The 424,855-nt window shown below is 44.6% G+C and overlaps 2 protein-coding genes and 1 long non-coding RNA gene across 4 annotated transcripts; 1 reads left to right on the forward strand and 2 right to left on the reverse strand.

Moving 5' to 3' along the window:
* The first annotated feature begins 30,832 nt into the window (after positions 1 to 30,832).
* On the forward strand, positions 30,833 to 33,518 carry LOC142600130 (uncharacterized). The gene is made up of 2 exons (XR_012833586.1): positions 30,833 to 31,061; positions 32,466 to 33,518. It is a non-coding gene; the product is annotated as an uncharacterized LOC142600130 (long non-coding RNA).
* Positions 33,519 to 50,897: 17,379 nt separating this feature from the next.
* BEND2 (BEN domain containing 2) lies at positions 50,898 to 81,900 on the reverse strand. The gene is made up of 12 exons (XM_075775597.1): positions 81,748 to 81,900; positions 73,703 to 73,849; positions 70,532 to 70,692; positions 69,247 to 69,318; positions 68,976 to 69,050; positions 66,209 to 66,313; positions 63,645 to 64,158; positions 62,245 to 62,445; positions 61,215 to 61,336; positions 60,380 to 60,593; positions 58,989 to 59,192; positions 50,898 to 55,390 (listed from the first exon to the last, which is right to left on the reverse strand). Exons 1-12 carry the CDS (start codon positions 81,758 to 81,760, stop codon positions 55,155 to 55,157), a joined length of 2,064 nt encoding a protein of 687 aa, XP_075631712.1. The 5' UTR covers positions 81,761 to 81,900; the 3' UTR covers positions 50,898 to 55,154.
* Positions 81,901 to 92,815: 10,915 nt separating this feature from the next.
* On the reverse strand, positions 92,816 to 360,037 carry NHS (NHS actin remodeling regulator). 2 transcript variants are annotated; one of them, XM_075775826.1, is made up of 9 exons: positions 359,232 to 360,037; positions 119,842 to 119,994; positions 117,324 to 117,457; positions 108,497 to 108,559; positions 106,050 to 106,242; positions 102,606 to 102,737; positions 98,389 to 101,346; positions 97,755 to 97,881; positions 92,816 to 97,002 (listed from the first exon to the last, which is right to left on the reverse strand). In XM_075775826.1, the coding sequence occupies exons 1-9, from the start codon at positions 359,629 to 359,631 to the stop codon at positions 96,378 to 96,380; spliced, it is 4,785 nt and encodes a 1,594-aa protein (XP_075631941.1). In that variant the 5' UTR covers positions 359,632 to 360,037; the 3' UTR covers positions 92,816 to 96,377. The 2 variants fall into 2 exon arrangements, with proteins under 2 accessions (XP_075631941.1, XP_075631950.1); XM_075775835.1 differs by lacking the exon at positions 359,232 to 360,037 and adding an exon at positions 145,026 to 145,062.
* Positions 360,038 to 424,855: the final 64,818 nt, after the last annotated feature.

Here is a 424,855-nt window from a genome sequence, read left to right on the forward strand (position 1 = left end):
ACGACCTGTTTTGGGGGGTGGGGGGTGTAGAAGGGCAGTAGATTTTGCTCTTTTCTTGTTCGAAACAGAAAAAACCCGCCTGCATCTTGGAGGGTGAGCTCTTTTTTTTTTTTTTTGGTGGGGAAATTTTCTTTGTGTTTGCTCGGTTCTTTCCCAATGGTAGCTGTATTTTAAGACGCCAAGATAACGGCAATGACCTAAGGCTCCGTAACGAGAAGCTTTAGAGGGAGCTATCGGGGGAGAGACAGCCACCGCTGAAAACACATGTAACCCTGCAAAACAGAGGGAAGGTAACTAGCAGGCGCTAGTAACAGGAGAAGGAACGCAAATATCTCGGTGCCAGACCTATCTTCAGCCTGCCTCTATTTGGTTTTTTTTGGGGGGGGCCTCCGGCAAGGCTTCCTAGGCATTGATGCAGCATTGATTTCACCTGCCTGCCGTGCTGGCAGGTGGGGAGAGCTGGCAGGCAGGAGGCAGGGGCACCCGGCAGCAGCGCCGGCTCCCCGGCGGGGGTTTTCCCCCCATCCCTGCGCGTTCCCACTGGAGGGCCGGGATTTGGACAATGCCAGTGCTGTGGCGCAGGAAAACAAAAGTAGCTTTTCATTCGGGGTTCTTGCGCAAAGCGGTGGCACTTTAAAACTTTCCAAGTGTTGCATGGGAGTTTAGCATGTGACTCCCATTAAAGTCAATATGAGTCATGTGGCAAACAACCCCCCGAACACTTTGAAGATATACTGCAATTTATGTTTTTCTGATCTCCGCTTAAAAAAAAAAAGAAATAATAAAAGGCAAACTATTGTAGACCGGGACTTCAAGGACAGCTTTTCAAGAGCAGTTCTCTTTCCTTGTTTGCTCCTAGACATAAATCACGGTGGGAGGGAGCGCAATCAGTTAGGCTGTTAGTCAGTGATGGCACAGCAATGACTGGGCAAGGGGGGAGAAAAAGTGTTGGTGAAAACTATATATTGATTACTTAAGGCTTGTACAAAAGTACCGACCACAAAGAAACCCGGGTTGATTTCAGTATGATGTAAAAGCTTTCCGTGGAAAAGCTGAAGTGTTTAACAGAAGCTGGGGGGCGGAAGCCGTGCCGTCAGGTCTGTGTCAGTGCCAAACCTCCCCGGGGAGCCAGGTGGTCAGGGGAGCCGGAGGCATGTGGGTCTCGCTGCCCCCTTCCCTGGGTGGGCTGATCTAGCAGGGCCACTTACCTTCGGTGCCATGTTTGGGACTGGTGGTACCTGCCGCGCGTGCATCCCCCCAGTGAGGATGAAACCCAGCCTGGCCGGTATGGCTAACCGAGAGCTCCTCTCTCCAGAAGTACAGGCTTGAGGTTCGACTTGAAATCAGCAGGAATTTCCCTCCCCCCTGCCCCCCAACTCCCCCTTTGCAAGGAACAGCCCAAATGTCATTTTCCTCCCCCAGACTTGTGTCCAAAACCCACCAGTGATGACAGCAACTAAAAGACAAAGCCTTGTGAAGCTGTGGTTTAGGTCTCCAGCTGTTTTTCCCAGGGATCCAGACTTTTAAGTGACCAGCTGTAATGCTTACCAAAACAGAGCTTTCTCTATTACAGGAAACGTCAGTGTTCCAGCACAGACCATATTTCTGAAAATTTTCTGCAACCGAAAGAACCTAACAAAAAATTCCCCTTCCTTTCAGCAACAGGGGCATCCAGCTGCTTACAGGTCCCCAGTCCAGTGCCAGGCGGACTGGGACAGCAGAAGCTCTGTGATGCTTGGCCCAGCATCCTCAGCCCCTTATCTGAAAATGAGGTCCAGGATCTTTCACAGCCCTGCTGTTGGGTTGTACAGGGTTCCTGAAACCTTTCTCAAATAAAATGGTCCAGATCCAGTCATTTCCTTGAAAGCTGAAGTAAAAATAAAACAGTATCTTCCAGCAGGAATAAAACATGATCAGAAGTTGCTCTGGTTTTTAGATATGGTCATTGAAACTGTCCCACAAGCTCTCACTCTGACAGTGAAAAACCTTTCAAGGATGAGCTCTTCACCACAAAGTTTCCCTGCCTGCCTCCGGTTTCCCAGCGTTTCAATGCTCCTGACAGCCACTGAAAGCCACGTTTTCCAAGGGAGACCTTTCAGTGCCATGCTGTACAACCTGTTGCCATAGCAAACAGGATACCGGACCGGAGCATCCTGAAAATCAAACCTGGTCATATCCACGCATCAAATTTGTAGAGCCTCAAACTGGGATCACCCGTACCCCTGCTTTGTGGCTGTGACTCACGGTCCCCTTGGGCTGTTCCTCCCGGCTCCCTGCTGTCACCAGTGGCCCCAGGGACGATACCTCAGCTGGGAGAGTGCCTGGGACATCACCTCCACATGTCCCACTCTGCAAAGTCCTCCCCAGTGCCATAAATCCTGTCCCTCAGCCCACCGTTACAGCGTGCCAGGAGAGGCAGGCAGCCGATGCTGCCGGTCCCCCCCAGTGACGCTGTGCCAAGGTCACTGCTACTGACTAGCGCTCCCAGGTGAACATCACCTAAGTGACCTCACCTTCCACATCTTGGCACCCCTCAATAAGTTCACCTCTTAGTGCTCCTAAAAAAAAAAAAAAATATATATATATATAGTTTTTGCATCTCTCTCGCCCCTAAGGAGCCGCCATAAAAGGGGATGAAAGATTTATCACTGCAGCGGTAGAACGGCAGCTCAGTGAGTATTAAATAACTACAATAGAAGTAGACAGGATTTGTTTTGATGAATAATAAGTAGAACAAATGAAAAATTCATTTTCCAGTGAGAACTATGCACTGACTGGAGTTAGATTAAATGGATAAATGGAGAAAAATGGAGAAGTGAAGTTTTTGATATTTCCTTGATATTTTGTTTTGACAGTTTCAGAATAAATTGTTTCAACGCATTATTTTGAGACAATGTTTTTAGTCTAAAATTCACCTGAATTGAGAAATACTGAAACAACACATCATGTATTATCCTGAACCAAAGTGTGGTTTGTTGTATTTGGTTTTGTTGTGTCTTTTTTTAATTTCGTTACTGATCTATTGAAAAAATAATCCATCCAGGTAAGGCTGAGCAAAATCAAGGTTGATAAGAGGCCTGATAATGTGATTGCCATCCACTCATGTCCCTGCCTGGCATGTAAAATCTTTTCAGGAAATTAAAACCTCCATAATAGCGTAAGTGGAATATGCTTCTCTGCACTCACCTCCTCTAACATTTATTCTTCATTTTATCTTGAGTCCTTGTCTCACTTTTCATCTTGTGTGGGATTTTTTATAAAATATATTTTATTCCCAGGACAGAAAGCACAGGACTTTAATGATCAGCAGGTGAGAGATGACATCCAAGAGAAAATGCAGTGCTGCACTACAGCGGATTCACGGGGATGCCTGGGATTAGGTTGGATGTGGTTTTCTTGGCTAGTCAAATGCATCTATCTGGAAAGTAAATGCATCTCCCTTGGGTTTTGGTGTAGCCTCTACCCTTATTTCCAGATTAGAAAATTCCAAGAGACAAAATCAAGAGGAGCCCACTTGTATTTTCCCATCCCAGTTACGTACCTTTGCACATCGAACTTCCCAACTATTTCCATGACAACAGATTATAGACTGACACTTTTTTCCTCCATTGGCAGTGAATTTATAAACCAGGGATTTATGAAGTATCATTGTTAAGAGATGCATCAGGATCAGACAGACATGCCACGTGTTTCTGAAATAACTCACGCCTGGCTGTCAGGAGGGTTGGGGTGCTTTGTGAAACACTGTGCTTAGCATTCACACCGCCGCCGTGTCACTAAATATCACCCGCTCGCGCTGGAGCCCCAATAAGTGGCAAGCAGATACGGTGCATCGTAAATCACTCGCTGTATCCTCGCTTTTATGCTTCTGTAGTTTTATTGCTTTACTTTAGCTGCTAGCTGTTGTAACCGAATCAATTAAAAGTTTACTTACCGCGTATCACCCTCGGGTAGGGAACGTGTCGGTGCTCCCTGCATCCCTGGTGCTGCAAGATGGGGCCAGCTGTAGGACCATCTCCTGGCCCCATCCCAGCAGTGGGGCTGACGGCATCCTCATCCACAGCTCTCCCACCAAGGTGCTAGGCTGGCATGTGGGGTCCTCGGGGCTACCCCGTGCCCCAAATACAGCCCGGAGCCCCTTTCTAGCTCCTGCCACCAAAAGCAAGCAGGAGGCAAAGCACAGCAAGCGAAAAAGGAGCAGTACCCAGAAATCAGCCCCAAAGAGCTCTGGCAAGTGGGGTGTCCTGGTTTTAGCTGAGAGGGTTAATTTTCTTCTTAGTAGCTAGTATGGGGCTATGTTTTGGATTTGTGCTGGAAGCCGTGTTGATAATACAGCGATGTTTTTGTTCTATGGACCTGTTGTTGAGCAGCGCCTACACAGAGCCAAGGCCTTTGCTGCTTCTCACACAGCCCTGCCAGCGGGATGGCTGGGGGTGCACAAGGAATTGGGAGGGGACACAGCTGGGACAGCTGACCCCAACTGACCAAAGGGATATTCCATACCATATGGCATCATGCTGAGTTTATAAGGAGCTTGGGGAAAGAGGAAGAGGGGGTGGTGGTGGCATTCAGAGTGATGGCGTTTGTCTTCCCAAGTCCCCGTTAGGCGTGATGGAGCCCTGCTTTCCTGGGGATGGCTGAACACCTGCCTGCCCATGGGAAGTGGTGAATGAATTCCTTGTTCTGTTTTGCTTGTGTGCACGGCTTTTGCTTTACCTATTAAACTTTTATCTCAACCCATGAGTTTTCTCACTTTAACTTTTCCAATTCTCTCTCCCATCCCAATGGGGGGCAGTGAGCGAGTGGCTGCGTGGGGCTGAGCTGCTGGCTGGGGTTAAACCACGACACAGGGTCACAGCCCTGATAGCAAAGCCCCATCGTGGTGGGGGTGACCCCCAGGACATGGGGGGAGCCCAGGGACGGAAGGACTAAGGCGCCCGTAGCCTGGCACTTCACAAGTCACCTTGGTCCCAGCTCGGCTACGCACAGAAACACTTAAAAGCAGGAAGGGAGGATACAACAGGCGTCGGGAAGAGAAGGGCCTCCTTTAAAAGCCCCTGTTTGATTTGTAGTTCAGCAAGTTCACAAGAATGATTGCTCGGAGCAGAAGGAAAGGTTAACGTGCGAACGCTTCACCCTTGAAAACCCAGGTACCGCTCCTGATTATGTCACAAGTAAAAAATAAGATTTTTTCCAATACGCAGAAAAAATTAATAAGACCTTTAATGAGTCCATAAAAACATTAGGAGAGCTTTAGTCACTTTCTTTTTAGTAACTATTAGGCTTGTACATTTTCTTAATGGAAGTGCAGAGCAAGAAAAGTGCTTCCTCATGAAGAAAAACGAGGAAATGGCTGCTAAAAGTGCAATAGTCAAGGATGTGGAAATGTTGCTGGCTCCTCCATCCATGTGAAGAAATGGGAGGGAGAGTCAGGGGAGAGTGAACTGCCAGGCAAAGGAGACTTCAACAGCGAGGACATAGTTGAGACACGTACAGGACACTCTGGGGGGATTACGGGATGTTTCTGTATTACAATTTTTCCTTTGAAAACCAGCAAGACCTAACTAGCGTAAGGAAAAACCATTTTTGTAGGGTTTTCTCTTACTTGCCACCAAATCGTTACTAGCTTTGCTAGATTTATTTCTGTCTGGTTGCATTAATGTTAGTAAGGTAGATTCTCTTCAGAATGAATTGAGAGATGGAGGTAACAACCTTAGTGCTAAAATCAAAGGGTATTTTTAATACCGTAACAGCCTCCCTTGGACAGAGTGCCTGAAGTCCAGAAATATCACACTAAAGGAGATCCTTTAAACTGCTTCCTGAATCCTTTTTTTTTCCTCCTCCCTTTTATATTCATTTTAAAGTACTTTTCAACAACGCTAATAAGTTAGATGCAATTCCTAGCGTTGGCACTGCACTCATCTGTACTGCTGTTGAGTCTTATTTGCTTGCCACCCTCTGCCTCCTGCTTTCCTTATTATCTGCTAACTTGTTCAGCAGCAAGTCTCCGCCAAGTCTTTCCAGCCCCGTTGTGGGCAGCTCAGCCCCCCCCCCCGCCCCGAGTCTTATCCGCCCTGCAGTGGAGCAGCCCTTGCAACCCAGGCCCTGTGCGACAAGGGGCACTGGCAAGCCAGGGCTGGCAACCAGCAAAGCAAAGCATCACTCCTGGGACATTTCGGGTGGCAGCAGGGGGTACCCAGGCTGTCCGGCTACCCTTGATGTCCGGCTGGGAGGCTGACAGAAAGACCGACGTGAACTAGGGGCAAACCACCAGCTTCACTAGCAGTTCAGCAACATGGGAGGAGGAAACATCACTGGATCTCTTCCTTCCTCGTGCCTTAGGAAAGGTGCTGACAGCGTTTCACAATGCTCTGGAGAGATGGTGACATTTTCAGGTCTGCTGTTCAATTGTCACCTGAGCCTCCCAGGTGCCCTCTGGAGCGTTTCCACAGTGTCCCTTTTCCACGGGGTCCCAGGAGCTTTTGCTGGGCATTGCTGTCAGGTCTGAACTACACATCCATAGTGGAGGCGCCTGCCACTTCCCAGAGCATTTTGCCAGCCCGAAGCCTCCCAGTGGTGGCCCAGCCAGGCAAGGGGAGCTGCACAGTGCCTGGGGAGCACAGCAGCTCCCCTGAGAGCCACGCCGGGGCTACGCTCTCCATGGTCAGGGCTGGAGGGCTGTCCACGGGAGATGAGGAGAGATCAGGAACTCTTAGGAGAGCAAGAAAAAAAGGAGAGGCAGAAGTAGTCAGGGCCACCCAGGCAAGATGGACGCAGCTGTAGGCCTGAATGGTCCCTGCTACCCCTAGCCCAACCACCCCTGCTCTCTGGGCACCCCCAATTCAGCCGCCCCCAGTCCAGTCATGGGTCCCAGCATGCTCTGGTTCAGCCCACCAGAGGGGCAGGAGCGGGGCCAGCCAGGGCCCCGGGCACATGTGGTGTGAGAGAAGCAACTGTGCCCAGGGCAAAAGAAGGGGGTCACTTTTGGGGCACTGTTGAGGGACATTAGTTGTTTAACATAAATGAGTTTTAATTAGAATAAATTACTTAGGATTATAATATGCTGTGATTTGTGCTGTTTGCTTAGCTTTACTTAGCATGGGTAGCTAGATCTGCTGAAGCCTTTAGGCTGTGATAGAGTTATTTTTCTTAGTAATTATCTTAGCGGCTGGTACAGTGCTGTGTTTAGTCTTTTAGCATGGGAAAGTGTTTTGATACCACCCTGATGTTTTGGTAGTGTTTTTCCCAAGTCTGGGACTCTTCAGTTCTCCATGTTCTGCCAGCGAGGGCAGGTGCCCAAGGAGTGTAAACCAGAAGATAAGGAGGCTCCAACCCTCGGCTGAAACTGCAAATCCACAAGAGGCCTGCCTGCCTGGACACAGAAGAAGAATCCAATTAGATGTTAGAAGACCCCAGACCAAAAATCACCATTGGACTAAAGGATGTGTTGCCAGCGCGTGAAGGGCACGTGAGGGGGGGCTGTATGGGACCCAAGGGTGTCATTGCCCCGGGATTTCTTTGTTCTGGGTCCCTCTCTTTGGAGTCACCCAGCGCGGGCTGATCCTGCTGCTGCACCTCTCAAATTCATTATTTTATAAAATCCAACACCTGAGACTCTGCTGTGGGAAACCTAGGGTTGAGCCTGAAGAAGGAGGAAGGGCACCCAAGAATAAGAGGGGTGTGTGTGTGTGTGTGCGCGCGCGCGCGTGTGCACGCAACACCATGAATGGTGTGTGAATGCTCGGGCAGCAGCTCCTTCTTTAGCAGGGACGAGATGAAACGTCTCCCCTGAGCGCATGGGCACTTTCTGGGGTCAGCCACACCAGGCACGCGTGCGTGTGCCGGTGTGCCCTGCGGTGTTGGGCACTAATGGTGCCAGCCGGCTCCCCAGTCCCGGGTGCAGGACCCAGCAGCAGAGTCGCAGCAAGGGCACCTCATGTGCCTGCAGAGCTCTCAGCCCATGTGCCCATCGCCTAGAGAAGGCTCCAGCTTCACTGGCAAGGCTGCCCAGCCTCTACCTCCAAATTATTCACCGTTTCCATCCATTACAGGAGTTACTTAAACAGCAGGATCCATAGAGCAGACATTCAACCCCGCACAATGCCCCAGCAGAGCCTGCAGGGCTACATGTGGCCCAGGATACCGTGGGAGCTGAGTTCCTGCATTAAACCTCATTTTCTCCACATATTCAGGAATAAGGGATATGACATTCCTGTGTGCATTTACAGGGGACCCCCTTCCTCACACCCAGTCCCTGGGAATTATCAACCTGGGCTGTCTAAAGATCAGGGTACAACAGTTCACTGTCGCTTTATCCCATAGCTTACACCTCCAGAGCTTGCTGACCACGTCCCGTGCAGTCCGACAGAAGTGGGTGGTGGAAGGGTGACCAGGAAGCTGCACCAGCAAACACCCAGCTCCAGCAGCACTTTGCTGGGGTCCCGCCTTTACAGAGATGGCAAAGCCTGGTACTGCCAGCAGCGCTCGATTCGGATGTGCCACTGAACCCACCCGTGCTTCTTCACACGTGCCTTGCAGAGGTCACGTTGGCCCATAAGGCCCTACCGCATCCAAGATCCCAGACATCAGAGCCTGCCTCCCCATGCAGCATCCTTTATTCCCTCAAGCCAAGCAGCCCACCGCCACCGCCCCGTGCCGAGGACGCCGGGCAGCAAGACGCTCGGGCCTTGCACAGCACAGCACTTGCAAATCTTTCAAACTTTGGCCCCGGGTCCTTGCAGTCCCGCAGAGAGGTGGGATAAGCTCAGCACGCCGCAAACAATTACAGGGAGGTGGAGGAGAGACAAGCACCGCTCGGCTCTGTGGCAGTCAGCAAGCAGATGGCTCTCTCAGCTTGCTTCGAAACTGAGCTCCAAGGCGTGGAGGAAGGCCAAAACCCATACGCTTTCCTGGGGGCTGGGCTTTTAAAACCTGCGCTTTATGCACTACTGTAGTATAAATCTTAGACTTGCTCACTTTCCCGCTTCCAGGCCAAGACCCCCGAGCCGAGCCGAGCCGAGCCGAGCTGATGCGAGGCAGCCCCCTGCAACCCCTGGTACGCAGATCCCAGCTAACACATCCCATCTGCCGCAGTGAATCAGCAAAATCCATCAGTATTTCCCGGCAGGATTTTGGCACCTGCTACAGAGCGAGTCGACAGCCGAACCTGTTATTCCCCGCTGCAAGAATAATAAGCTTGCATTTTCACAATGCTTTTCAGTGGAAAGTTTCCCAAAGCATTTCACAAACAGCACGAAGCATAGAAAAAGGGGCTGTTCCTGCCAAAACCTGAAGCACAGCCGTTATGTTCTGGAAAACAGCAACTGCTAAATAATGAAGAGAAACAACACAGAGCTTTTTAGGAAGCAAAAACAAATGGCTGGAGGAGTGTGGAAAGACATCCTGGAAACTTCGCTAGAATTAATTTGAAAAAAAAAAAAAAAAGAAAAAAGCTGTGGATATGTAACTGTCTTGGCTTTAATTTTCATTTCAAAAGGCTTCCTTTTGTTATTTGTGTGCCAGGCTCCTGCTTCTTTGGAAGACAATCAGGGAGGCAATTTCTGCCTTTAATGAAAAAAACAATGCTGAAGAGCATTTAGATCATTTAGATGTCCTCCAGTCACCAGAGCAGCAGGGTCTGATGAGTGCTGCTTGAGGTACAGAAGGGAGTTGCTAGGGTAATCTCAGAAGCGATAGTAATTATCTTTGAGTGCTCATACAGGAAAAGGGAAATTTTGGAGGCACAGCTGGGATTCAGGTCCAGGTTAAGGTCTCTGACAGTAGGTCTCCATGTCAGAACTGGGTGCCTGAGTTTCCATTTTCAGCAGTGGACACCCAGTCAATGGAGGGTGAGGAGCAATATGCCTCATCCCAGAGCAGACACCAATGGGCAGCTCAGCTGAATTCCTTTCCAGATTATACACTAGCATCTAAACTTGGGTACCTTGGGCCATTTGGGAATCCTTGGGGTGTCCCGCGTGTTCATATGGGGCTGACGTATGAGATGTAGCCAAGGGTGCCTTTCTGGAGTGGCAGCTGGAAGCCAAGGGTGGACCTCAGGCACCTCAGGGGGCACAGGAGAGCTGTGTTTGCCAAACTCCCTCCCAGCCTGGATCCCCCACGTCTGCAGTGGGAGTGCAGAAACCTCATCGCCCAAGCAGACACCAAGGTGTGCACACCTACAGCTCACTGCCTTCGGTCTGTCCCTCAGCACTGTTAAAGCTAGAGACAGAAGGACTCCAGAGGACTTTAAATGAAAGGCCCTGCTGGCAGGAAAGGGCAAGGAATATCTGAACTTCAAATGCTCATGTGTGCTTGCTGGCTTGAGCTGCAGACAGGTAGTCGCAATGGTCTGACACTTACACACTTGGTGCCTAGGGAATAGAGGCACCGATGAGACATGATGGAAGAGTGATTACTGAAAATATTGCTGGGTTTGCAAGCGGTGCCTTCAATTCCAGTAGAAAGTATTCAATCATTCTGTCATTATATATTTTCCAGCGAATTTGGTGTCAATGATCTCTCATTGCACCTTGTAGGAGTTTTAGATTTTTTTTTATTTTTTTTTTTTTTTTAGGAAGACTGCTGCTCCTGGATCTGTAACACTCTGGGAACTGTCATGTGAGAACACATATTGAATGCATTTTTGCATTTCCTAGAGATTACCAGATTATGGTTGTGAAATAGCAGGTTATGATTTAATTACTTTTCATTATCTGAGCTGTGGAGTTCTTGAACCTGAGAAACACGCTCCTTCAAAAACTAAACAAAAATCAATTGTTAAAAAATAGTATCTTCTGTAACCATTTCTATAAACCCTTCTGGAAAAATCCTCTGCACATCCCCAAGGCTACAAAAGAAGTGAGTTTTACTGTTGAAGAAAAAACAACATATCTTTCTGAAATAAAATTCTGAGTTCCATTCTGAGGCAGGAGCTTTATCCTGAAATGCAGTGGCTTTCCATACTCTTGTGTAAATTTTTCTTATTTCAACAAGACCTCGCCTTTAATACTGCAGTAGTTAAAGTACCTGGGAAAAGCTGTTTAATAACTGACAAAATGTCAAAGTACGTTTCTGCAAAACAAAGAGATTTATAACGAAATGTGTGTTCTAGCTTTTATTTCAAATTCTTTATTAACATGTTCAAATATTTAAATTAATCCCAGGGAAGAAGGGAAACAGAGATTAGATGCCAAATTAATTGATTGGCTTAAAACAAAGACTACCCTGAAAAAAAATCCCCATCACATGCCGCTTTGTATGTCTGCTTAACTTGTGTAAATAATTGCAGATGCAACTAATTAGTCTAAAATATTACCAACCAATAGCAACAGTGGAACAGCAAGCATCCTCAGAGATGCTGGTTTGAGATGACATCTCTTTTGGAAACTGCCTGGTTTTGATTTTGTAGAATCATACAAACATAGGCTTAGCTTAAACCTCAGGAGGTCGGCTGATTTTAATCCATCCTCCTGTCCTCAGGCAGGAGTGAACATCCATTACTGAGAGATGTGTGGCTTGTTTAGCCCTAAAACACTCTGCAGTCTCAGTAGCCCATGCCAATTCTTAACAATCATTACATTTAACCTAAATCTCTCATGTTGCAATTTAAGCTGATAATTTCTTGTCTTGCCTTTGGTCATGAAGAAGAAATGAGCAAAATGCTACTTGTAGCAAGTTTATACACATTTTAAGACACTCTTGAGATCCCTGTCTTCTCTTCAGTATTCCCTTTCAGGAAACAAATAACTCAATCCCTCCCTCATTCCCTCCCTCTCTCATTCCCTCCCTCCTTTCCATCCATCCACCCACCCACCCAGCCACCCACCTGTATTTCCCAGATGTCTCACAACTTCCTTTTTTTTTCTCCTTTGTGTTCTCTATAATGTATCTTTATTTTTCTCTACCTGAAGCTCCCATCCCTGGAGACAGATTTAAAGTTTGCTAGCCAGATGTGTATCCCCTTTTCAAGGGCACCATTTAGCCCACGTCTCCCTAGTATTCTTACAAGTGTAGATGCTCCCACACTTAGGGCTCTTGGCTATCTGGATGGGAGACTCTCTGCTGTTTTCCTTCAGAGGCAGGTGGTCTGATGCAGCGTGTGCACCTAACCCCATGCCAACAGGAAGGTCAGGGCTGAGCAAGGCACAGTGTAGTCACCCATCTCCCCTGTCTGAGATGACACGTGTGCAGGCTGGAGGAAACAATTTTTTCTTTGTGTTCAGTGCACAAATGGCTGCCTGCTCCATAGCTCCGAAGTGTTTCTTTTTAGGATCTTTTACTCACCATTCCCCTTGCAGAAAGAGTCCAGTAACTGGTTTGTGGCTGAAGGATGCCATCAGGTGCCCACCAGTTAGTATCTAGATGCAAGACTCTGCAAAGCACAAACACTTTCTTGACAGTCTTGTATGACCCACTTCAAATGCTTGGAGAAATTAGTGCTGGAAATAGCATGAAAAACTTAACCAGGAGGCATGGGAATACAATGACTCCTTCCTTGGCCAAGATTCACACAAGCACATCCGGGGAAAGACAAAGTCCTGGGCAAGATCAATAGCAGTGTATTGTGTTATTGCGTACCTATCATCATTTCTAATTGTTTACAGTGTTTTGACTCAGGTAGATTTTTCTTAAAGAGATGAGTTTAAAAAATGATTCCTGAGGAGAACCTGCTAGGCCAGTTTCTGCAGAGTTAGGAAACCTTGGACCTTATGAGAATATAAAAAACTGTGTGTATGTGATCCGAGATGGGAGCTACAGTGAACATCGGGAAGTGGGTTTACATCTTTTGGGAAGTGCAGAAGTGACAACTTGAGTCTTTAGTGCAAGTGTCTAAGGAAAAGTGTAATTCCTTTATCGCCTTCTTAAGGTCAGCATCATCCGCAGAGTGTTCGGCTTGACCCATTTAATTTCAGATTAATCTTTCTTTGTTTTGGATTTTAAAATCCACTGGTTTTGGAAGAAGACATTCACCGAGTACTCAAAACCAGAGGCAAGCTCTGAAGTACAGTTTTGTGTCGCAGTCTTGTAGGACTCAAATCTGTCTCCTATTAAAGTCAAGTGAGCGGTAAGTTTAACGAGAATTGAATCCTGATCATCCAAAATACGGCCTATGAAGTGAGGGCTGTTCAGTGTTGCCGAGCAGTTTGGCTTTAGCAGGCTCAAGGGCAGCCTTCGCTTGCACTGCGGTGGTGAGGCATTAGATGGAAAAGCTGCAGGTTGCTGCTATAGCAGGGCAGGGAATTAGCTTACCCAGCCCATTAGATATGATACGTCTGTTTCAAATGAACTTTCCCATCACCTGCCTTCTTCCCCTCCCCTGAAACAGATCGCCATTTAAGCATAAAAAATAATGTAAGGGAGAGAGAAACATTATGATTTAACCGCTGGAGGCACTTATCTTCCCGTATGGTATAAAGTGCCTTGACAGTCACTTACACTAGACACCCACTAAAATCGGGCGACATGAATCCTATCCTTTGTGCTTTCTTTCGCATTTCCAATTAAAAACCTGATAGAATTCCAGAGCCTGATAAATTTTAATGGATCCTTTCCACTGACTCCAGAGGCTCGAGACAGGTCAACCCATCCCACCGAGATGGCACACAACACTTTGGGCTGGAGCCACCGGAGAGCTGTTCACCGCAGAAGTGGCCGGCAGGGTTTAGGATCATACCCCTGAGTGCTAGAGGTGACTTCCCTCTCCAGAGAGCCTGCAGAAGCAACGATGTGAGAGCATGGGTAGTGCTGGGGACAAGGGAGCCCAAAGTTCAGGGCCTCGCTTCACTTGATTCAAACAAGAGGCTTGAAACAAAGGACACATCTATGCTGCACTGTGAAAAGCGGGGCGGAGAGCCCCAGCCCAACAGGATCTACCTCCCTGCCAGAATGGGCGGATTTTACAGCTGTGTCAATAGAAAGCTGCACCCAAACTGCTGGCCCCGCTGGGCGGCGGGGCTTGCCAAGAGAGGCACATCAAACGGGCTTGTGTTTGAGAGGAAGGTGTGCCCACGGTGGCGTTTCAGACTGAGGTGGTCTAACTTTGACCGTCCTCATCAAAGTGTCCAAAACTCAGCAAAAGGCTCCACTCTTATCTAAATATGATTGTTTATTATCAGCTGAGATGCCATAGGGACAGCAGGACCCCAGCTGGTGGTCCAGAAGGGCACAGGGTACCCACAGATGTGTTGCCACATCTGCCAGTCTCACATGGATGTCTCAGACAACCTATGATATCGCAAATGGCTTCAGACACCCCATGGTTAAGCAACTGTACCAAGCCCTGGATCACCATTGATTGCAAATGGGAGCTTAAACATCCATCTCACATAGGTCTATGTGACATTTCAAACCAAATCACACCTGCTGTCTCTACAGGTACTCTGGATTAGCCGGTTTAAGTTGGCTTTGGTACAGTCTGTAGCTCACTCATTCGCACCAGCTAGAAATTACCTTAATCTCACAGGCCACTGACCCTCCGTGGTTTGGGCAGAAATTCCATCCCAGAAGTGGCAGATTTCACCTCCAGATCTTTTGTTTCTGCAAAACAACATTTTCTAACAAAAATTTCTATGTTGGAAAACTCTATCTGGATTTCCTTGGAGATGCTCAAGAAGGGCACTGATCTTTTAATGCAAACACTATTTTAGCTGCTGCCTTTTTAATTTTGGGGATAGAGGCTTGGGTTTTTTAATAGCTTTCAGAGGTTACTGCCCATGTTGAGATTGCCATGAGTGTTCCGTCCCTCAATTGCTCCCTTCACCACGTTGTTTCAGAGGGACACAGGCGCTGGCCACAGACCTGGGTCTAATCTTTTCAGCAGCCCCTCAGCATCCTCCGTGGGGGTAGGGGTGGGGGAGAAGAGGCAGAAGCACTGGTTGCTTCAGTGAGCAGGGGCCTCCTGGAGGACTTGGCGTGGGAGGGCTTGGGCAGAGGACGCAGCCAAGGGGCTTGTTTGAACAAGAGCTGCTCAGAAGAAATGACTCTTACACTTACTGAAACACCCAAGGAGTTTGCTTTATCCTTTCAGCTGTAACCTGAGTGTTAAGGTTGTTGTCTGCTAATGAACTGTGTCTCTTTTTATCTTGCAGATGCCCAGAGATGTAAAGTTGCTCCTTAAACGGCTCCCGGATGAATAGATTGGTAAGTGGTTACTTCCTTAGCACTTTACATTCCTCGGAAACCAATTATTTTTATTTCAGAAGCTGTGAATCCTAGAAAGCCTGTTCCTAGCTCAGAAATGTAGCTGAAAGCATCAGTACTCTAAATTAGGAGCATGATCTAATTGATTAGTTTTACAAAAATATGAATTCCAAATTGAAGCAAGGTGGAAGCTTTCATTGCCTTGGCTGCTTTAAAGCATGAATGTTTCCTTTTTAACATTGCTTCTAAATAAATATTCTTTTTAATGAATTCCGGTGATGTCTTGTACATTGCTAGAATTTTATCAGACTATGCTAAGACATTTTTGTTTTTCACCTTGAGACGCTTACATGGGTATTCAAGGTACTCGATCTCCAGGAAGGGTGATTTGGGAGGCTATCTGATCTAATGGGCTGGGCACTAGACTGGGACTGTAAAGACCCGGGTGCTAATCTCCATTCTGTGACCTTGGGCAAATCATTTCATCTTCTTGCATTTCTCTCCTACCTTTTATCTTTCTTTAACACTCTTAATTAAGCTGGAGTGCTACAGATAATACAGATAATAACCAATTCTTCCCTTTCATGAATTAGACATGCTCCTCTTAAAATGCCACAGAGGTTGGACTGTGGTGAATGTGTGCAATTACTTTTAGTAAAGACAGTGGTTGTTGCACACAACCTCCCTGGATTCGTATGAGCATCTGGATTAATTATATCCTGTCTTCGGTAATCCTCTGGAGAATGAAAATAATGAAGGGTAAATACCTTTTATTAATACAATTATGGAGTGTAATATGAAAAAAGCTGAATGCACCATACATTTCAGTAACTACTTAATGGAACGGGAGGACACAACTAGAATAAACGCCCTGTCCTCAGACACGCTCCCCGCTGGGTTTCCACCGGTGGGCCTTCTTACAAGGAGGCAGAGCTGCCAAGCTTCCCAGGCCACCAGCAGCATATCACCAAACCCCAGTTATGTAGAACATTATTATCTGGGAAAGAACCGAAAATCAGAGGCAGTGCCTATATAAGAAGACCCTGGAGCAGAGAGACAGTTCTGCCCCCTGTCTTCATTGCAGCGCTGCTCTGCTCTTTCATTCACTGAATATGATTTGCTGCGTACAGTTCACTAGGAATAGGTAAGGTTTACAGTATTTTAAGGAATGGCTAGGATTTCACTCTCAGAGGAATCTTTAGGACATAATAAGTTTTTCAGATTACAAAATGGTCTCTGTCTACTTCTCATCCTTCTGGTACAGAGAGAAAAATTAATGTATTTTGCAAATTGAAGGGGGGTGTCTTTCTTTTCTCCCTCTCAGCTTGTGTGTGTATTGCTAGAGCTTACAGTCCTGTAAGGTGAGAAATACACACCTTGTATCAAAAAAGCCATTTGAACAAGAGGGTTGGGCTACACAATCTCCAGAGGTGCTGTCTAACCTCAACTATTCTATGATCTTGTGAGGAAGTGCACAGTCTTGCTGCCAAATGAGTCCTACGGCTTTGCTGTCCAAATGCCACTACTCCCATGTCAGCGAAGCACGTCAGACCCCTAGTCCTGTCATCTCTGGGGGAAAATATGGTGCATCTCTACCACAGAACCTATTGTGCTGTTCTTTGCTTATTTTTTTGCTTCCTATTATCTGAGCAGCGATTAAGGGAAAAGGAATTATCTTCAAGCCAGAATTGGCTTAAATACTTTATAAGGGAATCAAACAGACCTTCAAAGTCACACTGACTTGTCTAGCTCCAGCCATTGCAATGCGTGCCAATATTTTACACCCTGAGTACTGGATGTAGCAATGGGACTGCTGGCTTTTATTTGTTAAGAAGCACATGTTCCCCCCCAGCCCCCCATCTCTGCACTGATATAAAACCTCCGTGTCCATGTAATTTTTTTTTCCACTCAATTAAGTAAAACGTAGTCCCCAGTGAAATATTCAGGGTGTTTGGACTGATAACTCCTTACAGAGGCAGTAACAGCCTTCTGAAGACAGGGGAGGAGGGGTATCCCCATGCGTCCTTCACCCCCCTCTGCAGCAGACAGGTCTGCCTAGTGCTAGTCCTCAGCTGCCTGCTTCCCAGCCCACGTCCAGACATCCAGCCCCTTCCAGGTAATCCCTCCTGGTCTCTGTAGCCCTCCAATGTGAAATTTCCAGGTACCTCACTCTCTAAATGCCTAACGCTGACATGACCCTCAAGGGCAAGGCATTTCCCTGCCGGGAGGGTAATGCATGTTCACACACTATCATTTTCTTCCTTAGCCTGGGCTGCTATCCTCGTCAAACATACACACGTGCGCGCGCACGCAGACACACACGAAGCTTTTAAAAGCAAAGTCAAGAATGAACCCTGCATTCACATCAAAGAACATAAGGTTTAAAAAGCTATCATCAAAATTAGCATTAAACTGAATTGAATATGTGTCAAGGAACAGCTAAGGTACCCAAATAATCCTAATTCTTATCCTGCTGAGAAGCCAGCCATCTGCCATCTCTGATTTTGTGGGCACACTGCTGAAAATGCACACCACAAAACACTAGGTCTGCTTTTGTTTACATATACGCATATATATACGCATATATATATATGTCTAGTCTACAGTACTAAATGTAGTGCTTTGTCGTCATGCCAACCTTTGTACTTTTCATGTAAGTACTATAATTTGGGGCCCATGAGATCAGTGTATAGGAGACCAGAACTGACGATGCATCTAATGGCTCTGGGTAATTCCCAGGAACAGACCAGGTGCTTGGCAGCCTGGAAAAGCAGAGGAGGAAGAGGAGGAGAAAGTAGTACCTGTCTCCTGAGGATGGGTAAGGCTTTAAGCCACTGGCTGGCCTCATGGAGAATAAATGCCATGGGTCCATGCTCCCTTGTAATGTTTCTGAATTCTTCAATAACCTCTACCTTTCCAATCAGACCAACCTGAGCACTGCAAGCTGCACATACAGTTTCAATGAAGCTGTCTGAAATGTTTTTCAGAGTCGAGGCAACAGCGGCAGAGAGAAAAGATCCAGAATGACAGACATGAGGTAAATGAAAGGAATCTGAAGGGCAAAGATGAGGCAACGGCGTATCAGAGACTCAGGTTCAAACCCTTGTCCTCCATATGGGTGAGGTGACATATCTGCCTGAGACCTGTGCCCGAGGCCAAGAGCACCTCCCATCTTCATTGCTAACCTCCGTGAAGACTTTTTGGCCTTGGCCTCAGCCTCTGGTGAGGAAGCCCTGCTGCACAGGTGCTGCAGTGTATAAGAGGCCATGTCCTTGGACCCCCATGTTGTAAAGGCCTTCTACCGGTACACAGCAAGTGTGACACCAGGTGCACCTCACTGCCTGTGTGACCTCACATAGCTGATGTGAGAGCACACAGAGAAACTTTATACTGACGGCACATGAAGAGCGGACTCGCTGCATGTCCCAGGGAAGGCTGCTCTGTGCATTGCAGCAGCGCACAGGGGCCTCCGCCACTTGTCAGAAAGCCACGAGCAGGCACACATCGATGACGGCACGGGCAGGCTTTGGGCTCTGCGGCAACTGTTTCTTACCCAGGTTTGCTTTGCTGAAGAAAGACAGGAACAAAGAAATACACGGTGTTGAGCCTCTTGTTTGTCCCCCAGATTTCAGTCCGCTCTGCATCATATTGCTTTTGCTGAGCAGACTCTGGACCACCTGAGGCCAGTATGGGCAGCCCCCATGGAGGAAAAGAGCCAGAAAAAGGCACCTAAATATGTGGCCAAATGCAGATGCTGACATCTACGGTCAGTGAATCATTTCCATCCAGACCCCGGAGGCCTGAAGACACCCAATACAGCAAATGTGGAAGCCGCTCTCTCGCTCAGTGAAATTCATGTCCACTGGAAAAGGAGGCCTCAGCAGGCAGCATAAATCGCAGCAGCCCGTGCGGCCTGCGTCAGCTCACACCAGGGAATAGGACCGAAACATCTCGGCGTAAATCTTCCCTGAGATACGCTCCATTGCTTTTTGCTTTCCAACAAGGACAAGGGCATAGCCGTTTTGTTACCTGTCATTATCTGTTTTCGTGTTCTCACAAACAAATGGGTAATATTCCCCCAGCAGGTAGCACTCTCCAAGGCAGGCCCCTGGGAACAGATGAATGCATTCATTGCAGGGACCTTTGCATTGAAACTGAACCCGGCTGCTCTCTGCGGCGCTGGGCTGCAAAGGCAGGCTAATGAACACAAAAGGGGTCACTGAAGTTACGCCAAACATACGCTGTGTAATTGATTTCCAGATTTGGTTCACTATCTGTATTACCAAAGAACAAAGGGGGAGAAAGACTTAAAATATGATGCAAGACATAAATATTTCTCAGTGGGATGTTTTTAAAAGTTTTCTGTAAGGCATATTTTGCTCTTTAAGCCTTGACTATTATTCCATTTTCAGAATTTATAGCACAAATAATAACCACATTTTCTTTCTTTTAGAAGTGCCCATGCAGGTTCGCAAATAGTTGGCTATCAATCTGAGGAATGAACATCTTAGAGATGGCTCTCCCAGCCAAGACCTCAAGAGATAAGAGGATAATAACAGTACGCATTAGCCCTAAGCATTCCTGAAAGCCACGGTTCCCCCGCAGACCCAGTTACTTCCCAGCACAGAGTTAGTTCTTTGGTAGCTGGCAAAGTTCGCTCCCACAACTGGCACAGCATTTCCTGCCGTCCCTTTCCCACTTTCTCAAGAAAACCGGGATGGAACAAAATACCTTTTGAGGCCAGAGTCGATTGCCATCCCCAGATGCTTTGCATCCAACATGCCATCTGTGTTTTGTTTTCTTGTTAAGAGGGTTTTGTAACAGTTTTTATTATCTACTGTAACTAGAAACAACAGCAGGAAATCGCATAGTGCAAAGCAAGTATAGCGAGTGATTTGGCTTCACAATCACCAGCCATCAATCCTCCACTTGAAATCTCTCCATTTCGAGCCTTTCCCATCCTTGCTTGCATGTGTATTTGTGAAAGAGAGAGCGCGCAAGTGTGGGGCAAAAGCACACAAGTGGGAGAAAGGCAGTAGATGGGTAAGAAGATCCCCAAAAAAACTAAAGCACTGCAGGGTTTAATGCTGTTGCAAACAGACATCATTTGCACATAGCATGCAAACTAGTTAACTCATTGCTCATTTTTCTGAGGAGGACACAAACTTTTCTGCATCTTTGGTCAGCCCAAGAGATTATCTGACTTTCCAATTTACTCGGTCCTGTGCTCTCAGCAATTTGATTAACAGCTTCACTGATTAATAGTGATTAGTTTAACCAACGGAGTTAACCTCAGAATTAATGTGTGGTCAGTAATTTAAGTGACTTGTAAAAAAAAATCATCATGATGATTGCTGTCTTGCAGCCCATTTCCCATTAAATCTTTCTTTTAATTTGTAACAGCCTACTTTCTGTACAAACCCACCGTCTCACACAAACTCCAGTTTTGGTGTTTGTGCTCCTCTGTATAAACTAAGTGGAGGAAAAAGGATGAAGCAACATGGATTATGATATCCTAGTATAGAGTTATTGTAAAATTGCACTCGCTGCATACCAGGGAATAGGAAATTTCATTTTCAAGGGCTCCCTGGGGGGCTGAGATAAACTACTAAAGTCACAACTTGTCATAATTAAACACTCATGCCCATTATACACAAAGGAAATTATGCACATTTATCTAGGTCATTGAAACATTCATATGGCAATACTATATATGAACGGCCATTAATATCCTGTAAGAATTTAGTGAAAGTGTTCTCCCAGAAGCGATGCAAGGCTGTCTCGGCTGAAGGTGCTGTAATAGCGTGGAGGAGAGAGAGGGGGAGGGACGGGAATGGTTAATGTATTTCCAGCAGGAATGCAAAAGTGCTTAGATGGGTATACCCACCATTCCCTCTCTGCCAAGTAAAGCATAAATATGTTAATTGGATAAGCTTTTCATATCATTATTCTATATGGTTATCCAGCAACAGTAATGGGAGCGGTTTAAAAACTGATAAACAGCAAGTGTTGTGCCATTTGAAAGTCAGCTTGATTTGTCTAATGAAATTTGCTTTATTGGAAGTCAGTAGCTCTGGAAATATCTCCCACCTCTTCTCTCAGATTTGTATTTTGAGTATCTACTTGCTGTGGGAATGCATGTGGGCGCTGACAAATAAGAAAGTATTTTCCTATAGACACCACTGTAGTCATCCATATTCCCTTTATTCTTGTCATCTCCTAGATGTTAAACTGCACTAATCTCGCCTGCCCTCTGGTACTTTCCAAAAGTCAAAAAACACATTTCCCCCCATTGAAAAAGCAGCAAGGATTGTTAGAAACAGCCATGATGAGTTTGGCACTAGCATCTCCTGCGGAATTCATGGCCAGGTGTCGCTAATGGCTCTCAGCTTTGCGTCAACACTCCAAGTCACTCCTAATCCCCAGGACAGGCTCTGCTCCTTATTGCTTAATTAGAACCCAAACAGCTCTACAAAAATAACACTGATGGTCTGACTCAAACCCACAAAAGAAGATAAAATGTAGGCGTTAAGGGTTAAAAAAAATAAAATAAAATCCCAGAAGGACTAGCACACAGCCATCTGTGTAAGTAGGTTTTGTTTTACAGCAAACACTGTTAATAGGAATGACTGAAAATATATTTTTTCAGAATCTAATCTGTAGATGTTTTGCAGCTAAAAGACCTGCATTCAGTTGCTTTTACTCCTAGATTATGTTTTATGCTATTTGGACCACTGCCAAGTATGTGACAACCCTTGTGTGGGAAAGTGGCATGAATTTTAAGAATGAATGAGTAGTCCTCCAAGTGTTTGTGCCAAAAGCACCTCATTCACTAGCGGTGTTTGTTTTTTTCTTATATAAGATGTTTTATCCATCCAATGAAAAAAGAAAACAACTTACCATATGACCTTTGTGCAACACAAACAGTCATCAGGTAGAAGAACCCACAATTTTGATATTCCATCAAAATATTGGGTAAAACTCTTAGCCAATAAACATGATCACAGGAAGTCAGTAGTAAGTCACGAACCATTTTTTAATCCAAAAGGAAGGGAGTTTGTGATAGCATTTGAAGTGAGTCCACTTTCTTTTGCTTTCAAAATGCTCTTCAAGCTCCGACATGTACAATAGTTCAGTGTTTGAAGAAGCGTCCCATCCCCAGCTCTAAAGGTAGAAAGGTCTGCCTAAAGAAGGGGTCTCAGAGAAAGCCTGGGTCAAATTAGCCATGAGAGTTTATTCTTCTAGATTCAAACTTTATTGTCAGAATGATCCAAGGGTCATGTTTGTTAATATCTGTAATTTTTTCTATACGGACAAAGCAATCCAAATTAAGCCCAGTGCTCTGTTTAAAATACAGGGCTTGCAATGTACGTCTGAATGTAGGAGAAATTTCCAGACCTGTACTAGTAAGAGCCATGTCTGGATGTAGATTCAAACACATGATTTTGCTTAAGACACTTTGTTCCAGCTGCCAAAGAAAGAATTTTTATTCTTTAGCTATTTGTGAACCTGGATATACACCAGATATAGTCCTATAGTAAGTAGGAACACGACCTTTAGACTTTTATAGAAAACCAGTGCTAAAACACAATTCAAATGACTGTTTTACAATGCATTAAAGCAACCTTTCTCTCCCAAATTAGCAGATAACTCTACACTAAGTCACATTACCTTCAAGAAGATGTTAGTGAAAATGAAGTATTATTTTTTAGGTTTTCATTGGTGTTTGTCACTTGAAAAAAAAAAAAAAAAGAAAGAAAAAGAGATGCAGCCATCAGTATTTTGAATGCATTTGGAAGGTGTGCCATACCTATTAGCAGTACTATTATCCCTGTCGGCACTGCTGCTGTGCTTCTGCTAAGCTGTCTCAGAAGGCTCACGTACATACAATGCATCCTGTCTCCTCTAAAAAAAAAATCACTTAAGCTGACTTGTGCTAATCCCCCTGGCCACACAGAGTGGGCTCAGTCAGGCCGGGGAGCAGAGCCAACTTATAATGTGAGCTATAGTACCTCTTGCAAGATAGAAATTCAGCTTTGTATTTGGAAAGCGAGAGAGGGGGAGAGAAAGTCGGAAGGTTTTCACAGCTATCCTGATAACAAAGTCTATGTGAGCTCCACACTGGCAAAGACAGTAATAACACAGAGCATCTACTGAGCAGCGTTAGTTACTCTGCTTTTTGTGTCTGTGTGTAGCAAACTGGAAACACAAGTTTTATCAATTCATATGTATTAAAGACTAATGACTTTGTATATGCAGGTTCAGAACTTTTAAGAGATGTATTGCTTCTTTTCTTCCAGACAGTTTTTGCTTTATCCTTTTTTTAGCCTGAGATATGCATTTTATGTACTGTAAAGTACACCACAGGCTTGCACTATCAGTTTTTTCCCTAGGGTTTCCCTAATGTAGAAGGGTTGCTTTTAACGAGAGACCATCCAAATGCCATGTGCATTTATCAGTCAAGTGTTTAATTAATTGGAAATTCTTAATAGCCACATCAGACCTGAAGCTTTTGTCCATTTTAGCCTGCTTGGCTACATTTCATATATTGGCAAATAATTACTCTTTTGCACAAGTGGTACTGCTGTTCTAATAGTCAAGTGAGGGGAAAAAAATCAGTGCCCTCATTTCACGCACTGTATTGTCACCTTTTGCTAAGCATGATGTGTTAGGTGTTGATCTTGCAGTATGTCTCCACGGCAAAATGAAGTTATGAATGTATGTAGCATGGCTGGGCATATCTATGCCTCATTGAATCTGCTTAGCCTGGGTAACAAGAGGAGTGAGAGGATGGTGTATGGGAATCAGAACGGCTCAGCAGCCCAATTGCCCTCCCGAGACTTGTCAGCGAGGTCTGAAGCCCTTTCCACTGCATCTTTGCTGCTTTTGCACATCTTTATAAGCACGCCTTCATCTTGTTATGGAGACAAACCCCTGGAAAGGGAGACAAGGCATGATTTGTTTCTCTTCTAAGAGATTAGAAGAGAAACACCACCTCCTTCTTCTTCGCCTTTCTTTGAAATTGATACATATATGGATTGGATACCCTGGAGGCAACGTGACAGAAGGAAGTCTTCAGGAAGGCAGGCATCAAAATAGGTAAGTAGCAAGAGCATGGTAGCTTTCCTCGGGAAAGCTCCACCACACCTTAAGGGTCATGGACAATGGTGCAGGGGTGACATCCAGGCAGCTGAGTTGGGACGTGATGGTGGGGTGGAGGCCGCAGGTGGGCAGCATAACTCAGAAATATAGCATGTGCGAAAGGGCTGTGCAGTGCTTCAAAGGCGAGCATAAGGCAACTCCAGCTGAGAGGAGTCAAGAGACGATGGTGAGGGCTGAGATAACAATAACGAAGGACAAGCTTTGCCGCAGCACGTTTCCCAGGCTGGAAGGGGCAGTGCGAGCAGCAGGGCAGTCAGCGGTGGGACTGCGTCGGCCCAGGGATGAGTCTGCAGGTCTCAAGCATGGATCTGCAGGTTGCCAAAGAAGTGATTCCCATCCCACTGGGTGTCTGTTTTCCAATAGTGTTCCCTGAAAGTTAATGTGTAGTTGTAACACATACACTCACACACTTTTATATAGCATCAGTTGTTTAAGTTACATCTGCATAAAATGAGTGTTCAAAATACTAAGCGGCTGTGTAACCAAGAGCTGAGCATACCTAAACACTTCATGAAATGCCAACAAAATAGCTGTAAATCTCAAGCTTAAAATGCCCTGCTCCAAAACGAGCACAATATTTAATCCTACTTTTTCTTCAGGACACACATCATTAACTGCTAATCAACTCAAGCTTCAGAAATCCCTGAGCAGTCTTCTCAGTTTTCAAAAACGCAGTCAAGAAACAAAGTACTTTTTATCCCACCCTCGGCAACGGTAACGGGTCCCAGAGGTGTCCAGGTGCAGACGACATCACTGCGCTGCGCACCGAACCACTCTGCGCTGGATATACTTTGCCTGTGTTTTATAGGACTTGCACAAAGCCCTCCAGGTTGACAAACATAACTGCTCCGCGGCACATGGCGTTACATGCACCTTGGCTGTCAGTAGGGCAGGGCCTGGGAAGCTGAGCCAAGAAGGAGCTCGCCTGCTCCCATGAAGTCTGGGCAGGCAGATGAGGGCTCGGGATGCAGGCTCGGTGGGGGCAGCACGCCGTGCAGCTGCTCTGGCTGGATGGGAGGCGGAGGAGGGCTTGCTTTGCCAAGCGAGCTGAGCTGTGGCATCAGGCGCAGAGCAGATCCCTATTGCTGGAAGTTTTTATTTCCCTGTTGGAATCCAACCTGGGAACGGTTGCCCTTTGTGTGCAGGGGCTGAACTCATGCACACCCACTGCAGCGCCCTGATTTGTAAGGGAGGGGTTGCTATTTAATTAGCCCGGCGGGATGTGCTGTGCGTTTCCACAGAGTGAAAGAATGCTGCTTTGTTAAAAGGTATGCTCGCAGGTGCCAACAGGAGTAATTGGTGGATTCCCCCCAGCATAACGTTTCTGCAGGGGAATTTCTGCCCCGGATCCTGGAGCCTCTCACATCCCTGACTAAGTGCACTGTACGTGCCCCCGCAGCCTTGATTCTGCAGGCTCTTGCTCCCATCTCTCTGATTTGTTGAGCATGAACACAGTCCAGAAAGCAGGCTGCCTTCCTTAGAGTTGTGTGCCAGAGACCTTGGCCACTTCCTTCCTCCTCATCTTCCTCTTCCTGCCTTTTCTCTCCCTCCTTTTCATTCCACGACTGTTATTGCAAGAGGCTGCTGATAAAGGTGGAGGCTTGGGAGTCAAAATATGGCAGTCTACTCCACCAGGTGCAAGGAGCCCCAATCTGTCTGTGTGGGAGATACACACAGGATTAGATATGAAGGAGGGGCACATACAGGGGTGCTCATGCTGGACTGCCCGAGCTCCATAGTCAAGCTTGGAGGAATTGCCTTCCCACCGCGCCCATGTTAATAAATCCTGCCTAGTGGGCTCAGCTGCCTAGGTGGCACGTGGGACTGAGCTGGCAAACCTGTGCTTCGCCGTGTGGATGGACTAGCTCAGGTCTCCATCTCCATGACCTCAGACATCTCTGTACCAGGCTAACACACGGAGTAGATGTGCCTCCCTGCCCGCTGCCCGTCATTCTGCTCTTGGAGGGGTCTCTAATGCCTGGGGTCCCACCTGGTATATCCTCTCTCCAAATCCATATTGAGGGTGACGCTGCACTGCTAAGGGCACCTGCCCTGCCAGTGGCCCCTGGCCTCCAGGCTAAGCATGATACAGCATCTTCTACCCACACTGCTCCAGGTTGGCTCTGTCTGCCGCAAAATGGCTGAATCCACACTATGCGACACACCGGCCTGTTCATCATCATTATCATTGGCACTGCTGGGGAGGTGAGGGAATGTGGGAAGGTGTAAGGTGCCAGGCCTGCTGGCATAGCACCAGAGGGCTGTGCAGCAGGTACAGACCTGTTACGGTCTGGTCCACACAGCCTGTATGACCCTTATCCTGGCTTGTTACCCAAGTGTTGTCCCAGAAAGTTTGGGGCTGGCTCACTCCAAATGAGTGTAGCAGGAACCCCACAATGTCCTGGGCACCTGGCTGTGGGTTCAGAGGAAGGAGCCAGGCTATTGAGCCAGCCATCTCTGCACTGCATGCTTCCCTAGCAGTGGCAGCTGGGTTGCTCAGTGCAGGGGGGGGGGAGCAGGTTTTGAGGTAAATCGGACCCAAAAAATTAATGACCTGGATGATTAGTACCAGGTACTTGAACTGAACTCTTATCTGAAGAAGGAGCTAGTGGAGGGCTCTGGAGGGCTGTGCTAGTTCTGCTGAAGAGAGCTGTCTGGTGTGTAGCTTATTTCTGTGTTGGTCCATGCCTCCCAGCTGCAGGCTAGAGGGCATTACCGTAGCTGGCTTTTATTTTTCCGCTCTAGAGGGACCTTTTAATGAGGAGGCTTTGCCTCACAGACGTCCCCTCATCTGTTCCTGAGTTGGTCTGGTGTAAGAGAAATAAGGATATGGCCCACAGGGACTAATCATATAAATAAGATTTTAGGATCTGACTCTAAAGTAATAAATGAAAGACTAGCAATTTTGTATTATGAAACCCCAGCTGCACGAACTCTCAACTTCAGCCTAGTGCCTCTGCCAGCTTCCAGCTGGCTATCAGAAATCATTTCCACTTCAGTGAGACCAATGTTAAAACGTCCCCTTAATCCTTTTCCAAACCATGCCCACACAATTCTAGCTGTATTTATTTTTACTACAATTCGAGCAGAAAAGGTGGCCTGACGTCACTCTAGGAAAAGCACAGCGTTCCTTTGAACACTGCAGCCTGACATCCACCCTCCTCGCCACCCTGTAAGGCTCTGCCCGGCCCTGCCACAGCCCTGTCCTCGCAGCCCTGACCCACTCCGGCATGCTTGCCAAAAGCAAGAACAAAAATAAAAACAGAATGGAAAAAAAAAAAAAAAACAAAAAAACAACCCACCAACCACCCTATTTCACAGGTTTTACCACCCGTTTTGCTGAGGTTTGCGAGACATGGATATGGCTGGGCCTTCTCACCTTTTGAGTGTGTTGCAGCTCATTCATCAGGGGACGATGGCAGGTGGCCAGGGGTGTGCTGGCTCATGTTCAGTAGCTGGCCTGCGCTTTCCAGAGAGGGGGAACAAAATTCTCCACCACCCCCATCCTGTGATCCCTGATCAGCGACATTTTGGGTCTCCAGCTGAGCGGGACTTGCTGGCGAAGAAGGTGGTGCAGGCTGGCTGTGTGGGCACCCTGCTGCAGCTCCGTACCCTGGGCAAGTGCCACTGGAAACAGCTTTCTGTAGAAATTTCTGGGTGACAGCAGCTGCAGGACAGCTGCTCCAGAGGCGGCTGTATTTCAATATGCAGGGCAACCATATCTATGTAGAGGTGTGGGGAGAGAAGCCTTGGAGAAATCCTTTGGAGTAGCTGTCAGGGCAGCTCCTATGGCCACCACGGGTGGCTGCCACTGCACCAGGGTCCAGACTGAGGTGGGCTTGGTGGGCACTGGGGCAGGAAGGACACTGCCATCCCGCAGGTGCTGCAGAGGCCCATCGACCCAGACTGTTGGTGGTCAGAGGCTGCCCAGAGAGGAGCGTGGCTGCCCGTGGGGCACCCATGGCTCCTCGGGGCACTCTGGGCATGCAGCTCTCTGCAAGCCTGGCTCATTTCAGTCGCTGGGAACCGAGGCACCCGAAATCATTAGTCACTTTGGAGAAGTTTGGCCATCATCCATGGTCACAAATGAGTGTCAGCATATCCTCAAGTGCCAGTCCTCTGCTTCCCTAAAATCTAGATCACAAACAGTTGGGTTTTTCAGCTTTAGTTGGTCCACATTTTCCTTCTTTTTCTTTCTTTTGTTCTTTTTCTTTTGCATGTTTTTTCTTTCCTTCCTTCCTTCCTTCCTTCCTTCCTTCCTTCCTTCCTTCCTTCCTTCCTTCCTTCCTTCCTTCCTTCCTTCCTTCCTTCCTTCCTTCCTTTCCTTCCTCTTTCTTTCTGATTTTCCTCCTTTCTTACCTTCTTTCCTTCTTTCTTTTCCTCCCTTCCTGTATTTCTCTTTCTCTCTCTCTCTATTTCATTTCCTTTTTCTTTGTCAAAATAAACAGGCTTCCCTTCAGGGGCTGTGCAGAACTGTGCAGGGGCTATTTGCAAGCCAGAAGTGTGATACACTGCCAAAGTCGCCTGTGGAAAATAATAAACCATGGACACTCTTATCACTGCTGATCTTTCAATGGCTATAAAAAATCCTTCGGATAGATACAGCTTTCTAATAAACCAACAACCCTCTCCCAAAACAACCTGAAAATAATCGAGCCTCTTACTTCTGACAAGCTATCACTGCTGTGCACAGAAAACCAAACATTTGCTGCTTGCAAAGGTGCGGGGATGGTGGCCGAGCGGCAATGGCTGCACAGCCATGCCACCTGCGGGGGTTTCTGTGTTGCATCTCAGGTTGGCCTAACTTTGTGGCAGAGCTGCCAGCAAGCTCTCCCGCCAGCTGCAGCGCAGCCCGGTCCCAAAGCTGTGCGGCAGCTCGCCTTTGAGCACCGCGACAGCTTCCCCCAAAGTCTATCAAAGGGTTGACGGCATTTTAGGAATATTGTTTCTGCTGAGGGGAGGGGTCGGCTATTTCCCAGCACTCAGAACAGGTTCTCCTTCACCACCCTCATTATCCATAACACCATTAGCTACAAAGCAGAGTCTCACTAATAACCGGCTTTTGCTTATTACTATGAAATTATTCTTCTGTGCCATATGCCATCTATATTCTTCTTCCAAAAACATGCTAGGGACTCCATTAGTGGCGTTCGCTGTTTATTGGGATCACAGCAAGCCGATAGCGCTTGAAATGTTCCTATTCACATGGGCATATCATGTTTGAATTCAGAATAAACTTCAAAACAGACAAAGAAACAACAACAGAGGGGAAAGAATGCTCCCTTTGTGCTTTAATATTCATTTATTTATGGACAAATGCAAATTCATCCACGGTGAGCTGCCCCGAGGAGGCACAGCCACCGGACCAAGGGCACTAACACCAAACAGGAATTTACCCTACGCTTATTTGGCTGTGACTAAGCCCTGTTAAAATGTTTAAAAAGCCACAACCAAAAGCAAAGCCGTAACCATTGTGGTGCTGTAAGAGTCAATATCTACTGGGCAATAATGAGCACAAAGACATTAAAGTGATTCGATGCTGGGAAGTTTAAAGGGTCACTACTTGATAATTGTGACTTGAAGAAAAAGCTTCTGCTCTGATGCTCAACAACCAGCAAGGGAATAGTGAAACCCGGGAATGTTCTTCCTCCTGCAGAGGAGATTGGGAACCAGACTGATTTACACCACAGCCCCCTCTTAAAAACAAAGAAACAGATTAATTCCACTGCAACACGGTACGGACAGAGCTGTTGTCCGCCCTATTTTTTGCTGGCAGATCTCCAGGAGGAAATTGTTGTGGGGATCTTTGATGCTATCTGGCATCTATACACACTCATGCATATGGAGAAAGCAAAAGGAGTGCAACCATTAAAGTGGGAACAAAAGCAGGATGAGTCCTGAATAAACCAGGTGGGAGACTGGGAGGAGGATTTGGGTGGCAGACTTCAGTAGCGTACGCACTCATTTTTAAGACATGTGCTCACAAGCAGGCAGTCATAAACACACATTTATGAAAAAGGCACACTGAAAGAACTTTAGCTATAAGCTAATGAAGGTTAGGAGGATATGCCACTCACACACCCCCTCCCCGACGTGAGAGTTCCTGTACTCTAGGCCCTGATGGGGTGGATGCACACTTCCTGAGCGTGTCTCATGCTCCCCACGCTTGGCACACACGTGTAGACACTATGCTTCTTTGCAAACTTCTGCCCTGCCAGAGGCAAGTATGGCCTTTTGATCGACAAACGAAGGAGACAGCTAGTCTTTGGGCTTCTCCCAACTCTTTCTGCAAGCTCACGCAGTTCATAGGCAAGAGCTGCCTTAAGTCCTGGTAGAGCTCCACTGCCCAGCCTGCGGCTGGCTGGCCACTGAGTAAGCTTTGGCTAAAGCAGAGCAACTTGACAGATGCTTAGCTGCTAACAGAGCCAGAGCAGCCATTTCGGTAGCTAAGTAGGCATAGAGAAGTTTGGATTATGTCTCATTTCTTCCAAGTGACTCGTCTACCGCCTCCCTATTCCCTTATTCCCAGACTACAGGGCTGATGATGAATGGCCAAAACCCTTCCAAGGAGTCCACCATCCCAGAAGAAAATCATGTTGCTGAGGAGCATGAACATAGTCAGAATGGGAATCAGAAGAGGGGCTCTGTTTTTTAACTAACTCATTATCAAGAGTATGGTTCTGTGAGAGTCTTCAGTACACACCAGAATGGCAGATTACTTCTTGTGAATGAGTTCTGGGGCTCATCAGGGTCTAAAGGTAAGATACCATGTTGTTTATTCACACTTTCTATCTTTGTGCACACACACATAGGAGTACCAGTATCTAGCTTAATCTAAAAACTAGGTGTTTAATCTAACCTAAGAGTCTTGGTTCCCTGCCTAGACAGTGAACAGAAACAGGCGTCTCCAGAAGGTGACTCAGATCCCCTCAAATAGGTATTCACCAAGGAACTGCTTTCTCTCCTTCCAGTAAAAATAGAGGCTATTAAATATAAATAATCAGCCTGAGTGACCAGCTTTCAGATGGCTGAAGTGGTCAGGCAAGGTGAATTAGACTCACAATATATAATATTTGCATTCATTTTCTTGCTTTGTATGAAAATGTGTATCGATTATAGCGGGGGCGTGTGAAAGCACACACCAGGGAGGAGAGGAATGGACTTGTTGTGCAAAGCTAAGGCATCTCAAACCTCCTTCCTCCACATTAGTGCTGGCCAAGGCACCCATCAGACATCGAGGGGCTGTGACCACCCTGCACTGTGGTGCAGACTTGGCCATGGAGGCTGGGATGTTTTCCTGGTCTGCCTGAAATTGGCTCAGGGCCTGCCACAGAAACTGTAGCGTTCTTATTTTTAAATATTTTCTTTCTTCTTATGTCTTGGTTTTGCGATAAATCAAATTATTTGGCTGTTATCTCAATCCTTCAGCATTAAACAATTCATTTTAGCGTTTGGCTTTTATGATCAATGGAAAGCTCTTAATCAGGGCTGCCAGCAGTGCTGCTTTTATTTAAGGCTCACGATGATTAATGAAAATATATATGATCTCAGTTGTGCTAATTTTTGCTAGCCATGCCAAGTACTCCCAACAGTCAGGGAGGGTGATGGGCTTTAGTCCACTTTATGGATCACCGTGGACATGCTGACTGAGCCCCACAGGCAGGGCTGTATTCCCAGCTCCACACCCACTCATCGCATGAGTGCAAACACCCGCTGAGGACCACGAGCTATAGGGCTCTAAGTGAACCCAGGACCTGGCCCTGAGGGAACCCACATTATTGAGGGCAACTCAATAAACAAAAAAAAGAAGCCCAGCTGGCAACCAAAGCCCATGGTGAGTTTGCATATCTGTTGAATAGAGTGGGAGTAAAAAGGAATATATATATTTTTTTAAAATTGGATTTATTCATATATTCCCATGGAAGCCAGTGAGAGACTAGAAATGTGGCATGCCATGTGAGACAAAGCTCATAGTGTGAGCCCATTTCTGCCAGCTTGTGTGGCAGGCAACACTACTAGTATTAACAATAGAGGGTTCACTCACTGTAACCCGAAATAGCAATGCCTAAGTAGCTCAGAATAACTTAATACCTCTTCACTGGATTCTTTCAAGCGAAAATTACAATTTAAATTTCATCTGTTTCTTACTGTCTTTGGGACAGGCAGGATAAGTCAGTGACACTTGGTTGGACACAACCAAGGACAGAGCAAAGATGACCTTACCACTGAGAGAAGACAATGGTGAGCAGGGCTGGCCCTCTGAAGGAGCAACCCAAGATGGGTCAGACCACAAGTTCACATACATATCCTGCAGCTGAACTCAACTCCTGATGGTGTTTGATGAACTTTGACTTCTGTCAAAGTCTGCTCTGGAAAGATGAAAAAATAATCCTGTGTCCTAAGCCACTGAACTTTTTGGGAAAAAAGCACATTTGCAGCTACTGTGTTGGTGGGTACCCTCAGGTCTCTTGAGGCATTATCAGGTTATCAGGTTAAATCTGAGCACTTTGGCATGCCAGCACATGGGCTTCTGTACTGCTGCTGCTGCATTTCCAAGGAGGCAGACACTGCCATCCTTCGGCAAGGTCTATCGCCTCTGTGGAATTCCAGCCTCCTTAAAGAAAATTAATTTAAAAGACAAAGACACAACACTCATGAATGGAATGACATTCTGGTTTCCACTTAGAAATAATAATAATAATAATCATCATCATCATCATCATCATCATCATCATCTAAAAATCATACAAGAAATTGGGCAAAATCAGAAGCAAAAAGTTTTAGAACTAAATGGCTGGGTAGTTAGAAGGCATGACCAGATGTCACACAATCATTCAATGAAACTACCATGTAGGTTGATCTGAAAAATTGGTGGATCTTGGAGGAAAAAAGCTTCTGAAGAGAGTAACACCAGGTCTGCAAAGTGAGAGGGAAGATGGGGGTGTATAACAGACAACAGTGACAGCGAAATTTTGGTATTTTTGTTTGTGCCAAAGAAAATTCATTTATTTAGCTTATTCTGTCCACTGACTTCATAGAACAAGGAGAAAAAATTCACTAGTACTTCCTAGGGAAGATTTTTTCCATCAGGAAAGGTGATGATCAAGCATGCAAGTGGAAGCGTAAGTGGTGTCCATGAAGACCCACCCCTTCTGAAAAAGAGAAATAGTTTAGTGTGTATGAAGGATGCCTTGCAATAAAGTTGTAAAAGCAAAGCAACAGGAATTTTTTTCTCTTTTTTAAAAACAGCTGGGCCACTGACTCATTGTGTGGCTGTGGGCAAGTCCTGGGACTTCTTTGCATCTCAATCACTCCAGCAATTCAACTGGATGAAAGCAGGAATGGATGGCAGTATGCTCCAATATTCAATATGCTGCAGATGCTGCTGCTGAAAGAAGCATTCCTGGCTGAGTAAGCTCACAATGCAAACCCAAAAGAAGCCAGGGATAGCTGGGGGCACCAGTGTGAACAGCAGCATTCGTGTCGTCTCTTGAAGCCTTTGTGCTGCCATAGATCTTAATGGTCATGCACGCTTATAGCTCCAAGTGCAATGGATTTGATTAGATGAGATTTAAAATTGCTTCTATCCTGTTTTTCTGGTATTCTTCATAATAAATCGTATGTATCTATCTATCTATCTATCCATCCATCCATCCATCCATCCATCCATCTATATCTATGTAAAACACCATGAAACTCTGATTAGTTTACTGTACATCTAGCCCCAGAATGTTTTGATGTATACATAGCCAAATCTGCAAACATGCTGCTGCCTAAATGGTCTTGAAGTGGTTAATCAAGAGATGAACTTTAATTTCTTCATATGTATACAAAAAACCTTATTAATTATTCCTATCACAAAATAATTCTGCAAGCTGGAATCATTAAAATAGCACATGTGACATATTTTAGAGTAAATACCTCTTCATGGAAAAATATCTGTTAAAGTAATAAATATTCTCTACACTAAATTGAGATGCACAGTAGACAGAAATATAGGTTAAAATCTTGTACAGCAATGTTGGCTTTGGGACCCAGTTCAGCACGGTGTTTAATTGTATGCAGGTACTTAGATCCTAATGCAGCAGAGCACTAATGCACATATTTAATTGCTGCAATGAATAAAGACCTAAATAGGAATGGGATTACACATTTTTAGCATTCTTAGCAGTTCTTCATGTTAAGCAGATGTTTAATGCTTAATGTTTTACTGAGCTGGTTCTAGGCTAAATTTATTAACAGAAATACTTTAAATTTCTTCAGAAATTTCAAGCACCTTCCTGAGAAAGGTCAGAGTTTTTTAGCTTTTGAAAACACTGTGTAAATCCTTGCCATCCTCTGGGCTATGGTTGGAGAGCAAACTGTTCCACTGACTTTTGATGATGCTTTTGAGGCCAGCCTGCATTGTAGCATGCGGAATGACTGCTATCTGATCACCTCCTCAGTGACTTATCAGAACAAATTAAGTGTCCAGGGAGTGCGTATCAACATCACAAACTTGCAACTTCTTCTTCCAGGACCAAAGTCCATGAACAGCCTCGGTGAATGAACGGGCACTGGAGGACAGACTACCTATTTATCTCAGAAGATTACCTTTCAGCAGCCTGAGAAACACACAATGCTAAGGCAGGATGGAATAATTAGTATTGCTATTGTGTTGCACATGTTCACAAGGAAAAAAGTAAGCAATGTTGGTGCAGAAATCAATGGAGCACACACATCATGGTTACTGTATGCAGTTCTGGTCAGTCTTTTCCAAAAGAGATATAGAGGAATTAGAGAAGATAGAGAGAAGGATGAAGTGGGTGATCAGAAGCACGGGACCTCTTACACACGAAGAAGGACTAAAAAGAGATGAAGACCCTTCTGTTCCCCTACAGAGGTAACAGAGGTGATGGAGGCGATTTATGCCCCAGGGATATATAACCACAGATGGCATGGGGAAGGTGGGCAGGGAGCAAGTTTTGTTCTCTTACCACAAGAGTTAGGAGGCACCCCATGATACAAACAGACAGCAGATTTGAAAACCAACATGGAGAAGCTGGTTTCATACTGTGCCTAATTACAGCTGTGCAACTCATTGCCATAAATGGCTCAAAGCAACTGAAAAAGGGATTAGGAAAGTTCCCGGGGGGGAGAATCTATTGGTAGTCTATGAAACTGAATCGCAAACAACCTCTGGCTTGGGAAGTCTTGCAATAGCTGGCTGGTGGAGACTGAAAAGGTATGCCTGGACAAGTGACACCGCATTAGCCTTTTCTTGCATGCTTTTCCTAAGTGTCTGCTTCTGGCCACCGTGGAAGATTAGGTCTTGAACTAGATAAACCTTTGGTCTGATACAGTATTTCAGGGAGGAGGTGTTATGTTCTTATGCACCTCTTAGGTGAAAAGGGATCCCACCTCCACCCTTCCATTGTGGGACCCTGGGTATGTTGCCCCAAGAAATGGCAAAAGGTGGGGTTAATCCTCACCAGAGGATTGTCAGAGACGATCTCCTCTTCTTTAATAAAGCTACTCCTAAACAAAGCACTGGATCCTCAGGACAATGTCTCCCCACAGGAAAAAAAACACCACTGTTGTATGCTCTGTGGCTTCATTGTCTTCTCTTAAGATGGAGGAAAAAGGCAAGTCATGCCAACTTATTGCCAGTTTGATGGAAAAACTGAGTTTACACAGACCAAGAACAACTGAATTAGCATGTTGTAGTTACTAACTATCATGACTTGGAGGAGGAAGCTGGTGTCACTGACAGAGGGTCCAAGTGTCACCCCACAGGGGACACAACAGGTCTTCTGCACACCTTTCCGCACACAGTCAGTTCTCAGAAGGACATTATCATTGTAGATGCTTTCTACTCGCCACATTTTTCTCAGCAAAGCCATGATCTGTCAGTGGTTTTTTTCCTAGCCTCCAAAACATGGGATTTTTGTGTGTATTAAGGAGCATTTTATTAAAGTTGCAGCAGCAATAGCAACCCAACTATTTGGGCTGGTGCAACCGAGAAACACAAATTTGAAATAGGAAAGCATATTGTGAAATCAGGAGCTAAACTTGCCCAGGTAACAACATGCTCATTTCAGAGGGTAGACCTGTGGCTTCACTTTAAAGTCAAGGGAGATTTTTGAGGGGGAGGAGCAGGGGTAGGTGATGGAATGACTTACTAGCACATTGATTTATTTGCAAAGTGCACTAACATCTGATCTGAAGTTCCCATTCCAGCTTCGTTTCCTGCTCCTGCAACTGCTTCATTACCCCCTTCCCTCATCGAAGAGATGGGTATTTTGTGCTCTGCTGAACTGCTAAAGGACAGGACATGAGTCATCACGACTGAGCAAATTTTGCCTCTTCTTCCCATTGCTCAGCTTTGCTCCGAAGGAGTGTTACGCCAAGAGCTGTTGACATTAAATCTGAACACATTTTGCTGACCGTTGCAGAGTGCATGGGTGGCTGAAGGAGGCTCATAACTGCAGATTTCAAGAACAAGCTTAAGGGAAACCCTCCTTTGAACAAGAAAGGTGACTGCGTACTCTGCATCCGATTCGAGCACATTGCAGCACCGAGGGGCCACATTTTCAAGTGCGTGGCATGGATGAGACGGTCTGGATGAGACTTTACTCAAGGAGCTCAGCTCCAGCAATGCTCATGCTTTCAGCAGCGCAGGCTTTCACAGGAACTGAGCAGGAGGGGAGCTGGCTCCCCTGGCGTTTTGCCCCCCAAAAGCCCAAACCAGGGGCAGAGGAAATTCTCCCGTTTGTTCAAAGGTCTGGGAGCAGGTCTGATGGATATGCCTAAAAGGGACCAGGCGTCTTGAATCTCTGGCTACGTCTGTGCGCGCTGTGCCGGTCAGAAACTTCTGTCCTTGTCTAAGCCGTATTTGCTGGCAGCAGAGAGTGAAAGAGGTGTCTCCAGCACACCCATTGCTGGCCCTGTTACTGTCATGCTTCCTACCCCCACTGCTGGTGTCACCATCTCTTCCCCAAGACCAATGCATGTGTAGTCCTCCCTGTGCTGCTGTGAGAATAAGCCATTTAAATCCCCTGAAGACTGAATGAATAGCACAGGAGCTCACTGAAAAGCTAGCTGTTGTTCTTTGGCAATTACATTAGCAGGGCTCGGTAACAGAAAAAGAAAGATGATGAAGCATATTCTGATGAATTGCTCCGTCCCTATCAACAAAACCTTCCCATGCTGCGGGGTTTGTGCTCCTCGTGCCGTGACATTCCCAGGCGATGCCACTTGCAATAGGGAAGAAGAGGCTGAACTTTCCTGGTGGGCCTGGCTGGAAAGCCATGTTTCAGGAAGCGTTATGGCAGGCATCCCGGCTTGAGGAATGCACGGTAAGGCTCTCAAGCTCACGACACTGGATTTAACAGCCCGCATTGTTTCCCAGCTTCGCCTTTCATTTTAATAGGAGGTATCTTCTGTCCAAATGACATTGCTGAAGAGAGACATAACAGAGGAGAGAATGCTGTAGTGGTCTTGTCCTCTTGGGCTAAAATAAAGTGCAAAAGGCTTACAAACAAACAAACAAATGGGGAAGAGGAACCTCCGTCCTCTGTTTCAAATAGGAGAACATCAGGTGTGCCATGAAAAAACAGCAATTTGAGGGTCAGAAAGAAAGAGGAAACCCTTCCTACCCATAGGTCTGAGGGTGATGCAGAAATAGGTCAGAGCTTATTGGTATCCCTCCACGGACACACAGCATGCATGCTATTGAGCAGCAAGGCACTGTGGGGCTGGGGTGTGTGTGTGGAATCACCACGGGGCTGTGGGAGAGCTTGCCGTGAGCCAGCAAGTGGGAATTGGGAGGGAGCTCCTGGCTCTAAATCTGTTTTCAGGGGATGGAGAATCTGTCTTCCTGAATCAGGCACAAGCAGTGCAGCTCCCAGGAGGAGCAAACAGAGAGCAAAGCTTGCTGGAGGCAGGATTCTGAAGCAGCCAGGCTGTGATTTTAACAGTGCTTTCTGCTCAACTAGGCAAACCCACCTCTGTCACAGCCCTGGATGGCAGCGTTTATAAGCACAGCATGCGAAGGGGAAGGTCACTGAAATGGCTGCTGCGCTGCACAGTCGTGTTGGTACCGGAGGTGTCAGGACTGCAGTGGGACCTCATGTCCCTCACACCCTTCCACTGCTGACTTGCCATCTGGCCATGAGTAAGCCCCACAGCCTCCCTGGGCCCCCCAAGAGCTTTCCAGCTGAGCTGAGCATGGCCCCTGCCACCAGCAGATGTTGTGATTTAGTGGGTTATCACGTTAAAGGTCTTCAGGCAGAAAGCCCTATCTGCTGCCATTGGGCTTTGGGTTCCAAAGGCAAAGGATTGAAATCCTGGATGAGAAGGCAGCTGTCTTCTGCTGGACTGCTTTTACAGAAGTGCAGAAGGGGACATTCCCTATGTGACCACACCACCATGGGGAGCTTTTGCTTGTTTGGGTTTCATAATGTCCAAGAAAAGCATAAAAAGCAAAGCCATGTGTAAATATGCCCAGATACACCCTGCCTTTTTTGCCCCCAAAGACTGTGGAGGAGGGAGGCAGGTAGTGGTTCCTCCAAACATCTTTCCTCCCTTGTTTCTAGGCACTTTGATGCTAACAGCTCTTCAGTGGCTGACACAACACCTGATCTGACTCCATATAGTTTCCCTTCACCATCTGTATAATTCCATCTCAGATCATGGCCAGAAGGGCTGGACTTCCCTTTGCCAGCGAATGGACTCCTGGGCAAAGCAGACTCTCAGCTGGAAGGATCATTTTAACTAGCTGTTCCTCTGTCCTTCAGACTGGGCACAGTGGCGTCCCTGCCAGTCCCTTACTGGTGCATCCTTCCCAGCTCGGCTGCATGCATCCAGGTCCTTGCCCTTACACTGCTCCAAACCCACTTTCCTCGAGGATGATAAGTAAATGCTCCTCTCCTCTTGTGACAATGTCGAAAACGGGTGCTCCACATCCAAGACATCTTTTCAGAAGTGCCAAATGGCCTGCTAAAATCCGACCAGCCCTGCTCAGTAGTGTCTTGTCCTGATAATGTGAGAAGCTTTTATTTTGGCTGATGTTACCTGGCACCTGTGGCCCCATCTTTCATCCCAGCACTGCCCTGTTACTTGGTAGTGACCAGGGTGGCTGCTCTGATCATCTGCCTGATGTTTTTGTACCTGCATGTCACCAGACAGTGCTGTTCAGAGGAGCCTGGGCTGAGAGTAAGGGGGCTGCAGCAATGCAGGTGGCAGGCAGGGATGCCGGGGCAAGACACTGCTCCGCTCCTTTGTGTCCCATCCAGGCTTCAGGCATCTTGTTTTTATGAGGTCCACATTCCAGTCTAGCTGGGCTGTTGTTGACCGCACACTTTGCTTTGTTTTATTTTTTTTCCCCTGGCCAGCACACACAGCTTAGGCAAAACACTTGAACATTTTGTCTTTAAGTATTTACTTCCTCAGAAGCAGCCAGCCTGGCACCCAGTCAGGTTCCCAAAATAATCCAGTAAGGACTTAAGTAAACTGCCTGCAGGTGTTGCCCAGCTGCTTCATTGTGAAGAAGCCTTGAACTCTTCACTGGTCCCTTAAAGCCAGGGAGGGATGGTGCAAGACTTGATTTTTTGCCCACCCTTACAGCCTGATGCTCTGCTCCTGCTCGGCGGCTGGGACAGTCTCCTCCTTTGACTGCCTGCTGCCGCTGCCTTTTTTCCACTTGCGCTCTGAGATCAACTCGAGCATTGCTGTCTCTAAGATATTTTGCCATCTCCCCCCACCACAGACAATGGAAGAGGAAAATGAAGCCATTCACAGCGGCCGCTCTAATGATTCCCTCCAGAAGCCGCCCTAAGCGGAGGAAGGGGGCAGAGGCACAGGGGCTCGCAACAGAAACCTGGGAAATGCTCTCCCCATCCGAACCAAGGGGCCCGAAAAGAACGTGGGTTTCATTCCCCGAGCAAAAGCCAGACGACCAGACTTGACGTAGGGGCTAGACTCTAGCCCCGCGTCTGTGCTGGCTGCAACGTGCTCGGGGACGCAGCTGCGCCGTGCTCTGGACCTGTACTTTGCTTAACCTACCTGGTCCTCAGGCGGGCGGCGGGCGGGCATCGGCGCAGGCTCCGTGTGGCTGTAACCTCTTCCTGGGCTTCAGCTCACGTATCCCAGCACCATCCCGTACCACCAGGACTGGCAGTGCAAATTAAATCCAGGTTAAAAGGAGAGCTGTAAGCCGCTGCAAACCTGCGTTCAGCTACAGCTGAGCTGTAAACCTGCTCCTGCTGATGCTCGTGGTAGGGAGTCAGGCCAAGGGAATAGTTTTGAGAGGTCGATCTCTGAAAAAGAACTTTTCAACATGAAATTTTACAAGTGCCTGTTTGTGTGTGCCTGCAAGCTGTTGAAATAATGCTAACCAGTTGTATTTCTGCATGCAAATAATTGATATACATGTTTTCTATGCCTGTGCACACACGTACGTGCACACAGACGCAGACTGGGGAAAGGGTATTAGATTAATCTGACTGCAGTAAATGTCAGAAGCAGATTTGATAATGACCCCAAATATGGACCCAAATGTTCCTTCTTCTGCTACTAATTGATCTAATGGATTTCATATTTGTAACCAGGCAGTGGTTTGTATTGTAAGTTTCTTTTTGTTTGCTGCTTTAGAAAAAATAAGAATTACTAGAACATAACATATACCATATTTGCAGATGTAATTGCCATGGAGCACCCCCCCCCCCCGCCCCAAACAATTGCCAATAGTGGATTACTAATAATTTGGAGCAGTTGCACTTTAATTTATGATAGCAAACTCTGGGGCAGAAATCCTCAGTCACTATGCACACAAATACATATTAATCTATTTTAGAAGCAACACGATATTCTAGAACCTCAATGAAATGCACAGTGCTGTCAGAAAGCAAAGAATGATTTGCTTTTCTTCAGGTGGGGGTGGGGAGGAATTGGGGGGAAAACTGAGAGAACAGATTCGTGTCTGAAGTGGGAGTAGATCTGTCACCTCACTGCATGCATCCAGCTGCTGTGTGGTCCTGTCCTTCAGAAGAGCATCCTTGCCTTCCTCAGTAACGCTTCACTTCATCTCTGTCCATCCGTACTCCCCCCCTCTCCCTTCCCCCTGCACGCTGCTGTCCCTTTTTCTCCTCATTTCCTTCTCCCTTTGACCCCACCAAGTTTCAGTCACTCTGCCACCCTTCCCATCTGAGGGAGAAATTTGAGTGAATCCCTCTACTCTTTTGGTTTGGGGTTTTTTGGTTGGGTTTTTTTTTTGAGATTGCCAGGCACAGTGGGGAAGCTAGTAACGCAGCTGTCTGTGCCACAGTTGTTCTGGCCACTTCAAAAAAAAAAAAATAAAAAAAAAAAAAATAGGTGGTCTCCAGCTCTCAAACAGGCACCTTTCAGGAGTGCTAAATGGTCTTAATAAGTAAATAAAATGCAGGCTATTTATCAGAGAAATCAGAATGGCACCTTTGCAGCTGTTCCTGTCTCTTGAGGAAAAAGATATAATTAGGTAGACTATTTTTTTTAATTAAAAAACCACTTAATTTGGAACCACTCCAGTCTGCTGAGTAAGCATGCATCTAGGTGAACTTTAAAATACATTTTCTGAACCAGATAGATAGAAGAAAATCCTCAGGAGGAGCCTCCCTGGTTTACTGGATGGGTGTGTATCGGGACAGGTTTAAAAACATTTTAGTGTAGCTGATGGACCATGACCTTTTAGTATCAGTTAAATCCAGATTTATTTTTTTTAAGAGGTATGCTATTGAAAGGCACTGGCAGCCAAGTTAGGGAAGTCTGCCATAGTATTTTCACAGGATCATTCCAAGGTATTCTGTTGCTCATGCCAAGCAATAAAACCTTTCTTTTTGTGTGCATTTCTGGACACCGCTGTGCTCTCAGCACAGGCAAATTATCTCCAAAAGGTACTATTTCACAGAGAAAACTATGTTTTAAACAAGAAAGTTTCACTTTTCTGTATTAAGGTAATGAAACAAAAAAAGAGGACGGATTTACATGTGTTGTACATATAAAAAGAGAGAGCAGACGTGTACTCAAATATTGTTTTAATTATTTTTTACTTGTAGCCTCCATATGTTTGCACTGCAGTCAGTGAACAATAGAAGAGCTCTCCTGTGGTTAATTTTACACCTGTAAAGTCCCCTGGATACACACCAAGATTGCGTGGCCAAGCGGATAAAGTATCTGGCTTATCTTGCCAATGAATTCACATGCTCCGGGGGGTTAGAGAAGACGGGGAGAATATGAGGAATTCTATTATTTTCAGTCTTTAGCAGATTTTCATTACTTTTACCCTTTCTATCTCCAACACCTGAGGAAAGAAACGCCCACAGGTTCAGGTCTTCAACGCAAACACTGGGAAAAAATCCCCGCGGCGTCTCTGCTCCCCGCAGGCAACGGGGAAGGAATCCGGGGCTCCCTCCCCGGCTTCCCCCGCGCTCCCTGCGCAGGAGCGAGCGGGTGTGCACGGGCAGTGCACACACCTGCCAATTATCGTGGTTACAAAAAGCAGTCAAGGCACTGGAGCACTCTCTCCCTACCAGCGCGCTGGCTGAAGGCTCCCGGGTTTCCCGGCCAAGCCTCGCAACGGGCTGCCGTGACCTTCGGCTCCCGCTCCGCTGCCGGGACCGCGGTGCTGCTTCTTACCCTGCCTGGGCAGGACTGGCTCTTCCCTGCATCCCCCACCTTCTACAGCAGGCTCAGACCTCCGCTGTAGTCGCTATGCATTACTGTAATCGAAATTAATAGAAATAATTAGTGCTTCACAATCATGCAGATTTAATATGCCCGGGAGTGTGACACTAATATATCAATAGCATAGTTTACAGTACATCATTGGTATTCTTTGGGAGCCGTGACCTATATTCTGATATAAAGGATCTTCAAGGTTCCTTTGCAAATAAAAGTAAATGTTAATTAAAGCACTTTTCTTCAAAAGGCTTTCTTTAAAATGACCTACAATTCCAATATTTGTTTTATGGCACGCACAGATAGGAGGATTCACAGTCTCACAGGAAATGTCATATGAACGTAGGAAGGAAAAAGAAAAAAAAAACCCTGTAAGGAGATTAATTCCCTTCTACAGCACGTCAGAATACAGACTTTGGCGACAGTCTACAAGAAGGCTGGAGTGAGGAGGGTACCTATTACAGATGGGTGAAACACTATGTTTTTAACTGCAGAAAAGGAACTGTTTGGATCAATTTTTCTTTTTAGTGGAAGGGATGGCTAGGATATACAAAAATGAAATGTAATCTAACATTAGCACTGCTTTCAAGAGAGAGGATTGGAGGTGTTTGGTTCTCCCTTTCATAAAATCTTTTTTCTTAAAGAAAATTTTTTTACCTAGCTTACATCTTCCTACACAGTCCTTCGCAGTATATTTTCAGTTAGGTTCACAAGGCACTTCAGAACATGAGATCACGGACAAAATGCAACGCAGACATAACAAACGTTCCTCTTTTTGCTCAGAACAATTCCTTTTTGTGCAGCTCTTCCAGTCAGAAGGCCTACTAAAGCTCAGCTAAAATATATGATCTCAGTGTAATATCCTAAGACATTCCGATCACCAACAAATGTTCTTGGTTTTATTAAAAACAAAACAAAAACCAAACCCACAGAATCCCCAGGGAGTCAGACTCTGCTATTGTTCTTCCATTTCTGATGCAAGTCAGGAGATACCAGACAATACAAATTACTGAGTCACCACTCGCTAAGCTGTATTTGCTTAAACAACAGCTCTCCCAGCTGACCCTTCCCAGTTAGCAGAAAGCACATAAAGATCAAAAAAAAAAAAAAAAAAAAGTGCTCAGTGTTCAAAAACTGAAGGGCTTTTATGCAGCCAGGTGTGTGGTGGAGCTGGGAAAGCGGGAAATCAGATGGATGTTCCCATGGGGAACCGCTCGAGTTGGAGCTGGTTTGGAGGGGTTAGTTCTGCAAGAAAGCGGGGACAGAGAAGGGTGGCACGCGGCTACAGGGGGAGGCACGAAGCGGGGGGGGGGGGGGGGGGGCAGACAGAGGAGGCACAAGGTAAATAAAGGAAATATTTACATTTAGCACATAGAACGCTTAACTCAATCCTAAAACAAGGATAAGCAGGGCGTCACTAGTAAACAGGCACATAGGACTGGGAAATTGATTCAGGACAAGGCGTACAGCAGCAGTCTGCTTCTTTCAGCATTTTTTCTTTAAATATCCTAGAATTCACCAAATAGAAGATAGATTACACTTTCTAATATAAGCCTCCTGAGGGGATGCTGCTAAAAGGGCTGTCAGCAGAAAGAAAAAAAAGTGTTCAAAGTGTGCATGTAGGGTTGGGGACTCCACATTTCAACTCATCTGCAGCTGGAGATGAGACGCATTTGCATTTGTTCCCCTGGCTGAAGACCTAATATTCATTACAAAAGCTATTTCAAAATACTTCTGGCTTAAAAATTTATTCTCATATAACCCATATAAAATAAAACAATTTTACGCAGCTACACTTCAACCAACCTTGCCTACCTCCAGTAAGATCTGCAGAGAGATTACTTTCAGTTTCATTTGGGTTTGAGTCAGGCCTTCAAATAAAGGCCAGAATTTGCTTAATGACTACTGCTCAGAACCCCTTTTGCACATAGCATTGTATATATAAACACAAATTACATTTGGCCCAGAAAGCTTACTTGTCATGGTTTCAGCATCCCTCTACTCTGTGAACGAGTGGCTTTTGTTAACGATCACTGTCATTTTCCTGACATTCAACTGAATGGACTTTCTTTGGAGAAATTATGACAGGCGTGGGAAACATCTCCATAATCCAAAGCACCGAAGATGACATTTCTGCATTTTACAAAGCTGTGGGGATTCGCAGGTTGCTATCGCATCCATATTCTTAAATCCCTGTGGCAGAGGGGGAAGCTGGGGCTCTGGCTCCCGTTCCCTCAGCAGGGATTTGTGGTAGCCTAAGGCATTGCCACTCCTCTTAGTCTTTCCTTCTGCCTTCGCAGGAGCGAGCAGAAGAGCATCGCAGCTGCTGCTGCTCAGAGTCCAGGGTACTTGTGCAAGCTCCCCTGCCAAATTAGGAGCTGGAGTGGGCAACTTCCACAAGCGCCACGAGGTCAGTAACCCCCGGGAGGAGGCTGCAATAGCTAAATTTGCAAAGCTTGTCTGAGTGCCCCCATCACCCTTTTCCTACGTTTGCTCCCAATGATCACTTGATGAGTTGTTATACTTAGTTTCTTTCTTTTTTATTTGAGTGAAGCTCTTATTTGCTAACCTAGATCCTGATCCTTCAACCATGTTTCCATACGTTAATCTTTCCTACCTCGAGGAGTCATAAATAGGATGGAAGTGACACACTCGGATGCTGTTTGCAGACTTGGGCTGTAGGCTCAAGTATCAGTGTAATAAATTCAAAGCCAAGCAAAAGCTTGACTAGATTTGCTTCCAGACTAAGCAAGACTAGGTTTTGCCCATAGTTTCTGAGAAAAGGCTTTCTTAGGACAAGTGCATATTTCAAATGAAATTGAGAAAGGCCACAAAAATACAAAAGGCTTCAATGCTTGGGGTCTGGGGGTTTTTCCTTTTATAAAGGATATGCTGTCTTTGTTGTCTTGTCACAGGAAAGGAATCTTTCATTGTTGCTACAATTATAAGAGGGAAAGAGAAAATACATTCCAGAATAAGATCTCTATGTAAAAACATCTCACTGGCTGCATGGATGAAAGTACAGATACTTGCTTTTGTTTATCTCTGCTTCCAGTGAACACTGAAAGTGTAGCTCTATAGAACTACATCCTTAAAAAAAGGGGGACAAAATGTGCTCAACTAGCACCTCCATGAGATCGCACAGCATAAAAAAAATCCTCACTTATAATCCAAATACACAGAAGGATGGAAAGAATGTTTTGTGGAAAACTATCTTACTGGAATTTAAGAAGAAGAGTTCTGCAACGTGCAGGAAACAAGTATGTTTTAATGGGTGGCTGCTTTAAATGACTGACTTTATTTCCAACAAGGTCATGACCAGAAAGTAGAAAATCAGCTCTTCTTCAGAGCAGCGGCAAAAGGGGAACAGAAAATATCGACACTAAAAAGTTATCTTTGATCTCTTAAAGGAAGTGGCAGAATGTTGTTGGGGGAGTTTTTTTGTTGTTGTTTAGTGGTTTCTGGTTTTTTGCTTTTCTTGTTTTTTTTTTTTAAAGGTTTCTTAAGAAGAAATACAGAAACCCTGTGTATTTTTTTCACTGTTCTCTGTAAAAAAACATTTAAATAAAACCAATCAAGTCAGTAAGGCATTACTATTAATTTCTCAGTGTTTTCACCTTTCTCTGACAACTGAGGGAAAAAATGTGCCTATGTATGTACTTCATTTTCATGTCCCAAGCACCTGACTGCTCTGTTCATCACTCCTTTCCTATAGCCATTAAAACAAGTGCAGTAGTATGCAACACTCAAGAACTTAAAATACGATTATTCCCCCCCTCCAGTGTCAACTTAAATAGCTTTCCCTTTCCTTTTGAAATTTCCTGCCTGCGTAACTGGTAAGGGAAAGGAATTATCTTGTGGATCAGAAAACTAAGCCAATCTCTTTCAGCATACTTGCCGCCAAATTTGAGTGAAGACGGATGCTCTGGGCTGTAAGAACCAAGGCAGGATGCGATAAAAATCTGTTCCCAAAATCCAGCTTAATAGACCCACTGCTGAAGGAGAAACGCACCTCTTTGCCTTTATTGTTACCACTTCTCAAACAGCAACATGATGCAGATTCTTCACAGGTCTGAGAGACTGGTCTAAGCAAATGTTTTCCCACTTTTTTCAACTAAACATTCTCCGGTGGTAACCTCAGAAAGCAAACTGATGCTTAATGAAACAGGCCTGCCTGCCTGCCTTTCTCATCAGCTTTCATGGTTCACACAAGTGAGGCAAAACACAGACTGGGTAAAAGAAGCAAACAAGGTAAATAATGTCACGTTGCATAGAAGCGGGCGTTTCACACAGCCAAGCAGATAGGAAGCTCGGTTGGCTACAAGGGGCCACGGGTTGTTATTCTGAGTCCTTTCACCAAACCCTCAAACAGCTTTCAGAGTCAGAACCTTCACAACTTGCACGAGATAATGCTCCGGATTCCTACAGACGCTCAGGCTTTGCCTGTATGTGGTTTAAAAGGTGTGACATTAGCAGGCATAAACTGGCAAGAGAAGAGCGTACATCAAACAAGCCATCTTTGCGGCAAACTGAGCTTTAACTCCTGCGGCTTGAACTAACTGGAAGCAAGGACTACCTTCTGCATACTGAAAGGCACCAGTCAGCAAATATTGGACGTCTTATTCTGTATTAGTCCACACAATACCTAAACTAAGCAACTTCGGGCATTCCATAGAAAAGATGTGCACGACCATCCTAGTAGCGGTATAGTTTTTAATCTTTGATTAGCAATCTCTGCTCCCAAACAGAAGATCTTGCAGAATTTGACATCTGGTTAGGTCCCTTCCTTTTCTCATCTTTCTGGCACTTACTCAGTATGCTTTCACTGCCACGTCATCCTGAAGTCTTCCCGAAGCTCAGTAAGTTTCACCTATCAAAATACTTCGGGGTGTAGCCACTTCCCACATCTGAAAATGCCCTCAATTTGGGCTCGCTTGTTACTCATGTAACTGCAACCTTTCCTATCTCAAACTAGGCACCCAGTGGTATTTATAAATGTCTTCTGGACTACAGGCAGAAAGATGTCCTTCTGGACAACCCGTGGTCCCTTTGCACAGGTTGGGAATTTCCCAAGCCTCATGCACTTGCCTTCCTGCTGATGCCACTGGAGTTCTCTTCCTGAATGGGGCTTACAAAGCAGATGCCACCCTTGGAAAGTTCACGCTAGTAGATTAACTGCCAAAGAATCTGCCAAGGCTGTGAGAAAAGGAGGATGCTGATCCTAGTGTTCCATCACAACTGTATTTTATTGCTCATACAAAACTATATGTGAATAGTTGCCCCATGCATTACTTTTAACAGCATCTGTAAATCTTTAACTACAAGCAAAAATAGTGCCTCACTGAACAAAGAAATCCAAACTCAAATTAGATGATTTTTAAATGGGAAGATGTAGCTTAAAAGGATAAAGTTCAGCCAAAAGTGAAACTTCAGTTGTTCAGGGAGAGCACCAAAATCAAATTCTCAGAACTGCATCATTCTGTCAGAATATTTAATATTTCTGTCAGTCAGGGAGGTTTTCCATTACTCAGAAAAAAATTCATCCCTCGGCAGGTGGTGCTATAGCCCTTCAATCTACCCAAAAGTAAAAGCCTGTCTTCCAGTGCAGAAGTGAATTTCGTGGAGTAGTATCATTAATGTCACCTCACCACTGTGCGTGTGTGGATCTACACTGAGCTCGTAAGTTAAATACTCACATAAGCTCATAGGTCAGACGGCATTTAAAGTCAGCAATTCCCATCTCACTTTGTGCACAGATGTCATTGTATCATGCACTGAACAAAAGGAATCAGTGATCGCACAAGAAAACTACGAAGTTATCACATCGCCTCATGTGTAAGAAAAAAATTGAACAACTGCACAAATATTTAGCCCATTCTACATTATATTCTAAAATCCCATGAGCACAATCCAAACAAACACTTGAAAATAGAAGATGACGGTATTGCTGCTGTTCTATGGGATGAGTTCTGGCTGTTAAAGCCGAACACGTCTGTGAGATGGGTTACTTACGTACCTGCTGTGAAACCTGCAAAATTTTCGATCAGAGCCCTGAGGGGCACCTGGCAGCCTCCGCTGCCCTGAGCAGCCCCCAGCCCCTCGGCGCCCTGCGCCTGGGCCCAGGGCGTCCCCGCAAGCACCGCCCTGACCTGCTCCCCGCAGGGCTACAGGGCGGGTTGCCTGTCCCAGCCCCATCCCCTGCAGCCTCCCTGGCCAGGCAGGGGGAACCGGGGCATCTTGGCCATTGCCGTGTCCCCAGTCCTGCCTGAACTTCAAAGCCGTGCTTCAAAGCCTCTGCTGCTGCTGACTGTACTCCGGACCTGACTTGTTATCCTGTCTCCTCTGGGATCCCCGGTCACCACCCCAATCCTGATCACAGCACCCTGTTGGAAAGGGCACGGTGCTGTGGGGGTCCCGGCCCTGGCTCGTTCTGAAGCTGCTCCCTGACATTAAGTGCAATGAACAACTACATTTGTTAGACAACAGTATGCAGCGATCCATCTCTCAAATGCACAAAAGTCATCCACACTACACCAGACAGGTACAGAAGAACAAAGTATTCGTGGAGACTCGTCTCTCAACTCCTACAGAAAACCCTTAAGGGAACTGCCAGGCTGGGGAGACTGATGAACGGTTGGTCTCCATTTCACTCGCTCACATACCCACCACCTTCTCCAGCAATGTGGGAGCAAGTGCTAAGAAAGCCGCTGGAAATCTAATTTGAAGCAACGCTGCCCAAGAGGAGAGGAGGATCTGATACAGAGAGCTTATCAGTCACCCAACAGCTACTTCGAGGATCTAAACTTTAAAAAAAAAAAACCCATCAAAAACCCCAACCTAACCCTCACACGCTTCCTATTGTAGAAGGGAGGGAAAGTCACACCCATGCCATTTTTTCCAACTACTATGGAAGTGCGATGTTGGGAACAGAATCATTAAGGTGTTGCTCTTGCAGGAAGGTTTATGTATAGGACGAGGTTCTGACCACTAAACACAGCAAGAATCAGTCCTGCAGTCTGACATACGCAAAACCTCTGCTGAAATCCACCACAGTTCTGACTCACAACTGGAAACGGGGGTGGAATTTTGCCATGGTGCCAGTGTCTAGGGTCAATCCCAAGATGAAAATTAATACTGAAGTATTTTAATACTTCAATGTATATTACTTAAAAAAGGTATTTTCTTTTTGCGTATCAGTTATGATATAATTACAACTCTATGAAAATACTGCATGCATAACCATCCACAAGGCTACAACTGATGCATCAAGAAAGCACAACGTTTTGTGTAACCAGGAAGCGTGCACCAGGTCCTGGACAGGAATGGTACCAGATTAGGGGGCTGTCAAGGCTGATGCCAGAAGTAGCAGATGAACTACGAAACGTCTCAAACCTAGAGATGTCAATCATGCATGAATGAAGCAGCCCGGCTCTACTGCAGAGAGGAAGGACCCGTATTGCATTAGGGATGGGTATGAGGACCACAACGGTGGAGGACAGGTGCTGAATTCTCCGTGTTTCAAATGAATATATTGCATTCCAGCTCTGTTTTATTCCTTGAATAAGGACTAATACAGAAACTGATTCCACTGTGTGAGTAAGGCCTAAAAATACACCAGTTTAGGAAACTCCTTTAAAAATGTTACTCAACTCCTACCCTTTCGCTGAAATCTTCATTTCAGATGCTCACACAATAGCTGTAACTGACAAGTGAAGTCCAGAAGAGGTTGCTTTGGTTTACAGAATGAGTGAAGGCAGTCTAAATTTGCAAATCATCTCACCGCAATCAGAAGACTCCTCAAAGCCCTGGTTCTTGAAAGGAGATCAAAAGAATCTTTTCAGATGGAACTGTACCTGAACTGTAGATCCACGGTGCAAGAAACATTTAAGGCACACGTATGCAGTCAAGGAGCTATATACTAGTTTTATTTGTAAAATACTTTATTCCTAACAGCAAAATATTGTAATTTTATTTTATAAAAGTTAGCAAAAATTGATACATTTGAAACAGAAACAAGAAAACTATTTCTACTTTTATTCAATTATACAATTCTCTTTTCAATATGGAAGCTATAGGTATGCACCACACTAACAGATTTCAGTGCCAGACAGGTCATTCAATAAATATATCATTCTACCATTAAAATCTGTGAAGGACAGTGAAAAAGTTTCATAAAACTACTGAAAAAATATAAGCATTTTTGGCTTTTTCTGAGGTCTGGAACTAGTAATATCTACATACAAAAAAGTTTTCAGCATTTACAAGAATCATTGTATAGAACAGTAACAGCAGAATTTGTTAGTAGTAAACCAGAAGAACCAAGTTTGCAGTACAACATTTGTAGTAGAATATTTCAGAAATTCAGCCTATTTCTTAAATCCTACAGAAGAGTTCTGCAAGAGGCGGAAGGGGAAACTTAAATTACTAATTTCATATCTGATAAGGCCATTGCATATCCTAATTTGCAATAAAAAAGCTGATCCTATACTGGTATAATAAACACTGTTTGTTAGGAATAGATGTTAAAGTGAGAACAAGGAATTGCACTATTTTATCCTATTGCCAACAAAAAAAAAAAAAAACAAGCCATGAAACCTTTGCCTTGGAGACAACAGATTTAGTTAAATCTTGTTCTGCTACATATACAGGCATGGGTTTGGAAGCCACAGCTGCATCAGCTTTCAGAGGTGAAACTTGTTCCATGTGCCAGCTTTCTGAGAAGCTTCTTTCTGCACTCAAACAAAATGCAAGTAGCAAGGCAAGTGCATGCACCAGTTAGCCAATAGTGAAACAGTGAGAGGACTGTGTGATTGATGCTGGAAAAACAAGTAACAGAAAGGCATATACTGAATACTTCCTCTTTTGAAAACAAACAAAACAAGAATACCCCAAATGAAAACAAAAAACCCCAATAAAAACCTCAAGCAAAACAGCCCAACAACAACAAAAAAAGCCATTAACTTCTGTACAGTTACTGCCATTGAATTTCAACTTACAAATGAAACTGAGGGGGATGTGAAATTGAATACATATAGTCATTAATTTTAATTTATTTTCATGAGTTCAACATCCAAGTAGTTTTCAAAATTAGTTGTTTACAGTATTTGGGAGTTGTTTGGTTTTTTGTTTTTTAATATATAATTCAGTGCACCAATAAATGTTAGCGTTGTGTGGACAGAAAAGGCAGGCAAAGGCATGAACATCTCATTGACAATAAGTTCTTCCTCCAAGTGGTAAAGGAGCCAATGAGGAGAGGTGCTTTGCTGGACCTCATACACACCTACAACAAGGGAATTGTTGGGAACGTGAAGGTCAAAAGCAGCCTTAGCTGCAATGACCATGAGACAGTGGAGTTCAAGATCCTGAGAGGAGGAAGGAAGGTAAAAAGCAGGCTCACAATACAGGACTTCGAGAGCAGACTGTGGTCTCCACAAAGATCTGCTAAGAAGAATCCTATGGGATTAGGGCCCTGGAGAGAAGATGAGCCCAAGAAAGTTGGTTAAAATTCAAGGATCACCTCCAAGCTCCAGAGAGATGCACCTCAACAAACAAGGCGGCAAAAATGCCAGGAAGCCTGGGTGGATGAACAAGGAGCTTCTGGACAAACTCAAACACAAAAAAGAAGCACGCAGATGGTGGAAGAAAGCACAAGTAACCTGGGAGGAATACAGTGACATTGTCTGAGCATCCAGGGATGAAGTTAGGAAACCTAAAGCCCAACTGGAATGTGTCCAGGGATGTCAGAGACAAGAAGAAGGGCTTGTGTAAGTACATAGGTGACAAAAGGCAGGCTAGGGAAAATGTGGGCCCACTGCTGAATGAAGACAGGGGACCTGGTGACACAGGACACAGAAAAGGGTGAGGCATTCAATGCCACCTTCGCCTCAGCCTTTACTAGCAAGAGCAGCCTTCAGGAATCCCAGAGACCAGGGGGAAAGGCTGGAGCAAGGAAGACAGACACCGGATGGCAGAGAATCTGGCCAAGGAACACTCAAGCAAACTGGACATACAGTAAGTCCAAGGTGCACCCGTAAGTGCTGAGGGAGCTGGCTGACGTCATTGCGAGGCCACTCTTGATAACCTTTGATCGATCAAGGCGAACGGGAGAAGCGCCCGAAGACTGGACAAAAGCAGACATCACTCCTATCCTGAAGGAGGGCAAGGAGGAGGACCCAGGAAACTACAGGCCAGTCAGCCTCACGTCCATCCCTGGGGAGGTGATGGAACAGCCAAGGCTGGAAACCATTTCCAAGCAGATGAAGGACAAGAAAATCATCAAGTAGTCGTCACAGCATGGCTTCACCAAGGGGGAATCATGCTTCTCCAACTCCATGAACTTCTACGATAAAGTCACTGGCCTGGTAGATGAGGAGAGCAGTAGATAATTGTCTGCCTGGACTTGAGGAAGGCCTTCAACACTGTCTTCCAGAAGATCCTCGGAGACAAGCTGTTGATGTATGGGCTGGGTGAGCGGACAGCGACGTGGATTGGAAACTGGCTGAATGGCTGGGCCCAGAGGGGGGTGATCAGCAGCACAAAGTCTAGTTGGAGGCTGGTGACTAGTGAAGTACCTCAGGGGTCGCTACTGGGTCTGATCCTGTTTAACATCTTCATTAATGATCTGGATGATGGGGCAGAGTGTACCCTGGATTGTGCGGGTGGACACCAAGTTGACTGTGAGCCAGCAACGTGCCTTTGCCAGAAAAGTGGCTAATGGTGCCCTGGGCCGCATTCGGCAAAGTGTTGCCAGCAGGTGGAGGGAGGTGATCCTTCCCCTCTCCTCAGCACTGGTGAGGCCACACCTGGAGTGCTGGGTCCAGCTCTAGGCTCCCCAGTACAACAGAGACGCAGACATGCTGGAGAGAGTCCAGCACAGGGCCACAAAGATGATGAAGGGATTGGAGCATCTCTCCTGTGAGGAAAGGCTGAGAGAGCTGCAACTGTTCAGCCCAGAAAAGAAAAGGCTCAAGGGTGATCTCATTGCTGTATATGAGTTTGCCCTGGGCGCAGTTTGCCCAGGAAGGTTGTGGAGTCTTCATCCTCGGAGATATTAAAAAGCTGTCTGGACATGGTTGTGGACTACTGGCTCCAGGTGGCCCTGACTGAGCAGGAGGAGAGGACCAGATGACATCCAGAGGTCCCTTCCAACCTCGACCAGTCTGTGACTCTGCGAATAAATCACTGCACATAAACATTCCTAGCCTTGTAGACCTGAGTATTAAAAGCTATTACTATGAGCTTGGGAAGGCATACCACCAATGCTGGTCATCTCTGATTGCATACCAACAGCACGGCATGCATCCTCAGTTTTAACTGAGGGACCAATGACTTGAAGCTGATAGAAATTATCATTTCTAAAATCTGAATCAGGATCCAAATCCTCTAGATGCAAGTTGCAGCAGAGTTGCATCTTGTGGACATCCACACCAGTGGATGAGACGCATGCCACTGAACAGCAGACCAAGCCCCTGAAGAAATTATTTTCTTTAATTTTCACTAAGAAAAACCAGAACCAATCATTGGACTGTTTGTTCTGCATGTTTTTGTGCTTTTGTAGAGCTAAATCAGAGCAAAGAAAGTATTACCAATTGTACTTACATTGTTTTCTCCCTCTTTTCTTATCCTACAACAAAGACTGCTATAGAAGGCAAAAAAGTGAGAGATAACAGATTAATTAGATACAATTAAAAAAAAAAATTTTCCTTTCTGCATCAGATATTTTTGCTTAAAATACCCAATTGTCAAATCAGATTTAATTCGTCACACATAACGAGACAATTTAGCTGGCTGCAAGCCTTCCTCCAAGGAGGACCATTCTTTCCTCTCCATGTTTCTATCTGTTTCTGCTGACTTGATGTGCAGTGCATCTTTTCTAATCGGATTAATCTTTCAGAGACAATGAATGATGAGAAGGTGCTTTTGGGAGAAAGGGCATCACAAATGCTACAGGAACACTGAAAGTAATTTCTGGGAAGTAGAAATTCTACTTAGACAAGGAATTAGGGTTCCCAAGTCTTCTGCTAAGTTTGGTCTCACAAAATAATACTATTTAGTGCTGCAGACAACTCAATATAATAGGAAAACTCAATGTAATACGCTTCTAGTTGGGATTTATAAAAACCTGCTAAATTAAGATTTGAGACAGATGTTAGAGAGCTTCAGTCCATGAGATTGATAGTGTCACTTTCAAATGGTTTTACTGAAGTGGGACTCTGTGGAGGACTCTTTGCACTCAATGGTGGCACTGCCAAGACTTTCCGGCGGATTCCAACTGTAGCCTTTTTATGGTCATGTCTGAGACTGCGGATTGTGCTGTTTATGGCAGCCACGCATGCCTTCCAATCATATCCAGTTTCCTTTAGATCAAAGGATGGATAATTCTCTTGAAGAAAGTCTAAAAATAAACACGTATATAATAGTGAGTTATCATTTATGCAAGCTATATACTCTTTGTGGATGTAATTAAGCCAAAACAAGTGCATGCTACCAAAACAGGACAGCTAGGCATATTACAAGGCTTGAAGAGCAAAGCTAGAGAGCAGATATTTTTCCTCCTCTTTCTGTTTAATTTGAAAGTGAGTAACAAAAGGTCTAAGCATAAAAACAAAGTATGCAAAGGAAGCACGTAACCATGTACGCAGGCTTGACCCCTTAAAGTGCTGAATAACTTCAGCTTCTTAAGTGTGGTCAACCAGAGCAAAGAAAAAACTCAGGCTCCATTTCAAAATGAACAGTATTTGGCAGGATCAATCCCTCCTTCAGAGCATCTCTGACAACTATATTCACTAAAATGAAACACAGCAATTCAATGTTACACAGCTGTGGAGGAACAACAGTGACAGAAAAACTGCAAAAGCTTGTTCCTTACCATACTGCAACAAGATCAGTAAACAAATACTTGAGCTCAGTAGCAATACGATAAATAAGGTAGGACTAACTTTCTCCCCTTCAAGAAGTAAAATGAGTAGTTTTAAAAACATATTTCAATTTTTATTTTTTTTAATTACTGAAGAGTGATTGTCCTTCTGAGCTTAGCTGAACTATAAGTTTACTCTAAGAAAGCCTGAAAGATTTAAGTAAGCACCAAAAAGAAATTCTCAGCTGTAATTTCAAATCAAAGGCAATACAATTTCTACTCTGATTAGCATATTTATCTTAGTAGAATGAAAGTTATAGCTAGTTGATATTATGTTAGTTTTGTTCTTCCATTACTCTCACATATACTAGCAATAAAAAATCTAATATTTTCTAAATCATTGTTTACAGTTGGTATTTTAACTTGTAGTTCCAAACCTGGAACTATTTTGCCAGAAAAGCATGGGTCTAAAGAAGAAAATAACAAAGAGGAAAAAACTTCTGCTCTTACAGTTTACTCTGCTCCAGGAGGGGTGGGGTGGGGAGTGAACAAGAGCGCCTTAGGTTCTTTCATTCCCAGCTTGCTCCTGTAATAAACTATGCTGACAAAGGATACACAAACTGTTGGCTGAAGAAGGGAGGCTCTCTTCCCCTCCATTCCTGACAGCAAATTCAAGACAATGCTTGGCCTCAGAGCTACAGCACTGAGCAGGAATTCCTACTACCATGCCTACAGAGCCTTTATAAAAGGCCCATGAAACAGCTTTTAAGTTACACCTTTTCTTTCACAGAAATCAACCAATTGTTGGGACTACAGTAAGGCTATGCAGGGCCCCTTCTTGCTCTGCAGGGTTACATTGGAGGAGCTGATGCTGCCATCCAATCAGGCTATGTTATAATGTTAAAGAAAATAGTGCCAGGGACTGCCCTCTCATCCCAGAATCAACTGACATGGCCTGGCTGCAACCACAACACAGAGCACTTTGTCTTAGGGCTGCAGAAACACCACGTGGGCTCCAGAACAAGCGAGGCACACACTTAATACATCTTTTGAATGCTTCTTAAGCTCAAAATGTCATGAAACAAAATATGTGTACTATGGGAGTATGTGGAGACATGTAAAGTGGCAAGACGTCCCAGGCCAGTGGTGAAGCAATATGTCCAGTTTAGGAAAGCTCACTCTTACACATAGTCTTGCTATATTGGGAATGGCTTCTGGCATGCTCTGTCCCTCAAGTCACACCAGGCATCACCTCAGAGAGCACAAGTCCCAGCCCCATTTTATTTAGCACTATTGCTGTATCCTCAGAGGCAATCTTGCCACACCTGTGGAGCTCTTAGGCTACACTGTCCAGATCTTAACCACCCTTTCAACCTCCCTATACTCCAGACAGGGAGGAGAAGCAGTTTCAAGATTTGTTAGAGGAGATGCACATTGAAAAAATAAAACTTGTGATGAATCATAGCATATCTCAAGCTGGAAGGATCCCATAACGATCACTAGAGTTCAACTCCCTACTCTTTGCAGAACTACCTAAATCACATGACTAAGAGCATTGTCCAGATGAGGGCAACTAGTCAAATACACAACCTCACTAACCCAGTGAGCACTATCGCAGTGATATCGTAAGCACACAGGAGGAGGTAAAACCCTACATCAAGCCAGTGGTGTTGGGTAATGCTGAAGCCATTCAACTATTACATTGCCTGCAGCTTGGGATCCAGACCAGTAAGTAACATCCCACAAGCAAAACTTAAGAATTCCTGGTAAAGTATTTTCTCTTCAGATTTCTCATAGAAAAAGCCAATGAAAATACAACAAGAGCACAGAAAATTAAAGGTGGAAAGATTTCTATATTGCATGACTAAACCTTTTCAAATCTATTAAAATATCTTAAAGACAGAGTTCAACAGCCATGGAGCAACTGGCCACCAAAAACCTGATGATCCCCAACACCATTGTTTGTGCTGGCCACGCTTAATTCTTACCAGATAATGCCAGCTTCTGTGTGATAACCCATAAGCCTTTTCCTCCTATAACCTGCTTCACATTCCTCCTCACTTGCTACACAACTGTTACGCTAATTCTACTGTCACAATTCTGCTTACTTTATCCAACCTTGCAGGAGAGACCCAATGAGACTAACAGAAGACTCCCTCTCAGGAAGGAACATGGATCAGTGTTCCAGAAGTTTTAACGCTGAAGCAAGAACAATGCAGAAGGCAAAACATCTGCTACAACTCCAACCATATCGTACCCTCCCTCTGCTTCTGGAATAGCATTTACAAATAGAATAAATAATACATGACTCCAGGATGTCTTCAGGAAATTGGTAAGCTGAAGAAACTGCAAAGCCATCCATATTCATACAGTAGAAAATTTCCGCTTCATAAGCTGTTTTTGCTTCCAATCTCTATATACTGTTTTTTTGCACTGGAGCTCAGTTATGAATTCCCTACTTAGCCAAATTTGTCTCCCCATAACTCTACCAGTTCTTCTAAGCGTCGGGATGGATTCTCTCATGCTTGCAGAATGCTGTCCATCCATAAAGACCTGCTAACTTTCCTGAGCTTATCTCCTCTTCAGAGCTGTCTCTCACAAGCTCCCACCTATGAGTTGCCTGAATAAGCCAAGGTCTGCTCTCTTAAGCTACAGGGTCTGTACTGTCAGACTTTTTAAACTCTACTCAGGATCTTGAAGTCCATTATTTCATAATCTCTACAGGCAATACTGCCACCGAGTACCACACCCCAACCTTTTCTGTGAAGAGTGCTATAACCTGCTGTGCACTACCTCTGCTTGGCCTACCTAGCCCCTATATCAAGAAATTATCCCCATACCCTCCAGAATCCTCTGGGACTGCTTCCATCTCCCACTGTATGGCCCTTTCAAGCAGATGCCATGGAGACTGAGTTTCCTCATATAAGCCAGGTTTGTGATCTGGAGACTTTCTCGAGTTGTTTAAATACAACTTCATCTCCTTTCTCACAACTTGTTCCACTGCTTACACTAATACCTGTCAGAACAGTTTCACAGACTTATTTCTGAAGCTCCATGGTTTGTTCATAGGCTACAAAGTTAATCACTCTTGTTAATTTCCCCACTTTATCATCTGAACAGATACTTTCTTACCTACCTCTGAGAGCATTAATTCTGTTGCAGTCCAGTGGGCTCATGCCACGTTCAAGATTACCATATACGTTGCTTTTTACCAGCACATCTTCAGTGAACATATGACGAATTAGGTACCGAGCTGACAACTCTGGCCGAGACTTCCCCTTAGCTACATAAATGACTGAGAAAGGCAACTGAACATTGCGCCATGGACTCCCAAGAAGTTCTAGAAAGGATGTCACAGAGAGAGAGAGAAATTTTACTTATTCAATATTGACCATGCTTCAAAGCAGCTGTATTACACTAGAACTAGGACACAAAAAGTTCTCCCCGAAATTACTGTACTTGCTTGGAAAGACCAGATCAAAATCGTAACACTACAGCTAACACTAAAATACAACAGATTGTAGACAGATGTCCAAGTAGCCAAAAAAACCCTGCCTGTTTTACAACAATGTAACAGCACTTCTGATATGCTTTTAGCAATGCTAGCAGTGTAACCTGCATTATTAATGACTGCTTTCTAAACAGTTTTCACTCACAAGAAAAGATGCTGCTGTTCCAATTACATTAGTAAATAAAAGTTTTGCTATTTCAATGGTGCTTAGATCCTGTAAATGGAAACTGAAAACAGTGAATATATTTAACTACTTCAATCTGGCTCCACTGCAAACATTAAAAAAAAAAAAGACGACCATCAGGAGGTCTGTGGGATCAGAATAGTACTAACAAGTCTTGGGTACAGGACCAGATCTGATAAAGCTCCAAAGTAATTCTAATCAAATATAAATTATTTCCAAGGGCAACTAATCTCAGCTCATTTTCCTTGAAGCTCTCTAGAGAGATCACATGCTGTACATGGAATTTTTTCCAATACATTTGTATATTGTGCACTTTTACTTAAAAAAACAAAACAAACCCCAAACATGAAGGCTGCTTTAATATTTTTATTGTCCTAAGTTGTCAGTGTTACAGAAAGGTGTGTTTTTCTTCTGAAACTGCAATACTATTCTGAGCTAGCTTACTCCATATTAAGTGGAATATCTACCAAATAAAAAAAAAAGCAGGGCAACTACAAAATAATTCTTGAAAAATAATTATTCAGAGAAACTGAACAAAATATCTTACAGCTGAACTTTCCAATCTTACAGTGGATAAGCATTATGGGACACTGGTAGATGCAAACACATGTTCTGCTGGCCAGATAATGTTCTTGCTCGTTGCCATGAAGACTTACTATATATATATACACACACCCCCCCCCAAGTGACTGCCTTAAGAGGAAAAAGAAGAGTCACATAGTTCAACAAATCCCTTTACTACACAATTTCACCTACAGTAGCATCTTCTGCCTCTCACTGACCATTTAAAATGAAACACACACATCCAGAATATGAAAATTTCTTAGTATACCCATAGGTTCCAAAGACTGTGGTTTCTTGACTGAAGGTGTGTGGAAAGCTTCTGGAAACTTATCCAATCCTGAATTCTGTGATATGTCAGTTGTACAGATGGTCACTTTCTGAGAGTTTTGAGAATTGCCTTCACTATCTTCACTATAATTTAAATCTATGCAGTGAGATGTATCTGGAGCCTCAGCCACTTTTTCTTTCCCTTCAGGTGTCTCCTGAAACATTAAATGAGGTTAGCACATGCACTGGGAGTTCTCTAGTTAGTGTTCCAGTCCATTTCCCCTTTAGTATAAATTAGATTCCAGATATTTACAATATAGTTACTCCTGAATTTCAATAATGAAAACCACAAGCGAAATAGATACTAAATACTCAGATTTGTACAAAGCTTTTGAGAAGTACAAGGTAAATGGAGTTACAGGTGTTCTGGGAGTGATGTTTCAGTCAATGTAAGGTTGAAATGCATGGCTGAATATATCTGAAGGAAAGCCTGTGAAAACAGTGCTAGCAGCAACATGTTTAAGCTCGCAATCAAATTTGACACTACTTCTGGACAACATTCACAGTGCTTTCTTTTTAGGATCCTATGCTTAAACATCTTTTAACTGCATGCTGGACACATGAGCAGGAAGAGGTAGAGCAAGAGAGAGGGATGCGTTTCCAGTATTCCCCATAAGGAACTAGTGCTGCAGTCAGCAGGCCTATGCTGAGCAATGCAGAGACAGAACCCAAGGAATTTCTGATTAGAGCACTGTATGATAAGGAGTTCAAATAACTAATTTGAGAAAGAACCACAAACTTAGTACTTAATAAATTATCACCTTGAGACAACTTACTGGGTTTATTTTTGTTTCACAGCGCAAACAGTGGATCATAGCATTGACATTTGTGATACAGGTTTTCCAGTCTTTTCCATGCTCGCTCAAATCATAGTTTGGAAAGGTAGTTGCAAGAAACTCTGCATATAAAACGTAGAAAATTTTTTAAGCTTCATGACAAAAAGCAGTATTTAAAAGTATTCTAATTTAAAAAGAAAGAGAGAAAGCTCATATTTACTGTTCTCTCTTTAGAAGCTTTAGATTTCCAGTTTTAATTAAAGAGATAATAAACTCACATTTTGAAGATAAGCAGCACTATGAATTTAAGATGTGCACTGATACTTTTTTGAGGTGGTGTGAAAAATGCTTTTATTAAGCATTTCCTGGTAGAATCAGGAGAAAGGTGTGATTTATCATACTAACGTTATTAAAAACAAAACAAACAAAAAACCCCCACAAAAAATGCCCACAAACCAACCGCCCCACAAAAAAGACACAGTTAATGTTGATGCTGCCAGTACTGCACATGGCTTAAATAATCTCCCATCCTTTAAGAAGGAAAAAGGAGATGTATAAGTTCACACATATGTGCCACGGGATATGTGTAAATGGCTTGACATTTAAAAAAAAAAAACAAACAACAAACAAAAAAACCCCTCCCACAAACAAAAAATGCTCTCCCCATCTTTATCATTTCTCAAACAGGAGAAGTCAACTTAAAAGAAAGAGAAGACTATTTAAGAATCACCAGTTAACATTTGCCCCAAGTATATATCATGGCTATAAAAAAATCCACAGTATGACTGATGAACACAAAGCTAGGAAAAATCAGAATTGCTTTACCACACTGAAGACAAACATTGACAATTACAAAGCAGGAATTTCAAAACCAAGAGACACAGAGTGGAGCACATCCACTATCGTATTTACCAGTTCACCAGTTGCTAGACAATGATTAGCGGAAGCATACAGAAAAGGACTCCTTGTAAGTTAAAAACTTTGTTAAGTAGTAAAGAAGTAAATCTGTGTATTTTGAAAGGTAACATACCTCTTATTGCAGCAATTTTGTTTGGATCCAGTGTTCTGCGCCCTCGTGCACTCACTCCCATAATGCTGCACAATAATGTTTCCTTGGGGAACAAGACACGAACTAAATAGCGTGCTGCATACTTTGGTTTAGTCTTTTGCCGAGCTTTCATCAAATAGTTTCCAAGAACTTTTACATTTCTCACTGGGTCACCAACAAACTCTTTTGTAAAACAAAAAGATTTAAAGAAAAAAAATAATTAAAAACTCAAGCAAGTTCTTAAAAAAATAACAATACTTTTTCAAACTCTTTCTCTTAACCTCTATGGTACTTTTGGTATACGTTCTCTGCTGCAGCTAATTCTTCTATGTATTACTTAACTTTGCTCTTACAAGAGCAGCTTTAAATTGGAATGGTAACAGAAATACCTTTAATTCACATTAACCACCAACACAACTAACTGAAATAACACACAAGAAAATACATTAAACACATAAGAGTCCAAAGCGTTCAGACTATTTTGCACTATTTGCACACATGCAGATACCATGTATGTTTTGAAGACAATGACCCATGAAGAATAGCATATCCATACATAGTACTGCTAAATCATATGCTGTTTACAAACTCAGATAGGTATCCGAGTATTTCGCCTACTATTCATGCAGCTTTTCAGCTATATGAACTTACTTTTTAGACCAAAAGCAACCAAAAACTCATAGCCCAGCCTTCCACATAACTCAGGGCATTTACACTTTCAGAAAGAAACACATTAGTTTTTTAAAACATGGTGCTATTTTACATGTGCATGTTTATTAGAATGCAATGATCTATTGATTTCTTCATTTTCTGTGGAATTAAATATTTTGAAAGAAACCAAACACTGGAGGACTTGAGGACAGAAAGGATTTTTCACTGATAAAGTCCTCCACAAGAAAAAACCCAGATATTTCCTTCACACAAATCAGGTAAGCTGCTTTCTTAAATGCAAAACAAGTACACAGGCATATGCCTCACTTAGCTTTACTGCCCTTTTAAACATATGCATAGCATGCACACATTACTTATGACATATACACAGGTTAAAAATCATTTACATCAAGAGTACCAAGAGAGAAAGAGAGAGCATAGTCTTAAAAGAATCCAAAGCACTTACTGTAAATCAAAGGCTGGTGGTAGTCTATATAACTGTATATACACTGCAGAGGTTTTCAAGTGCTCCCTGGCATATTACACATTCCTATGACCTTTGTTTCAAGGGTTTTAAATAGTATGCCATTATAGAAATGCTTGTAAGGCAGCTACTTCTGCTCCTTTACTTTTGCTAAATAATGCTAAAGAGATTTCTTTAGGCATATTTATTTTATGCTAGCAGCAGTTTTTTAGCCTACGTTTCCGAGTATTTATACAAAGGAATTTACCAAAGCTAGGATTGATGGAGACTGAAGAAGATGGTAGCTCTTCACTTATGTTCACACTCCCAGATGCATTTCTGTAGCTCACCACCACAGCATTATTTCCCAAATTGGTCTCAGATGGTGCTGGCATCGATGATGATGCCACTGGTGAAGATGCAATGTTGGCAGTACTTTCTCCACGATCAAATTTCGTAGCCAGTGTTGTGGAAAGGTCAGGCATCCTGTTAGCTGCTGGGTATGATGAATGCAATGAATGTGTAGAAACTATAGTGGGGAGTGGTGGGCTCTGCCTACAAACAGGCTGCTGTGATTCAAGCTGAAGACTCTGCTGAACGTGTTTTATGGTGGAGTTGACCTGAACATGGCCATTTTGTAAAGCAACCCTTATGACTGGGCTATGCCTTCCCTGGCCTGGTGAAGAGAGATGAAGACTTGATTCCCTTTCCATGGATTTTTGTACTCTTATTTTTCCTTGGGGCAAATGACTGGAACTTCTATATGTAAATCCAACTGGTTTCTGCAAATGTGATTCAGAAAACAATTAAAAGGTTAAATTAGACATATCTGGTCATTTTTTTCTTTTGCAAGCCAGGAAGATTAGATTTTAGTGGTTATGCTATTGGCAACAGACTCTTCATTGAAGTATGAAACCAGTGCTACTACTTTTTAAGCCTTCTCTCTACTTTCTTTTATTCTCACTTGTAGTTCCAACACTAAGAGTTTATCTGGTCAGCTTCACTGTTTCTCAAGATTTTTCCACCTGGGGTGCTGGCACAATTGCTTTCTAAAGAGACAGAGAAATATATAGTGAGAAAGGCAGCTTTGTAAAGGCTCTTAAAAAAAGCTCTTTAAAAAATGACAGGTAAAATAAGAGTTAAAATTTATCAGCCATTGTCCCAGTATGCTGAATTTTCAAGGGATGTCTCCACTGCCATGTTAGCTTCCTTATAAACAAGAAAAAAACACCCTACAATTCACTTTCTTTCCTGGATACCTCTTAATTCTTTACTTGCTAGCTGAAAACATTCAGATCTTGTCTACAACGGAAAATTCCAAAGAGACTAACACAGACAAACTGAGAGATGGGCTATGCTTTCCACCACTTGGAGTACTTTTGTTAAGAAACATATGCACCCTAAAGCATGCATTCTAGTTCAAAATACAAGTCACTGAGCAGCAGCTACCAAGTGTAGCTGACATGTGGGTTTGAGGTTGGTTTTTTGTTTTGTTTTGGTTTTCTTGTTGTTTACAGAAATATAATTCCACCCTTGTAACCTTTAAAAATCTATGACCTGAAGAAAGGCTTATGTGTCTGACAGTTTGTCCATTTCTTCAGCTATTGGAGGTGATGTAACAAAAAAAAAAAAATAGTACCTTTACCACCAACCTTTCTTTATTTATATCCTTAGCTCATCACAGATACAACAATGGTACAGCTATTAAAAAAAAAAATCTATCTTTAGAACCATCAAGAATGCCATAAAGTGCTAGCAGAATGTAAGAAAATGGTTGACAGGTTGCATTTGCTAGGTTCCCCCTTACAACTTATAGTGATAAAAACCTTCTTCAAAAAAAAGCAGTGCAGGTCACTTTTAATCTGACCATTAAAGCAGTTGCGATCCCACATGATCAGAGAGGAAGGTAAGACAGTAGAGGTCACAGGGTCCAAGACCAGTTTGTTCTCTGAATCTCATATTTTTGGATGTGTGGACAGTACAAGTTTGGACCTGTCAATAAGGACATATTCCCAAATAAAATCTAGTATCCTACGGATAATTGACACGCACGAGAAAGTCATCAGTTTTACCCACCCTTAAAGCAAATGGCCTTACCGATGTCTTGACACGTCCTGACAGCAGGATCACCTCTGCCACATTAAAAGCTTTGCAGTATTGTTGACAAAGGTCATGATGGATTTTATGACCTTCTTAAAAAATCATCTGTTATGTTGTACTTTTAAAGAGCATTGTTACAAGTACTAATATTAATCTCCTTAGTCAACAGTGGATTGACCATATGAACAAAATTGATAGTATGTACTCAATATCAAACCTTCTTAAAAATTTTTGAAAAAAGGTATTTTACTAGAAAAAACCCCACAATTCTATACTGTAATGGATACAACAACACACTGTTGAGATCCAAAAATCAGTCAATTGAACCAGCCTGTGTGACTGATGCATAAACTCCCTTCTAACTGGAGAAGCCAACGAGACAGTACACCACATCCAGTAAAGCAGCAACACCAATACACCTAAGTTTAAGACAAACTACACAATTTATTTCTGTTTCTTCCAATACAAACAGAGTTTTACAGCATCTATCACAGTATCCAGAATTTGATAGGGGTAACCAGTCATTCTGTGACCACTGGTCAATAGCACCACAGGAGATTGAAGCTAGTATATAATAAGAAATGTAGAATAATTAAATTGAAATGGATTTTAAGTCTACTACTTTCCTACTAACTTTAATCTTAGTGAAAGGAGAGGATTTTTTTTAAATAAGTATCAGACGAAGTGAGAGAATTTAAGGAAAAATAATTGTCTTAGGTCTTTAATACTCACAGGTTTGAGTAACAGTGGCTTTACACGGGTATGCTGCATTTCTGAGACCTTCCGATGAAGCAGGTCAAATTTTTTATCCAATTTCTGAATGGCATCATACATGGCCTGACAACAAATGTAAGGGTGAAAACAGTATTGTTTCACAAGAACCCAATTTATATCTGAAGAAATCAAGAAAGTTCCATTAAGGGCAAAATTCCCCTTCCAAAACTGGGTAATATCTGTAGATAATATATACATTCTGTAAGCACATTAAAGATCAGCTTAGATACAAAATGCAAATAACAATAGTAAATATCACCGTAAAAAGAATTCTCAGAGAAGATTACTCCTGCAACTTTAACATGGCTGGCACTTAAATGTTGTTCTTCCTGCTTCCAGCAGATGCTTTATTTTTACCTATTGAGTACATTTTGTTTTACAATGAAAAGCTGCTAACAAGTTCTAAAGTAAGTTAGGTATTATGATAAGCTATTTTAACTTATTATAAGTTTCTAATTACAGAGGTAAAAGATCTACAGGCAGCCACCAAAATACTGATTTCTAGATCACCAATGGTAAATATATTTAGAAAAATACTATCTGTAGAATAAAAGTCCCAACTGGAACTGAATGCATCCAGGGATGTCAGAGACAAGAAGAAGGGCTTGTGTTAAGTACATAGGTGACAAAAGGCAGGCTAGGGAAAATGTGGGCCCACTGCTGAATGAAGACAGGGGACCTGGTGACACAGGACACAGAAAAGGGTGAGGCATTCAATGCCACCTTTGCCTCAGCCTTTACTAGCAAGAGCGGCCTTCAGGAATCCCAGAGACCAGGGGGAAAGGCTGGAGCAAGGAAGACAGACACCGGATGGCAGAGACTCTGGCCAAGGAACACTCAAGCAAACTGGACATACAGTAAGTCCAAGGTGCACCCGTAAGTGCTGAGGGAGCTGGCTGATGTCATTGCGAGGCCACTCTTGATAACCTTTGATCGATCAAGGCGAACGGGAGAAGCGCCCGAAGACTGGACAAAAGCAGACATCACTCCTATCCTGAAGGAGGGCAAGGAGGAGGACCCAGGAAACTACAGGCCAGTCAGCCTCACGTCCATCCCTGGGGAGGTGATGGAACAGCCAAGGCTGGAAACCATTTCCAAGCAGATGAAGGACAAGAAAATCATCAAGTAGTCGTCACAGCATGGCTTCACCAAGGGGGAATCATGCTTCTCCAACTCCATGAACTTCTACGATAAAGTCACTGGCCTGGTAGATGAGGAGAGCAGTAGATAATTGTCTGCCTGGACTTGAGGAAGGCCTTCAACACTGTCTTCCATAAGATCCTCGGAGACAAGCTGTTGATGTATGGGCTGGGTGAGCGGACAGTGACGTGGATTGGAAACTGGCTGAATGGCTGGGCCCAGAGGGGGGTGATCAGCAGCACAAAGTCTAGTTGGAGGCTGGTGACTAGTGGAGTACCCCAGGGGTCGCTACTGGGTCTGATCCTGTTTAACATCTTCATTAATGACCTGGATGATGGGGCAGAGTGTACCCTGGATTGTGCGGGTGGACACCAAGTTGACTGTGAGCCAGCAACGTGCCTTTGCCAGAAAAGTGGCTAATGGTGCCCTGGGCCGCATTCGGCAAAGTGTTGCCAGCAGGTGGAGGGAGGTGATCCTTCCCCTCTCCTCAGCACTGGTGAGGCCACACCTGGAGTGCTGGGTCCAGCTCTAGGCTCCCCAGTACAACAGAGACGCAGACATGCTGGAGAGAGTCCAGCAAAGGGCCACAAAGATGATGAAGGGATGGGAGCATCTCTCCTGTGAGGAAAGGCTGAGAGAGCTGGGACTTAGCTTAGGTTTCAATATGATAGCTATCTTTTAAAAAAATTAAATATCCTTAGACAAAACAACATATAAATCTTCCCAAAATTTAGGAACATCTCAAGAGAGCACTAAGAGACCTTCAATCATTGTAGCCAGTACAGGCATTATTGAAAGGCTTCATGTAGCCCTAGGACAGATTTATTGGGAGGAAGTGATAACAGTGTGGGAAAGGAGATAGAAAGGGTCTAGTACGCATCAAAAGAGGCTATAGCTTCTCAGTACTGCTACTTGCTACAGCACGCATTCCCAGACTAGCAGCAAGATTGTTACTCACACAATTTTTTTTCACAGCATCGCCAAATATATGCTGAAAGAGTCTTACAAGACATTAATACTTGGCTACAAGCCACTCACAAATTATGCTCCCTAAAGCACAGCCTGAATGTCTTTCACTCTATAGAGAGTACTGTGACTCCAGAGTCACGTTAAGTGCTCTCCTGAATTAATATGGGATGCTTTTAAATTTTCAGTGCAGTGATTTTCAATCTTGCCAGCTACTGCTTCAGAACTCAAAAGCAAAGAATGAACCAAAACAACAGGACCAGGATTTTGGCATGCTTTTGGCAAACCTCGCTTACTTTCAAAAACTGAGTGTGTATGACAGTCAGATCTTTCCCATTACTGTGAAGCCCGCTCCCAATAAATCACTAGTCTTTATATTTTGTATTAAAGCTTAATATTTGAAAAGTATTCTTGCCAACTATGGTGTGAAAAGTTCAGAGAATATGTAGTAGAAGATTATTTTTTCATTGAAAATATTGCAGTTAAGTGGGCAACTAACAAATGAACAACTGGAAAGACTGAAGTCATAGGTAATCCAATAGAGACTGTAAATCTTCCCAAAATTTAACTAAAATTGTCTCTGAAATGGCATTTAAACAAAGGAAAAAAAAAATATTACCTGGCAATAACTGAGGACTTCCATAAGAGTTTTCTGGTGATCTCCAGCATAGGAAGCTTCAGATACAATACTCCCCTTTTTCATGAAAATAATTTTAAAAAAAATAAAAAAAAGAAAGAGTGTAAAGTAGCAGTATATACACAGTCTTAGGATATCACATTAAGCCAGTAAATCCCAACCTCAAACCTCACACGTTATTTTGATCTACCCCTAAACATGCATCCCCAAAGCAGCTTTTCAAAATCAGTCAAACAAAAGAAAATGAACTTACACATTCATAGTCTGGCTCATACTCATAAACGACACTGTCACTATCTTCATATTCTCCTTCCCCAGTTCTCATCTGGGAAATAACATAAAGAACTTTCAATGTTTTGAATAATTAAATAATTTGAAATATAAACTACAGAGAGAACCTGTTAGGAATCCAACTTGGACACTTTCAGTTACAGCTATATTTCTTCCCTTGGCTACAAAAGGGCCCAAGGGAGTGAGACTTAACACAGTCATCTCATTTGTGTGCCTGTGGTTAGGTCATATGAATACTCACCTCAATTTTGGTTTAAGAGTACCTTATTCTGGTTTAACATAAGCCTCTTGCAAATTTATATAATATTACGTATTTTAATTTGGTTATTCTAAAGCCAGAACTCTCTCATCTGGCTATATATGTACTATATAACCAGGCTTACGTAATTACGAGACTCCATGTAGATTTTTACACTAACATAAATAAATCAATTTGAAGAAAAATGTGTATTTATTTCAATGAGTATAACTGCACGCAGAAGCTGTAAAAATGTCTATTCACAAGCTAAAAGATGTAATTTTCTTACTGCTTGAAAACTGCTTTTGGACAGGAATCAACAGTGCCACCACCTGGACGGTTCTGACATTTTTCTTCCACTGGATGGGAGCAGTTCCTGTCCACCATGCATCACAGATTTCATGAGTCTCTTGTTGGTTTGTGTTTTGTTGTTTGGGTTTTTTTTGTTTTTTAAAGTCATATTTAAATCAAGTCTTATTTTAAAAAAGGTTGGTTGGGAGGTGGGGGGCGCTGGTTTTGTTTTACAACAGGCAGAATTAAACAGAGTGGAACTGCTTTTATAGCATTAAAGACGCTTCAACTGTTGGAATTTAATTAACCCTTGTATGGTGACATGAACTAAGCTTCAGATTGCCTCAAGTTAAAAATACAGGTAGTCTGTCTTTGGACAGAATTGTTCATGGAGGCAAGTCCTCATTCAACATTACGTTTCAACTCTTATCCTAAATTGCACAAAGAGATTTTTACTGAAAAAATTAAGAGCATCTACAAGGGAAATTAGTGTAAGTTACTCTCCATTGTACACTAGCTGTTGTTATACATATGTACAGTATCCAACACAGCAAAATTTTAAGCTTGCTAGACGCTTCCATGCACTACGTGGATATCCTACCCATACTTCTTCACTGGGATATCATCAAATGAACACAGGAAAGTGAAGGAAAAATGACATTCCCAATAACATTTAAACTGGTTTCAAAATAAAGGGCTACTGTTTGGCAAAACATACCACATTCTGTCCCACTAGAGTAGGGGCAAGTCGTTTTCTTTTATTATGCAAAAACACAAAATCCATTTTTTCAGGGCTGTGACCATTTCCTCTCTGCATACTTGCAGAATGGCTCATTTGTGATGCCACTTGTTCAGCTAGCACTGATAAGCCTTCGCTTCCTGGAAAAGGGGAGAGAAAGCAAAGCACATCAGCTCGCTACAAAAAACATGCACAGTTGCCCATTATTTTACTGTCAAACTGCTTGGTTATTTGAAATTTGTTTACTAGCTTATTATTAAACACTTATAAATCCACTTTATTTGGATCTAAAATTGGTAAATTCAATTTAATATTCTTTCTTCCAAACTCTCTCCAGCCTCCATTTCATTTGCTTTGCTTTTCACTGTTGACTCTCTGTTCTCATGTCCATGTCCAAAGTGACAGAATTCAAAACCCCAGCAAAACCAATTAACTGAAATTCAGGCGATACACAGTTCCCGTTTGTTTAGTCCTCAGCTGTCCCTTCCCTACACTTAGAGGGTCTCCTCCAGTTTTGTCACTGAAGCATATCTTTTTTGTTGCACAGTGCCTCTGATATGTCCGTGGTTGAGCAAAGACTACCAAACAAACTATCCACAAGTGGTACACAAAATGTCTTCACCTCTTCACGTGAGCCTGGCACACGGTTAAAAAGCCATTACCACAGTTTATCACTGCTCCATCCTAATTCTTTTGAAGCCCACAAGATTGCCAGACCTACCTTTTGAAGAATGTTAAAGAATTTTCACAGTTAAGAGAAAAGGTGTATCTCTACTGCCAAATATGCCTGTCCATCCTTTACAAGTTTCCACCTCAGACTGTCAGGAAAGGGCTATGGCAGCTCTTTTTAAAAGAAATCAAAACATTCTTAAGAGAGGAAGAAGAAAAAAAAAAAAAACTATTTTCCCTTGAGTTCTGTATATTTTACCTATAAATGGGCCAAGCACTATATAGATAATGTCTTATCTGTATATCTTAAAAGACAAGTAAAGCTTAAGAAACTAACCAAGACATTGGAAGGTTTCCAAGAAATAAGGAGAAAATCTTAGCTGGCATAAAAAGGTAACACCAAGTCTCCACCATACTATCTGCTCTGAAGGAGCTTTTTGGAGCTTAGGCCAAGCTGAAAAAATATGGTGGGGAAGTTTTGTGGATACCTACAGTAAGTTCCTCCCAAGTAAAAGGGGCTACATGAGAAAAGTTACAAGAGTACTTCTTAGTGGTTTTGCAAAATAATGGAACTAATTTCATGGCCTAGCTAGAAAGAAGAACAAATATCTCAGAAGTGAAGGAGAAGAAAACAAATACAATAAAATCAAGCTAAGAGAAATACTGAAAAGCAAAAGACAACCAACCACTTTTGTTTTACACACTACAAGAGGAAGGGCCAGAGGCAGAACAGAGAAGCAGTAATATATTCAGTATCATAAGCTAGAAAAAAAACTTCTTTGAATTAGGAGCCCAGACAAATGTAGCAGAGCTAACAGATGCTACCTAGGCAAGATCTATGGTAGATTTAGATTAGTGTAGTTAACACAATTTTGAAATCACAATCAATAACTGAATAATACTTTTAAAACAATGTAATGGCTTAATACTTGTACTCTTAGGTGAAGATTAAAACATACCTACCCTCCCACCCAGCTCCAGAATTTGCTTCCTTTCCCAGGATGCCTCATCCCTCTGTCCCTGCAACACAGATCAAGCTAGCACTCATCTTCTAGCACTAAGCACCCCCGGAACTGAGAGCCTGGGAGATGGCAGCACTCTGTGGGATCAACACCAATACAGGCAAGAGGACACGTTGAAAGTAGAAGAGGTGCAGGGCAGCAGGATTAACACACTGGCACAATGTAGTCCCTCAAACTTCAGACACTTTCTGCAGCCAAACCAGAATGCCACTTCACCTGGAGAAACACTAGGTCCCTGGTTTAATTACATTTTAAACATATTATGTTAAACTAATTGTCTTTCTGATTAGCTTCCCAAATTTAGATTTAGGCACAAATACAATGACCTAAAAAAAAAGTGCCAGCAAAAGTGATACCAAGTTTGTGGGCATAAATGGATAAGTAAAAAGCGTAATAGAAGTGTTCTGCAGCAGGCGGGGAGAGAGACCTAGATCTGTATCTCATTGATGTTGAGCTTGCTCTGCCAGCTAAGTATCCGTAGGCAAGAAGATATGAGACAAAAGTAAAATAAACTAGTTTGGACAGTGTGTCTATGACAGTTTCTCGAGCAGAAGTTTTTATTTTATTTATTTTAAACAGAGACAAAACCATCCTCCTCCCCCCAAAAAATATGTTTTTAGATATAAATGTACAAAAAATTACAGTATACTGTCAAGTAGAAGATAAAAAAATTAAAGGATCTCAGAAGTACCTAACAACACTGGGAAACAGAGATACAACTTGACTCTGCTGAAAAGAGATGCTGATAAGAATCTCTATAAATTCAACTGGCCAAATAAATAAACAAACAAAAAACACACACACATCCCCAAACCAACCAACCAAACCACCTAGTAAATGCCAAGACTTAGTTACAGTCATTTTACTTGCTAACTTGGTAATACTGCTCCTGGATTTAGTAAATGCACATAACAGCTATGATTAATTTTTATCTGGGCCAATGGAGAATTAGGTAAATTTCTGAGAGATTTTGAACTTGCATGTTAAAATAAATACAATGAATTAAAGACAATTACCAAAGGCTACTTGTAGCTAATAATTTATCACCTTAATCATCTTACTCTCAGCACACATCAGTATCCCCAGTGCTCCACTAAATTACACTGGACAGGTTATCTAAAATGTTTACTTTTTGGGTTAGGTTCTTCTATGACATTTATTTTCCAAATTGCTTTCTAATTCATTCCTAGGTATACTTACTTTATAAGTACATAAAAAACTGTCTTTTAAAAACATAATATTAATAGTGGGCCCACTATTAATAAAGACCTCTAACGTAATAACTAAAAAGGTTTCTCTTTTTAAATGCATTGCCAAGCAATTTCTATAAAGTAGCTTTCTAATAAAATGTTTTGAAGATATGGGTAATACAGAAAGCATTCAAGACAGCAGCACTGAACATACAGCATTAAAACTAGCCATCAACTATTAGATCACAATAAAAATAAGCAGCAATTACCATAAGCAAGTTGAGCCACACTGTGAACAGCACTGTTTACTTCAGAGTTTTGTTCCATTGACATGCAGCTTTGTGTGGATAGTCCATTTTCTCCATGGTCAATAATCACTGCTTCAACATCATCCTCAACATTCACAGATACATAATCTATTAACATACGCAGAAAGAGAAACAGGTAAGACTAGACACTATTCTAGTGTTGTGACAACTGTACTGCTTGCATCATGTCTAGCATTATCTGCACTGTACCACAGGCTAATTTAAAAGCAGTTTCACTTTAGCATCTAAACGCAATCGCTTTTAAACATGGGCATTGAGATTTTAACACGCACTAGAAGGGAAGCGGCTTACTATCGCTTCGTTGGCAGGATTCTCAAAACTATTCAGTACCCAACTCTTCCTACAGCGTGCAGTTTGAACAGGAACAGTTATAAGCCAGTAACAAGCACTTCTGAGAACTCCACTACTTACATTCAACATATGACAAGACATTAATTTGGTTCTGAGATTTTACTTTCATAAATAAGAAATGCTTAATACACTTGGAACAAACCACTCTACAAATCCTAACTGCATATTTGTTATTCAGATCAAACCAAACATTGTCTCCCAGTGAGATGCAGAAACATTGAATAGCAAATCTCCTGTACCAATTTTTTTCCAATTAAACATGCTACATCAAGAAAAAACATCCTGGTTTCAGAATCATCAATGGTTTGGGTTGAAAGGGACCTTCAAGATCATCTAGTTCCAACCCCCCTGCCATATGCAGGGACATCCTCCACTAGACCACGTTGCCCAAAGCCCCATCCAACCTGGCCTTGAACACTTCCAGGGATGGGGCATCCACAACCTCTCTGGGCAACCTGTTCCAGTGCCTCACCACCCTCACAGTAAAGAATTTCTTTCTAACATCTCATCTAAATCGACCCTCCTTCAGCTTGAAACCATTACCCCTTGTCCTGTCACTACACTCCCTGATAAACAGTCCCTCTCCAGCTTTCCTGTAGGCCCCTTCAGGTACTGGCAGGCCGCAATTAGGTCTCCCTGGAGCCTTCTCTTCTCCAGGCTGAACAACCCCAACTCTCTCAGCCTGTCCTCATAGGAGAGGTGCTCCAGCCCTCTGATCAGCCTCCTGGCCCTCCTCTGGACTTGCTCCAACAGCTCCATGTCTCTCCTGTACTGGGGCCCCCAGAGCTGGACACAGTACTCCAGGTGGGGTCTCATGAGAGTGGAGCAGAGGGGCAGGATCACCTCCCTCGACCTGCTGATCACACCTCTCTTGATGCAGCCCAGGACACGGTTGGCTTTCTGGGCTGCAAGCGCACACTGCCGGCTCATGTTGAGCTTTTCATCAATCAATACCCCCAAGTCCTTCTCCTCGGGGCTGCTTTCAATCTGTTCCAGCCTGTAGTCGTGCTTGGGATTGCGCCAACCCACGTGCAGGACCTTGCACTTGGCCTTGTTGAACTTCATGCGGTTTGCACGGGCCCACCTCTCCAGCCTGTCAAGGTCCCTCTGGATGGCATCCCTTCCCTCCAGCGTGTCGACCACACCACACAGCTTGGCATCACCGGCAAACTTGCTGAGGGTGCACTCGATCTCACTGTCCATATCACCGACAAAGATGTTGGACAGCACTGGTCCCAGTACCGACCCCTAAGGAGCACCACTCGTCACCGTTCTCCACTTGGACATCAAGTCATTGACCACAACCCTCTGAGTGCGACCATCCAGCCAATGGATAGCTGATCTAGCTATAGCTAGATCTGGTGGTTTTGGGAGAGGAGGGAGTGGAATTTATTCTTGATGAAACAAATTAATGGAAGGAATCATACCATGAACCACTAAAGTTAGAAAATAAAAAATTCAGCCAGCACACATGCACAGTGACACAGTAACAACATGAACACGTGCCATATTTTCCACAGGATCTCTACCCTGTTCAGTGCACAGGAGTGACTGAGCTCCAGGAACCAGTCAGGGCTGTGTAAGTGTAACAGTGGTCTGGTTCTTTACTCTTATATAAGCAATTCACTGCAAATCCTGCTTTCTTCCCTCTGTTCCAATTTCTTGAGATACCAAAAGGTGGGAAAGAAGCTGAATTCCACAGGTCAAAGTTTTCCCTCTGCCCAATACTCCCATCTAAACCAGAAGAAACAATACAGCAGTTTGGATTTGGCTGTCATCAAATTAGGAAAGACTTCACCAAATTGAGGGTCTGTTCAGAAACACCCTGCAGTCAATAGCTATGTTTACAGTAGTAAATGAAGCCAAAAAGCTAGTTGGGGCATAGTTCCCCTGCAAAAAGGGGTTTAACTGAGTGGACATGAGCTGGGATATGCCGCTTAGGCTCAGAGAACAGTTCTTGGCCAGTTTTAATTAGCTGTGTATAAGTAAACAACAGGACTACTCATGAACTTAATTTAGGCACAACTTTCAGCAAAGCACGTCAGTGATGTTCACTGACTGAAGTTCATTGTAGGCTAACATGAGTTACTTGCCTGTGTTGAATTATTTAACTGCCTCACAGGCACAAATGTTTTTGTTGACAATAATTTCGTATTGGGAGAGAGTTAAGCAAGAGTCAGGAAAAGTACATCTGCCACGAAGCAAGTGGGAACAGAATCCTCTCTGCCCATTCACCCAACCAGTACACCAAGTTACTGTATGGCCTGACAGACACCCTACTAATAGCTGGGCCTCTGCTGCCCTGCAAACATTTTTCTTTCCCCAAGCAGAGGAAGTGAACACAAGTTGTACATTACCTGTGCAACCCTACAATACACAGAATTTACCCTTATATTCATAATCTTTGCCACAAATCTCATGCCTCACTTTGGCCCGTGGGAAATAAGGCAAGCAAATCAAGCCTACCTGACCAGCAACTGTGTCACTCAAATCTACAGCATACAGACCAACGGGTATAGAAAAGGGAAAATTCTGTGGAAGCAGCATGTAGCAAAGACAAAGCAACTCCATTGGGACTAGAAGGCGGCCACTACAATCAGAAGTCAGGAGAGTTTCTACAATGGTTTGATAGTTTCTACAATGGGTTGATACTGAAAGCAAAGCTCAGTCTTCCATACTCTCCACCATCCTTTCTTAAACAGTTTCAAAATCAGAATTTCAACAGTGCAGTGGATTCCAGGCACAAAGTGTTTCCAAAGTCTGTAGCTACAGCAACTCACAGCTGGAGGATAAACATAAACCAAACAGGAAAATACAGAAATGGAAGACACCTCACTTCCAAAAAATATCTAATTAATTACAAAATATTTCTACAATGACGTAGAAGCAATGCGGCAACAAGGACTAGCATCTCAAAACTTTTAACCCCTAAGGTGGTTGTCAGGATCCTCCTCACCCCCTTTGGGGATGGCTCTGAACTTCCATCACCCATTGCTGAACGTGGCTGCTCTCATACAGGGAAAGGAAACTAGTCCCTCTTCAGAATGGCACTCTTACATGGGCAGTCAGGAAGTTCTGAGATTAGAATACACGACCAGTCACTGGAACAATAAAGGAAAGCTGCTCTAAGAAATGCAGACCCACCTGCTTTATACCAACCACATCTTCCTTATTCTAGTTGCCTTGCCTCTAAAGTCAGTGGACAAATTTAAATGGCTTTACTCATCACCAAGAGAACGTCTGTGCTCAAAAATACTTTGTTTAGAAGACTTGTCAAGAAATATTAGCTAATTTAAAACAAAAAGCGGGGAGGAGGTAGTTCTCATCTTATAGTCCTATATATACTTTATTCAGTCAAGGGAAAACAACTCTTAGTGTCACTACTATAGTCATTCTTACATGTGAGGACAACTTCGTTCATTCAACTACAATCTTCATACTGTCAAAAACTTGTGACAAAAGAATTCCAGCTATTTACTCATAATCTTAAAGAAACTGCAACTTGGTCCTGTAAGCAATTCTAAATATTTCTGATGCTTCTTAAAAGAGCTAGCAGTATGGAATAATACCACATATATAGCACCAAACAATATGAAATACATATCTCTCTCAAGCAGAAACCACAAACTGCCAAATTCTGTGATTAATTTGTGCTCCTGAAAAAAAATAAATAAAAATGAAGCCATCAAGATATTTTTTACTTGTGACCTGAATGAAGATGCAACTGCATTTCTTGCGTCAAGTTACTAATTTCATTGCATTAATTAGCTCCACTGACACAAAATATCATGGAATAGATATATAGACGTTTCCAGTAAGTCTTGAAAGGAAATTATCAATTTTAAAAAGTATGATTAAGGAAATATTTTAGGTTTATGTATTTCAAACAAGGCTTTTACTGTGAAATGAATTACACATTACAGTAAGACTTACTAAACAGGCTGGTTTATCCGATCATTGGAACAAATTACCAGTTTAAGAGAACTCTGAATTTCTGCTTGAAAACTGAAGAAACGATCATCTAAAATTAGAAAACATCACCAAACTAAATTTCCTTCTCAGACTCAGTGCATGCTCAGGGTTATATGGTATAGACTATGACTTACTATTTTCAGTAAGGCAGTAGGATATGCTATAATATAAGGTAAAGGCTCATAAAAAACACATTGTACTTAAAGATAGTTGTAGACAGAGAAATGCTGTGAAATGATCCAATTAGGAAGCCAAGATTGGAGGTGCTCTTTTTAACTTAAAAGCTGTTTATGTTCACTGTTCAGAATTCTTTCACGAGGAGCTCTTTGCTTCTGCACAAAATCATCAGGTAGCAGGTATTTGTAGGAAGTTAAATGGACTTAAACTTGAGCCCAGCTTTTATAGTGATTTGCATGTAAAAATGTCCAACTGTGTCTAACTCTGCATCAGAAGTTACATCATTGCTATATTAAGTTACAGCTTTTTATGCAGCAAAGTGAAAACCAAGCATCACGAAGAATTTCTTTCCAGTAACCAATAGAGAATTATATTTAAAAGTCATTATGACTTGAAAATTTTCTCTCTTTGGAAACTGTCATTTGATCAACATACTCCAGCAACCAAATGACTGATTATCTTTTTACTACTGCTCAGTCACCTATCGCCAGTAGCATAGGCTTTGGTGAAAAGAGCTGAAAACAGAAGAAAAATGTGAAATGTAAGAATGGAAGACAAATAGAACCGAACTGCAACATAAAGAAAACTGCAGGGGGCAGGGGGAGGTGGAGCAGACAACACACAGCACAGGGCAGACGGACACAGGGACAGATGGCATGACACATGACATTAGCACCAAAATAATTTAGAGATGGAAATACGTTGATATTAAACATCAAGAAATACTAAAAGCAAGCAAACAAAAAACCCCCACAAAACCAGAAAATGAAACCCAAACATGAACTCTTTCAAAGCCAGAGTTAAAAAAAAAAAAAAAAAAAAGACAAACAAAACCCCCAAAAACTCTGTAGCAACTACAAATTACATACTGAAGCAAATCAACCCTACTCAAACAAATAAAAGATACATCAAGGAACTTCCCTGGGTTTAAACTAAGTCACAAAAGGAGAGCCAGCTAGCATTAACTTGGACTACAACTAGATCCTGCTCTATTTATGGTCCGACACTTACGCTAACATACACAAAAAAAAAGGATCCACAGCGTCATGATGCCTTTCAAGGGTAGTATCATCTCATCCCATCCCAGCTTCAAGTCATCACTTGCATATTAAAGCAATCTCATTGCGGCCATAACAGAGTTTAAAGCACCTTTGTGCTTACTGCTTTACAAGCACAGAAATACAACCAGATCTGATGCATCAGCTGAAGCCTGAAGACAAGCTAGCAGACTACTTCTCTTTCCCAGAGTACATTACTAATTAAATACACCACATAAGCCTGTGGGATAACGAAGGACTTGTGCTGAGTCAGACATTACCTGATGAATACTCTCGCTTATTGATGAAAGAGAAATGTAGGTAACCACGAGGTATGGAATGGTAAAGGGAGGCAGATGAGAGCTGAAAGCACTGAGTAGTACTAAATACTATCCCAATCTCTGCTACAGAGTTCCTGAGGGCTGCTAGCAAAATCACTAAAACTAAATCAAACCTTTCACAGAAATCCAGCGTTTTTTCTTCATTTTCTAGGAGCTCAGGTAGACACATCTCTGTATGTCTGGAAACATGTTTGCAATACTCCCAGGTGCAACAGACGTCCATGGAAGCTATGTGTAAGATGAACTAGATTCTATAGAGATACTTAAATACTGCACTCAGAAAAACTAGGTACCATCTACCTCAAGTTGCATCCTTGAATTTAGCATACTTCTGATAATTTAGTCCTTAATCTAGATAGGCTGTCACAGATCAGAGACACCAGAATACTCTACCAGAGATAAAATGCTTATCAATTGTCTCTGAACACTGAAACAGTAATTTAGAATAGTATAGTCAGAATTTGCATGACTGAAATTTGCAACAGATTAAGACAATGGGATCATATATGGAGTAAATGCCAACCAACTACTATGGTGAGAAGCAGAATAATGAAACTAGATTTCCTGTGGCTTTAGGTCTCATATTTGGATTACCAAGATGCTAGTAAGATCAGAACTAAAGGTAAAACAAGTCTCACAAACAGGACTTTGATGTTTAAAAGATTTGAGCTCATACAGTGCCTTTTGACTGAGGAATACTATTAATGGCACCTTTTTTCTATTGTCAAGGAATTTAGAACAGTCTTAGTATTTGTTAAGATTACTGAGTTATAGACAAAGCCAGTCAGGAGACCAAAAATTTGAGGACAAACTTTGAGAAGGAACAGACACCCAACGTATTACCTTAGAAGTTTGCCTAATCAAGAGTAGATCAGGATTGCTGTGCTCCCACCCTCCTACATCTCAATCCTACTTCTTTACTTCATGCTGACACTTGTATAATTGCAGAGTGATCTGGCCAAAGCCTAACCACACCAAAAATAAGATTATTTTTTAGCCAGAAAATCTCCCTGAACCATGAAGACACACAAGTAAACCGGGCATCTGGGTAAGAGACAATTGGAACCTGTTCCTCTTAAGCGGGTGGAGAGGTCTGTGACAGCAATGACAAGCTAAACCAGCTTCAGGTGATGTGAGACTGTATAAACATTACTCCTCGGAAGGGCAAGGTGAAGCACGTAACCAATAGAAATATACTTGCTTTGATCTTAAGTAAATGAAGCCCATATACCTCCAAGATATAGAAGTTGCAGTGTGCATGAATGGAAAGATCATTAGGTCAGGCACCTCACTTTAGGAGCATTACTCATGTCTGCTGTGCTCTAGTTTTGTATCGGAGTAACTGCAGCACTCGGGGACCTGCCAGGGCCGAGACACCACCGTTCCACAGCAAAGTCTCCCCAACATTTTGCCACTATGCTCACCCACCGTTTGAAGACTTCAGAACGTAAAAGCTTTCCCCATCGCAAATCACGCTAACTGCCGCTGTCACCCTCCAGTCCTACACCGTGAGGTAATCAAGCTGTGGCAAGGCCACATTACTTCTTCTGAGCATTAACTTCACTGAGACCCCCGCTTCCAGCTCTACAACCGCACAGCCGCGCACGGCTCGGTTTAGCTGCGGAAGGAGTAACGCTTCAGGGGCGCCTCGGCAATACGCGGCCCCAGGGAAAACCCGAGGGCCGCGGACAACCCGGGAGGCCGCTGGGGCACGTACGCCCGGCCCCGGGGGCCCACGGCAGCCCCTCCTACCCACCCGCGGGGACCCCCACCCCCTCAGTCCCGTCCGCCGGCTCCGCACCGCCCGCGGAAACCGTTAACGCTGCCGGCCCCGCCGCCCCCACCCTCCGCAACACCGCCAACCGCCCGCCCGCGCGCCCTCCGCGCCTCGAGCCCCCACCACCACTGACGCGGCGGCGACGGGCAGTAACGAAAGCCAATGGCAGCGGCTCGCCGCGCCGGAACCGGCGAATAGCGGCGGGAGCGGTAGGCGTGGCTCGGCCGGCTCGGCGGAGCGCGTTGGGGCTGCTGCGAACGATGAGGGAGCGTTCTCCGCGTCCCGTCTCCCCTCCCTCGGGGAGGCGGCGGGGGCGATCAGGAGCCTTACCCTCGGCGGACATGGCTTGCTGGGGCGGCAGAGCGCGGGGTCCTCCTCGGGCGGGTAGGGTAGGGTAGCGGAGCGAGCCGGGGCTCCGGCACAGGCAGGTGTGGCCGGAATGCGGCGTTGGAAACGGAAGCGGCTTCTCCGACGTGAGCAACAAACTGTTTTGAAGCAGTGCGGCTGCGCGCTGGGCACGGGGGGCGCGCCTGGCGAACGAGAGCCGGGGGGGCGGGAGCGGTGCCGCCCTCCCCTTCAGCCGCCCGCCCGCGCCCCGGCGGCGGAGGTGCGATGCCCGGTGCCGGCTCTGGCGTTAGGCAGGGTGACCCGGCTTTCTCTGCGCTCCTCTTGGGTCCGTGGCGCTGCCACGCTCCCTGCTGGCTGAGGCCTGGCCGAGGCCTGGCCGAGGGCAGCGGGTTCGGTTTCATGCAGGCTTCTGCGTCCCTGGGAGGGTGGAGGGCTGCCGAGCTGCTCTCCGAGTCTCCGCTGGAGGGCAAAGCTATGGGTAACTTCAGGTCAGGCCTCTGCGGTTCTCGAACTGCAGAGCCGCTTGTGCGTGTCGTCCGCTGCCCCAGCTCTCAGCATACAATAACGTCTCGTTACCTTACCACACCATCAGGTTTGGTTTTGGGTTTTTGCAAACCACTTGTTGTAATGAGAGAAAGCCAGTTACAGAAGGGTGTTAACAGCTGCCAGGTGTCCTCACAGAACTGTACGAAGTCAGGTATCGGGGCTGCAGTTCATACAGGAACACTATGGGCCTTTGGGAGGGACAGAGTGTAGAAATTCGAGCCTCACCTACCTATATTAACAATTTTGTGGTTTTTGCCCGACTGCTGCCTCCTTCATCTCTATACGCCAACCCCCTTTTTTTTTTTTCATTCAGGATTGGGGATGGAGGGTTGGTAGGGCCAGGACACCCTGGCCAGACATGCCCCTGGGTGTGCTCAGACTCCCCTCTGGAGGCACAGGGACATGTCTGGGGGACTGTGTTTAGGGAGGGATTGGAAGAAGATCTAGAATGGTGATGGGACCTGATCTGCTTGTGGCCTGGGGCAACAAAGTGCCTGTGACAGCCTGCAGGACCAAAGCACAGCTCAGCAGCATCACGGAGATACCAAAGCAAGCCAACAGAAGAGCAATCCCTGCAGGTCCAGCCAAGAGTCCTGCTAGGAGGTGAAAGATGTCTGGGAACTGCTGTGCAAGGAGGGAGGATAGTGTGATCCTCTCTGGTTGTATCTTGTATCGCATAACCTAATATTCCCCCAATAAAAGCTGGTCCGCACACCCACAAAGGAGCAGGAGAGACAATGGCAGGGGGAGCCCAAATCACACCCTGTTCCGGCTACTCCCAGGCCCATCCCAGGGGCCATCAGCCCATCAGAGGCCCATCCCCATGTGCCCAGAGGAACATGGCAGGCGGGAACCTAAATTACAAACATAAATACAAACCTAAATTACAAACAAACATAAATGCCCTGTCGGGGCCCTTCCGAGGGCTGTCCCAGCAGAGTCTCATGCCTAGCATCCAGGCATGAAACCCATCAAACCAGTCAACTCAGAGTGAGGGGAGTTGCTGCCTAGGGGTATGGGGTACGTTATAGGGGAAGAACATTTCAGGAATGCATAGGACTAACTATGAGATGTTTAGGGGAGGAACCAAAAGCAGGGAAAGGAATGTCTGGAAGTGAATTGGGGAGGAACAAGTGTAGCATCGTACTAAATTTCTTTCTAGCTCTTTCCTGGGATGAGAGTTCTCTGTTATATGTACATGTGTGTGTATGGGGGGTCTGAGAGCAGGACGGGGAGTCAGACCACGTGTCAGAGTGGCCCATGTGTGCATGGTGCTGTTACAGTAAAATCAAATGTAAAATGTGATATGAATCATGTTGTCATGCTGCTGCAAAAGTCCATTGTGTAGCCCTACCCCTGCTGGACTATGGCCAGACAAATATCTAAGTAATATGCCTTTTTCTGATAAGCAGGTTGTGATTGTTAAAAGCTGAAGTTTAACTGATACATTACTAGTTCTGTCAGTAAACCATGAAGAACCATTTAGACTTGCCAAAAGAAATGGGAAACTAGGGAAAAGATAATTCTGGCAGGGGCAATTGTGACCAGCAACCATGGACCGCCTACCCCAATTATACCACCTACGCAAAAGATAAAGGCAGAGAAAAGAACTGAGCATCCATTCTAGTTTGCACACTGGACGAAGAAATCTAAATCAATCATTTAATAGAATAACAATGCATATGTATTAGAAAGATGAATATGTTAATGTTGTATGTATAAATAACCACTGATTTGGAGCTTTGGGGTGTGGTATCTTGGGACAGACACCCATATCTGTGCAAATACGCAATAAAATACCTCTGCTCTGTGTGTATATTGGGGTATTGCACACCAGGTAAATGAACCCCAAGTTTTGGAACACCAGTTTTGGCAACCCAGATGGGACAGCGCTGACAGCCTTGCCCGGATCATCTTGCTGTAACTGATGGGGAGAAGTGGCCAGACTGGACTCCAGTGTGCACCGACCTGTTGATCAGGAACTCCATCGGTTCCTCCCCTGCAGTTGGGTGGTAAGTGACACAATGGTGCAACACTATTGGAAAAAGAGATATGTTCTAATAGATAAAGTAAGGGAAAAGGGAAATGTCTCTAGGGGAAGTAGCACACATCTGGGGACATGTCCCATCTGAGCTGTGTGTAAGAAAGATGCATAATGATACTCAAATCTGAATTGGGGTGACATTCAAGCTCTTTTGGAATATTTGTCTAGTACAGAGGATAAGAGCACAGTTGTAGGAAAAGCTAAAGAAGGAGTAACCCAGGAATACGGGGGAGTGCCTAACATAGATTCCAATCTATCTCCCAAGGGGGAAACCTGAGTGGGATCCAAATACCAGTGGCGGTTACAGAAAAATAAGAGTATCCTGTATGGTATCCAGCATGGAATCCAGAAACCAGAATTGGGCAAAATTGTATGAAATGCAAAGGGAGATAAAGAACCTCCATCTGTCTTTTATGAAATATTATGTGAAGCAGCTTGGGAGCAGACTAACCTGGATCCCAAGGATGGAAATAATTCTAAACTATTTAATGTGTTGTTTATTGGTCAAGCAGCACCCGACATTAGAAAAAAATTAGAGAAAGTAGACGGTGCTGATGGCATGACAGTATCTCAGTTGTTATTGATTGCTTATAAAGTCTATATTAATCAGGATGAAGTGGAAGACAAGGAAAACCAAAAGAAATTAATATTACAAGCTTCCTTGTTGGTTGCCATGTCAGAAGGACAAGAGGCAGAGGGAGAGGTAGAGGAAATTTTAGAGGGGGATTTAGAGGTAGAGGAGGAGGTCGTGGAAATATTGGAGAAAGCCATTGTGATGTTCCTGTAGGAGTATATCAGTGTACCTATTGTAGACAAGAAGGGCACTGGAAAAAGCATTGTACACAGAAAAATGGAAGCAGCTACCAGGGTATTGGCAGAAATAGGGTTAGGTTGAAGGGAACTGGAGGAGTCTGTTAAAGTCTTCCCAGCCAATCCTCTGGTTCCAGTAAAGCTGGGGAATGAAACAGTAGATTTGTTAATAGATAGTGGAGCAACTCAGTACTTACTGATTGCAAGCAACCTTTAAGTAAAATTAAAACTAGTGTAATTGGTGCTACCGGGAAAAGAACTCAAAGATCATTTTTACAACCAATGGAAGGTACTATTGGTAACACTATAGTAACTCATTCATTTCTCTATATACCAGAGTGCCCCTGCCACTGTTGGGATGAGATTTGTTATGTAAGTTAAATGCACAAATAACCTTTACTGAAAATTTGGTACAGTTACACATTCCCTCAGAAAACGCCTGGAAAGCACAGATGTGCCTGCTGATTCAAGGTGAAGAAGAAGAAGAATGTATTGGATGCTGTAATACCACTGGTATGGGCATCAGGGAAACTGGGATGAGCAAAAAACATTGCTCCAATCAGAATTGCACTGAAATCTGGAGCCAGTAGGAAGGAAACAATACCCTATCAAATTAGAGGCGTGGAAGGGATTAGAACCACTCATTAATTCTTTTTTTAGAATATGGACTATTACAGGAGTGCCAATTGGAATTTAATACCTCCGTTTTGCTGGTAGGAAAGCCTAATTCTCAAGAATATAGATTGGTACAAGACTTGTGGGAAATTAATACTCGGACAGTTTATGTCCCCCCTGTTGTGCCAAACCCATATATGTTACTTCCATTTCTGAAAGTAACATGTATTTTACAGTTTTAGATTTAAAAGATGCTTGGTTTTGCATTCTCTTAGATGAACAGAGTCAGCTCATCTTTGCTTTTGAATGGGAAAGCCCAACTACTGGATGAGAGAATCAACTATGTTGGACTGTATTACCACAAGGATTCAAAAATAGCCCAACATTATTTGGTATTGGCAAAAGAATTAGAACAATGGCAAAATAATAATGGGCACATAACTTTGTTCCAGTTTGTTGATGATTTATTAATCAGCTCGAGCAATTACAGTGAATGTCTAGAAGGTACAATTAGTTTACCGATTTTTTGGGGACTTGCAGGATATCATGTTTCTAAGAAAAAAGCACAAATAGCAAAAGATAGAGTCTGATATCTGGGATTTGAAATTATGCAGGGACAGAGGAGACTGAGTGTGGAGTGAAAGGAGGCAATTTGCAGAACTGCTGTACCAACATCTAAGAAACAACTGAGAGGATTCTTGGGTATGGCTGGATGGTGTTGGTTGTGGATGCCTAATTTTGGATTGATTGTTAAACCACTATATGCTGCCACAAAGGGTCCAGAAGGGCTATTGGAATGGACTGCTGAATGCCAAAAAGGGTTTGATGAAATCAAGAAAAGATTTGTGGAAGCTTCTGCATTAGGACTTCCAAAGTTCAAAAAACCCTTTCAGTTGTATGTGCATGAGAGGCAACAAGTGGCCTTAGGAGTCCTAACTGAATTGTTGGGAACTTGGAAGAGACCTGTGGGGTATTTCTCTAAACAGTTAGATGGTGTCAGTAAAGGATGGCCTGCTTGCTTGAGAGCCTTTGCAGCAGTGATTTTAATTGAGGAAGCCAGGAAACTGACCTTGGGACAGCCTATGACTCTGTACCCCATGCTGTGATCTCCTAGAAAACAAGGGATGCCATTGGATTTCTAGCTAAATACCAAGCTGTGCAGTACATCTAGTTTCTTGCACAAGTTTCTTCACCAAAAAACATCAGAATTTTCTGATGTTTTCCAGTTAAAGTACTGGGCTGAAAGAGCATTGAGTAAGCTAAGAGTTTCACTTTCCTATAAAGCTTGAGGTGATGGCAGAATGCCTGAGTAATAGGGAGCCCAGCCAACAGTGCTGTATTCAAAATCAGCTTTTATCTCCCCTTTATTTTTTTCTGCAGAACTTTTTTATGATGGGGCAACTTTTTGGATGGATGTAAGGAAGCAGTCCCTGGAAGGAATGATGTGGGAACATGTAGGTCTTGGGAGACCCCAGAGGCTGAATGGGGTACTGAGACACAGACTGAGAAGTGAAGTACCAGAGTGAGGGGTAGGGGATACTGCTGACAGTGGAAAGAAAGTACTCAGGATGAGGATGAAGAAATGTTGGGTTTGAAAGGAAACAGACTGAAAAAGTTTGTTGGATAACTGATTTCCATAGTCTTATGGGGCAATGGTGTTTGGAGGAGCTAAGAGAAGATGTTTAAGGTAGGGCTACGAGGAGTAGAGTCTTTAGGAAGTGAAGCTAAATTGAAAGGAATGATCTGATACACTAGAGGCCATATCATCTCTCTTCTGAATTACAGCATGCTGTTTTAGAAAGTTTTGTCTTGAAGATATAAAGTGGTAGGCATTCCTCTATATTTCTACAATATTGTTCAGTGGCTTACTAATCATGTAGAAGGCAGGATGGATTTGAAAAGAAAACTGAAGGAAGCGGAGGCAGGCAGGAGGTTGTTATAGGGAAAGGAGTCAGCTAGTAGTTAATACATTTGAATGCAGAATCATAGTTTCAAAAGGAGTGTCCTGGTTTTCGTCTGGGATAGAGTTCATTTTCACAAGAAGCTGAGAGTGGACACAGCCAGGACAGCTGGCCCGAACTAGCCAAAGGGGTATTCCATACCATATGTCACCATATGACATCAGGCTGAGTATATAAAGGGAGCTGGTTGGGGAGGAGGGGGTCACTGCTCAGGGATAGGCTGGGCATTGGGCTCCGGGGGTGAGCAAATTGCATTGTGTATCACCCACTTTGTATATTCTGTTATAAGTACTGTTGTTATTTCCCTTTCCCTTTGCTGTCCTAGTAAACTGTCCCTATCCCAACCCACGAGTTTTACCTTTTTCTTCTGATTCTCCTCTCCATCCAACTGGAGGGGAGTGAGCGAGCAGTCGCGTGGTGCTGAGCTGCTGGCTGGGGCTAAACCACAACAAGGAGTGAAAAAACCTGATCTACAAAGAATTTCTTTTTCTTGGACCAGTTTTCACTAGAAATTTCCTGAAACTAATTTGTTGGCCATCTTTCCTGATACTTATGGTTATTTCATCCAAGAAAATAAAAATAAAACTACATGCTTTATCTGTTTCTGTAATATTTTCTTTTCAGGTTTGAATCTTGGTATTTTGTAGTGTTGGACATTTCAAATGACAAGTGAAGTTGTGGACTTACTCCAGTTACACACTGGTCTTCATTGATCCCCAAACTTGGTTTGTGCATTGAGTGAGGAAAGTAACAGAAATTACAGCCTAAATATACATTATCAGGATTTGCTTGATGGTTCAGCTGGCACGGCAAAGTGAAATGTGGAGAAACAGATCATAGTTTTATGATAACATGGTTTGGCATCAGTACTTAGACAGTATGGTCTATATTTCATTCACTTTGCTTTGGGTCAGCTCTTAATTTATCTACCTGTCCTGGTTTCAGCAGGGATAGAGTTAATGTTCTTCCTAGCAGTGGGTGTAGTGCTGTGGTTTGGATTTAGGATGAGAATAATGTTGATAACACACTGATGTTTTGGTTGTTGCCAAGCAGTCAAGGACTTTTCAGCTTCTCATACTGCCCCACCAATGAGAAGGTGGGAGGCACCCAAGGAGCTGGGAGGGGACACAGCCAGGACAGCTGACCCACACTGGCCAAAGGGATATTCCATACCATATGATGTCATGTTCCATATGTAGTTGAGGGGTGGGCTGGAAGGCAGGTCAGCTTGGGGTCTTGCGGAGCATTGACTTTGGGTGGTGAGAAATTGTGCTGTTCATCACTTGTTTTGTATATTATTATTATTATTATTAATTTTATTTTTTTCTCCTATTAAATTGTCTTTACCTCAACCCACGAGGGTTTTGTTTGGTTGGTTGGTTTGGGTTTTTTTTCCTTTTCCATTTTCAGTTCTCTACTCCATCCCACTGTGGGGGGAGTGAGTGAACGGCTGTGCGGTTGTTTTAGCTGCCTGCTGGGTTAAACCACGACACTACCAAACCCAAGAAAACAGTGAAAATGGGAAGCTCGATCTAGAGGATTCATTTTTGAGGCTTTACCATTCTTAAATGGTCATAAAGCCATTTGTTTTCATTACCCATAATGAAGAAACTATGTAAGGGGTGTCCGACTGCTGCTGAGTAAGCCTTTAATGAATACCAAAAGGAGGTACTATTTAAAAGGAGAACATTAAAGGATGAACACTAAATGCTAGTACTAGTATAATAGTCCTGTGCCAGCCTTTTAAATATATAAATCAACTTGATCACTTAGGAACTGAATGCCATGTTCCTACACATTTTGAATGTTCTTTACTCATAAAACTCATAAAAATGTTTTTATCCAATGATTTATTTTTTCAGCTTTGGAGGCTTGTAATAGAACTAAGCCACCTGACCTAGATTCAATGATGTGAGTCATTAACAGACTGGCCAAGCCACAGGTTCACGCATCTTACTTAATTTTCTCAGTCTCAGTGAAAACCACAGTGTGAATTTCCACAGAAAATTCATTGGATGATTGCTTATTTTGTAGATGCATGTTTTTTGATTGATATATAAAAAAAGCAGCCTAATGTTAAACCAAAACTCTTGGAAACCCGTTATTAGAGGGCAAGGCTTCTCTTATTTGTTCAGGTGTCATTAGCAAAAAGGCTTATTTTTCTGCCCCGTTACTACCTCACTGCTAGGCATGGAGAATGTTGCTGTAGTATGGATGAACTGTCTGACTTAACCTTTGAGTTGATCAAGAAATGGCATTTCCTTGGCCTTTATTATTCTTTTGGGCCTGAGGGAGCAATTCCTGCCTCTCCTCTCACCCCAGCTGAAGATGCCAGTGAACTGAAAAAGCAGATGTAGGGGCAGTTGTTTCCTGACAGGAATAGGTTATGGTTTGCAGCCTTTTTGTGAAGTAGCAATAGTAAGAAATATTTGTGTCAGAGCTCGATAATGTTCCATTAAATAAAAGAAAATTGACAGCAACCTGTTTAAAGTGCATGAGAGCTACTGCTCCTATCCATGATGCTGTTTTGCACAGCTTTTTAATTTATTTTTTAAGAAAACACTAAACTTCACTGAGAATGCTGACATCTGTTATAGGATAAATTTCTTTTAACATTCAGAGTGTTTTTCTGATTTTCCAGCTCTGGGGAAGTTTAAATGGCAATGCAAGTGAATCTAGTGGGAAAGACTCTCTTTAGCTGCTTACTTGTTCTGTTGTCCTGACCTTGAGCCTATGTTGGAGGATATGGATTCTTTATGAATATATTTCCTCGGTTTTTTCTTTGGGGACTACAGATGATACGATGTGAAATCTCTTCCATTCATATTGAAGTAATTACACATCTTCGGTCAGCAGAGCTGGATCACTTGCATTCAAGAAGTTAGGAGAACCCGTTCAAGGATTCTTGCAACCAGTAGTACCAGGGACTAGAAAAGTTTCAGGAGAATTCTAACGTGCCAGTAGTTAAAAATATGAATGGGACAAGCTGGGTAATTAAAAACCTGTCAGCCTGACTTTAATCCCAGGAAGCTACCAGAACAGTTAATACACACTTTTGTCACCAAGTAGAGAATTAAAGGAGGGAGATATAATTAATGCAACCAAAAATAGGTTTATGGAAAACAAAGTCTGTCAACTAAGTGCCCATACAAACATGTAGAAATCAGTACTGGGATCGCAGCCTAGAAGTAGTACCGATTGTGGCCAGACCTCAGCTACCCTCTTCCCAGGAAAGATGCTTGTCCCAGGGCCTGAGGCACTGAAGGGATGTTAAAAGACCCCCTCTTGTCCCCATCCAAACAAAGGCACTGAACACCTTTCCTTCTCCTGCCCGATGGCTGCCCAGCCCTGGAGGTGCTGTCGCCTTCTGGGCCATCCCCACCTTTGCCATTAACATTCCCCGAATGCCCCTATGCATTGTCCATGAATTCCCATGCTAGTTCCCTCTCCGAGGCAGGATTTCCGTTATGGATCAATCCCTCTCTTCTTAAGTTTAATAGAAGCTCCAGCAAGAGATGGAAATGAAGACATGCTTCAGGCTTGCTGGCTCAAGAAGGACCACACCGGGTTGGATGTTCTCTGAGAACACTATAGGAAGAGCATATAGGAAGATTTGTTGGGTGGGGACTGAATTCCACTCCAGGGAGAAAGCGCCAAAATTCTCAATGTGGCATCTAAGTTTTAACACCCATGTGCTTTACTATCCTCCAAAAAAAAAACCCCCAAACCATTTACTCTTCCCATGCCTGGTTATATATGTTCCTTATATATATCTACACAGCATGGTGGGATGCTTTGCTGCAAAGCAGGAAAAAAACCTGAAAAAAGCTTGTCTATGCGGTGATACTACTTATAGTATTGAGTTTATATTGTCACTGGATGGACCTGACAGTTGTATGCCATGTACACATACCCAAAGGTACACACTGAAGCCTGGATTTTACAAAGACTTAGAAAAGTCACTGACTTCACATATGTTGTAAATAGTTAGAATGATTTCACCTTGTATATATAAAAAAGCACTGGGTCTATTTTATGTAGTCTAATGTTTAATCTTCCACTGAGCATGAAAAAAATATACAGGCATACAGCGGGCAGATGAAAAGCAGCTTGTGCCTGCCTCTACGGGCTAAGCTTATCCTACAGATCTTGCTTATGTGTGTATCTGGATTGGGAAAGGCACGCAATACAGCAGGAAATGATCTACATCATCATCAACTGCTTGACCACCTGGTTAAAAAAAGTTAGGCAAATTGATTCCCATTTGGAGACTAAGACCACATCCATCGGGGCAATCCTCATATCCTTGCAAAGCATGATTGCAGATAGCCCAGCAGCGTTCCCCAAAGCTGATTTTTTTCACCAGACCGGCACATTTCAGCTTTTTTTTTCCATACCCATTTTTTAAATACCAAGTACAGTGTTGCAAAGCTACTGACAAAATGACAGCCGAAACCAAAGTTTCGTGATGTGCATCTTCCGCTCCCCTTTTCCTGCAGGTATGCAATTTTCGAAGAGACATGCAGGGGCTATCATTTAAACACTTACACTTACCTTCCATGGCCTGACTTCTCAACCTCCTGATAACCAAACTGTTTTAAAATAAAGTAGCGTTTGCAGTTCTAAGTTTTTTGTAATTTATGGCCTGCCTTTTGCCCACGGGCTTGCTTTATCTGATGAGGTTCAGTCATTGTTCCCTATGCCTTGGGTGTGAAGTGTCACAATTTGTTTTGTTTTCCAGCTGACGATACAGTAGCTGTCTTTCCATTTTTCATCCCAGCTTCCTTTCTCTTACCTTTTTCTTTCCTGTAAAAGATGTGGGGAAAATCCAGCACTCTTTACATTCTGGCAAAACTGTACTTGTGGGCTAAATTCCACTTAAAGTCAATGACAGTTTGGATACAGATTTCCCCTTACTCAGCTTATGTAAAAAAAAAAAAATTAAGTTGAAGACAAAACACGATTACGTGGTTTGAAATGTATAATGTGCTGAGACTTACTTACCTTTGGAAGTAGCATACTTGTAGTCTGTAGATTAGACTTCACATCTTATTACAAGAAAGTAAAGAGAAGGTGTGATTTAATTGCAGTCACGTTTATTTGCAGTTTCTATACACACTTTCTAGGTAATCAAACTTTTCCGACACATTTTTTGAGAGGGGTTCACAATGAAACTGTCACCGTTTTTACTAAAAATAAATACAAGACTTAAAGTGTTGCACAGCTCTAAAATATACAAAGGCTTGGATTTAATGTAAACTTTGAAAACATTTTACAAAAGAAACCATTTTTGCAACAATTTAAAAAGTTCGTATTTACAAATATTACAAAAATACAAAATGGATGCAAGTCCATAAACCATTGTCTTTTCTGCCAGCATGAACTGGTGCTAGTACCAAAATAGTTACACTGTAACCTTCTTAATTTTTTTTTTAATTCTTTAAGTCATAACCTACAGTATTTCTCTATCTGCCACCATTGCAGCAAATGCACTCAATCACTGACCTTTGGCAAAAGCAAACATATGCTTTATTTGCTACAACTATTCCATGTCCTCTACGCTGCCACGACAACAACACAACAAAAAAAAAAAAAAAAAAGGGGGGGGAAAATGTTATTTTTCAGAACACCCAGCTGTATAACTTCAGAAATCATTTCCATAACATCAGTGCAAACAACGGAACAGCAGGTTGAAATGACGGTTCAGCGGTTACCTGATGCACATGCGGTACCCCGTCTCAAGAGGTGAGTGATGTTCCCTTCGCTCTACAGCTTGTCCTCCCGTGCCTTAACGGCACGCCTGCAACACTACAGGGGTCCCTGCCACTCGTCTTCCTCTGACTCCCACGTTTGTTACGAACTCTTTTCTTCATAGTGGATTTAGAATCTCTCTTTATTTGGGTTTCAATCTGCTAAATATAAACTAGGAAATGAAACAAAAGAAGTAAGACTGTATTTTAACGGGATTGTTCTGTGGCCGTTTTGTACGTGAAGCATTGCCTCACCATTCCAGTCAAAAAATTTTTTTTAGTGTAGATATCTTCATTTATGGTCTCTGTGAAATTATTGATGGGTAATAAAAAGTGATTAAAGTAAATTCAGCTGTATTCTCTTTACAGTTTTGAATGACTAACTCAAGACTATAAAACATCTTGTAAAAGTGCTCCTGGTAATTTTTTTAAGGAAAATGACTGAAGATGACAAACTAAGGATTTTCTGCCCAATATCTAAACTTCCTTTACTCTCGTTCTCCCGAAAGTGGTTTGTTATATGCTAAACGTTTCCTCTTAAAACACTCTCATTCATTCACTTCGCTGGTGTTCAGACTTACTTTCTTAACTAAACTGCTAATGTGATTAGCCTTTTGTTTCCAAACCCTTGCTCCCATCGCCTTTTTGAAAACGCTTTTAGACTTTTAGATTATTTAGACTTCCCGAATTTGCAGCCCTTCAGCTGACGGACCACCCCTCTACCCAACGCACGTACCAGATGCACAGCGACTCCGCCTCGCACACCGAACGCAACCAGGCTGCACAGGAGGACGGTAGGAAACCCTGAATAATATATTGCTTGTCCTAAGCGCTGGACGAAACCGGACGTGAACCTCGTGGGGAATAACTTTCGAGATTTGTTAAACCATTCTGACTTGCTCAGACTCTTCAAAATCATAACAGTTTTAGGTAGAACCTTCCTCTTTAAAACATGCTCTGCCCGCTTTTAAAAACTCTCAGCTTTATGCATTACACGATTAAAAGCAAAAAACCTAGTAAAAACCCATTTCACACATCCTGCTTCCCTATCCTTTACTTACGCTTAAAGCCAGCTTTTAGTTGATTTCTGTAGCACCAAAGTACGCTTTTTCTGCCATCCTACTCGACTTGTCCTACTGCACACCGCATTCCTCCTCGCGCTATTTTCTCTGCACTAACCTTTCCTCTACTCCAAACCATTTCCTACGGCAACCAACACCAACTGCATCAATTTTGGACAAAGAGGGCCGCCTTCTTCATGTAGCACGGACAGGGCTACATCGATGGAAACCGTGGTGGCCCAAAGGAGAATCAGGCCTGTTGGTTTTATTCCGTTTAAAAATTAAAAGTATAAAGCGACTCACGGGTTAAGTTTTAAAAGTACACGTTCTTGCAGTTTTAAGACGAGAGAATTCAAGTAACTTCAAGTAATTCAGCTTTTATTTCCCTGCCTTCATTTGTGTCAAAGCAGCTGCTTTGATTTGTCTCCTTTCCCACCCCACCCCTGTCCCCCACCCTGTTCCGCACTTCTGGTAAACCCAGACGAGATCCCAACTGTACGTGGCTGGCACAACGAACCAGAGCTTTCCCCTTCCCAGCTCAGCAATGAATATAAATAATGCATACACATACCTATTTCCCAGCTACGTTTTCACAGTGTCATTTTTGTAAATATTTAGGTAGCATGAATCTCATCAGCACAAAGAGAAAGCTTCACTGAAAACTCATCGCGGATATTTACTGATAAATCGAAAGCGCTTCTTGCATGCTTATAATTTGTTTCCTTTACGAACCAGAAACTAATCGTGTTTAAAGATTATAGTTACCAGGTTATGACCGTGTTATGTATCCCAATAGCCTAATAGGAATATGTAAGTTAAGTACTCTTTCTTCTCACATCTATCCTCTCTGAAGCGATCCCTGCAAGAGTAAAGGCCCAGGGGAGGCTGTGGGATGGGACCCTTTGGGGCTTTGCATCACACACGACTCGGTTCTGTCGGAAGCACGCTCGCCTTCCCCACCGATCCTCACGGTAACCCTCCCAGCTGCGCTTTCCAGTTAGCTTCTTCGGAGCTGCCTTAGAAAGACAAATGGTTGCTTTAATTCCCATCGCAGTCAGCCTTTGCATTTCCTCAGCTAAAGCGGAGAATTCCTCCTTTCCACTGCTCAATGTTGTCCTTCAGGCTTGTCGCACTGAAAGTGGTTGTCGGTGGCCATGTGAATTTTTTATGTTTGATATGAAAATGGTATTCACAGAATACAGTTATTACATTTGACTTCTTTTGTCTTCTATAAACAAAGTTTTTATGCAGTAAATCGTTTGCCACATGTCCACTTTTCTGATAATTCTATTTACAAATTTTTATCAAAAATATGGTATTTACATATGCTTTGTTAATTTCTTCTAAATTTTGTTTCAGCTCATTTTAGTGTAGAAAAATACCAATCCTCAAGAGCATTTTTTTTTCTTTTTTTTTTTCTCCCTAGGGAAGCACTACAATGAAAGATTTGTTTCTAGATGGGCAACTTCTCGGAAAAAAAAACCCCAAAGTCACTTTTAACTCTATGGAAAGTGTATAGCCTTGAAATCTACAGTGACAATGGAAATGAGAGTGGGATAAATCAAATGAAGCCAAAAGAAAACAGAACAGACATAGCGTATCTTCCCCCTTTTAGAAAATGTAATGTAATAAATAGCTACAGCTGTAGTCCTCTCTTTCCCCAGCATCTTACAAACACAAACACATTTAAGCATTGATATTGCCCTGCAATTTTTTCTTTTTTTTTTTTTTTTTTTTTTTTGACTGCTACAGCGTTGGCCTCTTATATTCACATCCTTACAGAGCCCGAGCAGTATTGGCAGCCTGGCCCTGATGCCCACACAGCCTACGTTGAGCTCTGAGAAGACCGATCGTCGTGGGGGCTGCCATCCGAGTTCTCCGTCTCTCCTTCGGAGATGGCCTGCATCGGCGTGTTGTACAGCCTGCAGCGCACACTGTACCGGCTGCTGCTGGCTGCCGGAGGCGCCCGGGAGCGCCCCACTCTCGAAGACGCCGACATGGGAAAGCTCTTGGAGGAGAATCCTTCTGCGTTGACCCTGGGGGAGCAAGGGGAGAGAGGGGACGACGCATCGGGGCTCGTCGCGGGGGGAGACTCCTCTAGGCTTTGGGGGGCATCCACCGTCAGCTCTCCAGGAGACTTGGGCAAAATAGGACTTTTCAGAATTTCCGTGGCGGACATCCTGTAGCTAGAATCAGATCGGCTGCCCTTTTTAAGGAGCAGTAGTTTAAACTCCTCATTGGAGGTGTTGGACTTTTTGGCATTCCTGTATATGAGCCCAGGGGACCTCTGACTGCTTATGGGAGTGCCCACGCTGCTGGCTGGTGGCACGTTGCTGGCGGGCAGCGTGCTGCTGGTGGGGGGCTGGCTGCTAGTCCCAGACGAAGCTCTCAATCTGTTTCTTACAGAAAGGTCTCCAGAATCCTTTCTCCCGAGAACTTTCCTTTTTGATCTGTAAAAACAGAAAGGAGCACTCCTTCATACATTATCTTTGTAGGATAGCACTTAATGCTGGTCTGGATTTTCACAGATTGACTGTGCTTTCATATTAGCTACAGCTCTCATAATCCCTCTATCAAATATCGGAGGTTAGCAGTGACTGATGGCACTTTAAGCCATGACAGCTCTTGTGCAATGACTGAGGCAGTGAGCCACAGGGTCCCTCTCAACCTCACCCAGCTCTTCCAAATCAATGTGTGCACAACCACCTCTTTACAAAGACAACAACGCATACGGAGTTTTAGGTAATAACAGTATTCAGCATAACCTATTCAGTATCAGAAATCTGTAGTTTCAGTTGTGATTGCAAATTTCAGCTGAATACAAAATACTCTAAAATTGAAGAGATCCCTTCTCGTCATTTTTGCTACAAGGACTCGCTCACCAGAACAGAGCTGGTTGGGCAGAAGGCAGGAACCACTGCGGGCAGTTTTCTTTGGAGACACGTATGTTTGTTAGAGAGAAGAGCCTGATGTTGTTATCTGTAAAGCATCCTACACGTGCCATGAAGATACTCAGAGTGCACACCAGGCCATAATAAAGCATCTTTTAAAAGCTGTCTTTTAGAAAACTAAACTCAATAAACTGAAGAAGGTAGTTTCAGGACAAGACTTAACCATCGAATAACCATCCTGCAGCTATCGTTAGTGGGTGACTGTGCAGGGCCACACATTACCATTCCCTGTTGCCGCAAGGTTAGGTCACCTGTGAATGACTGCAAACAGATCCTCGGTAGTGCGGGGTTTGTTTGGAGACACAAAGACATCCTCAGCATCAGCCTGCAACTCCTCACTCAGCGGAGACACGATGGACTCGTCGCTTGGAGAAGACTCTTAAACAAGGAAAGAGGCCACACTATGAGTCAGACCTCACCACGCTTTGCAACAGCACCGCCAACGCGAGGCACCAGCTCGGTTCACAGCCGAGCGGCCGATACCGCCATAGAGATGTTATCCTCTAAGCTAAAGATCATGCACATTGCACGTTGGAGCCCATAAAGGGGGCACCGCCGGGACCTGAAACCGGGATCTCCATTTTACTGTACAGCTGTGATAATATGGCTCCTCTGTACCCACGGTTAGTGCTCCTCCCTTTTCTCTTTTCAGCTGAAATGCAGCACAAGGGAGGAAAATATCAGAGAAATATGCCCTGAATACACTGAAAAAGCAAAAAAATATATTTGGGCTGGCTGGCCAGCTAGCAGGTTGGGGGGGGGGGCTCTGTACTTAAACCTACGGAGGCACACTGATTCGCACCTCCAGCCTGCTTTTTGACTCCACCACCAGTCACGTCCAAAGCCGCATGGTGAGGTGTAACACAGAAAGAGTTCACAACTGACCTTTCAGCGAAGGCTCGTCCGTGCTGCCCGCTGTCTCGTCCACCCTGCTGTCATCAGAGGCACTTTTGGTTGGAATACCTGATGCGATATCATTTTCCTGCTTGCAACTCGCTTCACCGAGTGAGTTCACTGCTGCCGTCTCTGTTTCGTAGCCGATATTCCCAGGCACATGGTGGCTGACATCGGGTTGGTGCTTAAGCTGATCGCCGATGGCCGCTCCCTCCGCCTGACCTGGGCTTTCACCTGCAGGCCCTGCTTCCAGCCTCCCCTCGCTGCCTGCAGACAGCTCTTGCTGAGCCTGCACTTGCTGAAGGTCATGCTCCATTTCTGCTCCATGGCTGGGTTTCTTTGCTTCGTCATCACCCGTGAGGACAGCCGAGCCCTTCTGAAACCCGTCCGCAGAGATGGCACACGTCTGATTCAGAGCACTTTCTGGCAAGTGCTCAGCGGCCAGGTGTGTTTGGTCCTTCATGGGTTTGATGTCAACCAGACCCACGCTTGCTGAAGTTACGGCTTCTCGCTCGCAGCTATTCTGCCCACTGAAAGAGGAGCTTTTCTCTAAAGGTGGCTTTCCGGGAGCCCCTTCTGCTGGGGAAGTGTCAATGTATGACATTATGGCCTCCTCCGTGGAGTACTGGCGCGATACCGGTTTCTTAGCTAAGAGCGGCCTCATTTTGCCCGGAGAAATGTCGGTCGCCATCAAGGTGGTTTCCTGTATGCAGAGCAGGTCTGGGGCACTGCCTTTCTGTTTCCCTCCTTCTGGCTTGTTGACTGCCCGGAGGTGGACAGACTTGAGAACGGAGGGCGTGATGGCGAGGGCGGAGGGAGGGCTGGGATGCAGGGCTTCCCCGACCGCGCTCTGCTTGCTGTGGCTGAAGGCATGCAGCTGGTGCCTGTGAGCGAAGGGCTTGCTCAAGACATTGTGAAGAGCACTTAGGTCGAGGTGAGTAGGAGGTATAATTGGAAGTTCGAGGTCTTTGCTTACCGAGGCGGTGCCATCTTTCGAGAGTGGCTGCTGCAGTGATGACTTCCTCTCTGGTACTTTCGGCTTCCTCTTGCTCCCCCCTGGAGACAAGGGTCCCGAAAAGAAAGCGGTTGGAAAAGAAGAGGTGGGCGTCTCCGACTGGCTGGAGTACCCGCTGGAGGGTGAGGCTAACCCCGCCAGCTTCTCGGGGGAGGCCAGCTTAAACTCGTTATCCACGGAGGGGAGGGATGGGGTGGTGGCTCGTGACCCAGACTGGGACGTCTGCGATTCGGAGCTCTCCGGTGACTTGATGCACTCTATGACTGTAGTACCCGTAGCGGTGCTCGAATTGGACAAGGACCTGTAAGGATCACTGGACTTCAAGTCATTCAGAAGCCAGAGGTCTGCATAGTGAGGTTGTTCAGCACCTTCGTCTTTAAAGGAGGGGATATCGGCGGTTTCGAACGGAGTGTCCTTCAACCCGCCGTCACCCTGGTTCACCCAGGGGAGCTCCTGCTTGGCTGGCAGGTTGGGGCCTTCCACTCGGGAAGGTATGTTTGAAAACTCAAGGGGCAGCTTCATCTCCCTGGTGGTGTGAGAGACGTGCTGCCCGCCGCCGATCTTTGGTTCTTTCTTGTCAGGAAGGTCGGTGCTACCCTCTGATTTCCTCAAAGATGAGCTGCGTTTTGGTGGGGCTGGCTTTGCCTTTGGTTTCTTCAGCGAGATGCTCTGCCGTCCCTGCCTCCTGTGGCTCACGCACTCCTGCCAGGCGCAGTCAGGCAGGCTGGAGGTCACGCTCCCGGTCTGGCCGCTCTCAGAGCCCGCGGCTGCATAGTTGCAAATATAGCTTTTATTACCCTTGAGTCCGCAGTCAAAGTGCATGGAGGTATAGTATCCTTCGGTATCCACGGAAAAGTGTGAGCTAGTGTCTGCCTTGTCAGAGGGGGTCTTTTCCAGGAAGCTGTCATAGGTGGCCATGCTGGTGAAGCTGGGGCATCCCAGGCTGTCCGCCTTCGGGCGCTCAGGGCTGAAGTCTTGGCGACAGGAGGCGTCGTGGTGATGGTGCAGGTAGTTCCACTCGCTGTCGCTCGTGTTGCTGTTGTTGGGGTCATCCAGTAAATCCGCCACGGTGGAGGTAAAAGAGCTCGCCCTGTGGCCCCTGACCTTGTCCACGTGGTCACCAAACTGCTCTGTGATGAAGATGCTGGAGTCCTCGTTGGCGTTGGGAGCGGTGTTGAGCGACAGCTCGGAGTCACAGTGTGAAGAGCCAGTCAGTGGAGGAGAGGCGGCAGGAGGAATGGTTTCGGATGTCTGGGAGGGACATGTGGAGCTGCTTCCGCTCCAGTTGCCACTGGAGGACTGGTGGTCATCTTTCTGGTCCATGTGGCTGCTGAGCAGGACTCCTGCTGTGGAGATAGAGTGAATGGGGCTCCCGAAGGTGTCCGAGTTGGACGAAATCTCGCAGCTGCCTGAATCGGCCATCCTTGACAGCCGTGACCTCCCCCTCTCGCTCATGCTGTGTTCAGGGCTGTGCAGGTGCTGAGGACAAGTTAAACCGATGGGCTGGCGCTCTTGTGAACCCTGCTTGCTCAAAACCTCCTTCCCCTGTTTTGGGATCCTCTCCTGACTGGCTAAGAAGCATTCTGCTTCGTACCCTGCACTCTTGGTGGCGGCATCCTGATGGCCCTCGCTGGCCCGGGCGCCCTCACGGGGAAGGCTGCGTGAGCGGATGCGGTTGCTGACAGCGGCAGCGAAGACAGCATCCCCGTTGTCCGCCAGCACCAAGATGTTGCCGGCAGAGTGGGAGAGGGAGGCGACGACGCTCTGTCCCCTCTGGGCGCGGATCCGCCGCCGGGAGGGAGCGGCTATCAGGATTTCTTCCGTCTGGCACTCCGAGTCCCGGGTCCCCGACCTCCTGCTGCCGGAGCCGGAGAAGTCCGGGTTTGCATGCACAGTCACGTTGCGCTCTCTCGCCACCGGCGACTCATCTGAATCTAGGACACACGGAAAGCCGGGTGAGTGGGAGACAGCTCCACGTTTCCTGGCGCGAGACAACCCGCAGAGCAACCCAAGAAGCATTATCTGCTGTATTCTTTCTTTCTTAAGCTTGCTGAGCATTGGACCAAATTTAACTTTGCTATAAAGAGTATAAGGCAGACCTCATCCCGGTGAGGTGGGGAAATTCTCCTAGTCCTGCAATGTGATCTCAGTTCTCCTATTTCTGCAATGTGATCTCACGCGGAGCTGATCTTGCTGTGGTAAATATTAAGATAAATATTTTCAGTTTTTGTCGCTCTATTTCAGCTAGTTAAAGGCAGTTTTCAGGAGTGGCTGCTGGATAAAACACTCCATGAGCTTCTAAAAATAATTCTATTTTGACTACCTGTCTGTTCAGAATTTCCGTTATCTGCTTCTTTACTACCAAGAATATTTGCAAGGCAACAGGATCTTTCTTTTATAGGTTCTCTGGTTGCTTATTCCCTATGATAAACACATTCCTTCTGATTCCCATCAAGTTTCTTGGCAACGGACCGAGATACCAGAGCCATCTTCAGGTGCAAATGAACATTAAGAAATAACTATCCTGTTTGTTTCGTTTTGGGTTAATACCAGTTTTACACTGGATTTGCCCTCAACAGAGTTGCTCCTAATTTACCAGGGACAAAAAGTGAGGTAAGCCACTCAATTTTGGGCAAATATCCTTGGTAATAAAGAATGAAAGGAAGGAATCGAGGACGAGCATGATAAATAAAAGGAATGTTTAACAAAGTTTCCCGGAGGGTACCAGCAGCTGTCTCTAAAAGGCGGATATCCAACTGCTCATCTGAGTGAGTTACCCGGCTGTTGTGACAGCTCATCGTCACTTTGCTGAGCAACACCTGTCAGTTCTTTACCTTAAGCTCCCCTCACGCAAGAAAAAACTTTCACTTAATCTAGTTACTTTTTATGCACGTAACTATGGGTTCATAACAGAAATAAAATGGAAAAATAAAAAGAACTGATTAACATTTACACAATAAGAGCTGAACACGTACATCTATATTACTCAGTAAGGCCCCTGGTCCGTCAAGGCCATATGGAGTAATATAGCTTTGCTTACTGTAGTAAATAAAAAAAAAAACAAACCATGTCATTCCCAAACTCCACAAGCATTTACACTTTCATTTCTTTGGAAGGCTGGCTACCAGCTCATATCCCTGCAATTTAAGTTGGTTAGAAAGCTATCTACGGAAGATTTGTATTTATACTACACCTATTTCTTGTTGCACTCTTCTGGGGATGCCAGAGATGGTTTTCCTCCTCCTCAACTTTCGTCTCCGCTGTAGTACAGATTGTGAATGAACAAGAGAGCAGCGTATACTAGCCTCTCTGTCAAAACCAACTCCTGCAACCCATAAATAGGTCTCATTAGCCTTTAGAAATAGTAAACAAATTTTCATGGCTGGAACACAGTGGAGGTATGTGAGCTTGGATTAAGCCTGTGAATAAACATAAGGGAGCCCTTATGTAGCTCTTATGTAAATTATATCACAGTATATCACAGTTTTACTTCTAATTCCAGCTCCCCCTCAGCAGCCTGGTCTGCCAAAAATAACAGAAGGAGTAAAAAAAAAACGAAAAAAAGAAAAGAACAGAACATCAGGAAGGAAAATAGAGTTGAGAGCTCTTGGTAACAGGGCATCTTTCTTATAGCTATTTCTCCATCTGTCATAGGGACAATGACAGTAACTTGTCTGCAAAGAGTAATCTGTTCAGCTATAGCCTGACTTATTTTAAGCAACTAAGCATAAGAAAACAATTTAAAGTTATAACACCATATTGCAGTAGTTGGGCGCTTCTTAGGAGACCAATTTGCCAAGGGGGCTAACATTTCAAAAAGGAAGGAGACAGCTAAAACGGGGCCGAGTCCCCGTCCAAGTTTAGAGAGCATTCTTTGTGACGATCTACACGGCCAAGGGTACATAAACAGGCAGCTGCTATTTATTTGCATGCACCAGTAAGTGGCCTGATTTCCCCAAGTGCTCAGCACATGGTGGGATGCATGGGAGTCCACTCTGGGAATCGGGTCATGTAGTCCATCCAGATCCTCAGTTTGGATTTAGGAGCCCAAGTTCATGGGCACACTAATTTATGACCATGGTCACACAGAATAGGCAGGAATTCCTCATTTTCTTTATGTTTGCATGGCATTAACACAGGGAAGTGTCTTTCACTTTGTTTTTTACACTGTGTTGTCAAAATAAAGTTAAAAGGAGGCCCACCAGAAGACCAGCGTCCATCTGTGCTGGCTTTTTGGGCAACTGTACACCCTTGCTCTCTAAAGTTGACGAGGGACAGGTCAGAAAAAATGTGCCAGGTCCATAAAAACACTAACATAAGGATCACTGGTACGGTGGTTTGTAATCTTAAGAAAAACAAACAAACTAAACCAAACAAAAGGAAACAACAAAAAAAAAAATCCTGATAAGAAGCTCTATTTTAATAGCGTATAATTATAGGAAACATAATTATACACAGACATACACGTACATATTACACTACATAACAATGTAAAACATTAAAAAGTAACTTTCTTGTAAAAGTTCTTCTTGAAATCTACTACAGTGAAATAGAGGCTTCAGACAGATGTCCTGTAACCACCAATGCCCCTGGAATAAGCAGAGGAAGAACTTTCTTTAATATGGAAAGAAAGTGCCGTAAACTCCAACAACAGTCATTTTCAAAAAAGTGAACATTTCTCAGGGTTGGGAGAAGCTTAAAAAAACAAAAACAGAGAACTGAAAGCAAACTATTTGAAACAAAAAAATCAATCATCAGCATCATTGCTGGTTTTCCAGCAACTGTGAGTTAGCCGAACATGCTCTGTGCGCCAGATGCACGGGGTCATCTCTGAGAGGAAAGTGGAAGAGGGTATATCCTCCCCGTGACGCATACAAATTATTCCCATTAGTGCTAATGAGAATGATACACATAAACATCCAGAAGATTACATACCATTCTTGATCTGTAAAACTGATCAGTGGAAATTTGGTTCCAATGTATGGCAGGTGGAGTCTAGGCAAAAATGGCTATTACTGGAAAAGTTAACATTGCTGCCAGCCCTAACTCTCCTCTGATCTGCATTAGGTGACATTAGCCATGTTAGAAAGCTTACACCAGTCAGGGGCCTAGACCAAATCTAGAAAGAGCATCATTTTAACACCGGCTTCACCTCACGGAAACGTGCCACGCCGTCTGTGACTTTCCGTGGGGATTTCTATCGGCAGTGCCCAACCTGCCACCTCGACCCGCCGGCTCCCAGCCTCCAGCCCGGCAGGGTCTATGCAGGCAGCTCTGCCGGCGGGATGCCTTTCCTCCCGTGGGGACCCGGCTGGCCCGAAGCACCGTCCCAGTGGCGGGGACACCCGCTCCTGGCTGCCACCTCCCTGGGCGGGCAGAGCTGGTGGCACTGTGCAGTGTCACCTACGCTGCCGGGGTGGAGGGGAACCGGGACAGTGTTGCCGTCGCTGGAAGGATTCACGGAGGTGATGGAGGAGCAGATGGGGACTTGTCAGCGTGACGCTGTAGGACAGAGGTGCTGCAAGCCCAAAAGCCCAGAGCCCCTTGGTTGGGGGCTGAAGCTGTCCTGTGGGCATGCAGCCCTCCCCAGCACCGTGCTGAACCCCGCAGCCTGTCTTGCAGGAAGGCTGGGCACCGCTGATAGACACGGGAAAGAGCAAAGAGATGTCAGGGGCTGTGGCCTCCCTCCCCCCCCCCCCCCCGCCCCCAGTTATTGGGAAAATAGAATTAAATACAAATATTTTCTCTGGGGAATGAAGGCTAACTGAAAGCTCCCTGCTTTTTTTCCTGATTGTTTATATTCAAATCTATAACCGTGGAAGTGAGCCCAATTTATGCTCTTACATTAATCAATACTTGGTGCAAAATATTATTGAGGAAAACTCAGATCAACTTTATGTTTTAAACTCAGACCAACTTTTATGTTTACCGTAGCCCTCTGGAAGGAGAGAAAGAGAAAAAGAGAAAGAGAAAAACAGCCTGATTTTGGTTCTGGAAATAAGTAATCTATCACATTTAATAAGTGATATACCTGCTGCTTCTATAAACAAATTTTCCTTCAAATAAATCTAGTCAAATGTATCCAAATGCTATAGAAATAAAAAAATGCCATTACTGTACCTTCAGCATAGCTGTATGTAAAGAGATCTCAGAGCGATGGTTTGCATGCTACACAGTCATGCCTTGCATGTTTAAAGCACTGCAAATAGTAGCCTACATTCTCTAGTTTCTCTTCTCCTGCTACACATGATAATCATATGATTAATTTTGGTGGCTTTCTGCATTATTTCAGTCAGCAACATTCAAAGAGTTATTTGAGGTCTTTGTAAATACAGACTGTAGGCTATATACACAACAAAAGTACATTGTTTATACAGGGAACCGGTGTTATGTTACACTGTATAACATGACTCTGAAAATATGGGCCAAATTAATCCTAGATGCGGCTTCAGTGACTCCAGCGGTCAAGCATGAGGGATGAATTTAGCCCACTGTCTTCCAGAAACTAAATCCTCAAGCTAGGGTCTTTGCCCCCAGACTGCACAATCCCGTGACTTCAAATAAATTAAACAAAATAAGTACTTGACCTCCCTCGAACCATGCAATAAATACGAAAAGAAATAGAAGAGATTTGTACCAGTGACATTGATGGGGATAATGCAAGAAGAAATCACTTGGGCATCTTGTTTCATTTTCTCCTCTGGAGTTGGGAGAGGTAGTGCTTTACTCCAATTGGTTTGTTTATCCAGTGTAGAAGGGATATTATGTATTGGATTTTTCGGCCTCTGCCCTAACATGACATCTGTATCTTCGTCCTCTGGAGGATGGGACTGCAAATGAATACATTCAAAATCAGTGTCTCCCACTCAGGCACACGAGGCTAATTTTGAAACAAAGCAGACACACAGATCAGAAATCAATTACAGGGATGTGAGGAGGAACCGTACTAGCTAAGTCACACAGCACAACCTAATCTCCAATGGAAAAATAACATCCTCCTAATAGGAGAAAAATACCTCAACATACTGGAAACAAGTCAGCGTATTCACAGTGACATTTACAGGACACCTCCTCCATCAGAAGGGGCACGTCCTGCACTCATGGGCAGCCGTTGCAAGCGTGCCCTCAATTACCATCGGTGTTACACACGTGGGCCCTCATTTGCATCCGTAACCTTTTGAAGACCCGAGTCCGCTGATCACTAGCCAGGACTGGCCCCGTATAACCGTTCATTTGAGGACAAGCGTCAGAAGGCCCAAAGTTTTAAAGATGACCCCTCCGTACTGCAGAAAAACATTTGCATTTCATTTTTACAAACTCAGACCATGAGCAGACGGAAGTTACAGCCACCCAGCAGCTCTGCGGTGGTGAGCGGCAGGTTTTAACAGTGCCCCGGGGCGGGGAGGACAGTGGCCAAAAAGAAGAGTAGCCACCACCAGAAGAAATTCAAAGGGTTATTTAGAAACCACGCACATTTTTACAGCATGCTATGAGAAGTGCTAGAAATGGAAGATAAAGAAACAGAGAGAAAAGTAAACTGTGCGGAATAAACAGAGGTTTATTTTCTTTTGGAAGAAATAACAAATCCTCAACAACACCTGTCCTGCAAAGCTGCCACGATTTTATCTAGTAAAAGAGAAATAAATTAAGCGCGTTTTCATGTGGTGCTGGCTACCAACTCGTGTTTGGGGGTCTCTTTGTTTGCAACAAAAAAAAAAAGTTTCTGTTTTGTTTGGAAGGGACGGAGGGGAGAAACACTTACCTTTTTCTGCCTAATTTCCCTCCCTTTTTCCATTAATACATTCTTCTATAAGCTGTGACACCTCTTTGACCAGCCCAGGACGTCCGTCTGCCTCTCGGTTTTTAAAAATGAAGTGCAATCCCTTTCAGGCCGGCTTTCTCTTCACTCCCGAATTCCCAGCTGCTTAACTACTGGCCTTGCCCCTCATGTCTGCGGTTTACACTTCATTTGCCAGTTTTAGTTTCGGTAGCAAACGTGGTGAAGATAAAATATCGCTCTCCGGCTCCTTGGCAGGGCGCTGAGCGGGCGGGTGTTGAACACGGCAGGATCACGCCCGGGCTGCCATTGTACTTCTGCCATTCCTCCGCCCAGGCTCCTCACAAATCCCGGGGGAATTAACCGTCTCAAGCTTGCCAAACAGCATTTACGCCCCGGCCCCAAAAGCATTTAAGATCTTAACTCAGCAGCTACAATTTAAACTGTTGGAGGGCGCTTACTTACCTCGCCAGCATCACCTCCCGCAGCACCCCCAGACCCAAGACAGAGCACGCTTCCTCCTCCTCCCGCCCGCAGAAAAACCCCTTTTCCCACATAGGATCTCAGTCAAACATCGCAGTCTTCTTTCTGCCTGCAGCTTTTGTGCCGATCCCCGGCAGACGTGAATAGCTCATATAAACTTCAAGCACAAAAGACTTTGTTTCCTAGGTAACTCCCCCCTCCCAAAAGTTTGATGCATGCATGCAAAAAACCCCCGAAAACCAAAACAAAACACCCTTGCACACACGCACGCAGACGCACGGACACACAGACACACGGAGAAGCTGCGTTTGTTGCCGATTCCTCTCCTGGATGACAATGAAGCGCTGGACAAAGCGGGCAAAGTGACCCTGGCTGCCAGAGCTCCTCCTCTCCACACAGCGGCATCCCCAAATGGCCAGAGAATAAATACCCGCTGTCCTGCTGGCATTGCCCGAACAGTTTCTTACCATTTAGGCAAAAAAAGAAGAAAAGGGGCAGTTTGGCAAAAAAACATTGCAAGAGAATGAAAAGGAATCGCTAATGCTATTGAGGCTGTCCCGGTTCAGGCCTTTTGAAGGAGGTGATAAGAGGAGGTGGCCTCATCGCCACGAGCTCCTGAAACCCATACGAGGTGAAGAATGAAAGCTGGGGGGAGGGGGGGGGAAGTCATTATTGTGTCTTACTGACAAGAGAAAACCAGAAAAGGCTTCTTTTAGCGCAGTAAAGTTAGCAAGTGAAAAGCAAGCAAGAAGGAAGGGTTAGGATCTGAAGGGAGAAGAGTTGAGACAGGGCTGTTAGTTGAGGATTGCTTGTTTTTCCAGTACCTTTCTACTCCAGGGGGTCATGTGGCAACACTCAACTGGGGAGGGCGAACGGGTGCTGTTAAACTATAAATGTGAAATGTAAAAAAAAAAAAAAAAAAAAAAAAAAATTAAAAACATACACAAAACGTTTCTGGTAAAAGCACATCATTTTTGTCTGGATAAACTAGCATCAGAGGCAAAACAAGTTGAGATTTCCACCCTATTTCCTACTGATGGGTTTGTTCCCCAGAACGGACTATTTCTCTACAAAATGCAGCTCAAGCAACTGTGCCCACAGAGTGGTTTGGACCCCTGCGAAGTCTGTGCTCGTTTTGCTTACTCAGATTAGACAAAACTACAGGGGAATTGGTTCAACCTCCTTGTACGGACATGCTTAAATTTTCCCAAGAACGCCTTGTATTGATTTGGTAACTCAAACTGTGTACTGCCTGGAGCTGAAGCAGCGCAAGGTACTTATGCAATTACATTATAAATGATTTCATAATATAAGGGAATTCTTTTTGCATGATGTATTTAAGCAATGGATATAAATAATGCTAGTCCTGAGGGTGATTTATCAAATACATTGATTGCTAAGGTTTTCTGATGTTATCATTACATCTCTAAGGTTGCAATCATTGTATCAGAGTGACAACAGCCAATTGGCTTTTTGTCACTTTTTATAACACTTGAAAGGACAAACAGCGATGCCCGGAAGGTCTTGCTGAATCCCTGCACCTCTGAAATCTTCTTCTGGTGGAAACTCTGGTTTGTTTGTTGCAATGTCCTGTTTTCAAAACCAAGGAGTGAAGGATGACTTCTTTTGAAATAGGAAATAAAACAAAAAAGGAGATAAAGAAAACAGGTCTGTTGATCACACTGGAAAGCTCTAGCAAGTGTTTCGTGGTGGGGGGTTATTATCTCCCCCTGCATTAGTTAGCAGACCTGCCAAATAATCCTATGAATCTTTTTCCTCCAAATCATTATCAACACCGCCCTGACGGATGAACCACAAATCTCAGTTTGAAAGACTGCATTGTATGGTATCCTTTAAAAAAAAAAAAAAAAAAAGCTGTGGTGAGTCTCAAAAGGCCTGATTCTCTGTCCTGTCCCACTCTTTTCCTAGATACACAGCACCTCCTGCTTTGCCCTGGTCCCATGTGCAGGACTAAAGCCAAGGGAAGTCTCCAATTGAGGTGCCCATCAGCCTTACAGGAGAGCAGAGGGAGGAAATCAAAAGAGGGCTGTTCCCAGTTAACATTCCCAGCAGGTTAGTTTCTACCCAGATCAGTGCAAAACCAGTTCTCCCAAGCTGGGAAAAGTCCTGACTGCAGGACAAACACCTCTGTTTGTGCAATGAAGGACGCGGAGATACTGAATACATCGACCAGTTAAGTGTACTCTTCAGATACACAAGGAAGATTTCACCCTTGGTCCTCCAGCTGAGTTTCCAGTCATCTGCTCTTAGCAGACTGATTGCAGTTAACGGGATCAGGGTTTGACCTGAAATTTGGCTTCCCTGTGGAAGGTGTTGGAGGATCTCTGGGGAGGGTCAAGGCAGGGGGAGACACATGCTGCTGAGGTGACAAGAGTTCAGGATATGAAACTCTTTGCAAATGTCCTGCAAAGGCCTATGATCGTCTTGGTGCACAAGGAGAAGGGGACAGGAGGGATCTCCTGCCCAGAGCTCCAAGCACAGCTACGCGCACGAGCCGCTCGGGGGAAAATCTCCCCAGGAGAAACAGAAGGACCTTGACTTTGGCCTCAAGCAAGGTCTGGCTATGCATCTGTCTGTCCTGTCAGTGCAGGGCTTTCCTGCCTCCCCTGTGTGCTGCTCTGCATGACTCCTCTGAGACATCACCTATCCGGTTACATGTGCCCACATCCATCGTGGATGTCACGAACACTCTGATTAAGCATGGTGGGAAAAACTTCCTAGGTAGGCTCCTGCCATGAAGAGGTAGGACAAAAATGGAGGTGACTGGCAGAATTTCAGCTCCTGCCGTCACAGAAATGCCATCACTATCTCACTGAGGGGCCCTGAGGTCACCTACTGCCTGTTCCCATGTGATGCCTGCTGCCGGGTGGCCGAGGGACACTGGGCCATAGCAGTGGCCTCAGCATTTCAACACCTCCACCCTGGGGGGCAAGAGAGCTGCTGCTCTTCAAATGTTCTCATTAACTCAGAAGACCAGAATATCTCTAAATGTCCTGAGTAAACATGTAATTAAGCAAGAAATTATTATTATATACTCAAGGTTGTTCTGGTCTGATGGGCAAATCTGCAGTTAGGCAGTTTTGAAAGTGAATTTCTTTTGTATGGGTGTGCTTGGCAAACAGCAACAGTGATAATCAATCTCTTAAATACAAAGACAGAATACTTTAAATAGGCATTTTTCTTTAATGGGCTAAGATTGCTTTGGAACCAAACTGGTGTGTAATTGCTTGAATAGGGATTTATTCTGCAGTCACTGAGAAATGTGAGCATCTTTATTTTCTGAGCTATCCCATCAATTTCACTTGCAGAGGTGCCATTGTGTTCATGAAACTGCTTTGCAGTAAAAATCTTGGTTGCATATGCACGTGATCTGATTTCTCAGTGCTCCGCGTATTTTCAATGTGAAAGTCTTTGGTTTCTGTGCACTACAACAAAAAAGTCAGATGTCCATGTCTGAACTAGTCAGCAAGGCTTCCCCTGTAGAGGAAGAGAAAGCGGCACTGCCGCAGAGCAATTCTGCTCGTCTTCCTTCAGCACGTAACTCGGGGCAGGATGAAGCACCCCCGTACACTTTCCCCACTGATTTTAGGAAAAGCCTAGTGTTACTTGCAGGTAGCTAAGTCAGGACACAGGACTCACACCTTCAGCAAATGAAAATCTTAAACCCCATCAGTGCAGTGACAAAGAAGCAATTTAGCAGTCAGCAAACTTGCCAGCCGGGCAATTTATGGGCCTGCCCCAGTTATTGTCCCAGACCTGGGATCCAGAGGAGGAAATGAACAGGCCAATGACAGGACAAAAATGCCACTTCAGCCCTTCTACTCTGTTCCATCGCCCAAAGCTTTGAGATGCCACTGTTGTTTGGGATCTTTAAGATATAAGGGCAGACTAGTGCAAGAAGCATCATTTGCGTTAAATCATATACCTAGCCTCCCTCACCTATAGCGATAGTGTTACAGGAGATACTGGGATTTCAAAGTTAGTGCACAGTTAGTGTGTATTGAACACAGTGTGATGGAGAGGGGAAAAAACGATGGAGAGGGGGAAAAAACATAAACCCAAGAATAAAGAACAAATTTTTCTTCAGGTAATATTAAAGATGTCTTGAGAATGCTAAAGCCTCATCAAGAGCATTTATCCTCAACATGTTTGCCAAATTTAGGCATGCCTGAGTTGATTCCTCCCCTCTCAGCTGTGTTTGACTGTGGTAAGGCAAGGTGTTCCCTCGCAGGACGTGTCGGTGCCGGGCTGAGTCACAGCCCCCGGCAGCACAGGGCACCGCGGTGCTGGCAGTGCCGGCACAGCCTTGGCGAGGGCAGGAGGCGGCTAGCAGCACAGCGGTGTTCTCCAGAGGATTATTTTTGACTCCTGTTGCCTAAAGATTGCAGCTAATAAAAAGCATAAGCGATCAATGTTATTTCTGACTTCAAGCTTCTATAGCACTGAGTGGTGGAAATTTCCTTCCCAGGATGACCTTGTGAATAAAGTGGGTGACATTCACCCGAGCAGAGCATTAGCACGTAGCTTCAGCATCCGCAGGCTTCATATATGGTCTATTTCCAACAGCGAACAGAACATATATGGGATGCTTTCACCCTACGTGAGCACAGAAATAATACGTACTTATTGACAGTACTTCACATTTGAAAGCAAACATTCACATACTGGAAAGGTAACATGTAGAATAAGTGTGGACTAGTGTTTAATCCCACATTCATGTGAGTCGAGTACTGACTGTGGCCCTGGGTGAAACCTCCCTGTCTCCCTTTCTCTGCCTGTAAAACCAAGAGCCTGCTCCTTCATTAATTCACAGGAGTTCAAGAAAATGGTATTGATTTACATGTCGGAAAAAATAAAGGTCTGGTAAAAGGAGAAGAAATACTAATAAAAGGTTAGCAGCTTTTTTCCAGGGTTTTCAGAGCACAGCCGACTACTTAATTAGAAATTAACATTCGTACCTATACAGCAGCTTTCTTACACAGTCAACTGATGCTGCAGAGAAAACAAGGGGAATACTTCTGACTGTGCTATTTCTGCTGTGAAACACAGCCCTGCTCACCTGCCTGTTCCCAGTGTTTATATTTCCATATGTTTCATTCTCCTCAAGTTTTTGTTTTATCTGCTTGTGGGTTTCTTTTCTTTTCTTTTGGAGCATCACAAATGCAATCTGTTAAAGTACTGACAATACTTTAATGATTAATGTACTGATCCGATATTTGACAAGGTAAAGACAAAAACAAGACGTGTTTTCTGACAGAAGTCATACCACACATGGCATTCCAGCAGACAAAGGTACGAAATAATCATCCCACGATACAGGGTAGTAGGTATTAGGCTCGTTGCACAAATAGTCCTATACAAGTTCGTTTTGATGAATAATGTCAGGTGGGTTTTATTTCTAACAGCTAAAGGCAGGATTTCCACACAGAAAGTGCACAGCCCAACTCGTGCCTGGCCCTTAACTCAGTTGTTTTTTACTGAGGCTTCATATGGCTTCAGCACAAAACTGTGTGAACATTAGTACATTCAGTTGTGTTTCCCTTTGCTGTACAAAGCATGCTAAGGCAGACCATAGGGAATATTTTTGAAATGGCAGCAACGTGGAATAAAATTGCCTGATGCATTATTTTCTCTTCACATTTGCTCTAGCTGAGGTCTCAGGGAGAGGCAAAGCCTGGCTGGAAAACAACCTTCTTATCCCTTAGATTTCTGCTCAGAGTACAGTTATGAACAAACTGACACTGAACTTTGTGCAGTTGTGAGTGTGAATTTCCAAATATTACAGGTTCCTTGCTCCATCTCCCTTATTTTATTGTAACAGCTGTGCCATGAGGGGTTTGAGAAAGTGTGGTCCCACGACATTCTGAACTTGAGCACTGAGATTTTTTGAGCCTGCCTGGACAGACTTGGGGAAACCAGAGAAAGAAAAAAATGCAGAGAAAATGAAAGAGAAGGCTGAAATGCAGTTGGAATGACACAGCATCTTCACACTCAGTGACTGGCCTCGGCAGTGCTACAGGCAGGGTTGTCATGGGAACATGTGTAAGGAATATTTCCCTCATTTTCCAAGTCCATACCTTCCTCTCCTCAGATTATTTTTTTTTCCCATTGGCAAAAATGCCTGAATGAATGATACTTACAAATGTGTTTGGTTGTATACTACTTTTATGTAGAGAGAGACTTAACTATGCTAGAGTTTTTCAGCTTTAAAAATGAATGACTAGGATGGATAGGAAAGTGAAACCCCGTCTGCAAAACCAGGAGGGGCATGGAGAAAGGGAACAGCAACACAGCACTCGCTGTTTCACACAGTCTAAGAACTAGAAGGGAGGTGATGAAATTATGAAGCATCAGGTTTGAAATAAAATACAGATCGTTAAAGTCATTGTCACAGGATGCTGTTGAGACCAAGGTGTAAATTTGCTGATAAATGTGTTAAACAAGCCTCAAAAATCAACGCAGACAGGTTCCTTGGTGGCTATTATTCTGTATTTGATCTCTGGCTCAGGAGCTCTGTGACCAATTTCTGTATGAAACTGGAAGGATAAATCATAGAACAATAAATGACATAACCATTCCCTGTTCTTACACTCTTTCCTGAAGGATCTTCTTCTGCCTCTGGGCTACGGGGACCTTTCATCAGACAAATCAGGGCACTTGCAGTAACAAAAGTAGACTATAAAGCTAATTCCAAACTTGTCTTGCCTGGGACACAAAAGCTCCTATGTCATATCTAGTTCTCTGCTTCTTCTCCACCACAAAACGATCTTGTGATGGAACAGTCCAAAAGTCCCTGCAGACCAATTTACACTGGCATTAGTTGCTTTGGACTTGAATTAATTTGACCTTTCTTGGAATTTCTGGGACTTTGGCATCTTCCTCCCTGTAAAAATAGTCATTCACAAAGTGAATCTTCATCTGTTGTGGTTGATTTTCTCTAGCTTTACTATACAATATGCAAGATCTTTGGAAAAGCTCATACCCACCTAACTGGTATCAATAAAACAGCAGCCAAAATGTACAAATGGGGAAGCCTTGGCTGGTCTCAGACAGCAGTGACCTGTTTTTCAGTTGCTTTCAGTAGCGATAGTTCTCCCAGTCCTCACAGTGGTACTGTGAACATTTCTCAAATTCAAGCCACTTATTTCAGTGCATTAATGCATGCGTTTAACTTAGATGGTTAGTTTGGGAAAGCCAGATCCTGTAACTTCTAAAAATTTCCCAGGTTCTTGTTGATCACTTCCCGAATTTATAAGAAACACAGAAAGAGGTGTTTATTGTTGCTTAGCATTGCTTTCACCAGCACCTTTGCAATGCATCGGAAAAGTGGAATACAGAACAGACTGCTTTGGCACAAATAAAAATTCTTGTGGGATTTAACATCTTTAGTTCATTGACAAATAGATGATACAACTGACTGGAATCAGATATCAGACATTACCAACAGCCCCCGAAGCAGATACGCCTTTGCGGATGTCAAAAAGCTTATGCCAAAAAGGGCAAGCTAGCCAATAACAGCATTCTCAACTTTCTCTTGTAATGATATCATTAAGGCGTGAAGGCTGACACAATATCAATTAGTTATTCATTGTTGCAGTGTCTTGTAAAAATCTCTGATTAACCTTCTGCCAGACAGAGCATTGATGTGCAGCTTCATCTTGCCTTGTTCTCTCTTTTTACAGTTGCCCCACGAACAAGTTGTTCTCTAAGAAATGGGTCAAGGCACTTTGAAGTACTCTGGCCTTGGAGTATTTGCAATTACCAAAGCAGAACATTGCCAGATGCCTTGAAATCAATAGGATGACAACCTCCAAGCAGCTCTTGTTTGCTCCTCCTCAGGGGAACACTGAACCTGGTCAGCTCCCAAAAAAAGGCCCAATATGGGTGGACACAAAGCTTAATATTTTCCCTCTTGAAAAGAAAAAGGTAGACTTGCTGATAAAGCCAAGACATCTGCATTCAACGTGACTTAATTTTGCCAACTAACACAAGGCTCAGAGGGTTGCTTGCTATTTATTATTATTTTGTGTTCCACAGATGGAAGTAATGTCTAAAACACATTGGTTGTTTTCCAAACACAGCAAAGATTCAAGCCTTTCGCCACTGAGTATGCAGTTTCAAAAGACATGCCTCGTTCCCCATCTGATATTAATGAAGACAGCTTTATGTTCATATACTGTCCAAACTATTATCTGTAACTAGCTCTGATCTATAAAGTGGGGTCATCTGTCCTTTACCTTTCAATGACCCTACAACAGCTCTGGCTTCGATGATGACTTATAAAGAAGAAACAGGTAAGCCTGTTTCTCATTTACATCTTTCTACTCTTTTTTATGCTGTCCCTTAACGTCAAGATATCTTCTTCCAGTTGAATTGTAAGGCCTGCAAATTTAACCAGTCCAAAGGCTGCAGTGATGGTGATGCGTTCCTTGAAATTGTGCAGATAAGCAGTCAAAAAGCCAGAATAGTCAAATTAATCGAAACCTTATTTCATGCTCTCAAATGAGAAACAAAACTCTTCCTATGGACTGACTAGCTGACATTTTGGTCCCTGGACAGGTGCTTTACACTGCGACTCCTTTACCCTTATAGTATTTCCATATGGTTCATATAATGGATTAAGGTGACTGTTCTTGGATTTTTAAGCTAAGTAGGTGATGATTCAGTAGCTACACACTTATAACGTGCTCATGGGCGTAGCATCTCTGTAGATGCCAATGTGCCTGTACCTGCAGCTGCAGACAGATCTATCCCTACGCTGAAGCATACGCATCAATTACAAGTCAAATCCAGGTCTGACCTGTGGAGTTTGAAATGGTTTGAGGAATGCAAAGGTTCTTAGCACAGGGCAGAATTTAGCTACTATGGCACTTTCACGGGTCAAACACAGAGGTACCGAAGTCCTGCGAAACTGGTGGGAATTAGAGACACAGTCAGAGTTAAATTTCTGGATCTGGGTGCATTTCCTTTAATGATGATAAATACCATAGCGCCAACACTAATTTGATTTCAAATTAGTGCAGCAGGGGCAAGTCAGCACAGACATACAGGACCAGATCTTCAGCTGGAGTTCCTGCTTGGCTGGCTGCAAGGACATGGGTGAGAAATGAAGCATCTGAAAAAACTGTAGGTAGACACTACAGAACAGGACCGTTGCCCATACATATGTGGAAATCGTAGTTCCTCATAGTTGGAGAAGTGCTGCTGAGCCTATCTGCACCCTCGTGAGCCTCAAGCCAGCACTCAAAGCCCTTGAGTTCTTGGCTCCCGGCAGTGCTAATGCAAGGGCTGAAATTACAGCACTTACTGAAATTACAGGAGGGTCCTGGAAGTGCTGCCTAAAGCAGGAGCGGAGAATGCAAAGGACTGTGGAGGAGCGTGTGAATGAGTGTGTATGTGTGCTGGTCATGTGTGAAAATAAGAGGTTTCTCAATGGAAAGGTCCGCCCTGGGGCTGGCTGCTGGAAGCTGCGACCTGAGTTATGTTACTGATCGGTCTTTATGGTCAGCGGTGTTGTACCTGCACAGGCTCGGGGCAGCGGGGGGGGGGGCACTTGGGAAGCACTGTCACACTTAGGGCCCACAATGCTCATAACGTGTTCGTGTGTGATGGCTGTAGTGAAAGACTTACTGGTAGCAAGTGCCGGTCCTTTATCGCTTGTCTCTTTTGACTGCGGATTGTGGGGAAGGGAGGAAAGGGGGGAGCCACCACAGCGATGGGGCCTTGGGCTTTTTGCTCTCTGTTATCACCTCGGCTTCGATGTTCTGTTTTGGAGGAGAAAAAAGACATGAATCTTTCAGAGTGTTAAAAAGATATAAATATCTCTATCAACAGCACAACAGAGACATGAACAGGACGTGGACTCCAAAGATGAAGGTCCACCTCTTCCACACTGACCGGTACCTGTGATCTTGGTTGCAACTGAAGGGGAGAAGCACTTGGACATCCAAGCCCCTGGAAGAGCAACACTCATACAACACACCCCAGTGTGTGCACCGAAGCTGAATTGTCCCCAAATGGGATTTATAACCTTCATCCCAAGTGACAGAGGAGCTGCCTTCTGGGAGCTTGGGACTCTAGTCCTGATTCCCAATGGGAACCTGCAGCTCCTGTTGCCTTGAAATGTCAAGCTTCAGTAACGCCTGCACTCTACCCATATAAAATATACCCCTCTGAGGAGAAAGAAGGAAACACAGCCCCAGGTAGGATTTCCTTCCTCGGCTGCATGGCAGCGCCAGGGCCTGAGCATTGGCTTGACATCATGAAGGTTGTTGGAGTGGCAGCTCCATGCCCTGGCATGGAGGAGATCATCCTGGAAAAGTCAAGATCTCTCCATCCCAGGCCCAGAGGAGTCTTCCTGCACCATGGGCTCATAATATTCAGTCCTATGCCAGCATCAGTCCCAAGTCTCTGCAACCTTCCAAGTGAATGGGAAAATGCTCACAGACTTTCTATCTCTAATTTTAGGTGACATTCGGATAATTACTGTTTGCACGGAGTGCTGCTGGAAGGGGATGATGCATTCACCTGATGCACATAGCTATGCGGCCCAGCCAACAATGTTTGCTGCTAGCATAGCTGGGTTCTGATCTAATGTTTAGTTTTAATTACTCCTGGTTAAATAGATAAAGATAATGAAATTCTGATAGAAGAAATAGGTGAGACACAATAAACATGTTTCAGGTAAATTTCTGATTATAATTTCACTCCAATATATGCAGTTATTTGGAAAATAAAATAAAGCAGCACATGCCAAGCTGCCTGCTAAACCTGCACAGCTGCTGTTAAACGCGGAGGATGGGAAGTTGCCAAAACTGAGATTTGTAACTTTAAAATTATGAGGCATTTGCTGCTGTCAGATTTCTCCTGCCCACAAGATGGCAGGCAGAGATCAGCCTGGTCCTGGGACGATTGCAAAGCAGAGCCGCTGGGAACAGAAAAGCCAACTTCTACTCTACTCCAGCGCTACGGTGATTACAATTCGGCTGTATCGCTCTTTGCAGTGCTATGAAGACATACTGCAGCCACAGTGTGTTCCTGAGCTAAAATCTGCAGAGAGGTTCAAATGCAGTAATTAATTGGAATGTTTTATCCAACTAACAGATGCTCTGCAGATGCGAGTAATCAATTATTCTTATAACCTGATAACAATAATAAATGATCAAGGCAATGATAGCTGTTGGGGCAAAACACTTCCAACACAGGAGGCTGCTGCTGAACATTTTAAGGGTGACCTGCATGGATTTTCTCCTTCCTTATAGCGCAGAGGAAAGACAGGCTTGCTTGCCTACTTTTACATGCTTCCCCATAAGAATTTTCCCTTGGTTAGGTTCCCAGTGAAAACTGACCTTTCCTCATCTTTTGCCTTCCCTGTAGTGTGCTGTTGTAGGACCATCTAGACGTTTGCACCTACTAAGTTCTCTTTATGGCAGGGATCTTGTTATGAACTCGATTTCTCCGGCTTCCTCCCTGTGTCGCATGGTTTGGTTTTGAGGCTGGAGGTCTCCAGTTTTTTAGGTGATGTCAGGAGGTGTTCCCTGGCCTGGGGAGGGGACACCTGCCCAACCCTTCCAAGCTGTCTGGGTTATCACCTGGCTTTCAGCTGCCACCCTTGAAGGGCATAAATCTCCTCCAGTATCATGCTTGGAAACCCCACGCAGACACCTTGTTTTCTGTGGAGACTCTGTAATACCACTGGGCTCCAGTTTTAGCCCTTGGGAAGTTACATCTTATCTGTCCTGGAGCTGAGGCATAGTTTAACTTGTGTTTAGTGGAGGGAGACAAGATGGCTTTGTAGAAATGCTCAGTGTCTCCATCCTTTTGGGATCAGTGCACGGATTTGCTCACACAGTTCAGACATACCACTTTAACAGAAAAACATACAAACAAGGAATGTAAAAAATGAAAAGTAAAAGGTCCTTTTCGGTTTGACTCTAGTAATTATAAACAAGCCAAAGAGGGCACAAGCCTTTTCTACTGCTAGAATTACATCTTCAGCTTTATTTCTTAGCCTGAGTACCTAAGTCCCAGCGGAGACCAGTGCCCACAGCCCTGTGCCTGTGCCTGAGCACCCCACCCCTGCTTGGAGGGGACCGTGGCAAGGTGTCACGTGCATGGAGCCGGAGCCGGAGTGTGCACGAGCACCTACCTCTGCGCAAGGCTCGCAGGTGCTGCTTGGCGTGGTGGTGCAGCTCCTCCACACAAGGAGGTCTGGTGGAGGGGAGGAAGATGTTTCTTTGCTGATGCCAAGGTGCTCGGTAATAGACACTCAGTTTGCTCTCTGCATCCAGGTTGGAGACAGCTGTGGGATTAAAACAGAATGCAAGGTAAGGCTCCTAGCCTGTCTCGCATCAACCTAGCTGAAAAGCAAAGGCTCTCGCTTGGAACAGCAGTGCTAAGAACTAGTGCTAGGGACGTTACGGCACCTCTCCTCCCGCCAAATAACAGCGATGGTCATCTCCTCTGTGTTTCCATACCACATTATACCACTTAGCATTTAGACAATGCCCTTTTGCCAGATCGCAAATGGCTCTATGGAGGCAAGTATGTGCAATGATACTATATCAGTGTTAAATAGATGGACTAAAGGGATAATAATTTTATAGATAGCAAAATGAAGCTATGCAACCTTCCCACAGTGCCATTTTGAGCAAGGGCAGAGGGAGGAATGGGTCTCACATTTACCCATTCTCCCGCCAATATGCTCTTTCACTACATCATGTTACACACGACTAGTTTCTGACACAGGTTGCTAGCTCGTTGCCTTCCAGCGCGTAATGACTGAGATTAACTGCCTGCCCTGCTGAGTGACTTTAACTGTCATCTATCAAAAGAGGTTCCCTTAATAGACAGGGACTTCTGAGGGACAGAAACACTTCAATTCCTCTACAGAGAAATCCCAGAAGTCTGCCTCTGAAAGTTACATGAACCACGTCCACTGAAGGTTTGAGAGAATTTCTCAGGAGGGAGATGTGCCCAACCTCAGGATACGCAGTAGCCAGCTTTCCAAGGGCCAAAGCAGGAGAGGAGGGCCATGGGGGATGCCAGCACTCTGCCCTGGCCAGCCACGCAGAGCAGGCTTGTCCCACCAGTGCTCAGCAGCCCCCGTAAAGCAGCTATAGCACTGGACTTGCTCCTTCTACAGGCATCGATACAAACAGTTCCTCCAGCCATCTCCTCTTGTAATGCCAAAGAGCTGCTGCAGCTGTTTTGCTTACAGGACAATGCAACACGACACAGGCGGGCTCCCTCGGGCACAGGAGGAAGGGTGGTGGAGGTACCTCCTGGGGTTCCCTTCCCAGTGAGGAGCCAAACAGACAGTGTGCCTTGGGTTGGTCCCCCCACTGGCCACGAGGTCCTCTCCTTCACCCTCATCTCTCTTGACCAGAGAGAGCCCAGAGGAGCTGCCACGAGCAGAGCAGAGGCGGCTTCAATCTCAACGCAGTCCCACACAACACTGACGGCCAGAGCTCTCTTCCACAGAGATTACTGGCAGGGATTTGTAACTCTGTGTTAGAGACCCAACCTGTGTGCCAGCCCTCTTCTCCAGCCCCTGTCTTGCCCACTGAGATGATGGGTATTTTGCAGCTGGGCCCTTCTCTTATCACTCCAGGCAAGTGCAGCCCCCAGCCCTTGCCCGGCAGGGCCCTCACCACTTCCACGAGAGAAGGAGAAGGGACATGCCGCTGTTGTGGGACACCACTGAGGGGGAGGCCAAACCAGAGAAAGGGGTTGGTGGCAGGAAGTCTGCAGCAAGAAGTTGTCTCCAGGCAAGGAACTAGCATGTTTTGGGACTCCTACCTACTTTCTGTGCTTTTGTACTCTCCAGTCTGCAGGAGCAGTTGCCGTTTTTTGAGGGGGAGTCAGTGCAACATGTCAGAGAGCTACTCTCTGGTGGAGATGCTTTGCTCTTTTTGGTTTTGTTGCTTTCTTTAATGCAAAACAATTTTCACTTGGGCTGAAGGTATACCAGTGCTTTGTATGGAGAAAGGAACTGGGAAAGTAGAGTAGGAGAAGAATAATGAGGGAGCAGACAAGGGGAGAGACCCGGGAACCACGGGGCCCACATGCGGGATGCTGACAGACGCTATCAGTTTCTTTGATAAGAAAAAAGCCTCAGTTCACAAAACTTTGTGCGTGTCATGACAGAAGTGGTGGTATGATATGGTGACAGACCTGCTGAAGTTCAGGTTCTCAGAGCTTCAGCACTACCGAAGGGACCCCGAACTCTGTGTCCAGTGTGCAGCCTTGCTTTGCTTCACAGTGGATTTTTGCAGGTGGGGTTTCTCTCAGTTTATGGTATATTCGCAGTGCTGCTCCGTGCAACTGGCCATGGTGTCAGTGCGAGGAATGGCACCAGGGTGAGAAAAGAATGATTGATAGTGGAGGGGGTTGTAGGATGAATGACAGCTACTCTAGATGTTCATCATGAGGATTTACTAATTAAATTACCAACATTGTAATAACATAATGCTGCCAAATTGCAAGCAGAACTTTTGATGGCTTGTCTGTCTGTCTGTCACCACTGCACTAGTGAATATCTCACTATCGTGAGCTGATTTTTATATTTCCTTTACCCCTTGAGGGTAAGGAAGGACTATGTCTATTTTACAGACAAGGAACTGAGACACAAAGTAACTTGCCCCAATCCTATTCTGAGCCGCACTGCCTCCTTGGAAGCTCATCTCAGGACAAAAATTTGTAAGTGATAGTAATGATACCCCACCCATTCTTTATATCACTGAGGATATGTGATACTCATGATCACAAATTGTACCCTGGAGGCTAATGAAACAGCAGGCACAAGCAGTTCCTTCCTACTTCCAGAAAAAAAAACTGTCTAGACTGCAGCTCTAGTAGCTGTCTGTGACAGAGCTCAGTAAGTGAGTGGAAAGTTTTACCTACTTATGAAATGTTCATACATTTCATTAGACTAGAATAGATTTCACTGCAAAATTCAACTTGTAGAAAGCTCTTCTGGCTTTGGCAGCAGTGTTTTACAAATATGAAGAATAGGAGTTGGGTTAATATACTTTGCATGAGACTTAAAAATGAAACCAAGCTAATACAATTCTGCTACACACTTGCTGTTGAAGACACACATTGCAGTTCGCAGATAAAATGGCATGACCTCTTAGCCATGCAACAAGTCTCCCTTAGCCAGCAAACCTGGCCAAGCTGTTCATAGTGCTGTACCAGAAGAAAAATAAAGCACAAATACATTGTTTATCTTCAAATGATACGGCAATAAGAAGCTTACAGTACCGTCTGCCACGGCCCCAGCCAGCGCACATCCGTATCTCCTCACCTTTCCCTGCAGGAACTCTGATTCGCCATGTCAGGGAATATGGCCCACTGACACCTAAGAAAGCAGAAATATTGCACGATATGCACCGAACTGAACAGTCCTTTAAAATACTCAAAAGCTGGAGTGGATTTTCTAGGCAGGCCAGAATATAAACTAAAAGAGCTGGCAAAAAAGCCGTGAGGGGATGAATGTTCTCAGCCTGCGGTGGAGGAGAAGCTCAGAGGGAGGGAGAAGCACTGGGTAGGATAGAGGACAATGCTGGCCCAAGGACAAATAAGTATAAACCCACCACAAATGCAATTAGGCTGGATGTTTGAAGAACAGTGTCCCAACCGCAGAGCAATGAAGCTCTGGAAAAGCCTTCCGGAAAGGGGAAAGAGAAGGAAAAAGCTAACCGATGAGACAGCCTGCACCCTTTATGAAGGGTATTACCAGATGTGATGGCGTTCCAAAAGAGGGACCTGCTTCCACTTCATTCCTTGCACACTGTCCTTTGCACATGTCCTTCCATGTCCTTTGCACACTGCCTGTGCTCCTGCAACAACATCTCGCGTGGCCCCTGCTCTTTCGGCATGGGCACTTCTGCCGGGAGCTGAAGCCAAAGGACACAACCACAGTAGCAGAGCATGAGCTTTCAGGACCACCGAACGTCTGATTTTCTGCAGGGGGTTGAATCTCTTACCTCCACTAAAAGAAAAAAGCCAACACTGGGCTGAGATCTAGAAGACTTGTTCAAAGCTTTGCCACATGCTTGTGCTAAGACCCTGGGTTAAATATTAACACTCCCTATGCCTCGGTTCTGTAAAATGGGGATAAGGTATCAATTCCAGCCAGCACTTCCTTTCACTCGGTGTTTTACACCGCAGGCTGTTTTGACAATGCTGAGCCTGTGCGTGGCTGTAGCCCCTCAGCATCACCATAATACGCATAATAAATAAAGCAATACAGAAACTGTAAAGCCACGGTCTATAAATTATTAACAGCTGGACACTAGAATGAATAAGAAAAAAAGTCTGTACAGATATAGGAAATGCTGCATTTCGGCCATTAGGTATAGATTGTTAATATATTTTTAGAGTGCGCTTTGATCAATTTAGAATATACAAGTGAATCATATAAACTATCATGTTCATTTCATTCCTGAGTTAAAGTAATTGGTTTTTTTTGTCTTGTGGGATGACAAAACAACAAGAGACCATTTAAATGGATTCTCCATCACATTCTGTGGATCCATTAACGTTGGCTGGTTTCCTGACAACCAATGTCAAACAGACATACGCTAATGGCTGTTCTCATGAGAAGATTTTTGAAGGTTTCCAAATAGCTATTTTATCGAAGTTGATCATATTTATCATTTATAGACTCTTCTCGTCTTCACATCCTCTCATTCACTCTCCCTCACTCCTTTAGCAAAGCAGAAAAAGGATCCTGCCGTAGCAGAGCTGGATGTGGATGCTTGAAGGTTGTGCGGCTTTAGTGCACTCAGGCGTGGTTGTTCTAATAATAAAACCACAAAGGCCAAGCAAGAAAGATTTCTGCTCTATTTATTTGATAGATCCAGGGTTTCCCCCCCCCCCAACTCCGTCTGCTTCTCTAGACGCTTGCCTCCCCCCCTCCCCAGCTCCTTCTGTTTCTCAACTTTCTATTATTTATTTCTCTATTATAGTTGCCATTAGGTGTCAGGGGGAAAAAAACCCCTAATTTCTTATGTTTCCTGGTTCGAAGAGAAAACACGATTTGGTGTAAGGTGTGAAAAAATATGCAGCCTGGAGGGGATTTGAGCAGTGAGCAAGGAAGGTGCCTACATGGTCAGGGCCAGAGCCGTCACATTGTGAACTCCTGCACAAGCAAAGCCGAACTGGCAGTTGCTGAGTTCTTATTAAAGTATCTGGATTTCAAAAGACAAAAAACACAATTAAAAATGTTCAGACTAGTGAATAAGCCTATTCCAGCGCCCAATTACTCTTATGAGAAGCTCTAATGACCGAACCCCTTCGCAGGAGGCAGAGGAGCTGCAGGCTGTGTGCCCAGCAAAACTCCACCACTTCTCTCTGCCGCGTCACAGGGGTGCGGGATGCTCTCGAAGGCTGCCGTGGCCAGCAGCACCATGCCAGGCTCTGCTTGGGAAGCCCTTCTTCTCCAGCGTTAAGGTGGTTGACCTGTCATTTTAGCAAATGCCATTTTTTCTAGCCATTTCAGGTAAAAATGGTGAATTTTTCTTGTGTGATTCAATGGCATAAGAAAGTTGTGTGTTCACCCAGCTTTGAATAAATAGGCCTATGACAGCAGCGGCACAGTTCAACCTGAACAAACTCTTCCACACCTACTGCCCAGGTCAGCAGTGAGTTACTGCCTGCTAAGTTTGTGTGCCAAACATCACAAGAAAATTAATTCTGAGGAAGACTAGATTATCTGAAAGACTAGGCAGTCTGGCAACACATCCAACTTCATCATGCATTTTAGTGCATAAATGTTTCATTGAGGCAAGTGCTGAGTCTGATGTGAATTTTATTTATAGCCCTGAATGTCTCGAATGTATGCTTCCCCCAAGTACTCGTGTCTCCACTGTAACACCCAGGGGGTTTAAGCCTACAAGGCTGGTAAAAATCTACAGTCGCTTCTCCCCTGTACATGTCCCACATTTTGTGCAATGCATCAGCAAGTTCAGTACTTTCAAAGCAGCTCCCTCTGCGGCTGCTGCTTCACAGTGATGGCACGGAGTGTGCCGGGGCTTACCCAGCAGGGATGCAGGAGCCCAGAGCTCCTCGGAGGTGGAACAATCGCTCTGTTTTCTACAGTCATGCTTGCTTCTAACTGTGCATGCACTCAGACATTTCCCCCAGTCTTGACCTATTTGCCAATGGCAACCCCACCAACTGGAACCACAAATAGCTGTTTGGATCAGCCACCTCCCCGTCCCATCTTCATTAAGGACTGAAAAATGCCCCTACAAAGGGAGTGTGTTGGCGGGGCTGCTGTTCCTTGCAAATAAGGCTACAGGCTCTTCAGCATTTCAATCGCCCAGCTGAGCAATGGCAACCTCAGCATAACTTCAGTGACTACACCTACAAGCACGGGCATGCACACAACTTCCCTTGCCCCTCTAGATAAAAAATTTCAAGTGACTGGAGCCAGAAACTCAGACATACCCGTGCGCCTTCAGGAACCCTGTTCACCCTGGCAGGGGCTGGATGCCATGCTCTTTCCCCACCAAGGGGAATCAATAACTTCTGTCCATGTCAGAGCAACAACTGATAGTGATGGCTTTCTCTTCCAAAGCTCTTTTGCTGGGGAGGACATCAGGTGACAGGAATGGAACAGGTGCTCCAGCCCCTTGGCAGCGGGGGGCTGCTGAGGACCCTGCCCGCGCTTCCCCGTCCTCCTCTCCCCCGGCAGGCTGGTGTGTGGTCCACCTGCCCCAGGAGATGTGAGAGTCAAGGCAAGTCCTGCCTAGGCCTTGACAGGGCTTTCTAAGCACGCTTCTCACATAACGCAAGAGATACTCAACTCTCAGCGAAACAGAAATCTGCATGCCAAAACCCCTGTCTCCTTTTCCTCACCGCTTGTGTGCATCCTTGGGATTTTGTTCAGGGTCTGGATGGGATTCCCCCATCCTTGGTCACATCTTTTGTTCCTGCTTTCCTGGTGTACTCTCATGTTCATGAGGGCACTGTTCAGTGCAGACATGTCCCTTTCAGTACTCGCAGTGCCCACTGTCACAGGGCCGTGGGTGACTGACGCCCTATTTCGGGTGGTTCGCTCCTTGGTTACCTCTCTCTGGCAGCCCATGCTGGAAAACATGGTTTGTAATGGCATCATTATTTCTTATTATTGCTATTATCAGGGCAGAAGCCCAAATGATTTCTGAGGAGTTTTTGCCCTGTGCAAACCGAGTCCAGGATGGATGTGAGGAGCAAACTCCAGCGACACAGGCCCTGAGAGATGGCTTGGGTGGCCAGTCTGGACCTGAAGCCCAGGTCACCACATCTGGCCTGCCACGGGCACTCACGCGTGCAAACCAAAGCCAGGACGACTGCATCTGCACAGCCTGCAGCTGCCCTCTGGACAAGCAGGAGGGGAGACACAACAAAACAAGTTAGGTCTTTAGTTATGTGTGGGCAACAGCATGAGCACAATTATTATTCTGTTCTGCGCTCACGGACGGACAATTTAGCAAATTCTTCAAACTCAAGGGAAATGGCAGAAACCTCGCCGGCAGCAGAAACTGTTGAGAAAGACCATAATCTTTTATGCTCTTTGTATTGTTTTATTTCTTGCCAGTACAGTGACACTTCTCACGTTTCAACCAGGGTTTCTTAGCACATCCCTATGACATTTTTCTGCCTCCCGTTATGCCACGCATAGAAATAACAGCTATTCAGGAGAAAAATGGACAAAACTCCATCCATATTTGGCATTCAGTTATCTGGAAAGATTAAAATACCGGAAAGCATATGATTTGGATGTCATTTCCATGTGTAGATCCTTGAATTTTGCATTTACCTGGTATTCAGTTAACTGACACAACAACAGACATAATTCAAGAGGGCTGGGAAGTGTGTGGTTCTTATACACGTAAGAAGATTAGGCTGTTAAGCAATATGCACTTATGTGAAGAGTACCACATGCTAATCCCATTCTTGGCTTTGCCTCTTTCAGTCACTGCTGGTGATGTTTGAACATATTTTTAACTGCTTTTCCTAACTCTGTCAAATAAGTTATGGCGGCCAGAATGGGACTTGGTATTTCAAAATATTTCAAAGCTGTCACTGCAGGATAGAAAATAACCTCTCAGAAATACACAGTATTTTATATGTTCAAGTCTTCATTCCTGTGAAGTTTCTCTAGCCAGTGATTTCTTCCTCTCCTTTTATTCCTGCTCTCCAGCCTATGTTTTACACGGCCTCCAAGAGTGGCCGGGAAAGAAACAGCTTCGTGCTCTCAGCTATGAACTAAGAGGCAAACGCAGTCACAGACAGAAGGTTTCTGTTGGAGGGTTTCATTTATGAGTTGCCCTTCTCACCCATGAGAGGCGAATGGCATTTTTATTTTAGGTGCACATGTCTACTTATTATACATATCCATGAATATGTGTAATTGTGCGTACGCCCCCACCCCATCACACCCAGCTCTGCAGCAAAGAAATCTCCCCCCAGTGCACACCTCTGAATGCGTAGAGAAAGCACTGGGGGGAGTGCAACATACTTAGCTATTAATAAACATCTGAAATGTTCAATAATGTATGTGTAGCCATGGTGTTTCTATGGTCCTTGTTCAGTCAGAGACAGCAGGACGCCCATCAGGGAAAGCAGGTTAGTAAGCAAAAAAGAAAACCACCAATAAGGTCGGGCTTTACTCCCAGGGCAGCTATATGACTAGACCAAAGTTTTCCCAGTTGTGTATGTGTATGCATAAAATTAAACATTTAATCCAATTCTTTGTCTTCAGAGACCACAACCCAGCTGGGAAATGGCTCATGCCCCAGCTAAGTGAGTGGAAGTGACACCAAAGGCAGCATTGGTATTGCCAATGCAGTGGTAAAAAAGGCAGACAACATGTGAGTCCTGCCTGGCAAGCTTAAGGTTGCTGCTAGGTCAACTACTCTGCAGGATGAGTCCGTATTACTTCAGTTTGCTACCATGCTCCATGAGAAAACAAAAAGCTAATTAGCTAGTAAAATAGTGAAGGCATAAACAGTGTTAAAGAAAACCTCCAAACCCCAAACTGAACAAGTTAAAGGTTACTGGACCTAATGGTAAGGATGGGTTGTTATAGCAGGGATGATATGTTATGACATCACACACATGCACACACATATACGTGTTTGTGTACATATACCCCAGAGCATGTAATTGAAATCAATGTCTCAAGACAGCCCTTTCAATCCTACATGCTTAATTAGTTGAAAGCACTTCGTTCAATTTGACGCACTTTCAGCACTTGTCAACACAGATTTCTTCCCATGTTGACCCTTCACTTTACTCCCACTCTCGATACGCAGCAAAATGAAGTCTCTTATCTCTGGCAGTGCAGTGTGTGGTGTCTATAAAACACTTTGTAAGCACGCTTTTAGACATCCTTTACAATTCTCTCTCACTGCTCTGCTATTTTTCTCCTGTACTGACTCAGCCCAAATCACTACTAAGCTTGCCTGAGTTGCTCCAACAGGTCACCATAATGCTCTCCCTTTTATCATAGAGAAGTGTGTGGTTCACTGTGATGTTGCTCTCAGATCAGTCACCCTGATTTCACATGCCAGCACTCAAGAACAAAGCTTTACAGATTTCATTTACAATTCTACCTGCCTTGGTTAAGGCTTATCTTCAGGATTTTATGAAAAAAACCACCCTCACACTCCTCAGGCTATAGACATTTTTGTGATAGGTCAAACAATGTTTTGGCAGCAGTTTTAATGTATCTTGCCTATTTTCCTACTCAAAACATTCAATTCCCCCGCATATTTCTATCTGAACATTTACATGTGAAGTGGTCATTTTCCAGTAATAGCCTTTTGAATCTATGCTGAGGATCCTCTTTCCAAGAAGAGCAGAGGCTTGCACCTATTTCCACATCAGCATCCATGATACAAACAACCTCTCCATGTTTGCGAACATGCAGCCCAGCTGTAAAACACCAGGAGCCTTGAAAAAGCACCCTGGAAGATGACCCTCGACACAGAATATGCTGTGTTTGGCATGTTGGAAGATAAGACCCAGATGACTTATTCTGAGTACAGCAAATATATTTCTGTTTTCCTTGAAATCTTCATAAGCTACAACCTTCCATCAGAGCTCTAATAGTTAGTCTCCATCAATCTCTGTGCCTTCTCTGTTAGGCTCTCAGAAGTGGCATTTAGCATCAATTACGCCAGCGGTGCTGTCATACACGCACCTGTCTCTTGGATGGCAGATTGATGCTACCAACTTATTTTACACAGGGCATCAGAAGGCCATCAGTGGGTGACAGCATTTTGTTTACTGCTGACCTACCCTTCATTCAAGATGATAACCTGTAAGAAAAAAAGCCCTATATCCCCACTACTTTATCTTGTTAGTTCCTGATATGGCTCCACACAGGTAATGATGAAGTCACTGTGTTGGAAGGGCAACACATATGCTGTAGTGGAAAATCACTATGAAATATGAAGAGCAAACCCAAACCAAAGACACAGGCTACATTTTGTATCTAGTATAAAAGTACTGGGGGATGTTTTTCTGTGAATGACGTTCCTCACTGGCATGAGTTTGACCCTCTTGTCTTCACCAAACTGCATGGGGAAGCCAGTATCAGAGGTCAGAAGCTGCTCCCAAGCAAAAAACAGGACTGAAGAGTTTACACAGAAAATGAACAAGTAGGGCCCCCTTTCCCTTCCACTGGCACTGCACGTAGGCTGAGAAATCAAACCCCCAAAAGTCAGGAACAACAAGATTGTTAATAGTTAATAGTAGAGACGGTGGCTCATATTTCACACTTCTCCCTCCCCATTAGTCTTTTTCAGTCTGCTTGGCTAGATGCCCTGAACGCTGCTTAACTGCAAGTTGAGGTAAGTAGCAACAGTTTCTTCCAATTATATTTAGCAGATACTAAGCTACTATTGCTACATGTATTCCTTCGAATTACTCACAGGCATCCGGGGGAAGACAGAAAGTCAATCATCTCGGAGGGACCAAAAGCAATTCTTCTTGCTTCCCCTGGGGAAATATTCTTGCTGCTCCTGCAGCTCCATCAGTCCCTTCCTGCGGAGGGACCGCGAGACCTGGCTCTGTCTCAGGTCTCTAATTGCTCTTGAGGTCATGCCTGCCCCGGGAGGCTTCCTCCCCATAACGGTAAAGCAGATTGTTTCTTGGGCCAGGCAACAAAAATCAAGCGCATAACTCTACAAGGTTACTCCCGTGCCACCCTGATGATGGCCCAGGGCTGGCCAGGCACGGGGGTGCAGCTGAAGATACAACCAGCTCACTCTGTAGCTCTTCTGGGTCCTTCCAATAAAACTCTTCCCCCAAACTCAATGAATACCCACGTCCTCCATCACCAGTGGTTTACGTGAAGCCCAGTTTCAGAACACTGACTGGGAAATGGGCTTGTGGACCACCCTGCCCACCAAGGGGCTCTGGGACATGAGCAGGGTCCTATTCCAACACTGTCCAGCAATATCCTTCTCCAGTGCCACTTCTGGCAAGATGCTTTGCTAAAACATTAGCACAAACAGGGCTGTAAGGGCTCAGGGAGCCACAGTGAGAAGCCAGCTAGGAAGAAGTAACATGGCTAGTTGACTTGCTGAGCTTCGCTTGTTAAAACAATACCAAACATGGTCCTTTTTGTTTTGTAAGGAGGAGAGCTGCCTGAAAAATACAGATTTCTGCCCCGTCCCCTTCTATACTTTCTCAAAGGAATTGATTTTAATGAAGAAATCTGCTTAGGGATGGATTCTTGTTAGCCTCCACCCCTATTCCCCCCACCCCACCCTGCACTGCCCCAGTGGGGGCTGCTGCACCGCCATGGACATGTCCAGCACCACTCCCCGCCAAGGCTCCAGCTCCTACCCAGGCATTGTGGCCTCTCCTCTCCAGGTTTTTGGGCTCAAAATTAGCCCTTAATCCATAAAGCACAAACGTGTTATGAAATATGAATGGACTGTTTTACTTACAGTACTTTCTGTACACATGTATACAAAGCCATTGAGATACACTGGATTACTTTTTAGAAGGAACCCATCCAGATAGTGCTTGGAAACTGTCTGTCTTTGTCAGTGATATTGTATACCTACACTGCAGGATGAATAACTTATGTCAAGATAAGTTATTTTCCCACTGTTAGTATTATTTGAATAACATGTTCTCAGCTTGCTCACCTTAGGCACTAATACTCTTTTCTGCAGAGTTGCACTGTATTTTTCCTACTGTATTCCAGGTCCTTGCTTACCTAAAATGGTCCACAAGCCTTAAATGGTAAATGCAAGCTTGCGAATTCAACTGAGAGGCGAGCATTGCTAGCTGTATCCCTTTGCATGTCCCTGCAGAGGATGCAAACCTGTTACCATGCCAGCTAGGGAGCCCCTGCAGCTCATGCTAATCCGCTGACCCCCATTTTGAATTGAGACATCGTGGTCAAAGGCAACTGGCACATAAAATGCAGCGTGAAAACATTTAAGCTAAAATAAATTTTAAAACATTTGTTTCTTGTAAAGTGTCATAAGGTGTTAATAAAGATCATAACATAGTCTATCCTTTATTTTTATGGTTAATATGGCTTTATGAGCCAAAGCCATATCCTATTGTTTGTACTCACATTTATATTATTAAGCCACATATTTATGCAGAAAACCTAATTGAGTCCTGACGGGATTTCTGAAAAGCCACAACTGCTGAAGGGTTACAGGGTCTGTCAGATGCTGCAAGGGTGTGGACCGCTCTCTGGTGAGAGTTTTCATCCAGAACATAATATAGCGAACAGCAAATTCTTGCACATTTGTCACTCATCTGTCTTCGTGCGTACATTGGACTGACAAGGCAGTTTCAACACATTGGGTTTAGCACAGCAAATACACGGAGTGGCAAAAAATTGCTCGCTTAATGTACATATAAAATGACTACCTTTTCAGTGTGGGCAGACATTTTATTATAACTGTGTACCGAATACTGCACATGAAGAAGAAGGTGGGGTGCAATGGAAATGTTTTGCTGCATCCAGTCAAAACCAGAGCAGAAACGTCAGGTGTCAACACCTACTGGTAACTGTCAGAAATACCACTGTGGCATGACACTGGCTGCAACACTGGACAGGAAGCCTGCAAACTCTCTATCATAAGCAGTGATGAAAATGAAATAAAAATAAACTGCAGGAAATAAGCTGCAGGAAAAAAAAAATCCACAGAAAAAGAAACTAAACCAGGAGATACTTTCAGGAAAGGAAAAAAGGAAAGGAAAGGAGGAGAGGGGAAGAAAGGGCATTGTCATTAAAATTATCATGCAGAAAGTGTAAGTAAAAAATGGGGCTGTTGAGTAGCAAACATTTTTTGACCTTAATGTATCAAGTATTGAGCGGAATGGTGAATCGGGGGAGAGAGCACTCCTGGGACGCTTGGATTTGTTCACAAGGAGCAAAGTTGACAACATTTCCAAGCATAAAGAAGCAGACAACAGAAAGTAATCACAAAAGTAACTTTCCCCAGAGGCGATTTGTCTCCCTGGTGAATTTCTGTAGCTAACAGACAGGCTCCTCACTGATTTTGAGTAGGAATGAGCCTCAGAGAGCTCCGAATAGTCCTGTGAAGAGCCTGCCCCCTCTGTTCACTGTGGAAGGACCACGAGAAGATGGTCTGTGCTGAGCTGGCGTGCCCCAGCACCACCAGGCACCAAGAAGGGAGATGCTGCCTTTACAGGGGAGCAGGATCACCTACTCAGAAACAAACGTGTGTCTGTGAAGCTGTGGATGGGTTGCTGCATTTACTTGTTGAATATGTTTAATGACAAAATAAAAAAATAAATTTCAGTCACAGGCAAGCAGGCTAGCAAGGCATAAGGTGACTTTTAACTCAAAAGGTAAAGCATTGTCCGAGAAACTGAACAAATACATTGATTTTTATGAAGAGAGGTGTAAACACACTCAGAAATGTGACACAATAAGCTGCACCAGGTGTCAAATTTTGCTGTCCTTGCTCTGTCCTTTCTGAGCCATGGCTCTGCCTGACTTCTCTGGCCCCTTCGGCTACGCTGGGACATCGGGTCTGGCCCTAATTACCTCCCTCCCACTTTACTGCCTTCTCCTCCTCGCCTTTCTTCTTTCTATGTGGATTTTCCAAGTGGTGTTAAATAAAAAAAGAAGTGCTGGAAGAGGTGCCAGACTGCTCTAGAGGCTGAGATGCTCTCCACGTTGAATAGAGAAAGGCAGACGACACCCACGGATATACCCCAGCCCTGATCTGGCAGGATGCTGTCTGGGGGCAGGTGGCAATCAGTCTTCACGTCTTATCAACTCCCGCAGCATCTGCCAGCACAGGGGGAGGGGGAGCCACCCCAGCCAACTTTTTTTATAATATGGATATTGTTTGTTAAGTCGGAGACATTTTATATACAAATATAGATCAGTTCACAGCCATCTGCTTATTTTCTGTGTAGCGTCTAAAGTATTGTAAGGGTGTTACAGAGAATACAAAAACAAGCTCTTACCCCTACCACTGAGCTTAAAAGAAAAAAAAAAGGGGGGAAAAAAAAAAGAGAAAAGAAGAAGAAAATATAGGAGTTGGTATGCAGTGGAAAGTAAAGAACTGAGAGCATTTTCAAATGGTGGTTGCCTGGGCTGCTGTTGTGTGGAGATGGACTATGGCCTGGTAGGCTGGCACATCCCCGCTCTGGCCCAGGGCAAGTCACCTCCTGACCTTCAAAGCCTCTTGTCCTCCCAGGGAGCTCTGAGCCTTTTCTATCCTACTTTTGTGTCTTAAAGGCAGAAATCATCCTCTACACTAAGCATTTACACATAAAATAATAGGCCTCACATTTCATGTGCTGGTCCAATAATGTCTTATTGGTGGGTTTGTTTAGTATTATATTATTCCAGATAAAACTAGGCTTGCTTATTCCCTGCTAGGGCATGCTCCAAACCTTTGCAGATGAGCTCTGGTTTGCATTGCCCGGGCTGCGGTTTTGGACCCACAGGTCCCTATAGCACAACCAACCTCCACCATTTACAAGCAGCTCCAAAATGCTGGACTGGATAAGTAACAGGTGGTTCATTATTCCAAATTAACCTGCCATGGTCAGTAAAGAAAAAAGAATCAGGCTGGTGCCCTGGGTGATTCCCATCAGAGCCCAGACCCACACGGCATGGGGAGATGCACGAATGCACTGATCATCTGCCACATTCATAATCACTCGAGGATTTTTAACTACTGCATTTAAATCACAGCTAATTCTGATAAATCAAGATTATTTCCCTGACTTGCCCATTTGACAATTTCATCTTCGTGTTTGTCCACATTAGTAAGTATTGATTTCCTGTGGGATGCAGCACATCTTTGCGTAGTAGGCAAGGGTGAGGTCACTGCTTGGCAATGTTTCTGTCACGCAGAGTTATTTCTGAAGTTCAGTTATGGGCATACTTAACACACTTTGAATTTATCCCCAAAATGGGATTCTATGCAACAGCACAGAAGAAAAAATATCTAAAAAGTGCAACCACTACTTACCTATGAAAATGGCAGTTAGGCAAAGATTAATTTGGATGCTTTTCATCCGGGTTATCCTTTTTCCCTTCTATTAGCATCTTGATTCCTTTTGTCTTTGTAATATTTGCACAATAGTGACATTTTACAAATACTGCAATGCTGCTTCACTTTACAAGGGACAGAGCAGACACAGTTAGTATAACTCTCCATATTTTCTACAAACTTTTACATGTACTTCTAGGATGGAAAAGCTACAGCAAAACTTCAGCCTGTCACAAGAAAATATCTAAACTTTGAAGATTCTCATTTTGACTCAGAAAACAATTTATTTTGCAGATACTTTTACAGGACAGTGGAGTAATTTTCCAGCCTTTAAGAAATTCCAGTTCTATTACTACTGAAATTACAGCCACATCCATGATAAGTTAAGACTAAGGGAAACATTTGCTAAAGGAATGGCTAGAAGATACTCGTATTCCTTCCCCTTCAATGCCCTTTTATCTGCGGACACTCATTGAGTGTAGGATGCTGCTGCTCCAGAAGCAATAATAACCTAAGTGCTGCACATCACTCACAGAAATAAGCCTCAAAGTAGGGCTGTGGGCAGAAAACAGTTTCTCATCCCATTCATGAACCGCTGAGACAGACATGTGCCCAGAGCTGAGCTTATTCAAGTAATCCCCAAGGTAACTCTTTGTATTCAGAAATTCTTTTTTGGGGGGCAAACTGAAACGAATTTGTTGCCTACCACAGAAAGCACAGCTTTGCAACAGCACCGTCACTGCCTAGGCTGTGACGATTCATTCATCCCAGCAGGGAGAAAAATTTCACTTCCTCCAACCAGCTCCACATTTGGCCCAGATCCCCAAGAGGCGAAGCCCCACCGAACCACAGCTCTAAATTTTCCAGACCTGCCTTTCGGCTGCCGTCGTCCCCAGCCACATCAATGGAGGCACAGAGCATCAGGTAATTAATCCCCCTTTAACGTGATGAAACGAGGGAGACTTGGGGCTAGCTGTCCATTGGATACATATCTCAGCGCTACCTAACATTTCCAGCCAGGTGCCTATGTAATGTAACACTTTTTTTACCATTACGGCTGATGACAACCAGAGTTTAATTCTGAATTTTGTACTAGCAGTCTTCCATTGGGAGTAGATTATCATAGTAGGTCCCTTCCAACTGAAAATATTCTATTCTATTCTATTCTATTCTATTCTATTCTATTCTATTCTATTCTATTCTATTCTATTCTATCTACCAACATGACGCAGAATGGTCATGTTGCATGCTGCTTATATCTAAGCTTCAAATTCATAGTATCTCTCAACCTAACAACTCACTGCATGCAGGAACTCTATGTATAGGTGTTGGGAGGTCTTGAGCAGTACAAGGCAGCGTATTGCGCACATGAGCTAACCAACCTCTGGAAACAATTCAGGGTCTAGCTAACTCCAGCTGTGTTATCTGGGGTCATTTTCTGCTCTCAAACTATGAAGGTTCTTTGGGTTTTAATGCAACAAAGTGACTTTTGTCTTTCTACAATACATTATACTGGCAAAGCAGCTGCAGCCACACTGACAGAACTGCATTTTAGCAGTTAGCCTACTCCACACATCCCCACATTCATCAAAAAGACATGTTATGCTGATAAATGGTAGTAATGGCTTTGGCTGGCACTGTTTTACTGGTCAAAGATCACATGCTTTTCAAAGCTTTGTCCCATACCTTTGCACAGGCAGAAATGTAGTAAAGAGAATGAGCTTCAGTACATTCATTTGGACTTGTTATGGTGAACACAACCTTTTACGTTCAGACTACATGACAGGGATTGAAAAGTGTGGGACACTGCTGCACTGCAGTTTTTACTCCTAGCCTTGTTGGCTGCAATTTCCACCCCCCCACCCCCCCCCCCCGATCTTTCTCCACTTGAGTATTTACTGAGTAAATACTTCTGCCCAGGAAGTAGGAATTTCCACCCAGCAAAGCTGAAACCCTTTTCCTGAGGTCATAAGGTCTTCAGGGTTGTTTTTTGTGTACCAAATCCTATTCTGATAGCCCACAGACCACAATTCATAACATAATGTTTGTTGCATCTCTTGGAGGCATCACCAACTGCACAGTGCCTCTGTTCAAACAGTGGCTGCCAGAAGATGAAGGCAGGGCTCTGCCTGCCTCCAAAATAAATTTCAGATAATCCTGAGAAGACTTCACCGTGGTGCTGGCACCAGAAACAACCTGGGACCTGCAAGCTGACTAAGCCATGGAAATAACCATTTCCTTCCTCCATTTTTCAGCTAAGAGGATAAGACATGGCCACCCACTGCAGCAAACAAGACCACAAAGACCAAAATAGCTGCTGTGCTCCCTCCGGCAGCACAGCTACGGCGCTTCTGCACCTATCACCACTTCTGCTGAGGCTGCAATAAAACTCTGGGTTTCTTTGCTCTTGCTCCCGTTCCTTTCCCAACTTGCTTTCCTATGGAAAATGCTTCGAGGCGCTAGCAGGGAACACACTACCTGCTCCTAGGAGAGAAGCCACAGCTCACCCCTGGGCACTGGGGTGGTTGGAGAGCAGGAGGGAGCAGCCTGGACACCCACCGCCAGCATCACCTTCCTCCAGAGAGGATCAGAGCCTGCAGCGAGGCCAACCCGGTGGGCGTGACTGGTTTGGAAAATGAGAAAGGCTGACTGAAAGGATGAGGGCAGAGAAGGTGACTTCGTGAAAAGTTACCACTAGATGTAGGTGTTATGAAGAGGCACCGTAGAGCACGCAGAAGAAAAACTGAATGAAATGTAAAATTCGCACGTGTAGTAAGCAGAAACGAAATACAAACTCAGAGAATGGGGCTGGAGTAAAACAGACTGACACATCAGCCAGCCACTGAATAGGGCAATACATCCACACTGGCTGAACACTTTTTGGTACATTTATGCAGTGATGTATGACTTAGAGGTTTATTTATTTTTTAATTCTGCCTCATATGAATAGGCACCCGCCACTGCCAAGGCAGGAAAAGGACAGCAGTCAGTCATATATTAAGATAGAAACAACTCGAGATGAAAGATTTTATCGAACTTGGGGGAACCAGTTTTGTCTCAGGTATGAAGGAAAAAATTCTTTACTCTGAGGGTGACAGGGCACTGGAACAGGCTGCCCAGAGAGGCTGTGGAGTCTCCTTCTCTGGAGATATTCAAAACCCACCTGGACGTGATCCTGTGCAACCTGCTCTAGGTGATCCTGCTCTAGCAGGGGCGTTGGACTAGATGATCTCCAGAGGTGCCTTCCAACCCCTACCAATCTGTGATTCTGTGATTCCGTAATTTTCTGGACTCCTCTGAAGTGGAAAGAGTGAAAAATTACCAAAGGCAAGTTTAGGCTGTAAGACAGAGGACAGTCCTGGACTGCCCCAAAGAATGAGGACTGAGCCTTCAGTATATGCCAGAACTGGGGATCCCGAGGCACATTTCCAGTGCTTTTCTCAAGGACCTGCAAGAGCCAGGACGGAGACACTGAGCCAGTGACCAAGTGTCTTCTCTGGTCAGTCTCAAAGCTTAAAGCAAATTGCAAGATTTGGGCTGAGGCACATCCCTGCAGTTTAGAGTTGTCCAAGATTGGTGTCACATGTCCAGACGTATTACAGTAGGAGAAAGAAAGCAAATTACTGCTTTTGAAGGTTGCATTTGAGAAGACTAGGAGACTACCATTTAAGCAGTGCACACCTTATGTTGAAAAGACCTTTAAATGTTTTATGGAAGGGGATGGCTCTTTTGTCTCCTATTACAGCTGCAATGTCTCCAATGGACTCTGCCTTCCCCAAAATGCTCATTAACCTCAGCCTCCTGAATCACATCTGCTCCACCTGCCATTCAAACTGCACCGCCATAAGTCCCTTTCTTACAGATCATGAAAGAACAACTTGAGAATAAAATTTAGTCACCGAAGACCTGGGAGGTATTCAGACCAGAAGGGAAGTAAAACCATTCCTTTTGATGAAGCTGACATCTTACCAGAACCTTTTTTTTTAAACTGTTAGATGACACATTCACTATTTCACAGTTAATTGAAAAAAAACCCATGAAGTCACAGAATTGTTCTGATCTGTAGTAAAAATACAACCATGTGCTACAGTTAAGTCCCTAAACCACTGCTGAAAAGAGTATAATAATTATTGAGGGCTTGGCTCAACATTTGGGGTTAGACATTGAAATAAAAAGGCTTTGGTAGGGTGGAGGAAGTCTGGGACGGACTAAGTGCAAGGGAAAACAGATCTTTCCCTTGCCGGCCTCCCTTATGGTGCCCGTATTTGAAGCAGGCTGGAGCAGAGCTCTAGCAAGGTGATAACACAAACCACGTGCCGGCCTCGCTGCTGGCCAGTCGCACAGCAGAAACCCGGGGAGACAGGCGTGGGTTATTGGCTGGGCTGGGGCAGGGCTCAGGGATGCAGCGTGCCAGGAGCGCCGGAGACGAACCCCTCCGAGGTCGGCAAGTGCTACCACAGCACAGGCAGTAAATAATACCTTGTCAGCAGGCCACATTATTGAATAGCAATAACTTTCCGTAATAACTAATTAGTGTCACATACAGACCAGACACTTAAAAGAGAGAAAGTGCTATAGCTCTTCTTCCTTCATCGGATTGCAGCGCTGAGGTCAAGCTTTACTCATCTGCTGGACTGGCACAAGGAAGTACCCACACGTGAGCCAGGACCTTCCCTTTGGCAGCCGTGGGTTGAATCAAGTGGTTTGTCACCTCCCCCAGCCGTACGGTGCCGTCACTTCTGTGGCCATCCTGCCTGGACAGCAAGCTCTGACATATTTGGTTATCCCACGCTAATCCCTGCGACCGCTTCCAGCTCCTGCTCCCCCGTGGGGACCCGGCGCTGTGAAAGGAGGATCCCAGCAGCAGCCATCGCAGGTAGGGCTCACGCCACCCAGGAATGGGCTCACTCCTTGCACAGAGGCTCCTTGGCATCGCCAAGATCCAGGGAAAACTCAGGGAAGGTTTATTTTGGCAGGCTCAATAACGTGGGCACGGTCAGCACTCTATTCCCCCACTTTTCTTCTGTATCGAACAGGCGGACATGTCTGTGTCGCTCCATGTCGAGCATGTTGGCTTTTCATTCATAAAAGGCAGCCTGTATCTTTAATCACTTTGCCAGAATAATAGCAAAGAAACAAGCACTTGATTGCCTGTGTTATCAGACACTATTGGAAAAGTCTAGATAAGGATGCTGAACAACCTTGGCTTATTAGTATTCCACATGCAAACGCTTCCCCATAACCCAGAGTCATCTGTATCCCAGCAACCCTTAAAATTTCATTCTCACTGAATTGCCAGATCTTTATCAAAATATAATTACAGTCTTAATTTGGAAGATAAATTTTGATTGCCTGTGCTGTGCCAAAAAAAAAAAAAAAAATTATTAGGTACACAAGAGCTGAGGTACAACTGTGAAACGTGAATCTGCATATTCTGACATTGGTGCATCACCTTTCCTCTTATCAAAAGTTGAGTTCTGATAGCTAGCAGTGAGGTTATGTAGGGGTAAATAGGCAGGGACACGAAAAACCAGTCTTCTGATGCCATTAAATGAAATTTGTGCTAAAACTAGGGAGGAATTTGAAATCTGCAGCTGCATACGAAGATTATCACTATTATGAAGATTATATACTATTATCATTATGATGAGGTGAATGATGTGCAGCACTGCTGTGCAAACCTGGAAGAAAACACCAGTCCTTCCTGAAACAAGAGAAGACTGTGCAGAACTCGCCTTTTCTCCCACTGCTATTTTTCCCCCCTTCAAACACTGGCAGAAAACAGCACAGTGTCTTATAGTTCTATCCAGAGGGTTCTCAAAATGCAAGGGTCACAAAATGGCTTCGGATTTCAGCAAATTGTTCTAGTGTTCATCTTAAACCTAACTGACAGCTTTTAAAAGCGCTCTTAAGAACATCCTTTGTGGTTGATTCATTCCAGTTAGATCTTCTGGCATTAAGAGCTTGGCTGTTACTAGGCTGAATGAAAGGGGTGCCATTTTCCAGCAATGATAGAAGTATCCTACGTATACAGGCTGCCACCACCTAAAGACCTTGTGTCTGCACACTTCATAGCGCACAAAATAGCTGTTTCTTCACTTACGTGCCTATGTGAGCCAACATCTTTTATTCCTTGAAATGATTGAAGGTATTAGGATTCATGCATGTATCACAACAGACCTGAATCATCTCTCTTTACTATGTGCTGTTATAGTGATATATTATGTTTGATCCCACTCCCATCTGCAGCAGATGCAGAATCAACCTCTACGTACAATCATATGAGGATACAGTTAGAAATCCCATCACTTTGATCAAGCATTATTACCAAAGACATACTGCTGGGTAAGGACATACTCTGTTACCTTCCAAGAATTGATATGATTACAAAGATTTTTCCAAACTTAAACATGTAGCCTAAAAAAAAGTACCCCAGAGGAATATAACCACTGCCTGCTCTACCAACAGAACCCAAAACAGAGGAGACAGCCTGGCAGGCAAGCCATAGAGGTTACCTAGTTTCATCAGGCTACAGCAGTCCAAACCCACTTCGGTTTTACCCTGTTGAAATGCCCGGGGGAAAAGATAATTACTTGGATGACAATGGCATAAATGCAATTACATGCTTGACCTTAGTATTTCTTGGTCACATGCACAGAGCTGAACTCATTGCTAAATTTGGGACTGGGAAGTTCGTCGTGTGTTGTCCCCCCCCCCCCCCCGCCAATGAGTTATCCACACTTTCTCTGTAGCCCTGGTAAGGATCCTTTCCTAGGCCAGATGTGATCTCATCCCATCCCTTGAAAGTGATTTTCTCACCTCCTGTGGGGGCTTTGGGTACCCAGTCTCAGTCCTCTTTATTATCTGCTTCTGTAACTTTGATCTCCATCACAAGCACCATAAAATACCTCTTTGACACACCTCTAAGCTTGAATTCACTCCCATGGAGCTTATGTTGTTCTCCTCTGAGAAGACCATGCAAGGTGAGAACAACTGGAACAGTAAGTAAATTCTACTACATAAACATACAGAAGGATCACGCTGTAGATTGCAAGTCATACCGTGTCAGAGTTACAGTATGAAAAATGTGCTTCCTCATGGGCAGCAAACTACATCAGTCAAGTCAAGTCTGTTTCCTTCATGCTCCACTGCCCCAACCCTCTCCAAGAGTCCACTCCAAACCAACTGCAGTCTTGACCAGAGTCCAGTGACAGCAAACACAGTTGCCAACTAATGATAAGACCCAAAGCTCACTGAAGTCCAGAGATACTGCAACCTTTGCAGTCACTTCTGTGCACTGGTTCCCATTTCCTAAAAGGCATGTTCATCACTGACACACCAGTCATGCTTTTGCTGACCGTAGCAGTAGAAAGTTTCACAGCTGAATGGGCTCAGAGACTGAACCATTCTCATCCCCTTGGTGGTAGGACCTCAATGGGGCTAAGTCATACTGCAGTAGAAATGGAAGGCAGGAAGGAACCATGAGAGAACTGTCTGGTCTGTGACTTTTCCAACCCTGAAACACAGCGAAAATAAATAGCAAATAAGGCACCTACCCCCAGACATAGAAGCTGCTTCCTATAGTGAATTTTGACTGATGCATAACCAAAATTGTCCTACGAATGCTAAAACACAAAGCCAAATGTAATTCCAGTGCTCTAAAGTGGACCGAGAATTTCAAGTCCACCCCAACTTTATTCTTACTTGTTCCTAAAAAGCCTAAAAGAAGGACATCCCATAAGCTCCGTAGGATGCCTGTCCCAGTGCTTTATTTCTCTTTGCACTTGGAAAGGTCTTCGTAACCTTCCCTGCTGCAAAGTCAGCTGGTTCCTAAGGGGGAAGGCTGCAGAAGCGGGCACACTGGCTGCAGTCACATGCAGCTCCCCTCTTCTTTGGGTAGCGGACTCCATCTCTGCTGCTGTGAATTTGCAATTGCTCACCTCAGATGAACTGAGCTGAGACAAATAAGTCAGAACTAGTGCCCTGGAATACTCCAGGCACTGGGCAGGAGGAATATTTGAGCTCCCAAAGGAGGAGGATGAAGCAACGCTTACTCCAGGTGCAGAATTCTTTGCTCTCCTTTTTCAAATGCATTAATTTCCTGCTGTTGAAGGGTACCACACTAAAATCAGAGGAAACCAAAGTTGCCCATCCACAGCAGCAGATTCAGCCTCGCGCTAGAGAGATGGAAAGCTTCCATATGCCATGGTGACTAGTTCAGTACAGCCTGTTATCCATTCCCTCCACCTGCCAGGCACACTGCCCCCACATAAGCACTATCAGGGAAGGCAAGCACGCATCTGGATGAAAACCACACTGATACGAACATGTCACTTTGAAAGCCTGGCTTTTGGCTCTGAATTACATATTCCAACACTGAGGCTAATGTTGGGAGAACTGGCAGAAGAAAAAGCTTACCAGATTTACTCTCCCTCTGCACCATGGTGTGTTGCAGGCGGAGGAGCTGAAAATGGCCCCTGTGATGCCTGCCAGCATCTTCATGATAGATGGTAAAAGAGAGGCTTATTCCTCCCAGATACTCTTCATTAAGAGCTTTCTCACGGGCAGCAACAGATTCACCAAGCCTTTATCATCCGCAGGAACCTCCTGAAGGAACATTTCGTATTCAGAAGGTATCATAATGTTCTCATTGCTATTCTGCCTCTTTCATCCTCGACCCCAGATCTCCCAGCTTTGAGCTCACAGTTGCCATGATAGGCTACAGCAGAAGGTATTTGACTATCACATCCCCGTCCCAAGTTCCTAGTAAGTAAAACTGAGGTCTGGCTTCCTCAGCTCTCTCGGGTGTTCACCTGGGTGAGAAGACAAGCAAGTCTCACCATTGGCAAACAGGAGCCCAGAGAGGAACGTTCTGAGCCTTCCACAGCCAGCTGGACTCCGGGCGTTACAGCCTCTGCCTTCGGACCGAGCAGCACCACAACAGGCACACACCCAGACTGTGCCAGTGACACCAGCAGCTGAATACTCGGAAATATAAACTGGGGATGCTCTACCCCACCCGCCATTTTGGCCGAGCCTCTTTACCCTTGATGGACCTGTCTTGACAACCTTATTTATCTGAAAACGGCTTGACTGCTGCTGCTGCTGATTCCTGGAACCGGCAAGCAGCATAACCCTCTGTGCTGCCGACTGTCCTGTGGTGCAGCCTGGCAGCCCACTGATTGCTATGGAAGACGGCAACAGGGCAAGTGCAGCGGAGGAAGCAGCAGGCGAGTGGTTAGTGCATGCCATGAAGAAATACACATGCATGTACTGCCTCAAACAGCCAGAACCTCTCATGTTGACATTTTCCATTCAGTTCCACTAGAATTAAAACACTCATAATAAAAACCTGGCAATCAAAAGCAAAGAAATTGTCACCAAAGCAAGATTCATTTCTATCTGTATAGTTGACCAGAAGTCTTTCTGCCTCTTACAAGCAACATTAAATGCCATCCATTACAGCAACAAATGCCAGCCAAGTCCCTTTCTTTCCACCTGTGATTTTAAAAGTACATTTCCCATACAGAAAGCTGTGTGCTTGGCAACCTCTGCATCTCCCCTCCTGACGAGTAGCAGAAACACTGCATGCTAAACTCTCTCCTGTAATGACATGGATTCCCACACCAGAGATAAATTCTCAAACTACCCAGGCAAAACTTCAAATAACCTGCAAGGTATTTAACAAACCGGAGGCAAAAGCTGAAGTCAAACCCTCAAAGCATACAGAGAGAGAGAGAGAGAGAAAAGAAATGCCCTCTGCTTGACCCAAAATAAAGGTCTACCAGAACAGTTCTGCATAGGAAAGAAAATGAATTACCATTGTGGGGACCCTCAGCCATTTAGAGTCTCCAGTCAAGGCTGAGAGCCATTCTGAGACTGCAGGTTTTTCCTCTAACTTCACTCCCCGGCTCTGCAATGAACTAGTTAAAAATGACATCACTGCTCATACTACCCTCCTCCCCCTCCCCATTCACTTGCTAAAAAAGCTGAGGCTGCTCCTCTCCCCCTGCATTGGCTCCAGATTCGGTCCTCGCTCCTCGCCAAGTTCCCGGTCTGCAGTTGACCGTGCAGGTGGGTGTCAGTGCGGGATGGAGGATGCACCGTCTCTGTGTGCTCTTACAGCATCCCTGCTGGCACCCACTTGAGAAATAAAATAGCCTTTCCCTTAAGAAATCAGAAGAGGTCTAACCTCGCGATGTATAATGCATTACACAGCCAGCTCCGTTTACAGAAGGCAAACAGTCTTCCTCTTTGAAGCAGGAGGGAGAGAGAGACCCTCCTAGAGGTTCTGCCTTTTGCCTCGTCTTCCTTAAAGGAGAGGACCCTCTCTGTGGTTTGCTGCATCCTCCTTGCATTAGGACTGCAATCTATCTTTTTTTTTTTTTTTTATTTCCCTCCCCCTGAGTGTGACATCATCAGACACCAACTCTACTTCTGTAATAAAAAAGGATCCCGAACAGAGCTACCTGGGACGAGGTCATCTGGAGGACCCAGGCGATGCTGGCTCCTGAGCATTTATCGCTTCTTACAAAATCCTCTGCCCTTACACGGTGTCATCTGGATTTAATAACCCTGTGCTTGCTGCAGACCAGGACACCCAGCTGCCGGGCTGAGATCAGTCTCATTTCTAGCCCTGCTGGCTCCACCGGCAACCAACAGCGAGCAGGTACCTCCGGAGCACTCCCCTGGTACGATTCACCTCGCATCTCCATTTATTTCCCTCCCTTAACCGTTGGGAAGGATGCTGCAGCAAAATCCCTCGGCCAGTGCTCCAGGCTGTTACAAAGCAGCCAGGCTGCGAGCACCCAGCGCACACGCTCCCAGCAGTTCCTCCGCTCTCCCGAGGTCTCAGCCTAAAGCATCACTGAAGGGAGCCTTCTCAAAACACTCTCACCCCTGACTGACGGCTGCAGGACCCAGCAGCTCTTGGCCGAGCCCCAGCACAAGGCCTGTTTATTGCCAAGGGCATTCGCCGCCTTGTTTTCCCTACCTGCGTTTTCTCTCCCGGGGTAGCGCTGGGGCTTGTGCTGAGCGCTGCCCATCCCTGAGGCGGCCGGCAGGCACCAGGGTGGCCGGGGTGAGGGACGGAGAGCAGCTCCCGGGCTCCGCAGCCTCCCTCGCACGCTCCCATGCTCACGGCGGCAGCCGGCAGCGGCGGTGGCAGCCACAGCACTGGCAGGAGAGAGGAGTCTGTGCGTACGTGCATATGTATAACATATGCCTTCGTATACCTATTATATACACAGAGAGCTACATGCAGATATAAACACAGACATGCATTCTGGATCTCTTAGTGCTACTAGCAATGCCGTAGACATATCAAATATTGCACTAGTAAGGGGACCGATGGGATAAAGCTGCATTTGCAAATGTGCTCAGAGTCATTGGCACCCTACCTGTCCATACAGGCTGCACACAAATATAACACTTGCCACTACATTGGTAACAGGTAAGTATTTGACATTGAGGTGTAAAAGCTTCACAGAAGTCACTCAAGCTCCTCTAAAAGGTATAGTGGTGTGTAACACACGTCATGTAATGGTACTTTTTTGCATGCCAGAAATGTCTTACGTGTTGGGGACTGGAAAAGTCCTGCCGAACCCCCAGCAGCCCTCTGAATTAGGAACATGCCAGTGCATCAGGTCCCTTGGAAAATCCCTGCTAGAGACTGGGAGCCAGCGGGAGGTTGAAGGAAGTCAGCAAAAATCCTGCCTCAGGGTTTATTTGTAACTCCCTCCCCCTACTCTCCTTCTTCAGAGCTGTGTTTTCCATGTGGGCTGGTAACACATTTGTATCAAACACCAGAGACCTTCTGAACGAGCCAGGGTTGAAAACCTGACATCTCCTGTCAGCTGGGACAAAAGAACGTCACACACTCAGCAAAGAACTGGTGGTATTACCCGGGGATGGGATTTCCACTAAAGAGTCTCCCTCTCCACCTTTTAGCAAGTTCGTGGCCCTGTGGGTCCTCTTCTCCAAATCACAGCCCTGCCAGGCTGCACCCGTCTTCTCCTCACGTGCAGCAGGCACAGACCTCTGGCACGGGCAGGAAAGAGCCCAAGACTGAGAAGGGAAGACTGTGGTGGATAGGGATGTGGGACCATCTTTGAAGCTCCTCAGGTGTGAACCTTCAGATACACAGAGTGTGTCTTCTGCCACCACTCATTAATCAAACCTCAGATTTCTCACTCCTCTGATAGGGATATTACAGTCATTAGCAAAGCAGGATCCTACGTACACGTAGCAGCATTGATAACATCTCTGGAGTAACATCGATTATACATCATATACTAGATCAAAAGAGAAAGAAGCAGAAAGTGTGTCAATTCACCAGATAAACCTCCATATTTCCCTTCTAAATGAAGTGTTTAACCCAGCTTCTGAAGGAAAAAAGGCAAACCTGCTGCCTATCCCCTGCATTCCTTCCCCATAATTTTTGAGTTCCCTGACCAAATTTACCAGAATAATTGATTATGTTCTATGTAATTAAAGACATACAAATTTTAGGTGGGGGAACCCCCCCCCCCAAAAAAAAACCCCAACAAACCAAAACAAATCAGTGCCACTCCCATTAAGGACAGAGAGGTAAAATTCAACTATTGCACTTTGCCCTGGGAACCGACTGGCTGGCTGGCCCTGGGCTAGTGGTGGTCCCCCTGCCCTGGGAGAGGGAAGGGTGTCCTGTGGCTTTTCTGAGACGGCAAAGAGAATTTCAGAGAGTAAAGGACAAGTCCACAAATCCACATGAAGTCCATCCTTCTCGTTTTTCTTTGATTAATGGGACAATTTGTTTAGTGTTTCTGTTTTCTCTTCCTAAATCTGCTTCTCACAGGTCTATCAGCACTTCGCAGTTCAAATACCTAGGTATTTTATCCCCTGAAGAAACCTTTGAACATCCCCTTCTCATTTTACTTTGGTTCCCCTAACCGATGGCATTGTTTTAATCTGCAGCCAGGAGTATTTGCAGACTGCCGGCGCGTTATAACAGCTCCCTAACCCGACAAGCTCCATGCTCGTTCCCGGTTGTGAGATGTTTTTGTAGGAAAGCAAACAAACCCATTCCTGTAAGAAAGAACAGGCAAACAAAGTGTGGGATTGGAAGATGGAAAGAACCCAACATAAATAAATGAGGGCTGAAATTACATCCAGAACTTCCAAAACTTCCAATCAAAGAGGTAGAAATCCTTCCAGCCAGAAGAAAGAGGAGCTTGCCCACCTCTCCCATAATTTCCCCTCTTATTATATTGATATTAACTAACAGTTTCACTTGGCAAACGCAGATGATTTCAAGTATTTGGGTGACTGAGTTGAAGATCGGTGCTCAAATAAATGAGCATCAAGTAGCAGCACTGCCTTCGTGTATGCATTTCAGTGTACCTTGGGGTACCTCCACAGTAAATGGGGTAGAATATGCTCCATATTATATGAATTCTCCACTTGCCTTAGCAAATGCACCTTGTTCAGGATTTCCAATATCCTCTTTAATCTAGCACTATGCCTCCCACGAGCACAGTTTAACAAGTGTATTATATCTTATAAATGGGTGTTTCTCATTTTGAGAATGATTCAGAGGTGAGCTGAGAGTCCCGGACTACTTTTCTGCTTTGACCAGTCTTTAAATGCGATCAATCTGGTAACAGACATGAAGAAGTCAGCAGATGAATGTCACACATCTACATCCTCTGCTATTTTTAACATTACAGAGCGTACTGAAAGGAAGAATTGAAAGTCCTCTTCTTTAATGATGTCCCTGCAATTTAAAAAAAAAAAAAAAAAATCTAAATTTCAATACTCTTCCATTTCAACCCAAACTCTTACAAAGTAAATCAAGGTCATGGCTGTCTGTCACTTTCCCAAATTACTCTTGAGTAAAGACTGCCCTCAGCCAAATAATATCAGTCTAAATAGGAACTCAGCCTCTCCTGTTTCATTATCCCAGGGAGGTTTCAATTTCAAAGCTGACTTGGACTACATAAAAGTTAGCTTTTAAGCAGAAGCAGTGTGAATATTCCTCCCTCTCCTCTATTTTACTTTCTCAAGGAAAGAAAGAAGAAAGTAAGTCCCAGTACCAGTTCTCCTGACCTAACACAAGAGGAGGAGGCAGAACAGCGTGGCATTCCTCTGGGACAAAATCTCAATGCCATTTTTTCATTGCCTATTTTCCTTCCTGCTCCACTTGACTACGTGGTACACTAAAACCAGGCTGCTCCAGCCTGCTGCTCCCATTTCCGAGCACTGTCCTCGGCAAGGACTCCGAGCATCCCACCATTTGGTAAGCGATGACAACTCGATTGATCCTGGAGATCCTTACTGGGGTTATGCGTCTTATTCAGTCAGACCCTCATGAACAGGCACAGCCCAGCAAGGTGCATCTGGAAAGTGAGAAAAGGAGACACAAAGGAGGAAGGAAAGAGAAATTTGGAAGGGAAAGGCATGAGAAAGGAAGGAGGGGGCTATTGCCATTTTCCGCTTTCCAAGTACTTGCCATACAGCTTGAATGGCAGGCGTGCACCGGGCACACGATACAGCGCACGTGTTCACCACATCACCTTTGCTGCGCTTAATTCACCACTGCTGGCTTTCATGTCCCCAGCAGGCAGTGGTCTCAGTGACAGTCAAACACCAAATTCCAGCCTCCAAGTCTCCAGGCCAGGCTCCTTGCAAAGGCTGGTGTTGACTTTAAGATCTTTTAAGCTTTTAAAACTCTTAGGAGAATTGCCCTACCATAGTTATTCCCTCTTTCTTTGACTTGCATGCTGGAAAGGCCTGGTTGCATCGTTGGCCTGTCCCCATTTTGGCCAAGAGCACTGCAACCCCATGCTGGAATGTGGAAGCAGCACATGGGAGGGCCCGTCTCGCACCTCCCAGTTCTTCTTAACCCCAACCTTTCCTATCTGTTACTGCACATCTCCATCTACACTCTGTTGCATACTCTGGAGATACAAAGTGAATGTTGTAAATTCAGGTAGCTGTTGACATCCCCGACAGCAGATGCAAACTATGGAGAAAGAGCAGCAAAAAATAATTACACAGTAAAAAATAACTGTACTGTAATACAGAACATGTACTATATTTTGGATGTGCTGGGCTGAACATTTCTGAGGAGGCAGGAGGGGAAGTGTCAGAGTTGGAAGAGTGGGGAGGGACGATGGGAGGCAGCAAACACTCTTCAGGGTAATAATATCATCTCAAAAGCCTTTCCTCTTTTGCAGTAACTGTACTTTGGGCTAGTCGTCTAGCTGCCATCCATGTGAAGTGGGCGTTGCTTTGTCACAAGCAACATAAAACATATTGCAGATGCTTGGAGCAATGGAAAATACCAAAAGTAAAGTTCCAGAAAATGCAAATGGTAATAACTAATAGCACACTCATGCCTGGAAATGAGATTGTCAAAGCTGTTCTGAAGGATTCAGATATGCACCATCCATCAAGAGAACCACCTGGCTTTGAAAATCTCAACTCCCATCTTGGTACACAAGGATAGAGGGAGCTGTTTTGGCATTTGGGAGGAAGCAAATGTTTTTTCTAGGAGACAAAACAGCTCATGTATTACTAAAATAATTAAGAACTAGAAAACAAGACAATACAACAACGATGTATCTTGAGGCTCTTGGGGATAGCACTCAGAGGATATCACCACACAGTGGGATTGGGTTCCAGTGTCAGGTTTTTGACCATTCCCCATACCCATCCGCATATATAGGTACTTCACGTGGCCACAGACCCGCATTCTCACCCTCATAGAATATCATGTTAAAACCAGAAAGCATCAGACTGATCATCTGCTCATTGTGGTTCTGTTTCTTAAAAGGCTGCATCAAACAGCAGGCATTTTTCTCACACATGATAAAAAAATCAGTTTTCAAGGCTACGACGTCATTGACTCAGGGCCCTTTCACAACATCAACTCACAAAGCACAACTCTTCTGCTCACTACAGGCCAGGTCTTTCTTATATTCAATTATATGTCCTATATACCATCATTTCTTAAACTGGAATTAATGAGTATCTGGTAAAAGACAAGTGCTGATCTTCCACCAGTTTTGATGCATGCCTGTCATCGTGGATGACCATCGCCGCCCAGAGGTAACTTTTGGCTGAAGCACCTGCAAGGTGTGCCGCAAGCCTTGACAGCACCTTCACAGCTGTCCTCCTCGGTGTCTGCTCCTCTTCTCTCCCTACATCCTCCTTTCCAGAAAGAGGGCCTTGGCATGCAAATCGGACCACAAGGCTGGTTTGGGCAATCGTTCTAATTTTCCCATACTTGTAGTATTGGTTTTGCTGCAGCTGTAGCAACCACACATGTTGGAGCTAACAAGGGAAAAGCTTCCACAGCTGCATCAGAAGATTTTAAAACTTCTCTGCTGTTCCTTAGGCCAGTTTGTTTCATTTTTAATGCAGATAATTTTTAAAATTTGAAGTGTGATGGAAATATCAGAAAGACACAGGGTTATTCTTCTCCCTGCCCCCCCCCCCCCCCCCCCCCATTTCTGGTTTTAAGTTGTCTGATACATGTGTTTTGGGGACTCATGTGAACACTTAAAGGTGCAGCACCCTTCGAGCATCACACACACACACGTACATATATACACATCAAATTATACACACACATATACACCAAGTCAATACGTATATGCATGCATGTAAATGCACTATATTTAACTTGGTAGTTCATAGCTCCAATTCCAGGGGCAAAAGGACTCAACCTGAAAAGCAAAAAATGCTGCCCCAGCACCCCCTGCTTTGCTCCCACAGCTCCAGGGCACCGGGCTGGCAGGGGCTGCTCCAGCCCCACGTTACATGGTCACCTGCGGGAGGGAGAAAGCGGCCCCTTCCTCCTTACGTGGCCATGCAAGCATGGGGGAGCTTGGTGGCAGTAGCAACCTGTGAGCCAGTGCCTCACCTCTCTAAGGGACTCCTCGCTACCCAGGCTTTCCATGTAGGGCTTTAAGGAGCATCTTCTTCTTGCCGCAGAAAGGAGAAGCTGTCCTGGACACATTTCTCTGAACCTCCAGGCTACCTGGGTGGTGGACCAGGAGAGACCCTCCTTGGGGGCTCCTGCTCTGCCTCGGGCTGCCCAGCCGTGTTGGCACCAGGGGACAGGCACCAAGCAAAGGCCACTGCAGCTACGTCTGCTTGCACCTTTTTCATAATAGGCCAGGTCCTAAATATGCTGTATGTAGTGGCAGCTACAAATTATCAAGGTACTTGCTGGTGAAGATTATTACAGGTTTCCGCTCTTCTTCCTACCATGATTACAGGGTGCTTTTGGCCACACACATACACCATACAAGCAGCTTTTAGCCTCATTTCCTACAGAAACAAGTGGGATGGCATCACGCCGCCTGCTGCCTGCATAGCTGTGCCTTCCCTCCATCCCCAGCCACCACGGCCCCTCTGGCCAGCCCGGGCCAGATCCACACAGGGTAGGTGACACTGGGGTGCAAAATAACAATTCAGAAAATTTATGGCTGGGATTTTTCACATCACCCTCACCCAGTGAAAACTGTATTCCCCCAGGTCTCCAGCAGCACAGTGACTAGAACACTTTCTCTAGAGCCCAGGAGACATGGATGCAAACTCTTCTCTCCTTCGAGGGATGTGATGCTGTACTTCCTACCTACGAGACCAGCGTGTCATCCACTGTGCCACACTACTGTGGCACTGGTTTTCAACACTGATCCTGGTTTGCGTGAGAGTCTCAAAACCTAGTAAAACGAAGCAAAACTTCCTACTGACCAGGACATAAAGTTTCTTTCTCCTAGTTTAACCAATATGTCAGGCTATGAAATGGAACCTGGATTGCCATGGAACCAAAAAATAAAATCTTGAACTGAATCTTGGGTCTTTCCCTGCGTAACAGGGAAATTTTACCTGTTTATTATTCCCACTTGCATTTCCATGCTGCCCTGGGGTGACAGGGTGTGCAACCCATGCTTTGGGAGAGTTATGATGTGGTTTACAAGTCTTATAATGATAAAAGATGTTGTAGAATGATCAATATATTTGTCTGGTCTTTCATCACCAGAAGCAAACTGAAAGTGGTTTTTAAATAGGAATTGTACTAGTATAAATATTTTTTATTCATAATGTAACTTTCAATCACAACTCATTGATTAAGAGACTTGGATATGTGGCTCCACCCATTTCCATGTAATCCAGTAATGCCTCAACCGCCATGCTATTTGGGTACCAGCTGCAAAATAAGGATTGCAGAAAAGGATCCTCTCCTTGATCCTTCTTTTGCCTGACAGTGCATCATTCGCTTCATTTGTCTGAAGCCTTTGCTTAGCCACAGGTGATCGTGCCTGGGTTCTTAGAAGAACTGAGTCCTGAGTTATGTAAGTTTTATATTGTAATTATATCATGTTTATTGTCTCTCACTAGCATTTCCACCCTTCCCCATCCTTTTCCACAAGATTTTCTTCTTTATTTCAAAAGAACTACTGACTGTGTCATAAATATTGATGTTTGACTCAATATATTTTGCTTTTAGCTTGGCAACTCTATATTTCTGCTTGCCAGGGCTTTCCTTTTCAAACAACCAAAGACACAGTTGTTATAATACAGATTAATAACTCCTTGGAAAGACCGTAAGGTTTTTTTAACAGGAATAGAAATACAAGTCACATTGAAGTAACCTACTGCCTAAAATAGTAACTATGTCACTGTCCTAGCACAACTGAAAAGCCTGCATACCATTGAGCAAGAACTGCCCTATTCTGACCTGTTAAAACAAGGCAGAACTGCAATAATCGCATAGTATTTATCACGCGCTTTGCAGCAAGCTCTACCCACAAACCCAAATAACAACTCAGGGATCTATCACTCCATACTGCCTGTATTGGTCCAAATCACTACTATTGCTGTAATAATTAATATCAATCGATGGAAAAGGATTGAGGAGTCTGATTTTCAGCACTATACATTCAGTGTTGCCTTCTTGCTTTGATACCGAGTTAAACCCTGAAGATATATCTGCTGAATTTTACTGACAAATTACATTCATCAGCTATGTGCCTGTCTTGTCAGAGTCTGACATGTAATACATATTACAATACTACACAAGATTTTCCTGTTAGAGCACTTAGCACATACCACTCTTACATACTGTGCTTGATTTCCAAAATCCAAAACAACACGTTTAGTGACTCCCAGGGAGAAGCCAAGCTATGGGATTAGTGACCTCCATAAGCAGTGACCACAAAAACAAGAATCCAACGAGAATTATCCCCAAGTGACTTTGCCATCTGCTGCCCCAGGAGAACCACCCCAATTCCTTTCAGCACACACAGAACTTAAGATGATCGTGGGAATTCTATATTTATTCCTCCATATCCGTTTGCTTCATCCGTCATCTACGAAGGAGTCAATCATCATTTGCCCTGTGAGCTAGGAGTGCTATATTTGTGCTAAAACCAGAAAAACGCCAGCCTGCGGCGCTGGGGCTGAGCTGCTCATCTGGAGCTTGTGGCTCTGCTGCAGAGGGTGGCTGAAGAGGTGGCAGGAGGAGCGAGGAGGGACGGGGTCGTGGCAAAGGCGGGGGAGAAAAGAGCCTGGGAAGGATACATGCGACCTCGTATTTCTCAATCTTATCACAGTTGGCTATGTGTCTCTAAAAGCTACGTCTGCTACTGAAATTTCCCTTCCAGACTGAGGTTGGGAGGAAGAAAGCACCTGAGCACGTGTCTTTGACTGAGGGACAAGGTGTCTCTTCTGACAAGCTTTGACCGTCTGCTGCTTTTAGCTAAAAAATAGCTTAAAAGCCCAGTGTCTGTACTTGCCTTGGTGACAGCACGAGGGGAGAACAGTTGTATTTCATCCCTGTCCTCACCACTGCTTTGCAAAAATGAACAGAGGGACGTACATAATCAAATGGGAGACAGAGGTGAGTTGAAGTAATTCTGTGTGCTGCCCATAACAGCCACAAACAGCTGAGAGGAGGAAAAAAAGGGGGAAACCTTGAGCCTTCATGTCCTGGAAATGAATGGTTGCTTTTTTTAGAGACGAGCTGCCTTAAGCCAGACTCCTTCATAGGAAAGGGAGACAGTCCGTGACAAAGCTTTCCCCGGGAGAGGCCACAGTGGTCACCTCCAGCTGGAAATGGTGCCGTGGTGAAATCCTGTCCCAGCTGGAGCCAACAGCAAGATGCCCACTCGCAACCAGGCGAGGCCAAGGCTGTGGACTCCCCAAGTGCCTTCTATATACCAAATACTTGAATCGATGCTAAAAACGCTTGGAAGACAGCAGCCTGTTTGGGTGGGTTGGTGGCTGAGGTTGATGTGTGCAACAGCAGTGGCAGGGCTGCAATAAGCAGTGGTGGTAATCCTCTTTGTGGATCAATCTTTAAAAAGCCAAAAAACCCCTCCCTGTTTGCACAGAGCCATATGACACTATGACAACATGCAAGAGAATGTCATCATGCAACTATTTTCCCTGAGTTTCATTAGACAGCCCTGATTTTTGTGGAAGTATTGATAGGCCAAGGGAAAAGTCCATGTGCCATTTAATTTTGACAGATGGGAAAAATAATGCCTTGTACAAAGCGTGCTAGCTTGATGGTCTGCTTTGTCCCTTTTCATCAAGGACCAGCTCCCAGAGGCAGTAGCCAGGATAAAGCACATGTCAAATACAAGGAACCAGAAAGGCAGAGAGATTTTATGATTAAATATTTACAAGGGAGAGTGGAAGCGGGGGGAGGATGTACATAAAGTATATGAAGCAAATGGTGCAGAAGAGACAGACAGGGCGATACAGAACTGCCTGATGTGAAACTGAAACCCAGGCTGCTGAGGAGGCTTGACCTACCTCATTTATTCACCACAGTCTACAATTGGAAGTCATCCCAACAATTTATCTCAATTTCTTACTCAACTACATTGCTATTTGATAGGAAAATAGATTCTTACTGCTAGCATCTATGAGATCTGGCTAAACTCCTATTCATAGTAAATCTGGGACTAATTTTATTAAAGTTCTTCCTTGGTCATTTCAGCTTTCTTGAAAAATACTGTGCCAACAGCTACACAGATAGCATTAGTTCATACAGACCCATACAGTGCCTTTTGATTTGGTATTGGCAACAGTGACTGAAGTTGGTTAGACAAATGTGGTTAGGCGGCTTTGCTGTTTGTAAATGGGCAGTACTGCAGATTGCCTAGTTGCTTTTCTGTTTCTGCCCTTCGTCCATTTGCAAATGCCCCTGTTGGCTTAACATGGGTCAATACCTGCCCTGGGATGGAGACCCGCCAAGCCGAGCCAGTCTTTGGCATGGTGCTCCAGCTGCCTACTCTATCTACTGTGCAAGGTTATTGCACAGCATCCATGAGGTAAGAACACAAGATACCATGAATGGGAATTAAAAAAAGGTACAATAATTTCTCTTTGACAGCATTTACAATCTGCTTCCCTGGCCCTTTGAAATATGCTTCTCACCAAAGCCCCCTGTTCAAACAGAACCAGTGCACTGTGCAGTGGATTGGTCACAGGCACCTTTGTTCTGCACCCACACAAAATTAGAAGTGACACTTTACTTCCATTGCAGGCCAGACATCAAGCAGAGTCGTGTCCCCACTTATAGTTTATTTAAAGTTATAGCTGGCTTTTTAGGGATCAAAGAGAAGGAGGTATAGGAGGGGGGTTGCTGTCCAGAGGAAGACTGGGAACAAAACAGTAGTTTAGTCTTACGCGGCTTTGACTGCTTCATGTTTGCTCTTAAATTGCTGAAATGTAGCATGGCAATGAAATTCCGTAAAGCACGAGACACCGAGGGCTGGCCTATGAAGCTTTTTCAGTCTGTTAATACTTTAGCTCTCTGCAGCACCTGCCGCAAAGGTAAGGGATTAGGCTGGTGTCAATCAGCGCCATCCCACTACGGGCAGCCGCAGTGGGAAGCCAGGTGAAAGGCTCAAAGGGCGTCGCAAGCTGAGGGTATAAAGCATCGTCGGGATACACGGCACGCTGTCAGCATCTGAGCCCTGGGACAGGACGTTTGGAAAGGGCACCTAGTTTTTTCTTATCATGACTTGGACTCTCTTTCAAAGGAATCCCATTTAAACCAGAAACAGGGCTCTGTGCAGGACCAAGCAGCTCGCCTCTCCCTGTATTGCTACGTCTGCGTTACGACCAGCTGGATGCCCCAGCCCTCTCCCCTCCCTGTAACTGGGTTTCAAGTTTACAAGTATCACAAATGAGTTCATTTCCCCTCATTAACTCTCACAAGTAGTTGCCGCTCTTCTGAACTCCGTATTTCTCTGCCCCCAAATCCCATGGGAGCCGCTGGGGCTGAAAAAGCCCTTCTCGACAGGAGCGGTTTCGGACGGCTGCCCAAACGAGAAGAAAGAAGGGGGCCTCATTAGACCGGACACAGCACTCACAGAATGGATGGGAAGGGGGATTAAATCAGTGGAGAAACTTATAAAGCAGAAATCTGAGCAGCTTCATTTTTTCAGATAATTGTTTTCAGCAGGTTTCTTATTCAATACAAGGCTCAGCCAAAGTAGTATTACAAACTATTGATCTTATGCTTCCAAATTCAGTTTATTCCTCTCTCTTCATCCCAGGCCTCTAATCTTCTTGCTTCTCTTAGCAGCCCATTAAGTCCTCACACTGGCAGCTGAGATCCCAGATTCTCCCTGCTGTCTGCTATTGCTCCAAATACGCAGCACGACAATCTTTTCGACCCTGCAAAGCCCTGCACCAAGCGGCCGCTTTGAAAACCTTACTGCATCCACTGCGTGCCAGGTGAGCTTTTGGACTGTCTCATTGACACTTCCATCAGGTCTGCTGCCATGCATGAGGCTGCTTTCCTACACCCCACCTCCCCGCATATTTTCTTTCGGTTCGGGGTTTCTCTCCCTCACGCTTTGTCTCACGTGATTTTTGTACCATAGGCTCACATGGACGTTGTCTCGAATAGCAGAACAAATAACCCAAGATGGTCACATAGTTAGGGCAAGACTCAGCACAGGGATATTAAAACAGCATGTGTATTTCCCTCTAAAATCCAGCACAGAAGATGTAATAACACCGAAGGCTGAAACAAAAATACAGAAAGTATAATAAGGTTAAAGGACTTTCACCCCATCCCTGTACACGATGTACACTGTGGAGAAGCATTTGTCATCTACTGCAAAACTTTTTTTAATGACCCTTTCCTAGTCAAATTATTCCAAAATGAGAAAAGCAAAAATAAATCCAACTAAACCCACCATATGGATACATTCATTTCTGAGAGAGGGCACGTTCCAGTGATCAAAATGCTGGATAGCACATGAAGAGGTCTGGGCTTGGGTCCCAGCTCTCACAGAGGCTTTATATATGATCTTGAGCAAATCACTTAGGTTGGGATTCAGTTGCTTAAACAAAGGTGTCCGGTACCATTTAAGATGCTCTAGGGTATATGGCACATCTGTACAGGGCTGGTCGATACAAAATAGGACCCTGGGGCAGCAGCTGGAGGCCAGGAAGGATTTAGACACCTGTACTGCATCCTGTACTGCTTTCTAAGTGTCTGCTAGAGATACCTCATGCAGCTTTCCAAGCCTCACAGCTTCTAAACTAATGCACCCATTACACACCTCTCCTGTACCCTGCTGTCCCGTATCATCAATGACAAGCTATAATAATGACCCATATGTTGCATTAGAATATGGCTCTTTTGGCCAACTTTTTCCACTGAAAAAGCATTTTTTTTCATTCCCCCTTGCCCACAACAGTCTGTTTTTTGCTCAAAGTGAAGGGCTTAAAGCTGATTATGCTCTACCAGGATGGGCACAGGCAGTTTATGCCATCTAGTCCACTCACACTTGGCTTTGGGGCTCTATGCTACAGACCCCTTTATTGGCCACAAAAGCTGCTGTCACTTCAAGCAAGGAAACAGCCCACTTCTTGTATTTGTCACTGCAATCACCCATTAGGCTTTATTTGGAGTGCGAGGCATAAACTATAAAACCCTGTATGGGGACTGCATCATGATGTGTGACAGTCTGTAGCATTTGCCAATCAGCTGTGATGTCATAGGTTGACCAGTCACTACATGGAGATGCTGATCAAGCTTGGTGTGAGGTCCCATTTAATTACTGGTCTGTCTTGCTGCTTTAGGGGGCAGGGGGTGAGAGCTCACATAGCTGTTCCCTACAACCCTCGTGCCAGGTTCTGGTCATCCTGTGATGCTGGGAGAGCAACTGGGGACTAATGACCACAAACCCTTTAACGTGGTCCAGTTATCACAGTGCACTGAAAGCCGGCCGCTCAGAAGAGGATGGAGTAGGTTTATGCCCCCATTGCTGATTTTGAAAGAGCAGCAGCAGCCTTGGCCATATGAGATAATTTGAACTCATAGCTTAGGGATCCACTGTTGCTTCAGCTGCTTGTATATTTGCTGAGATGAGCCTTAGATGTGAAGACTGCTTTAAGCCTGCCCCACCACAGTCTTCATACCCTGACAGGACATCTTTAAAGTTGCTTTTCTTCCGGTGGTATGTTTTTGGAACAGTTGGTGCCATATTTAACATGCTAACGCCAACAACCATCACAACAGATGTTATTCCAGCGAGTGATTGCATCTTTGGTTACAGACTGCAGAGCAGTCAGAAGAACCCCATTCCTCATCCTGCTGTACTCATAACAGCAGATAACCTACTCCGTTACCTTCCCTTCTGGTTACCGGTGCTCTTCCTTGTCACCCCGACTGCCTCATTTGCTCTACGACCTTCATGCCCCAGGACCTGTGCTGTGTGAAGCACACTTTCATATTCCTCATTGCTGGAATTGTGTCACTTGGGAATAGCTGTGCCTGAAGCAAGCTCCAGCCAGGCTCCACACTCCCTGGCCCAGGGTACCAGTCCCACCAGGCAGCAGCTGGCACGGCTGGGAACACCTGACACCCCGCAGCCCAAAGCTGGGTGTTGCAGGCAGCAGGACTCCCTCTTCCCCAAGGGCAGTGCTGCCCACAGGGTTGGGCCATGGATCATGCTGGGACTGGAGTCACTGTGCTAGCAGATTTGCATCGGTCTCCCGGTCCCTCTTGTACAACACCTCTGGAGAGGCCCATGGGCCAGTTTACTTAGTCCACTGGGGTTAATCCCTCACGATGGAGAAAGCCTACAATCCCCCCAACACGCTCAGCAAAGTCGACATGTCCGTCCCTGGGTATCTTTACAGCATTGAGCACGCATCTCCCTCTCAAATATCAAGGCTTCATTCCTTTATCACTTTTCCAAGCCCAGCAAGGCACACATAGGTGCCATTACAGATCAGGCAGCTGTGCCCTTCCTTCTGTGGGCGGCCAGGGCCTGCTGTCATCTCCTCCAGCAGGATCCATCTCTTCGACTGTGTATGCTCCGAGCAGGCTTCACAGCAAAACTGCGTTTGAAAATTCATCACCCAAGCCCAAACTGCTGGTGAGTCTTTCAGAGACAGAAAACTTTGGCAGTTGCAGCTGCTGGTGGCCAGAGGCCATTCCCGGTGAGTATAACGCAGACGGGACGTTGGCTCTCACAGTGATTTACTGTGCGCTCCAAAGGTAAATCACAGCTTCCTCCCGACTACTTGTGGATGTAATCATGTAAGAAGGGGAACGAAGCATTTCCATGGAGTCCTCCTTTCTCCCAGTTTACAAAACCATGTGTTTCCTCCATCTTATCGATGTCTGACATTTGTGCTTCACTCGTGCTGTTGAGAAATTGCGTCTGGGTTTCAGAGACCAGCCCAAAGCCAGGGTGGCTCCTGCACACCCCTCTGTTTCTGTGCTTCTGCCTTACCATGAGGTGCACATGGGTAGCACATCCTTTTCTGATAGCTTCGCAGGGGGGAAAGAGCATAGGTGCAAGCACTCGGGGCGTCCATCCAGAGCCACCTCCGCCCAGGTCTGACACCACTACTGCCCATGCTTCACCCTCAGGCTTGTGGCAAGCCATGCATCCCCGCTTTAGGTCAGTGGAAGTTCTCCCAAACTATGGGCTGTAAAAGGCAGCCCAAGGCCAGACACGACGATTTCAACAGGGGAGAGGATGGCTCTGTTCCCCATTTACTGCTCGTTTATGAGAGTGAGCACAGATCTGCCGGGAGAAAAACTGCACTCACTGGCTGAGATGCCCCAAGCCACCAGCACCAGGACAGCTGTGCTGATGCTGGTGGCTTCCTATTCTGCATCCAGCATTAAAAAAGCTCCAGAAGCCACCTTGTAGGGGGTGAGGAAACTTCCCTAAAGCCCCAAGGAGTAAAAGGACTGCAGCTGGGGCTCCTGCTGCACAAGGATGGCTATGAAGTGGAGATCTTCCTCCACACTGCCCTTTTCCTTGGACATCAGCAGAACATAGTGGTCCTCCCTTCGTCTTGCCCATGTCCTGCCAGGGGTTGCACGGGCAGCACAACCGCTGCCCTGCTACCCCGACTGCATTAATACAAGATCCACTGTCACACCAGCTGCTACTAGCTCGTTGCTATCCAACAACAACCAGGATAGCTGGCAACAGCAGAGTAACATATCAGATCAACTGTGTTTTTGAGGGACTTCATAAGAGGCCAACAAAAGCAAGGACGTTCAAAGCTCTCAGCTAAGCATAGCAAGAGGTCTCAGTGGAGCGTCAGATGACGAAAAACAGATTTGCTGCATTACATAGTCATGTCAAAGGGTTGTGCTGGAGCTTTAGCTGACAGCAAGTCTGAATTTCTTTGCACTCACTGGCTTGAGCCAGACAGAGGACCCTGCAGCCTTGTGTTTCATATTTTGCCTATCTTTTTCTTATTTTCATTCATCAAATTCTAATAGCTCTCTTACGTATCTCATCTTACTCCAGACTGGCCTGACCGTCTTTGCCATGGGGATGATTTTTACCACAACTACTGGAGGAGTAAAGCATCTCTTGTTATGATTAAGGGATGGTCCACAGATCAAATCGCAGCAATTAACATAAAGATGCATTATTAAATGGCAGGTAGCCATGGTACAACCCCTTCATGTTAAACTGAGATGCAGCTCTTGCTTGGTTTGGAGCAAACTGATTTCAAAGGCCTTTTTTTTTTAATATGGGGAATTTGATGAGCACATGGTATTTCTCTCCGGCCATTTTGTGTAGTTTCCCATGAGGACTCTCTATTCCATAATAAAAGTAGATTTATCCAAGAAGCACTATGTTAATAATTTCTAAAATCCCTATTTGTTCTGGAAGACAGTCCACAAAGGCAGCTACTCCAGAGTAGCTATGATCAGAGCGTGGCTGCATTCGCAATACACCAGTTCCACTTCCCCAGGAGGACAGAACCTATCCCGTTCCTGCTGAACCCAAAATGAGTTGCCAAAGAAAAATAGCTCAGTCCGAGGGTCTGCATCCCTTTCATGTAATTATTTTATAATTACACCTTTATTTAGCTGAGAACATATGTTTGACATACATACACAAAGACTTAGAATTGAGATCAGTTGAACCAGAAGGTCCCTGTTACACCAAAGTGGCTTCGCAGACTGTTTGTAGTTAAGGGCACACCTACAACAAGCTTGCAATGACCTAACAAGTAATATCTGCAGAGATGCTCCAGTGTGTGCGTTTCCATACAGATACTCATCCACATGCTAAGCAGTGGTACCTATAACTCAGGGAAAGCCATTAAAAGAGGAAAGTTTGAAGCTGAAGTAAATGGAGACCACTGAATACAGAAATGGGGAAAGGTAGGTCTGCTGATTCCAGAACCTGGAAATTTACCATAAATAGACTGTATCTGAATCTTCCCAAATCCTGTTTTTTTCCCAGTTTAAGAGAGTGAGACATGTTTAAGCTGCATACTCCAGGTCTGTGGAGTCCCTGGACGTTGCTAGCAGGTGTTGCATGCCGTTACTACAACTGAGCAGAGAGATTGCTCTCACGATGCGAACCCATTGACAACAGCAGCAACATCTGGAAAAGGACATTGCTTTATTGAGCCACAGGACATCATTATGTTTGGGGAACTTATATCATAATACCAAATTGTTGAAGACATAATTAGAAAGTACTTATTTGCTTTTAATTATTAATTAATAGGGGCCCCAAATATTCAGGGGACAGAAGAATAGGACAATTTCTGTAAAGAAGGTACCCACAAAGCTAGATTACGTTTTATAACGCTTCATTTGCACAAATAAAGCACTTGGTTTCATAAACCTGCCAAGGACCAGTTCTGTATGGACTTCAGTGAAATGTTGCAGAGTGCCACTGGGAGGTGTCACTATATAGCAATAGCATCAGGCCAAAGAAAAAAAGCTGTGTCGAAAACAGCAGAAGACACATGCATTATTTCCAGGGGGGCTAGAAGAAGGGGGAGTAAGGGGGAGTGATTAAGTCATTAACACTTGGATGCCTGACACTTTTGTCATCGGGTGCCATGCATCCACTGACAGCATTTTAAGATGACCACCCTGGCCACAGAGTTAAGTGATATGTGTTGTTGACCCCCCCCCCCCTTTAATCCATCAGGATCAGCATTTGCTGGTAATACAGTCGCACGTGCTTGTGCACACACACGCGCGCACACACACACACAACCCCCAAAGGCTTACACATTAGCGTAATCTTTACCTGGCATCAATAGATTTGACACTAACGAGGTTTAACAACAAACCCAAACCCTATCCCACCGACCCTTCAAGTTATGGAGAAAACTGCTGAAAGAGCTAACTGCCTAGCTAAACGCATCATGCCTCATCCTGCTACTCCTTCTCTAGCCCTCTCTCCTACCATCTCCCTCCCTCCGAGTATTTAGCTGGATCTCCCTTATTAAACTGATCATGCATCTGATGCAAAAAATGTTTGACTGAATCTGCATTTTGCCCGGGGTCTTATTCATTTATTTATTTAATTTGGTGTTTTATTTGACAACAAAAAAAACCTGCTCAGTCTGCATTTTTTTTCTGCAAGGAGCAGACAAATAGAGCTATTTCTCCATGGTAGCAGAACCAAATAAATCAGTAAGGGCTTACAACCTTCTTCTACAGATTTTGTCACTGAACTAATTAGGTGATATCAATGCTATCATTTAAAAAAAATAACGGAGACCCCCAGCCCGCTCCCACTGACGCTTTGCAAAGAAAGGAGAAAAAATAAATAAAAGCGTATCAGCTGGCTTTGAAGACCTGCTGAATTTCAGATAAGGTTATTACACAAAGACCAGTCCCATCTTTCGCCACTGTCCCGTGAAGCTATCTTTACTTGGTTAGCACAAACTGACGGCAGCAATGTTTGACGAACGGCTAACATCCACCCATTTCCCACCAGCCCTGGGAAGGAGGCACAAATCCAGCCGAAAGCTAAGCGCTACCCAGCTCCGTGCTCCCGCCCCGCAGCCCACTGGCTGGCAGGGAAGGGCTCCGGATACTTCATGAATCCCCCGCTTGGATAAGTCTCTCGGCCATGTGCAAACAAAAAATAAAATCATAAAAATGAAATACTCAGGCAGGCTTGCCAACTCGCAGAAAGCAAGGACAAACACTGAAAAGTCTGAGCACTCTGTAAATCAGGTTTGATAAGAAGTACCCGTTACTGAAAGTTTTACTGCATTCTTTGGCTCTGGAAGTGGAAAAAAAAAACACAACAAAACAAACCAAGGAATGAGGCATCCTTAAAATGAGGTGCAGCTCTGTGCAGGAAAATGAGCTCTGTTCCGCAGGAGTTTGGGGAAAACATCCTCCCTCCGCCAGCGGCGCCCGCGAGGAAACCTGGCAGGAAGAAGGCTCTACCTGCGCTCTTCAGCCCGCAGCAGCTCAGGGCCCTGGCTGCAGGCTCTGCTGCGCTCTGCTCTTAGCCAAGGGGCCCGATGCCCAAGGGGCTCCTCTGTCCTCCGTGGCACCCACCGAGTCCCAGCCACACCGGGACGTGGCTGTGCTCACCCCGGGGGAGGAACCAACCCGCCGGCAGGACGGCAGAGCCAGCCCCTGCACAGCCTCCCCGCTCCCCGTCCAGGCTCACAGATGGTCCAGCCCTGGGACTTGGTCTTCCTAATCTCCCCAAGGACAGCAAATGGGAGTGGGGAGCAGTAATCCCCCCACTCCTGCTGGCCGTCGTGTGAGGGGGTTAACGCTTTCCTGCCCTGGAGAAGCTCGGATTTCTTACTTGGCTTCTGCTCTGGCTTAACAGCAAAGACATCGGGAAACATTCCTGCCATGGTTGGGAGAGGTGGGAGTGTTTAAGAATTAACCCGGCCAGCAAAGGAGGAAAATCACAACCGGTAAAATGTGCTAGGAAGAAAAAGGGAAAAAACCCCACAGATGTTATTAAACCCAGCTGTTTCTCACCAGCATGCACTCAGCATCTCCTTCTGCCTGAGCCCAGCCAGCTGCGACTCGCTGCGCGTCGGGCAGTTCCCAATTACAGCAGACACGTACTGCTCTCCTGGCCGGATCAAGGCCAGCAGAAGCTGACCCCACGTTGCGCTACTCACAAGGCTTGGCGTTGCAATGCCAGACACGGAAACTGCAGCAAAGAGGGACAAATGACCAGTGCCTCCTGCAATACTTCCTCAGGTATCCTGAGAACTGTCAGCTGCGTACTTCCAGCCTCTTAGTTTCTGATCCCCACGTCTGGAGGTGATGCTGTGCAGAACAGCAAGGAGGAAAAAGTCATTTTCAGCTAAGGAGCAGTCCCTATCCCAAACCCACTGGCTGTTCAGTAGGCTGCTCCATCACATAATGGCACCTCTGATGTTATTATCACTGTGCAGCACAGAGAAACATTCTCCGGCAGCATTCCTATTTTCATTTTCTGTGTGTCTCCATTTGTTCTCTTAAAAGTATTTTTAAATAAAAAAAACCCCAAACTACCTCTCCTGGTTCACTGCATATGATCATTGATAATAATAACTGGGTTATGACATATGGAAACCAAAAAAAAAGAGAAAAGGCGGGAAAAGAGATTTAGGGACAGATTTCAAAGATTTAAAAATAACAACGGCGATGGTAAAATGAGAAATTTTCTTTTCCGCCTGGGGAACCAGGAAGGCTGTGATTAATGCTCGAGCTCCCCTGGTCAGGTTACCCACCTCAGCGATTACAAGAAGAGCTGAGCGGTGCAGCTCGAGTTCAGAAGGGGAGCTGAAGCATAGCAGAGGCTCTTTGATGCATTAAGACAGCCCAAGTCAACAGCAGGTCTGCTGTAAAGGAGGCAGCAGCCTTGGAGAACGTGACCTACATAGGGGCTTCAGCCTCCCAAGCAGCAGTGAGGGGAATCAGCGGCTTATGCAGCCACGGACATGTCCTAAAATACTTATAATTATGGTATTCGTCGGCTGCTCCGTCCCCTCCCTTCACGTGCAAGCCCAGGCACTGAGAGGGAGCGGATGACAGAGAAAAACAGACCAAACATTTCTATAGGGTTTTATTTAGGTATGACTTACAAACGAGATTTTTCATTCAAAAAAAAAAAAAAAAAGAAAAAAGGTAAATTAATCCATACATTTATTCAAATCCCCTGCTCTGATCCCAACTCAGGCACAAAGCAATATTTCCTTCCCAAGCAAGCAATTTTTCTGTAAAAATAACCTCACAAATGGAAGGAAGAGGTGCTTTACATTTTATTTTCTCTAGGAAGTAATAATAATTTTTAAAGGGGCGATATACCTCCAGCCCTGTTTTTCCCTTAAAATGACCCCAAGCTGCACAGGAAAAATATTTGCTCTCAGTGCTTGAACAAACCTCAGTGAATTAAGTTTTTGTTGTTAATGGCAAGGCTGCTGTTTATCTGCAGAGAATCAAACCAGATGTGGAAAATAACTGCGGGTTTGGCGGCTCAGCAGCTCACCCTTCAACCTCAGTGAGGAAGCCCACTGCCTAAACCTGGTTGAGGTCGCAAACAGCCCTAAAGCCTTGGAGATGCCCAGGTTTGTCTGCCGTGGCCATCGGTGCCCACCCGGTTCCCAGCGGGGGTCAGGGGGTGAGAAGCAGAAGCCCCGCATGGGCTCCAGAGGGAGAGCTGGCCGTGCCCTCCTCGGGGAAACTTTCACAGGGCGCAGCCATCTTTGAGCTTCTGACATTATTGAGGGTTAATTAAAATTTGAAAAAAGCAGTCATTTCTCTGCCATCCCAGAGAAAATAATATGTTTGACTCAGTAAGATAGTTCGGGCAAAGCTTTTTTTCTCCTCTCAGAAAATTCCTCTGGACTGGAAAGATTCAGTACCTGGAGAGCACTACTGGTCAGGGTGGCCGCTGTGTGCCACCTCCCTCCCCAGGAGCTGGGCTCCTTGGCCAGGCTGCACCTCCCTCGCTGCCCTCCCCCCCGGGACCTCGGCCGTGGGGAGGGGGGATCTCGCTAACGAAGGGGGGGAACGCAAGTACCCTCAGCAAGTACCCGGCCAGAAGGTCTGCCCCGCAGATGCGCTGCAATACAGTTCCCATATGGCCCTGCAGCGGCATTTCTGAATTTTAGTTTGAGACGTGTGCCAGAAAATGTTTGCTTTGTGCCTTCTACATTTGTGTTGAAAACTTGCACAGGAAGACAAAAAAAACCCCAACCCAAACCCACTCGTCACATTTTCTGACCCATTCTATTAAAACCTTTTAATCTTATTTTTGACCACAGAAGCAAGAGAAAGATGCATCCTTGAAGCATTTTCCCTATTTTGCACATACGCTTTTCAGCGTGTCCCGACAAATACCCGCGCCACTCACCGCAGCTGCCCAACGGAGTGCTTGAAGGACAGCGAGCAAGCGGGGCGAGAGGCTGGAGAGGCAAACGCGGTTCACGACAGCCCGTTTTTCCACTCCGCCATGACCTGCCTCACCTCGTCTTGCCGGGGACTCGCTTCCCCCTAAAGCAAACCCGAGCCCTGTGGAGGAAACACCGAAGTGGTGGGGAAAGGTGGCTGCGTGGATTCATTAGCAGTTGGTTTCAGTAGCCCTGCTCCCCGCAGGAGATATAATTGGGCTAATGAACACTAGCCCTCTTCGGGCGTACTGAACCCAGTCCCGCAGGCGAGGTCTTCCCGCAAGCCCTGGGAGATGCTGGGGAGGCACGAGGCTCTCCAGTGACTCCGACGGCTTATTTCTATCCTTCTCTATAAACACTTCTGAACAGGATGACCAACTGCAAATTTAGCAAAGGGCTCGCCCATCTCTCCCTCTTTTCCTCTGAACAGATACCAGAGCTCTTCATTTTCTAACACGGGATTGCCAACAGGTACCGATGGTTTAACTCCACTGTTCCTTTATCCTTAAATACTCAGGCTTATGCTAAAAACATATAATTTCTTGATACAAATTATGTGTTTTGGACAAACATCCAACATGCAGAAAATGGAGGGCAGTATTTCCGTGCAGTATCTCTGTGGCTGCTAAGTAGCCTCCACTGGAGTCAGCCTTGCTAGGCTTTCACGTGGCTGAGATAAGAAGATGTACGCTCTCCAGTGAGGAACCGATCCTATCACATGCACCGGGCAGGCAAGGGCAGGAAAGTCACATTATGCTCCATCTGATAAAGCTTTACTGATGGTCTTGCAAAACAGAATAAATACCCTGTTGATCTAGCCATATTCATCACAATTTCCAAGTTAGCATTAAAAAATGCAGGTGGGTTAAATATTGCTGCAGCATTGCAAGAAAAGCGTATGCAGGTGTTACACGGATTTGCATGGGGCTGTGTCTGTGTGTATATGGAAGAACTGTTGACTTATAAAATCAGGTTGCCTTTGTAATGCCACGCACAGATCTCCTTCTCTCCCCTCCCTGGAGAAATCAGGATGTGAAGAAGCAAAGCTTTCTTCCTTCTTGATGTTTCCTAACTAGGCCAGATCACTTTGGAAGATGGCCAAAAGTTAATTTAATATTCACCGCTGACCTGTTTTATTCCTCTGAGGTTTCAGTAAAAAGTTGGGTGAAAGCCTTTTCCTCTGTTTGTCTGAAAGTGCGCCACCGTTAATGCCAATCCCTGAAGCACAGTCTGCAGTGCACACATAAATGATTTATTCAGAGATACTGCTACTTACTTGCTCCATCAACACACTCCTGCCGAAACTTGCTAGCTGTCGCTCAGGTAATAGTCACTGGCAATCTCAGCAGCATCAGGGGGAAAAAAAAAAAAAAAAAAAGAATAAACTGCTTCCTTTTTATTTTAACATCCTTCTTCATGTCTCTTCAGAGTCATGAAAGAGATTTGGAAAACAGGTAAGAAATACCAAACTCCTAGCTCTCCTCCAGCTGACCTAGCCAGGAGATAATGCAGCTGTGTAACCTGCAATGCAAAGCTGAAACCCTCCCACTAACCATCAGTACCCATCTGCAGCCCAAAGGTCCTGTTCTGGCTACTGGAAGTAAGAGAGGACAAGGGGAGGAAACTACAGAGGCAGAAGAGATTATTTTTTTTTTCTGTAATAGCCCATGAAAATCCAAGACAAAGTGCAATAAAGAGTGCGAATAAATTTGAAGCGAGTGAAAATGGTGATTTTTTTTACTTGCAGGCGGAGGACATTGTGCTCAGGTGTTGCTGGACATGCTGATCACAGCTGCCCCTACAGAAGTAATTTTTTAATGGAATTAGGAATTTACATATACTACAGTCACATGCACATGTGTTCACATGCAGGATCACTGGTTACCTGTGCAGCAGATTCTGCTAGAAAGACATACATACATATATAGATACACACACACATGACTGATGGCCATCAATCCACAACAGCCCTTTGGAAACTGCCCTAAATATCAAGCATATGTTATGTGTCATTAATCCTCTTAGCTTCCATTTTCTACAATAGGAGTTGTAAGTGTTCAGCTCCTTCTCAAACTTGGCTATGGAGGAGAATATATTTCTGTGCTTGCGGCTACGTGCTCAGATACCTAATTTAAGTTACTGGTTGTGACAGGGACATTGAATTTAAATTAATGATTCTGGATTCAGTCTTTCTTCAGTGGAGGGACGAACTGCTGTGCTGTAAATGTTGATGTCCCAACCAGTAGTGGTCATGTAAAAATCTTGATGATACATCTCACAAAATGACTACTGGTCTTTTTCTTCAAATCAAGCTGCCTTAGGAGAATATATCCTTCTCATTTTAACTGGAAAACCGGTGCTGAAGTTCCTGAACTAAACCACAGTGTTTCCAATGAGCCCCAGTACCTCTGTTAAACACCTGCACTGCTACTCCTGCCTTGATGGCCTGACAGACACAGCAGTTTTAGGAAGTGGATCACGCTGGATAAAAAGCTGCTGCAGAAGGCGATGTGTCATAAATAATTTGATGCTCACAAAACTATCAGAGGCAGATTTTCCAATGGACTGCAGGTGCATGCTGGAGAGTCCTGATGGATGCTTTATAGGATACAAATATACATGCATAACTATAGATGAAGTCCTCTCAAAGGAAGGACAGATTTTCAGCTAACCATGATTTCAGTGATGCTTAGGTGACATATTACAGCACTTTTGAAAATTCCCAAGAGGTAGATATACCTCCATGGGACTAAACCCTGTTGAAATCCTGCCCAATAGGGTGAAATTCAGCTCATCGAACACGAGTTGTCTGATAGTGAAGTGCCTACCCTAACCCAGTCGTCCAGATTCCTCCGAGTTAACGGAGAGAGACAGGCACCTTCGGAGGGCAACTCACATGGCCTTGCTTGGCCACCTCCATCACGGTGAAGTGAATACCCACCTGCAAGTGTCTGCTGCTCTATCTTGACTCTGCCTGGAGCACCCTAGACCAGATAATGCACTTTTAGGTAGCTGCTATTAGACAAGATGAATCCCAGCCTTGGAAATTGGCTATAGTCTTTTCCTCCTTGTCCTTGTTTCCTGGCAGAGATCCCTGTTGGGAAGGCTCTCAAATCCCCAAGTCCTCGATTTAGGCTCCAGGTAGGGAAGCGTCTGTCCCACACCACTAGCACCATTCCTCTTCCTCCTCCCAAATCCATTTTGCTCTCCGAAAGATGAATTCAAACAGATTGTGCTGGTTTTGGCTGAGATGATAGAGATAATTTTCTCCATAGTAGCTAATACAGGGCTGTGTTTTGGGTTTGTGCTGCAAACAGCGCTGCTAACACAGGGATGTTTTCGTTACTGCTGAGCAGTGCTCACACAGAGCCAAGGCCTTTGCTGCTTCTCACCCCACCCCACCAGCGAGTGGGCTGGGGGTGCATAAAGAGTTGGGAGGGGACACAGCTGGGACAGCTGACCCCAACTGACCAAAGGGATATCCCAGACCATATGATGTCATGCTCAGCATGCAAAGCTGGGGGGAAGAAGAAGGAAGCAGGGGGACGTTTGGAGTGATGGCATTTGTCTTCCCAAGTCCCCGTTAGGTGTGATGGAGCCCTGCTTTCCTGGGGATGGCTGAACACCTGCCTGCCCATGGGAAGTGGGGAATGAATTCCTTGTGTTGCTTTGCACGTGTGTGCGGCTTTTGCTTTACCTATTAAACTGTCTTTATCTCAACCCACGAGTTTTCTCACTTTTACTCTTCTGATTCTCTCCCCCATCCCGATGGGGGGCAGTGAGCGAGCGGCTGCGTGGGGCTGAGCTGCTGGCTGGGGTTAAACCACAACACAGATACATCCAATACCCAGAACAACTAGCCAGGAAGCACCTTTCTGTATGTACAGAAACTTTTAAGCTTTTTGGGTTTTTTTTTCCTCACAATAAATAAATAAACTTGCAAGGCAACTTTTGCAGAAAAATTGAAACTGAAAGCTGATAATTTGTCAGTTTTTTCCCCTCTTCTGAGACTAACCTTGACTCTGTGTGCCAAGCACTGCTTACCAAACAGCTCCCCTGCTACCTGCATGAGCTCTGGTCCTTGCGTGAGGGCTCCCAGCGAACACGGCCTCAGCAGTTAACTTGCTGCTGACACAGAGCCCAGCTCTCCCTTGATTTACAACCTCCTTATGCTGCTCCGATGCAAACATCCTGCCGCCCAGCGTTATTGAATAACTCATACAATCTGCCTCCTGTGATTTCCATCAAAAACACCTGGCCTAAAAGATTTTCATAGATCATAAATCCAAGGTTTTATCAGGATTTCTCAAGGGATGGTGAGCAAGATGTTTGCACCTATGGGAGCCTGTTGAAAACTTCCTTCAGCAAAAGATGTTTTTTGAAAGGAATAAAGATTTTCTTGTGATTTCCAAATCAATACCATCAGTTTGGAAGCACACTAAAGGGAAGGTGTTTTGTTTCCACAGAAAAAATTCCTTAATAACAAAGACATTTTGCTTTGTTCAAAAATTTCTGTGGATGAGAAACAAACTAAAAATCTCTTATATGATGATTACCTAATGTTTAACTAAGTAAACAATCCTGCTTTACCACAAAGGCAGCAATCTATATATTTTGGACCAAAAAAATGCAGACATTTCAACAAGTAGAAAGCCAATGCAAGCAGGCACACAATAGCAGCTAGTGTGTGTGTGTGGGTTTGCCAGTGATGGAAACATTTCCCTTCAAATATCAAACAGTGATTTCACTTCTTAAGGTGAATAGTTCAAGTGATAAAGGCACGTTGGATAAGAAAGCAGAGGACAGAGAATCACACGTGCACACATTAACTGCAAATCATCTCGTGTAGTGTGACTTATTTATACTGTACATCAATAAATTAACAACTTTCAACCCACTTAGTGACTTTTTGTGTAGGGACAGAAAGTGAGCACACCTAAGTAGGCAAGGAATATTCAGGTTAAATGTACAAATTATTTATACTTGGTAGTCTATTTTGGAGGAAGAAGGGTTGGGGGAGGAAAGGGAAAGAAGCAGAATGTACTTCAAACAGCATTATTTATCATTTCCTGACTAAATATAGCATGTGTCTCAGGAAGAGATTGACTTGGGCTTTCCAGTCAGCAGCGAAGGGTATTAACCCATGCTGGGTTTGGCATAAACTGGTAAATCCTTCAAATATGATCCGCCCCTTAAATTAAAGTCCAAGCTGAGCTGCTGGAACTGGATGTGAGGAGAAACGTTCCCCTTTCAATGACAGTTTGCTTTGAAGAAAAGATGATTTTCCCTTAAATCTTGCTAACCTTTGAGCATGGCGGGATCTCTGTGGCATGGGAGGATGACCCAGCCCCTTTTCAGCCATCAGCCAGCTGCAAGCAGGAGACCCGCATCCAGATGTGCCAAGGAAACCAGCCCTGGATGATCTAAGTCCGAACAAAAGTGAGCCTCCAAGTTCCAGGAGACCCAGACATGGAGCAGTGAGAGGGCCAGGAAAGAAACTAGCAATTTCTGAAGCTGTGAGGCCCTGCATTTGTGTAAATCTTGGATTTCCCCATTTTTTTTGGTGGTGTCTGACCTTTGCCTTGCCTGTCTCCACAATCTGAGTGAAAAAAGTTGGCAGTGCTGTTCATGGGAAGGATTAAGTAGGAGCACTATTTCAGTATTATGTTCCAGCACTTGCCTCAAAAGCCGTGCAAATGTGCAAAATAATATGTTCCATTAAGTGATGAAAACTCACATGAAAATTGAAATTATGACCCCTTTGGAAAAGCAACAAATACTTCACCAAGCAAAAGCACACTCGCCTTTGCACTTCCAGCACCAGACTTATTTTACAGCCCTCAGAATCGACTCCGTCATTTATATTTCATCAGCTATAGCACGCTAGGGTACTATAAACATAATCCAAAAGGAGTGCCAGCTCAGCTTCCAGAAAGCAAAAAAACCCAAACAAACCAAACAAACTCCACCAAACCCAAGCCCTGCTCCGAAGGGAGACACAGAGTAATCATGGGGTCTCCTCCTAACAGAGGGAAAGGTGGGGTCCTCCCTCCCGCTGGAGACAGCACCCCTTTCCAAGGATTTACAGATGGGTTGCTGCAAAGGTCGCAGGATGAGGACTGACGTCTCTGTGCTGTAAAGAGAAACAGGCAGACTTCTCAACTGCCTCAACTGAGGATAGTTATCTCATTTTAATCCCAAATTTATTCCTGGCCCCAGAAATCACTGCCGTTATCCCACATATGTTATTACGAGTTGTATACATCAAGCATACTGAAATGAAAGCCTAAGGCTCCAGACAATGTTATTTCCAGTGCAGAAGTTGCTCCCATGTTATCTGAAATAATTTGTGTGTCTGGTTTTCTGTCTTCCCTCTGTTACCTCTTTGCCCATCAGTGCTGTCCGTGTTTGCATTGTTATAACTTGACAGATACACAAATAAGTAGCAAAAAAGGTCTTGAGTATTTATAGTCTTCCTGTTGTTCTGGTGTTACATTTTCTGGTCTGCCTGCCTGGAGTAAAAGGAGGCAAGGCAGGCTGGATGCCTTGGCTAATCCTAACGTGCTATCAAGCTTTGCTTCTAAATTACCAGTTCAAATGCAAAGTCAGCAGTGACCAGCCATCCTTATGACTCGCTCCAGCTGCCTTCTAGAGCTCCTGAAATGCCATTAACTCTCACAAAACACATTCCTACTTCAGCAGAAACCCTGTTGCATTATGACTTGCAGCCATAGCCCAGAGGCTGGGCGCTGAACAGGCTTTCACTGCTGCATCGCTTCTAGATAAGGCAATGGTTATCACCCACGTAGGGCACGTGGGTCCTCAGAGAGCTTCTTCATGGGCCCTGTGTTAGCAAATGGCGCAGGGCAACGGGAGCCGGTCTGCACAGTGAAACATCGCTGAGGACCTCATGTCCACAGGACCTGCAGTTTGGTGGTTTTTTTGCACCCCCTCCCAGCTCTTGCCTGCCCTGTGGACTGAGCGCCTGCAAAAATGCACTGGGCATCCTCCTGGGACACATCTTCTGCTTTGGTTTCACCTGGGGGGGTGAACTGCTGTGCCCGGCATGGCTCCATGCCACAAAGTCAAACCCAAAAGGGGACCATGGGGACCGCTCTCCTGGACCGACCTCTGGCATCCAGGACACAGGGCAAGGAGGAGCGGGACACCTCGCCGCCCCCCTTGCAGCCCACCCCACCACCTCTTTCCCCCAAGCATGGGGGGCAGACAGGGAGACTGCCAGGGCAAGCGGCCTCGCTGCAGCCAAACACGCGCCGAAGGTGGGCCGTGCGCGTGGTGGGCAGGAGCAGGCAGGTCTCGCCGCTGCAACCACAGCTCTGCCTGTCTGCTGGAGCTGCTGGCTCCTACCCACTGCCCAAATTTCACATGGAAACATAGTCATGTGTACACGGGTGCCACTGCTATCCAAAATACAGCAAAAAATAGCATGCAGGCTACAGGCAGGTGTGACAGGCTGTTTTGCCATAAATAGCAGGGAAAATGGGTCAAGCTGTGACTCACGCATGTATGCTCACACAGGGTTTTGTCCATTGAGCCTGGAGCTGCTCTAGTATTATCAGTGGAGTAAACCAGAGATGGTACTGGCCTAAGAGGCTCTATGCACATTGATTTCCTTCTGTTTGATGTGAACTGCTCCAACAATCCTATCTTCACCGATCCTTTTGGAAATTATTGCACAGCACAGGAAAAACCAGGGCATTTTTCCCTTTGAAGAGTTGCTGGTTACTACTGTGAGAAATCCTTCTCCTGCCTTGGTCTTTACATGTTCTACAGGCACAGACTGTTGCATCTCCTGCTTGACTGTGGCACTGCCAAACGAGCCAGGTTTAATTCTTGCAAAGCTCAACCAACCATCTAACATCCTTCCAGCTCCGTCTTTGCTGCCCTTTGCTGAACTCTAGCCAAATTACCTCTGCAACTGAGGGATCAGAACCAACCCCAAAATTCCAGTTACAGATCGAGTCTCACAGAGACAGGAATTACCACCTCCTTCCCTGGGACCTGAAGTCTCTCCATAATGCCTTATGTTTTAAACCTTCTTTGAAGCCAGTCAGTGAAGCACTGCCTACCTTCCCACATGCTCCTTTAGTGCAACTGTGTTCCACTTGAAAACATCAAAACCATGTTTCATGTTTTTCCCTAGAGCTTAAACTTGTGTTTTAACAAGTCAAATCTCACTTTGTTATTTTCTGCTCACATTTTTCCAACCTGGCAAGGCCTGCCTGCCTCCCTGTTCAGTACTGCTCATGGTTCTCATCAGCTTTTCCAATTCTTCCCAAGACAGTGACAACTCCAAATTCTTCAATTGTGTTTGAGAAACGAGCCTTCCTGGTAATAAATAAGTATAGAATAGAATAGAATAGAATAGAACAGAACAGAACAGAACAGAATAGAATACAAAATACCAGATGCAACAAGCAAGCAAAGGAAGTTGCAGAGCCAGTCCAAAGTGGCAGACTTTGCTATCTGTGTGAGCACCAACCAGCTACAGAATAACGTGAACACAAAAATAGTATTTTTTTGCCTAGAGAAAAAAATTAGTTAAATGTCTCAAAACAAATGGCAATGTCTTTGCTCTTCCCAATAACAGGCATTATTCACTGATCTTTCAGGGAAATTAAGGCATGGAGATTTAAAGGGATTTGCCCAAGTCAGCACAGGAAAAAAAATTTCACACAGAGATGTCCTGATTTTTCTTCTCTAAAACCAAGCCCACGTTTAATTTATAGATATATATATAGAGAGAGTTAGATTCTAGACACTGGTATCAGTATTCTCAAGAGTGTACTGCAGTTTGATGAATTTCAGCTTAATGTTCAGGAAAAAAGAATATCTATATAACATCAGCAATAGAGAACCCACAACTCAGTTTGGTTGCAGAGACAAGATTTCACTTGCAATGTCTCATCTTATTTCAAGCGATTTCATTTCTCTTTCTAATTGCTCTCTAGTTACACAACCTCCCCTCATGGTACTGAGTTCTTAGCAAGTGCTTAATTAACAAAAACAAAAATTATGATCATTCTTCTTTCTCAGATTGCTAGTGAAATCACTTCATTGACATATTTCCTAAAAATTATCTATTTCTAGTTGGCTGTGTCTATGAGTAATGAAATGAGTAACTGGAAGGAATGTGAAGCAATGCTAAAGAAAAGGAATGAGTTTTGAATTTCATTTTAAAAAACCCAACATTTCTTTTCATGTGTGGAACTAAGAGCAAATCATTTAGTTCTGGTTACTGGGGTTTGACTTAAGCACGATCTCTCATAACAAGTATGTGTATTTCAAAATAATGTAGCCAGTTGAAAAAAAATAAAACAACTACAAAGATAGGTGGACTTCATTCTCTCTGAACAAAATAATCAAGAAGAGTGACAGTAAGAGATGATTAATATTCCAGATGGTAGCACGGTCTGTAATTAAAACACGATATGCCAAAAGATTACAGCCAAACAAGAAGCCTGCCCTCATCCGCTTCTTAGCATTACTAATTGTACAGTTATTAGGCCAAACAGTGGCTTTTCCTCATTATACTAATTCTTTTATTTGCTGTGGAGCTCCTGTCTTAAAGCCCCAGACACCTGAAAACCACTTTATGCCATGAATAACCTGGGAGAGGCAGAGAGGGGCACTTGTGAGGAACAGGGCTCCTTCATGGAGCTCCTCATCACTCTGCCCTTCGAATCTCTTTCTTAGACCCGCCAAGGCAATGCTTGGACAAAAATTCTTGTCTTGGTCTCTGTCATGCTCCAGGGGTTGCTTCTTCATGCAGATGGGGGTCATGGGCACCAGGTGTCTGGGGGCGGGGATCATCGCCCAGGGTCTCCTAGGGAAGTTCCTCCTGCAAGGAACATATGGACCCAAAGATGTCTGGGTGCACAGCTGGGGGGGTTGCAGTGCCAAAAGAGCTCCTGTCATGGGACAGCCTGCACCCCACCATGCTGGTTCTCTTCTCTAGTGCTTCACCATTGCACTGAACTGAGTCCCATCAGTGCTCACAGCCTGCAGTCCCAGAGCAAACTCTCCCACAAAAGTGCACCAAAGTCCCCCACCCACTGCACTGCAACATAAAGCTGAACGTTTCCACTCCACCAAGGCAAGCCTGACCCCACACAGATGAACCAGCTGGGACTTGCTCACTAAACGTCCTTCCTACAACTGTAGAGATGCACACTTAGGTTTTCATTAGGCATCGTACGCATGAGATGAAGGACGTAGGGTGGTTTGTCCACGTGGCTAACATGCGTACTATTTGAATACACATTAAAAGCATTTCCCCACTGGAACTTGCCATTTTTAAACTTCAAACACATGCTGTACTTAATCTAAACAAAGCTAAAAGAGAATGTGAAGAATTGGATGTCTTTCAAAGTCCCAACAGCCCGGCTTTTCAAATCTCAGACCACCCCTCATCTGATTATTTGTGGGCCTAATGCAGTAATTGCAGAGTGGCGGCCTGATTTCCTTGAATCAAATGTCAACAGTCACGAATCTCCAGGAGTTTCCGCAGCTTGGTAACACAGTGACTCTGCAGCATGGAGGCCCATACATGTTTTTCATATTAGGGAGCAGATGGAAGCTGTAATTCCCTCTAGAGCAGAGGGATGCCTTTCAGCAAACAGTAGCAGATGACATGCTCATTTCTGGAAATGTTTTCCACTTCTATCCAACAGATCAATGGGTTGTGGTGGAGAAGGAGCTGAAACAGTCAGGCATGGTTGGACAAAACACTGCAGAGGGGATGGGGAAGTGCAACGACCATCTCATAACCTGCGAGTCTCTGTTTATCTGGTGCTCGGCACAGGGACTTGCTGCTCTCTAATGCCAATAAATTTGGTTATGGTGCCCAGGCAAAGAGCTCTGCAAAGCTGCTTGGCTTTTAGAAATGGAGACTGCATTAGCGCTGACAGCATCGTGCTATTTCTCAAAAAATACACCATTTTTCTCCAGGTGCACTTTACAGGTGATCTAACCTTTCTGTAGAGAAGATGTCAGCGCAGCCACTGTAGTGGCAGGACGGCTGCGGTGTCTTTGCAAGTTTGCCTGTATTTAGAAGGCACAGGATATTTTTTCTTTAAGTGAGAGGTTTTCCAATCCTGTCTGCAGTAGGGTCAAGCAGCCTGTCAGCTGTCTGACTAAGGGAGGTAAGCTGCAAAATACAAAGCCTGGTTACCCCTTTAAAATGAAAATACTCAGGCTTGCTGTCTTTTAACCCTTTTTCAGGCACGACTGTTCTGCCAGCAAGGCAGCAGCTCAGGAAGGCAAGGAGCACGGGGGGGCTTAAAGCATCCTCTGAGCTTGACAAGGAGAGTCTCTCATGAGGAAATTGTTCAGGACTTTTTAATTCAGCCTTTGCAACCCACTACCTGCCAAGAGTATTTCCCCGTCCCTCTTTCCCTTAGTCCCAGCAAGGAGAGACCAAAGCCTGCCCTCAGAAAAATACACTGGTAAAATTTAGAAGAACATGAACTAGCAAAGGGAGAATAACTGGAAGACTATGAAAATACAGAACAGTGTGGCTTATGGTGGGATCTATGATGCTGTACATTTTTAAAAGGTATACAGATTTGTTTCTCTTTCATGATGCTGATTATATACATTCCCAAACACCAATGGGCTGTTTAAAATCCCATCGACTGCGTAACTTGGTTATTTCCAACACCTCGAGTTTCCTGGAGTATTAATTTTAGTGCTCGTGCGCACCGCCTTAGCCTATTTCTGAGCTATACAAGTTCCCTCTGGCAACTCTGCCACTGCCTCAGCTCTGACCTACATCTTCTTGTCTGCCTAATTCAAAGCTTCTCCTGCCCGAAGATTGCCCGTCAAAGCGTAGATGCCAATCTATATGCTAAGAGGCAGAGAAGCGCCCTGCGACAGATCCAGCTCCTGTTCCCAGAGGTGACGGGCCACCACCAGCTGTGGGAGCTGTCTGTCCTTCCTTCCTCTCTCCTGACTGACAACTGTCAGCCAGCAGCCCTCTAATTCACACTGCACTGCAGGAACTAAATAAACAACTGCATTAGGCAATTACTGCAATAAATGCCTTCTTTCTTCCCTCATTTCCACTACCAGTTTTTTGTCAGAGGCAAAAGACCACCTTGTTGGAGCGGCTTAATTTTTTTAAATTGCGAAATAACTACCTCACTGACAGGTGGGTTGTGGTAGCGCGTTTACAAATCCATTCAAATGAACATGAAGTCATACGGGCTGTAATGTAATGTAAATTTGAAAGTCTTTGCTTTTAACTCTGCTGAGCTTTTGCCAAGCTCAGGCATCCTCTATGGCAAACAAAAGATCCTCTCCCATGAAGCTGAAGTGTGTGGGGTTTTTTATCCCATTTTTGTCCTCAGACATTTAAACACTGAAATTGAGCTTACCCAGCACATTTAGGCCCCCAGGAGTTTGCTGCCGAGGCCAGTCCAGCCTGCCCAGCAGCAAATGCAGGGAAGGGAACCTGGGAAGGCAGATGTGCTATTTAACTATGCCCAGCTATGCTGTGCCTTTACAGAGATTTGCCTTGTACACATCGGTAGATCTTTTCCACGAATGGCATTATCTGTTGATAAGGCCCAGACCTGATTTGATTAGAATAATTTCACTTGAAACTGGAAAATTAAATTCTCCTGGCAGTCAAAGGCAAAATAACTCAGTAAGCTGACAACACATTCAAAATTAATTCTGATTTTTAGAAGAGATATCTTTTGGCAAGGTTGATTTTCCTACCAATCCAACTTTCTTTAAACATTCAGCTTGATATTTCTTGAGCAATATCAGAGGTTTGAAAAATCTACTGAATGCTTTTGAAACAATTGCAACATTCAGATATATGTGGAAAAGTGTGACATAGTACTGATCTCTTTAGCATGAAAACAGATTTTTACCAAAGTAGATGCCTACAGCTGAAAAGTTAAAAACATCTGCAAATTTATACTCATTTCTCTTCAGTCACCTTTGTGTGCATGATACACACATCTTAAAATGGGCTTGTGCATGTATTTTACTTATATTTAACATATGTATAATCTCTCATTATAAAACTGTTCAGCTGTTATCTCATGTGTATCGAGACACGTATGCAACCGAGGGGTGACAACCCCCTGCTCCACAACCCAAGCATTTCTATACACGCCACCTTGAGCTGCAGAGCATCCGCACGCTCTTTGCTTGGCATCCCGAGGGAAATGCAGCTCCGAAATGAGAAATGAGGCACCTGAGCCATGCAACGCAGCGTGCCCGAGAGGCACAGCCCTGATGCACTGGCATGGACTGCCCGCGGCAGTTTCAACACCTCCTGCTCCTCTCATGAGCTGCTGTTACCACAGCAAGGAGAGTCAACAAGAAGAACAAAGATGCAAACCAAACTGTTTGTACAGAAGGGAAGAGGACAGGACAGAGATGGGTGTTTAAAAACTCATGTCGTATGGCCATGGATATGTAGGATTGTCAGTCACATCTGTACAGTCTGCATGGCCTCTCTCCAAATATTGTCCGCCACAAGTGGATCGGTATTTGCATGAAGATGCAAGGCCTGTCTTTGCCTCCTGTTGCGATATTCTCTTGGTGTTTTCTACCAAGCTTGGTATATAATACGTGCACACGTGGGAACACGGGCAAATCCTTCAAAGGAAAAAGCATTCCTTGGAGCAGACAGAGGTTTGAAAGTCTCCAGTTTTGAAAGGCACCGCAGCAAAAGCAGGTGCTTCCACTCACAGAGACAGGAGCTAATTGTAGGATCAGTTCTGGCCTACAGGCTCTCTTTTTTATGGTTATGTTCGTAAAGTCTTTGACTGCTCTCTGTAGTTAGTGACCGCACACACAAAGAGGTCTTTCATTAGCAGCGCTCTATAGGAAGCCAGGGCACCGAGTAAATGATACCTTAACGTTCGCTTTCAAAGCCAGTGTGGTTTGACAATGACGCTTGTTAGCATGCTGCCATATGTTCCTCCTGCCCACTGTCCTCCAGCTTGCAATTAAGCTTACAAACATCTAATATTTAGCTAGCCTCCAAAACTTTGGTGGTAATTGTTTATGAGCTACTTTGGGAAGATGCAAGGGAAGAGCTATGTTTGAAGAGCATGGCTCCAATTCCATGTTACAGCAAGTGCTCATCAACCATGTCACCACCAAGAGAGGCTCATGCACCCAGTGCCCCCAAGGACCGAGCCCCAAGGCTCTGCGGTCAGCAGGCAAGAATTCAAGGGCCTAGTTTATTTTCAGGGCAAAGAATTACCCTTTTGCTTCTGGAAAGTCCAATGGGATTTTTAATGTTCAGCCTTAGGTGTGATGCTGGTTTAAACCTGAGGCACAAGTCAGCTCTGGCTACGGATCTCTGTTCCCACCTGCAATATCAACGTCCCTGACTTTGTGGCCCAACAGAGACCATATTATTCACTCCTGTTTAATTGACTACCGCAGCTTGCTACTTCTGTACCAGAGGTTTCTGGGTCCCTGCTCATTAAATGTGAAGCAAAGAGACAAACACAAACAGCAACAGTCACAAAGTCCTATTTTTTCTATTAACTGCATGCACCAAACTGAACTATCTTACTGACAGCTGATGGTGGAGAAGTTGCAGGCATTACAGCTGAAAATATCAGTATGTATGAAACTGAGCATTGCCAAAGCCTACAAAACTCCTTATGAATTCAAATTAGCATGTTAAGTGATAGCATATTAACTGGCAAAGGAAATGTCCCATTTCTGAAAGCAGGTGGTTTTCTTCCCCATACGATCTGCTTCCCTCCGGAAAGGAATCTCTGTTTACCCACAGAACAGAGTTGTGTTTCAGTAAGTCAGTTCTATTTTTATAAGGAAGTTCTATTTTTATAAGGCACTGTACTTTTCAGAGACTTCATATCAAAATCCATCTTCTTGGGCCAGTAGAAGCAATGGTCTGCATGAAAAACAGAAGGCAAGAATAACAAAGACTACACTTGCTGAGTCATGTGGAAGGCATGTTTACAACAGCAAACTAAATCTACCTCAATATTTTCATCATTATTCAATTTGAGGCTCTTCTGATATTTTACAAAATGCTCTTAGTTTTGACAACTTAGATTATTAAGGGGGATTTTATGTACCCAGCCTAGTTTGAATGATGTGACTATGCTTGAAAACAAAACACACACACAAAAAAGGAAAAAGCCCACAAGTGAATACTAAGAAAACATATTTAGAACCATTGAAAAAGAAGGTAATTCTTCATCACTTATTCCATGGATATTAAGTTGCATTCTATATAACTGAAATATAACATATATTTCTATATACATAAATATGATATAAATATTTTTATTTTTATTTTTGGGAAAAATAGTGGTTTGGGTTTTTTTTTAAGCTTGCAAAATTAGCATTCACAAAGCCAGACAGCCAGGTGTTTTGTCTGTAAGAGATAAGCATCTCCTCTCTCTCCCAGCTTTGTTTGACAGATGAGCACTATCCCATCACTTTCAAGGCGTATCAGCCAAATTGAGATCTTCCAGCTGCACCCTTTGGAGCAGATCAGTAAAATGGTGCTTGGGAAGTATACAATAGTAAGGTTGTTGTCTAAAGCATCATTGGAAATACCTATATTTGGGAAAAGCTAGCTACAAATATATGATACAGATCATCCCAAATAAGAGTTGGACTGTAATTACATGGCATATTTTCTGTACCAGCAAAGCCAGCTTAGGAAAGTCTTGCTTTGCCTTTTTCTTCCCCCATGTTCTCAGCAATGTATATTAGCCTTTTTGACATCTTAGAAAGGCAATAGTCACCCTCTGGAACTCCTGTCCTTTCCACTGACCGCGGAGGGAGCCCAGATGACTAACCTGCACTAGGAGTCAGTGAGACTGAGACAGTTAAAGCAAGGTGATTATAGGAGATAAACCCTCAGAGGAGGGAGCAAGTGCTAGGGCTGTGCTTTGTTACGCTATGAACAGGGCTAGGTGGGTCCTTCCAGGTAAGCTAGCGTTGTATCTGTCAGGTATTCAGCACTAAGCCCAGACTCTGACCTGAGCTTTAGTACGGCTGGCAGAAGCCAGCTGCCAGCACTCCTTAGTTACTCCCAAAAGCTTTAGCGTGCGCAGCTCTGCTCACGACCTGGTGAGTAGATGGGAAATCCGGGAAACCTACTGAGTTTCGATGGGCAACAACATGAATGCCTACAAAGTATTTGTGCTCCAAGACCCATCTACAAACCACAGGAGACAGTGCTGTCAGAGTCCAGATGTGGGTGAGTCCAACTGTGGGTGACCTAAGTCCACGAGAGATTGGCTTTTGATTGCACTAGGACTAGGTTTTAACTGGGCTTCTGTCATGACATAACCAAACCCTATTATATTCCTTATAACTTTCCAGCTGGCTGTGAAACACTTGTCCTGCTGAAGATACCCTGACACCTCAGCCAGGAGAAGACAGGATGCTCTAGTTCTGCACTCATTTGCACAGGCTGAACACTGCTCCCTAGTATGTCCCATTCCTCTGTCTCACCCTTCATCACTGTCAGGATGTTCCTCAAGCCCTTTTTTTCCCTCTTATCCTTTCCCTGCAAGCCTTGCCCGAGATTTGTATCATAACTTCTCTTGACACATCTGAACTGCCATATTGTCATCAGATGTTCTGGTCATCCAGAATCCAGCAGCTTGTGCCACACTCCTGTGAAGAGACACATCTTCCATATATTACTTTGACAACTTGGTACTGGGCAATTGAAGTCTATTTTTAAAAGTGCTAAAAATAATTGTTGTTTTTGTTGTGAAAATCAGGATTAAGCTGCTCTTCTATGCTAGGAATGTGTAGGGTTTCCTGGAGGGAGTTGGAGACTTGGTCCTGCAAGGCTATTTTTAGAACATCCAAGACAAGTTCCATAAACATGTACTAAACTTTTTTGCAAGTGGAAAGCAGTGCTTTTTACACATTTGGTCCCTTCTTTTTTTTCTGGGTTGTTGTCATTTGCTGTTGGAACTTTCTCCACAAAAGGGAAGAGATGGTAGTGGCAACAAGTTCTCCATCACCACTTCTTCTTTTTTCATATACCCTTAGATGACAAATACACTCCTCTTGCATTTTCAGAGGATATTCCAGGTCTGGATATTATGAACTCATGGCTACTTACTTCTGGAGTATTTCTGACAGTCTGCTCCCCCCTGGGCAGAGTAGATGTAGCAGAAGCAACCGTGTTGCTCTGATAATAACCTGGCGAGCAAGGGGAGCTGTGAAACACAGGGGACCAGGCAGATGCATTTGACAGGCTGGTGGGACTTTCTTCTCAAGTTATCTGTGACTGTGAGAATAATTCCATCTCCTCCTCTTTCCCAACATCTGAACTACACAGCCATACTGCATAAATGTCCCAGGAAAGAGCTGGAACTGGCCACAAACATCTCTGCCACTCATGGGCTGATGCTCCAAATCTCACTTTTCAGTGAGGTTGCATACAGAGCTCTTCTATTTGATCTTTCTTGGGGCGATATTTTGAAATTATCCTCCAGGCAGCAGCAAAAGCAGTAGCAGATTATGCTAGCCTCAAACTTAATGAATTCTGTAAAACAGCCAAGTGGTTTGTCTACAAAATATTTTGGAACTAGAAGCACGCAGCAGTACGTGCAGCTTAGAAAAGAACTATTTTCCTAACAAGCTTTCCCACAGTGGTGTTGTCAGTTCTCAGTGCCTTTGTATGACCATGGATTTCCTTCAGTAACTTTGGTTCCCTTATGCTGCCATTCTCCACCTGATGTTGCAGGCTCCAACAGGGCATCCCTGAATACCTCAGAACTTGGTGATACACAGGATAAAAAACCTTCATGCCGTTTGCTGGTAATTTCCTTCATTACACAAAGCTATTTTGCCTGGCCAGCTGGGGGTGCTTCCCTCCAACACCCACAGTGCAATTCTCCTGATGCTCACAGGGCACTGAATCACACTTTTTCATAAGGGCTTGCTTCTGCTCCTGCAACTGGCCCAAACTCTTAGGAAAGATGCTGGTTACATCTACAAAGACAAGCTGTGCAGTGTGGAAAACTCCCTTCCCATTAAACATTTTCCAGTGAGGACATTTCCCTTCTAAAATGACCTGTTAAGATTAGGAGTGAAAGGTGAACTGCTGCTCCTAAGCAGAGACCTTATGGGTATGTATGTGAAGAGGTTTTGAAAGTTGGTCATCTTCACATCTATAGTTCCAGTTTAGACAGGTGATGACTGAGGGAGTGGAAAACAGTGCTCAGTAAATATAAAAATAAAGAGAGACAGCAGGGTGACAAGGAGGAACAGAGCTTAGAAACGTTCACTAAAAATTTAGTGGCACTAGGAGTGGGGGGCACTTGTAGGATTCAGTTTTCACATCCCCACGGAAAACCACAGCCATGTGGAAAACCACAGCTTTGATTGTGAGCACTTGCCCAGCATTTCTGGAAGACTCTTGTTCAAGTTCTGGTACAAGCCAGAAACTTTTTCATATAGCTGCAAGGTATGTTAAGGAGTCTTGGGACCTCAGAGAGTGGGCTACTCTGCCTGGGCAGAAGAAGCTGTTCTACGGTTCCTGGAACAAGCCACCGAACTCTCAGTCTTCTCCTGTTTTCTGATGAGGAACTCAATGACAGAAAGCTGTACAGCAGTACTTTGGAGTATGCCAATAAAAAGATAGGCTGTTCTTAATACCTACATTGTTTGCTCTTGCAGGTTTTTTGTCCACCAGTTAAATACTTGAGTCACAAATAATGCAAGGCTGGGGGTTTTTTTGTTTGTTTCTTTTTACGTGCACACCTTATTTTCATATTCTTTTTCTTTTTCTATCCAGCTTTGTAAGTTTTTCCTTTTAACACTTCTGCCTCAACTTCTGGCAACACCTGGATCACATATTTAATTTGCTTTTTATCTCATCAGCTTGTTAGCTTTAAACAACTGACACACTCCATCAAAGGAAGAGAAAAACCTAAACAAGAACCCTATTAATCTCTGTTACCCATATAAACTAATTAACTCTAACCCCTCCCCAACTATGTCTGGAGAGGGGAACTGCTTTTATTAGCTTCCTGCTCTTCTTCCACCCCTCCTCTCCACGGCTGCCTGCCTTGCTCCTCAGGAGCGAGGTGCTGACGTGGCCCCATCCACAGCCACCCTCGCAGCCCCGAGGGCTCTCCAAGTGCCGGGCTGCCGCGAGGTGCTGAGCCCCGCATCCCTGCTCGGCCACGCTGCCCTCCGGTGTGCCCGGGGGGAAGGGGCAGAGGCTGCTTTTCACTACAACTCTTGGTCACACCTGGTTGTTCGGCCCACAGTCAAGGGTGGTGACCCTTAGCTTCTGACCTTGGATTACGTTTCAGGTTTTAAATGGGCTTCCCGTCTGCTGATTAAAGCTTGTTTGTTCAAAGCGAAAGGATTAAAAAGCATAATTATAATCCTGCTAATTTATGTGATTCTTCATGCTAAACCATGCCTGCATGCATAGACATCTGTGAGCACACGTGCCTGGGATGGTTTTTGTGTGCGTTTGTTTTAAACCTGTGCCAGCAGCGAGGGAGACAAAGATTATTAACTGGCTGCTGTTAGTCTTCTCTGTGCCATATATGTGTCAACACACACGATCGTTCTTCCTTTTTCATTAAGAACTAACTAAAAGCAGTGAGCTATTTCAGTACGCTAAGCCCTTGCTTCTGAATTGTTATTCAACAAGTAACCTGACGCAAAAGGTGAGAGCAACTGTGGCTCCATGTAGATTTTTGGCCATCTCTTCAATCAAATAGAGCCACAGTTACACACTTCCAATGCACTGTATACCAAAGACAGATATTGTGCATGTGGAAATGAATAAGGTGGACTAGTGTCTACTGATTGTACATAGGCGAAGGGGGTCTCGGCAAGAGTCCAATAAAACAGAAGGCAGAAAGTAGGGGAAACTCTGTTCGATGCTTGTAGAAGAGATTGTCAATAGCAGGTCTGTGTCTGTAACCATCTCAATCAGCATCATGCAAAACAAGTGGATCAATTCAGAGCTCAAAGCAAGAGGGAGGTACAGGGCTCCGGTCTCTTGGCAATACCATCTCAGTTATTTTGTGCCGAGGAAGGTGTCAGATGGACGGTCCTGGAAACTCAGTTCCTCTCTGCCGCTGGACAGGGCAGACAGCCTGATGCAGACCCAACTAAAACTCAAGGCATAATTCAGAGTTACCTAGGGGGTCTTTGGGTTAGGTTCTAACTTGATCCAAAAGTTGACTGAGGGACTTAACGTGCTTCATGATCTGGGCCAGGAGAGTTGCTTGGATTAGGATTTGGCAAAATCCCAGGTGAGCCAGCGGCACACCGGTGTCTGTGGTCCCATCTCCAGTAAATGCCCACAGTGTACCCAGCGCTGAAGGGCATGGATGGGGAGGGTCCAGGTGGCCATGGCCAAAGCACAGGATCCAGTCAACCAATGTCAATCATAAAAATATCCATTTCTCTAAAATATCCAGCTAGCACGCTTTGAGGGGCAACTGTTTTTTCTCCTGACAAATACTACGGACAGGAGTAGGTATCTGGGCAGACTCTACAGAGCCCACAAGGTTTTGCTTTTGGTTTTGTTGCCTTGCCATTACCAGCTGAGAAGCAGCACTGCAGAAACCTGCCTTGCCTTCCTCTCTATAGGGACAACTCAGGTTTATTCCATCCCAGGGTGTATGACACTCTAGTATTACCACTTTAGTAACTGAAAGAAAAAAAGGAGTGAATCTGATGTGCAGCCATTATAGAAGTGGCCCACGTTACAAGGAGCCTAACTTTGATGTGCCATTGTGGCTACAACAAGCCTCTACCCACTCCATCTGTGTAGGTGAATTTGAGTGCTTTTCTTCTAAGGATGCAACTTTGATCTAAATCCAGGCAGTCCCTCCACTCTCCAGCTCAGGTAAGAGCACCCCTTGGAAAAGTAACTGCCAACCCATCCTCCTCTTTGCTTTTTTTCCTCTCCTGTCCATGTTTTCCCTTTCCTGCCCCTGGGACCAGCCCCGTGTTGCTCAGGCCACTGCTGGGCAGAGGTGCTGCGGGAGGGAGCTGGGTGGCCACCGAGATGGTGTTACCACACAGGATGACCCCAGCTGCTCCCCATGGTGCCTGCCCACACAAGGCTTGGCATGCTGGTAGTGCTGGGGTCTGGCCAAAGCAGCCCCTCTCCCATCCCCACGATGGTCTCTCTCGCAATGTATGGGCTTTCCTAGCTTGTGCCCGCAAGATGGGTGTCCCCATCTTTTGCTCCTCGCTCTGACTCCATGTGAGAGTGCAGCAGCAGCGAAATTAAGGCAGCAGATTAGAAATGCTAAAAATTTTCAGCACTCCCTCCCCATCCTCCTCTTTGGGAAACTGCTTTCAATCACTTTATGTACTGAAAACAAACATGAAAGGAAAAACTCCCCTCTGCCTTCAGTTCTCAGAGCAAAAACTAGAATTCCCTGAGCTCTTTTCAGAAGTGCTAATATTCTCCCCTAGGCCTTCATTATATCGTGCACAGATCTGCAGTCCTCTGCACGCAGACAGGGAGGGAACAGCCTTAAAAAGTTGGGCCGCTTTATTTATTTATTAAAAATAAAACCAAAAATTTGCCAGCACCAGTGAACAGGAGATCAGAGAGTGGATTGAAAAGACAGGCTCTGGTTCCAGCAGTAATCGAATGGACAATGTTTGGTCGGTGTGATGGGGGTCCCCTGACCTGACTCAGAGGGAATACGGCCGATGCGGCTGGGTCCTTCTCCAGCCTGGCACTTGCATGGATCAAAGCAACTGAATTGTGTTTCTGTAGGTATACAGTTCTCCTTCCCTTGTTCCCAACAGGGATCTCGAACTTCTGCCTGCTGCGACTGAGCAAAACGGTGTACTCCCTGCTCCTTGTGGAGGATGCTCAATGCATACATTTCCTTGCTGTTCTTGCTGCAAACCATTTCAGTTTTGCCAACGGCACTTCTGCTTCCAGGCTTAGGAATACTGTCTGTTTGAAATTTTAAATTGAAATTTGTTGTATGGGAACAAATAGTCTCAAAAGTCAAAATTCCAATTGGAGGCCATGTGTGAGATTTTTATAGCCTGGGCAACCCCCAAATCTAAATTTCCCACCAAACAAAAAAGGAATTACTTTCATTTTGATCAAAATTCTGTTCTTATTTCAACAACAGTGGAAGTGCTTTGTTCAGGTTTCATTATCTTATATTGCATCACTTTAGAAAAAATTTTTTGCTGAAAGAAAAATTATGTTCAACAGGAAAATGAAACCATTCAGTAAGATGAAGTTTAGAAAGAAATTTTTTAAATTTACTGGAACACTTCAAATTTATTCTATCCAATAAAATTAAATTGCAATTAACAAATTTTGGGGAGACTTCAATTTTTAGGAAATCAGCACTTTCAACTGGAAAAAAATACCTTGGGAAATTTCTGAGAGTGCAGGGCCAGGTTCATCCCACAGTTATAGATTCCATTCTCTTGCTCATGCAGTTACAGATCCCATTCTCTTGTTCAGCTTCTTTTTCATCGATTTATAATCTGAACAAACCCAGTCTAGGCCTAGCTAAAGTATAACCTGAGATGGGAACGAGACACACATTCACAGAAATGCTCTTTTCTCCTCAATGAACAGTTTTTGACAGCCACGACAAAAGCATAATATACGTATGCAATGACTGTAGATAATGGGCTTGAAACACAAAGAAATTATCTTCTGTGTTTCTTAACCTTTTGCAACATCCATGGTTTCACTTGTACTGCACATCCCACCTAACACCACTGTCCATGCACTGATGTTGTGCAAGAAAGGAATTTGCTGTTGCACTGTATGAGTTTGCATTCATAACAAAGGGAGTTGTGAATCTCATCTGCTACCAAAGGACTTGAAAATCCAACCTCAGACTTGACAAAGCCCCATTTAACAAACAACTTGGGAGTAAATTTCCAGGCCTACACAAACTGGATGCTCTTGGCCAGGCCTTTACAAGTGTAGCTTGTGTGACCTCAGTGGGAAGATGCCAACTCCCAGATTAAGATCACACGACAACTACTCCTAGTGAAAGAAAAGGGACTTTTTACGAGGGCATGTAGTGACAGGATGAGGGGTAAGGGTTTTAAGCTGAAGGAAGGTAGATTTAGATTAGATGTTAGGAGGAAATTCTTCGCTGTGAGGATGGTGAGGCACTGGAACAGGTTGCCCAGAGAGGTTGTAGATGCCCCATCCCTGGAAGTGTTCAAGGCCAGGCTGGATGGGGCTTTGGGCAACCTGGTCTAGTGGAAGGTGTCCCTGTCCATGGCAGGGGGAGTTGGAACTAGATGATCTTTGAGGTCCCTTCCAACCCAAACCATTCTATGATTCTATGAAATCAAGGTTCAAAGCTAAGTGGAGCTCTATAGAGACAGTGAGAGCGCTGTGATGGCAAGTGGAGCCCTGGGAGGTGGGCAGAAGGACACCACTGGGAAGGTCCTGTGTCACCACCTGGGCCAGCACTCCCTTGCCCAGCGCCTCTAGAAGGGGTTTGAAAAGGGACCCTGGTTCAAGGAAAACTCTCCTTTTGTAGTAAGGTACCCAAAACACAGGGTAACTCAACCTAAATGCCAACCAAGGACCAGGCAATAGGATGAGCAGCCAGTGGATGAAATTCCTCACTAATTCTCATCTCCTGTCACCCACTTATGATTCCCTGGTGGGTTTTTTTTGTTTGATTGGAGGTTTTTTTGCATATTACAATTGTGGGTATTGACTAACGGCAGGATTGCACTAGCAGCACCCTCAATCCTGGAATAACTCCAGCACAGAAATGACATTTATGACAAGCTGCCAGCAGCCATTCACATCAGCCCCCTCAATTTTTAGATCACAGTTTACAGCGGATAGAGCTTTTTTGTCTCTCACTTTATTCACACTGCCTAAAGAAGAGAAAGAAATGGAAAAAGCTCTAAAACATTACTGTATTCAGCCCTTTTTAAAAAAACCCAAAACATGAAGCACCATTCTAGTTGAGTTTCTCAAGCACCCTGGGAAGACATTAACCTACTGTACTATTTGCAGGCATACAATGTGTTTGGAAAGAATGATTCGTTTGGATTGCACCTGCTAGCTCAGAACATCTTTTGGCTTTCTCCAAATTTATGTGAGTTAGATGAGTCTAAAATGTCAGTGACAACACTGCAGCACTGGGAACAGAGACAGGAGTATGTATGTGAATTGCTGGCCTGATTTGAGCCAAACTTTGCAAACAAGGCACGCCATAAGACATGCCTACACTCATGGCAAGGCACCTGCATCAGGGCAATAACAGAGTTTTCCAAGCACAGAGCATCTTTCAACTGCCTCTACGAGCCCTGTGGTTAAAAAATCAGATCAACTGTTTCAATGTGCTATATAATTGCTAGGATATCAAACTGGAAGCCTATGTTTAGGATGAACCTTTCACTCTTAAAAGGTGAAAGTATTTTTAGTGTTATGTCTCTTGAATCAGTTGGTTTTGCCAGTGCTGGAAAGCACTGATTAATTCTAACTCTCCCCAGATGCCATCCCAAAGGTCAGAGCCATTTGTCCACTGTCTGGGGTCCAGGATTTGAGTAGTTTAGCATGTACCGCCATCAGTTCTTCTATGGCTCAACACATATTAGAAAGTATTAGGATAAACAAACTACTTTGAAAGCTGGTAGTTTGTGTACTGCTTGCTGCTGAGCATCTAATAAGACAGCCAAGTTTGTTCACTTCCCTCACTGGAGTAATCCTGAGAAAATCACTAACGTAGTCAAGATACAGTCATGCTGTTCAAGTGAAAGCTGTAGTTCAGCTAGAAGTTGAACATGGCATCCCTTAGGCTGTTTTCCAAGGCCAAAGAATTTTAAACCATCATCACAACACTGAATGCATGCCATGCAACACATGTAATACGCCCCCTCACCCCTTCCCTTTTCTTTTTGCTAGAGACAAAAATCTCTCTGAAGCTGATCTTATAACGAAAGATATTGTTTTCTGATCTATATCATGCCCTGAATATTAACCCTTCATCCTCAGAATATATTCAAGACATGGGGCATCCATAAAAAAATCTACTCTTTCTAAAGGCTACTCTTTGGCATGACCACCCACCTAGAGAATTTGCCTCAAATGATCCTAAAGTACTGATCATAATTTTCTTGCTCTTCTGTGAGATCAATTCTGGCTGACAACTGCTCTCAGTTAGTCTCTTCAGTGTTGATTGCATTTGCTCTCGTAGCTGAGATACAACAGAGGTAAGGCTCACAAGGAGAATTAATTTATTTTCGTAGATGGAGGCTGGCTCTGGACCGAGGCGAAGTGGATGGTCTCCTAGGGCAACACATTGCTTGTAGAAGTGAAGTGTCCCCGGTCCTTCAACTGACCTTGCTCATGCCAGAGCCCTGTCAAAGCAGGGTGGCTGCTGCTTCAGAGGAAGCAATGGGAAAACAGGTAAGGTATTTCCAAAGTAAGGGAGTGGGAAGCATACTGCTCCCACTGGTGGACTTGCTGCTTCAAGCCCTCCAGGCTCTACAGGGGTAGCAGATCTGCAAATCTCCCTATCTCAACTCTTCACCCAGCTTTGGCCCCCTTTTTGCCACAAGCCTTTACTTTGAAGCAGCAAAAAATCATTTTTGCCTGTGCTGCTGAGCTTGAAACAGCAATGTTAATTAGTCCCACAGACCAGAGTTAGAAAAAGGGACAAGCTTTCAGGCACTCAAGTGCTTCTTATTTGATTAAGTTATTTTCTGCAAGTAGAAACACATTCGAATAACAGAATACCCTTTAAATGGGCAACAAAATCCAATTAACTGACAGGATCTGAAAGGATAGGGCGAGGAAGGGGAGATAAGGTAAAGTAATAAACTGTAAAACTGAAAAAAAAGCTTCACATAAAATGAGATGGATTTTGGGTGTTTCCCAGTGTGGAAGGAGTGACACAGCCAACAGGAATGATTGCTCTACATGCTATGACTTGCTGTGTAAAAGCATTACTTGGTATCTGTTTAAGAGGGGCCAATGGCAAAGTGTGGCTGTCCAGTGGATTCCCAACCAGTCGGTATTCAAATTTAGAGGGGTCTACATCATCAAGAGTGGAAGAAGCTGAAGTTGGATCTCAAAGTCAGTCTAGCCTTATAGCTCATACAAACCACCTAATTGCTATCGCATCCCTGGGCAGCATTGCTGAGGACTCACTAAAAGGAAGCTATATAAACAATCCTTCAAATGCTGTTTTTGCAAGGTCAGCATAGGGTAAGCTAGGGTATAGCATGCACAGGCACCCTTGCTGAAAGAAAAAAACAACTCACTTTTTTACTGCACATAATACACAGCTTGCTACCCAAAAGGAAAGGTCAAAAGTCGACATGATTGATACTCTTCAAGGATGCCACAAAGGAAAGAGGCCCCTGCTCTTAACCACGGCACCACAGGCCCAGCAAGAAGGTTTTATTTTCCTGAGGTTGAGGTAAGATAACTGTGATGCATCAGCTGGCAAGGCTGTCAGAGTATTTCCCCCAGGCAGAGTCTGAGCCTACAGACTCCACTGGGCAAGATAAACAGATGTACCAAGCACATATTGAGATCTCCATGAGTTACTAATCACGCTTTACCACCATGTCTAGGAACAATCCCACTAAGGTTATTGCATGGATGCGATGACCTAGATACTTGCAAACAACACAGTAGAAGGCAGCAGCATTATTCTGCTGGAGTTACCGGCAGGATGCCACAGCTCTATGAAATCACCGGGTGCCAGGTGTGATAAATGAGCCTGGCTCTTTACCGTTAGGTATAACCTTTGCAGGGCAAGTGAAGAAGCACAGTGAAAGGGGACAGCCTCAGGAGAAATGCTAAAGAAATCATTTCGGCATATCTTCTTGTCCTCCTTATGCCAAAATCTCCTTCACCCTTCAACATCTTTCTCCTCCCCACTGCCAGCCACCAGCAGGGATGAAATAATCAGGTTTAGCAGATGAGCATTATTGGCAAGAACATCTGTTTGGAAGTCTACCTTTTCAGCAAGGCTTATTGACCGTTTCTAGGATTGAGTGCTTTTTGAAAGGAAGAATGTGAATCTGATGCTAAAACTGAAATGAAAATAATTCACCTTTTATCATCTCTTAGCATGACAGCAGATAGGAAAACAACAGGGTCAGCAACTGTCTCCATACTGAAAATTCATGTTTCCTGATCTCTCCTTTGCTTTTGACTTTCCATACACCTGATAACTCTGCTCAGGGTCTGCTGAAGACACAAGATTATTCATCTGAAAGTCACAATCCCTTAATTAATGCTAATAGACACCCAAGAGGATCCCATCATAATTAGTGCGGCTCTGTTCAACTGCTGGAGAAAACAGACTGCTCTACATGTAGGCTGCTGCACCATCAGACTGACAAGCAAACTGCAAAACTACTTAAAAGCAGCATAGGGCTGAATCCTGCTCCACTTCCATTTGTGCCACTCTAGTGATGCTACCATGACATACAGTGGTGTAAGCCCCATAAATCAGTGATGAATCTCTTTTAGTCAAGATTCTGATTTAGCTGAGACTCCAGGCTCTGAGAAGGCAGTTCCAACTAAAATGCCCCAGCCATTCTGGTGGGTCTTGAAATAATGTACCAACTCTGGCAATACACTACTAGACCACAACAGCGACATAAAAACAACTTGAGTTGTTCAGAGGCACTTTTGGACTTTCATTTTTTATTGATCTGCCTTTTGCTCATTAAAAGTGATGGTGAAACACATCCTGGTTCTCATGGAACAAAATCAAGCCCAAGTATGACATGTGGCTAAAAAGCCACAACTAGTTGTAACTAATAGTGCTGCACAGTATCTACATGTGGGCAGAAATAGATTAAATTTTATTAGATTTTATTTTATTCTATGATATAAGTGCTATGTAGACTAATATATCCTCACAACTCAATGGTTCTGCTGCTCAGGGCAATAGCCAAATCAGCACACAGAAGAGGCTTGCCTGGACTTTAGACACCCATGGAGTGAGGGAGAGATGCTCATATTCACAGGGGATTCAGAGCACCAGGAAAAAGGCCGTTTGGCATCCCAAGAGATCCAGCACGTTCAGAATTCCGGAAGATTAAACCCAGCAATCATAGACAGCTCCAATGAGTATTTTAAAATGGCAGCTTGCCACGCGAACGCTGAAGTGCAGATTTTATTAACTAACTTTTAGTTAATTTACTGTCCGGTGGGATTCAACAATCAAGAGACTGCTCTTTTCATGTGAGTTAAAATACTGCAGTGGAAAACCTTAGGTAAGCATATTCCCACTGTGTCTTTTAACAGTGTCAAACAGCTTGGAGGGAAAAAAATAGAAAAAATAATAAAGCAGACTCTTGTCTGCGAAGTTGTGTCAACCTTTGACATTGTTCCTGAATCTCCCTAAATGCTGTGGCTGAAATCCTTGTCCCCAAAGAGGAAGGCTCTTCATGGATTTCTGAAGCCCAGACTCCACTAGCATTTGGCAATACTTCCACTTCGCTACCCCATCCTTCCTGCTTTTCATGCTTTCTCAGTTTGCCTCTGTCCTCCCCTTTTAGCTCACACGTTAGTGCAATCACTTCCAAATTAAAAATTAAAGACACTAAATCAATACAAACCTCAGAGCTAACAATCTGTGTCCAAGCCTCATTGTTCATTCTTCTGTCTTGCTTCTATCCCTCTGGGCTCTTGCTTTTGTGGTTTCTACTTCTCCCATGTGGGAGATCATTTATGCCAAAGGTGTCAGATTATTATTAGGAACAGTACACCGGCTCTGTTGGGAAGAGCTGAAGAACTAGATAAGCTGTAAGCAAGTGCCCAAATGAAGTGCAGGGCTGAGGAGGCAGCTGAGCTTTCCCTGGTCTTTGGGCAGTTCAGTCTCAAAGGAAGAAACGTTGCAGTTGTCTCATTCTCAGCCCTGCAGTAAAGATCAACTTCTAGATAAAACAGCATTGAAGGGATGTCTCTTGCTGGCCAAAGATGAACCTCCCATTTTTCCTACCAGAAGAACACAAGCATTGGTGCAGCATTTGGAGGACTTGAGATGTAGCTTCAGTTCTGTGTTTGGACAGATGCTTCCCTAATTCCTTATGGCAAGCGACAAGGAGCAATTGAAGACTGTTACTTGACTACATATCATATAACAGAAGACACAGAAGGACCAAAGCTAGACAGAGAAGAGAAGATTTCTAAGTGCTTTGTCAAGCCCAGACAGCAAAAAGAAGCTGAGGCAGTTTGGCATCTATTGGCCACTTTAGAATGAGTCGATCCTTTCTATAGTTATCTATCTATCTATAAGTATATATAGTATATATGTTATAGAAAAGATATATATATACATAGTACATATATATATGAAACTATTTACATATTTTTTAAAAAAATAAGACAGTCAGCAACTCTACAATAATAAGCAGATCCAAACCTCAAACTTCTAAGTTTTTATTACCAAGAGTGAGGAGAAATATTTTTAAGAAATGAAAGTCACAAAGGGTGTGCCTGTCTCATTTTTCTTCCGCTCCAGTTATATACAATGCACAGCATGTGGTGGTTTTCTGACAGTGAGATTCTTCAAGTCTTGTACACCACAATGGTGAGTTTGAAGGAGCATGCTACAAACAGCACGGCCTCAATTCATACTTGTTTTACTAATGCTTTGTGTCTATTTTTACAGCCTATTTGAGAATTCCTTGCCCTACAATGGTGACATAGTTTTAATTTACAGCAGTCAGACTCCTAGGAACATTGCTCCCAAGCAACCAGCATTTTGACCTCTGCACTTTCAGATGCTCGTAACCTCTTAGAAACTAAAAAAAAAAACCCAACCAAAACCCCAAAAGGATGATCATCTGCAGAAGGGAAGACTTAGGCAATGTCTGTGGCTACTCTCACTGCTCTTGTCTCCTAACACATCTAAAAGAGATGCTGTCATTCTGGGTGCATCTACATTATTGTTTTAGCTCATGTCAAGTGTATGGTTTGGAAGCAAATCTACCAACTTGCCAGATTTTGGGTCACATCACAGAGTGGGAGATTTTTGAAACGTTTTTTTTTAACCTTGAAATTATATTGGAAGATGCACCCCAAGAGTGTGCTCAATGTTCTCCAACAGTAAAGGTTCCTGGAACCAGACTAGAATTAGTCCACAGCAAAATCCCAAAATGTATATGGTGTGAATATCAGTCCTCAGCACCATCTAGTCCTCTCCTTTTGCAGTGTGCTACTTGATAATGTAGTCACGGCCTCTGAAACTAGTTTCTAACTTTCCCTACAGCTTCCTTGGGGAGGGTCTGCTGTGCCACTGCTTGGCAGCAACCCCAGTGCTCCATTCAGAGGTCCAGGGTGAAAAGCTGCCAGCATGAGGAAAGACTGGGTGGCCCCTTCCCTCACACTCCATTCCTGGTGAATCTGCATCTCAAATTATAGCCCTCAAATACGACCTAATGGAAAGAGGTTGTGAAGTCTCCATTCTTGGAGATATTCAAAAGCCATGTGGACACAGTCTTGGCAACTGGCTCTAGGTGGCCCTGTTTAAACAGGGAGGATTGGACAAGATGACCTCCAGAGGTTCCTTCTAACATCAACCATTCTGTGATCCTATGACAACCATTCTTTCCAACTATACCATAAAATCTGAAATGTATAGCTTACACAGAATCAGAGGAACATGTTATCATCAAGGTCCCCATGGAAAAGGTTTGAGGGTTCCCAGGGCTGGCAGAGTAACTCACTATAACTGTCATGAAAGGATGCTACTAATCCAAGGGGTAACACTAAGCTTGCTCTTCTATAGATGAAAACATTTGTCCTTTATTGGAACATCTCCCAAGTCATAGAAATGCCATTTCCATAGAGACACGGTGCCCAGGGATCTCTCTAGCAGAAAATCAAGTATTGCAGCCGCTGCAAGCAGGGTGACTCCCTGCCCAGAGCTGGGCAGAAGCCTCCGCCAGCTCATGCTTCAGCTACCGCACTGCCCTGGGGGGAAGCCGGGAGGGACGGTCGCACTGACCTTCCCTACCGCTAATGCTATCAAGATCGTGTCGGGAAACGGCACGGTAAAAGTATACACACAACGGGGTACTGAGGGGAAAATGCAGATTAATTAGATCACAGACAAAAAAGAATGGTGAGCCATTTATTCAGGGTCAGAATTTTTGAGGAAGGGAAAACAAAGCAGTTTCACTTACGGTTCAGAAGAACACCACGTAAAACTTATTTGAGGTTTGAGGCTAAATATCTTTTAAATTCACAATAGAATTTTTACAGAGGTCAAATAAATTTTTTAAAGACAGAAAGAAAACACAGGCTTAAACATTGCAGAAAACCCATCATTTTGACTAGTTACAGTAACAAGTGCTGGGCTGGCAATATCCTCCAGCCAGCTCTTTTTGTCAGAATTCATCATAAAAAGCGTTTCAGATGGCCCCTCTGCAGCTTTACAAAGCCTTTGACAGAAGTCTCCTTTTGTGAACTGTATAACCCACAGGACAGCACAGCTGCCCAAGGAGCCTTCCTTATCAGTCACACACTGATATGTGGACATCACAAGACAGAAAGCTCTGAATGGCTCAAAAGTAATACTGTGAAAATAAAGGTTATTTAAATATAGAGAGAAGCAGAATAAATGGTATCTAAACCATGTGTTATAAATAAAAAAAATACAGAAATAAAGCACAACTTACCCTGCACTTTCACATGATGACTTTTACCACCAACCATAAAGTTTTGGTTGAGTTTACTGCATGTAGTCAAGAACCTTCAGCTGGATTTGTAAGTGTGTCATGATATAGCCAAGGCCTGTAAAGTGTTTTATTTACTAATTAAATGGATGCTGGTAGGCTGAGTGCCAGTCTGTGCCATTACACAATTACATTAAAAGGTCTGGATGATGTAGAACTTTCATCATCCATTTGGGATTTTAACAGGCCATTTTGCTTTCACTAGTATCGCTTATTACAGTAGGTGCTGCCATTAACAGTCAGCCAGAGCTGAATTTGCAGCCAGTTCGACGTGAGCATGTGCTGTTGTATATTAATTAGGGAAGTGCTGAATGTACCATGTGACCCATTTTCCTCAGCTCTGCAATTAGCAGCTTTAGGAAAGTGTCTTTTGAGGACCCAAACACAAGTTAATCTTCTAGGGGAAAACAGTGAAAGAAACAATGAGCAAAACATTTCAAATGGTATTTAAAAGAATGCTGCCTAAAACTCACGTCTATGCGATTGGTTTTAGGATACTGGCAAAGCACCACGTCTTTGTTTCTGGAATAAAAATTCCAGCAGAATACATTGCCCTTCATGTTTACGTCTTTCTTTCTACATTTGGAAGCCGCAAAATCTGACCCAGCATGTCTGCATGCCTTATTATAGCATGACATCACCCTCGTGGCTATAATTTGAAAGACAAAACTTGTCATTCCCAGGTCAGATACCCACTGCACACACAAACATTTGCCTTGTCAATCGTTCAAAGACCTACCGAGACCCAACTCTCTGAAGTTTTCTCCAGAGAAACTTTTTTTCCACTGTGTTGTGCAATATTCAAAATGCCTTTGCTGCTCTGATTGGAGTTGGAGAGAAGTGGCCTTCAGACGACTTCCAGTGATTTGCCATCTCACTAAAGGGCAGACTCAGCAAGTTTGCAGTCCACTTTCCTCCTGCACTTGGCATCTCCTGTGGCTGGGACAGACCTAGCTGATAGGAGACTGAAGGCTCAGGGACTCCAGCTACACTTAGTCTAGCTGGAATTGAACCTACAAACAACTAGATTTCTCCTAACAAACTCTTCTATGAAAATGGCTTTAAAAAGTAATTTTCTACTAATGATGAGGGAAGATGGTGAGGATCAGCTCAGGTAAGCATTATGATTTGGAGTCTGTCCAAATGAGACCAAACATGTTGAAGTTCTCCTCTTGTTGAAGTCTCTATCAGCTCCTGGCATTTCTGGTAGTTGCTTAATGCCTTCTGGCACTCTCCCCTTCACCCACAAGCACACAATATCCTTGGGGGTTTCATGGGAATTGCTTCTTTCTAGGACACTCCCAGGACTATCTTAGACCCAAATGGAAAATACTTTGTGATGAACTTCTCCCTCAGTTCCAGCTGAAATCATTGAGCAATGACTGAACATAAAAACAATGCTTAAATCCAAAAGTTAAATAATCTAGCTCAAGATTTCTGTAACAGTTTGGTACAAATTAGATTGGCTCCCAGTTTTATAAAGGCTGGCTTGGTTCCTAGATTTCACAGACACCTGTTAGCAGCCATCAGCCACATCTTTGGATTTTACTTCCAATACAATGGCATTATTCCAAAAAAATTTCTCCAGCAGGTAACACAGATGGGCAATCAGCACCTACCAACCAGATCGGTGTGAATACTGTGTGCGATAACAGATAGAATGAGGATTCACTGTGTTTATCTGACATGATATTCTAGCTGACATATCAATTTAGTTAATCTGACACTCAGCTAACATTTCCTGCACGGGAGCTGTTTACAGCAGGGATACTCAAATGGCAGAAAACTCTATCCAGATCCAGGTGGTAAGTGAATGTCACAGAATCATAGAACAGTTTGGGTTGCAAGAGACCTTTAAAGATTACCTAGTCCAAGCCCCTGCCATGAGGGGGTCACCCAGACATTGTTGAGGTAACGCAATGTTCCCCAAACTCCTGGAGAAAACGTCTATTTCTCACTGCTCTCTTGGTCTCTGAGGAGTAGCTGCAGTTGGTGCCCACAACCCCAGCCATGAAAGTGGCATGAGCATGGTCAGAACTACCACCAGCATGCTGCTTCTCAGCCCCAGCAGAATTAGCCAGAGCACTTAAAGTCAACTGTTTTGGGATTACAGAGTATGGAGCAGCCTTGGTGAACAGGCATACAGTGAAACCTAGGTCCCCTATTCCTTGAGAAGGTCTTGTTGATGTCTAATGATATGCAGGAACAAGACTACACAAACTGGTACTCCACCTGTGTAAAACTCTTCTTCAATCTCAAATTGCTTTACAGATGTTCCTTAAGCATCACCCCCCTCCTCTGACACATCTGCCCAGATGGGGCATCGGTAACTGCTAGCTGGGGAGCAGTGAGCCACAGGAAGAATCCTGATTTCGAATCACTCCAGTCACTCTGATATTTCTTTTCCTAGAAAACCTTTAAACTTGAGCCATACAGAGGTCAGAAACTTAAATTATCAGACTCGTTATTACTCCTAGGCATACCACCCAAGAAAAGTGACAGGAAAAAAACCTGACATTCCTTTTCCCCCTTCCCCACCTGTCCTAGAAGACACCAGCAACATCCTACTGAACTTAATGGAGCCAATACTCTTTGCAGTATCAATTATGACTGTGAAAGCTGTGTTGTCATTAGTTACAGGTTTTTTTGTGTTGTCAGACATGTGCCTAAGAACAGAGATTTTTACAGATCAAACTGTTCAAGACCAAGACATTGATACTCTATGGTCTCTTACGTAGTTCAGGTGTTAATAAAAAACAGATAATGACCAAATAATAACTCAACTAGATCAGGAGTAGCAAAGCTGTGGCTGTGGAGCAGCTCCCATACCAACACTGGTAAAACCACGTGGCTGGTCATGAGGCTATGTTGGTTTTGGGGCTGCTGGGTAATCCAAGTCCCTTGCTGTGACCAGCCTGAAGCCAATGCCACCAGGTCTTCAGCAAAGGTGCAAGATGATGCCTGTTGTCTCGCATTTGCTTTGATTGTCTTTAGCAATAACATTCAATCCCCCCTCAGGCAAATGTTTGTAGATCCATTCAATATGTCTTCAGGGCAATTTGCTAGTAGCTTGCATTTCCATAAACTGCAGCAAACATCCTCATAAAGACATCAAATAAAAAAATAGAGACTTTGGATATTCAAGATGTCTCTTGAATGTAAGCAATGACTGTGGCCACACAAGGACTTCTTCAACATGTTTTAACCATACTTTCTCTTCTCTGGGTTCCCTTATTACCCCTCTCCCCTTAAAACATTTCCTTTTTGCTTTTGAAGAAATACTCTATTAGCTTCACTTTTAGCTTCACTTTTAGAGTCCTTGGGCATCCATAGTTGTGGCAGATGAGGAATTTTAGATGTTGAGCCCTAATCTGTAATGTAGCTTTATAAGAGTAAAGTTGAAGTTAGTCTACCCAGTCTTCTGTCCAGGTCACCACTACTACAGCAGTGTTCCTGCTAATAAATTAACTAATGATTCCCATAATCCATCGATGAACTGTTCCAAAGGCACTCAAAAAGGCATCTAAATGTAACATTTTAAATCTATACACAGATAGATTAGTATCACATAATATATATCCTGCAAATTGTGGAGTTTACCAACCAGTGACCAACCAGTCTAGACACTGCATTCCCTGTTTTGGGCAATAAGGGTTTTAAAAGGAGGCTTTTTCCCAGGATGAAAAACTCTGTGGTAGTTAGATTTAAATTTTCTGAAGAAATAAGACCATCAGTGCAGTAAAGCAAGGACATGTGCTGGCTGAAGGGCACATTTCCAAGGACATTAGCAGAACTGATATTCAAATGGAATGGTCCTTACTCCAATGGCAACCACAATTTTTCTCTTTTGAAGAAAGGAAGTTATCACCCTGAGTGTTCTCCCTAGAAAATACTTTTCTAACCTCATCCAACGGCCACCAAAGTTAACAGAAAGATTCTTCTATTGGTCAACTGGCTTTCTTATTTCTAGGGTTTTTCAAATATGCATTAATTTGTTTATGAAAGACAGTGCTCACAGCTTTGCGGGGATAATTTCCAGTCTGCATCCTATCAGAAACAACAAATTAAAAGGAAGTGTGTTGGTTCTGCGTGGCAAGGTTTTGGTAGCAGGGGGGGGGCTACAGGGGTGGCTTCTGTGAGAAGCTGCTAGAAGCTTCCCCTGGGTCTGACAGAGCCAATGCCAGCCGGCTCCAAGACAGACCCACCGCTGGCCAAGGCCAAGCCAATCAGCACCTCTGGGATAACATATTTAAGAAAGAGAAAAACAGTTAGAGCTTTTGCAGCCAGAGAGAGGAGCGAGAAGATGTAAGAAACTCTGCAGACACCAAGGTCAGTGCAGAAGGAGGGGCAGGAGGTGCTCCAGGCGCCGGAGCAAGATTCCCCTGCAGCCTGTGGTGAAGACCATGGTGAGGCAGGCTGTCCCCCTGCAGCCCGTGGAGGAAGGATGAGGGGGTGTAGAGATTCCACCTGCAGCCCGTGGAGGACCCCACGCCGGAGCAGGTGGAGGCACCTGAAGGAGGTTGTGACCCCGTGGGAAGCCCGCGCTGGAGCAAGCTCCTGGCAGGACCTGTGGACCCGTGGAGAGAGGAGCCCACGCCAGAGCAGGTTTGCTGACAGGACGTGTGACCCCGTGGGGGACCCCACGCTGGAGCAGTTTGCTCCTGAAGGTCTGCACCCCGTGGAGGAGACTCACGCTGGAGAAGGTCGTGAAGGACTGTCTCCCGTGAGAGGGACCCCACGCTGGAGCAGGGGAACGATGAGAGGAGTCCTCCCCCTGAGGATGAAGAAGCGGCAGACACACCGTGTGATGAACTGACCGTAACCCCCCACTCCCATCCCCTGTGCCGCTGAGGGGGGCGGAGGTTGAAGCCGGGAGTGAAGTTGAGCCTGGGAAGATGGGAGGGGTGGGGGGAGGTGTTTTTAAGATTTCGTTTTATTTCTCATTCCTCTACTCTGTTTTGCTTAGTAATAAATAAGATGAATTCCCTCTCTAAGTTCGGTCTGTTTTGCTCGTGATGATAATTAGAGAATGACCTCTCCCTGTCCTTATCTCGACCCGTAAGTTTTCTTTCACTGTACCTTTTCTCCCCTGTCTAATGAAGGAGGGGAGTGATAGAGCGGCTCTGGTGGGCACCTGGCCCTCAGCCAGGGTCAACCCACCACAGGAAGCATCTTCATCACCCACCATTCCCTTACTTTAAACAAAAACTTGCCTGTGCATGTGGTTAAACTACTATCCACCCAGAATGGGGGTATGCCCCATTTTGCAGAATAGCTTGTCTCGGTGACAACAGCTGTGACAAAAAATTAAATATTCCAGGATGAAGGCATTGCCATCAATGCTCTTCTGTTTAAAAAGGAAAAAAATATTTTGTCGCATTGCTCTTGTTCTTTCTCTCTCTTGCTTTCTCTCATCCGGCTGCTAATTTGGGCTTCCCAGCAGGCCTTCAACAGAGAAAGCCAAAACCAGGGGGCAGATCCTCAGCCACTGGCTGTTGTTAGAGCTCTGCTGAATTCACTGAAGCTGTGACAATTTACACCAGCTAAAGATCTGCCTACAGGGCTCAAAATGCAGTCAACTGTTGTTCCTCTTACCATACAAACAAAATCTTATATATCTTGTACGGTAATTCACTCCATACTATTGGGAAGAGGAGACAACAGAAAGGGAGTTCCCTAGATTAAGAGTTTGCTATCTGAGGCTTGGATTGGAACCCACAAAACTGTGAGCGATCAGAATGCACCACATGGAAATGATGATGGAAAACCCCAGTGAATAAACATGCCAGCAAAGCCTGTCTCTAAAGAACATATTATTGTAGATTTTCTTTTACAAAAAAAAGAATTTATGGTTATTGCATTTTTTTTTAATAAACAGTTTCTTAGTTTCCTGTATTCTGCTTTTTCTCTTCTGCCCATAAGTCTCCTCTGCAGTCCCATATGTTCAAAAGGGAGACGGGACATTAGCAATTGGGCCAAGTACAATTGAAGAAGTATGCAGGCACAGAGAGCAGGCTATGGGATGAATAGGAGGAGTGCCTTGGTTTTTTTCCTTGTGGATCATCTGGTTACATTGAAACGGAGCTGATGCGCTGTACCAAAATTCCCTCTCATGTAAGGGCAGGTTAGAAGTCACCAACCAGTGCAGCAAACTGTAGTGCACTCAGTCATCTGTGGGCAGAGCAGCTGGGCTGCCTGCGATGCTCCAGCGTGGCTCCCATGGGAATTAGGGTGCAGAGACAGGACTGTGCAAACACGGCTCCCTGCCTGCAGGGTCGGACCAGCCTCAAGCAGGACCCAAACCAGCCGCTGCCTTGTAAACAGTGGGAGTCAGGGTCATTCCCAACACCCTGGCAATGTCCTGACTGCGTGCTGGGGGGAGATAATGGAAATCTCCACCTGAGTCACCACCCACTTCTCCCTCTTCCAAGGGAAGGGAGGGAGGGAGGGAGGGAGGGAGGGAGGGAGGAAGGAAGGAAGGAAGGAAGGAAGGAAGGAAGGAAGGAAGGAAGGAAGGAAGGAAGGAAGGAAGGAAGGAAGGAAGGAAGGAAGGAAGGAAACCCAGGTGTACATGGGTGCCCCTCCACCACGGAGACACTCTGCAGTCTAATGTTGTTCCTAGTCCAAGTCATCAAAAGACCAGGACCTTTGGGTGCACCAACAAAGGAATCCTCCCCGTGTAGAAGCCACGGGGAGCCCTTGCCCCTGTACAGAGTTTAGGTACCATAAAACTGAGTGAGCAGAAATGACAGGATTTATTTCACCTGCCTAAAAGTTCGGCCTAGGTTCTTTCCATAGTCAAGGGAAACATGCATCTCCCCAGCAGAGTTCATCCCACCTATTTTAGGATGGGCTGGCTTACTCTTCAGAGGTACTGGTCTTTCTCCACTGTCTCTAGAAGACATCTTAGATACTTTTAGACAGCTAAGAAAAAGGAAATGATTTCCACTCAGGTATCGAAACTGCCTCCTTCCATTCTTGCAATTTGACTGATTTGATTAATCAGTGGAATGAATTGACTCAGGATGATATTGAAGAAAAGAGATTAATAGGAGTCAAGACAAGACAAAGGAATCCAAGTTGTCTGCTGATGTAAAAGAGTGAAATTTATGGTTACTATCTGTAGTGTCATTAGAAGAACATTATATTTCTATAAAGAAAGCTTTGTATTCCAGTTCATGAGGTACAGAAAATGTGTTGATTGTGCCCAAAATGCCAGCATAGTAATTTCCAGTCTGGTAGTTTTGACAGTCTTAACAAACGGGCTCTGCAAAAAACAAGGACTGGAATACAGAGATAGCTGTATTAGGTGGACTGATTGGCTCTTTGAGAAAGACTGCATAGGACCTGTCCTAAATATTCTTAGCCATTCTGTGCTAGTACTTCCGCACTTTCTTAAGCATGAAATTCACTTACATATTCTAAAAAAGAAAAAAAGTGGGGGGTGGGGGGTGAAGAAGAAACTGCCATTTTTAGTGTACAAGCATATTTACATAATCAGGGCAAAACCCTGCATTTTAAAAATGCCCTAAATACATATTTACATGAGAGAATGCAATGATTCCAAAGAGGCTGATAATATGCATTTTAAGTATAGCTAACTACATATTTACACAACCAAGACAATAATCCCCATTAAAGATTTTTTTTTTCACACTGCCACATTAGAAAACTGAACAGTTATTAATCCATACAGCTCCACATTAACTCCTAGATACCACATGTCCTCAGGGCATTGCACTACTAGCAAGCATACACTAAAACCTAGAAACTTCCTCATGAGGGAAAGAGAGGTTCCCTCTCCCTCTGGGTTTTGCTCAATTATCAGTCGTCTTCCAAGGGATCTCCTGGAACTGCAGTTTCTCTGCCGCAAGCAGTATCCTGCTTGAGTCACTGCTGAGCTGCACCAAGGATGGGAATAAACATTTTTTAAAAATCCCAATTCAGAACGCTATTTCTGAATGAATTGTGCCCATCTGCTCAGCATGGTCATTCCTGAGCACAAATGCATGCACAACAGGGAATCCTCTTTTCTGGCAGGGAAACCCAGTCTCCTCGGAAGCTCTGACAAACAGAGAGCACGTGGGAACATAGTGCTTTGGGGAGACATGGAGACGGAGAGAACAAGAAAGGGTCTGCCCTGTCACCACCACCAACCTCTCACAAACCATTTAATGTAGTGAATAGATGAATAATATGAAAGGGAAGCTTGCTTTCCCTCCTTCACACCTGTGAAATCTTCCCCATCAGAAAATCCCATCTCATTAACAAGCTGAATGATATTTTTGTATATATTTTTCCTTTCCCTTCTCCCAGCCTCAATTACAGTGACACAGGTATCATTTCAGGAAAGGAGAGACACTAGATTTTGTTTTCTGATGGTAAATCACCATATGTGATCAACACATCTACTTCAGTGTATCTGCAGGCACAACACTTTTTTTAAAAATAGACTAAAAATAATAAATTATGAAACATTTTAAAAATTAATACATGCTCCACTTTAAGCAGCTGTCAAACTCATCTGCTCCTCCTCCTCCTCACAGGAAAACATCTCTTCCTCAAAATATCAAAACTTTAAAGACAGTCAAATACAGAGCTTTGACTGATGTGGAAGGACAAACATCCATCATCAAATGTTCTGGCTGTCTTTCACATCTTTTCTGCATCACAGAATCACAGATTCACAGAGCGGTAGGGCTTGGAAGGGGCTCTGGAGATCATCTAGTCCAACCCCCCTGCTAAAGCAGGATCACCTAGAGCAGGTTGCACAGGATCACGTCCAGGCAGGTTTTGAGTATCTCCAGAGAAGAAGACTCCACAACCTCTCTGGGCAGCCTGTTCCAGTGCTCGGTCACCCTCACAGTGAAGAAGTTTTTCCTCATGTTCAGATGGAACTTCCTGTGTTCCAGTTTGTGCCCGTTGCCCCTTGTCCTGTCACTGGGCATCACCAAAAAGAGTCTGGCCCCTTCCTCTTGACATCCACCCTTGAGATATTTATAAGCATTGGTGAGATCCCCTCTCAGTCTTCTCGTCTCCAGGCTCAACAGCCCCAGCTCTCTCAGCCTTTCCTCATACGAGAGATGCTCCAGTCCCCTCATCATCCCTGTCATCCTCCGCTGGACTCTCTCCAGAAGTTCTTTGTCTTTCTTGAACTGGGGAGCCCAGAACTGGACACCCCACTTCTCTGCAACTCCCAGCCCTACCCCATCGGCAGAATACCTGAACTCCCTCCAACAGCGCACCCAGCAACATGCCTGCCATCGGGTACATGTGCTTCATCCTCCCCCTTATCTGCTCTCAAAGAGCAAAACCATGTAGGCAGATGAGCATTTTGGTAGGGTTTTGTTTTTTGCTTTGGGGGATTATTTACATTTTCATATTTTCAGTCTCTACATGAAGACAGGTCTCCTGGGGAAGCCCTTATGTTAGACTGCATGTGGGCAGAGCTTGGACAGGCAGGTGGAGGAGTCACCGGTATGCAGGAACCAGCCCTGTCAACTAGTTGTGACAATGTTCTCGGGAACAGTCAACAAACTTATATTAGTCACATCCGTGACGTTTTTACAGCACCTTTGTTTGCTGATTGAACTTTCTTAAGCATTTATTTTGCCTTAGATGACTTTTGCTGCTGTTGTTCTCGGGCTCCTCATAATACTTCTTGTTCTCACCTCACTGGTGAACTAGAAAAAAATTTCCTTCTCTGACACCTGTCCATCTTGTTCTTGCTCCTTTTATACTCCTTTTCACATTGTGCTATCATACCAGGGCCAGCTCAACAAGCCCCATCTCCACTTAATCAGCTGGGAATCCAGTAGCAAAAGAAGGACTAAACATGGGAGGAGTCATCATTTCAAGGGTATTGCCTCTTCAGCATCTCCGGCCACCACCAGGGTACAGGAGGATGCTGGGGACAAAAAACATATTCACATCCCCTACCTGAAGGCAGTATCACACTATAATAAATAGCATCACAGGCCACTGGACCATGAAGAAGAGAGCACTGCTGAAAGATTTTAAAGGGATTTACCTCCTTCTCAAAAGAAGTATGGAAAAAAAAGGAATCTGGCTCTCAGCGTAATCTGTGCTGTGACATTTTCATAAACAGTAGTGGTAATTTCTTACTCAAATTAAGCAAACAATAGTATTGAAACACAGAAACACGTGCATGCACACACACCACCTGAGGAAAGCTCCAAGCTGTGGCTATTCCTGACCATTGCTTGCAGACACAAAAGCTGTTGCACAGCCCTCTTACAAATATTTCTCTCTGCCACAGACCCGCTGGCCTGAGCACAACCAATACATGGACATCAGAATGGAGACAGCACAGAAACTAACAAACCTCAGCAGGGTCATCAAGGGAAGAGATCGGTCAAGAAGTTAGGCAGCCAATGCAAGTGGACTGAGAAAGCAATTGTGCTTTCAGTAGCATACGTTCCTCGGGCCATAAAGCTGACACTGCGACTGCACACTTGCGTTCCAACCCAATACCTTTATTGAAGAAGTAGAAAGCTAATGTTGGCCTATCAACAATTGCTGTCCTCTGTAAATCACTGCAGGACCTCCCTTGAAACATATTGCCTCCCGTTTATCTCACAGGCATCGAGGAATAATTTGCCCTCTTCAACTCATTGTTTGGCCATTAAATCAAAACATTGCATTTCAGGGACAGGACTGGTTCACAAAATCCAGAGTGGAAGACAGACCACTCCAATATGAGGTTCAAAACGTGGTTGGAGGATATACATGACTTGATCACAACTTGCCATGAGTCTGTTGCAAAGATTTGACTTAATTTTATTTCCCTTTCCACAAAAAATCAGTGCTCCTAAAGTTCGTCAGTGCTCTGGGAGAAAAAGTACTACAGAAACCAGCAGCTCTTCAGGATAGGATACATGCACAGATTTGCTACTGTTTGAAACGAATGGAGATTGACAGTTTAGCATCAGTTTCCTATGAGTTGCTTGGATACAATTTTTCCTGCAGAGTTAATATAGGAGTAGAATGGCAGAATTTAATGCTATAATTATAATTTTCATAAATCTGGATTATGCTGAAAAATTGCAAGAGGGCTATTTTTAAAAAAACTAAAAAGCATTCTTTATAATTCCTTTATTATTCAGGGGAAGATGAACTGATAAACAATTGTCACGGGAAATAGGAAGAACAGTGTGGAGATGAGATATTTCTATGTGCTTTCTCATCATCTGGACTCCAAGGATGTGGTCAGATACGTTCCCTGATAAACGCACTCTTTCTGTGGTCACTGTCCTCTTCTCCTATTGACAAAGAGCAAACGTGTCCCACTTAGTCGCGCGGTAGGAAAAAGCAACAAGCTAAAAAGCAGTGGTGAAGTTCCTGTGGGAGAACAGAGTGCTCACAACTTGTACCACAGTGGCAGTCCCATGGCAAGAGGGGCCGCTCTGTCAGACCGAGGTGTCCCAGGCTCGGCTCTCCTCAGTGCCAAACAGGTGGGAATCCCTGTTCTGCAAACACCATGGGCACACCATCACACCCTCACCCACCCGGGAGAGGATAAAGCCCTACAGCATCACCCTAGCTCATACGAGAACGAGAAGAAGGTGTGGTGTACATGTGAGGTCTGAGGACCCGGAGTCAGGCGTGTGCTTACGCATCTGTCTGCACCGAGGTGCTGGGGCTGGACTGAGGGAGGTGGAGCAGCCACCCGAGCGCAGCGTGTGCTGGTGCAGGGGGGTACCCGCAAGAGCGGTCTTGATTTACTCACAGGCTGCAAACATAAACCAGATACTTTAATGTTCTGTTATTAATGTTAACCACAAAACTGGAAAGGTTCTGCGCAGCCAGTAAAGATAGCAATGTGAAATCCAGGAGGGCCATGCTGCTACAGATATGTGAAGTTGTAGAAAAAAGTTAATAAATTTTGGAGGAATGTTTCAGGCTTACTGTTTCCAAGGGACCCGGAGATTCCCCGCATGCATAGCTCACAGGCCTGGCCAAAGGGGGCTTGGACAGACTTCAAGGGAAATCTGCAGCTATCTCTGTGACCGCTGCCAGGAGAAGTTTAATGGTGCCGCGCAACAAAGCGCTGCTGTCGACTGACAGAGGGATGGAAAAACAGATCAGATGCATGCCTGCCTCTGGGGAAACCTGCTGCAATCCAGGAGAGCCTCCCATCACTGTGATAAAGCAGTTATCCTTTCAAAAACGAAGGTGGACAGGCAACCATGTCATGCCATGATGCTACCATGTCATGAAAACAGAGTTCCCTGTAGAATCCAAGCCTTCTCACAGGACCAGTTTAAAAGTAAACAAGGAAGAAAGATGTTTCTACCCCTAGTTGCTACAGCTGTGTTCTGCTGTGTCAGCAATATTTGCCTCATCAGTAAGTCTGAATGTGATTGTTACCTGTGCCATCATTGATCATGTGTATTGGGTTTGCATGGCAAAGTTTTGGTAGCAGTGGGGCTACAGGGGTGGCTTCTGCGAGAAGTTGCAGAAGCTTCCCCTGTGTCTGACAGAGCCAATGGCGGCTGGCTCCAACACGGACCCGCCGCTGGCCAAGGCCAAGCCCAAGCCCATCAGCAACAGTGGTAGCACCTCTGGGGTAATATAGTTAAGAAGGAAAAAAACCCCAACAAACTAGTGGCAGTTCTTGCACCCAGAGAGAGGAGTGAGAATATGTGAGAGGAACAACTCTGCAGACACCAAGGTCAGTGCAGAAGAAGGGGGAGGAGGTGCTCCAGGCACCGGAGCAGAGATTCCCCTCCAGCCCCTGGAGAAGACCATGATGAGGCAGGCTTGGATGGAGCAGATATCCACCTGCAGCCCGTGGAGGACCCCACGCCAGGGCAGGTGGAGACTGTGACCCCGTGAAAAGCCCACACTGGAGCAGGTTTGCTGGCAGGACTTGTGACCCCGTGGGAGACCCCACGCTGGAGCAGTCTGCTCCTGAAGGGCTGAACCCCATGGAAGGGACCCACGCTGGAGCAGGGGCAGCGTGTGAGGAGTCCTCCCCCTGAGGATGAAGAAGCGGCAGAGACAACGTGTGATGAACTGACCATAACCCCCATTCCCCGTCCCCCTGTGCCACTGGGGGGAGGAGAGAGAGAAATTGGGAGTGAAGTTGAGTCCAGGAATAAGGGAGGGGTGGGGGGAGGTGTTTTAAGATTTGGTTTTATTTGTCGTTACTTTACTTTGATTTGTTTGGCAATTAATTAAATACATTTTCCCTCAATCGAGTCTGTTTTGCCTGTGATGGTAACTGGTGAGCGATCTCTCCCTGTCCTTGCCTCCACCCAGGAGCCTTTTGTTGTATTTTCTCTCCCCTGCCCAGCTGAGGAGGGCAGTGACAGAGCAGCTTTGGGGGGCACCTGGCCTCCTGCCTGGGTCAGCCCACCACAGTCCTTTTTGGCGCCCAACGAGGGACATGAGGAATTTGAGATAAGGATAGTCATTGGAAGAGGCCACAGGCAAAACATGGGCTGAACACAGCTAGAGACTGTGGAATGACTGTGGAAAATTTCTGTTGTTTTAATCGTGGTGAAGGGATGAGGGGTGGATTGTCTGTGTAAATTGTCCACTTTTGTTTGGTGTTGTGATCATGCTATTTTGATTTTGGTGCTGGGAATTCTTTTTTCTTTTTTTTTTGTTGTTGTTGTTGATGTGATTGAAGTTTGTGAAGATTGTGTGATGAATGTGGATTTTAATGATAATTCTTAAATATGTGATTCACAGAGGCCCTGCTTGCCTCATGCTTTTCCCAAGGGAGCAGTTTCCCACTTTCCTCACATCAAGACAGTATCGCGTTGTACTACCAAGGAGGTGCTGGTGGAAAGGGAAGAAGAAAGGAAGAGACCTGGTTACAGCTGGCCAGAGCCAGGGCAGACCCCTATTTTCCTGCTCACACTCCAGGTCCTGCTTACTCTTTCTATGGAAACTCTTTGATGCTGTGCACGCTTGGCCTTGTTTTTTAAGACTAATACTTCTATGTGCCATTGGATCTATTTGCCTGAAAAATTAATTACAAGTTTAGGAGCACATAGAAACAACACAGATCTTCAGAAACTACATTACCAAGAAAAGAAAAAAATAAATAAAAATCAAACACAATCTTAGCAAATCAAACCCAAAATGTGACCAGGAAAGGAGCCTGTGTTTCTGAGATACTAAAAAGGGGAAAAGGCAATGATTAACAAAAAAAAAAGTTATAAATAATTTTCCTATTAGTCATGCAGTACTGCTGGATAAAAAGTTGTTTAAAAAAGGTCTTTTAAATTAGTTACAATGTGCACAGCTAAAAGGTTTATTTTTACCTTTCTGGTTTTAGATAAAAGTTGTTTTGCTGATCAGAACAATTATGCTTATAATGGGGAATAAAAGGAATTTGTTACCTACAGATACACAAACCAGTGATGCTGGAGGTACAGTCACTATGCAGCATTCTGCTACTTAAATTGGTTTCATTTGTGAATTTTATTTCTCCACAAAATGCATATATACTTTTTATTAGAGGCTTTCCATTGTGTGATGCAGTTAATACTTATTTTTACAACTGTGGAACAAGCAGGAAAGCTTTCTGTTTTGGGAAAAAAAGAAAAAAAAAATAGGGAGTACAAAAAGCAAAACAGGAGCTACAATTTACAGCTAAAAACCCCAGAAAAAAAGTAATATCAAACTTGGGTTAAACACTGACTTTGCTGTTGCTACCAATGGGAAATGCTGTTGCCCACAATGACTTCCGCTATGTTCATCTCATGGTTTGTGCTATGTTCAAACCCCACCAGTATCAGCTGTCATGAGGAATGGGGAAGCAGATCACACGCACTACTCGCTTTCACAGTTCTTACATTCCTGGAAGATTTTAATCCATTGGTATCATTGGAAACTTCTTACACAGTGTCTGTCCAGAAGGACTGTATTTTAATTATCCCTCAGAAGGCTGGCTGGGTGTTGGGTGTCTCAGTAGTTTTGCTTGCGTTCTTAACGTTGCCTTATTGCTTAAGGCTGTACAGATCTCTTTGTAGTAACTGAAGCATCTAAACAATGGAAACATTATCTCTTGGAAAAGTAAAAACAAATCAAGATTTGGGTTCAGGATGGCTTAGCAGAGTGAATTCTTATTCATAGTCATCACATTCTTGCTGAGGCTTCAGTTTATTGAATTCCCTGACATTTTTCTCTTGCTCTTTGATTAGTAAAATCTACTCACTCTAGGTTGAAGCACGTGTTCTTGCAGTATCCATACTCAGCGGTGTTACAGCATATGGAGAAGAAACGATGAATAAGTACAGTAGAAGAAAGAGAGGGGCAGTACAGAGACACCAAGTCTTCCCTGGCATCTAAAGGGAAGTAACCTCTCACAATGAGATTGTCAAAGAACTGATCACACTGGTTTATTCTGATTTCTGTGTCAAACAAGAGTCTCAACTGCTCCTCAAATAGCAAGGATGTAGCAGAAGAAATGAGGAAGGAGTGAGGTAGGACCACCTGCACTGGAGCTGGCTTTTTCTTGGCTTTCATGGAGCATGAGCTGCAGAGGCACTTGTTCTTTTTATACCAAATAGGTTCCCAAAATGAAAATAAGATTTTTCTATTAGGTCTTAATAACTCATAGGCTTGAGCAATTCTGGCCTGGCAGGACTCTGAGGAGAAAAGCAAGCAGTGTGTGGTGAACGAGATCAGAGTTAGCCATGGTAATCACAGGGGTATGTCAAAGGCCTCAGTTTCTTCACCTGGTGAGAGCATAACCTCCATTTTGCAAAAAAATATATTCTTATTCCCCACAGTTGCAAAGGAAATATTTACAAATGAGCCGAAGAACAGATGTCTGCCTCCACTTGTAGGAAGCCTGCAAGAAATTGTTTCACAGGGTGTAAGCAGTCCCTGTTCACCTTAACCTCAACGACAGCTAACGTGTGGGGGTAGGGAAGGAGTGGGGCCGTAAGGGTGCCATTTCAGATATGTGCAGGGCTCCCGATGCCTTAATCCCTGACTCATGACAGCAATTTAAATGTGGCTTCTCCAGCTCAGCTTACAATGTTTAGGCATGAATAGGAGGGGAAAGTGCGTACTACCATAGCCAGTGCTGTAACACCAATAAACCAGACGGCTTAAGTTTCTGGGCTGTCAATTTTGTAATTTGTACTAACACTACATTCACTGCAAAATTAATTTGAAAACAAACAGTGCAGGTAATACTAACTTTGGTATGTTACAGCTTATTAGCAAAAACAGAGAAAACAAAACTGCACCGTGCACAGTTGGAGGTCCCACAGAATCCCAAAATGGGATCCCACGGTGCCTTTTAAAAGCAAATTGTTAAATCAGGGCTATACATGTCACTACGGAGCTGTCAGATGACACGGTTCCCAGGTTTCAACATTGTCTCTCTCTTTTACACACAAGTATGTACACAAATACTCCCACAGATTCAGCTGAGCTCCTGCATGCACCTCTGCCAATCCCTTGCCTGCATATGTATGACTTCCACTAAAACTGGCATGAGTTCAGTGAGAAAAATACTGTATTTTTCCCTGTGCCATAATGCATGCAGCAGTGCTTTCTACCACTGCCATTTGTTGTTTATGAAAACTTCAGTTGATGCAAAACAAGTAGGAATATTGAAAAATGAGAGAGGAGAGAACATCAGGAACAAATATGTTTGTTCATGACCCTTTGGAAAAGTAACATTTAGAATAAAGAACAACAACACTCTCCATTCTGAACATGAGTTCAAAAGAGTCCATCAGTCATCTAAAATAACAGGCTATAATTCATTAATAATATAATGAATTAAATTATTATAAGCTTACACTAGAAAATTACTTAAACACAACCACAAAATACAGAGAGTGGGAAAGGGCTGGGGTGCAGGCAAGCCAGGCTCCTCAGATGAAATCCCCTCCACACCCAGCAGCCTCCCACCGACTTCCAGGCCCTGATTTCTCTCCTGGACTCTCTACCAGGTTTCGCTCTCAACTCAATCGCGTGAGATCAGAAAAATTTCCAACACCTCCATTTCTGCCAAAGAGGGAAACCCATCACCAAATTCAGACTACTGTTTGATATGCTATGTCTTTGATTCAGCACAATACTGTGGCATTGTGGTTATTTTTTAATGCAAGAGTAAGAGTCATCCATGGTATTTTTAGCCTCCCAGAAGGATGTAAAATACCTTTTACTGCATTAGGTTGGAGGAAGGCTTGTCTTGCTGATGAGATGCTATGTGAAATACCTGTGACCTGAGGTCAGTCCCTTAGTCCCCCATCCTATGGGGATCACTCTTAACCAATAAGTTAAATATACCTTCTTTCTCCCAATCTTAAGAGATAATGTCATTTTAGACTTTGGGAAAAGAATTAAGTGATTATGGCATGCATGCACCAAAAGACTCTGCCACATGAGGCCCTGTCATGACGTAAAAACATAAAATAATTTTTAAAACTTTGGCATCTTCTCCTTAAAGGGCAAATGTCCATACGGGTAAAACAGTGCTCTAAATACTGTGGGGAGCAGCTCAACAAAAGAGAGGGAGATGAGGAAAATGATGCCTTTACCCTTACTGACTCTTGTCAAAACTTGATCTCTTCCCCCCACTCGTGGGGATGGGCTCCATCAAGGTGGGGGCAGCAGGGAGTGGGACAAAGCTGGGTAAAGGACCCATGCAAGGGGGCAGCCGCAACAGGCAGGAATTCAGACAATACACAGGGAAAACAAACGCAGCACACTCTAGACAATCACTGGTTTTTGTTCTTACAACAGTTTCCTGAGGAGGTGAGATAATCCAGTATTTATCATCTTTGAAGAATTCAGGCTGATGGGTGGTTAAGCAAACCTGTTAGAAATGGCACAGAGCCCAAACTAAGAGCGTGAGGAATGTCACTTGAAGAGGTCTGCTCTGGATTTGTGTAGCCTAGCTGTCACAGCGCAAGATAAGGAAAACCAAGAATGTGTCTTCTCTGACCACAGAGACCCTGTAGGATTCATTTCTCAATGGTGCTCCAGAAAGAATTTAGGTTCGAATCTTCATTTTTTCCCACATAATTTCCAGCTCCCCAGAGAACCTTGTCTTTTCAAATCCCTCACGTTTTCATGAGGATTACCTCTCCCTTGTTATGAAGACATTCCAATCCAGATGCATAGCACGGTGGTTTGAAAGGTTACTTTCCTGTTAGACTGTTCTTGACCCATTACCCTCCCAGTGCTGCCCAGTGCAATTGCAATAACATTTGTCAAAAGTGGGAAAAAAGATCACAAACCAAAACATAGATATATCTATCTGTAGATCTATATCTATTATATAGACTTACTACAATGCAAAATAACTACCAGTATAACGTGCTCTGAAGGATAAATCCAATACGGACATAAAATATACACCCACATATATCCCTCCTTTCTTCTGTGTGGCTGTGTTGTATAGACTGGAGCTGCACAAAAAAAGCAGCTTTTTTCCTTTTCCTTTGTGCAGTTTCCACAAAGGTCACCCAGGAGAGCAGCGGGGAGATCTGAGGAGCCGTGGTCAAAGCGATGGGGGTGAGCGGGGCAGGGGGTGTTCAGAGACTCGTTACCACACACCAAAAATACACTGGCCCACTGCAGAGGGGACCTTCAGCCTCTGATGGAAATGATAGCCACTGACAGCTACTGCCAGCCCGCACATCTGAAGAAACATTGAGCAACTGACTGAAGGCCCACTTTTGTGAACTTTATGTACAAATTCATCTGACCTAACATTAAACATCTACCTCAGGTGGAGGCGAAGCACTTTCAGAAAGGAGCACAGGTCTTAAGCCAAGGGTGACTGCTGCACTGCACATTTGGGACCTGGTGTCAGGTGGGATGAATCCAGGTCTTAGTGAACAAGTCCCTTTGTCTAGCAATACCTTTTGAAGCTCCGGGTCTGGGAAATCCTGGATGGGGAAATGACAACTCTGCACCAACCTAACATGAATGTCCAGGATGCAAAAAAACCCAGTAAATCTCTGACATTTTTGTTCCTTGGTTTATTCTTCTTGGCTATGGTCTACATCTCTCGGAAAATTCCTCCATCTCTCTGTTGGCAGATTGGTTCCACACTTGTCACACATGTGCTGCTTTAGCAGACGAATAACTTAATTTTTCCCACAAAGCAGTAGCATGCTATAGAATGAACATTTCTGACTTTTTTAAACAGTAAAAAGATCTCTTATTCAACCTGTTTAATAGGTTAAGTAGTCATTTTGTATTAAGAAAATAATCAAATATGCTTTCCTTCCCAATCTCTCTCTCCCTCTTTTTTAATCTGATGTTTTAACAGTTTCAGGATCAGGGAAGTGGTTATTTTTGGCATCATATTTAGAAAGACAATCTTGCAATAGTATTCTCTACCAAGTAAGTGCTCAAATGAACAGAGCTTATAAATGATTAATATAACAGCAGTGAGATAACCCTGACAAGTACATCTGGTGTTTGTTAACTGAAGATTATTTCTTTTAAAGTTTTAAGTGGGCCATGTTAATTGGATGCTTTTCTTCAGTAGACATATTTTGTATCACAAAATTAAGCCAGGTTTTGTGAAGCAAAACTGTAAACATGCAATTAATCACAGAAAAACACAGGCCCATCCTTACACTTGGAACACACGAACCCTGAAAGTCATTTGCATGGGGTTTCATTCCATAAAATCAAGTGGACTCATATGGCTGAGGTCTTGAATAATGGTCTGAAAACTGAGTGATGCCTCAGTAATTACCATCAGCCTGCACAGCACTAGCAAACCTGTCAAGAGTCCTTCTTGGAACAAATACCCTGCGTACTTCAGCAGGACTGTCTCCATGAGAAATGGTTGACAAGAACATGACTGTGACAGCCCTTGGTTTCCCTTACCTGTCGGAGCAGAGCATCGCCTTGCCTGCGTAGAGGAAGGCAGCAGCTCTGCTTCTGTGCCAAGGGGGTCTGAGCCATTTGGGGATGGCTCTGCCAGTGTTTATGAGGAGTCTCTTCTCATAGCACTGTGGCCAAAGCCAAGAAGGTGTTGACACACAGAGGGCAAGAGAAAATGCCACCTAGATTATTCAGAGTAAGATTAGAAACCATCTCTGGAAAAATGCTACCAGAAAGGCTACACAAGCCCTTTCTGCTCGGCAGCTGGGTCAGTTAATGGCATGGGGACTGCAGGAAGTGACTGAGTCAGTGCCAGTCCCATCCACCCTGGAAATGATGGAGAAATGGGAGAGCTTCCCATCTACTATAATACATCTTCATGGTTTTGAGTTTCAGCTTTTTAGCTTATCAGCCTTTCCTTCTTTTCTCCCTTTCCCTTCCCTTCCCTTCCTTTCCCTTCCCTTCCCTTCCTCCCTGTACTGCATAAAAGACGCATAGTAGGCCAATTACAGTAGAACCACTCCCTGATCCTTATATATGGATGCTTTCCAGAGCTCTCTACAAGTTCCTTTCACGCTGGGAGCACACAGTGTTGTGAAAGAAGATGTGAAACCACAAGAACAATACTATTTATGGGAACAACTCCTACCTTTCCTTTAGAATAAGAAGAGGTTTTAATCTATAGCTATGATGTAGAACTACATAAAATACGCATATGTTATACTGAGGTACACACACACACTCAGCACAGACCACAGCACTGTCATTTTCTGGTAGACTGAAATTATGACTGTACACAAGTGCCTAGTGCATTGTGTAGCTATGATAATGTTATTACGTGAGTGGTTACATAGCTATATGGAGAATAGCTATATAATGTCTATTCTCATTACATGGTAGCTGTAAAGCTCATTTGCACTGAATTAATTAAGTTGTTCCTGTTACAGATTCATGCCAGCAGGAGTTATGATTGATTAAAAGTAGTTCCAGCCATGATGTCCTCAAACATGTGTCAGAGGTCTGCAGCTGAGTGCCCATGTGAATTAGAGTACTACAATTTGCCTTTCATTAGCCATCAGGTTTTGGTTTGAAATGCCCCCGAGGAAACTATGACCTACTCTATGATCTGTAGAAAACGCACTTTACTCCCATAGGCCCAGTTCAGGGCAGCGTTCACCACAAGCCTGGTTTTAAGTTAGTGGATACACTGACTTGTCTCAGCAGAACTACTTATGAACTTAAAGCTATGCTCCTGCACGTACTTGCTGAACCCAGACCTAAAAGCAGGTCAGCCTGAGAAACCAAATACGTGCTCCATGATCACTTTTGGACTTCCAAAGGCTTTTTTTTTACATTTTAACATGGGCAAAAAGACAAATGACAGACACTTTCAAGGGACTAAAATCCAGAATTACTTCATTCCTGATACGTAACATGTCTTCCAGATTTCCAGCAACAGCCAAGCTAACTGCTTGAGTGCTAAGGACCTTGGGGAGTCACAGCTGTCTGGCAGTACCACAGTGGAAACCACACTGGGATCATGGACAGAGGACTCCCAGACTATGAATTAGGTGAGGGACCAAGCAGGAAGCCTCAGAGCCCTTGGAGATCTGGTTGAAGAGCTGGGTCTGACGGCAAGGCTCCCTCCACAATGATGAAGATGCCAGAGGAAGCAGCTGGCTTGGGAGTCTGGAAACCACAAAGTCCATTTCCTTGGGGCAAAGTATCCAGCGGGGATGTCCTGGAGCTGAGGACCCCAAAAGACCCTGCACTCCCTGCTTTGATGCCATCTTTCAGGCAGATTTGTAAGTCGCTGGGCAGGTGAGCTGGCAGTAGGCTTGCGAGGTTTCTGAGAAAACCTCCCTGGCAGGAAAGTTTCGAAACCTGCCTGACAGGCAAGGTCACGCCGCAGCTTGGGGGAAAGAGCGTGATTGACAGAAAATAAGCTGAAAGGAGCATGTTTCCATAGGATGTTTTACATCTGAAAAAATCAGCATATTCTAAGATAAAAACATTCTTTTGGAAAACTTCCATCACTTCTGCTTAAATGGCTATCATCTCCCACAGTCTCGCTTTCAGCCTTACAGAATTGGACCACCGTTTGTTTGCTGCAGGAAGTCCTAATTGGAGTAATTTCTACAGCAGATCGTTTCTCTGAGCGAGTTTCACTTGGCCACAGAAAATGATATATTATTTAGGTCCACCATGGTGCATGCTACGTCAGATCAGAAATATGACAAAAGGAAAATATTCCCATAACACAAAATATTCTCTTTTCAAAACAAAATCTATGGGATACGTGAGTTACACAATGTATCCTACAGCTATTACATGAGTTGCAGCAGCCCTGAGACTCCACTACGTAGACTTTTCTTTTTCTCCTTTAAGTTTTGTATGAAGAGCTCACCCTACCAGGTTGTAGTGGTTAAGAAATACCGTTGGTAAGAAATCTGCCGTCCAAATTTTAATAGGGTTTCAGCCACTTCAAAGCTGTTCATTTCTAACAGTTTTAATCCTTTTCAGCCACTACCTGTCTCCCTGCCAAAATCAAGTCAATTAGTTAAGAAGTCATTAGAAAAGCCCTCAGATATGAAAGCCATGCCTTGAAGTCCATCTCTTTCGCAGCCTCTCTCAAAAGACAGGGCTGCTATTTTGGTAGGGTTTCAGCCCCTTCGTTTTCCTGATACACAAATACAAAATCAGCCTGACTCATCTGCTTTGTCTGCTGGCATCCTCAGCCACTGGAAGAGGCTTTCTCCCAGAAAGCAGAGGAGCAAGTACCAGTAGAGCAGCAGCCACAGCTTTCATGCTGGCGACTGAATAACAAACCAGTCACTTCAGCAGACCTGTTGTGACAAAGTCGTGCCAAATTTTTAACATCCTCAGGGATGCTGCTGTGCACTAGCCTTGCACAAGCCTTGGTGATCAGTGGCAAGTTCAGTCCTAGTCAATTCTCCACGCCATGAGTCAGCCCTCACCCCAGGGCCAAACGATGGGTACTGGTTCACGACTGCTCTCAATGTGGGGTCCAGCGATTTCCACGCCAAGAGAAATATTTGGCTTCTTTCTGACTGGAGCCCTGAGGGCAAACACTTATCCCTACAGTGTGGGTGAAGAGCACAGCCGTGCCCCAGGGCAAAGCAGGGAGTGAACCAACCTGACAGCACAGAAACTCCCAGTGAAATTTATTTTCATTTTTGGCCCATCTTGTCCAGCGAGCTTATCTCGTGTTGCCATACAAGCTGTAACTCATGCCAAGACTCAAAATTTTTGCACTTCTAGGCTTGCTCTGAACAGTCAGGCATCCTGACGGCAGCAGCGCCTGTCCCGGGGGTGCCACCATGTGCACCGTGCTCTCCGGATATCCCACGGCCGCGACGTGCCAGCCCCAGATGCACCGAGGACAGCTGGCACCCACACTGCTGCCACACTCACGGCTGCCAGACAGAAGGGGACCCCTTCCTCTGCGGTGGTGATACGTGGCATTTGCTGCTCATGTGTCCCATCCTCTCATTGAGCTGCACCTCGATGAACAGCACAGTGGGGCTGCAAAGTAAATCCTGTCTGTAACATGCAGCCCTACGTGATGCAAAGACACTGCATCGGAAACTACCAGGTCCTTTAACTAAGCCCCACTTACTAAGGCAGGCTGTCATCACACTTGGCATTGCAAAATAGAAACTGGCAGGGACCAAAGGCAAGAAGCATGCGCCTGCTGCAAGTACTTCCTCACACAACCCCGCATTTTGCATTGCAGCACAACAGCAAAAAATTATATCCAGCAACCAAAAATTGCTCAAATTACACATATTTACCCCCTCAGTAAGTCAGAATGGGAGTTGATTCACTGATCACTTGAAACAAACTGGATGGAGTGACTAATGCGGAAATGATCATAATTTTCCCTGCCCTTAATTTTGAAACTGAATTTAAAAACATACAATCTGATGATGGCAAAAGATGGGTTGTACATATTTTGATATGGCAGCATGAAAAAGGAGCCTGCATGTTAAAAGACATCATAGCAAGAAGCAGGAAGGGATGCTCTTACTGTACTTGCAATTTTCACACGGGCTGTGCAGCGTCAGAAAGATATTGTCAAAATAGAAAAATCTGGTAAATAGCAAAATGAGCTGCGGCTAGAAGCAGGCTTAAGTGCAAAGACCAGGAGAGCTACCATTTCTGCTGCAGAAATAATGGTGAAAAGATAAATCTTCAAATTGCGAGTGCTGTAAAATGCGAGCAAAAAATAGGCTGCACCACAAGGAGCGGACACAAAAATTGCTGTCTGCAGCTTTACTTTGCAGTTTGGGCCAAGCAAGAGCCAATGGAGACAAGCAAACAAGTGTTTCTGAGGCAAAACACTCAGGAGAAACAGAGTCAGTGCAAATAACCTGCCACCTGCCACTGGCAATGGCGTGGGCAACAGTCCCCTGCCCGCAGCGGCGACAGGACGGCTCTGGCTCCCCAAATCTTCTGGGAGATGAAAAGCTGGGGAGACGCAGGGAGAGGGGGCAGGAGGGGGGCTGTTGTTTGCTTCTTGCCTGCTTCGTTAATAAAGATATCTGCTCCTCCAGCACGGCGGCTGTGACCATTCTGCCAGGAGCGATAAATCAGGGGGAGGAGAGCGTGCACCACTGGCTGCTCGCGCCGCCATCCCCCCGGCCAGCCCCTCCACACCTGCAGCAGTGCAGGCCCCTCCCAGGGCCCCACCAGCCATGTTTCGGCTCCACTTCCTTGCCTTATGCCTCAACAGCAGTGCAGAGGGGACAGCTTTGGAGGGAGGTGGGAGCCCCTGGGGCAGGGGTGGGCAGAAGGATGCAGGGGCAGCTGGTCGCTGGGGCTGCTACACAGCACTTTTGGGCAAGAAATACACTTTGCACAGAGGAGCAGCCTTGGGGAACAGAGAGGAGGCAGAAAGGACAGAGCTTGCTCCCAGTCTCTGGCAGCTCAGTCACAGACCACAACAAGGATCCATCTCCCAGGTTTTGAGGATCCACTACTAGGCTTTGGGAATAGAAAAAATACCCCCTCTCTCCCCCAAATATCCACCTGCTGGTTTTGGCAGATTTGGAAGAGGCAAGTGGAAAATGTCCTGCATGTGGAGGCACAGGGACCCACCATCACCTCAGCATCACTCTCTGTGTGTGCAGCGGATGTTTTCCATCATTACCCGATGCCCAGAAATGCCAGGGACAACTGCTCACTGTGACCATTTTGCCCTGAGACCCAGGACAGCATGCAGCAACCCGGGTGACAGACCAGGACACCGTGGTGCTAGCTGCTATAGGACCAATGAACCTACACCAATGGTGTAACACCATGGTGATGATGTGAAAGTCATCAGCCCTGTGCCCTGGCCCTGGGTTATTGTACTCCTGTGGGTGTACCTTGGGAGACAACATAACATTCCTCTCTTACAGATGACTCTGTTATTCCAAGCAACACTGAGGGCACGTGGCTGGAATGATGGGTTTGCAGAGTTCTTCAAAGGCTGTACAATGTCATCCTGACCTGTAGAGAGCATTAAGTTTCAATGCCAACTTCATTAAGTGTACCTCTGTTCCAGATAATCCCCCAAACAATCTTTTTTGTGTGTGTTTTAATTTAAGGGAAAAACATCTGGCTGCTAACGATGCTGTTGTCATTGGAAACATAATTAAGCTTTTTGTTTTAGTAAACTAAAAATAATGGTAAGTGGTATTCAACAGCTTGAAATCTTTATGCTGCATGTATAGGAGTCATGATTTTTCTAACGAGATGGCTGTTTGAAGTGTGTCTATAAAGAGAGCTAAATAGCACATATTGATGTTAATTGCAGAGCTGACAAGTTGTTCTACCCTGTTATTATGCTGCCCTCTTCTACATGATCCTAATTCATAAGCAATCTGAAAAGTTGTTTTGTTTAGTTTTAAACAGACCTCCCTTGGTGAGGAAAAGCTCACTGAGGTCTGCAACTCGCCCTGAGACAGAGCTCACCAAAGCGCGGCGCTTGCTCACAGCCTGCGTTTCGGCCTTGGAGTGACTCTTGCTTCTAGGAAGTGAAGCAGATGAGAGAGAAAATGCAACTCTTCAAACCTTCACTGTGCCCTGTGCAAAATCCCGTTCGGATTGCCACCCACTTCTGGGAAGGGTCAAACTCAGCTCTTTACCCAGTCCTCAGAGGAGGAGGATGTCTCCTGACATTGCAGCACCACCACGGCTGAAGAAGTCAGCTGACATCTACAGGTCTCAAAAAGACAGTGGATGGTGACAACCATGGGCAATGCGAGTAGGTTTCTGGACCCACGACAGACTAACATTGGGGAGGGACACTTTGCTCATGGCCAACTGCCTCTTATGGCTGCGAGTCAGATGAAGAGCTTCATCACACCCAAAAATCCACCCAAAGTCTACACTCATTAGAGTGACAGTCTGCAACAGGGAGAGGGCAAATGGACCAGCAGACAGGGAAGGCAGCACTGCTAACATCTTACCGAAGCTGCTGGGAAACCTGGGATTAGGAAGCACCGTAGGTTCTGCGTCTCATCTGCATACCACAGGATTTGCAACAGTATCGCAACTGGAAGTGCTGGGCTCATGAGGCTCTTAGTCCATGCAAGAAAAGGAATTTTTAGTTCATTAGTAGGTAGCTACAGGAAGAACTACTGAAGTGGGAGAATAATTGTCGGGGGAAATAAAAAGATGGCAAGAGGCCACAAGAGAAAGCGAAGGTTTTTATTGCTGAGGAAATGGGAAACTAACACTTCCTGCTTCTTGCTGCTTCTTGCTGGACCAGAAATATCACTTCTGTCTCTCTTAAAACATGGCAGAACTTGTGCATTTCATCTTGTTTCGGACATTGTGTTGATAAAAATAAGCACAGAAAAGGGGCAGAGGAATGAGCTACCCACACTTTTTTCATGATCAGAATGGTCTCATCTAGGGACACTGACATCTAGGTGCAACGTTCCGCCAGTGTTTTATTTACTCCAGCATGTTTATTCAGTAACACAGTTCCAGGAAGATTATCCTGCTAATACTGCAATGGTATTTTCCCTGGTTTGCCCATTCCTAGTACACAATAGTACATTGTCAATTCTAACCACGCTCTATATATAGCTCGCCCCATACAGTCAACGGATACAGACTGAGTGGGGTTTTCCTTTTCCTTCCCTTGGAGAGGACTTATTTCACAGGAATGTTTTCTCCTTATTTCTCTTGCCCGAGCACGAGGCTATGTGAATACAGATATCGGCTGCCCGGGGACACAGCTCCAACATGAACTCACATGCACCTCAGGGACAAGCATGCTTTCCCCCTGTTTCTTGGCAATCCCTGAGGAAATAGAGAAACCGCTTTACTTAACACATCAAGACAGAGGCTAACATCCATTATGTGTGCTATGAAGGAAGCCTGTCTGTTTCATCTCTCCTCTGACACAAACACAACAAAATACTGAAGGGGGTCAGGTTGAGCAAAAGAGACAGATCACCCTGTGCTGCTGGTACGGTGGAGAAAACACTTTCATTGCGTAACTATATATACGAAATCCAGTGTGCTAAAACCTACAAGAACAAATAAAACACAAACCACTGGAGAGGTAAAGTACTCCTACATGGTCTGAAGGAAATCATTCTACTGATGAGGGAGCATGGAGGAGCTGGGAGCTTCTTGAGCCATTCTGGTGACTCCCTTTTGAGCTACACAAGCTTTAGCATGCCAGCAAGGGCTACTCTTCCTTCCTTCAGTTTTCTTTTCCCCACTAGAAACACTTAGATGCTTTTTCGGCATTTGGGGAAAGAAAAACTGGCTTCCACATGTGAAAGGAGAAGACGTACTCCTACAAAGTGATGAGCATGTTCAATTCCTACTGACAGAACTGGCTTTTTAAATAATACACTATCTTTGCTGACTGATACATGTGCTGACAGGTTATATTATTTGAGAATAACATGAGAGGAAGTTTATTTAACCATAATCCAAATGGACAGAGTTAAGTTTAAATGCTATTGTTCAGCTTTTGAGAGATTAAGTTAGGAATTTACCATTCTCTTGATGATTTTTTTATTTATATAATGTGTCAAACTGTAAAGCGTATCAGTACGTGCAGTCAAACAAGATACTCAGTATACACAAGAGAGTGATGTTATAGCTTGTGGAGATGAGGACAGTTTTGTTTTTGTATTCAACAGACATCCACCCGGTAGCACTGGACAGATCTTCCATTCGTTCAATCAACTTAGTTTACAGAAATACAGATGAATGATACTTAGCTGTAACCAAACTCATGCTATCTTCAATGGCAGGAGCCATAGCAACCGCTTGTGTACTGCCAAGGGTTTGGTTTAAAACACACACCTACTCTGCAGCAGAGACCCACCAGTGGGAACAAACATAACAACACTCCCTCTCGCAGTCTAGGGAGAAACACATACAAGAACATGACAAGGGCAGCCAACAAGGTGGTTTGACTCTAAAACTAGTTGACCTGGGCCATGTCCCATTGAAAGGAAGGCTCTCCACAAGCTGTGAAAGTGATGCTCCTATGTAGACCCTCTCCTTCTGTACACATGCCCCCCTGGCAGAAACAGGGACGATGGGGAATCGTTCAGTCAGGGCAAGACAAAGGGCCCTTTGCCCTGTTTCTTCTAGGTCAGCGAGCGAGTGCTGCTGTTAAATTGAGGTTTAATGTACAAACTGCCACTCAATTGTTTCCAATTGTCCAGAATGTGTCTTTTTTTAAACACGGAAACCTCCATCTGGTACCCATTACTGGCCCACTTCTTCCTCTTGTGCATGGGTGACTAAACACAGAAGCTTGTAGAGAAGGTGAGCTCAGCTTCTGCGCGTGGCCCCGCAGCTCCCTCAAAGAGCCAGCCGGGCAGCCACAACGGTCCGCTCACACATTGAGGAATTGTCTCCATTGCTAAAAGGGGACAATGCATTAACGTTACAAAACGGGAGGCTCTCCTTTGCCCAGGAAGCCAGATGTCTGAGACAGGATTAGCAGAGTGTGTTTCAGACAGGCATGTTTTAGTAATAACGAGGAGTGATCAAGGGACGAATGACTGAAGTGGAGTGAGCCCAATCCAAAAAGGTTCAGATCTGCATTCAGAAGTCCCAGATCTGGGCTGCAACATGTGTTTCACAGAAACCCACCTTTTCTTCTCTCACACACGCATCTACAGGTGTCCACAGCTTGCATCCTCATTGCAATAGTAATCCAAACAGTGTATTTGGGGTTCACACTCAGACATTTGCCTGAACTGGCTAAAAACTCCAGCCTCCAGTTCTGCCAGGTCGAGCAACCTTCCCTTGTCCTTTCATGCACCTGCACCAATTACTTCTGAGTTGACATAAATCACTGTCATAGCTATCTTACTTTGAGAAGCGTTTGTGGAACAAAATCCACCCCAAGCCTATGCTCACAAATAGATTTCTTTTCCAACCAGCATAGACTACAAAAACATCAACCCGTCCCGATTATGGCTCCCAAAAATGTCTGTCCATTGCAAAAGTGGCAAGACAAGACAGGTCATCTCCATGTTCAAACTGATGCACATACACATATTTCTTTGAAAAACTTCATTTTATATATTTGTAAACAATTGTACAAACACTTACTTTTGTAACCTCCTAAATCTTGAGCTGAAACTCTTGGTGTCTCTCACGGGAGGTGACTCCCATTTGTTCCCTGGCCACCAGTGCATGACAAGAGCTTAGAAGAGCTGGCTGCTCTGGGAGGCTGCACTGGTGCCCCAGGCTTTCTGGTCCTGTTGGCCCATGAAACAGCTGCTCCTCTGAAAATCACACCCCTCTTTTGGCTGTACCCCCACCACCATTCCCCCATGTCAGGGGCTGACAGAGACGCACACAAAGGCTTTTGCAGTCCAAGTCCACGGGCTATTTTCAGAACTTCACAGTGTGTTTCTAGAGAGTGGCAACCACATTCGTACTGGAATGAAAAGGAGAACAGGGAAGAATGAAACTCTTTAGAATAATGTGATTTTAAAGATAAATGACAAAGAGCAAGCCCTACATTTCTGAAGTTTGCTGGCTGCTCTTCTTCCTAGATAAAGGATGACTACCATATTATAAATCATGTTGGGTCTACTTTTTCTTTCTCTTAGGATAAATTCAGTCACTGAAACTCATCAATTTCTAAAGTCAAGTGAGTTTCACTAATCTTCCCAATGGATGGGGAGCTCTGTTTATAACTTCTAAAATGACGGTTTGTATTTCAAAAATCAGACCCTAAACATTCATAAGATTGGCCTGAATAATTCATAACACATCAAGGTATTTATTTTATTATTTAGCTTGTATTTTTTTTAGACAGTGGGGGATATATTTTCCAATAATTCTCTGCAACTCCAGGTGTCTAAAAAGTTAGAAGAAATCTTTAATAGCCACCACATTAGAAGAAACAGGGGGCTAAATAAGATTCATTCAAAATAAGAACACTCAGCAGTGTTGGACTCAATTGTGGCAAAATGCGCAAGGTCAGGACCAGGACTCTGCCCACGTGTAACCTAGAGATTTCATTGATTAGCTGTCACACATCATTTTGTATCAAACAGCTCATTTGGCTATATTTATGGTGACAAATGGACACCTGTGCACCAGACACTCCAGGCCTTGGCTATTACATGCTGCGAGTGTGGACACATGCCTACTCATACTCTGATGATTTTCTTTAAGCACCAGTTCCTGGAGTCAGGTGACTGAGAGTCAGTGGTATACGTGAAGGAAAATAAAATGGTTTTGGCTTTCTTGGTTGCAGGGAAAAGCTTACCCCAAGTCAAGCTAAGAAATCTGAAAGCAAATTGTTTTGTAAAAAGTATATAATAACCATGGTAAATTTCTGGTCCTTGAATGACAGATTTTGGCAAAACTGATGCAGCCAATTTGCTGGCAAGAATTCTGACTCCTGTGATGAGCTTCATGAAATATCCATGGCCATCAAAGGCTGAAACGATAAATAAATTTGCCTGTTAAGACCTACCGTGCACTTTCTATAAGGTTCTGCTTTCCAATTCTCCATTGGCCAAGAAAATCCACCTGCTGTGTTTAAAACACTGCAGTAAGAGTAGGCACAGTGCTGAAAATAATGCAGAAAAATCTCGCAGCATGTCTGGAACCTGTCTACCTGGAGTTGCAGATGTGGGAGGAGAGGACATGCAGTTGGTGCACCTGGTGTGCCTAACAAGGGGACACAAGAACCCATGCAGGAGCAGTCCCAAGGACCCTTCCCCACAGCACCGCAGGGTGTCCATGAGGGGGGCAGACAGTGACACACATGGCAGCCATGCCCTCAGCCCCAAGCCCAAGCAGGCAGGCCAAAGGCACAGCTGCGCTCTGCAGCTCCAATGCTCAGCGCTCTCCCAGGTTTGTACCAAGTCGTGGCCGTGTTTGATGTCACATCGACCAGACCTTCAAACACTTGTGCCCCCGGCTCAGCAAGGAGCATGCAGGACCAGGACTTTGCATTTCTCTACACACCATTTACTTTGGGGCTGCCACTTGGATTCCCAGGAATTGAGGAGGTAGTGATGACGGACAGATACACACACACACACACATTTTAGTTAGCCAAGAGTCAAGCTCTGCAGAAAGGACCTGGTCTGTTTTTAAGGTATGCAGTAGTGAAAGCCCTTCTCCAGAAACCAGTCAACAATACCAGTGGTTTTCAAGGTCTTTCTTGCCTTTCTGTGTGAAACTGAAGCTGTTGCATGTTGTTCCCTCAGAGCAGAGTTTGCAGGAAAGCTTTTATGGACTGGCTGGTCGTCCAAATGGTAGGGGAAGAAGAGGGAGGAGCCATGAAAAATACTCATTTCTAATAAATCCGAGATGTTTCACATCCCTGAGGCAGACTCAAGTTGTTTTTGGCGAGCATGACATAAAAAATAACACTGAGTCTGCGACTCGTGAGCAGTTTCCTGTACGGGCTGTGGATTTGCTTTGTTTTCCATTGTTATTACTATTGTTATTAGATGGAGGTTGTGGAAAAGAGCAAAGGTGCGTGCAGGGGGGTGAAGTAGGAAAAAGTTAATCTGTCGTGTCATCACTCTTTTAATTCAAAGTGTAGAAACTCAGGGGTTTTTATAGTGTGAGGTCTGATAATGATAATCCGGCATCACCTGAACAAACAAGTCTGTGGGGCAGACCATACCGCAGCGAGCGGGAAGCGAGTGGTCCTCTGCCGGCTCTCTCCCACTGCTCTGAGAAAGCTGGACATGTGAAAGGGGATCAGGGCACATTCCCCAGCGCCTGTCCCGTCAGCTGGGCCAGGGCTCACAGGCACCGGGTGAGCCCAGCGTATAATCAAAAGGCTTCCTGGCCAAGACAAGTCTGTTCGAAGGCTTGCCCCAGACCTTCCCCTCTGCCAGCTGTGGGTCCCGGGGCAGCCTCCCCTTTTGGAGCCTGTTAGGAGGGTGTAATGCCTTCCTCACATCAGCATTTACCAAAAAAAAAAAAAAAAAAAGGTCAGCAGCAATAATGTTTCTATAACAACTAGTACTGACAAAGGGGAATGACCTCAGCTTGGGCCATGGAAATACCAGGTTAGAAAGTACTTAAATGAGAAGACGCTCTTAAATCACGTGAGTCTGAGGAAATTCATCCAAAAGTACTTTGAAAAGTAACAGAAGCAATGATTAACAGGCTCATTAGTGGTCATCCCTGAGAACTTGTAGATGGGTGAAGGCCCAGAGGCTGGACAAGGGTAGGCATGCGTCCTTGCTTTAAAAGGGGGAGGGAAGGAGGAGCAAGGGAACTCCCAGTAACACCATGCTGGAAGAGGCTGCCCATGCCCTGGAGGACAGGATTACAATTCAAGTTGGAAAAACATTCTGAGAATAACATACTATAATTCAGTTTGGATAAGTGAAAGCTTCTACACGAAAGCTGGAATGATAAGCTGCACTAATACACAATGGGGAACCACTGGGCCAGCAGCAGTTGTACAGGAGGGCAGCTTGTGGGTTATATAAAGTAGAGCACAGGGACTCTTGTGTTGACTGACTTAACCCCACTCTGATAGCTGACACAGGAAATGAAACTTCAAATGGGGCAGAGATGCTCTTCCATTCACACAGGAAAGTGACTATGGGAGAACATCAATGAGGGAAGGTGGCTAAACTCACCTAGCCTCTGAGCCCAAATGTCACCCAAAGATGAACAAAAAGCCTGGGGAAGAAATGAGACAATAACCTGAGGATGACCACCCTCTGTCCAGTGTTGTGACGTAACTCCCTTCCCTTTCTCTGCCTTCACTTCTGCCTCTCCTGCTCTCGCTCTCCACTCTGGATGCTCTTCCGTAGCACTCTTACTTGAGATGAACTCTCCAGCCTGGTGTGTCACAACATGTCCTTCCTCTGCTCAGTTCTGTCATGACCATGTATCCCAAAGGACTTTCCAGTTTCATGTCTCTCTCCAGGATGGATGAACAGAACAGAGGGGAAATTCAATAAGCCAAGTGCAAAGTAAAGAAAATGTGTATTAACTTCATCACTCCATCACTGGGCTGTTCAATGTTTCTTTAAGTGCTCCATCCTTTAGCTGTGTCAACCTACACAGCATACCCCTCAGGGCAAGTCTTTGAATTGGCCAGAAAAGCATGCTTTATGCATTTATATATCTGTATTATATCAGTGACATCACTACTGACATCATTGTCCAGACACGTCATCAAATCAATGCATTCCGGGCTTTGGGGTTTATTTGTTTGGGAAGTGAGGGAGAATAAGAACAGCAGACTACAAATTAAGAAAATGTGGTGCCTTAATGGCTTCCACAGAAGGGTTTTGTCTGAGGTGAAGGACTGAAGAATTAGCAGTTAGAGGATCCTCAGAGGAGCAGCTGTGCCATGTCATGGCAGCGTAGTTGCTGCAGACATCTCTGCAGCGCCGGCTGAGGAACAGGCAGCCTGCGCTTCAGGACTCTACAGAAGGGGCTCCGCACCATTTTATCTTTCATGATGATGTGTCTGATGTGTTAACATGAACACGAGCAGCCACTTCATAAACGGAAACTACTGTATCCCAAAGACTCTCCCCAGTGAATCACTCGCACCGTAAATTACCCCACTATAAAAAGCTGGAGTTTTATAGGAGCCACCAAACTGATCCCATTCCCTCTCTACTATACCTGTTGTTGCTCATCTTTTACTTAAGAGGCGAAGAGAAGCAATACTGAGCCAATGTGGCTGAAAAGAAGTGATCTTTAGTTAAAGAAAAAAACAAACCATCACTCCTTCTTTGACTCAGACATTACACAAGCGAAAAGCCAGAGCTTCTTTCACAGAGAGCTAAAGGCTGAAATATGTAATTCATTCACTCTCTAGGTCACCCCACTGGTAGATCATCATACCTTGAAACAAAACCATTAGTAGAAAAGGGCCTGGATTTATAGAAAAGCTCTATATGAACTCTACAGAGCCCCATGGGCTAAAGAGCTGGGCAAGCAGCATCAGAAAAGTTGAGAAACCAGATAGAAAAAACCCACAATTTTGGTACAAAACCCAAAAGTAATGGAAGGGATGGAAGTTCCTGAAAGGCTTAAAAGGACACAGAGAGCACATAAAGACTCTAAACTGTGAAAGATTTCTAGATTAATCATAAAATTAGGTAACAGAGAAAAATGAGATACTACCTACAGACAGATGGGGCTAAAGGCATACTCAGCCCACAGGCTGAAACTCCCCTTGGCACAAACTCAGCTCAGGTGGTTTCACTGACCCAGCAGAGATCCTTAGGTTATCATGTCTCATCTCCTGTGCATCACAGGGCAAGGAAAGCCATACGAGTGTCCTCAGGCTGGGATTGCCAAATTACACCTTAAAATAAAACCAAACCAAACCCCTAACTGTGTCTTTTTCCCTCCTCCATATGAAACACAAGACCTCTTACTAATGTTGAAAATGCAGGAATACTTTGCTCCCTGACTTTTTTCCCCCTCACTGATCTATGACACGACATGAAATCTGATATTTGTGGCACCAAACAAAAAGTTGTAAAATTGTTATCTTTTTCTATGATTGGCATTGCATCTGGATAAGCACCTCCCTACCACAGAGTTTCTCTGACAGATATGACCACACCGGCAGGCATGTTACTGCCCTCAAGTTATTCTTCTTTATCTTGTATTTTGCATATGGGTACAGATTTCCCTTAAACATGTAAGATTTTATTTATTTGTTGAGAAAGAAGATTTTCCTATCTAGTCTCCAAAAACGGAGGAAATTCCTTTATTTTTTGTCCTGGTTTCAGCTGTGATAGAGTTAATTTTTTTTCTAGCAGCTGGTACAGTGCTGTGTTTTGGATTTAGGATGAGAATAATGTTGATAACACACTGTTATTTTAGTTATTGCCAAGAAGTCAAGGACTTTTCAGCTTCTCATAGTGCCCTGCCAAGGAGAAGGTGGGGGGCATCCAAGAAGCTGGGAGGGGACACTGCCAGGACAGCTGACCCAAACTGCCCAAAGGGATATTCTGTAACTTATGGCGTCATGTTCCGTCTATAACTGGGGGTTGGCTGGGAGGCAGTTCAGCTCAAGAACCAGCTGAGCATCTGGCTTCAGGTGGTGAGCATTTGTGCTGTGCATCACTTGCTTGGTATATTATTAGTACTAGTACTAGTATTGTCTTCCTTTTCTGTCCTACTAAACTGTCTTTATCTCAACCCACAAGTTTTACCTTTTTTTTTCCTTTTTGATTCTCTCCCCCATCCCACTGGGGAGGAGTAGTGAGTAAACAGCTGTGTGGTTGGTTTAGCTGCCTGCCAGATTAAACCACAACATTTTTTTCCCCAGTGTATTTTCTGTGCTAAAAGATGAAAGCAATAGCCCTGATTCAACAAGGTATTTAAGAACATGCCTAACTTTAAATACACCAGTAGTTTGGCTGATTTCATTGGAATTAATTTTGTGTTCATCGTTGATCACATACACCTTTATGAACCTGGGCTAAGAGGTTCATTTTGATGGGTACCAAGTACTTGTCTGCATGTATGAACTCTCTACAACCAGAGATATGAAACAATAGCCAATTTCACCATCCTCCATCTGTTTGTCAACTCACTCTTGAAGAAGATTTTTCTTTCCCTCTTATATAGGAAAAATCTGCAAGACTTTGCAAACTGATCATGGTGGTAAAGAATTGAAACATGTTCCCATGCCACATTTTTTCCTCTCATCCCAGCCTTACTTAAAACAAACACGGGTCAGTCAACAAGCAATGATGCAATCCTTCTGAATGTCACCTGCGGACTCCAGATTTTTTCTGTTTCTTGATGACTATGGAAGCTTATCTGTGCACAGTCCTGCTTCTTCCACAGAAATTGTCAGCTGTGTCCTGCAGCCTGTTTCAGTTACGATAACAGCTGCTTCTCTCCTCCCTGCTTCCCCAGCCTTTTCTAAATTGCAGGAACGTTCCCATGGTCTACTGGTTCTCCCAGCACTCAGAAATTGCTTTCAGTGTCACTGAGTATCATGTCTAAAATCTATCCATAAACAAGGAGAACATGGGGAATGGAAGAAAACAAAGAAGAAACAAAAAATGCGGTTAGCGATGCTGCTTAATTTGATCCTCTCAGGAAGTGTCCTGTCCTAGAAAACAAACCAAACCAAAACAACCCAACCCAGCGAAAGAAAACATTCATCATTCCCCAGATAAGATCACAAAATGTTCCTCAGGGCACAACTTGCAGTCAGCTGGGAGGAGTGGGGCAGAAGACAGCAATACAGGTGCAAGCTTCCCAGGAGGCCGGGGGTACAGCGGGGCTGAGCCCGCTGCTGTTTGCCTTTGCACCGAAAGCAGCACGGGGGACAGCTGTGGGTCCCGGGCGCCCCGTGGCCTCCACACGCTGCGCTCCCCCCGGGCTCCCTCCTGCACCCCTCTGTGGCATGCTCATCCCCAGCTGCTGTCGACAGCATCTGCCCCAGGGTCTCCCCCATCTCCAAAACCACCGACTTTTTGTTTTGTAGGTCTGCTTCAGGCTTGAGGGCAAATCTAGGGAAAAGGCCTATTTTCCCCATTTTTTCCCCATTTTCTTGTCTTTCTCTTCTGGCTTCTGGAAACTTGGAGGAAGAGCACCTCTCCTTTTGAGGGAAAGCCAGCAGAGAAAAGGATTTGATCCCAACTGACAGGATTTGAAAGACTCGGTCTTGGCTAAGAGATGGCAGGAGAGGGGAGAAGAAAATGCCTGTGCCTCTGGTTTTATAGCTTGTTCTAATCTATAGATATTTGTGTGGGGCTGAGCAGTGAATTATGAACACCTTTCCCACTGCATGCTTTCCAAGTCTTCCTACAGGAATAACGTGTGAGGTAAGGAGGTGAGGAAACTGCTACCAGAAACCTAACTAAAACTGCACTAGCCAAGTATCAAAATTAGGCCTTCCTTTCCACTGCTCACCTACATGCTGGTTCCAAAAGGACCTGGAAACATTTTAGTCTTAGAATTTTAAAGGAAATTGTTCTGTTGTGGCCCAGAACACCCTGGGAGCAAGTTCAGTGGCTGGGTGTCACATCTGCTGTTAGCTGAGTGCCAGAAGTTTATCCTCTTACTGAAAGTACACTTCTCAGAGTTTTAAACGCCAAGCTCACAACCACTTCCCCTCCTTTCCTAAAACACCTAATGATTTGAAAAATGCTGTGGTGTGTTGGGAAGTGACCCCCCGCATCCCACCCCAGAGATGGGCTACGTTTTACGGGTGAATTATCCTTGAACATGCGACTGGCATCCTCTGTGAAATGAAAGAGACTGCCCTGAAAAATAACATTAAACATTTAAACGTGCTCAGTACCGCTGTTCTCTCTCTGTTTATTCCTTTCCCTGCTCTTTCTCTTACTTGTGCATGTCCATGCATGGAGTCGGCAAACACCAGGACAAAGTCTGTTGTAATAACAGAATTAGCGCTCACCTTCCTCCTAACTACAGAGGAGACGGTACCTCTTTTGCTATTTCTTACCCTAAAGCTACCAGAACAAACACACCCACTCATTGTCTCCAAACAGGGCCAAAAAAGCAGTATGTAATCATATACGCTGGAACTAAGTGCTCCAGGGGCAAATAAACAGACAATTCGGTGCATGGCAACCTGGAAAGCAGCTGAAATGAAAAAGGACACTAGACGCTAACTTCTGGGGTTTTTCCCCCTTATCGGGGTTGGCTTGTACTTCTGCTGCACCCTGAGAGAAGTAGCTGCGCACCATGAAGATAAGCCTTCGTGACAGACCGACCCACGGCGCGTCTTCCCAGATCCTCGCAACGCCACGTGAGCGCTGAGGAGCAGCACAACATCTCTCTGCCTTTCCTCCAGCTTTTTCCGATCAGTGGAGGAAAAACAACTTAGGGACGGAGTTATTGACTTGGTTTCACTCACTACGCACATTTTTACTACTTCCTACGGAGTACCAGTGAGGGTTTTGGTTTTCTTCTGTTTTCCTTCAAGCCATCAGCCCTGAGCGTCCCACACTCAACATGTTATTAAGTTGCCGAAACATATACATAGTAAAGACCCCTCTCCCATGCACCTTCGTGGCTACAATGTCCCCTGACTAATATGGCTGCCTCCTCCTCGATTTCTACCAGTAAATGGAATCATCCCTTGTGGCTTCATCTCCCCAGGCTTTCAGAGCCCTTATAGCCACCATTCTGGTTCTCCTGTGATGCAAGAACGGCCACTCTCAAAATCCTTCAAAAATCTCAAAAAAAAAAAAAAATTGCTTGGACCCACACAAACACACTCACATATGAAAAATCACAGAGACGATATGCTCCAAGTATTCAATTTCTTAAAATGCAGTCTCACTTATAGCCAAGCTAAAACAGGCCAGCGCATCTCCTCCTTCCAACTCACCAGCAGCTGTGCATACATCAAGAACATACATAGGTAAGGACAGAAATCAAAGCAGTGCATCATTTCAGAGAGTCAAGAGCCTGACGCATGAAAACCCCATAACTTTGTGTATGCTGCATGGATCTAAACTCTGTAAGCTCTGAAGTGAGTAGGAACTGACACAAAACAGAGGCAGCACCAGCACATTTTTTGACAGCAGTGGCATTTATTGTGTACCTCATTGGATGTGGAAGGAAGAGGGGTGAAAAAAAGGGAAGATAGGAAGGTAGAAACAAAGCAAACTGCCTGTTATTTCTCTCAGGACCATCCACAGACCCGTTCAGCACTGCTACCTTTGCTCAGTTGCTGTGTTGCAACACACACGACCTGCATTATAGTGCCAGGTAAGTGTCAGCGTTTTCTCCCCCATGGCAGGACGGAACATGCCACCCTTAGGGATGCAGGCCCTCCACTTCTGGATAAGCTGGGTGATCCAAGAGACAAGCAGTGGACGTGCAAAACGCACATGGGAATTTCTCTGACATTTTGTTGGCATTTTTAGGGAAATTTCCTCTTCTGCGTATTTCTGAACGTACTATGTGTGACCAAGAGGGGTTGCAGCACTGTGTGAATTCACCCATTTCACTACAAGGGAAGAATGTAACTGTCAGCAATTCCTCTCCACCTCCACCTCCCACGTTCGCTTCCCTGGGTCCCATCGCAGGCAAAGGCAATGGCACCAGGTCGCTGCAGGCAGGGGCCCTTGCAGCAAGACGGGTTCACGGCACGGCTCCTTTGGTAATTGAGTTCTCACATCCCATTTTTGGGCAGCTGGCAGGATAGGGAAAGTAAAAAATGACCAAAAGCAACACCTAAACTGGAGGAAAGTTTCTGCACACAGAAACCCCTCTGGCAGGTAATAACCAACCTACCTGCAGCTGGACACAGGATGTGGATTTGTTTACAGGTGAAGTTTTTAGCCAGGAAAATCTTAATAGCAACATCTACAAAAAGGATGGAAGGAAATTAATCCTATTTTGTTCCAGGCATCCACTTGGAATAAAAGCTTTATTATATTTAAAATTCAAGTGGAACTAAACTTAAGGTTGCGAGGTCTGTGGCTGAGCTGTGGCTGCCAGTGTAGCTCATTCTTTGAGAAAAAAACCCAACATCCAGTAGCATCTGCGAAAACCGTAGTATTAGAATACTCACAACTAAATGCAGTGACATTCCTGGAAACCCCTGCTGCACAAGAGCAGAGAAGCCACAATTATCTATATAAGCATGTGGTCAAAATCTGTGCCACAAAACTAGGCAGAATTTCCTATATCATATCCTCTGATTTTTTTATTCAGAAATGAAGATAGAAAATGACTGATAAAATTTACTTAAAGAAAGTGTCTTCTTGCCTGCAAAACTCACAGCTGCATTTTACAGAACTCAATAAATGCCACATGTAATTGTCAAGTGGTATGAATAGAAAACACATTCAATAACCAACCTAAACACTTGCATGAACCTGTCATTCATCCAATTTTCTTTCTCTTCATCTTCCCCCAGAGGAAAAAAAAATACTTCAGATATCACAAAAAGATGTAGACTCTATTGCATTAGACTAAAACCAAATCCTTGCTTCTGTTTTGGTATACTTAGCACAGTTTAAAGCCACCTTCTATGATTTTTCGAAATTCAGATCATATATTTAAATGAACGTACTGTTTCAGAATTAAAGGTTGAAAAGTTTCATTTAGCAAATCTGAAAATGACATATTTTCATGTTCAGAAAAATGCTGCAATGAAATGTTTTGACTTTGTTAAAGCTTCACTTCCTCCTCATTTCTGTCAAAAATACTAATCAAATTTAACCCATTTTCTAGAACAATTTCAGTACCGCTGAAATGACATTAGGCAGAATGAACCATGCATTTATAAAACCACCCCTTGCTGTATTATCACCTTTCTTAAGACAGCTCTGTGAATGATATGACTGCAATGCACTTTGTCCATTTTTGCTGTTCTTTTGTTTTGTTTTGTTTTAAATTATTTTCATCTTCTCTAACTTTCATGAGGTACACCTGCATTTTTGCGTCCTGTTCACAAGTGTGCTTTGGAAGTGGATCTCCCTCTTGTCCCCACGCACCATGCCTTGGCTCACAGCACAGAGTGCTTTGGGATTATGCAAACTGGATTTCTTTCAGACAAAACCAAACTGCAAGATGTGCTTGAGGAACACATCTAGCATGTTCCAGCTGCTAAAGGGTATTCAGTCCATGGGGCTAGATCCGGTGAGTCCCTTGAGTTGGTCAAGAAAGGGAAACAGACCTTCATAAAGTAATGGATATCTTGTCCACCTTAAACATCTTTAAGGTCCCTTCCAACTCAAACCATTCCATGATTCTATGACCAGGTTGGATGAGGCTTTGGGCAACCTGGTCTGGTGGAGGGTGTCCCTGCCTGCAGCAGGGGGGTTGGAACTAGATGATCTTTAAGGTCCCTTCCAACCCAAACCATTCTATGATTCTATCATCTAGCACACAGGAGAGGTGGCTCTTCCATAAACAGCCACTGACCATAACAGAAGCTGAGATAGCCAGGTGAGATTTAGGTGTCTAACTTCTAAACTTAGACCAGAAGCCAGAAGGTCCCTCAGAAGAAAGGCTTTCCAGTACAGTGTTGATCAGCCACAGTGGACAGAAACTCTCTGGATCAGATTCACCCACCAGCCGAGGCTGGAGAGCACATCTGGAAAGGGTCTAGATCAACCCCTGCTCAGATTTGGAGCAGCGGCAGCAGGTTGCTCAGAGCCACGTCCAGTTGGGTTTTGAGTATCTCCATGCATGGAGACTACACAAACTCTCTGAGCAACCTGCTCCAGTGTTTGATCACCCTCATCATAGAAAAGTTTTTTCTTATTTTCAGAGGGAATTTCCTGTGATTTCAGTTTGTCCTGTCACTGGATACCAACGTGAAGAGTCTGGATCCATCTTCTTCCTATAGTCAGTATACCAGTGGTCAGATTAAACTGAGAAATCTCTCTTTAAATGTGGGAATATACTGGTTTGTTCTAGTGATCAATAATTCCTTCGTTAATACATCCCATCAGATTTTTCTGACTAGCCCATTAAATTCCATGAAAAAGTCAAATAGCCATTTTCTCAAGTCTGAATATCAACCTCCAACTGCTTGTGTTTAGAAACTTCACAACTGCAATGTTTATTCATTTTTCATAACCTCAAATTCAGTGTTGAAAGAAAATGAAGCACCAATAAACTTCTATTTATGCAGTTAAAAGTTTATTGCATAACCCATTCCAATTTTCATGAGATTTTTGCTCATAAATTTCCTCAATCCATTTCATCATTGATGTGTGTGCACAGAGGGAGACAGAAATATGACAGATAGACAGTAATTTTTATGCTTAATCCTATGTAAATGAAACCTAAAATTCAAACTGACTTTGTAGACGGAAGCTGTGAGTTTCACATTATGGTTGAAAATGTGTATGCGGAGATACAAGAGATGGTGCAGGTGTGAAACTGTGGTGCACCACTGGGCATACATCTTAAATTGTTATTTTCTTTCATTTTTCTTGAGAGTGTAATCAAAGTTTATGTCCATATCCATACTTTCTTTGACAAATTATGATTCCATCAAATTAAATCGTGTGTGTGTATCTTCATCTCCGTTCTTCTCACACATTACAATCTAAAAGCCTGTTCCTGAAGAGAAAGAAATCCAAAGAGTGCCTGAAAACAGCCCTCAACCAACAGGAATTTAAAATGCATATGAAGTCAAACTCTCATGGCTGTAAATACGATGGAAGTTGGGTGCTTGCCCCCTAGTAGTAATGGTTTAAGAAAAGCAGGGGGATGGAGGCAAAATAATTTCTAATGGTTATAAAAAGATTTCCTTTGTAACATGGCAGCCACCTGCCACAGTGCGCTCAATGGCACAAACTCCCTTCTCATCCACCTTCACAAAATCCACTCGATTTCAACCCGGACCAGATAGGCAAGTCTCATTTGCCAACTGTAAACTGCAAGTTGGACCAATACAACACATGGACAAAATGAAATATCCTCTAATATGAGCATCTTTTTAATGGATTAAAAGTTGTGACATATCTCCTGGCTACAGTTTCTGTGAAGGAACTGAACCTGCCAAGAGAAAACCTCTTCCAGTAACAGGGCGGGCCTCATCCAGCCTCAGTACCTGAGATTAGGACTCTTGCCAGCACCATAACTATATGTCAAACAAATAGATGGATTACTGACCATACAACGATGACACAAAGCAGGCTTCCCTAAGTGTTTTCCCTAAGGCTTGATGCCGAGTTCAGGCCAGACCCCTGTTTAAATGATGGAATGCTAGGAAATGAGTTTGCACCTGCAGCAAAGAGGTTGCACATCTGAGATGCTCCCCACTGCCTGTTTTCACTCCATGTCTAGGCCAGACACAAAATATTCTCTGTCCTGTTCTCTCCCTGCTCCTAATACTCACAGGCTTTCATGGAAACCAATGGAGCTTAACCTGTTATATGCAATTATTTATGAAAATAAAAATCAAAGTAAAAATTAAAGGCTAGAGTGAGTCCACACAGGACCTGAATTAACCCCAGGGATTCTATGAAGTCATGTCTCATGGGTAAAAAGACCTCAGGACCAGAAATTAATCCACCCTAATTTGCACAGTAAATACTGGCCCTAGCTCTGAGCAAAAACAAGAGGAAAGGCTCTTCCACTTCTTCCTAATTCCCTCTTTTCTCCCTTTGTCTAAGGAAGCCCAGCCAGCTGTCAACAGTATTTCTTTGGCAATTTTGTAGTGAGCTCATAACCAAAAAGATAGCTAAAAGCAGTCATAAACAGCTTAATGCTGGTCCTAATTTGCCAAGTCTTGGAGTGAGTGATAAGGCTGTGCTCAGCCTCTTCCTGTGCTGAGGCTGCCAGGATGCTCAGCAACAGAAACTGAAGTAGCATTTTTTTTATCATTTCTATTTGCCTTTTTTCCCTCTTTATCTTTCAAGCAAGAATACACTGTTCTCCAAAAAAAGCAGCAGCAACTACTCCAACTTATCTTGGGTGACTTTGCCTTCCAACAAGATGGTCTTTAATGCTATATTTAATGCCAATTCTAAGTTCTCAAACTGGATTTTCCTTGTAAACCTCCGTAGCTGAAGGAAAACAGAATGCACTTCAGAAGCAAAATGAGATGTGCCCATACAACACCTTTCAGATGACTTCAGTTGCTCCCCTGCCTTCTCATCTGTATCTTTAACACCGTTGTATTGTAAAGAGAGTATTATGTGATAATGTGAAGTCTTCATAAACGTCAGTCTTTAATGGAAGTTGTTGGCAATATGCCCAAGCAGGCAGAAGTTTCTGTGCTCAGACTCTGAAACCTCATTTGACCATTAAACACCCCACCATGTCAAGGTCACATTAACACCTTCAACTCTGGAGACCCACCATATTCTGTTGAAACGAGCACAGCGTATCCATCAGTTAGGATGCCCTCCTTCTTCCAGGTCTAATAGCTATTAAAGTCTTGGCAACATGAGAGGCTTGAAAGCTTACTGGAGAGCTCTTGGGATCATATCACAGGAAAGTAGGAAGGGCTCTAAAGAGACCTCCTTGTTTGGTATGATCATCAGGGGAATGATATGGGCACATTACAAGCCTTCACTTCTGTTTTATAGAAGCAGATAGACCTTCCCCATGATACACAACTTTAGAAAGTAGCCCTTGCCTTACTGCTGAGATTAATTATCTCAAAACAACTATTATTCTGTTTATAAGAAGCTTTGGGACTAGAGTCACTGATAAGAGTCTGGCAGTGCAAAGCCATCATAAGCGTATTTGAGGAAATAGCACACAGCCCAAGCATCCTGCCACTTGTCCAAGTCCCCTCTCCTTGACCTGACTACCATTTGAATTCGTGGGTAGCCAGCAAATGGCAGAGCAGATCTGAGGCAAGAGACAAACTATATCTTGGTCAGCTCTATGCTTAAGTACAACATGGGAGCTCAAAGGCCACTTTTGGCCCATGAATTTTTCTACTGACACTTGCACAGCCACAGTAGAGGATCTCATCTTCTAGTACTGTTGTTTTTATAAGACTCTAATACCCTGTTTTACCTCTTCAAAGACAAGATGGTTTAACTCTGGCATCCAGATGCAGGTTTTGAGATCCTCTATAAGCTGTCTCTGCCCTCAGGAGTGACTGTCAGCGTCTGCTCCGTGGGAGCAACACCAGCCCAGCTCCTGAACGCAAGCAGACAGCAGCATCTGGTTCTTCTGGCACAGGCATTTCCAGTATCTCTCTGGGACACTAAAGTGTGCCACAGGTTGGGTTCAGCATACTTGCCACCAGTTAAACCATTCCATTGTGAAAACAGAGATAGAAAATGCAGCATTTTTACACACTAAATAACATTAGGTCACCCTGGAGATTAACTTTGGAAGAAAATGGCCTTTAGAGCTCAGTGAGATGATATTCAGCTTCCAAATAGAGGCACTATTAAGGAGAAGCATGCCTGATGCCCACAGAAACCAAAGCAAAACGATCCGCCACCGGGCTGTGTGACAGTAGCTCTGATCACTTAGGATGTGCACACCTCGCAGGACGAGGTTGGAAAGGAGGGGTGTATTCGGTGGCTGCTTCCCTTTGCTCGTGAACATATTTCTTTTCTATCATCTGCTCTCGTATTTCAATATTGCTTAAAAAACCTCCTATTCCCAAAAGCCCCATCTTTCAAGATGGCAATACTCTTTGCAATCAAAATTACGAAGACTAGATGGCAAAATAGTTTGTTTTCCAGCCTGCCAGCACCACCTGCTCTAAAAGAGTAACCTTTTTAATTCCTCTGAAACCTTGTATCTCTAAAATACCAACTTCCCTGGAAACATTTTCTTTCACTTGCTTCTCTGATGGGGTAAAATTACTTCAACAAGTATTTCTCTATAAGAGATGAAAAACAGAGATCAGTAGGATTTCCAAGGCTGTATTTGGTGCCTTTTCTATATTGAACTGTGATACATAATTTTGATTTGAGCATCTCCAAAATTACAAAGTTATTTGTGTTCTTTGATACAGTAAGGAGTAAAAAAATAAATCAAGTTGTTCAAGAGAATATAGGTAAGGACTTATCTGTACAAGAATATGAATCTGAAATATGCGTGTGTGCCCGCACTCTACATGTTCATATATACACGTACAAACACACACCACTTTCCCAGTTAGTCTAGTAGAAGTGACAAACCTAGAGGGATGTAGCAGCATAAAATCCCACAGTCCTTTTGGGGTAAGATTTCTAGGAATGCTTTTAAGCTAAGCTCTGGAACAGAAAAGCTACTAGGAACTGAGGATTTGTATCTATCTATGGGGATTTGTATCTATCTTACAAGAAGAGGTTAGAAGACTTCAGCTTTAGTCTTGCAAAATGAAGGCTGAGGGATTATATTGGTGCCTTCTCTAAATTCATTGTTGAGATAAAAACCAAAAGCAAAGGCAGGCTATTGAGGTTGGCTCAAGGATAAACGGTTATAAACTGGTCAAAATTAATTTAGGCCAGAAATTAGAAGCCCCCTAAGTTTTAGAGTAGTGAGGTCCTGGAAAGTCTTCAAAGCAACTAAGACAACTTCCTATATTGTTGCTATTTCCCTTAAAGTCATCTCCTGGCTAGGTATGACCAATCCTTCCACTGACAGAGTTAAAACCCTACTGATACGCATGACTTCATCATGAGGGCAGAAAAAGATATCTTGGTGTCTTCAAAAAGAAGGATTTTGTTCCAAGAGGAAAAAGCATGAATGACTGGGCTGGCCAGAGAATATGGCACCCTTCAGTTGTGTTTGGTACCTTGCTGCTCCAAGCAGGCAGCCATGTCGAGGCCTTGCCATGGCACCTTGCTCGCACACCTCTGTCCTAAACTTGTGTGATTTGCCTGCAAGAGGCACAGGTTTGCTCCTCGCATGCACCCCATTGCTTGGCTTGCAATGGCCATGGCCACAGCCACTCACTCGGAGCAATGAGAAGCCAACCACTCAACCTGCAAAGATGCCTTCTCCAACCAACCCTAGTCATCCACAAATATGATTTTACCCTTGGAATAAAATCCCAAATTCCTCACTAGCCAAAGCATGCCAACAGAGGTTCAGGATTTGCTTCAGGCAAATGGTGAAGGAGAGAGCCTAGCAATTTGCCTGGGACCCTGTTATTCTGTGAAAACCTGCCCAGCTCATCACTAAAGCCACAGAAGTGGCCGGGCAGGTATGAGGGCAATGCCAGCCCCCACTGGGATTTGACTCTTTTGATGCCAAGAGACAGTAGGCGAGAGCCCTTTCATTCTCCCCATGTAAAATGAGGGCTGCGTCCTTTCTCTCAGGGGACCAAGGTCACCGCTAAGCCCTGCTGGCTCCGCAGCGCCCGCAGGCAGCTCCCGCACTGGCCTGGGCGCGTTGTCCTGCCCCTCTTCTTTCAGCAACGTGCTGGCAGCAGCTTTACTTTTGTTTGGCCAGCTGATCCCTCCATCTAGGCGGCAGCTGGGCCCATTCAGCGGCCCTGTGCCTGTCTCCCACTGCTCCCAGCACCAGCATGGCCATTGTCTCTGGAAAAGCGGTCAGTCTCCCCAAACAAAAGTCCCCAGAGCTGGGTAAATCCTTCTGACATCAGCCCCGCAGCAAAGGCAGCTGAACTTGGACTTTCACCCCAGCCATGCTCTTTGGGACTTGTTCAGCGCTGCTGATCTCACATCAAAAAGCACTGAGAGAGCATCCTCACCCAAGGTATGCTTAAACGTCCCTCCCGATCCACGCTGGGACCCATCAAGAGGCTGGCAGAGCTCAAAAGCTACCGAGCCCTTCTGGACTGTCTCAGCTTGAAAATCAACAAATAACAGTGCAGGAAAGGCCCTAATATCACCTAGGGGTTACATTCCCCATGCACCAGATTATTTCTACGTAGGATAATTTCCGCAGTGATTCCACAGTATCTTTACAACTACCTGCACCAGACGGGAGGCGCTACACCCTGCACATCCTTAAGCCACAACAGTCAATAACTCATCTGCAACATTTCTGTTCAACAGCATCCCTGCATGCTCTGCAAGGGTGGATCAGAGCACAGCCACACAGCCTCAGTATGCTCATCCTTCATTTCTTCTAATCAATATGGAAACATGGGATGGAAGATAAGGGTCTCATTTGCAGACTGCAGTTCTTTTTTTAAGGATAAAAAAAAAAAGAAAAAATGTAGAGAAAGGAAATATTAAATTTTTTGACTTTCCAAAGGGATGTGGCTTTCACTTGAGCATAGAAAAAAATTGAAAGAAGACGTAGGAAAGACTTATGCTGCATTACAGATGCCTACTTACACTTTTTCTTTTCTTGACTGGGAATTTTTGTTAACTTCCACTGTGATGTGATGTAGGATACCCACTTATACAGGACCTACTGTGCCAGTCAGGTACAAATATATAATGATCACCTTGCTGCTGATACAGGATTAAAAATTGAGGAAAAGCATGGATTTTACAGGGAGAATCAAGAATTTCCAGCCAACATGAGATATGCATTAGTTCACAGTGGGGATGGTAACAGCACTTGTCCTTACACAAAAATGTATAGTAGACATCTACATGTATGACACAGTTTTGATGGAGAGAGACATTAGACCAAATCTCCCCCATTAAAAGTTTCTCACATGGCTCAGGATAAGTCATTTATCTCTGCTGCATACATATCTCTCCCCATCTCCCAGGACCTCTGAGAGATGAAGGACCTTAAGAGCAGCAACATATTCAAAGGCTACGGCATTGAGGGCCATGGGAAGCACCTGGATCATGTACAGAGCAGGCCAGGGCCCCAGCACAGGACAAGCCTCTCCTCACGCTGTGCTGGTGAAACCTGTCCAGAAGGCTGAGGAGCTGAGCTGTCTTCCTCTTAGCTACATCACCCTGTGCCATTGAAGCTCACTGGAGACATGGATCACTCATGGGTCTCAGAAAGAAGACAAGTCTTGAAGATCACCCACAGCTAGAGATGTTTAACTAGCACTTAACCAAACTATCAGATCTACTAAAGCCACTTACTTCCAACCAGATCCTCAGGACTCTGAAATACTCTCCAACTGCATTTCTACAACAGGTCCATGAGATCTCCTATGACCACTGACGCAGTCACCCAGGAGCAACTCTGTGATGCCTCTGCCATTGAAGGCCACCAGCCCTGCTGCTGCTGAAGGAAGGAACTGTGGAAGACCCGAGCTCCCCTTTCTCCTGCAGACACAGCCTCACTTCTCATTTCAAACTGCCTACTGTACCTCCTATATAAAGGAGCTTCTCTATATATTTTTCCGCTATGTGCACTTCATGATTGATGGCAAAGGCAGGACATAAATGAGGTTCTGAAGACCCCAGGGATCCACTTTTCCATGTGATACATCAAAAACATAAGAAAACTTGAGCCTCTTTAGGTGAAAAAGTAGTCACTAGCCTGGGTTTTCAAGAAGAAAGAAAGAAAGAGGAGATTCCTTAAATCAGACACATTCGAAACTAGCAAGGGTCAAGACTGTCAAGTTCATAAATACACAGTTTGGTTTGGTTTACCTATCATGTCCCACCACAGCCACTGAGTTCATGATGATACTATTCAGTCACATTTATGAAGCTGTGATTGAGAGCTAGGTAATATTCTCCAAATTAGGAGAAAAAAAAAAATTAAAGAAGCCCTCATGGCCTCACTAACCCTTCTCAGCCAAGTACACCAGTCACAAAAGCCTCTCCAAGCTGGTGACAGTAATAACTTGAGAATTCCAAGTACCTCATATTTACAAAGTGACAGCTTTCAAAAAAGAAACTTGGAGCCCTCCAGGGGTAGAGAATAGTCTGAAATATTTCCTCAGTTAGTAAATTTAGCTTTTCTTTGACTTCCTCCTGATGTGGCCAATGTAAACTTTCCCATTTTCTGTTATTTTTTTTTCTCTTGGAGAGCATCACACCTTACAACAGAAACATGAAGTCCCATGATTCCAGTTGTTGTTGTGTTTGGCATCATTTTTGCCCCGGGGTATTTTTGCCATCGTAATATGAAGCTTCGTACAAAATGGTGGCTTTGGGTCATTAGTATGCCAAGCATTTTTTAATTTATTTTTATAGACAGTTCACCTTCAGGTTTCTTGGGATTTTAATGCTGCTTAAAGGCTTCAAAGAATATTAGCACTTTCAGCATACTTACTTGTGTGATTTGTTTTCATCCTCCATAAAGATGAGAGAGGACTTTGAGCGTTTTCTCTCTGTGTCTGACAAATGTTAACAATGGGTATTTGCATAAGAAAGGCTCATGATTTATATTTTGATTTTCAATCTATAGTCAAGATAAGCCTAACCAGAGATCATTTTGGGATGATAAACATTCATCCCATTTTTCTTTTGACAAGCTGAAAAACGCAAAAGTTCAGAATATATTAAAAGGGAGGATATAGCCTTCCCACACTAAATTTATAGACTATGTTATCAGAGCTGGCCTTCACATTTCCTCCCCTCCTCCCCTGTTTTGTGCAGAAAATCTGTAGAGTAAGGACCTTGGGCTCATGATTTTTTTTTTTTTTTAAAAGCTCTCAGCACTTGGTGGTGGTGTTTGAAGAATTAATCATACTACATTTGTATACGGTTATGCATGCAGAACTATTTGTACCAGAAAATAACAATATGGACACACACAGAAACCGTGCACACACTTTTGAGAGATTGCCCGGCTAATGGTGGCAGAAACACAGCTTATGTGTTCAGTACTGCCTTCTTATAAGGAATAAATATCTTAGCACTCAAACCCTTTTATGTGACAGTGGTATTATATTACTAGTGCCATAAACTCTAAGAAAAGTTCAAGAAAAAAGACCACATTATGGGCAGGATGATAGATTTTTTTTTCTCCAACCTTTCCCCTGAAAAAAATAATTTCGCAAGTCTTTTCCACCTATTTCATTTAAGAGATGCTCTCAGCAGATAAGGTTAGCACAGTACATATGTCCTTCTCCAAATCCTCACTCATCTTCCTAACTAATCATACCTAAGATTCAGCTGGCTGGTCATGCCCAGCATTCATTCTGCATGGCTTACCGAGTCTTTGTGGAAACCCAGCTTCAAAGTCATTGTTCCTTACGGTATTTTTTAGCTGCCACAGCATTTTTCCTGTGCCCACATCCTTTACCTGCAGGGCTTTTCCTAGCAATTGTGATTTACGCTGCTCTGTTGTACAGCGTTTTTATCTAACTATGGGATTTTGCCCTACCTCATTCCAAACGCTCAGTTCCTACCTTCATCAGTTATAAGCAGCGTGCTGGCATCTCACCCAGCTCTTCTTCTGACAGCCAAACTACTTACTCACTCGAGCTGGCACACATTGCTCCCAGATCCTGCACTGTCTTCAGGATATAAACAGCCATTCATGGGAGCATCCCTTATTTCTCCTCTCACCTTTATCCCTGCACCCCAGCGTGAAGCTCATACTTGAGCACTATTCTTTTGGGTACAGTGTTACAAATCCACTCTCTGTCGCTTTCCCCATGTGCCATAGTGGTTGTATCAGGGCTGCCTAGCAGGGCACGCACCAGCAAGTCTCAGGGGACACGCATGAGATCTGCTGGAGCAATCTGTGGCTCCCATCCAGCCACATCCAGCTCCTTGGCACAGCAGAAAGGACGATGCGTGCCCTGGTCGTGCCCCAACGTGGAGTTTGGACACAGCTGTGGCACGCACCCAGGCACAGATGCTGGGAAACTCTGCTGGGTTCAGCAGCGCAGGCATTGCATTGGACAGAGGCTGTCATGGCATTTCATAGCTTACTCTGCTTGAAAACGCGAGGCGCTGGAGATTATTAAACGCCTCTGAAATACATGCCACCAAGCGTTCCTTACTGGCTGCCAGGACAAACAAAACCAAGTCATTACATTAACATCTACACCCTCCAAGAGTGCTAGACATTGGCAAAGGGTGATGCTGGGGAAGGGGAGGAGAGGCTGGAGATGCAGACAGGAGGGAGGAGAGAAGTCTTTCCTTACATACAGAAATAAAAGTAAAGTCTCAACCAGAGCTTGTGATGTTGTCCTTTCCGTGACCTTCTCCAGCCTGTGTTTACCAAGAACATTGCGGAAATCACTCCAATTACTACACACTCAAGTAGAAGGTTTTCACTGGCACATAAGCATGCGTGTGCTAGAGATGCCAGAGTCACAGCTTTCCAGACTAGTGTAGTTCTCAAATGTGCACATCACTGCTGATAAGAGGATAAGCAGTGGGGGAGGAAAAACACAGGCTCTCGCAACGCAAGCTTTTTGACTTTTACAGTCTGAAAAAATGCAGTCTGTCTGTGGGTACACTCCAGTAGCTCGAGTGTCTGGGTAGCTCTTCCTGCCCGCAGTTTCCATTCCACTCTCTCGCCGTGACTTTGAATGCTCTTGCTGGCTCTGCCTTTGAATGAGTCTCTTCTCCCTTCCCCAGCCAGCGGAGCACAACCCACCAGTACCCTGTTGTTTTATAGCGCCCACCAGGCTTTGGCTGTATCATGCGTTGGAAGAACAGCTGTTGCCTCCTCTCACCCCCTTGCCAAGAAATGCCTTTTGCTTTTCCTTTTGTTGAGCATTTGCAAGTTGGAGGACTCCCCTGCAAGCTACCCAAGTGTTAAGTGCTGTGGGCCCCCGTGACCCTGCAGAGCAGAACACATCCTGCTCTGTACCTGCTCTGACTACCGTGGAGGCGGGTGGATTCCTCCAGGACTCTCTAAAAGGTTGACAACTAACCTGGGAAGAGATAAGGGATCAAATTAACTTCTTAAGTGGACTGTTAAATTAATTGGGTTACAACACAAGAGAAAAGAAAGCCAAAGGCAAACAAAACAATAACCTTAACTCTACTCAGGCATGATGGTCCAGAATGTACAAAGAGATTTGGAAAATCTGCAAAGGTACAAATACGTGAGAGGGACTGAGGTCTCATATCGGCCTTTTAGATCCCCCTTAATGTGTCCTTATACTCATTGTTTGGCTACATAGAAAAAAACAAAAAGAGAGAGAGAGCGGGGAAAAAAAAGTCTGCTTAGTGGGATTTCATCTTTTTATTTCTATAAAATAGTTGTTATTAATGCTGGGGAACTTCTTCATATGAGGACTTTATTGTCAAGCAGAGGCACCTTTGAAAGAAAAACCTCTCATCTATGAAGGTAGGATGAGATTCAGTAAAAAACTATCAATATCAGACACAGATAATCCTTCCAGAAAGTATAGGTGGCTATTACCCTACTGTTTAGGAGAAATGCAGAGTTAGACAACTAAAAATTGATGATTTTTTAATATATGTGGCTGTGAGCAAGTAACATCTTGCAAGCCTTAGAAAATTCTTTCTCCATCTGTACAAGTAAATTTGTAAAAGAGCAGCTGCATACCCTTAGTTTTTGGAAACTCAGAAATGAGGGTCAGATTCAACCCATTCAACTTTAACAACCTACTGGAAGTATTTCATAGGAGCCCACCAGAAACCTGAATCTCTGCCTTTGTCCCAGTGGTGGTGTGAGGGGGGAGTCCAATGATGGCACCCAGGGCAACCTCCTTCTTCACCCAGGCTCTGCAGGGAAGCGTTACAAGTCAGCTCAGATCAATACCGGGTCCGAGTCTGCAAAGACCTATCTGAGCAATCAGTCTTGGCAAAGGTAGCGAATGCAACAGCTCCACCGAAAGCAACCAGCTGCCCTCCAGGTGAATATCCCACAGAACCTCAGCAAGCATGGCAGGATTCAGCCAAACACAAGCATCACGATTAAATCTTATTTACACAGATATTACATATTACTTGCGTAAAACTTTGTAACAACAGGCCTCTGTTTATTATAATCTCTCCCTGCGCAGTCTACTCCCTGCAATAAACTTAGAAAAAAATCATTTTAATACAGTACAATATGAACAGCCTAGTCCTTCCTCCAGGAGGTACTTCACATGTCAGAGCACTTCATATACTTGTTACCAACAAGCACAGGCCCTTTTAGTACAGGAAAAATACTTTGGCAATGAAAAAAGCAACAGGCAGCAACTACAGACACTATTATTTAAATAATACTGACTTTAGAGTAACCTTTTGAAAGGTAAAAGAAATAAATCCTTACACCAAAGCCAACATAGCAAAGCATTCGGGACTTTCCTATCTTTAACACCAGAGCAAGACTTCAGCAGTATTGGGGCTCTGGAAAAGGAAGTTGCTGATTGATACAAAAGGCCACCAGACAAAAAATGAAAGTAGTTAGTGCATGAACTAGCAACAGAGGGAAAATGTGGGGATTTATTTGACAAGCCTTTCTACAACGCCCCAGTAATCTGATAAGTGGTTGGGACTTTCCTCTGGAAAAAAGGAGGAGTCAAATGTGACTAATTTTTTAAGGGTAACGTGGAACTAAATCTCTTTTCCTCAATACTGCCAAAAGTCCCATTACGAAAAAAAAAAAAAGAGGAAAAGCAGCAGCTATCTGCACAGTGCTGCAAAGGCCTCGCTTGCTTACTCGCTTACTCAGTGAACTTAAAATCTCTAAACTTGTTTTCGTAAGGATCCTGCAGGGATTAGTCCATATGTTGTAGGAAAGGTGGTCACACTTTTTCTTGGAAACCAAGTGGTCAGCTACCCTTTTATAGCCACAGCTACAGGGAGAGGAACAACACACCATGGCCAAATATGGAGCCAGGCTGAAGCTGCTGAAGCCATTTCTTTCATTGGACCCAAGCCACTGATTCTGCTTTTTTATTGCATGTTGCGTTCAGCTAGCCCAGATGTAATAAAGGCATCGAGATGCAGGAACACCCGTGCCATCCCTTCAAAATATTTCCTCTGGAAGTACTGCACAGCCTAATTAAATAATGACATTTGCAACGGGAATGATAACGCAAAAATTAGAGCAGCATTTCAGCTTACATCGCACCCCTCCTTGACAAGCAGCCCAAAGTAGTTGACAGTATGCAGAACATCACGCTGTGCCAGAAGACATGATGTGCTCAGAAAAATAAACCCCATCCTCGGTTTGTGCTGCAGTGGAGGAAACGGGCAAGGAGTTCTCCCGGGAGTCCCCGGACAAAGCACTCCATCACCCGAACCTGCGCAGTGGCGTGCCGAGCCGCCTGCCTTCCAAAGGTGAGAGCGCCTGGCAGTGTGTATATATAAAGGCAACAGCGCTGCTGAGAAATAAATGCAAAGCAGGGCCACTCAGGGACTCGCAGATCACCACCGAGATGTTATTCGGCTCCTGTGCGGCTCAGTGCTAGTCCCCGGCCGGAGGCTGAGCGCTGGGGTTCAGCTGGGGCGGCGAGGGGGCACGTGGCACTGACGGGTGGCAGGTACATAAGAGGAGTACTGGAAATGCACTCAGCGAAACACTCAAGGCACATGGGGGAAACTGTTCAATACGGAATTATGTGAAGTCCTGGAAGCAAAATGCAGCGACTAAAAGCAGCCTGGCTCATCCAGAGATTACTTGGCCTATAGGTGTAATACCTACCACAATTCCTCCGATTCTATAATCAGCCTGAGGAAGGAAATTAAAAGCAAACAAGGAGACACAATAGCAATATCTCTTCATCAAACAAGGAGAAAAAAGGGAGAGCAAAAGGCCACAAATTCACGCTTGTTTTCCCTGGCCCTACTTCTCAAAGATGCCGCTTTGTCCCTCTCCATCCTCGCCTTTGCTCTGCCTTGTGCTGGGACAAGCATATGCACAGCTCTGTGGAAACTAATCCAGCCTGAAACTAATCTAGCAAAAATGAATTACAGCACACGGTCAGGAATGCATGGCCACGGCAGTGGGAAGGGCAAAATCGGCTCCCTCAGCAGCCGTACCCACGGGGGTCATCTTGAACGGCTGCAAACGCCGGTGTTAAGAGTCTGTACCTGTGAGTGCAGTTGCTATTGTAGCAGGAAAAACAGTTCATGTAGCCACAGGCACGTGGGGACTTTAAGCTCAGCAGCTCAGATGCTTGCTAGCAGTAGAGACGAGAAAGCGCAGAGCTCAGCACGTGCAGCAGAGCCTGTCTGACAAAGTGGGTAAATATTCATAGAACAGTTTGGGTTGGAAGGGACCTTAAAGATCATCTAGTTCCAACTCCCCTGCCATGGGCAGGGACACCCTCCACTAGACCAGCTTGCCCAAAGCCTCATCCAACCTGGCCTTGAACACTGCCAGGGAGGGGTCATCCACAGCCTCTCTGGGCAACCTGTTCCAGTGCCTCATCACCCTCACAGTAAAGAGTTCCTTCCTAATATCTAATCTAAATCTACCCACCTTCAGCTTTATGCCATTACCCCTTGTCCTGTCACTACACTCCCTGATAAACAGTCCCTCTCCATCTTTCCTGTAGGCCTCCTTTAGGTACTGGAAGGCTGCTATAAGGTCTCCCTGGAGCCTTCTCTTCTCTAAGCTGAACAACCCCAACTCGCTCAGCCTGTCCTCATAGGAGAGGTGCTCCAGCCCTCTGATCAGCTTCGTGGCCCTCCTCTGGACTCGCTCCAACAGCTCCATGTCCTTCTTGTACTGGGACCCCCAGAGCTGTATGCAGTACTCCAAGTGGGACCTCACGAGCATGGAGTAGAGGGGCAGAATCACCTCCCTCAACCTTCTGGTCACACTTCTTTTGATGCAGCCCAGGACACGGTTGGCTTTCTGGGCTGCAAGTGCACATCTTCTCCTCAGACCTGCTCTCAATCCATTCCCCACCCAGCCTGTAGTCGTGCTTGGGATTGGCCCAACCCATGTGCAGGACCTTGCACTTGGCCTTGTTGAACTTCATGCAGTTTGCACGGGCCCACCTCTCCAGCCTGCCAAGGTCCCTCTGGATGGCATCTCTTCCCTCCAGCGTGTCGACCACACCACACAGCTTGGTGTCATTGGCACACTCACTGAGGGTGCACTCGATCCCACTGTCCATGTCACCAACAAAGACGTTGAACAGTGCCAGTCCCAATACTGACCCCTGAGGGACGCCACTCGTCACTGATCTCCACTTGGACATTGAGCCGTTGACTGCAACTCTTTGAGTGCGACCATCCAGCCAACTCCTTATCCACCCAGTGGTCCATCCATCGAATCCATGCCTCTCCAATTTAGAGACAAGGATGTTGTGTGGGACAGTGTGAAATACTTTGCACAGGTCCAGGTAGATGATGTCTGTCACTCTTCCCTTATCCACCAACACTGTAAACCCATTGTAGAAGGCCACCAAGTTTGTCAGGCATGATTTGCCCTTAGTGAAGCCGTGTTGGCTGTCACCGATCACCCCCTTATCTTCCATGTGCCTGAGCATAGTCTCCAGGAGGGTCTGCTCCATAATCTTGCCAGACACAGAGGTGAGGCTGGTCAGTCTATAGTTCCCTGGGTCTTCCTTTTTTTTCCTTATTAAAAATGGGGGTTATGTTTCCCCTTTCCAGTCAGTGGGAACTTCACCAGACTGCCATGAATTCTCAAAAGGGGTGGATAGTGGCCTGGCCACTTCATCCGCCAGTTCCCTCAAGACCCGCGGATGCAACTCATCAGGTCCCATGGACTTGTGCACCTTCAGGTTCCTTAGATGGTCTCGAACCTGATCTTCTCCTACCGTGGGCGGTTCTGCATTCTCCCAGTCCCTGCCTTTGTCTTCTGTGGCTTGGGTGGTGTGGCTTGAGCACTTGCCAGTGAAGACTGAAGCAAAAAAGTCATTGAGTACCTCAGCCTTCTCCATATCCTGGGTAACCAGGTCTCCTGTTTCCTTCTGGAGAGGGTGCACATTTTCCCTAGTCTTCCATTTATCATAGACATACGTATAGAAGCTTTTCTTGTTGCCTTTGCTGTCCCTGGCCAGATGTAATTCTATCAGGGCTTTAGCTTTCCTAACCTGATCCCTGGCTACTCAATCTCTCTGTATTCCTCCCAGGCTAGCTGACCTTGCTTCCACCCTCTGTAGGCTTCCTTTTTGTGTTTGAGTTTACCCAGGAGCTCCTTGTGCATCCATGCAGACCTCCTGGTGGTTTTGCTTGACTTCCTCTTTGTTGGGATGCATCGCTCGTGAGCTTGGAGGAGGTGACCGTTGAATACTAATCAGTTGTCTTGGGCCCCTCTTCCCTCCAGGCCCTTATCCCATGGTACTCTACCAAGCAGATCCCTGAAGAGGCCAAAGCCTGCTCCCCTGAAGTCCAGGGTGGTGAGCTTGCTGTGCGCCCTCCTTGCTGCCCTGAGGATCTTGAACTCCATCATTTCATGGTCACTTGCAGCCAAGGCTGCCCTTGAGCTTTACATTCCCCACCAGCCCCTCCTTGTAGATGAGAACAAGGTCCAGCACAGCACCTCTCCTTATTGGCTCCTCTGTCACTTAGAGAAGGAAGTTATCATCAGCGCATTCCAGGAACCTCCTGGATTGCTTATGTCCTGCTGTGTTGTCCCTCCAACAGATATCGCTGTCTATAGAGGGCTTCATCAGCTCGGTCCCCCTAGTCGGGTGGCCTGTAGCAGACCCCTGCTATGATGTCCCCTGCCGCAGCCCTCCCTTTAATCCTGACCCATAGGCTCTTGGTCGGCTCCTCATCCATCCCCAGATGGAGCTCCATGCACTTCAGCTGCTCATTGACATAGAGGGCAACATCCCCTCCTCATCTCCCTTGCCTGTCCTTCCTAAAAAGCCTGTATCCTTCCATCCCAACACTCCAGTCATAGAAGCCATCCCACCACATGTCTCACTGACATTACAGAGATGTGGTGGGATGGCTCCTATGACTGGAGTGTTGGAATGGAAGGATACAGGCTCAGACTGTTCAAGCAGTTAGCTCTGTGCTGATGCAGCTACACAGTTAGCTGTGATTTAATGCTAACTCTGTTGCATTTGCATCCATCATAGTTGCCGGAGAGAATTAAGCACTGCAAGTATTGGTCAAGAACTAGAGCTGGCCCTGTTTGTTCACATTCAAATTGATGTTCCAAATGCAAAAAGCAGCAGGAATTTTAACACTGTCTTTTTCCATTTCTGCCATTTGCACATAGCCTTCAAGAACATCGAAAAGAGCACTACCTCCCCAAAATCAGTCACAAGAAATTATTTCCTTGTATTAGCCTTTGATCTCCCTCTCCAGGCACCTCTGATTTAAAACAGCATTCATTTGTGGTATAACCGTGTTGGCTACCAAAGAGTTAGAGCAGACATGAGTTAGACCCACCTGTAATTAAACATTGCAGTGTCTCCTGCACTCCGCAGCCTCTCTGCTTGTGCCTGGCTCAGCCCTAAGCCACTGCATTGCTTTCACTGAACTCAGGGCTGAACTCGTTGCTGGCAGAAACCGGAGCAAACTGGGGGCTGCTAATGAGTGCTGACTCGCAGTGGTTTCTCGGGACCCATTACGTTGTCAAAGCAGATCCAAGCACAGCGCTCTTCAGCCGCTGGAATGCACTATCCCTCGCCTTGACATGCTTCCTGCACCCGGGAGGGCCAAGGGGAACTGGCACCAAGCTGGACTGGCTCCCTACCAGCCGAAATACCCTGGAGCTGATATTCAGTTGCCCTGATAGGGTGCATTTAAGACTCCTATGTGTTTCTCTAGCGGTTCAGGGTGACCTCTGCAAGGAAGGTCACCACAGTAAACTTCATCCTTGATAAAGGACTGGAGGGGGGGGGGAGCGGGAAGAAGAAAGAGAATTAGAAAAATGAATTTTCTGGTAATTAGTTTGCAACATAGTGAAAGTAAATGATAGTTAATCCTAAATTAAATGCCACAGAGTAGACAGGAATAAAAAGAGAGTGAGAAAGATAGACAAACACACACACGCATGCAAAGGTTTGCAGTTAACTCACAAGTGTACCAGGCTCTCTCTGCAGAGTTGCTATGGAAGTAAAAAATGCTTATGCCATGCCAGGGGTGGGTACCATGTTCCTGATATCTCAGAGGAGGGTTCGATTCTGCTATCAGTTACACCACCAGAAACTTGGAGTAATTCCTTTTACACCCGTGAAAATGAGATCAAAACCAGGCCCACAGTCCCTGCTCCACAAAGCTTGCTGTGTACTGTTGACAGTTAAAATGATGAGCAAAGACATCAAACCTCAGGGAAAGAGGGAAAAATAAAGGTGACCAAACGGCAGGAAAAGGGAGTCGGGGAGAAAAGACACTCTTAGGAAAGCAATTATAGCTTCTCTTTCATGTTGCTTGCTTTATGCTTAGTGGAGACCAAGGGCATTTTGCTTTTAAAAGCCAGGTGTGGCAGCAGGAATGGAGACAATCTGAGCAGAGATTAATGGGAGTTTCAGAGACAAAAGGAATTAACTGACTTTCCTCTAAAAGCTTTTAATGATATTCAGTCCAGACCAGTTTCCTGACTTCCCAGGGCTGATACCAGTCTATGGCTGGCAGAAAAGCCTGCGGGTGCTGTCCTACCCCATCACACAGATGAGGCTCCTCTTTCAGTAAAGGAGCACATAAAAGATACTATGCAAAGGGAACTAGCATCTCCATAGTTTATTTTTCAGAAAATCTGCTAAGCCTGAAAAATAAACCTATGGGTTGATCCCTACTTCCATTTCGAATTGGGCAGTCTCCTTTGGCAGGTACGAACTTTCCTGACCCCAATCTGCAGAGCTTTGCTCTGCCTATCAATAAAAATCAAAGAGCCCATGTGCACCAATGAGTTGGGTACATGATGGAAAACTGGCACAAAATTCACTTTGCATGTGCACGCATACATACATCTGCATGTATGCGTGCGCATGTGTTCAAATTTAATTTGAATGGTAAAATAGCCAAAATCAGAAACTGCCCATCACTGGCACTAACTAAGAAATACAAAATACGCCTAACATTGTAACTCCTGGGTTACGGTGCTGGGACTTCACTGGCTATCATCAGAAGTCATGCAGGAACAGGCCAGAAATCCTCTGAAACGTGTAGGGAGTGGAGCCAGTGGGGAAGGCAGTCATTCACTTTTGCTGGTAGCAGGGACACTCTCCTTCCAGTCTGTTTTCAAGCAACCGGAAACTTGCTCCCGAGGGCTCTTTGTGAAGTGGCACAGCATAAGTGCAAACACACTTTACCTTTCTGCACTCCATAAATCCGCAGGAAGATGAAAAGCCCAGGTCACCACCTGCCTCTGCTGCTCAGCTCCCCGTCCAGGGGGACCGGGGCAGGCAGGGCTCAGCCAGCCCCGGCAGCTCCCACACCCCATGCTGGAAGGAGCCCCCTCCGCATCATCCTCCCCAGGCAGAGACCCCCCGTTCGCAGCGGTGCTCCTCAAGGGCACTGGGAACTGGCGAAACATTTCTACTGTGTGGTGCTTTTGGAGGTGCAATTGAAGAAAAATGAAGGCTCTTGGTGAATTCGTAATCAACTGAGACTGCTGCATAAGGGGGGCTGCAGAATTCAGCGTCACTTTACCAATATGCTGACTAATAGCCTTGATTAAAATCCTAGGGCGCTTTTTGTAGCACACAGGAGCATTAATTCCAGCTCAGTTAATTACCTGTGCCTAAAGAAATGCCTCTTGCAGCTTCAGCCAGGCCTGAAATTCTTTACCTCCCCTCTTAAAACTGGTGCTGTATACAAACACACAGCTGCCCCATCTCCCTGGGATCCACGATCCTCTCTGACCCTTTCCATTTCTAAGTCCCTGCTCATTGCAGGGGGGTTGGACTGGATGACCTTTAAAGGTCCCTTCCAACCCAAACTATTCTATGATTCTATGATTTCACTCGGGAGGTAGGATGATACCTGCATCGTGACTGTAGATCCACAGATGAAAGATGTGATACAAGGGCAAAAGATACACGCTGCCTCCATGACCTGATTTTGTCCTTTTCCATTTATCAGATGTTGGGTTTTGTAGCTTATGGCTGTTAGGGCTTCTTTTGTAAGCACCGCATTTTTAAATGGGAGCTCTCGACTGTGCTGCAGTGGCAGCTGCCATTTTGCATTCATGTGCAGAGAGTGAACCAGTGAAGGAGCTCTGAAGAAGAATTCACATCATTACTTCTTTTTCTCCTTGTTTTGCTGTTGCATTTAAATATAAAATAAAGGTCATCCTGACTGAAGGGACAGAATTGCTCTATGGAAACATAATGAATGCACTGGATGTAAAAAGGGCAAACGTCCTTTAAGCAAAAATACAATTCAAAATATATTTAAAAAAAAGAAAAAAGAAAAGCTTTTCCGTCCTCAGACAGTTTCTTTTTGTGACTAGTGTGGGTCAAGGCTCGAGGAATTACAAACTCACGTGAGCTGCCGCAATTGCGGCAGAGGAAGTACTTCAACTGCACAGGAGCTGCTTTCCTCTCCGAACTTCCCTAGGCACTAAGTGGGGAATTTTAGGAAACGATAGAGCTGTCAAAAGCTCAAAAAGAGGGGAAAAAAAGCCTTCTGCATGTTTTTGACTCGTTTCTTGTGCTGCTCAAACCTAAAGTAATTAAGCATCTCCAGTATCTCTGCAAGGCTTACTCCTGTGAGGCTTATCCCTATTTGAAGGCTATGACACTTACGGAAAGGAAATTAAACACAGCAAAAGGGAAGCCAGTGACAGAAAGAGTTTCCCAGCACTCCTGAATTCCAGACTAGTGCCTGTTGCCCCACTGGTACTGACAACATAAAAGCTGCCCTACAGAAATCATTTGGCCATTTTGCATGTTCTGCCCGGTGAGCTCTGCGGGAGGAGGGTGCAGCCCGATCGCAGGAGGGGGCAAGTGACACCCTGCAGCCCTCTTCCAGCAGCTCTTCTTTGAATCACCACACGCAGAAAATGAAGACCTTATCCGATAAGGTATGGTCCAAACCTGTATCGTAAAACCAGCAAAGCTCTGCTGGCAAACGCCCAGGCTTGCAACGCCTAAGCTGTTTGCAGTATGGTTTCCTTTCTAGTCTTCCCAACCTCATCACCTCCAAAGACATTCCCAACTAAGCAGCAACTGCTAGTTATGAATCAGAAAACGCTGGTGTGACACAAATTGTGGAAATTGTAGCTCCATTGGGTGCAAACATGGCAACACGTCATAGGAGACCAGGGGCCACTTATAGGTTGCAAAATATATTTCAAAACTTGCTGTATACGTGCACTGAGTAGAAAAGCAAATGCAAAACCTGATCAGCCCAGCCAAGAATTACCCTGGAGTTTGGAGGAACTCATTACAAAACTTGTGAGAACAATCACATCTAGGCATTATTATGCAAAACTGAGTTTTCACTCAACGGATTATGACAACTCTTTCAAAAAGGAGATGCATAAAGACAGGAAAAGGAAGGAAATTAAAACAAATGGGAGTTTCAGATCATAATAAGAGGCATGGAGGAGAAAGATAAATCCCAACTGGAAAGAGGTTTGAAGTATGATAATAGTAACAGTACAAGTCCCATCTTTACTACCACTTTGGGGGCGAATCATTTAAATCTGTCTTATCAGTTGCATATAATGAACCACTTTTTTCTCTATTGGCATATTCTGAGGATTAGTGTTTGTTAGATTCGTTTTCCATACATATAGCGCAGTATCTATACACTCAGAATATAATCCAATTAATACAATCATGCATACACATAGCAAATGACTGGAAATTTCAAAACACGTAGACTATGCAGCATTGTCTGCCCCAGGCAATCCAAAAACTATGACTTACACTTCAAGCAGGAATGAGAGTCATTTTAAAATCTCAATTTAATAATAATAATTTTTTAAAAGTTTGGAAAATTGTCTTGAGGAGATCTTAATTTATATTCTGCCTTTTGAAACTTTAGGATTCCTATTTTCCAGATTTTTGTACAGCTAGGAGGATTAACAGATGCAGCCAGAATCTGAGACTGAGAACTATGTCAGGAATTTGAAAGAAATCATTAATCTCCGACAACTTTGGAAAAGGTTGAACTCAAGTGACATCCTCATTTATCTCATTTTAAATACATGTCACTCCCAGACCCCCAACTGGATTCGTGCAGACCCAATAATGCCCCATAGGTGATTTCCCTAGGGAAAATGCAACATGCAGTGGAAGCCAGGCGCAAGTTGTGATGCCCAAACCGTTGTCAGTGGCAGTGAACCGCTGGCAAGCACCGAGGTCGGGGTGACCAACCACCCCCGCACCACCTCTTGCCCCGTCACTGCCTCACCGCAATCCTCATTTAGGCAAAAAGATTAAAAAAAAAAGCAACCACGCGAATTTCCTAAAACTAATTTTCAGAGGGGAAACAGGAAAAGGTCCCCACAGATGCTGCCACAAGCTGGGATGCTCTCCTGCTGGGGCTCTGCCTCCCGACGGGATTTATAATCCAAACAGGGTTTTTTAGTGCACGGCAGCTTCAAGTTTGCAGGCGCTGGCTGCGGGGCGGACGCTCAGCAGGTTGCTCCGCAGCGGCAGCCCTCTCCTCACATGCCAGCAATGGCAGTTTGGGCAGGGCATCTCACTGCGCACGGGGGGGAACATGAAATTTGGAGCAGCCTGGAGAAAAGGTTGCTTGTGGAAGTTTTCAGCTTTTGAAGTTTTCAGTTTTTTGCCCCGAGAAGCAGGAGCGTGCCATCGGCCAGGCCGTGTGCGGGCAGCGGGGACCCCATCAGACAGGGCCCTGCCATCATGCTGTGGTGCCCAAAAACCTCATGCCAGCCCCCCGGCTAGGTGCCAACGATCAGCTGAGGTCAGTGGGGCTATGAAAACATACAGCTGCAGAAAATCCACACCTCTGTGTTTCTTGTAACCCTCTTGCAGCCCCATTACATTTATCATCCTCTGCTTTGAGACTGATCTCTTAATTACACAGTTCTCACAAGCTCTGCTCCCATCTTCCACTGAGTCAAAGTCGACACGTACAATAAACAAACAACCAAAAACTAGGTAGGACCAGATCTCGACTGTACCTGCCACAGGCTGGGGAAGCAGTCTTCTCAGTGTAAGTGATCTGGAAGCAGCACTGAGGAGGTATTTCTGGGGGTGTGGAGTGTCTGCACTTGGAGTTGCTCACACCAACACAATGTATGGCATTACTACTTTGAGAACAGCTTGGGAGATGGTGCTCCTTCACCTCCACCCCTGCAAATGCTACTACCAGGAACACGTTACTCAGTGCTTCCTTCAGATTCACTCAATGTAAGCAGTGCAAAACACACCTACTGACACACTGACAGGAATTTTAAATTCTTCAGCATCCTCTCAAGCCCTTAATTCTGCATCTGTCTGAAAGCATGGAAATTTGCTCCCCCACCTTTTTTAAAATTGCTCTTTTTTTCTGTCTACATATTTCCCTAAACATCTCTATGTATCAAAAGCCTTTTTCCTCATGAGGGGAGCTTTAGAAAACTATTATTGCTGCTACAGAACAAGCTCCTCCTGCAGCTCCATGTTTCTTTTCCCAGGAAGAGCAACATTTGCCGAACTGCATACTGGTGTACATCGACCCTCGCCATTTTAGCTATGATATCTGCTGCTCTGCTGAAAGTCTCAGGTCTTGGTATCACCTGATTGGAAGAACCCCTGTTTTGATTTTAGAAAAACTAAAAAATTTTCTAGCTAATCTCACTGTAGATTGCTAAAAATGACTTGAAACACTTCAAAATGTTTCAAGATTTAAAAAACAAATTATTAAAAAATCCTTGTTAACCAAATCTCAGGTGACTGGGGCACGACTTCTGAATATCTGGGGCCAACAGCAGCACAGAAGAGCTGTCTGCACATTGTCTCCGTATCACGGCAAGCGTTCCTGCAGGCCCCATGAGCCAGGGAGCTCAGCATCACAACAATTACAACGACTACAACTTCCTTGAGAAATCAAGAACTGAACAGAGGTATAAAGAGATTTAAATAACATCTGATGAATCATGTGAGAAAGGTAGAGCCAAGCTGAGAAACATCTTTTCTCTTCCTGGCTCTCTGCCTAGGGGCTCAATCTTACCATAACAGTCCTTCACAGATTATCTAGCAGCAGAGTATATAAATCTCCTTTTATTTCAAAGCAGTAGGTAATCAATACCCTAAATAAGACAAAAACACTAGTCTCTTTACAAAATTGCTTTCTTGATAGAAGACAGGGAATAAATATTCCTAATAGGTACCTACTTGCTTTTAAATAATAATGGCATCAGCTCTGTAATGTGAGATGCCTCAATTAAAGCCCCATTGTGCTATGAGATGTACAAACAGGTCAAACTGGTTCAAGCTATTCTTGTGATAATTTCCAAAAATAAAGAAGAGAACATGGGAAACCATCAAAATGCTGAATGTGAAACCTCCTGTAGCTCTGTCAGACATCTTGAGTTGAGAAATCCCCAGGAAATAATGAAGAAAACTGCTGCGACAGGCAGCCCTTAATAAAAAAAAAATTTAAAAATATTAAAAGCACGGAAACCTGATTTTGCATTAATTCTTGTTTCATAGGTTGCAAGGATGAAAAGCAGTGAAGGAGTGTGATTGGTGAGGTAACTCCTTCTTTTGATAATGCACGCACACACATACACACACACACTTGCCCTCTTCCTACATACGCTAAAGAAAATCACTTGGCTTTGATTTTCTTAAGTAATCAAATGAGTCACATCTAGCCATAAATTAACATGATTAATACTGAAGAGCAATCCACTATAAATTTGCCCACCGGCAGTTGCACACACAGATATTTTCAGTGTTTTTTTAATATAATTTTGCAAAAATGAAACCATCTCTTATCCTTCAGTGTCTAAGACAGGAATGAGAGACGGTTTGTGCCAGCAGCCTCCAACATTGTGAGGTGGTGTTTCCCAGGTCACTTTAAAAATAGGTTTGAAATGTGACAATGGAATGAATTTCCAAAACTCCTTTGATTTTGTTGCTAATTACAAAGTTACTCTGATCCTCTTTATTTTCTTCAAAGATAGCTTTGCATCCCCACTATATAGAGTAGAAGATGTAAAGCCTTTGACACTGTACAGCTATGTACAGCCTTCAACACGGCTCCAAAGATCCTGGAGGTTTATAATACCGCAGCAGTTCAGGGTTCAGCTATTGTTATTATGAGAACTGATAGAAATTGTTCCTCTGGAAAACAACTATGCAGAAAACTGGGTTTCTGCTTAAGGAATACTTTCTACTAAACTTCTGTTTTCTATTGAAAAATGTCAGTGCAACTAAATCCCGTAGAGTACAGGTGTTAAATGCTGCTGCAGTGAGCCTGGGGAACTATTTCCATGTGTTGCTCATGCTCTCGCCTCGGGGTCATGTCCTGCATCCCTCATGACCCCCCATTAGGTGCCTGTCCAGGGATGGGCTGTGTCCCTTTACCACAGGGGAGCAATTGGTTTGTCCAGGCTAAAGAGAAGAGTGGAAGCCTGAAGCATCTATTCACTATAAAGCTCACAAAGTGCCCTGGCAGTGTTTCAGAAACAATATATTTAGGTGTTAGGGAAAATACTTCATCAAAACCTCACAAACTTTATATGGGGAAACAAATCCCTCCATTTTCAGGTCCAATTACCATCATGAGAAGCTCATGTGATAACAGTACCAGTGCCAGGTAAAAAGCAGATAGGAGGACTTGCTCTCTGCCTGGGGGAGTTTGTGATCTAAGTATTTCACCACTTTCTGCCAAAGTAATATGCAAAGGTGTGGTAAGAAAGATGTAAGCAAATGCTTCCAATTTGTATATCTGAAATATTATTACGAAGTGCTGACTCCTCTCATCCACTGCCTCTCAGCTGCGTAATTCGATGTAGAAAACAGGGTTAAGGAGTGTCTTCAGGGCCAGGAAAAGACTTTACTTACAGATCAACTGCAGATTTCACATCTAAAGTACGCTTGGTAAAAAAATTGAAAAATCTGCAGGCAAGGTTAGCAGTGCTGGTGGAGCCAATGAGTGAGAGGACAGTGTGGAGGAGAACCATGCACGCAGGAATAAACCAGTAAGGGCGTAAGGGGGCTTGGGCATGAAGGGGTGAAACAGCGGGAGCCATTCAAAGTGGATGGCAACGTGGCTATAGAGAGGAAGATGAAAGAAGCACTGCTGTGGAAGATGAGGGGTATGTTTTAGGGAGATGGTAAGTTCTGGGTGGAAGATGGGAGCCTGGCCAAAGTTTCTACTGCAGATGGCTTGCGACACAAGAGCAGGAGGAGCCAAAGGGCTTTGGCATGAGGGTCAGACTGGTGGAAAAGAAGGATGGTGAAATACAGCCCCATGTTTCCAAAACAGGTTATTTTGTGCAGGCCTCACTGCAAAACTACCTCCAGCTTTCCACTCCAAGCTCAAGTAACCTTGGCCTCTTTTCAGCCACCATCTGAGCTTCAGTTTACAACGTTGACATTTGGGCAGTTGTATTTGGATTGTAAGGTGATAGGAGATTATCACTGTATGCTCTCTATTGCTGTAATCCTTGCAATGCTAGCAAAAACACCAGAGCTTTAGCTTTTCCCCAGGGAATGCCTGACATTATCTTCCACGACTTGCAATGGCTCTGCAGTCAGAAGGTCCCCTGGGTTATGGGGGTCAGACCTACAAATCCTCCTCCTCCTGCCCTCCTGGCAGCGACCTGCCATGAAAAGCCAGATTCTGACAGGTCTTCCACCCAAAGACTTATCCATCACTACCACCCATGACAGATGTGAACCACATGGCCGGGCAGCAGAGAGCAGCGCTGCTGGGACTTTGGGATAGCGATCACCACAGGTTGGTGGGCGGGAGGTTCAGGAAGAAACCTCTGCATTCCAGTGTGGAGATGTGCTGGGAGCACATCCAGCAGTCCTGACCTCAAGTCAAGGAAAGAAAGAGAAACTTGTAGCAGCTTTCTTCAAAAAGAGGCTCTTAAATTAAGAATTTGAGACAGCCTTGGGTCTATCCTAGCAATGGAAAGGTCCGACTTCGTCATTGGATCTAGAGAGACAACAGCAAAACAGAAGCTGGTATTTTACAGTGGGATCTCCTAACTCCCGTGTCAATCCACATGTACGGTTACATAGTTCGAAGGAGGAGAATAAACACAAGCACCTTTGGAGAGGAACAAAATGACACCACGACCATGAAAAACCTTTCCTGTGAGTGACTTGATCCTTTCCCGCTCCCGGCCCTACTCCCTGAGGAAGGAGGTGCCGAGCAGCTCCGTCCGAGCAACCAGACTATATCACAGTTTCCTCTTCCATGGCTGAATTCAGGTCATGCCTCCACGATCATTAATCCTGCCTCTTTGCTCTCAGTACACATTTGATCTAGATCAGCCCAGGGCACGTAATCACATTTAAGATGAATTAGCTGGAATACATGATACGGAGTTTATGCTGGCCTCACGCCAGCTGTGGGAGGACGAACGACACTCGATCCTGCATAAAGCCTGCCAGTACAAAGTTACCCTGGTGCTGGTTTTGGAACAAATGTGAACCAGCAGAGCCACATCAGTCCCCTGGAACCAGCCCTGTGTACAGACTGGTTGCTGCATTTTTGACACAGTTACTCTTAGTCAGAGGCAGACTGACTAAGTCTGACTTAATTATGAAGTCAGGGTAATCAGACTTACTTTTAGTCAAATCACATTTCAGATCTTACAGCAGAGCTGGCCCACAAGTTAGGAGGATCTAAGTTCGCCTAGACTGGATGTAAACAAACACATGGTGCCTTCTTAGCTTTGTGTCCTTCCTTGCTGGGTCTGCTCAGGGCACATCTCATGGTTCTCCAGCACTGCAGCAAGCAAAGCCACGCTCTAACTCCTCCCTCTGCATTTTGGAAACAAATTGGTTTCGCCTTTTGGGCGCATAAAAGAAAACTAGAAGACCGCCTCTTGACACACAGGTGATTTAACCTGTGACTTTACTGTTGAGTTTCTGCACCATCAAACTAAATAGAGGAGGAGGAGGCAGGATGAGAGACCTCCTGTCCAGTGCATACTATTTTATTGTACCAAAACAGTCACTGTCAGCTGCTATGTCTGCTTGAAAACATGTTCCCAAAACATCTGCTGTGCATGCCAGTGATAACCATTTTAAAATATCATATACTGCATGCCTTTAATTGAGCTCAACACAGTAGTTAGCTCAAGTATAGAAAACTGGCGAGTGTTCAAAGTGGAGCGCCTATATAGACAGACGACACAATGCACTGTTTTTCTGCTAATGTCTGGGTGACAATATCTACACATGCCATTCCAACATGAGCTTGTAACCAAATGCTTTCATATTCAGATTAAAAATAGAAGAAGTTTTCTGAAACAACCATTGCACAAGTTATCTTTTACTAGATGCAATTAAATTGTGCTTGAACTTCTTGGATTGGATCCCTAACAGCTAATTAGGAGGAAAACCATAAAGTTCTAGAAAATAAAAGCTGTAGGTGCCTCACATGGGGATGCTCACACAAGTGAGAGAGTTTGAGCAGGGCCCTGAACAGCAATTCTGCCATTCTCCTTTTGGCAATGAAGGGAACAAATGGAAGAGAAAGGCAGAGAGACAACCTGGCTCATCTCCCAGCCTCCCGCTTTGCCTTGTCCTTTGCTTTAGTTTCCTTTTCCCCAGTAGGATAAATAATTTCTATCCTGCATCTTGAACCACATAGCTCTTTTATTTCTAAGGTGTGATAACATTTCATTATTCCTGCCAGTTGTAAAAGAAAGCTTTCAAGGACCTTGGTGAAACATCTTCTGTTCTAGCCTAGCTGATTCATGAGATAATCTGTTCTTAATATATACAGTCCTAAGCCTGTAGCGCTTAAGTTTTAGATCAGCATAATATTCATTCCTTGCTGTGACTCAGTGGAGGCTGCAAGAGATGGCGGAGAGGAAAAAAGAAAAGTATTTTTATAGCTGGTTATTTTTATTAGAAAATAGTGTGTTGTATAAAAACAGCCTTATTGAATTGAGGTGTTCAAAGCAATTCCTGCGGAGTAAGATTATAGTGAGCAGAGTGCAGGTGAGAAGGTCAGAACTGCAAACTAAATGCAATTTATTCCACTGGTGCAGAAACCTAGGAACGTACTCCAAGGTAATCATAAGCACGTGTGATACAAGTATCTCACATGCATAGATGTACATCCCACCACACAAATCTTGAATTCTACTCAAAGGCAGTAACGACAACAAATATAGTACAAACTTTTAGTCTCCTCACAAAATCCTATGTAATAGATGACTTTCAGCACAAGTGATGAGAACAACTATGTGGCTGAAAAGACTAAACTCATCACAAGTTTAAATAAAGCGTTTACGGAAAAAAAGGAAAGCGTGCAGAAAAAAGGATGCGTTTGGGTGTGTCCGTTTGAATCTATAGTAAAACCCAAGACACAAAGGAGATCAGCTTGAAAATAAACCCCAGGTGGTGCATTAAGCATACATAGGTGAAACAATAATACAATGCAGTGGAAGTAAACAGGCATGGGGATTAAAGCCAATGCAAAGGGGGGAGATAAACCATCAGTAAGATGCCCAGGGGAAAAAATGTATGAGATCATACTGAAATTTTAGCTGTTTGGATGCATGGAAACCAGGCGAACCATTTCTGCAGAAAGAATGATCTCACATTCATTAAAGACTGAGCTCTCACTGTCAGTTGCTACCTGCTCCAAGCTCATCTCAGAACAACGCTGTCTGCTACAGGTGTGGGCAAGGGAAGGTGCAGAGTTCACTTGCAGTGCTTTCAAAACAGAGGGGATGAGGATGGGGAGACCGAGAGAGAAACAGCAAGGGCAGTACACAGTTAAGTGACCAAACCACCTAGTGCAGTCCTGTATTGAGTCTGAAGACTACATTGCTCTGTATGCAAAAACAAACTGTCCACCAGAAAGTATTTTGAGCAGTGGCTTTAATAAAATGCAGCCAGCCAGAAAAAACACATTTATATATAGACTCTTCAACAGTTACCCAAGATCAAAGCAAATGAAGATGGGAGGGACTGGGAAAAGAGGTTTTTCTCCATTATTCCACAGCTCGTTCTATATATTTTCTGAGTGGAATGTTCTCGTCCATACTATATTCATGGTTTGTCATCTCTAGTCATGCTTAGTCTTCCATATTTTCCAGTGGAAGTTAGATGTGCGAGTCTTGCCAGCATAGATGGCATGCCCAGCAGCCAAAGACAGCACAGACTGTGTTCGCTCCACTGGCATTTTATCACATTAAAACAGCCATGAGCCAAAGAAATTCAAGAGTTTTGTTAACAAAAATTTCTACTCACCTATATTTTCCCCTGCTTTAAAAAGAAAGACAAAACAAAAAGACTACAGATGCAAAGATCAACACTGTAGAAAAAGGCCCAAAGAAACCCAACACATGGTAGGTGTCTTGAAAGAACAATCCCTTTCTCTGAAGAGCATCTTTAGTACATTATGTCAGTCAGAAACCGGAATTTCCTGCAATTAATCAATGTAATAAAAATAATTTGACAGCCTTCCTTCAAATGCTGCACATGGTTTGGTTGCATTTCTGTTTCTGGATCTTTTGATCAATCAAGGAAGAAAACTGACTGGCTAGATTTGCTCTACTGAAAATGAAAGATGAACTGGGAAGCTCATTTATTTTTGTTGGAGAAAGAAACAGAGACAGACAAACTGACCAACCAGCCAAATCAGGCCACTGGCCAAGCCAATTATTTGCGTCTTGCCAGTCATTTCACTCCACATTTGTTCCTGTAACAAAACTAAGCAGCCTGTTCATACAGTTATTTGCCTAACAATGATGAGGCGATCCAAATTCTTCTGGATTGGTTTCAAATAAATTTTGAATATAATTTCATATTCTGTTAATTTTTTAAAAAAATTAGTTGGATGCTTTCAGGCCTTCACACTTACTAATACCTATTAAACAACCAGAATGAAGCTGACTTGCAAGAGAAAATGTATTCTCAGCTGATAGAGACATACAATTCAGCATTTCTGGCTTGCGACTGGAGAGGAAAGTGATTTCCTCTACAAATTATGCTTCAGATGTTCCACTGTCCAAACCAGAACTACACAGTGAGTGCAGGTAGGGGAAGATTGAAGAATGGGACAAGATCCTACTGGACACAACTGGAGGGTTTGCACTTGATTTATGGTCTCACAGCCTGAGAACATACCTCACCAGTGCTGCTGCTATAGTAACGAAACCAGACTGGTATGAAGGTTTGTGGTAATAATATTTGTTGAAAGAGTTTTCTCAGTTGCATATTCATGCTTCTGCCCTCCCTCTTTTTTTTTTTTTTCTTTTCTTATTTGTTTGTTTGGTTTTTGGGCATATCTCTAAAGGAGATCAGTATATGAAAGCAAGAAATGTAAAATTGGAGGGAAAAAAAGGTCTGCAAAGCCTTTATAAGAGAAACACATAAAACTCTGCAGTTACTTCCCAGAGATTAGGGACCAAAATTCTGATGATTATTTGGGAACTTCGTAGGCATTTCAGCCGCCCTTTGGGCTTTGAAGACCCTGACTTGGAGGCACAGTCCTCTCAAACTCTCAGAAGTATCAGCAGCTTTCTAACTGAAGCAGCAGTGAATGGGAACTGAGAGGAAGAGAGCCAAGACTTGGTTTATTCAAGGCCAAGTTCATCCTACGGCACCAGTGACTCAAACCCTTATGTACTCATTTTTCCTTAAATGCTCCAATCAGCCCCCGCTCATGCAGTGAAATCAACAGCAACCCCCCTGTCACCTGTATACATAAAGTTATCTGTGTGCTTTTGCTCTTGTGTGGACAAAGATTAAATCCCATTTATCATACTGACCCACGGACTGAAAAGAGTCTGCTGTTTGGCCTTGATTCAAGAAATCCCCTTATCCAGAGAAGATCTCCCATACCTGATGGCAGTACGTGCGCTGCTGATCCGAGGTCTTAAAAATATCCCTTAATTATCACAGTATTAAGGGGATGGAGGTTAATTAAAAAGCAAATGAGGACACTCCATAAAGGTAATTCCAGCTACTCTGGCATGTAAAGGCATGCGATACTTTTGCTCTGGGTATTTAAAAAACAGGGAAAGCGGTTTAGTTAAATATTATCATGGCCTCTTTAGAATATAGTGTTCAGCAGAGAAACATAGGAGTATGCTTTTGTTTCTAATGGAGCTAAAATGGGACCATTTTAATCTAATATTTCAAAAAGAGCCATGAATTTGGGAATCAGTGAAGAACGGCATTTGTCTTTACTTACATGTTTTATAATACATATTTTCAATGTTTTCTATAACAATATGAGATAATCGATCTATCATTTTATTCTTTCATTTCTTCCCTCTGTTTCTCTGTTTTTAGAACTTCAAGGAAGAACAAGGCCCCTCCACACCTACTCACACTAATTATCTATCTTCATGCTGATGTCTCACCCGCAGCAATAAGCTGAGAAATATGAATCTTTGACTCACTGAAAAAGGGGAATGGAGACCCATGCAGCTGCTGTTTGGTTCCGTTCCTCCATACGGGCCACCATCCTAAAACTCAATTAGTGTGAAAAAAATACCTTTCATGGACTATAGATCATCAGCACATAAGAACAGAGGAGTAAGAAATGGCATGGCTTTCTAGAATAGGAAAAAAAAAAATCTCCAATCTGGCATACAGAAGAGGAAAGACTCATCACATAGAGGACAAGTTACCTTCTTCATCAAGAAGAAATACAGTCTCTGCACTGCAGGTTGTTTCTCCAAGGTCAAAAAAAGGTATCAACACTGTTCCTACCACCATAACTACTGCAATTCCAAGAAATGAGCCATCCACCAACACATCTCTTTGAAGAAAACCCAAGGCACTCCATCTTGGTGCAGGAGGTCTGAGTCATTTCTTCAAGCTTTTTCCCCTTTAATAAATAAGAGCAGCTACAACATTGCTCCATTTTGAGTACATCTGTTTTGACCTTTAGTTTTCTGGCAAAGCACCAATGTATCCTCTCAGTTATAAAAGCTTGTCATGCCTCTGAGATACCAACTGGTTTGGAAAGGTGAATATGGTCTAAGTGCCCATTAACAAGACTGAGCAAGAACGGTGACAAAAGAGGGGGTAAGGAAGATGCTGCATTAAATTACCCTGAATCTGGCAGAATTTTTTAAAGCTAAAACTGGCACTCTGACTTCTTTCCCCCACCCCCAAAAGTGGTCGAGAGCCAAACCAGGAAATTATAGAGCAGTAGGATTAACATCTGGCACAGGAAACCTTTAAGGGATGTGACATGAGAACACCTGGAAAGACAGTTTGATTAAGGACAGCCAGCACACATTTAGACACAGGAGGTCATGCTTAACTAACCTGCTGGATATCTTTGAAGATAATACTGCCGTGGCAGATAAGAAAAACATGACAGATGCTGTACAGCACACTGAGGTTAGATTTTTCAAACAAAGTTTTGACAAGGTCCAGTGTCAGAGATGACTAATGGAGACAAACAGAAAGTTATGGATTGCAAAGTAAAAGGATGGAACAGTGGCTGTGGAGCAAGAGATAAAATCAGATATTGGGTGGGAGCTTTATATTGGGAAAAGGGTACTTTCCCATCCCGCTTGCCCCAAACACTGTTTCTGTGTCAGCATCTTCCAGACAAAAACGCCCTCACAACCTACGCTACCTTTGATTAGGACTCTTACATTACGACAGCGATGAACAATGGCCTTTAACGTCGCTTTTGGTTCACAGTACCGAGTTTGTACTTGTACACTGATGTCAACACAGAAACACTGAAAAGAATATCTTCACATGGTGTTCTAGCTCTCATGTTAGTAAATAAATCTAGGCTGAGCACAGTCAATGCAGAAGAATTTGGTTCACTCAGCAAATATAGCTCAACACAAAAAGCACAAAAGAAATTAATCCCTGAGAATGGAATCAGGCAAAGCTGTATATGCTAAGTACCATAACGACATGACACTTTGTAGAGGTAAAGGATTTTAAGGGTTGTAGTGAAAAAAACATAATTAAAGCCACCAATATACGGCAGAATATCAGAGAAAAGGGGGGGGGGGGGGAAGAGAAATGGGATACAGACTTGTGTTGGTAGAGATACAGCAATAACAACTAGAAATCCATGGCTTGTTCTGGAGATGGAGGCTTAACAGATGCTCTGTATTAGTCACTATATCACAGCAAGAATATTATTGCCTCAGAGGGTGCAAGAGCAGGGCAACAAAAAGTGAAACCAGATCTTGGCTCTTACCGGGCCCTAAATTATTAGGTGGGTGAAGTGAGGGCATGTTATGTTTATTCTCATTGGAAAAGAGAAAACTTTGATGTGACCAAGTAGAAGATTTTAAAAATCATGAAAGGGGGTGATCAAGGTAACGTCTATGAAGCTTGGGTGGAGGAGTAGGGGGAAGGAAGGGATGTCAAAACAGGCTGCAAACATTTCAAATAAAACAACTGGGAGTAAACAGGGAAGTTGTCAGCCAGAACTGCTTCAGCTGAAGGGTAATAAACATGTGGAACAAGTTACCAGGAGAGGCAGCTGAAACAAAGGCTGTACATTAGCTCAAAAGACACCTGGACTTGTTTTAAGAGAAGAGGGGCATTCAGAGATTTTTGTGAAAACCAGAATGTTGGGATTAAGATGCACTGTGAAATGGCAGGTACGCGGAGCCAAGTCAGGGTGCCTAAAATTGTGCATACTGTCACATGCTGTAAAGCAAAATTCCCTGAGTTGCTGCCACACCTTTACCGTGGAGCCATGGTTAAGAGAAATACTCCACATACAAACCTTCCCTCCTACAGCTTCTTTTGGCCAAACCATTTAAATTGAGAAGAGCTCTTCTCCCAAAGACCTCAAGGCTACAAATAGCTCAAAGCTGTAACAAAGGCAGGAATGAGCTGCAGGAGTGTCACTAAGTCCCACCAGCAGTGACCTCCTCAAGCACAGGCTACGCCTGCTGCTGCATTTGCTGCACAGCCCCCTGAAACACCAACTGAGATGCAGGAGAAAAGGAGCAACCAGAAACAACCCTGTGCTCACTTCTCAGGGGGAACTTCTCTGGTCCTCAGCCTTTCGAGCCCTGAAATGGTCAAAAGGGTTAAAAGGCAGTTTTCCTGCAACCCCAGAGTTGCCACAGACACAGCTAAAACCTCCTAATGTTGGGGGGTGTGTAGGACTCCTCGCTGCTGAGGGTCTGTTGCAGGGACCCTAACAGCTGTCTATTTACCTGTTGTCTTTATTGCATTTCAGTTTAAAATGTGGAAGAAAAACATTGCTGGGCATGTGAGCTCTAGAAAGATATGTGCTCACCACTCCCATCCCCAGGCCAGGATCTGATCAACTCTGTGGTGGACATCAGCCCAGAGTAACTTCCCTGCAGCTATGTGATGCAGTTTGGACCAGAATTGCGTCAAGGTAAGCAGGTTAACTAAAAGTGGGTAAATAAGGATCTTAACTCTTCCTGTTTAAATTCCATCCTTATTTTAGAATAGCCACCTCAGAATTAGCTTCAATTTTGTTAAGAGAAAAAAAAAATTTATTCCCTGGTTTAGAAATTTACATCCACCAGTTTAGCTTCAAGCTATTTCTTGTGGATATACTGTGCAGAAATTAGGTGACTGTTTTGGAAATGTTCGCATGCTTCTAATAGGGAATTCACTGTGGAAATACTTTTCACCACTTTATTAAAATATTTGCTGTTAGTTATAGAAACATGTAACCCTGAGACTGAAACAGGCTTTCTCCTCTGATATATCTTCTCCTTTTACCTGACACCCTGATTTCTTACTCAAGCAACAATCATTGGTTTCTAGCATTTATTTCATTTTAATAAGTTATAAAAAAAAAAACCCTCCAAACATCACAGCTGTTCAGAAAAGCATAAATAGCAACATGAGCATCACAACTGCATACAAGAGGAAGAATAAAGTAGATGCAGAAACTGTCCTGTCAAACACAAGCATCCTGTCCTAGCTACAATGATAAGATCAGAGACAGGATTAGAAGAAGGCACAAGGTAAAAAATATCTAAGTTTTTAAAATGTGTTACTGTTCCTTTGGACGCAGCTTAGCCAATGATAGTATCTTCAGATATCCCTCAAATGGATGTGCTTAACTCCTTCAGCAAGCGCTGCATCCAAACAACCACTTGTTCAAAAGCCCGGCCAGGATTCTTCTTCCCCCTGCAAACCAGGGCTGTATTTCCCAGCTTGCTTTCCTCAGGATGTCCATAGCATTTCTCTCCAGAAGATCTGCTGTATAATCCATGTCAAGTGTGAAAGTTCACTAAGCTTTTCTAGTTTGCAAATCTCAAGCGAAGGATTCCTTCTCCCTCCTGATCATACCCAGCTCCCCAGAAAAGGCCTTTAACTAGCTCCAGTCACCATGCCATCACCAACGTGGATAACAAATGGAGACCTCTGGGGAAAGTTAGAAGCATTAGGCAGGGTGTGAAAACAGTTAACGCTATTTGGGGTAATGACAGACCACATTCCTCACAGGTGTAAATGGAGTTTTGACCATTTATGGGAAGAGGGAATTTAGCTTTTGGAGTGTGCTGTCAACCCTGCCAGCCTCCTCCATGTATGCTCCAGCACTCACTATGGAAACCTTGACAAAGACCATCTTTGTTTAGAACTGTAGGCAAGTCCTTTCCAAACCCATCCATTCTTTCATTAGAAAGTTCACATCTAGGTGATATTACTGAGATGACCAGAATAAATACCCATGACTCTGGTTGCCTGCAGAAGACAACTGGCATTGCTCAGGCCAAGAGACAGTTGCTAAAGAAACTGAATGACGGGCTATGTCACAAAGTCCTTTGCTTAAATGTGTTGCTCTGGAGTAAGCAATTTCTAGTAAAAATGTATATTTTGCATTTGTTCCTTGTTTGCGATAAATTTTCTTCATGTCCAAGATTTATTTAGGATATGTCTGTTGACTGCAAGGACTGGGAGATTAATTACAGTTTTCCTGTTTTAATTATCCACTGATAAATTATCTTGGTAATCACATAGACTATGCTGTGCTTTGCACAACTTGGTGTAGCTTGTGAAATGCTCATTCTGCCATTCTAGAAGTCATTCTGGAAGAGAAACAGGAAGCATATCTCCAGTTTAAGCCACTGAGCAAAATGAAGGACATACAATTGACAGACGGACTGACAGAAACATTGTAAAACAAGATGAGAAAGATTAAGTCTAAAAGTGCATAGGTGGGTCACCATCAATTATACCCCGGGCTACTCTCCTGATGACCTGAAAACCAGAAACAGCTTGATAAATACTGTTGTGAGACAGGTGGAACATAAAATAATCAGATAAAGTCCTCACCACAATTTCCATCACTAACAACTGCTCATTTCCAAATATATAAAAATATAAATACACATACATATATACACACACACATATATGTATAGTTCCAAACTATGAATCTATTTTGAAAAAGAAGAGGAACAAAGTTTATTGTTCCATATTGGCATAGCAACCAGCAGAGAAACACATCATCTACTCCACATGGCAGGAGCACATGGAGCCAGCTGGTTGTGATAGAAATAGGAACAGGCAAGGAGCCTGGTGAAAGGCAGCGTGGGGCTGGGAGGTTTCCCTTTCCCACCAGTCTCCATACCGTTTGGTCCCAGCACAGTGAAGCAGGTTACATGAGGATATCTTTCCCATCTAAAGCAGCCCATACAACTTTATCATAAAGGAAATATAGTTTGGGTGAATTAGTATCACCCTGGTGTACAGCAGAGCTCTGAGAAGGTGGAAAGAGTTATGGTTATAATGAACCGTCTGCACCAATTTTCTTTGCTTCCCTACAGTAAGTGTCTACAAAAAGGTCTGACTTCCTTTGAAGGAAAATAAAAACAAAGCACAAAAAAAGAGTATAGTCTTGCTTAGATGCATGGGCAGGCTGATGGCCAAAGACAGCAGTGAGAGCAAAAGCCTTATCAAAGGGTTTTTAAAAAAAAAAAAACCACAAGAAAAAACCCCAAACAAACATATCCCAAGATAGATGCTTGACTGAACCCGCTGTGACACAGTATCTGAGTTCCTGTCCATTCCCACTTCCTTCACTGCTTATTTGGGGCTTGACTGTGCTACAGTCTTACCGGTCCACCTGGGGAAGTCCCAAGGGCTGCGCTTTCCCACTCCTCTGTGCAGGACTGGGACAAAAGGTGTGGGAAAAAGAAAGCAGGAGCCACCCGATTCCCTTGCAAGTCGGGATGCAGCGAGGGCGGGAGCAGGCGAGGCGCAGCCATTCCTTCTCACCCTCTCCAGCCCGCCACCCCACGAGCTGTCTGGCCACGAGACGGGGAGCAGACACCGCGCTTGGTGGCACAGCGTCCTCCCTCTGTGTCCCACCCCTGCAGTGCACGGGGAGCAGGAACGGGAGGGCTGGGGATGCCACCAGCTGCCAGTTCCCCGGTGGGGCTGTGCCTCCCACAGTGGAAAACAGACCCTTGCCCCCAGGGAACCATCGGGGTTTTCAAGGCAGAAACCTTGTATGGCAACTAAGGGACAAGCCGTATAAATAATCAATGTAAATAGAGGAACTGCAAGGGAAATGTTCTGTTACAGTAAATCGGCACCTACGTCCCTCGTGAAAAGAGTGCATGAAAAATACCTTCTTAATGGGAATAACAAAAAAGGACATTTAATTTTACTAGAGCAGTAAAACAAGCATAAGTATTCTCACCCCATCTTCGCAGTTAGCATTTTAAAGAATGATCAGTGCTGACACGTTCCCTTCTCCTGGATGTCCCAAGAAATAGTTTGAAGAACCTTTTAAAATGAACATTTCTTCATTCGTACACACAATGCACATTCCAGTGCTGCTGTACAAATGCTGTGATGCCAAGAAACGACAACACGGTTCTCCTATTCAGGCTGCTTTTTTAAAATGGAAAACAGAGTTTTATCCTGAAGTATCTGCTTTTGGCTGACATTTTTCAATTTTCATAGAAATCCACCAAAGATATTCTGGCATCCAGAAAGCGAAACAGTTCAGTTCTGAGCTAAAAATTGAAGTTTTCCATTTGGAAAGACTGACAGATATTGTTTTGATGTTTTGATCCAAAATAAACTTCAGCTTTCCTGCAACAAGACATTGTTTGGTCTTGACTCTTGCTTTAAACCAGTTTCCTCCCTTCTTTCTCACCAGAGCGGCCCGTAATTATTTGTCTAAATATGTCAGTCTCTTTCCACGACCCATGCTCTTTGCTTAGCCTATGTAGCTCTGACCACGCAGCAACACCGTGCCATTCCCCTCATGCACAAGCAGACCATGATGCACCAGGGGAGATGCAGGGCAGCTGGAGAGCCTGGTCAGCAGGCTGGAAGATATGGGAGAGGAGATAAGCCATTACCAGAAAAGGCAGCAGGATTTAATAAACTCAAGTAATTGTTCTGATTTTCCTGATGGAAACCACTTTTATTCCTTTGAGTGGAAAAAAGGGAAACTTTCTTTGCCCTATGCTCTCTCTCCAAATGATATGACCTCAGCTCAGAAAACAAATGTACGTAGACATCTAATTAGTGGGAGTAGGACATGCAGATATTGTCGTGCAGCCTATACTCTTAAGCTCAGTTGCAGTGCTCCCCTTTGTACACATCAGATCGTGTTGCACTGTAATGGGTTAGAGAAGGGATTTCCAGATCTCCCTAAGAAACCAATTTAGTCCTGAAGGCAAAGCAGCTGAATGAATTCACGTTACCTCAGACTACGCTAATTGCATTAAAACCAAGGACCTGGTTAAGAAACAGTAAGACACAATTCAGGCCTTCAAGACAAAGCTGCTTCTAGATTTCTCTGCTGCTTGTACACTTCTGTTGGGTTATTTCACCTCTCCCTGCTCCAAAGGAGACCAGAAGCTGTTAGTGCTGCATGACCGAGAAGGAGGTTACTCCAGAAAACAAGACCCCAATTCTGCAGCCCAAAGTGACCCCAGTGTCACAAGGAAGTTATGGCTCATACAGCTCATGCTGTCATTAGATCCATTCACGGGGAAGCTTGACAAGCCAAAATGACAATGTCTATAGAACAAGGAAAGCTCAGTGTTCCCCTCTTCCCCCACTTGTGTCAGGCCTGCTCGTTATGTTTAAAGATGGCATTTAGTTCACCAGCTGCGATGCACACACTCGTTGAGGCAGGCACTATACAAACACTGGGAGCAGCTTTCCCAGCCCTTTAGGGTGCTATGGCTTGGGACTGTATAAAGGGGTGTGACAGACCCTGCTGGGGCAAAGGCAGAGAGGTGAACCAGCTTGCCCAAAAATCACAGGGTAAGTCCATGGCTTGGCCAGACCTAGGATATCAGTTTCCACCTCCTCATGCCCTGACCACAACAGGACTGTACTCTCAGCAGCAAGAGAGCATGGAGAGGGCAAGTGTTTCATGGGACAGAGTCCTCCCCTCCCAAGTACATCCTGTCTTTGTTAAGGCCATCTCCCATCCCAGCTCCTAACCCAGCTGTGCTGCAAACGCCAGCCTGGCGCCACTGGATGATGCTTTGCACTGCTGGGCAGCGGCAGTGCTGGCACTGCCGTGCTCTCGGGGAGCTGGGGCAGGTCCCCAAACCACTCTCTGGTAGGTCCTCTGGCAGCCAGTCCAGAGTTAACACAGAGCTGTGTTCATGTTTTGTTTCCTTGGTCAGGTCTTCTGACACTTGCTTGAAACCTGGGCTCATTTGGAAGATGTTAGGATTTAGGGTGTACGGTTTGCTTGTGCCCTGGACCAGCACTCAGAGCTTTAGCTTTTCATTTCAAACCTCAAGAAGCAAGAGAGATGGGATTTTCCCACCCCTTTGAATTTCTCATAAAAGTGCTTTCTAATGACTTTTGCAAAGCCAGTTTTGCCTGCAACGTGCAGATCTCCTCCCTCGGCCATTTCAACATGTGGAGAAGTTACAGCCCTTCACCTCTTCTCGCCTCGATGCCAGTAACACACAGCAGCTGCCAGCGCTCCTGCACCACTGCCACAACTGTTCGGGGAGAAATGAGCTGGGTGGGAGTGGGGCAGCTGGAGATGAAGTGATGGAGTGACAGGCTGTGCTGCCTGCGCCGGGGATGGCGTGAAGCGGGTCAAAATCCAGCGGTCATGCACCGCCCATCTGTGCCACGCCGAGGAAAGAGATGCATGAAGCTTTCAAGGTCAGCAGGTGTGGCCTTCTTAGCAGATTGTGACATCAGTGTTCTTTACAGGCTTTACTTCACAACGGTGTAAAAGAAGCAGAAGGTGGGGTTCAAAAAGAGAACAGAAAACCAGTAAGCGATCTTGTATTTACACTGAGAAAAACAATGAGAAGGCCGGAGGAGAGAATCCAGCCTTCCTAAACACACATGCCTTAACTCTTTGGTGGGACAGGGTCAACCTCCCCCAGAAACACCTTTTTCCAATGAATATGCAAGGAGCCCAGGAGGACTGCTTCACTATCTGCCTAAAATACAGCTGGGTGGGTCAATGCTACTCCCGCGTGCTCCTCCCAAGTATCCACTATAAAAGGCCTTTAATCATATTGATCCTCCTGCACCGAAGAGTGCAACATCTCATCATGTGAATGAAGGCTGCAGCGTAAGGCATATCTCTCTGTTGGCTGAAGCAAGGCTGCATGAACAACATCAGCTCTGGTGGTTTTTTCCATACATATGTTTTTCAACCTTAATTGTATTCTTTCAGTAAAGACATTTGTAGTCTTGTACTTTCCAGAGTTGGGTTGCTTTGGGGCTTTTTTGTTTGTTTGTTTATTACTAAATATCTTATGCACTAAACCAGATGTCAGACAGGAGCCTCAATCTAGTAAATCAATGGATTTTTTATTTTTTTTTTTTTCCCCATACACAGACATCCTCACCCCCAGAGCCAAGCAAACCAGAAGAGGCAGAGAAGACTGGACAACCATTTGACTTTCAGCAGGTCCCTCCACAACAGGAAAACAGAAACCTCCCAACACACTTCACTTGAGATCACTGCAACAAGTAGATCTCATGTAAAAGCTCAAAGCGTAGTTGGAGAGGAGCTGAGTTGGCTGCCAGGAAGCGGTGACATGGGGCAGAAGTGGTGATACACAGTGAAATTACCAGGTGGAGAAGAGTGAGACTTCCCTGGAGGCCAGCACTGAATATTAGCAGGCTGGTGTAACAGGGATTGTTATGCTGTTCAAATAGCCGAAGGGGCACACGGTGCATGAGATGAGTGTCTTGTACTGTATCTCAATACATACTTTCCTTTACAAAACAGTTGCCTGTACAGTTCTCAAGTTTTTTTGTTTATTCTGTAGGTTTCCTGGGGTGGCAGAAAAGGGACTGTTTACTTGGTTTTAAACACCATGCTTCCTCTCTGTGAGTAAATCTGGTGATGTTTATGGCACTTGGTGCTTTACAGGTATTTAGCAACTTTGTGCAGTGCAACAGGCCCGTGAATAATTTGCATATTGCTATGGTTAAGCCACTTCAAACTCCATCACTGGTTGAACTCCTGGTGAGACTTTTACCTCTAAAGTGACAAAGTTTTAAAGCAAGTAATTACTTGTGCTGGAGGAAAAAAGTAGAAAAGAAACCCCAAATCCATCTTCTTTGTTTGTCAGATATTGGTACTCTGCTTCATTTTGTAGCCATTATGTTTTCAAAAAGTAAAACAAATAAAGGAGAGTGCAGTGAGTGACAAAGTCTAAAAGAGATCAATATAAAGACCTGCCTAGAACAGACTGTGCATTAAGACTATACACAAATGGTTTCACCAACCTCCCTCTGAAACCCTCTGTTTTGGTAGCCACCTAACTTAGTCTGTTTAGCATGAAAGTAGGCAGTGAATCAGGTTCTTAAGCCACCATAAATGCATGCCAGTAGAAGAAAATACCAACAGTAGTTATTCTTGACAGAAATCCTAATATCAGGAAGATGATATAGCAATGATGTCATGCAGAAAATGGCAAAGGCAGATTCAGTCCCCTCATCGTCAGACACAAGAGGAGAGGCTCACAGGTTATCCCAGGTACCACTGGTGGCTTGTAGGGCAATTCTCTCTGGCCCCCGAGTACCCTAAACACTTATTCACACACTGGTCCATCTCTGCCATGCTCGTGACAAAAATGCTACTGCAGCGGATCCTCAAAAGTGTTTCCAGACCATTGCTTCAAAGAGGGTAGGGTCTAGCTTTAGGAGTTAAAATTTGTCATCCATGTATCTTTGCTTATCGTTCTCTGATAAAGAAGCAACGTTAATTGCTGGTTGAAGCATGCATCAGGTCAGTGCGTGGTTTCAGACACAGCCCGGTGCAAAATGGGGCACAGCTATCAGGGTCCCAAAGGTTCAACAGCAAAGTGGCTTAGATTAAGGTTTTCCTTCCCCCCAAGTCATGCACACAAATCAAAACTCCAGAAGACAACAGAGTAACATTTGTACTGATTAGCATTTTAACCCAATGGTGACAGCAAAGTAGAGAATATATTTATCCTAGGAGAAGAGATTACCTAGTAGGAGACAGGGAAAGGACTGTAAGACAGTGGGAAGCATAGAAATGATTCGAGCAATGGGGAAAGACGAGATACGCTCTCGTTTCATCCCCTGAAAAGGCAGCACATGCAGCAATTTCTACGACGCAGACCAAAGGCTCTCCTTTGCTTCACAGAGTTTGAAGGAAGGGAAGAAACAGCCAAAGAAGAAATGGAGCTTCTCTAGCAGCTAGCAGTGTGAGTATTATGCCAGGGTGCCTTTCAAGAGCTGCAGCACTGGTATCCAAGCATTAATTCCTCTTCACCGCATCGCAGAGAGCCAGTGGCGTCTCAGCAGATCCCAACTTTACCTTAGCAATGCCCAGCGGAACAGCTGCACTCCAGAGAGCATCTCGCTTGCACGTCCCCGAGCTGTCAGTTCGCAGCACATCACTCCAGCCATCCGAACGGGAGGCCAGCAGAATGGGGAAGGCTCACAGTGACCTGCCCAATAACATCTTCTGCAGACTGGAAATCCCAGTCAAATCTCATCCAGTCCCATCGTAACCTCCTGCAATCAAACCTGACAAGGAAAGCCAACTACAGAATGCATTTCAAGCCTCACCTGATCTCCCAAGAGTAGCTCTACATGCTTGAAGCATTTTGATGGGCTTCCTGAAATGCTTGCCTGGCTAAAGTGACCTACAAATACCAATTTACAGCACATTCTTTATTCCATTTGCTTCAGTTTTGGAACCCAAGTGGTGTATTTAATGTTGGGGGCACCCCAAAACAAGTCAAGTCAGGAAGAGGAGGTGGACAAAGGAAGAGCAGGAGAGCTGGGACTAGCTACTAATCCATGGTAGAGGTAAGTACTATAATTTGAAGGGTATGTTGACAAATATGTTATGATGGCGACTATTAATCCTTATAATAACCTGTAAAGGTGCCTCCAGAGTAGAAGATTTTTTACTCATTACATCTATAACTATGAACCTAAAAGAAGGGATAGGAAACAGTCAATTGGCAAAACTGTGCTCTCTAAGCTGTGCGGCACATCCCTGCTCCACCGCTGCCCAGCCCCACAAGTCTGTGCCAACACAGAGAGCAGAATGCTTTGTACACGGATCTGATCCTTAGCACAATATCTTCTGCTAATAATAATGTACAAGGCATTTGAGGACACTAAAACAGGCCAATCAAACAAAAAAACCTGGGCTGAGGTTCTCAGGCACACACACACATATGGTATATACACAGGTCTGCATGTTTGTATGTAGACGTGGCACAGATGTCTGGATAGAGGGCAAAGAGAAGCCTTCATGCAGTCCAGACTTTCAGGCATGGCCTCCCCAGGCACCAGGATAAATGTCTCTCAGTGACCTTGTAGAACAGAAAACGTGCCTTTCTGTAGAGTCAGCTCTTGCAGAGCATTCAAGCAGGCATTTCCAGCCCTTCCACATCTTCCAGTAAGGTTTCCAGACAGAGCAGTTCTCTACTAAATCCTTTGAATTTTCAGAATTCCTTCAGTAAGGCCTGAGACCTGACAGGTTTCACCCCATCATGTTTCATATGACTTTTTCCATGGGCAACAAGAGCAAAGGAGCCACAGCAGCTCGCTCTCTTCGGCAGCAGGAGGTACACCGGAGCGGGTGCACCAGGGGACAGCTGCAAGCCATCCTGCCCCAGCCCTGCTGGGGTCTGGGTCACCCTTTTTGCTGGAGCCACCACTATCACCACGGGCCTGCGCGTCCCTCCAGAGTGGGGCCGAGCAAGGACTGATAAGAGCAGAAGAGTGATACGGGGGCTAGCTGCAAGCACAGGACCTTACATTGGACCCCAAGTGAGAAACTTCTCTAAAGAAGGATCTACTTTCAGTAAATGTTTCATTTGTGCCTTCTAACTCTTTGTGCTAACACGGCAAACTACATTTTTTGTGCATTGTCAGCTGTTTTGAAAGGGAAGCAACAATTACAACCTGAGGAATTTCTTTCCGATTGTTAGATCTGTTCTTGGTGAAGCAATGCAGTCTGGATATAACGGAGGCTCCCCGTGATGTGTGGCTTTCGCATCCATATAACAGAGGCTTCCAGCACGCGCACAAAAGTCCATTCCTTGGAGCAAGAGAAAGCCAGCTCCTGTATGCTTCCCTCCCTCTGAGTTACACACAACTTTAGGCATCCTTGTGCTGCAGCATCCCAGTGCAACAGTGCTTGGGATGCTAAAAGGGAATTACACAAGGCAGGCATATACGAGGCACCTAAACATATGCCTGCATTGGAGTAGCATTATCCTTCATGCCTAAGATTAAATGCTTTGCTCAATCAACATTTCAGAGGATACTTTTTTTTTTTTTTTCTGACAGGAAAGGAGAAGATCTATCACATCTTTCTTCCCAGCAGCCTCCTGCAAGCAGCAGTGAAGGTGTCCCAGCCTGGGCAGACCCAGGTTCCCAGGGATGTCCCTCTTATCTCCCACACAGCAAAGAGATGCGGGGGGGGGGAAGCACCAAAAGGAGTGCCAAAGTTTGCCGTTCCCTTTTCGAAATGTCAGCGCTCATTGATCACTAAATCACTTCAACAGCTTATTAAGTAGATGTCACAGAGAGTTACTACCAGTCTCCTATTAATTTAAAAATACGAATGCGGCTTTTTGGAGCATAATTTCTTTCCAAATGAAAAATGCTCCCTATATTAAAACGTGAACATTTTGGATCCCACTAGCCAGTGTGTGAGGCTGTTGACAATACACACATTTAGTAGAAATTTTAACACTGCAATATGTTTTTAAGGTGGCTCTATAGCTTTGTTGTCTTATTTCTTTATCATTTCAAAGGATCCCTTCCATTTGGTTTTTCCATTTGCAGACAAACTGACATTCTCCTGATATATATTATTCACAGGTTCATGTCAATACCAGCATAAGCAGAAGCTATCAATCACGTCTCTGATGATAACAGTAAATAAATAATGCACACTTTAAACCTTCAAAGCACTGCATAAATGTCAGTTTGTTTTCACAATATCCCTTTAAGCGTTGAGGTAAGTCATTTAACCATTTCACTGAGCACCAGCTCAGATTCAAGAATGGCTTAAGACCCATATGAATCATTTTGTATATTACCCACAAAAGACATACATTCTGATACATAACCTATATATGCAAGACTGGGAAAAGCATATTTCCCCCCCAAAAATGAAGCTGAAGCCAACTATTTCCCATTTTAGAAGAAAGCCAGGAAGTGTTTCCATAGCAGAACCACCGCTGTGGCATTGCCAGGCTGTGCTGCTCTTCCCTTTGGGTACTGAAAGCTTCTGCTTCCCCACAAACACGGAGGAGACGGGAGACACCACTGTCTGCCTTCTGTTAGTGCCCTCTTTCCTGCAGGACGTGATGCTGGAGCAGCAGCTACACTTCTTTGTGGCACCTGCAGACAACTACTACCTGTGCCATGCCACTCTCCCACGCAGGGACAGCACTTGCCTGCCTCATGCAGGTACGTGCCCTGGGCACAAAATGAAATACAGGGGGAAAAAAGCTTTGTCATGTGAGGGTGGTCAAACACTGGCACAGGTTGCCTGGAGAGCTTGTGGTGTCTCCGTCCTTTGAGATACTCAAAACCCAGCTGGACACAGCTCTGAGTAACCTGCTGCAGCTGCCCCTGCCCTGAGCAGGGGTTGGGCTTGACATTTTCCAGAGATGCCTTCTTGCCTCAACTATTCTGTGTCTTTTGCATAATGGACTTGGGATCCCTGATTTGGACTGCTATGTGCTCATCTAAAATAAATACCAATGTTTGAGGATACCAAGGCATTTCAACTGCCTTTTACTTTTCTGTGGGTGCAGCTAGAAATGCCATGCCCATGGCTAGAGATGTCATCAGCTACCCTCTCCTGCAACAAATGCCACAGGGAGCCAGACACACGAAACAAAAAACATACACGGAGGACCAAACCAAGATATCTGATTCCAATATACTGTGCAAGGAGCAGATGGGTGTTCTCTGTGTTTGGAAGCCTTTCAGCTCTAAAATAAAACTACTGTTGGTTCTCCAACAAAAGACTGGGATTAAGTATCAAACTTTTTTCTTTTTTTTTTCTTTTCTTGTTCTTCAACAGCTACCAGCCAGACTTCATAGTATCTTTCACCCACAGTTTTCCTTCATAGATATAAAAGCTTCCTGCCCATTACATCTTTGGTTATTTCACATCCCATTGATCATTCTGCCTGTCCAGCCAGCAGAACAGCAGCAAGTAAGCAAGAAAACTAAGATAAAACTATTTTTTTTCCCTGGAAAGCTGCAATCCTGTGCTGCATCCCCTGTGTTCTTCTCTCCCTTTCCCCCTCCTTCCCATATCTTCTTTCATCCCTAGAGACATTTCCAATAGCAGATAAATCAGCACTTTGAATTCTTCTTCTGATGTTGTAACAAGCTGGCAACTGGCATGACATGTTGTAGAGAGACACATGTGAATACCTAAGTCAGAAATAATGAGATTTCTCTCTCATATTCAGCGTGAAATGAGAGGCGAATGACATCACCGCTGAAAACAGAGGAGTGCAAGAAGAGGTGTGGGGAAGGGAGGTAGAAAGAGCAGATGTCTAATCCATTTTGCCTACTACAGTGGATTTGAGAAGAAAAACTGTCTCAGGCAGCACCCTGGGAAACACAGACTTGGAGGGATGGGACAGTCGCAGAGCACAGTGTCTCAAATCCAGGCAGCTCCACCCTATATCCCAAGGACACATCCCCCGTGGTCAGGCACTGCTGCGCATTGTGGCCAGAGGAGCCAACCCTTCAAATAAAAACATAAGAGACGAAAGCAGGAAACAAAAGAGAAAGGGGATAAAAGGTCCCAGTAAATCAATTAATGTAAAAGTCTACTTCAGTTTATAGACAGCACTGGTAATTGCTGCGTGTGTTGCCTGGGATGAATAGGGGCTGGTTACCGTTGCACAACTCATCCTTCTTCGCGCGGCTGGGAACCAGCAGAACGCTGATCTCCACTGAAAGTCTTTAATTATTGTTAAATTAATCAGGGCAGGGTGTCAGCTCTGGGTTCATGCTTAATTGTCCCATTTTCTCACAGTCTCAGACTCCCACCTTCCTCCCTTATCCTCCCACCCCCTCCCCAGCCCCTGTGCAGGCATCATTTTCAGATTGGTCTAGCACTGGGTTCTGTTTACACAGCAATGAGCCACACAAAGATTTTTGAGATCCTGCATTTCCACTACTTCAGGACTTTGCCTCTTTGAAAACCACAGTGTAACACAAAACTTTGGAAAGCAGAACTCCAGACATACTTAAAACCACAAGACAGGGGGTAGAGTATTTTACCACCAGAGCAGAAGTCAGAGATATCGTTGTTGCTGTTACTACTTAACACTGGGCGTGCAACCACTTCCCAGTCCTGAGCTCACTCTCTGTGGTCATAAAGAACAAGGGGCATCACCATCTTAAACTTTTTCATTTACATTAGAGATCAGTCCACTCAACAGTTTTTTGTCTAAAACCAGCATAAACGAGATGAGAATCTGGTCCAAAATGTTTCTCTTTTTGGTGTTCAGAGAAGAGGCCAAGAGCCTGTCAGTAGTTCATGCTGACTTCCACATCTTTGGAAGAGTCCTTCCCAAAATCTTAAGCCCCTAGTTTTTCTCTTCTCTGTCTCCCCAAAATGCCGAAGGATTAGTGGGATTGGATCAGGATATTCCATGCAACTTCCACAATGCTAAGCCACAAGAATGTAAAAGATTACAGAAAAGAGAAAGAGACCGTGATCCATGAATAGAGAGGATAGGACAAGAAGTAATGGGAGCAATTAAGGAATAATTAAACTGTAGCAGAAGACATCTAGGTTAGGTATAAGGGGAAAAAAGCAGTAAGAGCAGGAAAGGACTTGCATAAATTTCCTGGGGAGACTGGGGGATCTCTCACCAGGGGTTTTTAGGAAGCAGATAGACAAACAGCTGTCAGGAATGATGCAGACATGGTCTGAAGACGTTGATATGGTCTGAACGACTTCTTCCAGCCCTACAGAGGAGAATCAGACTGGGCTAAGGGGAGCATAATTACAGATGAGCAAGGCAGCAGCAGGGATCCTGCTCAAAATAAAACTGCAGTGACAAATGCAGTATTCAACGTTTGGCCCTGTAGAAGTCTGAAAATGACTCCCATCTGCACTTCACTGTGGGTCCAGCCTTTACATACAACATAAACATGGTTGAATTTTCCTTGATTCTTATAATGCAAACATATCATTTACAGGAAAGTCTGTAAATGTAAATGTAAAAAAGGTGCATTAAATGGAACAGTTTATTTATTAATCAAAAAGCATAACCCTCCCAGCAGCCTGAATTCACTGCTTTCCATCATGATGCAGAAAAAGTTAGTTACTTTGATAATGCAACCTGCATAACATAATCACGCTGCTCCCCCTTCTCACCCAACTGAAACGATCCACATGGCAAGGCACCAAGGGAAGGGCCTGAAAACCAAAGCTGTGCACAGTCAGCATTAGCAATATTTCACTATTTTTTTTTAGCGTAGTTTAAAGAAGATTTTGTAGAGATTGCTCAGAAAGTTCCTTTACTATTTCTAGGTCGTTGACGGGTGAGCAAGTTCACTGTTTTGAAAAATATATTATCAAGAGATGCCAAATCTAAGTGATCTAATGCATCTAAAGCTGTGGAGCTGCTCATGAAGAACCTGGCCATGAATCTGAAAGCAAGAGAAAGACTTGAACTTTGAAATCTCAGGTAGGATCCCTAGTCATTCATTCCTTCATATTACCATGTGACTTCTTCACTTTTGGCTTCTCATCGATAAATGAAAAGCCTTCAACCTACTGAAGTTAGGCTGTATAGGGATATATCTTAGCATAATTACATTTGATAAAGAACTACTTCAGATAAAATGTGCTTGTATCAATACATTGATTCTTTCTTACTTCCTAAAAATGGAGACAAATTAGCAAATCTTTATTATCCTAGAAACAGGCATCTAGCATTTCATTGGCCCTCCCATACTTGCTTTGCTCAGTTTTACATTCACCAGGGGTGATACCATTTACATATTTTTATTTGTATTAGAATGGCAATTTAGGATCATTGTGCAATCCCAGCAATATGTATCGCACTGCACAGCTCTGATCTCCCTGCTGTGCTGGGAGTAAGGAATCTAACACCAACATAAGTGATGCAATAGTTTATCTTTATAGAATTGTCTGATTTCAGCTCCTGATACCTTATTTTTGGAGGGCTGGGGGAAGGGAGATGGTGGGAAAGAGAAGGACAAGAAGGAAAAAGACCACAATGAGATTCACTCCCTCAAAAGAAAATGTCCTGGCTTTTTATCCAGACATGTGAAGCAGCAGAGTTTATTAGTTAAAATCAGTCTTTAAAAGACATGTTTCAGTCAGTCAGATCCTTTTTCCTCTGAAGGGCAGATATGGAATGATCTGCTTCAGAGATGAACGTGTTGGGGTCCCACGGTGGCAGACAGAGGGACTGTAGCAGGCACTCCAGCAGTACTGCCTCATCTTTTTCTTTTCAAACCCAGAGTCACGAATTCCTTTGTTTTCTCTTCGGTCCCCAAACTGCTCTAGACTAAGCAGCCCAGACAACAACTGGGTTTCAAATGCCTCGTTATTTTGGCTTATTTTTGTTCCAAAGATACCGCTTCTAAAGAAGATGGGCCGCCATTGAAACAGCAGTACCTGTATAATAACAGAAGCTCTCTCATATGTGTGCATTGTATTTACCATCTAATTTTCCGAGGGTCACTACATGTTTTACCAAGAATGGCATTTGTTGGAGGGTATCTAATCTTTCTTACTTTCTTTCCCCACATACTAAAAGATGCCTCTATTTCACAGATAGCTGAGATATTATTGATTACTTTTTATCTGTGCAAAACTCTCATAACAAAGTCACTGGGTATCATATTATCAGGAAAGAATGAAAGGACAGAGCGGGTAAAACCAATTCTAGGTGCAGTGCAAACTAAATCAGGACAAGACTCATGACTTTGCTGGCACTTATTATTCTGCTTTTCTTGTCCATTGTATGCATCATAGCGTTATTTCTGAAAAATGTTCTTAAAGTCTTTTTCTGAGTTTGTTTACCCCTGGGGCTAGTATTTTGTACTGGAATTTCAGCTCTGCCAATAGAAGAGTCAGCTAGACAGTGCGCTAACCAATCCTCGGGCTCCCGTACTTTATTCCCAGATGCCTCTTTACACTGTAGCAATTCGTATGTTATTGTTAAATAATTGGAGGTGGGGAAGATGTGAGAAGGAAGAACAAGTTACATGTATTGGCTTCCACAGATGAGAAGGTAAAAGATAGTTAAACTTCTCCCAAATGGATAATTTCTTAATTATCTGTATAGATTTTCTGTCTGTCTTGCTATTGCTACCACTGCATCTCATTAGGAGTTGTTTAGCTTCAGACAGTCTCACAATTGTTGTTTCTAGATGCTTTTGAAAATTACTATAATTTGTTTGTTACTTGAGTTAAAAAAGGCTTGAATTATGAGCTTTTCCAACAAATGTTTACCAAGTATTACAGAATCCATAATGAAATTTCACTCTGTAACACTTGGTGGCTTTATTTTCTATCATTATGAGGTTGTTTTTTTAATACTCTGAAGCATAACAACCCTAACAAATAGTTAAGCCCAAAGCAGTGCTCTTAAGGGTTAAGTTATGGTTAGCCTAGAGTACTGGAAGTAGGACTTCATTAATTTGAATAGCATGTTATTACAGCTTATGCATAACAAATCATAGCCATTAGTAGCTGAAAGTTATTACTTGAAGGCTAAGCAGGATCTTGCCTGAAACAAGATGATAGTCTTGCTCGACCTTCCAGGACCATGTGTCACATCTCCATTCCACAAACAGGTTACGCCAGGCATACCCAGAAGGGAGGTCAAATCTGAAAAAAACTGGGTTTTTTCTGCTCCCACGAGACAAAATGTGCTTCAGCACTCTTGGGTTTGGAGAGTGGTAAACAAGAGACATGAAAATGCCTTCTCCTGGCACCACTTTTCTAAAGCGGAGCCTGAAACAGCGACCAGAGGGTCTCCACTGCTGTCTTTACAGCTGGCAGCACTTGTTTGCAGTGCCCAAGGTAACAAGAAGTAACACTGTAGATGGCCCCAACCTCCTCCTTGAGCCCAAGATGGATACAAATAGCCCTACCGTAAGGTGCCTGAAGGGCTACAACCCCAGGACTTCCAGTGGGGAGAGCAGAGTTACCTGTCACATTAGAATATAATTTTTCCTTCTGAGACTACTGTGCCCCTTTTAGTTTATAAAAAAAATAAATCCTTAACATGCTAGAAGGATTTAGCAAAGGTATCATTCTTCTCTGTTTTCAGTCTATTTTGCTTGAGGACTTGACAACAAGAATCTGTGACTGGCCTCTTTCACTGCATGACGGAAGGTGCGCGCTCTCCGCAGGCTCTACAATAGGATGCTTTCCAGAAACAGCAGCAGCAAATCTGAGAGCAAAAGGCCCTCAGGAAGATGAGTAATGCAGAGAGTAAAGGGAGGGACTTCTGTGGCACAGGGCCCAAACTGCAACTCTTTATGAAGATCAGTCGGGTTTGGATGTCACTGAGCCTGAATGGAGAATGCCTCCATGTATGAAAAAAGTGCCCGCCCATCACTCATTGCTGTCTCATGGGAGCTAACTCAGTCATCGGGCTGTCCAGTGTCTCTGCTGCAGAATTTGGTGTCGAATCAAATCAGCTTGAAAATTGTATTTCTCTAGGCTACCACTGACATTCATAGTTCAGAAGAAAGACTGCAGGCCTGATTCATCCTCATTTTATGCTACAGCAGTTCCACAGAAGTTGATGGAGCCACACCAGCACGTACTCGGAACAGGTCCAGCTCAGCGGTCAGGAAGTGCCAGGCTATCTCCTAGACAGCTTCTTGGGAAGAGAAGCTCCTGCAGGACTCATGCTCCCACGACACAAGCAACAACAGTGCTTCTAAGAGTCTGTGCATGGGATTTTTGAAATGGGAAGATTCAGTTCTGTGGGAAGTATTAGCCCAGTATGAGCGCTTCATGTGGATATCCCCATGCAGAAAAAAATATGACTGGCAGGGCACTGGTTTTCTTTAGATCAAAACATTGCTCTATAGACACAGCATTTTGGTTATGTTGTAGCCTCTTCAAATGGCATGTTCTGGAAATCATTTCCAGAGCTGCTTTTCATGTTAATATTTCAAATTATTCAGCTAAGAAGTTTGAAATCAGCTCTGCTGTTAGCCTCTGTGAGGCTTGGCCAGGTGACCTCCAGAGGTCCCTTCCAACCTATAGTTTTCACTGAATTTAAGATTTTGAGATTATTTACTTCTGCTGCTGCTTATTCTGCCAAGGGTCTGTTTCAAACCAGACTCTAATCAAGCTGTCTCTGCCGTAACCCTCTTATCACAAAGTGCTGACTTTCTAGTTACTAACAGACTACTAACTAGAGTAGTAGCAAGTTAGTGCAAGATTATTACCAGCTCCACTCATCTACACCATATCTGCTTCCAAACCTGCTTTTACCGCTTACATTTCTTTGTGCATGGGAGTCCCTCATAATTTCTTCTTACTTAGACATTCCTTAACACCTGAGAAGCAGCTGGGATTTTCCAGACTACCCACATCTGTTTCCCGAGTACTTCCATACGGCTTTAACACCTCACCATTGTTGTTATCTCATGGTAAATGAGGAGAGCCTGATGGCAGCCAGAACACTGAAGCAAACCTTATTTTCTTTTGGCTTTTAATTAAAAATAATACACTTACACACTGGCATGGCCAGATACGTGGTGATGTCTCCCTCTGTTCCATACAGTGTGTATGTCTATACACACCACGTATATGTAGAGCCTGTGTAAGCAGTATTCTTTCCCAGGGAAAGCCAGTCTCAACCCCAAACCGACACACCCTGTTCCTCACCTGGATACACCACTCAAATGCAGACAAATTACAAATGTGAACATGCTACATCATTCATGTTTCTCCTGGCACTTCCAGAGATTTTTCACACAGCTTGCCAAAAGTGCTTCTGTCAGTCGGCATCCAGCTCCTCACCACCACGACAAACTGCAAAGTGATAGAGCAGGCACAGATTTATTGGGTGAAAGTGGCAGGAGAAACGAGCTGGGACAGGCTTCCGTCCCCCCCATTAGTACCAGCTGCCTGGACCCCATTTCTCCAGTTACTTAGTTGTCCTCTCACCACTACCTACCACCCCTATTCATTTCGGCGCTGCAAACACCCTGGCACTCTCCAAACGAGCTGCCTCTGCCTGGCGGCATCACTGAAGCAAACCAGTTCATTCGAGTTGGTAAGCCCGTCAGTCACTATTTAAAAGACGTTCCAGTTTTGCAGTGTATAAATTAACCTTGACACCTACTGCAGCAGTACCTTTACTTTTCCTGCACAGCCAGCTGCACTTGACAGGAGTTAATAACTGCAGGCAGCAAGAGAAGGACACTGCTTTCAGGAAAAATCATGAGGAAAAGCTTTCAGGGGACATGAAGATGTTTCTTGCAGTGCAGAATTCTGAAATTAGCTGAAAGTCAAATATCCCAAACCACTTACGTGTGCATCCTTTTGATCTTTGGTGCTCAGCCCTGTGGCTTGTTGGACGTGGCATCTCTACTTCTGCTTGCTTTGTGCAGGAGTTGTATTTCAAGGCTTCAGAGTGCTGAGGGATATTAGCAGAAGGTAGCATTTGTGTGGCCCTTATCCTAATTAGCTGTGTTTCCACATGTCCTTTAATTCACCCAACTAATCCCAGTGATAGCATGACCTTTATCTTTCACCTCCTTTATCACATTCAGCAAATGAACTAGTTCCCATAACCTAGGCCAACCATTACAAATAATCAGCCAGGACTGAACTCTATAGCTTTTGTCTGCAAAACCAAAATACCTTTTCTTTGCCAAATTCAAAGCAGAGCTATAACCTAGGGATCAGCTTGTAATGTATTTGTAGCAAATATTTCATGCAAATTCTGGCATTGCTTTTTTTAATTAAATATTCCATCAGATATTCATCAGTTATTCCACACTTTGACTAACTTGACTACCAAATTATATTCTGCAAACACTTGCCACAAATCACTGCATTATGCTTGAATGCAATTCTAATGCAAAAACAAGCTGGAAGAAATCAGCCATGTCACGGCCAGAGACATCACTTGTGTTTGTACAGTGCCATCAAATCTAGCCCGTGGGAAAAAGATACAGCATCAGGTCAGGAGACTCTCCCCTATGTTACTTTGATGCCCACACAGCCTCAGTGGTATCACCAAACAAACACGGAAGACTTCTGCGCTTAAGCCCTGAGCATATCTCCTGTGTGGAATGAGAACCACAAAGGCAGAAAACTCAGCAATCTGCAACTTGGGCATTATCCAGTTCATCCAAAATAGTGGAGCCCAGATCTCTTCTCAGGGTAAGGTGCATTGTCTGCTAAGGAGATAGCCAAAAGCCATTGTAACAGTGATGGCCACACATCCCCTTGCTGTGTATGGGATATACCAGGAGCTGCCGTGCACCTGAGCAGAGGCTTCCTGGGCTCACCACCAGCGGGCTTTGGAGAGCAGACGCAGACACAGGCTGCCTTCCCCCACAAGAATTACTCCAGCCTGGAGAGTGCTCCCTTAGGGGGGAGCAGACCCAGTGCCAGGCTCACCTCCACGGATGCTTTTATCTGTCCCATCGGTTAAATATATGCTACATTTTTCCCCATAACATCAACAAAGTTTATTTTATTGGTCTAAGCAAACTAAAAGAACAAAACCAAAAAACAAACCAACCAAAAACTCAGGAGCACTCTTCTTCTCCATATTTGCACAACAAACTTGGCACTAAACAAGATGGTGTCAATAGGACCGAAGCACACAGAGGCTGGTGACCCACGTCAGCAGCTACTAGCCTGCCTCGCATGGCCTCCAAAACAGACATCCCCCTGCAGGAGGTCAGCCCGGCTGCAAACAAGGTCCATTGTGTCTTTCCAGTGACCCATTCTGTTTGCTGAAAGCCGAAACAGGGCCAGTAGCTTTCCTGTTGGCATCCCAGCTCACTTTTCGGCTGCGTGCCTCGGCTGCATGCCTTGTTCTCCCCTCCTCCCTCCAGCCGACCAGCTCACTTCAACACCCAACAGCATTCGTTTGGATTTATCGTGCAGTTATGGCCCGAGTCCAGACCCGAGCTGGCAGGATCAGTGGAGGACCAGCATCGTCCTATTCAGCTACACACAACCTACTTGTCATCCTTTTGGGAAGCAGTGACTCAGACGTAACTTTATTGTGGCCTGGCAGCTGGTGGGACTGGGCGAGACGTACAAAGAGAATAATGCCGGCACCCACCGAGGCCCGGAGCACAGAGCAGAAAGTCTGCCTGCAACCCTCATTCAAGTCCTGGCATAATTAAAACAACATTACCATTCTTGGTGGCAGATTTTCACCTTCTGTAGACCCAGACTTTCTGTAAGTGTTTTGTTTTACCAATTCACTATGTCTGAAAGTCAATGGATTATAAAACAGAAAAGCAAGTTCTCTTCCTTTCTTTTGTGCTACTGCTATTAGCGAAACCACTGAAGCCTACTTTTGGGGCTGTGCATATGGTGGATGCTTGACTGTAGCCTTGCCCGCTACCAGGGAGACAGAAAATCAAAGTAAGGTTTTACTCCTTTGCACAGCTCCAGAGAAGACTTTTTTCAGATGCTATATCTAAAAGGGGTAAGTGAGAGAAATCTTGTAGTTGTTATGGGCAATCTGTCCCTCTTAGGTTGTGGTTTCAGAGCCCCATAGGCTCCCCATGGTGCCACGTTTTCTCCTCCTTGCCTGCTGCCCGCTCCCACCCACTGCAGCACCCTTCCAGTTCTGCTGATACAGCTGGTTCTGCAGGTGCTGAGCCCGGACCAAGGAGCTCATGTGGATGGATGAAGGGGAAAAAAGAAAATAGCAAGTCACGCTAAGCAGAAAGCATTGCAGCCTGTGGTGCCTCCACGCAGCAGTGTTTTGCTCAGGGTACCTGCTCCTTCCCATAGAGCCACCCCTTGCATGAGCACTACGACATCCCTGTAATGCCCTGCAGAGAACATATCCTTCTCCATATAGCTTCGCGTATACTCTAGCTAGAAATCCAACTCCTCTGTGTCTTCTCAGTTACCAAAGATCTAACCAATATCAAACTACAATATCTATGTTTCTCCATAAATACAGATTTTACCCCGACTCAAAACTGCAGATACAAACAGAAGAGAATAAAGGAAGAGGAAACATTTTCAGGGCAGTTGCAGGGGAGAAACTACACACATCTCCCTTCTTTTCCCTTCCCTGGATGCAGGATGATGCTGTTACTACATCCCCAGATCTGTTTACACGAGCGTGTAGCCAATGCATGCCTGATCCACCTGAGGCAATGCCCACTCCCAGTCTAGGCAACTCTGGCAGCTGATCCTCCTCCTCCTCCCATCGCTGCTTGCTGTCCTAACCCATCCCCCAGCTTCAGTTTTTGTCTGCTCTTCTAGAGGGAATAGCTCCTGTGGTTGTCTCAGCAGCTGCTCTTCGCTTTCCCAAGCAGCAGCAGAGCTAAATTGACCTAATTCCTGCTTGTTTCCCTGCCACCCACAGAATCTGAAATAGCAGCAGTGAAAACTGCCAAGGCGCTCGTCAGCAGCCGCTCTGCCGCAGCGCGGGACCGGCTCACGTTCGCTCCATTTTCTGCAGGGCCCGCAAGGGTTGGAAACTTTTTAGACTGCAAGTTTTGAAACCTGCAAAAGCGGCGGACAATTATTGCAGACAGCTCCTTAGGCAGCCTCAAGGACAAGTGGATTTTTTTGTACCCTACGGCACATCCTCAGCAGCGTTCTTTATACTGCAAACATCAGACATATCTATTTGTAAAAATCCATGGATAAGTCTCCCAGCTGCTGTCTCACCTCCTTTTCAGATAGAGTTTGGATTTACAGTCAGGTTTGGACTATGAGGCTGGGTTTTGTTGGCTTTTCTTGGGGTGTGTGTGTCTTTAATGAAAGCTGGGTTGATCTTGATCATAACTTCAGCGAGAACACGACTTAAACTGGCATACGTATTCTGTAGTAAAATAGCTATCATGTGCCAGGCAATGCAAGGGACCAGCTACTGCTTCATCAGGAGCGACCTCCCTTTGCCAAAGTCCACAGTCTCAGATATAAAAAATCATACCAAAAAATTATTCTTTCTCTCTCAGGGGAATACGCTGCCATAGCCCAAGCTGCACAACTGCCCCCAAAACTTAACAGGCTACAAAGTGAGCGGGAGTGGGAACATTTATGTTAATTAGTGTGTGGAGAGGGAGCCAAAGATATGTTAAGATCTGATACGGTATATGGGATCTGATAGCACGTCATTAAAGGTAGAAAGCAACCCTTCCCAGTGTAGCTTTTCAGTTGCTTATTAAGGCTTTCTGTTCAAACTTTTAAGTGTGCAGGCTGAAATTTTCCATGCCATAATTACTACTATTCTGGTAATTAAAGCTTTCTACAATGCAGAGATACAAGGGCATTTCCTAACTTTTGAGTGTGTGCCTCTGCAACCTTACTCAATTTTTTTTTTATTTTTTTTTCTAGTAGCAGCTGAAGGGGGAGGAAGGCTTAAGTCCTAAGCCTGAACATGAGTGAGGCTGGCATTCAAGTTCTCCCAAACTTGACAGGCACCAGCCTGCATCAGACAGGGATGTAAACTTTAGCAGAACGTATTTTCTGCCCTTGCATCTGCACTGGGTTTTTACTGCTCTTGAGACTTGGGGCAGTCTCAAATTTAAGTAGAACTCTTATATCAGTCAGACAAGAGACATCATAAAAAATAACGGTGGCCAATCACTCTCCAAATAACCCTCCATCCCATACCTTTGGCAAGGGGAGCTGCTACCAGTAGAAAAAGGCTCATAACTTAACATAATATGAGACATCCTTTTGGATTCAAAGTGTATCAAATGACACGCTGCGCATTGTTAACTGGGTCTGCAAATATTTGTAGCATAGCGAGAGGGCTTCGTTCTAACTAAACCTTGAGTCGTTCAGACCTCAATATTTAATTGAGGCTCAAGCCCTTCTGTAGGTATCTTGCCCACTTCCCTATCCCAAGTCTCATCAGCACAGTGACCAACGAATGTCATTCGCTTAAAGCTTGCCAAAGCTTTGAGTAAGAAATTCTGGCACTGCTTAGGCTCTTAGGAAACCTCAGAGCCAAACAGCCTGTGTAATAACTATGAAAATTGTATTATTAGCTTCTAAACAGAAGCAGCATGACACTCCGCAAAGGAAATACGCAGGCTGTCAGAAGCACTGAGAGAAGGTGTCAGCTACAAATTAATGGCTATTTAAACATACTATTTGTTCCAAAGTGTTAAAAATGAGATTTTTAGCTCTGACGGCAGAAAAGGTGGTGGTGTGTCAAGTCCCGCATCGGCATGCCATCTCTCCCAGCTGCTGCTGCCAGCATTTCAAAGCTGTTGATCGGTACCATTTAGAGATTCCCGGGGGAAAGGAAGCCTCAGGAGAAACAAAAAGAAGTTTTATTCCTTCCCCTTGGTTTAGCTGAGGCAGAAACATTCCACTTTTGGCTCTGCTGACAAACACACATGATTAAAGAAATGAAGGCAGAGGAACAGAAATCGACTTAAGTTAGCACAGATGGGCAACTTGGATGTAAATCTAGCTGATGGACTCCTATTCATTGAGAAACTGAATTTACAACTAGTTAACTGTGTGTTGGCTCAACGGAGCAGTACAATGTGTCTTCCACATCCTAAACTCAGGGTGCCGCATATTTCCAAAGAGCACTGTGAAAGCAGAAAGGCCCTCACAATCTGAAATTTTTACTGCTTTTCCCATCTTGCCCATTTAAAATTTACCGCCTTGAAGAAGCAGAGCCTTTGATATGAAACAGCCTGGGAAAATGAATTGGGAAAGCTAAAAGCAAAGCCAGTGGAAGGCAGAAATCTCTACGTTTTCTGACAGAGGCACTGTCTTAGCTACCATGCCAGCTCTTTTTTGTAAGGAGGGGTGTGTGGGGGAGGCATATGTTAACCATTGCTATCGTAGATGGAATTAATCCCATATGTGCTGCCACTGAAGATATTTGGGGACTAAAGGCTGGTACTGCTAAGTGGAAATAGTACTGAATTTTTTTCACAGCAGTTGCAAAGAAAGAGAGCAAGCGTGGCACACACTGGTACCGCGCTACCCCACAGGTGAAGAAGGGACCATTGATTTTAATGTATTTGAAGAGCTGTCTGTTGAATCTACTGCAAACATATTGATGGAGACTTGTAGGTACAAGGTAAATAACTTGCCATGAGAGTGGGTTGGCATAGTCAGTGCTTGGTGTAGGCATGAAATACCCACATTTCATGTTAGCATTTCTTGAAAAATCTTCCTGAAGGTCCATGAGCCTTGGAAGATGGGCATGGGAGCGCTCAAGGAGGTGGGACGTGCAGAGCTTCAGAGGACTTAGGCTGGTTTCAGAGCCTTCTACCACCTGGGTCTCATTGCAGCCACAGCTCGGGTGCCTACAAGACCAGGCTAACAAGAACACAGACCTAAGGCTGCCCTGGTCCTGGCTCCCATGTGCCTGCTGGCTAGATGGGGAGCTGGCAGGGAATGAGGGAGGATTCAGATCTTGCACTGCAGAGAAAGTTTTCTCAGGAAGGTGCCTGGTGTCTGTCAAAATCGCATCATAACCAACTCAGTTTCACATACTCTGATCTCAAGTTGGCATTGTCTGATGGAAAAAATGCTGTATCAGAATATTCCCAATCATGTCTCAATATAAAATGATGAAGGACTTTCCCTGAGTCCACTGTGTCCTGGGCCAGGCTATCTGCAAAGCCTGGGCTACTCCACATATTTCTCGGTGATCTTTTCAGTCTGAAAGTCAATGCCAACTTCAAAATACTGGCCTTTTCAAGCCATTTCTGTCTAGAGACCTAGCACCAACCTTTTGTCCTTATGGTACAGCTCCTTTATCCGGTCGAAAGTGCTAAAGCGTCACAATAATGGTGCATCCCTGATTACATTACATTACTATCAACATTTGAAAACTTAAATCCAAAAAACAAAGCAGCACCATATGAACTCAATATGCTATCAAATGCTAAACAGCAGCAATCCCAGGCAAGTTACTCACTTCTCTTGTCAGTGAATGACATCTTTCCATAAAGTTGCACAAACTTCTCACATCAATCTCAGACTCTCACTAAATGTCAGTCCATGCAGAACTTGGGTGCTGCGAATAACTGAGCTGATGAGAGGATGCAGTGGTCTGAAGTATAAAAGAAGAGGGCCCGGGAATGAAAGGGGAGACAAACGCAGGCAGCCTCACTAGCAAGAACTCCAGCAAGAAATCACACCATGGAAGTTACAAGAGGGGTTTAAATTAGAGGAGGTACTGTTATTCTTAAGGTTTGTAATCAAAATCCTGTGGTTCCAATTAGGAAAGCAAAGATGCCTGGCCAACATGCTTTTACCAGCTTTTGGCAGGCAAAGCCATTTACAACAACCAGGCTGCCTCTCCTGCACTAACGTATTTGTTTTTACATTCAAGCTTTCTCAGACTCTATAGCTCTTGGAACAGACTCCAGCCACACTTGTGGAGGGCAAAGTCCATATCAGATGGATCATCAAGCAGAACAAAGTGTTATTACTTTCTCAGAGCTGCTATTCAGTCACACCCCTTATGTTATTTTTGTGAAAATGAGGGAGTGATTTCAATTATTATGTACAGAAAGAAGACTGAAAATAGGAGATGAGTTGTTAGGGGTTTTTTTAACCTTCAAGGCTAAAGTTCATAGTAAAGCTCCCCAGAATAACACAAAGCACCTTCCTTTTGATTGTGCTCTTCCACCTGCTGACCTTTGGAACGTGTGCATCTGGGAGCACCACGGTGCTGCGCAGGTTGTTGGGTGTCAGAGGTGTTGGGTTATACTGGAGCAGAAACAAGGTAAAGGAGGGATATTCACAAAGACTAGCATTTGCTTCGGGACAACCGAGGCTCCTAAAGTCAGGCTCCTACTCTGCATCAGCCACAGGAAGACCTCTTCTCTCTCTGTCTCTCTTTCTGTCTCACTGTGTCTTGATCTTCAGTGACTTGAGTCCCTTGGGTGATCAGTGGGTAAGCTCCTTTTCGAGTTTCACTCTTCCACACAGTCTCAGCCCAATGCAAAACTGCTTGCGTTCAGCAGAAAATGTCCTCCACGTTTTCCTCCATGGTTATTTAAAGCTCCACTTCATTATATTTACTGGTATTCTGACTTTAATAAATAATAATCATACGCTTCTTGGAGGCTCTAGGCATCTTAACACATAATTAATCATACAGCCAAACCCCATGAGACTTCAAATCATCATTAGAAAGAAAATCTTCCAGCCAACCACCTTGAAAAAAAAAAAAAAAAAAAAAAGAAGAGATCCTTTCTCTCCCTTAATTGGTCTGGGAAGCACAGCCACAGCTCTCTCGAATGCACGTCTCCTGCACTGTACCCACAGATCTGGGCTCAGACCAAACCAGGGAAATAAATTCCAGAGACGCACAGCCCCCATGGAGGCACATCCTGCCAACACCTGTCTCTCTCTGCAGCAGTCTGTCGGGTTGAAGTGACCACAAGGAGAAGGAAGAAGGAGAGAAGGGAGCATCCTTTCTCCTCAAGTCAAGTAAGAATAAATATGGAAAGTGATACTTAGGGATAAAACACTACACATTGACATACACATGGACAACTTAACAAAGCTGCTGTTAACTGATGCACACATTTCTTCTCCTAAAGGTGGAAGTGTAAGAGTAAGGCTCCAGAAGTGCTTTAACTCTTTTTCCACCCAACACCTCCTTAAATCTGGAAAATTAAACTCAATCTAATTTCCTTTACAGTAAACATCAGCCTTGATTACAGCCAGAGTCAGCAGGTATCCCTAATGACAGCAGAAGGTTGCTTCTGGTCTACACAATAATAATAATCATAATATCTAAATCAGCACTGGGGCCACAGGCTGAGGTTTTTCTCATGCCCCCGCAGAGCCCCAGGTTAGCTCTGTCCCTGTGTACTGTGGTAGCTCAGGCCTCAGGAAAAGCTTGGAGAACTTGGACCTCTCTGCCAGCCCTGGTAAGTGAAGTACAACCGTCTGGGAACAGCAGCGTAATGTCTCCAACGGTCACGGAGCACGTGGTCAGGCCACTCCTAGCAAGTAAGAGTAGATAGCTTAAAAGACAGCTTATTTCCTTTGTATTATTATATTCCCCGTGAGTTTTCAGTTCTGCTACACAATGAAGTAAGGTCTAATATGTAATGGATTACCAGCAGGGCAGAGGGAGCAAATAGCTAACTTATTTGTTTTAGAAGGAGTTTGCAATAAAAAAGTGCAGCCTACTGTATTGTGCCCATGAACTTTATCCTTCTAACACACAGTGTCCAAGAAAAATTTCCTGCTCCGAGAGTCTGCGACCTGGGACTGGAGCCCAAAGACTCCCAAGAAGCTTCAGCAGCCGGTAACCAGCTGTGTGTCCCGAGGGAATGGCTAACCTGGCAGTGGTTTGCCTTACACTAAATCCTTATTGCTTTAACAAGGTTGCCTGGAAGTGGCTTGAAGAGAAGAAAAGGGAATGCTGCACTGATCAAGTGACTCATAGAAAGAAGGAGGGAGGTCTTAAGATACTCTTTGGAAAAGATTTCAAAGCTGAGCATATTGTTCCAGGAAATGTTTACAGACTGGAAAAGAGGAAGTTTTGACTTTCATTGGCTTGTTCTGTTGCAACACAGCGTGTTTACCAAAAATCCATAAAGAGAGGGAAAAGAAAAGCTCCCTTCTGAAGAAGAGCTGGCCAGGAGGTGAAAGGAGTGCAGCTCTGCCAGTGTGAACTCTGCTTTAAAGAACGAGCCAAGAGGAGAAAATGAACTCTGTCCTGGCACCGCAAGGCACACTCGTACCTCAGCCCTGCAAGCATCTCAAAAAAGAACAAAACCCAGAGTAAATCAGAAGAGGCCAGAGTACGAGGAGTATACTCTCACTGCAGTTTTCAGGGGCCATACCTGACACATACTACTTGCTTTGCAGACACCAAAGACGACAGTGCTCCTCCCTGGAGATGTTAGCAGTGTCTGGGAGATGCAGCAGTTACAGTGAGACTGTATTTGGGGTTGTGGTGGGCATTTTTTTTGTTTTTACAGATCGAACACATTCACAACAACCAACAGACAAAGCAGGACTTTATGGGTGTTCCTATGAAAGGTGTCAAGAAAATCACGTCACATTTTAGAGCAGTGACTCCTTTTTTTTTTTTTTTTTACAGCTGAGACTCCTTTGAGAAATTGGCAGTGACCTGTGCCTTTCTGTTTAGTCCTTCAATTGCTGCATTTTGTCCTGAGACAGTGTCATTTCATTCCCCTAATCCACTCAGTATGTTTTCTCCCATCCCCTAAGAAGAGACTGCAAAATCTTCCTTCTGCTGCCACATGGTTTTTGGCAGTAGCATCATCCCAGAAGCAGATCTCATGCTCCTCTCTGACCTCGCAGAGGTGCCAGGTCCCAGGGATGCAAGGCAGCTGCACTTGAGCTGCTCCTCACCCTGATCAAGCTCTTGGCTCTCCAAAGAAGTGTTGTTCTCCAACCAGAGAGAGATGCCAGAACAGAGGCCTCTGGAGGACCCATGTGAAAACAGCCCAGCAGAAAGAGAGAGAGAGAACAGGTGAGTGTCCCTCAAACTGCACTGTCTCCCCTGCTCTGAAGCCTCACAGCATCTCCTCTTTTTCTCCCCACCCTATAACCTTGGCTTCAGAAAGGATAAGAGCACTTTCAAATAGGCTCCACAGCTTGTTGGGAGGGAGGAGAGCAACAAAAACAAAGCTCATCATAGGCCATGACGGCAAAGATCAACCCAATACCCATCAAAGGTGAAATCATGTTCATTTAGAATGACAAAAAGACAAGGAGCCTGGTCCAGAAAGAGTGGAAGAAAGTTTGGGAAGAAGGTGAGCATTTCACTCCTGGAGATGTGTGCCAAAAGACAACAGGAGATACAAAAGTCATCTTTTTCATCCTTAGCTCTTTTCACAAACCATATATATTAATTTTCTTGCACTGCAGAAAGCCTAAGGAGGGGGGAAAAAAGGTACTTTGTTCTGCAAACCATTTTTTAAAGAAACAGAAGTCCCTCGGATGTCAACACTACTCTAACCTGTGGACTGCTAAGTGGACTAGCTTTTGCTTTGGAAATGAAGGGTCCCCACAGTTCAGTGACTTAGAGACATTTTGAAATCCTAGCCTATTTGACAAGATATTAGTCAAAAAGCAGTGCCAGAATGCATGAATTAATAGGACCCATATGTAACTGCTTAATAGTAAACACTCACTTAATCCTGTGTAGCTAAATGGTATAACAAAAGAATTAGCCGATGACATCCACTTAGGAAATATGATCCAATCGATACTATGATTTCTTTTTAACTGCTGAACTGGTTTTGACACATATAAAAATGTGGTTTCAATCAGACCAAATTGCACCACAAAAAAGCCTTGTAAAGAAGCCCAGACCTGTGGGCTTTAAACAATGCACTGAAGTGAAGAACATTCACAATGGGATTGAGACTGGGAGCATGGGGGAAAGGAAATAAATGGTCCCTCGGTCATTATTACCAGCCATGAGATCACACAGACCTTTCATCTTATATTATCAATCTCCCTTAGTGCCAGACTTACAATAAAACATGTAGTGCCAGGCAGAGCTATAACAGGAGGACCAGTCAAATTCCCCTTGCTTTTCTACTCCTGATTGCCTTCATTTACATTAACTCCTCAGCAAACAGTAATAGCTAATGGAGCAAGACTGTAACAGTCCTGGTTCAGTGACACTGGTTAACTGGGAACACTAAAACGATATTCAGAAACACAGATCAAAATGATAGCAACTGACACTTTAGCCTTAGGGGGAAAAAAAAAAAAAAAAGAAGAAAAAAGATAAAAGAAAATAAACTCCCCAGACCAAAATATCCCCCACACCAGGGCCACTGCACTGTAGTATTTGTATGAAAAAAACCCACTGATCTGGTTTTCTGTATGTCCAAATGGGAGTTGAATGAAGCTTCCTCCTGGTGATAGTCTCAATCCAAGCCCTCAAATTGTCTTGGCTCAGGCAAGACATGGCCCCTAAACAGCATCCCACCTGCAGCTTTAAGATGGCATTTCATTAAACTGAATTATCTTTGTGCAAAATGTACAGATTAGCTCCCGGGCTAGCTCATATTCAGAAGTACACACAAGCACCAATGAAGCCAATTGGGTTTGATCCCATGCAGGGATCAACGGCAAAGCTAACTGAGCCTTCACGGACCGACCAAGAGTAATGCGTCTCCTGTGCATAGAAAAGTCAAAGAGGAAAATAAGGGCCAGAAAGAACACAAACACTGAGCAGTATGTGGGGGGAGGGAGTGTCCATCCCTGTATTTGCACGCCTGCATGCCTGCCCTCTGATTGCGCTTGCAGATGACAGAGAACAAATATGGCTATGAGCTCTGCACGCATAGAAAATGCTTAAAAATCGTACAGGCTACAGCAGTTCATAGGAATCAGGGCCGCTTCAGTTTCACAGCCGAACATATTGTAACGACGTCAAGAAGTAGGCTGCCACGTTTCCTCAAACAGGTTAGTACTTGCTTTGCAGCTTCTGGTGTCGCTGCTGTTCCCCCTGGAGCTGCCCCAAGGGGTGCCAAGCCCGACACCGGCAGCCTTTGAGGGAAGCTGGCCCTCGCCATCCTCAGGGTGCAGGTGCATCGCAGTCACTGCCCTGTCACACGTACGCCTCAGCAAGATTTATGCTAACTAGGCTTGCATTCCCATAGTACTCTGGGCATAGCATCAGGGTGCTTGGGTGAAGCTGCCTGCTGCGGTATTTGGCCAGCCTTTTCAGGCTGTTTTGCAGGCTGCAAAACTGGGGTTGTGGCAGGCAGACAGCTATTGATACCGATACAGCTAAAGAATTGTCTGTGTTTCGGTATAGTCCCAGCAGGCTCTGCAGAACACAGGTGGTGTGGTCCTCCTCCTCCATCCAAGTTAGAACGTGAAGAAGTTAGCACTCAACTACTGAGCCTACCAAACATTAACTTTCCCAAACCATGTCAGGATCTGTAAGAATTTTGTTAAAAAAATAACTGGAACTCTTTTAAAAAGCTTTGAGTTTCTTGCCTATTTCCTTTCAAAGGTCACATGGAGCAAGTTTTAAGATTGAAAGACTGTTTTTCTTTCACGATACTGCCTACTAGCTTCACAGCTGAGGGAGGATGGATAGACATGAGTGGGCTTCTTTGATTTGCCTTCTCAAATAAATATTCATTCCCACATATCTAAGTGAAACATTAACAGTAATGCCTTACTCTAGGAGCCCATAACAACACGAAAGGCGAATGTGCAGATTTAGAAGAGTCAGCTTTTAGAAAAAGACAAATAAAGCGATGCCACCAGTATCTCAGAGAGGTCTTCACCCCTTTGAGCAAAAGAAGTCGCAGGTTACCCACCTCTGTACTGTCTAGGAGCAAAGAACAACTTCTTCGTTGCTTTCATCTGTTTCTTTAGTTATATTCTTCTTTGTACACATACCCCTCGTTGGCCATGTCAAGATGGAAAGCTGTTCTGAGAAGGATATCTTGCCAGTTAGGATAACAAAGCTTTCACCAGAGAAAGGATGTTCACAGAGAGCAGCACGGTCCAAACGCAGCTCGCTCTCTCCAGAAAAACAAAAGAGGCGGGATAATCGATGTTTCAATAAGCAATTTTTGCCCTAACAGTCGAACGATTCCTCCATGCTCATGAACTGCCTAGCACAAAGCTGAGGAATCTCCACAGCTCATGTGGGAGGAAAGGACGGGGCTGGGGCACATCTCCCTCTCTGCAGGTACAACCCCATACAAGGGGGACAGAGGAAAGAGGTTCTGCAGCTGGATGTGCCACACAGGTTGCTGAGACCAAGCACGCTGCACCATGTCAGCTTCACAGAGCAAAGCCAACATATTAAGAGCTACAGAGAAAAAAATCCCAGTCAAATGTTTGCCAAAGCTCTTATAAGAAGCAAGACCTGTTCCAACAAAGGTTATTCCACAACTAGCTCAGCCTAGGAGCAGACTGATAATCTGGTGAACTGCAACACTGCAAGGACAATCTCTTGGTTTCTGAGCATGGAGTTACTACAGCTTCTGAAATGGCCCACCGGTGAACCGATACTGCTGTTAACCCTGTAACAGCACGACAGCCATAAAAATAGAGCAGGAATATGACCCACTATGCACAAAGGACTACAAAAGGCCGAAGAGCTGATGCATTTATTCGTATTTGTTTTGGGTGAACTAAAAGCAAATGTAAATTTCAAGCACAGTCTTCAGCCGCATCTCATCACCTCTAACCTTACTCATTACAAAAAATCCAGATATAATGTACTGAGCATAGGACTTGCATTTGTGATTCACTGATCACTGCATTAAGATCCTAAGTACTAGCAGAAACTCATGCATGGTTTTATTGATCAATTTACAAGTTTCAGTCCTAGCATAATGCTTGGAAGAGAGGTCTTAATTTTTGCTCAGTAGGCCACAAACGATGTACGGGGACATCTTCCCTTCTGCTCAAGAGAGTGCAATATACCAGCAACAAATCCTGCAATAGTTTCCTTGAGAAAAGGCAAGCTATAAATGCTTAGTACACATTTAAATGCTTGTTGACAGGGCTCAGTTCCTGAACAGCCATCTTCCTGTGGATACACCTGCTCACGGGAGAGACCCCCTCCCATTGCCTTCAACCACTTGTCACCCTGCTGCTGTTACCAGATACTCTACTTTTCCCTTCTCCATTCTGAAAAGTAAGCAGCTCCCACAACCACTTCAGGCAAAAATCAGCTAGGTTAGTTTAAATAACTTGGTGGTTCAAGCTAATCCAGTCCCTCTGGGTTTTAGTTCCTCTAAGACTTGTTCTACCCAAAGTTTCCATGATGGTTTAACTACTTCAGCTGGTGTGATGTTATACCTGTAAAATTAAAGTGGTAGCACAGATGCAGTTGCATTGATATAAAATATTTCATAACACAGTAATTTATTTCTCCTTTGTGCTGTGAGTACCTATAGCAGCGGAAACACCTTTGCACTACCGCTAGAACATCCATGTTCATCCTATGTGAACTCATGAGGTTCAACAAGGTCAAGTGCAAGGTCCTGCACATGGGTTGGGGCAACCTCCACTATTGATGCAGGCTGGGGCATGAAGGGATTGAGAGCAGCTCTGAGGAGAAGGGCTTGGGGGTACTGGTGGATGAAAAGCTGGACATGAGCCAGCAGTGTGCACTTGCAGCCCAGAAAGCCAACTGTATCTTGGGCTGCATCAAAAGAAGCGTGACCAGCAGGTCGAGGGACGTGATCCTGCCTCTCTACTCCACTCTTGTGAGACCCCACCTGGAGTACTGCGTTCAGCTCTGGGGGCCCCAGTACAAGACAGACACGGACCTGTTGGAGGGAGTCCAGAGGAGGCCACAAAGATGACCAGAGGGCTGGAGCACCTCTCCTATGAGGACAGGCTGAGAGAGTTGGGGTTGTTCAGCCTGGGGAAGAGAAGGCTCTGGGGAGACCTAATTGCAGCCTTTCAATACTTAAAAGGGGCTTATAAGAATGATGGGGACAAACTTTTTAGCCTGGCTTGTTGCAATAGAACAACGGGTTATGGTTTTAAACTAAAAGAGGGTAGATTTAGACTAGATAGAAAGAAAAAGAATATTTTACAATGACGGTGGTGAAACACTGGACCAGGTTGCCCAGAGTTTCCAGGGTAGATGCCCCATCCCTGGAAACATTCAAGGTCTGGTTGGATGGGGCTCTGAGCAACCTGACCTAGTTGAAGATGCCCCTGCTCATTGCAGGAGGTTTGGACTGGATGACCTTTGAAGGTCCATTCCAACCCAAACTACTCTATGATTCTATACCAAAGAGATGATGCCATTTTAAGACTCCTGCTTTCAAACCAACATAATGAAAGCACTTTGTGAAAAAAAAACAACCCCACATCCTGCCAGCAGTTTTGGCCCAAATGTGGTCTGCCTCAGCCCTTTGTACTGGCTCCCACTCTGTATTGCAGTCCCTGTGTAACTCAGCAGCTTCTTAAAATGCTCTCCCATGCACAGCTGCAGCTATCACCCAGCTGGCAAGGCAAAGGTGGTGATGAGCACAGACGGTGGGAGTCCTCACTCTGATGGCCTCCACCCCCTCCTCTGAAGCAGTGGGACCAGAACCCCAGCGGGTTTTACTCTAAGCAGCCTACCTTTCCTCCTTTCCCGCCTGCCCAGCAGTCGCACTTTCCACCCCCTAGCACAAACATAGGCAGTGTAAGAACAAAGGGGCAGAGAACAGGGAAACTTTTCTCTTAGGCTCTCAGCATCACTTGAATAGGCAACCCATTTGGGGACACCTGTGAGCACATGCTGTTTGGACCATGCTGTTTGTTGGTTGCTGTAATCAGGGCATGTGCATGTTCAATAAAACGAGAGCAAACCCCTCTGTCAAGAGCAGTGCTGGAGATGTTTGCCTACCAGCAGGCACGAGAGCGACTCAGAAGAAAGCTCTTTAACGGAGTGAGAAGATACTAATGCACCATTTCAATCCTGGCATCCTCACCATGGCTGCCAGAAAGGAGCTGCCAGACGGGTCTGTGGGGAATGCGTACAAATTACAAATTTTTCTGCTGATTATCCAGACAAGACCACCCATCCATTTCATCGGAGCCTTTGCAGCCGACGCCAGTGACTTGGAAAGTAAGGTTATACATCCTAAACCATCCAGTCTGGCTTTTAGATTTTATAGTTTTTAATTTAGATTCTCCTGATTAATCCTTCCATCTCCCTTTCCAGTCCTGCTGTGCTGGAAACTAATATCTCATGGGCAGCAAACAGAAGTGAGGGGGAGGGCAGGAAGGGGAAAAGAACAACAAAACTACAAAAGTGATCAGGTTGGCCAGAGCAGGCAACAACAAAAAGAATATAAAATGTCAGCAGTAACAGTAGAGGCTGAAGGGACTGGCAGGGCAGAAAAACCAGCAGTGAGATGTAGGGTTTTCAGCAGAAGATAATCTTTAAGACAACAATTTAATTCAAGGCATTGTCATAAAATACTCTGTCATACAGAGAGCACCATAGCCCTCCAAACATGGGTGGAGAATAACATCTTTGTTCAAGCTATAGTTATAGTTACCCCCTAAGCTTTTCCACGGAGGACAGAAAGGGAAGCTGAAGTGAACTGGCCAAATATTGGCAGTCAGTAGTAACTCCACCCTGCCTTTTAGCTATTGGCAAGGACATGAACATCCAGCAGAACACAGCAGATTTTTATCAGAAACTGTTTTTTTTTTCAATACATCTGTAATATTAAAAAAAAATAATTGATTTAAATTTTACAGTGGTAGAGACCACATTACTAATGGGCTGGTCACCCTCCAAGAAAATTCAGTGACCACATCCAGTAACTTTATTAATTGCATATGGTGTTTTTCTTACAACCCAAGCTCCTGGAGTCAGGTGATTGAGTGGAAGCTAAGATTATCATTTTAGTGAGAGGAAAGAAAAAAGGAATTAAAAATTAAACCTTATAATTGTGGAGAAGCATTCAGAGATGAGTAAAAGATTCAAAGTAGAGAAGATGATTTTAAAAGAAGCCAAATTTATTACTATGTTTCAAATTTATCTGGGGTTTTTAAAAATAATTTTCAGTGTTTAAAAACTAGATTTTGACTATCTGGATGTTACAAATCACTTCAAATAGACAAATACAGTCAAACATAATGAACCTGTTTCTCTGGACTTATTGCCAGCTTGACATTTCAGAGCAATCTTCACCACTCTTCTATTTGGACCCTCTGAATTAAAAGGAAACAGCAAGATCCAATGGTCTGTCTACCATCCTTACAGACTCTCAGATAAGGGACCACTCTGAAACAAATATTTTCTGTGAATAGTCCAAAGAAGAGAAATGAGAAAGATGGGATGTCTAAAAAAATGAGCTGAGAGTACAAAGTGAAAGAACAGGCATTATTTAGCCTAAAGAAAAGAGGGGATGTGGGATAACAGTCTTCAAATATGTAAAGTCTGCTGTGGAGAAAAGTCCATTTTCTAGGTTCATGATGAACAGGGCAGTAACAGGCTTACGTCATGGAGAAGAGAATTCCAGCTGAATAGCTGGAGACACTTTCTAATGATAAAAATAGCAAAGCCCTGGAATGGGCTAGCCATGAAGTCTTCAATATCAGAGGCTTTTCAAGATAGGTTAAACAAACACCTTCTGAGAATGACATTAGTACAGTTGATCCGCCTCAGGGCAAGGAGATGGATGGCATGATCCTTTGAGGTCCCCTCCAGCCTGAGCTGTCTATGATTGCATGAATTGTTTATTAAACTAAAACTACTTACATTTTAGAAACTCTGTGTTTTTCTCTGCCATTTAATATGAAATAACCTCTGAAAACAAGTTAGTTTGTGGGAAAAAATTCCTTTGCAAATAAATCCTTTTCATAAAAAAGAGAGGCATTTTCTAGTTTCCTTCTTTAAACTGTAGCAACAATATTTACTCACTTTAGCAAGGTGAAAAGCCTACAGAGCATTCCTTTTAATGAAAACAAAAGCTTAGTGACTACTCTCTCCTTCCCTAATCTTTTTGTCTGTTTTTCAGATCATTTGAGGACGTCTGTCTTGCTTTGCCTCAGATGGTGTTTCTCCTCACAGCAGTTATATTACAAGGGAAATCTTCTTAGTTTCATTTCCACCTCTCTGCTACACTATGATTGATGATAGAAAAAATATGTCTCGCATATGTAGCTGACCTTCCCCCAGCCTCACACCTGAGGAGGACAAAGGATTGATGAAGCCTCTCCCTAAATCACTCTCTAGATTTTGCTTGCATGGACATAAAGGAGTAAAATACAAGCAGATCATCCAGGCAGTGGTAAATGATATTTCAGAATGGGAATATGCTACAAACTCATCCCACTTTCAAGGAGACACTCAGGAAATGCCACGATACTCAAGCCCAGGCAGTGATCTGCAATCGTGGCTCGTTGTAGTACACAGAAGCATTTGCCAAGAGTTGCATGAACTGATGGTAGGATACAGCAAAACCCCTCAAAGCTGACCAAGTCTCCCTTTACAGGATTACCACTCTCCTCCCCCAACCCTGACAAATAAATGAATCTGAAAAATTCTCTCATCCATAAGGTCAGCTCAGCTCTGCAACGTCACAAGAACTGCACAACAAGCTGTCATTTTTCTCTCTCTTCTACTGAAAAAGAAATGGAGAGCCCAGGGAATTCTGTCCATAGTGACACACTAGTATAGGCAAGTTTACTTCCCAGAAGTGCCACCTTTCTTTTAAAAACACTTGTGATGGGCAGTATGGGGAGAGAATGCTCCTGGAGCATGTGTCAGACCCAGGTCTACTGTCCAAGGCAAAGTTCTTGTGGCATCAGGTAGTGACAGTGGTTAACAAGAATGCCATCAAAATGTACATGGCATAAAGGGCCAAGGGATCAAAAAGAAAGGATGTTTGAAGAAAAATAATTAATGTAAGTAAGAAGAGAAGATAAGGAGCAAAAGGGTGAAGCTGTTGTTTTCCCCACCAGAGATGTGAAATGGTAAATGCCAGCACCTTCACAAGTTCCTAACAAATCTTAATCTGGGAGCAAATAGTTTGAAAGAGAGTATTTAGAGGTTACAGAAACATGGTATGATGCATGAGGGATTATAAAAACAGATCTCCCAGGCATCCACGTTACCTCCCAACGTCAGGATTATTTCCCTCCATTCATCAGTAATGCATTGCACTTAGAATAAAAAATTGTTTTGAATACAGTTATCTTTATTGTAGGGCTCCTGAATAGCTAGGCTCGCAGGGGAAAGAGTGAAGAGATTTAAACAAATTAAGTGAGCAGAAGCTATTATAGTGTTTTTAAATTGTTATTAAAGACTTCTGCATCCTACTGTAATGGGCACATCTGATACCTGTGAGGCAGTCGCTGCTCTTTGGAGGACAGTACATTTCAGACAATGGCCTCTTGAGGGAATATTGAAACAACAGACCTGCAACAGCATTATTGTGTCAAAGGCACCACACTGACCAGATAAACCTTAATGTTTTCAAAGAAATCATTGTATTCTTAGGTTTCTGAAGCATGCGTGTTCTGCACAGGGTGTGCCCTTTTTGGCTCTAACTTTTAGAGAGCCCCAAGGAAGGTCTCATGCCTTTCATTTATATTGTCGTAGCTTTCTGATTAAAATATGTGCCTGACCTAAGGAAGCAACTAAAAAAAGTCTTCCCAATTACTGTCACCTGCTAGATCAGCAGGCATTACAGGTTATCAAATATTAAAAACAACCTTTTAGAAATGCAGAGTTGGCCTTATTAACCCTAGAGAATGGAAGTATGTGTGGGTGAAAAGATTACTTCAGTGAAATAATGGGAGTTTGGCTTTAACTTCAAGTGATTTTCCCTGAAGCGTTTCACCTCAGCATACGTCCTCCCCTGTCCAGGCACAGCACTGGCAAAGGTCACTGCCATACCTCCTGAACTGCTTCAGCCCTATTTTGCAGACACTATCTCTTGCAGTGAGACTGGTGGAGATAGAGGGTGCAGAAGGGTGCTGCCGAGCTAATAACTAACTTCAGGGAGTCAGTGCAGTCACATAGGAAGGAGAATGCAGCTTCATGGTCTGTTCTCCGATGTCCCTAGGTCTAGCTTATTAACAATCCCTCTGGGTTCTCTCTTTATGAGAAACTTCAAGCAGTTTTTCATGTCATCCTCATGCACAATAGTAAAATGCTACAAGTTGCACAATATGGGAAAGCCAAAACAAGCCTCCTCTCTTCCTTACCCTTTTCAGCAGCTTTCATGTCTGTAGAATTGGGGCGGGGGGGGGGGGGGGGGGAAATGGGAGGGTTGGTCCCCTCCTTGCTCTTTTTTTTGCCCTAGGCCTCCCATAAGCTACCAACAAGTATCAGATTGCTGGCAGTATTCACTAAACAAGAGATAAGGATTACTTACATAGGAACTGTAAACCCATCATCAAAATGCCTGTAATTGCAGGAGAAACCAGCTGTCCAAAATGTGGAGGTCTCAACTGAGTTTTGCTTACAGCCGAAGGGCTCTTGCTTTTCACCTCCCCCTGTACTTGTTCAAAGAGAAGAAAAAGTCCACCTTTAGCTCAAACAGTGAGGGCTATTTCCTCTGGTAGCCTATGTCTCCAAGTAAGAGCGCAAGCATCTGCCAATTAACTGCATAAGGACAAGTACAAAATCCCAGACTGTGAAAGGCTTTCAACGGTGATGCCTCTGGTATAAGCCTCGTCTCCCTACCTGCTTCTGCAGATAGTGCAAAGTGCTTCATCTCCCTCCCTTTGCTCTCTAGTTTGGCTTATCTAAGGTCTACCAGACACATGCACTCACAAGGAGCTTTTCATTAGAAGCAGGGTTTTTGCCAGGATACACAAACACAAGAGCAGACATAAGCCACTTTTCCCCCAATATTGCCTCATTGTACTATCCCTCTCTCCATACCCTACCTTGCTTTCTTTGCACCCAAGAGTGACCTAAACTGTTCGGCTATAAGATCTGGACAAGTATTTCCAGCAACCCATAAAAGCCAAAGTCGGAGAACTGGGCTTTGGTATGTCAGAGGTGCTTGATCTCAGTCGCACGCCAGCACACTTAGGAGTTACCAGGAGTCATTTTTCATATACGTTTACAGAAAGGAGGATAAATGGAGGTTCACACCTGATAAAGCAGCCGTCTCAGCCTGTGATTGAGTCATGACAGCTTCTTCAACCATGATACCGCGGTATTAAGGAATTCTATTTCTATGCCTCTGTCTCTTTCCTCTGCAGTTTCATTTTACATTTCAAGCTGAGATTTTTATTATTTTCTTTACCCATTATAAAAACTATGGATGATTTGTACCTCTTGAAATCCCCAGTGACGGGTACAGTTTGTCCTGATCCATGTTGACGTTAAGTTATTTTGCAGAAACTAAGTAAGTGACAGACTGTGATCAGAAAGGGCTAAGTAAAGAGAATGGAGAACCTGAAGGCTTCAAAGGTGGCCACTGGTCAGGTTTAAAACCATGGATGAAGAAGCTTGTAACAAACAGCTGGTTTATGCCCAACTTAGATAAGGGGGTTAACAGTCCACCAGTGCTATTAGTGAGACAAGGTTCACCTCCACTCTCCTGAAGAAGACATCGTTCCTGGCCAACAGTTCACTCCTTGTGCTTTTGAAAGCAACGACAGACTGACAGAGCTGCGGAGCAGGTAAGCAAAGAGCAGAAAGCCATCCAGAAACAGCCAACATCCTCATACTGTATTGTATGCATCCATCATATGGCAAGATAAGAAATGTAAAAGCAACTTCCTGTGCTTGCGAACAAAAATAGACATTTGAGTGTGGTTATTACAGCTGTAGTGTTCTCCCACTCTCAGCTCTATGCCTTTTTTTCCATACCACCCACAACACTTGGAACGGCTTCCAATTTCCTTTTTACCTAATGCCCTAAATCTCTGCAGAACCTATTTTCCCCTTCAAGCCTTCCCACATCTGCCAGCTTTGGCGTAGTGTCTTTGCACCGTTTCATGGCCAAACTGTTGTCCTGGTGCTGGTAAACTACCTGGAATAGGGCTGTATTTCCTCCAGTGTTTGTAAAGTGCTACATGCATTTATGCAGTGTTGTATGCAATAGGAATCTGAGAACGACTTCCCGTATTACGTGCCATCTTCTAGCACGCGCTCCCTAGATTTCATTACAAAGAGCCCTAATTCTCACACAGTCATGCCTAAATCTGTCTGCTGCTATAGCTATGACACCAGCATGGCGATGAAGCAGCTGTGTGGGGGGAGTCCAAAAAAATGCAGCAAGCGTCTTTTTTGTTCAACATGCATTTTGTTTCCCTCACACTTATGTTACTTGCAGTAAAGCAAATAATTCATGGTCTCAAATATATATATGTTAATTTTGCTGTTAATGTTATTATTAATGTTTAATTAGTCTTTGCTCTGAAGATGAAAAACAGTGAAGCACATAAGTTAGGCTCCTGCAATTACTGTGATTGCACTCACAAAACCAGCTAATTGCACTTGCAAATTACAACTTAGCTATTTGCACATGTACTTCCGCAGTCTGCCGGCACCACCATGATAACTGTGTAGAGAGCTTGGAAAAAAAAATAGGGTGAATTATAGTAATTCTGTGGACCGTTATTGGGTCTTTATTTAACCTCCTACAAAGTAGAATTTTCTGATTCTGTTCCCGTGGCACAAGGGTTTTCAGATGATCGCATCCCATGATGCATGTGAGACCCGGAGCTGTTCCTAGGGTCAAGGGCCCTGAGAGGTGCCATTGCTGTGTCCCTCAGCTGACATGAGCAGAGAGAGGTCTCCAGGTGAGGTGGTGGGCATGGGCCTCCCCGTCCCACTGTTGGCTCTAAGGGCCATTGCCTTCCCTGTTCCAGGTGTGCAGTCCAGCTGGCTGACCCCCTCTGTTGGTGCACTCATGGAGGGCTTTCAATGTGCATCCATTCCCTAGTGTTGTGGGGGCCCAAAAGCTTGGTGTGGGCTTAATGAGTTTGGTGAAGCACAAAACAAAGCTCTCAGACACGTCGTCTGCAGAACTTCATCTCTTGGGCTAAGTGACTGTTGCAACATGGTCTTTTTGGCATACCCGTTCATGCTTTTCAGTCCTATATGGAGCACTCGGAAACCCCACCGTATCCTTTAGGGAGATGGTGACACCGAGGTAGCTTTGGCCCTTACCCCTGCAATCACACTGTGCCCTCAGAAGAGAACTGAACATTTGTACTGTGCACAGGTAGCACATCTAATTGCACAGAGCTCCCTGACATCTCTATCTGGCAACACTCAAACCCTTCACACTGTCACAGGGATGCAGAAAGGACTAGACCTGTCATTAGCCTCCCTGAAGCAGCGCTGGAGAGAGTCTGCAGTGTCTCTGTGGCACAATTCATTCATATTTGACCACCTATTTGACAGGACATTAATATAAGAATTAATGGTTGTTAATTTTTCCTGATGATTCCTTATGAAATGCACACGACCTGGATGTCTGAAGGTAGCAGGAACGCAAGGGCTGATCAAGACTCTTTTTTCCTGATGAGCAGATTTCAATATGTCTATTTTGCAGCAGTCATGTTCTCTAACAGCAGCAGGGCCTCTGAATCCTTTACCCTCCCCCTCACAAAATTAAAAATTTGCTTGTTTTTCTAATCTTGCTATAGACAGCCTCCACAGGTCACACACAGAAATGAGGACACGATATTAAAATCAATCTGCCCCGCATACTCATTTAATCGGAGGGGGAAAAAACAGAGCCACAGAGCAGAACTGCAGGACTGGAATAAAAACCAATAAAGTGCCTCTTCTCTAATTTCTCTGAAGGTCTTTCTAGAGTTTTATTCCCAACAGTGCTTCTTAGATGCCTTGGTTTGCCTGCAGAAACACTTGATATTTCTGTAGTGCAAATCAAAGTGAATTAAACATTAAAGCACTGTGATAGCATAGCAGGTCTGCTATAGGAGCGAAACTGGTTAACATGGCACAGAAGTTTATGAAGCAGTGGACTGGACTTTCCCCTCCTCCTCTTCCTCCCTCCTCAGACGTATTTATTTATTTATAAGTTCATTCATGCATCCTTCAGCGCAAAGCAGACAAATCTTCCAGTATAACTCTTGAGTTATATTGGTCTGGCAGTTTGACATTTCTGCGTATTGCATGACACAGTTACATACACACAAGCTGTGGGACACGCTGCATTCTGATGTGTCCTCGCAGACAGTGCTTTCCAATACTCCCTCATTAAAAGGCAGCACATTAACTGAAGGATCCCAAACACTCCTTGGAAGAGGAATCCCTCTTTCTTTAATGGAAGGTTAAGGGGTGCATAAACACCCACTGCTTGAACACCATTACCACCAATCTTCTTCCATCACAGGGTATAAAAAGCTTCAGAGATGTCTTATTCACAGATGAGACCCTGGAGCACCTTGCACTGACTCCCATTCTCTTACCTGACTCACAGAGGGGCTGGCAAACTCACCGGAGACGGCAAGCCGTTTTCTGCAGTCAGCTTTCTGCTCGGCTCCTTCCCTCCCTCTTGACCGTACACACTCCCTGCTTGCTTTCCCTTGGCCAACCTTGCAAGATTACAAAATGAGAGAGGAGCCAAGGACTTGCGAACACCAAGGGGAGCAGGCGCTCGCACAGGTACCAAAGGGTCTACAGAAACAGACTCCACATTCAGACGTAAGGAAGAAGAGTTTGGCACCTGCATTAAGAGATCCAGGAAACCAAACACAACCACAACAAAAGCCCAAAATTAAGGAAAGAAATGAAAGAAGTAATTCAGAGGAGCACACTAGAGAGCCAGCAAAGAGAATTAATTCTTAAGGCCAACTAAAGGGAGAGACTCTAGCCAGGGCCTTGACTTCCACATAGTAGAAATCTGCACTTCAAATTAAGCCCAGAGGAAGTTTATCTACTGGAGCTGAATAATGAAACCATCATTCAGAATGACTTCATGTAACTTTTGTGGTTGGTTGTTGGGGTTTTGGTGGGGGTTTTTTGTTTTGTTTTGTTTCTTTTTTTTTTTCTTTTTCTTTTTTTTTTCCAAGAGAGGAGCTGCAAGGCAGTTTAAAGCTCAACTGTATCAAGGTTCATGGGGGCTAGGTCATCTGGAGAAGCTCTGATTCCCTCTGGGCATTTTGACGATTCTGACTGCCCTCCCACACATTTCTGTTTCCCTCTCTCAGCATGTCACATCCGTGGCTATCAAGGCCTGACCAGCAAGGTCTAAGCAGGTGAACACAATTCAGATTCCATCTTTATTCTCTTTAGAAATATTTGGCAGGTTGTCCAAAGATGCTTTTGATTAATTATTATGCCAGACAAAAAGTTCAAAGCCTCCTTCAGCACTGGTGAACCCATTCCTTGCCCCATTTTCAAACTGCAGACATTTTCACAGCTAACTTTACTTCAAAAGGATGATTTTGCATAATCAGAGAGTTTGCTCTAAATCTCCATTATGCGCATCCCACCAACACAAAGAGATGCAACGTGTATATGTATCTGGAGTCATCACCAGCTGAACACCTCAGCCAAACATCATTTAGCCATGTTCCTGAAGAGAGCGCAGAGTACTCATACATAGATCCTCACTGTCACTAGGATCAGACCTAAAATACGCTATTCTAACACATGGCCACATTGGAAAGGAGAGCTGGGGAGCACATACAAACATCCCAGGTCAGTGTTTCTTTTTATTTCGACAGATAAACATACAGAACTGCACAGGCAGCAAGCCAGAAAGCTCATACATAACATTGCTCAGAAACTAGTAGATCAGGTTCTTTTTTTCCCCTATTATTATTATTTTGAGGAGAAAGTATTGTGAAGAGCCAGCATTGAGGAAAACGGGCATCAAATGTGTTGTAGTAGCCACTAAATGTGAAGACAGGATGGCATTTTATATCTTAAGTTCATCTATTCTCTTTCAAATATTCTGCATGCATTCTCCATCTTCACTCTCCTTTGAGAGCACAGCCACAGCAAGTATATGCTATCAATTATTTATTAAAATTCTTGGCAGCTTCTGCTCTGATTTCTGACTATAAACATGAATGTGCCTAGTCAGGATGAACGTGTACATCATTGATTCAACAAGTGCTTCCTTGATTGATAAGCAGCTTAAATTGCCTTCACTGACTATTTATTTTGATCTATATTAAGTGCCCAAACTCCCCACTTACGTCAGGGCCCCTTTCACCTAGGCATTAGCCAATATCTATGAAAAGACTGCCCCTCCCCTAAGAGTTTCATAATCTAAACACCAATGAAAAGTAGAGATACAAAGAGGTGAACCAGCCTGCTTGCCACCACAGAGCAGGCTACTAGCCAGGCACAGAACATAATCCGTATCTCCTGCCTCTCAACAGGGATGGTGGCATCTTGCCACATTGCTGCAAGCTCTGCAATAGCTTTCACCAATACTGCTAGTGATTCAGGTTGACCCAGTGAGGCTGGCTCTTCTCCACTGAGCATGAGAAGCTGGAAATCTATTAAATACTCTCTTACTATTTCTTTCTCCCTCTCAATGGTTGGTTTTATCCCTCAAGAGAGGTTCTGCAACAACAACAACAAAATTAAAAAATTACTATGTTCTATTTGCTTAAATAGGAGATAAAAAATATAGAAAAAGTGTGTGTATAGACATCCGAGGAGACCTTGTTTAAGCCTATATCTTATCAGTCTAGATATTTGTTTTTGAAGTGTTCTCTCTCTGAATGAAGGTTTTTATTGACAGGAAATGTTTGGCTTTTCTCCTCTTAAAATCAATTCTGAGAAAAGCCTGTCTACTCCTCTGGTAAACTGCTGATTTAGAGAGTAACAAGAGGATAATAATAATCTGACACCACCCTCTCTCAAGAAAAAACAATAAAAAAGCAAGTATCTCCATTCCCCAAGACATCGATGTGTATAGTGTGGCTAGCCCCCTCTCTTCACCCCTGTAATCATTGCCCTTCTCAGCAGAGTCAAGGACATGAATTTTTACTAAGCACATTTTAAAAAGGCCTCTAGATGTCCTACCCTCCTGAAGGGCAGCAGCTCCCTCCGCACATGAAATTTCTGCTGAAGCTCAATTCCAGCTATAGGTTTATGTGCCATTTATATGCCTGCACCAGCACCTACCTCTCTTTTTTTTCCCCTCACGGAGCACCCCAGGTTTCATACTCTTTCCTCACTGCATTCCACTTCCCTTCCATTGCTAGCATCCTAACCTGCAACACCAGGCTCATATAATACCTGGCTACTTTCATCTGCAGCAGTAATGCTTCGTTGCATGTTATAGCACATGCAGTTGAACAGAACTAGATGGAACTATACCTTTGCTATAACATCACATACATGACTTACATAGACCAAAGCACTCTATACGTAAATAGTGGAAGAGCACCAAGAACAACTCAGGCCCACCTTTATCTCAGGTTGGATCTGTTTTGCAGTGTAGTTGTGGCATAAGTTTGAGTGTAAGATTTCTTACCCTGTTTATTTTCAGGAATTATCAAGCTATAAGGAATTTTATACTGGGAAAATCTATCTTGATAATGGACCACATACATAAAAACATCCGGTTAATACAGCAAAGGCCATGTTTTGCTGTCAGTAGTTCAGATACTCAGTGCAGAGAGACAGAAACACCAGAAACATCATTTAAATTGCCCTCTAGAGAAAACTCCCCAAACTTGTTATTTAGCAACAGCATAACTGTGACAGATACACAAAGCATGCTCCATATTACAGTATGGCATGAGCTAATGGAAATTATTTGCAGGAGTGATGGTGGAACTGTTTGTGCCATTGACTGGTACAGTCTTTGTCACCATGCCTTTCAAATGCCGCAACTTGCATTTAAAAATACAAATAAAACTGTAAAGAGCACTAGATACACAAGGACCACTATGGCAGGGGTTTATGATTACAATGAGAAACAGGAAATACTTTGGTAGGGACAAATCTGAAAGAGAGTGGAGGGAGAGGTTTAAATTATATGCACACACTTTTCAGGGATGCAGACCTTTTTAAAGCACATTTCTAGCCTTCCGTTATCGAAAACCTTTTAAAATATTCAGACATGATTAGATCAAGCATTTCCCTACAAAGCCCAATGAATGAGGTATGGCATTTCAGCTGTCTGAAAGACACGACTGCAGAGTCAAGCCTAGGGGAGGAGAAGAGACTTTAAGTTTCACTGACATATACTCCATATAAAAGGCATGCTAGGCAGACTTTTTGGGTCAGTGGTAATCAGCAAGAACATTAAAGCCTAGCTGTACTGTAACCGTCGAAAAAAATCTCTTTTATTCTCTAATAGCAAAAGCAGTCACAATGGCTGTGGTGAGCAGCCAAGTGTGGGGCCACTTACTCTCCAGCCCTGTCCTACTGAAGCCAATGGTGCTACGGCAACTACGCCAGAGAGTGAAGTCAGCTTGTCAGAGCCCCAAAACACTGGTATGCTCCTAAGCATGCCCCGATTTTCTGTCTCCTGGTTAGGACAGGTGAATCTAATGAAAATGTTCCTCCTCACCAAAAACAAGGCAGTGAGCATAAAAGAGTGCTGAAGATCAGTATTAAACACGTCACCAGTCCACTGACTTGCACACTAAGGAAAGCTGTTGCATTTGTGAGGTGCTTGGTGTTGCTAAAATCAGCTGGCAAGAGGCTTGCATCCCTCGCTCAGGTTTGTATTCTTTTCTCCTTGCTCTGCTTGAAATTCTTCAGCTGTTAAAAGTGAGACTGTCTTGCTGACTGTCAAGTCTTTCAAATCCCAAATTTCTCTTCCTATTAAAACAGCACGTGATGATAAGAAGCAGGTCCTTATTTTACCCCAGCAGAGATTTTCCCTCAAATTAATCATTCATGCTACGAGCAATTAAAGAAACTGAAATCTATATACAGCACTTGGATAGATACTGCACTTGAGTATGTGTAAATAGGCTCCAGTGATGGATGGTCTGCTGTTTGAATGGGATTTCAGTTGCCTTATGATCAATTACAAATCTTACTTGGATGACATAGGGCCCTTTCCCAAATTTAAAACATACAACTTTAAAATGAGCTTCATTCCTTCAAAGTAGACCCCAAATAACTAGACAGAGGCTCTTCAGAGGTTGTTCTCAGGTGTGGCTGGCTTAAAGAAGGTTTATATCTCTGTGAAACTTGCATTAGGAGACAAAATCAGAACTTCATCATGATTAAGGCAGAACAGAGGCTATCAAACACCTTTCAGCAACACACACATCCTTGAAAAGAGTTTGGATACTCCCTCCTCCTGCTTAGCCCCCTCTGATACCTGTCTGCCTCATCACTTATTGCTACCTTAGACAAGAGGCCTGATGGGCCCAAAGAAAGTTTGATTTTAAAGATTATTGACAGCAACGGTCTCACTAGGAGAATCAGGAGAAAATTTCATGAAGGGCACCTTTGAGGAAAATCCATGAAATCTTCCATCACATGGTGAGGACTTGTTCCTGCTGAGTACCAAAAAGGTCTGGCTCCAAACCCTGCCAAAACCTTGCAAGACCACTTCGTATGTAGGCAGAGTCACACCTTGTGCCTCCCCAAAAGCCATCTGACAGGATGATGCTACAAGTGTGGATATTTGCCTGCTTGTCCCGCAGTCTCCATGATGGGCACAGCTACTTTTAGGAGGAAGGCAAGGAAGCAGTCACCTGGCACTCAGTGTGTGGGGAAACATCCAGGCAGACACACACAGCTAAAGAATGCAGTAAACAATGCAATATGAAAAACAGAGGTCTGGGTTTTAGCATGTACCTGGAGCTCCCAGAACTCAAATGCTAATAGCACCGGCTCAAAATACAGAACGGATCATGGAAAATAACAGGAGAGAAATCCAATGCTTTGCCTCAATGAAAACATTTCCTAACTTTTAAGGAATGATAAAATGACCTATATGCACTGCAATTAATGAACACCTTTTCTCGCCTCTGTTCCTGGAGCCAGAAAGCCTGCACACCATCACAACAACATCATAGGTCTCATTTTGTGTGTGCTGTGACCATTGCTATGTAACACTGAGTTCGCCATTCCATCCTGGAAGTGCTCTGTGTTTTGGGAAGCTACCGGCTGGTGTTTGTTACCCGTCAGGACCAAGGTGTCAAGCATATGATGCTGCTTCTTGAGTGAGTAAAGAGGCTCTTGCTGGCATAGAAGCAAATGAGCAGCTTTCCCAGGAGTGTTTTTACAGGACACCAGCTCAATATTTAAAAAAAAATAAAAATAAGTCAAGGATTATGTATGATGAACAGCTGGAGAACATTAAACACATTTTACTTTAGGTTTGGCAGGGTTTAGTAAATCATGATTTAATCACACTCCCAGGCCATCACTGTAAGTGAACTCTGGAAATGCTCAATAAGGCATAAAGAAAGGATAAACAGAAGAATGGAAAAGACGTTTTACCAGGAAGGACACAGTCATTTGTTATTTAGCTTTGGAGTGAAATAAATGTGCAGAAGTCTCAGAAAGGAGACATGAGGAGAAATACAAAAGAACACCCTGTCACCTTCCTCCCTCGATCATGGGCACGCCTCAGCTGCAAACCTGGCTTGGACCTCTGGGTGGGTGTCCCCACCCTGCGCGCGTACACACACACACACACATATCCCCACACCCTACCCCTCTGTCGGCTCCAAAACACTTTAATGTGAACTGCCCATTCCTTACTGTAGTAAGACTTCAATGTCAGGAAACACTGCCAGACTTTTCAATCAGCTAGGCAGTGCATAAGCCCAGATAGATAAATTAAAATTAGTTCCATGCAAGTTTTGAGGAACACTGTCATATGCTTTACTGAAGATTAAGGGACAAATCAGTGAAAGCTGCGAAACTGACTTCAGTGGCACAAGGTTTAGCTGCCTGATCACTGCATTTACCTTATTCAAGCAATTTTAATAGTCATTATAACTAAGCCAATGCTCTGATTTATTCTTTATTAACACCACTCGCTCATTTTTTGTGCTTTCATTACCTCCTAGAAGCCAGAGGTTTATAGGTTCTGGGCCAAATTCAGAAGCAAGGCTTGTAAAATTGATCTAAATTATAATTGGGTAAATTATATTCTACAAGATCTTCTTAACTCCAAAAGAAATGGGAAAACACAATGTTAAACTGGAGGTCAAAGTGATTAAGTGTGATTCATTGCACAAGCCACACCATCTTCTGCCCTCCTATTAACTGCTTGAGCAAAGCAAAGAATACAAGAAGATCCACACCAGGGCAGACCAACAACCTGTCCAGCTCAGCACCCTGTCTCCAGCCCTTTAATTAGGCTTCTAGATTACAGAACATCATATTACATGGGACTGCGAGACAGCACAGAAGCTTGCTCCATCCACTCCGCACACATCTGATGTGGCAGCACTTCCCCAAAAATAAACTATGGCACCAGCAGTTGACCAAGGCAATGCACAAGAACATGCCATGATTTTTCTCCAGAGCACCTTGCTTCCAGCAATGTGCCCTTCTGGGATTTGCTGGGGCAGAGCAGCTGCCCCTGTATCTATCAGTGCTCAGTAGATCTCCCTTCCATTAGTGGATCCATTTGCTTTACATTCCATGTATCTTTTTAGTATCCCAAAAGTTGAGGTGAAGAGCTCCCCAGTTGCTCAAAGACCCATGTCACATAGTTTTGAACTTAGCACTTGCTAGTTTGCTCTTATGTCCCCAATATCTCTCTGCTGTACCCAACTCTTCTGGTTTCCTTTGTGAGAAACTATAGTAAGCCAGGATTCTGGTCAGCTGTCTAATAGTGTAAATCTTATGTGGCTTTAAGTTCAATATCTCCTCCTTAAATCTCTTTTTTTTAGTATTATTTTACAATAAAATACATAAAAGTTAAGAATTTGTTTTCAGAATCCATTTTTTCCACATACTTGTGACTTTTTACATTGTGAATATTTACATTGTGATGTAAACATTTTAAAACTTTCTTGTTTCCTATCCTTCATGTCTCAGGTTTTTATAAGAACTTCACAAAATTTTTGGAGTTTTCAGTAATGAAATTTCCACACTAATTGTTCAATTCTTTTTCCCCAATTACTACATATCTTCCTGTTCTTTGTGAAATTACCGTTTCCAGACTATGCTGATGTGAAGGAAGAAAACCTTACCTAGTGTCTTTTCATTCTATCCTCTGCCCTGAAACAAACTCCTCTCTGTTGCTTAATTGTGTACATGCTCTAAAGAACAAAGTTATACAAAATTTTACAATACAAAGAAGTTTGCGGAGTATTCTGTTTTAAAGGATAGCGTGAGACCAAGTGGAAAACATTGGTTCTTACCTACACAGCTAAAGCTATCAAGAAGCTAGATCGTCTTCGATTAGTTTTATAAAACATTCATGCACAGCTGCTTGATTACTTTTAATGGGTTGCACAGAAAGATTGTTCTAAAAATCTATAGAAGTGAAGGCTTGAGGGCTTTCTTACTATGCAAGAATGATATTTTTTCAAGTTTACTCTTATTGAACATCTAGACTTCACAACTTCCGAAGCAAGATGGCACAGTTGGCAGAATACAACCAAACCAGTCAAGGAGGTCCACGCAACCACAGTTCATTACTGATGATGGGCCAGCAGATGGGCCATGCTTTGAAACTCAGATACCTGAAACTTAAATACAAGGAGCTCAGGACAAAAAAAGGTCAGTTGTGATAGACTTGCATGTTAGCAATGTAACAAAAATGGCACATTCACACAATATTATCCATTTTGCCCCATGGAAAGGCAGGTTTCTAAAAATGAACAAACGAACAATTTCAACACACACTTAATTTGTCCTGTCTTGGGACTACTTGTGCTGAGTCAGATTCCTGCTAGGAACTGGCTGGGTTTCTGGAAGGAAGGTATTAAAGACTGCAGTGGAAGTTAAACCTTTTCATTTACGCATGTTTTAAAGGCTGCTGCCAGCCACTGAGATAGAGGACAACACACACCATTTTTTCAAAAGTGAAATCTGGGAAAAAACATAATAAGGAAAGGAAAGGCTGCAAATTACAGCCACCATGTTAATCATACTTTGGACAGCGGTGGCAACCAGGCCAAAACACGAACAGTCTTCATTCAGAATTAAGTCAGTTTTTCACTTCAAAACCTATACTTCAAAAATCAGCATGCGTGCACATTGTCAGGACCTAAATATGGTACTTCCTGCCATTGTGAGCGCTAAGCAAATGGCTTCAGTTCAGACAGATAAGCCAAGATGATGTACACTGAAGCCTTTCCTCCCAGCCCTGCCACCACGGGCTTGTGGTGGCGGCAGGAGCCCCAGGACAGAGAAGATGACCTCAGTGGGCAGCTCTACTCCCACCACATCCAAAGCTGGGTACCACAGGCCCACACCATCCAATGGTAACAACTGCCCTTGTGGGACCGCTCCTTAAATCCTTCTGTGCAGACCACAGACAAAATGGCATCCCCGCCAACATCAATGGCAAAACTCCTGCGGACGCCCATGGGGCCGGGCCATCACGCAGGGCACCTGGTGGGAGCCAAGGCAGCAGTGCCATCGCTCAGGCCACCTCAGAGAGAGCGGGAGACTCAAAAAAAAATTAAAAATTAAACTGAAAGAGGGATTTTGCTGTGAGGTCTTAAATTAAAAGAAAAGAAAACTCTTTAAGAGAGTGATAAATATCTTTCGCAGCTTTTATCTAAGCATCAGCTCAAAGTATTTCCTTCTTTTCTAATTAAAATAGGGATTTGAGTGCCAGAACAATGATCTCTAGTCAAAGACTCTCACAGATGGAGGGATCACACCAACTCATTTCCTACTTAAACAATGAAATCAAACCAAGGTTTGGGAGACCAACGTTTGTTCTATTATTTGAGCTGGCACCACATGCGCTCTGCAGTACTTTGATGTGGCTGCCTTAGGCAGCTCATAACAGGAGTAATAATATTGTAAAATATAAACAATCCCAGTTAGCAGTTTGGGAAAGGAGAAAAAAAACCCCAACAAAAACCAGAGCCCCTGCTTTTGCAGTAAGAACCAACATATTGCCTTCTCTGCTTGCAGGGTCTGGTAAAACCAACCCAAAATTTTAATAGCGCCAAGTCTGTGCTCCTGAACGTGATGGAAGGGAAGATCGGTGCCAGCACAGAGACATCCTGAGCCAGCCGACCGGAGGCGTGGGGCAGCCCCAGCCCTGGGCACCTCCCTGGGGATGGGGACAGGTCAAGGCCAGGCCGGGATGTGGGCCCATGGGTGGGCCTGACCAAATGGACCCGTGGCCGGGCAGGGCAGGGCTGTGGGGAGCTGGAGACCGGCCCTGCTGTGGCATCACTGGGGCAGGGGCCAACGGCCCTGGGGCTGACATGGGGTCCTGGGCCCTGGGCAGGGTGAGGGGAGCCCTGCAGGGCTGGGCAGGGACAGGCAGGGGTGGGGGTGCCCTCAGGGCCCGGACACTGGGACTGCACACTTCAAACCCAAGATGAACATGGTCATACCCCAGCACTACCCGAGCGTCCCTCCTGACTGGCAGTTAAAGGGCTCTCCTGCTGACAGAGGGGCTATAAAAACTTTAAATTGCCAATGAAAGTGATAATCACAAAAAAAAATGTAAGTGCTGAGAAAATATTGCTCACATTCCAATGAATCTCTTACACATAGGAGTACATAATTTTTAAACTCACTTACTGCTTTTTCAAGTGCATGTTGCAATGAAAGCGAAAAAAGTGGGCACTGGAAAGAGCAGCAGAGCATACCTAATGGCAGATAAACCCACACATCCTATGCAGTGTGACCAGCCAGGCATCCATCATCTTAAATGAATGAGAAGCAAAACAGACATGATGACGACTTAGGAGTGCCACTATTTTCCTGATTCTGCACCAGTTCCCTTTTCCCTCCTCACATGTCCTTGCGTTTCCTCCTTCCATTGCCACCCTGATCCAGCACCTCTTGAAATCAGTGGGTTTCCTGCTACTGCTTTTAACGGCCTTCAGTCAGGCTCGACAACACTTAAGGCCCTACCATTATGAGCAAACTCCGCCAAGTAAGGAATTCCCATCATGAGGTGTGATGTGCATGGGAAAGCATGGCCGGCAACGCTCGAAGACAAGGCCTGCCATAGTTGAGTTGAACCAGCAGGTGGAACAGAATGACTAAAATCACAGAAATCCCGGTTTATCAAGGGAAGACACAGCCTAATTTTGAGATAGGAGAGCAAAATTGACTTTGTCTTAATAACTGCAGTTCTGCTGGGGACAAAAAAAAAAGCAGCACATGTCACAAAAGTAGAATAAAGTTAATATTATTAATGCTAAGAAGAAGAGGGCTCCGCTGAATCCAAAGCGGTTATTGTTCTTCTACTATCAATAAGTGTGCTAAAAGCCTTTTGTATTTTAAAGCCTGAAGCCAAGCTCACAAGCCTTAAGATTCATTAGATCAAAGGAAAGGGTTTATAGAAAAACAGACAGATTTAAGGACATACCCAAACATATCTATTTACAGGTCTAATCCTTAAGGCATTGATTGTATTACTCTGTCTGTACATGGACAATGGTACTGGCAGTGGTGCTGCTCCAACTCCCTTATTAAAATACATTCAGATGGAGACCTAAACATTAAGAGTTGTGTTTTCTAGAAGTAAATTTATGTCTACCAAAACCAGACAGTATTCCTCACTTCCTTTATCACATTATTTCCAGATAGATGGTATGTATGATATGAAATGCTGGTCATAAAGCATTCAGCCTCTGAATCATAAAATGAAGAGTGGTTTTAAGTAAGTCTATTCAGTTGCTTCAGAGCTTACAAGCTTTAAAGAAGAGTGTTTGGAAAAAAACAACCAAAAAAACAAAAGCTGTTGACTCTTAGCATTTATCCAGATTCTTCTAATTTAGAAATGAATTAGCAGGAGGAATGTCAAGAGAAAAATATCTAACCACTGTCATATGGATTGGCCAATTTGGAAAGAAAAATATCTCAATTCAACCAATTTTATCTGTTGTTATTCTATAATTTTTCACTTTCTTTGCAAAAATAGAAGGTACTATTACTGCCAGGTATTGCTACCACTTCCAGATTAAACAGCAAAATCTAGCAAGACCTCCTCTGTAAAATTAGAAAAGAAAAACTATGGAAGTACACGGTGAATGTAACAGCAAAAATCCTTTGAGTAGGATGGAAAACTGCCTCTTTATTGCAGTTACAGAAAACATAGCAATATGCCTATCAGGAAGTCCTCCAGACAGACAACCCGCTATTTATTTATGGTTTGGATTTATTTTAAGGTGCTGAGATCAGTTCCAAGTTCACCTTAAAAGGGAGACCATATGCTAATCTCTGTCATTATTGCCAAGTCCAAGTATTCAAAGATCAGTAGTCAAATGCCCTTGGCTCTTAAAACAGAGTCTGCATACATATCTATTAGATAAAAGTACCAGGGATGGTAGTTTAGTGCTTTTCATTTACCTTCAGGGCTGTGAACCTCTAGAGTTCAAAATAATAATGTTTACAACCAGACAAGCTAGTAACTTGCTTCTTTTTAAACAGGGAGTGCTGATGCTCAAATGAACATATGACTATAGTTTTTGGCAGTCTAAGATGGTCAATAAAATCACAGAAGTTGGCAACACTGCCCACACTGTCAGTGAGCCATGAACCGAGGGCAACAGTTCATCTACCGTTTTACAAGGTCCCCTTCCATCAATGTTTTTCCAAACAGCTACTAACACCGTTTCTCAAACAGTACAGCTATGCTAGGACAAAACTAAAAAGATCAATAAAAGAGCTGTTAATTGCATTCAGGGACAACAATAAAATGAGGACAACAAATAAGATGAGGACAAAATGCTTTAACTTCATTTGCACACTTAGCACAGTGTGCACGGCACACTGCATTCTTCGCCTGCACTGCCTTCACTTAAACGCAATGAAGGCCTTATAGCGTACCCTCGGCTTCAATGTTTCACTCATTCTCATCTTTCTGAGGCCACAACCTACTCCTTGGCTACCCACTTTTCCCCCACATCATGCAGTGACAAAGGGCCAGAAAACAATCAAACTGTAATTTCAATGCAGATGAGGCAAGCAGTAGGATTACATGCCGCTTTTTCACTCAAAAGCAATCTCTCTTAATGCCTCAGTGCTTTGAGCACAAACATGCTTCTCTGCTTGCAAAAGAAAACAAACATACAAAAAGACCCAAGGGGAGGTCACACCATAGGCACAGAAACTTTTGGGACCATGCCACAAGTTGTGGAGTGGCCATACCGGTTCGTTCTGCCTGTCCAACAACAGCAGACCTCTCAAGCATCTTCCTTCCCAACAAGTGGAAAAGCCCTGGGTCATGTCATGGAAAGGGGGATGCAACCCAGAGACTACGTCACTTGTTGGGGAAGCTGTCCCAGCCCCTGGCTCTAGCCTGCCACTGAGCCGACTCACCTCTCATTAGAAGTCTCCTGGTAGGTGGTGTAACTCCAGCCACACCACAGCAATCCCCTCCCACCAGACCCAGTTGCTTCCAGTACACACGGTCAGTCACAGGATACTACTGAGATATGTATGAAATACAGGCCTGGCTGTTAGGAAGCAGCAGGCAGAAGTCAAGCATGGGGGCTCAGTGTAAGGTAAGTACCAGTCTGCTCCAAGCTAGGCAGAAATCACAGTGCTCTCAAACCACAGTTTCCAAAGCCAGGGTATTCAGGCTTTCTCCAAAGCAAAGACATTTGTAGTTACGAATGCCACATCTAGCAGCACTGCCCTTGGGGAAAAAAATAAGATAAGCATGGTTCCTTCACTGAGCTTGGAGGTGGTAACAAGGTATCAATACTGGGAAGTAGTGCAGAACCAATTAGTTTGATGTTCTCACTCCTAAGCTAGATGACCTTAGCCACGCACACAGTACACAAAGGAGAAAAGTAAGCACCAATTTTCTCAGCAGTCCAATACAAAACCACAACCACACTAGTCTTTAAGAATAAATGTCATCCAAAGAGGCCAACTTCCAGAAAACAATGGCAACCCACACCAAAGATATATGCCCCTGTGCTGAAAGGCTGCTGCAGAGCTTCCAAACTCCACAGAAGCTCAGTGCAAGTCTTAGCCTGGCTTTAGGCCTGCGCAAGGATGCAGCCCCACTGCCCATGCTTGTTGGTGTACTCCAAAACTGCCCATCAACCTTCCTCTGCTATGAAAATTTGCAGACATTAACCTCGCTCCCCCATCACTGCTGCATGCAGCCTAACCACCTCTCAAGCAAAGTTACTCTTTGAGGGCAAACGCCTCCTTCTGAAAGGCCCTTCCACGTGTCTCCTGTCATCAGAACGAGAAATCCACACACACTGGTGACTGACTGCCAGTTGGTGGCTATTCTGCCATGGCGTATGTAGTCTCATAAAGGACTCCAGGCTATTCAGGCTCTAGACAAGCAATTCCTAGCTGTGTACTGCATCACTAATATCACTAACGTCACTTTTGCCTCATGCCAAGTCAGGACAGACACTTTCTCCCTGCAGTATCTCCCCCAATGTTTCAAAAGGCAGGTCACACTTAAGGAGATCCCCAGCAGAGCTAGAACCCCACTTTATCCGGTTCTGCATCAACACAGGGGCAGGAACACAACTGTGAAAGAGTTAATCCTCCCAATGTGGGTATTTTTCTTCATTTTACCTTAGCTTAAGTGGAGTAAAAGAAGATAATTCTGCAGCACAGGTACATGCTCAGCCAAGTCTATAAGGACTAAAGCATTTTTATCTCCAGATCATCCATTCCACAAAATTTGTTTTTCCACACGCTTACAGTTAAGATGACTTGTTTGAGCTTAGTCGTTTTGTTTTAAACATGAAAAATGCAAAATTATAAAACTGAATGTTTAGGAACTCATTTATATGAAATAAAGTATCCCACACTGGTTTAATTTACTTGCTGATACTCACGTGGGTTCCTCACAGCACGTTTGTCAAACGTTGCCCTTTACATTAAGGCTTTGGCAAGTATGATAAAACACAAACACAGGCTCTATAAAACCATATTCACAGCACAAATTTACATTTATAGCACTTAATATAATTACTATAGAGGGCAGCAACAGTAGGGTGCGTATATTCTGTTTTTTCTTCAGTTGCTGAAATTGTAGCAAAAGCACGTGATTTTGAATGTCTGAGGGTAAAGATGTCAAAATTAGCCCCTTTGATACAGATATAAGGAGGCTTGTACATACTAACTGAACTGGTAAGACTCAATAATAAGGAAAATGAAACAAGTAGCCCAGTTTCTCAAGAAAAGAAAGATAACACTGTTCTCAAGCCCAGTAGCACTGATTAGCAAGAATATACCCTCATTTGCTGCTACTGTGTAGCCTAGACATACATAGTCAAGTTCCATAATTAGTGTCTTCTGTTACAAGGATAGAGTATACATTCGTGTCAGAGTGAAGGGGAGAAGAAGAAGGGTGGGCAAAGATACTTTTTTCCATATAAAAGAAGCTACTGTGTTTCTGTGTCTCTGGGCAGACAGGTTCTGTAGGTGGCCATTGAAGCAACAAAGGAAGTTCAAGGGTTCAAAACAGATTTCTGCTGCTTAATACCCAGAAATCTGCATTTTTAAACTCAGTGTCCCTGCTGTGCAATTATGTATGAATTTAAGACTAGTCTTTTTCTTACAAGAGGCTGTGTTGTGCAAGTGGGAGACAAAAATCAGGTCACTCAATCATGAGAAGTATATTTCCCCCACCAGCCATTGTACTCCAGAGAGAGACAAAGAGGTAAAGGCAGGTTTTATTCCCTCCTCAGACTAGTTCAATTTCTAATCATATCCTTTGGAGTTTTGAATACCCCTTCACTTTCCCTTCAGATCCAGGGACTAACATGGGAACCTAATTAAACTTTAAGTAGTGTCATGTAAAGACTAACACTGTGTTAAGATTTGACTGACAGAAAAGATCAGCCAAGGCTGCCTCTATAAAATATACATCCCCTGTTTAAAACAAGGCACCTGCCCTCTCTGACACTTCTGTGTCTATTCCAGTCTCCCTCTTTCTCTTATATGCCTCTGAATACTTCATTTAAAGTCGTTTCTTTCCTCTGAGACATTTTATATATCCACTCAGAGTGTTCACAATGGTCCATACACATTGGAGATCGTGCCCTTCCAGAGCAAAAAGCCTAGAGAAGAGACTAATCCAAATTGCTATGCTTTGCCCTATTCCTCACCTTAGGACCCCTCATACTGTCAGCAGAAATTCCTCCAATTTCACCATGGCTTTGCGCGGCCAAGAGAATCCACAGCAGCAAAGCCTGACCCAGGATGCAGCCTCCCTCAGCCGCCGCCCCGTGATGAACATCCATACACACAAAACAGGAATATTTCACAACTCTCCAGAGAAAACCCAACCTATCTCCTGGTGTTGGACCAGAATTCAGTATTAGTGAACATCTCTGAGACAAAATTTCTATTGCTAAAACCAGCTGATTTCTCACAACGCTTTCACAAACAGAGAAAGCAGTAATTAGAGATAAGGTTTTTCCTAAAAAGACGTGGCAAAGGTAGTAGTACATCGAGCCTAAACCATACGGCTATGTGGTTTTTCATTTGCTCCCAAACATTATTTTCTGTGTGATCATGAAAGCAAAAAGGTGTTTAGAAGAGTCAACCTGGGAAGAAATGACATCTTTGACTACCTTGGAGAAGGCTACTGTCAATCCAGCAGGCAACAATTGCTTCTATAGGAAAGATATGACCCAGGTCTGTCAGCTTTATTTATATATGGCAGTTCTGCTCCATAAACAGTTCTGTTACACAGCACAAATAGAGGGTGTGCTGTCACTGCCTCACACAGGCTGGTTCTTCCAGGGCTCCCACATGGTGTCTTATTTGCTTTATGAGCATTCATTTTTTAGTTTCTGTATTAAAAATAAGTACTATCAGACATTTCCTTTTATTAGGTATTAAAAAAAAAAACCCAAACCTCTCTATTTTCAGTGACCAAACATCAACAGCAAGTTAATCAAAGCCTATTTTCAAAAGAAATTCATGCTGTACACTAGAGGTTACAAAGCTCATTCTGTTTCGTTCCAACATGTGCAATATACTGCATTAGATCAAAAAGGAAAAACAAATCAGAAAATGTGTTTTCCTGCTCTGATTCTCTAACATAGCCCACAGTTTCAACCCTGACCCAGTGTAGTTCAGTGCTGAAGAGCTGTGGACTAATTCATGGTTAGTGAGTCAAGCAAGAAAATCAATCACTGGATCACAGTAGTACCCTTTATCTGCAAATGAGAAAAAGCCTCATTTTTGCCCTTTCTTTCCATATACAATAAAATACAAATGGCTGCAAAGAATCTTGAAAGAGAAATTGAAATGCGCGAATAAATCTAATAACTGAAGATATTACAATTTAAATATATGGATGGATGGACAGATATTTAACATGCACGTACGTATCTATGGATGTTAGAAATTACAGCTAAGGTTGCCATGCTCAAACTCTGTTTATGACCACAGTCAGACAAGCTGCACGCTTTCCCAGCTCCCCAGCTCTTTGCCTTGTTGGGATCACAAGGCTATTTTTTTGAGAGTCAAGAAAGTAAAGTGAAGGTGACTTTTGAAAAGAATCGTCTTTTTCTCAGCCTGATTTGCCACTTTGCCATCTGAAAGAGGCACTAGTCTATGGTCTACTGAAAACAGACTTCACTAATTTATGGAGGAAGTATATTTCTCCCTGCACAGGGCAGGTATCATAGACTATGTTCAGAGGGAAGAGAGATCTCAGGTAGTCACAGAAGAGCTATTAAACATCTCTGTATGACCTCTGCTGAAGTGTTCTCCTGAAATAAGAGCAAATTCCAACACTACAGGCCCAACTGCTGCTTTTTCAGCAAATGTCCTTCCAATGTTAGCTGGGGGCCTGCTAACAACTTGTCTCTGAAATCTTCATCCTCCCAGCACTTAGCAAGCCTCATTCTTCCCTGAATGCATTTCAAGCTCTCCCTCCTCAAAGTGCACTCACCAGGCAGCTTTTCCACCAGCCCACTTTTGTAAGAAAATGAAAGTTACTCACCAACTGCATATCCGTCTTTTCCCGTGTGATGTGTCCTACTCTTGTTGAACCCAGTGGTGTTCCCCCAGCAGTGAGGGGGCCTCACAGGTCAGATGCAAGCTTGGCACAAATGAGAGGACTGAAAAATTAAGCTCCACCAAACCCATGCTAGCTTGGGGGCTGCAGCGCAAATGCACATCTCCAGTGACAGAATCAGCAACATTTAGCTGAGCTTATTAACACTGTGGTGGTGGAGGCAGCACTGCCAAAGCTAGAGGCAGGGTCAGCCTGAAGGATAAAGGAAAGCATCAGCTGTGCTAGAGGCAGCTCAAGGAAAGAAATGGTAAAGCGAGGTGAGAAACTGGATCCAGCCAGGCCCAGGACCTACTCGAAGGTATTTCATGTGACTGCAAAAGATTGGGAAGTATTAGCTGGAAAAATAAAAAGCAAGCCCAGCACTAGGAGTTCAGATGATAAATCCTTCCAGATGGGACCTGTGCACCACTGTTCTTTTTATCTGCTCTCCTGTTACACAGGACTGAAGCCACAAAACTGCTCTCAGATCCCACACATCTATAGTGCACTAGCTCCTCTTTGAATTCAGTTTCAGCAGGTATTAAAAGGAAAGGATTTCTCTTTCAGCTCTTGTTAGTATTTTCATCTCATTTTGGAATTTGTCTATCATTTTTATCTTTTGATTTAGAAATGTTCATAAAGATTGATGGTCTCCCTGAGGAAAAACAGGTGAGGAGATAACGCAAGTTGGATTATATCATCCCAATAAATCTTCCTTTCAAAACAAACACAGCTTTCTCTTCTTGCAAAACACTGCTCTTTAAAGACTGTACTTTGTTTTTTAATAAAGAAAAAAAGTCTTTCAACTGTGTTAATGATTAGCAAATGAATATGGCAGCTAACCAAGATGCTCAGGCCTGTAGCTTTAGTCACTTATCAGATTAGTACATATAAATGAAGGATTCTCTAGTCTTCACTTACAATGGCTGAAGTCATAGGAATTAAATGGCACAGTGAGGAAAGGCTGCAGCACTGAGCCCAGAGAGACAGGGAGGATGGAGGGAGAAACTGTGGAGAAAGGAGCTCCCAGAACACATACGCATAAGGACACTGCTGTCGGCAGCCTCCTTTGAGTGGTGAACGATACAGAGAAAGAAAAGATCCAGAAACAGCTTATAAAAATATAATTAGCGGCATGAAAAGATCTACAGATGGAAAGAGACTGAAGAGGTCTGATGTGTTTAATTTAGATATAAGGGCAGATGAAAGAGGTACACAAAGTAATGAATAGCACAGAGAAAGAACTCCAGAATTCTTTAATCATCCAGCTTTGTAATGCAAGAACAAGTGAGTATTCAGAGAAATTAGACCAATTCCAGAGAGTTCCCAGGCGATACACAGGTAACCTGCAGAGCTGCTGGCCACGTTTCATCACTGAGGCCAAGAATTTAGGAAGAATTAAAAAAAAAAAACCCACCCCCCCAATTAATTGCACATGCAATGACAACATACAGAGTGAAAAAACAGCACATAAGAAACTGATGCTTCAAGGGAGCTGTCAAAGTCAAGCCTTCCTTCTCTAGGATAAAGCTTCATGTGTGGGCAGTTGTTACTACTATTTACTACAGTACTTCTTATGCTTTGGTTGAACCATCTGGTACCAGCCGTGACTTTTCTGATCAAAACTATTTTCCTGAGTATTTGAGGATTGCCACGAGGATCATAGTAGAAAGAATACTCTTTATGCCCCCGAGCCCTCTCCCTGTGCTACCTCAGCCTGCAGCAGCCCAGGCGTGCAATGGGGGAGACCCCACCACTGTTACAGCAGGAATACTAACGTTGCCGTGTGGTTGTTTCCACGGCCCTGGCGCACCTCCACAGAGGCACTTCATTACCCGCTCCACCAGCAGCAAAGCTGAATACAACATCCCAAAATGGCTGTTGTCCTCAGGCATTTTCACAACTACTGGAGAGGGTGTGCATGGACACGGCTCACCAGCTTTTCTTAACAGCTGATAAAATGGGGAAGCTAATGTAGGTCTGCTGCCACGGGACACAGCTGCAGAGTCCTCCTCAAGCTGTAGAAGCCATTTAAAAAGAGTCTGGGTGGACACAGGGCCAGTGGTCTGGGCTCATCCCCACAGTTGAAAAGAAAACCAAGTTCTCTTCAGGTAAATGGGCAGAGGAATCAATCCTGCACCACATCAGTGCCTGGGGAGCAGGGAGCATGGCGCGGAAGAGGGACCCTTGGTACAACTCAGGCCATATGCAATGAGCTTTTGCCTCCAGAGTGTAGAAAAATGTTAATGGAAATGATCCAGCTTGCAGTGACTGCTCCACATGCCTGCTCCTTTTAGTGAGCTCCCTCAGAGAGGGAAAGAAAGAAAGAAAAAAACCCCAGAAGGGATTCATGAGGGCGTGAAGCTTTGTCCGCCTGAATAATGAACTAACGGTTGGCCTCGCTGACAGCCCTGCGTCCTTTAACAATCTCATCAGTCTGCGCTTTGTTCTCAGGCCCCGCTCAGCCATCAGCTGAGGATGTTCGTCTGTCTCAGCAGTATGCGGTACCAATAGCAAGGGTTAAATACTACTTACATGGAGGTACAAAAGGCCGGTATAATTTTATATGAGGCCAGACAGCTGGTTTGTATAATTCCAGTTTTCAAAGAGCATAAGAGCATTTTCTTTCCAGTGTGTCCGCTTAAAAAAACTTTTCTCCGCAAGTTAATTCTCTCACTGGAAAGTGCCAGTGCAGCTCCAATTATCAGTGACACAATCCAAAGCTAAGTTTGCTGTCAAATTCAGGCCCAGGCTAAGGCTTCAAGAGAAAAACCCTTGTAAAAGTCCTCACCGTGAAATCATTTAAGGACAAGGTAGAGAGTTTATTTTGTGTCTACCCTGTGGGGTTTTTCCCCAAAAATACCTTACCGCTCTATATTTCTAAGAGTTTTCAGATAAGAACATCTGTTTTTCAATAATCTCAATGCTGCTGTGGAGTTTTTACAGTGCACAGTGACACAATCAGCTGCTTTTTATTAACTTATTTGTTTGTGCAACAGCATTGGTGAATGTTCATCCATTTATCGCTGCACATCAAGCAACTGGGGCAGATCCAGTAGCAGGAGTATTCAGTGCTTGCCAATTCTGGTACATCATCACTAACTAGTAGCTGAATCATGCTTGCCTTGCCTGAGCAGGCACTCATTGAAGACAAACATACACACACACAGTTGCATACTGCATCCTCTTTCCTCCATGTTTTTAACAGCTAAAAAGTGAGCTGAAAACATAAGTCAACAGCAATGCATTCAAGGTGGAGCTGGATACTCCTTCCCCTTACTCCCTTGTCTCCAAGATTCTCCCAAATCATGAAAAAATGCCCTTTTCCAGGGATACCCCTGCAACAACAGGATGAAGCTGATCCATGAGGACTCCTGTAAACAGATTTTACACTATCATGCACAGCTTTGCGAAGCTTTGAAATACCATCCTAGAAGCTCTTGGGATTTCTCGCAGAGTGTGAGCTAACAGTCTCTGAATGCCAAAGAGCTGAGGGGAGAGGGCAGAGCAAAACAGGGTCCCAATTTGAAAATATGCTGCGTGCCCCTCACCTCAGCTCACTACCTCAAGGCTTTGGCACGTGACCCTCCTGTTGAAGATGGATGGAGGACATGGGGCGTCACTATACAATCGACAGGATGACAGGGCAGGAGCAATACTGAGATCCACGGGTGCAGGGTGCACCACAGCAGCCCTCAAGGACCAAAAATGAAGAGTTTCATCATTTCAACAATGTGCATGTTACCACAAAAGGGAGAAAGCCCCTTTATTGTCCTCAATCTGACTGACAGTCTACTAAAGGCAAGTGGGGTCTGTCTTCTCTGCAAGTCTTTCTAATGGCTCAGAGAAATGGAATCAATGCCTATCCTCTTAGAGGATAAATGAAAAAGCGTGGTCCTTGAAACTTTTAATCATGGTACCTTGAGCTCTTTAATGCTTCAAAGACTGGATTATAGAGGGGTACACCAAAAACCTAGTAAATCCCTTGGAGTCCAGTCTGATCTCTGCAACAACATATTCTGTAATTACCCCTTTGACAGCACTATCCTACCTGATCTGATTTTGACTCTCTGCAATGACTGGATGTGGACAAGCTGCTTGGCTGCTGTGAAGATACTGTGTGTGATGGAACGAGGGGGTGTTTAGTGAAAGGCAGGTCTCAATTTGTCCTACCGTGCCTGATGATCTTACAAGCACGGATTAAAAGTAGTTTTGAAATGTCTGGACCAAAGCACTATTGCTGTCCCTGCTGGAAACAAAAGCACCTTGTCACATCATGCCACAAAACAAGAAGTTTCATAACAAGCCCTCTCCTCTACCAATCTCCCACTGTAAATCCAAGAATAGGGATCTCCGCCCCCACTAAAATGAACAAAGTGGTAGATCTGGGTTTAAAAGGTAAGGGGGGATCTAGTTACACTTTACAAGCCACCTGCAGATCTTGAGTAAACTACTATTTAATTGAATCATTCTTCTGAAATTTTCTTTAAAGAAAAAGAAAGATACTGACTCATTATGGTTTCTTTGATCCTTTCCAACACAAGCAGCTATATGAAGAAAACCATTTTCCTTCCCTGGGTCCTCCCCTGTTTGTTTCCTATTGTGTCGACCTGCTCCAGGTGGCTGTCCTCACTTGTGCCATTAACACTGCTTATCCCGCCCGCAATCTCTTTAAAACACACAGCAGTTCTGATGAAACGCCATCTACTAATGAGGTAGGTCTACTGTCATGGGTAGGTAAGCCAAAATGATTTCTAACCTCTACCCAGGCACAGCAAAGAACTACCATATCAAGACAGAGCTTGTGACTTCCCCAGCCTCTGCTAGCATTTTGGGGAAAGGGCTGACTCCTAGTACACCCTGTTCTGGCCACATCCCCTCAGGAATCCCAATCAGATTTAATGTTCCCCCAAATCCTTTTATGCTGGAGCATCTCTTTCTTGAGAGACTTCATACATATATTGTCATCTAAATATTCTTCTGCAGGTGAATGGTATCTACACTACCTCTACTGTGCTTGTGAACTGTGGAAGAAAAGGAAATATTAGTTTCAAAATGCAATAAGGTGACGGTAACAAAAGCAAAGCTACAGCTTTCCATAACATTAGATTTACTATATTAAGCTTTTAATACTGCAAGGGATTAACAGTGACAGATTCTGTTGTAGACTAGCAAAAGTTATTGCAATTCTTGCAACTTTCACATTAATCACATTTAAACATGCTGCTAACAGATGGGCATCATGGAGCATGAGGTCTCTCACGAGCCAGCACTAACAAAAAGCATGTCTAGGAGATCTTGTGGCTTCTACAGTTCAGAGAGATTGTATATGCAGATGCTTTATTATTGTTTTTGTTGTATATTATCTATGATTATTAGAAAAGCTCATGTTAAATAGATGACAGACTTAAGCATACGTGAGTGGGAAGGGAAAGGGAGGGGGGCAGAAAGAATCAAAACAAGACCACCCACACAAAGTTCCTCTAAGTCCACATTTCACATGCATGGTCATGATTTTTCCACTACACAGGGAAAGCCTTAGATTCTGCACTGCAAGTTTTCCTCCAACCCTACTACCTACACAAACCTTTTCCCAAAGCCCAGACATGAGCCCAAGCTGTGAAAAGTGAGCTGCGAGACACCGGCCTGGTTGGACAGAGAATGACAATCTGTCCTCCCCTTTCATTAGTGCAGATGTCAAGCTCAGGTGGCCCTTTCTGACTGAAGTTGGAAGAGCACCTGAAGAGAACTGCAGTGTTAGCACTCCGCAGCCAGATAGAACACATCAGACATTTATTAAACTTCCCAGCACCGTTTTTTAATTAAACCAAGTCCCATGGTACAACCTCATCTTTACTTGACTGTAATTAACCAGGACACGTCGTCTGTAATGTAAGAAATCTCAATCTCTTCTATGTGCCAGGCCTCATAAGAAAGATTGGCAACTGCAAACTTAGCCCAACTTAAAGTTGGTCTTCACAGGGCAAGAGCTGCGGTTCTCAGTAACAAGAAATCCCTCTTGCTGAAGGAGGGCTGGAGAATCCCACCTGGGAGTACTGCCTTCACCAGGCACAACTGCATGGCACCTGGAAACGTTTGCGCATGAAGGACAGAAGCACTCTCAATGTGGAAAAGTCTCAGCCCCACAAATTGCTTGTCATTTACAAAGCAGGTCTGTGTACATGGGGTACCTGGCAATATCTACCACCAGACAACCTGGCTTGTCCTCACTGCTTGTATGATACCGCCTCTGAGAAGAAGGTATGGGCCATTACGCTGCCGCAGAGCTGAGAAACAGAGACGTACAGAGCCCGTGGTGGTACCCACTTCACCCCATGGCATTTAACAGAAGTTAAGGAATTCATTCACGCATACAACCTAGAAACTTCCTTTGCTCAACAGAGATAAGCCCACCTTTGAATAGGATGGATGGCCTGAAGTTGAGAGTGCTAAAACTTGGTGATCTGAATCCCACTAACAACTTTTGCCCAAGCCCCCATGAAAAGTCAACACATGAATTCTGGTCTCCCAAGCACCAATATTCTAGCCGCTGGGCCCTCCTCCTCCTCAGTTCCAACCTGCAGAGCTGAACATCCTCAGCCCACTCAGGAGGGACTCAGCACCTGGATGGGTTTGGCTCTCCTCTTCAAATCTACCAGCCATTTACAGATAGCAACTGAGTGCACCTCAAAGCTACCTTCTATGTTTTCTCATAAATGAAACGATGCACACACAGCCCATCAGCAGAAAAATAAACAGGAAAAATACTGCCATTCCCGTGCTGCTTTCTGAACTGCCAGGAAGCCAACTGCCCTGCAGGGCCAGATTCGAGCAGGGCTGCCTGTGAAGGGGGTGACGTCCCACAGCTACGGCCCATTGGGAGTTTCTTCCAAACTATATCACACGTGATACACAGTGGTTGCTCAGGACGGAACAGATAAACTCCTCTCTGGACAGTCAGATGGCAATTAAATCTTTAAGCTAAGACATAAACTGTAAGACTTATTCAAAGGGCTGTAGTGGTATTGAAAACATTTCACAAGCTCCATTCTGGCCAAGCACGGCTGCCTGCAAGCAAGTTTCAGCGTTGTTCAGGCTGTAACACCCTGCTCTAACACACACCATCATGCCCATAAGGCACATGAAGGAATCCAGTGCTGCTCCGCAATGGAAAACTTCCCTGGCAGTGGAAAAGGTCTGAATACCTGCCTGCAGTGGCTCTTCTCACAGCTTCTCCAAAGATAACATGCCCTCTCTTTCTTTTTTCTTTTTTTTCCCAATCATCTCCCCACTATGCATACACAACACCATCCACAGTAACATTATAGAAAAACGACTGCCCTAACTTCAATGTTTCTTCAGCAGAAATGGAGAGCGAAGCAGAGGAGGGTACTTAGGGACCAGGAGAAGAATAATCTCCTTTGATGCAGCTTGTTCAGGACAAGCCTGATCCTTAGATTCAGGCCCACTGGATGTACAGGCCAGAAGCATCCAAATTATTTTGAAGAAGCCATGTTGCGTAGTACAGCTTCTGCAAACGCTGCTTCAGCAAGTGGTCTTTCAGGAATGACAGAGACTGCTTTCTCACCCACTCCCTTCTCCCACACATCGACACCATCCTGCCGGAGGCTGCACAGCTCCCAGGCAGGGCAGCACAGCACGAGCTGCCCGCCAACGTTATGCACGGGAACATGTTGCCTTGGAAAGCGGCTAGGTTGCAAAGAGGAAGCAGAGGAGAAACGTCAGCCACTCCGCATCCCCAGAGCTGCTAAGTGACATGTCAAGGAAGGGGAGAAGAAGGGGAGGTGGGAGACACAATTCACTTGCTATAAATAGCATATGAAAGCAGGAAGGAAAAAGGCTGCAGGATGGCAGATAGACCTCTGATGTGGTTTCCTGGTCAGTATGAAACCAGGCTCCTCAGACCCCAAACTCACAATGAGAGCTGCAGAGCTGCATTCCGGTGTCCACAAGGCACGTGGCTAGGACTGCGCTGGCATGAGGCTTCCAGGGAGTGGGGGTTCACGTGACACTCACAACTCACCACCACAACTCCATAACACAGTAGGAAAAAAGCTGCACGGATTTGAAAGAAAAATTCAGGTGGGCTTCCACAAGCCCTACAAGGTTGTAAAATGTTCCTGTAGTGCTATCAGGACAAAAAGTAGTAGAGAGAACTCTGTATTATGCAGATGAAGATATTATTGGTATACAATTTAACATCCTCATACCCAAGGAATATGATCTGAAAGAAAAAATAGAACTACTTCGACACAGCAGATGTATCTTGGATGAAGAAATATTGAAGTATTGGCCAAAGTTTGACTCAGTCGGTTCCAGCCTTCAATACTAGAGCACTTAATTATGCTATCCAGCATTTAGCTCTAGGCCTCTGTCCATCTGGCCCCCACTGCTAGAATCAAGAAGCTACAGAAGAGCAGACTGCAGCAAACAAGGTCAGTATGTGCCAACTTCTGTAGAGACATATTTAACAAGCCCAAGGCTGGACTGTCTCAAAAGGGAACGAAGGCAGGGGTGACATCTCTTTGCAATAATAAATACAACGCATTCCTCCAGTGAATCCACAAACTACGCTGTAGACTTGCATCAATTTACCTTTCACTCATCCATCTGTTCTCTTGGAAGAATTAATTTCATGAACTTGGCTGAGATTTTCTACATTTTTGTTTTATTTTTCTACCCTTGGTGTAATATAGCAGGGGCAATTCATTCAAAAGCAAGGTCTTTACTCTTGCAAGTACAACCAAACAGCGTAATTCCCACATCCCCAAACAAGATGCACCTCACTTTCGGGGCAGGATCACCCATTACATCCAGTAGAAAAGTCTCCATCAATACCATCACAACCTCTCAAGTCCAAACACATCTTCCACTGTGAAAGGGAGGGGATGGGAAGGACGTGAACTCAACCACGAGATGCTTTTGGATGAAGACACGAAGTCAAAACAAGGAAAGAACAAGGGACGTCAATCACCTTCAATTTTTACCTTTGTAACGAGAGCTCTAGTACTGAATATTTTCTTCCTTGGTTGACCAAGTTGCTGCTAATGAGGCTGCAAAATTCTTCTCCCCTTTATTAAGCTATTCTAACCTCAGTGACCAGTATTATCTTGTCCAATCTTTCCACTGGTATTTCTCCTTTACCTAGTTTATATATATAGGTATATAAAAAGGTGTTCTAGTGACACAAAATTTTGAGGCTATCCAAGCCTCTTTTATTTCAACTATTGGTTATAAAGGTCAGCACAAACCCGGACACACTCATTTATTTTATGGTAACAGAACCTTTTAGTCTCACAGTCCAAGATGCTGCTTATCAGGTCAGATCTACAGCCAAACAGGAAACAAAATTCCAGAAAGGAAATAAATAATCGCCCTGAGCTGCGATATTTTGCAGCTCCCTCTCATTTCCTTTAACGAATTGCCATTCCGCTGGATTCTTCAGTAGACCACTTAGGAACAAGCAGATAAATGAAAAATACTTCTAATCTACATTAATAATTTGTGTTAAGTTCCACTTGGACAATTTCATAAATGAATAGCCATATTATAGCTGCCAAAAGTAGCTGTAACCCATTCACTCATTTACAGACCCAGAACTCCTCAAATAGGAGTGCTCACTTCCATACCGTATCTGTAGGCAGGTGATTTTATCGCTGGATCTGATCTAGAATTGCCCTGTACATTTTATATGTTTTGACAGAAGTCCCTAAAGAAGTTGACAGTGCAAGCTGGGTAAATACCCTGGCTCGTACTTTAAACAAGCGGCCAAGTGTCAAGGGGAACTCTGAGCACAGGTCCAGCCTGCTGTGGCCTCTCTCCTTCTCCTCTGTCAGACATGGGCGGTCAGCCTCGTCCACGGTCAACTCATGGTCAAGGCTGCCATCCTAGCTCACCTCCCAAGCACTCTACCTGGCTTCCTTCAAACAGAGCTGGTCCAGAGCACTGCAGTGCATGGTGCACATGGCTGGCAACCACGCATCTGTTTGTACAACGTGGCTATCCTACCACAGCCCTGCTGCCTTGCCGTGCGGGGATGGGTTGCATGGCTGACTGATAGCAAATGTATTGCTGCCTGGGTAGCCCCACGCCCCAGGCAGTGGCCCAGCCCCACAGCCCTGCCCTGGGCATGTCGGCTGGCCCAGGAGTGAGCAAGAATGAAACTGGAGGCATCTGCGTGTGGACTAGCGTTGCTTTGCCACTCTGGTTTGCAAATGGACAGCTTGCAGGCTCCGGGCACCGATTCCCACCAGCTACCAGTGACAGAAAACTAATGGTAAATCTTCAGGTGAGCCTCCTAGTCTCTGTTAGGAGGATTTTGTCCAGAACACAGCTTATCCATCCTCTGTCTGGGCACCAAGGCTGAATCAAGCCTGCGACAGTTGTAACAGGGGCCAAAAAATATTGCTGAAGTCATGAAGTAGTGATACTTATTTTAGGCTATCATCAGCAGAGTAATGACAAGATGATTGCCACAAAATATACTTCAGCTAGAGCGCAATTTGAAAGTAAAGCAACTTAAACCAGTGATTTTAATGTGCCAGGCACAATGAATGCATTTACAACATCTATTAAAAGCAGGTTATGTTTGGAGGAGGGGATTAATTAAATCTTAGCAGGTTATCGGTAGTTTATTAACTGAACAAGACAGCATCACATTAAAGATAATCAATGGAGAATAAACCACAGTCGTAAAAATTAATACTGTTCATTCTCACAATGAAGGGGGTTTGCCTTTGCCATTAAGACAGAGGTAAAAACGTAGCTGCATCCCCTGCGAAACCATCATGAAAAGAGGAGTGAAGGTTAGGATGGCCCAAAAGGAAAGCCATTCAAGGCATAAGTTTCCAAAAAAAAAAGATTAAAATTGAAAAGAAATAATCAGTAATTCTAGAGGGGAAAGAGGAATACGAACAAGCAGTTTTGCAAGCAGCAGAACTAATGAAGCCTGGTTTTCTCCAGCTTTTATGTCATGCGAAGGACTGACTTTCACATTGAAGAAAATGTGAGCTCCAACTGGAGCACTTTTTCTTATTGGGTTGGAACATTTATATGGGATTCTTTCCCCATGGATTTTCTAGTGTCTAATAAAGAACAAGCCCTTCCTTCAAATGCAGCGGGAATACTCTGTTCTCTCCTTTACCTGGCAGCCTCTCTTATGATTTCTACACCGTGGCAATGTAGTTGAAATTATAGCTGAATAACAGATATAAAATTTCTGAATGGCTAGTGTGAGATACAGAGATATGCCCACACCCTCCCCTGCTATACACGCACAGAGTGTGCTATTCCTTAATACTTGTTTCGATAAGAAACCAGGCTAAAAGCGGTGTTGTCAGAATAATCCATCCTATGGGGAAAATTTAACTTTGGCATGTTAACTCTGTGCAAGACTTCAGGCAATTTGCTGCAGAGTCCAAGACTTCAGGCTCCTGTAGCAATGCTTGTTGCAGCAGAACAGAGCAGATACGGGAGGGGAGGTGGGATCAGTTCAGCATGCTGAGATAGGGGCCTCTGTGATGATGTTAACTGCTGGGGTACAGGAAGGCCAGGGGAGCTATGTTTAGCACAGCCCAAAGCAGCAGAAGCTGTACTGTGCAGGCAGAAGAGGTTTGGGGTAAGTATGAGAAAATCATCCCTCAAAAATCCAAGGAGGGGAAAAAAAAAAAAAAGATGCTTGCATTCAAAACTTGGGCTGTGCAGAGCTATGTAGCTTCCAGGGCTACATGTGAATGTCAATGGTCAATCCATGATATATGCTTTTCTTTTTGAGAAATTAATTAATATACATCTCTTGACTATCCTCCTGTACACAATACTTCACCAAAAACTGCTTCACCAAAGACTATGTCTGTGCCAGGAACTGGCCCTCTTTTTCCTGCAAGTAAATAAACAAACCTTACAGGGAGAAAAAATGGAGCTGGGTAGTACCCGCTTTTTGGACCCTCTCTGATTTGCGTGATTAAGTATTTAATCATAACTAATCTCTTGTTTCACTTAAAATTAAATCGCCCCTTATCATATCTCACTAAATAGTGGGTGAGATACAGTGAAACATGTTAACCATCTTTTTAAAAGTTCGCCTTTGAGCATCACAGTGAGTTAGTGCTGCCTATCCTGAGCTTCATCATCAATAAGATCTGATTTCTGCAATCATGGGGCAGTCACAGACCATCTGAAGAGAACAACGCTTGGTATTACCTTTTTTTTTTTTTGGGGGGGGGGGGGGGGAAATCAGGCAAAATTGAGCATGCATAGAAAGTCCAGTTTTGCCTTTAAAGCAATCCAAAGCCTGTGGACACAGAGGAACTTTTCAATGCACCCTGCATATTTCACTCCTGCAAATGGCCCAATTCTGCAGCCATTAATACACACATCTTCAAGGAGAAGGATTAGCACCTTTCTCCCCCCAACCCACCCTCCACCCAGGCCAACTTAAAGGTCTTTTCATTGTCAAGCTAACAAAAAAACTTCGAGAAGGCAAGGGGAAAAGCTGCGGAGGCCTGAACAAGCTATGCATATTTATAGCACAAACACACCGCCCTATGCTCATTCTCCTTAATCACATGCACACGCCAGCAAGACGGCTCCTCCGAACTTTCTCAGGGACTTGGTCTGAGTGGCTATAGTTCAAAGTCCAACTGCCTTGGCAGCTGAAAAGAAAGAGAAAACCATGGTGGCTTTGTAAGAATTACAGTGATCCTATTAAAAAAAAAATGTCATTCTCTGCTGGGACTTAACATGGCAGTGCCACGCAGCACTCATTGAATCTAGCAGCATTTCAAGCACACAGCTCCTGGTGTAATTAAACCACAGGCTTAATTAGGTTCCCATCACTATTGCTTTCTTCCTGCCTTCAGCCAAGAAGGTATAAGAAAAGATTGTCCAATACAGATACTGCAATTTAAAGTCTCCAGTTAAGAACACAGTGGGTGTATATCTACTATAAAATCTACCCTAAAAACATGCCAGTTGTTAAACTAAGCAGTGCATTAGAAGCAGTTAGATATAATGAGAATGTAAATGGAAAGTATTCTAGGGAGATATTTCAGCTAAAAACAGCACACACTGTATGCTATCTTTTATTTTAATCATGCTCTAAGCCCTGCCTTTTTGAACTTTTTATAAATTCTGCTATCTCCCTTTGCAGTTACTTACATATTGGTATATAAATTCAAAGACGAGAAGCAATTAGGAATGAAGCGAAGACTCCCTCTCTTGATGCTAATACATCAAAGGAAGTAAAAAAAACCTTCCCCCCCGCATACACACTGGGTAACACAGAGGGTTTCTGCTCTTCACAGCCTGAAAGCTCAAGTAGTTCCAATCGAGAGTCTGATGTCAGCCTCCGATTACGTGGAGATGCCAAGTGATTGGAAAGAGCAGCTTTTGAAAATCCCAGCTCTCTGACTCAGAAGACCACACAACCCTGCAACGATGTTTTTAAAATGCATATGTGTATTATTCACATCAGCCGGTCATCTTTTTTTCCCCACTTTGGGCATCGTAATACTCCTTTTAAGAGTCCCCTGGGGGTCTCTGCTTGATTTGGGTACAACATTGTCTAGGCATGTGTGAAGGAAATGGGTTAGATTAGGGGCTTTTTTTAAACAGCCGGCGTTCCCCTGCGCTCAATCTCTTTCGCTATCCAGTTTGGAGAGAGGAAGAGCCAGGTGCTGCCTTTAAACAGCCACGCTTAAGAAGTCTGCCTTTGCCAGAACGAAGAAGGAGATGTTGCAACCAGTTCATGCCAGGGAGCGGTAAGGGCTGGCTTCCCCTCTTTTCACCCCACCTTTGCATATCTCTGCCAGACCAGCCATAATCTGACCCTTGAAACTGAAGCCACAAAACAGGTAAATCTATGTAAGAAACGTCAACAAAACCTGATTCTGCTGCTCCAGAACAGCAGTTGAGTGGCACCATTACACTGGATATTTACATTTGCTTCCTGCAAGTCCTTCCCTCAGTCCAAGGACATTCAAGAACTATGCAAGAGTTTTCTGGAAACACTCCAGGCTCTTCATCTTTCATAAAGGGAAACTATCATCTTTTTTGCGTGTGAATCAACAGGTGAATGACCTCCCCATGCCCTCAGTAAGTTATCAGAGTCCACTTATTAATCTCCATATCTCTCCTGCATCAGCAGGGGAATGAACCAAAAGTAGGAATGACTCCAATGATTTCACTGGAACACTCATCTTATGTTTCCGTACAAGCACATACATTAAATTATAAAGGTTTTAAATAGAAGCAGGGAGTTTTAAAGGGGCTGTGGGAAGTATTTGTTAAACCATCAGATCCACAGTAAGTCTAAGTCTCTTATGGGTCTGATTCTATCTTCTCCACAGTTTTACTCCTGTGTAAAGGAGACCTCATCGGTCTTAAAGGAGTTAAGCCATTTCCACCAGGATTTCTAATAATCCCACCGGAGAACCTCGCTTGGCTCTTGAGTATGAGCCAGAAAGAAGTTTCACTAATGATTATGAGATTACACAGCTATATAGCCGTGGTGCAGTGGGAACCCAGCTTTGAATATGTTTGGATATCAGGTCTTTTCATTGGCAGGCTCTCCATCTAGCAACAAAATCCCCAAACAGTTCAAACCTGTTACATCAGTTTAAGTTCTAGCAAGGAACTATAGAACAGCAAAGGCCTTCTACACTATGCCGATGGAAGACCAAGTAAATGAGATTCAGCAAAATTTCTGAAGATTTACATCTATGTAACAGGGAATGGCTTCAGAGGAAAACCACTGCTGTCTGCTATTCATCTGTTACCAGGCTGTGCCAGATAAAGGCTAGTGAGTCTACCTAAGCGATGGGCTGTCAGAGCCTTTCCACTGAGACTCTCACTGACCTCAGTGGGACAAAGGATTTTACACTCTGCTTTTATCTGCAAAGAGGCCAGAGTCTGCTTTCCACAAGTAAACGTGACTGAAGGTTGCAACTTCCAAAGCATTACATCCCTGCCAAAGCCACCTGACAAATTCCATCCCATTACCTTCTGTCACGTACTAAATGGATGAGAAAAAAATACCTCAAGCCCAGCCTCTGAACGGACATGTTCTGGTGTAAAAGGGCTTCTATTGCTATTCTGTAAACAAAGATAAGGAATTTTTCTCCCAAATGACGGTACTCTAGCTAATGGTGCTCTAGCTAATGTTACGGTAAGGTGGGGATGGGATCCTTACATGAGCAGGTTTTTCTTCCTCTGTTCCTTTGGTGTTCTGATGGCTGTAAAGGTAAGCAGGAAAGCCGATGCTTTGGCCTCCCGCTCCTTCCGACTCAACTAACTTGCCATCAATCCTCTGCATTTAGAAGCCAAGCACCGAGGAAATTCTCCAACTTTCCCACACCCACAACTTGGGTTATTTGCATTCATGGGCAAACTACAGTCAAGTGCACCAGAGAGGCAAGTTCTCTAACACCAACGAGTAAGCAACAACCAGCACAAAACCAAAAAACCACACCTGGCAAGTAAAGCCAAAAGCCCTTCTCCATTTCCAACAGGACAAGAGGCTGTGTCATTCAATTTGGGCAGGTGCAGGACACAAAGCCAAAGGCAATGGATTACTACACCCAGTGTACAACTCTGCTTTTCTTTGGAGGTTTTATTCTGCACCCAGCAAGGATTTGCCAATTAATACGATTTCAAAGGACAAAGGAAGCTCTGAATACATCCTTGTGCCTCATGTCCCCCAGGCAACATTAGTATGTACCTCTAAAAGTATAACTACCTTTACACTTAGATAAGCTCATACACTATAAAGAACTACTATACAGGGTTAGGGGAAGCTAGAAATCGATTCCCATTTGTCTCCAGCAGTATTACAGATATTTTAATGTAAATGTGTCCAACCCATGGAGGTCTACCGTTGTGCCTCAGCACAACAGAAAATCCGTATAATGAAAATTGCACTTTAAATTCTCTAGGATTTTGTGAAGCTTGGATAAAGTGCAACACATCTACCCAACTTGCACTTGCTTCTTTTTTCTTTCAATACGGCACTGACTCTTAAGGTCTTACGCACCTGCCTGAAGATCTTTGTAAAGATGCTCACCCTCAGCCTGGGACAGCCTTACAATGCAACCGTATCCCAAGATAGAAGCATTAAAGTTTCTAGGTTCGATTTCATCAGCATCTGAGCCTTCAGCATGTTAAGTCAAGGAGGAGGAGAGGCATTATCTGATGAGCTTTGGGTCCAACATATTTTTTGTGAAAATGGTAGGATGGTGGCAGAAGGCACCTAAAAACCTTACAATTGATTAAACAGTTCCCTGCAGTGCTCAAAACCCAAACAGAAGGGCATTATATCAGTGTGTAAAAACAAACAAACAAAAAAACCAAAAAACAAAACAAACAAAAAACCCCAAACAAACAAAAAAAGAAAGAAAATGAAAACTAACCCCAAAACTCCAAAGCAAACAAAATCAAAACAAAACCACCTAAAAAGCACAATGAAAAAGACTAAAAGCAAAAGTGAAACTAGTCAGGCTGTTCTCAGTAACTGACTTCAATCAAACAGAATAAATTAATACAAAGCCTAAAATGATAAAAAATCAGTTCAAATCTGTCTTTTTTATCTCAATACCGACACTTCAGGAAAGAAGAAAAACCTATAGGGGAGCTCACTGCAGAGATCCGGGGGCTTCTGAAGAGCAGAGTAACACGGGAGATCCCCACACTTCTGAGCAGCTGTATCACTAACTGCAAGCACGTAGGAAAATAAGGAATGGAAAAGTGGAGCATCGAAGATACAGCAGGCAACCGCTGGAAACGGTACAGCTTTTAGAAAGACTGGCTACTGGTAACACATCGATGCTCTCAGAAAAAAAAGCCTGGAATGTGTGGAATTCTCCAGGATGCCAGGGTGCAAAGAGGATCTTGTTAACTAGGGCTTTTAAAATCTGCTGCCCGGTCATTGCCGATTATTCAGAAAGCAAGATGGCTTACATCATCAGTTTCTGAAAAGTACACTATTTCCCTTAGACCGCCAGATCTGTAGTCCCCTAGACTGAGAAATCATCTTTCCGAATAATAATGGAGGCATGGAGTCCTGAGTCTACACACAAATCCAGCACTTCTACATTTCTGTATTACCGAGATAATCAAGCATCTAATAATAAAACTGGGCAGTACCACACTGCTCATTTCTCTTGCTGGTAATAAGAAAACTGTAAGCAACAGCCAGACTGACAACAATTGTATTATTCCCACATGGTTCTGCTTTAGAAGCAGACCCTGGAGCTGCTCATGATGAAAAGCAGTAAAGTACTTGGAGTGGCAGAAGGGCAAAGTAGTTAGTTTTCAGGAGCTGAGCAGGAAAACATTTCTCAACCTTGTTTCTCTTCCAGCAGAGGGTGGGAAAGGATTCATATTTGCAAGACGCTAGCTGGCCAGAGGCTTATAAGAAAGATGAAAGGACAAGCAGCATCTGGGAAGGCAGAGGCGAGGGACCTTGAGTTTTTGAAGATGACCTGCTTGCGACTGCCCAGAATCAGTCCTTTATTGTGCCTAACAAGATTTTCCGATCACACTTTCTGAACAGTGGCAAAAACAAAAGAGCAACACATAAGTAAATACCTTTACCAGTAGCTCAGCAGAGGAATTTAAGTACTTTTCCTAAAGCAAAGCATACCCAGTCTTGCAAATGTTCACCACTTCAATAGCAACAGAACTGAGAATGTCAAGGTTTCATGAAAATGACAGCAGTAGTGATAAGCATTACTGGGAAAATGCCAGTTTTAATTAATTTCAATTTTCTGTTAATATTCCCTGAACTCAACATAGATGTTTTATTTGAATACAACAATACATAATTTTCAATACGAAATACAACACTATTGTGCAACATTGTATGATATGCTATTTTCAAGAGAGCTCCTTTCCTGCTCCCCTTCCCCTTGGTACCATTTCTGCGATTGCCAAGGAATGGCGCGCTGGGCAAGGGATGGGGTAGGGAAGCGCCTCTAACCACTGGCTCCAGCAGCTCCTGAGATGGTGTTAGCCCGTTATTTCCTTTTCCTCACCCAGCCTGTGCCTTCACAAGGGAATCTCGGAATCCAGCTGGCTTACGAGGCATGGAGAAAAAGGCCTTCCAATGTCACAGCTCAGTATCTAGGGCATGTCTGGTAGCGTTATTCTCAAATCACTGTTCTGCACTTAGTGTTAGAACATCAAGAACGTCTCACTGTGGCAAGATAGCCCAGTAGTTTTAAACTGAGGACTCAAAGAATGTGTGGTTGGGCTGCACTGTTGTGATGCTAGCATAATGGTACACAACATCTCAGACAACGCGCCAAGCAGCCCAGCACCTCCAGACTCCTGGTATGCAATAAGTTCAACGCGACCATTACAGTCACGCCATGGGTGCAGGGGCTGCATGCTTGCCACCAACTTGTTCCGTGTTGTGCGAGTCCAAACCTCCAGCCAGTTCTGAGTTATTCTTAGGTGTGTCATTTGGGCTGGAGAACCAAATGCCAGCCCAGCGGCCACCTCATCCTTCCCATGTTTGCCACAGGAGGTAGAAGTCAGCATGCCTTAATGTGATGCTTGAAGGTCCTGGGCAGACCTGTGACCACCTGCGATTGCTCTCTTGGTTTCAAAACACCAACTGGGTGCAGTGACTTGAGTGTAATACTGTCAGGAGTGAATTGTGTAGACACTTCATGCTTAAAACAAACATTAGCAGTCTTGCTGAACATAATAATGAAGCAGGAGGTGTCAGCCCAGAAAGGAGAAAGCACGCTGTCATTATACACTATAAGAGGATGGGCAGTTTCCTGCCAGACAGTTTTATCTGGCCCTTGGGAACACTGAGCAGTCTGGAGGGCAAAGAGAGGTGTTGCTGTGGTTGTGTATGAATTTGGGGGATGTGAGGAGAAGATGTGCAGAATGGTGCACTTCAGCTCCAGATCCCTGTTGAGATGTTCAGATGCAGCACTATGCAAATGCAGCTGTGCTGGTCCAACACTGGATGGGCAATAAAAGCAGCCAGAGCACTCAAAGTTGACCACTCGTGCACATCGGGTCAGTGTGGAGACTTTCGCCTTTAAAGCACATGTGGCACAGTGAAGCATAAAGAGATAAGGAATGGGCGATGTGTCTGCAAGCAGCTGTATAGCTGGAGGCAAGGCACATACCTACCTGAGGATGGGTAATGGCAAAACCGGGCATTGTGGAGGAGGCCTTGGCTGGCCAGACCGAGGGGCGTCTGCAGCTCTATCAGCAGTGCTGCGCTGTACATTGTACTGTACACGGGGGGGAGGAGGAACAGCAGGTGGACACGGGGAAGATAGTGACCAAAAGTCTCTCCCCTCCTAAAGAGAGAAGGATTTAAAAGAAAACAGAAGAACACCAAAGAAGCGGATTCTGCATTTATCATCACAGGGGTAAAGCCAGACTCTAATTAAGTGCATGACATAACTGTGCTGTAATATCAAGGTTTTGCCCTGTGATTTCAAAACAAGCTGCACTTGCACAATCCAGAAAGAAAAAAGCTCTACAGATTAGAAAGGCTAAGCTCTGCTCTCACTTACATTAGTATATACCCACAGTTACTCAGCTCAAAAGACTTACAGATTGGAATGTGATACAAGGAGTTTCATTTCCTTAGACAGTTCCCTCACTACATCGGCCAAGCCTCCTTCTCACCGCAGTTTCCAATCACAGCCCAGCACTCTGCTTTGATTACACACTCGTCCTGAGACCACAGAAAGCCTCCCTCGGTCTGATCTACAGTTGATGTATATTAATATATCACCAGCAAATTCACTCTACAGCTGCTGAGGATCTAGTTTAAATACCACTGAATACTTAAGGCTTGATTCTGTTAATCAGTACAGCTTCACTGATCCTAGAAGAGTTACTTATATTTCCCCACCACTCCAAAGGGGAGAAAACCCAGAGCACAGTTTTTTAAATGGCACGTTCATTAAAAACACCTATAAGAGTGCATGCTCTCATTTACCCTACTGTAAATTCATTTCGCTGTACTCACTGGAGGTACTCAGGATTTAGAGGGGAACAGCAGAAGGCAAAAACTAAGCCAAATTTCTCTTTGAAGCTATTGCTTTTCCTAAACCAGATACCAAGAGGACAGGATTGACACCAATCTCTGCTATTCCAGACTTCCAATCCACAGCCCTACCGATGAAAAAAATACATATTCGCAAGCGCTTAGGAAGCGTATGCACCAGTGAGAGTACAAAAGCATTACACTGCTGTGAACACGAGCCATATTCAGCAGAAATCAGCAGCTGTTAGGACCACGGAGCCTGTCACTGCTTTTATAGTTTGGGTGGAGAAGAAGCAGGATTCAAGCACTTACTGCTCATAACGCAAGTCGCATATTGCCTTGATCTTTTTGTTCCCCCCCCTTCTCCCCCCCCCCCGCCCCCGGCTGTTCAGGGCCACTCTTTAAACAGAAAGAAGTCATTAACCAAACTTTCTTATTTTATGCCCTGAAAGTTGGCTAACGACGAAGCAGCTTTATTATTTCTACTTAAGAGCTTGAAATTTCGATCGGCAAGTCAGAGACACTTCTAAGAAGAAGACAGATCTGTCCGGGAAGAAGGACAGGCCGGCAAAGGGAGAAACCCCAAAGATGCCCGGGGACGGGGGATCATCCCTATCCCCACCGCCCCCCGTGGCCCGGCAGACAAACGTCGGCCCCATCCCCGGCCAAACCCTTGCTTGGCTGCAGAAGATGCTCCCCGAGAGCCCCGCCAGACAGCTCCTTACGTAAGGCACAAACCACTGACATCATCCCTCCCGCCGGCATCGCCGCGGCGCCCACCGACCCGACCCGCGCCCGCCCGGCACGGCACACGGCCCCTTCCCATCCTGCCGCCGGCGCTCCCTTCGCACCGGCTCCGGCCCCAAACTTTGCACGGCGGGTTACCGGGGGGCGGTCGCCCCGGGCCGGTGCGGGCTGGGCTGCGGTGCGCCCCATCCCGCGGTACTTACGCACTGCCTCCTGCTTGGGGTCGAGGCCGCGCACAGCCCCCTGGAGACCGGCGATGCGGCCGTGCAGCGCCCGGACGCGGCGGTGAGTGCTCTGGATGTCAGCCTCGACCTCCTGGAAGAGGGTGCAGGCGTGCCGGGCCACGTCGGAGAGCTGCCGGAGGATCCGTGACAGGGCCACGTTGCTGACCGAGCAGAGGTCCAGCACCATCAGCACCGCAGCCGCCTCCCTCTCCCCGCCGCCGGCCGCCTCCGCGCCCTCGCCCGCTGTGCCCGGCTCCTCCGGCGGCGGGTCCCGCGGCGGCGGCGGAGGTTCCGCGCCCCAGCTCTCCTCCAGCACGGAGGCGGCGGGCTGTCGCCGGCACAGCCGCTGCGGCTCCACGGTCCGCTTGGCGAAGGGCATGGCCGAGCCCTCGGCCGGGGCTCTCCCGGTCTCCCGCGGGCACTGGCGAGGATCGCTGCCCTCCTCTTCCTCCTCCTCCTCCTCCTCGCCGCCGCCGCCGCTCCTTGCCCCGCCGCCGTCACTCGCGGGCGGCCGCCGGCGGGCGGCTCATCGCCTCGCTCCCTCCCTGCGCGGGGCTCCTGGGCTGCGGAGCGGCCGCCGCGCCGCCGAGCATCCGCCGCTGCTGCCGCCGCTGCCGCCGCGGGGAGCCGGGGCGCATCCGCGCCGCCTCGCTCGCTCGTTCGCTCTCTCGCTCGCACGCCGTCCCGCTCCGGCGGCGGGTGTGAAGGGGCGGCCCGAAAACCCGGAGAGAGGAATCCCGCGGCCGCGAGGAGGAGCGAGCCGCCGAGCCTCCCGCCCGGGAGAGCGGCGGGGCGGGGGCGGGGGCCGGTGCCGGGGACCGGGGCGGTGCCGAGCGGCTGCTGCCGCGGGGAGGCGCTGCAGGGCCCGGCGGGCCGGGCCGGGCCGCGCCGCACCGGCCGGGGAGCCGCGGCCCAGGTGCGCGGGCTGCGGGGAGGCTCCGGCAGCCCCCGTCAGGCGGGGGCCGCTGCTCCGGGAAGACCGCGGCCCGTCCGGGGCGACTCGTTTCCTCTGCGCCCCTCGCCCCAGCCTGTCTCCCCTCCGGCGGGGAGCACTGCTCAGGTGCGAAGAAGAAGGAAAAGATGCCGAGAGGGGCAAAAGGAGAACCCAAGTCAGCAAGGCCCGACCGCGGCGGGAGGCTGGTGTCTGCCCACTGGTGGCACCTCTCGGGGCGCCGCGGAGGGTATGAGACCCCCCCAAGGACAAGTGGATGCACTTGGGCACCCGGCTTCTGAGGAGGTGTCCGGGAAAACTGGATTCCAGTCAGAGGAGGAGCACTGTTTCTGGCACAAGACAGCTGAGCTTGCTTACATACACTCGTGAAAGTTGAACATGCGTAATGAGCAGGCATGAAATCTGAATGTAAACTGTAAATTTTTGGTGGTAAATACGCAGAGCAGCTATCACAGAAAGAGCTACCGTAAAAGGAGAGCTGAGTGGCTGCAAATGCAGGCATTCCACAGCTAGGAAACATTAGCTTAAGTTTGCCCACTCGACCTTAACTTGTCATCCTTGCACACGTGTGTTGCGATACAGCCTGTCATTACCTGACCACATACGGGCAGCTTTCAATTACCTCTGGTCAAATAATCTGAGTTGCAGATATCTGCGCCAGAGAGAGCGTTGCCACCTGCCCAGTGGTACGTGCACCCCGGGCTCTGCGGACACAACGACCTGCTCCTGGGACGAGCTTAGATCCAGAGGGCGGACAAGGTTCCTTTTGCAGGGCGCGAAGTCTGAGCTGATAAGCTTTGCTGGCCCCCCTTTGGCACGGACAGTTCATGTGCCTTCACGCTGTGCTTCTGGGAAGGGGAACACACCACCACGCAGAGTTAGCACGGGTCTGTAGCTCAAGTTTCTAACTGAGCTTGAAATGGGCAGCCACAGCCCTGTGCCTGGAGGGGGAGGAGGGCACGGAGCCTGCCCCTGCCTGCCCCAGTCTCAGCACCACCTCCCCACGCTTCCTGGGGTCCTGAAGTTCCAGTGTGACCCAGTGGGAGTGGGCAGGGATCTGAGAGCTGTTGCAGACCCCAGAGCAGTGCTCAAGCAGTGCGAACAAGATTTCTTGGACCCAAGTGGAGCCGCTGTTAAAACCACTGGAGTATTTGTACCCTGTACTCCAGTTTTTTCCACAGCAGGAGGCTTTTAGCCCTGGTAGTGGAGCATGGGCTGTACTGCTCTTCCCACCTGTGGGAATCATGGCACGTTATTTATAAGCCACTGAAAGGTATTTTAATGTTTCACCTGAGATTCATAAATGGGAGGGGTGGTTAAGCTTTAATGCTCCAGAAAGAGCAGCAGCCATCCAAAGTGGTGTGGGCTCACAAGAAAAGGACCACAGGAATCAAACCTGTTGGAAACAGCATTATAGCACTCGCCAGGCAGGGGCAGGAGCTACCTGTGAGGAAAGGTAGCTCTTTCTGCCTCTCTCATCCTGCTTCTCTCTCAGGCACCCCAGTGAGGCACTGAATTGGGCCATTCATAACAGGTAAAAGCTGCAAGAGGCAGGATTCAAGACCGCGCCTTCCCACAGCCTCCACGTTGCATGTAATGTCTCACCAGCTCAGGTGGGACAGGAGCTGTGCAGCTTTCTTCCTTCCCTTGAAAACAATGCCTTGGTTCCTGCAGTATATCCCTGCTCATCCTCAGCAAAGTGACCAGAAGCCAGCACTTGCTCTTCCTTTACTTTCCCAGTCTATTATTACTACTCTGTATTACTGTTGGTTCCATGGTCTCTGTCCCAGGCTTGGAAAGGTACAGCTCACCTTAGGGACACTACTAGTCCCATGGGAATTGTATGACTTCTGTATGCTGCAGCATAAGATGCACACAGTGCCAAAGCCATACATGAGTGAACTTGTTTAAAGGATACAGGTCCTGCCAAGCCTGTGCATCTGTACCATAGGGAGCATATCTTCATTTTGGAGGTCTCGTTGTGTTTCCATCCTTCCCTCTATAAGTGTGGATGTTGCCATTTTTCTTATTTTTTTCACTGCAAACAGAACAGATTCCATACACAGCTCGGGCGTGAGGTGTCGGCACTTTCCACCAGGCGGGTGGCGATGACATCTCAGTTTCCTTTGGTCAGAATACAGTTCCTATCATTGCAGGCGCTGGGGGTCAGGTAACGCCTTGCCCTAGTTGTGCACGTACTATATGTTTTCCATCAGTAATCCTGGGTGGTGCAAATCCAAATTCAGCAGCTTCTCGGCTGCCCCTGGGATTGCTCTTGGTATATCTGCTCAGCAGCAGATGCAGTGAGTGGGGAGCAGTCCCAAAGGTTAACATCAGCCTCACAGGATGGGTCTCTGGAGGTGCTCTCTGCAGCCAAAGGAGAGGAAAAAAACCCCTTCCATGTGGGGTTTTGAATGCTTAACTTTGGGCCTCAGCTCTGAAGTACCCCTCAGAGGGGCCTGTCCCTCTGCACTGACTACAGGGGCAGCCCAGGGAGGACAGCTTCCCTGAGCTGAAGTTAAACCTCAAGAGTATTCCCTGGGGTATTAATTTGTGAACACATCAGCCTGGACCAACCTTCTGCATCACTAGATTTCAAGAAGCACATACAGACATCAAAGATTGAGACATGTCAGAAAGAGTGTCAGTCATGAACGGAGATAAGTATGTGAAACAGTTCCTTGTGTATTTATTTACGGCAGGAAACGCCTCCTGTTGGACTATACTGCTTTCTTGCATGTGCATGAGCTGTATTCCCTGTGTTAGTTGCTGTAAGTTTAGGTTGGGATGCTTCTGTGAATGTCATTGGCTTTCACCCACAGCAGTGAAAGGCTGCACGATGGTTTGCTTTAGAAACACATATAATATGGAGGTGGAAGAGCGGGCAAAAAGGGTAAAAGAAAGGTCCTGCTTGATCTCTCAGCTGTGCTGCTGGTAGTAGGCAGGCACCTGGTCATAACCCACAGTAGCTACTGTGCAGCTTCCCATGCCCATGCCACAGCTGTACTCGTCCCTTGGCTTGCAGTTGCTGATGATGTCCTTGCTGAGGTGTGATTTTACAGCGACACCGGCTAGGGAATATTCGTGCTGATGGAGATAGAGGGCAGGACCATTGGCAGATGAGAAGGAATCCGGTTCCCTGCTGCAGTGAGCTAGAGGAAGCAGGGAGGTAGGATTAGGCAATCGCACCCGGTTTGGCAGGGCTGCTCTGGCCTGCTGCAATACGTCTTGTTCTGCAGTGCCAGAAAGGGAGGAGAGGCTGATGAGTGCTGTAGGCTATTGTCATTTCCTCCTCTTTCCATGGCTGTCAGGAGGATGCCTTTAGGCATCATATTAATGAAGTTGTGGCCTTTTGACCATAATGTGGCATCTGTCATCGCTGATGTTAGCCCCCCACTAAGTATATCACTTATTTATTTTCAGCAAAGATGTCACAGGCAGAACATTACCAAACCTGTACCCACTTAGGCTAGCAAACGTATCCTTGTTTGGAAGCTCCCTTCAAGGTTCAGCTGCCATTCTGTACTTAGACCTGACAGTGATGTTCATTGATCACACCAAGGCCATATTAAAGGTAAAAACCCATAAGGCAGGAAAGTAGCACAGTCAGGGCAGTTCACTGTGAGTCTGGACCTGCTCATTTCAGACACTCAGCCCTGCCAGTTTGTTTCAAGAGGAATGTGTTAAGGTCATGTCCAAAACATGGGACATTAGGATCTTAGCTGGGAAATAGTTTTACTGAAGAGGCTCCCTGAGTTTGAATGGCTTTGTTGGGCAAAAGGCTCATATTTCAGCTTTTGACAGTATGTCCTATGTTCCCCAAAACGCTCTTCTGTTTGGGACACAGAAATTATTTTATCCTTCAATATGATCTGGCCTTTGAAGGCAACAGTGCTAACGTACTGAGGCGCACATCTTCTTACTTTTAGTTCCTGCTTCTTTATGACTTTATTGGCACGAACAGCCATACAAGTGTTTACAAAGCATGTGTCTTCTAGGAGCTGCTACATGAATAGTTATGGATAAGTATAGGTATGAACACTCCCTGTTCACCCTTGCCCCCGTGATCTCTCACAATACTCACACATGCACCATTGCTGCCCTTTTGCCATCACCACTAATGCTGTGCAGTCTGAATTTTCTCTTGTCCTCTGGATCTGGGCATTCTTTTTCCTCACTGCTCTCAGCAGAGCTGTTTCCCTTGCACCTCCTGGTGAGGACATGTACAGGCGTTAGAGCAGGGAGCGTTTCTCTGCGTTAATCTCTCTTTCCTGTCCAACTGCATTTCCCTAGGCCCTTGTGTGCTGTCACCATCTTACACTGATCCAGTGTGCTACTGCTCTTTTTGGTGATTGTTAATATTTGTATTACCATAAACCTTTTCACTTTTAAACTATGAACCCACTGGTTTAGTCACTGGTTTAAGTGGGGAAAATGCAGGGCCTGCAGGAGTGCCTGTACCTGCAGCAAAATGAGTAACTAGACTCCACATGGTGCTGCAAATCATACAGTGCAGGCAAAACAGAATTAAAAAACTGCAAGCTAACTCCCTTTCTCCAAACTCTCTTAATTATAGTTGTTATAGAGTTTACTTGTAATCAGAGTAGGGATGACATTTCAAACTGAAGAGGGATTATTAAATTGACACTTCCTTTAAAATGTGCCTGAAGTCAAGGCTGACATGCTAATTGAATTTTATTAGTAAGAAATGTCTGTTTTAATAAGGAAACTTCCTTATCTCTTTAGCAAGTTCATGTTAAGTGCACACCTACTGAATGATTTCCATCAGTACTACCTGGCATTGCTAGTCAGAAGAAACCCTCATTGGAGCATCCCCGTGAACAGCAAATGCTGTAATTTCCTTTGATATCTATATTAGTTTCACATTCATACGTCCTATTGACTGCTAGCATTGGGAGATGTCAAGGAACAAAAGAAGAAACCTGTTTAAATACCGTTATCATTTAAACCTTTAAAAATAATAATGGCTAAGAATCTGCGATATATCAAAGGCCAAATCAAAATTAAGTTGGGAATTGCTGGCAGACCTCAGAGTGCCCCAAAAATCATTAAATGGTTCCAACTGCTCTAATACGGTCTCAAGTTGCATCAGGGGAGGTTTAGATTGGATATGAGGAAAAATTTCTTCACCAAAAGAGTGGTCAGGCATTGGAACAGGCTGCCCAGAGAGGTGGTGGAGTCACCATCCCTGGAAGTGTTCAAAAAATGTGTAGACGTGGCACTTCAGGACATGGTTTAGTAGACATGGTGGTGTTGGGTTGATGGTTGGACTTGGTGATCTTAGAGGTGTTTTCCAACCTTAAAGATTCTACGATTCTTCAGATGGCAGAGCTCTCAAACTGAAGTTGGGCCCTATTTTATATAGGAGAGCTCGGTGGAGGGAAGCGTAGGGCAAAATTGCCAGTGAGCTCAGCTGGAGTGCAGTGAAGCCTGTCTCCAGCCTGCGCAGAGGAGTGCTTAATTGCATCTCTACAGTACCGACTGGGAACGTTCTGCATGACACCAAGTTAACAAAGGTGGTTATACCTTAAGAAACCATGATAAAAGGAGAGGCAGACAAAAATAAACTGTGTCCTTCACAAAGAAATATAATCCACTCAAGGGAAACAGAAGGGAGAAAGAAGATGTTTTACTTCCAGTGTGAGACCCATCCACCCTCTTTGTTGCTCTGACGTCTTAATTACACTTGATTTGATAGCAGTGGGGGTTTAACCTGCACATTGTGGGTATTTTCACTGCTCTCTTTAATTTCACCTGCTGGTATCAGGCGGTTTGTGCACATCAAGCCAAGTCTGTAGTCTTGATTCAGGATTCAGATGACCTCAGCTGACATTTTGCTTGTATCAGGACAGTGGGAGCAATACTAGTGTTGAGAAAGAAAGATTAATTGGGAACAGAAGGTGAAAACCCCATCATCCACAGACGATCATTTGTTCAATATTAACAACATGCGTTTTTACACTTCCCAAAATAATTTGGCACATGCTGATTGCACACCGAACGTGTCCTAACTCTCTATCATACAGTCTAAAAGTGGAATTAATTTCAAGTTGCTGTATTCTGATGTCAGTCCAGCTTGCAGTTCCTGTCACCAAGTCGAGGCCAGTCAAATGTCCCTTCCACCCGTTATGCTCATGACGAGGAGCTGAGGACGGAGCTGCTCAGGGAAAGGCCAGGTCAAGTCAGCATCTCCGCACTTCCCACTGCTTCTCCCAGCGGGGAGGAACTTTGGTTTGGTCGGGTGGGCGGTTCACCTCATCTGTACCTTTCTGTGCTGTGGCATGACCTTATCTCACTTGGCCCTGGATGCTGCTTGTAGAGCCAGGCTCACTGAGCACGCTAGCTTGGCATGTCTGAGAGAGGAGGGAGGTCCACATCGCAGGTTTCCTTGCAGCACGTCACGCCAGCCATGCCCCGGTGGTTTTAGGCAAGCTCCTGCCGTTGGGCTTGCCGACGTGGATTCCAGAGGAGGAAGAGCAAATCAGGCTGGTTTCACCTCTCCAGACTCCTGACGGAGAGTGTGTTACGGTATTTCAAGCTCTGGCCTGTGGTGTCCAAGCCATATTCCAGCTTGGTGTGGCAGGAGTTTAATTTATCAGAAAGCCCATGCTCCAGGGGTCCAAAATAGACAAAAAGGGAGCAAATCAGGTTTGAAGATCACTGGGGCAAGTAAATGCAAAAGCTCATGCTGCCCTGCACGTACTCTTTCCAGCTGTGTGATTTCCAATATGAATAAAAGTTTGTCTGCCAGGAGTAAGTCTTTGATTTTGAAAGAAATCAAAATAACAAAAGATAAATAATTACTTAGTAGGTGGGCTAATTCCTTCTTCCATGTCTTTGTCCACAATGGAGACAAAAAGCATAGCTTTACACTCAGTGGCTTGGCAGTGCTTCCAACCCTCCACCAACTGAAGGGAAAGGCACCCCAAACATTAATATTTTAACTCTTACTGTAAAGCAGCGAAGGCTGGCTTGTACTCTTGAGCAGGCTGAATAGTTCCTCCACGTGGCAGTATCAGTGCTGGAAGCAGAGCCAATGGCCCCTTCATCTGAAATAAATCATTTTTTGGTGGAGACCGCTTGTGGTCTCATCATGGCCAGTCAAATTGGCTTCCTGTTTTGTTTAACTAAGGAGTAATACTTTAAGTGCTCTGAAAATGCACCGTAATAGGAAAAGTCTGACGAAGTGATTAGCGTTTCAAAGGAAAGCAAAGTTTATAGAAACATAATTATTCATCTGCTCTCAAACCAGAAAAATATGGTTGAGAAACTGAAAAGGTATCATCTTTGGGGTTTTAGAGAGATACAGAAACATGTTAAATAATGGAATGTCATTAGAGTCTGCATTTATTTTAAGGATAAACAGAGCTATTACACAGTTGCCCATCTTTATATCTACTCTTTCTGCATTCTGCCTAATGGGCTCTGTTGCTTGTGTAGGGAAAAAAACCCGGCCCTATCCTGTTTACAGTTGAGCTGCAATATACTTAAAATTATTACTTCAGATTTTGTACATTAAGTCTGTCTGCTGGCAAGAGGAAAACCCTCTCATATTATCTAATTATGGCTTTAAGCAGCACTAATGAAGAAGTTGCACAGGCTGGGGCCTGTTCTTTCTTCTCTGGAGGCGTCGACAGCGAGTCTGTGGTTGTGGTCGCACAGAAACGGGGAGGGAGGCCGCGGCTGCCGGGCACAGCAGCGTGCAGAGGGGAGTTTAGCACTCAGGAGCACAAATGCCGAGTCAGGTCCACATGCCCGACGTGGGATTGCAGCCTTGATTCCTGAGGCTGAGACCTCTCCGTCGACAGCTCCTTCCCCCCCTCCGCCCTCGTAGCCTCGGCTGGGGATGTGTCTCGGAGTCGGCCGGGCTGGATCGGGGACGGAGCCCTTCGTGTTTTGGGGAGGTGAGGCGTGCAGCTGTGCCAGCGCAACCGCAGCACGTGCCGACAGGCGTTTGGCTGGCAGCGGGCTGCGAGCCGGGGCGAGGAGCTGCTGCCCAGCTTTGGGAAAGTCTGTCTGGTCAGTGGTAAGACTCAGGTTTGTACCCAATTGAATCAAACGAGCTGCCTATACCGATGTAAAATAAGGCAAGGTGAGTGGAGACTCATGCTAGACAAGCCAGGCTATGCGCTCATAGCAAGGGCTGAAGCACGGCGTCGAGATCAGTGAGCTTGCTAGTTTAGTATCAGCAGTGATTTAGCTGTAAAACCCACTGTAAAAGCCTAACATAAAAGTTACAGCTGAGCAGGTTCCACGCTGCTGTTCCTGACCTGATACAGATTCCAAAGCTGACTAGTTTAGCGTTATCAGTGCTAATTTTGTAAACACTGTTGAAACTGTGGCATGGGCATATACCTCATAAAGAATATGAGTAGTGCAGAGAATAGGATGCCAAGGAAAATCAAAAGAAACTCCACTGATAGCTGGCCTACATGAATTAAAAAAAGACCCAAACTCAGATAGGAGTTAATTGGGATTTTCTTCTATATATCATTAACCTCTGGGATGGAGAATCCAGCAAAGCTGTGATTTATTTACCATAGATGCACTCAAAGGATAGTGCATAACTTAGTGTTCTGGAACTGTGAAAGTTATTTGCAATAATGAATTTTTTAAATTCTTTGGAGAAAAGTAAGTGCATATTCCCTTCCCCCACCAAATTAAAAAAAAAAAAAAAAGAAAAAAAAAGAAAAAAGAAATTGCAGAGTAACATTCAAAGGCTCATTAAAAGCAGCCAGGAAAAATAGATTACGGAGACTTCAAAGACTCACAATACTGGTTAAGAATCAGCTCTCTTTTTCAAAGAAAATGTTATTAGCTAATCCTTGAAATTTGGGTTTTGGCAGATGACACAGTATTTCCTGCAGGTGCAGAAGCAAGAGGGTATTAAAAGAGTTTTGGTAATGCACAAAAACCTTCCTAACTAGACTTACAGTTCCATCTGTTCAAGCCAGCCTGAGTGAACTCCCTGATCCCTCAGACATGTACTGAAAATTAGCAGCATTCCAGGACACCCTAACCTATATGAAACTGTGTATCTCCTTTACTGAGAAAGCAAGTCTGTTAAGGTAATTTCTTTGGGTGTTTTTTGTTGGATTTTTTTTTGGGGGGTGGTGGTTTTTTTAAAAGGAAAAACAACGCCTTTATTACTGCTATTATCAGCAATATCAGGGGAACTAACAGAAAAGCCAATGCAATGCATAGCGGAAACAGTGTCTACACATAGGTTAACAATTGCACTAATAAAACACCATAAGCATGGAAACACCCCTCCTCACCACTTTTCTGCTTACATCAGTTTGGAGATGCTTTGACATATTCTCTCTCTTAAAGGTCGTCTTTACAAAGTCCCTTGTGTGTGTTTTTGTCTGCTTTATCCATGGCTAATCCCCACTCCTCCGTTAGTTTCAAGTCCCCAGTTATCGAAAGACACAAGGCCAGCCACATCTCTCTCAAGTCCTTTGTTAAGCTGAGATCCTTTGGCTTTGATTTAAAACCTGGCTGTCTCACAATGACAATTTTCCCACTGAGACTTTCACCTAAAATTTGGCCCAAAAGATGCCCTAAGCTATGTCTTACTGTTTCCATGGCAACCAATTTCTTCAAGTCAAATAACTGGACTTAAGATGCCCTCAGTAGTTAGCAACCTGAAAAGGAACACGTGAATCAATAAGGAATTATGGAGTAGCAGCAAAATTTGCAAGAAAACTTATTTCCATTTTCTAGCAATCCAAACAGTTGTTCTGTTGCTACTCATTTTCAGACATACTCTGAACATCATTGCTTATAAATTCAATGCAGAGACATTCAGGTGTATGAAATTCAAACTGTGACACAACTGAAGTTCACAACTTGTAGAAAAGAGACCATGGGAGCTCATTAAGTCTATCATTAATGATAGAGACCCATGGCTGTGTACATTAGGAGACATAAATGTTATAGGGACACAGTAAAGCTTACCACTTTACTGGGTACTTTGCACCTGTTCTGAAGAAAGTATTTTGAAGTGTTCTCGAGATCTTCAATATGGTATACAGGCACTTGCATCTGCTTGTAAGAGACAGCTTCTCTTATTACTCACAAGTTCATTCTCTGAAATGTATTTTGTCCCCATACATGGCATCAGATACCCAGTGCTGACGCCTAATATCAGAAAACTTGACAGAATTACAATTGTTAGTACAGCCACGCGTATGTCTACTGCAAAAAAGCCACAAGATATCACATCAAAGAGTTAAACTGGTTCAAAAATGAACATTTGTTTGTCTCAGATCTCAAGTCAGTCTGCAGTGAACAGAGAGGTGAAGAGAGAAAATAGATATTTTGGCCAGGGTGACTTGTGTGTTTTGATTCAGCACCTAGAATCAATAGGTATAATATGTACAATAAATATTTTTAATCAGAGGTCTCTGAACTAGCTGGGAGAGCTGGGACAGGAGGTAGAGTATGGCTGATGACACAAAATGGGATTAATGCAGCATTATTAGACAGGCATCACGAACATTATACAACTATGTGTCAAAAAAACCCCAAACCAAAGGCAAGCACAAAACCCACCCAGGTCCACGCTTAAGCTACTGCACAAGTGTCTTGATTTTCTCTTACTGGCCCCTATTGCTCTGATTTTATTGACATTTACATAGATGTGTCAAAATGCCTGCTGAAAAGTTTAATCTAATATAATACTGTTCAGAGAACAAGAGGGCTCAGGAGATTTAATTATTTTGTTAGAAGAGAGGTTTAAAACAACTTGGGCGTTACAGAATACTTATTGCTCAAAGAAAAATAACCTAGAAGTTAGTAAGTGAAATAAATGTTTCTGGAAATAAAAAGGCTAGGTCTTCAGCGCAGGGCATCTGAGCAGAGCTGTGTAACTTATTATAGTTCTCATTTCCTTTGTATAGATTTATTTCCCTGCGGGTGACAATAAAGCGATGTTGGGTGTACTGCAGGATCACCTCCCTGACACAGACTCTTCCCCGTGGGCCGAGGCCCTTGAGGGCAGGTGGGGTAAGGAGTGGGGAGAAAAATCCCAGGTTGGGGGGTACTCTGACCCTAACATGAGCCTCTTAACTGTGAGTATAAAGGTATGAAAGGCATCTAGAACCCCTGTACTCGCTCTTTACTTAATGTTATGGGTCAGTGAGTTGTTCATCTTGCTAAGACTAAAATTGTGCTCTAAAAATGCCTGTATCTGCCCCTGGTTTATAGAGGCACTGTCTTCCTAGCTTGGACACCTCAGTTACAAATCAGCATCAAGAGTCAGGTGGAATGAATCTGGGCCCCAATATCTCCCTTTTGGAGCAGGATATGCTCACAATATATCTCAACACCTTCTGTATTAGATTAGCAACATCAGGGTTTGCAGTGAACTTCCTCGAGTCTCTTGCTCTTCTCACCCGGAAGGCAGAGAAACAATGACCCCCGGGTGATTTCGAGGCAGGATGAGATATATGGGGGAAAACATCAGAAAAGGAAAGGCCACAGTGAGTTATAAAAGCCACAGTGGTTATAAAGTATCTTACTGACTTTACCCAATCTAAATAGGTAGGAACAGTGAGTAGGATAACAAGTTTACAGGAGGTGGTACTGAATCATCATGGATGATTTTTGCTGCATGGAAACTTTTTTTGAAGGCACTATGACATTTATTCATCGCCTATTATGTTCAAAAAGAAAACACCTCCCTGTTCATCAACTGGAATGGCAGTTCAATTGGATATTCCACCTGTAAGAATGATGTCAACACCCTTATCCCAGGCCATTGTACTTGAAGTATTGGCTAAGAGTTTTGTGTAGATTTCTCCATGGCTGCTGTAGTGTCTGCTACCAATTTTAGTTTCCAAATGATCTGTGCTTATTGCTACTTTAATAAAAACTTTTTGCTTACTTAGGAATATTTACTTTATTGCACCTATCTTGACAGCAGTCCTGGCTGGACAGGCAAATAAAAATGTTCTGAGTATCTGAATAAGAGCCAAGAGCACTCCCTCTGGTTCTTTACAGTGTGTCCCATGCTACCCACACTAGGCTCCCTTCGGTGCACGGGCAATGATGTTGCAGTGAGGCTGTTGACCGGAGGATGTGTCAGGACACTGTTCAGATGAGTGATGTGGGGACCCTGAATATTTAGGACCATACTAGTTTTGGAATTGTATCTAATCTCCTATTCAAAAAGAAGCTTTGATAATCAATCAAGAGGAAGGAGAAGCACGAGGAAAGAAGTACATTTTTCAACCTTGTTCCTACAACTTTACCTACATTTGCTACTATTTTAACATTTGTCACAATACTGAAAATCTTACCACAGGCAAAATGTCTCAACAATATTGTTGTTTCCACTTCAAAACTAGATGCAGAATTCCAGCCCTGTGAGTCTGCCTTGACAAGCATACAACACTGAACATTGTAAAGTAAAATCAAGTGAAGTGGCAATTCAGAAAAATCCATGTACAGAACACATTAAAAATTCACTGCAACATCACTGATCAAGTATAAGGTCTTAGGTTACATGAAATGAGTTACTAAAGCACAAATTGTTCTTGAGAGCTACTTATCTTGCTCTCCATAATTAATTTAATACCTTAGATGAGGAGAATAAAGGTTAAGGCTTACTCTCCAGTGGCGGTCACTGTTGAAGAATAGCCTCTAATTTTCCTTCTACGGAAGTTCAAATACATCCTAAAAACGTCAGGAATAATCCATACAGCTCCTGCGAAATGTATTGGAATTTGATTGGAGCAGTTCACATGAACTGTCAAAGTGAATCCTATGTAAAGAGAAAGTGTGTGGACTATAGGAAGTAAATTATCAGGTAATTAACACTCTGTATACATAACAAAGAAGTGAAACAAAAAGGAGGGAGGATGGGGAGATGTATTTGGCCTCAGATGAGGTTTGTCAGGAATGCTGTGGTCCCGGAATAAGGAGTCACCAAGAAAAGCTAGCAGCCCTCCTTCGCTCCAGGAAGGCATTTAGAAACCTTCAGGTCCTGGTTATCACATTTCATGGTTGAAGCCTTTTCACTCAAACTTGCCTTTACTTTTATTAGAAATGGAAAAGCAGAGGACCTCCACAGTGTGGTTTGGAGAGGTCTCCATACCCAACCACAGCAGGGGTCCACCTAAGGAGTAGTGAACCGGGGAAGGAGGGAGGGGTTTAGGAAATGGGCTGTGCATTTCAACACACACACCTGCCCCCTTGTTCTCCATTCTTCCTGGGGTTAAGATTTTGTTACCAAGAGCAAGAGCCTAACGCAGCTGTGAAGTGAGAAGCGAGTGTCCACGTTTGGGTTGGCATGAACTGAAGGGTGCATGGGGCTACGTCCATGTGTCGGTGCCACGTGGCATGGCTCTGATGACTTCAGTGACGTCAGGCCCTTCATCCCAGGTGATTGATTGTCCAAGGTCTCCTTATTAAACCCTTGATATTAGGAGCTGGTAACCAGCCACAAGCACTGGAGGGAAAGTGCTATGTCCCTGGTGGCTTAATGGATGACTTGTTTAATAATGACAAGCACTAAATGAAATTGGTACTCTTACCTTTCTATAGCTAGGCTGCTTTTGTACCAGCTGACTGACTGGCCCATTAACTCTGCTTTGGTAACATTAATGTAGGTCTGTATCTGCACAAGTATCACTTAAGCCCTGAATCTCACCCCTTAAAAGATATTTGTTACTATTCACTGTTGGTATTAGATTTCTTACCGAACCTTCTCTAACGCATCCATTCTGGACTGAAAACTCCCATAAAACTGAAAATACCCCTTTAGAGCAGCACTGCTGTTACGTGATATGCTGTTTCTCGACCGCATGATCTTTATACCTGGTTATATTCAGATTAAAAAGCTGTTATTACTCTCTGTTTCCAGAGGACAGCAGCAGCAGGCCTCAGACCACGGGGGACAGATAGAGTTGCAGGCAGACCTTATGTACAGACATCTACTCTTAAAGGCATGGTTTTAATAGAATAAAATAAGCATACGTGCTGGGTCAGATTTTTTGCTCCCATAAATCGGAGTGATGTCACCCGAGGTCTGCCATTTTTCATGGCTCACATCCAGCTCAGAAACTTTAAAGCTGCAAAATGGGGAGCAGGCAGCTCTCCCCTCCACCCAGCGTCGGGAGGGAAGAAGGGAGGAGGTATTCGAGTAGTAGTTCCAAACATGAAGCTGTTAATCCCTGCCTGAAGGGATTATGAACTTCAGCTTTTTACAGTTCAAGGAGCAGCCCCTACCACTGTTAATTGTCCAAGTAACACTTCACTGGGAATAGGTCTGTTGGTTTCAGGGAGTACATACTTGGTGTTTCAAATAGTCCTACCGAAGTTAGACCGAGTCGGAGACATCTGAAATGCAGACATGGCATTTCCTACCTACTACAAACATTTTGTGTATTTTTTAGTCAGTACTTTGACTCCGATGTCAAAGTCATCAACTCCACAATACAGAGGAGAAACCTGGAGAGCAGGAGAAATGCAGTTCATTTATTCTTGAGCTGGGCTGAGCTCTGCCTTCTGCACCATGCTGGTTTGGACATGTCCACACACAGGGCATGCCTCTGTCTCGTACCTGAAGAGAAGACACTTAATTAGCCACAAGCACAAGAGAGATCAGGATTTCAGGAAAACATCAAGAGATCTTTAAGAAATGTCATCACTGAGAAATTAACATTATGAAGAATTAGATATAAAATGTCATTTTTAGAAATTAAGTCTCTGTTTAAGAGGAAAACTGCTGGCAAAGATCATTCAAAAGCTAAGTATGTTCATGTAGCCGTAAGCCTCGTGCTTTGTTTAATGCTTGCAATCTCAGCATCTTTGCAACTGCAAAATACCAGTTCTTTCACTTATGTGCATACCCGTGTCCTTTCACGTCCTTGAACCTCCTTTCTCTACTGCATCTGACTAAGAACTGAAGTGTGTCAGCCAATGTTCACTTCTGGTTAAATACTCTTGGTACAAAAGGGAACATTAATCATAATACAAAGTATTTCATCTGGAGGACTTGGGTGTGGTGCAAGGAGAAGATGTATACGACAAAGACAAAAGAAAGAGCTCCTTCTGCTTCACCTGAACAGATGTAAACCTGTGACTTCATGATGTGCTTCTGTTGTACTCTGTTATAAAATGAAAGTTGAACATTTCGTTCTGCTCCAATTTTAGCATCATCTCTACAGATAATACAGACCACAGACTTTTCGAGAACATTTTTTTTCCCCATAATGTTTATGGAAAAAGAAATTTGTCACACTACCTTACAAAAGGCGGATGCTTTGTTGACCAGATGCCAAACTGAAATTCAGACATGGATGGCCAGAAATAAGATTTACTTTAATCCTACTAATCCTGAGCTGTTGATTGGTACAAGGCACCATTATAAATGGGTAAGCTTCCCAGGCTTATCATCTGATTCTGTTTGGAGTCATGAGATCACTTTGGATTCTCAGTTTTTCCCTTGTAAAGGGCAACATTGCTGCCTCATGTTCCATTTTCTGCTATAAACAATAATGAGCAAAAGAAATCATGCCAGCAAATGCAGAAAACTCAAGGCAGGTGGTTTGCTGAGCCTGGTGATACGCTCTGCCAGGGAGAGTAGAATGAGAAGATGTGGGCCTGTCCTCAAGGAGGTTAGCAGTCTACCTGGTTAATTATAGGGCTTTCTTATACTGACTTCAGCAAAGTCATCCAAGCCATCTTCAGAAGCTGAAATCATACTTCTGGCAGGATGGCTTAGCTTTCTTTTCCCTAAGGGAAGAAGGGGAGAAACAGGACTGCTGAAACATTTTCCGATGGATTTGAGGACCACTGGAGAGCTGGTGGGAGCCTATTGATATTTCTCTTCCATCTGGAAGCAGCCAACAGACGTCCATGGGTCTGTGGATGAGAAGGTTGAAAACCACTCTAGGTGTGAAGCTAATGGACCCGGTCCCATTAGCAGCAGCCACCTGTATACAACAAAGACAAGAGAGGCACTGTACTCAAAGCCTCAATGCTCACGCTACCAGGCTGAAGAACGAGTAAGGCCTTTACAGTAAGGCTGTCTCTTGACTAAACAATCACCTTCTTTGTTTACTTTTTTTAATGTACTGATTACATAGTGTTTTCTAACTTGACAGAACTTCCTCACAGTTCAGTACACCATGTTTGGTTTTTTTATACTTCACTGGGATATTATCTGTGTATCTGCTGTCTGCATTTAAGATCCTCTGGAAAAATTCCTGCCCTTGAAGCTTATCTGGTTGAGGGATAGTTAGAAGGACACAGATCCCAATATATCCGATGTACCTCATGTTGCAAAGTTATCAAGGTAACACCATCATGCCTACAACACAATTTGAGTTGAAATAAAAGGACACACATTCAGTTTTAGGCTTAACTTTTATCTAGGGGCTTGTAGATAAAACTTGAAAGGACAGTCGATGAGTAACAAAAATCTTCTGAGTCATAGTTTCACCTAGAAAGAAAAGGTGAAAGTTTTAAAGAGGTGAGAACAGCTGAGTTATGTTGATTTTTACTTTAAGATGTCTGCAAGGATTTACACCTAATAGGGGTTTTTGAGACTGTTACTTTTTTTTTTGTGTTCATGGCATCCTTGCAATGGAGCCTGCTCTATTTCTGAGGCTTATAGGTGCTACGATAATACAGACAATAGCTGGTAGTAAACAACACAACCTCCTACGCACAATATCTGTGTAAAACAGATGATTGAGAACAGCTCTTATGATCCCTTTTAGCAGTGGATGCAATTAATTTGTTAACATTTCCCTGTAGTCTCACAAAGAAGCTGAACAACATGGAAATATAAACTGGATAATAAACGTACGTTGTTGATTCATCTCAGCCCTAAGATGTTATCCATCATTTATACAGAACATCTTCATACATCTTAAAAGGGAGTCTCTTCTTCAGTGGCTGCACAATGCGTTCTTGAGATCACAAAGTCCTTCCAAACACAATAAAACATGCCATACCACTGTTGCCAAGGCAGAAGTTAAGAAAGAACTGCATATCTGAGGTTAATTGCTGTAGTGGTGGGATGTGTAACATTGATCAACATCTCTATTTACTGGTCTCCAGCCTACTCAGCTCCTCTCACTTTCCAGAGGAATTTTTAAGGCTACCAATTTACAGAAATATTATTTGCAAATAATACTACGAAAGTATTATTTGCAAAACTATTAGCTCAGGGATTGAAAGATGGTTGGCTGTCCTCTCCCAAGTCCTGCCTCCCAGAGGTAGGATGTGATAAAACCCACCTTTGGAAAGTGCTATCTGGCAGAAATGTCTAATTGAAGCAAGTTGGGGAGAAGCAGCAGCTCCTGGCTCCCCCAGGGTTTGGGATGCTGCAGGGGGTAGAAATGCCTGCTTCTGTGAGAAGCTGCTTAGGGGGGAGAAAAAGGAAGTGGCATGCGGGCCCATATGACTTAGCCCCCAAACCGTGGTGCCTATCTTCACTGCAGGGAACAGGTTCCTCAGAGACTGGCAGCCTACACTGACTTGTAGGCCTGACTCTGTGCTGCTGAAGTCAGTGGAAATCTCTGCGTTGGTAGGTGCAAAGTTGATTCCGATGATAGGAACGGGGCGGTGTTGAAGAGACAAAGAGCCTTTTAGCTGCTGTGGTTAATAGAGCAACAGCAATTTTCACTATTAAGAGACTGCCCTATTATACTGGAAAAGACATCTCTGAACAACCTTTGTTGCAATAGTATCGTGCTTGCAAGGAATTATTACAGTGGGATCAGGGAATTCCTCCAGCAAGTTGACTGAACTTCTTTAAAAATTGCTCTTGTAACAACTTTACTGGTGAGCTCATTCTCCACTTGGACAGTGGGCATCTCTGCATCTCCCATCAAGACATGGGCAGCTCAGAGACCCCTCTGATGTCCTAGCTTCTTGACTTGTGATTATAGAAAGCTTATGCTTCTGATGGTTCACGTAAATAGTCTTATTTAAAGCAGACCTGGTGATCTCTTAATGCTTTTCTAGGCTAAGGTTTCAAAAGTGTTTTCTCTTTAATTTAGTTTATGGCAGCACTGTACTTCACAGCTGGTTTTAATGTATTTTTGGAGACTATATGAAATCAGTACTTGAGTTATAAGGTATCAGATGGAGCCATAGTCACCAGTCCCTGGCAAACTGTTAGATCAAATGAGCTGAATCTCCTCTACTTTATTGCCTAATTAATTCTTGAACGATCACTGAGTTGCAGGAGTGGGAAACCTGCCAACTTTGGTCACACTCTGTATTGGGTTATGTCAGAAAGGATTGGAAAGTGAGGGTTTTCTTTAATCTGGGTTCACAGAGGGAAACTTCTAGGTAGGTGGGCAGGGGGTTCTTTGGCCTGCTTGCACAACTGAATAGCAAAAGGAAGCAGCTCTTCAGCCAAGGGTCAAAATCTCCAGGGAGGAGCAGATTCCACTGAGGAGCAGGACCATGAAAGTGCTCGCATTTCTCTTGCCAGCTTGCTGCTAGACAGGATGGGCTTGATTATCTGCAGCCGAGTCTTCCTCAGATGACTAGATCTTTTGTGGGTTTTGCAAGCACTACCAAAAGTGGGACAGCAGATTAGTTGGAGAGGTAAGTCATGGGCTGCTGAAGATGGAGTCATGGCACAGAAAAATTTGTCTGAGAGCTCACCCTGAGGAATTCAAGAAACAATGTCTTAGGAAGAACATTGTTACTGGCAGGGTGATGATAGACACAAGACCATGAGTGAAAAACTTCTTTTATTTTCCTGGGGTAGCAATTTCCCGTTCCTGAGGCTTTATCCTGGTTTTGAGCATAGGAAGACTCTTTTAGATATCTATCAGGTTTATTGCTTACACTTTCCCTCCAGAATAACAAAACTATTTATTCTAGAGTGATGGGCCTTCAGGAGCATCTGACACACTATCCAGCTGGAGGCCTCACTCCTGCACTGGTTTTCCAGGACATGTTGATCTACAGGGGGTAGCCCAAAGGTCTGGGCAGCCTTGGCAGTGGACGGTCTGTCTGGACGGAGCTGCAGCAAAGCCGCTGAAGTGCTGTGAAGGTCTGAGTAGAAGGGCTGCTTTCATCATTTCTTTCTGTGCAAGCCAGCCTGGATACCAGAAATTGTGTGATACAAATAGCAGAGCATGTACTGCCTCGGGTACAGGAGTGACAACTCCATAGCTGTCTTGGCTATCTCTGCACATGGCTGCATCATGTCTGTTAGCCACATCTTCAATATCCCAGCAGGAAAGAAATAAGAGCATATGCAAAAAACAGTGGTGTCAGACCAGCCATCCACCTGTCCCAGTGTTGTCTCCAACAGTGACAATGGTTGGAAGTGCCAGTCAGGGAGAGCATACAAGCCTGCCCACTTTCCCTTCATACTCTCAGCATCCACAGCTCATGTGTTTAGAATGCCAGAGGGTACATCCCAGCCTCCCGCCTTTAGCATATGTATATATAACTGCTGTCCATGATATGCCCAATTTGTCTAAGTCAATAGAGTGGAAACGTTGTTGGCAAGGAGACTGGTTGTGGATGTTGAGGTTGTGCTTATTCCTAGAATGAAAGATGCAGCTGAAACCTTATGAATGAATGCCACCACTTCCACTTAATGCGTAAATAAACTCAGGCCAGACCTCACTGTGGGTTTAACTAAGGTCAGTGACACAACCCGCTTGTTTTAATGAGTGGAATAAAATGGCCAGAGGCTAATAGAAAACTCAAGATCTGAAACTTAGTGGCTGTTTTACATTTGGATGGCAGGCAATCAGCTTTGAACTGCTATCCTGGGCATTAAGGATGTCTTCCAGCAGACTGAAGCTCCTGGATAGGAGTCAGTTGGAGGTGTGGGACCTCAGCACTGCGGTGAAGACCAGCAGCAGACCCGAGGTAAAGGCCCTATAACAATACTCAGGCAGGCTTTGTTTTTCTGACTGTTTGCCAAGATGCTCATTGGTCCCTACATGATCTGCCTCCAAGTATCACCATCTTTTTCCCTGGCACTCAGCTTCGGTTCTCATGCCTGCATCACTCCTGTGCTATTGAACCCTCTGAGGATTTGATGATCTCCTCAGAAGTAATGTGGAGTTTCTCTGTGTGCATGGAAACATCCCACTTGGAAGACTGGTGCTCAGAGGGCATGCAGGCAATGCCTTCCTTCCAGTATCTTGGCTCACATCTGCAGTAGTTCCCTGGAGCCACTTTACCTCAAAAGCTGTCTCTGATGGGCCACCAAAGCAAGTAAACTTCTGCAACTAGCAAAACTCCTGCAACAAGCCCCGCTGTCTTCTGGAACAAAAACCTTCATAAAAAAACCCAGAATGTAACAGCACAGCATGTCTGAACACATGCTAGCTGAGTTAGACCCCAAACAAATAAATGAGAAAGATAATGCGGAACAGCACCATTTCATGCTGTCTGCCATTACTGCAAACAACAAACACCTCTGGTACCTTTTCAATGCTCTCATCTCTACATGAATCCTACAATCCAGGGAAAGTCATTGAGAAAAACAAGCCTGTTTCTAAGTAAACATCTGTTGGCGACATAGGGGTTTATATCTCCACTGGTCGCATTACCTAGGGATCACAAATCAAAAAAAAAGTTGAAAACCATGGTCCTATTTAAACTATATTAAGCCTGTGCAAAACCAGAGCTGTTCCAAAAGCCCCTCTGGCATCCAAGGGATGGGTGGTTATGGAGTGGGAAGACTATCTCAGTGATGCTGTTCTGTCTTGGTCTCTCCAAGGGCTGGAGGGAGGAGGAGGCTGAGCTCCCCATGTGAGATGGAGCCCACGGGAACATGGGGGCTCTCCAAAGTATTTTTGCCTGTGAGAATGTTGCCCATGGGAGCTCATGGTGAAAGCATGAGCAGAAATGTGCTTGTTCTTTCACTGTCATCCAAGAAGTTCTTTGTGTGGTGGATCTAGGGAACACTGGAGACACCTATTTCCCTTCAGTGTTTAATGTACAAAACAAAGTGGATTGGCTTGTTCTTGTTGAAATATTGACTCATCAAAAATTGCCACAAGAGCAAAACTCTAACTCTTCTGGTATTCTTGAATGCAGTCATGAAGTGTTTACACATGACTAATCCAGACAAGGACAACATTAAATTCAGTCTACAAAATCACCTGTTTCTTTTCTTACCACACTTATAGGAAAGTCTTAGGGAAATAGCCATGCCACTTTAAAGAGAAATTAAATGAACGTAAGACTATTCATATGAATAATGTAAATGATATTAATTTCAAGAGCTGCTTTTCATATTGAATTCGTTTGTCTGTATTTCCAGAACACTCAATAGCTTCTCAGTTATTTTGACACTGCATGTACTTAGGGGTAGATAATTTATCCTTGGAGCAAGGGTTAAGGAGCCCCAGTAAGAATCAGTGTCCAGAAGGTGAGGGAGAAATGGCCAGGGAGGGTGGCTGAGAGCCGCAAAGCAAGGTGATGCTAATGCCCCCACCCCAGGTGCCAAGCGACCCTGCTCTGCTGTGATCGTCCCATGCTATCTGCAGAAAAACAGGCTGGAGGGAGGAAGGCACGTTGTGCTGTGGCAGAGCGAGGAGGCAACGCCGCAGCAGGGAGGGCTGCTGGCCCTGCAGGAGACCCCCAGGCTGTGACTCCTGCTAGCAACTCAGGACACCCCTTATGCTGCAGAACTAGGGGCACTGGCGCAGCTGGTCGTGCGCTAGCATCACTGATGGAGGTGCCCAGGACTTCTTGCCTTCCCAGTAAGCCCAGTCCTCTGCGGTTTGTGTTGTGATAAGCCTCCTCGCACAGAACCTCACGTGAGTGCCAGTAAGTGATCTGGTGCACAAGGAAAGCTTTCATTCGGGAGCATTTGTTTGCTTTGGCTGCAAAGCGCTCTCATGTGCCTGCAATGCTGTAGCCTTCATCGATAGATACAGATCAGTGTTTGTACGCTCAGCACCTTTGCTTGCATCTGAATTTTTTCCAAACCAACAAAGTTACACAGATCTGGCTGATATGTCTGAAGCTTACAAACTTCCTCTTTTCCGCTCCTGCCTGTAATAGCTGGCTGCCAGTGATTAGTCTGCTAATTAGCAAGGGTGGACCAAAAAGAAAAAAAAAAAGAAAAAAAAAGTGCTTTTAACTCAAAGACATAACCCCCAGGCACATAATTCAGGGATCACCATCTCCTAAGAGAAGCTGCTTGCCCTGCAATACATGTATTTACATTTCACATGGCGTGCCATCTCCTGCACATTCTTTCCAAAGAGTGAAATACAGCAGAAAATTATACTTAATATTTTAATAACCTTTAACTGTGAACCCCTAGCCTCACTACCACGTAAAGAAAGAGACCCAGGATAAAAACACTTATGGGGGAAATTTAAATTAGCTATGCAACTTGCTGAAAATTATTGCAGACTTTCAGTGCTTTAATGAAGACAGGCTTGGTTTCTTGGGCTTGTTTGTGCAGAGCCACCTGAAGTTATAAATCTACAGAAGATGCAAAGCCAGTAGTATCTTTTCTGCCATACACAACCCTGCAGTGCCACCACAGCCTTCCAAAGTCATGGTGGCACTGAGCTGCGTGAACTATGTTTAGTTTGCAGCTACTTTTCCCACATCTAATCACCAGCTTTAAGATTAAAAATTCAAGTGTGAGGACCATTGTACTCTGAAAAAGCTGCATGTCCTCCTCCCTGTGAGGACGACCCCAGATCAGAATCTTAAGGCTCTCCTCCCCCTTCCTTGCATGTGCTAGCTAGCAGGAAATCCAGCCAGAGCTTGGTGGCCCCTTGGAGACCATGCAAACAAGGAGGCAGAAGTCACACAAGCAGCAGCCACCAGCCCTGGAGGACAGCTTTGGGCCCTCAGTAGAAAGGAGTTTCTTCTTCCAGCATCCTGTGGACTCTCAGAAGGACCACCCTGTGTCACCTCCTGGGCAAGGAAGTGCAACAGCTCTCCACACCAAGTTCTCCTTAAGAGCTGTGTAGCAGGAAGAGGATAAATTTGCTTTCCAAAAAAATCTCTCCCTCCTCACCCTGGGTAAGTGGTAAAAGATGCTTTGAAAGGAGCAGGGAGCAGAAGCTATGTGGAGCAAAGGAAGTGACCCCTTCCCTGGTGCCATGAGCAAAGCCTCATGGGTCTGCCAGGTGAGTTTCAGGACTTTATACATTTGTATTTCTCTCTCCAGGCTCCATGGACCGTACTGAGATCTCAGATGATCACACCCATCCACATGGCTGTACCTAACGAGCCACCCACGGAGCACAATTGGTTGCCTGCTCCCTCCCGTTTGCATTAACGTTCGGTGCCGTTACAAGGCCTGAGGACCCTCACAGGGAGATTGATGGGCATAGAAGAAAAAAAAAAAATTACAAAAGGCACCATCTTCTTCGCAGCAACATAACGTGCAGCCTCTACAGCTCCATGCATCTGAGAGCTGATGGTGCTCAGAGGGCACAGGCCCAGCGCACATTTCTAGCTCCAGCTACTCTCCCTGCTTCAGGCAGAAAAGATGCAAGAAGTACGGTTCCCATTAGCGGGGTACCCCTGGAGGACCACACAAGCACATTCCTCTCCATCCCCTCGAGTAAAAAGCGGCCTCCAGCCTTTCACTGTGTCAGCACAAAGAGTAATTCACATGCATATGAATGCATTTGGCTAATCATAGTGTAGGGATAATTCTCTGTATATAATTACATGCTGTACTAGGCAGTTAACACTGCAGGGATGTTAAGGTCTGCTTATATGTAGGAAGGGGGATGGAAGGTTATTATGCAATGTTCACAGGGCAAACGGGCAGTTTCAGGCCTGCTGGTATATTTTGCATAGACATCGAGCCAAAAGCTATATCTAACTCAGTGCAGTCCTGATTAAAACCAGAAATAGCTGTTGCTGGTAAGATCCAATTTAAACTTATCTTCATCAGAAACTTATGTCTTTGCATGGGGATCTCCATCATACTGATAGCTGGAGCTGCCTGGCTTGCTGGATTGTTAATGTCTGGTCCTACGCACCGTGTTCACTGCCACTTTCAGAAGTTCTGAGCAGCTGTGTATCTCATGGGTGGCAAGGGATTAGCAAGTACCTCGTATCCCAGAATATCATGACAGCTTTGTCTGAGGTTGAGGCTTTTCTGAAATCTGTGAGTGAAGAAGAAATGTGGAGCCTTTTGAGTAGAAATAAAATAACATAAATCTGAAAACAGAACACCCTTTTCCCTATTTTTTAAAATACATCAAGAAAAATACAATCAAAAAATGAAGAAACGTTGAAAAAGAGAAGTAGACCAACATCTTTGAATTACATGTCAAGCAGAAAGTGGAGAAAGCAATTTACAACAGAGGGGATACAAAATACAGGAAAACTCAGAAGTATCAGCAGCTCAACAGCAAGAGAGATCCAAGCAGTCACAAAATAAGAGGCTGGTTTCCAAAGCTCAAGAGTCAGGCTTGAAAATTATGAGGTTTTAAAAGAATAGAAACTTCTATTCCAGTTTCTAAGCCTGGAGAAGATACACCAATCTTCTTTTGTTCTAAGCTATTTTTTGTTCTGCTGTCACCACAACTAGAAGCTTAATTCATACGAGTCAAGTCTGAAATTCTTGAACAATTAGCCGGCTTTCTAAGAGACAGCAAATATTAATAGACTCATGAGAAAGTCTTATGAGCTGGCAAGGCTGAATCAGGAACCCCTAGTGTCAGAACAAACCCAAACAGAGACAACATGAATTGCTGACTGAAGCCAGGGCAAATCTCCCTATAAATCCTGTGCGAGCCAGTGATTCTCTGTGTGACCTTTGGCAAATCATTTGGTCTTGGTTTGTTCCTCTGTCTACTCAGCTGGAAAACTGGCTTAAAAAAAAAAATATTAAGCAGGAGCTGACCGAAAACCAGATGCTGAGCATGAGCTAAGCCGTTCCAGGTAAATAAATTATTTTTAAATAATTATGATAATGCAAAATGTTCGGCATACCTCATGTTTTACTTTATGTATTTATTGCTGGACCTGAGCCCATTTACCCCAAGAGGATGAATACGACAGCAGTTGAGAAGAGGGATCTTGTGCCAAATCAACAGGGAGAGCCATCAATCCTTGCAGTGAATATTGGACTGCCAACGACAACGCTGTGATAACAGTGAATCCCACCCAGATTTCCAACCCAGATCACGGTTGAGGATGAAGCCAAGTCCAAATGGTTTTCTCCTGTGCAGAAAGGGATGAGGAAGCTACTGGGGGACCCAGGAAAGCTCCTGAGCTGGTCTTGGTGGGCCTGGGAAAGCCCCACAAGGGGCTCAAGGCAAGGTGAAGGTTTGGATCCTGGGAACTGCTCCTGTGGTTTCTGCCAGCTGACAGGTGACTTCCCCTAAATCCCTCCTCACTCCAAAATAACTCAGATTCAATAAGTTTCCAGAAGCACGTTGCAGAATCTGTTTGTTAGAGGTAGTTTTGGGGAGAGGTTGGAGACATATTCCAGAAGCAAGAAGGAAAAGGGTTGTTGGTTTCACATTTTGGGTTGGGCTTTTTTTTTTTTTTTTTTTTGTAGCTTTGATTTACTGCTGAAGTTCACTTGCTAGCATTTATTTACTGCTGTTGGCAGGCTGAGTGTGCATGCTGCCTAACAGATTTATCTGTAATACTACTGGGTGGTACTATTCTTGTGTTGTAAGATTAATTGTAAATACTCCTAGGGCATTTGGTACTGGGAATTTTAAGCTATTTATGTAAAATTATAATGAATTTTCCTCTATGCTCCCATCCATCTACACTAGGGAAGTCATGATCTGTAACAGACCAGTGCAACTCCTCAAGCCATGGGGAGGAGCAGTGGCTATTGCAGCGCAGAGAAGGCTTGTATACCTTATCAGCTCATTCTCGAGGCTCAGCAAGGCAACACAGTGCTGAAAATACTGAAAACTTGCCTTGCTGTGTCCTTTGTTCCTATGGGAACATCATGGCTATGGGCTGTAAGTATTTCACTCTCATGGATTTCCAGACCTACTGGCTCTATTTAGCCACCTGTGAACATGGAATAAGTGGCTGGCTTGGAAACTCATATCTGAGTCCTCAGAAGGGTCTAATTCTTCTTTTGACACCTAAACTCTATTGATTTATCCTAGTTTGGTTTGGAGGTCGGCACAGAAATCCCTCTTGGGCTCTGTGATTAAAAGCCAATGATCAATGAGAAAAGTATAGTTAACTCTTTAATTGCTCTGGTCTGAACCGAGCTTTTCTTCTTGCCCTGCCACTGTGGCGAGTGCAGGAAATGTTCACAGAAAACACTGTGTTGGCACTAATCTGGCACATGTCTCTGGGTATCAGAGGTCAGTGATTTGGGCTGGGAGGGAAACTGCTGGCTCCCACCCCTTACAGCCATCCAGTGATCACCAACAGCTATGAAGTGGAAGCACAAGACTTTCAGTGCCCACGACTTCTCTTCTTTGAGCCGCGAACAGCAGCTGCAAAGCCAGCAGTGAGTATTTTCATAGAGGGAGCTCCACTGGCTTCACAGCCTCATGGCATGACCCTTACAGCCGTGGTTGTACCTGCCCAGTGGCAAGACAGGGGCGACTGGGGACACCACGTGTGCTCACACTTGTGCTACCGGAGATGAGTTTCACCAGTGAGGAGGGGTTAATGGGAGTCTCGTTCCCTGGCAGGGTATGGTGGAACAAACTGAGCAGATCTATAACACAGAGTTAGAGTACCAGTAATTATTCTGGGTTGGTTTTTTTTTTAATAGTTAGGGCGAGGAGACAACTCTGCTACAGAGAATATTTTTATACTGATACAGTTTATGGATTTGCAGTGAGTAAGAGTGAACTTACTTGCCAAATCAAATATCAGTTTTAATAAAACTTTTAGGACTTTGCCAGTTTAGGAACACAGGGTGCCATTTTTCTGGGATGTATAGATTGCTGGCTGGGTATTTTTTTTCTTTTTGTACTTCAATGACCCCTTTTTGGCTTTAGCATCAGCTTCTCATTTCCTTACAACTGAGTGGGCAGTAACAAGAGCTTAGACACACAGGGACTGATGCTAAACTCACAGGCACTGTCCTGGTTTCAGCTGCAATAGAGTTAATCTTCTTCCTAGCAGTGGGTATAGTGCTGAGTTTTGGATTTAGGATGAGAATAACATTGACAACACACTGATATTTTGGGTGCTGCTAGGCAATGTTTACATGAAGTCAAGGACTTTTCAACTTGTCACACCACTTCAACAGTGAGTAGACTGGGAGTGCACAAGAAGCTGGCAGGGGACGTGGCCAGGACAGCTGATCCCAACTGGCCAAAGGGATATTCCACACCATATGACGTCATGCTCAGTGTATAACTTGGGGGAAGCTGGATGGGGGCTGGGATCACAGCGCAGGAACTAGCTGGGCATCAGTGGTCTGTGGGTGGTGAGCAATTGTGCTGTGCATCACTCGTTTTGTATATTCTTTTTATTATTTATTATTATTGTTGTTGTTGTTGTTATTACTATCTTCCTTTTCTGTCATATTAAACTGTCTTTATTTCAACCCATGACTTTTCCCTTTTTTTTCCCCAATTCTCTCCCCCCATCCCACTGGGAGGGGAAGTGAGCAAATGTCTGTATGGTTGTTTTAGCTGCCTGCCGGGTTAAACTACAACAGGCACACACAGCAAGCAGAAGCTTCACAGTAGAGCATCCAGATTTCAGACAGCAAATAATCCCCTTCTGGGTTTCTAATGCTCCAGCTACAGTACAAAAAGATTAAGTGCCAGCTAAAACCTGCAGAAATGTCCCCTTTCACTTTTTCTTCCCAGTCTGACCCTGTGCTACAGAGTGTCTGCACTGCAGCCCATCGAGGAGGAGGGGGAGCGGACGGTTTGCATATGGTGGCTCTCAAATGACCCGGTGCCTGGGACAGCCTGGGCTCCTCCAGGAGCTGCAAGCTCTGGCTGTGCATCTGAGAGGGAAGAGCTTCCCACCCTTGACCAAGCTGGCAGAGGATTGCTAGCAAGCACACTGACCTATTTGCTCCCGTGCTGAACAAGCATCCCAGCATTGCTCTTTCCTATTCTCCTTCCATAATTCCTCTTTCCAGGGACTTCTCGAGGTTTCTCTGCTCCTGTCCCCTATGCTAGCAGCCCCTCTGCAAATTGGGTCCTTCTCTTTTGCCTCTCCTCTGCAGCAGTTTCCTTGCTCAGACTGCAGCCCTTGCAGCCCTCTCAAAGGAGAAGACATCTTGCTCACTGTCCCCACTAGTTTGTTTCTCCATCAGCAAGGCACACTTGCCAAATTTGAGCAGGTTTGGTAGGCTGACCCTTATCTTTCACAGCAGCCATTCCAAGGCAAGGATGATAACACGAAGGTTATCACACATGCACCCCTCCTTTTTTTTTCCTCAAATACATGAAACTTGTACTAGGCTCCAACACCTAGGAACCCATCCATCAAAGGCACAGCATGGGCAGGAGGGTGCAGAGGCAGCAGAGCACTAAAACAAATGTCCTTTAAGCAGCCCTAGACACCTCTACTTTTTTCAGGCTGAAGCAGCCCTGGATTACAAGACTGTTTCAGAGATCCTCGAGCAGAAAAGCAAAGTGAGTTCTCCAGTGGAACGGAAAAACGCCTGAGCAGATATGTGGACTTGGTAGCTTCTGACTTCCTGGTCCACTCCAGGGGCTGTGGGAGCAAATCTTTCCTCTCCCCCTGACAAATTGATCACGCAGATTTTCTGCCATGGGACAAGATTACAAGCATGACCTCTTAGAGGTGGGAGAGACTTGCTGAGCCCTGTGAAAACCCTGAGAGTCCACCCAGGGCTACGATGTCTTAATTAATGGCCACACACTAGCTCTCTCCAGACTGTCAGAGTAATACTTTCTGAGAGTGTCCCAAGGGCAGCCTCTTCTTTGCTACATTGCCACAATCACTCCCTTTTCCTCTTCTTCCCCATAGGCAGCCTACTCAAGAAAAATGGGGTGACAAGGAGCATTTCATTCTCTTTAAGTGACAGTCAATGCCATGTAATCCAGATCTGCAAGTCTCCTCCTTCTTCTTTTGCAACTTTGGACGTAAAGTTTGAACTGACTGTAGTGTATTTGGGACAAGGTGACTAATTAATGGCTAAAATGCAAAAAAAAAACCCCAAAACAACATCTTACAGAAAGCACTAGCCTTTTATTTTATGTTTTATAATTTCAAAATTACATTATTTGATAGATCCTTTCATGGTTGTCTCTTGCATTAATTTTAGTGGAAGTTTTGAATGAATGAGGGTTGCAGTAGCTGGTTCATGATAACCATTGAATATGTAACAATATTAGTGCCAGCAAAGCTGACACTTTAGTGGCAAAGTTACCAGTTCTCACCACAAAAATAAGTAATTTTTCTGAAGTACATTTGTAAAGTCAATGCATGGTAAAGATTCACTCTGCCTTTGAGCACAGTGGTTAGTGATAAAAGCAGATCAGAAGGTGGGGAGTACAGAATACCAGCTCTGCAACAGCTCCACTCCATTTTCCTTTTCTTCTTCTTTTTTTGTTTCTTTTTTTCTTTTTCTTTTTTTTTTTTTTTCAGTAAAATGGATAGATATGTTTCAGAAGCAGAAAGTTGCTGTTGCCTTTTATTTTTACAGAAAGGCCTTTTTGCCTCTCTCAGCAAAACTGGAGCATTCTTGTCTCTAAAAATGTCACATTTTCACCTAGGGCAAATTCATGGAAATTTACAAAGATTTACAACAAGAAGCAAAGTTTTAATTTTCATGAATATGCCCCAGGTGAAAATGTGACATTTTTACAGAGAGGAATGTACCATTCTCCTCAGAAAATGAATATTTTCCTAACAAAATAGCAGTTCAATTTTAAAAGCTGCCTTCAATTACATTTTTAGAGCTACAAAAGGAAAGTTCAATGCACCCATAACCCCCCCTCCTTTCCCATTTTGTCACAGATAGGAGCTTCGCAGTTACATAGACAGTATTATTTTTATTGTCTTTATATTTAGGATCCTTAATCATGGATCAAGACCCTTCCACGCTAGGCACTGTACAGAGAGAGAACATAAGGCTGGTTCTTGCTTCAAAGAGCCGAGCCCCCATGGCAAGACACAACAGCGTGGGGGAGTGTATGGAAACGAGACAACGGATTATGGGCAGAAGAGGTTTAGAAGTTGATGTACCGCAACCACTTTGCCTCGTGCTGGGAGAATGGGGTCATCACCTATCGAATTGCAAAACCTGATTGCAAAAGCTGAGGATTAGGGACAGACTTGGAAGGATCTTGCTCAGCTGCAGCAGCCAGAAAAAGAGGAGGTGCAATGCCATTAATGCGAAATTTTCCATTTGTCCTGCTGTCAGTCAGATAACAAGTTGCTTATATAGGAAGATGGGACTGATATAAAACACCAGGACAGAGAACCAGAAAGCAGAAAAGGATTCACGGGTAACTGTGACATGAGAAACCAACAATATCCTGCTACTGCAGAAACTGCCAGCATTGTGCTGGGGTACAGCACCAGGACCACCATTTATAAGCTGTTTGACATACCTTTTGTCTATTTAGTGCTGCTAAGGCCTTGGTTGGAATATTTTGTTCAGTTTCAAGCATATCTTATTTCTTTTTTAAGAGAATAAAAAAAAAGCTATGTTCCAAATCCAGTTCTTCAAAGTAGCAAAACCAATTAGACATTTAGAAAACATGATTTATGAAGTAAGATTGAAGAAAATGTGATTGTTTAGTCTAGAAAGGACAAGACTGAAGGGAGGCGACAACAGTCTTTAAATACATCGAAGTTATATGCAAATATGGGGGAATAATTTTGATGACAGAATGGGAGATAATGGGCTTTGATAGTCGCAAAAGAGATTTAGGATAAACATAAAAAAATTTCTAATAGTAAGGATGATTAAGCACAAGATAGATTGGCTGTGGAAACTCTTACATCTCCACCATTTTTTGTTTGTTTTTGAATAAGAGTTTAGGCAAACATCTGTTGTGAACAGCTTAGGTACAAGCTGATCCTGCTCTTGGGCAGAGAAGGGATCAGATCTGCGGTAAGCCATCGCGGTGCTCTGAACCATACCAACCACCCTGCCAGAGCTGCGTTCACCTGTGCGGCACAAAAAGTCCCAACCAGACTCAGTAGAGAGACAGGTGAGAAACTTTGAGAAATGGTGGGCAAGACCATCTCTCACAATCCTTTCAAATCTAGTTTGGAGGATTTATGACACGTAGAGTGTGATAGATCCTGTGGCATTTGTTATAGCTAGGGGGCTTTGGCATGTCCATGTGCTGGAGTTTAAGGAAGTCGCTAGTGATTTTGAGTGCTTTGAAGTTTGGTGCAATCCTTTTTGAGACCATGATGGGCACCTGCCCTCTGGAAGCCAAGGAAAAGTTTTTCAGACTTTTTAAAAGCTTGCTCCTCTTGGGCACCCAGAGTCACCACTCATCTCCTCTGCAAATTCAAAAGCACCTCTGCTCCAAAGTCTTTTCCAGACTAGTTTAAGGAAAGATATAATCAACATCTGTAAAAAGAGATGATTGCTCTAAGAGAGAGCAGAGAAATGGGAAGCAGGAAATGTGGTTACATACATTGATGAGAAGTACGACCAGTGAATCAAATCACAAAAGCGCATGAAGACAAGATTCTGGAGACATGCAGAACAGCCAGGAGCTTGTGCTCTCCCAAAATTTGTTCTGTGGTTTGGAGTTTTGGGTCAGACCACACAGATCAGAGGGAGTTTGAAATGACAAGGATGGGAAGCAAAAAGACCCACACCACAGCAAACGAAACCCTAGAAGTGATTTGTAGTTCAGTCTTACCCGCCTAAACTCCCTTTCAAGTGGAGCAGGAGGGAGAGACCATGGCTGCCACAGTACCTTGCTGCTTCAACGGTGGTAGGTGCTGCTGCACAGCTTTGGAATGGACAAAGTGCCTTCAGGTATTGAAGGCACGAGCAGATGAGAAAGATTGCCCAGATAATCTGCAGCTTTCTCCTGTGATACGTGGCTTGTCCTGCAAATGGGGCAGAAGCCATTTCACTGTTGCTGGGCTAGGAGCACACACGTGGGTAAGTACCAGGGTGAAAGACAGGCTGTAAGATGTAGTCATTGAACCTTCTGACACCTTGTCTGCTCCTTACAGTACAGTGGAGTATTTCGCTCTACAGTGCTTGGTTTTTTCTCTTTGAGCATTATGACTTAACACATGAAGGCTTTGCTCTTTGGAAAGACAGTCACCTTATGGTTCAGCACAAAGAAGGGTGGTCAAGAGACAGGTTGTGACATAGAAACTGCTTTGATTCTTGCCCTGCCATTCCTGCTGCCAGCTGCAGCTTGCTGTGGAGACAATTAAAAGCAATAACTCATTGGCTCACACTTCTGCAAAAGCACCTACTCAACCATCCTGGCATCACAGATGCATGTGTGTCTTCATACCTCTCCTGCTAACACCACGGGATTTGCCCAAGGTCGATTTTGGAGAGTGAGAGCAATGATCTTCCATTGCCTCCATGGGAAACAAAACATCTGGAGAACATGCAGTCAACACCTCAGCCCCTCATCTGTAACGTTGCTCCTTACCATGCATTTCTGCCCAGAGAAACAAACCGTAAGAACAAGTCATACAGCCAGGAAAAAAAAAAAATCCTAACCCATCTCAGACCTGTCCTGCATCAGGAAGATGATGCACATGAGAGCTTTCCCTGAAGGTGCTGCCTTTCTGTCTAGCACCAGCACAACTCTGGTGACAGACAGGACTGCCGGAGAAACATGAATGTAGGCAACAGTGGGAGATTTTCAGAAAGTACACCCACACAGGGACCAGGTTTCCAGCAACCAAACAAGGGTGTGCGTGCAGTGTGTGAAGCTGCACTGTGGATGCTGTCAAGTAGATTAGAAGCGGGTGGAAGATTTATCTCTGCATACACAGACCATCTGAGTTTTCTTCCAAAATTTTCAGGGGAAGTGTAGTTCCCTACCTCTGAGGAAAACCAGTAATTTCTACAAGATGTGTGTTTTGTGGTTGAGTTCCCTTCTTTCACATAAAGGACAATTATTATTTCCTTTTCCAGGAAATCTTCTCTTCTTTTTCTTCTTTTTTTTTTTTTTTTGGGCGGGGGGGTGTGTGTGTGTGTGTGTGTGTGTGCTGGTACAGACCAGAAGTGCCCAGGAGAATGCTTGTCCAGTGGAGAGCAGAGGTCCCTATAGGAAATATTTTTGCTGCCAGGTGGTCTCCTGCTTCTCAACTTTGTGAAACCCCTGAAAGACCTGGATAGATGTGCCAAAGGCATGCGTAGGCCCATGGGAAAGGACAGTGAGTGGAAAGAAGGCAAAAGAAGAGAATAATTTTTTTGTTTTTTGAGATAGATTTTGACAGAAAAACACTCTGGAAGTCCGGTTGCCTGCAGAGACTGATTCATTTCAGGTTGAAGCACAAATGTGGTTGCTAGCCTAATCCCCACAAAGCCACAGAGAACTTCCACTAAAGAGTTCATTAGGCTTTGACAAACTATATGCATCGGGCTCTGTGTGCTTGCCAGGCTCTCTGGAGACAGTGGAAAGTATTTAATACACAGGCAAACATCTTAGAAGGGAAGGTATCCTTTCCTCATATATTTCCACATAAAGCAGTTTTGAAAGATTTATTCAGCATAACTTGATTATTTCGAAGCCGCCATGTAGCTCCCAGGAACAGCTCTGACCTTGGCTAAGGGTGGGAAATCAAGGAATTCAGCTCTGAAAAGAGCCTTTCCAAGCTGCTCTCAAGTTTGGTGGTGCAGTTCAGTGCCTATGGGGGGGGTGGGGGGGAAGGGAAATAAAACGTGTTTCTGTTCACCAGCTCAGCCCTCACAAAGTATTACTGTTTCCTTCCCAGGGAAGTGCCTAGGGAATTAAGAGCTTATTTTCTCAAGGGGTACCTGCTTCAGTTGGTTCCGATGATCTATTTCACGTTTCTTTTAGGCAGGCTAATTCATTTCATGCAGTCAAGAGAAAAAACAACAATCAAATTATATCATATTATCAGCATAAGATAAAATAGTAGTGGTTTTAATTTTTTGAGCATTTTTATCTCAATGGCACAATTTGGAGCAAGTCTAAACACTCAGAAATTCTGTAAATTTGCTTTTAAGAGCCCAGCAGGGGGTTTTCATGGAAAGCGCTCCAGTATATGAAAGAATTTGTGAACAGCCAAGCCCATTTACTACAAGATTTAATGTGATTTTTTACAGTGTGATTTGTCGAAGACTGTGTTTCAGGTTGCTACTTCCCACTATTATGTTTTCATTTTAAAAAAATGCAGGAAAGTTTTCATTTTTGTAAAAAAGTTATTACACTAAATAGCAAAACAACTAAGCCTTCAATAGGATTGTTGCTCTAGCTTTCAGGACTTGAAGCTTGTGGGGAGAGAAACATCTTTTATTAGAGCTACTGACAGGCCATGGAAAATAGACAAGTCACTGGATGTGCAGGTCCTGTCTTGAGGCCTGAAGCAGCTGTCATCAAAGCCCAATTCTGTTTGGCCTTAGAGCGCACTGCATGATAAACTGCATGCTTCTGATGGAAAATATTATCATCTCAAGCCCAACCATGAGCTCCCGTTAACTTATATTAGCAAGCTGGGCTCTCAGAAGCTAATGAATCCCCCCTTTTTTTGGGCTCTGGTACAACCCATCAAGCTTGTCTAACTTGCTGAAGTATCTTCAGCCACTGGCGTGTCAACTTCAAGTCGGAGGAACACCAACACTCTCCTGAAGCATCACAGAGGAAGAGCTTTTCTAGCAGTTGAGCGCTGCACAAAAGCCACGTTGTCCCACATGCTGCAGGGCCATGCTTCTCTCTTGGCTTCCCACAGCTTCACAGCCCGCTGGGTGGGCTGGACCCAACCCAGAGACATGGACATCTTGGAAATCCAGTCCTATTCATGCCATAAAACCAGGCAGCCAGGTGATGGAGACATCCTGGCAATGCCACACTGAAGAAAAGGCTTTGCACAAATGCTCCCACTAGGCACCAAAGGATTTGCAGCTCCAGTGTCTGTAGGAAAGCATCCTTCATGAGTCCTGCTGGTCTCGGGAGTGCAGTGCCTTCCTACGGCCATACCATGGGACTCTAATGAGGAATTAGTTCATTAGAGACCTCGATCTGTAATGTAAAATGGTACTTGGCTTTCAAGCCTGGCACTCGCCCCACCATCCACGCAGCACGGCCCTTCTTTTGGCTCCGCCGTTGCACTCCTGCGGGAGAGGACTGCACAGGACATGGCCCCAGCAGTTCTCAAATGTTTCTTGGCTGAACACCAGTGGATCATCACACTGCTGGTGAGGCATGTAAGGATGGCGTAGTCTCCTTGAGAACAATAGCAAAGAATGCCTGTTCACTGTTTTATTCCTTGTATACATACAAAAAAAATATCAATTGTTTTACATTTAAAAGAGCTGATTTTTTTTTTTAATGAAATTGAGAATTTAAGAATTATTTTTTTAAAAGTCATTACTTCAAATAGTAAAATAACAAATGGAGTTGCTATGGTGGGAGAGCAGGAACAATAATCTTCAGGCAGTGCAGAAACATGGCAACAACCATCACAGGTTTGCCTCAGTCTCTAGCATCATCTTTCTCGAGGTGTCACCAGCCCTGGAAAGGGCAGGGGGAAAGATATAACCTGTCATTCAAAACCTGTTTTTTACTCTGAAAAATCCCTGTAAGTATTAGTGTGTCTTCAGCTACCACAACAAACCCCATCTAATCAATAGCTTACCTTAAACTCATTAGCCACAAATATAAAAAAAAACCAACAGCAAATAGTTTCTTTTTGCCTTCATGAGGCTCTAGCTGGGCATTTGACCCTACCATTGCACACAGCTGAGAAAAAGCTGGGCTACCCACTCCCTTTCATGGCTGAGAATATTGCCAAAGGGGTAACTTACCCTCCAGAAGTTTATAAGGAAAAGGAGATTGCCCACAACTCCCTCCCCTGTCACTGTGCAAAGAGCATCCTTCAGAAATCCTCCAGTGCTCAGGGACGGGTCTGCAGCCCCTCAAACCCACGTGCTGACAACACACAGGCTTCAGCAGCTGTGCACTAGGGCTTTTTTAGGACAAGAGGGAAAGGGTGCCTGGTCCCACCAGAGCACGGAGAGGTTCCACCCAGCCCTCCCAGGGAGCTGTCAGGTCCCTCTTACCCCTTGCAGGAGTGGGCTTGTTTTGCACCTTGTGGGGGTTTAGCATGCAGCTGAGGAATTTTTAGCAATGTTTGCTGGGGTATCGAAGGCCCGAGAGCGGCAAAGCTGCCAGGGATGATAGCCAGCTCTGCCATGCTGAAGGCCAGCTTGGCCATTTGCCAGGATCATAAGTGAAGCAGTTAATTTGCATCTAAATTGCTTAGGATTTTAATCAGAGATTAATAAACAAAGGTTTCGGTAATTATTTATACAGATCACAGCAACAGTGCTTCGCACAACACGGCGGCCAGCATCATTTGCTCTTGGGGCTGCAGAGAAATACAGGTGGTAAAGAAAAGCCCGCTGGTCCACAGGAGCCAGTTTCTTGAAGCGTGGCTCTCACTTCGGCAGTGGTTAGACCTCTGCTAGAGCACAGGGTCCCCCTTCCCCTGGGACACGGGGAGCTCTGCCTGCACCCCTGCAGCTGGGCCTCTCTGCCAGGTCCCTGGCAGGCAGGATGCCACCACTGTCTGCAAGAGGGCCTCCGCCCTGAATCTTCTCCTTTTCACCCTCCTTCTCCTCACCGGGAGTCACCCTGCTTCAGCACAGCCCCAGTGGTCTTGGGCTGCCATCCAGACCCCCTGAACTGCCACACTTGGATGCCCCCAGCACTAGGCAAACCTGCTAAACAGCTCCCGACCAGAGCAATAACCTTTGCTGCTTCTTCATATCACATCAAGGAAAAAACCCGTCGCATCAGTCTTCACTGGCAGAGCATCATCTGCCTACACCGTGCCTTTGGCAGCTGGAGAGGCACTGGTGTGGGGCGTGCACAGACCGGCACCCGCCGGGGAGAGTGGAAGAGGGGAAACTAGCTCTCCTCCGCAAACGATTCATGCTGAAATAACACAACAGCTCAGGGAGATTTATACTTCTTCATATTAGCCTTAAATCACAGATTTGTCAGTTGATTGATCCTGTTGATTTCCCCGTTTTAGTCTCTGGGGTTTTTGTCTTCATGCATGTATACGCTGCAGTTTGGGTAAAAAAACAATTAGAGATTGGACTTCAAGTTCTCGCAGTAATCTCAATCATTTAGCTTGATGCTGCTATAGTTAGTCATATAAAAATAGAGGATTTTAAGTCAATGCTGCCTAGAAACTGCTGTTGCATACAAGAGAAAGGAAAAAGGATCTCTTTCGTTACTTAAAGAAATGCAAGACCAAAAAAATTCCCTGAGCACAGAGGTGCTCTGTTCTGCACAGCCTCATCAGTACGATTAGCAGAGCAAGGTCAAGAGAGACTCCGTTATACAATAAAGCAGAATTTCTTTTGTCCCTGTTTAAGGAGTCACAACCCTAGACATTGCTAAAGAAAAAACCTGCTCTAGCAGGAAGGTACTGGAACACATCACTAGCATGAACGACATGGGTGTTTTTTCCAAGAAACTGGAATTGGTCTGGGCTTTAAGTTTCATTTCCCTCAGCAATGCTAGGCAAGAGCAGGCACAGCAAGACTGTTTTAGCTTACTTTTTGTTAGTGGCTTGCAAACGGAAACTCAACAGCTTAACAGTTTAACACAGCTGGGTATATTCAGCTTCAATGACTAAATATGCCTGAAAGATGTCATAGGTGACTTGGAGGATTTTACATTTATTCTGCCCAAAGACTCGCTGTAACACTGTTTGTCACTGCAGGTAATTGGCCCTGCTCAGTCTCTGTGTTCAACAAAGAAGGCTCCAGATTTTCCTCTCCACGGGTGAAGGAGAGAGTTTTTCAGTCCGTCTTGGTGGTGGCTTTCAAGACTTCTTTTCTAAGGAAAAGCAAGCAAGTAAGTTTACAGCTGCTTCTGAGAAGGCCTTCCATACAGGTACGGATTCACAGGGATGAACAGAGTTGGGGACAGGAGGAAAGAAAAAATTACTTTAAAGAGATTTGCAGGTTCTCTCTCCCATTGGCAAGATGCTGTGCATGTCTGGCCACACAACACACAATTTTTCTCCCCTGTCCATTTCTCCCAACCCGTTGAAGTTGTACCTGTCCTTACCTTCAAAAGGCACCTGCCAACAGCACTGCCTTTTACCTCTGAGGCATTTCTGTCTGAGCTACCACCTCCCAGCCTCCTCCTCACCTCCTCCTCCTCCTCCTGGAGGGCTGATGTCCCTTCCCCATCAGCGCTCATTGCCCCACACTGAGCACACGGTGCGTCCTGGCTTCAGCGTAAGTAAGGATCGTTCCTGGTTCAGGGTGCTCTGCTGAGGGAAAAATCTCATTCATTGTTCTCACTTCAACACACTCAAGATACTGTACAAGCATCCTCTCAAAACCTTCCTCTAGACAATCCTTTGTAGCCTGGTGGGGTGCTGAGTGGGGAGGGCAGAAATAGATGGATGAGATGAGTGGAAAAGAGGAGCCAGGACCTCTGGAGGAGCTGCTGGTACAGCTGTGCACAAGGACACAAAGTTGTGTCTCTTTCTCACTGCTGAAGACACAATTCAGTGAAAACACCCATACTGTCTGCTCTGTGAAGAATTTTCGAGGTTATAATATCCCCCAAAAAATTCAAATTGGATGAAACTTCAGGAGGTCCCCTGATCAAAGCAAGTCCAATTAGAAGAAGTTGCTCAAGGCCATGTCCAGTTCAATTCTGAGTGTGTCCAGGGATGGAGAACCCACAATGTCTCTGGATAGCCTGTTCCAGTGCTCAGTCACTCTCTCTGTGATACTTTTTTCCTTGTATCTTATCAAAATTTCTCTTGCTGTGATCTGTGTCCATTGTGTCCTGCCTTTTCCTTTTGCTCCTCTGAGAGGAGCCTGGCTCCACACCCTCCCATTCGGTAGATGCAGACATCAAATAGATCCCCCGCTTTGTGGTTTCTCCTCCAGAATAAACAAATCCTGCTCCCTCAGCCTCTCCTCATACAGCAAGTGCTTGCCCCCACTATCTGCCCTGCTGACCCTCCACTGAGGTGTCTCCAGTGTATTGAAACCACACTCAGACTGGGGTTCAACACTGGAGACACAGTTTCTCCAACACAGTCTCTTCATCAGTGGCCCCAGAAGTGCCAATGCCTCCATGATAAGGGTTCTTACCACTCCGTGCCTGGGAAGGATGCTGAGGCAAGGAGAAGGAGCTGGTGGAGCTGCCGGAGTTGCCCCTGGCCCAGGCTGGAGGCAGGCCCCAGCAGACAAAGAAAAGTAATTATCTCCATTTACTCTTTGCTTGTTAGAACACACCTGGAGTACTGTGTCTAGGGATCCCTGATTCAGGAAAGTCATTGATGACCCAGAAGGAGTTCAGCAGAGGGCTACCCAGCTGGAGTGCTTGCCCTGTGAGGAGATGCTGGGGTATGTGGGCTTGTTCAGCCTGGAGAAGGGACAACTTCAAGGATACCTTCCAGTATCTACAAGGAGGTTACTGAGAAGATGGAGCACTTTGTTGAGGTGCGTGGTGGGAGAAGAAGAGACAGAGGTCTGGTCCAGCAGAAGCAGGTGCCACCATCTCCCAGAGGATTCAATGTGTGCCAGCCCTGAGTCTGGCACCACTGGAGGGCTTGAGGGAAGGAGAGCCTCTAGCTCCCACTGGGACTCCTTTTACACATTCTGTCATCAAGAATTGTTATTTTACGGTTTTTTGTTTGTTTTTTTTACAGGGGACTGGGCACCATTAGGATCCTTGTGGCCAGGGAGAGTAGAGAGGTGCACCTGCCACCTCCTGCAATGAGTGGCACGATGAGCACTGAGGAGTTTGGGAGCTTTGATATTGCCCTCTACTCACTCCCATCCATGACCACCAGCCAGGGATGCCACCTGGTCTGCCAGGTGCACACACCATGGTCTGTCTTGTCCTCAACTCCAGGGTGAGCCATGCAAGATCCTCTTTGGGAATCAGGAGGAGTGTGACTCCTGTGAAGGTGGGACCCAAAAAGGGGGCAGCAGGAATGGTCTGCAGCAAGCTCCTGGGCTGTCCCCATGAACGCTAGGCTGAATGTACCAGCAGCACAGCCCCGACAGGCATCTCATGTGGCCTTCAGTTCTGTTGTTCACATCCATCATGGAGAGGAATGACATGCCAGAAAATTTCCTGCATCCTAACTGTAAAAATAGCGTCAAAGTAGGACATTTCATCCTCTACTTCAGGGCTCATTCTTTGTTACTGAAGCACATCATGTAACAGTTTGCAATTAAAACCATCAATAGCATGGAAGGCCATACGACAATAGCTTTGTAGTCAATTATTTGATTTATAATTAAACATGCAGAATTTCAGCTTACTGACTAGAAAGTAGGACAAGTACTTTCTGTTTGCCTGGTTCTTAAAAAAAAGGCAGGAATCCAGGCTGCAGTTTCTATAGCATGGATAATTTTTCACCTCCAGCACGGGCTGTCTAGACAATGAGCAGGTTAGAACAAGGTAAGTTTCAGAATGCAAATTATAAGTATTACCATAGCAACAATTAGAAACCCCAAAATAAACAAACAGCCGGTGGCTATGAAAGCTCCTCAGCCATTGGGGAAGGCAAGCTGGGTAAGACACAGAGAGCACTGCTGCACGTGGGTCGGGTTGGCGCACTCCCTCTGCGTGATGACGTTCTGGATTCATCAACGCTGTTGTCAGCTGATGCAGCATGTTAATTTTGCACAGTGAGTCAATGTTTCAAATCGACCCTGAGGACAGCAATTTCCAGCTACTTTTTCACTTATACACCAATGCCGTGTTGTCCACCTCTTCCTTCCATTCCCGCCTCCCCCTCAGATGGCGAGGAAGATTTGAAGGTGGTTCTTGTGTCAGGACACAGCAGTTCTGTGTTTCAGCTCTAAAATAAAAGACAAAATAAAGAAAAGGCCAAATATGTGACCATTCTCAATCTAACACACTGAACTATGTTTAGCCTTCCAAATCCGAGTGGCTCTCGGTTCAGCCAAATCCATATGAGGTTGTATACATCTCTGCTGAGCACATCAGGTGCACCTCCATGGTCAGGCCTTACAGTTCTTCAGCTGGCTTTCAGTTTTTATGTGCATAAAGTTGTGTGCAGTCTATTGTATGAGCATCCTGTGCACAGCATGTGGTGCACTAGGGCTAACAATTAGTTTTACCCAGCTGATAAGCAGAGCGCTATACCGGATCTAGCCAATTGATGCTGTCTTCTCTGAGAAGCGGAAAGCATATTTTGAAGGCTGTTTCATTTTCCTAGCCACTTTACACAATTAGTCTTGAGGGCCTTTTTTAGAAAATTTCTGTGAAATGTACTCTCTCCACTGCTCTCTTGTACGCATTAGATTACATTTTTCTCTTCCGCAGCTTTGTAAGAGGCCACTAGAAACTCACAGACTCTCTGCCCCCACCAGGCACACCAGGAGGCTTATGAGGGCTGCCAGCTCCCAGTTCCTCTGGGATTTCCATGCTCATGTAATGAGAATGAACGCTGACCCACAGCTCATTGTCCAAGATCCCAAACATCTGTTTGTGGGAAGAGGTTTTGTGTATCCATACAGCTTACTCTAGAAGTGACTTTCTCGTGAACACTGTGTGAATTGGGCTCAAGACTTGGATGCTTTTGCTGCCCACAGGCCCCGTGTGGAGGGCCTATAGCATCCCTGGAGCAGCAAAAGGACTTCAGATTGAGAGTGGCCAAACACGTGCATAATATGTGTTTTTCATACCTGGAGAGCAGACTTAGCTACCTATGTAGATGAAACTATCATTACCTTTCCGATACTCTGGCTTTTGAACATCTCTATTACTTCTCCTTGAGAAACATTCATCTTTGGGGTCATGATATGACAGTGAAATAAGATCTGAGTAGTGAATATCCACATTTTCCACCCCTCTAGAGTAGGGCCTTTACTTGGTTATTTGTACATTGGAGCATGCCCGCTTGCCGCTGTGCCTTCCTACAGTGATGGTGAACTGTTCTTCATAGACAAGGTCATCAGAAGAACCTACCTGTTTGAATGTGATACTTCAGTGAATTGAAGCAATAATGATGCCTCCTAGGGGATTGTTTCAGCAGTCAGGTTTCAGCTTGATTAGTAACAAGTACGCCTCAGTGCAGAAGCAGGTCCTTGCTTCTCACTAGCCTAGCCCAAGCGTAATTTCCAAAGGCTTGGATTATCTTGGTATCACAGTGGTTGCACATGCAGAAGAGGCAGATTCCTACTCTGAGAAGGTTGCAATAATTGGCCATATACCTGCAAGGGTTCAGGGAAGCTCAGAGGTGTTCAGCCTATGGGTCAGGGTGCAAGATTGGAAAATCAGTGACATTTAATAAATGCCAAACAAGAAATATTCTTTTTGTGGGTCAGTTGCAATTAGCACAGAACTAGAAATACTCAGTATAATTACCATTTTCATACAGAAAAGCAAACACGCACAGAGTAGAAATGACTAGATTTAAATGCAAGAAAACAAAACAAGGCAAAATCATCCCCCATAAAAACTCATATATTTCACTCGATGCATTCTTCCTGCTCAAGCCTCATTCCTGAGCAGACAGTCAGCAGTGGATTTTTTTCCTATTTTCTTGTTGAGTACACAGAAACACATGCTCCATGACCACAAAGATCAAATGGTAGAGTTCTAAATAAGAGTTATGTCCAGTATTACTACACCCACCAACAACATCAATTGTTAAAAATAAAATTAAGAGCATTTAACCGTATTTTCCTTGCTTTGTCATCCAGCCATTTTTGCCCAAATTAACTTTTCAGCTGCACAGGGTAGCAGTTTAAGTATGAAGCAACCAACTGGGATTTTTGTATGACTAAATGTTTTCCCCCAGGGCCTGGGAAATGTTTGCATCAGCTGTTTGCCAAATCATGCCTGCCTCCCAGCTAGCACAAGGCCATGGCCTCTTGCTGGGGAGGGGAAGATGTTCCTCTGAGCCCACTAAATTGGGCATGAGGTGACTCAGAGCGGCAACAGAAAATTCTTCTTCCTCCCAAATCATTGTGCGGGCTGTTCCAAGTGTGGTTATTTACCTCTGTACAGTGGAAAACACTGTTTTTCCATGCAGGCCTGACTCAGCACACAGTGAGGGTAGCTGCGAAATGCAGGCCTGCTTTTTTAAGCAGCTTAAAGGAGATGCTGCCTGAGCTGGCATCCGGGTCTTCTCCCCAGGCCTCTCTCCTGAGGCAGGAACATCCTTTCATTTTTCAGATAAATGCTCAGAGGACAAGAGGAAAACAGAAGCCCCTGGCTGTTTTTCAGTCTCAGGAAGGAGACCGCTGGCACATCTGAACTCCCAGGAAGGCGAAGGTGCTTAGCCAGGCAGTAAAGCTCCTGCCCAGCATGGCATCGTCACATCAGTGCACCGTGGTGACCATCTTATGTGCATCTATCCAAGCAGCAACCATGTGGGTTTTACTGACATACATTTGTTATGACAAAAAAGTCAAAGAGAGCTTGGAGTTCAACTCCCAGCAGTGCAAGAGTCTTCCCCACAGTGCATCCTCCGGTGCTTCATCCAGCCACGATTAAAGTTTGCGGTTGATGGGGTGGCACTGTGTTGTCAGGACAGAGCAGGTGTGCCCACAGGTGCTGACTGTGGCCCGTGATTTTGAAAGCTACTAACCACCACCGTAGTCCTGCCTTTCACCTTTCCCACACACCACCACACTTCTCCCTCGCCAGCTTCAGGCTATTTTCTTTGGTAGACTGGAGTATTTTCTGCTCTTCTTCCTCATTAACACCCCAGCCCTCCAGTGAAACACTGAGAGGTTTCCATTCATCGCGCTGGCCATTTCACCAGCCGTAACGTGAATCCATGACTGCTGGCAAGTACTGAATGTTTCTGGTTTGCCCATTCCCTTTCCTGTGGTCCATATTTTCTCATGCATGGGTGGCAGTTGCCTATTTTGCCTCCTTTAAGGCTTCCCATGCATCTCTCTAACACAAGAGCTGATCGCAGACAACCTGTATCCGGGACAGACTAGGAAGGCAGTAAGTGGTAGCTGATTCCTTCCCAAAGCTAGCTAGGTATTTTGTTTTCCATGGCCAGCGTGCATGAATCATTTCACATAGCCAGGTGTCTGAGTCTTACCCAGCATGGCCTGGCTCTCTCCCAACAAGCCAGTGCTCTCATTTCAAATCTGAGGAGCAATTTGTCTCTGAAAGCGTGCAGAAAGCCCAAGTAGTTCTCATCGGTAATTGGCACCGAAAAACGGTTGTCGTTTTTCCACGGGGCTTGCTAGATCTCATTACTGGAACTTCATTTCTAACAGCCATACTGTCGAACATTGACTGGCACATTAAGAAGTATTAGAACTAATGCAGCAAGTGTCAAAATCTAGTCCGTGTCGCCAAGCCTCACACCTTGCTTTTTCATTATGTTCATTCACTTGCAAAATTCACTTGCTTATTTGCGGGGAGTGTGAGAGCCATTAGGGAGAATTAAAGAGGATCTGCTGAAACTGAGGAAGAAAAGCTTAAGCATCTGCACAGAAGGGAGGGAGGGGAATTTCTGCATGTTGGTTTAAGGCTGCGTAATTAGGACTGCACATATTCCTCGGAGAACAGAAATCGTCTGGAATACAAGCCTGCGGTCCAGAACCAACCTCATCCTGGAAATGCTGGTCTCCACCGTGCGGTTTCTCAACCACAGTTTGGGTAATTAAACCTGCAGACTTGCAAGCATGGCGAAATCAGGGAAGAATTTATGGAAAGGAGAGAGCTGCTCACATTTTGTTATCGCTCGGCGGAGGTAGCGAGGGATTTAGGCTGATTACACATACTCCACCTAATCTTTCATTCCCCAGCACCTGCCTCTCGCAGGGGCTCTCGTCAGATAATGAGGAGTGACACACGGTGTGAAGTGCCAGCCCTATCTAATCGATGCTGTCATCGCCACTGTCACAAGGAAGCACTATGGGAGATAAATTTAAGCCTGACTGGTGTTTAGAAGGATTCGGAGGCTGTTTGTTGCTATTTTTATGCAGATTCTCTAACAAAGAGGCTAGAGGAGAACTGCTGAGTTACTGATCATGAGAAACAATTCCAGCTAATTAGTGTTTCTGACCCATATTAGAAGACCATGCATTTTTTTCCCTGGGTGATTTTAAAATGTATCTTACAGGCTTTAGTCTGATGTAGAGGACTTGCTGTAACTGCCAGACTTAGCATCTCACTACCCGGTTTTGGGATCTGCTTTGTGCAACCACTTTAACTCTTTGTATGCAGTTTCCCCAAATAAGCTTTGGCTTTTCAAAGGTCAGATATAAGCTCTGTTTCGTGGCACCGCCTGAGCTCACATGAACAACTGTACATAACAAAACAAATGCATCAGTGGGCAAATTTTTCCTTTAAGGGCTGAAGTTTCAGTTTGATTCTTCCAAGAGATTATTATAAAGGACTGTGGGAAAATGATGAAAAAATTCATGTAGAGTCCTTTCATAATACTCGCACTGAGAAATATAATAAAAGTGAAAAAATTCCCCTTTTGTCTCTATTTTCTTGCGTAATCCTTGGTGTTAAATCTGTGATTGTATCTCTAAGCCCTTTTCTTAACAATTGCTAGTTATAATGCGCCAGCCATGTTTGCACAGATAACAACCTCAGAACTGGTCATGCAGAGGTTTACACCCATGTTTAAACTTCTGTATTGTGAACAATCTCCTCCACAGAAGAACTGCTCTCTGTACAGAAAAGTTGAGTCCATGCTTGAAGTCCTACGGGAGGACTGGAAGTCACAGCCTCTCAAGTGGCCTTATCCAGTTCTGCCCCATATCATCTGTGCAGAAACCTTCTCACTGCCTGATATTTGCAGAAGTCTACCCACATAAAAACAAATAGCACAAGTTTGGCCTCAATCTGTGGCAATTTAAGATAAAAAGTTAGAAAATGTTTTCACATTTATTTTCCCTGAGCCAATGAAAGGAGCGTTTGACTGTCTATGGTGCTAACATTCATTAGCATTTTGGAGCATACACAGCCTTTGCTTTGTTTGCAATGAGTGCAATTATTGTTTAAAGGACTGAGAAGTTCAGTCCTTGGAAGCTAATCTCTGTAGGCTTTCTCCAGCCCACAATATCACCCCACGTGTGTCTGCAGGACACGGAGCTGCAGCAGCTGCTCAGAGGCCTCTGGTGTGGGTTGCAGTGGGGTTACCCAGCAAACAGCTGGGCCAGCAGTAGGGTGCTCGCGGCTGTAGGAATATTATATCCATCTCCATCCTATGGGGAATGTTGTGACTTGCAAGCAAGGGCACCAAGATGCTACCCTGTGATCGATGTTACATTAGAGAGCAGAAAAAAACCCCCGCCTTTTAGCCAGCCATGCTTTCCTGTAGGAGACTAACAAGCCTCCCAGGAAACCTCAAATCTAAACTGCAGTTTTTCCTATAAGCAAACGCAGCACATGCAGACCACATGGGTTGTGGACTAAATGCGCTGATCTGCTCCAAGGCCAACAGCCACGCAGCTTCTGCAGCTGTAAAACTGAAAGTCTGAAGACAGTCAAATCAAACCAGACTCTTGGAGTGACAAAGTCTTTCGGCTGACCACAGTGTGGGGTTGAAGCCCTTTTTGTCATCCCCGCTCTCACCTGCAGCATCTGGACTATGATTCTGGATGGCAAAACCCTACTGCTGAGCTGAGGTCCAGGTCTCTCTTTAACCGAGCAAATATTTTGAGAGAAATTATCACATTTTGTTTCAGAGGAGGAAAACATTTGTGTTTTCTGTTGCTGTGCAACATTTTTAAAGAAATATTCATACATAGTCATTTTTGGTAAATCTATTACTACAGAAGTTTTGCATAAAAGCATCATGCAAGCTCTGTTCCCACTCACCCCAATCAATGACTTCACTGATTGAAGACTAAACACTGATCACCAGGTCAAGACCAACATGTGAATTTTGGTGTATTTCTTCGAAGACGTAAGTTACAATCAGATAACAATGCACAGACCCTGCAGACCCATAAACAGCTTTTCAGTCCCTCCCTTGAGAGAAAAGAAAAGCAGAGCTATTGTCAGCAGACTTAAATTCCCCATGCAGGAATCTCTAACCCCACAGGAAAATCCTAAAGGCTCCAGGAGCCAAAATACTTCTAAAAACCCAGCTTCATGAGGTACGCTTACTTTTTTCCCTTGTGTCCAGGTATTATGGTTTTACCCCAGCCAGCAGCTCAGCCCCACGCAGCTGCTCGCTCACTGCCCCCCATTGGGATGGGAGAGAGAATTGGAAAAGTTAAAGTGAGAAAACTCGTGGGTTGAGATAAAGACAGTTTAACAGGTAAAGCAAAAGCCATGCACACAAGCAAAGCAAGACAAGGAATTCATTCCCCACTTCCCATGGGCAGGCAGGTGTTCAGCCATCCCCAGGAAAGCAGGGCTCCATCACGCCTAACGGGGACTTGGGAAGACAAATGCCATCACTCCTAATGTCCTCCCTTCCCCCTTCTTCCCCCAGCTTTATATACTGAGCATGATGTCATATGGTATGGAATACCCCTTTGGTGAGTTGGGGTCACCTGTCCTGTCTGTGTCCCCTCCCAACTCCTTGTGCACCCCCAGCCTCCTCGCTGGTGGGGTGGGGTGAGAAGCAGCAAAGGCCTTGGCTCTGTGTGAGCACTGCTCAGCAGTAACGAAAACATCCCTGTGTTAGCAACGCTGTTTGCAGCACAAACCCAAAACACAGCCCCATACTAGCTACTATGGAGAAAATTAAGTCTATCCCAGCCAAAACTAGCACGCTGGGGTATGATCTTGATTACTCAGAAGTATTTATAATGTCGTAAAGGACTCTTCTGCATGCAGTGGAGAGGTGGATGCCACCACATGCACTGCTGCTGCTCTTCTCCCATCATCTGGGAGTCAAAACACGTGCCAATCCCATGGGGCTTACAGTACTGCAGGAGGCACCATACCATGTGCCAGTGGCTGTGCACTGGCAGCAAAGGACTAAAAAACAGAGATCCTATTCTTATGCAGATGATCCCAGCAATAAATGAGGAAGGGGGGAAAAGAATAGATTCAGATTAGTATTAAATTAAACTAACTAATTTTCAAAGTTAAACATGATTTGTCTCTTGGTGTCTCAGTCAACTTTATTCAAGGCTTTCTTAAAGTTCAAGCAGCTCCTTTGCTACTTGTTTCGCATCTTTCTATTGGAAGCAAAGTTGAACTAGAGACATAGGATTGTTGAAATATGACATCGTATGACTGAAGTATATCCTAACATGCTCAAGCTTTAGGAAATCCAGATTTCCTTGCGTACTCTGTGACTTTAGACCAAGCTCCACTGTTCTTGTCCTTCTTCACTGCTTTTCCAGCATGGCTTGACAAAACTGTGGATGTCTGGTTATTTTTCCACTTGGGACATGACGCTGCAGTTGATCTCCACTTGTTCGTTTGCAAGTAGTTAATTCCAGTTTAGCAAAGGTGACCAAATACATGTTTTAATGAAAAATAGCTCTGTACTTTTCAGAGTTTATCCTCCAAATCAGACTAGAGAATTTGATCAGCACAAAGAAATGCATTTGGGATACCTTGTGTGAATTGTGAGCCCATGTCTCTACAGATGGAATTGGATTTGGGGAAAATTTGGTCCATAGCATATTCCTCACAGAGCAAGAAGAGTCATTTAAGGTGGATTCCTTGTTTATTTGTAAATGCAGGGGTCACCAGGTGGGAAAGAAAACCCACAATGGGGGCTAGGACTGACCAAGCACTCTCCTCAAATACTCAGAGAGCAAGGAAATCCTCCCTGCAAATAACCTATTGAGAACCCATAAACCGAAATCTGTCTATGAGATCGTTTTGCCCAGACTTTCAGAAAAATGAAATGAGCAGCATTGGTTACAGCTGGTTCACAGCCCCACCTTTTTTTTTTTTTTTTTTTTTTTTTCTATAAATACAACCGAAAGACTTGAGTGGTCAAAGAATATGAGCAGTTGCTTAGGACAGGATGAGATCTATATGGTTGCCTTCCACCTATGGGTACAAATAGGTGATAGTGGCATCTTAAGCAGCTGGTACGAAACCAAGTTATTCTCTTCAAGTAGGAATATTCAAGCTATTCACCTGGAGATATAAGGAACTGGTCCTGCACTGTCTTAGGCAGAAGGAGGAGCATGATTTAGGCACAGGGAATCCAGGTCCAGGCATTCAAAGAGAAAAACTAAGAATAATTATTAAAATGGATGTTAGCACACTAATTTTTAAGTCATCCTCTGAAATTGATTTGTTTCTGAGACACATTCCTTCTCCTCAGGTACCTTCACTCAAACCTCAACAGTAAAACAAAGAGAATCAAACTCACATGCTGTACTCTTACTTCTGCATCAGAGGAAGAAAAAAGGATGTCTTAGCAAAAAATAAAACAATTCCTATCATCCTCCCCAACTTCTCATAACCTTTTTAAGACTGAGACTCTCAGCTCCCGAAGCTAGCTGGCTCTCTGCACCATATACTGCCTCGACACATGCTCCTGGGTAAGCCTTACCTCTCTCTCCACCCTTACTAACCCTGACTACTGGGTACTCACTGTACCTATATGTGGGGTTTTTTGCAAACTATTTTTCCTCTGTAAATAATGAAAGGCCCCAAAAACTAAATGACTAAGCCCTTGCATGGACGTTGTCATGCTGATGATCTCTGTGACAAACAAGGTGACAAAGACCACCAGGCTCAATTGGAAATCAGGGCTGAACCAGAATGAACTCCAGAAGTGTGAAAGTGCAAAGGACATTATGAACCCAACTGCAGGAGTTCATCACCCATAGCAAAAAATGAGTAAAAAAAGAGCAGAGCTACACTAATTTTGAGTCAAAATTTGCAGGGACCAAAGCTGTTCCCTCTGCCTGAAAAGTTGACTCATCCCTGGGTATTGCTGGAGGGTTCCTTTGAATGGGGGCAGCTATAAGATTAGTTTCTGCAGGGGGAAACAACCTACAGCAGAGTCACAGTGATCTGTATGTATAATTTAAAAGAGGAGATTTATGAGAGATTAGTGCTGTCTCCTGGTTTTACACAATGTATGCAATTAAACGTCAGATCTGTCAGCATTTACATCTCCATGCACAAGCAGAACACTGCTTTCCTGAGCTGCTATTTATCACTCATATCACACTGCCATGATTAAAAATGATAACGTGTGTACCAGCCAGGCAGCCCACTGGATCACAATACATTAAAGAAATGGAGTCAGACATTTTTCTGGTATACTGATTGATTCCTAAGAAGGAACATCTCGCCTTACAGGGACTGGGGTGAAAATCAACAAAGGGACATACTTACCTCAAACAATATGTATGTCCTAAAGTCCTTAAATATAACTCATAGAAACCTACAAGCCCCCATTACCCAGTGATTTTAAATCTGCATCCTCTCACGTCCCCCCTTACATCTCTTTTCAGACCTGAACGGCTCACATCCTTTTAAAACTCCCACACTCTGTGTTCCCTTGCTATATCTCCAGACTAGCTCAGCCTGACATGCCTCAAGCAAATTTATGGGATCTAATCTGCCCCAAAATCAGACAGTTTGTGCTGCTGAAAATGACAGTGTTTTACACCATAGTTGATGTATTACAGCTATTATATTTTTGGGGACCACCCCCAAAATACTGGAGATCTGCATTCAACTCTGTCCTCAAACAGCCTAAGGGAATCAAATTCATTCCTGTCTTTAGATGGACCATGCGGGGGAGAATAGCTCTTCTCACTGCAGAGAATTTGAAGTTTATTTGGCCAGAGGAAAGAGGATCCAGTGCCTGCTTCAAAAATTATCTCTAAATTTCATTTTAAAATCTCCATGGTCAGGGGGTTGTTTTTTCTCCCTTCCTCACCTAATTAATATTTACTGGTTACATGCAAAGTGGGACAGCTTCAAGCTCGAGAGATCTTCTCTTGGAAGTACTTTCTCACTGAATTATTGTCTTGAAGCCAACATCTCTGAGAGAGGCAAGTGTAAGACTTGCCCCCTCCATCAGCTTTTCCACTAACAAAGAGATACATCCTTTTGCTCATAAAAATCTGAGGCTGGAAACCAAGAGGATGGATGTCAGTCATCTGTCTCAATTTCCTGGGGAAGACCTCTGTTTGCAGAGCGTGCGATGGCCTCCTGTGTCTCTGCAGATGCTACGGGCCAAGGAGTGACTGCTGGTGTGCATCACTGCTTATGTCACAGCTTTGGACGATGCTGTTGCCTTTCAAAACAGCCCGGTGATGGGGTGAGGGATGGGGTTTGGTGTTTAAAAGATGAAAACATCCTTCTCAACACTCAGAGGTACTCCCTGAGTGCCTGTCCTGCTGAGGTCAGGGGTGAAACACACGCATGACTCTTCAATGTCAGTTATCCCATCAACTGACTCTCGGCCAGAGGGCTTCTCACTCTGACATGTGATGGCCACTGACTTGGTAGCTGGCCTCACCAGTGCCCTGCTTTGCTTTGCTTCAGTATTCACTACAGTTTCCAGCAAGATGGCTCTTCAGGCCACATGCACTTCACCTTGATGTCTGTACGATGAAGCTAGTGGGAATTGCCATGGGCAATAGGGAGGTTGCCTAAATCTCCAGATCCCCATTTAAAGTCCCACTTGGGGAGATGCAGGCACCTGGCCAGGAGCCAGGTCATCTTCTAGGAAACTGCTCTCCTCACAGTAAAGGCGGCAAAAAGACAAAGCAGTCTTGCAACCCCAAGATGCAATGTCCTCATATCACCACACATCTTTTTTCAATATAAAGGCTGGTTTGGGTCTTCCTTACCTAAATGTCCCCACAGTGCAACTGGGCCTATATCCTAAAATGCTCCAGAGACACCAGTGGAGAAAGGATCACAAGGAAAACATGGATAAATACGCAAGGTACCGTTTAATGCAAATGCTGTTTTGCATATTTACTAATTCAACAGTAACATACTCATATTCTGGACCAACTAACTACATGCTGCCAGATGATTTAGCAATATTTTAATGTTAAAATCCTTATCTAATTTGCTTAGCATGCTGGTTCTTGAGAAGCCTTTCTGAGGTGCTGATCCTCCTTATATATGTTGCAGAATACCTGATGTCTCACCAGTATGTTGCTCATGCAATGCTAACCCTTGGCCCTGGCGAACAGTCATGGCCCATAATGTAGGAACTGGCTGTGGTGAGCTACGAGATACTAACCAGTTTTGTCCTCCCTATCACCCCTCTCTTTCCATCTAGACTTTTTGAACCTCAGCAGCGAACACATCGAAACCCAGAAGGATATGCTGACCCATATTCATGTAGGTCAGCAGGATCCACTGCGACTCCCTGCAGAGGTTTGTGCTGCACGCACCTGCTCCTGAACGCTCCCACGCTTTAGTTTGTGTGTTGGGCTTGGGAGGGACAACCTGTGCCCGAGAAGTACCTGTTTCCTCATTAACTGGAGCCTGGTGTGACCGGCTCACGCTGTGGGCTTTAGTCTTTATTCATCTTTAGTCAGGTGGATTACATCTATGCCACCAAAGTTAGCTATCTAGCCACTCATCTCTGCACATACACCAATGGAACAACGACGAAGTATCCCATTAACTTGAGCTGGAGTAACCACATATGCCAAACTAGACATGTGAAGGAAGAGTTGCAGGGTTAAGTCTTGGGAAGCTAAAGCAATGTGGCCTGATTTCCCAGAGTCTGCTGAGTGCTCAGATCTCCTGTTGAATTCAAAAGAGCTGTAGGTTCTCAGCACTTCAGAAAATCAGTTTGTGCCAGATTTTTATAACAGAATGATGCCATGCTGCACTTAAAAATAAACATTTTCCCCCCTGCCCCCTCTCTGTGTCCCATTTTAACTCACTTTTTTCCACTGTATTTTATCCATAGCTTTCTCAGTAAGAGCAAAGGAAAGAAAATGCATAAGTTTTAATTAGAAAGTAATCTTTCAACCTACAATGTAAGTGAAGCTTGAAAACCCAGTAAAAAATGTTGCAAAGCCTGTTATCCTTAGCTACAAAATAAATATGCAAACTATGTCACCATACTCTTCATAAATATCTTTCAGCTGTTCTTTTTAATAAAGAAAAATATGAAACCTTCTGTATTACTCTGAGTTTAAAGTAGCTCAAATGTTTGGTCTACCAATTTTGACAATGTCCCTTTAAGTTTTCTGATTTTTGTGGAAGATATAGCCCTGGGGTTTTTTGGCTTAGACACAGTACTTGTCAAAAACCTTCAGACTCTCTTACTGAAGTGGCTGATGCTGAGTGTTTTGGTTTTTTTCTTATTATTATTCTTTTTTTTCTTCTTCTTTTTTTTTTTTTTTTTTTTTTTTCCCCTCCAGAATGACCTTATTTCCAGCTTCAATTTCATGAGAAAATGTGATCGTGTCAGAATTTTCCTTTGGAGAGAATTTTCATTTTACGGATCTGACAGATTTTCAATTTCATGCTTTGATTTGAAGTTTCTGTGATTCTTTTCCTCTTACATTTTAATCTGACAGCCTGTAAGGCTAGGGGGACCTATTCTTGAATGGTTAAAGCAAAAGGTTTTGCATTAGGAGATCTGGGTTCTATTTCTGGTCTCATCTCCAGGCTTGCTATGTAATTTCAGCAATATGAATATATGAGTGTGTGTGTGTCTGTGTATTTGTTCTATGAATATATAAATAGGGATTTAAATAGCCAACTATATGCATAAAAAGCAGTAATGCTTACCCACCCTATTTCTATTAATGCTTTTGAGTATTTTAAGCTTTTTGGCTGTGAAAGAAAAGAAAAAAACAGATATTAACACATGTGAGCATTATGGTATCAGTTAGGGTGTTCCCTTCAGCAGTTGAATTTTGACATATTTAAAACTAATGTTGCATTTGCCAATGTTTTGCATGTCTGCGCACTCATGCAATATCCTAAACACACTATTACTTCAGTGAGCAGGTAGGGAGGGCTGCAGGCTGCATAGATGAAAACACATGACTTTTGCCTGCAGCTTTGTCTTCTGCTGAGATGATTTCTAAAACAAGTTTAGGCTCCTGGGTCAGTGCGGGCTGAGAGGGGTCTCCCACAGAGGCTCCAGCCACTGCCAAATAGGCGTTTCAGAGAGCAGATGAATAATGCCAAAGTTTTCTGTCACCTGATGGAGAGAAATTTAGGTGCTTCTGTTCCGTAGAGTGTATCTCCTTGGGAGACCTTCAAAGGCATGTACTTCTCCATAGGGAAATGAGGTAGTTACTTTAAAAAGATTATTTCATTAGGTGCCAAAAATGCAGATGCAAATTACATGCTTATGTTGGCTAGATCCCTATCATAGAGATGTGAATATTTGGCTGTAGATCTTCAAGAGTCCTTCATCTGCTCCTCATCTGGTGGCCATTAATATTTTTATATTTCTGTATTCACTAAGAAAGGCTATCTGGAAGAAAAAAAAAAAAAAAAAAAAGAAGATAAGTCAGTCCAAAATGGATGACAGATCAAACTGTTGAACACTGAAAATAGTGCTCCATGAAAATTGATTATCAACACTCCCGGCCAGGCTCAGAAGCTCTGCGCTTGCAGGCTGTGTCATGTATTTGTAATTGAGCCCAATGCTTTCTTCTTCCAGCTGTCAAACAGAACTGGGAAGGGAATCTGGAAAGCCACAATTTTTTTTTGCAGTTCAACTATTTTCTCGTTCATGAATTAGATAGGAACTATGGGACTATTTACAATTTGGCTATTACCTGAAATGCGATCTGTGTAATTGGTCATATCATTCATATTTATTCTCTCTCAGACCAAACAATTCCAAGACCATAAAAGACGTTTCAGTCTTGTCCCACCAGTCTTGCCAGTGAGACTCCCCAGGTGATCACTATCAGATGTGTTTTCACATGATTTTCATTTTACAGATTTATTTTCTTGCAAAAAAAAAGATAGGAAAATTCATCTACTTGAATGCTGGTGGAAAGCACATAAAAGGAGATCTGATATTATAAAAGAGAATTTGCTATTGTCTTCAAATACTGTTTTTTGTCAGCATTCGTTCATTCAGACGTGATCTGTATCCTGCTCACGCAGAGCTTATCAGATCTGATGAATGATCTGATTCGTTTTCATTCATATTCATTTGAAGGAGAATAATAAGTGTGTAAGAAGAAACGTGGCTGTTCCATCTCTGGCTAAATACCCAAAAGAACAAAAGTTTGGGGTGCAGAAGAGACTGGTTCAAGTGCTGTCAGGACTTGAAAGCCAGAGGAGGTTGTTCTTGGTCTTGTGGAGGGACAGTACGCTCTTTTTGGTATGTTTACACGGTGTCTGCTACAAGGGGCTAGAGCATAAGCGCAAATGGTACACTATGAGAGTAAGGCTCCTTCATGAAAGACACCGCAGCTAGAAAGGGATAAAAGCAGAGAAGGAAATAAATGTGGCAAATGGTGTTGAAAAATATCAATTCAAAGAAAAATGCACACTCTTTTACAGCTAAAAGTACTGCGTTTTAACTAAGGTAATATGCACTGTTTCAATAATACTTTTCTCTGAAAACAGATAGTAAAAAAGACGGTGACACTGATAACCTGTTACTGGTACCAGTCACTCTGTTTCCCAGGGAGGGAGCAGATGCAGCAGCATCCTCAGCTCCTGGCAGGGACGCAGAGCTACGGCAGAAGGACAGCGGTGGCATAAGCATGGCCCTTGGGGGCAACTTCTTACCCCTCAGTTAAGGTGAGGAAGTTTACCTTCACCTGGGGAGGTGGCAGCTATCTCGTTCTTGCCAAATTTAGTGTGGGACAAGGGTACAAATATAGGTACTTATTGAGAGCACATGTATCTCGTGTTTTTACAGAAACTTACTGCGCTGTAACTTCCTGAATAGTAAGCTGCATATGGTAACAGACTTGATTATGCGACTTTATTTTTCTTGAAATACAGTCTCTTTCTGGTTTTGGTTGGTTTAGTAGAAGTGTGGGGTGGTAGCAAGCAAGGATGGGCTTGCAGTGGGAGAGAGTTATATGTGTCTGGTATTTTTAGGAATGTATTTCATATTACAACCTTTTTCTCACCCAGCTTTTCTTACTCTTCACTGAACTGTGTTCAAAAGGCCAGGTAAGCTGGGTGTGAAGCATTACCCCAGATGCTGCAGTTCCCCAAGCCTTGATGTTCCCCACACGTCAAAAGGCCCGGGTGCTCAGCGTTTGAACAGCACCATTCACTGCAAGGGACAGCTTTCTCCTCCCATAGACGTGACTTATTTAGTCTCGTATGGCACAGGAAACCCTTAGGAAGCCTTTTCCCATCCTGGCAATACAACTGTAATTTATTGATCTCTGGTAAGATCTCAACATCACACCAAAAAAAGCCGCAGCCTTTCTATTAGAGGAGTAGCAGATCAACCAGCCCTCTTTTCATTTCCCTTCCACTTCATTCCTTATGCTTCCTCATCACCATCTAAGCCTTGGTGCCTTTGCTTGTGGAAGGAGTTTATTGGGTTGGCTGCTTAAAAAATGCGCATCTTCCAGAAAGATCTGAAATCCCAGCCTGTACTCATTCCTCTGCAGCAGGAACTTCTGCAGGTGAAGCACTGGGCTTATTGCAATACCAAGGACAGACATCTTATAGGTGCTATTAGTTTCAGGGACAGAGTTATTTCAAGAATCACAGAAATGCTACTCCATTAAAAAGCATTGCAATGCTATGAATGTGGGTCTCTGTGGACAACTCACTATAATTTTGGGTAGGAGCGGTATCACTTAATGTTCACCACTGGTAAGCAGGGTGTTTGCTCTGAGGGAACCATCCACTCTCTCTCTATGGTCAGTGGAAAGATGGTCATGTGAAAGAACAATTCGACAGAAGCTAGTATAGGCAGAAAAGGTGACTTTGACAGTGCTAAGAGTGCTTGTGGCTGGGGAAGGAGACATAGCCCTTGGGAGAAGGGACGCAAAGTCATTCACACCACATAGTGCAAGTTCCCTCTGGAGCTGCTTGGCCACCTCTGCACTGGGCAATACGGCAACTTAGACCAGGTCCTTTTTTTGCTCTGTGGAGGGACGAGTGTCAGGCTGTCACAGCAGCGCTGTGATGGTGGGACACTAAGATTTGGTACTGTGAGTCTGGGAGGCGTGTGGAGGTCTGTGAAAGTACTAGGTCTGCTACAACAGGGCTGGGGGACAGTCCATGCAGCTGCTGGGGCAAACTGTCCTGCCAGCAGTGACCAGCATTCCTCTTGAAACTCATTAGAGAGGAAGGGTCTCAGCACGAATTACTGTGTGGTAATTCAGTGTGGGTGACGAGGGGACTGGGGCCTGACAGCAAACTGGGAAGAGATGTGATTTGATAGCATAAAGGCACCTCAAGTTGTTGGGATGAATCATCCTTTGGAGGCATTTGTGGCTCCAGACACAATAAAGAGAGCCAAGACAGCCAGGAAGAGCTATACACCCCACTTGCAGATGGCTACAGCTAGATGAGAGGAGTCCCACTGGTGTCTCAACCCCTTTCCAGCCTCCACAGGTTTGATTTCTCCCCTCTTTTACTGCGTCTGCTGGGAAACAAGCCAAAGCCACACAGAGCTGGATATGCTCCTCATGTTCCTCATGTTCTCAGTGTTCATCTCCAGGGCTTTGGGTTGGCCCTTAGAGGAGCTGAGGCCAGCAGGGAAATTTGGAGCTTGATCAGCTTCCTAAAGGGGGGAGTTTGGATTCAGGGGGTTGTTTCAATTCCATACCCACCAATGTTTGCTAAAATAATAAAACCTCATTTCTTTCCATTAGCTTGACTTGCATTTGCTATGTTGGTGGTCTCTTTTTCTCTCCTTTCTTAAAGTCTTTCCTTATAAATTTAATCAAAACAAATTTCCTAGATTTGCTGAGTGATTCCATTACATTTTCTGACCACTCTCCTTCACTTCTGCTTTACCTGTCTGCCTCTATTCCTTGTTGTCCTGCAAGGATCTTTAATGCACTCCCCGCCCCCCCCCCCCCCCCCCCACCCGACCTCACCCAGCCACAGCCCTTCAGCATTTCCTTTGTAAGCACTGAAATAAATAAAAAAATATATAGGTTTGATTATTTGACAGTGTAAGGTTAGAGGATGTCCCTCTGCTGCTCCAAGGGAAAAATCCCTTTTGCCAACACTTAGCTTGATTTACAGCTCTTGTCCTACGTGACCAACAGCTCCCCATCACCTCTCCTCTCTCTTTAGGTGTCCAGTTTCCAGAAAATGGCTCATCATGTCTGTCTTGAGGTACCTTATAAACTAGGAAACAGCAAACTGTGCTGATGGATGGCGTTGGAGGTGGGAAATGACTTCCCCGCGCCCCAAGCCCAGGCGGAGGTGTGCCTGCTGTTGGGAGGTTGGAGTGCAGAGTCCCCTGGCGCCTGGGGATCACTCCCCAGAAAGGCCCGTGCTGCTTCTCCTCCCTCCCTGGATAAGCCTGACCTAGCTCTCTGCATCCTTTTATTTCTCTCTGGCTGATTGCCCTTTCTTAACCTTGCAGGAATGTGAGTGTGTACTAACCAGAGGGGATATATAAAACATGTCAGCCTCTACATAATACCATGTGAAGGTGCTTACCTGAGACACTGGGCCATGAAGACTACAGTATGCTGCTGGGAAGCAGGAAAATTTATTGGCGGCTTTAGGCCTAAGAACCTTTGATGGCTGTCAGAGCGGCAGGGAATAGAGGCAGAGACAGATTTGTGCTTCGCCCCTGCCTTAACTACCAGGAATTTATTTTTCAATCATTAACTTCTTATATAGAACCTCCTTCCTCCAAAAGCTGCAGTTATTGGGGAGGGGGAAGCCCTTTCTGCCCTTTCCTCGTTTCCTTTAAAAAAAAACCCAAGTTATATATCCTGTGGAGTGTTTGTTTTGTTTTAAAAGCCTTGCAACAAGAGGGTAAAAAGTGTCAGAGTCAAACCAGCGGGTTTTTTGTTGGGTTTTTTTTGTTTGTTTTCCTTGTTTCATTGTGTTCCAGCTGACCAGCTGCAAATGTTTTTTCATGCCTTCATTGTTGTTTTTACTGTCAGTGGTTTTACTGCTTGATTTCTACTCAGACATTGCTTGCAGGTGTACCTCTAGTGATAAATCAAGGCTGCCCTTGGCTCTTTGATCTGGGTCTTCAAATAATGAAACCAGGCGCTTATCTCTCTCTTTTATCCAGGTGGCTGTGTACTTTGCTAACGCTAATGAGTCCAGTCTCACCACAGCGAGGAGACAAGCTGTAGGTAACTATTGTCCCCATTTAAACGGAGGTGCAGAGAGGCTTGCCCGGCACGGCGAGGGAAGGCAGCGGTGCTGCCAGAGCAGCACACCCAGCGTTGGCTGCCAGCACAGGATCTCTAAACTGACTCCCCGTACTTTGATAATGACACAGGGAGAGTGATAGCAAGCCCTGGCAGGTGTCATTGCTCCTTTGTAGATGGAAAGACTGATCACAATAATGAGAATACATCATGAAAAAGCATGCTTTATTTTTAAAGCTCTTTTAAAAAGTGGTTCTATAACTTCCCAGGTACATACTTAGCCTTATAATCACTGCTCAGGCTTACTGCGACTGCTTATCTGCTGTGCGCTCTTACTAATTAATCCCAGAGCTCAGAACACTTTTCTCCTGGGAATTAAAGATGTGAGTAAGAGACAGTGGGAGCAAGTCAGAAAAGAGAAAGGACTACAACCTCTCCCTCTTACGAGTTCGCCACCCGCATAGTGCCGAGTCTGCTGCAGAGCGTAGTCTGTGGAGCATCCTGGTGTACAGCAGATAGCAGCTTCACAGCTGGGCACACAGGAGGCCAAAAAGGGCTGACCTATCCAAAGCTGCAGGACAAACCAACAGGAGAAGTAGCTGGGCGGCTGGCAAGGGACAGGTCATTTCGGTGTAGCTGTCCAAGCTCTCCCACTGAAATGCAGGCTCATGAGAGCCCCATTGAGAAATGACACAGAAGTCGGTTCTTAGAGATCACACAATCTAGCAGCTGTTCAAATGCAGATGGTTTCAGATCCACTGCTGACATGTTTTTCCATACCCTCCAGAATCTGTAATTCCAATTTTAAGAAATGAAAGGTTGTATACTCCCTCTTGTTACAGTGCAAACTGTGCCCAGATATAGTTCAATGCACAGCTGTGCTTTTAGCTGGAGGGTATGGTTTCACAAGACACCTTGAGCTGAATTAATATCTCATGGCTCTGATGATTTAGTGGGCTGAATTGGCTTATCTTGCAATCAGACAAGTGCCAGAGCTGGTGCAAAGAGAGCTGGGGAGTGTGCAGGGTGGACTGGGATCTGGAGGAGGGCATAGAGGGTACCAAGGATGGAGGGGAATGGGCCCTCCCCTCCTGTAGCAGCAGCTAGCTACTAATTCAGCTCATCTGTAACCAAGCCTTCACTGACCAGAGAGAGATCAGACAGCAACAGTGGCTGGACAGCTGAGTCACTTCTACAGCTGCAGGGGGAAAGCTCCTGGAGGCTTTCATGGCAAGCTCGGTGCTTCAGGCCACCATGGTGAGGATTTGAACAGCAACTTCAAGAGAGGTGTCAGCTTGCAAGTCTCATTACTCAGGAGGAAACAAAGGTGGCTCTGCTATCAAGGTCCCACAGCAGTCTTAGTACTAGACTAGTATTATAATCCCACAACAAGGGATGCATGTTTTGACAAGTATACTAAAAAAAAAAAAAGGAAAAATAAGGCAAAGAAAATATGCATTGGTGAGCCAAGTTGGTTTAATATTTAATGAATGATACTTTCAAAGCAAAACCCAACAGGATCATGGAAAGGCAGGAGAAAACACAAGTGCAGCAGAAACTAACTGGACGGCTGTGAAATTCCTAAGCTGCATCTGAGGAGGGGAAGGTGAAGGGAGGAGCTGGTTGGAAATTTCTACTGACTTCTGTCTCTGGAGTGTCTCATAAAAACCCACATAGCTCAAATTATTTCATTCCAAGACACACATTATTAAGACAAACCTGTTATTAATGGGAAACCTTCCTGATATGAAAGGCAATATGGGGTTGATCTTGTTCCTGCCATATGTCTTCTGAAATGACAGCTAAAGACAGCTGAATTGCCTTTCAGTGCTAGGCAGCAGTTACTGACTAAAGAGTTTTTTTTTTACTGAGAAAATGATTATATTCCTTTCCATGATAATAAAATTCTTCATGACACTCATTAAAAATGCTAATACTTCCCAGGTAGCCACTGTGCCCTGCTGGGGACATGGCACTCCCCTGGCATTCAGGCAAGCCCAAGAAATGTGTAGAGCTGGTTGTATATTTTCAACATCTTTGCAATCCTCCTTTAAGAACTTGTGATTTGGATAAGCCCAGGAGTGTCCTGATGCTTCTGAGCTGATTCTTGTGCTGCTAATCTTTGCTCCACTATTTTTAGATAATTTTCCAATCTGCCTGCTTTTCAGTTACGTATTTGCTCAAAGTGATGGCTTATTTATACGGTCTGGGAGCACTTGCTATTTGCCTCAATACATCGGTCTGAGCCCAGAAAATGCTTTCTGACTTCAGCAAGCTCTAGTTCCCCTTATCGTTTGCACCCTGCTGTGGGAGAGGTCCCCGTGGGGTGCACAACCACCCACCCATGGGGTGCTGCAAGAGGAGGGCACAACTCAGGCCTCTCCCTCACCCCTAGCCACACACCCTGGTGCCTGCCGTTATACTACTAAATAAATAGTAGTCTTTATGGTTTCAAATGTTTAGAAATAATACAAGCTCCTACAGTAAAAGTGTGAATGCATTGTCAGCATACACCAGTGCCCCCAGCCATCACTGCAGGAGGTCCCCATGGTACCTGACAGAGGCCAGGGAGGGTGCCCTGGAGCAGCTATAAGCTGGGTTTTGCCACATATTGCCTGAAGATAGGCATATCTTGCGGGTCCAGATCTACTCAAACCCACATTTGTGCAGCTGTGCAATAAACTGCAGCAAGGAACAGGGCAAAAATTATACTTTCTTTCCAAATCTGTTTCAGTCCTGTCTACCTTAAAATAGCTGTGAACCAAAGACCAATGGGTGCAGGAGACAGGCTGCCATGTCCTGGCTACCTGGCCCCATGGCTGCTTCAGTGGCTGCATGGGACCCACTTCTGCTCCCAGATGGAACAAAAACCTTGTCAAGACCAGCAAGCCACCCCATTGCTAGAGCCCTAAGGGAGGGAGCAGGGACATGGTGGGGGGCACGAGCCAGGGCTGGGGGGGGGGGCAGCTGTTATCCTTTTCACCATCCAAAGTGCTCCCAGACCAGGAAACAAAGCTTTATTGCATTTAAAGCTTTATTACCTTAAATAAAGGTAAACAACTTCTTTGCCTCAGTCTTCACTGGCAAATGCTTGAGCCACACTGCCCAGGCCACAGAAGGCAGGGACTGGGAGAATACAGAACCACCCACTGTAGGAGAAGATTAGGTTCGAGAATATGTGAGGAACCTGAAGGTGCACAAGTCCATGGGACCTGATGAGTTGCATCTGCGGGTCTTGAGGGAACTGGCGGATGAAGTGGCCAGGCCACTCTCCATCATATTTGAGAAGTCCTGGCAGTCCAGCGAAGTTCCCGCCCACTGGAAGAGGGGAAACATAACCCCCATTTTTAAGAAGGAAAAAAAAGGAGGACCCAGGGAACTACAGGCCGGTCAGTCTCACCTCAGTGCGTGGCAAGATTATGCAGCAGACCCTCCTGGAGACTATGCTCAGGCACATGGAATATAAGGAGGTGACTGGTGACAGCCAACACGGCTTCACGAAGGGCAAATCATGCCTGACAAACTTGGTGGCCTTCTACGATGGGGTTACAGCGTCGGTGGATAAGGGAAGGGCAACTGATGTCATCTACCTGGACTTCTGCAAGGCATTTGACACTGTCCCCAGTACAGGAGAGACATGGAGCTGTTGGAGCGAGTCCAGAGGAGGGCCACGAAGCTGATCAGAGGGCTGGAGCACCTCTCCTATGAGGACAGGCTGAGAGAGTTGGGGTTGTTCAGCCTGGAGAAGAGAAGGCTCCAGGGAGATCTAATTGCGGCCTGCCAGTACCTGAAGGGGCCTGCAGGAAAGCTGGAGAGGGACTGTTTATCAGGGAGTGTAGTGGCAGGACAAGGGGTAATGGGTTCAAGCTGAAGGAGGGTCGATTTAGATTAGATGTTAGAAAGAAACTCTTTACTGTTAGAGTGGTGAGGCACTGGAACGGGTTGCCCAGAGAGGCTGTGGATGCCCCATCCCTGGAAGTGTTTAAGACCAGGTTGGATGAGGCTTTGGGCAAGGTGGTCTAGTGGAGGATATCCCTGCCCATGGCAGGGGGGTTGGGACTAGACGATCTTTGAGGTCCCTTCCAACCCAAACCATTCTATGATTCTATGATAAAGAATTGGAGGGGTTCAGAGCTGCCTTCTGGGTTTGAAGAAGGGGCTCCTCAGGCTGCAGCTGGCAACCAAGACTGGGAGAAGTCAACCTTGTCAGTGCCAGCACGTGAGCTGCCAGTGGTGGATGACATCTGTGTTGCCACTGCAGAGCAGGGCTGCCATTTTGCTGTGAAAAAAAAGCAACATTTTCTTATACAGGCAGGAAAGTTTCACCTTGACTCTAAACTAAGACAACCTGTGTGATGTTTGCTGAAGGAAATACAGTGAAAACAAACCTGCGATGGCAGATAGATGGGCTGGACGCTTATTGCCCCCATGTCTGAATCTATAAAAGCGAGGAAATCTCACTTAGGGTCATATCTGACCATCTCTGTGGATATTCACAAATCTGTCAGGTTTTACTCAACAAACAGCACTGAGCTGTTTGGCCGAGACAGTTCAAACCCACTCTCCTCCTCTGGTGATGGAGCTGAGAAGCAGCGGAGGGTCGGGGGAAGCGTATTTCAGCTACAGCACAGCAGTTTGTGCTTCACACTCTCATGCAAACTGTGTGGGTTTGCACTTTTAGGAAGTGGGTCTGCCCTCGAGGAAGAAAGAGAAGTTTATCCGAGCTGGCGCTGTGAACAGCACTTGGCTGCTATAGCTGCCACTTTCATTTAAGGCCAACATGAGTTCACATGCTTTACACAACTGCAGATGCTGTGGGCATTGCAAAAAATCAACAATTGCTGACAATATATCTATGGATAAGCCCAAACCAAAGCTATTCCTTGAACTTTGAACACTGAACTCCACTGAAGTGCCAAATGCTATTATACAGAATACAAGCAGAATTTTAATTCTGAATATTCTTACAGCTAAAGACTTGCTTAAAAATGGATCCAAAGTAACCAGTTAAAACCCCTCATTAATTTGTTTATTTTGGGTTTCTTTCTTTCACATTTGTGACTCAACAACCTGGCAGCAAAAGGCCTCCGTTATTCTCATTATACAGGGCAGTGTGTCTAAAGAAGTTGGACCCAATTATGTCGGTTATGTTGACCTTGCTCAACTACCTCTTCCAGCAAGAAATTACGTAGCCAAGATCATTGCTGGGTGTTAAATATCCCTCATTTCCTTCAAAACCACAAGTGCCTTTTGCCCAGAGAAGACTGGCCGGAGGTGGATGGCAGGATGGTAAAGTCAGTGAACCTCCATCTTCTGACCCAGCAGCCACCTGCGTCCCTCGGTGGGCTGCCTTGGGCACCTGTCCCCATCGACGGCACCCAGGCCACCCCTCGCCGTGGGACCACGGTGCCA

This window comes from Balearica regulorum, chromosome 1, assembly GCF_011004875.1.
Source record: "Balearica regulorum gibbericeps isolate bBalReg1 chromosome 1, bBalReg1.pri, whole genome shotgun sequence".
Classification (NCBI taxonomy): domain Eukaryota; kingdom Metazoa; phylum Chordata; class Aves; order Gruiformes; family Gruidae; genus Balearica; species Balearica regulorum.

What these genes read in the sequence shown, in the direction of transcription:
- NHS (XM_075775826.1), bottom strand. Translation starts at nt 359,631, where the DNA reads ATGCCCTTCGCCAAGCGGACCGTGGAGCCGCAGCGGCTGTGCCGGCGA. An exon ending in CCCCAAGCAGGAGGCAGTGC is followed by an intron (nt 119,995 to 359,231) that starts GTAAGTACCGCG and finishes TTAATCCCACAG; the next exon opens with CTGTCTCCAACCTGGATGCA. An exon ending in CCTGCGAGCCTTGCGCAGAG is followed by an intron (nt 117,458 to 119,841) that starts GTAGGTGCTCGT and finishes CCTCCAAAACAG; the next exon opens with AACATCGAAGCCGAGGTGAT.
- BEND2 (XM_075775597.1), bottom strand. An exon ending in TGTGGCTCAACTTGCTTATG is followed by an intron (nt 70,693 to 73,702) that starts GTAATTGCTGCT and finishes CCCCTTTTCCAG; the next exon opens with GAAGCGAAGGCTTATCAGTG. An exon ending in ATGAGCCAGACTATGAATGT is followed by an intron (nt 69,051 to 69,246) that starts GTAAGTTCATTT and finishes TTCATGAAAAAG; the next exon opens with GGGAGTATTGTATCTGAAGC.